This window comes from Ranitomeya imitator, chromosome 5, assembly GCF_032444005.1.
Source record: "Ranitomeya imitator isolate aRanImi1 chromosome 5, aRanImi1.pri, whole genome shotgun sequence".
Classification (NCBI taxonomy): domain Eukaryota; kingdom Metazoa; phylum Chordata; class Amphibia; order Anura; family Dendrobatidae; genus Ranitomeya; species Ranitomeya imitator.
In genome coordinates this window covers 701,899,624-702,421,131 of record NC_091286.1, presented here as the reverse complement: position 1 = coordinate 702,421,131, position 521,508 = coordinate 701,899,624, and the positions used below count along the sequence as shown (strand labels likewise).

Here is a 521,508-nt window from a genome sequence, read left to right as displayed (position 1 = left end):
GGACCCGAGGGCAGGGTGGATACAAGAGGGGGACCCGAGGGCAGAGTGGATACAAGAGAGGGACCCGGGCGAGAGTGGATACAAGAGGGGGACCCGGGGGCAGAGTGGATACAAGAGGGGGACCCGGGGGCAGAGTGGATACAAGAGGGGGACCCGGGCGAGAGTGGATACAAGAGGGGGACCCGGGGGCAGAGTGGATACAAGAGGGGGACCCGAGGGCAGAGTGGATACAAGAGGGGGACCCGGGCGAGAGTGGATACAAGAGGGGGACCCGGGGGCAGAGTGGATACAAGAGGGGGACCCGAGGGCAGAGTGGATACAAGAGAGGGACCCGGGCGAGAGTGGATACAAGAGGGGGACCCGGGGGCAGAGTGGATACAAGAGGGGGACCCGAGGGCAGAGTGGATACAAGAGAGGGACCCGGGCGAGAGTGGATACAAGAGGGGGACCCGGGCGAGAGTGGATACAAGAGGGGGACCCGGGGGCAGAGTGGATACAAGAGGGGGACCCGAGGGCAGAGTGGATACAAGAGGGGGACCCGGGCGAGAGTGGATACAAGAGGGGGACCCGGGGGCAGAGTGGATACAAGAGGGGGACCCGGGGGCAGAGTGGATACAAGAGGGGGACCCGGGGGCAGAGTGGATACAAGAGGGGGACCCGGGGGCAGAGTGGATACAAGAGGGGGACCCGAGGGCAGAGTGGATACAAGAGGGGGACCCGAAGGCAGAGTGGATACAAGAGAGGGACCCGGGCGAGAATGGATACAAGAGGGGGACCCGGGGGCAGAGTGGATACAAGAGGGGGACCCGGGGGCAGAGTGGATACAAGAGGGGGACCCGAGGGCAGAGTGGATACAAGAGGGGGACCCGGGCGAGAGTGGATACAAGAGGGGGACCCGGGGGCAGAGTGGATACAAGAGGGGGACCCGGGGGCAGAGTGGATACAAGAGGGGGACCCGGGGGCAGAGTGGATACAAGAGGGGGACCCGGGGGCAGAGTGGATACAAGAGGGGGACCCGGGGGCAGAGTGGATACAAGAGGGGGACCCGAGGGCAGAGTGGATACAAGAGGGGGACCCGAGGGCAGAGTGGATACAAGAGAGGGACCCGGGCGAGAGTGGATACAAGAGGGGGACCCGGGGGCAGAGTGGATACAAGAGGGGGACCCGAGGGCAGAGTGGATACAAGAGGGGGACCCGAGGGCAGAGTGGATACAAGAGGGGGACCCGGGCGAGAGTGGATACAAGAGGGGGACCCGGGGGCAGAGTGGATACAAGAGGGGGACCCGGGGGCAGAGTGGATACAAGAGGGGGACCCGGGGGCAGAGTGGATACAAGAGGGGGACCCGGGGGCAGAGTGGATACAAGAGGGGGACCCGGGGGCAGAGTGGATACAAGAGGGGGACCCGAGGGCAGAGTGGATACAAGAGAGGGACCCGGGCGAGAGTGGATACAAGAGGGGGACCCGGGGGCAGAGTGGATACAAGAGGGGGACCCGGGGGCAGAGTGGATACAAGAGGGGGACCCGGGCGCAGAGTGGATACAAGAGGGGGACCCGGGGGCAGAGTGGATACAAGAGGGGGACCCGAGGGCAGGGTGGATACAAGAGGGGGACCCGAGGGCAGGGTGGATACAAGAGGGGGACCCGAGGGCAGGGTGGATACAAGAGGGGGACCCGAGGGCAGAGTGGATACAAGAGGGGGACCCGAGGGCAGAGTGGATACAAGAGGGGGACCCGAGGGCAGAGTGGATACAAGAGGGGGACCCGGGGGCAGAGTGGATACAAGAGGGGGACCCGAGGGCAGAGTGGATACAAGAGGGGGACCCGAGGGCAGAGTGGATACAAGAGGGGGACCCGAGGGCAGAGTGGATACAAGAGGGGGACCCGGGGGCAGAGTGGATACAAGAGGGGGACCCGAGGGCAGAGTGGATACAAGAGGGGGACCCGAGGGCATAGTGGATACAAGAGGGGGACCCGAGGGCAGAGTGGATACAAGAGGGGGGCCTGAGGGCAGAGTGGATACAAGAGGGGGACCCGAGGGCAGAGTGGATACAAAGGGGGATCCTGAAGAAAGAAGTGGATACAAGGATGAGACCCGAGCATTGAGTGGATACAAGGGTGGGATCGGAGGGCAGAATGAATACAAGAGGGGGACCCCTAGTGGAGAGTGGATACAAGGGTGGGACCCAAGGATAGAGTGGATACAAGGGTGGGATCCGAGGGCAGAGTGGATACAAGAGAGGGACCTGAGACCAGTGGATACATGAGGGGGGACCCAAGGGCATAGTGTATACAAGAAGGGGACCCGAGGATTGAGTGGATACAAGAGGGGTATCTGAAAGCAGAATGAATACAAGGGGGGGACCTGAGGGTAGAGCAGATACAAGAGGGGGACCCGAGGGAAAAAGTGGATGCAAGGGTGGGACCCGAAGATAGAGTGGGTACAAGAAAGGACCCGAGGGCAGAGTGAATAGAAGAGGCAGACCTGAGGACAGAATGGATACAAGAGGGGGACCTGAGGACAGTAGATACAAGAGGGGGACCTGTGGGCAAAGTGGATAAAAGAAGGGGACCCAAGGGCAGAGTGGATACAAGAGAGAGACCTGAGGACAGAGTGGATACAAGAGGGAGACCTGAGGACAGAGTGGATACAAGAGGGGGACTCGAGGATAGAGTGAATACAAGAAAGGACCTGAGGGCAGAGTGGATACAAGAAAGGACCCTTGAATAGAGTGGATAAAAGAGGAGGACCCGAGAGCAGAGTGGATACAAGAGGCAGACCTGAGGACAGAGTGGATACAAGAGGAGGACCCGAGTGCAAAGTGGATACAAGAGGGGGACCAGAGGATAGAGTGGATACAAGGGTGGAACCCAAAGACAGAGTGAATACAAGACAAGGACCCAAGGACAGAGTGGATACAAGAGTGGGACACGAGGGCAGAATATGTACAAGAGGGGGACCCGAGGGCAGAGTGGATACAAGAGGGGGGCTTGAGGCAGAGTGGATACAAGAGGGGGACCCGAGGACAGAGTGGATACAAGAGGGGGACCTGAGGGCAGAGTGGATACAAGAGGGGGACATGAGGGCAGAGAGGATACAAGAGGGGGACCTGAGGGCAGAGTGGATACAAGAGGGGGACCCGAGAGCAGAGTGGATACAAGAGGGGGACCCAAGAGCAGAGTGGATACAAGAATGGGACACGAGGGCAGAATATGTACAAGAGGGTGACCCGAGGGCAGAGTGGATACAAGAGGGGGGCTTGAGGCAGAGAGGATACAAAACGGGTACCCGATGGCAGAGTGGATACAAAAGGGGGCCTGAGTGCAGAGTGGATACAAGAGGGGGACCTGAGGGCAGAGTGGATACAAGAGGGGGACCCAAGAGCAGAGTGGATACAAGAGTGGGACATGATGGCAGAGTGGATACAAGAGGGGGACCTGAGGGCAGAGTGGATACAAGAGGGGGACATGAGGGCAGAGTGGATACAAGAGTGGGACATGAGGGCAGAGTGGATACAAGAGTGGGACATGATGGCAGAGTGGATACAAGAGTGGGACATGAGGGCGGAGTAGATACAAGAGGGGGGCCTGAGGACAGAGTGGATACAAGAGGGGGACCCGAGAGCAGAGTGGATACAAGAGGGGGACCCGAGAGCATAGTGGATACAAGAGGGGGGCCTGAGGGCAGAGTGGATACAAGAGGGGGACCCGAGAGCAGAGTGGATACAAGAGTGGGACCCGAGAGCAGAGTGGATACAAGAGGGGGACCCGAGAGCAGAGTGGATACAAAAGGGGGACCCGAGAGCAGAGTGGATACAAGAGGGGGACCCGAGAGCAGAGTGGATACAAGAGGGGGACCCGAGAGCAGACTGGATACAAGAGAGGGACCTGAGGGCAGAGTGGTTACAGAAGAAGAAAAAACAAGAAAGCAGAGGTCTGAAAAAAAGAAAAGGGAGACCACAAGACATTGGGGGATTCAAGAAGGGGTATAGTAGGGGGGAGTGTCTACAGGAAAGATGAGAGATATAGGGGACCCAAGAAGGATAGGAATATACGAGGTGGGACATTAGAAAAGTAGAATATAAGGAGAGATAAGAAGTAGCTATTTAAAGGGTCCACAACAATGGATGGGGAGTGCAGGAGGGATATACACATGGTGCATATTATACATAAAGGGCTAAGCCTGCCCTATTGGAGGGGATACATGAGGACAGACATGCCTGAGGAGGAATACAAGAGGGTTAGACAGAAGAAGGATATGGGATGCAGGTAGGAAGAGAGTACAGACAAGAGAGATTCAGAATGGGTGGGATATAGGCAGGGGTGGATTAAGGGTAGCCAGGGCCCCGGGCTGTTCAGACTACGTTGGCCCACCGGTCATGTTACAGGGTCATGCGATGGGGTCATCATATACCTGAACCAGATTATTCCAGAAAAATAGTTGCTGAGTGAAACTCCACTTCTCACCTATCACACATTAACAGTTCCCATCACCAGATCACACATATTATTATTATTTATTTATATAGCACCATTGATTCCATGGTGCTGTACATGAGAAGGGGTTACATACAAGTTACAAATATCACATACAGTAAACTAACAATGACGGACTGATACAGAGGGGCGAGGACCCTGCCCTTGCGGGCTTACATTCTACAGGATTATGGGGAAGGAGACAGTAGGTTGAGGGTTGCAGGAGCTCCGGTGTTTTTTATGAGGCGGTAGCTCCGGTGTTGGTGAGGCGGTAGCTCCGGTGTTGGTGATATAACCGGCAGCTTTTGTTTTGGCCAAAAGATTTTTCAAGCCGCCACCATAACACGGTAGACATTTTTGGCCGGGCCCTATGCTACTGTAACCTATTAAATATTTGTTAAAATATGCAATACAATTTAGGTATATTTTTATTTATTTTTCAATTTTTAAAATGACCAATAATATCACATACAAGGAACAAATACAACACCATGACCAGACCACATATTACCACCAGTGACCGAATAATATCACATACAAAGAACAAATACCACCACACCATGACCAGATCACATATTACCACCACAAAGTGACCAAATAGCAGATACAAGGAACAAATACCTCAACACCATGTCCAGACCACATATTACCACCACATAATGACCTAATACTGCAATACTGATCAGTAATAAAAAAAAAACACAATACTATCACCATAAGTGCCATTATACACAGGAGCTCTGTATATAGTATACAGTGTATAGTGTCAGTGTACAGGTAACACACTGACTCACCAGTGACGTCTCTAGGTGAAGTCCTTTCATCCAGCACAGACCGCCATCACTTCTTCCAGCCAGGACTCGTCTCTGCAGGAAATAACACAGTTATCTCGAGCTCCACTTGCAGAACACATTACTTAATTTTTCCCAACATCTACATTACACCACATGAAGAAAAAGAGGCGACATAGTATCACTCTCCACAGTAACAGGACCGCCCCCCCATTTAAAACAGTGTACTCAAAACATAAAATACATCACTGCAGTATTAATATCCCTAAATTAGTCCCTATGGTAATAATATTCCCCATCCTGGTCCCTGTGTGTCTCATTCCTGGCTTCAGCCATGTGTTCTCCCATCCTGCCCCATATGATCTCACCATCCTGCCCCATCTGTCTCCATCGTATCCATCCTGCCCCATGATCCTGCACGATCTGTCTCCAATCCTGCCCCATATATCCTGTTGTGAATTCTGTGGCTGAATTCACTCCTGTGGTCACAAGTGGTACTGCAGCTTCTGAGCTTCCTCCCTCAGGTGTTCTGGTGAGCTCGTTAACTGCTTCATTACTTAACTCCGCCTGATGCTGCTATCCTTGCTCCTTGTCATGTTTCAGTGTTGGATCTGAGCTTCTCCTGATTGTTCCTGTGACCTGCTGCTCTGTATAGCTAAGTGCTTTTTGCTTTTTTGTTGCTTTTTTTCTGTCCAGCTTGTCTTTTGTTTTGCTGGAAGCTCTGAGACGCAAAGGGTGTACCGCCGTGCCGTTAGTTCGGCACGGTGGGTTTTTTTTTGCCCCCTTTGCGTGGTTTTGCTTTAGGGTTTTTTGTAGACTGCAAAGTTCGCTTTACTGTCCTCGCTCTGTCCTAGAATATCGGGCCCCACTTTGCTGAATCTATTTCATCCCTACGTTTTGTCTTTTCATCTTACTCACAGTCATTATATGTGGGGGGCTGCCTTTTCCTTTGGGGAATTTCTCTGGGGGCAAGTCAGGCCTATTTTTCTATCTTCAGGCTAGCTAGTTTCTTAGGCTGTGCCGAGTTGCCTAGGTAGTTGTTAGGCGCAATCCACAGCCGCTTTTAGTTGTGTTTAGGATAGGATCAGGTGTGCAGTCTACAGAGTTTCCACGTCTCAGAGCTCGTTCTTGTATTTTTGGGTATTTGTCAGATCACTGTGTGCGCTCTGATCGCTAAGCACACTGTGTTTCTGGATTGCCTTCATAACACCTGTCATTAGCAAACATAACAATATCCATTCTGCCCCGTACCTCCAATTCTGCCTCCTATGTCTCCAGCATTCTGCCCCCAGTGTATTCAGCATTTCTGCCCCCCAGTGTGTCCAGCATTTCTGCCCCCAGTGTCTTCAGCATCTCTGCCCCATCTGTGTCCAGCATCTCTGCCCCGTCTGTGTCCAGCATCTCTGCCCCATCTGTGTCCAGCATCTCTGCCCCATCTGTGTCCAGCATCTCTGTCACCAGTGTATCCAGCATTCTGCCCTGGGCCCCCCGGATCGCTGCTCTCAATTGAAAAAAAAAAAAAAGGTTCTTCCCAGCTGGCTGCTCTCCTGCGGGCCCGCACGTCAATAGCGTTAAACTGCCGCAGCGCCGGTAGGGGCCTGGTGAGCAGAAGAGACGGGGCCCGATGCGGGCCTCTGCCCACCGTGCCCATAAGCCAGTCAGGGCAGTAATGCCCCGATGGCGGCCGAGGTCAATCTCAGCGGTAGCCCAGGGCCCCCCCACACCACTGGGCCCTGGGCTACCTGTTATGACCTAGTGGTCAGGACAACAATGGACCTAGTGGTTAAGAGCACACGGAATGACCTGATAGTTTCTGATAATAAGGACGAGCTCTGGGACGTGGGAACTCTGCTGACCGCAATCCCTAATCCTATCAAACACACTAGAAATAGCCGTGGATTGCGCCTAACGCTCCCTATGCAACTCGGCACAGCCTAAGGAACTAGCTAGCCCTGAAGATAGAAAAATAAAGCCTACCTTGCCTCAGAGAAATTCCCCAAAGGAAAAGGCAGCCCCCCACATATAATGACTGTGAGTAAAGATGAAAATACAAACATAGAGATGAAATAGATTTAGAAAAGTGAGGCCTGACTTACTGAACAGACCGAGGATAGGAAAGGTTACTTTGCGGTCAGCACAAAAACCTACAAAAAGACCACGCAGAGGGCGCAAAAAGACCCTCCGCACCGACTCACGGTGCGGAGTCGCTCCCTCTGCGTCCCAGAGCTTCCAGCAAGCAAGACAACAATAAAAATAGCAAGCTGGACAGAAAAATAGCAAACCAAAGAAATACAAGCTGGAACTTAGCTTCTGCTGGGAAGACAGGACACAAGAACGATCCAGGAGAGAACTAGACCAATACTGGAACATTGACAGGTGGCATGGAGCAAAGATCTAAGTGGAGTTAAATAGAGCAGCAGCTAACGAATTAACCTCGTCACCTGTGGAAGGAAACTCAAACACCCACCAGAGGAAGTCCATGGACAGAACCAGCTGAAGTACCATTCATGACCACAGGAGGGAGCCCGACAACAGAATTCACAACAGTACCCCCACCCCCCTTGAGGAGGGGTCACCGAACCCTCACCAGAGCCCCCAGGCCGACCAGGATGAGCCCAATGAAAGGCACGAACCAGATCGGCAGCATGAACATCAGAGGCAAAAACCCAGGAATTATCTTCCTGACCATAACCCTTCCACTTGACCAGGTACTGGAGTTTCCGTCTTGAAACACGAGAATCCAAAATCTTCTCCACCACATACTCCAACTCCCCCTCAACCAACACCGGGGCAGGAGGATCAACGGATGGAACCACAGGCGCCACGTATCTCCGCAATAACGACCTATGGAACACATTATGGATGGCAAAAGAGGCAGGAAGGGCCAAACGAAATGACACAGGATTGATAACCTCAGAAATCTTATACGGACCAATGAAACGAGGCTTAAACTTAGGGGAGGAAAGAGGAAACCTTCATAGGAACATAACGAGACGACAACCAAACCAAATCCCCAACACGAAGTCGGGGACCCACACAGCGCCGGCAGTTAGCGAAACGTTGAGCCTTCTCCTGGGACAATGTCAAATTGTCCACTACATGAGTCCAAATCTGCTGCAACCTATCCACCACAGTATCCACACCAGGACAGTCCGAAGACTCAACCTGCCCTGAAGAGAAACGAGGATGGAAACCAGAATTGCAGAAAAACGGCGAAACAAAAGTAGCCGAGCTGGCCCAATTATTAAGGGCGAACTCAGCCAACGGCAAAAAGGACACCCAATCATCCTGATCAGCAGAAACAAAGCATCTCAGATATGTTTCCAAAGTTTGATTAGTACGTTCGGTTTGGCCATTTGTCTGAGGATGGAAAGCCGAGGAAAAAGACAAATCAATGCCCATCCTAGCACAAAAGGATCGCCAAAACCTCGAAACAAACTGGGAACCTCTGTCAGAAACGATGTTCTCCGGGATACCATGTAAACGAACCACATGCTGGAAAAATAATGGCACCAAATCAGAGGAGGAAGGCAATTTAGACAAAGGTACCAAATGGACCATCTTAGAAAAGCGATCACAAACCACCCAAATGACCGACATCTTTTGAGAGACGGGGAGATCAGAAATAAAATCCATAGAAATATGCGTCCAGGGCCTCTTCGGGACCGGCAAGGGCAAAAGCAACCCACTGGCACAAGAACAGCAGAGCTTAGCCCGAGCACAAGTCCCACAGGACTGCACAAAAGAACGCACATCCCATGACAAAGACGGCCACCAGAAGGATCTAGCCACCAAATCTCTGGTACCAAAGATTCCAGGATGCCCAGCCAACACCGAACAATGAATCTCAGAGATAACTCTACTAGTCCATCTATCAGGGACAAACAGTTTCTCCGCTGGGCAACGGTCAGGTCTATCAGCCTGAAATTTTTGCAGCACCCGCCGCAAATCAGGGGAGATGGCAGACAAAATTACCCCCTCTTTGAGAATACCCGCCGGCTCAGGAACACCCGGAGAGTCAGGCACAAAACTCCTTGACAGGGCATCAGCCTTCACATTCTTAGAGCCCGGAAGATACGAAACCACAAAATCAAAACGGGAGAAAAATAACGACCATCGAGCCTGTCTCGGATTCAACCGTTTGGCAGACTCAAGATAAGTCAAATTCTTGTGATCTGTCAAGACCACCACGCGATGCTTGGCTCCTTCCAGCCAATGACGCCACTCCTCGAATGCCCACTTCATGGCCAACAACTCACGATTACCAACATCATAGTTACGCTCAGCAGGCGAAAACTTTCTAGAAAAGAAAGCACATGGCTTCATCACCGAGCCATCAGAACTTCTTTGCGACAAAACAGCCCCTGCTCCAATCTCAGAAGCATCAACCTCAACCTGAAACGGAAGCGAAACATCTAGCTGGCATAACACAGGGGCAGAAGAAAAACGACGCTTCAATTCCTGAAAAGCCTCTACAGCTGCAGAAGACCAATTGACCACATCAGCACCCTTCTTGGTCAAATCAGTCAACGGTTTAGCAACAGTAGAAAAATTAGCGATGAAGCGCCGATAATAATTAGCAAAGCCCAGGAACTTTTGCAGGCTCTTCACAGATGTCGGCTGAGTCAAATCGTAAATGGCCTGGACTTTAACAGGGTCCATCTCGATAGTAGAAGGGGAAAAAATGAACCCCAAAAATGAAACCTTCTGAACTCCAAAGAGACACTTTGACCCCTTCACAAACAAGGAATTCGCACGAAGGACCTGGAACACCATTCTGACCTGCTTCACATGAGACTCCCAATCATCCGAAAAGACCAAAATATCATCCAAATACACAATCAGGAATTTATCCAGGTACTCTCGGAAGATGTCATGCATAAAGGACTGAAATACTGATGGAGCATTGGAAAGCCCGAATGGCATAACCAGGTACTCAAAATGGCCCTCGGGCGTATTAAATGCTGTTTTCCATTCATCGCCTTGTTTAATACGCACAAGATTATACGCCCCTCGAAGATCTATCTTGGTGAACCAACTAGCCCCCTTAATACGAGCAAACAAATCAGACAGCAACGGCAAAGGATACTGAAATTTGACTGTAATTTTATTAAGAAGGCGGTAATCAATACAAGGTCTCAGCGAACTATCCTTCTTGGCCACAAAAAAAGAACCCTGCTCCTACCGGTGATGACGACGGGCGAATATGGCCTTTCTCCAAGGATTCCTTTATATAACTCCGCATAGCGGCGTGTTCTGGCACAGATAAATTGAACAATCGGCCCTTAGGAAGCTTTCTACCAGGAATCAAATTAATTGCACAATTGCAATCCTTATGAGGAGGTAGGGCACTGGCTTTGGGCTCATCAAATACATCCCGATAATCCGACAAAAACTCTGGAACTTCAGAAGGAGTGGAAGACGAAATAGACAAAAATGGAACATCACCATGTACCCCCTGGCAACCCCAGCTGGACACAGACATAGATTTCCAGTCCAATACTGGATTATGAACCTGTAGCCATGGCAACCCCAAAACGACCACATCATGCAGATTATGCAACACCAGAAAGCGGATATCCTCCTGATGTGCAGGAGCCATGCACATGGTCAATTGGGTCCAGTACTGAGGCTTATTCTTGGCCAAAGGCGTAGCATCAATTCCTCTCAATGGAATAGGATACTGCAAGGGCTCCAAGAAAAAACCACAGCGCCTAGCATACTCCAAGTCCATCAAATTCAGGGCAGCGCCTGAATCCACAAATGCCATAACAGAATAGGATGACAAAGAGCAAATCAGAGTAACAGACAATAGAAATTTAGACTGTACCGTACCAATGGTGGCAGACCTAGCGAACCGCCTAGTGCGCTTAGGACAATCGGAGATAGCATGAGTGGAATCACCACAGTAAAAACATAGCCCATTCCGACGTCTGTGTTCTTGCCGTTCAGCTCTGGTCAAAGTCCTATCACATTGCATAGGCTCAGGCCCATGCTCAGATAGTACCGCCAAATGGTGCACAGCTTTACGCTCACGCAAGCGTCGATCGATCTGAATGGCTAAGGACATAGACTCATTTAGACCAGCAGGCATGGGAAACCCCACCATGACATCCTTAAGGGCTTCAGAGAGACCCTTTCTGAAGATTGCTGCCAGGGCACATTCATTCCACTGAGTGAGCACAGACCACTTTCTAAACTTCTGACAATATATCTCCGCTTCATCCTGACCCTGACACAGAGCCAGCAAGATTTTCTCTGCCTGATCCACTGAATTAGGTTCGTCATAAAGCAATCCAAGCGCCAGGAAAAACGCATCAACATCACGCAATGCCGGATCTCCTGGCGCAAGGGAAAATGCCCAGTCTTGAGGGTGACCACGTAACAAAGAAATAATGATCTTTACTTGTTGAACAGGGTCACCTGAGGAGCGAGGTTTCAAGGCAAGAAATAATTTACAATTATTTTTGAAATTCAAGAACTTAGATCTATCACCAAAAAACAAATCAGGAATTGGAATCCTAGGCTCTGACATCGGATTCTGAACCACAAAATCTTGAATGTTTTGTACCCTTGTAGTGAGATTATCCATCCAAGAGGACAGACCTTGACTGTCCATGTTTACACCAGTGTCCTGAACCACCCAGAGGTAAAGGGGAAATGAGAGACAAAAAACACTGCAAAGAAAAAAAAATGGTCTCAGAACTTCTCTTATCCCTCTATTGAGATGCATTAGTACTTTGGGCCACCTGTACTGTTATGACCTAGTGGTCAGGACAACAATGGACCTAGTGGTTAAGAGCACACGGAATGACCTGATAGTTTCTGATAATAAGGACAAGCTCTGGGACGTGGGAACTCTGCTGACCGCAATCCCTAATTCTATCAAACACACTAGAAATAGCCGTGGATTGCGCCTAACGCTCCCTATGCAACTCGGCACAGCCTAAGGAACTAGCTAGCCCTGAAGATAGAAAAATAAAGCCTACCTTGCCTCAGAGAAATTCCCCAAAGGAAAAGGCAGCCCCCCACATATAATGACTGTGAGTAAAGATGAAAATACAAACATAGAGATGAAATAGATTTAGCAAAGTGAGGCCCGACTTACTGAACAGACCGAGGATAGGAAAGGTTACTTTGCGGTCAGCACAAAAACCTACAAAAAGACCACGCAGAGGGCGCAAAAAGACCCTCCGCACCGACTCACGGTGCGGAGGCGCTCCCTCTGCGTCCCAGAGCTTCCAGCAAGCAAGACAACAATAAAAATAGCAAGCTGGACAGAAAAATAGCAAACCAAAGAAATACAAGCTGGAACTTAGCTTCTGCTGGGAAGACAGGACACAAGAACGATCCAGGAGAGAACTAGACCAATACTGGAACATTGACAGGTGGCCTGGAGCAAAGATCTAAGTGGAGTTAAATAGATCAGCAGCTAACGAATTAACCTCGTCACCTGTGGAAGGAAACTCAGAAACACCCACCAGAGGAAGTCCATGGACAGAACCAGCCGAAGTACCATTCATGACCACAGGAGGGAGCCCGACAACAGAATTCACAACAGCTACCGCCCAGATTGACCACATTATAATCCGCCACTAGATATAGGAAGGGGACATAAGACTGGGAGAGTACAGGAGGAGGACACAAGGAGAGGGGGCATTTCAGAGGTAGAGATACAAGAGCGGAGGGGGACATAGTACGGGAAAACAAAAAGAAAAAAATATACAGGAGAGATTGACACATAAGGTGAGAAGAAATGATTAGAAAGAGACAAAAAGGTATAGTAATATGGAGCGCCCCCACGTTAGGGCAATGGGGTACTCGGATCCGGGCCCTCCTGTAGTCAGTGGGAATGTCACGGTGGCTTCACCCGGTCCGTGGCCCTTTGAGGGGCGTCCAATAAAAGGACAACAGTTTATAGGATACTGTTCGTGACGCCACCTGTGGTATTCGGTCAGGGTGACCGACGCTGCTTAGGGGTCCACTGGGGTGATGTTATGGCAGCTAGATGGTATACCTTCCCACAGGTGAAGTATGTCCCCAGGGCTTCCCAGAGTGTAGATAGTGGATGGTGCAAGGCGCAGTGAATAACGAGGACACAAGAGTGCAGTCTCTTTACCTTTACTGAAGGCTTCAGCATCCACAGTCCAGGGTAGGAACCACAGGGTAGACAGAGTCCGGCCGGTCTGAAGGCAAATCCAGAGTCCCCTTATCCAGGAGGAATTCAATAGCTTTCCCCTAGCGCACAGTAACACAGTAGGTCCCTACTTGCATAAGCTCCAATAAGGTCCTGACTGTTATTACTCTTCTCTGTCCCCCAGCTGGTGTGGATAGGACAAACCCGTATGACTGATGGCTTGAGGCTTTTTATAGGGACCCTAGAGACGCCCCGGCCCCCACAAGTTGCCACCGTGTCTTCTTGGGTATTAAGGTCGGGCAGCCAACGTGGAATTAACTGTCCTGCCAGTCTCTGAAGTAACGACATAGAGCTCTTTACTCCCTCGGTGTTCTGGCTACTGGATCTGCGCTTCAGATGAAGGCAGCCTGCTTCTAGCTGGTTTCCCACTGATGTTTCACTCCCATTGCTATGACTTCTTTTCTCACTCAGTACAGCACACTTCTCCTTGTGTCCTTTCCTGGGATGCTGCTGCATGGGATGCAGGCGCAGCTCCGTGTACCCTCGTCCTCCTCAGGCCGCAGTCTGGATCTGACTGGAGATCACTCCAGCCAGCTCGACCTGGAGACCTTTCCTCGTCGGCCCCAGCCAGGAACTCCCTAACTTCCTCCCCAACCCACCAGTTTTACCCTAAGGTGAAGAGTGGCCTAGTAGATAGAACCTTTGCTCCCGCTGGTGGACTGGAGTGTAAAGTGTGTGTGTGGCTGTGATACCTGGACAGAAGATCTCCTTCATTTCCTTCAGACGTAACATCACTCCCCCCTGGTGGAAGAATAACATTACTGCAACGAACCAGGACTCTGGGGCGCTGCAAATATATAAGAGGGGGAGATATTAATATAGGGGGGATAAAAGTGAGGGAGACAGGATGGAAGAGGGGATACAGAAGAGGAGGATATAGGTTATGGATATACAGGTCAAGGAGTCACAAGGAAGTGGAATAAAGATGAGGGCACAGGTGGGGGGGATACAAGAGGGGAAGACATGTGAGAGATATACAGGAGAAGAGGATATACAGTCATGGCTGAAAGTGTGTCAAGTAAGGCTACTTTCACACTAGCGTTTTTTTTAATCCGTCACAATGCGTCGTTTTGCAGAAAAAACGCATCCTGCAAAAGTGCTTGCAGGATGCGTTTTTTCCCCATAGACTTCTATTGACGACGCATTTGCGACGGATTGCCACACTTCGCATCCGTCTTGCGACGGATGCGTCGTGCTTTGGCGGACCGTCGGGAGAAAAAAACCCTACATGTAAGGTTTTTTTCTCCCGACGGACCGCTTTTTCCGACCGCGCATGCGCGGCCGGAACTCCGCCCCCACCTCCCCGCACCTTACAATGGGGCAGCGGATGCGTCGGAAAAATGCATCCGCTGCACCCATTGTGCAATGCAGCAAACGCTAGCATCGGAATCTCTCCCCGACGCATTGCGACGGGGAGATTCCGACGCTAGTGTGAAAGAAGCCTAACACGTGTGGGCTATAAAAGAAATCACACCTAAAACCAGATAAAAAGGGGAGAAGTTGACTCAATCTTTGCATTGTGCATCTGTGTATGCCACACTAAGCATGGAGAACAGAAAGAGGAGAAGAGAACCCAAACTGTTGAAAAATATCAGCAATCTCAAGGTTATAAAACCATCTCCAGATATTTTGATGTTCCTTTGTTTATGGTGTGCAATATAATCAAGAAGTTTACAACCCAAAGAACTGTAGCCAATCTCCTTGGACATAGATGACAGAGAAAAATTCATGAAAGGTTCAAACGCAGGATAGTCGGCATGGTGGATAAGCCCCAATCAAGGTGCAAAAAAATTCAAGCTGTCCTGCAGGCTCAGGGGGCATCAGTGTCAGCGCAATCTATCCGTCCACATGTTAATGAAATGAAACGCTATGGCCGGAGAACCAGGAGGACCCTACTGCTGACACAGACATAAAAAAGCTAGACTGCAGACTGCTAAAATATATGTGAGTAACCAAAATCCTTCTGGCAAAGTGTCTTGTGCACAGGGCTTTTTGGTGAAGCACATCATTCTACTGTTTCCCAAAAAAACAGACTAAGTTTTACAAAGAAAACACAGGACCTACAGCCGAACATGGTGGAGGTTCAGTGATGTTTTGGGGTTGTTTTGCTGCCTCTGGCAATGGGGCCTTTGACTGTGTGCAAGGCATCATGAAATCTAAGGACTTTGCGTGGCAATGTAGTGTCCAGTGTCAGAAAGCTGGGATTGCGTGCTAGATCATGGGTCTTCCAGTAGGACAATGACCCCAAACATACTTCAAGAAGCCCCCAGAAATTGATGGGAACAAAGCACTGGAGAGTTCTGAAGTGTCAGCACTGAGTCCGGATCTAAATCTCATACATCACCTGTGGAGACATCTAAGGCTACTTTCACACTAGCGTTAACTGCAATCCGTCATAATGCGTCGTTTTGCAGAAAAAATGCATCCTGCAAAAGTGTTTGCAGGATGCGTTTTTTCTCCATTGACTAACATTACGCGACGGATTGCCACACGTCGCAACCGTCGCGCGACGGTTGCGCCGTGTTTCGGCCGACCGTCGGCCGCAAAAAACGTTCCATGTAACATTTTTTGCAGCCGACGGACCGTCTTTTCCGACCGCGCATGCGCGGCCGGAACTCCTCCCCCACCTCCCCGCACCTCACAATGGGGCAGCGGATGCGCTGAAAAGCAGCATCCGCTGCACCCGTTGTGCGGCGGAGGCAACGCTAGCGTCGGTAACCTCGGCCCGACGCACTGCGACGGGCCGGGCCCGACGCTAGTGTGAAAGAAGCCTTACAATCGCTGTTGGGAGAAGACAAAATAGAGCGGGAGCAGATTGTAAGAAGAGACGCCCAAGATCCCGGCTGAGAGGAGGAAGAATCTTGTGGATGGTTATAGGAAGCAATGGATTGCAGTTATTTATTGCAAAGGGGACAACCAAATATTAAGTTGAGGGTGCCAACAATTTTGTCCGGCCAATTTTTTGAGGCTTTATGTGAAATTATGTCCAATTTGTCTTTTTTTTCTATTTTTTGTGTTGTTCAAATACACACAAAGGAAATAAACCCGTGTATAACAAAACATGGGGAATTGTAATATTGTTCTAGATGAAATACTTCATTTACTGGAACAATTTCAAAGGTGCCAACACATTCAGCCTGGACTGTAGGTAAAGTTACAAGAAAATAGTAAGATAAAGGAGAGGAGCACAAGGTGAGAGAGGTACAAAGGAGGGATACGGAAAAGAAGAGTAGGATATGGATGAGTTAGACTTGAGAATGGAGAGATTCAGAAGATGAGAATACATGTGAGGGAGATACCGGAGAAGGGGGCTAAAGGCGAAAGATTCACACATACGTGGAGTTGCGAGAGCGGATGGATGAATACAGGAAGGTAAAATACTACAGAATCATCCCATGCTATGTGCAATCACATGTTCTTTGGTTGGGTCTTAGGCACACATCAGGTTTTTTGCATCAGGCACAATCCGGCAAATTTTCAAAAAAAACTGATCCGTTTTTTTTTATCCATAGAGTTGCATTAGTGCCGGATTGTGCCTGATGTTCCAACGTTTCATCCGTTTTTTGCCGGATCCGTCCAAAATTTCTTTTATGGCTGACGGAGAAAAAGCCCAAAGGAACGTTTTTTCAGTCCGGCGGAAAATCGCACAGCGACGATCCGGCCAAAAATGTATGAAATGCAACAAGAAATTGCCGAATCCGGCCACCGGATCCAGTTTTTCTACAGAAATCTCTCTCTCTGTGCCTGGGTGACGATCTGTCGCATTGTACCGCCTTATCTTTCAGCTTTTGTATTTTACCTCATTTTCTAATCTATGACCTTGTGATTTTCAACACAAGTGGCCCAATGCAGCTTTGAAATATCCATACAAAAATACTTCTATACTGTGAACATGTAACACTGCTATTCCATGTCCAAATAGCACTTCACTTTGTACTAATAACGCAGTTCTTACACACTGCCATATTGTATGTACATTCTCCTCTCTTCTTCTGTACTTGTGTGGCTTGTATTACTCATGTTTATTGTACTTGTCTATATTTGCCCCTTTTTTCACATGTAAAGCGCCGTGGAATAAATGGTGCTATAAAAATTAATAATAATAATGTACAAAATGCTGCCATATAGTGTACATAATGCTGCCAAATAGCATGTACGTAACGCCATCCATATTCCACACAATATTGCTTTCCAGTGTCCAATTGGTATCGTCGTACACTGCCAAAAAAATTAATTCTTACAATATAGAAATAATGCTACCATACTGTGCTCACACAATACTGTTGCTTAATGTCCAATTGATATTACTCCACAATGCCAAAATAATACCTATATACAATGTATCCATACAGTGCCCGGACAATACGGTCATTTACTGCCTAAATACCACCTGTGCCGGCTAAGCAAAGCTCGAGTCCCTTCACTATATGGCTGCTGTCCTTAAAGGGAATCATCAGTTTTATGGCATAGCAGCTAAAAATATCGCCTTATTAAGCTATACATTCCCTACATCCTTATAGAACCCCGTGACTCCCCTTGTATACTCTCAAAAACATTTTTTTAACGTGTCCCGCGCTGTATGTTAATTTCTCAGTCCAGTCCGATAGGCGTGGTTTCGGGTCTCTACATCATAGATAACGCCTCTTGTCCCGTGCGACAACTCACACCTGCTCAGAAATATAGCCTTTTGCGCCTGCACAGTATGCTTTGCTCAACATTGGACTTCCATTGCACGCATGCGCTGCCTGTGTCCCGTGTGCTGGAGGGTACCGGCGTCTTTATGTTGCCGCGGTGACGGATCACATGACTGTGCTCTGTCGTCACAAGCTGCGTGTAGCGGGCGATCATGGCTTACAGGTCCTCCTGGCTGCGCACTCGTTCTTGGTCCATTCTCATTAACCGCATCCCCCTTTTTAACTTCACTGTTTTACATGGACGCCACTCCCCCTGACGAAGGACTTGATCCAAAAAGCGCGTCGGGGCGTATTCCTGCTTACATTACTATGACTGTTACAGAACCCCAAGCACCAAGAATATGTTATGCTATATATATATTCTGTATAATAGTTTCCATGTGAAATGCATCAGTCCACAGGCTGCACCCCTGGACAAGATATTCTCTTTCTGACCTCCCCCCACCTTTGTAATTCCCACAGTAAATACCAGCAGGCTCCGGCCCCCTGCGGCTATTGTAATGTATGTCTGGCCTGCTTTTTCTATTGGCCCGCCCTGTGTATCTGTGTTATATATTCTGTGTGTTGTAAATAAAGTGTGTTCTTTTAGATTGGGAATACCTGGAGTAGCAGTCAGCTTTTATATGCTCCCATGTAGTCAAGAAATGCTAGTCAGCGTCCTTCATTCAGAATTCAGAAAAAGCAGAGTGGACCTCCTGAAACACGGGGGGTGCTGTAAGAGGTACTACAGCACAGTAGACCCCGTTACACTGGCGGCAGACAGCGGGATGTGATATCCCTTCTACAGGAGGAAAGGAATGAATGGAAGACAACTACCAGAAGTTAAAGAGGACTACACTAAAAGATCTGGTGGAAGCCAGCAACAAAACAAAAGCGGATTTGATAGCAGCCATCATGGAACACGACAGTGCAGCGCCCCCAATGTGAACGTGGAGGAGACTGAATTCCAGAGGGAGGTAAAGAACAGACTGGCGTTCTATGGCCCAAACCCTACAGTAGAGATCATACGAGAGGTGATGGCTGATGTGCGTACTGATCTGAAGGAAGAGATGGCCGAGCGGACCAGGATAGAGCTAACCAAGATGGAGATGGCAGAGCGGACCAAAGTGGAGCTGGCCAAGATGGAGATGGCAGAGCGGAGAGAGGAGAGTCAGCGAGCAAGGGGAGCTCTGGCCTCCGCCCAGGTACCTTCAACAGTAAGCCACAAAAAGATCCAGTATAATGCCTTCCGACAGTTGGGGGAGGCAGAGGAAGACATTGATGGCTTTCTGCAGGACTTTGAGCGGCAGTGTGCCCTTCATCAAGTGAAGCCGGAGGAACGGGTTCAAATTCTGGCCAGCAAGCTGACAGGCTGGGCAGCGGACGCCTATCGCATGGTACCTGATGAGGACTGTATGGACTATGAGCGGATCAAAGAAGTGATCTTGGCCAGGTATGCGCTGACACCAGAGGCATACCGCCAAAAGTTCCGCGGACTTATAAAACGAGTAACCAATACCCACGCTGAATGTGCCTGTAAATTACGGAGGTCACTGCTACAGTGGGTACAAGGGAGCCAAGCAACCACTAAGGAGGACGTCCTCCAGCTCTTCTTGTTAGAACGATTCTTTAATGGACTAAACCCCGAGACACAGGAATGGCTTTGGGACAGGCGGCCAATGACTCTTGAGGAAGCCGCTCGTCTGGCCGATGAACATCATGACGCCAGAAGGCCTCAGTTGTCAGGATCAAAGATGGTCACTAGGGGTCCGCCCATGGACCTGGAGGGCCCCAAACCACCAAAGATTGTAGGGGGACCAGCTAGAAACCCGGCCTACCACAGTTCCCCTGGGGCGCGATGCCACACCTGCCGTCAGCTGGGCCACCTGCAAAGACAATGTCCCAACCGGACTCAGCATACCCAGTGGCCAAATGCGGGAACAGCTACCTTCCACCGGGCCGCTGTACACTGCTACCAAGGTGAAGCTGACCCGGCATTGGGGGCTACAACTAACCAAGGGGTGGAAGACATGGAGGAAGTGCTGCATGAAGTAGACCCTGTGCAGGCAGCCCAGGCAGATAATCGACAACAGCATCGACAGGTCGTGTGGGTTAATGGGAAACGCATGCAGGGACTAAGAGATTCCGGAGCAACTTTGACCCTTGTGAAGCCTCATCTCGTCCGGGACCAAGAGAAGACAGTGGCAGTCCGTGTAGCAGGGGGAGCAATACATCGACTGCCCACTGCCAGGATTCACCTGAACTGGGGATTGGGGATGGCCTTGTTGAGGTCGGCTTGATGGAGGATTTGCCTGCAGACGTTTTGCTGGGAAATGACTTGGGGCCCATGTTGTCTGCCTTCTCTGTTGCCCCTCTGGCTGAGACATAACCTGTGACCACCCGGAGACAAGCTCGAGCTGCGGAGGCGGAATCACACTCTGAGGAGGCCCAGGTAAGACATCCTAGCCCTACACGTATTCCCATAGCCAGACACATTTCTTGGGCCACCCCAGATGAATTTAAGAGGGAATTACTTGAGGATCCTTCATTGGAGGGATATCGGGGGAAGGCACAGGAGGGGAGAGGGGTATTGGAAGGGGAACAGTTTATATGGAAGCAGGGACTCCTCTACCGGATCACAGAGCAGCACCACACAGGGACGAGCCCCACTATAAAACGACAGCTGGTAGTTCCCAAGAAATATAGGCAGGAGTTACTGCGAATCTCTCATGACATACCCTTGGCCGGGCACTTCGGCGTCAGTCGCACCAGGCATCGTCTGACACAAAACTTCTTTTGGCCGGGGGTAACCTATGATGTTCGTCAATACTGCCAGACCTGTGACAGTTGCCAGCGCATTGGCAAGAGGGGAGATCGATGCAAGGCCAAATTACACCCCCTCCCCATTGTGGAGGAACCATTTAACCGAGTAGCGGTTGATCTGATAGGGTTGTTAGCCAAACTCAGTCCGTCAGGGAAAAGGTATATATTGACAGTGGCAGATTATGCCACACGGTATCCAGAGGCGGTTGCGTTACCTAACATACTGGCAGAGACTGTGGGGGCTGCCCTGCTCCAGGTTTTCTCACAGGTTGGATTTCCCTTGGAGATTATCTCAGACCAGGGTACCCAGTTTACAGCAGAGGTGACCAACCAACTGTGGAAGCTGTGCGGCGTAAAGTCCATTAGAAGCGCCCCGTACCACCCGCAAACCAATGGGTTGACTGAACGCTTTAACGGGACGTTAAAACAACTCATTGGGACTTTTACCAGGACCTACAGGGACTGGGAGAAATTCTTGCCTCACCTCCTGTTTGCTTATCGAGAGGTGCCCCAAGAATCCACAGGGTTCTCCCCATTTGAACTGGTATACGGGAGACGGGTAAGGGGACCCCTAGACTTAGTGCTAGAACACTGGGAAGGGGAGGGCATCATAGAAGGGTTTCCTATTGTACCCTATGTGCTGGAATTCCGGGACCGCTTACAGGAGCTAACCCAGGCTGTACGTGGGAACATGCAGGTGGCCCAGCGGCCCCAGCGCGTATGGTACGATCGGAGGGCCAGAGAGCGTACCTTGGAAATAGGGCAGAAGGTCCTGGTGTTAGAGCCCACTAGGCAGAACAAGTTCCAAGCTGCTTGGCAGGGGCCCTACCAGGTAGTGGGGAAAATAGCCGACACCACCTATAATGTTGCCGATTGTGACGACCCCAGGGTTATCCGCATGTTCCACGTGAATATGCTGAAGCCCTATTGGGAGCGCCCTGAAGAGGTAGTGGCCATCTGTGCACCTGAAGCAGAGGATTTAGCCGGACTTCCCTTGCCTGATGTCCTAGGGTAGAGGACTCAGTCTAAAACATGGGACCAGGTACACTGGGGTGAAGACTTAGGTCCCCGGGAGAGACAGCAGGCGGAGGAGTTGTTGAGGCAGCGACAGATGATGTTTTCGGGGAAACCTGGGTACACTCACCTGGCACAACACAAGGTGGAGACCCAGGATCAGACCCCCCTGCGACAACCCCCCTTCCGCGTCCCTGAGTCTGTACGAGAAGCGGTGCGACAAGAGATACAAGAGATGTTGCGTTTAGGGGTCATTGAAGAGTCAGATAGTCCCTGGGCATCCCCCGTAGTGTTAGTGCCCAAGAAGGATGGAACTACACAGTTTTGTGTAACTATCGTAAGCTCAATGAGAAAACAGTGACGGATGCATATCCCATGCCGCGTGTGGATGAGTTAGACCGGCTGGCGGGGGCAAAGTATTTGACCACCATCAATCTATGCAAAAACTACTGGCAGATTCCCCTTAGTCCTGATGCTATTCCCAAGTCGGCATTTGTCACCCCGTTTGGCTTATTCCAGTTTCGAGTTATGCCATTCGGGATGAAGACTGCCCCGGCGACCTTCCAGTGGCTGGCTGACCGGCTTCTAGATGGTCTCCAGGACTATGCGTGTGCCGACCTGGATGACATCGCCATCTACAGCGCGACATGGGAAGAGCATCTAAATCACCTAGAGACAGTATTAGACAGGATCCACAATGCCGGAATGACCCTGAACCCAAACAAGTGTCACGTGGGCAAAGCAGAGGTTCAGTATTTAGGGTATTGGGTGGGAAGTGGGAAACAGACCAGAACCAGCCAAGATTGAGGCCATAGCCAAATGGCCCACCCCACGCACTAAAACCCAGGTCATGGCGTTTCTAGGGACAGCGGGGTATTACAGGAAATTCATTCCCAATTACAGCAGCGTGGCGAAGCCCCTCACTGATCTGACCCATTAGAACCAACCCCGCCAGGTAACATGGACCCCAGAGTGTGAGAAAGCCTTCCGCCAGCTAAAGAACGCCCTCACCAATACCCCTGTACTGGCCGCACCCGATCCAACTAAACGTTTCCTGGTTCACACAGACGCTTCTATGTTTGGATTGGGGGCAGTACTAAGCCAAGTCGGGCCGTACGGCCAAGAACACCCGGTAGCTTACCTGAGTCGGAAACTACTGCCCCGTGAAGTGAGCTATGCGGCCATCGAGAAGGAGTGCCTGGCAATAGTATGGGCACTCAAAAAGTTACAACCATATTTGTATGGACGGCAGTTTTCCCTCTTAATGGACCATAATCCCCTAGTCTGGCTTAATTGGGTCTCCGGAGACAACGCCAGATTACTGTGGTGGAGTTTAGACCTACAACCTCTGGACTTCACCATCCACTACAGACCCGGCAAACAAAACGGTAATGCCGATGGACTAAGTCGACAAACGGAACTTGTACCAACCCCATAAACTTCAGTCAGTTAAGGATCAGACTGTGTATGCCGATCGCGTCGCTGAAAAGGGGAGCAGTGTTACAGAACCCCAAGCACCAAGAATATGTTATGCTATATATATTGTGTATAATAGTTTCCATGTGAAATGCATCAGTCCACAGGCTGCGCCCCTGAACAAGATATTCTCTTTCTGACGTCCCCCACCTTTGTAATTCCCACAGTAAATACCAGCAGGCTCCGGCCCCCTGCGGCTATTGTAATGTATGTCTGGCCTGCTTTTTCTATTGGGCCGCCCTGTGTATCTGTGTTATATATTCTGTGTGTTGTAAATAAAGTGTGTTCTTTTAGACTGGAAATACCTGGAGTAGCAGTCAGCCTTTATATGCTCCCATGTAGTCAAGAAATGCTAGTCAGCGTCCTTCATTCAGAATCCAGAAAAAGCAGAGTGGACCTCCTGAAACACGGGGGGTGCTGTACGACGTACTACAGCACAGTAGACCCAGTTACAATGACCACACAGGTATTTGCCTTTCCCAGTTTTATTTAGCTTTACCAAGTACTTGTGGCTTCACCTGTTATCCTGCACTCCCCCTGCAGTGGCTTCTGCACAGCACTCAGGTTTTTTTACCGCCATTATGGACATGTATCTTTCTCACTATGATTAGATTATCCAATGTGGTTTTATAAGTCCATATGTCCACTGCACATGCACTTTATCTTCGCGCTACACCTAGTGCCACTGCATTTTTGGAGTCCCATGGATTGTTCCTGCCTATTTATTCTAACTAGGCATATGTCATGCTGACATCCTACTATGCGTACCCTTAAAGAGACACACGGGTACCTTGTTGCAATTCATATTTTGTGCCCTCCCCTTTATATCTTGTAGGTTATATATTTACAGAGATTTCATGACCATATGATTTATTTATACATGCTATTATAACCTGCAAATATATACGTGTACGTGTGTATATATTATATATACAGTCATGGCCAAAAGTATTAACACCCCTGGAATTCTGTCAGATAATGCTCAGTTTCTTCCTGAAAATGATTGCAATCACAAATTCTTTGGTATTATTATCTTCATTTAATTTGTCTTAAATGAAAAAACACAAAAGAGAATGAAGCAAAAAGCAAAACATTGATCATTTCACACAAAACTCCAAAAATGGGCCAGACAAAAGTATTGGCACCCTCAGCCTAATACTTGGTTGCACAACCTTTAGCCAAAATAACTGCGACCAACCGCTTCCGGTAACCATCAATGAGTTTCTTACAAAGCTCTGCTGGAATTTTAGACCATTCTTCTTTGGCAAACTGTTCCATGTCCCTGATATTTGAAGGGTGCCTTCTCCAAACTGCCATTTTTAGATCTCTCCACAGGTGTTCTATGGGATTCAGGTCTGGACTCATTGCTGGCCACCTTAGAAGTCTCCAGTGCTTTCTCTAAAACCATTTTCTAGTGCTTTTTGAAGTGTATTTTGGGTCATTGTCCTGCTGGAAGACCCATGACCTCTGAGGGAGACCCAGCTTTCTCACACTGGGCCCTGCATTATGCTGCAAAATTTGTTGGTAGTCTTCAGACTTCATAATGCCATGCACACGGTCAAGCAGTCCAGTGCCAGAGGCAGCAAAGCAACCCCAAAACATCAGGGAACCTCCGCCATGTTTGACTGCAGGGACCGTGTTCTTTTCTTTGAATGCCTCTTTTTTTCTCCTGTAAACTCTATGTTGATGCCTTTGCCCAAAAAGCTCTACTTTTGTCTCATCTGACCAGAGAACATTCTTCCAAAACGTTTTAGGCTTTTTCAGGTAAGTTTTGGCAAACTCCAGCCTGGCTTTTTTATGTCTCGGGGTAAGAAAAGGGGTCTTCCTGGGTCTCCTACCATACAGTCCCTTTTCATTCAGACGCCGACGGATAGTACGGGTTGACACTGTTGTACCCTCGGACTGCAGGGCAGCTTGAACTTGTTTGGATGTTAGTTGAGGTTCTTTATCCAACATCCGCACAATCTTGCGTTGAAATCTCTTGTCAATTTTTCTTTTCCATCCACATCTAGGGAGGTTAGCCACAGTGCCATGGGCTTTACACTTCTTGATGACACTGCGCACGGTAGACACAGGAACATTCAGGTCTTTGGAGATGGACTTGTAGCCTTGAGATTGCTCATGCTTCCTCACAATTTGGTTTCTCAAGTCCTCAGACCGTTCTTTGGGCTTCTTTCTTTTCTCCATGCTCAATGTGGTACACACAAGGACACAGGACAGAGGTTGAGTCAACTTTAATCCATGTCAACTGGCTGCAAGTGTGATTTAGTTATTGCCAACACCTGTTAGGTGCCACAGGTAAGTTACAGGTGCTGTTAATTACACTAATTACAGAAGCATCATATGATTTTTCGAATAGTGTGAATACTTTTGTCCACCCCCTTTTTTATGTTTGGTGTGGAATTATATCCAATTTGGCTTTAGGACAATTCTTTTTGTGTTTTTTCATTTAAGACAAATTAAGTGAAGATAATAATACCAAAGAATTTGTGATTGCAATCATTTTCAGGAAGAAACTGAATATTATCTGACAGAATTGCAGGGGTGTTAATACTTTTGGCCATGACTGTACCGTATATATTCGAGTATAAGCCGACCCGAGTATAAGCTGACCCCTAATTTTGCCACAAAAAACTGGGAAAACTTAATGACTCGAGTATAAGCCTAGGGTGGGAAATGCAGCAGCTACCGGTAAATTTCAAAAATAAAAATAGATACCAATAAAAGTAAAATTAATTGAGACATCAGTAGGTTAAGTGTTTTTGAATATCCATATCGAATCAGGAGCCCCATAAGATGCTCCATACAGTTCATGACGGGCCCCATAAGATGCTCCATATTAAAATATGCCCCATATAATGCTGCACAAAGGTTAATAAGGGCCCCATAAGATGCTCCATAGACACATTTGCCCCGTATAATGCTCCACAAATGCAGATTATGGCCCCATAAGATGCTCCATAGAGATATTTGCCCCATATAATGCTGCACATGGCCCCATACAGATATTTGCCCCATATAATGCTGCACATGGCCCCATACAGATATTTGCCCCATATAATGCTGCACATGGCCACATACAGATAGTTGCCCCATATAATGCTGCACATGGCCACATACAGATATTTGCCCCATATAATGCTGCACATGGCCACATACAGATATTTGCCCCATATAATGCTGCACATGGCCACATACAGATATTTGCCCCATATAATGCTGCACATGGCCCCATACAGATATTTGCCCCATATAATGCTGCACATGGCCACATAAGATGCTCCATAGAGATATTTGCCCCCATATAACACTGCACATGGCCCCATAAGATGCTCCATACAGACATTTGCCCCATATGCTGTTGCTGCGATAAAAAAAAAAAATAAATGACATACTCACCTCTCAGGCCCCAGGCACTTGCTATATTCACCGTTTAACATTCCACCGACGGCCGCCGCTGCGTCTTCTGTGTCCTCTGCACTGACGTTCAGGCAGAGGGTGGCACGCACACTAATCGCGTCACTGCGCCCTCTGACCTGAGCGTCAATGCAGAGGATAGGGAAGACGCAGCGGCGGCAGTCGGTGGAACGGGGGAACAGGTGAATATCGCGGACTGCGTTATACTCACCTGCTCCTGGCGCAGTGCAGCCCCTGGTTCTCCACTGATATCTATCAACATATTTGTTTTTTGCATTGCTCAGTGTATAACTTTTATTAATAGCAAATTATGTAGCTGTGGGGACTCGAACATTATATACAAGCACGCACAATATACTCTAATAACAACCGAGCATGCTAGAAGTTATCCGAGCATGTTCGCTTATCACTAGCGAGGAGCACCAGAACTGCTATGGGAAGCAAAATTGCACCCCAGTATGCCAACCTTTTCATGGCTGAACTGGAAAATTACTTTTTAGCATATTGCCCATCAAACCCTTAGTCAATTTCCGTTACATTGAGGACATCTTAATAATCTGGAATGAGTCTGAAAAAGAAATTCAACTTTCTTATACCACCATAAAATGTAAAAATGGCTCAATCCAAACATCAGTGTATCAAAAACCAGTTGACGTCCTACATACCTCAGATGGGGCAGTTTTCACCCGAAACACATTAAAAAATCCATCGTCTACAGCCAGGTCCTTAGATATAATCGCATCTGTTCCAGCCCGACAGACAAGGATGAACACTTAAGTCATCTTAAAAAGACAATTTTAAACCAAGGCTCCCACCCCACCTCCATTGATGATCAGATCACTAGAGTCATAAGGATCCCTAGAAATTAATTACTTTGATACAGAGAACAATAATCGTGTACCTCTGGTGGTGACCTAGAAGCCACATCTTGAGGTACTGGGAAAAACTGCTAAAAAAGTCACATCTTACTCAAGGATGACCGGCAAAAGACAATATTATTATTATTATTATACATTTTTATAGCGCTTTACATGTGAAAAAAGGGGGCAAATATAGACATTAAACATGAGCAAAAAACAAGGCACACAGGTACATAAGGAGGGAGGACCCTGCCCGCGAGGGATCACAGTCTGCAGGGGATGGGTGAGGATACACTATGAGAGGATAGAGCTGGTTGTGCGGCGGTTCAAAGACCCTCCCTTGCTGTGCTACAGGCAACCTCCAAATTTAAGAAACCTCATGATCCGACATTCAATGCCCTCAAATACACCGAAAGGAACTTATCCATGCAATGTGATGAGCTGCAAAATCTGCATTCATGTAGAAACCAAAGACTGGATATAGATTCCCAACACACAACAGGACTATAAGATTCCTGGCACATTCACATGTTCCTCCTCCAATGTGGTGTACCTAATTCTGTGCACTATATGCCCTGTGGGGTCTCTATGTTGGAGAAACAGGACAGAAACTGAGAGCAAAGATAAGGTCTCATTGCCACACGATTACAGATAAAAAAAACCACCCATTTACCGGTGGCCAAACAATTCTGTAGTCCGAGACACAACATAAACAATATTGTAACAACCCTGCCGGCATCAATGCATGGCCTTCCATCCCCCACCTGCCTTACACACCATCTTACTCACTACTCCGGGCCATGCTGAGTTCTGTCTTCTGCCGGTTCCATGCTGTGTGCCTCATGTCTCCTGCTTACTCTGCGCATGCTTCCTGGCTGTGTGCATAGGGGGGGTGGTGCTGGCAACTCCTGATTCTTATTGAGACTGTGTGCACCTTCCTAAGGTGTCCCCGGCCAATTGACAAGAGGCGCATGATACTTAATGCATCCCCACCCTTTGGAGGATTCCTGAGCAACTTACTTCCTCAGTTAGTTTCTCGCTGCTGAGGTGTCAGGTCCTGTCTCTATCTCTTGTGTAGGCCACCCAGTCGGGCTTCGTACCCTGGCCAGTACTTGTGTTCTGTTACTCCCGTATCTGCCACCCACTGGGGCTTTGTACCCTGGTCAGTGCCTGTATCCTGCGTCTCTTGTTTCCGCCATCTGTGTCCTCATTTCTGTGCCTTGTCTCGTACCTGTCCTTGTCTGAACTAAGTTTTATACTTGTCCGTTTGTATCCCTGTCTTGAGCCTTCCCTATCTCTCTGTATTTCCTTGTGCTCAGCTTTTTGCTCCACACCCTGCGGCTCTGCTCTTTGGTCCTGCCCTGCTCTGCCCCTTGCGATTCTGTCCTACTCCTCTCCTTGCAGTTCTGATCCACTCTCGTTCCGCACCTCGCGGTTCTTTGCTCTTCCAGTCTGAAGATTCTTACTTGTTCCCATATACCCCTTATACAGTACAGACCAAAAGTTTGGACACACCTTCTCATTTAAAGATTTTTCTGTATTTTCATGACTATGAAAATTGTACATTCACACTGAAGGCATCAAAACTATGAATTAACACATGTGGAATTATATACTTAACAAAAAAGTGTGAAACAACTGAAATTATGTCTTATATTCTAGGTTCTTCAAAGTAGCCACCTTTTGCTTTGATGACGGCTTTGCACACTCTTGGCATTCTCTTGATGAGCTTCAAGAGGTAGTCACCGGGAATGGTTTTCACTTCACAGGTGTGCCCTGTCAGGTTTAATAAGTGGGGATTCTTGCCTTATGAATGGTATTGGGACCATCAGTTGGGTTGTGCAGAAGTCTGGTGAATACACAGCTGATAGTCCTACTGAATAGACTGTTAGAATCTGTATTATGGCAAGAAAAAAGCAGCTAAGTAAAGAAAAACGAGTGGCCATCATTACTTTAAGAAATGAAGGTCAGTCAGTCCAAACTTTGAAAGTGTCCCCAAGTACAGTGGCAAAAATCATCAAGCGCTACAAAGAAACCGGCTCACGTAAGGACCGCCCCAGGAAAGGAAAACCAAGAGTCACCTCTGCTTCTGAGGATAAGTTTATCCGAGTCACCAGCCCCAGAAATCGCAGGTTATCAGCAGCTCAGATTAGAGACCAGGTCAATGCCACACAGAGTTCTAGCAGCAGACACATCTCTACAACAACTGCTAGAAGGAGACTTTGTGCAGCAGGCCTTCATGGTAAAATAGCTGCTAGGAAACCACTGCTAAGGACAGGCAACAAGCAGGAGAGACTTGTTTGGGCTAAGGAACACAAGGAATGGACATCAGACCAGTGGAAATCTGTGCTATGGTCTGAGGAGTCCAAAATTTGAGATCTTTGGTTCCAACCACCGAGTCTTTGTGTGACGCAGAAAAGGTGAACGGATGGACTCTATATGCCTGGTTCTCACTGTGAAGCATGGAGGAGGACGTGTGATGGTGTGGGGGGGGCTTTGCTGGTGACACTGTTGGGGATTTATTCAAAATTGAAGTTATACTGAACCAGCATGGCTACCACAGCATCTTGCAGCGGCATGCTATTCCATCCGGTTTGCGTTTAGTTGGACCATCATTTATTTTTCAACAGGACAATGACCCCAAACACACCTCCAGGCTGTGTAAGGGCTATTTGACCAAGAAGGAGAGTGATGGGTGCTACGCCAGATGACCTGGCCTCCACAGTCACCAGACCTGAACTAAATCGAGATGGTTTGGGGTGAGCTGGACCGCAGAGTGAAGGCAAAAGGGCCAACAAGTGCTAAGCATCTCTTGGAACTCCTTCAAGATTGATGAAAGATCATTCGCGGTGACTACCTCTTGAAGCTCATCAAGAGAATGCCAAGAGTGTGCAAAGCAGTCATCAAAGCAAAAGGTGGCTACTTTGAAGAACCTAGAATATAAGACAATTTAAGTTGTTTCACACCTTTTTGTTAAGTATATAATTCCACGTGTTAATTCATAGTTTTGATGCCTTCAGTGTGAATGTACAATTTTCATAGTGATGAAAATACAGAAAAATCTTTAAATGAGAAGGTGTGTCCAGACTTTTGGTCTGTACTGTACATGTCCGTGTTCATCAGCCCCTGCTCCCACAGCCTGAACAGGTCTCTAACTGTTCCCATATATCATTCACACCTGCCTGTGTTCCTTTGCCTTCAGTCAGTTCCTGTCCCTTCTGTCTTAGCTGTGCCTGCCTGCCAGTGTCTCAGCCTTTCCCGCCCGCCTGCCTGTGTCTCAGCCGTGCCCGCCCACCTGCCTGTGTCTCAGCCTAGCCTGCCTGCTTGCCAGTGTCTCAGCCATGCCCGCCTGCCAGTGTCTCAGTCATACGCACCTGCCTGCCAGTGTTCCGTCACCCAGTGGGATCAGCAGCCACAGCCAGTCATCACCCTGGAGTGGTACCTGGCAGCTACCTGCCACACAAGACTGACCTCACCATCAGAGGCTTCAGTAAACACCAAGGTAGCTGCTTAGTCACTCCCCAGGGTAGTCTGGTTTGTGGCACAGTGGGGCCACACCCCAACGCTCGCGCCAGTCAGGGTGTAGGGCAAAACAAATATGAAAATTGTCTATTAACTGTAGAACACAAAAACATACACAAGACTGTTAGGGCACGCTGCAGCGGGCTGTCAGGGCACCAGGTTCACAAAACATGATCCGCCCTTTATCTAGGCAGGGTCACGTGGTGCGCAGGCTAATAACAACCTTGCCAAAACTTGACATGGCTGTGATGGCTCCGGAAGTGCCCACAGCCTAAAAAGCTTAGTGATTGGCTGCGCTCCAGGCTTTCAACGAACTTTATTCGGCACCATAACAGTTGTTGTGAGTTCTGTTTTTGGGCTCCCTCTGGTGGTTACTGATGGTACTGGGTGACTTGTCTTTCCTGGGTTTCTGGGTTCCACCTGTTCCATCAGCATATGGGAGTTTCCTATTTAACCTGGCTTTGCTGGCATTTCCTCGCCGGTTATCAATGTATCCAGTGTGTCTTGTTTCCTCTGCTCCCTGCTCCTAGAACCTTCTGGACAAGCTAAGTTTGGATTTTCCTGTTTTGTGTTTTGCTTAATTTGGTTTTTAGTCCAGCCTGCAGATATGTGATTCTCTGCTGCTGGTTGCTCTAGTGGGCTGAAATTGCTTTTCATGTACCATGAGTTGGCACATGAGTTCAAGTAATTTCAGGATGGTTTTTTGAAGGGTTTTTCGCTGACCGCGCAGTTCACTTTTGTATCCTCTGCTATCTAGCTTTAGCGGGCCTCATTTTGCTGAAACTGTTTTCATTCTATGTATGTGCTTTCCTCTCATTTCACCGTCATTATATGTGGGGGGCTGCTATTTGCTGTGGGGTATTTCTCTGGAGGCAAGAGAGGTCTGTGTTTCTTCTAATAGAGGAAGTTAGATCTTCGGCTGGAGCGAGACGTCTAGGATCATCGTAGGCACGTTCCCCGGCTACATTTATTTGTGTGTTAGGTTCAGGGTCGCGGTCAGCTCAGGTTCCATCGCCCTAGAGCTTGTTTGTATCTGTGCTTGTCCTTTTTGTGATCCCCTGCCATTGGGATCATGACTGTATAACCAGCCCACAAAGTGTTAATTGTATTGGCTGAAGTAGGAGGATAAGTAGTCTGAGGAAGTTTTTTTTTTTTTTCCTTTCTCTTTCCCTCAGAGTTTGCTGCCTAGCCTTATTGCAGTCTGGCTATTTCCTCCTCCTCTTAATCTTTGAATGGCTCTGATCCCAGCTGTTTATCATGGACGTCCAGAGTTTGGCTTCCAGCCTGAATAATCTTGCCACTAAGGTTCAAAATATACAGGATTTTGTTGTACATGCTCCTATGTCTGAACCTAAAATTCCTGTCCCAGAGTTTTTTTCTGGAGATAGATCTCGTTTTCTGAATTTTAGGAACAATTGCAAGTTGTTTCTTTCTTTGAAATCTCGCTCCTCTGGAGACCCTGCTCAGCAAGTCAAAATTGTTATATCTTTCCTGCGGGGTGACCCTCAGAATTGGGCATTTGCATTGGCACCAGGGGACCCTGCGTTGCTTAATGCGGATGCGTTTTTTCTGGCATTGGGTTTGCTCTATGAGGAACCTAACCAAGAGATTCAGGCTGAAAAAGCTTTGTTGGCCCTCTCTCAGGGGCAAGATGAAGCAGAAATTTATTGTCAAAAATTTCGGAAGTCGTCGGTGCTTACTCAGTGGAATGAGTGCGCTCTGGCTGCAAAGTTTAGAGATGGCCTTTCTGAGGCCATTAAAGATGTTATGGTGGGGTTCCCTGCGCCTGCTGGTCTGAATGAGTCTATGACTATGGCTGTTCAGATTGATCGGCGTTTACGGGAGCGCAAACCTGTGCATCATTTGGCGGTGTCGTCTGAACCGTCACCTGAGATAATGCAATGTGATAGAATTCAGTCCAGAAGTGAACGGCAAAAGTATAGGCGGAAAAAAGGGTTGTGCTTTTATTGTGGTGATTCAGCTCATGTTATATCAGCATGCTCTAAACGCACAAAAAAGGTTGATAAGTCTGTTGCCATTAGTACTTTACAGTCTAAGTTCATTCTGTCTGTGACTCTGATTTGTTCATTATCATCCATTTCCGTCGATGCCTATGTGGATTCAGGCGCTGCCCTGAGTCTTATGGATTGGTCATTTGCCAATCGCTGTGGGTTTAGTCTGGAGCCTCTGGAAGTCCCTATTCCTTTGAAGGGAATTGACTCTACACCTTTGGCTATGAATAAACCTCAGTACTGGACACAAGTGACCATGCGTATGACTCCCGTTCATCAGGAGGTGATTCGCTTCCTGGTACTGTATAATTTGCATGATGTTCTAGTACTTGGTCTGCCATGGTTACAAACTCATAATCCAGTCCTTGACTGGAAATCAATGTCTGTGTTAAGCTGGGGTTGTCAGGGGGTTCATGATGATGCACCTCCGATTTCTATCGCTTCATCTACTCCTTCTGAGATTCCTGTGTTTTTGTCTGACTATCGGGATGTTTTTGAGGAGCCTAAGCTCAGTTCGCTTCCTCCTCACAGGGATTGCGATTGTGCTATAAATTTAATTCCAGGCAGTAAATTTCCTAAAGGTCGTTTGTTCAATCTGTCAGTGCCAGAGCATACTGCTATGCGGGATTATGTTAAGGAGTCCTTGGAAAAGGGACATATCCGTCCATCTTTGTCCCCTTTGGGAGCAGGTTTTTTTTTCGTGGCCAAAAAAGATGGTTCCTTGAGGCCTTGTATAGATTATCGTCTTTTGAATAAGATTACCGTAAAATATCAGTATCCTTTGCCATTGTTGACTGATTTGTTTGCTCGCATTAAGGGGGCTAAATGGTTCACTAAGATTGATCTTCGGGGTGCGTATAATCTTATACGAATAAAGCAAGGTGATGAGTGGAAAACCGCATTTAATACGCCTGAGGGCCATTTTGAGTATTTGGTAATGCCTTTTGGACTTTCTAATGCTCCTTCAGTCTTCCAGTCCTTTATGCACGATATTTTCCGTGAATATCTGGATAAATTTATGATTGTGTATTTGGATGATATTTTGGTTTTTTCTGATGACTGGGAGTCTCATGTTCAGCAGGTCAGGAAGGTGTTTCAGGTCCTGCGGGCCAATTCCTTGTTTGTAAAGGGCTCAAAGTGTCTCTTTGGAGTCCAGAAGATTTCTTTCTTGGGGTATATTTTTTCCCCTTCTACTATTGAGATGGATCCCGTCAAGGTTCAGGCTATTTGTGACTGGACGCAGCCTACATCTCTTAAGAGTCTACAGAAGTTCTTGGGCTTTGCTAATTTCTATCGTCGTTTTATAACTAATTTTTCTAGTGTTGTTAAGCCTTTGACGGATTTGACTAAGAAGGGTGCTGATGTTGCTAATTGGTCTCCTGCGGCTGTGGAGGCCTTTCAGGAACTTAAGCGCCGGTTTTCTTCTGCTCCTGTGTTGCGTCAGCCAGATGTTTCGCTCCCTTTTCAGGTTGAGGTTGATGCTTCCGAGATTGGAGCGGGGGCGGTTTTGTCACAGAGAAGCTCCGATGGCTCAGTGATGAAGCCATGCGCGTTTTTTTCTAGAAAGTTTTCGCCGGCTGAGCGGAATTATGATGTTGGTAATCGGGAACTTTTGGCCATGAAGTGGGCATTTGAGGAGTGGCGTCATTGGCTAGAGGGTGCTAGACATCGTGTGGTGGTCTTGACTGATCACAAAAATTTGATTTACCTTGAGTCTGCCAGGCGTCTGAATCCTAGACAGGCTCGTTGGTCACTGTTTTTCTCTCGTTTCGATTTTGTGGTTTCGTACCTGCCAGGTTCAAAGAATGTGAAGGCGGATGCTCTTTCTAGGAGTTTTGTGCCTGACTCCCTTGGAAATTCTGAGCCCTCTGGTATCCTTAAGGATGGGGTGATTTTGTCTGCTGTCTCCCCAGACTTGCGACGTGCTTTGCAGGAGTTTCAGGCGGGTAAACCTGATCGTTGTCCGCCTGAGAGACTGTTTGTTCCGGATAATTGTACCAGTAGAGTCATCTCCGAGGTCCATTCTTCTGCGTTGGCAGGTCATCCTGGAATATTTGGTACTAGAGACTTGGTGGCCAGGTCTTTTTGGTGGCCTTCCTTGTCGAGGGATGTGCGTTCTTTTGTGCAGTCTTGTGAGGTTTGTGCTCGGGCTAAGACTTGCTGTTCTCGGGCCAGTGGATTGTTGTCACCTTTGCCTATCCCGAAGAGGCCTTGGACGCACATTTCCATGGACTTTATTTCGGATCTCCCTGTCTCTCAAAAAATGTCCGTCATCTGGGTTGTGTGTGATCGCTTTTCTAAAATGGTTCATCTGGTACCCTTGCCTAAGTTGCCTTCCTCCTCTGAGTTGGTCCCTCTGTTTTTTCAGAATGTGGTTCGTTTGCATGGGATTCCTGAGAACATCGTTTCTGACAGGGGATCCCAGTTTGTGTCTAGATTTTGGCGGACGTTCTGTGCTAAGATGGGCATTGATTTGTCCTGTTCGTCTGCATTCCATCCTCAGACGAATGGCCAGACTGAACGAACTAATCAGACCTTGGAAACTTATTTAAGGTGTTTTGTTTCTGCTGATCAGGATGACTGGGTTACCTTTTTGCCGCTGGCCGAGTTTGCCCTTAATAATCGGGCTAGTTCTGCTACCTTGGTTTCTCCTTTCTTTTGTAATTCGGGGTTTCATCCTCGTTTTTCCTCTGGTCAGGTGGAACCTTCTGATTGTCCTGGAGTGGACATGGTGGTGGATAGGTTGCATCGGATTTGGAGTCATGTGGTGGACAATTTGAAGTTGTCCCAGGAGAAGGCTCAGCAGTTTGCTAATCGCCGTGTGGGTCCTCGACTTCTTGTTGGTGACTTGGTGTGGTTGTCTTCTCGTTTTGTTCCTATGAAGGTCTCTTCTCCTAAGTTCAAGCCTCGGTTCATCGGTCCCTATAGGATCTTGGAAATTCTTAACCCTGTGTCGTTTCGTTTGGATCTCCCGGCATCGTTTGCTATTCATAATGTGTTCCATCGGTCGTTGTTGCGGAAGTATGAGGTACCTGTTGTTCCTTCGCTTGAGCCTCCTGCTCCAGTGCTGGTGGAGGGAGAATTGGAGTATGTTGTGGAGAAGATCTTGGATTCTCGTGTTTCCAGACGGAAACTCCAGTATTTGGTCAAGTGGAAGGGTTATGGTCAGGAGGATAATTCTTGGGTGGTTGCCTCGGATGTTCATGCTGATGATTTGGTTCGCGCTTTTCATAGGGCTCATCCTGGTCGCCCTGGTGGTTCTCGTGAGGGTTTGGTGACCCCTCCTCAAGGGGGGGGTACTGTTGTGAGTTCTGTTTTTGGGCTCCCTCTGGTGGTTACTGATGGTACTGGGTGACTTGTCTTTCCTGGGTTTCTGGGTTCCACCTGTTCCATCAGCATATGGGAGTTTCCTATTTAACCTGGCTTTGCTGGCATTTCCTCGCCGGTTATCAATGTATCCAGTGTGTCTTGTTTCCTCTGCTCCCTGCTCCTAGAACCTTCTGGACAAGCTAAGTTTGGATTTTCCTGTTTTGTGTTTTGCTTAATTTGGTTTTTAGTCCAGCCTGCAGATATGTGATTCTCTGCTGCTGGTTGCTCTAGTGGGCTGAAATTGCTTTTCATGTACCATGAGTTGGCACATGAGTTCAAGTAATTTCAGGATGGTTTTTTGAAGGGTTTTTCGCTGACCGCGCAGTTCACTTTTGTATCCTCTGCTATCTAGCTTTAGCGGGCCTCATTTTGCTGAAACTGTTTTCATTCTATGTATGTGCTTTCCTCTCATTTCACCGTCATTATATGTGGGGGGCTGCTATTTGCTGTGGGGTATTTCTCTGGAGGCAAGAGAGGTCTGTGTTTCTTCTAATAGAGGAAGTTAGATCTTCGGCTGGAGCGAGACGTCTAGGATCATCGTAGGCACGTTCCCCGGCTACATTTATTTGTGTGTTAGGTTCAGGGTCGCGGTCAGCTCAGGTTCCATCGCCCTAGAGCTTGTTTGTATCTGTGCTTGTCCTTTTTGTGATCCCCTGCCATTGGGATCATGACAAACAGTATAACAAACTTCTGCAAAAACGTCTATGTTCGAAGTTCGGCACCGGTCACTTGGCATCCGATGCGAACCCCCAAATTTACAGTTGGGTTACTCCTCCATAGTCATCTCCTGCTGCATCATACATGTACAGCAGATTTTAGGAAGGGGTGCAAAATAAAAAACCTTCTTTCCATATTAAACCATGACCGGCAGCAATCCAGCAGCGCAGGAGATTCCTGAGCTCCAACACACTATGCTCCAGCATGATGTCATTAATGGGCGGTGGACATTCCTCCTTTGGCCTGCTTCCTGCCTCAGGAGCTCCAGTGCCACACAGTCCACAGATGACAGCCCCAGGGGTTGCATTAGGACCTTGGACAGCGTGTCTGAGGCCCCTGCATTAGTTGATTAGCAAATTTTGCAGAATTAGCAAGTTTAACCTACTTTAGGATTCATTCAGGCGATTGTGCTTTCTCCCTGTGTACTGTCCATATGCATAACAGACTGCAGTCAGAGATCACACAGACCACTAGAGTGCGAGTGCACTGCAGCATTTCTACAAGCTTTATTTCAGAAGGTAAAAAGGAGTTCGTGGATAATTTCTGAGCTGCCAACAGAATTAAGACTTATATCCCTGTGTAGTAAACAAGCTTTATTTGGCTGGCAAACCCGAACAGTATCACGGACGTCTGTTTAGAAGTCCAGGTGTCCGGTATGAACCCCAAGCGTTACCGTTCAGGTTCGTCCATCCTCACTTACATTGAATCAGCTAAATAGCCAACTCCTAGACAGGCCAGATGCATCTTATTGTTCTCTAGATTCAAGTTCTCTATCACATTCAGGCCAGATTCTAAGAATGTGAAACCTGACGCATTTGTCACGCAATATTGATTCAGTTTTGCCTCCAGAACCTTCATCCTCCATTCTTCCTAAGGGCATTGTGGTTTCTATGAAATCCTCGGAATTGAAAACTGAGATCCGTAAATCTCAGTCGTTTGCCCCGTCTGCCACTCTAGGGTACAAGTTATTCGTACCTAAGACTGTGCCTTTTACAGTCTTTTCATGATTTCATCTTGAGTGGCCATTCTGGGGTCACAGCTACGCAGAAAGCCATTTCCAGACTCTTTTGGTAGCTGTCTATGAGTAATGATATTAAAGATTTTGTATCTGCCTTTGAATTCTGTGTGCGCGCTTAGGTTTGTCATATTCTGCAGGGGAATTGGTTCAATTGCCAATTCCAGAAAGACCATGGACTCATCAGTCCATTCATTTCATCACGGATTTGCCTCTGTATGGAGGGAAAACTTATTTGGGTGGTGGTTGACAGATTCAGTAAACAAGCTCATTTTGTTCCTTTGTCAAGGTTACTTAATGCAGACACTCTCGCCAGGTTGTTCTTTCATCATTTGCCGAGGTTGCATGGAATTCCGCTTAACATTGTGTCTGTTAGGGAATTAAAATTTGTCTCCAAGTTCTGGAGAGTTATTTATTTATTTATTTTTTTTAAGAAACTGGGGATTGACTTGTCATTTTACTCTGCTTACCACCCTGAAACCAATGGTCAGACAAAGGACAAATCAATCTTTGTAGCAAATTTTGAGCTGTTTTGTTGCTTCCTCTGGCACAATTCACCTTTAGCAGTCAGGTCCATCAATCCACTGGAACTTCACCATGTGTCTGTAATTATGGCTTTCATCCCCTTTTGGGTGAGTTTTCCAGGATAAGTTTTGAGTGTCCTGGGGTGGAGGTTGCCATACAGAAGCTTGGGGATATTTGAAAATAGGTTCAAAAGAACATTAGGGTTGTTCAAGTTCGCCAAAATCGGAAGACGTTCGGTGGTTCCTCTTTTTAAAGTGGGCGATAGGGTTTGGCTATCACTCAGAAACATTAAACTCATGGGATCGGCGGTGAAGTTGGGTCCAAAGTTCATGAGGTTCTGGAAGTGGTCAATACGGTGGGATTTAAGTTGAAGCTTCCTCCATCTCTCTGAATGCCTAATCTTCCATAGAACCCTGTTGAAGGAGTTTGTCCTCTCGATGGCCTCTCCCTCATCCTGCCTCCTGTGGTTGCTGTTGATGATAGTTTAGAGATTTAGGCACACAAAGTTGTGGATTCCCTGAGAGGGTCCCTAATTCCCTCCAGTACCTCATTAATTGGAAGGGATATGGACCTGAGGAGAGAGCCTGGGTTCAAGCCTGATCCACGAGGGCCTATCTACTGGTCAGGGACTTTGATTCTAGGTTTGCTGGGAAGCCTGTGGATCTGGTTGCCCCCCTAGAAAGGGTACCGTCACTGTTTCACCTTTACTGTTGCCTAGGGATGCTGTGACAGCTCTGACAACCTATGTGAGCTGGCTATCTTTGAGCAGTCCAGTGTCAGCTGTTGTTTAGACTATTTTGGTGTGTCCTTAGCTCTGTGTCTGATCTTGTTTGATTCTCTGATCTTGTTGCCAGACCTACTATTTGGCGTGACCAGTCATGTGGACTATCCCATCTGCTCTTGACATTTTCTGACTTCAGGTACCTGACCCTGGACTTGGTCTCTATTTGTTTGACTTTCTCCCTTGTCTTGACGTACCCTTCTGGCATTTGACCCCAGACTGTTCCCTGACCACGCCTTTGTCTTGCCCCTCTGTACCACGAGCCCCGCTGTTATCTGACCTCGGACCTTTTGACTGTCTCACGGCTTGTCCATTAGTGACTCTACGTCACAGATACTTCCATAGTCAGATGTATCCTGGTCTTTTTTACTCCTTTTCGTGTGGTTAGACCATTATTAGTTGGTCCTTTTTAAGGCATACAGTATCTAATAAATGCTATGATTTTCTGATATGATTTTTCTGTGAATTTTTTTTCTTTCATGGATTCTTCTGTCAAACAGTTTCAGGATCGGTGATTTATTTAGAACAATGTTAAAAATATATATAAATGAGGTATCACCGTAATTTAATGAAAGTACAGAATAAATGTTAACAAGTTAATCACATGCCATGATGAATACTGTAAAAAAACTGAAATAAAAAGACTTTTACAGATTTTTTTTTTATTACTTTTGAGACAAAAAGATGGAACAAAGAGTGATCAATAGGATGAAGGTTGAAGGTACCCAAAATATTATACCGGTTTGTCCTGGAAAAAAAAAAACAAGTCTTAATACAGCCCAGTCTAAAGAAGTTATGGGTCCAAGATTATGACTAATAAAAAAAGGCTTTTTTTTCTGTGCAAAAGAAGTAAAAATCAAAGAACAAAATTGGTATAAGAATTGTAATAAAGATTGCATGTCAATGATCCTGAATGATGATGCCCGGATTCATCAAGATCAGTGATTTTTCTCATCGGACCTGAAGAGGGGGAGAGGCAGAGTCAGACAGTGACGCCTCTTCATGAGTTTGGAACGTCTGATGAATGGCGCGAGACCCCGTGTTCTACATCAGAATTATTACTCTAGCGAATGAGATTTCTGGCTTACAACGTGAATTAGACAAGCTGTGGCCTCATGACCTGCCATGCCCCTGTCCCGCCCCAGCTGTGCCCACTTTGGTAGTGTTGGAAATATCTGGAGTGAAAATGTCAAAAAGTTCTACCAAATCTCTGCGTCTTTTCAAACCATTTACACCACTTTCTTTTTGGCATGATTTCGCTGATGAATCAGGGCCCACGTGTACGTGTGAATAGACTCCAGAATTTATGTCTTTTTAGTTAATTCCACCTCCCAAAACATGTAATAAAAAAAGATCAAAAAGTTATACTTACCAGATGATGGTACCAATGAAAACTTCATATTGCGCTGAAAAAAAAAATAAGCCCCTACACAGATCTGACTGATACATGTTAAAAGTTATGAGCGACAGAAATATAAAATTTTTTTCAAACAGTAATGCACAGAAGTAATAAAACAATCAAAATTTGGTAACGCCATACTTGTATGGTCCCAGGAATGAAGACAGCACTTCATTTGTGCAACACGTTGAATGGTGTAAAAAAAAAAAAAATGCGGGATTGAGGTTTTTTCCTATTCCTTGCCATTCACAGTTAATAAAAGTTGGATACTAAGGCATAAGTATCCCGAAATAATGCCACTGATAAGTATACCTCATCCTGCAAAAAACAAGTTGTGATATTATTACAAAGGAAAAACAAAAATGACAGTAAAAAAAAAAAAAATTGTCCCAAACTCGGCAAATCTGACAGGGTTACGCCGTCCTCAGCACAAGGTCATCAATTCTCGGAAGTAGTTTAGAAACACTTTAGTTTGTGCCAAAAAAAAACCTGTCTTATGTTACTTGCATCACAGTTCCAGTATGTGTTTTTTCGATTCTTGACAATGCATCGAGGCCAGAAACAAGTCAACGACTGGACGGTCTACACTTAGTGTAAGGACGCACAGAAATATCACATCTAAAACGGACTAAAAATTGGAAAATTCTTGGAAAATTGGAAATTTTGTCAGAAATTTTTTGGCACCAAGAGATTCCAGAAAAGACATTTAAAAAATGATGGAAATTTTTCCTACAAACACTGTTTGACATGACCATAGTGAGGTTTTCCCTTATTTTCTCTTCCCGGTCTATCAATATATTATTGCAAATCTAAGATGAGCAACTCCTCTGTAGTGAACGTCTGTCATCATCATACGGATGGCCAAAGACCAGAGATAAGTGGCAACCGGTCCTCTGATGTCACAATCACCAGATCCAACCTTTCCTATTATCTTATCTAGTGACTGGAGAAAGTTCAGAGAAGAGCCATCAGGACGGTGAGCGGACTGCAAAGTATGTCCTACGAGGAACGGTTGAAGGATCTGGGAATGTTTAGCTTGTAAAAAAAAAAGGCTAAGAGGAGACTTAATAGCTGTCTACAAATATCTGAAGGGCTGTCACATTGTAGAGGATCATCATTATTCTCATTTGCACAAGGAAAGACTAGAAGCAATGGGATGAAACTGAATGGGAGGAGACAGATTAGATATTAGAAAAAACTTTTTGACAGTGAGGGTGATCAATGAGTGGAACAGGTGGCCACGGGAGGTGGCGAGTTCTCCTTCAATGGAAGTCTTCAAACAGAGGCTGGACAGACATCTATCCGGGATGGTTTAGTGAGTCCTACATTGAGTTGGAAGGGACCCAGGAGGTCCCTTCCAACTCTGACATTTAGGATTCTCTGGCTTCAGGTCTAAGTATAGTGAGGAACATCAGATCGAAGAAATGAAAGACACAATGAAGATACACAGAGTTGCTTGAAGTTGTAACATTTTAATGAAAACTTAGACCAAAATCCACTATTTTTCACCCTGATCTTTGCAAGCCTCAGGGCGGCACATTAATGCATTGGCACTGTGGCGCTCATGAACTGACACAGGATGGGAAAGTACAGACCAAAGTTAGACAGATGCAAGAGGCGGGGGTTGGGGGCTGTTAAGTGAACTTAGTGCAATTTTTTTTTTCTAGCACCATAATATTGGCAGGGAGAAGCGTGAATGTGGATGGGGGAAAGGCTGGGAATCCAAAACATATGTGACATGGTCTGTGCCCCTCTGTTATCATGACATCAGTCAATAAATAAAAGCTCATAATGTAGAATAAATATACAGAACAAAAATAAATAAAATCCTAACACAACACGTACAACACAGCACAGCTCCAATGCACACGCACACACGCACTAAAGTTTGGGGCAAATCACAGCACATTCATCACAGTGAAAGATCACAGCAAAGACAGGCCCACTTCCCCTTGTCTGTAGGGCTCTGCCCGGGCCGGTACGCTGAAATATAATGGACCAGGTCTGCTCAATGCCGTATATTGTGTGAGCTCAGACGTTACTGATCCTCACACTCATCATGTGATCGATCACGCATTGTAATCACTGCTCTAGATACATTTTATAGAGAATCATTCCTAGCGCTGATCTAGCTCTACAGATTACTCCAGAATCCTTACTAGTGAATTTACACTAAATTATCACCCCCACATGCAGTTACCAATCCCATCATGCTCCACCCACTTCAGAGACACCTTACTCTATGACCGGGATTATAGCCGTGCATGCATATTATTAATGCTCACACATTTCCTTACCACATTCTAAACCCTTTCCCTATGTAATGATGAAGCCTAAAGCCCCAATAGCTCTATCGCTGCCCCAATCCCATTATTCAAGTTGACCTGGACATATTAGTCAGATTATGACACTCCGCCATGTCACTGCATATGGTTTCTGCATGCTGCCTGAACATTACGAGATGTGCCACTTTTTGTTTGAGAATCCTTCCTCTGTCAAACTCTTGATCTGTGGAGAATCCTTTTCAGATATAATTGATATAACCAGTCTTTTTAGCCACTGACAATTAAATAATCAACTACAAGATTCATGAAAAAAAGTATTTCTATTCACTGTAAAATATCTCTTGCATTCCTTGATGAGGGGACACCGGAAAATTATAGGTGTTCCTAGGTGGTGTGACAAAAAAAAAAAAAATGTACTGGCTCCTCTCGAGTAGGATACATCCATCTCATCTAGGTACTGACCTAAACAGTTTCTACTTAGAGGGGTATTCTTAAGTTCTTCAATTGATTTAATTAATTTGATAACATGTCAATAACCAAATTGATTTGTTTTTTTATATCATTCTCCTGAAATAAGAGCTTTTATCTTACATAGTGTGCAGCTTGGTTCCATGGAGCCAAGCCTCCACACCCAGGCAAAGAGTACAGGTAGGTACATTCTAGGAAGAGTTAAGTTTTAACATCACAGTCAGCTCTCTCCAACCCACTGATTCCTATACAGCAGTTAGATGCTCATCACCCGTTCAGATCCTGACCAGCTGCTGTTATAAATCTTGCAAAATCCAGCAGCTTTCACAGCATTTATATACTCGGCTCCCCTATATCTATAATATGATGCCTACAGATCTGACTGCATTTTCATGGTGACCAGATTCCTGTAAGAGTAACTAAACTGTGAGTATACTTTTTCATATTTAGCAGGAAATGTAATATCCTGCAGATCAGTGTGGGTCTAGAGACCCCTAAACCAGACCATATTGCTCAATAGATTCCCAAACAGTTCGCAGCTCGACAGGAGCACACAGCTCCAGCTTGTGTGCACATACAAAAAGGTGTAAGGATTCAATACAAAGCACGGGCAAAAAAGTCTATGCTTTCTAGTGGATCCATAGTTCACCAATCTGCAGGCAGTTAAAGTAAAATTCTCCTGAGGTGTATTATTATTAGTGAGCTTCAGCTCGATCTCAAGACATGGCGACTTGATGGATGAATGCTCTGTAGGAAGATTGATCTTGCAAATGACTAGATAGGTCCACCAGGGTCTACTCCACTGTTATCTTGATTGTATCAAGCCAACGGGTTGCTGGTCTTCTCTTCGCTTTGTTCCTTCTATTCTCCCGACCATGATGTCCTTCTCCAGTGAGTGCTCTCTTTGTTTCATAAGTCCAAAGTAGGCAAGTCGTATCATGACGATTCTTGCTTTCGATGACGTGTGTTGGTTGATTTGTTCCAGGATTGATTTATTTGTTCTTCTTGCCATTCATGGTATTGATAACATCATTCTCCAGCACCACATTTCAAAGGTGTTGATCCTTCTTCTGTCTTGTTTCTTTATCGTCCAGGTTTCGCATCGATATGTTACTACAGAAAAGACCAGACTTTGTACAAGTCGTGCAGTGTCTTCGTTGCCAGTGAAATGTTCATCGATTTGAAGACCTTGTCCAGTTACTTCATTGCCGATTTGCCTATAGCTGTTCTCCTATTGACTTCCTGTGTCATTTCTACCACAGGCTGTCACGAGGGGTGGCGAGTTCTCCTTCAATGGAAGTCTTCAGGCGCTGGACAAACATCTGTCAGCGATGATTTAATGACTCCTGCATTGAGCAGGGGGTGGGACCAGATGACCCTGGAGATCCCTTCTAACTCTACCCTTCTAGGATTCTGATGGAGTCCTGATCTGGATCCTATGTCGGCGAGGTTTGACCTATGCAAAAATGAACTTGAAATCCAAAGTAGATGCAAAAGCTGGAAGGTCGCTTTAGAAACAGATTTGGTGAGAGACTAAAAGAAAACTACCCTTCGTCTCTTAGTAGACATCTGCATCCACAGTGAGGACATCCGTAAGGACACAGGATCATCAGAAAAGCAGGTTGAGCATATCCGAGGATTTGCTTTTCATAAGTGCTTGTCTTCATAGGCTATGAACTCAGCAAAGCTTAAATAGCTGCTGAAGTGTCCGTAGAAACACTAGTAACGACTGAAGGAATATTCTCCTCAGGAGAGGTCATCTTCTGCATCCTTGATTTAAAAGCGTAAAGTTCAGAGTAAGTAGGAGAGTAATTAGTGCATATTTCAAAAGTAGGCCACAAAAATCCGAGCCTAAATAACTCAGCTCTGCCTGGAAGACAGGTTCATCCATAGGACCACAGCAAGACTAATGGAACTGTGGCAGCTCGTGAGATGGCGAGGCACGTTCACACAGGAAGAAAAATGAGCAGAGCTACCTGAACTCTGAGCAAGGCCTATCTTCACAAGGAAAAAGTGGTCCAGAGATGGGGAGAAACTAGGCTGAAGTAGTCGTTACTGCAAAAACAGTCATCCTTTAGTAGGTAGCAGAACAGTGAGGCTAGCCTATTCCCATTGTATTCCAGCAATCAGCTGTAACATCCTCAACACTGTTCTCATGTCTAACTAAACAAAAACTGAATTCTTTAGGTAGAGCAGATGTGGAGAAAATGATCTGTGTCTGTCTCGTAAAACTGGTCAGCTCAAGATAAACCAACATTGTTTTATTGTCACCCCACTAAGCGTCAGATGGCCTGTGCCCAAATGAGCCACGGTGGACCTTATAAACCTGCAGGCTGAATCTATGTCACCGCGGGTCATGAGCATTTGATTAACTGCTAAAAAAAAGGAACTAAGGAGCGTAAAAAAACCCTACTGTGAAATGGTCCAGTGGACGTTATTACTGCTGGAATATCTGGGAGATCAGGTGGACGTGTGCTTGAGATGAAGCCCTTTGCTACTGATTGAGTGATTGCATCTGACGAAGCCATTCCAAAAACAGCCACTAAAAAAGTAACATTTGTCAGTAGAATGGATGCCTCTCTGTGGCGGACCTTGTGGGGTCACTATAGGGGCTGAGTCCGAGTCTGTGGGACATACTGCACCTACAGCCTATCGAGAGAAAAGTGCAATATAAATGTTTATTTGCCAACGCACTTTGAGGGATGGGTCTGATATTAGGTTTTTTTGCTGTAAGAGAGCGCTCACTGAGTATGTTGGAAGGTCCTGCGAGTGGACCAGATTCCTGAAGAGCACACGGTGAGGCCATGTACCGGGATGGTCTGTGTTGGAAGGTCCTGCAAGAGGTCAGACTTCCTGAATAGCAAGTGGTGAGACCATGTGCCGGCAGAGCCTGTGACGGCTGTGTTGGAGAAGCTTCCCTCCTTCTAAGGGTCTGGAACTGTTGGGTGGGATGTTGCGGAGCAAGTCATCATAAGGGACAGTGATCCTAGTAAGGCAGTTTCCCTGGAAGCCAGGACTGACAAGGAGTCAGCGTGTGGAGCAGAGCTCCTGGAAGGTAACCTCAGACAAGGCGGTTGTAAGAAACGGCAGAGAGGTTTATCTGCTACGTGAACAGACTGGTGGTCATGATATGTTCGTGGATGTAATGAAATGAACTTTACGTTATGCGGTTTATGTAGTGCAAATAAACCAAATAGACTGTTTTGTGAGAAAAGGTTCCTGTGTCCCCCAACATACTCAGTGAGCGCTTACACTGCTCATAAATCATCCAAAAGCCTAATTTTGGCCCAATTGTAAGACGGGTTACAAATAAAAGCCCCTGGTCACAATCAATCAGAACCACAACTTCCTTTCCAACCACAGCTGTGCCAAAGTCTCGCTAAATTATGAGGCTTGAGATGCTTGCTGGGAGCGAGGGCGTGAGTTCGGCTTTACTCATAGACTGGACAGAGAAACAATGTAAAGTACCGGTAACTGTCGTATGTGAGGTCATTTCCATGCACGATTATTTGTCAGATCTTTAGGACCCCCTTATTAAAAAGGGAGTCAGAAGATTATATGTCGGATGTGTGAGGACCTGGAAGATCCTCTGTAGAAAAACCACTGCATGTCCGAATCCAAGAGAAAGACTACAGTTCCATCCATCCAAACACTCGTAGGACACTCCCACACGCAGAGCACAGACATTGCTGTCACTACATGAAATAAAGGGTTAAGATGTCAGTGGCCAATGCTCCGGGCAGAAGACAAATGTGAGGAGCAGGTGGCAATTGTCCCGGTTGCAGACACCACAGTCTTGTGCCGCTGGCAGGTAGACAATGGAGAGTCACAGTTTATCCCCTCTCTCGAAAAATTACAGGTGAGGTTTTATGTGATGGGTGTGACGGACAAAGGGCAGAAGGGCCAATCTTCTGCAGGAGTGGGGTATCATGGACGAGTGGGTGCAATTCAGTGCCTATTACCAGATCCCACTGGATCTCCCTCCAGGAGGGGCGAGGATTCTAGCTGAGGCTCGCTTCGGGACATGGTCATCAATCTGAGCACCTGTAAAAGATAGTGACACTGTTATAGAGAGACCTCATAGAAGGTGATCAGTGATACACCGACATCCCAACCAAACACACAAGTCTACAAAGACCGCCCCGAGTAGAAGAAGGCTTCATCTGATCACACGGGAAGAACTGTGGTGGGAAGATGTACACAGCGAGTTCACCAGCAGAATAGTGAGTGCAGCTCTGGGGTATATTACAGGATGTAACTCAGGATCAGTAATGTAATGTATGTACACAGTGAATGCACCAGCAGAATAGTGAGTGCAGCTCTGGAGTATAATACAGGATGTAACTCAGGATCAGTAATGTAATGTATGTACACAGTGACTGCACCAGCAGAATAGTGAGTGCAGCTCTGGAGTATAATACAGGAGGTAACTCAGGATCAGTAATGTAATGTATATACACAGTGACTGCACCAGCAGAATAGTGAGTGCAGCTCTGGGGTATAATACAGGAGGTAACTCAGGATCAGTAATGTAATGTATGTACACAGTGACTGCACCAGCAGAATAGTGAGTGCAGCTCTGGGGTATAATACAGGATGTAACTCAGGATCAGTAATGTAATGTATGTACAGAGTGACTGCACCAGCAGAATAGTGAGTGCAGCTCTGAAGTATAATACAGGATGTAACTCAGGATCAGTAATGTAATGTATGTACACAGTGACTGCACCAGCAGAATAGTGAGTGCAGCCCTGGAGTATAATACAGGATGTAACTCCGGATCAGTAATGTAATGTATGTACACAGTGACTGCACCAGCAGAATAGTGAGTGCAGCTCTGGAGTATAACACAGGGTGTAACTCAGGATCAGTAATGTAATGTATGTACACAGTGACTGCACCAGCAGAATAGTGAGTGCAGCTCTGGAGTATAATACAGGAGGTAACTCAGGATCAGTAATGTAATGTATGTACACAGTGACTGCACAAGCAGAATAGTGAGTGCAGCCCTGAGGTATAATACAGGATGTAACTCAGGATCAGTAATGTAATGTATGTACACAGTGACTGCACCAGCAGAATAGTGAGTGCAGCTCTGGGGTATAATACAGTAGGTAACTCAGGATCAGTAATGTAATGTATGTACACAGTGACTGCACCAGCAGAATAGTGAGTGCAGCTCTGGCGTATAATACAGGATGTAACTCAGGATCAGTAATGTATGTACACAGTGACTGCACCAGCAGAATAGTGAGTGCAGCTCTGGAGTATAATACAGGATGTAACTCAGGATCAGTAATGTAATGTATGTACACAGTGACTGCACCAGCAGAATAGTGAGTGCAGCTCTGGGGTATAATACAGGATGTAACTCAGGATCAGTAATGTATGTACACAGTGACTGCACCAGCAGAATAGTGAGTGCAGCTCTGGGGTATAATACAGGGTGTAACTCAGGATCAGTAATGTAATGTATGTACACAGTGACTGCACCAGCAGAATAGTGAGTGCAGCTCTGGGGTATAATACAGGGTGTAACTCAGGATCGGTAATGTAATGTAGGTACAAAGTGACTGCAGCAGCAGAATAGTGAGTGCAGCTCTGGGGTATAATACAGGGTGTACAGTAGGTGAAATAACTATTGAACAGGAATTTTCTAAGTAAATATATTTCTAAAGGTGCTATTGATATAAAATTCTCCCCAGATGTCCATAACAACCCATCCAATCCACATAGGCAAATAAATCAAACCAAATACGTCCATAAATTAAGTTAATAATGAGAAATGACACATGGATAAAGTATTGCACATGCTTACTGAAATGTAACCAAAACTTTGTACAAAAGTCTTTTTTTGTTGGTAACAGCTCCAAGATGCTTCCTGTACGGAGAAACTAGTGGCAGACATTGCTCAGGTGGGATTTTGGCCCATTCCTCCACACAAACACTCTTCACATCCTGAAGGTCCCTTGGGGTTTTTCTATAAACTCTGAGTTTTAGTTCCTTCCATACATTTTCTATAGGATTCAGGTCCGGCAATCGGCTCAGCCAGTCTAGCAGCTTTATTTTCTCTCTCTGATACCAGTTGAGAGTTTCCCTGGCTGTGTGTTTTGGATCACTGAATTGCTGAAATATTCATCCTTGTTTCATCTTCAGCATCCTGGTAGATGACAGCGGAGTTTTATCAAGAATGTCTCGGTACATTTGTCTGTTCATCCTTCCTTCAACAAAAAAGTTTGCCAGTGCTGTATGCTGAAAAACAACCCCACACCATGATGTTCCAACCTCCAAACGTCACTGTTTGGCGTTTTGGGGGTTATATGCAGTGACTTTTGGCCTCTAAACATGGTGTGTATTATGTCATCCAAAGAGTTCAATTTTGGTCTCAGCTGACCAGACTATATTCTCCCAGTATTTCACAGGCTTGTCCAAATGTTGTTGAGCAAAATGTAAATGCGCTTGAACATGCTTTTTGTTCAGCGTGTTGAGCATACATACAGGCCATGGAGGTTGTGTGGTGAGCGTACATTCAAGCCATGGACGTTGTGTGGTGAGCGTTCATACAACCCTTGTAGATTGTGTGGCGAGCGTACATACAGCCCTTGGAGGTTGAGTGCATTACTTTAAGTTTTCTTTTAAACAATTGTACCTGCTGATTCTAGGACTTTCTGTAGCTCTCTATAGGTGCTCCTTGGCTCGTGGACAACTCTTCTGAAAATTATTTGCACTCCTCTGTCTGAAATCTTATTGGGAGCACCTGGTCATAGACGACTTGTGGTGAAATTATGTCCTTTCCACTACCGGATTATGGTCTCAACTGGAAGATTCAGTAGTTTAGAAATTCTTCTGTAACCAATGCCATCAGTATGTTTTGCAACAATAAGGTTGTGAATGTCTTGAGACAGCTCACTGGTTTTACTCATCATGAGATGTTTCTTGTGTGGAACCATGGTAATGAGAAATCTTTTTATAGGTCATCAGCTGAACCAGCTGATATTATTTATCCCCAATAAGTGGCAAGATTGCTTTCTAATTTCCAGACTTTCCAGGGCTTTTTGTGCCTCTCTTTCTCCATGTGTTCAATGTGTTCATGTGTTTCTTCTTGTGTCATTTCTCATTATTACACATAATTTATGGATATCTATGGTTTAAAAATTCAATTTAACCCTCTTTCCAACACAGGAAGTACAAGTACACCCTATTTTGGGTGCCTGTGAATGGAGCATGCTTTATAACTGACACCTTAATATAAGAGCAGCAACTGGAGCCATGGATCCATCGCTCAGAGTCTGTAATAATTATCTAATCAGATCACAGGTACTCCCTTTGCTTTGCCCCCTTAAACCCTAGGGAATCCCAAATTCCTTCAGGGAATTGACGACTCTGTCATCATTCTGTCTGCAGGAACGGCTGTCGGGGCCTTCATACGGTGTTTAGGGACAGCGGTTGGAGCAATCATACTGTGCAAAAGGAGAGCTGTGGGAGCTATCATACTGTGCCTAAGGAGGGCTGTGGGAGCTATCATACTGTATGTGGGGAGAGCCATCATATTGTGCATAGGGAGAGCTGTGGGAGCTATCATACTATGTGTAGGGAGGGCTGTGGGAGCTATCATACTGTGTGTAGGGAGGGCTGTAGGAGCTATCATACTGTGCGTACGGAGGGCTGTGGGTGTTATCATACTGTGCGTAGGGAGAGCGGTGGAGCCTTCATACTGTATGTGGGGAGGGTTGTGTGAGCAATCATACTGTGCGTATGGAGAGCTGTGGGTGCCATCCTAGTGTAAGTGGGGGGCATCATACTGTGTATGGGAACCATAGTACTGTGTGTAGAAAGGACTATGGGGGCATCATATTGTGTTGGTGTGCCATCATACTGTATGTAGGTGGCCATAATAGTGTATGCGAGGGCCATCATTGTGTAGGGACAGCCATGGTGGTCAGCACGCTGTGTGTAGTAGAGGCGTTCTAGAGGCCATCATACAGTATTTAGGAGCAATCATAGTGTGGAAGAGCTATCAAGGCCATCATACTGTGTGTAGTGGCGGTTGTGGGTGCATCATACTCTGCTGGGTTCTGTGGAGGCCATTATACTTTGTGTAGGTGCCATCATATTCTGTGTAAAGAGGTCTGTGGGGCCATCATACTGTGCGTGGAGGGCTGTCAAGGCCATTACACTGTGTGTGGGGGCATTATAATATGTGTTGGGAGGCTGTGGGGCCATCGTATTGTTTGTGGGGGCATGCAGTGAAACTACGGGAGCATCATTTTTGGCTGGAGGCATTGGGTCACCTATGAGGGAATCATACTGTGTGTGAGTGGTTGTGCATTTTCGGGAGCATCATATTCTGTAAGGGCCTTAAAAGTAAGAGGAACAATTATCTACGTTGTTGGGTTTCACTTCTCACTGTAATTATATATAACAGTGCTACAAATTGATAATTGCCCCTTGGTGTGATGGGGAAAGTCTCACCAGATAAGCTGAAGCCGGACTCATGGAGGTCCCGCATGCCGCCGTGACGGGTGCTTGGTCGTGTCGGGGTATCGGCCATCGGACTGCCTGTTTCTTTCTTTCCAGCATTTACCACCACCGCCACATCTCCCTGGTACGGAGTGCGGTCTACGCACTTTAGGCTCAATATCTAAAACACACGGAAGAGATCTGGTCAGACATTGTGCTTCTTCCTCCTTATTAGTATCACACAGTGAGAACGAAGAAGAATCATGGAAAATTGTCAGATTAGTAGGCATTCACCTAATCCATGGGCGCCCACCCACAGATACACTACTGTAACCGTATCGGAGGCACTGCGTGTCCATACAGTTACACTCTGCGGCAGACTAGAGAGAATCGATCTTCCTGCTCTGCCCCCCCGGCCGCTATGGAGCCCTAGACCAGGAGGGGGGCCTGTCGCCCGCACCAGGCCCCCCGCCCGTCTTCGCAAGTTCAACTGTATCAGCTAGATGCCGATACAGTTGACTGCATTGATGAGAGTGGGAGCGTTGCACTCTCTCTCCCATCATTCCCCCTCTCAGCGTCTGACGTATTGTATTTATTTTTATGGGGTGCATTATACAGTATAGAGTCTGCCTATGGGGGGTGCATTATACTACATGGAGGCCTATGGGGAGTCTATTATAATCTATATGGAGGCCTATGGGGAGTGTATTATACTACATGGAGGCCTATGGGGAGTGCATTATACTACATGGAGGCCTATGTGGAGTCCATTATACTATATGGAGGCCTATGGGGAGTGCATTATACTACAGTTGTGGCCAAAAGTGTTGACACCCCTGCAATTCTGTCAGATAATGCTCAGTTTCTTCCTGAAAATGATTGCAATCACACATTCTTTGGTATTATCTTCATTTAATTTGTCTTAAATGAAAAAACACAAAAAGAACTGTCCTAAAGCCAAATTGGATATAATTCCACACCCGGTCCAGTCCCTGCACCTTCGCGGGGTCCTCGTCGGGACTCCCGCTCTGTGCTGGCTCCACGCTGTCCTCATACAGCCTCTGCCACTCCTTCCTCCTCTGCTTCCTGGCACACAGCCAGCAGGTTCCTGGGCAGAGTGCTTAGGTCGCACGCGCACTCGCTCCTGGTCTCTTAAAGAAACAGCACACATTTTACAAAAAGAACCTCTGACCAATAGCGTGTTAATGATCACTATTTCTAGTCCCTCCACCATCGGGAGGGTGCCAGAGACACAAGTATCCACTGTTGCTTACTTCCGGTTCCTCTAGCATGTGCTTCTGTTTCTGAAGTTCTCTGCCAGTGCTCCACTTATACTGTCTCCACAGATCATCAGCTACCTGTTACCTGGCTATCCTGGACGACGTCTGCTCTGTCTACGCCAATTCCGTCTCGTCCCGTCAATCACCTGGCGGCTCCCATCCGCTTCCGTGGTGACCCCGTTCAGTGTTGGGTGTTCATTAACCAGTGCACGCTGCACTTTGAACTCCTAGGGCATATGTTTGTTTCTGATCGGGTCAAGGTGGGCTTCATTATGTCTCACCTTGACAGAGAGGCCCTCACTGTGGGAGAGGATAGATCCTCTGTTTACTAATCTTCAGTCTTTTCTAGAGGCATTCCGCAGGACCTTTGACGAACCTGGTCATGCTAGATCGACAGCTTCGGCTCTTCTTCGACTACGCCAGGAGGCAGATCCGTACCCTTTCGTCTGAATTATCCTGGAACAATGAAGCCTTGGTAGCTACCTTCTGGCAAGGCCCTTCAGGAAGAATTAAGGATGAACTGGTGGGACGAGACATGCCAACAACTCTGGATGACCTGATTTCCCTGGCAGTCCAGATTGATCTACGGTGTCAAGAACGATCCAAGGAGATCAAATGTGAAAAAGGTTCCTACCACCCGGTTGCTAGTACTCCAAAATGAGCGACTTCTCCGACTTAGTTTCCGTCACCTATGGCTATGGAAGTAGATTGGGTAAGTTGATTGGGTAAGCCAGGAGGCGTGTTGCCAGGAGGGGAGTTGTTTCTACTTTGGCAGTTCCGAGTATTTTATCCACACCTGTCCAAAGAAGTCAGGAAACTCCAGTGCCTAGGGTCTGTAGGAGAGGCAGCCCTAGGTAAGGATCATCTCTCTCCACCACTGCAAATAACAGTCTCCGTGGTCCTTGTCAAGGTAAAATTTTCAGAACTCTGTCACCTGGATTCAGGAGCCGCTGGGAATCTCATTCAGCAGGCGATTGTGGATCATTATCAGATACCAGTCCAGCGCCTTCCAGAACGGTTGCAGGTGACATCTGTGAATGGCAAACCCCTGTCCGAGTCCATTCGGTTCCAGACTCTGCCTGTGGAACTCAGGGTAGGCTTAACGCATTCAGAAAGAATCTGCTTTTATGTGTTGCCAGGTTCGTCTCACCCCTTGCTTTTAGGTCTACCCTGGCTCTGGATGCATGACCCAGTCTTAAATTGGAAGACGGGAGAGGTTCTGCGCTGGGGAGACTCCTGCTTGAATCGGTGTATCATCCCTGTTCGACCTGTTCTCCCTCCAGTCCAGCCCACTGCCCTGCCGGGCCTACCCTCCTATTACTGGGCCTTCGCTGATGTCTTTGAGAAAAAGGTGGCAGAGAAATTACCTCCGCTCAGGTCATATGATTGCCCGATTGATCTGCTCCCTGGAACGTCTCCTCCTCGGGGGCGAATCTATCCTCTTTCTCAAGCAGAGACCCCGTCCATGTCTGATTACATTCAGGAGAACCTGGCATGAGGATTTATCCGGAGGCCATCCTCGCCAGCAGGAGGATTCTTCTTTGTGAAGAAAAAGGATGGATCTCTACGGCCCTGTATTGATTACAGAGGTCTGAACCAGATTACGGTAAAGAACAGGCATCTGTTGACTCTTATTTCAGAGTTGTTTGATAGTCTTATGGGGTCTAAAATCTTCACCTAACTGGACCTCAGAGGGGCCCACAACCTGATACGTATTCGTAAAGGAGACGAGTGGAAAACCGCTTTTAACACCTGGGACGGACACTATGAATACCTGGTAATGCAGTTCGGCCTAAGCAATGCACCTGCAATTTTTCAGGAATTCGTAAATTATATTTTCAGAGATCTTCTCTATTCGTGTGTTGTTTACCTGGACGACATCCTGATCTTCACTGCAGATTAAGCCTCCCACCGGAGACAAGTACGTCTGGTCTTACAGAGACTAAAGGTACCTTCACACTGAGCAACTTTACAATGAGAACGACAACAATCCGTGACGCTGAAGCGTCCTGGATAGCGATCTCGTTGTGTTTGACACCCAGCAGCGATCTGGATCCTGCTGTGAAATCGCTGGTCGGAGCTGAAAATCCAGAACTTTATTTGGTCGTCAGGTCGGCGTGATTCGTCATGTTTGACAGCAAAAGCAACGATGCCTGCAATGTTTTTTCACGGAGCGAACAACCAGCGAGAACTATAAGTACGTCACTGGATCGCTCCTGCATCGTTCTGGAGTTGCTGTGTTTGACGTCTCTACAGCGACCTAACAGCGACGCTCCAGCGATCTAGTTTAGGTCGGATCGTTGTCTATATCGCTGGAGCGTCGCTAAATGTGACGGTACCTTTAGGGAGAACAGACTTTATGCTAAATTTGAAAAATGCCTCTGAACTATCTTCTCTGCCTTTCCTTGGTTATATAGTCTCGTCCACAGGGTTAAGGATGGATCCGGAGAAGGTATCCGCCATCCTTAAGTGACCTCGCCCATCCAGTCTGAAAGCCATACAACGGTTTCTGGGGTTCACTAACTATTACCATTTATTTATCCCACACTTTTCCACCCGATTGGCACCCATCTCGGCCTTGACCAGGAAAGGCGCAAACGCCAAGGATTGGACTCCTGATTCAGAGGAGGCTTTTGTTTCTCTAAAACAGGCCTTCTCCTCTGTACCCGTTCATCAACTGGATTCAGATAAACAATTCTTGCTAGAGGTAGACGAAGCGGAAGAAGCTTCCATAGGTGCTGGAGCGGTTCTCACCCAGAAGTCGTCTACTGGTCGGATGGTCATCTGTGGTTTCTTCTCGAAGGTCTTTTCTACCTCTGAAAGGAACTATTCCGTGGGAGATCGAGAATTGTTGGCAATCAAGTTAGCCCTGTAAGAGTGGCGACATCTCCTTGAGGGAGCGGACCATCAGGTTGTCATCTTCACTGATCATAAGAACCTCGCTTATCTTCAATCCGCTCAAAGGCTGAATCCTCATCAGGCCCGTTGGGCCTTGTTTTTGCCCAATTTAATTTTGTTATTTATTTCCGTCCAGCTAATAGGAACGTTAAAGCCGATGCACTCTCTTGAGCGTTCCTGCCTCCTGATTTGGACAAAGAACCGCACCACATCATTAAACCATCCAAGTTTGTGTCTGTAGCCGCAGTTAATCTTGCTCGACTTCCCCTAGGAAAGACTCTAGTATCTATTTCAAATCTGAGCCATGTCCTCCGGTGGGGTCATTCTTCCAAGTTGGCCGGCCATGCCAGTCAGAAAAAGACTCTGCAACTCATCTCCCGTTACTACTGGTGGAGTACCATGGGCAAAGATGTTCAGGAATATGTCGCTGCCTGTCCTTCGTGTGCCCGCAACAAGACAGCTAAGCATCTGCGCCCCGGGCAGCTATTACCTCTTTCTGTTCCTTCAGTTCCCTCGCAGCACATCGCGATGGACTTCATTACTGATCTTCCAATTTCTTCGGGGTGTTCCGTCATCTGGGTAGTGGTGGATCGTTTTTTGAAGATGGCTCATTTCGTTCCGCTACCCGGTGTTCTGTCTGCTCCTAAGCTCGCTGACCATTTCATTCAGCACATCTTCCATCTTCATGGGTTTCCTCTCCACGTTGTGTCCGATAGGGGTGTCCAGTTCACCTCCAAGTTCTGGAGAGCGGTTTGTAAATCGGCGCAAGTAGAACTGGATTTCTCCTCTGCACACAACCCTCAATCCAATTGGCAAGTAGAGAGGACCAATCAAATCCTGACTGGATTCCTGCGTCACTTCGTCAATGTGCATCACGATGATTGGATCAAGTTGCTGCCTTGGGCAGAATTCTTGTACAATAATCAAGTAAGTGAATCCTCTGGAAAATTTCCTCTCCAACCCGGCATTCCTCTTCCCATCTCTGAGTCTTCAGGCGTCCCTGCTACTGACACCTTTACTGGGGAATTCTCGAAAGTATGGAGCAATACCTAGGTCGCCTTGGAAAAAGCCACACAACGTATGAAGAGGCATGCAGACAAAAGACGTCTGGATGCACCTATGTTTTGGCCCGGAGATAAGGTGTGGATCTCCTCCAGGTATATCCTTCTGAATGTGCCCTCATACAAACTGGGTCCCCGCTTCATCGGTCCATTTGAAGTCTTAAAACAGATCAATGCAGTCTATACAAACTAAAATTGCCTGCTTCTTTACGTGTGCCTAACTCTTTCCATGTTTCCCTCCTCAAACCAGTAGTTTTGAGCTCCTTCTTTAAAGACCCGGGTTCCACTCCAAATCCCGTCAGAGAGGAGGATGTTTTTGAGGTAGAGAATATCTTGGCCACTAAAAGAGTAAGGGGTAAGATTTTTTTTGATTGATTACGAGGGGCTTTGGTCCTGAGGAGAGGTCTTGGGAGCCTAAAGAGCATATCCGAGTACCTCTCCTTCTGAAAAGATTTTACGCAGGCTTGAAAAAAAGGGGGCGTAAAGAGGGGGATCCTGTTACACCCGGTCCGATCCCTGTACCTTTGCGGGGTCCCCGTCGGGACTCCCGCTCTGTGCTAGCTCCACGCTTTCCTGATACAGCCTCTGCCTCTCCTTCCTCCTCTACTTCCTGGCACGCAGGTTCCCGGGCAGAGTGCTTAGGTCCAAAGGAAAAAGAAAAAATAGATTGCCGCACCAACCGCTAGTGGATACACCTGTGCATATGTGTGTCAGATATCCAGCATGAATGCCAATTGCAGGAATCGGGTGCTGCCACAGAGAGCTTAGGTCGCACGCTCTCGCTCCTGGTCTCTTAAAGAGACAGCACGCATTTTCCAAAAAGTACCTCTGACCAATAGCGTGTGAATGATCACTATTTCTAGTCCCTCCACCATAGGGAGGGTGCCGGAGCAACAAGTATCCACTGTTGCTTACTTCCAGTTCCGCTAGCATGTGCTTCTGTTTCTGAAGTCCTCTGCCAGTGCTCCGCTTATACTGTCTCCACAGATCATCAGCTACCTGTTACCCGGTTATCCTGGACGACATCTGCTCTGTCTACACCAATTCCATCTCGTCCCGTCAATCTGCCATCCTTCCCTTCAGACTATGCCAGACTCGCTGGTACCTGCTCCTACCCGTACACCCGGTCTCAGCTGGCAAGCTCCACATCTTCCGCTAACTCCGCTTGCCACCTGTCCCGCTGGGACAGCTGCCATGAGTCCGGGGTCAAACTGGAGGTAGCACCCGTGTCCCCCAGGCATTCCATTCTGACCCTGTTCGAGGGGACATACCACGGGTGTCTGGGGCTCACGTAGTCATGCCCCCTCCGGAGCCCCCCGGACCGTGGTCCCGAGGTTCCACATTAAACTTCAATAAAAACGAATGTGAACTTCACCATCTGTGCCTCCATTTCCATTCGTTACACCCAGATAGGGACATGACTGATGTAGGAGAACTAACCCACTGATACATATAACCATCATCAGCACCTTCTAGATTAGGCGGCAGGACAGCCCAGAGAAGATACAGAGCCAGCACAAGGGCCCAGTGTACATTCAAGTCTGATGGTTCACCACATTCAGTAATCCGCCAGTGTCAGACCCAGGAAAGAGCCAGCAGGGGGCAGAAGAAACACACATCCCCATGATACAGGATTATATACATGCAACTACTGCCACATAGTGGTAACTCATAGGAACTGTATTAGTGAATAAGCAATTAACAAAACACAAAGTGAATAAAGAAAAAAGAAATGTAAATCTCATCATCAGTATCTGGTGACTGCACATCACCTCCATCGTCAGTTTCAGTGAGAAGAGACTGGTGGTGAATGTGTTGAGCGGCCGATACAGCTGGAGGTGACCCCCATTCCATGCCGCTGGACACCAGCCGCCCCTACTGACCCCTAACCACTTCTTATTGCCGGACCCCGCCAACCCTGTGCCTCTCGGGACGGTGCCATCACCTTTTCCTTCTGAATCATCTTCTTGTATAAATAATCTGGGTAAGTTCTCATGGGGAAGAAGGATCCGGAGCCCTCGGCACACATGAAGACGCCATTCTCGTAGACCACGCGGCCACGGCTGATGGTGACCAGGGGCACGCCGTGGCATCGCATGTTCTCGTACAGGTTGACATCACCACCCTGGATTTGGGTGCTGGCTGAGATAGTCCTGGAGAGCAGAGAGGACATGTCAATGTAGATATAAAGGCCGGGGCGTGACCGCGAGTGCCGGAAACCCCTACGAATGCTGAACATGGCTACCATGTACACCAGTGTGTACTCAGGGACCACAAAAACATCTCAAACGATTTACCTTGTGGCTTCGGGGTCCCAGACCACCACGTCTGCGTCAGCTCCAGGGATGATGCGTCCTTTACGCGGATACATGTTGTGAATCTTGGCTGCGTTGGAGCTGGTCACCGCCACAAAACAGTTCTCGTCCATCTTCCCTCCCACCTGGCGGACATTATACACAGTACATACTATATACATGACAGTGCACTTGGCGCACACCAATGGGCAGTCACGGTAGCCACAGACTCACCACGCCGCGCTCCCAGATGACGCTCATGCGGTCCTGCACGCCTCCCACGCCGTGAGGGATTTTGGTGAAGTCGTCTTTGCCCATTGCCTTCTGTTTGGTGGTGAACGTCCTGTGGTCCGAGGCCACCACGTTCAGGGTGTCACTGGTGGAGAGCACAATGCATAGACATTTCTGCAAATTCCTGATACAATGTGCGTCAATCCCTGCTTTCACCATCTCTGCTTGCTGTCACTAAGCAATGTAATTTCCAGCCTGAGGCAGGTGCCAGCCTCAGCTACTAGGCGAGCTCTATACACCGGCGTCATGCGTGAAATTCTGCACCCCAACCTAATAATCGCGCCCTTCTAGCCCTCAGTGCCTCGTACAGGTCCAGGCCCCACCTCGCATTCTCGCCTGTAAGTGAAGCCCTGACCCTTCCGAGTTCTGGACATTACAGCAATAGCTGCGGATTCTGCTTATCGTCCGCCCCCCAAATTGTCCAAGTGTGCCGCAGAACGAGGTGGGTGCCGCCACTCACTTACTTGGCCAGCAGACTCATGAGGTAATTGGGGGTGTTGGCATCCAGACGTAACGGGGGGACAGTGACGTACGCGGCAGCGTGTGACCATTCCTGGTGGTAGTAGTGGATACCATTCAGAGTGGCGTGGGCCGTCGTGGTTTCTGCATAAACTGGTTTCCCTGCAGTTACAAAACACAAATTCAGGCGATTTTTCTGGTGTCAGTCTCGTTCGTGAAGCAGAATCGTCTAAAGTACGAGTCAGTACTGCCCTCATCCTCCCCTAGTATCAGGGCAGGGCGTCCAGGCCTTCATAGCAGTCCTGTGGCTAAAAGCCGACTTTCTGGGAGATCTGTAGTTTCTGTTTTAGAGTGAATTATGGATGGAGTCTGAATGTGTCCTGCGAACGGGGAGAGGTATGCCCGGGTGCTACCTCACATTGCGTGGGTGGGTGGTCACAGGGCAGGGGTGGGTGCTCACAAGGCAGGAGTGGGTGCTCACAAGGCATGGTTAGGTGTGACAAGGCGTGGCTGGGTGGTCACAGGGCATGGGTGGCTGGTCAAAAGGCATGGATGGGTGGTCACACGTCATGGCTGGGTGGTCACATAGCCTGGCTGGGTGGTCACAGGGCATGGCTGGGTGGTCACAAGGCATGGATGGGTGGTCACAAGGCATGGATGGGTGGTCACAGGGCATGGGTGGCTGGTCACAGAGCATGGCTGGGTGGTCACAAGGCATGGGTGGGTGGTCATAATGCATGGCTGGCTGGTCACAGGGCATGGGTGGCTGGTCACAAGGCATGGATGGGTGGTCACACGTCATGGTTGGGTGGTCACAGGGCATGGCTGGGTGGTCACAGGGCATGGCTGGGTGATCACAGGCCTTGGGTGGTTGCTCACAAGGCAAAGATGGGTGGTCACACGTCATGGTTGGGTAGTCACACGTCATGGCTGGGTGGTCACAGGGCGTGGGTGGGTGCTCACAAGGCATGGGTGGGTGGTCACATATCGTGGTTGGGTGGTCACAAGGCGTGGCTGGATGGTCACAAGGCATGGGTGGGTGGTCACACATCATGGCTGGGTGGTCACAGGGCATGGGTGGCTGGTCACAGGGCATGGGTGGCTGGTCACACGTTGTGGTTGAGTGGTCACAAGGCATGGATGGCTGGTCACAAGGCACAGCTGGGTGGTCACAGGGCATGGGTGGGTGCTCACAAGGCATGGGTGGGTGGTCACACGTCGTGGCTGGGTGCTCACAAGGCATGGGTGGGTGCTCACACGTCTCTAGTTATCTGGAGTTAGAAGACCAAGAGACTGCACGGACCATCCAAAACCTTAGGACACAGCTCACACTACACCGGCGACCGAACGCTTATCACAGACAGTAATGGAGGTTTAAGCACTGAAAACAGGATATTTGTGCAATTTTTTCATTTTTTTTCCTATTATTTTCTAAAAGATGTAACTTTTTGTATTTTTCTGTAGTGTTCTATTCCTCGCTGCCATCACTTTAGGATCCAAACAACTTATTGTTGGCATTTTATTAATTGTTACTGTGGAAAATTAAAGTTGTAGTTTTTATTGATACCCTTCACGGGTACATGGGACTTTTTGATCACTTTTTTCTTTATTCAGGCAAAACATAGAATTAAAAAAAGCCTCTTTTCTTTACCATGAATTTAATTCATATGATACCATAATTATAGAATTTATATACATTATTTTATGTTTGAGGTTTTACTACTTTTACATTAAAAAACAGCTTTAAATAAAAAATACCCTTTTTTTGTATAATATTGTAAAGAGCCTTAACTTCTTGGTTTTTTACTTTTTATTCCCTCCAGATACAGCGGTATAAGGGATGATGTATATTTCATAAAAATTAAAAAAAATGTTTTGTTTTTTCTTTTCGGTGGAGCAAAATAACCGAAAACAGCAATTTCCTTATTGTTTTACTCCATTTTTTTTTACGCTGTTCAGCACGTTGGATAAATATCGTGACAGTTGTACAGGTCGGGTCATTATGAAATCGATGAGGCCAATCATGTTCAGATGTAAATTAAAGATCCGCTTTTATTTCTCCTTTACTCGTTATCCCAGCACGTTCACTCATCACTAGTGGCGATTGACGGCCCCTCGTCACCCCCGCTGTGGAGCTCACCTTGCATTTTGGCAGAAGCAATGACGTCCCCTGCGGACATACTGGACACGTTCACCAAGTACACAGGGCAAAAGGTCTAAGAGGCAGAGACAGAGAGGAGGCTGCGAGGTTAGTGGAGCGAGGTACACAGAAATCAGGGTTAGTCACCAAAAAGCTGCGGCAGATATCACACAGGAGCAGCGTCACATCACACAGGAGCAGCGTCATTATCACACACCACACAGGAGCAGCGTCATTATCACACACCACACAGGAGCAGCGTCATTATCACACACCACACAGGAGCAGCGTCATTATCACACACCACACAGGAGCAGCGTCATTATCACACAGGAGCAGCGTCATTATCACACACCACACAGGAGCAGCGTCATTATCACACACCACACAGGAGCAGCGTCATTATCACACACCACACAGGAGCAGCGTCATTATCACACACCACACAGGAGCAGCGTCATTATCACACAGGAGCAGCGTCACATCACACAGGAGCAGCGTCATTATCACACACCACACAGGAGCAGCGTCATTATCACACACCACACAGGAGCAGCGTCATTATCACACACCACACAGGAGCAGCGTCATTATCACACACCACACAGGAGCAGCGTCATTATCACACAGGAGCAGCATCACATCACACAGGAGCAGCGTCATTATCACACACCACACAGGAGCAGCGTCATTATCACACACCACACAGGAGCAGCGTCATTATCACACACCACACAGGAGCAGCGTCATTATCACACACCACACAGGAGCAGCGTCATTATCACACACCACACAGGAGCAGCGTCATTATCACACACCACACAGGAGCAGCGTCATTATCACACAGGAGCAGCGTCATTATCACACAGGAGCAGCATCACATCACACAGGAGCAGCGTCATTATCACACACCACACAGGAGCAGCGTCATTATCACACACCACACAGGAGCAGCGTCATTATCACACACCACACAGGAGCAGCGTCATTATCACACACCACACAGGAGCAGCGTCATTATCACACACCACACAGGAGCAGCGTCATTATCACACAGGAGCAGCGTCATTATCACACACCACACAGGAGCAGCGTCATTATCACACACCACACAGGAGCAGCGTCATTATCACAAACCACACAGGAGCAGCGTCATTATCACACACCGCACAGGAGCAGCGTCATTATCACACACCACACAGGAGCAGCGTCATTATCACACAGGAGCAGCGTCATTATCACACACCACACAGGAGCAGCGTCATTATCACACACCACACAGGAGCAGCGTCATTATCACAAACCACACAGGAGCAGCGTCATTATCACACACCACACAGGAGGAGCGTCATTATCACACACCACACAGGAGCAGCGTCATTATCACACACCGCACAGGAGGAGCGTCATTATCACAAACCACACAGGAGCAGTGTCATTATCACACACCGCACAGGAGGAGCGTCATTATCACACACCGCACAGGAGCAGCGTCATTATCACAAACCACACAGGAGGAGCGTCATTATCACAAACCACACAGGAGGAGCGTCATTATCACAAACCACACAGGAGCAGCGTCATTATCACAAACCACACAGGAGCAGTGTCATTATCACACACCGCACAGGAGGAGCGTCATTATCACAAACCACACAGGAGCAGCGTCATTATCACAAACCACACAGGAGCAGCGTCATTATCACAAACCACACAGGAGCAGCGTCATTATCACAAACCACACAGGAGCAGCGTCATTATCACACACCGCACAGGAGGAGCGTCATTATCACACACCGCACAGGAGGAGCGTCATTATCACACACCACACAGGAGCAGCGTCATTATCACAAACCACACAGGAGCAGCGTCATTATCACAAACCACACAGGAGCAGCGTCATTATCACACACCGCACAGGAGGAGCGTCATTATCACACACCACACAGGAGCAGCGTCATTATCACAAACCACACAGGAGCAGCGTCATTATCACAAACCACACAGGAGCAGTGTCATTATCACACACCGCACAGGAGGAGCGTCATTATCACACACCGCACAGGAGGAGCGTCATTATCACACACCGCACAGGAGGAGCGTCATTATCACACACCGCACAGGAGGAGCGTCATTATCACACACCGCACAGGAGCAGCGTCATTATCACACAGGAGCAGCATCATTATCACAAACCACACAGGAGCAGCGTCATTATCACACACCACACAGGAGCAGCGTCATTATCACACAGGAGCAGCGTCATTATCACAAACCACACAGGAGCAGCGTCATTATCACAAACCACACAGGAGCAGTGTCATTATCACACACCGCACAGGAGGAGCGTCATTATCACACACCGCACAGGAGGAGCGTCATTATCACACACCGCACAGGAGGAGCGTCATTATCACACACCACACAGGAGCAGCGTTATTATCACACACCGCACAGGAGGAGCGTCATTATCACACACCGCACAGGAGGAGCGTCATTATCACAAACCACACAGGAGCAGCGTCATTATCACACACCACACAGGAGCAGTGTCATTATCACACACCGCACAGGAGGAGCGTCATTATCACACACCGCACAGGAGGAGCGTCATTATCACAAACCACACAGGAGCAGTGTCATTATCACACACCGCACAGGAGGAGCGTCATTATCACAAACCACACAGGAGCAGCGTCATTATCACAAACCACACAGGAGCAGCGTCATTATCACACACCGCACAGGAGGAGCGTCATTATCACACACCACACAGGAGCAGCGTCATTATCACAAACCACACAGGAGCAGCGTCATTATCACAAACCACACAGGAGCAGCGTCATTATCACAAACCACACAGGAGCAGCGTCATTATCACACACCGCACAGGAGGAGCGTCATTATCACACACCACACAGGAGCAGCGTCATTATCACAAACCACACAGGAGCAGCGTCATTATCACAAACCACACAGGAGCAGCGTCATTATCACACACCGCACAGGAGGAGCGTCATTATCACACACCACACAGGAGCAGCGTCATTATCACAAACCACACAGGAGCAGCGTCATTATCACAAACCACACAGGAGCAGTGTCATTATCACACACCGCACAGGAGGAGCGTCATTATCACACACCGCACAGGAGGAGCGTCATTATCACACACCGCACAGGAGGAGCGTCATTATCACACACCGCACAGGAGGAGCGTCATTATCACACACCGCACAGGAGGAGCGTCATTATCACACACCACACAGGAGCAGCGTCATTATCACACACCACACAGGAGGAGCGTCATAGTAACATAGTAACATAGTTAGTAAGGCCGAAAAAAGACATTTGTCCATCCAGTTCAGCCTATATTCCATCATAATAAATCCCCAGATCTACGTCCTTCTACAGAACCTAATAATTGTATGATACAATATTGTTCTGCTCCAGGAAGACATCCAGGCCTCTCTTGAACCCCTCGACTGAGTTCGCCATCACCACCTCCTCAGGCAAGCAATTCCAGATTCTCACTGCCCTAACAGTAAAGAATCCTCTTCTATGTTGGTGGAAAAACCTTCTCTCCTCCAGACGCAAAGAATGCCCCCTTGTGCCCGTCACCTTCCTTGGTATAAACAGATCCTCAGCGAGATATTTGTATTGTCCCCTTATATACTTATACATGGTTATTAGATCACCCCTCAGTCGTCTTTTTTCTAGACTAAATAATCCTAATTTCCCTAATCTATCTGGGTATTGTAGTTCTCCCATCCCCTTTATTAATTTTGTTGCCCTCCTTTGTACTCTCTCTAGTTCCAATATATCCTTCCTGAGCACCGGTGCCCAAAACTGGACACAGTACTCCATGTGCGGTCTAACTAGGGATTTGTACAGAGGCAGTATAATGCTCTCATCATGTGTATCCAGACCTCTTTTAATGCACCCCATGATCCTGTTTGCCTTGGCAGCTGCTGCCTGGCACTGGCTGCTCCAGGTAAGTTTATCATTAACTAGGATCCCCAAGTCCTTCTCCCTGTCAGATTTACCCAGTGGTTTCCCGTTCAGTGTGTAATGGTGATATTGATTCCCTCTTCCCATGTGTATAACCTTACATTTATCATTGTTAAACCTCATCTGCCACCTTTCAGCCCAAGTTTCCAACTTATCCAGATCCATCTGTAGCAGAATACTATCTTCTCTTGTATTAACTGCTTTACATAGTTTTGTATCATCTGCAAATATCGATATTTTACTGTGTAAACCTTCTACCAGATCATTAATGAATATGTTGAAGAGAACAGGTCCCAATACTGACCCCTGCGGTACCCCACTGGTCACAGCGACCCAGTTAGAGACTATACCATTTATAACCACCCTCTGCTTTCTATCACTAAGCCAGTTACTAACCCATTTACACACATTTTCCCCCAGACCAAGCATTCTCATTTTGTGTACCAACCTCTTGTGCGGCACGGTATCAAACGCTTTGGAAAAATCGAGATATACCACGTCCAATGACTCACCGTGGTCCAGTCTATAGCTTACCTCTTCATAAAAACTGATTAGATTGGTTTGACAGGAGCGATTTCTCATAAACCCATGCTGATATGGAGTTAAACAGTTATTCTCATTGAGATAATCCAGAATAACATCCCTCAGAAACCCTTCAAATATTTTACCAACAATAGAGGTTAGACTTACTGGCCTATAATTTCCAGGTTCACTTTTAGAGCCCTTTTTGAATATTGGCACCACATTTGCTATGCGCCAATCCTGCGGAACAGACCCTGTCGCTATAGAGTCCCTAAAAATAAGAAATAATGGTTTATCTATTACATTACTTAGTTCTCTTAGTACTCGTGGGTGTATGCCATCCGGAATTATCACACACCGCACAGGAGGAGCGTCATTATCACACACCGCACAGGAGGAGCGTCATTATCACACACCACACAGGAGCAGCGTCATTATCACAAACCACACAGGAGCAGCGTCATTATCACACACCACACAGGAGCAGCGTCATTATCACAAACCACACAGGAGCAGCGTCATTATCACAAACCGCACAGGAGCAGCGTCATTATCACACACCGCACAGGAGGAGCGTCATTATCACACACCACACAGGAGCAGCGTCATTATCAAAACCACACAGGAGCAGCGTCATTATCACAAACCACACAGGAGAAGCGTCATTATCACAAACCACACAGGAGCAGCGTCATTATCACACACCGCACAGGAGGAGCGTCATTATCACACACCGCACAGGAGGAGCGTCATTATCACACACCACACAGGAGCAGCGTCATTATCACACACCACACAGGAGGAGCGTCATTATCACACACCACACAGGAGCAGCGTCATTATCACACACCACACAGGAGGAGCGTCATTATCACACACCGCACAGGAGGAGCGTCATTATCACACACCACACAGGAGCAGCGTCATTATCACAAACCACACAGGAGCAGCGTCATTATCACAAACCACACAGGAGCAGCGTCATTATCACACACCGCACAGGAGGAGCGTCATTATCACACACCACACAGGAGCAGCGTCATTATCACAAACCACACAGGAGCAGCGTCATTATCACAAACCACACAGGAGCAGCGTCATTATCACAAACCACACAGGAGCAGTGTCATTATCACACACCGCACAGGAGGAGCGTCATTATCACACACCGCACAGGAGGAGCGTCATTATCACACACCGCACAGGAGGAGCGTCATTATCACACACCACACAGGAGCAGCGTCATTATCACACACCACACAGGAGCAGCGTCATTATCACACACCACACAGGAGCAGCGTCATTATCACACACCACACAGGAGCAGTGTCATTATCACACACCGCACAGGAGGAGCGTCATTATCACACAGGAGCAGCGTCACACCGCACAGGAGGAGCGTCATTATCACACACCACACAGGAGCAGCGTCATTATCACACACCACACAGGAGCAGTGTCATTATCACACACCGCACAGGAGGAGCGTCATTATCACACACCGCACAGGAGCAGCGTCATTATCACACAGGAGCAGCGTCATTATCACAAACCACACAGGAGCAGTGTCATTATCACACACCACACAGGAGCAGCGTCATTATCACACACCACACAGGAGCAGCGTCATTATCACACAGGAGCAGCGTCATTATCACAAACCACACAGGAGAAGCGTCATTATCACAAACCACACAGGAGCAGTGTCATTATCACACACCGCACAGGAGGAGCGTCATTATCACACACCGCACAGGAGGAGCGTCATTATCACACACCGCACAGGAGGAGCGTCATTATCACACACCACACAGGAGCAGCGTCATTATCACACACCACACAGGAGCAGCGTTATTATCACACACCGCACAGGAGGAGCGTCATTATCACACACCGCACAGGAGGAGCGTCATTATCACACACCACACAGGAGCAGCGTCATTATCACAAACCACACAGGAGCAGTGTCATTATCACACACCGCACAGGAGGAGCGTCATTATCACACACCGCACAGGAGGAGCGTCATTATCACACACCACACAGGAGCAGCGTCATTATCACACACCACACAGGAGCAGCGTTATTATCACACACCGCACAGGAGGAGCGTCATTATCACACATCGCACAGGAGGAGCGTCATTATCACACACCGCACAGGAGGAGCGTCATTATCACACACCGCACAGGAGGAGCGTCATTATCACACACCACACAGGAGCAGCGTCATTATCACACACCACACAGGAGCAGCGTTATTATCACACACCGCACAGGAGGAGCGTCATTATCACACACCGCACAGGAGGAGCGTCATTATCACACACCACACAGGAGCAGCGTCATTATCACAAACCACACAGGAGCAGTGTCATTATCACACACCGCACAGGAGGAGCGTCATTATCACACACCACACAGGAGCAGCGTCATTATCACAAACCACACAGGAGCAGTGTCATTATCACACACCACACAGGAGGAGCGTCATTATCACAAACCACACAGGAGCAGCGTCATTATCACACAGGAGCAGCGTCATTATCACAAACCACACAGGAGCAGTGTCATTATCACACACCACACAGGAGCAGTGTCATTATCACACACCACACAGGAGCAGTGTCATTATCACACACCGCACAGGAGGAGCGTCATTATCACAAACCACACAGGAGCAGCGTCATTATCACAAACCACACAGGAGCAGCGTCATTATCACAAACCACACAGGAGCAGTGTCATTATCACAAACCACACAGGAGGAGCGTCATTATCACACACCACACAGGAGCAGCGTCATTATCACAAACCACACAGGAGCAGCGTCATTATCACACACCACACAGGAGCAGCGTCATTATCACACACTGCACAGGAGGAGCGTCATTATCACAAACCACACAGGAGCAGCGTCATTATCACAAACCACACAGGAGCAGTGTCATTATCACAAACCACACAGGAGCAGCGTCATTATCACACACCACACAGGAGCAGCGTCATTATCACAAACCACACAGGAGCAGCGTCATTATCACAAACCACACAGGAGCAGTGTCATTATCACACACCGCACAGGAGGAGCGTCATTATCACACACCACACAGGAGCAGCGTCATTATCACAAACCACACAGGAGGAGCGTCATTATCACACACCACACAGGAGCAGCGTCATTATCACAAACCGCACAGGAGCAGCGTCATTATCACACACCACACAGGAGCAGCGTCATTATCACAAACCACACAGGAGCAGCGTCATTATCACAAACCACACAGGAGGAGCGTCATTATCACACACCACACAGGAGCAGCGTCATTATCACAAACCACACAGGAGGAGCGTCATTATCACACACCGCACAGGAGGAGCGTCATTATCACACACCACACAGGAGCAGCGTCATTATCACAAACCACACAGGAGCAGTGTCATTATCACACACCGCACAGGAGGAGAGTCATTATCACACACCACACAGGAGCAGCGTCATTATCACACACCACACAGGAGCAGCGTCATTATCACACACCACACAGGAGCAGCGTCATTATCACACACCACACAGGAGCAGCGTCATTATCACACACCACACAGGAGCAGCGTCACACCACACACCTCTCAGGCGCAGCGTCACACCACACAGGAGCAGCGTCATTATCACACATCACACAGGAGCAGCGTCATACCACACAGGCGCAGCGTCACACCACAAACCACACAGGAGTAGCGTCACACCACAAACCACACAGGACCAGCGTCATTATCACACACCACACAGGAGCAGCGTCATTATCACACACCACACAGGAGCAGCGTCATACCACACAGGCGCAGCGTCACACCACAAACCACACAGGAGTAGCGTCACACCACAAACCACACAGGACCAGCGTCATTATCACACACCACACAGGAGCAGCGTCACACCACACAGGAGCAGCGTCACACCACACAGGCGCAGCGTCATTATCACAAACCACATAGGAGCAGCGTCACACCACACACCTCTCAGGCGCAGCGTCACACCACACAGGAGCAGCGTCATTATCACACACCGCACAGGAGGAGCGTCATTATCACAAACCACACAGGAGCAGCGTCATTATCACAAACCACACAGGAGGAGCGTCATTATCACACACCGCACAGGAGGAGCGTCATTATCACACACCACACAGGAGCAGCGTCATTATCACAAACCACACAGGAGCAGTGTCATTATCACACACCGCACAGGAGGAGAGTCATTATCACACACCACACAGGAGCAGCGTCATTATCACACACCACACAGGAGCAGCGTCATTATCACACACCACACAGGAGCAGCGTCATTATCACACACCGCACAGGAGCAGCGTCACACCACACACCTCTCAGGCGCAGCGTCACACCACACAGGAGCAGCGTCATTATCACACATCACACAGGAGCAGCGTCATTATCACACATCACACAGGAGCAGCGTCATACCACACAGGCGCAGCGTCACACCCAAACCACACAGGAGTAGCGTCACACCACAAACCACACAGGACCAGCGTCACACCACACAGGAGCAGCGTCATTATCACACACCACACAGGAGCAGCGTCATTATCACACACCACACAGGAGCAGCGTCATTATCACACACCACACAGGAGCAGTGTCACACCACACAGGAGCAGCGTCATTATCACACACCGCACAGGAGCAGCGTCATTATCACAAACCACACAGGAGCAGCGTCATTATCACAAACCACACAGGAGGAGCGTCATTATCACACACCACACAGGAGCAGCGTCATTATCACAAACCACACAGGAGGAGCGTCATTATCACACACCGCACAGGAGCAGCGTCATTATCACACACCACACAGGAGCAGCGTCACACCACACAGGAGCAGCGTCATTATCACACACCGCACAGGAGCAGCGTCATTATCACAAACCACACAGGAGCAGCGTCATTATCACAAACCACACAGGAGGAGCGTCATTATCACACACCACACAGGAGCAGCGTCATTATCACAAACCACACAGGAGGAGCGTCATTATCACACACCGCACAGGAGGAGCGTCATTATCACACACCACACAGGAGCAGCGTCATTATCACAAACCACACAGGAGCAGTGTCATTATCACACACCGCACAGGAGGAGAGTCATTATCACACACCACACAGGAGCAGCGTCATTATCACACACCACACAGGAGCAGCGTCATTATCACACACCACACAGGAGCAGCGTCATTATCACACACCACACAGGAGCAACGTCATTATCACACACCACACAGGAGCAGCGTCACACCACACACCTCTCAGGCGCAGCGTCACACCACACAGGAGCAGCGTCATTATCACACATCACACAGGAGCAGAGTCATTATCACACATCACACAGGAGCAGCGTCATTATCACACACCGCACAGGAGGAGCGTCATTATCACACACCGCACAGGAGGAGCGTCATTATCACACACCACACAGGAGCAGCGTCATTATCACAAACCACACAGGAGCAGTGTCATTATCACACACCGCACAGGAGGAGAGTCATTATCACACACCACACAGGAGCAGCGTCATTATCACACACCACACAGGAGCAGCGTCATTATCACACACCACACAGGAGCAGCGTCATTATCACACACCACACAGGAGCAGCGTCATTATCACACACCACACAGGAGCAGCGTCACACCACACACCTCTCAGGCGCAGCGTCACACCACACAGGAGCAGCGTCATTATCACACATCACACAGGAGCAGCGTCATACCACACAGGCGCAGCGTCACACCACAAACCACACAGGAGTAGCGTCACACCACAAACCACACAGGACCAGCGTCATTATCACACACCACACAGGAGCAGCGTCATTATCACACACCACACAGGAGCAGCGTCATACCACACAGGCGCAGCGTCACACCACAAACCACACAGGAGTAGCGTCACACCACAAACCACACAGGACCAGCGTCATTATCACACACCACACAGGAGCAGCGTCACACCACACAGGAGCAGCGTCACACCACACAGGCGCAGCGTCATTATCACAAACCACATAGGAGCAGCGTCACACCACACACCTCTCAGGCGCAGCGTCACACCACACAGGAGCAGCGTCATTATCACACACCGCACAGGAGGAGCGTCATTATCACAAACCACACAGGAGCAGCGTCATTATCACAAACCACACAGGAGGAGCGTCATTATCACACACCGCACAGGAGGAGCGTCATTATCACACACCACACAGGAGCAGCGTCATTATCACAAACCACACAGGAGCAGTGTCATTATCACACACCGCACAGGAGGAGAGTCATTATCACACACCACACAGGAGCAGCGTCATTATCACACACCACACAGGAGCAGCGTCATTATCACACACCACACAGGAGCAGCGTCATTATCACACACCACACAGGAGCAGCGTCACACCACACACCTCTCAGGCGCAGCGTCACACCACACAGGAGCAGCGTCATTATCACACATCACACAGGAGCAGCGTCATTATCACACATCACACAGGAGCAGCGTCATACCACACAGGCGCAGCGTCACACCCAAACCACACAGGAGTAGCGTCACACCACAAACCACACAGGACCAGCGTCACACCACACAGGAGCAGCGTCATTATCACACACCGCACAGGAGCAGCGTCATTATCACAAACCACACAGGAGCAGCGTCATTATCACAAACCACACAGGAGGAGCGTCATTATCACACACCGCACAGGAGCAGCGTCATTATCACAAACCACACAGGAGCAGCGTCATTATCACAAACCACACAGGAGGAGCGTCATTATCACACACCACACAGGAGCAGCGTCATTATCACAAACCACACAGGAGGAGCGTCATTATCACACACCGCACAGGAGGAGCGTCATTATCACACACCACACAGGAGCAGTGTCATTATCACACACCGCACAGGAGGAGAGTCATTATCACACACCACACAGGAGCAGCGTCATTATCACACACCACACAGGAGCAGCGTCATTATCACACACCACACAGGAGCAGCGTCATTATCACACACCACACAGGAGCAGCGTCATTATCACACACCACACAGGAGCAGCGTCACACCACACACCTCTCAGGCGCAGCGTCACACCACACAGGAGCAGCGTCATTATCACACATCACACAGGAGCAGAGTCATTATCACACATCACACAGGAGCAGCGTCATACCACACAGGCGCAGCGTCACACCACAAACCACACAGGAGTAGCGTCACACCACAAACCACACAGGACCAGCGTCACACCACACAGGAGCAGCGTCATTATCACACACCACACAGGAGCAGCGTCATTATCACACATCACACAGGAGCAGCGTCACACCACACAGGAGCAGCGTCACACCACACAGGCGCAGCGTCATTATCACAAACCACATAGGAGCAGCGTCACACCACACACCTCTCAGGCGCAGAGTCACACCACACAGGAGCAGCGTCATTCTCACACATCACACAGGAGCAGCGTCATTATCACACATCACACAGGAGCAGCGTCACACCACACAGGCGCAGCGTCATTATCACAAACCACACAGGAGCAGCGTCACACCACACACCTCTCAGGCGCAGCGTCACACCACACAGGAGCAGCGTCATTATCACACATCACACAGGAGCAGCGTCATTATCACACATCACACAGGAGCAGCGTCACACCACACAGGCGCAGCGTCACACCACAAACCACACAGGAGTAGCGTCACACCACAAACCACACAGGAGCAGTGTCATTATCACACACCACACAGGAGCAGCGTCATTATCACACACCACACAGGAGCAGCGTCATTATCACACACCACACAGGAGCAGCGTCACACCACACAGGCGCAGCGTCATTATCACAAACCACATAGGAGCAGCGTCACACCACACAGGAGCAGCGTCATTATCACACATCACACAGGAGCAGCGTCATTATCACACACCACACAGGAGCAGCGTCATTATCACACACCACACAGGAGCAGCGTCATTATCACACACCACACAGGAGCAGCGTCATTATCACAAACCACACAGGAGCAGCGTCATTATCACACACCGCACAGGCGCAGCGTCATTATCACACACCACACAGGAGCAGCGTCATTATCACACACCACACAGGCGCAGCGTCATTATCACACACCACACAGGCGCAGTGTCATATTTGTTTTTTTATTTTTTTTAAATGCCATTCTGGGTCAATCTCGAAACATGGCGACTTGATTTATAAACGATGTGCAGAAAGATTTTGTGCAAGCCTAGATAGGTCAACCAGGGTGTTCTCCATTATTTTGATAATATCAAGTCATAAGGTTGCTGGTCTTCCTCTTCGCCTTGTTTCTTCTATTCTTTCAACCATGACGTCCGTCTCCAGTGATTGCTCTCTTTGTATCATATATCCAAAGTAGGCAAGTCGTAGCTTGGTGATCTTTGCTTTGAGTGACATGTCTGGCATGATTGGTTTCAAAATAGATGTTTGTTCTTCTTGCCACCCATGGTCTTTCTCCAGCACCACATTTTGAAGGCGTCGATTCTCCTTCTAACTTGTTTTATCATCGTTCAGGTTTCGCATCCATATGTTACCACAGAACAGACCAGACTATGTACAACCCGTGTCTTAGTTGCCAGTGAAATGTTCTTTGATTTGAGGACCTTATCCGGTGACTTCATTGTTAATTTGCCCGTAGCCATTCTCCTATTGACTTCCAGTGTCATTGCTGCATCTTGAGTAATCATTGATCCAAGTAGGTTAAAATCTTTTACAATTTCCAGTTCGTCACCATCCATCTCAGATGTGTCCCGGTCGTACCTGCCTGTAGTCTTTATCTGTGTCTTCCTTGTATTAAGTAGGAGTCCCACGTTCGAGATTTCCAACTTGACACTCCAGAATAAGTCCGTCATTCCATCTATGCTTGTTGCTATCAATGTTGTATCATCTGCGTATTTCTTAGGTGGTTGATTACTCATCCAGCAATTTTAATTCCTTCTTTTCCGGCAAGTCCAGCCATCCTGAAAATAACTTCTGCATATTAATTGGAGCAGTGGTGACAGGACGCGGCCTTGTCTAAAGGTACCTTCACACTGAGCAACTTTAGAACGATAATGATAGCGATCCGTGACGTTGCAGCGTCCTGGATAGCGATATCGTTGTGTTTGACATGCAGCAGCGATCAGGATCCTGCTGTGACATCGCTGGTCGGAGCTAGAAGGCCAGAACTTTATTTCGTTGCTGGATCACCCGCTGACATCGCTGAATCGGCGTGTGTGACGCCGATCCAGCGATGTCTTCACTTGTAACCAGGGTAAACATCAGGTTACTAAGCGCAGGGCCGCGCTTAGTAACCCGATATTTACCCTGGTTACTATTGTAAATGTAAAAAAAAAAAAACACTACATACTTACATTCCGGTGTCTGTCGCGTCCCTCGCCGTCAGCTTCCCTGCACTGTGTCAGCGCTGGCCCTAAAGCAGAGCACAGCGGTGACGTCACCGCTCTGCTTTACGGCCGGCGCTTACACAGTGCAGGGAAGCTGACGCCGGGGGACGCGACAGACACCGGAACGTAAGTATGTACTGTTTTTGTTTTTTTTTTTTAAATTTACAATGGTAACCAGGGTAAACATCGGGTTACTAAGCGCGGCCCTGCGCTTAGTAACCCGATGTTTACCCTGGTTACCCGGGGACTTCGGCATCGTTGGTCGCTGGAGAGCTGTCTGTGTGACAACTCTCCAGCGACCACACAACGACTCTACAGCGACACTGCAGCGATCGGCATCGTTGTCTATATCGCTGCAGCGTCGCTTAATGTGACGGTACCTTAAGGCTTCGCTCTACTTTGAACTATGCCGTGTCCCATTCGGACTGTTGTTTCCTGGTCATTGGAAGGTTCCTAATGAGGCTGATCAGATTATTCTGCACACCCATATCCTTCATGGTATTCCAGCGTTTCTGTTGATCAACACAGTCGAAGGCTTTGCTGTAGTCAATGAGGCAAAACTCGATCTCCTTGTTGTATTCTTTGGCCTTTTCCATGATCAATCTAATGTTAGCAATTATATCTCTCGTTGCTCGGCCTTTTCTGAATCATGCTAGTTCCCGGCAGTTATTTGTCACAGTAAGGCTGTAGCCGTCTTTGTAGAATTTTCAGTAGAATTTTGGTGGCATGAGGAATGAGCGCAATAGTTCGATAGTTTCCACAGTCGGTAGCATCCCCCTTCTTCGGAATAGGAATCTTGTCCAGTCCTTGGGCCATTTACCAGTTTTCCATATCTGTTGACTCAGGCATGGGAGGACATCAACTGATGCTTCAGAGGACTTTATTAGCTCTGTTTGAATATTGTCACATCCAGGCGCTTTATTGTCTGACAGAAGCTTTATCGCAGCAACGACTGTCTTTCAGGATGTTAGGCTCTATCATTTAGCCCCAGTGTTGACATATCACTGTCGTTCTTGTAGAGGTGCTCCGTGTATCCTTTCCATTTTCCTTGATCTATTCTGGCTCAGTTAGTTGGTTCCATTTGGCGTCTTTCAACATTCCCAGTCTTGGTTGAAACTTTCGTCGTATCTCTTTGATCTTTAAGCATGCCTTTCTGGTCTTGCCCTTCGGATGTTCGCGTTCCGTCTCTGTACAAATGTTTCGGTAAAAAAGTGCTTTGTCTGCATGATTGGCTCTTTTTAGTCATTTACTGATGTGTGTGACCTGTTTGTTACCTTTTGCTTTTCATATTCGTCTTTCTTCAATGATCTTTAGAGTCTCTGGTTAACCATGGTTACCTGAGTCTCGTTTGCCTCTTGTTTATGGTCTTACTGGCTTTTTCAGATATGATAGTCTGTGTGTGTCCATAATTCCTCAGGCTTTCTTTTATCCGTAAAGAAAAAGAACCCAGCACTCAACTGATGCTTTAGTGCAATTTTAATCGTAGTAGTACCCAATAAACGTTTCGGTCCTTGAATGGACCTTCGTCAGTAACGTACTGTAGAATAATAGAATAGACCGTATGGTCATAGGGTACAAAAAAGCAGCGTCTTATGTGTGAGTCAGATAGGAGCGGTACTGAGGAGACCGAGCTGGATGGTGGTGCTGTCAGACGCGGTGTCCACCGCTAGGACCGAAACGTTTATTGGGTACTACTACGATTAAAATTGCACTAAAGCATCAGTTGAGTGCTGGGTTCTTTTTCTTTATAGTCTATGAAGGTGTGGGAACCTAACCTAGCACCATTCTTCTCCAGTAGTGCACACGGTTTTTGTATCTTTCTTTTATCCGTGTCCAGTGCTATAAATTCGCTGTGCAGACCATTCCAAAATACTTCAGAAATGTTGGTCAATTCGAAGTTGGAGAAGTCCTGTTTGTCTTATCCGTTTGCGCAACCTGACTAATGCTTGATGTCAAAAGTTAGTGATCAATTTCAGTCGGCTCCTGGCCTTGTTTTCATGTTAATGATATACTATCTCAGTCTTTGGCGAACAAATATGTAGTCAATCTGATTCTTATAGATCCCATTCGGTGATATCCATGTGTAGAGCCTCCATTTGTAATTTGGGAAGAAGATGTTCATTATGGACGGTTGATTTATCATAAAAAAGTCAATGAATCTCCCTCCAGTTCTTGTTTTATTCACCAAGTCCAAAGTTTCCAAATAAGGTTCCATGTTTGCCGAGGCCCACTTTGGCATTCAAGTCTCTCATGATAATGACTAAATCCTGTTTAGGCATCTTGTCGATTTAGTCTTGGAATTGTAAAATAGTTTATTGTCCTCCTCCTCGGCATCCGTTGTTAGTGAGTAGACTTGTGTAACTGTGACATGGATTGGCGCTCCTTGTAGTCGTATCGAGATGACTATCACTGACTGCATTGTACTTCAGCATAGTGCCGGCAAAATTCGGTTGAAAATAGAAGCGACACAGTTTCATCCTTGGTTGTCATTGCCAGAACAGTAGATCCAATGTTCCTGTGACTGGAAATGTCTGGATTGAGTCCATCTGAGTTCTCTAATTCCGAGTAAGTCGAGTCCTGTTCTGTCGATTTCGGCTTTGACAATGTCGAGTTTGCCTCGGTTTATACACTACAAGTTCCGAATGAGATGATATCTCTACAGCATTTGATCTTCCCTTTCAACCAAGCGACATCAGCACCAAGACGACCTTCCAGTTTTGATCCTGGCGCGTCATTAGCATTGGTCGTACTCTGGTCGACCACCAGCTCTTCTCCAGTAGCTTGTTGAGTGCCATCCCACCTAGGGACTCATCCTCCAGCACTATATCGAATTCCTCTAGTGATGAGCGAGCGTGCTCGGATAAGCTGTTATGAGAGCATGCTCGTGCATTAATAGAGTATCTTCGGCGTGCTCAAAAACTATATTTGAGTCGCCATGGCTGCATGTCTCGCGGCTGTTTGACAGCCGAAACACATGCTGGGTTAGCCTGTTTATTAGTCAATCCCTGCATGTGTTGTGGCTTTTGAACAGATGCGAGACATACAGCCAATGTGTCTCAAAGATAGAATATTAACCAACGAGCATGCTCCGATAGCACCTAATCCAAGCACGCTCACTCATCACAACGCTCCATCAATTGCACATAGGGGCGGTATTACATATAAGGCTGTGTTATACACAGTAGCAGTATCACACATGGGCAGTATCACACACAGGGGCCGAAGCCAGCACATAGGGGCAGTATCACACACAGGGGCAGAATGCCACGGAGGGGCAGTATCACACGCAGGGACCGAAGCCAACACACGGGGCAGTATCCCACACAAGGGCAGTAGCCCACACAAAGGGGTAGTAGCCCACACACAGGAGCCGTAGCCCACACACAGGGGCCGTAGCCCACACACAGGGGCCGTAGCCCACACACAGGGGCCGAAGCCCACACACAGGGGCCGTAGCCCACACACAGGGGCCGTAGCCCACACAAACAGGGGCCTTAGCCCACACACACAGGGGCCTTAGCCCACACACACAGGGGCCTTAGCCCACACACACAGGGGCCTTAGCCCACACACACAGGGGCCGTAGCCCACACACACAGGGGCCGTAGCCCACACACAGGGGCCGTAGCCCACACACAGGGGCCGAAGCCCACACACAGGGGCAGAAGCCCACACACAGGGGCAGAAGCCCACACACAGGGGCAGAAGCCCACACACAGGGGTGGTAGCTCACACAGGGGCGGTACCACACGTTGGGCGGTACCACACGCAGGGGAAGTAACTCTCCATCAATTACACATAGGGGCAGAATTACATATAGGGCTGTATTATACACAGCAGCAGTATCACATGCGGGGGAGGTATTCCACATAAGGGAAGTAGCCTACACAGGGGTAGTAGCACACAGAGGGGCAGTAGCACACGCAGTGGCGGTATCACACACAGGGGGGGTATCACACACAGGGGAAGGGTAGCCTACACAGTATCACACACAGGGGCAGTATCACACACAGGTAGACCAATCTTCTGCTCTCACCCGGTTAGCGATGGTTATGGCTCGGTGCACAGCCTCCGCTTCCATCTGTAATTAAGATAGAGTCATTACTTTGTGGTTACATCCTATATTCTTGCATATACAGTTGTGCTCAAACGTTTACATACCCCGGCGGAATTTTTGCTTTCTTGGCCTTTTTTCAGAGAATAGGAATGATAACACCAAAACTTTTCCTCCACTCACGGTTAGTAGTTGGGTGAAGTCATTTATTGACAAACTGTTTTCTCGTTTTCAATCATGACGACAACCCAAAACATCCAAATGACCCTGTTCAAAAGTTCACGTACCCCATTTCTTAATACCGTGTGTTGCCCCCTCTAACATCAATGACAACTTGTAGTCTTTTGTGGTAGTTGTGGATGAGGTTCTTTATTTTCTCAGAAGGTAAAGCTGCCCACTCTTCTTGGCAAAAGGCCTCCAGTTCCTGTAAATTCCTGGGCTGTGTAGCATAAACTGCGCGCTTGATATCTCCCCAGAGTGGCTCAATGATATTGAGGTCAAGAGACCAAGATGGCCACTCCAGAACCTTCACTTTGTTCTCCTGTAGCCAATGACTGGTTGACTTGGCCTTATGTTTTGGATCATTGTCATGTTGGAACGTCCACGTACGTCCCATGCGCAGCTTTCGGACTGATGAGTGCAAATTTGCCTCCAGTATTTGCTGATAGCGCTCTGCGTTCATCCTTCCTTCAACTTTGAGCAAGTTTCCTGTGCCTTTGTAGCTCACACATCCACAAAACATCAGGGATCCACCTCCGTGCTTTACAGTAGGAATGGTGTTCCTTTCTTCATAGGCCTTGTTGACCACTCTCCAAATGTAACATTTATGGTTGTGGCCCAAAAGTTCAATTTTGGTCTCATCACTCCAAATTACCTTGTTCCAGAAGTTTTGAGGCTTGTCTCTATGATGTTTTGCGTATTGTAGGATACTTTGTGGCATTTGTGCAGTAATCGCTTTCTTCTGGTGACTCGACAATGAAGGCCATTTTTCTTCAAGTGCCTACTTATTGTGCATCTTGAAACAGCCACACCACTAGTTTTCAGAGAGTCCTGTATTTCAGCTGATGTTATTTGTGGGTTTTTCTTTGCATCTCGAACAATTTTCCTGGCAGTTGTGGGCGACATTTGTGTTGCTCTACCGGACTGTGGTTTTGTTTTTACAGAGCCCCTGATTTTCCATTTGTTAATCACAGTGTGAACGCTGCTGACTGGCATTATCAATTCCTTGGATATCTTTTTGGATCCCTTTCCTGTTTTATACAGTTCAACTACCTTTTCCTGTAGATCCATTGACAATTCTTTTGCTTTCCCCATGACTCACAATCCAGAAACGTCAGTGGCTGGATGAAAGATGCAAGAGTCTGTCTGGATCCCAGAAACTCGCTCAGCTTTTATGCACACACCGATTACAAGCAAACAGGTCACAGGTGAGGATGTTACCTTTAGTAGCCATTCACACCCATTTGTGTCAACTTCTGTGCATGTTATCAGGCGAAAATCACCAGGGTATGTGAACTTCTGATCAGGGTCATTTGAATGTTTTGGGTTGTTATTATGATTTGAAAAGAGAAAACACAGTAGTCTGACAATAAATGGCTTCACCCAACCACTAACCATGAGTGGAGAAAAAGTTTTGGTGTTATCATTCATATTCTCTGAAAAAAGGCCAAAAACGCAAAAAGTCTGATGAGGTATGTACATTTTTTAGCACAACTTTAGGCCAGTGACAGCGGCTCCTTTACTGTGCTGAGGGGCCCGCGCTTCTTGAAGTGAGGCCGATCTCGTCTTTTTCAGCACAATTCTATAGATTCAGCAGCATCATCTCCCTTCCCTTTCCGCCGTGAACATTTACACATTAGGTGTGTGATTCACCGGCCACAATACTAATAGCTGTGGCCCCATCAGCAGAAACCATGGAGCATGGCCACCTGGTACTATAGTGCACCGGCACCAGGACAGGCAGCTCACATCCATGGACCCACTAGACCCGCCTGGTTGTGGGAGGGATGTCACATGATTTGGTATTTGGTGCTGGAGAAAATAAGGTTGTACACAGAAAAACAGAAAACCAAAATGAACGCCACAAGTGTCTGATCCTGGCATGAACGCTCGTACCTCTTCAGGGCGACTGATCTCAATGCCTTCAGGGCCCGTGATTCCGAGCTCTAACGTCTCCTTAGCACCCTGCAAGGAAAGCACAAAGCTGCCATTAGACAAGAAAACCATGGGTGATGGCATCAACGGAAAAAAGCTTTCTGACTTAAAGGGGATGTCCACTTTCAGTAAAGTGGTCCCCAAGTGTGTAAAGTAGATAGACTACAGTGGTGACATCGCATTGGCAGCAGTCCACACCGCTCTCGCCACTCACAGAACTCAGGGCTCGTGCAGAGGTTGACGGTACGAGCGGCTGAGCTCAGTGACTGGTCTAGACTGCTCTAGACAGCCAATGTGACGTCACCGCTCTAGACAGCCAATGTGACGTCACCGCTCTAGACAGCCAATGTGACCTCACCGCTCTACACAGCCAATGTGACCTCACCGCTCTACACAGCCAATGTGACCTCACCGCTCTACACAGCCAATGTGACCTCACCGCTCTACACAGCCAATGTGACCTCACCGCTCTAGACAGCCAATGTGACGTCACCGCTCTAGACAGCCAATGTGACGTCACCGCTCTAGACAGCCAATGTGACGTCACCGCTCTAGACAGCCAATGTGACGTCACCGCTCTAGACAGCCAATGTGACGTCACCGCTCTAGACAGGCAACGTGACCTCACCGCTCTACACAGCCAATGTGACCTCACCGCTTTAGACAGCCAACGTGACCACACCGCTCTAGACAGCCAATGTGACCGCACCGCTCTAGACAGCCAATGTGACCGCACCACTCTACACAGCCAATGTGACCTCACCGCTCTAGACAATCAATCAATGTGACCTCACCGCTCTACGCAGCCAATGTGACGTCACCGCTCTAGACAGCCAATGTGACCTCACCGCTCTAGACAGCCAATGTGACCTCACCGCTCTAGGCAGCCAATGTGACCTCACCGCTCTACACAGCCAATGTGACCTCACCGCTCTACACAGCCAATGTGACATCACCGCTCTAGACAGCCAATCTGACCTCACTGCTCTAGACAGCCAATGTGACCTCACTGCTCTAGACAGCCAATGTGACCTCACCGGTCTGCACAGCCAACATGACCTCAGCGTTCTAGACAACCAACGTGACCTCAAAGCTGTAGACAGCCAATGTGATGTCACCGCTCTAAACAGCCAATGTGATGTCACCGCTATAGACAGTCAATGTGACCTCACCGCTCTAGACAGCCAATGTGACCTCACCGCTCTAGACAGCCAATGTGACCTCACCACTCTAGACAGCCAATGTGATGTCACCGCTTTAGATGCCAATAGCAGAAGGCATGTGGGGGAGAATTTGCTCAAAAGTACTGTCATGTCCTCACCCCATGCCACATCCCCCGCCCCATTGTGAATTTTGCTGGCTCACCTCGGTCACCAGGTCTCCGTTTTCAGCGTGGACTCGGGTCACGGCGCCCAGGTCCTTGCAGTGGCGGAATACTTGATAGAGCTCACTGTCCCGCAGCATGTACATGTCCTTGTAGGCCATGAACATCTGGAAGGAGTTCACACCCTTCTCTCGCACCAAGGTTTCCATCTCAGCTTTGACCTGGAAAACAGAAAGCGAAACAATGACCCATTGTTGATTGGGTAAGAGACATAACTATAGGAGAGTGGAAACGGGGCAAGATGAAAATGAGGTCCCTTCCTGGGGTCTTCCGTGCCATCTCATGTGATGGGACGCTGTGCTGAGATCACATGGTCCCTGCCCCAGTGAAATCCAGTGTCACAGTGTGATGCAGTACCTTATATCCCCACCAGGTGACACCCATGTGGAGAGCATAGTCACAGCAGACTTTGGGGTCGGCCATGCTCCGGCACTTCTCATAGGCGTCCAGCAGTGACATGTCTTTGTCTGGGAGGACGTGTCCGATCACCATTGTGGTCCCTCCCATTAGTGCAGCCTGCGGGGGGGGGGGGGATAGAGAGAGAGAATATTAACCATCACCGTACAGAGGAGCGGACCACCACTCATGGAAACGACCGTGATGTACAGAGAAAGGGGCCCCTGAAGACGATACCTCTACATGCCTCCCCCATACTTCCTGTGGGGGGATCACAGCTATCAATCATGTCTTATACCCTAGTCACATCCAAAGCTGCATAAAATATCAGAATTCCCTCTGCAGCCTGGACACACAGTAAACTAAAGTGTCAGAACAGCTGGAGGGCCGCAGGCTGGAACCACCCGCAGAGGCCATCAGTCACAGGACAGGTGCTGTCCCTTGTGCTGAACTAAACAGAATACTCCAGTGTTCTCCAATTTGTACACAGTGACCCTGTATCTCCAGCGAAGAAGATCCGGGGCTCAGCAGCATTAGTCGTCCTACATGCAGAGGTCACTTATTGTAACAAAGGAGACGTCCTTCCAGGGAATGGAACTTTGCCTGGACTTGTTCATCATCCCGCTCTTGGTCCGTCCAGCCTCACCCTCGCCATCCCGATCCTGGTTTGTCCATCTCACACTCTCCATTCACTTCCTATATGGCTCATCCTTATCAACCCATTCCCTAAATGACTACGCTCACCCTCACGTCCTGCTCCCGATCCATTCGGCTCACTCTCGCCATCCCGCTCCCGGTCTATCCGGCTCACACTCTCCGTCCCACTTCCTCTATGGCCGGCTCATCCTTATCACCCCACTCACTATATGACTCTGCTCACTCTCGCCATCCCGCTTCTGGCATGTCCGGTTCACCCTCTCATCCCGCTCCCAGTATGTCCAGCTCACCCTCTCCATCCCGCTCCCCATATGACTCCGCTCACCCTCTCCATCCTGCTCCCTATATGACTCCGCTCACCCTCTCCATCCTGCTCCCTATATGACTCCGCTCACCCTCTCCATCCCGCTCCCTATATGACTCTTCTCACCCTCTCCATCCCGCTCCCTGTATGACTCCGTTCACCCTCTCCATCCCGCACCCTGTATGACTCCGCTCACCCTCTCCATCCCGCTCCCTATATGACTCCGCTCAGCCTCTTCATCCCGCTCCCTATATGACTCCGCTCACCCTCTACATCCCGCTCCCCGTATGACTCCGCTCACCCTCTCCATCTCGCTACCCGTATGACTCCGCTCACCCTCTCCATCCTGCTCCCCGTATGACTCCGCTCACCCTCTCCATCCCGCTCCCCATATGACTCCGCTCAGCCTCTTCATCCCGCTCCCTATATGACTCCGCTCACCCTCTCCATCCCGCTCCCTGTATGACTCCGCTCACCCTCTCCATCCCGCTCCCTGTATGACTCTTCTCACCCTCTCCATCCCGCTCCCTATATGACTCCGCTCACCCTCTCCATCCCGCTCCCCATATGACTCCGCTCACCCTCTCCATCCCGCTCCCCATATGACTCCGCTCACCCTCTCCATCCCGCTCCCTATATGACTCCGCTCACCCTCTCCATCCCGCTCCCTATATGACTCTTCTCACCCTCTCCATCCCGCTCCCTGTATGACTCCGTTCACCCTCTCCATCCCGCACCCTGTATGACTCCGCTCACCCTCTCCATCCCGCTCCCTATATGACTCCGCTCAGCCTCTTCATCCCGCTCCCTATATGACTCCGCTCACCCTCTACATCCCGCTCCCCGTATGACTCCGCTCACCCTCTCCATCTCGCTACCCGTATGACTCCGCTCACCCTCTCCATCCTGCTCCCCGTATGACTCCGCTCACCCTCTCCATCCCGCTCCCCATATGACTCCGCTCAGCCTCTTCATCCCGCTCCCTATATGACTCCACTCACCCTCTCCATCCCGCTCCCTGTATGACTCTGCTCACCCTCTCCATCCCGCTCCCTGTATGACTCTGCTCACCCTCTCCATCCCGCTCCCTGTATGACTCTGCTCACCCTCTCCATCCCGCTCCCTGTATGACTCTGCTCACCCTCTCCATCCCGCTCCCTGTATGACTCTGCTCACCCTCTCCATCCCGCTCCCTATATGACTCTGCTCACCCTCTCCATCCCGCTCCCTATATGACTCCGCTCACCCTCTCCATCCCGCTCCCTATATGACTCCGCTCCCCCTCTCCATCCCGCTCCCTATATGACTCCGCTCACCCTCTACATCCCGCTCCCTATATGACTCCGCTCACCCTCTCCATCCCGCTCCCTATATGACTCCGCTCACCCTCTCCATCCCGCTCCCTGTATGACTCCGCACTCCCTCTCCATGCTCACCCTCTCCATCCCGCTCCCTATATGACTCCGCTCACCCTCTCCATCGCGCTCCCTATATGACCCCGCTCACCCTCTCTATCCTGCTCCCTATATGACTCCGCTCACCCTCTCCATCCCGCTCCCTGTATGACTCCGCTCACTCTCTCCATCCCGCTCCCTGTATGACTCCGCACTCCCTCTCCATGCTCACCCTCTCCATCCCGCTCCCTATATGACTCCGCTCACCCTCTCCATCCCGCTCCCTATATGACCCCGCTCACCCTCTCTATCCTGCTCCCTATATGACTCCGCTCACCCTCTCCATCCCGCTCCCTGTATGACTCCGCTCACTCTCTCCATCCCGCTCCCCGTATGACTCCGCACTCCCTCTCCATCTCGCTCCCTGTATGACTCTGCTCACCCTCTCCATCCCGCTCCCTATATGACTCCGCTCACCCTCTCCATCCCGCTCACTATATGACTCCGCTCACCCTCTTCATCCCGCTCCCTATATAACTCCGCTCACCCTCTCCATCCCGCTCCCTATATGACTCCGCTCACCCTCTTCATCCCGCTCCCCATATGACTCAGCTCACCCTCTCTATCCTGCTCCCTATATGACTCCGCTCACCCTCTTCATCCCGCTCACTATATGACTCCGCTCACCCTTTCCCTATATGACTCCGCTCACCCTCTTCATCCCGCTCCCTATATAACTCCGCTCACCCTCTCCATCCTGCTCCCTATATGACTCCGCTCACCCTCTTCATCCCGCTCCCCATATGACTCAGCTCACCCTCTCTATCCTGCTCCCTATATGACTCCGCTCACCCTCTCCCTATGACTCTGCTCACCCTCTCCATCCCGCTCCCCGTATGACTCCGCTCATCCTCTACATCCCGCTCCCTATGACTCCGCTCACCCTCTCCCTATATGACTCCGCTCACCCTCTCCATCCCGCTCCCCGTATGACTCCGCTCACCCTATCCATCCCGCTCCCTATATGACTCTTCTCACCCTCTCCATCCCGCTCCCTATATGACTCCGCTCACCCTCTCCATCCCGCTCCCTATATGACTCCGCTCACCCTCTCCATCCCGCTCCCCATATGACTCCGCTCACCCTCTCCATCCTGCTCCCTATATGACTCCGCTCACCCTCTCCATCCCGCTCCCTATATGACTCTTCTCACCCTCTCCATCCCGCTCCCTGTATGACTCCGCTCACCCTCTCCATCTCGCTACCCGTATGACTCCGCTCACCCTCTCCATCCTGCTCCCCGTATGACTCCGCTCACCCTCTCCATCCCGCTCCCCATATGACTCCGCTCAGCCTCTTCATCCCGCTCCCTATATGACTCCGCTCACCCTCTCCATCCCGCTCCCTGTATGACTCCGCTCACCCTCTCCATCCCGCTCCCTGTATGACTCTTCTCACCCTCTCCATCCCGCTCCCTATATGACTCCGCTCACCCTCTCCATCCCGCTCCCCATATGACTCCGCTCACCCTCTCCATCCCGCTCCCCATATGACTCCGCTCACCCTCTCCATCCCGCTCCCTATATGACTCCGCTCACCCTCTCCATCCCGCTCCCTATATGACTCTTCTCACCCTCTCCATCCCGCTCCCTGTATGACTCCGTTCACCCTCTCCATCCCGCTCCCTGTATGACTCTGCTTACCCTCTCCATCCCGCTCCCTATATGACTCTGCTCACCCTCTCCATCCCGCTCCCTATATGACTCTGCTCACCCTCTCCATCCCGCTCCCTATATGACTCCGCTCACCCTCTCCATCCCGCTCCCTATATGACTCCGCTCCCCCTCTCCATCCCGCTCCCTATATGACTCCGCTCACCCTCTACATCCCGCTCCCTATATGACTCCGCTCACCCTCTCCATCCCGCTCCCTATATGACTCCGCTCACCCTCTCCATCCCGCTCCCTGTATGACTCCGCACTCCCTCTCCATGCTCACCCTCTCCATCCCGCTCCCTATATGACTCCGCTCACCCTCTCCATCGCGCTCCCTATATGACCCCGCTCACCCTCTCTATCCTGCTCCCTATATGACTCCGCTCACCCTCTCCATCCCGCTCCCTGTATGACTCCGCTCACTCTCTCCATCCCGCTCCCTGTATGACTCCGCACTCCCTCTCCATGCTCACCCTCTCCATCCCGCTCCCTATATGACTCCGCTCACCCTCTCCATCCCGCTCCCTATATGACCCCACTCACCCTCTCTATCCTGCTCCCTATATGACTCCGCTCACCCTCTCCATCCCGCTCCCTGTATGACTCCGCTCACTCTCTCCATCCCGCTCCCCGTATGACTCCGCACTCCCTCTCCATCTCGCTCCCTGTATGACTCTGCTCACCCTCTCCATCCCGCTCCCTATATGACTCCGCTCACCCTCTCCATCCCGCTCACTATATGACTCCGCTCACCCTTTCCCTATATGACTCCGCTCACCTTCTTCATCCCGCTCCCTATATAACTCCGCTCACCCTCTCCATCCCGCTCCCTATGACTCCGCTCACCCTCTTCATCCCGCTCCCCATATGACTCAGCTCACCCTCTCTATCCTGCTCCCTATATGACTCCGCTCACCCTCTTCATCCCGCTCCCTATATGACTCCGCTCACCCTTTCCCTATATGACTCCGCTCACCCTCTTCATCCCGCTCCCTATATAACTCCGCTCACCCTTTCCATCCTGCTCCCTATATGACTCCGCTCACCCTCTTCATCCTGCTCCCTATATGACTCCGCTCACCCTCTTCATCCCGCTCCCTATATAACTCCGCTCACCCTCTCCATCCCGCTCCCTATATGACTCCGCTCACCCTCTCCATCCTGCTCCCTATATGACTCCGCTCACCCTCTTCATCCCGCTCCCTATATAACTCCGCTCACCCTCTCCATCCTGCTCCCTATATGACTCCGCTCACCCTCTTCATCCCGCTCCCTATATAACTCCGCTCACCCTCTCCATCCCGCTCCCTATATGACTCCGCTCACCCTCTCCATCCTGCTCCCTATATGACTCCGCTCACCCTCTACATCCCGCTCCCTATATGACTCCGCTCACCCTCTCCATCCCGCTCCCTGTATGACTCCGCACTCCCTCTCCATGCTCACCCTCTCCATCCTGCTCCCTATATGACTCCGCTCACCCTCTCCATCCCGCTCCCTATATGACCCCGCTCACCCTCTCTATCCTGCTCCCTATATGACTCCGCTCACCCTCTCCATCCCGCTCCCTGTATGACTCCGCTCACTCTCTCCATCCCGCTCCCCATATGACTCCGCACTCCCTCTCCATCTCGCTCCCTGTATGACTCTGCTCACCCTCTCCATCCCGCTCCCTATATGACTCCGCTCACCCTCTCCATCCCGCTCACTATATGACTCCGCTCACCCTTTCCCTATATGACTCCGCTCACCTTCTTCATCCCGCTCCCTATATAACTCCGCTCACCCTCTCCATCCCGCTCCCGATATGACTCCGCTCACCCTCTTCATTACGCTCCCCATATGACTCAGCTCACCCTCTCTATCCTGCTCCCTATATGACTCCGCTCACCCTCTTCATCCCGCTCCCTATATGACTCCGCTCACCCTTTCCCTATATGACTCCGCTCACCCTCTTCATCCCGCTCCCTATATAACTCCGCTCACCCTTTCCATCCTGCTCCCTATATGACTCTGCTCACCCTCTTCATCCTGCTCCCTATATGACTCCGCTCACCCTCTTCATCCCGCTCCCTATATGACTCCGCTCACCCTCTTCATCCCGCTCCCTATATAACTCCGCTCACCCACTCCATCCCGCTCCCTATATGACTCCGCTCACCCTCTCCATCCTGCTCCCTATATGACTCCGCTCACCCTCTTCATCCCGCTCCCTATATAACTCCGCTCACCCTCTCCATCCTGCTCCCTATATGACTCCGCTCACCCTCTTCATCCCGCTCCCTATATAACTCCGCTCACCCTCTCCATCCCGCTCCCTGTATGACTCCGCTCACCCTCTCCATCCTGCTCCCTATATGACTCCGCTCACCCTCTTCATCCCGCTCCCTATATGACTCTGCTCACCCTCTCTATCCCGCTCCCTGTATGACTCCGCTCACCCTCTCCATCCTGCTCCCTATATGACTCCGCTCACCCTCTTCATCCCGCTCCCTATATAACTCCGCTCACCCTCTCCATCCTGCTCCCTATATGACTCCGCTCACCCTCTTCATCCTGCTCCCTATATGACTCCGCTCACCCTCTTCATCCTGCTCCCTATATAACTCCGCTCACCCTCTCCATCCTGCTCCCTATATGACTCCGCTCACCCTCTCCATCCCGCTCACTGTATGACTCAGCTCACCCTCTCTATCCTGCTCCCTATATGACTCCGCTCACCCTCTTCATCCTGCTCCCTATATAACTCCGCTCACCCTCTTCATCCCGCTCCCTATATGACTCCGCTCACCCTCTCCATCCCGCTCACTATATGACTCCGCTCACCCTCTTCATCCCGCTCCCCATATGACTCAGCTCACCCTCTCTATCCTGCTCCCTATATAACTCCGCTCACCCTCTTCATCCCGCTCCCTATATGACTCCGCTCACCCTCTCCATCCCGCTCACTATATGACTCCGCTCACCCTCTTCATCCCGCTCCCCATATGACTCAGCTCACCCTCTCTATCCTGCTCCCTATATGACTCCGCTCACCCTCTTCATCCCGCTCCCTGTATGACTCCGCTCACCCTCTCCATCTCGCTCCCCATATGACTCTGCTCACCCTCTCCATCCCTCTCCCTATATGACTCCACTCACCCTCTCGACCCCGCTCCCTATATGACTCCGCTCACCCTCTCCATCTCGCTCCCCATATGACTCTGCTCACCCTCTTCATCCCGCTCCCCATATGACTCTGCTCACCCTCTCCATCCCTCTCCCTATATGACTCCGCTCACCCTCTCGACCCCGCTCCCTATATGACTCCGCTCACCCTCTCCATCTCGCTCCCCATATGACTCTGCTCACCCTCTTCATCCCACTCCCCATATGACTCCGCTCACCCTCTCCATCCCTCTCCCTATATGACTCCGCTCACCCTCTCGACCCGGCTCCCTATATGACTCCGCTCACCCTCTCCATCTTGCTTTCTGTACCACCAGCTCATTCTCACCATCTCGCTCGCAGTATGGGCAGTAAATCCTGACAACAGAAAGGCAACAGATTCACCATCTTCAGAGGTTAGGACCCCGAGGTCCCACACACTTGGTGCATTGTAGAGGGGATGAGACCGTGCGATCAGCAGACGACAGGGCTCCCGTCATATAATATCCGCTACACTTATTCCTGACATGACAATCCAGCAAGAGGGGATGAGATAGGAATATTCAATCTGGAGCCTCCACAGAAAAGAATTACCATCCCTTTTATTTTAGGACAAAGCCACGATGGGCCAGGTTCCCTGGAGGCCTCCGGTTTCCATAGTCACGGACCAGGCTCCATCCATATGAGACCCCCTGAATGTCTGTACAGGAGGGGGGATGATGAGGGGGAACAACAAATTCATGGCAAGCATCTGCCTAAATCTTCTTCAGGAGGATGAGTGACCCCCATATAAGAGACTGAGCAGCAGGAGTCATACAGAGCTGAGTGAAATCTATGATATCCACAATATAGGAGATATGCACAGATGATGGAAATCCTCTCCGTACAGCACAGAGTATCAAGGGAAGACGTGCGCTGGATATAAAAAAAAAGTCTACACATCCCTGGTAAAAGGCCTTTGTCATGTTAATAAATCCTGCCAAGAAGAACCATTTCAGATCTTTTTCCCTCTTTACTATCACCCATGATCTGTACAAATCCATTGAGAAATAAACAAATAAAAAAGTAAAATAATGTGGTTGCATAAATTTGCACACCCTTACACTAATACATTGGTGAAGTCCCTGTGAATTTCTGGCAGCGTTCGGTCTTGTTGGGTCGAGGTCTATCAGCGCGGCACATCTAGAATTGATAATCTTTGCCGTCTCCTACTTGCAGCAGCTCCACATCTGTCAGATTACAGGGGCATCTCCGGTCGGTTTACAGCGCCCTCTTCAGGTCATCACATATTGCCCCTTTTGTACAGGACTGGGCTCGGCCATTCCAGAACTTTCATTTCCTTCTGGCAATGCTGCTCTTTTGGTGATTTAGATGTCCCTTAGGGTCGTTGTCATGCTGAAAGTGGAAATTTGACTAATATTTGTAGTGTGCATAATTCCCTCCACCATGATTAAAGTCCCAATTCCAGCTGGCACAAAACAACCCCAAAACACAATGCTGCCCCCACCATGCTTCACTGTGGGGATGGTGATCTTCAGGCGATGAGTAGTGTTGGTATTTCAGCTTGCGGAATTACATCCAAAAAGTTCGTCCTTGGTCTCATCAGACAGAATATGTTCTTCACAGGCTTCTGGTAGAATTAATGAAGGTTTTGGCATCAGCGGGCTTGGATGTAAGAAAACGCTCCGTCTTTCTACCTGACCCCACAGGCCGGACATATGAAGAATGCGGGAAATTGTATTCACATGAAGTATACAACTAATACTTGTGAGAAATTCCTGCAGCTCCTTTAATGTTGCTGCCGGCGCTTGGCAGCTCCCAGACCAATTTTCTTCTTATATTTTCATCAATTTTTAAGGGTTGTCCATTTCTCAGTAATGCCAACTGTTGTGCCAAGATAAGTCACTTTTTGATGACATCTTCACGATGCTGCAGGGTATATCTAATGCCTGGGAAATGTTTTTTTTACAGTCTCCTGACTAATAACTTTCCACGGTGAGATCCTTTGCTGTGTTGTTGGCTGTTTACTGACCAGAAAATGTCAGGAAAATCCTCCTGCAACAGCGACACTTTCTCTGGGGTTAATCAGAATCGCTGTAGATGACGGCGGCAAAGCGCTGACTACTATGTAACATGGGGGAAAGGTGATCGGCTGATTCTGAACACATCCTCAGCCCTGATTATAGGAGGGTGTTCACACTTATGCAACCACATTCTTGTAGTTTTGTTATTTTTATTTTCCACCTCAAAATTATTTCAGTTCTTTTCTCAGTGAATTTGTACAGATTATGGCGACATTAAAAGGGGGGAAAAGTTCTGAAATGATTCCTCTTGGTGAGTTTTTTTTTTGCATGACAAAAACCTGGGGTATGTAGACTTTTTTATATCTACTGAACGTACTCAGATAAGGGATATACTCTCAGTACAGCACCGAGCATCATCTAGTGCCTGTATACAGATATACTGAGGACAGAGCAGCTGGGACCACTGACCCCTCCCCCCCCCACACACACACACACACACAGCCACTAATCCTCGGCCACCTCAGGAAGCTTTATTAACTAATGGGAGGATTAACAATTCATGACGGCTGTATGGAGGGGCCAATACCCAGGACCCCGGCTCCAGGGTCACAACTTCTGTGCAACAACAGTCAGCTATCTTTGGGGGTCAGGTCACTGAGGGGTCAGCAAATTCTTCAAGCAGCTGTTTGCCTTAAATCATTAAATGAGACGCTGCCCCCAAATAATTACATAAGGGGGGAAACCGGGGAGTGAAAGAAACGCTGCCGATATGTAAGTGACCACCGGGAAAATGCTCTATAGGGGATGGCAGGGAATATAGGAAATATCAGACATTCCCCAAACACCCCATATACCTGGGATTACACCTCTATATACAATACCTGGGATTACACCTCTATATACAATACCTGGGATTTTACGGCCGTGGCCTCTACATACAATACCTGGGATTACACGGCCGTCACCTCTATATACGATACCTGGGATTACACGGCCGTGGCCTCTATATACAATACCTGGGATTTTACGGCCGTGGCCTCTACATACAATACCTGGGATTACACGGCCGTGGCCTCTACATACAATACCTGGGATTACACGGCCGTCACCTCTATATACGATACCTGGGATTACACCTTTATATACGATACTTGGGATTACATGGCCGTCACCTCTATATACGATACCTGGGATTACACGGCCGTCGCCTCTATATACGATACCTGGGATTACACCTTTATATACGATACTTGGGATTACATGGCCGTCACCTCTATATACGATACCTGGGATTACACCTTTATATACGATACTTGGGATTACATGGCCGTCACCTCTATATACGATACCTGGGATTACACGGCCGTCACCTCTATATACGATACCTGGGATTACACCTTTATATACGATACTTGGGATTACATGGCCGTCACCTCTATATACGATACTTGGGATTACATGGCCGTCACCTCTATATACGATACCTGGGATTACACGGCCGTCACCTCTATATACGATACCTGGGACTACACGGCCGTGGCCTCTATATACAATACCTGGGATTACACCTTTATATACGATACTTGGGATTACATGGCCGTAGCTTCTATATACGATAATTGGGATTACACGGCCGTGGCCTCTATATACAATACCTGGGATTACACCTTTATATACGATACTTGGGATTACATGGCCGTAGCTTCTATATACGATACCTGGGATTACACGGCCGTGGCCTCTATATACAATACCTGGGATTACATGGCCGTAGCTTCTATATACGATACCTGGGATTACACGGCCGTGGCCTCTATATACAATACCTGGGATTACACGGCCGTGGCCTCTATATACAATACCTGGGATTACACGGCCGTGGCCTCTATATATGACACCTGGGATTACACGGCCGTGGCCTCTATATACAATACCTGGGATTACACGGCCGTGGCCTCTACATACAATACCTGGGATTACACGGCCATCACCTCTATATACGATACCTGGGATTACACGGCCGTGGCCTCTACATGCGATACCTGGGATTACACCTCTATATAAGATACCTGGGATTACACGGCCGTCACCACTACATATGATATGTGGTTTTGGCCTCCTATTACATGCTGAATATAATCCCATTTTGCGGCCGCTCTATCGCCAGCACTGATGACGTGCGGCCGCTCTATCGCCAGCACTGATGACGTGCGGCCGCTCTATCGCCAGCACTGATGACGTGCGGCCGCTCTATCGCCAGCACTGATGACGTGCGGCCGCTCTATCGCCAGCACTGATGACGTGCGGCCGCTCTATCGCCAGCACTGATGACGTGCGGCCGCTCTATCGCCAGCACTGATGACGTGCGGCCGCTCTATCGCCAGCACAGATGACGTGCGGCCGCTCTATCGCCAGCACTGATGACGTGCGGCCGCTCTATCGCCAGCACTGATGACGTGCGGCCGCTCTATCGCCAGCACTGATGACGTGCGGCCGCTCTATCGCCAGCACTGATGACTTTTGTCCTCTGTATTGGGCCAGTTGCAACCACTGCAGTACGGAGACGTCTTGGGTCGTCTCTGGCCAGTCTGATTGCTCATCTCGTTACTTAATTAGAGGTTTTGTCAATGCTTGGTAAACACAAGGAGCCGCCTGTCAGCGCCGTCTCCCCCGTATGTGTGAATTATTCATATAGATGTGTCTGGCGCGGTCGTCTGTGATGTCTGAGGCTCGACACTCTCAGAGCTGCCTCTCATCTCTCGTTTTTCGAACATTCTCTCCCGGTTTCATCCACGCAGTGAAGTCTCAAAGTCACGGCTCATACAGAAGACGATTCAGATTTAACCTTTGCATTGCTGCAGAGAAAGGCGAACGCTGCGCCCCTCCCCCCTTATACAGCAGAAATAATTCATCAACCAGAAATGGTGCAGCAGGGGGTCAGCAATGCACCAGGCACCGAGGCCTCACGTCAGTGGTGCTCCGCTCAGGGATTTGTCTGAGAGCCACATGATCTTCGGGTAGTCAGCATTGTACCATCACTCAATCCATGTAAGCAATCAACTGCCAGGAAAAGCTTTAAAGTGCTAGTGAGGACACAGAAAAGAGCAGATGATCCAGAGTTTAAGGGGGATTCTTAGCTACATTGCTTAAAGAGGACCCTTTCATATTTTTTTTTATGTTGAACAGGACACAAAATATAAATCAAAGTATTTGGTAGCTAATGAGTTAACTTTATTATGACCCAGTGGGTGTTATCAGACAGCTTTCAGTGGGGGGCGTGTACTTCTTACCTCTGTATGATGCTGAGCTGACCAATCATAATTAGGCAGCAGCATTCTGGGGGGGAGGGGGGTGGGAGAACACGTAGTAGGTTATTTTTGTGTGAGATGCAATGTCAAAACACACAGGAGTCGCCTGCTCTGAGCTATAGAGGGGTATTTTTGTTGTTCTTTCCCTTGAGTCTTGCTGATTGCTTATTGTTGGGGGATGATGTAGACGCCCCCAGTGAAAACTATCTGTTGATGCCCCCATAGGAATTAACTAAAAGTAAGTCATCAGTGGCCAAATATTTTCTCAATTTGTACACAAGGGAGAGGTGAAATAGATAAAATAACAAAATGTTTCATTCGTCTCTACAGCGACTATTACATTGTGCATCCAGTGCAACATGAATAACTTGATGCCAGGTCCTCTAACCATAGTCAGCCTGGGAGCAGAGAGCAGTCAGGTAGGAGGAGGGAGCAAAGAGCAGGCAGGCAGGTGGAGGGAGCAGAGAGTAGTCAGGTAGGAGGAGGGAGCAAAGAGCAGGCAGGCAGGTGGAGGGAGCAGAGAGTAGTCAGGTAGGAGGAGGGAGCAAAGAGCAGGCAGGTGGAGGGAGAAGAGAGCAGTCAGGCAGGAGGAGGGAGCAAAGAGCAGTCAGGCAGGAGGAGGGAGCAAAGAGCAGTCAGGCAGGTGGAGGGAGCAAAGAGCAGTCAGGCAGGAGGAGGGAGCAAAGAGCAGTCAGGCAGGAGGAGGGAGCAAAGAGCAGTCAGGCAGGAGGAGAGAGCAAAGAGCAGTCAGGCAGGCGGAGGGAGAAGAGAGCAGTCAGGTAGGAGGAGAAAGCAGAGAGCAGGCAGGAGGAGGGAGCAAAGAGCAGTCAGGCACGTGGAGGGAGCAGAGAGTAGTCAGGCAGGAGGAGGGAGGAAAGAGCAGTCAGGTAGGAGGAGGGAGCAAAGAGCAGTCAGGCAGGTGGAGGGAGCAGAGAGCAGTCAGGCAGGAGGAGAGAGCAAAGAGCAGTCAGGCAGGTGCAGGGAGCAGAGAGCAGTCACGCAGGAGGAGGGAGCAGAGAGAAGTCAGGTAGGAGGAGAGAGCAAAGAGCAGTCAAGCAGGAGGAGGGAGCAGAGAGCAGTCAGGCAGGAGGAGGGAGCAGAGAGCAGTCAGGCAGGAGGAGGGAGCAGAGAGCAGTCAGGCAGGAGGAGGGAGCAGAGAGCAGTCAGGCAGGAGGAGGGAGCAGACAGCAGTCAGGCAGGAGGAGGGAGCTAAGAGCAGGCAGGAGGAGGGAGCAGAGAGCAGTCAGGCAGGAGGAGGGAGCAGAGAGCAGTCAGGCAGGAGGAGGGAGCAAAGAGCAGGCAGGCAGGTGGAGGGAGCAGAGAGTAGTCAGGTAGGAGGAGGGAGCAAAGAGCAGGCAGGTGGAGGGAGAAGAGAGCAGTCAGGTAGGAGGAGGGAGAAAAGAGCAGTCAGGCAGGAGGAGGGAGCAAAGAGCAGTCAGGCAGGTGGAGGGAGCAAAGAGCAGTCAGGCAGGTGGAGGGAGCAAAGAGCAGTCAGGCAGGAGGAGGGAGCAAAGAGCAGTCAGGCAGGAGGAGAGAGCAAAGAGCAGTCAGGCAGGTGGAAGGAGAAGAGAGCAGTCAGGTAGGAGGAGGGAGCAAAGAGCAGTCAGGCACATGGAGGGAGCAGAGAGTAGTCAGGCAGGAGGAGGGAGGAAAGAGCAGTCAGGTAGGAGGAGGGAGCAGAGAGCAGTCAGGCAGGAGGAGAGAGCAAAGAGCAGTCAGGCAGGTGGAGGGAGCAGAGAGCAGTCAGGCAGGAGGAGGGAGCAAAGAGCAGTCAGGCAGGAGGAGGGAGCAGAGAGCAGTCACGTAGGAGGAGAGAGCAAAGAGCAGTCAAGCAGGAGGAGGGAGCAGAGAGCAGTCAGGCAGGAGGAGGGAGCAGAGAGCAGTCAGGCAGGAGGAGGGAGCAGAGAGCAGTCAGGCAGGAGGAGGGAGGAGAGAGCAGTCAGGGAGGAGGAGGGAGCAGAGAGCAGTCAGGCAGGAGGAGGGAGCTAAGAGCAGGCAGGAGGAGGGAGAAAAGAGCAGTCAGGCAGGAGGAGGGAGCAAAGAGCAGTCAGGCAGGTGGAGGGAGCAAAGAGCAGTCAGGCAGGTGGAGGGAGCAAAGAGCAGTCAGGCAGGAGGAGGGAGCAAAGAGCAGTCAGGCAGGAGGAGAGAGCAAAGAGCAGTCAGGCAGGTGGAAGGAGAAGAGAGCAGTCAGGTAGGAGGAGGGAGCAAAGAGCAGTCAGGCACATGGAGGGAGCAGAGAGTAGTCAGGCAGGAGGAGGGAGGAAAGAGCAGTCAGGTAGGAGGAGGGAGCAGAGAGCAGTCAGGCAGGAGGAGAGAGCAAAGAGCAGTCAGGCAGGTGGAGGGAGCAGAGAGCAGTCAGGCAGGAGGAGGGAGCAAAGAGCAGTCAGACAGGTGCAGGGAGCAGAGAGCAGTCAGGCAGGAGGAGGGAGCAAAGAGCAGTCAAGCAGGAGGAGGGAGCAGAGAGCAGTCAGGTAGGAGGAGAGAGCAAAGAGCAGTCAAGCAGGAGGAGGGAGCAGAGAGCAGTCAGGCAGGAGGAGGGAGCAGAGAGCAGTCAGGCAGGAGGAGGGAGCAGAGAGCAGTCAGGTAGGAGGAGAGAGCAAAGAGCAGTCAAGCAGGAGGAGGGAGCAGAGAGCAGTCAGGCAGGAGGAGGGAGCCAAGAGCAGTCAGGCAAGAGGAGGGAGCAGAGAGCAGTCAGGCAGGAGGAGGGAGCAGAGAGCAGTCAGACAGGAGGAGGGAGCAGAGAGCAGTCAGGCACACATCCCACTAGGGCATTATTCAGTGGTGCAGCTTCAGGCAGACATCCCACTGGGGCATTATTCAGTGGTGCAGCCTCAGGCAGACATACCACTGGGACATTCAGTAGTGCAGGTTCAGGCAGACATCCCACTGGGGCATTATTCAGTGGTGCAGACTCAGGCAGACATCCCACTGGGGCATTATTCAGTGGTGCAGCCTCAGGCAGACATCCCACTGGGGCATTATTCAGTGGTGCAGCCTCAGGCAGACATCCCACTGGGGCATTATTCAGTGGTGCAGACTCAGGCAGACATCCCACTGGGGCATTATTCAGTGGTGCAGCCTCAGGCAGACATCCCACTGGGGCATTATTCAGTGGTGCAGCCTCAGGCAGACATCCCACTGGGGCATTATTCAGTGGTGCAGCCTCAGGCAGACATACCACTGGGGCATTATTCAGTGGTGCAGCCTCAGGCAGACATACCACCGGGACATTCAGTAGTGCAGCTTCAGGCAGACATCCCACTGGGCCATTATTCAGTAGTGCAGCTTCAGGCAAACATTCCAGTGGGACATTCAGTAGTGCAGCCTCAGGCAGACATCCCACTGGGGCATTATTCAGTGGTGCAGACTCAGGCAGACATCCCACTGGGACATTATTCAGTAGTGCAGCCTCAGGCAGACATCCCACTGGGGCATTATTCAGTGGTGCAGCCTCAGGCAGACATCCCACTGGGGCATTATTCAGTAGTGCAGCCTCAGGCAGACATCCCACTGGGGCATTATTCAGTGGTGCAGCCTCAGGCAGACATACCACTGGGACATTCAGTAGTGCAGGCTCAGGCAGACATCCCACTGGGGCATTATTCAGTGCTGCAGCCTCAGGCAGACATACCACTGGGACATTCAGTAGTGCAGCCTCAGGCAGACATCCCACTGGGACATTATTCAGTGGTGCAGACTCAGGCAGACATACCACTGGGACATTCAGTAGTGCAGCTTCAGGCAGACATCCCACTGGGACATTCAGTAGTGCAGCCTCAGGCAGACATCCCACTGGGCCATTATTCAGTAGTGCAGCTTCAGGCAGACATCACACTGGGGCATTCAGTAGTGCAGACTCAGGCAGACATCACACTGGGGCATTATTCAGTGGTGCAGCCTCAGGCAGACATACCACCGGGACATTCAGTAGTGCAGCTTCAGGCAGACATCTCACTGGGCCATTATTCAGTAGTGCAGCTTCAGGCAGACATCCCACTGGGGCATTATTCAGTGGTGCAGACTCAGGCAGACATCCCACTGGGACATTATTCAGTGGTGCAGCCTCAGGCAGACATCCCACTGGGGCATTATTCAGTGGTGCAGCCTCAGGCAGACATCCCACTGGGGCATTATTCAGTGGTGCAGCCTCAGGCAGACATCCCACTGGGACATTATTCAGTGGTGCAGCCTCAGGCAGACATACCACTGGGACATTCAGTAGTGCAGCCTCAGGCAGACATCCCACTGGGACATTATTCAGTAGTGCAGCCTCAGGCAGACATACCACTGGGACATTCAGTAGTGCAGCCTCAGGCAGACATCCCACTGGGACATTATTCAGTAGTGCAGCCTCAGGCAGACATACCACTGGGACATTCAGTTGTGCAGCCTCAGGCAGACATCCCACTGGGACATTATTCAGTAGTGCAGCCTCAGGCAGACATACCACTGGGACATTCAGTAGTGCAGGCTCAGGCAGACATACCACTGGGACATTCAGTAGTGCAGCCTCAGGCAGACATCCCACTGGGACATTATTCAGTAGTGCAGCCTCAGGCAGACATACCACTGGGACATTCAGTTGTGCAGCCTCAGGCAGACATCCCACTGGGACATTATTCAGTAGTGCAGCCTCAGGCAGACATCCCACTGGGACATTCAGTAGTGCAGCCTCAGGCAGACATAACACTGGGGCATTATTCAGTGGTGCAGGTTCAGGCAGACATCCCACTGGGGCATTATTCAGTAGTGCAGGTTCAGGCAGACATCCCACTGGGGCATTATTCAGTAGTGCAGCCTCAGGCAGACATACCACTGGGACATTCAGTAGTGCAGCCTCAGGCAGACATCCCACTGGGACATTATTCAGTAGTGCAGCCTCAGGCAGACATACCACTGGGACATTCAGTAGTGCAGCCTCAGGCAGACATCCCACTGGGACATTATTCAGTAGTGCAGCCTCAGGCAGACATACCACTGGGACATTCAGTTGTGCAGCCTCAGGCAGACATCCCACTGGGACATTATTCAGTAGTGCAGCCTCAGGCAGACATACCACTGGGACATTCAGTAGTGCAGGCTCAGGCAGACATACCACTGGGACATTATTCAGTAGTGCAGCCTCAGGCAGACATCCCACTGGGGCATTATTCAGTGGTGCAGACTCAGGCAGACATCCCACTGGGGCATTTTTCAGTGGTGCAGGCTCAGGCAGACATACCACTGGGACATTCAGTAGTGCAGCCTCAGGCAGACATCCCACTGGGGCATTATTCAGTGGTGCAGCCTCAGGCAGACATACCACCGGGACATTCAGTAGTGCAGCTTCAGGCAGACATCCCACTGGGACATTATTCAGTAGTGCAGCCTCAGGCAGACATCCCACTGGGACATTCAGTAGTGCAGCCTCAGGCAGACATCCCACTGGGACATTATTCAGTAGTGCAGCCTCAGGCAGACATACCACTGGGACATTCAGTAGTGCAGCCTCAGGCAGACATCCCACTGGGACATTCAGTAGTGCAGCCTCAGGCAGACATCCCACTGGGGCATTATTCAGTGGTGCAGACTCAGGCAGACATCCCACTGGGACATTATTCAGTGGTGCAGCTTCAGGCAGACATCCCACTGGGACATTCAGTAGTGCAGCCTCAGGCAGACATCCCACTGGGACATTCAGTAGTGCAGGTTCAGGCAGACATCCCACTGGGACATTCAGTAGTGCAGCCTCAGGCAGACATCCCACTGGGGCATTCAGTAGTGCAGGCTCAGGCAGACATCCCACTGGGACATTCAGTAGTGCAGGCTCAGGCAGACATCCCACTGGGACATTCAGTAGTGCAGCCTCAGGCAGACATCCCACTGGGGCATTCAGTAGTGCAGGCTCAGGCAGACATCCCACTGGGGCATTCAGTAGTGCAGGCTCAGGCAGACATCCCACTGGGACATTCAGTAGTGCAGGCTCAGGCGGACATCCCACTGGGGCATTCAGTGGTGCAGCCTCAGGCAGACATCCCACTGGGGCATTCAGTGGTGCAGAATCAGGCAGACATCCCACTGGGACATTCAGTAGTGCAGACTCAGGCAGACATCCCACTGGGACATTCAGTAGTGCAGAATCAGGCAGACATCCCACTGGGGCATTCAGTAGTGCAGGCTCAGGCAGACATCCCACTGGGACATTATTCAGTGGTGCAGCCTCAGGCAGACATCCCACTGGGACATTCAGTAGTGCAGAATCAGGCAGACATCCCACTGGGACATTCAGTGGTGCAGAATCAGGCAGACATCCCACTGGGACATTCAGTGGTGCAGACTCAGGCAGACATCCCACTGGGACATTCAGTAGTGCAGACTCAGGCAGACATCCCACTGGGACATTCAGTAGTGCAGGCTCAGGCGGACATCCCACTGGGGCATTCAGTGGTGCAGCCTCAGGCAGACATCCCACTGGGACATTCAGTAGTGCAGACTCAGGCAGACATCCCACTGGGACATTCAGTGGTGCAGAATCAGGCAGACATCCCACTGGGACATTCAGTAGTGCAGCTTCAGGCAGACATCCCACTGGGACATTCAGTAGTGCAGAATCAGGCAGACATCCCACTGGGGCATTCAGTAGTGCAGGCTCAGGCAGACATCCCACTGGGACATTATTCAGTGGTGCAGCCTCAGGCAGACATCCCACTGGGACATTCAGTAGTGCAGAATCAGGCAGACATCCCACTGGGACATTCAGTAGTGCAGCTTCAGGCAGACATCCCACTGGGGCATTCAGTAGTGCAGACTCAGGCAGACATCCCACTGGGACATTCAGTGGTGCAGCCTCAGGCAGACATCCCACTGGGACATTCAGTAGTGCAGACTCAGGCAGACATCCCACTGGGACATTCAGTAGTGCAGACTCAGGCAGACATCCCACTGGGGCATTCAGTAGTGCAGACTCAGGCAGACATCCCACTGGGACATTCAGTGGTGCAGCCTCAGGCAGACATCCCACTGGGACATTCAGTAGTGCAGAATCAGGCAGACATCCCACTGGGACATTCAGTGGTGCAGCCTCAGGCAGACATCCCACTGGGACATTCAGTAGTGCAGACTCAGGCAGACATCCCACTGGGACATTCAGTAGTGCAGACTCAGGCAGACATCCCACTGGGGCATTCAGTAGTGCAGAATCAGGCAGACATCCCACTGGGACATTCAGTAGTGCAGACTCAGGCAGACATCCCACTGGGACATTATTCAGTAGTGCAGGCTCAGGCAGACATCCCACTGGGACATTCAGTGGTGCAGCCTCAGTCAGACATCCCACTGGGGCATTATTCAGTGGTGCAGCCTCAGGCAGACATCCCACTGGGACATTCAGTAGTGCAGGCTCAGGCGGACATCCCACTGGGGCATTCAGTGGTGCAGCCTCAGTCAGACATCCCACTGGGACATTCAGTAGTGCAGACTCAGGCAGACATCCCACTGGGGCATTCAGTAGTGCAGGCTCAGGCGGACATCCCACTGGGGCATTCAGTAGTGCAGGCTCAGGCGGACATCCCACTGGGGCATTCAGTAGTGCAGCCTCAGGCAGACATCCCACTGGGACATTCAGTGGTGCAGCCTCAGGCAGACATCCCACTGGGACATTCAGTGGTGCAGCCTCAGTCAGACATCCCACTGGGGCATTCAGTAGTGCAGGCTCAGGCGGACATCCCACTGGGGCATTCAGTAGTGCAGGCTCAGGCGGACATCCCACTGGGGCATTATTCAGTAGTGCAGGCTCAGGCAGACATCCCACTGGGACATTCAGTAGTGCAGCCTCAGGCAGACATCCCACTGGGACATTCAGTGGTGCAGCCTCAGTCAGACATCCCACTGGGGCATTCAGTAGTGCAGGCTCAGGCGGACATCCCACTGGGGCATTCAGTAGTGCAGGCTCAGGCGGACATCCCACTGGGGCATTCAGTAGTGCAGGCTCAGGCGGACATCCCACTGGGACATTCAGTAGTGCAGACTCAGGCAGACATCCCACTGGGGCATTATTCAGTGGTGCAGCCTCAGGCAGACATCCCACTGGGACATTCAGTAGTGCAGACTCAGGCAGACATCCCACTGGGGCATTCAGGGGTGCAGCCTCAGGCAGACATCCCACTGGGACATTCAGTAGTGCAGGCTCAGGCAGACATCCCACTGGGACATTCAGTAGTGCAGACTCAGGCAGACATCCCACTGGGGCATTCAGTAGTGCAGACTCAGGCAGACATCCCACTGGGACATTCAGTAGTGCAGACTCAGGCAGACATCCCACTGGGACATTCAGTAGTGCAGACTCAGGCAGACATCCCACTGGGACATTCAGTGGTGCAGCCTCAGGCAGACATCCCACTGGGACATTCAGTAGTGCAGACTCAGGCAGACATCCCACTGGGGCATTCAGTAGTGCAGGCTCAGGCGGACATCCTACTGGGACATTCAGTAGTGCAGACTCAGGCAGACATCCCACTGGGACATTCAGTAGTGCAGACTCAGGCAGACATCCCACTGGGACATTCAGTAGTGCAGCTTCAGGCAGACATTCCACTGGGGCATTATTCAGTGGTGCAGCCTCAGGCAGACATCCCACTGGGGCATTCAGTGGTGCAGCCTCAGGCAGACATCCCACTGGGACATTCAGTAGTGCAGGCTCAGGCAGACATCCCACTGGGACATTCAGTGGTGCAGCCTCAGGCAGACATCCCACTGGGACATTCAGTAGTGCAGACTCAGGCAGACATCCCACTGGGGCATTCAGTAGTGCAGGCTCAGGCGGACATCCCACTGGGGCATTCAGTGGTGCAGCCTCAGTCAGACATCCCACTGGGGCATTATTCAGTGGTGCAGCCTCAGGCGGACATCCCACTGGGGCATCCAGTAGTGCAGGCTCAGGCGGACATCCCACTGGGGCATTCAGTGGTGCAGCCTCAGTCAGACATCCCACTGGGACATTCAGTAGTGCAGACTCAGGCAGACATCCCACTGGGACATTCAGTAGTGCAGCTTCAGGCAGACATTCCACTGGGGCATTATTCAGTGGTGCAGCCTCAGGCAGACATCCCACTGGGACATTCAGTGGTGCAGCCTCAGTCAGACATCCCACTGGGGCATTATTCAGTAGTGCAGGCTCAGGCAGACATCCCACTGGGACATTCAGTAGTGCAGACTCAGGCAGACATCCCACTGGGGCATTCAGTAGTGCAGGCTCAGGCGGACATCCCACTGGGGCATTCAGTGGTGCAGCCTCAGTCAGACATCCCACTGGGGCATTATTCAGTGGTGCAGCCTCAGGCGGACATCCCACTGGGGCATCCAGTAGTGCAGGCTCAGGCGGACATCCCACTGGGGCATTCAGTGGTGCAGCCTCAGTCAGACATCCCACTGGGACATTCAGTAGTGCAGCCTCAGGCAGACATCCCACTGGGACATTCAGTAGTGCAGCTTCAGGCAGACATTCCACTGGGGCATTATTCAGTGGTGCAGCCTCAGGCAGACATCCCACTGGGACATTCAGTGGTGCAGCCTCAGTCAGACATCCCACTGGGGCATTATTCAGTAGTGCAGGCTCAGGCAGACATCCCACTGGGACATTCAGTAGTGCAGACTCAGGCAGACATCCCACTGGGACATTCAGTAGTGCAGCCTCAGGCAGACATCCCACTGGTACATTCAGTAGTGCAGACTCAGGCAGACATTCCACTGGGGCATTATTCAGTGGTGCAGCCTCAGGCAGACATCCCACTGGGACATTCAGTAGTGCAGCCTCAGGCAGACATCCCACTGGGACATTCAGTAGTGCAGACTCAGGCAGACATCCCACTGGGACATTCAGTAGTGCAGACTCAGGCAGACATCCCACTGGGACATTCAGTAGTGCAGCTTCAGGCAGACATTCCACTGGGGCATTATTCAGTGGTGCAGCCTCAGGCAGACATCCCACTGGGACATTCAGTAGTGCAGACTCAGGCAGACATCCCACTGGGGCATTCAGTAGTGCAGACTCAGGCAGACATCCCACTGGGACATTCAGTAGTGCAGACTCAGGCAGACATCCCACTGGGGCATTCAGTGGTGCAGCCTCAGGCAGACATCCCACTGGGACATTCAGTAGTGCAGGCTCAGGCAGACATCCCACTGGGACATTCAGTGGTGCAGCCTCAGGCAGACATCCCACTGGGACATTCAGTAGTGCAGACTCAGGCAGACATCCCACTGGGGCATTCAGTGGTGCAGCCTCAGTCAGACATCCCACTGGGGCATTATTCAGTGGTGCAGCCTCAGGCAGACATTCCACTGGGGCATTATTCAGTGGTGCAGCCTCAGGCGGACATCCCACTGGGGCATTCAGTAGTGCAGGCTCAGGCGGACATCCCACTGGGGCATTCAGTGGTGCAGCCTCAGTCAGACATCCCACTGGGACATTCAGTAGTGCAGCTTCAGGCAGACATCCCACTGGGGCATTATTCAGTGGTGCAGCCTCAGGCAGACATCCCACTGGGACATTCAGTAGTGCAGCTTCAGGCAGACATTCCACTGGGGCATTATTCAGTGGTGCAGCCTCAGGCAGACATCCCACTGGGACATTCAGTGGTGCAGCCTCAGTCAGACATCCCACTGGGGCATTATTCAGTAGTGCAGGCTCAGGCAGACATCCCACTGGGACATTCAGTGGTGCAGCCTCAGGCAGACATCCCACTGGGACATTCAGTAGTGCAGACTCAGGCAGACATCCCACTGGGACATTATTCAGTAGTGCAGCCTCAGGCAGACATCCCACTGGGACATTCAGTAGTGCAGCTTCAGGCAGACATTCCACTGGGGCATTATTCAGTGGTGCAGCCTCAGGCAGACATCCCACTGGGACATTCAGTAGTGCAGACTCAGGCAGACATCCCACTGGGGCATTATTCAGTGGTGCAGCCTCAGGCAGACATCCCACTGGGGCATTATTCAGTGGTGCAGCCTCAGGCAGACATCCCACTGGGACATTCAGTAGTGCAGCCTCAGGCAGACATCCCACTGGGGCATTATTCAGTGGTGCAGCCTCAGGCAGACATCCCACTGGGACATTCAGTAGTGCAGCCTCAGGCAGACATCCCACTGGGGCATTATTCAGTGGTGCAGCCTCAGGCAGACATCCCACTGGGACATTCAGTAGTGCAGCCTCAGGCAGACATCCCACTGGGGCATTATTCAGTAGTGCAGCCTCAGGCAGACATCCCACTGGGACATTATTCAGTAGTGCAGCTTCAGGCAGACATCCCACTGGGGCATTATTCAGTAGTGCAGCCTCAGGCAGACATCCCACTGGGGCATTATTCAGTAGTGCAGCCTCAGGCAGACATCCCACTGGGACATTATTCAGTGGTGCAGCCTCAGGCAGACATCCCACTGGGGCATTATTCAGTAGTGCAGCCTCAGGCAGACATCCCACTGGGGCATTATTCAGTAGTGCAGCCTCAGGCAGACATCCCACTGGGACATTATTCAGTGGTGCAGCCTCAGGCAGACATCCCACTGGGGCATTATTCAGTGGTGCAGCCTCAGGCAGACATCCCACTGGGACATTCAGTAGTGCAGCTTCAGGCAGACATCCCACTGGGGCATTATTCAGTGGTGCAGCCTCAGGCAGACATACCACTGGGGTATTCAGTAGTGCAGCCTCAGGCAGACATCCCACTGGGGCATTATTCAGTGGTGCAGCCTCAGGCAGACATACCACTGGGGTATTCAGTAGTGCAGGCTCAGGATTGGGGCTGGCAAGTAATCAGATGTCAGCATAGAGGGAGACACTGACACTGTAGGGGGGCATTTGCTGGTTAGGGGTCGGACCCCCTTTAATACTCTGAGTGCTGGGGGATCAGAGCTGTAAGAGCCGCACATCTCCTCTTGGGTTGTGGTAGATGTGATGTCCCCGGTCACACCTCTGTGCCGTGCCGCTGGACGCTACATCCTCCACAATGCTATACAGCAGCCAGATACAAGGCCTTGTACAGTAAGGCGACTGCAGCTCTGGAGGCGCAGGAGCATTAGACATGATGGAAAATACTGAGCTACCCCATAATAAAGCAGAGGCGGTCATAACGGCAAACACCCGGGACACCGACACGTAGAGTAACTCTTACCTTTGTGCCGTTGTAGAAGTCGTCCATGCAGGTAGCATTCATGAAGGTCTGATGGAAGTGGGTGCTGGTGTCTATTCCACCAGGGATGACCAGTTTTCCTGTGGCATCAATGACTTTCGCCCCTCCAGGTATCATCAGCTCCCGTCCCACCTGCTGGATGATCCCATTCTCAATGTACACGTCGGCTTCTTGGGTGCAGTCATCGTTCACCACCTTACCCCCTTTAATGAGGATCCGAACACTGGTCGCATTGGCATGCATGGCTCTGGAAGAGAAATGTACAAAGCTTTAGAAGGATCTATGATAATCCACTTATGTAACATAGGTAGCTAATGCAGGGTTCTCCGCAGCACAGAGTATTTCAGGAGATTAATGTTCTGCTTGTATGCCAGGCAGTGACCACTCCACTTGTGGAAGACCAAAACCTGATCTTCTAATATTTACTATTGGCAGTGAATTGTTGTTACCTGAATTAATGAACATAAAGGACCGCAGTAAAACAAGACTAACTTCTATTCATGGTACCATACATCAGACAAGAACATGAGGTCTACAGGGCCCACACAAAGGACTAAGGGATCCAGAGAGCTTTCTCCAAAATATCTGTCATGGCCCAGAGTTTCCTCAACCCAAGAAAAAAAGACCACTCTCTCAAAGATACATCAAGTAAAATCCAAAACAAAGGAGTCTAGGAACATGCAAGACACAGGAACTAAGTCAGCAGTAAGAACTGCATGATTCTCCTGAACAAAATTCATGTTCACTTCACCAAGAAAGAACAATTTATAAATAACAACAGAGAAGCCATACCTCGTCCACAAGGCACCAGAGAAGCCACACCTCGTCCACAAAGCAGCAGAGAAGCCACACCTCGTCCACAAGGCACCAGAGAAGCCACACCTCATCCACAAGGCACCAGAGAAGCCACACCTCGTCAACAAGACACCAGAGAAGCCACACCTCGTCCACAAGGCACCAGAGAAGCCACACCTCGTCCACAAGGCACCAGAGAAGCCACACCTCGTCCACAAGGCACCAGAGAAGCCACACCTCGTCAACAAGACACCAGAGAAGCCACACCTCGTCCACAAGGCACCAGAGAAGCCACACCTCGTCCACAAGGCACCAGAGAAGCCACACCTCGTCCACAAGGCACCAGAGAAGCCACACCTCGTCCACAAGGCACCAGAGAAGCCACACCTCATCCACAAGGCACCAGAGAAGCCACACATCGTCCACAAGGCACCAGAGAAGCCACACCTCGTCCACAAGGCACCAGAGAAGCCACACCTCGTCCACAAGGCACCAGAGAAGCCACACCTCATCCACAAGGCACCAGAGAAGCCACACATCGTCCACAAGGCACCGGAGAAGCCACACATCATCCACAAGGCACCAGAGAAGCCACACCTCGTCCACAAGGCACCAGAGAAGCCACACCTCGTCCACAAGGCACCAGAGAAGCCACACCTCGTCCACAAGGCACCAGAGAAGCCACACCTCGTCCACAAGGCACCACGGAAGCCTACACCTCATCCACAAGGTACCAGAGAAGCCACACCTCATCCACAAGGCACCAGAGAAGGCAAACTTCGTCCACAAAGAATCAGAGAAGGCACACCTCGTCCATAGGGTACCAGAGAAGCCACACCTCGTCCACAAGTGGCCAAAGAAGCCACACCTTATCCACAAGATACCAGAGAAGCCACACCTCGTAAACAAGGTACCAGAGAAGCCACACCTCGTAAACAAAGCATCAGAGGAGCCACACCTTGTAAACAAGGCACCAGTGGAGCAGCATCTTATCCACATGGCACCGGAGAAGCCACATGAAGAGCCATAGTTCATCCACAAGACACCAGAGAAGCCACAGCTTGTCCACAAGATGCTAGAAGAGCAGCACCTCATCCACAAGGCACCAGAAAAGCAGCACCTCGTCCACAAGGCGCCAGAGGAGCAGCACCTGGTAAAGAGGGCGCCAGAGGAGCAGCACCTGGTAAAGAGGGCGCCAGAGGAGCAGCACCCGGTAAAAGAGGCGTCAGAGAAGCGACACCTGGTCCAGAAGGCGAAAGGAAGCAACACTTCATCCAGACGGTGTCAGAGAAGCGACAACTTATCCAGGGCACTCCCAGGGCCCCAGAGTACCAAAAATACTTCTAAATCTACAACCCTACCCCACGATCAGGAAGAACAGCGTTTTTAGAAGCCCAGTGGATGTGATTTATAGAAATCCTGTGCCCAATGTGCTTTTATTTAACACTGCATAAACTCACCCCCGGTGCGGTTTACGAGCGTCAACATGTTAATTATGTGCAGCGGAGACGTAGTTTCACCCATAGCCATTCATTAGATGCTGTGCCCATATGATGCCCTGTTATACCATAATGCACCCACATTCTCTATGTATATATACACTTTTGTTTGCTGATCTTTGTATATATACACATATCTTATGCTGATTTTTTCCTTTTATTGTCATTAGGGTGTCCAGTGACATCGACGTGACGTGGGGCCACCATATCGCACATATTGGAGTCTCAACCTCCGCTGTCAGATAGGGTGACTGACAGGGACTTTAGGGAATTGATAGTCCCCACAACCATCTCTCTCTATTGTATTGACTGCTTTACATAGTTTAGTATCATCTGCAAATATCGATATTTTACTGTGTAAACCTTCTACCAGATCATTAATGAATATGTTGAAGAGAACAGGTCCCAACACCGACCCCTGTGGTCCCCACTGGTCACAGCGACCCAGTTAGAGAATCTACCATTTATAAACACCCTCTGCTTTCTATCACTAAGCCAGTTACTAACCCATTTACACACATTTCCCCCAGACCAAGCATTCTCATGTTGTTTACCAACCTCTTGTGCGGCACGGTATCAAGATATACCACGTCCAATGACTCACCGTGGTCCAGCCTATAGTTTACCTCTTTATAAAAGCTGATTAGATTGGTTTGACAGGAGCGATTTCTCATAAACCCATGCGGATATGGAGTTATACAGTCATTCTCTGAGATAATCCAGAAAAACATCCCTCAGAAACCCTTCAGATATTTTACCAACAATAGAGGTTAGACTTACTGGTCTATAATTTCCAGGTTCACTTTTAGAGCCCTTTTTGAATATTGGCACCACATTTGCTATGTGCCAGTCCTGTGGAACAGACCCGACGCTATAGAGTCCCTGGATATAAGAAATAATGGCTTGTCTATTACATTACTTAGTTCTCTTAGTACTTGTGGGTGTATGCCATCCGGAACCGGAGATTTATCTATTTTAATCTTATTTAGCCGGTTTCGCACCTCTTCTTGGGTTAGATTGGTGACCCTTAATATAGGGTTTTCATTGTTTCTTGGGATTTCACCTAGCATTTCATTTTCCACCGTGAATACCGTGGAGAAGAAGGTGTTTAATATGTTAGCTTTTTCCTCGTCATCTACAACCATTCTTTCCTCACTATTTTTTAAGGGGCCTACATTTTCAGTTTTTATTCTTTTACTATTGATATAGTTGAAGAACAGTTTGGGATTAGTTTTACTCTCCTTAGCAATGTGCTTCTCTGTTTCCTTTTTGGCAGCTTTAATTAGTTTTTTAGATAAAGTATTTTTCTCCCTATAGTTTTTTAGAGCTTCAATGGTGCCATCCTGCTTTAGTAGTGCAAATGCTTTCTTTTTACTGTTAATTGCCTGTCTTACTTCTTTGTTTAGCCACATTGGGTTTTTCCTATTTCTAGTCCTTTTATTCCCACAAGGTATAAACCGCTTACACTGCCTATTTAGGATGTTCTTAAACATTTCCCATTTATTATCTGTATTCTTATTTCTGAGGATATTGTCCCAGTCTACCAGATTAAGGGCATCTCTAAGCTGGTCAAACTTTGCCTTCCTAAAGTTCAGTGTTTTTGTGACTCCCTGACAAGTCCCCCTAGTGAAAGACAGGTGAAACTGCACAATATTGTGGTCGCTATTTCCTAGATGCCCGACCACCTGCAGATTTGTTATTCTGTCAGGACTATTAGATAGGATTAAGAAAAAAAATATATACCAGCTCACCTGTCGGCATGTGTTGTGGGGAAGCACGGATAACGTGTAGTCATCACGTAAGCAAGCAATCCAAAAAAAGAGAAAAAAATCCAGCTTCCAAAAACTTACTTTACTTACTTTATTCAGGATAAAAGGCAAAGTCCAGTCCAATCCAATAAATTACATAGTGAAGAGTAGCAAGCTACGCGTTTCGAACAATGGTATGTTCTTTCTCAAAGCTCTGATTGGACTGGACTTTGCCTTTTATCCTGAATAAATTTGTAAGTTTTTGGAAGCTGGATTTTTTTCTCTTTTTTTGGATTAGATAGGATTAGGTGTAAAAGTGCTGCTCCTCTGGTTGGATTCTGCACCAATTGTGAAAGATAATTTTTCTTGGTTATTAGCAGAAAATTTTGTATTACATGAATACAAATGAATGAACCTGGTACAGCAGCAGATGGATCTGTCCTCTAAATGACCCAACAAATAAGTAAATCGCTCGCAGGTCCGCAGCGAGTCCTGACTACACCAGCAGAATCCATAAAGACTTCCAGATAAAGATGCAGCAAACATCCAACTCAGCGGAGGAAGAAACTTCTAATCACGGATTCCCGGCAGAGTCCTGCAGCCACGTGAACGACGGTAGAGAATAGGAAGGAAAACAGCTCAGGATGTGACTGGAGCGTAGAACATGACATGAAGGAACCTGGATCTGGCAGTGACATGTCGTTACCCATCAGGAAGATTCCAGGACTCCACAGAGATTCTCCGTCCCATAAACACAATGTATATGACACAACAGACAGATCATCACCACAGAAGATGATCTGCACGGAAGATGCCTGTGGCCGGCCGATCATCTCCATCACTGCCAGTCTGTGATCAAACCTGACAACACTGACAGTCCGAGAGGAAAGCTACTCCAACCTCGGGTGACTGCTAGAAACTATCGAGACCATCACAAGGCTGACATATATCGCCCTTATGGTTTAATATAGAAATGTGTCTGTCAAATACCATCCTCAAAACCACCGAAAAGCAGAGACACAACAGAGCAGCACATTATACAAAGCCCGCTCTTCCAGAATGTGCACAAGCGCAATCACACACTTCTCACCAACTGGTAACATCCTTCAACACCAGTCATACATCTGCTCCATTATATCTATTATCTGCTCCATTATATCTAAGTACTCGTCATCTCCCCATTATATCCATCACTGCTCTGACTGTAAAGTACTCGTCATCTCTCCATTGTATCCATCACTGCTCTGACTGTAAAGTACTCGTCATCTCCCCATTATATCCATCACTGCTCTGACTGTAAAGTACTCGACATCTCCCCATTATATCCATCACTGCTCTGACTGTAAAGTACTCGTCATCTCTCCATTATATCTATCACTGCTCTGACTGTAAAGTACTCGTCATCTCCCCATTATATCCATCACTGCTCTGACTGTAAAGTACTCGTCATCTCCCCATTATATCCATCACTGCTCTGACTGTAAAGTACTCGTCATCTCCCCATTATATCCATCACTGCTCTGACTGTAAAGTACTCGTCATCTCCCCATTGTATCTATCACTGCTCTGACTGTAAAGTACTCGTCATCTCCCCATTATATCCATCACTGCTCTGACTGTAAAGTACTCGTCATCTCCCCATTGTATCTATCACTGCTCTGACTGTAAAGTACTCGTCATCTCCCCATTATATCCATCACTGCTCTGACTGTAAAGTACTCGTCATCTCCCCATTGTATCTATCACTGCTCTGACTGTAAAGTACTCGTCATCTCCCCATTATATCCATCACTGCTCTGACTGTAAAGTACTCGTCATCTCCCCATTATATCCATCACTGCTCTGACTGTAAAGTACTCGACATCTCCCCATTATATCCATCACTGCTCTGACTGTAAAGTACTCGTCATCTCCCCATTATATCCATCACTGCTCTGACTGTAAAGTTCCCGTCATCTCTCCATTACATCCATCACTGCTCTGACCGTAAAGTACTCATCATCTCCCCATCATATCCATCACTGCTCTGACTGTAAAGTACTCGTCATCTCCCCATTGTATCCATCACTGCTCTGACTGTAAAGTACTCGTCATCTCCCCATTATATCCATCACTGCTCTGACTGTAAAGTACTCGTCATCTCCCCATTATATCCATCACTGCTCTGACTGTAAAGTACTCGTCATCTCCCCATTATATCCATCACTGCTCTGACTGTAAAGTACTCGACATCTCCCCATTATATCCATCACTGCTCTGACTGTAAAGTACTCGTCATCTCCCCATTATATCATAGTAACAAAGTAACATAGTAACATAGTTAGTAAGGCCGAAAAAAGACATTTGTCCATCCAGTTCAGCCTATATTCCATCATAATAAATACCCAGATCTACGTCCTTCTACAGAACCTAATAATTGTATGATACAATATTGTTCTGCTCCAGGAAGACATCCAGGCCTCTCTTGAACCCCTCGATTGAGTTCGCCATCACCACCTCCTCAGGCAAGCAATTCCAGATTCTCACTGCCCTAACAGTAAAGAATCCTCTTCTATGTTGGTGGAAAAACCTTCTCTCCTCCAGACGCAAAGAATGCCCCCTTGTGCCCGTCACCTTCCTTGGTATAAACAGATCCTCAGCGAGATATTTGTATTGTCCCCTTATATACTTATACATGGTTATTAGATCGCCCCTCAGTCGTCTTTTTTCCAGACTAAATAATCCTAATTTCGCTAATCTATCTGGGTATTGTAGTTCTCCCATCCCCTTTATTAATTTTGTTGCCCTCCTTTGTACTCTCTCTAGTTCCATTATATCCTTCCTGAGCACCGGTGCCCAAAACTGGACACAGTACTCCATGTGCGGTCTAACTAGGGATTTGTACAGAGGCAGTATAATGCTCTCATCATGTGTATCCAGACCTCTTTTAATGCACCCTATGATCCTGTTTGCCTTGGCAGCTGCTGCCTGGCACTGGCTGCTCCAGGTAAGTTTATCATTAACTAGGATCCCCAAGTCCTTCTCCCTGTCAGATTTACCCAGCGTTTTCCCATTCAGTGTGTAATGGTGATATTGATTCCCTCTTCCCATGTGTATAACCTTACATTTATCATTGTTAAACCTCATCTGCCACCTTTCAGCCCAAGTTTCCAACTTATCCAGATCCATCTGTAGCAGAATACTATCTTCTCTTGTATTAACTGCTTTACATAGTTTTGTATCATCTGCAAATATCGATATTTTACTGTGTAAACCTTCTACCAGATCATTAATGAATATGTTGAAGAGAACAGGTCCCAATACCGACCCCTGCGGTACCCCACTGGTCACAGCGACCCAGTTAGAGACTATACCATTTATAACCACCCTCTGCTTTCTATCACTAAGCCAGTTACTAACCCATTTACACACATTTTCCCCCAGACCAAGCATTCTCATTTTGTGTACCAACCTCTTGTGCGGCACGGTATCAAACGCTTTGGAAAAATCGAGATATACCACGTCCAATGACTCACCGTGGTCCAGCCTATAGCTTACCTCTTCATAAAAACTGATTAGATTGGTTTGACAGGAGCGATTTCTCATAAACCCATGCTGATATAGAGTTAAACAGTTATTCTCATTGAGATAATCCAGAATAACATCCCTCAGAAACCCTTCAAATATTTTACCAACAATAGAGGTTAGACTTACTGGCCTATAATTTCCAGGTTCACTTTTAGAGCCCTTTTTGAATATTGGCACCACATTTGCTATGCGCCAGTCCTGCGGAACAGACCCTGTCGCTATAGAGTCCCTAAAAATAAGAAATAATGGTTTATCTATTACATTACTTAGTTCTCTTAGTACTCGTGGGTGTATGCCATCCGGACCCGGAGATTTATCTATTTTAATCTTATTTAGCCGGTTTCGCACCTCTTCTTGGGTTAGATTGGTGACCCTTAATATAGGGTTTTCATTGTTTCTTGGGATTTCACCTAGCATTTCATTTTCCACCGTGAATACCGTGGAGAAGAAGGTGTTTAATATGTTAGCTTTTTCCTCGTCATCTACAACCATTCTTTCCTCACTATTTTTTAAGGGGCCTACATTTTCAGTTTTTATTCTTTTACTATTGATATAGTTGAAGAACAGTTTGGGATTAGTTTTACTCTCCTTAGCAATGTGCTTCTCTGTTTCCTTTTTGGCAGCTTTAATTAGTTTTTTAGATAAAGTATTTTTCTCCCTATAGTTTTTTAGAGCTTCAATGGTGCCATCCTGCTTTAGTAGTGCAAATGCTTTCTTTTTACTGTTAATTGCCTGTCTTACTTCTTTGTTTAGCCACATTGGGTTTTTCCTATTTCTAGTCCTTTTATTCCCACAAGGTATAAACCGCTTACACTGCCTATTTAGGATGTTCTTAAACATTTCCCATTTATTATCTGTATTCTCATTTCTGAGGATATTGTCCCAGTCTACCAGATTAAGGGCATCTCTAAGCTGGTCAAACTTTGCCTTCCTAAAGTTCAGTGTTTTTGTGACTCCCTGACAAGTCCCCCTAGTGAAAGACAGGTGAAACTGTACAATATTGTGGTCGCTATTTCCTAGATGCCCAACCACCTGCAGATTTGTTATTCTGTCAGGTCTATTAGATAGTATTAGGTCTAAAAGTGCTGCTCCTCTGGTTGGATTCTGCACCAATTGTGAAAGATAATTTTTCTTGGTTATTAGCAGAAACCTGTTGCCTTTATGGGTTTCACAGGTTTCTGTTTCCCAGTTAATATCCGGGTAGTTAAAGTCCCCCATAACCAGGACCTCATTATGGGTTGCAGCTTCATCTATCTGCTTTAGAAGTAGACTTTCCATGGTTTCTGTTATATTTGGGGGTTTGTAACAGACCCCAATGAGAATTTTGTTACCATTTTTCCCTCCATGAATTTCGACCCATATGGACTCGACATCCTCATTTCCTTCGCTAATATCCTCCCTTAAAGTGGACTTTAGACAAGACTTTACATAGAGACAAACCCCTCCTCCTCTCCGATTTTTACGATCCTTTCTAAACAGACTGTAACCCTGTAAGTTAACTGCCCAGTCATAGCTTTCATCTAACCATGTCTCGGTTATTCCCACTATGTCAAAGTTACCTGTAGATATTTCTGCTTCTAGTTCTTCCATCTTGTTTGTCAGGCTTCTGGCGTTTGCGAGCATGCAGTTTAGAGGATTTTGTTTTGTTCCAATCTCCTCGCTGTGGATTGTTTTAGAAATGTTCTTACCTCCCTTCTGAGTATGTTTTCCTGGATCTTCTTTGTTCAAGTCTAATGTTTTTCGTCCCATCCATCACTGCTCTGACTGTAAAGTACTCGACATCTCCCCATTATATCTATCACTGCTCTGACTGTAAAGTACTCGTCATCTCCCCATTATATCCATCATTGCTCTGATTGTAAAGTACTCGTCATCTCCCCATTATATCTATCACTGCTCTGACTGTAAAGTACTCGTCATCTCCCCATTATATCCATCATTGCTCTGATTGTAAAGTACTCGACATCTCCCCATTATATCCATCACTGCTCTGACTGTAAAGTACTCGACATCTCCCCATTATATCTATCACTGCTCTGACTGTAAAGTACTCGTCATCTCTCCATTATATCCATCACTGCTCTGACTGTAAAGTACTCGTCATCTCTCCATTGTATCCATCACTGCTCTGACTGTAAAGTACTCATCATCTCCCCATCATATCCATCACTGCTCTGACTGTAAAGTACTCGACATCTCCTCATTATATCCATCACTGCTCTGACTGTAAAGTACTCGACATCTCCCCATTATATCCATCACTGCTCTGACTGTAAAGTTCCCGTCATCTCTCCATTATATCCATCACTGCTCTGACCGTAAAGTACTCATCATCTCCCCATCATATCCATCACTGCTCTGACTGTAAAGTACTCATCATCTCCCCATTATATGCATCACTGCTCTGACTGTAAAGTACTCGTCATCTCCTCATTATATCCATCACTGCTCTGACTGTAAAGTACTCGACATCTCCCCATTGTATCCATCACTGCTCTGACTGTAAAGTACTCGTCATCTCCCCATTATATCCATCACTGCTCTGACTGTAAAGCACTCATCATCTTCCCATTATATGCATCACTGCTCTGACTGTAAAGTACTCGTCATCTCCTCATTGTATCCATCACTGCTCTGACTGTAAAGTACTCGTCATCTCCTCATTGTATCCATCACTGCTCTGACTGTAAAGTACTCATCATCTCCCCATTATATCCATCACTGCTCTGACTGTAAAGTACTCGACATCTCCCCATTATATCCATCACTGCTCTGACTGTAAAGTACTCGTCATCTCCTCATTGTATCCATCACTGCTCTGACTGTAAAGTACTCGTCATCTCCTCATTGTATCCATCACTGCTCTGACTGTAAAGTACTCGTCATCTCCCCATTATATCCATCACTGCTCTGACTGTAAACTACTCGTCATCTCCCCATTATATCCATCACTGCTCTGACTGTAAAGTACTCGTCATCTCCTCATTGTATCCATCACTGCTCTGACTGTAAAGTACTCATCATCTCCCCATTATATCCATCACTGCTCTGACTGTAAAGTACTCGTCATCTCCTCATTGTATCCATCACTGCTCTGACTGTAAAGTACTCATTATCTCCCCATTATATCCATCACTGCTCTGACTGTAAAGTACTCGTCATCTCCCCATTATATCCATCACTGCTCTGACTGTAAAGTACTCATCTCCCCATCGTATCCATCACTGCTCTGACTGTAAAGTACTCGTCATCTCCCCATTGTATCCATCACTGCTCTGACTGTAAAGTACTCGTCATCTCTCCATTATATCCATCACTGCTCTGACTGTAAAGTACTCGTCATCTCCCCATTGTATCTATCACTGCTGACTGTAAAGTACTTGACATCTCCCCATTGTATCCATCACTGCTCTGATTGTAAAGTACTCGTCATCTCCCCATTGTATCCATCACTGCTCTGACTGTAAAGTACTCGTCATCTCCCCATTGTATCTATCACTGCTGACTGTAAAGTACTCGACATCTCCCCATTGTATCCATCACTGCTCTGATTGTAAAGTACTCGTCATCTCCCCATTGTATCCATCACTGCTCTGATTGTAAAGTACTCGTCATCTCCCCATTATATGCATCACTGCTCTGACTGTAAAGTACTCGACATCTCCCCATTATATCCATCACTGCTCTGACTGTAAAGTACTCGTCATCTCCCCATTATATCCATCACTGCTCTGACTGTAAAGTACTCGTCATCTCCACATTGTATCTATCACTGCTCTGACTGTAAAGTACTCGTCATCTCCTCATTATATCCATCACTGCTCTGACTGTAAAGTACTCGTCATCTCCCCATTATATCCATCACTGCTCTGACTGTAAAGTACTCGTCATCTCCACATTGTATCTATCACTGCTCTGACTGTAAAGTACTCGTCATCTCCCCATTATATCCATCACTGCTCTGACTGTAAAGTACTCGTCATCTCCCCATTATATCCATCACTGCTCTGACTGTAAAGTACTAATCTCCCCATTATATCCATCACTGCTCTGACTGTAAAGTACTAATCTCCCCATCATATCCATCACTGCTCTGACTGTAAAGTACCCGTCATCTCTCCATTATATGCATCACTGCTCTGACTGTAAAGTACTCGTCATCTCCCCATTATATCCATCACTGCTCTGACTGTAAAGTACTCGTCATCTCCTCATTGTATCCATCACTGCTCTGACTGTAAAGTACTCGTCATCCCCTCATTATATCCATCACTGCTCTGACTGTAAAGTACTCGTCATCTCCCCATCTGTGAGAATACAATACACAGCACCATAATAATTCCAGTGATAGGAATAATACAACACACAAAACTGTAAGGCTATGTGCACACTTTGCAGATTCCACTGCGGATTTTTCCGCAGCGGAATTGCAAAATCCGCAGTGAAAACCCATCGCGGTTTTTACTGCGGATTTATCGCGGTTTTTACTGCGTTTTCTTCTGCGGATTTTCAACTGCAGTTTTCTATTGGAGCAGCTGAAAATCCGCAGAAAAAAAGTGACATGCTGCGGAATGTAATCCGCAGCGTTTCCGCGCAGATTTTTCTGCATCATGTGCACAGCGTTTTTTGTTTCCCATAGGTTTACATTGTAATGTAAACTCATGGGAAACTGCTGCGGATCCGCAGCGGTCAAATCCGCTGCGGATCCGCAGCAAAATCCGCAAAGTGTGAATATAGCCTAACAATCCCAGAGGCAGAAATACATCATACCATACAGTAATAATCTCACCGCATTTCTTTTTGTAGGCGGAGTGAGCGCCCCCTTGTATCCTCTGGAGATTGAACCTTTCTTTCTCCACGCGGAGAGAGAGTTGTATCTGCTGGAGATTGAACCAGGCAGAGGGAGTGCCTTCTTTTATCCTCTGGAGATTGAACCTTTCTTTCTCCAGGTGGATGGAGCACCCCTTTATATCTGTAGGAGATTGAACCTTTCTTTCTCCAGGTGGATGGAGCACCTCACTGTATCCTCTGGAGATTAAACCTTTCTCTTTCTCCAAGCGGAGGGTGCACCCTTTTGAGGGGGTATTACATGAAACATGAAGTTTTTGACTATAATTTTTGTATGGGCCATCTCTGTACTTGTATAACACTTAAACAGATTCCATAATAGTGGGCCCAGCATTTACAACCGGACACCACTCAAAGTACCAGTCATTCACTAAGACTCTTTACCAAGACCTCAATTACTAATCTTATGGACGTTAAAGGGGTTATCCATGTGTATCATGAAGTCTGCGGTCAGTCTGTGTGATTGCAGACTCCTGAATCAGGTGATGTGTCACTTACTTAACTGCTTGCTGTCATTTTGATACAATCACTCGTTTATCTGCTGCAGATCTAGCAGTTCTCTGAATGCGGAGCTTAGTATAAACCCACCCACACCACTGATTGGCCACTTTCTGCCAATATACAGTGCACACAGAAAACTACAAATCAGTGTTGGGAGCGGGGCTATATAGAGCTCATGAATATGCTTGACTACCTGTCAGCAGGTTTACTAGTCCTCTAGTGATGATCTCCTGCTGATAAGAGTGCTTTCAACAAAACTACACCAGCAGTTCAGTAAGTAACATATCGCTGCAATCAGGGTCTCTCCCCTTCTACAATATGAAGCTCTCTGATTACATAGCAAAAAGCTGCTGACAGATTCCCTTTAAATTTGGTACAGCAGTGACATTACCTAGAACTGGAAGTCCCTCAGAAATTGATTAAAAGTAAAAAATATTGTTACAGGAAGATGCCAAGAGTTCTACAGCAACACTAAAGGAGCTGCAGGAATTTCTGGCCAGTTCTAGTTGTGTCCTGCATATGACAACAAACTCCCGTATTTTTCACGTCAAACCTGTGAGCTTGGGGGCAAGATGGAAGTCTTTTCTGAGAAAGAGAAAACACCCAGGCCCAAAAGGTACAAAGCTGACACCACCCATCACCAGAAGATCACCATACTCACAGTGAGGCATGGTGGGGGCAGCATTGTGCTTTTTGGCTGATTTTCAGCAGCTGGAACTGAGGCTTTAGTCAAGGTGGAGGGAATTGTGAGCGCTACAAATATCAGTCAATTTTATAACACTGCTGCAAGGAGGAGGCGGCAAAGTTCGCCAATTCTAGATGTGCCGCGCTAACAGACCCCGACCCAGAAAGACTAAATGCACAGGGGACAGTGACAAATAAATATATACAGTGCAGACCAAAAGTTTGGACACACCTTCGCATTTAAAGATTTTTCTGTATTTTCACGACTATGAAAATTGTAAATTCACACTGAAGGCATCAAAACTATGAATTAACACATGTGGAATTATATACTTAACAAAAAAGAGTGATACAACTGAAAATATGTCTTATATTCTAGGTTCTTCAAAGTAGCCACCTTTTGCTTTGATGACTGCTTTGCACACTCTTCACATTCTCTTGATGAGCTTTAAGAGGTAGTCACCGGGAATGGTTTTCCAACAATCTTGAGTCACGCAGCAAACCCTGACCTAGATACATCTGCACACAGCAGAGAACAAGGGCAGTATGGCTCGGATACCCGGACGTTATACATCATCTTTACAGCACCCACTAACAAGGGAACCTGCAACATACTCATTGTGGTGAAATAGATATATATACTAGGTGTTTCCAGCCAGCTAACGCTCGGCACGCTTATTGCTATCTAATTAACGCTGCTGGTGATTAAACTAAAGTAAATAATGACAACATTCAATAGCGCTTACCCAGGTGGTAAATTAACATGTGGTAATGTGTGGGGTCGGAGCCTCGTGTGGTAATGTGTGGGGACGGAGCCTCGTGTGGTAATGTGTGGGGACGGAGCCTCGTGTGGTAATGTGTGGGGACGGAGCCTCGTATGGTAATGTGTGGGGACGGAGCCTAGTGTGGTAATGTGGTGGGGGCGGGATTGTGTGTGGTAATGTGGTGGGGGGGCGGGATTATGTGTGGTAATGTGGTGGGGGGCGGGATAATGTGTGGTGATGTGGTGGGGGGTGGGATTATGTGTGATGATGGAGTGGGGGCGGGATTGTGTGTGTGGTGATGTGGGGGGCGGAGCTGCAGTGCAGGGGGCGGGATTAGCAAGTAATCACGATGCCTTATCTATATATATAATTGCCTAAGGGTTTTTCCGTCTGTCTGTCTGTCTGTCTGTCCTGGAAATCCCGTGTCTCTGATTGGTCAAGGCCGCCAGGCCTCGACCAATCAGCAACGACCACAGCGACGATGATGTCATAATGATGTCATAAAGGACGTAGAAATCCCACGTTTCTGATTCAGCGACGGGCACAGTATCGACGTAGATGTCATAATGGTTGCCATGGCGACGATGATGTCATAAAGGTTGCCTCGACCAATCAGCGACGGGCACAATCTGCCGCGAATTCTGGAATCATCATTGTCCATATACTACGGGCACATGCCTATTCTAGAATACCCGATGCGGGCCACAATCTAGTATATATTATATATCTCTATCTATATATATATCTCTATCTATCTATATATATATATATATATATCTATCTATATACATACATACACAGTCATGGCCAAAAGTATTGACACCTCTGCAATTCTGTCAGATAATACTCAGTTTCTTCCTGAAAATTATTGCTAACACAAATTATTTGTTATTATCTTCATTTAATTTGTCTTAAATGAAAAAACACAAAAAGAATTGTCCTAAAGCCAAACTGGATATAATTCCACACCAAACATAAAAAAGGGGGTGGACAAAAGTATTGGCACTGTTCGAAAAATCATGTGATGCTTCTGTAATTAGTGTAATTAACAGCACCTGTAACTTACCTGTGGCACCTAACAGGTGTGGGCAATAACTAAATCACACTTGCAGCCAGTTGACATGGATTAAAGTTGACTCAGCCTCTGTCCTGTGTCCTTGTGTGACCACATTGAGCATGGAGAAAAGAAAGAAGACCAAAGAACTGTCTGAGGACTTGAGAAACCAAATTGTGAGGAAGCATGAGCAATCTCAAGGCTACAAGTCCCTCTCCAAAGACCTGAATGTTCCTGTGTCTACCGTGCGCAGTGTCATCAAGAAGTGTAAAGCCCATGGCACTGTGGCTAAACTCCCTAGATGTGGACGGAAAAGAAAAATTGACAAGAGATTTCAACGCAAGATTGTGCGGATGTTGGATAAAGAACCTCGACTAACATCCAAACAAGTTCAAGCTGCCCTGCAGTCCGAGGGTACAACAGTGTCAACCCGTACTATCCGTCGGCGTCTGAATGAAAAGGGACTGTATGGTAGGAGACTCAGGAAGACCCCACTTCTTACCCCGAGACATAAAAATCCAGGCTGGAGTTTGCCAAAACTTACCTGAAAAAGCCTAAAATGTTTTGGAAGAATGTTCTCTGGTCAGATGAGACAAAAGTAGAGCTTTTTGGGCAAAGGCATCAACATAGAGTTTACAGGAGAAAAAAAAGAGGCATTCAAAGAAAAGAACACGGTCCCTACAGTCAAACATGGCGGAGGTTCCCTGATGTTTTGGGGTTGCTTTGCTGCCTCTGGCACTGGACTGCTTGATCGTGTGCATGGCATTATGAAGTCTGAAGACTACCAACAAATTTTGCAGCATAATGTAGGGCCCAGTATGAGAAAGCTGGGTCTCCCTCAGAGGTCATGGGTCTTCCAGCAGGACAATGACCCAAAACACACTTCAAAAAGCACTAGAAAATGGTTTGAGAGAAAGCAATGGAGACTTCTACGGTGGCCAGCAATGAGTCCAGACCTGAATCCCATAGAACACCTGTGGAGAGATCTAAAAATGGCAGTTTGGAGAAGGCAGCCTTCAAATATCAGGGACCTGGAGCAGTTTGCCAAAGAAGAATGGTCTAAAATTCCAGCAGAGCATTGTAAGAAACTCATTGATGGTTACCAGAAGCGGTTGGTCGCAGTTATTTTGGCTAAAGGTTGTGCAACCAAGTATTAGGCTGAGGGTGCCAATACTTTTGTCTGGCCCATTCTTGGAGTTTTGTGTGAAATGATCAATGTTTTGCTTTTTGCTTCATTCTCTTTTGTGTTTTTTCATTTAAGACAAATTAAATGAAGATAATAATAACAAATAATTTGTGATTGCAATCATTGTCAGGAAGAAACTGAGTATAATCTGACAGAATTGCAGGGGTGTCAATACTTTTGGCCATGACTGTATATATATATTGTATAGGTATTGTGTGACTAGGAACATCTGTCCTGAAGGCTGCAGGTTCTCATCCAGGTGTTAACCCCTCTCTGACCTTAGACGTACTATCCCATCGAGGTGCCCTGGGCCTATCTGACCCTCGACGGGATAGTATGTCATAGCGATCGACCGCGCTCATGGGGGGAGCGCGGCCGAGTGTCAGCTGCCTATCGCAGCTGACATCTGGCACAATGTGCCAGGAGCGGTCATGGACCGCCCCCGGCACATTATCCCCGGCAGGGAAGTGTCGCGCAGGGAGGGGGCTCCCTGCGGGCTTCTCTGAGACCCCCGAAGCAACGCGATGTGATCGCGTTGCTGCGAGGGTCTCCTACCTCCTTCCTTGCTGCAGGCCCCGGATCCAAGATGGCCGCAGCATCCGGATCCTGCAGGAAGGGAGGTGGCTTCACAGAGCCTGCTCAGAGCAGGCACTGTGAAGCCTGCAGTGATCTAAGTCAGATCGGTGGTCTGACAGAGTGCTGTGCAAACTGTCAGATCACCGATCTGTGATGTCCCCCCCGGGACAAAGTAAAAAAGTTAAAAAAAAAATTCCAAATGTGTATAAAAAAAAATAAAAAAAAATTCATAAATAATGAAAAAAAAAAATATTATTCCCATAAATACATTTCTTTATCTAAATAATAAAAAAAAAACAATAAAAGTACACATATTTAGTATCGCCGCGTCCGTAACGGCCCAACCTAAAAAACTGGCCCACTAGTTAACCCCTTCAGTAAACACCGTAAGAAAAAAAAAACGAGGCAAAAAACAACGCTTTATTATCATACCGCCGAACAAAAAGTGGAATAACACGCGATCAAAAAGATAGATATAAATAACCATGGTACCGCTGAAAACGTCATCTTGTCCCGCAAAAAACGAGCATCATCACCAAAAAAATAAAAAAGTTATAGTCCTCAGAATAAAGCGATGCCAAAATAATTATTTTTTCTATAAAATAGTTTTTATCGTATAAAAGCGCCAAAACATAAAAAAATAATATAAATGAGGTATCGCTGTAATCGTACTGACCCGAAGAATAAAACTGCTTTATCCATTTTACCAAACGCGGAACAGTATAAACGCCTCCCCCAAAAGAAATTCAATAAAAAGCGATCACAAAATGTCACGTGCCCGAAAATGTTACCAATAAAAACGTCAACTCGTCCCGCAAAAAACAAGACCTCACATGACTCTGTGGACTCAAATATGGAAAAACTATAGCTCTCAAAATGTGGTAACGCAAAAAATATTTTTTGCAATAAAAAGCGTCTTTCAGTGTGTGACGGCTGCCAATCATAAAAATCTGCTAAAAAAGCCGCTATAAAAGTAAATCAAACCCCCCTTCATCACCCCCTTAGTTAGGGAAAAATTAAAAAAATGTATTTATTTCCATTTTCCCATTAGGGCTAGGGTTAGGGCTAGGGTTAGGGCTAGGATTAGGGTTAGGGTTAGGGCTAGGGTTAGGGCTAGGATTAGGGTTAGGGCTAGGGTTAGGGTTAGGGCTAGGATTAGGGTTAGGGCTAGGGTTAGGGCTAGGGTTAGGGCTAGGGTTAAGGCTACAGTTAGGGTTGGGGCTAAAGTTAGGGTTTGGATTACATTTACGGTTGGGAATAGGGTTGGGATTAGGGTTAGGGGTGTGTCAGGGTTAGAGGTGTGGTTAGGGTTACTGTTGGGATTAGGGTTAGGGATGTGTTTGGATTAGGGTTTCAGTTATAATTGGGGGGTTTCCACTGTTTAGGCACATCAGGGGCTCTCCAAACGCGACATGGCGTCCGATCTCAATTCCAGCCAATTCTGCGTTGAAAAAGTAAAACAGTGCTCCTTCCCTTTCCGAGCTCTCCCGTGTGCCCAAACAGGGGTTTACCCCAACATATCGGGTATCAGCGTGCTCAGGACAAATTGGACAACAAATTTTGGGGTCCAATTTCTCCTGTTACCCTTGGGAAAATACAAAACTGTGGGCTAAAATATAATATTTGTGAAAAAATATGATTTTTTTATTTTTACGGTTCTGCATTATAAACTTCTGTGAAGCACTTGGTGGGTCAAAGTGCTCACCACACCTCTAGATAAGTTTCTTAGGGGGTCTACTTTCCAAAATGGTGTCACTTGTGGGGGGTTTCAATGTTTAGGCACATCAGTGGCTCTCCAAACGCAACATGGCGTCCTATCTCTATTCCAGTCAATTTTGCATTGAAAAGTCAAATAGCGCTCCTTCCCTTCCGAGCTCTGTCATGCACCCAAACAGTGGTTTACACCCACATATGGGGTATCAGCGTACTCAGGACAAATTGTACAACAACGTTTGGCATCCATTTTATCCTGGTACCTTTGGTAAAATAAAACAAATTGGAGCTGAAGTAAATTTCTTGTGAAAAAAAGTTAAATGTTCATTTTTATTTAAACATTCCAAAAATTCCTGTGAAACACCTGAAGGGTTAATAAACTTCTTGAATGTGGTTTTGAGAACCTTGAGGGGTGCAGCTTTTAGAATGGTGTCACACTTGGGTATTTTCTATCATATAGACCCCTCAAAATGACTTCAAATGAGATGTGGTCCCTAAAAAAAAATAGTGTTGTAAAAATGAGAAATTGCTGGTCAACTTTTAACCCTTATAACTCCCTAACAAAAAAAAAATTGGGGTTCAAAAATTGTGCTGATGTAAAGTAGACATGTGGGAAATGTTACTTATTAAGTATTTTGTGTGACATATCTCTGTGATTTAATTGCATAAAAATTCAAAGTTGGAAAATTGCAAAATTTTCGCCAAATTTCCATTTTTTTAACAAATAAACGCAGGTAATATTAAATAAATTTTACCACTATCATGAAGTACAATATGTCACGAGAAAACATTGTCAGAATCACCGGGATCCGTTGAAGCGTTCCAGAGTTATAACCTCATAAAGGGACTGTAGTCAGAATTGTAAAAATTGGCCCGGTCATTAATGTGCAAACCACCCTTGGGGGTAAAGGGGTTAATATGTATTTTCCTGGGACAAGTAGACTTTTGTCTCCAATCTCACCAGGGGATCCTGCTGGAAGCCAAAAAGAAAGGGAACATTTTCCAAGAGCTAGGAGGTGTCAGAGAGATGTTAATTACGGCCTGATAGTATCTCCGGGAGAGCTTTTATACAAAGGAACTCAAGAGAAAATAATATATTCATTGGGGGTGCCGCTGTGGTCCAATCAAAAACCAAGCAATTATGATATTAACCTGAGGGGCTGGTCTAGTAACCTGACCGCCAAACCAAAGCTATAAATTACGGCTGTATATAGAGAAACGTGTTCACATGTGAGGGCAGCCGACGCTGATGTGTTCCACCAACTCTATTCACCCCCCCCCCCCCCCTCAGGGAGGGGAAAGCAAACTACCAGTTAGATGACTTCTGTAAGTTTTCTCCTGTTATTTTATACTGTTTTGCATAGGTTGTATGTCTTTTTATTATCATATTTTTATAACTCTTCTTACTGTAAGCACTGAACCTTTTTGTATTAAAGAATAAAACTTTAACAAGTTGAACCTTGAATGTTCAAAAAGAATCCATAGCCTAAGGTGTGTGAGCCTTATGAGTGGTAGACATTATTAGTATTAATATTTCCGGGACTCATCGCCCGTGTATTCGGTGACTGGTGGCAGCGTGTATGAGTGGGTGTGTGGCCTGGGACGGTGTGTGATTTATGCTTCCATTACAGCATAGGACAGAGGTTGAATGCTGGACTGAGAGAGGGGAGAGAGATTAACCCTTGCAGGCGCAACCCCAAGTCACGTGCTAAGAGCGGGCACGTGACGAATTAGTTACACCACGGAGTAGGTATCCGTGACACTCATCAATCATCGCAGCCTGTAATGGCCGCCATACAGGGCAGGCTGGAGAAAAAGAAGAAGTTCGCAAACTGTCCACAATCAGGAGCCGAGCAACCATTAATCCTCCGACTGATCAGTGATCTACCAGCCACCGCTGCGCCCAGCCCAGGGCCGGATCCAGGTTGTCATGGGCCCCGGGCAAAAAGAGTCTCAGTGGGCACATACCACAATTCATGATCCACAGATAAGAAATATAGGTAGAGTACAATGCCAAAGATTTCACTGACTTCTTACATTACATGAGTGATCTCTATTGTCCTCCTATTGTCTATAGTCCTCCATACAGTATTATAGGCACCACATAGTCCTCCATACAGTATTATAGGCACCACATAGTCCTCCATACAGTATTATAGGCACCACATAGTCCTCCATACAGTATTATAGGCACCACATAGTCCTCCATACAGTATTATAGGCACCACATAGTCCTCCATACAGTATTATAGGCACCACATAGTCCTCCATACAGTATTATAGGCACCACATAGTCCTCCATACAGTATTATAGGCACCACATAGTCCTCCATACAGTATTATAGGCACCACATAGTCCTCCATACAGTATTATAGGCACCACATAGTCCTCCATACAGTATAGTGGCCCATATAATGCACCACACAGTATAAAGGCCCCATATATTGATCTATACAGTATAATAGCCACATATATTATTCCATGTATATAATGGCCCTATATAGTGCTCCATACAGTATATAATGGCCAGATATAGTCCTCCATACAGTATAATGGACCCATATAGTGCTTCAAACAGTATAATGAGCCCCTTATAATGCTCCATAGAGTATATAATGGCCCCATATAATGCTCTATACAGAATAATGGTCCCATACATTGCTCTATATAGTATATAATGACCCCATACAGTGCGCCATACAATATAATGGCCCAATACATAACAATAAATAATCCAATAGTCCCCTCTCCTGTTCCCCGCAGCTCCGCTCTCTTTAGCCTTTCCTGACTATGCACAGAGGAGGCTCTGTAGTGACATCATCGCACCCTCTGCCTTGAGACGTCACAGAGTCAGAAGACACTGAAGAGACTGGAGAAGTGGGGAATGGGGAGAGGCGAGTATCTGAGGGGGAGACAGGGCTCCCCGACTCACGGGTCCCATAGCGAACCTGTGTCCCCCGACGGCAACAAGGACTCCCGTTGGTCCATGGCACAGGCACTCGCGCGGGAGGTGACACCGGCCCTGCCCAATGCCAGACTGGAGGCAGTACAGATATTCTCTGCACACCCAATACATGTGGGCTGGGGCAGGATGGCGACCACGCAGACACTCGGATTTTACGCTGAGATGACAGTGACTGTCACCATAAAAGAAGCTTGGGCATAAATCAGTCAGAAACAAAACACAACATAAACACAGCCGGCAGCGGGACGTCTCCTTCACGAGAAGCACAAACTGTTCACGGCGTCAAACAGAATCACAACACGCGGCAGGAAGAGTTGTCATCATCCCTCCCACAAAAAGGTCTGTAGTATCTAATACTGGAGTAAAGGTATTCGGTATAAATTCTCCTTAATGATGACATCACAGTATGACATCAGCACCGGTCAGCTACAACCCAGCTATCTCACACCACGACATCACTAGTGCACCATAACAGAGACACAAATATTACATCACTGGCCTGATCTAACAACCTGACATCACAGTCATAACACCATCGCTGCTCTGCCCGAACATAAAGTGACATGACACCGTGACATCATCGCTAGTCCACGCCAACAGTTCAATGACATCATCACTGGTCCACACCAAGAGATCAATGACATCATCAGTGGTCCACGCCAACAGATCAATGACATCATCAGTGGTCCACGCCAACAGATCAATGACATCATGAGTGGTCCACACCAACAGATCAATGACATCATGAGTGGTCCACGCCAACAGATCAATGACATCATCACTGGTCCACGCCAACGGATCATTGACAGCATCACTGGTCCACGCCAACAGATCAATGACATCATCACTGGTCCACACCAACAGATCAATGACATCACTTGTCCAGGCCAACAGATCAATGACATCATCACTGGTCCACGCCAACGGATCATTGACATCATCACTGGTCCACGCCAACGGATCAATGACATCATCACTGGTCCACACCAACAGATCAATGACATCACTTGTCCACGCCAACAGATCAATGACATCATCACTGGTCCACGCCAACAGATCAATGATTACTTGTCACCGTGGCATCACCACTGTTCTGCTCAAACTGCCTGTCAGTGACATCACACTATGACATCATTGTTAGGCCGCCCTTACATACCAAAGAGATCACACATCAAACCCTGTACACTCTTTTCTCAATGGATTTTTGACATCTCACCATGAGTGACATCACACTGTGAGACCAGCAATGACATCCGGCCACTACATGATCACGTCGCAGTGCAATATAATACGTGGCTCTGTGCTGTATACTACATCACTGGGCAATATAATATGTAACTGGGCTATATAATACGTGGCTGGGCGATATACTACGTGGCTGGGCGATATAATACGTGGCTGGGCGATATACTAAGTGGCTGGGCAATATACTACGTGGCTGGGCAATATACTACGTGGCTGGGCAATATACTACGTGGCTGGGCAATATACTACGTGACTGGGCAATATACTACGTCGCTGGGCAATATACTACGTGACTGGGCAATATACTACGTGACTGGGCAATATACTACGTCGCTGGGCAATATACTACGTGACTGGGCAATATACTACGTGACTGGGCAATATACTACGTGACTGGGCAATATACTACGTGGCTGGGCAATATATTACGTTGCTGGGCAATATACTACGTGACTGGGCAATATACTACGTGGCTGGGCAATATACTACGTGGCTGGGCAATATACTACGTGGCTGGGCAATATAGTATGTGGCTTGGCAATATACTATGTGGCTGAGCAATATACTATGTGGCTGGGCAATATACTACGTGGCTGGGCAATATACTACGTGGCTGGGCAATATACTACATGACTGGGCAATATACTACGTGGCTGGGCAATATACTACGTGGACATGCATATTTTAGAATACCCGATGCGTTAGAATCGGGCCACCATCTAGTACAGGATGTAACTCAGGATCAGTAATGTAATGTATGTACACAGTGACTGCACCAGCAGAATAGTGAGTGCAGCTATGGCGTATAATACAGGATGTAACTCAGGATCAGTAATGTAATGTATGGACACAGTGACTGCACCAGCAGAATAGTGAGTGCAGCTATGGCGTATAATACAGGATGTAACTCAGGATCAGTAATGTAATGTATGGACACAGTGACTGCACCAGCAGAATAGTGAGTGCAGCACTGGGGTATAATACAGAATGTAACTCAGGATCAGTAATGTATGTACACAGTGACTGCACCAGCAGAATAGTGAGTGCAGCTCTGGCGTATAATACAGGATGTAACTCAGGATCAGTAATGTAATGTATGTACACAGTGACTGCACCAGCAGAATAGTGAGTGCAGCTCTGGAATATAATACAGGATGTAACTCAGGATCAGTAATGTAACGTATGCACACAGTGACTGCACCAGCAGAATAGTGAGTGCAGCACTGGGGTATAATACAGAATGTAACTCAGGATCAGTAATGTAATGTATGTACACAGTGACTGCACCAGCAGAATAGTGAGTGCAGCTCTGGCGTATAATACAGGATGTAACTCAGCATCAGTAATGTAATGTATGTACACAGTGACTGCACCAGCAGAATAGTGAGTGCAGCTCTGGAGTATAATACAGGATGTAACTCGGGATCAGTAATGTAATGTATGTACACAGTGACTGCACCAGCAGAATAGTGAGTGCAGCTCTGGCGTATAATACAGAATGTAACTCAGGATCAGTAATGTGATGTATGTACACAGTGACTGCACCAGCAGAATAGTGAGTGCAGCTCTGGAGTATAATACAGGAGGTAACTCAGGATCAGTAATGTGATGTATGTACACAGTGACTGCACCAGCAGAATAGTGAGTGCAGTGCAGCGCCCCAGAGATCTGGTCGTTGCAGTATAGCGCACTGCCACTAAGGGGAGCAGCGGTACGTCTGATGGCACTAAAGAGTTATCCTGACCAGGTATCACCAGAACACATTACACTTCACACTCCGGCCACTATTGGGAGCAAAAGGCTTTATTTATTGGGCCACTCCTCACACTGGTAAAACGAGGGGCTGGGGAGGAAGCTAGTCAGAAGCTGACTGGGTTGGAACCAGGCAACATCCCGTGGCAGGGGGTGTTGCGGGGAGAAGACACAGGGGGGTCCCTGTCAGGCGTGGGAACCTGGCAGGTGCCTAGCGACAGAACAGAACGTAACGGAACCGCACCTGCACACCTTGCGGCGGTATCCTAAGAGAGAGACAAGAGGGGAAGAATATTGTGGAACAGTGTAAACGAGATCAGCACAAAGGAGAGCCAGTAAGAGTCGTGCCGAGAGAGGAAGGCAACATCTTACTGAGGCGCGTAGTCGGTGGCCGGATCACCGTAGGAGTAACTGACTTCAGGCCTTACTTCAAATTCCGCTGGACAGTTGATTATAGTTTGGCTGTCTACCTTCTACACCTACGAAGACATAGGGGGCAACATTGGGAGAGGGGCGTCTCTAGGGTCCCGGAAGACCTCCAAGCCTTCCCGTCAAACGGGTGGCGTCCTATCCATAATATACCAGGGGGACGTTAGAAACTAGTAACATCTGGAACCAAAGAACAAGAGAGAGAGAGCTGTAGAGAACGAACGAACGAGAACAGCAGTTGTGAGGACTATTCCGAATGCTCAGCAGGGTAGGACTACAACACACAGGCGCTATTGGTAGGCAACGATTTCCATCTGCGAGGGAAACTCTGGATGTGCCCATCGGACCGGCCGGTCTCTGATAGCCCTGTTAAACGTACTCTGGATTGAGTATATTGAAGCCTTCAGTAAAGAGGTAAAGAGACTGCAACCTTGTGTCCTCGTTATTGCCTGCACCTCACACCATCACCATCCACCATACTGGGAAGCCCTGGGGACACACTTCACCTGTTGGAAGGTACATCATCCAGCTGCCATTCCATCACCCCAGCGGACCCCATAGCAGCGTCGGTCCCCCTGACCGAACACCACAGGTGGCGTCACGAATCATTGATAGACTGTACAAATCCCTTTATTGGACGCCCCTTTGCAGGGTCACGGACCGTGTCTAGCCACCGTGACAGCCTCAGAATCGAACCAGAGAGGCCCGGTACCGAGAACTCGTGGCCCTGTGTCTGGGGGCGCTCCAGCAGCACTGGGGTATAATACAGAATGTAACTCAGGATCAGTAGTGTAATGTATGTACACAGTGACTGCACAAGCAGAATAGTGAGTGCAGCTCTGGAGTATAATACAGGATGTAACTCAGGATCAGTAATGTAATGTATGTATACAGTGACTGCACCAGCAGAATAGTGAGTGCAGCTCTGGAGTATAATACAGGATGTAACTCAGGATCAGTAATGTAATGTATGTACACAGTGACTGCACCAGCAGAATAGTGAGTGCAGCTCTGGAGTATAATACAGGATGTAACTCAGGGTCATGTGACAAAACACTCTGGGATCGCCTTTGCTGGGGTCAAAGGACACGTGGTTTGTGCATTGAATCTGAGGCGTACAGCAGGTTTCTGAGCAGGCTGACCTCAGGTCAGATTTATTAACGTGAAAGCAACACACAAAACAAAACATAAAAATAAATCCTAGCCTGTCCGGCACTAACTAAACAAATACGTTGCTATCTCAACAACTGGGGGGGCTTCTCCCACCCAACTAACATCATACAGATCTTGAGCAGAGCTCTTCACTCACGTTTGTCTCACACAGGCAGGCAATCTGTGTGCCCCAGGCAGACACTGGAAACACCCAGCTGGTCATCTTTTATTCCTGCAATCATTAACCCATTAGCACCCTGAAGATACTGAGTGGCCTAATTCACATAGGACAAACACCTGGGCGAGATATACCTGCCTCCATCTACCACACCAGCATGAGTCTTACATATCCCCCCCCCTTGCTCAGACCACTCCGGTCGAGCAAGAACACTTTTGAAACAGTGCACTCGGGATAGGGCATCGGCGTTCCCCATCTGCACCCCAGGTCGGTGTTCCACCGTAAAAGAGTAAGCCTGCAGGGCAAGGAACCACCGGGTTACCCGACTATTACGGTCCTTGTGGAGGTGCATCCACTTGAGAGGGGCATGGTCTGTGACCAGCCTAAACTTCCTACCAGCCAGGTAATACTTGAGGGAGTCGAGAGCCCATTTAATAGCTAGGCACTCTTTTTCAACCACGGCATACCTCTGCTCATGTACATTCAGTTTCCGACTGAGATAGAGGACCGGGTGTTCGACTCCGTCCCTCACCTGGGAAAGTACAGCTCCGACACCAGTATCAGAGGCATCAGTTTGTACCACAAACTCGCTGCTGAAATCAGGAGTCACTAGTACGGGCTGAGAGCACAAAGCCCGTTTCAGGCTGTGGAAGGCCTCTTCAGCAGCTGAGGTCCATTTTACCATGACGGAACCCTTCCCCTTGGTAAGATCCGTCAAGGGAGTAGCCATGGCTGTAAAATTGGGTATGAACCGGCGATAATAGCCGGCAATCCCCAGGAAAGCCTGCACTTGTTTCTTGTTCACTGGTTGTGGCCAGCCCTGAATTGCCTGTATTTTGTCGATCTGGGGTTTAACCACTCCTCTGCCAATCACGTAGCCCAAGTATCGGGCTTCTTCAAGCCCGATGTGGCATTTCTTGGGGTTTGCCGTTAAACCTGCATCTCGCAGGTCATCAATCACCGCTTGTACCTTCTGGAGATGAGTTTCCCAGTCCATGCTGTAAATTACGATGTCATCCAGGTAGGCAGAAGCGTACTGTCTGTGAGGCCTCAAGACTCGATCCATCAATCTCTGGAACGTTGCGGGAGCTCCGTGAAGTCCAAACGGCATATAGACATACTGGAACAGACCTTCCGGTGTAGCAAATGCCGTCTTCTCTCTGGCCGCCTCGGCCAGAGGAATCTGCCAGTACCCCTTTGTTAAATCCAGGGTCGTAATGTATCGGGCTTTACCAAGCCGGTCGATCAACTCATCGACCCGGGGCATAGGGTACGCATCAAATTTAGAAACTGCATTCAGTTTCCTAAAGTCACTACAAAACCGGATGGAGCCATCCGGTTTAGGTATCAACACAATTGGACTGGACCAGGCGCTGTGTGACTCCTCAATGACTCCTAAGTCCAACATTGCCATCACTTCCCGGGAGACGGCTTCACGGCGGGCTTCCGGAATCCGGTAGGGCTTCACATGAACAGTGACGCCAGGCTCTGTGACAATCTCATGTTTCACCAACTTAGTCCGGCCAGGTTTTTCGGAGAAAAACTGTCGGTTCTGTAACAAAAATTGCTTAACCTCAGATTTTTGTCGTTCTGAGAGAGTCTCAGCAACCTGCACCTCTGGTATAGTAGGTGAACAAACCGGACGGGGCAGATCCACCGTTAGGGCAGAGCGGTCTTTCCAGGATTTTATCAGATTCACATGATAAATCTGTTCCGGTTTTCTCTTACCCGGCTGGTACACTTTATAGTTCACTTCACCAACTCTTTCTCGGACCTCAAATGGGCCATGCCATTTCGCCAGGAATTTACTATCCACCGTAGGGATTAGGACCAACACCCTATCGCCGGGTGCAAATGTACGGACCTTAGCGCCTCTATCGTAACTTTGCCTCTGGGCTCCCTGGGCCTGTAACATATGGTCCCTAACAATGGGCATGACGGCGGCAATACGATCCTGCATTTATGTTACATGGTCGATCACCGTTTTAAAGGGAGTGACTTGACCTTCCCAGGTTTCTTTTGCGACGTCCAGCAGTCCCCGGGGACGACGGGCGTACAACAGTTCGAAAGGCGAAAATCCTGTGGAAGACTGGGGAACTTCCCTAATGGCAAACAGCAAATAGGGTAACAAGTAATCCCAGTTCTTCCCATCTTTGTCTATCGCCTTCCGGAGCATCTGTTTTAAGGTTTTGTTGAAGCGCTCAACCAGGCCATCTGTTTGAGGGTGATAGACAGACGTACGCAACGGGTCTATTTGTAAGAGCCTGCAGAGCTCCTTCATTACCCTCGACATAAAGGGAGTCCCCTGGTCGGTGAGTATCTGTTTTGGAATTCCCACCCGACTAAACACTTGTACCAATTCCTTGGCGATCGTCTTGGTAGCTGTGTTACGCAAAGGGACGGCTTCCGGGTAACGAGTGGCATAGTCCACGATGACGAGGATATGTTGGTGCCCACGTGCGGATCGGGGAAGGGGCCCAACCAAATCCATCCCAATTCTCTCAAAAGGGACCCCGATGATAGGAAGGGGTACCAAAGGGCTACGGAACTGAGATTTAGGGGCCGCGATTTGGCACTCTGGACAGGACTCACAATAGTTACGCACATCACAATGTATTCCAGGCCACACAAAACAATGCAATATCCTTTCTGTGGTTTTCTGTACCCCCAGATGTCCCCCCATTATATGTCCGTGGGCCAAATCCAGTACCTTCCGCCGATAAGGTTTGGGTACCACTAACCGTTGCACTGTGTCTTCCCCTTTTTTTTCTACCTGGTAGAGAAAAATCATTTTCAAGAACCATATATGGGTACGCTAGCCTAGTGTCAGGTTCTACGGGTACCCCATCTATCATTTTTACATTTTTCCTAGCCGGAGTCAGGGTAGGATCTTTCATTTGCTCGCTGTGGAAGTCATCCACCCGGACTCCCAAATCTGGCAGGCAGGGTGCCGGATGGCTGTCTGCCTCCGCCTCTCGCTGAAGTTCCTCAGTTTCCTCTGTTTCCCCCGCCATGACGGAGAAGGGGTACTGAAGGTTAGATTCACTAACCTCCCCAGCAACATCTTCCTGTGGGGTCTCCTCTAGGGACTCGGGACCTCCAGATGGCATGGGAGAAGATTCACGGGTACAGCTACCGTGAAGGAGCAACTGATTCTCCCACAACTGCCAGAAATAGGGAAAATCCCTGCCCAGGATTACATCATGTAACAATGCGGGAACGAGTCCCACTTTGTGCTGCACTGACCCATAGGGAGTAGAAATCCATATGACCGCTGTTAAGTACGAGCGGCTGTCACCATGCACACACGTCACAGAAAACTTGTCAGATGGACCAGACGGAAGTGCCACTAGACTAGCTTTCACCAGAGTCACCACACTTCCAGAGTCTAGTAATGCCACAACATTTTTCCCATCAACAGATAATTCACACAGGTGTTTCACTGTATCATTTTGACCCGCATTCACACTCACTAGCTGTGTAACCAAAGACATGCGTTTTCTAGAGTCTATAACGTCGCACTGCATGGGTTCAGCGGTAACAGGACAGTTCGCAGAAACATGACCCTTCTCATGGCAGCGGAAACACCTAACAGGTCCCCTACTGAGACCACCGTCCAATACTCTTGGTCTCGGAGTGCGAGCAGTCCCGGACTCCTCCCCCACAGTTTTAAGCGATTTTCCTTCACCCGTGGTCCCTGGAACAGTCTTACCGGTTCCACGAGGAGGAGGCACAGACCGGGGTTTGGCGGTGTCGTCGGGAAGTCCTTCTGCCACGGAATAACGCTCGACCAACTCCACAAGTTGATCCGCTGTCGTGGGATTTCCTTGGCTTACCCACCTTTTCAGCGCTGGGGGTAGTACTCTCAGGTACTTGTCCAGGACAACCCGCTGGATTATTTCGGGTATTGTCAGTACCTCGGGTTGCAGCCATTTCTTTGTCAAGTAGATCAGGTCGAACATCTGAGACCGCGCTGGTTTATCTTGCTGGTATGTCCACTGATGTACCCTCTGTGCACGGACAGCCGTCGTCACACCCAGCCGGGCCAGGATCTCAGCTTTCAGCTTCTCAAAGTCCTGAGCGACCTCCGGGTCCAAATCATGGTAAGCTTTTTGGCCTCGCCGGAGAGAAACGGGGCAATCAAATCGGCCCATCGTGCCTTCGGCCACTTCTCTCTCAATGCCGTCCGCTCAAACGTTGTCAGGTATGCCTCGACGTCATCTTCTGCAGTCAGCTTTTGCCAGTATCGACTCACATGGATCCTTCTGGACTCTGCTTCCGGGTCAGCGTCAGGCATGCTCACCAGGCGCTGCGCCACCTGTTGGAGAAGTTGGCGGTCTGCAACCGTCATGTCCAGTAACTCCTTCAGCTGTGCGGCCATCAAGCGATTAGCTTCGTGCTGTGCGGCAGTGGCCTGCTGCTGTACGGCAGTGGACTGTACTAAGGCTTTCACCACGTCTTCCATGCTGTCGCCTGTGCCACGGTATGCCCGCGTTCTCCACCACAATGTGACAAAACACTCTGGGATCGCCTTTGCTGGGGTCAAAGGACACGTGGCTTGTGCATTGAATCTGAGGCGTACAGCAGGTTTCTGAGCAGGCTGACCTCAGGTCAGATTTATTAACGTGAAAGCAACACAAAAAACAAAACATAAAAATAAATCCTAGCCTGTCCGGCACTAACTAAACAAATACGTTGCTATCTCAACAACTGGGGGGGCTTCTCCCACCCAGCTAACATCATACAGATCTTGAGCAGAGCTCTTCACTCATGTTTGTCTCACACAGGCAGGCAATCTGTGTACCCCAGGCAGACACTGGAAACACCCAGCTGGTCATCTTTTATTCCTGCAATCATTAACCAATTAGCACCCTGAAGATACTGAGTGGCCTAATTCACATAGGACAAACACCTGGGCGAGAACACCTGCCTCCATCTACCACACCAGCATGAGTCTTACAGTCAGTAATGTAATGTATGTACACAGTGACTGCACCAGCAGAATAGTGAGTGCAGCTCTGGAGTATAATACAGGACGTAACTCAGGATCAGTAATGTAATGTATGTACATAGTGACTGCACCAGCAGAATAGGGAGTGCAGCTCTGGAATATAATACAGGACGTAACTTAGGATCAGTAATGTAATGTATGTACACAGTGACTGCACCAGCAGAATAGTGAGTGCAGCTCTGGGGTATAATACAGGACGTAACTCAGGATCAGTAATGTGATGTATGTACACAGTGACTGCACCAGCAGAATAGTGAGTGCAGCTCTGGAGTATAATACAGGAGGTAACTCAGGATCAGTAATGTAATGTATGTACACAGTAACTGCACCAGCAGAATAGTGAGTGCAGCTCTGGGGTATAATACAGTACGTAACTCAGGATCAGTAATGTGATGTATGTACACAGTGACTGCACCAGCAGAATAGTGAGTGCAGCTCTGGGGTATAATACAGGATGTAACTCAGGATCAGTAATGTAATGTATTTACACAGTGACTGCACCAGCAAAATAGTGAGTGCAGCTCTGGAGTATAATACAGGATGTAACTCAGGATCAGTAATGTAATGTATGTACTGTTGTGAATTCTGTGGCAGAGCTCCCTCCTGTGGTCACAAGTGGTACTTCGGCTGATTCTCTCTATGAGCTTCCGTTGGTGGAGGAGAGTGGTACTGCGGCTTCTGAGTTTCCTTCCTCAGGTGATGTGGTGAAGTCGTTAGGTGCTGCTCTATTTAACTCCACCTAGTGCTTTGATCCTGGCCTCCAGTCAATGTTCTAGTATAGGACTTGCTTCCTCCTGGATCGTTCCTGTGGCCTGCTGCTCTGCATAGCTAAGTCCCGCTTTTGTTATTTTTGTTTGCTGTTTTTTCTTTCCAGCTTGCTTGTTTGGTTTTTTCTTGTTTGCTGGTAGCTCTGGGACGCAGAGGGTGTACCTCCGTGCCGTTAGTCGGTACGGAGGGTCTTTTTGCCCCCTTTGCGTGGTTATTTGTAGGGTTTTGTGTTGACCGCAAAGTTACCTTTCCTATCCTCGCTCTGTTCAGAAAGTCGGGCCTCACTTTGCTAAATCTATTTCATCTCTACGCTTCTCTTTTCATCTTATCTCACAGTCATTATATGTGGGGGCTGCCTTTTCCTTTGGGGTATTTCTCTGAGGCAAGGTAGGCTTATTTTCTATCTTCAGGCTAGCTAGTTTCTCAGGCTGTGCCGAGTTGCATAGGGAGCGTTAGGCGCAATCCACGGCTGCTTCTAGTGTGGTTGGAGAGGATTAGGGATTGCGGTCAGCAGAGTTCCCACGTCTCAGAGCTCGTTCTATGTTTTTGGGTTACTGTCAGGTCACTGTATGTGCTCTGACTTCTATGTCCATTGTGGTACTGAATTACCTTATCATAACAGTACTGGAGGCCCAAAGTACTAATGATTCTCAATAGAGGGAAAAAAGAAGTTCTGAGACCATTTTTTTTTCTCTGCACTGTGTTTTGCCTTTTTTTTCCCCTAGACATTTGGGTGGTTCAGGACACAGGTGTAGCGATGGACATTAAAGGTCTGTCTTCATGTGTGGATCAGCTCACGGCAAGAGTACCTAGTAATGCCATTTGGACTTGCCAATGCTCCATCAATGTTTCAGTCCTTTATGCATGACATCTTCCGAGAGTACCTGGATAAATTCCTGATTGTATACTTGGATGATATTTTGGTCTTCTCGGATGATTGGGAGTCGCATGTGAAGCAGGTCAGAACGGTGTTTCAGGTCCTGCGTGCTAATTCTTTGTTTGTGAAGGGATCAAAGTGTCTCTTTGGTGTTCAGAAGGTTTCATTTTTGGGGTTCATTTTTTCCCCTTCTACTATCGAGATGGACCCTGTTAAGCTCCAAGCCATCCATGATTGGACTCAGCCGACATCTCTGAAAAGTCTGCAAAAGTTCTTGGGCTTTGCTAATTTTTATCGTCGCTTCATCTGCAATTTTTCTAGTATTGCTAAACCATTGACCGATTTGACCAAGAAGGGTGCTGATGTGGTCAATTGGTCTTCTGCTGCTGTGGAAGCTTTTCAAGAGTTGAAGCGTCGTTTTTCTTCTGCCCGTGTTGTGTCAACCAGATGTTTCGCTTCCATTCCAGGTCGAGGTTGATGCTTCTGAGATTGGAGCAGGGGCTGTTTTGTCGCAGAGAAGTTCTGGTTGCTCGGTGATGAAACCATGCGCCTTCTTTTCCAGGAAGTTTTCGCCTGCTGAGCGAAATTATGATGTTGGCAATCGAGAGTTGCTGGCCATGAAGTGGGCATTCGAGGAGTGGCGTCATTGGCTTGAAGGAGCTAAGCATCGCATGGTGGTCTTGACTGATCATAAGAACTTGACTTATCTCGAGTCTGCCAAGCGGTTGAATCCTAGACAGGCTCGTTGGTCGCTGTTTTTTGCCCGTTTTGACTTTGTGATTTCATACCTTCCGGGCTCTAAAAATGTGAAGGCGGATGCCCTGTCTAGGAGTTTTGTGCCCGACTCTCCGGGTTTATCTGAGCCGGCGGGTATTCTCAAAGAGGGAGTAATTGTGTCTGCCATCTCCCCTGATTTGTGGCGGGTGCTGCAAAAATTTCAGGCTAATAAACCTGATCGTTGTCCAGCGGAGAAACTGTTTGTCCCTGATAGGTGGACGAATAAAGTTATCTCTGAGGTTCATTGTTCGGTGTTGGCTGGTCATCCTGGAATCTTTGGTACCAGAGAGTTAGTGGCTAGATCCTTTTGGTGGCCATCTCTGTCGCGGGATGTGCATTCTTTTGTGCAGTCCTGTGGGATTTGTGCTCGGGCTAAGCCCTGCTGTTCTCGTGCCAGTGGGTTGCTTTTGCCCTTGCCGGTCCCGAAGAGGCCTTGGACACATATCTCTATGGATTTTATTTATGATCTTCACGTCTCTCAAAAGATGTCAGTCATTTGGGTGGTTTGTGATCGCTTCTCTAAGATGGTCCATTTGGTACCCTTGTCTAAATTACCTTCCTCCTCTGATTTGGTGCCATTGTTCTTCCAGCATGTGGTTCGTTTACATGGCATTCCAGAGAATATTGTTTCTGACAGAGGTTCCCAGTTTGTTTCGAGGTTTTGGCGAGCCTTTTGTGCAAGGATGGGCATTGACTTGTCTTTTTCCTCGGCTTTCCATCCTCAGACTAATGGCCAGACCGAACGAACCAATCAGACCTTGGAAACATATCTGAGATGCTTTGTTTCTGCTGATCAGGATGACTGGGTGTCCTTTTTGCCTTTGGCTGAGTTCGCCCTTAATAATCGGGCCAGCTCGGCTACCTTGGTTTCGCCGTTTTTCTGCAACTCTTAGTTCCATCCTCGTTTCTCTTCAGGGCAGGTTGAGTCTTCGGACTGTCCTGGTGTGGATACTGTGGTGGACAGGTTGCAGCAGATTTGGACTCATGTAGTGGACAATTTGACCTTGTCCCAGGAGAAGGCTCAACGTTTCGCTAATCGCAGACGCTGTGTGGGTCCCCGACTTCGTGTTGGGGATTTGGTTTGGTTGTCTTCTCGTCATATTCCTATGAAGGTTTCCTCTCCTAAGTTTAAACCTCGTTTCATTGGTCCGTATAGGATTTCTGAGGTTCTTAATCCTGTGTCTTTTCGTTTGACCCTTCCAGACTCTTTCTCCATCCATAACGTATTCCATAGGTCATTGTTGCGGAGATACGTGGCACCTATGGTTCCATCTGTTGATCCTCCTGCCCCGGTTTTGGTGGAGGGGGAGTTGGAGTATATTGTGGAGAAGATTTTGGATTCTCGTGTTTCAAGACGGAAACTCCAGTATCTGGTTAAGTGGAAGGGTTATGCTCAGGAAGATAATTCCTGGGTCTTTGCCTCCGATGTCCATGCTCCCGATCTTGTTCGTGCCTTTCATATGGCTCATCCTGGTCGTCCTGGGGGCTCTGGTGAGGGTTCGGTGACCCCTCCTCAAGGGGGGGGGGGTACTGTTGTGAATTCTGTGGCAGAGCTCCCTCCTGTGGTCACAAGTGGTACTTCGGCTGATTCTCTCTGTGAGCTTCCGTTGGTGGAGGAAAGTGGTACTGCGGCTTCTGAGTTTCCTTCCTCAGGTGATGTGGTGAAGTCGTTAGGTGCTGCTCTACTTAACTCCACCTAGTGCTTTGATCCTGGCCTCCAGTCAATGTTCTAGTATAGGACTTGCTTCCTCCTGGATCGTTCCTGTGGCCTGCTGCTCTGCATAGCTAAGTCCCGCTTTTGCTATTTTTGTTTGCTGTTTTTTCTTTCCAGCTTGCTTGTTTGTTTTTTTCTTGCTTGCTGGTAGCTCTGGGACGCAGAGGGTGTACCTCCGTGCCGTTAGTCGGTACGGAGGGTCTTTTGCCCCCTTTGCGTGGTTATTTGTAGGGTTTTGTGTTGACCGCAAAGTTACCTTTCCTATCCTCGCTCTGTTCAGAAAGTCGGGCCTCACTTTGCTAAATCTATTTCATCTCTACGTTTGTCTTTTCATCTTATCTCACAGTCATTATATGTGGGGGCTGCCTTTTCCTTTGGGGTATTTCTCTGAGGCAAGGTAGGCTTATTTTCTATCTTCAGGCTAGTTAGTTTCTCAGGCTGTGCCGAGTTGCATAGGGAGCGTTAGGCGCAATCCACGGCTGCCTTTAGTGTGGTTGGAGAGGATTAGGGATTGCGGTCAACAGAGTTCCCACGTCTCAGAGCTCGTTCTATGTTTTTGGGTTATTGTCAGATCACTGTATGTGCTCTGACCGCTATGTCCATTGTGGTACTGAATTATCTTATCATAACAATGTACATAGTGACTGCACCAGCAGAATAGTGAGTGCAGCTCTGGAGTATAATACAGGATGTAACTCAGGATCAGTAATGTAATGTATGTACATAGTGTCATTCCCCCAGCAGAATAGTGAGTGCAGCTCTGGAGTATAATACAGGATGTAACTCAGGATCAGTAATGTATGTACACAGTGACTGCACCAGCAGAATAGTGAGTGCAGCTCTGGAGTATAATACAGGATGTAACTCAGGATCAGTAATGTAATGTATGTACACAGTGACTGCACCAGCAGAATAGTGAGCGCAGCTCTGGAGTATAATACAGGGTGTAACTCAGGATCAGTAATGTAATGTATGTACACAGTGACTGCACCAGCAGAATAGTGAGTGCAGCTCTGGGGTATAATACAGGATGTAACTCAGGATCAGTAATGTAATGTATGTACACAGTAACTGCACCAGCAGAATAGTGAGTGCAGCTCTGGAGTATAATACAGGGTGTAACTCAGGATCAGTAATGTATGTAATGTATGTACACTGACTGCACCAGAATAGTGAGTGCAGCTCTGGAGTATAATACAGGAGGTAACTCAGGATCAGTAATGTAATGTTTGTACACAGTGACTGCACCAGCAGAATAGTGAGCGCAGCTCTGGAGTATAATACAGGGTGTAACTCAGGATCAGTAATGTAATGTATGTACACAGTGACTGCACCAGCAGAATAGTGAGTGCAGCTCTGGAGTATAATACAGGATGTAACTCAGGATCAGTAATGTATGTACACAGTGACTGCACCAGCAGAATAGTGAGTGCAGCTCTGGGGTATAATACAGGATGTAACTCAGGATCAGTAATGTAATGTATGTACACAGTGACTGCACCAGCAGAATAGTGAGTGCAGCTCTGGGGTATAATACAGGATGTAACTCAGGATCAGTAATGTATGTACACAGTGACTGCACCAGCAGAATAGTGAGTGCAGCTCTGGGGTATAATACAGGATGTAACATAGGATCAGTAATGTAATGTATGTATATAGTGACTGCACCAGCAGAATAGTGATGGCAGCTCTGGGGTATAATACAAAATGTAACTCAGGATCAGTAATGTAATGTATGTACACAGTGACTGCACCAGCAGAATAGTGAGTGCAGCTCTGGAGTATAATACAGGATGTAACTCAGGATCAGTAATGTAATGTATGTACACAGTGACTGCACCAGCAGAATAGTGAGCGCAGCTCTGGAGTATAATACAGGGTGTAACTCAGGATCAGTAATGTAATGTATGTACACAGTGACTGCACCAGCAGAATAGTGAGTGCAGCTCTGGAGTATAATACAGGATGTAACTCAGGATCAGTAATGTAATGTATGTACACAGTGACTGCAGCAGCAGAATAGTGAGTGCAGCTCTGGGGTATAATACAGGATGTAACTCAGGATCAGTAATGTAATGTATGTACACAGTGACTGCACCAGCAGAATAGTGAGTGCAGCTCTGTGGTATAATGTAGGATATAACTCAGGATCAGTAATGTATGTACACAGTGACTGCACCAGCAGAATAGTGAGTGCAGCTCTGGGGTATAATACAGGATGTAACTCAGGATCAGTAATGTAATGTATGTACACAGTGACTGCACCAGCAGAATAGTGAGTGCAGCTCTGGGATATAATACAGGATGTAACTCAGGATCAGTAATGTATGGACACAGTGACTGCACCAGCAGAATAGTGAGTGCAGCTCTGGAGTATAATACAGGATGTAACTCAGGATCAGTAATGTTATGTATGTACACAGTGACTGCACCAGCAGAATAGTGAGTGCAGCTCTGGAGTATAATACAGGATGTAACTCAGGATCAGTAATGTAATGTGTGTACACAGTGACTGCACCAGCAGAATAGTGAGTGCAGCTCTGGGGTATAATACAGGAGGTAACTCAGGATCAGTAAAGTAATGTATGTACACAGTGACTGCACCAGCAGAATAGTGAGTGCAGCTCTGGAGTATAATACAGGATGTAACTCAGGATCAGTAATGTAATGTGTGTACACAGTGACTGCACCAGCAGAATAGTGAGTGCAGCTCTGGGGTATAATACAGGAGGTAACTCAGGATCAGTAATGTAATGTAAGTACACAGTGACTGCACCAGCAGAGTAGTGAGTGCAGCTCTGGAGTATTGTACAGGGTGTAACTCAGGATCAGTAATGTAATGTATGTACACAGTGACTGCACCAGCAGAATAGTGAGTGCAGCTCTGGAGTATAATACAGGATGTAACTCAGGATCAGTAATGTAATGTGTGTACACAGTGACTGCACCAGCAGAATAGTGAGTGCAGCTCTGGAGTATAATACAGGATGTAACTCAGGATCAGTAATGTAATGTATGTACACAGTGACTGCACCAGCAGAATAGTGAGTGCAGCTTTGGGGTATAATACAGGATGTAACTCAGGATCAGTAATGTTATGCATGTACACAGTGACTGCACCAGCAGAATAGTGAGTGCAGCTCTGGAGTATAATACAGGATGTAACTCAGGATCAGTAATGTAATGTATGTACACAGTGACTGCACCAGCAGAATAGTGAGTGCAGCTCTGGGGTATAATGCAGGATGTAACTCAGGATCAGTAATGTAATGTATGTACACAGTGACTGCACTAGCAGAATAGTGAGTGCAGCTCTGGGGTATACCACAGGATGTAACTCAGGATCAGTAATGTAATGTATGTACACAGTGACTGCACCAGCAGAATAGTGAGTGCAGCTCTGGAGTATAATACAGGGTGTAACTCAGGATCAGTAATGTAATGTATGTACACAGTGACTGCACCAGCAGAATAGTGAGTGCAGCTCTGGAGGATAATACAGGATGTAACTCAGGATCAGTAATGTAATGTATGTACACAGGACTGCACCAGCAGAATAGTGAGTGCAGCTCTGGGGTATACCACAGGATGTAACTCGGGATCAGTAATGTAATGTATGTACACAGTGACTGCACCAGCAGAATAGTGAGTGCAGCTCTGGGGTATAATACAGGATGTAACTCAGGATCAGTAATGTAATGTATGTACACAGTGACTGCACCAGCAGAATAGTGAGTGCAGCTCTGGAGTATAATACAGGAGGTAACTCTGGATCAGTAATGTAATGTATGTACACAGTGACTGCACCAGCAGAATAGTGAGTGCAGCTCTGGGGTATAACACAGGATGTAACTCAGGATCAGTAATGTATGTACACAGTGACTGCACCAGCAGAATAGTGAGTGCAGCTCTGGGGTATAATACAGGATGTAACATAGGATCAGTAATGTAATGTATGTATATAGTGACTGCACCAGCAGAATAGTGATGGCAGCTCTGGGGTATAATACAGAATGTAACTCAGGATCAGTAATGTAATGTATGTACACAGTGACTGCACCAGCAGAATAGTGAGTGCAGCTCTGGAGTATAATACAGGATGTAACTCAGGATCAGTAATGTAATGTATGTACACAGTGACTGCACCAGCAGAATAGTGAGCGCAGCTCTGGAGTATAATACAGGGTGTAACTCAGGATCAGTAATGTAATGTATGTACACAGTGACTGCACCAGCAGAATAGTGAGTGCAGCTCTGGAGTATAATACAGGATGTAACTCAGGATCAGTAATGTAATGTATGTACACAGTGACTGCAGCAGCAGAATAGTGAGTGCAGCTCTGGGGTATAATACAGGATGTAACTCAGGATCAGTAATGTAATGTATGTACACAGTGACTGCACCAGCAGAATAGTGAGTGCAGCTCTGTGGTATAATGTAGGATATAACTCAGGATCAGTAATGTATGTACACAGTGACTGCACCAGCAGAATAGTGAGTGCAGCTCTGGGGTATAATACAGGATGTAACTCAGGATCAGTAATGTAATGTATGTACACAGTGACTGCACCAGCAGAATAGTGAGTGCAGCTCTGGGATATAATACAGGATGTAACTCAGGATCAGTAATGTATGGACACAGTGACTGCACCAGCAGAATAGTGAGTGCAGCTCTGGAGTATAATACAGGATGTAACTCAGGATCAGTAATGTTATGTATGTACACAGTGACTGCACCAGCAGAATAGTGAGTGCAGCTCTGGAGTATAATACAGGATGTAACTCAGGATCAGTAATGTAATGTGTGTACACAGTGACTGCACCAGCAGAATAGTGAGTGCAGCTCTGGGGTATAATACAGGAGGTAACTCAGGATCAGTAAAGTAATGTATGTACACAGTGACTGCACCAGCAGAATAGTGAGTGCAGCTCTGGAGTATAATACAGGATGTAACTCAGGATCAGTAATGTAATGTGTGTACACAGTGACTGCACCAGCAGAATAGTGAGTGCAGCTCTGGGGTATAATACAGGAGGTAACTCAGGATCAGTAATGTAATGTAAGTACACAGTGACTGCACCAGCAGAGTAGTGAGTGCAGCTCTGGAGTATAATACAGGGTGTAACTCAGGATCAGTAATGTAATGTATGTACACAGTGACTGCACCAGCAGAATAGTGAGTGCAGCTCTGGAGTATAATACAGGATGTAACTCAGGATCAGTAATGTAATGTGTGTACACAGTGACTGCACCAGCAGAATAGTGAGTGCAGCTCTGGAGTATAATACAGGATGTAACTCAGGATCAGTAATGTAATGTATGTACACAGTGACTGCACCAGCAGAATAGTGAGTGCAGCTTTGGGGTATAATACAGGATGTAACTCAGGATCAGTAATGTTATGCATGTACACAGTGACTGCACCAGCAGAATAGTGAGTGCAGCTCTGGAGTATAATACAGGATGTAACTCAGGATCAGTAATGTAATGTATGTACACAGTGACTGCACCAGCAGAATAGTGAGTGCAGCTCTGGGGTATAATGCAGGATGTAACTCAGGATCAGTAATGTAATGTATGTACACAGTGACTGCACTAGCAGAATAGTGAGTGCAGCTCTGGGGTATAATACAGGGTGTAACTCAGGATCAGTAATGTAATGTATGTACACAGTGACTGCACCAGCAGAATAGTGAGTGCAGCTCTGGGGTATACCACAGGATGTAACTCAGGATCAGTAATGTAATGTATGTACACAGTGACTGCACCAGCAGAATAGTGAGTGCAGCTCTGGAGTATAATACAGGGTGTAACTCAGGATCAGTAATGTAATGTATGTACACAGTGACTGCACCAGCAGAATAGTGAGTGCAGCTCTGGGGTATAATACAGGATGTAACTCAGGATCAGTAATGTAATGTATGTACACAGTGACTGCACCAGCAGAATAGTGAGTGCAGCTCTGGAGTATAATACAGGAGGTAACTCAGGATCAGTAATGTAATGTATGTACACAGTGACTGCACCAGCAGAATAGTGAGTGCAGCTCTGGAGGATAATACAGGATGTAACTCAGGATCAGTAATGTAATGTATGTACACAGTGACTGCACCAGCAGAATAGTGAGTGCAGCTCTGGGGTATAATACAGGATGTAACTCAGGATCAGTAATGTAATGTATGTACACAGTGACTGCACCAGCAGAATAGTGAGTGCAGCTCTGGGGTATAATACAGGATGTAACTCAGGATCAGTAATGTAATGTGTGTACACAGTGACTGCACCAGCAGAATAGTGAGTGCAGCTCTGGGGTATAATACAGGAGGTAACTCAGGATCAGTAATGTAATGTAAGTACACAGTGACTGCACCAGCAGAGTAGTGAGTGCAGCTCTGGAGTATTGTACAGGGTGTAACTCAGGATCAGTAATGTAATGTATGTACACAGTGACTGCACCAGCAGAATAGTGAGTGCAGCTCTGGAGTATAATACAGGATGTAACTCAGGATCAGTAATGTAATGTGTGTACACAGTGACTGCACCAGCAGAATAGTGAGTGCAGCTCTGGAGTATAATACAGGATGTAACTCAGGATCAGTAATGTAATGTATGTACACAGTGACTGCACCAGCAGAATAGTGAGTGCAGCTTTGGGGTATAATACAGGATGTAACTCAGGATCAGTAATGTTATGCATGTACACAGTGACTGCACCAGCAGAATAGTGAGTGCAGCTCTGGAGTATAATACAGGATGTAACTCAGGATCAGTAATGTAATGTATGTACACAGTGACTGCACCAGCAGAATAGTGAGTGCAGCTCTGGGGTATAATGCAGGATGTAACTCAGGATCAGTAATGTAATGTATGTACACAGTGACTGCACTAGCAGAATAGTGAGTGCAGCTCTGGGGTATACCACAGGATGTAACTCAGGATCAGTAATGTAATGTATGTACACAGTGACTGCACCAGCAGAATAGTGAGTGCAGCTCTGGAGTATAATACAGGGTGTAACTCAGGATCAGTAATGTAATGTATGTACACAGTGACTGCACCAGCAGAATAGTGAGTGCAGCTCTGGAGGATAATACAGGATGTAACTCAGGATCAGTAATGTAATGTATGTACACAGTGACTGCACCAGCAGAATAGTGAGTGCAGCTCTGGGGTATACCACAGGATGTAACTCGGGATCAGTAATGTAATGTATGTACACAGTGACTGCACCAGCAGAATAGTGAGTGCAGCTCTGGGGTATAATACAGGATGTAACTCAGGATCAGTAATGTAATGTATGTACACAGTGACTGCACCAGCAGAATAGTGAGTGCAGCTCTGGAGTATAATACAGGAGGTAACTCTGGATCAGTAATGTAATGTATGTACACAGTGACTGCACCAGCAGAATAGTGAGTGCAGCTCTGGGGTATAACACAGGATGTAACTCAGGATCAGTAATGTATGTACACAGTGACTGCACCAGCAGAATAGTGAGTGCAGCTCTGGGGTATAATACAGGATGTAACATAGGATCAGTAATGTAATGTATGTATATAGTGACTGCACCAGCAGAATAGTGATGGCAGCTCTGGGGTATAATACAGAATGTAACTCAGGATCAGTAATGTAATGTATGTACACAGTGACTGCACCAGCAGAATAGTGAGTGCAGCTCTGGAGTATAATACAGGATGTAACTCAGGATCAGTAATGTAATGTATGTACACAGTGACTGCACCAGCAGAATAGTGAGCGCAGCTCTGGAGTATAATACAGGGTGTAACTCAGGATCAGTAATGTAATGTATGTACACAGTGACTGCACCAGCAGAATAGTGAGTGCAGCTCTGGAGTATAATACAGGATGTAACTCAGGATCAGTAATGTAATGTATGTACACAGTGACTGCAGCAGCAGAATAGTGAGTGCAGCTCTGGGGTATAATACAGGATGTAACTCAGGATCAGTAATGTAATGTATGTACACAGTGACTGCACCAGCAGAATAGTGAGTGCAGCTCTGTGGTATAATGTAGGATATAACTCAGGATCAGTAATGTATGTACACAGTGACTGCACCAGCAGAATAGTGAGTGCAGCTCTGGGGTATAATACAGGATGTAACTCAGGATCAGTAATGTAATGTATGTACACAGTGACTGCACCAGCAGAATAGTGAGTGCAGCTCTGGGATATAATACAGGATGTAACTCAGGATCAGTAATGTATGGACACAGTGACTGCACCAGCAGAATAGTGAGTGCAGCTCTGGAGTATAATACAGGATGTAACTCAGGATCAGTAATGTTATGTATGTACACAGTGACTGCACCAGCAGAATAGTGAGTGCAGCTCTGGAGTATAATACAGGATGTAACTCAGGATCAGTAATGTAATGTGTGTACACAGTGACTGCACCAGCAGAATAGTGAGTGCAGCTCTGGGGTATAATACAGGAGGTAACTCAGGATCAGTAAAGTAATGTATGTACACAGTGACTGCACCAGCAGAATAGTGAGTGCAGCTCTGGAGTATAATACAGGATGTAACTCAGGATCAGTAATGTAATGTGTGTACACAGTGACTGCACCAGCAGAATAGTGAGTGCAGCTCTGGGGTATAATACAGGAGGTAACTCAGGATCAGTAATGTAATGTAAGTACACAGTGACTGCACCAGCAGAGTAGTGAGTGCAGCTCTGGAGTATAATACAGGGTGTAACTCAGGATCAGTAATGTAATGTATGTACACAGTGACTGCACCAGCAGAATAGTGAGTGCAGCTCTGGAGTATAATACAGGATGTAACTCAGGATCAGTAATGTAATGTGTGTACACAGTGACTGCACCAGCAGAATAGTGAGTGCAGCTCTGGAGTATAATACAGGATGTAACTCAGGATCAGTAATGTAATGTATGTACACAGTGACTGCACCAGCAGAATAGTGAGTGCAGCTTTGGGGTATAATACAGGATGTAACTCAGGATCAGTAATGTTATGCATGTACACAGTGACTGCACCAGCAGAATAGTGAGTGCAGCTCTGGAGTATAATACAGGATGTAACTCAGGATCAGTAATGTAATGTATGTACACAGTGACTGCACCAGCAGAATAGTGAGTGCAGCTCTGGGGTATAATGCAGGATGTAACTCAGGATCAGTAATGTAATGTATGTACACAGTGACTGCACTAGCAGAATAGTGAGTGCAGCTCTGGGGTATAATACAGGGTGTAACTCAGGATCAGTAATGTAATGTATGTACACAGTGACTGCACCAGCAGAATAGTGAGTGCAGCTCTGGGGTATACCACAGGATGTAACTCAGGATCAGTAATGTAATGTATGTACACAGTGACTGCACCAGCAGAATAGTGAGTGCAGCTCTGGAGTATAATACAGGGTGTAACTCAGGATCAGTAATGTAATGTATGTACACAGTGACTGCACCAGCAGAATAGTGAGTGCAGCTCTGGGGTATAATACAGGATGTAACTCAGGATCAGTAATGTAATGTATGTACACAGTGACTGCACCAGCAGAATAGTGAGTGCAGCTCTGGAGTATAATACAGGAGGTAACTCAGGATCAGTAATGTAATGTATGTACACAGTGACTGCACCAGCAGAATAGTGAGTGCAGCTCTGGAGGATAATACAGGATGTAACTCAGGATCAGTAATGTAATGTATGTACACAGTGACTGCACCAGCAGAATAGTGAGTGCAGCTCTGGGGTATAATACAGGATGTAACTCAGGATCAGTAATGTAATGTATGTACACAGTGACTGCACCAGCAGAATAGTGAGTGCAGCTCTGGGGTATAATACAGGATGTAACTCAGGATCAGTAATGTAATGTATGTACACAGTGACTGCACTAGCAGAATAGTGAGTGCAGCTCTGGGGTATAATACAGGGTGTAACTCAGGATCAGTAATGTAATGTATGTACACAGTGACTGCACCAGCAGAATAGTGAGTGCAGCTCTGGGGTATACCACAGGATGTAACTCAGGATCAGTAATGTAATGTATGTACACAGTGACTGCACCAGCAGAATAGTGAGTGCTGCTCTGGGGTATAATACAGGATGTAACTCAGGATCAGTAATGTAATGTATGTACACAGTGACTGCACCAGCAGAATAGTGAGTGCAGCTCTGGGGTATAATACAGGATGTAACTCAGGATCAGTAATGTAATGTATGTACACAGTGACTGCACCAGCAGAATAGTGAGTGCAGCTCTGGAGTATAATACAGGAGGTAACTCAGGATCAGTAATGTAATGTATGTACACAGTGATTGCACCAGCAGAATAGTGAGTGCAGCTCTGGAGGATAATACAGGATGTAACTCAGGATCAGTAATGTAATGTATGTACACAGTGACTGCACCAGCAGAATAGTGAGTGCAGCTCTGGGGTATAATACAGGATGTAACTCAGGATCAGTAATCTAATGTATGTACACAGTGACTGCACCAGCAGAATAGTGAGTGCGGCTCTAGAGTATAATACAGGGTGTAACTCAGGATCAGTAATGTAATGTATGTACACAGTGACTGCACCAGCAGAATAGTGAGTGCAGCTCTGGAGTATAATACAGGATGTAACTCAGGATCAGTAATGTAATGTGTGTACACAGTGACTGCACCAGCAGAATAGTGAGTGCAGCTCTGGGGTATACCACAGGATGTAACTCAGGATCAGTAATGTAATGTATGTACACAGTGACTGCACCAGCAGAATAGTGAGTGCAGCTCTGGGGTATAATACAGGATGTAACTCAGGATCAGTAATGTAATGTATGTACTCAGTGACCAGCAGAATAGTGAGTGCAGCTCTGGGGTATAATACAGCTATGGGTGATATGGGTGCAGTCATGGGGGTATGTTGGGCTGGTGATGCAGTTATGGGGGGATATGTGGATGGAGGTGGTGTATGACAGTGGGTGCTGCTGCCCTTCCGCACGGCGCCGTTGCGGGGCGCTGCTGCCGTCCTGTGCGCCGTGCAGCGGGTCACTCACCTGCTCGGGCTCCGGCTGCGGCAGGATGGCTGGGTTGGGCCGTTCTCCGTGCGCCTCTCACAGCAGCTTGCAATACTGGAGACACAGGAGGGCGGGATCTCACCGCCGACTGACATGTAATGCGCCAATCAATAAGCGGAATACGTTACAGCAGGGTAGGCTGTCTGCAAGGGACGCATGTGATTGGTCAGGTTTCGTCGTAGTTTTCTTTCTTTCTCTTCAATGTATTTTCTTCTTTTCTAAACTCTATGTCCCAGCGTGCATTGCGGCGGGCGGCTGCCAGGACTGGACTGGGAGGTCCTAGTTGTGATATCTGAAGGATTGCCTGATGGTTACCATGGAGACCTGTGTACCTGACAGTGACTGCGGCCTCCCCTCACCCCAGTCTCAGGGGTCTCCCCAGTCCTTCCCTGAGGAGATGCATTACACAAGGGCCATAGTCTCCACATATGGCCGAAGTAATGGGGCCGCCACGCTCACACAGCCCACGTCCGGACCTTCAGAGGCGGCCCACGTTTGAACCTTCAGAGGCCGCCCACGTCTGGACCTTCAGAGGCGGCCCACGTCCGGACCTTCAGAGGCCGCCCACGTCCGGACCTTCAGAGGCCGCCCACGTCCTCACCTTCAGAGGCCACCAATGTCCTGACCTTCAGAGGCCGCCCACGTCCGAACCTTCAGAGGCGGCCCACGTTTGAACCTTCAGAGGCCGCCCACGGCCGGACCTTCAGAGGCCGCCCGCGTCCGGACCTTCAGAGGCCGCCCACGTCCGGACCTTCAGAGGCCGCCCACGTCCTCACCTTCAGAGGCCACCAATGTCCTGACCTTCAGAGGCCGCCCACGTCCGAACCTTCAGAGGCCGCCCACGTCCGAACCTTCAGAGGCCGCCCACGTCCGAACCTTCAGGGGCCGCCCACGTCCGATCCTTCATAAGCCGTCCACGTCCTCACCTTCAGAGGCCGCCCACGTCCGGACCTTCAGAGGCCGCCCACGTCCGAACTTACAGAGGCCGTCCACGTCCTCACCTTCAGAGGCCACCAATGTCCTGACCTTCAGAGGCCGCCCACGTCCGAACCTTCAGAGGCCGCCCACGTCCGAACCTTCAGAGGCCGCCCACGTCCGAACCTTCAGGGGCCGCCCACGTCCGAACCTTCATAAGCCGTCCACGTCCTCACCTTCAGAGGCCGCCCACGTCCGGACCTTCAGAGGCCGCCCACGTCCGAACTTACAGAGGCCGTCCACGTCCTCACCTTCAGAGGCCACCAATGTCCTGACCTTCAGAGGCCGCCCACGTCCGAACCTTCAGAGGCCGCCCACGTCCGAACCTTCAGGGGCCGCTCACGTCCGAGCCTTCAGGGGCCGCCCACGTCCGAACCTTCATTAGCCGTCCACGTCCTCACCTTCAGAGGCCGCCAACGTCCGGACCTTCAGAGGTCGCCCACGTCCGAACCTTCAGAGGCTGCCCACGACCGAACCTTCAGAGGTCGCCCACGTCCGCACCTTCAGAGGCGGCCCACGTCCGGACCTTCAGAGGCCGCCCACGTCCGGACCTTCAGAGGCCGCCCACGTCCGAATCTTCCCATGAGGAAAAGATTGGTTGGTTGCACCAAATTTGTTGTTGTGAGGTAATAGATTGGCGCTGGGGTTTCTGTTAAGTCTTCGGCTACTGGTAAGCAGTGTCTGGTAGAGTGGCCGGTGACTGGGGCCTTGTAGTCGGCACAATCCGCCACTCCTGTACAAATGGAGATTTCCGCGAACTCCTGGTGACCATTTGTGAGCGCTGGGGGTCACCAGTCCCCCTGACATGAGCTTATCCGGCCCCGGGGGCCAGAGAGCAGCTTCCGTGGATCAGATTATATGAGTTTGATAGTAAGACCAGGACTGCGAAACTCTACAGCGAGAAATGAGAGATGTACAGAGTCCGGTATACATGAAATATTAGCAGTGCTCTGAGGTATACAGAGTTCGGTATACAGTAGAGGGATCAGCCGTATAAAGGAGAGAAATCAGAGCTATAGACAAGTCTGGTATACAACAGAGAAATCAGGTATACAGATTCCAGTATACAGGAGTGATCAGCAATATAAAGTCCAGCATGAAGGATTGAGATCAGCCATGGTCAGAGGTACAGTGGGGCAAAAAAGTATTTAGTCAGTCAGCAATAGTGCAAGTTCCACCACTTAAAAAGATGAGAGGCGTCTGTAATTTACATCATAGGTAGACCTCAACTATGGGAGACAAACTGAGAAAAAAAAAATCCAGAAAATCACATTGTTTGTTTTTTTAACATTTTATTTGCATATTATGGTGGAAAATAAGTATTTGGTCAGAAACAAAATTTCATCTCAATACTTTGTAATATATCCTTTGTTGGCAATGACAGAGGTCAAACGTTTTCTGTAAGTCTTCACAAGGTTGCCACACACTGTTGTTGGTATGTTGGCCCATTCCTCAATGCAGATCTCCTCTAGAGCAGTGATGTTTTTGGCTTTTCGCTTGGCAACACGGACTTTCAACTCCCTCCAAAGGTTTTCTATAGGGTTGAGATCTGGAGACTGGCTAGGCCACTCCAGGACCTTGAAATGCTTCTTACGAAGCCACTCCTTCGTTGCCCTGGCGGTGTGCTTTGGATCATTGTCATGTTGAAAGACCCAGCCACGTTTCATCTTCAATGCCCTTGCTGATGGAAGGAGGTTTGCACTCAAAATCTCACGATACATGGCTCCATTCATTCTTTCATGTACCCGGATCAGTCGTCCTGGCCCCTTTGCAGAGAAACAGCCCCAAAGCATGATGTTTCCACCACCATGCTTTACAGTAGGTATGGTGTTTGATGGATGCAACTCAGTATTCTTTTTCCTCCAAACACGACAAGTTGTGTTTCTACCAAACAGTTCCAGTTTGGTTTCATCAGACCATAGGACATTCTCCCAAAACTCCTCTGGATCATCCAAATGCTCTCTAGCAAACTTCAGACGGGCCCGGACATGTACTGGCTTAAGCAGTGGGACACGTCTGGCACTGCAGGATCTGAGTCCATGGTGGCGTAGTGTGTTACTTATGGTAGGCCTTGTTACATTGGTCCCAGCTCTCTGCAGTTCATTCACTAGGTCCCCCCGCGTGGTTCTGGGATTTTTGCTCACCGTTCTTGTGATCATTCTGACCCCACGGGGTGGGATTTTGCATGGAGCCCCAGATGGAGGGAGATTATCAGTGGTCTTGTATGTCTTCCATTTTCTAATTATTGCTCCCACTGTTGATTTCTTCACTCCAAGCTGGTTGGCTATTGCAGATTCAGTCTTCCCAGCCTGGTGCAGGGCTACAATTTTGTTTCTGGTGTCCTTTGACAGCTCTTTGGTCTTCACCATAGTGGAGTTTGGAGTCAGACTGTTTGAGGGTGTGCACAGGTGTCTTTTTATACTGATAACAAGTTTAAACAGGTGCCATTACTACAGGTAATGAGTGGAGGAAAGAGGAGACTCTTAAAGAAGAAGTTACAGGTCTGTGAGAGCCAGAAATCTTGATTGTTTGTTTCTGACCAAATACTTATTTTCCACCATAAAATGCAAAAAAAATGATAAAAAAACAGACAATGTGATTTTCTGGATTTTTTTTCTCAGTTTGTCTCCCATAGTTGAGGTCTACCTATGATGTAAATTACAGACGCCTCTCATCTTTTTAAGTGGTGGAACTTGCACTATTGCTGACTGACTAAATACTTTTTTGCCCCACTGTATATAGGAGAGAGAGCAACCGTATATACAAATTAAATTAGAGGTACACAGAGTCCTATATACAGGAGAGATTGGCCGTGGTCAGATATGTACAGAGTCCTATACACAGGAGAGATCAGCCGTGGTCAGATGTATATAGAGTCCAGGACACAGGAGAGATCAGCCGTGGTCAGATGTATACAGAGTTGTTATGATAAGATAATTCAGTACCACAATGGACATAGAGGTCAGAGCACATACAGTGACCTGACAATAACCCAAAAACATAGAACAAGCTCTGAGACGTGGGAACTCTGCTGACCGCAATCCCTAATCCTCTCCAACAACACTAGAGGCAGCCGTGGATTGCGCCTAACGCTCCCTATGCAACTCGGCACAGCCTGAGAAACTAGCTAGCCTGAAGATAGAAAATAAGCCTACCTTGCCTCAGAGAAATACCCCAAAGGAAAAGGCAGCCCCCACATATAATGACTGTGAGTTAAGATGAAAAGACAAATGTAGAGATGAAATAGATTTAGCAAAGTGAGGCCCGACTTTCTGAACAGAGCGAGGATAGGAAAGGTAACTTTGCGGTCAACACAAAACCCTACAAAAACCACGCAAAGGGGGCAAAAAGACCCTCCGTACCGAACTAACGGCACGGAGGTACACCCTCTGCGTCCCAGAGCTTCCAGCAAGCAGAAAAAAACAAATAGACAAGCTGGACAGAAAAAACAGCAAACAAAATAGCAAAGCAGAATTTAGCTATGCAGAGCAGCAGGCCACAGGAACGATCCAGGAGGAAACAGGTCCAATACTAGAACATTGACTGGAGGCCAGGATCAAAGCACCAGGTGGAGTTAAATAGAGCAGCACCTAACGACTTCACCACATCACCTGAGGAAGGAAACTCAGAAGCCGCAGTACCACTTTCCTCCACCAACGGAAGCTCACAGAGAGAATCAGCCGAAGTACCACTTGTGACCACAGGAGGGAGCTCTGCCACAGAATTCACAACACAGAGTCCAGTACACAGGAGAGATCAGCCGTGGTCAGATGTATACAGAGTCCAGTACACAGGAGAGATCAGCCGTGGTCAGATGTATACAGAGTCCTGTACACAGGATAGACCAGCCGTAGTCAGATGTATACAGAGTGTTACACAGGAGAGATCAGCCATGATCAGATGTATACAGAGTCCAGTACATAGGAGAGATCAGCCGTGGTCAGATGTATACAGAGTCCAGTACATAAGAGAGATCAGCAGTGCTCAGAGGTAAACAGAGTCCTGTACACAGGAGAGATCAGCCGTGGTCAGATATATACAGAGTCCTGTACACAGGAGAGATCAGCCATGGTCAGATATATACAGAGTCCTGTACACAGGAGAGATCAGCCGTGGTCAGATGTATACAGAGTCCAGTACATAGTAGAGATCAGCCATGGTCAGAAGTATACAGAGTCCTGTACACAGGAGAGATCAGCCGTGGTCAGATGTATACAGAGTCCAGTACATAGGAGAGATCAGCCGTGGTCAGAAGTATACAGAGTCCTGTACACAGGAGAGATCAGCCGTGGTCAGAGGTATACAGAGTCCTGTACACAGGAGAGATCAGCCGTGGTCAGATATATACAGAGTCCTGTACACAGGAGAGATCAGCCGTGGTCAGATATATACAGAGTTCTGTACACAGGAGAGATCAGCCATGGTCAGATATACACAGAGTCCTGTACACAGGAGAGATCAGCCGTGGTCAGATGTATAGAGTCCAGTACATAGGAGAGATCAGCCGTGGTCAGAAGTACACAGAGTCCTGTACACAGGAGAGCCATGGTCAGATGTATAGAGTCCAGTACATAGGAGAGATCAGCCGTGGTCAGATGTATACAGAGTCCTGTACACAGGAGAGATCAGCCGTGGTCAGATATATACAGAGTCCTGTACACAGGAGAGATCAGCCGTGGTCAGATGTATACAGAGTCCTGTACACAGGAGAGATCAGCCGTGGTCAGATATATACAGAGTCCTGTACACAGGAGAGATCAGCCATGGTCAGATATATACAGAGTCCTGTACACAGGAGAGATCAGCCGTGGTCAGATGTATACAGAGTCCTGTACACAGGAGAGATCAGCCGTGGTCAGATATATACAGAATCCTGTACACAGGAGAGATCAGCCGTGGTCAGATATATACAGAGTCCTGTACACAGGAGAGATCAGCCGTGGTCAGATGTATAGAGTCCAGTACATAGGAGAGATCAGCCGTGGTCAGAAGTACACAGAGTCCTGTACACAGGAGAGATCAGCCATGGTCAGATATATACAGAGTCCTGTACACAGGAGAGATCAGCCATGGTCAGATATATACAGAGTCCTGTACACAGGAGAGATCAGCCATGGTCAGAGGTATACAGAGTCCTGTACACAGGAGAGATCAGCCATGGTCAGATATATACAGAGTCCTGTACACAGGAGAGATCAGCCATGGTCAGATATATACAGAGTCCTGTACACAGGAGAGATCAGCCATGGTCAGAGGTATACAGAGTCCTGTACACAAGAGAGATCAGCAGTCCTCAGAGGTAAACAGAGTCTGGTATACAGGAGAAACACCAGCCGTATAAAGGAGAGAAATCAGCCACAGGCCGGGGTCACACTTGCGAGTGTGATGCGAGTCTCTCGCCTCAATACCCGGCACTGCCGGCGGCGGTTCGGAGCGGAGCATTCAGCAGCATAGAAGTACATGCAGCCGCACGCTCCGGTCCCGAGTGACGGCAGCAGTGGCCGGTATTGAGGCAAGAGACTCGTGCAAGTTTCTCACATCACACTTGCAAGTGTGACCCCGGCCATATACCAGAGTTCAGTATACAAAAGAGAAATCGGAGGTATACAGAGTCCGGTACACAGGAGAGAATTAGTTGTAACCACAGGACATAGGCTACTTTCACACTGGCGTTTTTTGCAATACGTCGCAATGCGTCGTTTAAGGGAAAAAACACATCCTGCAAAGTTGTTTGCAGGATGCGTTTTTGCCCCATAGATTAACATTAGCAACGCATTGACAACACGTTGCAACCATCGTGCGACGGTTGCGCCGTGTTGTGGCGGACCGCCGGGAGAAAAAAACGTTACATGTAACGTTTTTTTGCTGCCGACGGACCGCTTTTTCCGACCGTGCATGCGTGGCCGGAACTCCGCCCCCACCTCCCTGCACCTTACAATGGGGCAGCGGATGCGCAGGAAAAATGTATCTGCTGCCTCCGTTGTGCCTCCGTTTCACTGCTAGCATCGGAACCTCGGCCCGACGCACTGCGACGGGCCGAGTCCGACGCTAGTGTGAAAGTAGCCATCGAATCACTGAGAAGCCCCAACAATCCGGCACAGGAATCACAAAGCCTTTTTGATAATAGGCCAACAATTGTTTCTCGGCCACAGAACAGGTGCAGCCATAACTAATCACCAAGAGCAGCAGACACACGGCTGGGACAAAGCTACGACAAGGAAGGCAGCTTACACCATGGAAGCCAAGACACAAGACTGGGAGTGCCAGTCACGGTGATATGAGATACAACAGAAAGTGGACAAATGCTTTCACTGATGACGGACAAACATGGAAAACGCTGCAAGACTTTAATTTTTGAAAATCTTTTGACTAAAAGACATTAGTGTGGAGCAATGAAAATGTAAGCGTATCACCTGTCTAGATGGATCACTTGTAGCTGCCATTCTATAAATTTTTTCCAGGGTCCAGCTGACATCTTTGTAGAGAAAGGTAGCAGCTGCCGAGTGTCCTGGCATTAGAAATCATGGCCCTGAGTCATCACGCAGTATTCACCACAATTCTACGATTATGTTTTTTTTTTTCATTCCTATACTTCAGAAGTGAATAACCTTTACAAGATCAAAACCAGTTTCCTAATGTTAATATTGGCAATGTATTGGTAAAATCGGATGCTGTACGGTTGATCCATGTGTGATTCAAAGTCTTTTGTTCACAAAAGACTTGAATAAGCGAGTCTCATCCGAAACACGGAGAAGACTCGTGCATGCTTTAATTTTTTTTTTCGCGGTCATTTCATCATCGGAACAGCGCTATTGAACAACACTTGTCCGAGCGTTGTCTGTTTTTTCCAGAGACTGCACTCAGACCAAAAATTCTGTCATGTGAATTGAGCCTTGAGGGTAGCGTGTGTAATTACATTTTTTATTAAAAAGGGGGCACAGCTGCAAGTTGCTGCAGTGTTTAGACCAGTCTGTAAGGCCATGTTCCCACGTTCAAACACGCTGCTTTTTTCCTTGCTCTCATTTGCGTTTTGCAGTATTGTTTTCTATGCGTTTTCCCTTCTTTTTCTGTGTTTTTAATGCAGAAATCCTGAGTTTCTGCACTTGCAAATGCAACCTCAAAAAAATTAAACAGTGTCTGTAAAAAAAGAGTGGGCCTAAGCATCCACTTTACCTGTTAAAGCCAGCAAATTTTCTGCACAAAAAAATAAACGCAACAAAAAGAATGCAGTGTTTATTTTGTGTGGGAACACTGTCACAACACTGTCGTCGGGTGTCCCAGGACCAGCTCCTTAACTGTCCCTGACGCTAGGGGCGCCCTAGCTCACCCTGTTCCCTGGATTAATTTTTGTCACAACACAGCTGTCAGGTGACCTGGAATCAGGGGCTACTTCCCTGTCCCTAACACTAGGGGGCGCCCTAGCTCGCCCTGCTCCCCAGGATATTTCAGATGGTGAAGATGCCGGGGCCTCCGCCCTTGCCTTATTTCCTGAGTTAGCCCGCCGTCTGTTAACTTCAATTCATAGAAAAACAGCCGCACACAAATATTTGGAGTTTTTTTCAAATGCAAAGAAGGAGAGTAGTTTATTGAATTCACCACAGAAGTATAGTAGCGTAGAGGTAACGTTTCGGCCCCAAGGCGGGCCTTTGTCAAACCTCACTTGTTGTAGAGAAAGGTATGGTAAAGAAGGACCCCGCAGAGACGGGACAGACAATGGAGATAAGCAGGCTCCAACAGGAGAGAACACTGGACGATGCGTGGAATGCTTGGAGGCTAAAGCAAGAAAAGTGATCCCAACCAAAGTGAACCCGTAGCCCTGACTGGGATCACTTTTCTTGCTTTAGCCTGCAAGCATTCCACGCATCGTCCAGTGTTCTCTCCTGTTGGAGCCTGCTTATCTCCATTGTCTGTCCCGTCTCTGCGGGGTCCTTCTTTACCGTACCTTTCTCTACAACAAGTGAGGTTTGACAAAGGCCCTCCTTGGGGCCGAAACGTTACCTCTACGCTACTATACTTCTGTGGTGAATTCAATAAACTACTCTCCTTCTTTGCATTTGAAAAAAACTCCAAATATTTGTGTGCGGCTGTTTTTCTATGAATCGATTGGTCTACTGGAAGGTATCCAGGTTCAGCCTGCACCTGTCTCTTTTGATTTAAGAGTGCACGCCATCTCTATTTATAGTCTGTTAACTTCACACACCCAGGGAAGAGGGGGAGCAAATGTGCACCGTAGTACACCAACCTGACAAACATGGCAATACAGACATGGGTTAACAGCAAACTCCAGGCATACAAAATATTCACTCACATGTAATGGAGGAATGCAGTGGGGTGTGAAGTTAGGAGAATAAACCAAAATAGAGAAGTTTAAGAAATTACTAAGCGTACAAACCAAGAAACAGTCACTGGTAACTTCTTCAACTCTCCTGTTCATATGTACTACTCTCCCACCATTAGCCATGCAGCAAATGCTAGCTCTGACAAGGATTTGTAAGGCTAGGTTCCCATTGCGTTAGGGCAATCCGTTAAGCGCATAGCGTTAGCGGATTGCGCTAACGAAATGTTTATTTAGGGGCTGCGTTCACCGTCCCTTCTAGCGCAGATCCCCGATCTGCAATAGCCATGAATGGACCTCGCAAGCAGCGTCCGAGGCGCGTCACAAAAGAACGGCACATCGCTATCGATGCACTACAAAAAAAAATAACATTGCTGTCAATGGGTGCGCTAACGGACCCGTTGCACGGCGTTAATTTCGCCGTGCAACGCTGTCCGTTAGCGCTGTCCCATTAACGCAATGGGAAACAGAGTCCAAGTTATATAAAAGGGAAGGGAGTGGCAAACCGAGCACAGCTGTGAACACAGGGATTTACAACATGGCCGATTAACCCCTGTTCTGCCAGAAGAAATATACATTTAAAATGAAGAAGTGCTTCTTCTCAGCGCCGGAATAGGAGCAATTAGACGCTGTGGTCTTCTGGCTCAACACTGTTGCGGTAACCCCGTGACAGTACCCCCTCCTCTACAAGGGCCCCCCGGACCTTAGGACCAGGCCTATCGGGGTGTGCCACGTTAAAAGCCTGGACCAGTCTGGCTGTAAAAATGTCAGAGGCTGGTACCCATCCACTCCTCAGGACCGTACCCAATCCAATGTACCAGATGCTTAGGCAACCAACAAGCAACACAAGAATCCAAGATCTTCGCAATCTGAAACTCCAAGTTTCCATCGACAATGACAGCAGACGGTGGTAGAGGTGATGGTACTGAAGATGCAACATATTTTTTGAGGACAGATCAATTCAATACATTATGGATCCTAAAGGTAGGCAGTAAAGCAAGGCGAAATGCTACAGGATTGATGATGGCTACAATCTTATAAGGACCGATAAACTTGGGACCCAGTTTCCAAGACGGAACATTCAGGTCCAGACCCACCAAACCTCTCCGATCAGCCACACTCTTATATTTCGATCCCATTTTCCTGAAATTATTTGTAACCCCCTTCCAAATGGTAGAAATAGAAGATGAAAACCGTTCTTCTGATAATCCAGGAGGATGATTACTATTAAATGAATTAAATTGAGGATGAAACCCGTATGCCCCAAAAAACGGGGACTTACCGATCGATTCCTGACCGATTATTTACCGCAAATTCGGCTAACGGTAAATAGGTAACCCAGTCCTCCTAATTTTCAGACACAAAACACCTGAGGTACATCTCTAGATTCTGCTTAACCCGTTCAGTCTGCCCAATAGACTGTGGGTGAAAGGCGGAAAAAAAGCACAAATGAATCACCAGACGGGTGCAAAATGCCCAACCAAAGCATGGAAACAAACTGTACTCCCCAATCAGAAACAATATCGGTCCGGATCCCATGCAATCTAAATATTTCCCTGACGAAAACATGCGCCAAGTATTTAACATAGTAACATAACATAGTAACATAGTTAGTAAGGCCGAAAAAAGACATTTGTCCATCCAGTTCAGCCTATATTCCATCATAATAAATCCCCAGATCTACGTCCTTCTACAGAACCTAATAATTGTATGATACAATATTGTTCTGCTCCAGGAAGACATCCAGGCCTCTCTTGAACCCCTCGACTGAGTTCGCCATCACCACCTCCTCAGGCAAGCAATTCCAGATTCTCACTGCCCTAACAGTAAAGAATCCTCTTCTATGTTGGTGGAAAAACCTTCTCTCCTCCAGACGCAAAGAATGCCCCCTTGTGCCCGTCACCTTCCTTGGTATAAACAGATCCTCAGCGAGATATTTGTATTGTCCCCTTATATACTTATACATGGTTATTAGATCGCCCCTCAGTCGTCTTTTTTCTAGACTAAATAATCCTAATTTCGCTAATCTATCTGGGTATTGTAGTTCTCCCATCCCCTTTATTAATTTTGTTGCCCTCCTTTGTACTCTCTCTAGTTCCATTATATCCTTCCTGAGCACCGGTGCCCAAAACTGGACACAGTACTCCATGTGCGGTCTAACTAGGGATTTGTACAGAGGCAGTATAATGCTCTCATCATGTGTATCCAGACCTCTTTTAATGCACCCCATGATCCTGTTTGCCTTGGCAGCTGCTGCCTGGCACTGGCTGCTCCAGGTAAGTTTATCATTAACTAGGATCCCCAAGTCCTTCTCCCTGTCAGATTTACCCAGTGGTTTCCCATTCAGTGTGTAATGGTGATATTGATTCCTTGGTGTTCAGTAAAGCTGGTAAAGCGCTAAAATTAGACATTTTGCTGAATCTATCTACCACCACCAGTATTACAGTATTCCCTTCCAACACGGGAAGATCCGTGATAAAATCGACCGACAAGTGAGTCCAAGGTCTATTGAGAATCTCCAACGGTTGGAGGCCAGTAAGCTTAACCTCTACTGTGGGTAAAATCATGGAGGGTTTTCTAAGAGATGCTATTATGGAGTATCTGAAGAAGAATAACCTCATGACCCAATTTTAACATGGGTTTACGAGGGATCGGTCCTGTCAGACTAATCTGATCAGCTTCTATGAAGAGGTAAGTTCCTGGCTGGACCAAGGAAGCGTGGGCGTGTATATGGACTTTTCAAAAGCTTTTAAAACGGTGCCACACAAAAGGCTGATACATAAAATGAGAACAATGGGGATAGGGGAAAATATGTGTAAGTGGGTTAAGAGCTGGCTCAGGGATAGGAAACAAAGGGTGGTAGAGGGCATACAGGGTAATTAATACAGAGGAGGACAATTTTATATTACAGGAAGATTTATGTAAACTAGAAGCTTGGGCTGATAAATAGCAAATCAACATTAATAGGGATAAGTATAAGGTTATGCACTTGGGCAAAAGAAGTAAGATGTATAATCATGTGCTTAACCCTGCTGTTCTGTTCGTTTCCACTATACACTTGTATTGCATCGGTCATTTTTGACCGGACCTATTAAAATGCTGTTTTAGCTACTTAAAAATTTTTGGGGAATACCTGTGGCATTATTATACTGTATGTGAACATGGTTGGTTATTATAAAAAAAATACGTAAAAAACTCAATTTTTTTATTTATTTTGTGTTTATAAAGGTTACAAGGGCTTATTGAATTCTGCACAGAAATTACAAATTTGAGCTTAATTAACTAAAACAACTACTACTACTATAACAACTATAACTAACTATAACTAAAATTAACTATAGTATAAAATTTAACTGCGTGCAAACATTTTGAAAAAAAATAGTAAAAATAATTTAAAATTTTTTTTTTTTCAGAAAATGTTCACATAATTCTATTGTTTACATTCAGGACAACAATAAAACACATGTCTCTTGCACATCTCTTTCACACCATAAGACAAATGCGTTGTAGGCGGAAACATCATGAATATTATAAAAAATAATCATTGGCCAAGGATTGGTTTTTCGTTTGCAAGTACTATAAGTAGTTATTAGTTGGTCAAGTGTGTCTACGGCCCCTTTTGTTGCATTGTAGTCCATTCTCATGTCCGGCTTTCTATTTTCTCGATTGCTTATTGCATCATCATTGTGCTCATAAGTATCACTTGTTTATTTTTTTAGGAACATAAGAAACCACTGTTGTGTCTTGAGTGAAATAAAACATGGAACTATGTACACCTCTTTTGCTGAGAATACCTTGTGGAAGCTCAGGCTTGTGTTTTCTTATTTGCACAGAACTGTACTGAAAGCCAATGCATATGGTTTGTACTGAAAGCATGTGTAAATCTGCACCTAAAGCAACTGTTTACTTCATAAGCAATAGTAGATGCAATAAGTAGTCTCAAAAGAAATTATAACTCATTTGTTTTACTCAAAAAATGGCTGAAATTAGCATAACATGCTATTCAATCATTTTTGACCGGGAACAGTACAAGTGTAAAAAAAAAAAAAAGTGACGCAAAAACTAAACAAAAAAAAAAAAAAAGTACCCTTAGAAAGAACCCCTCAAATTAGGAAAATAGAAGTAACCAAAAGTTTCAGAACCGCATAATGAATTTTTTTTTAACCCCTTTACCTCCAAGGGTGGTTTGCACTTTATGGACCGGGCCAATTTTTACAATTCTGACCACTGTCCCTTTATGAGGTTATAACTCTGGAACGCTTCAACGGATCCCGGTGATTCTGACACTGTTTTCTCATGACATATTGTACTTCATGATAGTGGTAAAATTTATTTGATATTACCTGCTTTTATTTGTGAAAAAAATGGAAATTTGGCGAAAATTTTGCAATTTTCCAACTTTGAATTTTTATGCAATTAAATCACAGAGATATGTCACACAAAATACTTAATAAGTAACATTTCCCACATGTCTACTTTACATCAGCACAATTTTGGAACCAAAATTTTTTTTTGTTAGGGAGTTATAAGGGTTAAAAGTTGACCAGCAATTTCTCATTTTTACAACACCATTTTATTTTAGGGACCACATCTCATTTGAAGTCATTTTGAGGGGTCTATATGATAGAAAATACCCAAGTGTGACACCATTCTAAAAACTGCACCCCTCAAGGTTCTCAAAACCACATTCAAGAAGTTTATTAACCCTTCTGGTGCTTCACAGGAATTTTTGGAATGTTTAAATAAAAATTAACATTTAACTTTTTTTTCACAAAAAATTTACTTCAGCTCCAATTTGTTTTATTTTACCAAGGGTTACAGGAGAAAATGGACCCCAAACGTTGTTATACAATTTGTCCTGAGTACGCCGATACCCCATATGTGGGGGTTAACCACAGTTTGGGTGCATGGCAGAGCTCGGAAGGGAAGGAGCGCCGTTTGACCTTTCAATGCAAAATTGACAGGAATTGAGATGGGACGCCATGTTGCGTTTGGAGAGCCACTGATGTGGCTAAACATTGAAACCCCCCACAAGTGATACCATTTTGGAAAGTAGACCCCCTAAGGAACTTATCTAGAGGTGTGGTGAGCACTTTGACCCACCAAGTGCTTCACAGAAGTTTATAATGCAGAACCGTAAAAATAAAAAATCATTTTTTTTTCACAAAAATTATCTTTTCGCCCCCAATTTTTTATTTTCCAAATGGTAAGAGAAGAAATTGGAACAAAAAAGTTGTTGTACAATTTGTCCTGAGTACCCTGATACCCCATATATGGGGGTAAACCACTGTTTGGGCGCATGGGAGAGCTCGGAAGTGAAGGAGCGCCGTTTGACTTTTCAATGCAAAATTGACAGGAATTGAGATGGGACTCCATGTTGCGTTTGGAGAGCCACTGATGTGCCTAAACATTGAAACCCCCCACAAGTGACACCATTTTGAAAAGTAGACCCCCTAAGGAACTTATCTAGATGAGTGGTGAGCACTTTGACCCACCAAGAGCTTCACCGAAGTTTATAATGCAGAGCCGTAAAAAAAAAAAAAAAAAAAATTTCCCACAAAAATTATTTTTTAGCCCCCAGTTTTGTATTTTCCTGAGGGTAACAGGAGAAATTGGACCCCAAAAGTTGTTGTGCAATTTGTCCTGAGTGCGCTGATACCCTATATCTGGGGGGGAACCAGCGTTTGGGCGCATGGGAGGGCTCGGAAGGGAAGGAGCGCCATTTGGAATACAGACTTAGATGGAATGGTCTGCAGGCGTCACATTGCGTTTGCAGAGCCCCTAATATACCTAAACAGTAGAAACCACCCCACAAGTGACCCCATATTGGAAACTAGACCCCCCAAGGAACTTATCTAGATGTGTTGTGAGAACTTTGAACCCCCAAGTGTTTCACTACAGTTTATAAAGCAGAGCCGTGAAAATAAAAAATCTCTTTTTTCCCCACAAAAATAATTTTTTAGCCCCCAGTTTTGTATTTTCCCAATGGTAACAGGAGAAATTGGACCCCAAAAGTTGTTGTCCAATTTGTCCTGAGTACGCTGATACCCGATATTTTGGGGTAAACTCCTGTTTGGGCACACGGGAGAGCTTGGAAGGGAAGGAGCACTGTTTTACTTTTTCAACGCAGAATTGGGTGGAATTGAGATCGGACGCCATGTCGCGTTTGGAGAGCCCCTGATGTGTCTAAACAGTGGAAACCCCCCAATTATAACTGAAACCCTAATCCAAACACACCCCTAACCCTAATCCCAACGGTAACCCTAACCACACCTCTAACCCAGACACACCCCTAATCCTAATCCCAACCGCAAATGTAATCCTAACCCTAACTTTAGCCCCAACCCTAACTGTAACCCTAACCCTAGCCCCAACCCTAGCCCTAACCCTAGCCCTAACCCTAGCCCTAATGGGAAAATGGAAATAAATACATTTTTTTTAATTTTTCCCTAACTAAGGGGGTGATGAAGGGGGGTTTGATTTACTTTTATAGCGGGTTTTTTAGCGGATTTTTATGATTGGCAGCCGTCACACACTGAAAGACGCTATTTCTTGCAAAAAATATTTTTTGCGTTACCACATTTTGAGAGCTATAATTTTTCCATATTTGAGTCCACAGAGTCATGTGAGGTCTTGTTTTTTGCAGGACGAGTTGACGTTTTTATTGGCAACATTTTCGGGCACGTGACATTGTTTGATCGCTTTTTATTCCGATTTTTGTGAGGCAGAATGACCAAAAACCAGCTATTCATGAATTTCTTTTGGGGGAGGCGTTTATACCGTTCCGCGTTTGGTAAAATTGATTAAGCAGTTTTATTCTTCGGGTCAGTACGATTACAGCGACACCTCATTTATATCATTTTTTTTATGTTTTGGCGCTTTTATACGATAAAAACTATTTTATAGAAAAAATTATTATTTTTGCATCGCTTTATTCTGAGGACTATAACTTTTTTATTTTTTTGCTGATGTTGCTGTATGGCGGCTCGTTTTTTTGCGAGACAAGATGACGCTTTCAGTGGTACCATGGTTATTTATATCCGTCTTTTTGATTGCGTGTTATTCCACTTTTTGTTCGGCGGTATGATAATAAAGCGTTTTTTGCCTCGTTTTTTTTTTTTCTTACGGTGTTTACTGAAGGGGTTAACTAGTGGGACAGCTTTATAGGTCGGGTCGTTACGGACGCGGCGATACTAAATATGTGTACTTTTATTGTTTTCTTTTATTTAGATAAAGAAATGTATTTATGGGAATAATATTTTTTTTTTTCTTCATTATTTAGGATTTTTTTTTTTTTTTACACTTTTTTACTTTGTCCCAGGGGGTAGACAATACAGATCGGTGATCTGACAGTTTGCACAGCACTCTGTCAGATCACTGATCTGTCAAACAGCGCTGCAGCGTTACCAAGTGCCTCCTCTGAGCAGGCACTTGGTAAGCCACCTCCCTCCCTGCAGGACCCGGATGCCGCGGCCATATTGGATCCGGGCCTTGCTGCAGGGAGGAAGGTAGGAGACCCTCGCAGCAACGCGATCACATCGCGTTGCTGCGGGGGGCTCAGGGAAGCACGCAGGGAGCCCACTCCCTGCGCGATGCTTCCCTGCATCGCCGGCACATCGCGATCATGTTTGATCATGTTTGATCGCGGTGTGCCGGGGGTTAATGTGCCGGGGGCGGTCCGTGACCGCTCCTGGCACATAGTGCCGGATGTCAGCTGCGATAAGCAGCTGACACCCGGTCGCGATCGGCCGCGCTCCCCCCGTGAGCGCGGCCGATCGCGCTGGACGTACTATTCCGTCCTTGGGAATTAAGGCACACCCCACATGGACGGAATAGTACGTCCAATGGCAGAAAGGGGTTAAAATATCAAACTTCAAAAATGGTCATTTTTGACCGAACAGAACAGCAGGGTTGTAAAACACTGGGCAAAACTGTCAATGAAAACGACCTGGGTGGATGACAAACTCACATTTAGTGGCCAGTGTCAGGCAGCTGCTACAAAGGCAAATAAAATAAAAGAGGCATAGATGCTCATGAGGAGAATATAATTTTACCTCTATACAAGTCACTAGTGCGACCACACTTAGAATACTGTGTACAGTTCTGGTCTCCGGTGTATAAGAAAGACATAGCTGAACTGGAGCGGGTGCAGAGAAGAGCGACCAAGGTTATTAGAGGACTGGGGGGTCTGCAATACCAAGATAGGTTATTACACTTGGGGCTATTTAGTTTGGAAAAACGAAGGCTAAGGGGTGATCTTATGTTAATGTATAAATATATGAGGGGACAGTACAAAGACCTTTCTGGTGATCTTTTTAATCATAGACCTGAGACAGGGACAAGGGGGCATCCTCTGCGTTTGGAGGAAAGAAGGTTTAAGCATAATAACAGACGCGGATTCTTTACTGTAAGAGCAGTGAGACTACGGAACCCTCTGCCGTATGATGTGTAATGAGTGATTCATTACTTAAATTTAAGAGGGGACTGGATACATTTCTGGAAAAGTATAATGTTACAGGGTATATACACTAGATCCCTTGATAGGGCGTTGATCCAGGGAACTAGTCTGTTAGCCGTATGTGGAGTCGGGAAGGAATTTTTTCCTCCAATGTGGAGCTTACTGTTTGCCGCAACTAGATGGACTTAAAGTCTTCCTTCAACCTTGAATACTATGTTACTATATGTGACAAAAAAAGTTAAACACGGTAAAGAACAATGCCCATCTTGCCTGTCGAGGTGTTAGATGTTTCACAGATTCCATATATACCAGATCTTATCATCCATGATTACCATAACTGGGCTAATCGCTCCCTCCAAAAAAATTACGCCACTCTTCAAAAGCCCATTTGATTGCTAAAAGTTCCCGGTTACCAATGTCATAATTTTTCTCAGCAGGTGACAGTTTTTTAGAAAAATAAGCACATGGTTTCCATTTACCAGGAGACGCACTCTGCGACAATACAGCCCCCACTCCCACCTCCGACACATCAACCTCAACGATAAAAGGCTGAGAGACGTCAGGTTGTAAAAGGATCGGCCCAGAAGAAAAACACCTCTTTAACGTATCAAATGCCTCCCTGGCAGGACTGGACCACTTGGAGAAGTCTGTCCCCTTCTGTAAGAGGTCATATCTGTAAAAGGTTTGGCTACTACCGAAAAGTTCTTTATAAATTTATGGTAGTCGTTTGCGAAACCTAAAAACCTTTGTAATGCTTTCAAATCCTCAGGATGGTTCCAATCCAGTACCTCCCGGACATTCGCCAGATCCATGTGAAAACCATTGGAAGACAACACATATCCTAGGAAAGGGATCTCATCAACCGAAAATATACACTTTTCAGGTTTGACATATAATTTATTGTCTCAGAGTATATGTAATACCTGCCTGACATGTACCTGGTGTGACTCAAGGTCAGGTGAATAAATTAGTATGTCATCCAGATAAATAACCATAAATCTGCCTATCAGGTGAATAAAGATGTCATTTATAAAGTGTTGAAAGACGGCGGACACGTTTGTCAACCCAAAAGGCATCACCAGATTCTCATAATGTTCCTCATCACCCTCTTTAATGCGGATGAGATTATACAACCCACTGAGGTCCATCTTGGAGAACTATTTTTCCCCTACAATTTGGTTAAAGAGGTCTGGAATGAGAGTCAGCGGATAAGGATCACAGACAGTGATCGTATTGACAGTGTAGCAAGGAAAAATAACACGGCACCGCTGCCTGTACTTCCCCAGAATGCCTATTGCTATGTGCCGCTGCAGAGTCTGTGAGACACCAAAACGGACATTCGGGTGCACCATAAAGATTCAAATACGAACATCCATGAACAGAAAAAATAGAAGTGCACTCACCAGTCCTTGTAAGTTACGAGCCTTTATTGAAAATGCATGCAGGTAAATTTAAGGGAGAACGTGGAATGGACGGACGACGGCCATTTCGTGGTGCTGCACTTCTACGGGACCCCTAGAAGTGCAGCAGCACAAAACGGCCGTCGTCCGTCCATTCCACGTTCTCCCTTAAATTTACCTGCATGCATTTTCAATAAAGGCTCGTAACTTACAAGGACTGGTGAGTGCACTTCTATTTTTTCTGTTCATGGATGTTAGTGATCGTATTGAGTTCACTGAAATACAGGCAAGGGTGTAACACCCCATCTTTTTTTTACTAAAAAGATCCCTACGGCAATGGGGTAAGAGGATGGTCTGAAATTACCCTTAGCCAGGCTTTCTGCGATATAGTCCTTCATGGCCTGTCTCTCTGGACCAGAGACTTTATAGAGTCTGTTCTTGGGCAGCTTGGCACCAGTAACAAAATTAATGGTGCAATCATAAGGATGATGATGAGGAGGGAGTTCTTGACACCTCTGCTCTGAGAACACATTCCCAAAATCGACAAGTACCTAGACACAGACTGGGTATCCACTCTAGCAAACCGGGTACCCAAACAGTGGCCTTGACAATACTCACTTCATTTTACTACTTCCTGAATCTGCCAATCTATTACAAGATTGTGCAGAGTGAGCCAAGGAAGTCCCAGTGCCACAGGCGAGGGCAGACCCTCTAGCACATAACAGTCTAACACCTCAGAGTGCATGGCGCCCACCTGAAGCTGTAAGTGTCGGATGACTTGAGTAAAATGCCCCTGTCTCAAGGGGGCGGAGTTGATGTCGATTATGGGTATAGGTGTCTGTACAAAGTATGTGGGATGAGGCCTTGGACCTGGACAAACCTAGCGTCGATCAAATTAAACCCTGTCTCACTGATCGAAATGCAGACACATCCACCTTAAACCCACCCAGGTGGACTACAGCTGGTAGGAAAAATTGTGTCATACCCATGGAGGTGATGAGGACACCAGAGTTGCTAACCTCCCGCACCTAGTTTTCCTGGCAGTTGTTTATCATGTGATCTGAAGGGACACGTTGCCACAAAATGGCCCTTTGTACCACAATTTAAACACATGCCCCTTATGCCAGACAAAAGGTAGTTTACCCGAATGAAGTGCCGCCCCCACCTGCATGGGTTCCTCAGTAAACTCAATGCTGACCTCCCTTAACCCCGGAACTCCTGCATACAGAGGTGACTCCCTAAGTCTCTGACGAAGATGGAGATCAACCCGGATCACCAGAGATATGGCTTCCTCAAGGGAGTCAGGAGTCTCATACAGACCTAAGGCATCCTTCACCCTCATTGTGAGCCCCTCACAAAACAGACTACGGAGTGCGGGTCATACCACTTGGTGTCCGTGGCCCACCTCCGGAACTCAGAGCAATATTCCTCCGCCGGCCGGTCTCCTTGCTGAAGTTGGCGCAGTGTAGACTCAGCTAAGAAGACACAATCGGGGTCATCATATATAAGTTCAAGTGCCAGAAAAAATCCCTCCACCGTCTGCAGCGACTGAGAGTTGGACGGGAGAGAAAATGCCCACACTTGGGGGTCCACCTGGAATGAAGTTACTATCCCCACCCATTGCTCCTCTTTACCTGAGGAAACCAAACGTAACCTGTAGTACAGTTTACAGGCCTCCCAGAATGCAGCAAACTTGTCACGCCCCCCAGAGAAGCTGTCAGGCATTGCGATCTTGGGCTCCACTATGGTTTGTTGGGAGATGGGAGTCTGATCTGCAAAACCACCATGTGTAAATCCGCAACCTCTAGACTGAGCTACCGCAGTTGCCCCATCAGAGCAGCGATTGGATCCATAATGGATCAGAAAAAATGGTTACAGTCAGAGCAAATGTCACGATATGCTGTTTAGGGACCAGGGGCTCCTTCCCTGTAACAAACAGTAGGGGGCGCCTTAGCTTGTCCTGCTCCCCTTTATACTTAAGATGGCGAAGATGCCAGGGCCTCAACCCTTTCCTTATCTCCTGAGTTAGCCCTCTGTCTCTTCTCATCCCCCACCCAGGGAAGAGGGGACGCTACTGTGCACCATAGTACACCAACCTGACAAACAAGGCACAACACAGACATAGGTTAACAGAAAACGCGTCATACAAAATATTCACTCACATGTCTTCTGGCTCTACCATGGCTCCCCAAACCATCACTGACTGTGGAAACTTCACACTAGACCTCCAGCAGCTTGGATTGTGACCTCTCCACTCTTCCTCCAAACTCTGGGACCTTGATTTCCAAGGTCTATTGTGAAGTTTCCACAATCAGTGATGGTTTGGGGAGCCATTTGATCTGCTCGTGTAGGTCCACTGTGTTTCATCAAGACCAAAGTCAGCGTAGCCGTCTACCAGGAAATTTTAGAGCACTTCATGCTTCCCTCTGCCAACAAGCTTTTTGGAGATGGAAATTTTATTCTCCAGCAGGACTTGGCACACTGCCAAATGTACCAATACCTGTTTTGTTTTTTTCATTCCAATAAATTTTTATTAAGATTTCAAAATTCAATACATTTCAATACCTGATTTAAAAACAATAGTAACACTGTCCTTGATTGGCCAGCAAACTCGCCTGACCTTAACCCCATAGATGGGGTATTGTCAAGAGGAAGATGAGAGACACCAGACCCAACAATGCAGACGAGCTGAAGGCTGCTATCAAAGCAACCTGGGCTTCCATAACCCCTCAGCAGTGCCACAGGCCGATTGCCTCCATGCCACGCAGCATTGATGCAGTGATTGATGCAAAAGGAGCCCGACCAAGTATTGAGTGCATTTACAGGACATACATTTCAGTAGGACATTTCGGATTTTTAAAATCATTTTTAATGCTGGCGTTATAAAGTATTCTAATCTACTGAGATAATGACTTTTGGGTTTTCAATGGCTGTAAGCCATAATCATCGACATTAATAGAAATAAACACGTGAAATAGATCACTCTGTGTGTAAGTGCAGCGCCCCAGAGATCTGGTCGTTGCAGTATAGCGCTCTGCCACTAAGAGGAGCAGCGGTACGTCTGATGGCACTAAGGAGTTCTCCTGACCAGGTATCACCAGAACACATTACACTTCACACTCCAGCCACTAGGGGGAGAAAAAGGCTTTATTTATTGGGCCACTCCTCACACTGGTAAAACTAGGGGCTGGGGAGGAAGTTAGTCAGAAGCTGACTGGGTTGGAACCAGGCAACATCCCGTGGCAGGGGGTGTTGCAGGGAGAAGGCACAGGGGGGTCCCTGTCAGGCGTGGGAACCTGGCAGGTGCCTAGCGAACAGAACGTAACAGAACCGCGCCTGCACACCTTGCGGCGGTATCCTAAGAGAGACACGAAGGGAAGGATATTGTGGGACAGTGTAAACGAGATCAGCACAAAGGAGAGCCAGTAAGAGTCGTGCCGAGAGAGGAAGGCAACATCTTACTGAGGCGCGTAGTTGGTGGCCGGATCACCGTAGGAGTAACTGACTTCAGGCCTTACTTCAAATTCCGCTGGACAGTTAATCATAGGTTGGCTGTCTACCTTCTACACCTACGAAGACATAGGGGGCAACATTGGGAGAGGGGCGTCTCTAGGGTCCCGGAAGACCTCCAAGCCTTCCCGTCAAACGGGTGGCGTCCTAGCCATAACATATCTGGGGGACGTTAGAAACTAGCAACATCTGGAACCAAAGAACGAGAGAGAGAGAGAGAAAGCTGTAGAGAACGAACGAACGAGAGCAGCAGTTGTGAGAACTATTCCTAATGCTCAGCAGGGTAGGACTACAACACACAGGCGCTATTGGTAGGCAACGATTTCCATCTGCGAGGGAAACTCTGGATGTGCCCATCGGACCGGCCGGTCTCTGATAGCCCGGTTGAACGTGCTCTGGACTGAGTATATTGAAGCCTTCAGCAAAAAGGTAAAGAGACTGCAACCTTGTGTCCTCGTTATTGCCTGCCCCTCACACCATCACCATCCACCTTACTGGGAAGCCCTGGGGATATACTTCACCTGTGGGAAGGTACATCATCCAGCTGCCATTCCATCACCCCAGCGGACCCCACAGCAGCGTCGGTCACCCTGACCGAACACCACAGGTGGCGTCACGAACCCCTGACAGACTGTACTACCACCTTCATTGGACGCCCCTTAGCAGGGTCACGACCGGGTCCAGCCACTGTGACAACCGCAGAACCGAAGGAGAAGGGACCGGTACCGAGTGACTTGTGGCCCTGTGTCTGGGGGCGATCCTTAATGACTCTATATAATATATGAGATTCACTTTTTGTATTGAAGAACTGAAATAAATGAACTTTTTGATGATATTTTAATTTAGTGAGAAGCACTTGTGTATATGTATGTACATAATAGTCAATCATATATGTTCCTTCCTGGAGGTATCTGGGTCCCAGCCCTAATATACTGGGGGCCTGGAAGGCAGTCAGGAAGAAATGTTGGAAGACTAATATCTCAGCTGGGTATGTTGGGTAAAGGATAAATTGGAGAGGGAATGAGATTACCTGGGTGGATGGTTGGTTCAGGTGTGGCACACGCCCCGACGCGCTTTTCGGACCTTGTCCATCGCCAGGGACCCCTGTCCCTAAAATATATAATAAAGTGAGTACAGTAGTTCAATGCAGGATGTGCTAAATATTTTTTTGATTAAAATTTGGTAAAGTTATGAAATGTCATATAAATGTCTATTTTGTTACTGATCTAAAGATCTCGGCTTTTAGTTGAGATGAATCAGTTCTACGCTTTATGTACATGCCTAATAGTCAGGCAGTGCTGTGGAGTCAGAGTCGGGGAAATTGAGGAATCTGAGTCAGAGGTTTGGCTTTCCAGCTCCACAACCCTGGAAGTTACTGATTGATTCTCTATGTATGGTATTATTCTTATGATGAAATTGCACTTTACAGTTGGGCGTTTGAAAAAAGTACAATATTTTTAGATATTCCGCATTATCAGGTGTGGATAACTATACAAGTAAGAAGGATATGGTGCAAGACTGAATATCACTAAATGAACATAAGATCAATCCATGAGGTTAAAAAGAATCTATGGCCTTTGGACAACACTTTTTCTCGAAGTGCACATGGTTTGTTTGATGAAACTGGACAAAAAACTTCTGTTTGTCAGCCTGATGAAATGTTTCCTGCAGCAGAAGTCATAAAGCTGCAAAACTGATTTATAATCCAGAAAATACAATGCACGAATCTCACAGGTAACATAGTAACATAGTTAGTAAGGCCGAAAAAAGACATTTGTCCATCCAGTTCAGCCTATATTCCATCATAATAAATCCCCAGATCTACGTCCTTCTACAGAACCTAATTGTATGATACAATATTGTTCTGCTCCAGGAAGACATCCAGGCCTCTCTTGAACCCCTCGACTGAGTTCGCCATCACCACCTCCTCAGGCAAGCAATTCCAGATTCTCACTGCCCTAACAGTAAAGAATCCTCTTCTATGTTGGTGGAAAAACCTTCTCTCCTCCAGACGCAAAGAATGCCCCCTTGTGCCCGTCACCTTCCTTGGTATAAACAGATCCTCAGCGAGATATTTGTATTGTCCCCTTATATACTTATACATGGTTATTAGATCGCCCCTCAGTCGTCTTTTTTCTAGACTAAATAATCCTAATTTCGCTAATCTATCTGGGTATTGTAGTTCTCCCATCCCCTTTATTAATTTTGTTGCCCTCCTTTGTACTCTCTCTAGTTCCATTATATCCTTCCTGAGCACCGGTGCCCAAAACTGGACACAGTACTCCATGTGCGGTCTAACTAGGGATTTGTACAGAGGCAGTATAATGCTCTCATCATGTGTATCCAGACCTCTTTTAATGCACCCCATGATCCTGTTTGCCTTGGCAGCTGCTGCCTGGCACTGGCTGCTCCAGGTAAGTTTATCATTAACTAGGAACAGGTGAACATGAAAAAGGCAACTTCTCATCATGGTGATGTAGTAACCAAAGCTGATTGGGACTCAATTGTGAAACTGTCCCAGCCTATGGACATCCCTGGTCAGAACTCCGAAGATGCCTATTCTCGAGCCTTTTAATGCTCATCTCAAGGCAGAAAGTGACAAAGAAGAAGGCACAGAAATGTGGACTATGATAATCCTTCAATTACCTATATATTCTCCAAGTAAAATCGCCTTATAGCTGTGAGACCAAATGCTAAACATCAGCTAACCATTGCAGCGTTTCACCCACTACGTGTCTTGGGGGACACTCGCTTGGCAGCAGAATAACCATAGACAGGCACGTTTTTTCCAGATAAACAGTCCATTCCGGTTTATTAACGTCATAAACCGTATCTCAAACAGTTCATTATACCGCCATATCAGCATATCACATACGGTTTTACATTGCCTTTAGTGGTCAGACTGGTATCTCTCCAGTCACCGGGTGACTGCACAGTTCAGCAACTGTCCTATTGTGGAGACCAGACTGAACCAAAGGATCCATTTTGTCTCCCAGATGAAATCTGCTTCTGCACAGCAAACTTGACATTTCCTTTTATAGAAGTAATCACGCGCGCATTTCTCCTTGATATTGTAGCCTTTCACCCACATACCAGATATTGTAACTTTTCACTAGTATAGATTTGCTTTGTAAGTGATTATGAAATATGAGCGCTTGTGCGCATGTCTGTAAATGCCTAACTTCTTACTATATAAAGAAGGGGCAGCGCCCAGTGAGGCAGGCGTGCTCCGGGGCTACCCCTGTTTATGAACACACAACCTTTGTGCTGCGTGTCATTTACTTGGATTCCTCAATCCAGGAAGCCAGGGACGGAAGAGGACTCAACATTTCTTGGCGCCCGAAACAGGGACCCGAGGCGAGAGTGTCTACTCGAGATTCACCTACGGATACGGACAACGGAGATCTGGGATAATGGACGGCAAATGAATTGAAAAACCTGGCCAGGTAAGAGACATTATTAGTTCTCTTTTATCTGCCCTGTATTATCCGAAAGATCTCTACGAGCCGTGTCACGCTGGGTTAGTCTAGTAGTGAGTAGATACCTATAAAACTCGGGTTACCATATTGTATAGATTTATGAGTCCTGTCCCTGGCAGTGTGTGAACAAGTGTGAAGGTTGTGGCATGTTATGAAAGAAGGATAAAAGTACGTAGAACAATAAGCCGAAATTGTTAGGACAAGTCTTATTAGTGAAGTCAGCCTAACTGGGTCATGTGGTTGCGTCCTTTCGGGGAGACCTCCGCCCATGCTTGACTCTCTTTGAGAAACTTGTTCCTTCATTTTTGGATAAGAGTTTGATAGAATGAGCCCAGGACACGAGTCCATGAGCCTGGGACAAGTATGATAACAGAGACGGAGAGTTTGGTGATCTGTTTGGTGTTGCTGATCCTGTTTGCGTGCATTGTAGGAATCAAGTTTATTCTGCACATTAGAAAGAACGGAGCAGATCAGCCCTTCAATATCTTAGCTCCCTAGACATCACTCTAGTGAGGTGATTGTCCAAACGTCACCTAGGATAAGTGTAGCTATTATTGAAAAGAAAAATGGGAAATAAACAGACAAAATCCGTCTTAGGACAAGTAGAAGCAAAAGATATCATACAGGAAAGATGTGGAAAGACAGAAGGCAGATCAGAAGGGTAAGAGAAAAATTGGGAATTTCAGAAGCACTTATGTTTAGCACTGAATGGGAAAGACTGAGTAAAGAACGAGGTGGAATTATCAAAGACAATGGGTGGGAAGAAATCATACACTGTATGATAAAGGTCTCAAAAACAGCTAAAGAGGAGAATTGGAAGTATGATCCAGACACTTCCAAATGGAGTATGGGTACGGGAAAATGTTGTGCCACGACTCATTCAGTTCCTCCTCCTTACCTAGATCCGAATGTTCAACCATTTGTACCTTCTAAAGGAGGACAAACCAAACCAAATTTATATCCTGGGTTAAATGGGGTGGAAGGATGGGTGTGCAAAAATTGTGGCCAGCAGAATCCAGACTGGAGAACTGAATGTTCTGCCTGTGGGGCCCCCAGAGGTCATCAATTGTTAGCTCCTGTTAGGATAGTACCGAAACCCTTCAGAGAAACTGGTGTAGATGGAGCAATGGCAACTAGATATCACCAAACCCGACAATACTTCCCTTGGTCCCCCGCTGAAGGAATGTCTCTTCTACATAATGCACCAGATCCTACCCAGTACCCAGTTAGATTCGCACAGTATATACAGCAAATTATGCAGACTCATGCAGGAGTCTGGGCAGATGGAGAGGAATTATGTAGAATGAAAATGACTCCTGGTCTCTTCCAGGAACTGCTAACACATCTACAGGGACACAGGCCACAGGTGGGACAGGAGCTACAAGAGGGACAAGCGGGACAAGGTGCCTTACAAACGATAGAATCAGGAACACAATTTGTAGACCATTTAATAGTTTTCATGAGGCAGAAACAGAGGCAGAGAGGAACAACGGGAGTGGTGGCTCAGAGACCTGGACAATCGGTAGATGAATATTATCTAGGGGTAGAGAATAATTTTAGAGATGAAGGAATAGATCTAACCGCTCCAGGAATGATGAGGTTAATTACAAAAACCTTTATAGATGGATTGTCTCCAAAAGTAAAGGAAAAACTTAAGGCTGCAACTCCTGATTGGAGAACCTTGGAAGACTCACACTTGGCCAGGCAAAAAGCCGTAGGGATAGAGTTGGATTTAAGAGAAAATCATAAGCCTGTCAGAATAGCGCAAGCAAACACAACAGGTGGAAGGGCAAGACATAATTTTCCCTGTCATTACTGCAAGAAACCAGGACATTTCCAGAGAGAATGTAGAAAGAAGCAGGCAGACATAAAATCAGGAAAATTTGTACCAAAGAATAAGCCCTCAGACATCCAACAGACATCCATAGTGGATGGTCCCATACCAGACTCAGATTGACTCAATGTGTTACAAACTTCCCTACCAGCTAGAAGACCTATAATACAGGTGAATGTGGGGGGAAGAGAGATTCCATTTTTAATAGATACAGGTGCAACTTCCTCAATTTTGAATCAAGATTTTCTTCCAAACCCGGAAGATATTTCACAACAAACAACTTTTGCTGAGGGTTATGATGGGGTAATTCAAACACTACCATACACTGTGCCCCTAGAGGTCTCCTTAGGACCTAAATGTTTTGCATCCAGATTTTTGTATGCCAGAGGTGCCCCAACATGTTTGTTGGGAACTGATGTCTTGAAGAAATTAGAAGCTAACATCAATTTTAGGGAAGATGGCACAGTTATGCTGACTATCCCTGATGATGCAGAAACATTAGAACAATATGTCAGAATTCAGGCTTTTGAGGGTTATACTGAAGAAAAAGAGTACACCACAGATCTAGACCTCTCAACAGTCCCAGAAACACTGTGGGCACAGGGTGACACTGATGTGGGATTATTGCATATCTCTCCTGTAAAACTATCTGTGCAACCAGGAACTGTTCTCCCACAGCTCAGACAATACCCTGTGAGTGCCCAGCAGGAACTAGCGATTACAAAACAGATAGAGGGATATAGAGAGAAAGGGGTTTTGGTAGAGATACAATCACCTGCTAACACTCCTCTGTATCCAGTCAAGAAGAGAACTCTTGATAAGGGTTCTATGCCCAAATATCGTATGGTACATGATCTAAGAGAAATAAACAAAGTTCTAGATCCAATCACCCCAGTTGTACCCAATCCTCATACGTTACTATCACAGATACCAGCCAGTTCTCAAGTATTTACTGTAATAGATCTTTCAAATGCATTTTTCTCGGTTCCTTTACACCAAGACAGTTGGCATTTGTTTGCATTTACATTTAAGGGCAAACAGTTGGCGTGGACACGCCTTCCACAGGGAATGATACACTCCCCTACTCTTTATTCAAATGCCCTACAAACAGTCCTTCAGAGGTTTGAACCCGAACCACAGGTAGTAATTTTGCAGTATGTGGATGACCTACTACTTTGCTGCCCAGATCTAGAAACTGCAGAAAGGTCCACTGTGAGTTTACTATGTTTCCTAGAAAAAGAAGGGTGTAAAGTGAATAGACAAAAGCTACAAGTTTGTCAGACCAAAGTGGTCTTTCTAGGTCATTGCATTTCTCAAGGTAAAAAGCATCTTACACCTCAAAGAACTGAAGCAATAAGACAGATGAATGAGCCTAGAAATCATAAACAGCTACGAGCATTTTTAGGAATAGTGTCTCATTGTAGACAATGGATTATACATGCCAGTCAACTAATGCAACCACTGTATGACTGTGTAAAAAGTGAACCTTATTTGTTGACAAAAGAAGGTCAGATTTCGTTCCAACAATTAAAAGATGCCCTTGTTTCAGCTCCAGCGTTAGGGCTACCAGACTACACCAAACCATTTCAGCTTATGGCTGCAGAAGTTGATTCCCATGCTACAGGAGTTCTTACCCAGAAGCATGCAGGGAAACAAAGACCAATTGCATATCTTTCAGCAAGGTTAGATCCCGTAGCTAGAGCAGCGCCAACCTGTGTACGTGTAGTTGTTGCTGTCTCACTATTGTTGGACAAAGCATCAGAAATTGTCCTAGAGCATCCACTCACAGTTCAAACTACACATGATGTTTATGGGATATTAAACCAGGTCCAACCAAAACACATCTCCATGGCCAGACATTTGCGGCTTCAGTGTTCTTTGCTGCTACCCTCCACTATCACATTTGCAAGGCTTCAGACTCTCAATTTAGCTACACTGCTACCTCTCGAGTCTGAAGGGGGGAATAAGGACACTGATACACACACAAATTTTTTCCCTACAGACACACATGATTGTACAGAGCTCATTTTACAAGAAACGGTAGGCTTACCCAATGTATCCGAAACACCACTTCAAAATCCAGATTTAGAGCTGTTTATAGATGGTAGTAGGTTTGCAGATGACACAGGTAACTTCCATACAGGGTATGCAGTTGTGTCAGAATCTGAAACTCTCAAAGCAGAACCGCTTCCACCGAAACAATCTGCACAAGAAGCAGAACTAACAGCATTGATTGAAGCTCTAAAAATAGCTGAGAATCAGACAGCTAATATATACACTGATTCTAGGTATGCACATGGTATTGTGTTTGATTTTGGAGTAATCTGGAGAGCTAGAGGTTACATGACAGCGTCAGGACAACCTGTAAAACATGCTTCTCTGATCAAACAGATCTTAGAGGCTGCACAAGAAACGAAAGAAGTAGCAGTAATCAAGGTAGCTGCACATGTGAGACTCGACACTAGGGAATCTAGGGGAAATGATAGGGCTGATAAAGCAGCCAAAGCAGCAGCAGTCAAACCCTTACAACAGGTCCATACTGTAAACCTCACAGAAAATACTGAAGATAGACTGAGACAAGCACAGGAAGATGCAGGAGAAGAGGAGAGGGACAGGTGGAAAAAGGAAGGGGCAGAAGAACAAGAGGGAATTTGGAAGAAAAATGGACTAATATGTCTACCTAGAGCCTGGTACCCGATAGTAGTTGGTGGATTACATCACCCTACGCATGTGTCTGCAAATGCAATGACACTACTGGCAAAGCAAGTCTGGTTGGCTCCAGGTTTTGGCAACTACGCAAGAGACTATTGTGCTGCATGCGCTATATGCCTGACACATAATCCCGGACAGACAGCAAAGACCCCTATGAAGCACCATGTCCGACCTCTCTACCCGTTTCAACGGTTGCAGATAGACTTTATCCAGCTGCCAAAGAGTAATGGGTATGAGTATGTGTTGGTGTGTGTGGACATGTTCTCGGGGTGGCCAGAGGCCTATCCAGTTCGGAAGGCTTCAGCTAAAAACACTGCTGTAAAGCTAGTTACCGAACTGGTGCCCCGTTATGGTCTCCCTGAAGTGATCGAGTCAGATAGGGGTACTCATTTCACTGGAGAAATATTTCAAAATGTACTAAAAATGTTGGGTGTTGAAAGTCAGTTACACACTCCGTATCATCCTCAAAGTTCTGGTAAGGTAGAACGCATGAATGGAACTTTAAAATTAAGAAAGCCATGGCTGAAACAGGAAAGCCTTGGACAGAATGCCTTCCACTGGCCCTTTACTCAATACGCAATACCCCAAGGGGTAAGACTAAACTGTCTCCATATGAAATTTTGTTTGGCAGGACTGCCAATTTAGGATGTTACTTTCCACAGCAACTTGTGTTAAATATTGAATCACTGACTTCCTATGTGCAAAATCTTCAGAAACAATTAACTAAGGTGCATGCACAAGTTTTTGCTTCCCTTCCAGATCCTGACAACACTGAAGGAAGTCACAAGTTGGAACCAGGTGATCAAGTCTATATAAAAAGACACACCAGAAAGGCTCTTGAACCAAGATTTGACGGACCCTTCCAAGTCCTGTTGACAACACCTACATCAGTCAAGCTTGAAGGAAAGGCATCATGGATACATGCAAGCCATTGCAAAAAAAGCAGTATAAAACTCATGATATTGATGTTAATAATGTTAACCACAACGAAGGCATGGGAAAGACTAAATTCTTTAGCCCCTTTGAACAATAGATTCGTACAACATCATAGAAAATTAGTGCACGACTTGTTAAACAATACACAAACCCTGACAGATTGTTGGATCTGTACCCATTCGCCGGTATCAGCCACAAGTATACCTTTTCTAGCAGTTCCCGTATCAGCAGAAGAAATATTCGCTTGGCCTAATTGTTCAGACAACCTGGCCAACAACCAAACTGGTAATACTAGGCTATGGAATACTACAATCGCCATACCAATTGTGGGATGGGTAGAATTTCCTTGGTGGCAGGGTAATCTCTCAGGGAGTAGTACACATCTACAATATTTGGCCTATAAGGGTGGAGCCTGGGTCCCTAGGAATAAGACTGGATTAACTAATTTAGGACAGGTCCCCACAGAAAATCTACAGCTCAGTTTCAGTACAACCGCCCCTCCCTCTGATGCTTTCAAACCTGTAGTATTGGAAAGATACATACAGTTAGGACCAGAAATATTTGGACAGTGACACAATTTTCACGAGTTGGGCTCTGCATGCCACCACATTGGATTTGAAATGAAACCTCTACAACAGAATTCAAGTGCAGATTGTAACGTTTAATTTGAAGGGTTGAACAAAAATATCTGATAGAAAATGTAGGAATTGTACACATTTCTTTACAAACACTCCACATTTTAGGAGGTCAAAAGTAATTGGACAAATAAACATAACAAACAAAATATTTTTATTTTCAATATTTTGTTGCAAATCCTTTGGAGGCAATCACTGCCTTAAGTCTGGAACCCATGGACATCACCAAACGCTGGGTTTCCTCCTTCTTAATGCTTTGCCAGGCCTTTACAGCCGCAGCCTTCAGGTCTTGCTTGTTTGTGGGTCTTTCCGTCTTAAGTCTGGATTTGAGCAAGTGAAATGCATGCTCAATTGGGTTTAGATCTGGAGATTGACTTGGCCATTGCAGAATGTTCCACTTTTTGGCACTCATGAACTCCTGGGTAGCTTTGGCTGTATGCTTGGGGTCATTGTCCATCTGTACTATGAAGCGCCATCCAATCAACTTTGCAGCATTTGGCTGAATCTGGGCTGAAAGTATATCCCGGTACACTTCAGAATTCATCCGGCTACTCTTGTCTGCTCTTATGTCATCAATAAACACAAGTGACCCAGTGCCATTGAAAGCCATGCATGCCCATGCCATCACGTTGCCTCCACCATGTTTTACAGAGGATGTGGTGTGCCTTGGATCATGTGCCGTTCCCTTTCTTCTCCAAACTTTTTTCTTCCCATCATTCTGGTACAGGTTGATCTTTGTCTCATCTGTCCATAGAATACTTTTCCAGAACTGAGCTGGCTTCTTGAGGTGTTTTTCTGCAAATTTAACTCTGGCCTGTCTATTTTTGGTATTGATGAATGGTTTGCATCTAGATGTGAACCCTTTGTATTTACTGTCATGGAGTCTTCTCTTTACTGTTGACTTAGAGACAGATACACCTACTTCACTGAGAGTGTTCTGGACTTCAGTTGATGTTGTGAACGGGTTCTTCTTCACCAAATTAAGTATGCGGCGATCATCCACCACTGTTGTCATCCGTGGACGCCCAGGCCTTTTTGAGTTCCCAAGCTCACCAGTCAATTCCTTTTTTCTCAGAATGTACCCAACTGTTGATTTTGCTACTCCAAGCATGTCTGTTATCTCTCTGATGGATTTTTTCTTTTTTTCAGCCTCAGGATGTTCTGCTTCACCTCAATTGAGAGTTCCTTTGACCGCATGTTGTCTGCTCACAGCAACAGCTTCCAAATGCAAAACCACACACCTGGAATCCACCCCTGACCTTTTAACTACTTCATTGATTACAGGTTAACGAGGGAGACGCCTTCAGAGTTAATTGCAGCCCTTAGAGTCCATTGTCCAATTACTTTTGGTCCCTTGAAAAAGAGGACGCTACGCATTACAGAGCTATGATTCCTAAACCCTTTCTCCGATTTGGATGTGGAAACTATCATATTGCAGCTGGGAGTGTGCACTTTCAGCCCATATTATATATATAATTGTATTTCTGAACATGTTTTTGTAAACAGCTAAAATAACAAAACTTGTGTCAATGTCCAAATATTTCTGGCCCTAACTGTACATAATAGAAAATGGGAACATTCTGAGTTGTTCCCCCAAGGTGATGATAACAGTTGTACAAGTAAGCCGGGGAACCTGGTTTGTAATGAATCTGATGAGTATGTCAACGGAATGCATGTGTGTGGGAATCCCGCAGCCGGGTACTGTAGCCCCTTGGGACAAAAACCCTCTTGGTGTATGCTTCAAAATGTATCTAGTTTTGTGGATTTGGCTCACAGATTGGTATTGCAGCACTCAGCTTTGTGGGATCTGCCTGAGGGTACATTTTGGATATGCGGAGAAGGAGCATATAAATGGCTTCCCGTAGGTATAAAGGGTACTTGTACATTGGGACGCCTAACCCCAGCTACTTTCATAATTTCAAATAAACAAGTGAATATGCAAGCCGTACCCAAGCACACACTGTATAAAAGAGCTGCAGATAACTCACCACGTCCCTCGGGGAGGCCACATATAGTACAAATGGGAATTCCCAACAAAATTGCTAGTACCATTTTTATTTATCCTATGTTAACACAGATGTGGGATAAATTAGTTAGAGCCACGGATTATCTAGATGATCAGATCTGGGATATATTAGATATACTAAACACTAGTGTAGCTGTACAGAATCAGCTTATAATAGTCGTCAACCAACATACCCTGGTATTGGATTACCTAACTGCCTCACAAGGGGGTATGTGTCAAATCATCGGACCCACCTGCTGTCATTATATAGACCCGAATAGTACTATGAGTATGAGATTCAAATTAAAGGACGTACAACGACTCAGGGATCAGTATGACAAAGACAATGACCAAAATAAGGATAGCTGGTGGTCAGATACCTTTTCTTTTCTTAACCCAGCCAACTGGTTCAGAGGGATCGGTGGGTGGGTTGCCGGGATTATGCAGAGCATAATATATATAGTTATGATTATTGTAATCATATATGTGTTATTCAAGATTGTACTCAAGGGTATCTCAGTATGCACAAATAAATTTTGTGTAATAGATGCAAGAGTATAAAGTTTATTATTGCCGTACTAATTTTCTTTTATATTTTAGTATACTGCCGCATAAAGAAGAAAATGCACAAGCTTCATGCAAAAATTTATGACAAATAATAAAAGAATATGTCAAAGGGGGGAATTGTGGAGACCAGACTGAACCAAAGGATCCATTTTGTCTCCCAGATGAAATCTGCTTCTGCACAGCAAACTTGACATTTCCTTTTATAGAAGTAATCACGCGCGCATTTCTCCTTGATATTGTAGCCTTTCACCCACATACCAGATATTGTAACTTTTCACTAGTATAGATTTGCTTTGTAAGTGATTATGAAATATGAGCGCTTGTGCGCATGTCTGTAAATGCCCAACTTCTTACTATATAAAGAAGGGGCAGCGCCCAGTGAGGCAGGCGTGCTCCGGGGCTACCCCTGTTTATGAACACACAACCTTTGTGCTGCGTGTCATTTACTTGGATTCCTCAATCCAGGAAGCCAGGGACGGAAGAGGACTCAACACTATGTTAGCGCACACAGTTCTTTTCCCCATACCAGGGGTTACCTCTTCGGAGCTCCTGCTCCACAGGTTGACTCCACGTCAGTCCAAGGTCCACAACAGGACCATCCAGGTCGATGGTCTCACAGTGCTTCCAGGACGACTCCACTCCCAGGAGCCTCCAACACTGACCGTCCAGGTCGACGGTCTCACAGTGCTTCCAGGACGACTCCACTCCTAGGAGCCTCCAACACTGACCATCCGGGTCGACGGTCTCACAGTCTACTCAGTGCCAAAGCCCAACCATGTGCTATTCAGGAATTCCCAGGATTTCCAACACAGGCTTCCAGGGCCTTGCAGTTGGACCATACAGATCCAAACACAGGAACCACACTGGAACATGTGTCCCACACCCTGGTCACATTACATACCTGTAACCACTCCCTTGGGTGGGAGTGTGGGTGTGTGTGGCTAGTTTGTCCCGCCCATCTCACAACTAGCCCTGCCAATCTCCCATTAGAATTTACACATTTACATGTGGGACTACAGGTCGCAGACCACAACATAACTTTAGATTGACAGCGCAGAGTGTCCTCCTCTGCGACACACATACCAGCCATCTACAATTCTGCCAGTCACTGTTTCATCACATATATGCCTCCAAGCGCATCTTGAAGCACACACACAGTGCCCCCTGGCTGTAACATTGGTCACTGCACCACACCATGTATAAGTATAAGGGGGCAATACAAATATCTCGCTGAGGATCTGTTTATACCAAGGAAGGTGACGGGCACAAGGGGGCATTCTTTGCGTCTGGAGGAGAGAAGGTTTTTCCACCAACATAGAAGAGGATTCTTTACTGTTAGGGCAGTGAGAATCTGGAATTGCTTGCCTGAGGAGGTGGTGATGGCGAACTCAGTCGAGGGGTTCAAGAGAGGCCTGGATGTCTTCCTGGAGCAGAACAATATTGTATCATACAATTATTAGGTTCTGTAGAAGGACTTAGATCTGGGGATTTATTATGATGGAATATAGGCTGAACTGGATGGACAAATGTCTTTTTTCAGCCTTACTAACTATGTTACTATGTTACTATGTTACTCATGAGCAAGAGTAGTGAAAAAAACATTAATAAGGCCGTGTTCACACAATGCTTTCCTCATGCATAGGTTTTACCCCAAATTTTAAACTTGGTTCTCTAAGAAATGACTTAAAGAATCTTACAAGACATCATGTGATCTGCCAGATCTCATTTATAGAAAACTTTATATAGATAAGATGAACTATCTCGCCTCTACTGTTATGTCACCGACTAGGCAAAATAGATGTCATCAAGGTGTTCCTCACTTGGAACTCCTGTCATCTGTACAGTCGATGGATCTGTTATTAATCCGTGGCTGGTCATGCCTTTCCCACATTGAGATCCACTGATGGTGATCGCTGCATTGCATTGTAATAAAATCATATACAAACCTGGAAATAAATCCGACGAAAATAGTCCATAACAAAGAGGATGAGAGCTGCCAAGTAGGAGGAGAACTGTCGGATGTAATTTCGGATGAGGAATTAACAAAACAAGAGAAACCTTAACCATATGCAATGGATATTAGGATGTGAGGACCTTTCAGGATGTCCCTTCTAATAATTAAAGTGTTATTTCTCAGGTTCCGCAACTCTTTGTTTGCTTTCCTCCACAGGCAAGCAAATCTTGACTGTAAAGGTACCTTCACACTAAACGATATCGCTAGCGATCCGTGACGTTGCAGCGTCCTGGCTAGCGATATCATTCAGTTTGACACGCAGCAGCGATCAGGATCCTGCTGTGATGTCATTGGTCGCTGCAGAAAGTCCAGCACTTTATTTCGTCGCTGGACTCCCTGCTGACATCGCTGAATCGGCGTGTGTGACGCCGATTCAGCGATGTCTTCACTGGTAACCAGGGTAAACATCGGGTTACTAAGCGCAGGGCCGCGCTTAGTAACCCGATGTTTACCCTGGTTACCATCGTAAAAGTAAAAAAAACAAACACTACATACTTACCTTCCGGTGTCTGTCCCCGGCGCTGTGCTTCTCTGCACTGGCTGTGAGCGCCGACCAGCCGGAAAGCAGAGCGGTGACGTCACCGTTCTGCTTTCCGGCCGCTGTGCTCACAGTCAGTGCAGGAAAGCACAGCGCCGGGGACAGAGAGCGGAAGGTAAGTATGTAGTGTTTGTTTTTTTTACTTTTACGATGGTAACCAGGGTAAACATCGGGTTACTAAGCGCGGCCCTGCGCTTAGTAACCCGATGTTTACCCTGGTTACCGGCATCGTTGGTCGCTGGAGAGCTGTCTGTGTGACAGCTCTCCAGCGACCAAACAGCGACGCTGCAGCGATCGACATCGTTGTCGGTATCGCTGCAGCGTCGCTGAGTGTGAAGGTACCTTAAGTCTCAGCCGAATGATGGAGAAGGGTTAGAGTCCTTTCTCCTTTAGGAGAGGGCTTTAGATAGACTACGACCTTCTGCACTTGGGCTGTTGCTTAGCTTTTACCTGAATCGCATTCGCACGTCTTCCCTGGCTGACTCCGTCCCTTCTCCTGCACTCCAATAACAACATACCTCTGAGTCTTTAGACTATGCTCAGGCAGCGGGGCACTGCCTGAGTATTCACATATGCAGCAGCAGGGATGCTAAATCGGTGCAGTCACCTTTATTTTCTGCTGCCCTACTACATCCATAATGCCCATTACTCTGTTTTTCACACTTTGCTTCATCAAGTTGTTCATCACTCCATTATTTAACATGGCTTCATCAACACTTCACCAGTACAGCTTTACTCAACTCAGCAACATCCAAGTCTCCAATAGTCCACTTTCACTGTCCAGCTCTTATACTACCAAGTCTCCGCTGCTCTGATTCCACTACTCAGCTCTGGTATATTGAGGTCTCCTCTTTTCCAGTTCTGCTACTCAACGCAGCTAGATCTTTTCAACTTCACTAGACCGGTTCAGCTTCATCTCCGATACCACTGCATTAATGACGTGGCCGCCGTAACCATCAGCATTACCTTCCTTGGCTACTTTAAGATCTGCTCATTCAGACCGGAGGCTTTGCGGATCCATCTCACCAGGTGAAACATAACAAGGATATAGGATTCACAACCTCATCCGGTCCCAGAAGTAGAACTTGTATCTATCTGTTCTTATTGCTTGTCCTATGGTTGTGTTATAATGGTCTAAGGTTCCTACCCTAAAGAAGCGTCCGCATTCACTCCCGGGAGGAGATGACGACATTGTAAACATAAGGTGCCGCTGAAGAAGGAGTCGTCTTATTATACCAGCATGTATATAAAATCCAGAGGCCGTATATGTACAACGTCATACAGAATCGGACGGAGAAAAACATTATATAATGCTCCATCGGATGCCGTGTTATAGAGGAGCATTTATTCTACGGGGGAAGGCGGAATCTTAGTATATCACTTTCTTCACGAATTCTGGAATTGAAATCCACCCCTGGCTACTATCACTTCTCCTATGACTGCTCCTGCCACTCATCCTCGTGACGTGAGCGGTTTCTTCCCATACATTTCTACATCTTAATGTTCCTGATTATTTTGGTTTTGAATTTGTGATAACTGTGAGGCTGAAGGTTTCATCATCACGAGTCTCCATCGCGCCACCACTTCAGTTTCCATGGTGATCATGCAGGTCTCTGAAAAGAGAAAGCGTGCTCAGTATTAGGCCGATGGCGGAGATTATATGCGTGACAGAAGGTTTATATCACTTAGCTGCTTCCAGATTACTCAGTGTAACGGGGGTGGGGGATTAATCCTGTCAGTGCCTCCTGCAGTAGTTAGACGGTGTCTACTGGCCACAGAGGACACCCGTCATCCATGTCCTGGGCACATGATGAATACTACACATGTACCACGTGGTGCTGCACTCCTTGTGATATCACGCGTCGCTGCATTGGACACTGTGTCACGCATTGATCTGATATATGGACCAGCAATACGTGTGAATATAAACAGCCTCCATGGTGATACTGAGGCACAGCGTCCAGTCTTCATACCACTCTGTGCATACAGATGGGTAATCGTGTCCTAACTGTTGGTGGACTACGCAGCCGGATGTTCTGTCAGTTTGCTGTCCATATATTTATGCAGACGAGCACACGGAGCCAAGATGGAGCCCGAACCACCGGCCGCAGGAATCAGAGCCTTTCTGTGCGATTGTGGTTAGGTATGGTTAAACCGGGAGAGGTAACTGGTCTGCCTTCTCCCCACCCCACTTCAATTGATTGACAGGTCTTTTCCTGCGTACACTTATTGGAGAAACTTGTCAATCAACTGGAGCGGCACATGGAGCTGGACTGGTCACATCTTCCAATATAGTCCTCTGCCGGCTTATCAAATTATGGTGTGATCTGTATGGCCAGTGGGTCGGGATCATCATGAATCTAGTGACAGGTTCCGTTTAACGCTGAACGTCGCCTAACATTGCACTCAAGGTATTCTAGAACAGAGATGTCAAGGACTTCTGTGACTATACCCTGAATGTGGGACAGGGATATGGAAAGCCTGGTATCTTGTTGTAGTCTCTGGTTTTTCTCTTCTAGTTTGTGTCAGATATAAGTTTGTTCCTACAGCGTTAAAGAGGTTGTCCACTACTTTATCATTGATGACCTATCCTTAGGATAGCTTATCAGTGTCTGATTGGTCAGGGTCCAGGGTCTGTGGGTGGAGAATATGTGCGTGTGTCTGTCTGTGTGTCTGTACCCATGCGATGTGTGTACCCAGGCGTCGTCTGATGGGACTACTACTCCCATCCGGCTACGTCTTTTGTAACATATAATGGAGACAGCATGAGCCGATGATGGGAGAATAGTCTCATCATCTGGCGCCTGTGTTCAATTGTAAAAAAAATCAAAACATTTAGATAATTACATATTCACATACATAGCACATACCAACTGAACGACTAATCCCTGATGCCCGTGTCACCTGCAAACAATTAAAAAAATAATAAACCAACATATACTTACCTTTCCGTTGTAGTACATTTAATACCGAGTGTCCCACGGTGATCTCAAGTGTAGAACAGTCACATCGGGAAATGTGACCGCTCTACCCGGCCTCCGGCAATACACTGGCAGGAGGTAATCGCTCCCGCAGTGTATCACTGAGCCGCCGTGAGAGTTCACTGGAGTTCATCAGCTGGTCAGCTCAGCTGTCATGGCACCGCTGATGGGGAAAGATCTCACACATCGGTAGAAGTGACAGCACCGGAGCTGATAAATTCCGGTGAACTCTCTGACGGCAGCTCAGTGATACACTGCCGGAGCGATTACCTCCTGTCAGTGTATTGGCGGAGGCCGGGTAGAGCGGTCACATCTCCCAATGTAACTGTTCTACACATGAGATCACCGTGGGACACTCGGTATTAAATGGACTGCGTCAGACAGGATAGTATTATATGTTGATTTATTATTTTTTGATTGTTTGCAGGAGACGAGGGCGTCGGGGATTAGGCGTTCAGTAAGTATAGTAAATTTAGATTCAGTAAAGGAGTTTGTGTGATTATTTCAAGTAAAGGACTTTATTCTGATTGTATTTTATACAATATCACTATGGGGTTAGTAATGGATAGGTGTCTTTAAGATGCTTCTCCATTACTAACCTGTGGGCTTGATGTCACCTGACAGTACAAAGGTGACATCAACCCCACAAATATGAACCCCACTTGCCACCGCTACAGGGCAAGTGGGAAGAGTAAGGCTATGTGCCAGAATTGGCGCATCTATAAGACGCATAATTTCTGGGGCTGCTGAGAACTGATGTTTTTAGCCTTGTAGGTGCCAATATCCATGGCCCCTTCCAAAGCTATTAATATCAGCCCGTAGCTGTCTGCCTTGTCTTTGCTGGTTGGATTTTATAGGGAGACCCCATGTCATTTTTTTTTCTGGGGTTCCCCTGTACACTAGCCAGTAAAGTCTAAGCAAACAGCTGTGAGCTGATATTAATAGCCTGGGAACCTTTGGCTATTGGCTCCTTCCCAGAATATTAACATCTGCCCTCAGCCGTCAGCTTTCCCTCTGCTGGTTATGAAGATTAGGCGGGAGCCCACGCAATTTTTTAATTTTTTTTGAACAATAGATATTGCATTTCATGCAGATTTCTGACAGTTGCTGTTTTGTTACAGCATATGTAGGTTAATTGTGTTAATGCTCCTTCATAGGCTGCTGACTGTGTTGAGTGTGTGTGTCTTTATTTAATATTAATGTGGGTATCTGGCTGAAGAGGTTGAACAAGGAAATGACATTAAATTTTTTTTTCTTTATATGTGCAATGTGTCCATCCACAGATTGTGCAGATGATGGCAGCACCGTGGAAGTTTTGACGTTGTAAGGCAGGAGTGATAAGATGACTTTTGATGGGCAGGCACGGGCCTTCCTGTTATGGAAGCGCTCTCTCTTGGGGGCTTTTTATTTATTCTATTTGGATGTATCCTATGACAATGGAGATTCTGCTCCACCTGCGGCTTGTCACAAGGATCAGGTTCTCCTGGTGGAAGATTCCGCTGTGTGTAACCTAAGAAGTTTCCACATGTAATCCAGCAGTCACTACAGGGACAGGACAGCACTGCAGGCTATGTAGACCCTTCTACTGACTATTGCGAATGCAAACGGCGACATCTAGTGGCCACATCCCATGTCTTCACTCCAGGAGAACCATTAATGTCATTCTCGAAGATCAGATTGTAGAATAGATAATATAGCATTTTAATGAACCATCAAAATCATTGGTAAGAAGGTTTACCAAACAAGAAAAGATAAAGCCTTAGGGTATGTTCACACTTGCCATTTTTTCACCATCCCTTCAAGTCAATGGGTGAAAAATGCTGCAAAAACGCTGAAAGAAGTGACATGCTCTATGTAAAAAAAAAAAATGCTGATGAGGGTAGAGTTTATACCAGCTGAGGGCAAGGAGCCATACCTACTGGAGACACTATTACTAATGTAACTAGGAGATGAGAGGACACTCAATTACTACGTCCCCACAGTTCTGAGACCACATTTAGGAGGGACAACTGGTCTAATTGTTCTGATTCAGATAATAATGTGTAATATTCAAAATGTTTGAGGGCACAATAACACTCATCTAATTCTATCCAGTTGGTATAAATAGATATATTCAATTCCCCCCCAATCAGTGGCGTACACAGAGCATCAATAGTGGTCATCGGGCAGAGTTGTGGTCAGCGCTCTCGAGAGGATGTTGGTTTACGACGTCGGAGACCATAGTAAGTTCTAGTCTTCTGAGAAACATGGGACGTAGATAATGTTTAGTATTGTACAACCTGATAAGGACAGTTGAGTAAGATCAGGGTCGGTTTTAGACAAAGTGGGGACCTGGTCAAAAGTTTAAAGTGGGACCCCATATGCTCACATATCGCACATCATACAGAAACATTTCTGTTGTATTTACAAGTGCTGATTTCAGGCCGTTAAACGAGCGTGATGAACAGTATTGAAGTTGTTTGACGCTTGTTTCCCGGCCTCCTTAGGGTAGTTGCACACATTCAGTAATTGGCAGCGCTTTGGACTCAGCACATGTCCGCTGCTGACTATTGAACGCAGGGGATTCCGCATGTGTTCATTGAACTGTGCGGAATCACCACACCCAATACATTGTACGGGTGAAATTTATCTTGCGGAGACAAATAAAGATAAATTGACATGCTGCCGTCTGGAAAGACGCGCTGCATGTCCGTCCCCGCGGGTGAGTGCCGGCATCTGTGCACGTATAGTGGGCATGGGATTTCTTGAAATCCCATCCCCTATGCTGTAACATCTGGACGCTGCACAAGTACACAACGTCCAACCCGCATCGTTTACTGACCGCCTGCACCTACATTTACTCCAGCTGAAGAAGAATGATTGGTACAGATAGTCCTCGAAACAGTAGAATGCAGGTCCTATGTAGTACATATAGTAAAATGCACGTTCCATGGTCCTTGGTAGAGCATAATGCAGCCCCCTCAGAGTATACTGCTGCCTCCTCAGAGTATACTGCAGCCGCCTCAAACACACAGTATAGTGCAGCCCCCTTTATACACAGTGAAATGCACCCCCCCACACACAGTATAATGCAGGCCCCACCCCCACACAGTATAATGCAGCCCCCTTTACACACAGTTTAATACAGCCCCCAGAGTGTAAAACAGCCCCCTCAGAGTATAATGCAGCCCCCAGAGTATAAAGCAGCCTGCTCAGAGTATAATGCAGCCCCCACAAACACAGTATAGTGCAGCCCCTCCACACACACAGTATAGTGCAGTACCCTCACACAGTATAATGCAGCTCCCTAAAAGTATAATGCAGCTCTACTCACATACACAGTATGATGCAGCCCCCAGAGTATAAAGCAGCCTCATCAGAGTATAATGCAGCCCCCACAAACACACACAGTATAGTGCAGCCCCCCCACACACACACACAGTATAGTGCAGTCCCCACACACACAGTATAGTGCAGTCCCCCCACTCATACAGTATAGTGCAGTCCCCACACACACAGTATAGTGCAGTACCCCAACTTAAACTATCGTGCAGCAGACACACTGTCACGCTCACGCCCTGACTGGTGGGCGTGAGCTCGGGGGGTTTGTAGCCCCACTGAGCCACAAACCAGACTACCCTAGAAGGGGCGTGACTATGACAGCTGCCTTGGTCTTCACTGGAGCCTCTGATGGTGAGGTCAGGCTTGTGCGGCAGGCAGCTGCCAGGTGCTACTCCAGGGAGGTGTCTAGCTGTGGCTGCTGATCCCACTTGGGAAACAGGAACACCAGGATTGGTGCGGGCATCAGGCAGGACTCGCAGATGAGCACGGATGAAACTCAGACGAGTAGACTGGCACGGCTGAGACACAGAGCTGGCAGAGACACAGGACGGGCAGGAACGACAGAGACACCGGGCTGGCAGGTACGGCAGAGACACAGGGCTGGCAGGTACGGCAGAGAACAGGGCAGGTTGGTGTGTATGAAGGAACAGGTAGGGACCTTTCACACTGGAAGTGCAGGTATGGATATATAGTATGAAGGAACAGGTAGGGACCTGTTCATACAGGAGGTGCAGGTAAGGAAACAAGCAGGGAGGAATGAAGTATGAAGGAACAGGTTGGGACCTGTTCACACAGGAGATGCAGGTACGGAAACAAGCCAGAAGGAAAGGAGAATGAAGAAATAGGTTGGGACCTGTTCACACAGGAAGAGAACCGCAAGGCTGCAGATAGGAGCGGTAGAGCAGCAAGAGATAGTGCAGCAACAAAAAGCTAAGCAGAGCAGAACCACAAGGAATGTGGAGAGGAGCTGCAGCAAGAGATTTCTGCAGCAGCAGGAGCGGAGCAGAGTTGAACGATGCAGAACCGCAGGAGTGCGGAGCAGAGGTAAAGCCGCAGAGATACAAGGGTAGAATCACAAAGTGCAGAGCCAAGAGCAGAGTGAAGGCACAGAGTGCAGAGCCAAGAGCAGAGTGAAGGCACAGAGTGCAGAGCCAAGAGCAAAGGCACAGAGTGCAGAGACAAGAGCAGAGCAAGCCCCAGAGTGCAGAGCAAAGTCACGGGTTGCAGAGTAAGAAGCGAAGCAAGGCCACAGAGTGCAGAGCTGAGAGCAGAGCAGAGAGGCACTGTAGGGAAAGAAACCACATACAGTGGGGCAAAAAAGTATTTAGTCAGTCAGCAATAGTGCAAGTTCCACCACTTAAAAAGATGAGAGGCGTCTGTAATTTACATCATAGGTAGACCTCAACTATGGGAGACAAACTGAGAAAAAAAATCCAGAAAATCACATTGTCTGTTTTTTTAACATTTTATTTGCATATTATGGTGGAAAATAAGTATTTGGTCAGAAACAAACAATCAAGATTTCAGGCTCTCACAGACCTGTAACTTCTTCTTTAAGAGTCTCCTCTTTCCTCCACTCATTACCTGTAGTAATGGCACCTGTTTAAACTTGTTATCAGTATAACAAGACACCTGTGCACACCCTCAAACAGTCTGACTCCAAACTCCACTATGGTGAAGACCAAAGAGCTGTCAAAGGACACCAGAAACAAAATTGTAGCCCTGCACCAGGCTGGGAATACTGAATCTGCAATAGCCAACCAGCTTGGAGTGAAAAAATCAACAGTGGGAGCAATAATTAGAAAATGGAAGACATACAAGACCACTGATAATCTCCCTCGATCTGGGGCTCCACGCAAAATCCCACCCCATGGGGTCAGAATGATCACAAGAACGGTGAGCAAAAATCCCAGAACCACGCGGGGAGACCTAGTGAATGAACTGCAGAGAGCTGGGACCAATGTAACAGGCCTACCATAAGTAACACACTACGCCACCATGGACTCAGATCCTGCAGTGCCAGACGTGTCACACTGCTTAAGCCAGTACATGTCTGGGCCCGTCTGAAGTTTGCTAGAGAGCATTTGGATGATCCAGAGGAGTTTTGGGAGAATGTCCTATGGTCTGATGAAACCAAACTGGAACTGTTTGGTAGAAACACAACTTGTCGTGTTTGGAGGAAAAAGAATACTGAGTTGCATCCATCAAACACCATACCTACTGTAAAGCATGGTGGTGGAAACATCATGCTTTGGGGCTGCTTCTCTGCAAAGGGGCCAGGACGACTGATCCGGGTACATGAAAGAATGAATGGGGTCATGTATCGTGAGATTTTGAGTGCAAACCTCCTTCCATCAGCAAGGGCATTGAAGGTGAAACGTGGCTGGGTCTTTCAACATGACAATGATCCAAAGCACACCACCAGGGCAACGAAGGAGTGGCTTCGTAAGAAGCATTTCAAGGCCCTGGAGTGGCCTAGCCAGTCTCCAGATCTCAACCCTATAGAAAACCTTTGGAGGAAGTTGAAAGTCCGTGTTGCCAAGCGAAAAGCCAAAAACATCACTGCTCTAGAGGAGATCTGCATGGAGGAATGGGCCAACATACCAACAACAGTGTGTGGCAACCTTGTGAAGACTTACAGAAAACGTTTGACCTCTGTCATTGCCAACAAAGGATATATTACAAAGTATTGAGATGAAATTTTGTTTCTGACCAAATACTTATTTTCCACCATAATATGCAAATAAAATGTTAAAAAAACAGACAATGTGATTTTCTGGATTTTTTTTTCTCAGTTTGTCTCCCATAGTTGAGGTCTACCTATGATGTAAATTACAGACGCCTCTCATCTTTTTAAGTGGTGGAACCTGCACTATTGCTGACTGACTAAATACTTTTTTGCCCCACTGTATAAGGAGACAGAGGTAGGACAAAGTTCAGACAAGGTAATGGAACAAGACAAGGTATAAGAACAAAGACAAAGGGACCAGGATATACAGCCTCCTGGAGGGCCGACAAACAAGATTCAAGGCAAAGCAAGCAGAACAGCCTTCAGAGAAGGCAAGACATAGAGCAAGGCCTGGCAGCTCAAAAGCAAAACACAAACTGAGTAAACACATTGCACAGGCGCAGTCCAAAGGGTGGAGCTGTCCTAAATACTGGAGGCCTCTTGGTAATTGGTCAGGAACATATTAGGCAGGTGCGCTCTGATTCTATAAGAACCAGAGAGTTCTGGCGCTGCCCCCCTATGCACACAACCAGGAAGCATGCAGAGAGCAGAGGCACAGACTATGGAGCTGGCAACAAACGGAAACCACAATATGACCTGGAGCAGTGGGTAAGATAGTGTGAGAGATGAGAAGCCATGCTGTGATGCCAGCAGAGTTGTTACACACACACTATAATGCAGACAGACACATACACACAATACTTACCTCTCCTCCTCATTCCCCAGCTGCTCTGACTTCTGCAGAGCATCTCAATGTCTCACCAGCTCCACTGCTGAAACACACTGAGGCAGAGGTGGGGTGATGGGCGAGGGAGAGTCACATGACGCTCTCTCCTCCATCACTGCTTTCAACTTTATCAGCATCTATGATGCCCATAAGTTAAATGCGGGAGGGGGCAGCGCCGTGACTCTCTTACTCAGGGGCCCCATAGCGGCCACTGGCTGGGGGCCCATGGAGCAGATGGGGCCCTAGGTGGCTGCCTGGTCTGCCTGCCCCTAACGCCGGCCCTGAGTAAGATCCCCCCGTGACAGACCTTTAGTAACCTCGTCCTATGGGGTACTATCAACACCTCTCCTATTTGACCATTTTAAGACATTTGATAAGGGCATCATCTCTTACTGATTTCTTTAGAATGCAGTGCAATACAGTGAATATATAAATCTACATATCACTGTTAAAATGCCAGGTTTCTGTAATGATAAAAATTGCTCCGGATTTACACTTAACCCCTCTGTGACCTTAGACGTACTATCCCGTCGAGGTGCCCTGGGCTTATCTGACCCTGGACGGGATAGTACGTCATAGCCGATCGGCCGCGCTCACGGGGGGAGCGCGGCCGATCGCGGCCGGGTGTCAGCTGCTTATCGCAGCTGACATCCGGCACTATGTGCCAGGAGCGGTCACGGACCGCCCCCGGCACATTAACCCCTGGCACACCGCGATCAAAGATGATCGCGATGTGCCGGCGGTGCAGGGAAGCACCGCGCAGGGAGGGGGCTCCCTGCGGGCTTCCCTGAGACCCCCGGAGCAACGCGATGTGATCGCGTTGCTGCGAGGGTCTCACCTCCCTCCCTGCTCCCTCCAGCCCCGGATCCAAGATGGCCGCGGATCCGGGTCCTGCAGGGAGGGAGGTGGCTTCACAGAGCCTGCTCAGAGCAGGCACTGTGAAGGCTGCAGCGCTGCATGTCAGATCAGTGATCTGACAGAGTGCTGTGCAAACTGTCAGATCACTGATCTGTGATGTGCCCCCCTGGGACAAAGTAAAAAAGTAAAAAAAAAAATTTCCAAATGTGTAAAAAAAATAAAAAAAAATATTCCAAAATAATGAAAAAAAAAAAAAAAATATTATTCCCATAAATACATTTCTTCATCTAAATAAAAAAAACAAAACAATAAAAGTACACATATTTAGTATCGCCGCGTCCGTAACGACCCGACCTATAAAACTGTCCCACTAGTTAACCCCTTCAGTAAACACCGTAAGAAAAAAAAAAAAAAACGAGGCAAAAAAAAACGCTTTATTATCATACCGCCGAACAAAAAGTGGAATAACACGCGATCAAAAGGACAGATATAAATAACCATGGTACCGCTGAAAGCGTCATATTGTCCCGCAAAAAAAGAGCCGCCATACAGCATCATCAGCAAAAAAATAAAAAAGTTATAGTCCTGAGAATAAAGCGATGCAAAAATAATTATTTTTTCTGTAAAATAGTTTTTATCGTATAAAAGCGCCAAACCATAAAAAAATGATATAAATGAGGTATCGCTGTAATCGTACTGACCCGAAGAATAAAACTGATTTATCACTTTTACCAAACGCGGAACGGTATAAACGCCTCCCCCAATAGAAATTCATGAATAGCTGGCTTTTGGTCATTCTTCCTCACATAAATCGGAATAAAAAGCGATCAAAAAATGTCACGTGCCCAAAAATGTTTTCAATAAAAACGTCAACTCGTCCCGCAAAAAACAAGACCTCACATGACTCTGTGGACCAAAATATGGAAAAATTATAGCTCTCAAAATGTGGTATTGCAAAAAATATTTTTTGCAATAAAAAGGGTCTTTCAGTGTGTGACGGCTGCCAATCATAAAAATCCGCTAAAAAACTCGCTATAAAAGTAAATCAAACCCCCCTTCATCACCCCCTTAGTTAGGGAAAAATAAAAAAAAATGTATTTATTTCCATTTTCCCATTAGGGCTAGGGTTAGGGCTAGGGTTAGGGTTAGGGCTAGGGTTAGGGCTAGGGCTAGGGTTAGGGTTAGGGCTAGGGCTAGGGTTAGGGTTAGGGCTAGGGCTAGGGTTAGGGTTAGGGCTAGGGCTAGGGTTAGGGTTAGGGCTAGGGTTAGGGTTAGGGTTAGGGCTAGGGTTAGGGCTAGGGTTAGGGCTAGGGTTAGGGCTAGGGTTAGGGCTAGGGTTAGGGTTAGGGCTAGGGTTAGGGTTAGGGTTAGGGTTGGGGCTACAGTTAGGGTTGGGGCTAAAGTTAGGGTTAGGGTTTAGATTACATTTACAGTTGGGAATAGGGTTGGGATTAGGGTTAGGGGTGTGTCAGGGTTAGAGGTGTGGTTAGGGTTACCGTTGGAATTAGGGTTAGGGGTGTGTTTAGATTAGGGTTTCAGTTATAATTGGGGGGTTTCCATTGTTTCGGCACATCAGGGGCTCTCCAAACACGACATGGCGTCCGATCTCAATTCCAGCCAATTCTGCGTTGAAAAAGTAAAACAGTGCTCCTTCCCTTCCGAGCTCTCCTGTGTGCCCAAACAGGGGTTTACCCCAACATATGGGATATCAGCGTACTCAGGACAAATTGGACAACAACTTTTGTGGACCAATTTCTCCTGTTACCCTTGGGAAAATACAAAACTGGGGGCTAAAAAATAATTTTTGTGGGAAAACAAAAAGATTTTTTATTTTCACGGCTCTGCGTTATAAACTGTAGTGAAACACTTGGGGGTTCAAAGTTCTCACAACACATCTAGATAAGTTCATTGAGGGGTCTAGTTTCCAATATGGGGTCACTTGGGGGTTTCTACTGTTTAGGTACATTAGGGGCTCTGCAAACGCAATGTGACGCCTGCAGACCAATCCATCTAAGTCTGCATTCCAAATGATGCTCCTTCCCTTCCGAGCCCTCCCATGCGCCCAAACGGTGGTTCCCCCCCACATATCGGGTATCAGCGTACTCAGGACAAATTGGACAACAACATTTAGGGTCCAATTTCTCCTGCTAACCTTGGAAAAATACAAAACTGGGGGCTAAAATATAATTTTTGTGGAAAAAAAAATTTTTTTATTTGCATGGCTCTGCGTTATAAACTGTAGTGAAATACTTGGGGGTTCAAAGCTCTCACAACACATCAAGATGAGTTCCTTAGGGGGTCTACTTTCCAAAATGGTGTCACTTGTGGGGGGTTTCTACTGTTTAGGTACATTAGGGCCTCTGCAAACGCAATGTGACGCCTGCAGACCATTCCATCTAAGTCTGCATTCCAAATGGCGCTCCTTCCCTTCCGAACCCTCCCATGCGCCCAAACGGTGGTTCCCCCCCACATATGGGGTATCAGCGTACTCAGGACAAATTGGACAACAACTTTTGGGGTCCAATTTCTCCTGTTACCCTAGGGAAAATACAAAACTGGGGGCTAAAAAATAATTTTTGTGGGAAAAAAATTGTTTTATTTTTATGGCTCTGCATTATAAACTTCTGTGAAGCCCTTGGTGGGTCAAAGTGCTCACCACACATCCAGATAAGTTCCTTAGGGGGTCTACTTTCCAAAATGGTGTCACTTGTGGGGGGTTTCAATGTTTAGGCACATCAGTGGCTCTCCAAACGCAACATGGCGTCCCATCTCAATTTCTGTCAATTTTGCATTGAAAAGTCAAACTGCGCTCCTTCCCTTCCGTGCTCTCCCATGCGCCCAAACAGTGGTTTACTGCCACATATGGGGTATCAGCGTACTCAGGACAAATTGGACAACAACTTTTGAGGTCCAATTTCTTCTCTTGCCCTTGGAAAAATAAAAAATTGGGGGCAAAAATATAATTTTTGTGAAAAAATATTATTTTTTATTTTTACGGTTCTGCATTATAAACTTCTGTGAAGCACTTGGTGGGTCAAAGTGCTCACCACACATCCAGATAAGTTCCTTAGGGGGTCTACTTTCCAAAATGGTGTCACTTGTGGGGGGTTTCAATGTTTAGGCACATCAGTGGCTCTCCAAACGCAACATGGCGTCCCATCTCAATTCCTGTCAATTTTGCATTGAAAAGTCAAATAGCGCTCCTTCCCTTCCGAGCTCTCCCATGCGCCCAAACAGTGGTTTACTGCCACATATGGGGTATCAGCGTACTCAGGACAAATTGGACAACAACTTTTTGGGTCCAATTTCTCCTGTTACCCTTGGTAAAATAAAACAAATTGGAGCTGAAGTAAATTTTTTGTGTAAAAAAGTTAAATGTTCATTTTTATTTAAACATTCCAAAAATTCCTATTAAACACCTGAAGGGTTAATAAACTTCTTGAATGTGGTTTTGAGCACCTTGAGGGGTGCAGTTTTTAGAATGGTGTCACACTTGGGCATTTTCTATCATATAGACCCCTCAAAATGACTTCAAATGAGACGTGGTCCCTAAAAAAAAATGGTGTTGTAAAAATGAGAAATTGCTGGTCAACTTTTAACCCTTATAACTCCCTAACAAAAAAAAAAATTGGTTCCAAAATTATGCTGATGTAAAGGAGACATGTGGGAAATGTTACTTATTAAGTATTTTGTGTGACATATCTCTGTGATTTAATTGCATAAAAATTCAAAGTTTGAAAATTGCGAAATTTTCAAAATTTTCGCCAAATTTCCGTTTTTTTCACAAATAAACGCAGGTACTATCAAAGAAATTTTACCACTATCATGAAGTACAATATGTCACGAGAAAACAATGTCAGAATCACCAGGATCCGTTGAAGCGTTTCGGAGTTATAACCTCATAAAGGGACAGTGGTCAGAATTGTAAAAATTGGCCTGGTCATTGACGTGCAAACCACCCTTGGGGGTAAAGGGGTTAACAGAACGTTCCTGATGTGGGGAACATCATGAGTATGGTGTCGTACTTATGCGAGGTTGACACAGCAAGTTATGCATAAAAATAGTTACCATAACTGTAAGTAAAGAGGTGGTTTCAGCTTCTAAGTGATGTCACCACAGTGGGAGTGCCTAGGTTTTGGGCTAAGAATATCTTAGTGAGACAGCATTCCAGCAGAGTCTTGTGTCCAGGGTCCAGCTGCTCTCTACATACAGTATGTGCTATGCATCTAGATGTTTTTATCCTCCTAAGCCACAGGCCAGCCAAGATGATACCATGAAATAATGACCTGTAAGTGTTCTATTCAATTTTAATCCTTTTTTTTATTTGTAATTGCAATGTACATATTAATTGTCTTCTTTATAATATCTTTTATACTTTGTAAACACTGCCTACCTTTTCATGGAGTAAAATATATAATTTACTAGCTTGTCCCTCCCTGCTCTATAAACAAACTGTCGCTTCCTCTGAAGTGAATTAAACTACTGATTTGGGTTCGTGTTTGTGTGAAGAGTGTGAAAAGCAGTCTTCAAAGCAAAAGGTGGCTACTTTGAAGAACCTAGAATATAAGACATATTTTCAGTTGTCACACTTTTTTGTTAAGTATATAATTCCATATAATTCCACATGTGTTAATTCATAGTTTTGATGCCTTCAGTGTGAATGTACAGTTTTCATAAAAATCTTTAAATGAGAAGGTGTGTCCAAACTTTTGGTCTGTACTGTACCTAGTTGCTTTTTTCCCCCCAACATTCACCCCCCCCCCCCCCCCCCCCAAAGACAAAATACAGTGTGTTATGTCAGACTGAGGCCTGTTTAAAAATCATAGTTTGTCAGGCAGGCATACATAGCATTGTAGGACGGTTTTCCACTGTTTTTGCTGTCTGTTACTCTACTTATATACAGTTCTATTTTGCATTTAAAATAAACAGGCCACCTATTTGGCAGTGTGATATTTCCATGACAGGCCTCCTATATCTGCATGCTCAAAGTTTTTGCATTTTAGGCCGTTTTGCCACTGTTTTTGCTGTCTGTTACTCTAATTATATACAGCACTATTTTGCATTTAAAAAAAAAAAACAGGCCACATATTTGGCAGTGTGGTATTTCCGTGACAGGCCACATATATCTGCGTGCTCCAAATTTGACCATTGTAGGCCGGTTTCTCACTTTTTTTCCTGTCTGTTATTCTAATTATATACAGCACTATTTTGCATTTTAAAAAATACAGGCCACATATTTGGCAGTGTGGTATTTCCCTGACAGGCCTCATATATCTGTGTGCTCAAAGTTTGGGCATTGTAGGCCGGTTTACCACTTTTTGGCTGTTTGTTACTCTAATTATATACAGCACTATTATGCATTCAGAAAATACAGGCCACATATTTGGCAATGTGGTATTTCCGTGACAGGCCTCATATATCTGCGTGCTCCAAGTTTGGCCATTGTAGGCCGGTTTCTCACTTTTATTCTTAGCTGTTACTCTAATTATATACAGCACTATTTTGCATTTTAAAAAATACAGGCCACATATTTGGCACTGTGGTATTTCCGTGACAGGCCTCATATATCTGCTTGCTCAAAGTTTGGGCATTGTAGGCTGTTTTGCCACTGTTTTTGCTGTCTGTTACTCTACTTATATATAGCACTATTTTGCATAAATTAAATTCACAAAAAAGCCTGAAAAAATAGAATACAGTCTGTTATGTCAGGCTGACGCCTGCCTGGTGTCTGGGTTTGAAAAATCGTAGATTTGCAGGCATACTGATCAGATATTATTTCGCTCCTAATAAATACATTTGTGTTGAGCTTTTGAAATAGTGCAGTAGTCCATTTAAAATGGGCAAGGCAAGGGGCAAAGGACGGGGAAGTGGACGTGATGCTGATGGTGGATCCAGAGGACGAGGCCGTGGCCAAGGTGAAAGTGGGCCACAACAAAGACCCACATCTTCTCGCTCGACCTTCCTGTCCCAGTTTCTAGGGGACCGCAGCACACCACTATTGAAGCCAGAGCAGTGTGAAAAGGTTGTTGATTGGATAGCGGATAATGCTTCCAGTCACTTAGCCACCACCACCACCACGTCTTCCACACGGTCAAGTGTGAGTAGCCGTGAGTGTGGCCCAGATATTCCTCACCCTGATCCTTCTTCCTCCCATCATGCCAAGTGCCCTGAGACAACTGATCCCACACTTGGACACTCTGAAGAACTGTTCAGTTTTCCATTTCAAGATTCCGGACTCTCGGCCGGTCAACTTGAAGTGGGAACAGTGTTATGATGCGGTGGTCTAGGAGCAACATGGAACGAGCTCTGAAGGAAGTGGTAACTGTACTGACCGCAGTCCCTAAGCTCAACACAACATTAGAAGTAGCCGTGGAATGCTCCTAACTCTCCCTAGGCATCTCGTCACAGCCTAAGAGCTAACTACCCCTAAAGACAGAAGCAGGAAAACTATCTTGCCTCAGAGAAAATCCCCAAAGGATAGATTAGCCCCCCACAAATAATGACTGTGAGTGGAGAGGAAAAAGACATACACAGAATGAAACCAGGATGAGCACAGGAGGCCAGTCTAGCTTGATAGATAGGACAGGATGGAATACTGTGCGGTCAGTAGAAAACACTACAAAAATCCACGCAGAGTTTACAAAAAAATCTCCACACCTGACTAAAGGTGTGGAGGGTAAATCTGCTTCCCAGAGCTTCCAGCAAGACAGAATTAATTCATACTGATAACGCTGGACAAACATAGAAAGCACTGAACGGATAAGTCCACAATCTGTGAACAGAAAAGCGCAAGCAAAAACTTAGCTTTGCTGAACTGGTCAGGAAAACAGGGAAATCCAAAGAGATGTGAATCCAACCAGGAACCATTTACAAGTGGCACTGGCTGAAGGAACAGCCAGGCCTAAATAGCCGGGCAGAAGAGACGATAAGTGGAGGCAGCTGATGACAGCTAACTCCAAGGAGCAGCCATACCACTTGAAACCACAAGAGGGAGCCCAAGAGCAGAACTCACAAAAGGGCCACTTACAACCACCGGAGGGAGCCCAAAAGCGGAATTCACAACAGAACAGATGAGATCGCATGTAGAGATGCGTAAAGCTTTGACCAGGCCCGGTCACATGAAGGCAATGGTGGGAAAGTGTCACAAGAGGTGGACGATGATGAGACACAATTGCCAGAAAGTCAGGAGCAGGGTGCGGATGTGGAAAACGAGGTGGTGGATGACTGTGACTGACCCAACCTGGCAGGAGGACATGCAGAGCGAGGGCAGCAGCACACATGGGGAAGGAGGCATATCACCCCAACAGGCAGGAAGAAGCATTGTGGTGGCCACAGACAGGAGGCGTGCATCCGTTCCCTGTTATACCAACATGAGGGAAGTTGCTATTCCAACTGTTAGATCTTCCCGAGTCTGATTATTTTTTAAAGACTCTGCCGATAACCCCAAACAGGCCATTTGTAGCACCTGCCATGCTCACAACAGCAGGGGTAGCAAAACAACCAGCCTGACCACCACCAGCATGATCAGGCACATGGCAGCAAAGCACCCGACTTTGTGGGCCGAACTCCAGGCTCCAGGACCACTGTCTGCAGGTCACACCACTGCTTCTTCCACTGTTTTGCATAGATGCCAATCCCCAGTACACCGTGCATGTGAAGATGCCTCTAGCCCTGAACCTGTTGTTGCCCACAGTCAAGCAGCACCATCATCAAGCCCATCCACGCCCTTGTCCCAGCACAGCCTTCAGTTGTCTATACCCCAGTCTTTGGACCACAAGCGGAAATACACAGCCAATGCCCCACAGGCCACAGTCCTAAATTCTAACATTTCTCTTCTGCTTGCGCTCAAAATGTTGCCTTTTAGGCTAGTTGAGACGGAAGCTTTCCGTAACCTGATGGCGGTGGCCATACCAAGGTATTCGGTCCCCAGTCGCCACTATTTCTCCCGGTGTGCTGTACTGGCATTACACCAGCATGTGTCCCACAACACAACAGCAATGCTGTTACAGGGAAAGTCCACCTATCCACAGACATGTGGACAAGTGCTTGTGGGCAGGGATGGTACATCTCATTGACGGCACACTGGGTTAACATAGTGGAAGCCGGGACCTAGTCAGACCTTGGGATGGAACACATCCTCCCCACGCTGAGGATTACGGGCCCTATGTCAATCAGGGTTGCCCCCACAGTCTACAGCTCCTGCACCTCCTCCTCTTCATCCTCCATCTCGGAAATCAAGACATCAGTCAGAAGCTGGAAGCACTGCAGCACTGCCTCAGCCAAGCGGCAAAAGGCTGTGCTGAAGCTAATCTGCATAGGTGACAAGCCGCACAATGCAGAAGAGTTGTGAACAGCGCTGAAAGAGCAGTCAGATATTTGGATGACACCGCTGAACCTACAGCCAGGTATGGTCGTGTGTGACAATGGTCATAACCTGGTGGCGGCTCTGAGGCAAGGTGAGCTCACACACGTACCTTGCTTGGCCCATGTGCTTAACCTCGTGGTTCAACATTTTCTGAAAAGCTACCCGGAGCTGCCAGATCTGCTAGTGAAAGTACGCCATCTGTCTGCCCATTTTAGAAAGTCTGCTACAGCTTCAGCCGCTCTTGCCGTACTTCAGCAGCATTTGCAGTTTCCAGCTCACCGACTGGTGTGTGATGTCCCCACGCACTGGAACTCTATGCTGCATATGTTGGAAAGGATTTGTGAGCAGAAGAGGGCAGTTGTTGACTACTAGCATCAACAAGGCTGTCAATATTCAGTTCAAACTCCACATATAAGACCTCAGGAGTGGACATGGATGTCAGACATATGTACCATCCTCCAAAACTTTGAGAACTGCACCATGATGGTGGGCGGTGATGACGCCATAATTAGCGTCACCATCCTTTTCTCAGCATTCTGAAAACCTCTCTGCTCACAATTAAAGAGGCGTACTTTGTCTGCCCTGTTGAGAGCAGAGCAAAGTACTGCAGTGCGCAGGCACCGGGAAAGGTCAGAGAGGCCCGGCGCCTGCACGCTGCAGTACTTTGCTCTGCCCTCAACATGGCAGACAAAGTATGCCTGCAGCGGAGCCGCAGCGTGAAGACAAGAGCATGTCATCGTAAGAAGATGGGAGGCCCCGTACTGGACCGTGACGCCACATCGTATCGGGATTGCCCCTGGGTGAGTATAAGCTAACCTCTTTTTCTCATCTTTCAGGATACATCGGGGGCTTATCTACAGCATTACAGAACGCTGTAGATAAGCCCCTGATGCTGGTGGGCTTAAAGCTCACCTTCAATTTTGGGGTTGACATGTTCCCTTTAAAGTCGTATCTGAACCTTAGTGTTAAAAAAAAAAGGCAAATAAAATTACCAAATTGTCCTGTAAATAATTCTGCAAAGAGGGAACCATCATACCATTAAAAAATACCAGTGGATTTTCATGGGCCCATCCAGTATGTGGGTTCCAAGGCGTAATGGGGTGAATATGACTATGCAGCAGGGCTGGCCTTGCTGCCAATGTGTAAAAGGAGTACGGGAGTACAAAATGCATATTGTGAAGTGGATTTGCATGGGCACATCCAGTATGTGGGTTCAAAGGCTTATTGGGGTGCATATGAATTGGTAGCAGGACTGGCCTTGAATTCAATGCAACATTTTTTCAGGAGTCCCTCCTGGACATCTTATGAAAGGGGTATTGTGGTGCGTCGGAATTCTTGGCAGCCCATCCACTCACAGCATAGGCTACAACAGCTTAGGAGACCCACTGTTTAATAATGGCCCATTAAGAAGATTAATGCCGCCTGATGCACCAGTAAAAATAGGCTCTGTGACTTTAAGAGTCCCTCCTTCATAAATGAAACAAGAAGGGTCTGCTTATGTGTCACACACCACATGGCCAGCTAGGGGGGTTACATGTTACAATGACATTTCCCAGTGAATGCATTTGAAAGCATTGTTAAAGTTGAAAAACGCTTTAAAAACGCTGCGTCTGAACTAAGCCTAAGTGGGGGAAGGAAATTATCGGTCTGGGGTTAATTATTTGACCTGACAGGCAAGTCATTACCCTGCAAAGGATGTACCTTCACATATTTCCCAGAAAATCAGTTTTAGTTTCGTTTTAGTGTGTTTTTTGTTGCATCGGGAAAAATGGCATGAATCTTGGAAAAAAAGGTTTACAGCTGTGAACTAGGAGTCAGGAATGCTTCCAAGGGCGATCCCCATGATGTTCCTGTGTCATTTGAGTAGTGGTTCCATCATTTTCAGACATTTTTAGACCTTTAAAGGATCCTCGGGGGGATCGCGGTAAAAATACTCGGGTCTCCCATAGACTTACATTGGGCTCGTTGCTCTAGCCGATTACCCGAGTATACCAATCTGCTCGACCCGAGCAACGAGCACCTGAGCATTTTAGTGCTCGCTCAACACTAGTGATCTGGTTTGAACAATCATTCCTTTCACTAAAAACTTGCACAGTTCTGGAGAGGACTCTGCGTAAATAAGTTTGGAGAGCAAGCTCAGTGTTTACTAGTTCTGAGACAATACCATGTGTACTTGCGATTACCCCCTAACCTTCTCTTTGTTTTTCTATCTTATCTTTTATTTGGCAATGATGGTTGCAATAGGAGAAGGCTGGTATAAGGAGTATAACAAGGACATTCTTATTGCCCTCTGCGGGTTGATGCAGATTGACGCCACGGGCAAAAACAAAAGCCAACTGGTCGCGGCTCTTGTGCAATGGGAAATCGCTCAGAGCCCAGAGGATGCAGAAGCTGGCGCCAGCGAAAATAGGGCTGCAGCAGAGGTCCACACACTGAATTCCGGCCTATTAGCAACCAGGCCCTACTGGCAACCAGGGCAAATTGGACCCCCACCTGCTGGCGGACTTGGAACAACTCCCCGCTGACGACCGTGAGGGATGTCTGCAGCTGATCCAGCATTACCACGAGAAAGCGAGCGGAAAAGTGGGAGGCGGAGAGAGCCGAGCAGCAAGTGGATCGGGATCACCAGCTGGAGTTAGCCCGACTCCAGGTGCAGAGATCGTCCCAGTCCAGCGGCGAGCTCAAGTGCTCAGACCCCTAAACCCCGGCCAGAGCACTTTCCTGTGATGGAAAAGGATGGGGACTTGGACACTTTCCTGCAGGACTTTGAGAAAGGCTGCAGACAGTATCGACTGCCTGGGAACGAATGGGCCGAATACCTTACCCCAGGGCTAAGAGGCAAAGCTATGGAGGAGTTTGCTGCTGTCCCTCAAGAACAAGATGGTGACTATGGGGCCATCAAGCAGGCCCTGATAACAAAGTACCAGCTTACACCAGAGGTTTACCGTAGAAAGTTCCGGAACCTCCAACGTTGTCCACACAACAGTTATAGTGATGTGGCGCATTGACTCGGGACCCATTTTGACAAGTGGACCCAGAGACTGTTAGTGAACACCTTTGCACAGCTGTGGGACCTGGTGATCAAAGACCAGTTGTTACTTCTTTGCCCAGCTGAGGTGCAACAGTTCATGATGGACAGAATGCCCAAAGACGTGACTAAAGCAGTGCAGATTGCCGATGCCTATGAGGCCAACCATAAATCAGAAGTGTGGAAGCCAGTCACCGCCATCTGGAGAGGGGGTAAGCCTGCAACCAATGCCAGTACCCCTGCCAGCCAACACAACAGAGACCCTATCCTCGTGGCCCTCGCCAGTGATTTTCCTGCAAGGGGACTAGTCACATCAGCGCCCTGTGTCCAGAGAAGCAGAGGAACCCCCTATCCAAGGTCCCAGGGCCTAATGCAGCAGTTCTTTTGGTGGGTGGGGTGGTTGGGAGGGTGTGTGACAACGTGCAGCACGTCACCATGGGGGCCATGTCGCTACAAGCCTCAAGGACACCGTGGCTGAACGAACCCTCATCCGACTCAAACTGGCGGTGCCTGAAGAGATCATTCTCTGGAAAACCCTGTCACCGGAATTGGGGTCATTGTCCCTTACCAATGGCCCGGGTGTATATAGATTGGGGTGCCGGGAGCGGGTGAAGGAAGTGGGGCTGTCCGATAACTTGCCCACTGATGTTTTATTGGGGACTGATTTGGGGAGAATGGTTGCATATTATGTCCCTGACTCCCCTATCGAATGCTGATGATAGCGATGGGAAATTGCATATGTTACCTGACACTGCTTTAGGCCGGTTTCACACGTCAGTGGCTCCGGTACGTGAGGTGATAGTTTCCTCACGTACCGGAGACACTGACTCACGTAGACACATTGAAATCAATGTGTCTCTGCACATGTCAGTGTTTTCACGGACCGTGTGTCCGTGTGCAAAACACGGAGACATGTCAGTGTTCGTGGGAGCGCACGGATTACACGGACCCATTAAAGTCAATGGGTCCGTGTAAAACACTTACCGCACACGGACGCTACTGTAAGCACTGTCCCCCCCACGTGGTGCTGAAGCCGCCATTCATATCTTCTCTCCAGCAGCGTTCGCTGGAAAGAAGATATGAAAAATCCTTTTTTTTTTGTTTGTTTTTTCTTGTTTTAAATAAAGATCCATGTCCCCACCCCCTCCCACCCCCTGTGCGCCCGCCTGCTGTTAATAAAATTCTTACCCGGCTCCCTCGCAGCGTCCTCTCAGCGCCAGCTTCTCCTGTATGAGCGTTCACGTGGTGCCGCCGATTACAGTCATGAATATACGGCTCCACCTCCCATAGGGAACGAGGGAGGTTGTACCGGGTGACAGTACCCGGAAAATCACAAAAGGAGTGGTTGAGGGAAAGACAGCTGGTCACCCGTACCAATTCAGGGGTAAGTTGTTTGCCCATGAGATCCTGCTCGCTGGACACTTGGGGATCAGCAAAACTTAAACCCGGCTGTCTCAACACTTCTATTGGCCCAAGATGGGGACAGATGTGACTAACTACTGCCACTCCTGTATAACCTGCCAAAGAGTGGGGAAGGTGGGGCTGCTCTTAAGGCTCACCTGATCCCTTTGCCAGTGATAGAGGAGCCTTTCCAGAGGATCGTGGTGAACATTGTGGGCCCGCTGGCCGTCCCCAGCAGCTCTGGAAAGCAATACATCCTTACTGTGGTAGACTACGCTACCCGGTACCCAGAGGCAGTAGCTCTGTCGTCAACTAGGGCAGATAAGGTGACGAATGCACTGCTGGCCATCTTTTCATGGGTAGGATTTCCCAGGGAGATGTTTACCGATCAAGGGACCCAATTCATGTCTCGCCTAATGGTGGCTCTCTGTAAGAAAATGCAGGTGAAGCGTCTTTTATCGAGCGCTTCAATGGTACTCTCAAACAGATGCTACGCATGCTGGTTGAGACCCAAGGACGCAACTGAAAGCGGTACCTCCCACACCTGCTATTCGCTTACCGAGAGGTTCCGCAGGCCTTGACGGGGTTCTCCCCCTTCGAGCTCCTGTACAGCAGGTTAGTCCGGGGACCCCGTGGGTTGGTAAGGGAATTCTGGAAAGAGGAGCCGAACGCTTCTGAAGTGTCCATAGTGGAATATGTCATGCGCTTCCGTGACAAAATGCAGACCTTGACACAGTTGGTGCTTGACAACATGACACAGGCTGACCAGAAACACTGGTACGACCAGAACGCCCGGGAGCGGACCTACCATGTGGGTCAAAAGGTGTGGGTGCTGGTCCCCGTACCAAAGTTTAAGCTTCAGGGAGCCTGGGAAGGCACTAACGTCATCCACCAACAGCTCAACCACGTCACCTACATGGTCACGCTTGACCATGCTCGGGGTAGATGAAAGGCCTTTCATGTCAATATGATGAAGTCTCATCACGAACTTCAAGCCTACCTCTTACCTTTCTGCAGCCTGCCCGAAGATAGGGAGGAAGACCCCCTCCTGGACATTCTGGCCCAACCAAGGCCAGTGGGTCCATCGAGGACGTGGAGGTAAGCGCCTTGCTAACCGAACCTCAGCGGTCGCAGTTGTGGACCATGCTGGAACCCTTCCGGGCCGTGTTCTCCAACCGACCTGGAAGGACTGAGATAGCGGTCCACGAGGTGGACACCGGGAATCATGCCCCACTACGGCCAAGACCCTGTCGGATCTCTGACGAGGTGCAGCAGGTTATGCGCCAGGAGATCGATGAGATGTTAGAGCTGGGGGTGATTCAACGGTCAAAGAGTGTGTGGGCCTCACCTGTAGTTCTCGTACCAAAAATGGATCGGACCACCCGGTTCTGCATGGAATACAGGGGGTTCAATGCCATCACACCCTCTGACATGCACCCAATGCCACCCATCGAGGAGCTGCTTGAGAGGTTAGCTAGTGCAAAATATCTAACCATAATGGATCTAAGTCGAGGATACTGGCAGATTCCCGAGCCCCGAGGCGCAGGAGAAGTCCGCCTTTATCACACCCTTCGGACTGTACGAGTCCACGGTCATGCCCTTCGGCATGAAAAATGCCCCTGCCACTTTCCAGTGGATGGTCAATCACCTGCTTCAGGGACTGGAGAAGTACGCGGTGGCATACTTGGATGACATTGCCATCTTCAGTTCATCCTGGGACGAACACCTGCAGCATCTTGAGGAGTTGCTCAGACGAATGCACCAAGCCGGTCTGACCAGCAAGCCAGGAAGGTGCCAGATGGGCATGAGAGAGGTCCACTACCTGAGGTACCGGGTAGATGGGAACTCCATGAAGCCAGAGCATGGCAATGCAGATGAGTTGTCCCGCCAGGGTGAGCCTGAGGTGCACATGGAGGAGTACCGAGAGGTTCTGCCTCCATAGTGCAGTCCAAAAGGGGGAGGTGTCACGATAATGTAAAAATGTCATAATGTGAGATTAGTTCTAGAAGGTGCATGGCACAAACACACACGCTGCAGCTTCTACCCCCCTTTCTCCCCCTCTGCATTCACTGATACAAAAAAGCCCTATGGTGGATGCTCTGTGCAACTTGATACCAATGTGTGAGCAGTTTTATAGCCCAGCTGCAAACTACTCATTCCCTTCTCCCATCTAATATCAGCCAAAACTGGTGTGGAAGCCCTGAGTTTCTCTGTTCTATTAAAGTTATATATAGCGGCACCGATTTGGGCTAGACAGAGAAGAATTATATTTTACGGATGTCCATCGGTAGATCTATCACCCACTGAAAGCGCGAGCAGCTAAACGCAACGAGTGCAAAGTGTGGATTTTGCATGAGCATGGTGCATGACCATGGTGTCGTACTTATGCGAGGTTCCCACAGCAAGTTATGCATAAAAATAGTTACCATAGCTGTAAGCAAAGAGGTTTCAGCTTCTAAGTGATGTCACCACAGGGGGAGTGCCTGGGTTCCGGGCTAAGAATATCTTAGTGAGACAGCATTCCAGCAGCATCTTGTGTCCAGGGTCTAGCTGCTCTCTACATATGTGCTATGCATCTAGATGTTTTTATCCTCCTAAGCCACAGGTCAGCCAAGATGATACCATGACATAACGACCTGTAAGTGTGCTATTCAACTTTAATCTTTTTTTTATTTGTAATTGCAATGTACATATGAATTGTCTTCTTTATAATGTATTTTATACTTTGTAAACACTGCCTACCTTTTTATGGAGTAAAATATATAATTTACTAACTTGTCCCCTCCCATCTCTATAAATAAACTGTCTCTTCCTCTGAAGTGAATTACGCTACTGATTTGGGTTGGCTCTGGAACTGTTAATCCTTAGGAAATCGAAGCTGGTGGCAGCATGGTTTGTTCTGTGCGATTGGGGAGGCTTTGTAGTAATGGCGGCGGTGATAATTATTGTTCCCGCCTGTGTGGGAGTAGTTATATCACCCTCGCTGCACCGTGCCCAATAGCCAGTACATAGCAGGCAGCCTTTCTGGTGACTAATTACCCTGGGTGCAGTACCTAATCTGACCTGAGGGTGAGAGGGGGCGCCAGAGAGCTGCAGGTTCCAAACCGGAAGTGGGATATAGATAAATCCCCTTCAGAATGAACAGAGGCAATCAAACAACTTCAGTTTGTGACAAATTGGTGTGAGTAGTGGGGATGATAAAGATATCCTCCCCAAGATCCCTGACATATTGTTGGCAGCATGGTGTGAACCGTGACACTCTATTTGCCATTCTTTAATTTTGAAGCCTCCCCCACCCAAAAAAATAAAAAAAAAGGTGTTGGCTACTTCCGTCTCATCTTCCCCCTGGACCTCAGCCGCCTGGTTCAATTTTCATTAGTTCCCTTTAAAAATTATATATATATATATATATATATATATATATGTTTATATATATATATATATATATATATATATATATAAATAAAACTACCTAAAAAAAGTGTTGGCCACTACTGATGGCCGAGTGTGCTTAGATAAGGTGTTATCCAAGTACGCTTGTGTGATAATCGAGTATCTTCGGCATGCTCGAGAAAAAATGCTCGAGTCACTACGGCTGCATGTCTCGTGGCTGGTCGAAAGCTACAACGCATGAAGGGATTGCCATTTTGTTAGGCAGTCCATGCATGTGTTGTAGCTGTCAATCAGCCATGAGACATGCAGCCATGGCGACTCTAGAATTTTTTCTTGAGCATGCCGAAGAAAGGTGAAGTGAGTTTATTGGCTGTGAACCCGCAGGACCTGTCTGACAGAACTGCGAGCAGGAGAACTGTCTTCCGCTCGCTGCGCCTTCAGACAGGGAATAGGAGTTCACAGGGAGACAATGAGCACCTGGTGCTCAGTGTCTGCTGGATGACAGGCTGTATGGTCGCATCATGCAGCCTGCCATCTAGATGTAGCAGAGCTAGACCCGTCGTTAGGGTTGAGCGACCTTGACCTTTTTAGAGTCGAGCCGTGTTTCGCGAAACCCGACTATCTTAGAAGTCGAGTCGAGTGGAATCGGCCGATTATCGCGAAAAGTCGGGTATCGCCCGAAACACGAAACCCAATGCAAGTCAATGGGGGAGCATAGTCGGCAGTGAGTGGAGGCCAGGAAAACACCTACACTGCCCATTGTAATGGCAAAAACATATATTCTTGTTAAAGAAGCTTGTCAATCGTAATTTACCTTATAATAATTGGAAGGCATTTGAAATTGGGGGTCATTTGGCTAAAGTTGTGGGGGGTAGGGCTGGTTCAAGTAATTAGTGGGCCCAGTAAATCTGGACCACGTCACGGCAGTGGAGCAGGGAGAGGTAAGTATTTCAACTTTGCAAGTGCTGTGATCCTGAGCAAGCAGGGGGGGCCCACTCGTTGGCACTGGCACAGGGCCCCTCAAAGTACAGCGGTGTGTTTGCATGGCGGGGGCGCCTCCCACCGGCAGCAACACTTTTGCGTACTATGAGAGGCCCTGTGCCAGTGACGTCGCCAACTAGTATTCCTCCCCCCACCTGATGAAGGAACCTACACTTTCATCTGCACCTTCCTCTTTGTCCCCGTGTAAGGTGGTATGGTATGCGGGAAGAGGAACCTGACTTTCAGCAGGGTCACAATCTTGCTGTGTAGCGTGCACGGGGAATTTTGCGTTATGGGTCAATGTACCAGCAGACTCATCTATCACTGGCTGGGCAATGGGCAGGATGAGGAGGAAACACAGATATAGGCCCAAAGAATAAAGTTGGCTAAATGCAGTTCAAAATTGGTAACACAGGACTAACCAGGGGGCATTGCAGTGGAGGACAACTGGAATGAGAGGCTGACACAGAGAGTAGGCCCAAATCAGTAAGTAGTCGAAATGCAGTTCAAAATTGGCAACCGTAGTAAACAGGCGGCACAGCTTTGTTCAGTGGAGGAGAACAGCAAGGAGTGGCAGACACCGATAGTAGGCCCCAACCCAACTAGTAGGCCAAATGCAGTCTAACATTAACAACTACTTAACGAGAGCCTGAAAATGGAATTTCAGGACAGGAAACCAGGAGAACAGCAAGGAGTGGCAGACACCGATAGTAGGCCCCAAACCAACTAGTACGCCAAATGCAGTTGTTCCGTTTAACCACAATTTAATGAGAGCCTGAAGATAGAAGTTCAGGAAAGGCAACCTGGAGAACACCTTGGAGTGTAACACACCATCTCTCTACACCCCATACCCAATTTGTAGGCCTAATGCAGCGTAGTTTCCAACAACTACTAAACGAGAGCCGGAAGATCGAAGCTCAGGAAAGGCAACCTGGAGAACACCTTGGAGTGGAACACACCATCTCTCTACACCCCATACCCAATTTGTAGGCCTAATGCAGTGTAGTTTCCAACAACTACTAAACGAGAGCATGAAGATCGAAGCATTGGCGAGGAAACCTGGGGAACACCTTGGAGTGGAACACACCATCTCTCTACACCCCATACCCAATTTGTAGGCCTAATGCAGCGTAGTTTCCAACAACTACTAAACGAGAGCCGGAAGATCGAAGCTCAGGAAAGGCAACCTGGAGAACACCTTGGAGTGGAACACACCATCTCTCTACACCCCATACCCAATTTGTAGGCCTAATGCAGTGTAGTTTCCAAGAACTACTAAACGAGAGCCGGAAGATCGAAGCTCAGGAAAGGCAACCTGGAGAACACCTTGGAGTGGAACACACCATCTCTCTACACCCCATACCCAATTTGTAGGCCTAATGCAGTGTAGTTTCCAAGAACTACTAAACGAGATCCGGAAGATCGGAGCTCAGGAAAGGTAACCTGGAGAACACCTTGGAGTGGAACACACCATCTCTCTACACCCCATACCCAATTTGTAGGCCTAATGCAGCGTAGTTTCCAACAACTACTAAACGAGAGCCGGAAGATCGAAGCTCAGGAAAGGCAACCTGGAGAACACCTTGGAGTGGAACACACCATCTCTCTACACCCCATACCCAATTTGTAGGCCTAATGCAGTGTAGTTTCCAACAACTACTAAACGAGAGCATTAAGATCGAAGCAATGGCGAGGAAACCTGGGGCACACCTTGGGGAGGCAGACACCGTTAGTAGGCCCTACCAAAGTTGTACCCCCAATGCAGTTTTAAAATTCCTAGAGGCTGAAAACAAGACTATTGACGCTCAGCTTTTTTCAAAGGAACACAGCTGAATTGAGTGGCGCAGACAGACACAGGTAGTAGGACTTAACCCAAAAATGTGGCTCACTGCAGCTTAAAAAAGTTACAGGGGTACACAAGCAGCAGTGCTCTGGGCAGTGGAGGACAATTTCAATAGTGGACCGCAGACAGACTTTGTACGCCTACTATTAAAAAAAGGATGCTCTATGCAATTAAAAATAGGTTCCAGGGGTCCACGGGCAGCAGTGGTGTGGTCAGTGGACGAGTATTGGAAGGAGGGACCGCAGACAGGCGTAGTAGGCCTAACATAACAAAATTAGGCTGTAGACACTGTAAAATTGGTTCCAGGGGTACACGGGCAGCAGTGGTGTGGTCAGCGGAGGAAAATTGGAATTAGGGACTGCAGACAGACTTTGTAGGCTGTCCCCTGTGGACCATGCATCCAACACATTAACCCAGTGCGCCGTAATGGACACGTAACTTTTTGTGGACATGCCTACTGGTCCATGCGTCTCTTGTCAGGTGCACCTTTCTACTGTTTGATTGCCTGAGTGCTATGACAATGCAGACTTTTTCATGCCGGTGGAGGGCTGGGATGGCTTTTCTCGCAAAAGAAATGTCGACTGGGTAGCTTGAACCGTTGCACAGCGTAGTTCATCTGGGCTTTCTAAATATAAAACAAAGAAAAAAAGGAGGCTACATGCACTTTCAGCTGGGTTCCAGGGGTACACGGCCAGCATTGGTCTGGTCAGTGGAGAACTATTGGAAGGAGTGACCGCAAACAGGCATCGAAGGCCTAACATAATAACACATTGCTGTTGGCAATTTTAAATTGGTTCCAGGGGAACACGGGCAGCAGTGGCCTGGTCAGTGTAGTAGTAGTAGAAAGAACGGACCGCAGACAGGCATCGAAGGCCTAAAATAAAAAAAATTGGGCTGGCTGTAGGCAATTTTAAATTGGTTCCAGGGGTATACGGGCAGCAGTGGTGTGGTCAGTGGAGGCCTAGTGGAAGGAGTGACCGCAGACAGGCATCGAAGGCCTAACAATAATAACACATTGCTGTTGGCAATTTTAAATTGGTTCCAGGGGAACACGGGCAGCAGTGGTGTGGTCAGTGGAGGCCTAGTGGAAGGAGTGACCGCAGACCGGCATCGAAGGCCTAACATAATAATACATGGCTGTAGGCAATTTTAAATTGGTTCCAGGGGTATACGGGCAGCAGTGGTGTGGTCAGTGGAGGCCTAGTGGAAGGAGTGACCGCAGACAGGCATCGAAGGCCTAAAATAATAACACATGGCTGTAGGCAATTTTAAATTGGTTCCAGGGGTACACGGGCAGCAGTGGCCTGGTCAGTGTAGTAGTAGTAGAAAGAACGGACCGCAGACAGGCATCGAAGGCCTAAAATAAAAAAATTGGGCTGGCTGTAGGCAATTTTAAATTGGTTCCAGGGGTACACGGGCAGCAGTGGTGTGGTCAGTGGAGGCATATTGTAAGGAGTGACCGCAGACAGGCATCGAAGGCCTAAAATAATAACACATGGCTGTAGGCAATTTTAAATTGGTTCCAGGGGTACACGGGCAGCAGTGGTGTGGTCAGTGGAGGCCTAGTGGAAGGAGTGACCGCAGACAGGCATCGAAGGCCTAAAATAATAACACATGGCTGTAGGCAATTTTAAATTGGTTCCAGGGGTACACGGGCAGCAGTGGTGTGGTCAGTGGAGGCATATTTTAAGGAGTGACCGCAGACAGGCATCGAAGGCCTAAAATAATAACACATGGCTGTAGGCAATTTTAAATTGGTTCCAGGGGTACACGGGCAGCAGTGGTGTGGTCAGTGGAGGCCTAGTGGAAGGAGTGACCGCAGACAGGCATCGAAGGCCTAAAATAATAACACATGGCTGTAGGCAATTTTAAATTGGTTCCAGGGGTACACGGGCAGCAGTGGTGTGGTCAGTGGAGGCCTAGTGGAAGAAGTGACCGCAGACAGGCATCGAAGGCCTAAAATAAAAAAATTGGGCTGGCTGTAGGCAATTTTAAATTGGTTCCAGGGGTACACGGGCAGCAGTGGTGTGGTCAGTGGAGGCCTAGTGGAAGGAGTGACCGCAGACAGGCATCGAAGGCCTAAAATAATAACACATGGCTGTAGGCAATTTTAAATTGGTTCCAGGGGTACACGGGCAGCAGTGGTGTGGTCAGTGGAGGCCTAGTGGAAGGAGTGACCACAGACAGGCATCGAAGGCCTAAAATAATAACACATGGCTGTAGGCAATTTTAAATTGGTTCCAGGGGTACACGGGCAGCAGTGGTGTGGTCAGTGGAGGCATATTGTAAGGAGTGACCGCAGACAGGCATCGAAGGCCTAAAATAATAACACATGGCTGTAGGCAATTTTAAATTGGTTCCAGGGGTACACGGGCAGCAGTGGTGTGGTCAGTGGAGGCCTAGTGGAAGGAGTGACCGCAGACAGGCATCGAAGGCCTAAAATAAAAAAATTGGGCTGGCTGTAGGCAATTTTAAATTGGTTCCAGGGGTACACGGGCAGCAGTGGTGTGGTCAGTGGAGGCCTAGTGGAAGGAGTGACCACAGACAGGCATCGAAGGCCTAAAATAATAACACATGGCTGTAGGCAATTTTAAATTGGTTCCAGGGGTACACGGGCAGCAGTGGTGTGGTCAGTGGAGGCATATTGTAAGGAGTGACCGCAGACAGGCATCGAAGGCCTAAAATAATAACACATGGCTGTAGGCAATTTTAAATTGGTTCCAGGGGTACACGGGCAGCAGTGGTGTGGTCAGTGGAGGCCTAGTGGAAGGAGTGACCGCAGACAGGCATCGAAGGCCTAAAATAAAAAAATTGGGCTGGCTGTAGGCAATTTTAAATTGGTTCCAGGGGTACACGGGCAGCAGTGGTGTGGTCAGTGGAGGCCTAGTGGAAGGAGTGAGCGCAGACAGGCATCGAAGGCCTAAAATAATAACACATGGCTGTAGGCAATTTTAAATTGGTTCCAGGGGTACACGGGCAGCAGTGGCCTGGTCAGTGTAGTAGTAGTAGAAAGAACGGACCGCAGACAGGCATCGAAGGCCTAAAATAAAAAAAATTGGGCTGGCTGTAGGCAATTTTAAATTGGTTCCAGGGGTACACGGGCAGCAGTGGTGTGGTCAGTGGAGGCATATTGTAAGGAGTGACCGCAGACAGGCATCGAAGGCCTAAAATAATAACACATGGCTGTAGGCAATTTTAAATTGGTTCCAGGGGTACACGGGCAGCAGTGGTGTGGTCAGTGGAGGCCTAGTGGAAGGAGTGACCGCAGACAGGCATCGAAGGCCTAAAATAATAACACATGGCTGTAGGCAATTTTAAATTGGTTCCAGGGGTACACGGGCAGCAGTGGTGTGGTCAGTGGAGGCATAGTGGAAGGAGTGACCGCAGACAGGCTTCGAAGGCCTAACATAACAAAAATGTCAATACAATGGTATTGTCAGTGGCAGGCATTGAAGGATGTCAGCGCATAGACTAAACATTGGTGGAGCTGTGAGATAATTTTGCAAGTGGTAGAGCACTGTTTGAGCTGGGGGGGGGGAACTGTCTTGTGGCCGGCGGTACAGGCCCAGGGCCCCTCATATTACAACGGTGTGTCTGACGTTGGGTGCGCACCACCACCGCCAGAGACACTTTATTGTACTAGGAGGGACCCAGAGGCAGTGCCGTCGACCAAAAGCGGGCACACCCACCTCTTCAGACAAACAGCACTCTCACGGGTGCTGTCGCCAAGTGTCGATACCACGGCCCCGTTTGGGGAGTTTGGCCATTTAGTGAGGTGTAAACATGTCGTATGCTGGACAATCAGGTGCAGAAAATTACGAGATTGGAAAAGGCATTCAGAATAGTCCACAGGCAAGACGTTTTCATAGGAAAGCTAGGTGTCAGCCGGGCAAGGTGGGGCAAAAGATTTCGAAATCCAGTTGTGGTTCATTTTAATGAAGGTTAGATCATCTACATTTTGGGTAGCCAGACGAGTCCTTTTTTCTGTTAGTATTGAACCTGCAGCACTGAATACTCTTTCTGATAGGACACTAGCTGCCGGGCAAGCAAGCTCCTGCAATGCATATTCTGCCAATTCTGGCCAGGTGTCTAATTTTGATGCCCAGTAATCAAATGGGAATGACGGTTGAGGGAGAACATTGATAAGGGATGAAAAATAGTTTGTAACCATACTGGACAAATGTTGTCTCCTGTCACTTTGAATTGATGCTGCAGTACCTGTCCTGTCTGCGGTCATAGCAAAATCACTCCACAACCTGGTCAGAAAACCCCTCTGGCCAACGCCACTTCTGATTTCTGCCCCTCTAACTCCTCTGGTCTGCTGGCCCCTGCAGCTCGTGTGAGAACGATCACGGGCGCTGTGTGCAGGGAATGCCAGAAGCAAACGGTCAACAAGAGTTGATTGTTTGGTTGCTAATATTAGTTCCAAGTTCTCATGTGGCATTATATTTTGCAATTTGCCTTTATAGCGAGGATCAAGGAGGCAGGCCAACCAGTAATCGTCATCGTTCATCATTTTAGTTATGCGTGTGTCCCTTTTGAGGATACGTAAGGCATAATCCGCCATGTGGGCCAAAGTTCCAGTTCTCAAATCTGCGGTTGTGCTTGGTTGAGGGGCAGTTTCAGGCAAATCCACGTCACTTGTGTCCCTCCAAAAACCAGAACCAGGCCTTGCCGCGCCTCCAATTTCCAGTGGCCCCGGAAAAGCTTCCTCATTAAAAATATAATCATCCCCATCATCCTCCTCGTCCTCCTCCTCCTCTTCGCCCGCTAACTCGTCCTGTACACTGCCCTGGCCAGACAATGGCTGACTGTCATCAAGGCTTTCCTCTTCCTCAGCTGCAGACGCCTGATCCTTTATGTGCGTCAAACTTTGCATCAGCAGACGCATTAGGGGGATGCTCATGCTTATTATGGCGTTGTCTGCACTAACCAGCCGTGTGCATTCCTCAAAACACTGAAGGACTTGACACATGTCTTGAATCTTCGACCACTGCACACCTGACAACTCCATGTCTGCCATCCTACTGCCTGCCCGTGTATGTGTATCCTCCCACAAAAACATAACAGCCCGCCTCTGTTCACACAGTCTCTGAAGCATGTGCAGTGTTGAGTTCCACCTTGTTGCAACGTCTATGATTAGGCGATGCTGGGGAAGGTTCAAAGAACGCTGATAGGTCTGCATACGGCTGGAGTGTACGGGCGAACGGCGGATATGTGAGCAAAGCCCACGCACTTTGAGGAGCAGGTCGGATAACCCCGGATAACTTTTCAGGAAGCACTGCACCACCAGGTTTAAGGTGTGAGCCAGGCAAGGAATGTGTTTCAGTTGGGAAAGGGAGATGGCAGCCATGAAATTCCTTCCGTTATCACTCACTACTTTGCCTGCCTCAAGATCTACAGTGCCCAGCCACGACTGCGTTTCTTTCTGCAAGAACTCGGACAGAACTTCCGCGGTGTGTCTGTTGTCACCCAAACACTTCATAGCCAATACAGCCTGCTGACGTTTGCCAGTAGCTGCCCCATAATGGGAGACCTGGTGTGCAACAGTGGCAGCTGCGGATGGAGTGGTTGTGCGACTGCGGTCTGTGGACGAGCTCTCGCTTCTGCAGGAGGACGAAGAGGAGGAGGAGGGGGTGCGAACGGCTACAGCCAACTGTTTCCTAGACCGTGGGCTAGGCATAACTGTCCCAAACTTGCTGTCCCCTGTGGACCCTGCATCCACAACATTCACCCAGTGTGCCGTGATGGACACGTAACGTCCCTGGCCATGCCTACTGGTCCATGCATCTGTTGTCAGGTGCACCTTTGTGCTCACAGATTGCCTGAGTGCATGGACGATGCGCTCTTTAACATGCTGGTGGAGGGCTGGGATGGCTTTTCTGGAAAAAAAGTGTCGACTGGGTAGCTCGTAGCGTGGTACAGCGTAGTCCATCAGGGCTTTGAAAGCTTCACTTTCAACTAACCGGTAGGGCATCATCTCCAACGAGATTAGTCTAGCTATGTGGGCGTTCAAACCCTGTGTAAGCGGATGCGAGGCTAAGTACTTCCTTTTTCTAACCATAGTCTCATGTAGGGTGAGCTGGACTGGAGAGCTGGAGATCGTGGAACTAGCGGGGGTGCCGGTGGACATGGCAGACTGAGAGACGGTGGGAGATGGTATTGTTGCCGCCAGTGCCCTAGATGCAGTGTTTCCTACTACGAAACTGGTGATTCCCTGACCCTGACTGCTTTGGCCTGGCAAAGAAACCTGCACAGATACTGCAGGTGGTGCGGAAAATGGTGGCCCTACACTGCCGGAAGGGATGTTGCGTTGCTGACTAGCTTCATTGGCCGAGGGTGCTACAACCTTAAGGGACGTTTGGTAGTTAGTCCAGGCTTGCAAATGCATGGTGGTTAAATGTCTATGCATGCAACTTGTATTGAGACTTTTCAGATTCTGTCCTCTGCTTAAGGTAGTTGAACATTTTTGACAGATGACTTTGCGCTGATCAATTGGATGTTGTTTAAAAAAATGCCAGACTGCACTCTTTCTAGCATCAGATACCTTTTCAGGCATTGCAGACTGAGCTTTAACCGGATGGCCACGCTGTCCTCCAACAGGTTTTGGCTTTGCCACGCGTTTTGGGCAAGATACGGGCCCGGCAGATGGAACCTGTTGCGATGTTGATGCCTGCTGCGGCCCCTCCTCCTCCGCTTCAGAACTGCTGCCGCCTGCACCCTGTTCCCCCAATGGCTGCCAATCGGGGTCAAGAACTGGGTCATCTATTACCTCTTCTTGTAGCTCGTGTGCAACTTCGTCTGTGTCACCGTGTCGGTCGGTGGTATAGCGTTCGTGATGGGGCAACATAGTCTCATCAGGGTCTGATTCTTGATCATTACCCTGCGAGGGCAATGTTGTGGTCTGAGTCAAAGGACCAGCATAGTAGTCTGGCTGTGGCTGTGCATCAGTGCACTCCATGTCAGATTCAACTTGTAATGGGCATGGACTGTTAACTGCTTCACTTTCTAAGCCAGGGACGGTATGTGTAAAGAGCTCCATGGAGTAACCCGTTGTGTCGCCTGCTGCATTCTTCTCTGTTGTTGTTTTTGCTGAAGAGGACAAGGAAGCGACTTGTCCCTGACCGTGAACATCCACTAACGACGCGCTGCTTTGACATTTACCAGTTTCACGAGAGGAGGCAAAAGAGCTAGAGGCTGAGTCAGCAAGATAAGCCAAAACTTGCTCTTGCTGCTCCGGCTTTAAAAGCGGTTTTCCTACTCCCAGAAAAGGGAGCGTTCGAGGCCTTGTGTAGCCAGACGACGAACCTGGCTCCACAGCTCCAGACTTAGGTGCAATATTTTTTTTCCCACGACCAGCTGATGCTCCACCACTACCACTACCCTCATTACCAGCTGACAATGAACAATGAACAATGAACAATGACAATGAACGCCCCCGGCCACGACCTCTTCCACCAGACTTCCTCATTGTTTTAAAAACGTAAACAAACTAACGGTATTTGTTGCTGTCACACAACTTACACGGTGAGCTATAACTTCAGTATGATTTAGCTACCCCTTTACAGGTGAGTGAGACCACAATGAAAATCAGGCACAATGTTACACACTCTGTTGTTGGTGGCAACAAATGAGAGAGATGCCACACACGCAGGACTGTCACTGAAGCACAAATGTAAATATTAATCTCCCACTGATTTGATTTTTTTTTTTTTTCAGGGAGACTTTAGGAAAAAAAAATAATAGAATAAAATGATTTTTTCAGGAAGAATTTAGAAACCAAATAAAATAAAATGATTTTTTCAGGGAGAATTTAGAAAACAAATAAAACAAAAAAAGGCTTTCTATGGCCCACTGAGTGAGAGATGACGCACACAGGAGTCAGGAGTGGCACACAAGCCCAGAGGCCAATATTTATCTCCCACTGATTGATGTAGTGATTTTTTCAGGTAGATTTTGGAACCCAAATCAAGCTAAAAAAATAATAGGCTTTCTATGGCCCACAATTGGAGAGAGAGAGAGAGATGGCACACCCAGGAGTCAAGACTGGCACACAAGCAGAAAGGGCAATATTAATCTCCCACTGATTTGTTTTTTTTTTTTTTTTCAGGGAGACTTTAGGAAAAAAAAATAATAGAATAAAATGATTTTTTCAGGAAGAATTTAGAAACCAAATAAAATAAAATGTTTTTTTCAGGGAGAATTTAGAAAACAAATAAAACAAAAAAAGGCTTTCTATGGCCCACTGAGTGAGAGATGACGCACACAGGAGTCAGGAGTGGCACACAAGCCCAGAGGCCAATATTTATCTCCCACTGATTGATGTAGTGATATTTTCAGGTAGATTTTGGAACCCAAATCAAGCTAAAAAAATAATAGGCTTTCTATGGCCCACAATTGGAGAGAGAGAGAGAGAGATGGCACACCCAGGAGTCAAGACTGGCACACAAGCAGAAAGGGCAATATTAATCTCCCACTGATTTGTTTTTTTTTTGTTTTTTCAGGGAGACTTTAGGAAAAAAAAATAATAGAATAAAATGATTTTTTCAGGAAGAATTTAGAAACCAAATAAAATAAAATGATTTTTTCAGGGAGAATTTAGAAAACAAATAAAACAAAAAAAGGCTTTCTATGGCCCACTGAGTGAGAGATGACGCACACAGGAGTCAGGAGTGGCACACAAGCCCAGAGGCCAATATTTATCTCCCACTGATTGATTTATTGATTTTTTCAGGTAGAATTTAGAACCCAAATCAACCAAAAACATAAATAGGCTTTCTATGGCCCACTATTTGTGAGAGAGATGGCACGCTCAGGACTGGCACACAAGCCCAAAGGCCAATATTAATCTCCCTTTTTTTTTTCAGGGAGAATTTATAAAACCAAAAAAAAATAAATAAATAGGCTTTCTATGGCCCACTATTTGTGAGAGAGATGGCACGCTCAGGACTGGCACACAAGCCCAAAGGCCAATATTAATCTCCCTTTTTTTTTTCAGGGAGAATTTATAAAACCAAAAAAAAATAAATAAATAGGCTTTCTATGGCCCACTATTTGCGAGAGAGATGGCACGCTCAGGACTGGCACACAAGCCCAGAGGCCAATATTAATCTCCCACTTTTTTTTTTTTGTTCCAGGGAAAATTTATAAACCCAATAAAAAAAATAATAAATAGGCTTTCTATGACCCACTATCTGAGAGAGAGAGATGGCACGCTTAGGACTGGCACACAAGCCCAAAGGCCAATATTAATCTCCCACTGATTGATTTATTGATTTTTTCAGGTAGATTTTAGAACCCAAATCAAGCAAAAAAATAAATAGGCTTTCTATGGCCCACTGAGTGAGAGATGGCACACACAGGAGTCAAGAGTGGCACACAAGCCCTGAGGCCAATATTTTTCTCCCACTGATTGATGTAGTGATTTTTTCAGGTAGATTTTATAACCCAAATCAAGCAAAAAAATAAATAGGCTTTCTATGGCCCACTGAGTGAGAGATGGCACACACAGGGATGGCACTCTAGCAGAAATGTCAATCTTAATCTCCCACAAAAAAAATAAAAAAAAATAAAAACAGGGAGTGTCCAACAATTACTATCTCCCTGCAGTAATCTCAGCCAGGTATGGCAGGCAGCAATAAGGAGTGGACTGATGCACAAATTAAATAAAAAGTGTGGACAAACAAAAAAGATAGCTGTGCAGAAAGGAAGGAACAAGAGGATTTGTGCTTTGAAAAAAGCAGTTGGTTTGCACAGCGGCGTACACACAGCAATGCAGCTATCAGGGAGCCTTCTAGGGCAGCCCAATGAGCTACAGCGCTGAGGGGGAAAAAAAAAAAAAAATGTAGCTTCCACTGTCCCTGCACACCGAAGGTGGTGTTGGGCAGTGGAAATCGCTACAGCACAAGCGGTTTGGTGGTTAATGGACCCTGCCTAACGCTATCCCTGCTTCTGACGAAGCGGCAGCAACCTCTCCCTAAGCTCAGATCAGCAGCAGTAACATGGCGGTCGGCGGGAACGCCCCTTTATAGCCCCTGTGACGCCGCAGACAGCAAGCCAATCACTGCAATGCCCTTCTCTAAGATGGTGGGGACCAGGACCTATGTCATCACGCTGCCCACACTCTGCGTTTACCTTCATTGGCTGAGAAATGGCGCTTTTCGCGTCATTGAAACGCGACTTTGGCGCGAAAGTCGCGTACCGCATGGCCGACCCCGCACAGGGGTCGGATCGGGTTTCATGAAACCCGACTTTGCCAAAAGTCGGCGACTTTTGAAAATGAACGACCCGTTTCGCTCAACCCTACCCGTCGTCGGACAAATGGATAAGCAGCATCTCTGTGGAAAGGTGAGGAATCTTGTTGTTTTTTTATTTTAAAACTCTTTTGCAGATAAGGGCGTCCAGGGTATGGACGAGGTTGTAAGTATGGTTTAATTAAGATTAAAGGAGTCTGTCATTCTTTCAATTAAAGAACTTTATTCTGTGTGTTTTCATACAATTTGACTATGGGGTTAGTAATGGGGGCGTCTTATTGACCCCTCTCCATTAGAAACCTTAGGGCTTGATGTCATCTGAGAATACAAAGGTGATATCAACCCCCCTCAACTATCACCCCACTTGCCACCGTTAAAGGGCAAGAGGGAAGAGCGAGGCTAAGTGCCTCCTCCTGCCCGGAGTCTGCACACGGCTCGCTGATCCCCAGGCACTGTGCTCACACCCTCTTAAAGAGACAGAGCGCGCTGTCCTTAAGTGTCCCTAGCTAATAGCTTATTAAAGGCACCTCCACCTGTTGGAAGGTGCCTGAGCAGCATTTATATTCTGCTTGTTGCCTGCTTGCTAATTCTCATGTCCCCTGTTCTAGTTGGTCTTCCAATACATGCTTATATACCAGCCATGCCTACTGCTGCTGTGCCCAGTTGTATACCTGCCGCGTTCACCTGTATATCAGCCATACCTGCCTGCACCCGTCAGTGCTTGCCTGTACTGTACCAGCTCAACATTCCCTTTCTAGGCCATGCCAGCTCCGTGTCCTTGAGGGTCAGATGCCGTGTGTCTGAGGTCTGTCCTGGTGTAGCACCTGGTTTCCATCTGATGCCAAGTCTAACCCCACCATCAGGGGTGCTAGCGAAGAGCCAGGTGTTCATCTAGTTACATGCCGCTCCAATCTCTCCTCAGACCGCGGCGCAGTGGTTCCACCACTAACCATTACAACCACTAAGAAGTCTCCCTTACATCCAGCAGCTGAATGCCTGTCCTAGTACATCTGGGGGATATTTAGAAAATTAGGGAGCACCACAACTGGGCGATCACCATAATTATAATGAGCATATAAAGGGGTGCAGCTCAATGCACAGCAAAAAACGTCATGAAAAAAACAACAAGAAAAGGAGCCATACAGATAGGGCGCACACCCAAAAGAATACAAGCTGAATAGCAAAAAATACAAAGATAATTTATTAAGGAAAGAGACAAATGCACAAAAATAAAAACATATTAAAATACAACAATCACACTACTGGTCCCAAGATACTCATATACAAATGGCCCAAAAATAGATGTTAAACGACAACAGTAAAGACATGCCACAGTTGGATTGTTACAGCATAGAAGTATATGTATAAATATATACACATACCTTTCCCAAAACGGTGTATGGGAAAGACCTATAGTATGAAAAATAAAAACCCCCTAATTCTTATATAGATAAGGTATAGCTCAATATTTTAAATGGCCAAAATATAACAATATCTACGTATATGTGGGCATATTTGAGCATAGAGAGTCTGGGCGTCCCCAGACAACCTTCTAGTAGATAAAGTGCCCTAATATAGAAAGAAAGGCTAATACCACCAATGGGGCCCCGATAAGCACATAAGAGAACAATACCAAAAGAGTAAGATGTTAGCCGAGTAAAAAGATGCGAGAGGCAGAGTAGCCTGGTGGGAAAATAAAGCCACCCAGGCTTAGAGAAAGCGCCCACAAAAATGGAAGTGTGTGGCACAATAATAAATAAGATACAGGGGTTAAGGATAAATACCCAAAATAGATAATCCAGTCTGTGGCATAGGTCGTCGGCAGTCAGGAGTCAAGGGTGAGGGAGGGCAGACCCGGGATACAGAGAGTGTGGGAAGAGCCCCACGCGTATCGCTGCTGAACGCAGCTTCGTCAGGGGAAGTACTGGGGGACAAATAGGAAGGTCTTAAGTAGCGGTAAACAGATTGAAAATGATTGCTGACAGGTGGGCAGGAGATGCCCAAGTACATACCTTGATAACCAAAGGGAATTTTGACCTTCAACATAAGAACACCGACTCTCCACCCTCATGGACGTTGTATTCTTTGTGGACTCACGTTCTGCCCACCCGTTTTGGCCTTTTTCATATTTTATGTAATTATTCTTATGGGTTGTGTACCACGTTTGGCAACTCATATGTATATGGCCTGTGCTACAATAGGACTGGTTACTACACTTTGTCCTGCTCTTTCATCATGTACTTGCTTATGTGGGGTTGAGGCCCCTTGTGCGTGGATACTTAGCTACTCCATTGGGGGCCTCGGTGTTGTCTCCCTATCCTGCTTTGCCATTCTTTCATTATGGTCTATTGTAAATATTAATTCATTTACCTGCGTATATAAGTTTATTATGTCTTTATTAAAATACTGTTTAAGCATTTTTTTTCACATTCTTGTGTATATAGTGCATACATATACTTATATTTTCGTTATATTTTTATATGAATGTATGTGCATATTTATGTGTTTTTTTTGGGTTATGTCCACGGGACTGGATATTCATGGGTAACTGTTATTATAATTATTCCTGCACCACATTGTGGTCCTTGAACCCCCTTCCCCCACCCCCCTATCTGGGGTACCATATCCATCTGTTCATCCCACATGTGGCTTTCAATTCTCTAGCAAACATGTCCCTTCTTTGACATTGCCTGCTTGATCATTCCTGCCTTCCTGCTTTCTGTGCTGGCGCTGGATTATGGCACTATATGCCATACTTCTGGGGTTGTAGGACGGCGCTGTCAGCTTTGCTCTACGCATGCATCTTATGTTTGTTTTGTCACGGGCTTATCTAGCCTTTCCGTCATCACACAAGCTCTACCTTGAGCGGTTTGTTGTGCGCAAGCGCTCTTCTGACGTCCAGTATCTAGTGTTGTGCGCAGGTGCGCACTTTCAGTGACCACTTTGTATGGACGCCGGCGCACCTCCCCCATCCCCTTTGGTTATCAAGGTATGTACTTGGGCATCTCCTGCCCACCTGTCAGCAATCATTTTCAATCTGTTTACCGCTACTTAAGACCTTCCTATTTGTCCCCCAGTACTTCCCCTGACGAAGCTGCGTTCAGCAGCGATACGCGTGGGGCTCTTCCCACACTCTCTGTATCCCGGGTCTGCCCTCCCTCACCCTTGACTTCTGACTGCCGACGACCTATGCCACAGACTGGATTATCTATTTTGGGTATTTATCCTTAACCCCTGTATCTTATTTATTATTGTGCCACACACTTCCATTTTTGTGGGCGCTTTCTCTAAGCCTGGGTGGCTTTATTTTCCCACCAGGCTACTCTGCCTCTCGCATCTTTTTACTCGGCTAACATCTTACTCTTTTGGTATTGTTCTCTTATGTGCTTATCGGGGCCCCATTGGTGGTATTAGCCTTTCTTTCTATATTAGGGCACTTTATCTACTAGAAGGTTGTCTGGGGACGCCCAGACTCTCTATGCTCATATATGCCCACATATACGTAGATATTGTTATATTTTGGCCATTTGAAATATTGAGCTATACCTTATCTATATAAGAATTAGGGGTTTTTTATTTTTCATACTATAGGTCTTTCCCATACACCGTTTTGGGAAAGGTATGTGTATATATTTATACATATACTTCTATGCTGTAACAATCCAACTGTGGCATGTCTTTACTGTTGTCGTTTAACATCTATTTTTGGGCCATTTGTATATGAGTATCTTGGGACCAGTAGTGTGATTGTTGTATTTTAATATGTTTTTATTTTTGTGCATTTGTCTCTTTCCTTAATAAATTATCTTTGTATTTTTTGCTATTCAGCTTGTATTCTTTTGGGTGTGCGCCCTATCTGTATGGCTCCTTTTCTTGTTGTTTTTTCATGTCCTAGTACATCTCACAGCTGTGGGTTTGTCACAGTAAGACAAGGTTCACACAACAGTATAAAAGATCAGTCCCATTGTCATCCAGAAAAGTGGGACGATTTTTTTCTCATGTCATCCGTGTGCTGACATTTTTATTTTTTTTTTACTCGACAGCTATTATTGACAGGAGCACTTACAGTTTCCCATCTTATAGAATTGTAACGTATCTGTAAAAATTGGATTCCATATTGTGGCATTCGATTTCCAAGTAAAATCGTAGCATGATACCATTTTTTTCACAAACTGCCAGTTAAAAGAAAAAAACCCCCGCAGATCTAAGCGAGCGGCACCATTGAATAACATTGGTCTGATTTATACGGTGGAGTGAGCGAGTCCTGCTGACCAGTCCAGACAATCCTCTGGGAGCTACACAGCCGGGACGCCACATTCCGAGATGGTACAGTGTGACAAACCCTCAGCTGTCAGAAGTATGACACAATGTGACCAGTCATAATTGCATGTGAGGGGAGCTTTGGGACAAGCCCACCAGTGAGATATAGTCATATCGGGGTGCAACACAGGAACGAGATTTCTACAGTATACTAACAATTTGTTAATGGGAAGGAGTCTGACTGCAGCGCCCCGACTTACCCAAGGCCCATTGAATAGAGGCACTGCGAGGAAAGGTCCGCGACGTGGTCACTGCTCCTGACCAGCGGCCTCTTTTCGTTCTAGTGATCGATGGAGATTTAGGAGGAGGTTCACTTGTGTAACTAAAGGGGCAGAGCTTGTGGTCACAAATAAAAAGTATGGAAATATCAAACAACAGCAGACAAGGAAAGTGTTTTCAAATGTTTAATTAATCTTTATTTTTCTGGGCACAAAAAAATAATAATGAGGTGAGGATACAGACTGGACCATCTGCGGCAGGCAGAGAGCCCTCATAGTTCATATACAGCCATGACACAAGCTTCAATTACATAGATACAACAGAATGTTGATAGAGGAGGGCTCGTTTTTCTAAAACATACCCAATAAAACAAAAAAACCCATCCCATCTGACTTCCTTCAGGTTCTCCTCTCTCCACCTGCGCTTCTCCTTCCATCAACCATTTGGAGTAATGTACATTATTACTGTCAATAAATAGTAAATCTCGAAAACAAAACAGTGGCGAACACCATTTCTATGACAAAGGTCTCCTCATCAGAGGACTAAAGCAGTGACACAAGGGATAGGACACAGGTTCCTCATCTACCGTTCATATGGGAAAAAGCTGAAAAACAACATCTTGGGTCAGGCCTTATATCTATGGCAAATTATCTAATAATACCAACATGGCCGTAATCAAGGACTCTCTGCAATGTCTTTTAGCAAGTTTACCAACAAAGATGGCAGGAGAACATCATCTCCACTACCTAAGATGTACTGATAGAAATAAAAAAAATCATCCAATATCCCTGGTTTGACCATATGTCTATTGAGTATTACTGAAGAAGAGTGCCAACATGGCAAAAACATGCTTTCCGCTCTACCATGTTTACTGACCAGTTTACCAGCAAATGGCGCCCCAGCATAGATGTCAGGAGACCTACAGCACCACTAAGATTTGTAAAAAAAAAAAAAAAAAACAACTATCCCTGCTAGGGGATTACCCAAGAGTGACAACTTGACATAAAACCAAGATGTTGACTTTTTGTTATGCTTATTGGCCAGTTGACCAGTAAAAGACAAGCCAGGAAACCATTTAAGATTTAGAAAACAAAAAAGTGCCATCTTGGATCTATGGAATGCCACCTTGGCTTAAAGCAATGAGCAGGACGCCTTCCACCACAAATATAACTGGTTGAGAGGAATTCAACTCCACGATCTGTAAAAACATGTAAAAGCTGACCAGAATGACATCCATGAAAGCCACCTTAGATAGCAATTTTTACACCGTGGAGGTAGACCTGTGCCATACCCCTGCCAAATGCTTAGGCAAATGGAGCTGTAGCTTTTATCAACAGTAGACCAGAGATATAGATAGATATATATGGACTCTGACCGCCGGCACGTAAAAACGAACGTCAACATTCTAACTTCACGAACAACCTGCTCAGCAACACACAAGAAGACAAGAATTATCTCCGGCCTCACTACTGCAACTCCGCTACTCTCATCTCTACCTACCTAGAACAGATGGTGGAGGAAGCACAAAGACACGCAGGACTCGAAAAGGGAGAATGTCGGGAGAGAAGGACTCTCACATTGGATGAAGGTAAATGAAGACGTGACTCCATAGCTTCTGGAGGATAAGGAATGTGGGGGTATCAAAGAAAGCAAAGACAGAGGAGGCGTCTATGAAGGAAGATGGAACAGCTGTGGTTATGTAACAGTAAAAGTTATCCTCTACATAGTTTCATCTTCAGAATACATCATTGTCACAAAGAGTTAAAGCACCAACTAGTTCAATGTCTAGACTAAAACACGGAAAATCTCTCGCTTGCGTTTGTTTTTTCTGTATTTATTTCAAGTACAAAGTTAAAATGCCTTTTTTAGGTTTTCTTTTTTATGTTTTCTTTTTGCTTCCGTAATAATAATATAGAAGAGTAAAATAACCGTGCCGTCCTATAGCACGAGAACCCTCCCGCCCCTCCCCCAATAATAAAAGAAAAAACAAGTAAAAGGTAATAAGGAAAAACAAAACAAAAAAAACAGTCATTGACCAATAGATTTAATTTAACAATATATATTTCTCATAAAATGTTTAGCACCTTTTTTTTTTTTAAATCACCATCCACCCTCTGCTTAAGGAATCCAGGCATTTGATTTTTTTTTTTTTTTTAAGGTATTTATTTTCTAGTTTTTCCTTTTTATTATTTATATTTCATCGAGGGCTGTGCACAACAAAAAGAACAATGACTTATGGAAAATAAACAAGATTTTCTCATCACCTGTAGAGTCCATTTTTTGCCGACCTTAAGGCCATGGTTATCCTCAGATGTTGTTTTGTAAATTGAGCAGATAGCATTTGTGGAGTTGGGTTGGAGGTGTTGTACGGAGCAGTAATATGGCACCTAAAGTCTAATCTGACCCAAAAATAACCTAATATTTGATAGGATCTGCATTGTGGAGGTATAAGCATTGCTTCTAAGAGAGGATATTCCCGTAACAGAATATTGTTCCAAGGGTTCCATAAAGTGAAACGTGCTTACTGCTGTCGTTCACAACCATAGAAACTTTTTGCTTAGATATTTTCGCTTTACAGAAACTTTGCTCTACTGTTTTGGTCTTCTAAGCCCACTCGGAAATTCCAAAGAATTCAGAATAGAACTTTGAGCCCAGAGGAAGACAAAGTCTAACTCAGAGTTGGTACATCATATTTAGCTTGTCTACTTATTGGCGATGCCTGCGCTGTATGAATGGGACACATGGAATACATTTAGAGCCCTGGACAGACATGAGCAGTCAATTTTTAAACAACCAATCTCTTTGACTATTATGAATGTATTCACTTCCTACCAGATAACTAAACATAGAGATCGATATGTTGGCCTTGTTTCGAGATCGATGTTTCAGCCATAGGCCTCTCTTCTGCTTCATATAGTTGTAGAGGTGAACAACCACTGAAGCCAACATTTCAATGCTCTCACTGCATCCGTTATTCTCCTTATTAACACAATGACAAGACCATGTGGAGTTGTTGGTCAAAGCCTAGAGGATCCAGCTGGACAAAGGGGAAGATTCTACAATTGGGGCAATGATCATTTCATATAGTAGTTGCAGATACTCATTACACCATTTTAACTGATCTGTCTATCTGTTATGTAGAACAGATGAGACATCAATGGAAAGCTTTAGACATGTGAAAAGACACAAGGGATCAAGAGGACACAAGAACATTGGACGTATCTACCAGCATCTTGAAGCCATAATTATCAAGTTGTGTAAAGATATTGTCCCTTGTACAAACGTTTATTTCCTGTTAATGTTCCATCAACATAAAGTGTAGAAAACAAGGTGTTTTATTTATGTGCTCTTCGATGATGCAGTGAAGGGACTCCTCATGTCGGCAGTGTGACCTAATATCTCGTCTGTCGGGTGTGGACGTCTTCACATCTGTGATCTGCAGCTAGTTTTGGAATGTAAAGTATTAAAGGCCGGAACGTGAAAACATCTTCAGAAGAAAGACATATCAACCTGTTGTATAATTTCTCATAAAAAGTCTCATATCGGTGACCAACTTACACCCAGATTATGTGTGTAGTAGTAGAAGTAGAGCAATTATCCACCAAAATTACTGTTTTGAGGCTGTTATGGATAATTCTTATGGAAACTATTGGAGTCTTGTTATAATTGTGGAGCTGCCGGCTTAGTCTCCCGAAGAGGCCTCCTATGATTCCGGAGATCTTCACAATTAAGAATCTAATATTGTAGTGTGGTCCACATGGGATGGGCAGAACTTGATGGACATATTCTGCTGCATTTTACGGAAGCTGCCTGTACATGTTAACGTCGACAGAGGAAGGTGGAGGAACTACCACCACAACCAAGTCTTAAACTTCTCATACACATACTAAAGATGAAAATGGACGATTTTAAGCAGAACAAACCTTTGTTAGGTGAAACTCATGATAATTTTACGCCATCAATGACACATCATTATCCTGAAATGGCAAGTCAGTCGTGTTGTGAATTTTTTTATCCAATAGTTTGAGGAAAATATCTTTTGCTGAATGTTCCCAAGAAGATTGTTAGTCCTTCACCCAGTGAAATTGAACCTGTAAAGCCACCTGTATAGTGGGTGGTGTTGAAGCAAATGGCCCTAGAAATGATGATTAAGCAGGATTGACCTCCCATCACAGAACGTAGGCCTGAGGTTGGCGATTCTTACATCGCCAGCCGATGCTCTATACATATGACAGGTTTAGTCCACCATTTTGAGCTCAAAACAGACAAATGTCCAAATCTCTATAAAAGATTGCTGAATATCAGTCATCCCATTAACCCCGCAAACTTTGTAATGTGTTATTTTCCTAGCACCATCTAGGATCTCCGTTATCTTGTGCTTTATCTTTTTATATGGCATTTTACAAAAACAGACTGAAACATGACCAAACCTGTTAAGAGCGTAGAGCCTTAGGATTCGCCAAGACCCACCTTGAGCATTGGGTGAGGGCAGAGTTAACCTATTCCATGTTCCCATGGTGTCGCTCAATAATATAGGAAATAATAATGCTTCTCTCAATGACTTCTACACTTGAATATGGCCGAATCTTGGGAATACAAGTTTTGGGTTGTTTTGTTACTACAGTATTCTTCAGAGTAGAACGCAGATTCAATTTTGCTTCGGAGGTGATAAGATAATGCCAATTCTCTGCCGCACCTCCAACTTTTTTCGGTCAGTAAGTGTTCATGTCATTGACAGCGGCCTACATTCAGGATCCTATTATTAGTATAAGTCAAAACTAGAGGAAACTTATGAGGTACTGGTGCTTCCCTCTAACTCCTTATTTTTGGAACTTTCCAGTGCAATTTCAGAAATATTTTCTATGTGATTGCACCAATATGTTCAGTACAGTAGCACAGTATGAAGAAAAATCACTTTAATAAGAAAAATAGAAATAAAGTTGACAAATAATTTTCTTACCCACATAGAAGAACTGCACAATGTCAGCACTTTTGGCTAATGGCAAATAACAGACTGGAATATGATAGTGGATGCAAGATGTTATCATGTAGCCAAGGCATAAGACATAACATTTGTGCCAAGAACTCCACAGGGTTGATTGGTGGCAAGATGCTCAACTGTATGGTCGGCTAGGAGTCTACAGGTCCGAGATGCAGCAAACAGCCCCTGGCTGCTTGATCATTTAAAGCAAAATAACATCACGGTGATAAAATATAGACCAAGTGGAACATAAAATAAGGAACATAAGATAATATGAAAACATGAAACATCACAACACAGCCCTGCCTTCATCAAGTACTTGGACACAAAAAAAAAATAAAAATGTTCACATCATACACAAAGGAGAAGACTGAGGGTCAAAGTCGACCCTTCTTAACACAAAAAGACAAGATGAATGTAAGCAACGGCTATCAGAATGTTCCATCTGGTTACATGATATAAAATAGCAGAGGGGTGGTTGTGGACCCCACAACTGTACCACCAACCCCTGCAGTCTAAAACCCTATTATCCCAGTATGACTGATGTTCATACAACATAGTAACGATCATTTATCAACCCCTATGATTTGAGGGGTATTAGAGCATGTATATCTTGAAGACCTTGTCTACAAACAGGAGTATAAAAAGTGGGTATTTTTATTGTTTGATGTTGTGGGATGACTAAAAACATCTTCCTTCCGCTGGAGGTGCATGAGGCTGGTCTTGCCTGAGATGCTCCATTGGAAGCTCAGTATGATTTAGCACTCATTCGGGAGGAAGCTACCTCCCTGTAATACAGTAAATGTATGTAAAAACCTATACAGCAAGCACCAGTGTTGGTCCACGTTTGGGATTTTGCACAATCTCAATAAATGCAAACAGATTGGAACGTGCCTGAAGGAAGTAGCTGGTTTGGATAGAAAGGTAAAAACGGCCCCGTTTCCAGATAGTAATGCTGTGATCTGCAGCCTTTGACACAACTTATGCTTCTGTTGCATAGCTCTGTTAGTATGAACAGGCCAGAGGATGCAGACCTGCATGGTTGGCATATATAAAGCCATGGCGTTGGTTTGGACAGTTCACCAGAAATATCTGAAATCTCCTGACTTTGAGGAAAACATTAAAGCTGGTGCCGATTTAATGAAAGCATATTGGCAATAAGGCATCATTCACACCTGTCCGATCATGGGAGAAGATAACTAGTGCCTATGGACTGGTTAATGCTGCTCTGCTTTTTTACACAATTAGGTGACTTTTCTAAAAAGTACCGCATCCGAACTGAAAAGATCGGAGCAATTGTTTAACAGCAACAGAAGATTTTATAGTCGCCTCGACCCCTCACTTTACTGTACAGAGAGGTCAAATGTGTCCAAAATGGCTCACACCAACGAGTGATGTGTGTATATTAAATCCAACGATGAAATAAAACACAAGGCCGGCAAAACGCTCGGCTATAGGATGGTATAAGGCACTCCTTGCCAGTGTGAATGGAGTTGTGTAGAATATTAAGATCATGATTAATTTTACCCCCATTTGGACGAGCGGTGCCAGGGAGTCGTGGGAAAACATTGTCCCGGTGATGTCGGTTAGATATTGGTATATTAGGCACATGTCTAGTATAGAAGCACCAGATCACATAGTCAGCACCGTGATTGTATACATGTCCAGGAAGCGCCAAACACCCCCTGCGGTTCGAGGGTGACGAGGTCTCATAAGGCACCGTTGGAAGCCGATGTTTTTAATCATCCCGTTTATGGAAAGCACCAAGTATTGTATACAGTAGTAATAAGTTAGTACCATGAACTCTACATAATCTCTACAAGTGTGTGCACACAATAAAGGGATTAATAAGACAGACTGGCAGCTCACCACTCAGCGGCAGAGGACCTCCCTAGCACAGAAGCCCCGAGACAGGGCAACGGCAAACTGAGAAACAGATGGTCCGACATCCAGAAGGCCCTTCATGAAACAACTTTATTTAGACAATAGTAAGATCCACATGTAGCCAGTGTGTACGTACGGCCTAGCTGACAGGTTACAGGCCATTTCAGTCCCTAGTCATTGCGAAGGACTGCAGTCAGAATTATGTAGGCTAGACCGTACACACGGGGTCAACGTGGATTTTAATAAAATTGGATGTTTTTATGAAGAGCTCCCTGGATGCCGGACTGCCTGATTTTCACAATAAATGTTTTACAAAAGTACACGGATAAACATAGCTGAACAGTTACTGCCCCCGCTTAAAAGCTAAGAGGTAGTACCCACGCTTAAAATCTAAGCGGTACTGCCCCTGCTTAAAATCTAAAAAGGAACTGCCCACGCTTAAAATCTAAGCGGTACTGCCCCTGCTTAAAATCTAAGCGGTACTGCCCCTGCTTAAAATCCAAAAGGAACTGCCCCCGCTTAAAATCTAAGAGGTACTGCCCTCGCTTAATCACCGGGAATTACTGCCTCTGACTAATCGGTTGTTACAGCCCCTGGTTAATCACTGAAAGTAGCAGTCTTCGATTAATCACCGACAGTCACCAACCCTGGTTATCTCACAAACGTGATTAAGGAGTTTCTGTCCTTGTCTAATCAATGGCAGTCACCTCTGTCCTCACCCTTGCTTAAGTACTGACAGCTGCTGCATTTTCCAAATTAATGAAAGGTACAGCCACTTGATTAAACAATAAACGTGAATCTCTGAGCTTAATTTCAGAACATTACTGCCTATGGCTCATTACTGACAATTACCTCCAGCGACCGGAAAGCGGCCATCCTTGGTTAATAACTGACAAGTGCAACTCCTGCATAATTATCCCTTGTTTAATTAATAGCAGTCACCTCTGTTACCACCCCTGCCCAAGTGCAGCCAGTTACTGCCTCAATCAAAAAAGGTATCTCCCCTGCTTAATAATCATGTTCCTGCCTCAGCTTAATCAGTGACATTTACTGCCCCTGCACTCAACAGCAGTCTCCTCCACTAGTTACTGCTCCTGATAAACTGACAGCTACTGCCCCTGCTCAACCACTGCCCCTGCTCAACCACCGCCCCTGCTCAACCACCACCAGCCACTGCCCCTGCTCAATCACCGACAGCCATTGCCCCTGCTCAACCACTGACAGCCATTGCCTCTGCTCAACCACCAACAGTCACTGCCGCTGCTCAACTACCGACAGCCACAGACCCTGCTCAACCACCGACAGCCACGGCCCCTGCACAACCACTGACAGTCATTGCTGCTGCTCAAACACCGACAGCCACTGCCCCTGCTCAACCAAGCACCAGCCACTACCTCTGCTCAACCACAGCCAGCCACTGCCCCTGCTCAACCAAGCACCAGCCACTACCTCTGCTCAACCAGCCAGCCACTGCCCCTGCTAAACCACCGCCAGCCACTGCCCCTGCCTAACCGCCAGCCACTGCCCCTGCTCAACCACTGACAGCCACTGCCCCTACTCAACCACCGACAGCCACTGCCCCTGCTCAACTACTCTCCCCTGCTCAACCACCGCCAGCCACTGCTCCTGCCTAACCGCCAGCCATTGGCCCTACTCAACCACCGCCAGCCACTGCTCCTGCGTAAACACCAACAGTTTCTTGATGATTAAGAGCAATTATCACCATCACAAAAATACTTAAAGCTACAGTGTCTACCATCACCGACTGATCTCACCACCTCTTAATCACTGACAATGACACCATTAGTAGCAACACTTTGTGACCAACACGAATAAAGGTCACCAGATCCAATATGGACCACTGCAGCCAATCACAGGGAAAACTAAGGGCATACAGTAATGCCACTGTATAATATATAGAGCAGCATCAGGTACACAGGATAGAAGTCTTATATCTTTATATAGTCTACATATATGTATATATTTTAGGTCCTTTAATCTACAGGTGTCGCGCTCTGCCTATCTGGGCGTGGAGACGGTGAGGCCAGAAAGACGAGAAGGGAAAGATAGAAGCACCATTGTGAGAGTCTGCGACCGTCTCCGGCCCAGCGGTGCGCAGGCGGCGGCGGGGCAGGCTCTCCAGCTGTGCACACACTTGTAGAGCGTCAGGTATTACACATACAGTATTAGAGCTGTAAACAGTGATCGAGGTCAGCGCTGTCGGTCTGAGCTGATGCGTTTTCCAGGCCTCTTGCTTGAGGCACCTGAAATACTGTAAAAAAAAATATATATTTAAAATTCTGTTATTTTTTCAGCAACATTCTCGTGGTAACATGTAACATTGGGAATGCTGATGCATCTAGATATCCTCAATATTCCCAGTCATTACATTAAAAGGTGATCAGACCCAGACAATATGAGAGAGGTTTGGACAATGTGATGTACGCTGGGCACAGTCGGCCCAGAAGGCGATGACGGAACAGCACCGGTCAGCAGACGTGGGCGTCAGTGTGTGCTAAGAGGCATGGAACGTACGTGGCAGACCACGTGTAGCCCCCTCCTTGTGCTGCTATGTCCGTGATTTCCCCATCCACGACATGTAGATCATGGACCGTTTGCATTGTGTGTACGTATTGACTTATCCTTTTAATCTGCAGCCTAAAAAAACTAAAGTCCAGCACACTGGACCCAGTGGGGAGCGGCTGCCGATCACTTAAAAGACCCTTAAAACTAAAACCGGAAAAACCCGACTCTTAGCACCGGGATAAGAGGGGAGGGAGGAGAAACTATAATCTCTAAAATGGACTAAAAACCAGAAAGTGGCTGCACAAATTCAGGGACGACGTCTTTAAAGATCCGCAGCCGGCTACTGTACTAAAAACTGGAGAGGGATAAAAGGATCCCCCCTCCCCCTACAAAAACCTCAAAGGTAAAAACTTAAAAAAGTAAAATGAGACTTAAAGGAGAGTGTAACATGGAACAAAAAAGTTACATAGAAGTGTCTGCTCAGATCTCAGGCCGCCCGCTCGCTCCTCAGTGCTGCAGGCCCTCTCCCACAAACTTTTGTTTCTTCTATCGAACATTTGTCTAAAATTTTTCTTTCCTGGATGGAGCTGAGAGAGGAGCCGAGAGACTTTTTTTGGGGGGGAGCTGGAAGGTTGGATATCGGCCTCAGGTCCTTTTTGCCTCAATTACTTAAACACAGGCAAAAAATTCCTTAAGAGGAGCAAAGAGGTGACGAATGACCGGAACGCTCCAAGATCTTCCAAGAAGCCTTTGCCGGGCCAAACGGCTCATGTTGGAGACATCTGTATAGTGGACTGGAAAGCCGAAAACCCTGGAGCGAAAGACGACACATGGGATTAAAAAAAAAACCTCTCGGAAAAGTGTTCAGGAGCCCGAAAGGCTACATTACACACAGAAAAATATACAAAGAACAATCCTGATTAAAATAAATGATGGAGACTACATAAAAATATAAACAATAAATGTAAATACTGATCAGGAGCTAAAAGAAATAAAGAAGATGTGAAAAATAATGACATACAATAAACAAAATGGTAAAAACAGCAATATAAAATAATCTAAAACTATATAGACAATAGGAGCAAAGGAACTTGCACTTCCCATTCCATCGGCACAACATCGGCCTGTAGCCACTTCACCGGGCAGGACTACTGAGTCACACGTCACCGCGATATCGATGGCCAGGCCGGCTAATCATCGTCATTGATGGAATGGGATGTGTCAATACAAAAAATAATCATGATATAATAAATACAAATATGCTGAATAATTTTGATATAAAGAAAATGCTAAAAACTTATGAAATAAACAACAATATATAAAAATAGAACATGTAAAAAAATAATTATTTAACAATCTAAACATAATGTACAAAAGTTTTAGACAGGTTTGGAGAAAATACTGCAAAGTAAGAAGCTTCCAAAAATAGGAGTGTTGGAAAAAAAATATCAATTTCCAAAATACAAAAGTGAATGAACGAAAAGAGGATTTTTGGCAGCCAATGTAAAATCATTGGAGGATTTAGGAAACCCGTGGGTATATGCTGCCACCTAGAGGCAGACATCTTAAGAAAAACGTCGCCTCACGTAGACAGGCTACACCCGACACAAAGCTATTCAGTTAGTGCATAAAGCTGTAGGAGAAGCAAAACAAAGACCACCCAAACGAGGAAATGGAGGCTGCAAGAAGTAAATGTTAGGCAAGTACCAAAAATCCTCTTTTCTAGGACAGTTCATCGGGGAACACTTGAAACCATGGGACGTCCAAAAGTGGTCCCTGGTCTGGGAAAACTAATATTGCAGAAATAGAAACATCAAACCTTAAGATTACCACCTGAGAAACTAATACTCGCAGTATCCTTCTGGAAAGCCGTCTGCCGATGCAAAGGTAAGACCTCGGCAAAGATAAGGACGGAAAACTACGGTAAGTAGCGGCCCTACAGAGTAGAAGATCAGATACCAAGAGGCGTACAACTCAGGAAGCTTCCAGTGCTTAGGTGACGTGAGCAGTGCTTAGCTGGTGGTACCCTGGCTTAACCCAATCGTCAGCAATGGTAAATCGAATCCAGCGAGCAATGGCATCCTTAGAGGTAGTCCGACCTCTGCAAGGGCATACCAGGATAACCAGCAAGGCATCTGAACACAGCCGTGAGAGACAAGTAGAGCTGCACAGTCTTGACCCCATCAGATTGTGTAAGAGTCTCTCGGGGAGAGGAAAACAGGGTTAGGCAGAAAAGAGGATGCTGGATGCGAGATAACTTTGTCCTAGTGAAGGAGAGAAAAAGAGGCGAAAGACGCCCTTCAAAGCCTCGCCTGATGGAAGAGCTCAAGAAGAGGAAAGAAATCATCTTGCAAGAAAGCCAGAACGGAGAGATGTCTCTGATCGTCTCAAAAAGAGGGAACTAATGAGCATCCAGGACGAGACTGAGGTCCCACAAATATAGGAGGGTCCATTACAGTGACCCCGATTTTGCCTTGCCCTGGCAGAAAATTCTGACCTGCCACCTAGAAGTCAGGTATCGCTGAAAGATAGCCAAGGGACAAATCTGACCCCTGGGAGTCAAACCTGGCTGAAGACCAGAATTCAAAAATGGAAAAGAGGACAACATAGGAGCACTGCCATTAAATTCGCAACTATGCAGTAGAAGCCATCCATATGTAATGGTAAAGTGTGATGTGTCAGGCCTTTGTGCCAGGATACCAGTCCAATCTAATCAGGAAGGCTTAAAGCCTTCAGAACTGTGGTGTGAACAGTCGTGCCGGTAAATTAAACGACCAAGAATTTGGGTGGAAAAAAAAGACCCTGGGAAAGGTCTATCTGGATGCAATGGGTGCTCCCATGGGCAATCTGCAGCGAAGAATAAGAGTTTAGGACCCAACCAGAAGAATTCTGAGTTTACTAAGGACTCAAGAGTTTTCAGTCTGAAATGAGGCATGGAAGAAATTTGTCCTGATAGTGAAAGACCAAGAGTTCGGCATTGACCGTCATCCTGAACCTGGCACCTGCCGAAGGAAATTCTAGTGGAGGAGCTTGGCTTCCTAGGAGACCTTCGAGGGTCAAAAAAATCTCCAAACACCCTGGTGGTCCAATCAACACAACCAAAGTGCCTTAAGCCTCAAATGAGATGGACATAGCCAGCACTCCCACAGGAGGTGAAAGGATAGAAACATTGCTAGTATACTCTAATCCCGCAATCCAGGACTGTAGGAAAAAAAGGACTAGGATAAAGTGGAGACCGAGAACATGAGGGCTGAAGCACAGTACTGAATTAGCTGCATCAAGGGGAAGCTTCATCAGACACTCATGAGCGTAAAGTGGCGCCCTACCAAGGCACAATGCATCCAACAGGGCAGATGGAAATATGAGGAATCCTCCCAAAATTAAGCCCACTGGCAAAAAGATACGAGGTGGCCAAACCCCAAGGCTTCTGGGGCATCAATCCAAGGATATCTGATTTATGGTCTAAGGTACCATGAACCAAAAACTCCCATAGCTGAAGAAGCGTAAACCAGTGTGACTCCAGCATTCGTCACTGCAAAAAAAACAACTAGAGAGTCAGTCACCCCTGCCTCTAGAATAGAGGAAATGTCCTTGCTGAAGGCTGGAATCATGAGCCCAAAGAGTGCTATCCTCCTCCAGCACAGAAAGTTGGAGCAAAGCTACCTGGACTGTGTGAAGTGATGCACTAAGCTGAGAGATATCTTCCAGAGGAAAACATTTAGGGCTGGACTTGGAGAAACGCACAAACCGAGAGGTCTCTGCTGATAGGCCTACTCACTTAAGAAAGTGATCAAGGACCTGTCTGGTTCACCGGTCAAACACGTCCTACTGAGGGGTCTCAGCTGAACTGACTCACCTAAACCAATGCCAGGGAGTACTCAGGTCCGTGTATGCAAAATGACCTAGAAAGTGGAACCAACAGAAGGTCTCACTCAATGGACAGTAGTCCGAGTGCAGACTGGATTTTGTGTGTGATCAGTCCAACAAAATGCCTCGCTTGTTGCATTGACTTGCTGAGAAACACAGTCGGAGTACTGTCTGCTTTACCTGTTCGATATGTAATACTTTACGGACTCACCTATGAAAAGACACTTGCTCTGGGAGGTGGTCAGACGAGCTACCTCTGGTTGAGGGAGACAAACAGTCTACCTGGTCCTGGAGGGTGACTGCTCAGCTGAGGATGGCCAATGGAGGGGTAACAACATGAGGCGAGGCCACAAGGGGAGGCCGGATGGTGGGCTGGTGAGGTTGGATGGCTGTCTGGTGAGGCGGCGTGTGGATGCCGAACCTTACGGTGAGGCTAATTCCACTAAGATCAGGGAAAAATGGCAGCGCCCAGAAGAATAAAAAAGAGCGAAGCCTACACAACGGGCAGGAAGAAGCCAGCATAAATCAGATTAGCTGGTGGGTGGGGAAGTTGTGTGGCCTGATGGGAAACAACTAGGCGCAAATGAAGCAGAAGAGGAAAGGGGCAGGGAAATGGATCGGAACCACCGTTGGACTACTAAGGAGCGAGGACATTACCAGGAGTGGTCGAGGGAAAGATACAGCACAACTGACCAAAGCTAGAGACATAAAAGTGCTGAAGAGGGTGGATCCTGTGGTCTTGGAAGTTCCAGATCCATTTTCTGCTCCATGCAACGGGTTACGCTCTGGGGGTCGGCAGGTGTCACAAGGCAAAGGACCGTCCACCCCAGGTACCTGATCATCGACTGTGTCACAGTACAATGGTCCGACCGCCCCGATGACAGCAGATACAGACTGACAGCTACTGGCTGGTTCCTCCATCGCTTAAGGGGGTGAAACAGAGTGACCCACGCTGCCCTGTTACCCAACCTAAAGGAGAAGGAGAGGGAGAAGGAGAGGGGGAAGGAGATGGAGGAGAGGAAGGAGAGAAAGAAGGAGAAAGAGAAGGAAAGGGGTTCGTCTCTCCAGCAAAGAATCAGAGACAAATCAGGCCTGAAACTCGGAACTGTGTCTGCCTATGTGACACTAAGCTAAACTGAATAGCTGGGTGTCAGCAGAACAGGTGTCACCTGTGGGGAAGGAGACATTTTTTTTCTTAAGATGTCTTTTTAGTTACAGCCTCCAGATGGCAGCATATACCCATGAATTCTATATGCCCCAACGAAGCGTCCAAAAAAGAGAAATAAATCCCATCACTATCTAGTGACCGCCTGTTGCCTCCATCATCAGTATCTGGTGACTGCCCGTCACCTCCATCATCAGTATCTGGTGACCGCCCGACTCCTCCATCATCAGCATCTTTTGACCGCCAGTCGCCTCCATCATCAGTATCTGGTGACCGCCTGTCCCCTCCATCATCAGTATCTGGTGCCCGCCTGTCCCCTCCATCATCAGTATCTGGTGACCGCCTGTCGCCTCCATTATCAGTATCTGGTGGTTACCAGGTACCGATGAATGAGGTGACGGGTAGTAACCAGATACCGATGATGGAGGTGATGGACAGTCACCAGATAGTGATGATGAAGGGGACAGGTGGTCACCAGATACTGATGATGGAGGCGATGGGAGGTCACCAGATACTGATGATGGAGGTGACGGGCGGTCACCAGATACTGATGGGATTTTCGTTTCTCTTTGCATTTTAATGGATAAAATTAACTTATCACTTCTGGGCAATAAAAATGAAAAAAGCATATACAGAATGGGAGGAATAGGGCTAAGCAACAGCACATGTGAAAAAGACTTGGATATACTAATAGATCACAGACTACACATGAGTCAACAGTGTGATGCAGCAGCAAGAAAGGCAAATACAATTCTGGGACACACAGCTCTGGCAAAAATTAAGAGCCCACTGTAAAATGTCCAGTTTGTCTGATGTTTCTCTTTCTAGGTATATTCTTGAGAAAAATGTAAATTGTTCTTTTATTCTACAAACTACTGACAACATGTCTCTGAAGTTCCAAGCAATAAATTTTGTATTTTTTTCTGAAAAGCAGAAATGGTCAAAATTAAAGTAAAAAAAAAACAATCAGTCCTTTCAGACCTCAAATAATGCAAAGAAAACAAGATCATAATCATTTAGAAACAGCAATACTAATGTTTTAACTCAGGAAGAGTTCAGACATCAATATTTTGTGGAATAACCATGATTTTTAATCACAGCTTTCATATGTCTTGGCAGCTTTCCACCAGTCTGTCACACTGCTCCTGGTACAATAATGTCAGCAGTTCTTCTTTGTGTGATGGCTTGTGACTATCCATCATCCTCCTGATTACATTCCAGAGGTTTTCAATGAGGTTCAGGTCTGGAGATTGGGCGGCCATGACAGGGATTTGATGCGGTGGTCTCTTAATTTTTGCCAGAGCTGTATTAACAGAAGCATACAGTCTAGATCACGCGAAGTCATTATTGCCCTCTACTCCTCTTTGGTCAGACCTCATCTGGAATACTGGGTCCAGTTTTGGGCACCACATTTTAAAAAAGACATCAAACTGGAGCAAGTTCAGAGAAGAGGGACCAGAATGGTGACCGATCTGCAAACCATGTCCTATGAGGAACGGTTATAGGATCTGGGAATGTTTAGGTTGCAAAAAAGAAGACTGAGAGGAGACTTAATAGCTGTCTACAAATGTCTCAAGGGCTGTCACATTTATTCTCATTTGCACAACGAAAGACTAGAAGCAATGGGATGAAACTGAATGGGAGGAGACACAGATTAGATATTAGAAGAAACTTTTTGACAGTGAGGGTGATCAATGAGTGGAACAGGCGGCCACGAGAGGTGGCGAGTTCTCCTTCAATGGAAGTCTTCAAACAGAGGCTGGACAGACATCTGTCTGAGATGGTTTAGTGACTCCTGCACTGAGCACGGGGTTGGACCAGATGACCCTGGAGGTCCCTTCCAACTCTAACATTGCATTATTCTATTTTGGAAACATTTTTGCTTTTCAACATTTTTTCAGCCTAAAACTTTTGCACAGAACGGTACAAAGAAAAAAAAAATCATCATTTTAAAAATTGCTGAAATAAAGTATGAGGTTGTGAGAGTCGTCACCCACCGCTCCATCTCCGTGCACCACAGGATGTCCTCCTTCTCGTTCATGAACACCGGAAAGTGCTGGTCCTTCCCCTGCTTGATGGAGTTGGACCTAGTGGTGATGGTTCGGACTTTGCTAAACTGCAGGAAACAGGATGCAGAGGTGAGCGGGACGGCGGACCCCACAAAGGAACCCGAGCCCGGCCCACCACCCGAGATTCCCGGAGACCCTGCACTCATGTTATTAATACAGAACAGTCCGCAGCCATTACCTCCTAGTAGTACCATGCCTAGGAGCCCCCCTTTAAGAGGCTTCACATCACTTACACCCTTTAACCCCTTCACCCCCCACACCTGTTCCTCACCAGGACAATTTTTAACATTCTGACCACTGTCCCTTTATGAGGTTATAACTCTGGAGCTTCAACAGATCTCGGTGATTCTGAGGCTGTTTATTCCTGACATATTGCACTTCATGATGGTGGTAACATTTCATTGATACGTCTTCTCATTATTTGTAAAAATATCAGAAATTTGGTGAAAATTCAACAATTTTAAAACTTTAGATTTTTATGTCCTTAAATCTATCTACAGATGTAGTGACGATTTGACTCCATGTATGTTTTCTAGAAACAAGCAGCAATGAATGTTAAAATAGCAAATTTGCTGTTGTAGTGACCGGTACGCTGTAGTGACCGGTACGCTGTAGTGACCAGCTCATGCTTCTGGAGATACATAACAGATGATGGACCTGAGTGGGGACTTGCTTTTTTTGTGGATTGAGTTGAAGCTTTTATTGGGAACATTTTACGTAACATTTCGGATCACATTTATCTGGCGCTCTACGCTGAGCACATACATTGGGGTTTCCATCTAAATCTCTGAGTGACATGATAGAGGAACCCTCCCCCCCCCCGCCCCCCACAAGGGATCCATTCACTAAAATGAGGGAGCATAGTTACTCTGGACTCTGTTCAACGTTGTTCTTCTTTTCAGAAGTGCACGAAGCTGTGGACGCTGTCACTTTTATGCAAGCATAGAAAGGCGGACACCACCGGATCACAGGTCAGACGGCGTCCGCAGTGTTGCCAACTGCCTCATTTTAGGGAATCTTCCGCAAGAGGTTCCGTCTGAATCACGTATTTCAGAGATTTACATGGAAACCCCGATGTAAGCGCTCAGCGCAGAGCGCAGGATAAATGTGCACTGAGTCTTACTGCGATCTTTGGGAGGCAGAATGATAACTCAACAGCATGTGAAGAATTAGTTTTATTTTTTATGCTGTTCCTCGTACGGTAGAAGTGACTAGACGACGTTATTCTTTGGGTCGGTGATTACGGCGATACCAGATTTATATTGGGTTTTTATGCTTGGCTGCTGTCACACACTAAAAGACAACATATTTTGAGAGCTACAATTTTTCCATATTTTGGCCCAGAGTCATGTGAGGGCTTGTTTTTTGTGGGACGAGTTGACGTTTTTAACCCCTTAATCCCATATGACGTACTATCCCGTCAAGGTGACCTGGGACTTAATTCCCAGTGATGGGATAGTGGGGGAGTGCGGCCGAGTGTCAGCTGACTATCGCAGCTGACATCCGGCACTATGTGCCAGGAGCGGTCACGGACCAAACACGATCGCAGTGTTCCGGCGGCATAGGGAAGCATCGCGCAGGGAGGGGGCTCCCTGCGTGCTTCCCTGAGACCCTCGGAGCAACGCGATGTGATCGCGTTGCTCAGAGGGTCTCCTACCTCCTTCTCCCTGCAGGCCCCGGATCCAAAATGGCCGCGGGGCTACATCCGTGTCATGCAGGGAGGTGGCTTACCAGCGCCTGCTCAGAGCGAGCGCTGATAAGCCTGGAGCCCTGCATGTCAGATCGCTGATCTGACACAGTGCTCTGCAAAGTGTCAGATCCGCGATCTGTCACTGTAACATGTACCCCCCACATATGGGGTATCAGCGTACTCAGGACAAATGGGACAACAACTTTTGGGGCTCCTCGTTGTGATCCTCCCCCCACAGAAAAATCCTCTGGATTATGTTGTTCCCTCGGCTACGCTGACATCCGAGCGCTGATGCGCGGCCTCCTCACCTTCGCTATCCTGCCGTGCTCCAGACAGTCCTGTAAGTCCAGGCGGTCATTGATTGTAGAGACCAGAGGCCTAAAAACGCAGGAAAACAGGCGGTCAGTACAGAAATGGCGCCGTCACATGGCCTCACACCGTGCGAGAGGAAGACGGCGACACATTGTAATAACCCAAACTGCTCACAAATGCATTGGCAGCAGGGCCCCCAATACACACCGGCAGCAGGGCCCCCAATACACACCGGCAGCAGGGCCCCCAATACACACCGGCAGCAGGGCCCCCAATACACACCGGCAGCAGGGCCCCCAATACACACCGGCGGCAGGGCCCCCCATACACACTGACGGCAGGGCCCCCAGAGACACTGGCAGCAGGGCCCCCCATACATAATGCGGGCAGGGCCCCCCATACACAATGCTGGCAGGGCCCCCCATACACAATGTCGGCAGCAGGGCCCCCAATACACACTGGTAGCAGGGCCCCCCATACACATTGCCGGCAGGGCCCCAAAACACACTGGTAGCAGGGCCCCCCCATACACAATGCTGGCAGGGCCCCCCCATACACAATGCCGGCAGGGCCCCAAATACACACTGGTAGCAGGGCCCCCCCATACACAATGCTGGCAGGGCCCCCCCATACACAATGCAGGCAGGGCCCCCCATACACAATGCAGGCAGGGCCCCAAAACACACTGGTAGCAGGGCCCCCCCATACACAATGCAGGCAGGGCCCCCCATACACAATGCAGGCAGGGCCCCCCATACACAATGCAGGCAGGGCCCCCCATACACAATGCAGGCAGGGCCCCCCATACACAATGCAGGCAGGGCCCCCCATACACAACGCAGGCAGGGCCCCCCATACACAATGCAGGCAGGGCCCCCCATACACAATGCAGGCAGGGCCCCCCATACACAATGCCGGCAGGGCCCCCCATACACAATGCAGGCAGGGCCCCCCATACACAATGCAGGCAGGGCCCCCCATACACAATGCAGGCAGGGCCCCCCATACACAATGCAGGCAGGGCCCCCCATACACAATACCGGCAGGGCCCCCCATACACAATGCAGGCAGGGCCCCCCATACACAATGCAGGCAGGGCCCCCCATACACAATGCAGGCAGGGCCCCCCATACACAATGCCGGCAGGGCCCCCCATACACAATGCAGGCAGGGCCCCCCATACACAATGCAGGCAGGGCCCCCCATACACAATGCAGGCAGGGCCCCCCATACACAATGCCGGCAGAGCTGACGATGTGACAGGACCCCCACCATGACACCCACCTGTTCATGCCCGGCAGGTTGCCCCAGAAGTAGCGGGCCCTGTGCGCTGCAGACACCTCTCTGGCATCGATCATCACCGGGTTTGACTGAAAGGGAAAAAAGGAGAATGAGTAATCACAGACCCCGACACTGGTGCAGGACAGGACCGCCAAACAACGGCCCCCCACATCTTACCTCTAGAAAGCGAGATATGTCCCTTTTATCACTGATGCCCATGGCCACCACGTTCTCAAACAGCCAGAAGAACGGCCGATCATCTCCTTCCTTCGGCCGAGCTTCATGGAGCAGACGGTAAAACTCAAAGAAGAGGCGTCCTGTGCCCTCTGGGGTAAAGCAGGAGAGGTCGTCAGGGGCTGAGACCCCCATTATAGACAGGAACATACGGGCCAGAGGCGGAGACCCCCATTATACCCCATCATGGACAGGAACATACGAGTCAGAGGTGGAGACCCCCATTATAACCCATCATAGACAGGAACATATGGGTCAGAGGCAGCCCGTTGTATAAAGGCACCATATCCGGAGCTAGGGGACAATGACTGGTCCCTGCACCGACACATTGTAACGAACCATCAGCACAGGAGATCTCCGCTACTGATCCCTGCACTGACACACTGTAACAAACCATTAGCACAGGAGACCTCCGCTACTGACTGATCCCTGCACTGTCTCACTGTAACAAACCATCAGGACAGGAGATCTCCATGGCTGCTGATAATTGTCTTCACGATACACTGTAACAAACCCACATCACACAGACTATGAAGCTCGGAAGGAGATCAGAGATGTTCTGCGGTTTGAGAACTCGGCCACTAGGGGTCAGTGTGGTGCAGCGTCGTTATTCCCGCATTACGGCATAGCCGGCTATGGGGGCGCAAATACTTTTTACCAGACCCCTGGCCTACGTCCACACACAGCCACATACCGAACAGACCTTTCCGTGCTGGGTTCACAATGGAAAGGTCGTTACATGGACTTCCCCCGATCACCAGGTCAAAGGGGCCCCATTCCTGAATCTGTGGAGCGATGAGAGAGGAGCATTAGTGGTGGGACCCCAGGACTCAGCAGCAGCTTGGTGATGGTTTCCATGGGGCCCGTGTCTAGCGAGGACTCACATGTTTGCGGGTGATGTTCCTCACGTCACCGACGTACATGATCTTGCCCTGATGTCGAACCATTCCCACCGTGATGGAGTCTTCGCACACCTCGGAGGCAATGTACCGGTCTATCTGGATCCCAAGATCCTTTAGCACCAATAGACCTGGGGATGAGAGATCCGTTGTTAGGTGATCCGGTCATGGTGCTTGGACCTGTTAGATGGCATGAGAACTAGAAGATCACCTGTTGCAATGCCATCAAATAAGGAGAGTACTCGGACCGGCTTCCTCTTCTCGGCTGAGATAGGCGGATAAAGCTTTGGTGGCTCCTGGAAGACAGGAGGAAAGTGGTGAGAGTCATTCAGCGATCTGCCTGCAGAACCGTTCCGGTGGGCTCCGCAGGGATCAGGGCTCCATACTCACAAATTCTTGGTCATGGTTGTTGGCGAAGAAGAGCTGTAAACGAGTCGGCCAGTCATCTCGTCTTCGAAGCAACCCGTAAATGCCCTTGTGTCCACACATGTAGCAGTTCCAGGGGTCTTCTTTTATAGCTGCCTGAGCTGCACCTGGTCCCACCAACAAGTCCACACACTCCACACAGAAGCACCTGGAGAAGAGGAATATCAGTGCAAAATTAGACACCAAGCAAGTACCCTCCAGGAGCAGATGCTAGCCACATTCCCACCAGGACTAGACAGTAAACAAGTTCCCACCAGGACCAGACGTTAGCCACATTCCCACCAGGACCAGAAGGTAAACAAGTTCCCACCAGGACCAGATGCTAGCCACATTCCCTCAGGACCCGAAGCTAGCCACATACCAACCACAACCAGACGGTAAACAAGTTCCCACCAAGACTAGCTGGTAAACAAGTTCCCACCAGGACCAGCTGGTAAACAAGTTCCCACCAGGACCAAACAGTAAACAAGTTCCCACCAGGACCAAACAGTAAACAAGTTCCCACCAGGACCAAACAGTAAACAAGCTCCCACCAGGACCAAACAGTAAACAAGTTCCCACCAGGACCAAACAGTAAACAAGTTCCCACCAGGACCAGACGCTAGCCACATTCCCATTAGGAACAGAATGTAAACAAGTTTCCACCAGGATCAGACGCCAGCCACATTCCCACAGCACAAGACGGTAAGCAAGTTCCCACCAGGAAAAGACGATAATCAAGTTCTCACCAGGACCAGATGCTAACCACATTCCCACTACGACCAGATGGTAAGCAAGTTCCTACCAGGGCATGACGCTAGCCACATTCCTACCAGGACCAGACGATAAACAAGTTCCCACCAGGACAAGACTGTAAACAATATCCCGCCAGGACCAGACAGTAAACAAGGTTCCACAAGGACCAGTTACAAGCCACATTCCCACCAGGACCAGACAGTAAACAAGTTCCCACCAGAACCAGCTGCTAACCACATTCCCACCATGACCAGACGGTAAACAAGCTCCCACCAGGACCAGACGGAAAACAAGTTCCCACCAGGACCAGACGGTAAACAAGATACCACCAGGACCAGACAGTAAACAAGATCCCCCCAGGACCAGACGGTAAACAAGCTCCCACCAGGACAAGTCGGTAAACAAGTTTCTACCAGGACCAGACGGTAAACAAGCTCCCACCAGGACCAGACAGTAAACAAGCTCCCACCAGGACCAGACAGTAAACAATATCCCACCAGGACCAGACAGTAAACAATATCCCACCAGGACCAGACAGTAAACAAGGTTCCACAAGGACCAAATACAAGCCACATTCCCACCAGGACCAGACAGTAAACAAGTTCCCACCAGGAACTGACGCTAGCCACATTCCTAACAGGACCAGATGATAAACAAGTTTCCACCAGAACCAAATGCTAGCCACATTCCCACCACAACCAGACGGTAAACAAGCTCCCACCAGGACAAGACGGTAAAAAAGATACCACCAGGACCAGACAGTAAACAAGATCCCACCAGGACCAGACAGTAAACAAGTTCCCACAAGGACCAGATACAAGCCAAATTCCTACCAGGACCAGATGGTAAACAAGTTTCCACCAGGACCAGACACTAGCCACATACCCACCACAATCAGACGGTAAACAAATTACCACCACGACCAGACAGTAAACAAGATCCCACCAGGACCAGATGCTAGCCACATTCCCACAGGACCAGACGGTAAACAAGTTCCCACCAGGACCAAATGCTAGCCACATTCCCTTAGGACCCGAAGCTAGCCACATACCAACCACAACCAGACAGTAAACAAGTTCCCACCAGGACCAGACAGTAAACAAGTTCCCACAAGGACCACATACTAGCCACATTCCTACCAGGACCAGACGATAAACAAGTTTCCACCAGGACCAAACGCTAGCCACATACCCACCACAATTTACCAGACGGTAAACAAATTACCAAAACGACCAGACAGTAAACAAGATCCCACCCGGACTAGACGGTAAACAAGGTCCCACCAGGACCAAACAGTAAACAAGTTCCCACCAGGACCAGACGCTAGCCACATTCCCACAGCACAAGACGGTAAGCAAGTTCCCACCAGGAAAAGACGATAAGCAAGTTCTCAGGACCAGGACCAAACGCTAGCCACATTCCCACCACGACCAGACGGTAAACAAGTTCCCACCAGGACAAGACAGTAAACAAGATACCACCAGGACCAGACAGTAAACAAGATCCCCCAGGACCAGACGGTAAACAAGCTCCCACCAGGACAAGTCGGTAAACAAGTTCCTACCAGGACCAGACTGTAAACAAGCTCCCACCAGGACCAGCCAGTAAACAATATCCCACCAGGACCAGACAGTAAACAAGGTTCCACAAGGACCAGATACAAGCCACATTCCCACCAGGACCAGACAGTAAACAATATCCCACCAGGACCAGACAGTAAACAAGGTTCCACAAGGACCAGATACAAGCCACATTCCCACCAGGACCAGACAGTAAACAAGTTCCCACCAGGAACTGACGCTAGCCACATTCCTAACAGGACCAGATGATAAACAAGTTTCCACCAGGACCAAATGCTAGCCACATTCCCACCACGACCAGACGGTAAACAAGCTCCCACCAGGACAAGACGGTAAAAAAGATACCACCAGGACCAGACAGTAAACAAGATCCCACCAGGACCAGACAGTAAACAAGTTCCCACAAGGACCAGATACAAGCCAAATTCCTACCAGGACCAGATGGTAAACAAGTTTCCACCAGGACCAGACACTAGCCACATACCCACCACAACCATACGGTAAACAAATTACCACCACGACCAGACAGTAAACAAGATCCCACCAGGACCAGATGCTAGCCACATTCCCACAGGACCAGACGGTAAACAAGTTCCCACCAGGACCAAATGCTAAACACATTCCCACCAGGACCAGAAGTCATCCACATACCAACCACAACCAGACAGTAAACAAGTTCCCACCAGGACCAAATGCTAGCAACATTCCCACCATGACCAGACGATAAACAAGCTCCCATCAGGACAAGATGGCAAACAAGTTCCCACCAGGACTAGACAGTAAACAAGATCCCACTAGGACCAGACACTAGCCACATACCCACCACAACCAGGCGGTAAAAGAATTACCACCACAATCAAAAAAAGTATACAGGTCCTTCTCAAAAAATTAGCATATAGTGTTAAATTTCATTATTTACCATAATGTAATGATTACAATTAACCTTTCATATATTATAGATTCATTATCCACCAACTGAAATTTGTCAGGTCTTTTATTGTTTTAATACTGATGATTTTGGCATACAACTCCTGATAACCCAAAAAACCTGTCTCAATAAATTAGCATATCAAGAAAAGGTTCTCTAAACGACCTATTACCCTAATCTTCTGAATCAACTAATTAACTCTAAACACATGCAAAAGATACCTGAGGCTTTTATAAACTCCCTGCCTGGTTCATTACTCAAAACCCCCATCATGGGTAAGACTAGCGACCTGACAGATGTCAAGAAGGCCATCATTGACACCCTCAAGCAAGAGGGTAAGACCCAGAAAGAAATTTCTCACCAAATAGGCTGTTCCCAGAGTGCTGTATCAAGGCACCTCAATGGTAAGTCTGTTGGAAGGAAACAATGTGGCAGAAAACGCTGTACAACGAGAAGAGGAGACCGGACCCTGAGGAAGATTGTGGAGAAGGACCGATTCCAGACCTTGGGGAACCTGAGGAAGCAGTGGACTGAGTCTGGTGTGGAAACATCCAGAGCCACCGTGCACAGGCGTGTGCAGGAAATGGGCTACAGGTGCCGCATTCCCCAGGTAAAGCCACTTTTGAACCATAAACAGCGGCAGAGGCGCCTGACCTGGGCTACAGAGAAGCAGCACTGGACTGTTGCTAAGTGGTCCCAAGTACTTTTTTCTGATGAAAGCAAATTTTGCATGTCATTCGGAAATCAAGGTGCCAGAGTCTGGAGGAAGACTGGGGAGAAGGAAATGCCAAAATGCCTGAAGTCCAGTGTCAAGTACCCACAGTCAGTGATGGTGTGGGGTGCCATGTCAGCTGCTGGTGTTGGTCCACTGTGTTTCATCAAGGGCAGAGTCAATGCAGCTAGCTATCAGGAGATTTTGGAGCACTTCATGCTTCCATCGGCTGAAATGCTTTATGGAGATGAAGATTTCATTTTTCAGCACGACCTGGCACCTGCTCACAGTGCCAAAACCACTGGTAAATGGTTTACTGACCATGGTATTACTGTGCTCAATTGGCCTGCCAACTCTCCTGACCTGAACCCCATAGAGAATCTGTGGGATATTGTGAAGAGAAAGTTGAGAGACGCAAGACCCAACACTCTGGATGAGCTTAAGGCCGCTATTGAAGCATCCTGGGCCTCCATAACATCTCAGCAGTGTCACAGGCTGATTGCCTCCATGCCACGCCGCATTGAAGCAGTCATTTCTGCCAAAGGATTCCCGACCAAGTATTGAGTGCATAACTGAACATTATTATTTGTTGGTTTTTTTGTTTGTTATTAAAAAACACTTTTATTTGATTGGATGGGTGAAATATGCTAATTTATTGAGACAGGTTTTTTGGGTTATCAGGAGTTGTATGCCAAAATCATCAGTATTAAAACAATAAAAGACCTGACAAATTTCAGTTGGTGGATAATGAATCTATAATATATGAAAGGTTAATTGTAATCATTACATTATGGTAAATAATGAAATTTAACACTATATGCTAATTTTTTGAGAAGGACCTGTACAAGATCCCACCACGACCAGACGGTAAACAAGGTCCCACCAGGATCAGAGGGTAAACAAGTTCTCACCAGGACCAAACGGTAAACAAGTTCCCACCAAGACCAGACGGTAAACACGTTCCCACCAGGACCAGATGCTAGCCACATTCCCACCAGGACCAGACGGTAAGAAAGTTTCCACCAGGACCAGACACTAGTCACATTCCCACCAGAACCAGATGGTAAGCAAGTTTCTATTAGAACTACAGTAGATGCTAGCCACATTCCCACCAGGACCAAACGGTATTCAAGATCCCACCAGGACAAGATGCTAGCTACATTCTCACCACATCCAAACGGTAAACAAGTTTCCACCAGGACCAGAGGCTAGCCACATTAACACCAGGACCAGATGGAAAGCAAGTTCCTACCAGGACCAGACACTAGCCACATTCTCACCAGGACCAGACGGTAAAAAAGTTCCTACCAGGACCAGATGGTAGCCACATTCCCACCACGACCAGACGGTAAGCAAGTTCCTACCAAGAACAGACACTAGTCACATTCTCACCAGGACCAGACGGTAAACAAGTTCCCACCAGGACCAGACGGTAAACAAGTTCCAACCAGGACCAGACCCTAACCACATTTCCACCACGACCAGGCGGTAAACAAGTTCCCACCAGGACCAGGCGGTAAACAAGTTCCAACCAGGACCAGACCCTAGCCACATTCCCACCACGACCAGACGGTAAACAAGTTCTTACCAGGACCAGATGCTAGCCACATTACCACCAGGACCAGATGGTTCGCAAGTTCCTACCAGGGCTAGACGGTAAACAAGTTCCCACCAGGACCAGGCGGTAAACAAGTTCCAACCAGGACCAGACCCTAGCCACATTCCCACCACGACCAGACGGTAAACAAGTTCTTACCAGGACCAGATGCTAGCCACATTACCACCAGGACCAGATGGTTCGCAAGTTCCTACCAGGGCTAGACGGTAAACAAGTTCCCACCAGGACCAGACGGTAAACAAGTTCCCACCAGGACCAGACGCTAGCAACATTCCCACCAGGACCAGATAGTAAGCAAGTTCCCACCAGGACCAGACGCTTGCTACATTCCCACCAGGACCAGATAGTAAGCAAGTTCCCACCAGGAAAAGACGGTAAATAAGTTTCCACCAGCACCTGACGGTAAACAAGTTCCCACCAGGACCAAACGGTAAACAAATGTCACAATACCCGGGTATTAATGCTGCAGGGAAAACTGCACCCAGCAGCAACGGAGCTGGACCAGACACCGGGTAACTAACATGATCACCAACGGGACCTTACATATGAGACAGTGTGATCAGGTAAAGCAACGAGATTTTAGACCATGTGATAGAGAGGGAGGCGGTCAGGGGGCGGAGCCAGATGCCGGGGAAACAGAGAAAGGACAAGCATAAAAGAATTGTGAAACAAGCAGAGGTTGTAGGAAGAAAATTACAAGATACCAACAGGGAGAGTCAGGGAATGTTCAGAAGGAAGCCAAGCCAGAAGTCAGTAATTCAGGAAAATGAATAGAGTAAAGCACAGAAAGCAAGACACTATGCAAGCCAGCACACACTTCAGAGGTCAAGCATACAGATTGCAGAAAACCTATAGCTGACAAGGATACCAGGTTAGGAGCGAGTATAAATAGCCCTCCCATCTTAAAAGAGAGGCTAACAACATTAACCCTGAGAGAACAGGACATTAACCTTGTCCTACTATGACACAAGTTCCCCCAAGGACCAGATACAAGCCACATTCCCTCCAGGACCAGACACTAGCCACATTCCCACGACGAACAGACGGTAAACAAGTTCCCACCAGGACCAGATGCTAGCCACATTACCACAAGGACCAGATGGTAAGCAAGTTCCCACCAGGACCAGATGCTAGCCACATTACCACCAGGACCAGATGGTAAGCAAGTTCCTACCAGGACCAGACAGTAAACAAGTTCAAACCAGGACCAGATGCTAGCCACATTCTCATCAGGACCAAACGGTAAACAAGCTTTCACCAGGACCAGGAGCTAGCAACATTCCCACCACGACCAGATAGTAAGCAAGTTCCCACCCGGACCAGACGATAAACAAGTTCCCACCAGGACCAGACGCTTGCCACATTCCCACTAGGACCAGATAGTAAGCAATTTCCCACCAGGACCAGACAGTAAACAACTTCCCACCAGGACCAGCTGCTTGCCACATTCCCACAAGGACCAGATAGTAAGCAAGTTCCCATCAGGACCAGACGGTAAACAAGTTTCCACCAGCACCTGACGCTAGCCACATTCCCACCAGGACTAGACGGTAAACAAGTTCCCACCAGGACCAGACGCTTGCAACATTCCCACGATGACCAGATAGTAAGAAAGTTCCCATCAGCACCAGAAGGTAAACAAGTTTCAACCACCACCTGACGCTAGCCACATTCCCAACAGGACCAGACAGTAAACAAGTTCCCAGAAGAACCAGAAGCTAGCCACATTCCCACCATGACCAGACGGTAATCAAACTGTAAACAAACTTGTAAACAAGTTCCTAACAGGACCAGAAACTAGCCACATTCCCACCACGACCAGACGTTAATCAAGTTCCTAACAGGACCAGAAACTAGCCACATTCCCACCACGACCAGACGGTAAACAAGTTCCCAACAGGATCAGACACTAACCATGTTCCTACCACCATCAAACGCTAACCACATCTTCACCAGGACCAGACACTAACCATTTTTCCACCAGGACCAGAGACTAGCCACCTTCCCGCCAGGACCAGACACTAACCACGTTTCCATGGTGACCAGAGACTAACCACGTTTCCAAAGGGACCAGAGACTAACCATGTTCCCTCCAGGTCTAGACACCCAGATCAGTTTTGTAGGTCACCAGAGGTCATGTCCCATGAGGATGAGCTCCTGGGTGTGCTGCTCTCACCTGCAGCAGTTATTGTTGCCGCACATGAGCACCTCCCGTCCTCCACAGCAGATGGTGCAGTAGGACTGGTATCCGTCGTCGTCATACTGGTATGCGCACTCTAAAAAGCAGTTCTGAAAAGGCAGGAAAAGATCTCACAATTACACCAGCATAGCTCCTGCCACACACAGTGCCCTCTCCTCCCAAACTACTGACAGTTTCCTCCTCACACCAGAGACATTCCTGCTCCGTTCTTACTGACAGTTTTTTGTACACTTCCTCCATGATCTTACCTTGCAGTTTTGGCACATTCCCCCAATAAATAGTGGGTGCTCCAGACTAACGATCAAACTGCCGCAAGAGATGCAGATATCTGGAAACAAGCAGAAACAGCCCTCTGATCAGAGGCCGGGATCCTTCCATAACAGAGGCTGGGATCCCTACAAGACAGAGACCGGGACATGTGGAGGCCGGGATCCCTACATAACAGAGGCCGGGACATGTGGAGGCCGAGATCCCTACATAACAGAAGTCGGGACATGTGGAGGCCGGGATCCCTACATAACAGAGGCCGGGACATGTGGAGGCTGAGATCCCTACATAACAGAAGCCGGGACATGTGGAGGCCGAGATTCCTACATAACAGAGGCCGGACATGTGGAGGCCGAGATCCCTAAATAACAAAGGCCGAAGATGTGGAGGCCGAGATCCCTACATAACTGAGGCCGGACATGTGGAGGCCGAGATCCCTACATGACAGAGGCAGGGACATGTGGAGGCCGAGATCCCTACATGACAGAGGCAGGGACATGTGGAGGCCGAGATCCCTACATGACAGAGGCAGGGACATGTGGAGGCCGAGATCCCTACATAACTGAGGCCGGACATGTGGAGGCCGAGATCCCTACATAACAAGTGGCTGGACATGTGGAGGCCGAGATCCCTACATGACAGAGGCAGGAACATGTGGAGGCCGAGATCCCTACATAACAGAGGCCGGGAGGTCTGACGAAGGCAGACGCTGAAACGCGCGTCGGGGTAGGGCGCATCCAGGGGACGTGTTTCACACAAGCAACAGGTAATTATCATGCGGCCTTATGTGTGACTTATTATAAGTCAGCAGCACATAATTGTATGTATTTCATTTTTGCCTGCTTATGAATTGGCTGCGCAGGCCTCTAGCATGTCTGCACCAGCACTTTATTTACCTATGTATCCTTACATTTACCGGTCACACCACCTTCTCACTGATTCCTATTCCAGCTGTGGCATTTATATATGGAAATAATTATTGGGCTATATGAGTTTGCCTTTAATTAAATACTTCAACCAATCTATTTTCATGTGTTACCACGGTACATTGTAATCTTTTTTGTCGTCCCCTGGTATAGTGCCTTTTTGGTATTTTGTCCCCCCCACCCTATGTGGTTCTATATCCTCAATAAATACTACTATTTAGCAAAATATTGGGCATCATTTCGGTTCTTTTGTTCTAGTTTTTTTAAGAGGCCAGGAGGTGAAGGGTGATGACATGGTGGGTAAAATACGAGATGATCACATGACCCCAGGAGATATGTTACTGCACTTACCCTCGATGTGCCGACACTTCTGACGCACTTCATACACCAACCTTTCTGCAAAACACAAAACACCGAAGAATCAGGAGAAATGAGTAAAAGAGGTAAGATCTGACACTGAAGCGGCGGGGGGCTGGGAGACACTGAAGGGGCTGGGAGACACTGAAGGGGGGGGGAACTGGGAGACACTGAAGGGGGGGGGAACTGGGAGACACTGAAGGGGCTGGGAGACACTGAAGGGGCTGGGAGACACTGAAGCGGGGGGGGGAGCTGGGAGACACTGAAGGGGCTGGGAGATCCTGAAGCGGCAGGGGGCTGGGAGACACAGAAGGGGCTGGAAGACACTGAAGCGGCGGGGAGCTGGGAGACACTGAAGGGGCTGGGAGACACAGAAGCGGCAGGGGGCTGGGAGACACTGAAGGGGCTAGGAGACACTGAAGCGGCGGGGAGCTGGGAGACACAGAAGCGGCGGGGAGCTGGGAGACACTGAAGGGGCTGGGAGACACAGAAGCGGCAGGGGGCTGGGAGACACTGAAGGGGCTGGGAGATCCTGAAGCGGCGGGGAGCTGGGAGACACTGAATCGGCGGGGAGCTGGGAGACACTGAAGCGGCGGGGAGCTGGGAGACACTGAAGGGGCTGGGAGACACAGAAGCGGCAGGGGGCTGGGAGACACTGAAGGGACTGGGAGATCCTGAAGCGGCAGGGGGCTGGGAGACACTGAAGGGGCTGGAAGACACTGAAGCGGCGGGGAGCTGGGAGACACTGAAGGGGCTGGGAGACACAGAAGCGGCAGGGGGCTGGGAGACACTGAAGGGGCTGGGAGATCCTGAAGCGGCGGGGAGCTGGGAGACACTGAAGGGGCTGGGAGACACAGAAGCGGCAGGGGGCTGGGAGACACTGAAGGGGCTGGGAGATCCTGAAGCGGCGGGGAGCTGGGAGACACTGAAGCGGCGGGGAGCTGGGAGACACTGAAGGGGCTGGGAGACACAGAAGCGGCAGGGGGCTGGGAGACACTGAAGGGGCTGGGAGATCCTGAAGCGGCAGGGGGCTGGGAGACACTGAAGGGGCTGGAAGACACTGAAGCGGCGGGGAGCTGGGAGACACAGAAGCGGCAGGGGGCTGGGAGACACTGAAGGGGCTGGGAGATCCTGAAGCGGCGGGGAGCTGGGAGACACTGAAGCGGCGGGGAGCTGGGAGACACTGAAGCGGCGGGGAGCTGGGAGACACTGAAGGGGCTGGGAGACACAGAAGCGGCAGGGGGCTGGGAGACACTGAAGGGGCTGGGAGATCCTGAAGCGGCAGGGGGCTGGGAGACACTGAAGGGGCTGGAAGACACTGAAGCGGCGGGGAGCTGGGAGACACTGAAGGGGCTGGGAGACACTGAAGGGGCTGGGAGACACTGAAGCAGGGGGGAGCTGGGAGACACTGAAGTGGCGGGGAGCTGGGAGACACAGAAGCGGCGGGGAGCTGGGAGACACTGAAGCGGCGGGGGCTGGGAGACACTGAAGGGGCTGGGAGACACTGAAGGGGCTAGGAGACACTGAAGCGGTGGGGAGCTGGGAGACACAGAAGCGGCAGCGGGCTGGGAGACACTGAAGGGGCTAGGAGACACTGAAGCGGCGGGGAGCTGGGAGACACAGAAGCGGCAGGGGGCTGGGAGACACTGAAGGGGCTGGGAGATCCTGAAGCGGCAGGGGGCTGGGAGACACAGAAGGGGCTGGAAGACACTGAAGCGGCGGGGAGCTGGGAGACACTGAAGGGGCTGGGAGACACTGAAGGGGCTGGAAGACACTGAAGCGGCGGGGAGCTGGGAGACACTGAAGGGGCTGGGAGACACTGAAGGGGCTGGGAGACACTGAAGCAGGGGGGAGCTGGGAGACACTGAAGCGGCGGGGAGCTGGGAGACACTGAAGCGGCGGGGAGCTGGGAGACACTGAAGCGGCGGGGAGCTGGGAGACAGAAGCGGCAGGGGGCTGGGAGACAATGAAGGGGCTGGGAGACACTGAAGGGGCTGGGAGCTGGGAGACACTGGAGCGGTGGGGAGCTGGGAGACAGAAGCGGCGGGGGGCTGGGAGACACAGAAGCGGCGGGGGGCTGGGAGACACAGAAGCGGCAGGGGGCTGGGAGACACTGAAGGGCCTGGGAGACACTGAAGCGGCAGGGGGCTGGGAGACACTGAAGGGGCTGGGAGACACTGAAGCGGCAGGGGGCTGGGAGACACTGAAGCGGCGGGGAGACACTGAACCGGCGGGGAGACACTGAACCGTCAGGGGAAGGAGAGACACTGAACCGGCAGGGGGCGGGGAGACACTGAACCGGCAGGGGTCGGAGAGACACTGAACCGGCAGGGGGCGGAGAGACACTGAACCGGCAGGGGGCGGAGAGACACTGAACCGGCAGGGGGCGGAGAGACACTGAACCGGCAGGGGGCGGAGAGACACTGAACCGACAGGGGGCGGAGAGAAACTGAACCGGCAGGGGGCGGAGAGACACTGAACCGGCAGGGGGCAGAGAGACACTGAACCGACAGGGGGCGGAGAGAAACTGAACCGGCAGGGGGCGGAGAGACACTGAACCGGCAGGGGGCGGAAAGACACTGAACCGGCAGGGGGCGGAAAGACACTGAACCGGCAGGGGGCGGAAAGACACTGAACCGGCAGGGGGCGGAAAGACACTGAACCGGCAGGGGGGCGGAGACACACTGAACCGTCAGGGGCGGAGACACACTGAACCGGCAGGGGGCGGAGACACACCGAACCGGCAGGGGGCGGAGACACACCGAACCGGCAGGGGGCGGGGAGACACTGAATTTGTGGGCGCTGCCCCCCGTCGTACCTCGAGTCCGCTCATCGATGATTTCTTTGACCTTGGGCTTCTCTGTGCTTTTTCGGGGTTTCTTCGCAGGAGGGGGAGGGGCATAAGCCGCGGCTTCGGGTTCCACCCAGATCTCGGTGTAGACCTCTTTGTAGGGGTTGCGTTCCTCTGCAGACATAATGAAAGGGTAAATAGGATGAACAGTAGGGGGCGCACGCCCACCATCCCATGTCGCCCGTCTTCCAGCAGACACCTGCCGTCTCTCACCCTCCGGGGGCTCCAAGCCCTTGGGCCCTGATGGCTGGAAGCCGCCCAGCGCCCACTCGATCATCTGCTTGTTCTGAATGTCTACAGACTTGGAGGTGTCGCTCTCGTCATTCTCGGGGCATGATGGGAAAGCCTTCCTGGCCCTTGTGCTGGCCACCTGCAGGGAAACGGGGCGAGATGGGGCGAAGGTGAGACGCAGGAAGTGGTGGCAGGGAGCGCTGGAAGAGGGTCAGACGGGGTCACAGGCAGACAGGCGATTCCTGGGCGTGACCATGGAAAGCAATATGGCTGACAGCGACTGACAGCTCAGAAAAAGTGAGGGGCACAGGCAGGGTCCTATGTTCAGCTGGAGGTGTGGGGGCACAGGTAGGGTCCTATGTTCAGCTGGAGGTGTGGTGGGCACAGGCAGGGTCATATATTCAGGTGGAGGTGTGGGGGCACAGGCGGGGTCCTATGTTCAGCTGGAGGTGTGGGGGGAACAGGCGGGGTCCTATGTTCAGCTGGAGGTGTGGGGGGCACAGACAGGTCCTATGTTCGGCTGGAGGTGTGGGGGGCACAGGCGGGGTCCTATGTTCAGCTGGAGGTGTGGGGGCACAGGCGGGGTCCTATGTTCGGCTGGAAGTGTGGGGGGCACAGGCGGGTCCTATATTCAGCTGGAGGTGTGGGGGGCACAGGCGGGTCCTATGTTCAGCTGGAGGTGTGGGGGGCACAGGAGGGTCCTATGTTCAGCTGGAGGTGTGGGGGGCACAGGAGGGTCCTATGTTCGGCTGGAGGTGTGGGGGGCACAGGCGGGGTCCTATGTTCAGCTGGAGGTGTGGGGGCACAGGCGGGGTCCTATGTTCGGCTGGAAGTGTGGGGGGCACAGGCGGGTCCTATATTCAGCTGGAGGTGTGGGGGGCACAGGCGGGGTCCTATATTCAGCTGGAGGTGTGGGGGGCACAGGCGGGGTCCTATATTCGGCTGGAGGTGTTGGGGGCACAGGCGGGTCCTATGTTCAGCTGGAGGTGTGGGGGGCACAGGCGGGTCCTATATTCAGCTGGAGGTGTGGGGGGCACAGGAGGGTCCTATGTTCAGCTGGAGGTGTGGGGGCACAGGCGGGGTCCTATGTTCAGCTGGAGGTGTGGTGGGCACAGGCGGGTCCTATATTCGGCTGGAAGTGTGGGGGGCACAGGCGGGTCCTATATTCAGCTGGAGGTGTGGGGGGCACAGGAGGGTCCTATATTCAGCTGGAGGTGTGGGGGCACAGGCGGGGTCCTATGTTCAGCTGGAGGTGTGGTGGGCACAGGCCGGTCCTATATTCGGCTGGAAGTGTGGGGGGCACAGGCGGGTCCTATATTCAGCTGGAGGTGTGGGGGGCACAGGCGGGTCCTATGTTCAGCTGGAGGTGTGGGGGGCACAGGCAGGTCCTATATTCAGCTGGAGGTGTGGGGGGCACAGGCGGGTCCTATGTTCAGCTGGAGGTGTGGTGGGCACAGGCGGGTCCTATGTTCGGCTGGAGGTGTGGGGGGCACAGGCAGGTCCTATATTCAGCTGGAGGTGTTGGGGGCACAGGCGGGTCCTATGTTCAGCTGGAGGTGTGGGGGGCACAGGCGGGTCCTATATTCAGCTGGAGGTGTGGGGGGCACAGGCGGGTCCTATGTTCAGCTGGAGGTGTGGGGGGCATAGGCGGGTCCTATACTCAGCTGGAGGTGTGGGGGGCACAGGCCAGTCCTATGTTCAGCTGGAGGTGTGGGGGGCACAGGCAGGTCCTATATTCAGCTGGAGGTGTGGGGGGCACAGGCGGGTCCTATGTTCAGCTGGAGGTGTGGGGGGTACAGGCAGGTCCTATGTTCAGCTGGAGGTGTGGGGGGTACAGGCAGGTCCTATGTTCAGCTGGAGGTGTTGGGGGCACAGGCAGCTCCTATATTCAGCTGGAGGTGTTGGGGGCACAGGCGGGTCCTATATTCAGCTGGAGGTGTGGGGGGCACAGGTGGGTCCTATGTTCAGCTGGAGGTGTTGGGGGCACAGGCAGGTCCTATATTCAGCTGGAGGTGTTGGGGGCACAGGCGGGTCCTATGTTCAGCTGGAGGTGTTGGGGGCACAGGTGGGTCCTATATTCAGCTGGAGGTGTGGGGGGCACAGGCGGGTCCTATATTCAGCTGGAGGTGTTGGGGGCACAGGCGGGTCCTATATTCGGCTGGAGGTGTGGGGGCACAGGCAGGGTCCTATATTCAGCTGGAGGTGTGGGGGGCACAGGAGGGTCCTATATTCAGCTGGAGGTGTGGGGGGCACAGGTGGGTCCTATGTTGAGCTGGAGGTGTTGGGGGCACAGGCAGGTCCTATATTCAGCTGGAGGTGTTGGGGGCACAGGCGGGTCCTATATTCGGCTGGAGGTGTGGGGGCACAGGCAGGGTCCTATATTCAGCTGGAGGTGTGGGGGGCACAGGAGGGTCCTATATTCAGCTGGAGGTGTGGGGGGCACAGGTGGGTCCTATGTTGAGCTGGAGGTGTTGGGGGCACAGGCAGGTCCTATATTCAGCTGGAGGTGTTGGGGGCACAGGCGGGTCCTATGTTCAGCTGGAGGTGTGGGGGGCACAGGCAGGTCCTATATTCAGCTGGAGGTGTTGGGGGCACAGGCGGGTCCTATATTCGGCTGGAGGTGTGGGGGGCACAGGCAGGTCCTATATTCAGCTGGAGGTGTGGGGGGCACAGGCGGGTCCTATGTTCAGCTGGAGGTGTGGGGGGGCACAGGCAGGTCCTATATTCAGCTGGAGGTGTGGGGGGCACAGGCAGCTCCTATATTCAGCTGGAGGTGTTGGGGGCACAGGCGGGTCCTATATTCGGCTGGAGGTGTGGGGGCACAGGCAGGGTCCTATGTTCAGGTTCAGGCACAGGTGAGGTCCTATGTTCGGCTGGAGGTGTGGGGGGCACAGGCGGGTCCTATGTTCGGCTGGAGGTGTGGGGGACACAGGCAGGGTCCTATGTTCGGCTGGAGGTGTGGGGGGCACAGGCGGGGTCCTATTTTCGGCTGGGGGGGTACTGTCGGCCCTGCTCACCTGTAGCACTTCGTAGATGGCCTTCCTGTACATGGGTTGCTTGCTATATGTTGCTTGGTGGAAGGTGTTGGCGAACGAGCTGAGGGCCATGAGCTTCTCCACGCAGACCTGTCGGAGATTATACCGTTATAAATCACTCTGGGTCACCTGGTCAGGGGCGTGGTCACCTGCTCAGGGGCATGGTCTCCTGTTCAGGGGCGTGGTCACCTGCTCAGGGGCGTGGTTACAACTTACCACGGAAAACTTGCCATCTCCAAACCACATGACCCAGCGAGTCCCCTCCGCCGCCCGGCTGCGTCCAGTCATCCACCATGACACAATGCGTCCCGGCCACCAGGAGAAGCCTCGGAGCTTCCCCCAGACCAGCTCCCCGATGCCGAAGCCTCGCCCGTCCTGCGAGATACAAGAGGGGCGCTAATCTCCAGTCACACCTACTACACTCGCTACTCCTCTCCTCCTCCCCTGACCTCATACTCTGCATCATCGTCCGCTGACTTGGAGGTGTTGTTATCCACGGCATCGGCCACCACGGGCTCAGGAGTGGTGGCCACGGTGGGGGAGGCCGGGTCTGTGGGCTGCTGGGAGGCCGGTGGGGAACTCTCCTCCTCCTTCTGGGGGTTACTGGACACCGTCTCCTCCATGGCGTTGATCACAGCGACCAGCTGCTGCTTCTTCTCAGCCTGCGGACAAATGGAAATGGGATCAGTGAAGGACGACCCTGGAGCGGAGGGCAATGGCGTACACCCACCACAGCAGACCGATCCCCCGAGCGAGGAGCCCACAGTCACCCCAGTAACATCAGCCGTGCAGACCCACCGATCCGCACTGAGAGGGGTAATGAGAATGAATGGCGGTACCAACGTTATAGCAAATTGCGATGTATAATAACCAGCACATTATACAGAGCCTTCAAAAAGTCTTCATACCCCGTGTGAACATTTCCACTTTTTTCACGTTACAGCCACAAATTTACATAAATTTTATTGGGATTTTGTGTGATACAACAAGTAATAAGGATTTGTGACGTGTAAAGGAAATGATACGGGATTTCTGGGAATTGTGAGGTGCATTAGTATTCAGCCCCCTGCGGTCTGATCCCCCTGAATAACATCCTGAGTGACCAATCGCCTGCATAGATCCCATCATTAGCACATTGCGTCCTCCTGGGTGCGATTTCTTCTCGGTATAACTACAGATGTTCTGTGAAGGCCTCAGAGGTTTGTGTGAGAACGTCAGAGATCAAACATGACCATGGAAACCCAAGGAGCTCACCAGACAGGTCAGGGATAAAGTTGTGGAGAAGAGGAAAGCAGGGATAAATTATAAAAAAATAGCCCAAGCTCTGAACATCTCACAAAGCATTAATCCATCATACAAGAATGGAATGAAGGGGAGAATCTGACCACAGGACAACTATTAGTCGTATACTCCACATATCTGGCCTTTGTGAAAGCGTGGAAAGAAAGACATTTTTGAAAGTTATAAGAAATCCCATTTGTAGTTTGCAAAAATCCAGGTAGGGGGCACAGTGAGCGTGTGGAAGAAGGGGCTCTGGTCAGAGGAGACGAAAGGAAACCGCCATGTATGAACTAACACTGCACATCACCCTGAAAACACCATCCCCACTGTTACACATGGTGGCAGCATCCTGCTGTGGGGAGGCTTTTCTTCAGCAGGGGCAGGGAAAATGGTTAGAGGTGATGAGAAGATAGATGGAAGTAAATACAGAGCAATCCTGGAGGAAAACCTGCTGCAGGAGACTTGAAACTGGGGCATAGGTTCACCTTCCAGAAGGAGAACCCCAAATATCCTGCCAGAGTTACAATGAAGGGTTAGATCAGAGCATATTCCTGTGTCTGAGCGGCGCAGTCACCGTCCAGACCCAAATCCCAGAGAATCTGTGACAAGACGCGGAAATTACTGATAACAGACGTCTCCATCCAATGTCACTGAGCGAGAGGGCAAAGAAGAAGGGACGAAATGTCACCTCTAGATGTTCAAAGCCGGAGAGACAGACCACAAGAGACTGCAGAGAAAGATGGGAAAGACAGACCCCAAAAGACTGCAGAGAAAAGAGGGAGAGACAGACCCCAAAAGACTGCAGAGAAAGATGGGAAAGACAGACCCCAAAAGACTGCAGAGAAAAGAGGAGAGACAGACCCCAAAAGACTGCAGAGAAAAGAGGAGAGACAGACCCCAAAAGACTGCAGAGAAAGATGGGAAAGACAGACCCCAAAAGACTGCAGAGAAAGGAGGAGAGACACACCCCAAAAGACTGCAGAGAAAAGAAGAGAGACAGACCCCAAAAGACTGCAGAGAAAAGAGGAGAGACAGACCCCAAAAGACTGCAGAGAAAAGAGGAGAGACAGACCCCAAAAGACTGCAGAGAAAAGAGGAGAGACAGACCCCAAAAGACTGCAGAGAAAGATGGGAAAGACAGACCCCAAAAGACTGCAGAGAAAAGAGGGAGAGACAGACCCCAAAAGACTGCAGAGAAAGATGGGAAAGACAGACCCCAAAAGACTGCAGAGAAAAGAGGAGAGACAGACCCCAAAAGACTGCAGAGAAAGGAGGAGAGACAGACCCCAAAAGACTGCAGAGAAAGATGAAGAGACAGACCCCAAAAGTGTGCAGGGAAAGCTGGAGAGACCGAGAGAGACCTCAGGAACAACAGAGAGACCTCTTGTAGATTGTGTGGCCAGTATATGTGAGTGTACAGGAGAATTTGGTATGGAATAGATAATGTCAATGGTTGAGGGAGAGAACACTGCAAGAGACACAAAAGTGACAACCAACACTCCAGGTGTAACTCCTCACTGCCACTAACCACCAGGGGTGCTGACATTAACTCCTCATCTCCCCAAGTCATCAGGGGTGCTGACATTAACTCCTCATCTCCCCAAGTCATCAGGGGTGCCGACATTAACTCCTCATCTCCCCAAGTCATCAGGGGTGCTGACATTAACTCCTCAATTGCCCAAGTCATCAGGGGTGCTGATATTAACTCCCTTCTTCCCCCGACCACTAGGGGTGCCGACATTAACTCCTCACCTCTCCAGATCACTATGGGTGCTGACATTAATGCCTCATCTCCACAAATCACCAGGGGTGACATTAACTCCCTTCTTCCCTCCTCCGGGGGTGCCGATATTAACTCTTCACTGCCCCAGGTCACCAGGGGTGCTGACAATCATTTCTTTTTGGCAGGGTGGCCTCGTGTAGCTGAATATTGCTGCAGACATCACACTGTTACTGCCCCTCACGTGACAGGTGGCACAGAGCGCAGCCATCTGCCCGCTCCATCACTGGCAGGTTACACATCACTCTGTCCTCACAGCTCCCCCCAGCGGTGCACACAGGGATGGCAGTACATAAGCGCTGTGTGCTCCCCCTGGTGGCCGCCGGCGGGCGGTGCAGGGAGCAGACATGTGGCTGCTCGGACATAACAACCTGTGACCAGTTACTGCGGGGGATCCGGGTCCTTCTATAAGGGGCCCCTGGGCACAAGGCAGCAGGGAGCCAGGGGCCACACGTGTGCACACAGCTGCTGCCCGCTCCCAGGTGCCACCTGAGCCCAGTGCAGCGCCGCAGCACATAGTGAGGGTCATACTGCACCTCTGCTGTGGCAGGCGCCATGCTCCTCCTGCCCATGGTCCTCGGTGTGGAGAGCTGTGCGCACAGAGCTGCGGCTGCTGCTAGAAAGGGCCCGAGCTCCAGAGCTGCACTCCTCCTCCAGAGCTGCGGGAAACTTCCAGCCAATCACAGGCCGGATACACACTGCCCCTCACACGAGGCCTGGGGGACCCCAACCCTGAGAGGAGGAGGATGGGGGCTGTAGTCACCGCAGGGCCGAGGAGGATGGGGGCTGTAGTCACCGCAGGGCCGAGGAGGATGGGGGCTGTAGTCACCGCAGGGCCGAGGAGGGTGGGGGCTGTAGTCACCACGGGGCCGAGGAGGATGGGGGCTGTAGTCACCGCAGGGCCGAGGAGGATGGAGGCTGTAGTCACCGCAGGGCCGAGGAGGATGGGGGCTGTAGTCACCACAGGGCCGAGGAGGATGGGGGCTGTAGTCACCGCAGGGCCGAGGAGGATGGAGGCTGTAGTCACCGCAGGGCCGAGGAGGATGGGGGCTGTAGTCACCGCAGGGCCGAGGAGGATGGGGGCTGTAGTCACCACAGGGCCGAGGAGGATGGAGGCTGTAGTCACCGCAGGGCCGAGGAGGATGGAGGCTGTAGTCACCACAGGGCCGAGGAGGATGGGGGCTGTAGTCACCGCAGGGCCGAGGAGGATGGGGGCTGTAGTCACCGCAGGGCCGAGGAGGATGGGGGCTGTAGTCACCGCAGGGCCGAGGAGGATGGGGGCTGTAGTCACCACAGGGCCGAGGAGGGTGGGGGCTGTAGTCACCGCAGGGCCGAGGAGGATGGGGGCTGTAGTCACCGCAGGGCCGAGGAGGATGGGGGCTGTAGTCACCGCAGGGCCGAGGAGAATGGGGGCTGTAGTCACCGCAGGGCCGAGGAGGATGGGGGCTGTAGTCACCGCAGGGCCGAGGAGGATGGGGGCTGTAGTCACCGCAGGGCCGAGGAGGATGGGGGCTGTAGTCACCGCAGGGCCGAGGAGGATGGGGGCTGTAGTCACCGCAGGGCCGAGGAGAATGGGGGCTGTAGTCACCGCAGGGCCGAGGAGGATGGGGGCTGTAGTCACCGCAGGGCCGAGGAGGGTGGGGGCTGTAGTCACCGCAGGGCCGAGGAGGATGGGGGCTGTAGTCACCGCAGGGCCGAGGAGGATGGGGGCTGTAGTCACCGCAGGGCCGAGGAGGGTGGGGGCTGTAGTCACCGCAGGGCCGAGGAGGGTGGGGGCTGTAGTCACCGCAGGGCCGAGGAGGATGGGGGCTGTAGTCACCGCAGGGCCGAGGAGGATGGGGGCTGTAGTCACCGCAGGGCCGAGGAGGATGGAGGCTGTAGTCACCGCAGGGCCGAGGAGGATGGGGGCTGTAGTCACCACAGGGCCGAGGAGGATGGAGGCTGTAGTCACCGCAGGGCCGAGGAGGATGGAGGCTGTAGTCACCACAGGGCCGAGGAGGATGGGGGCTGTAGTCACCGCAGGGCCGAGGAGGATGGAGGCTGTAGTCACCGCAGGGCCGAGGAGGATGGGGGCTGTAGTCACCGCAGGGCCGAGGAGGATGGGGGCTGTAGTCACCACAGGGCCGAGGAGGGTGGGGGCTGTAGTCACCGCAGGGCCGAGGAGGATGGGGGCTGTAGTCACCGCAGGGCCGAGGAGGATGGGGGCTGTAGTCACCGCAGGGCCGAGGAGAATGGGGGCTGTAGTCACCGCAGGGCCGAGGAGGATGGGGGCTGTAGTCACCGCAGGGCCGAGGAGGATGGGGGCTGTAGTCACCGCAGGGCCGAGGAGGATGGGAGCTGTAGTCACCACAGGGCTGAGGAGGATGAGGGCTGTAGTCACCACAGGGCTGAGGAGGATGGAGGCTGTAGTCACCACAGGGCCGAGGAGGATGGGGGCTGTAGTCACCACAGGGCCGAGGAGGATGGGGGCTGTAGTCACCACAGGGCCGAGGAGGATGGGGGCTGTAGTCACCACAGGGCCGAGGAGGATGGGAGCTGTAGTCACCACAGGGCCGAGGAGGAGGGCCGAGGAGGATGAGGGCTGTAGTCACCACAGGGCCGAGGAGGATGGGGGCTGTAGTCACCGCAGGGCCGAGGAGGATGGGGGCTGTAGTCACCGCAGGGCCGAGGAGGATGGGGGCTGTAGTCACCGCAGGGCCGAGGAGGATGGGGGCTGTAGTCACCGCAGGGCCGAGGAGGATGGGGGCTGTAGTCACCGCAGGGCCGAGGAGGGTGGGGGCTGTAGTCACCGCAGGGCCGAGGAGGATGAGGGCTGTAGTCACCGCAGGGCCGAGGAGGATGGGGGCTGTAGTCACCACAGGGCCGAGGAGGATGGGGGCTGTAGTCACCACAGGGCCGAGGAGGATGGGAGCTGTAGTCACCACAGGGCCGAGGAGGATGAGGGCTGTAGTCACCACAGGGCCGAGGAGGATGGGGGCTGTAGTCACCACAGGGCCGAGGAGGATGAGGGCTGTAGTCACCACAGGGCCGAGGAGGATGGGGGCTGTAGTCACCACAGGGCCGAGGAGGATGGGGGCTGTAGTCACCACAGGGCCGAGGAGGATGGGGGCTGTAGTCACCGCAGGGCCGAGGAGGATGAGGGCTGTAGTCACCGCAGGGCCGAGGAGGATGGGGGCTGTAGTCACCGCAGGGCCGAGGAGGATGGGGGCTGTAGTCACCGCAGGGCCGAGGAGGATGAGGGCTGTAGTCACCGCAGGGCCGAGGAGGATGGGGGCTGTAGTCACCGCAGGGCCGAGGAGGATGGGGGCTGTAGTCACCACAGGGCCGAGGAGGATGGGGGCTGTAGTCACCGCAGGGCCGAGGAGGATGGGGGCTGTAGTCACCGCAGGGCCGAGGAGGATGGGGGCTGTAGTCACCACAGGGCCGAGGAGGATGGGGGCTGTAGTCACCACAGGGCCGAGGAGGATGGGAGCTGTAGTCACCACAGGGCCGAGGAGGATGAGGGCTGTAGTCACCACAGGGCCGAGGAGGATGGGGGCTGTAGTCACCACAGGGCCGAGGAGGATGAGGGCTGTAGTCACCACAGGGCCGAGGAGGATGGGGGCTGTAGTCACCACAGGGCCGAGGAGGATGGGGGCTGTAGTCACCACAGGGCCGAGGAGGATGGGGGCTGTAGTCACCACAGGGCCGAGGAGGATGGGAGCTGTAGTCACCACAGGGCTGAGGAGGATGAGGGCTGTAGTCACCACAGGGCTGAGGAGGATGGGGGCTGTAGTCACCACAGGGCCGAGGAGGGTGGGGGCTGTAGTCACCACAGGGCCGAGGAGGATGGGGGCTGTAGTCACCACAGGGCCGAGGAGGATGGGGGCTGTAGTCACCACAGGGCCGAGGAGGATGGGGGCTGTAGTCACCACAGGGCCGAGGAGGATGGAGGCTGTAGTCACCACAGGGCCGAGGAGGATGGAGGCTGTAGTCACCACAGGGCCGAGGAGGATGGGGGCTGTAGTCACCACAGGAGCGGGGCCGAGGAGGATGGGGGCTGTAGTCACCACGGGGCTGAGGAGGATGGAGGCTGTAGTCACCACGGGGCTGAGGAGGATGGGGGCTGTAGTCACCACAGGAGCGGGGCCGAGGAGGATGGAGGCTGTAGTCACCACGGGGCCGAGGAGGATGGAGGCTGTAGTCACAACAGGGCCGAGGAGGATGGAGGCTGTAGTCACCACAGGGCCGAGGAGGATGGGGGCTGTAGTCACCACAGGAGCGGGGCCGAGGAGGATGGGGGCTGTAGTCACCACAGGGCCGAGGAGGATGGAGGCTGTAGTCACCACGGGGCTGAGGAGGATGGGGGCTGTAGTCACCACAGGGCTGAGGAGGATGGAGGCTGTAGTCACAACAGGGCCGAGGAGGATGGAGGCTGTAGTCACCGCAGGGCCGAGGAGGATGAGGGCTGTAGTCACCGCAGGGCCGAGGAGGATGGGGGCTGTAGTCACCACAGGGCCGAGGAGGATGGAGGCTGTAGTCACCACGGGGCCGAGGAGGATGGAGGATGTAGTCACCACGGGGCCGAGGAGGATGGGGGCTGTAGTCACCACGGGGCCGAGGAGGATGGGGGCTGTAGTCACCACAGGGCTGAGGAGGATGGGGGCTGTAGTCACCACAGGGCTGAGGAGGATGGAGGCTGTAGTGTGGTATTGTGCAGTGTATATATACAGTACAGACCAAAAGTTTGGACACACCTTCTCATTTAACGATTTTTCTGCATTTTCATGACTATGAAAATTGTACATTCACACTGAAGGCCTCAAAACTATGAATTGTCACATGTGGAATTATATACTTAACAAAAAAGTGTGAAACAACTGAAATTATGTCTTATATTCTAGGTTCTTCAAATTGCCACCTTTTGCTGTGATGACTGCTTTGCACACTCTTGGCATTCTCTTGATGAGCTTCAAGAGGTAGTCACCGGGAATGGTTTTCACTTCACAGGTGTGCCCTGTCAGGTTTAATAAGTGGGATTTCTTGCCTTATAAATGGGGTTGAGACCATCAGTTGTGTTGTGCAGAAGTCTGGTGGATACACAGCTGATAGTCCTACTGAATAGACTGTTAGAAATTGTATTATGGCAAGAAAAAAGCAGCTAAGAAAAGAAAAACGAGTGGCCATCATTACTTTAAGAAATGAAGGTCAGTCAGTCCGGAAAAATTGGGAAAAAGTTGAAAGTGTCCCCAAGTGCAGTGGCAAAAACCATCAAGCGCTACAAAGAAACTGGTTCACATGAGGACCGCCCCAGGAAAGGAAGACCAAGAGTCACCTCTGCTTCTGAGGATAAGTTTATCCGAGTCACCAGCCTCAGAAATCGCAGGTTAACAGCAGCTCAGATTAGAGACCAGGTCAATGCCACACAGAGTTCTAGCAGCAGACACATCTCTATAACAACAGTTAAGAGGAGACTTTGTGCAGCAGGCCTTCATGGTAAAATAGCTGCTAGGAAACCACTGCTAAGGACAGGCAACAAGCAGAAGAGACTTGTTTGGGATAAAGAACACAAGGAATGGACATTAGACCAGTGGAAATCTGTGCTTTGGTCTGATGAGTCCAAATTTGAGATCTTTGGTTCCAACCACCGTGTCTTTGTGCGACGCAGAAAAGGTGAACGGATGGACTCTACATGCCTGGTTCCCTCCACAGTCACCAGACCTGAACCCAATCGAGATGGTTTGGGGTGAGCTGGACCGCAGAGTGAAGGCAAAAGGGCCAACAAGTGCTAAGCATCTCTGGGAACTGCTTCAAGATTGTTGGAAGACTATTCCCGGTGACTACCTCTTGAAGCTCATCAAGAGAATGCCAAGAGTGTGCAAAGCAGTCATCAAAGCAAAAGGTGGCTACTTTGAAGAACCGAGAATATAGGACATAATTTCAGTTGTTTCACACTTTTTTGTTAAGTATAAAATTCCACATGTGTTAATTCATAGTTTTGATGCCTTCAGTGTGAATGTACAATTTTCATAGTCACGAAAATACAGAAAAATCTTTAAATGAGAAAGTGTGTCCAAACTTATGGTCTGTACTGTATATATACAGGACAGGAGGAGTGGTACTGTGCAGTGTATATATACAGGACAGGAGGAGTACTGTGCAGTGTATATATACAGGACAGGAGGAGTGGTACTGTGCAGTGTATATATACAGGAGGAGTGGTACTGTGCAGTGTATATATACAGGACAGGAGGAGTGGTACTGTGCAGTGTATATATACAGGACAGGAGGAGCGGTACTGTGCAGTGTATATATACAGGAGGAGGGGTACTGTGCAGTGTATATATATACAGGACAGGAGGAGTGGTACTGTGCAGTGTATATATACAGGAGGAGTGGTACTGTGCAGTGTATATATACAGGACAGGAGGAGTGGTACTGTGCAGTGTATATATACAGGAGGAGTGGTACTGTGCAGTGTATATATACAGGACAGGAGGAGTGGTACTGTGCAGTGTATATATACAGGAGGAGTGGTACTGTGCAGTGTATATATACAGGACAGGAGGAGTGGTACTGTGCAGTGTATATATACAGGAGGAGAGGTACTGTGCAGTGTATATATACAGGAGGAGTGGTACTGTGCAGTGTATATATACAGGAGGAGTGGTACTGTGCAGTGTATATATACAGGAGGAGAGGTACTGTGCAGTGTATATATACAGGAGGAGTGGTACTGTGCAGTGTATATACACAGGACAGGAGGAGTGGTACTGTGCAGTGTATATATACAGGACAGGAGGAGTGGTACTGTGCAGTGTATATATACAGGAGGAGTGGTACTGTGCAGTGTATATATACAGGAGGAGTGGTACTGTGCAGTGTATATATACAGGAGGAGTGGTACTGTGCAGTGTATATATACAGGAGGAGTGGTACTGTGCAGTGTATATATACAGGAGGAGAGGTACTGTGCAGTGTATATATACAGGAGGAGTGGTACTGTGCAGTGTATATATACAGGACAGGAGGAGTGGTACTGTGCAGTGTATATATACAGGAGGAGTGGTACTGTGCAGTGTATATATACAGGAGGAGTGGTACTGTGCATTGTATATATACAGGACAGGAGGAGTGGTACTGTGCAGTGTATATATACAGGACAGGAGGAGCGGTGCTGTGCAGTGTATATATACAGGACAGGAGGAGTGGTACTGTGCAGTGTATATACAGGACAGGAGGAGCGGTGCTGTGCAGTGTATATATACAGGAGAAGTGGTACTGTGCAGTGTATATATACAGGACAGGAGGAGCGGTACTGTGCAGTGTATATATACAGGACAGGAGGAGTGGTACTGTGCAGTGTATATATACAGGAGAAGTGGTACTGTGCAGTGTATATATACAGGACAGGAGGAGCGGTACTGTGCAGTGTATATATACAGGACAGGAGGAGTGGTACTGTGCAGTGTATATATACAGGAGAAGTGGTACTGTGCAGTGTATATATACAGGACAGGAGGAGCGGTACTGTGCAGTGTATATATACAGGACAGGAGGAGTGGTACTGTGCAGTGTATATATACAGGAGAAGTGGTACTGTGCAGTGTATATATACAGGACAGGAGGAGCGGTACTGTGCAGTGTATATATACAGGAGGAGTGGTACTGTGCAGTGTATATATACAGGACAGGTGGAGTGGTACTGTGCAGCGTATATATACAGGACAGGAGGAGTGGTACTGTGCAGTGTATATATACAGGACAGGAGGAGTGGTACTGTGCAGTGTATATATACAGGACAGGAGGAGTGGTACTGTGCAGTGTATATATACAGGAGGAGTGGTACTGTGCAGTGTATATATACAGGAGAAGTGGTACTGTGCAGTGTATATATACAGGACAGGAGGAGCGGTACTGTGCAGTGTATATATACAGGACAGGAGGAGTGGTACTGTGCAGTGTATATATACAGGACAGGAGGAGCGGTACTGTGCAGTGTATATATACAGGAGGAGTGGTACTGTGCAGTGTATATATACAGGACAGGAGGAGTGGTACTGTGCAGTGTATATATACAGGAGGAGTGGTACTGTGCAGTGTATATATACAGGAGGAGTGGTACTGTGCAGTGTATATATACAGGACAGGAGGAGTGGTACTGTGCAGTGTATATATATACAGGACAGGAGGAGTGGTGCTGTGCAGTGTATATATACAGGACAGGAGGAGTGGTACTGTGCAGTGTATATATACAGGACAGGAGGAGTGGTACTGTGCAGTGTATATATACAGGAGGAGTGGTACTGTGCAGTGTATATATACAGGAGGAGTGGTACTGTGCAGTGTATATATACAGGAGTGGTACTGTGCAGTGTATATATACAGGAGGAGTGGTACTGTGCAGTGTATATATACAGGAGGAGTGGTACTGTGCAGTGTATATATACAGGAGGAGTGGTACTGTGCAGTGTATATATACAGGAGTGGTACTGTGCAGTGTATATATACAGGAGGAGTGGTACTGTGCAGTGTATTTATACAGGACAGGAGGAGTGGTACTGTGCAGTGTATATATACAGGACAGGAGGAGTGGTACTGTGCAGTGTATATATACAGGACAGGAGGAGTGGTACTGTGCAGTGTATATATACAGGACAGGAGGAGCGGTACTGTGCAGTGTATATATACAGGAGGAGTGGTACTGTGCAGTGTATATATACAGGACAGGAGGAGTGGTACTGTGCAGTGTATATATACAGGACAGGAGGAGTGGTACTGTGCAGTGTATATATACAGGACAGGAGGAGCGGTACTGTGCAGTGTATATATACAGGAGGAGTGGTACTGTGCAGTGTATATATACAGGACAGGAGGAGAGGTACTGTGCAGTGTATATATACAGGACAGGAGGAGCGGTGCTGTGCAGTGTATATATACAGGAGGAGTGGTACTGTGCAGTGTATATATACAGGAGGAGTGGTACTGTGCAGTGTATATATACAGGACAGGAGGAGTACTGTGCAGTGTATATATACAGGAGGAGTGGTACTGTGCAGTGTATACAGTGGGGCAAAAAAGTATTTAGTCAGTCAGCAATAGTGCAAGTTCCACCACTTAAAAAGATGAGAGGCGTCTGTAATTTACATCATAGGTAGACCTCAACTATGGGAGACAAACTGAGGAAAAAAAAATCCAGAAAATCACATTGTCTGTTTTTTTAACAATTTATTTGCATATTATGGTGGAAAATAAGTATTTGGTTAGAAACAAAATTTCATCTCAATACTTTGTAATATATCCTTTGTTGGCAATGACAGAGGTCAAACGTTTTCTGTAAGTCTTCACAAGGTTGCCACACACTGTTGTTTTTATGTTGGCCCATTCCTCCATGCAGATCTCCTCTAGAGCAGTGATGTTTTTGGCTTTTCGCTTGGCAACACGGACTTTCAACTCCCTCCAAAGGTTTTCTATAGGGTTGAGATCTGGAGACTGGCTAGGCCACTCCAGGACCTTGAAATGCTTCTTACGAAGCCACTCCTTCGTTGCCCTGGCGGTGTGCTTTGGATCATTGTCATGTTGAAAGACCCAGCCACATTTCATCTTCAATGCCCTTGCTGATGGAAGGAGGTTTGCACTCAAAATCTTACGATACATGGCCCCATTCATTCTTTCATGTACCGGATCAGTCGTCCTGGCCCCTTTGCAGAGAAACAGCCCCAAAGCATGATGTTTCCACCACCATGCTTTACAGTAGGTATGGTGTTTGATGGATGCAACTCAGTATTCTTTTTCCTCCAAACACGACAAGTTGTGTTTCTACCAAACAGTTCCAGTTTGGTTTTATCAGACCATAGGACATTCTCCCAAAACTCCTCTGGATCATCCAAATGCTCTCTAGCAAACTTCAGACGGGCCCGGACATGTACTGGCTTAAGCAGTGGGACACGTCTGGCACTGCAGGATCTGAGTCCATGGTGGCGTAGTGTGTTACTTATGGTAGGCCTTGTTACATTGGTCCCAGCTCTCTGCAGTTCATTCAATAGGTCCCCCCGCATGGTTCTGGGATTTTTGCTCACCGTTCTTGTGATCATTCTGACCCCACGGGGTGGGATTTTGCATGGAGCCCCAGATCGAGGGAGATTATCAGTGGTCTTGTATGTCTTCCATTTTCTAATTATTGCTCCCACTGTTGATTTCTTCACTCCAAGCTGGTTGGCTATTGCAGATTCAGTCTTCCCAACCTGGTGCAGGGCTACAATTTTGTTTCTGGTGTCCTTTGACAGCTCTTTGGTCTTCACCATAGTGGTGTTTGGAGTCAGACTGTTTGAGGGTGTGCACAGGTGTCTTTTTATACTGATAACAAGTTTAAACAGGTGCCATTACTACAGGTAATGAGTGGAGGAAAGAGGATACTCTTAAAGAAGAAGTTACAGGTCTGTGAGAGCCAGAAATCTTGATTGTTTGTTTCTGACCAAATACTTATTTTCCACCATAATATGCAAATAAATTGTTAAAAAAACAGACAATGTGATTTTCTGGATTTTTTTTTCTCAGTTTGTCTCCCATAGTTGAGGTCTACCTATGATGTAAATTACAGACGCCTCTCATCTTTTTAAGTGGTGGAACTTGCACTATTGCTGACTGACTAAATACTTTTTTGCCCCACTGTATATACAGGAGGAGTGGTACTGTGCAGTGTATATATACAGGACAGGAGGAGTGGTACTGTGCAGTGTATATATACAGGACAAGAGGAGTACTGTGCAGTGTATATATACAGGAGAGGAGGAGTGGTACTGTGCAGTGTATATATACAGGAGAGGAGGAGTGGTACTGTGCAGTGTATATATACAGGAGGAGTGGGACAGAGCACTGTATATATACAGGAGGAGTGGTACTGTGCAGTGTATATATACAGGAGGAGTGGTACTGTGCAGTGTATATATACAGGACAGGAGGAGCGGTACTGTGCAGTGTATATATACAGGACAGGAGGAGCGGTACTGTGCAGTGTGTATATACAGGACAGGAGGAGTGGTACTGTGCAGTATATATACAGGAGGAGTGGTACTGTGCAGGGTATATATACAGGACAGGAGGAGTACTGTGCAGTGTATATATACAGGACAGGAGGAGTACTGTGCAGTGTATACATACAGGAGGAGTGGTACTGTGCAGTGTATATATACAGGAGGAGTGGTACTGTGCAGTGTATATATACAGGAGGAGTGGTACTGTGCAGTGTATATATATATATACAGGACAGGAGGAGTACTGTGCAGTGTATATATACAGGACAGGAGGAGAGGTACTGTGCAGTGTATATATACAGGACAGGAGGAGTGGTACTGTGCAGTGTATATATACAGGACAGGAAGAGTGGTACTGTGCAGTGTATATACACAGGACAGGAGCAGTACTGTGCAGTGTATATATACAGGACAGGAGGAGTGGTACTGTGCAGTGTATACATACAGGAGGAGTGGTACTGTGCAGTGTATATATACAGGACAGGAGGAGTGGTACTGTGCAGTGTATATATACAGGACAGGAGGAGTGGTACTGTGCAGTGTATATATACAGGATAGGAGAGGTACTGTGCAGTGTATATATACAGGACAGGAGGAGCGGTACTGTGCAGTGTATATACACAGGACAGGAGGAGTACTGTTGTGAATTCTGTGGCAGAGCTCCCTCTTGTGGTCACAAGTGGTACTTCGGCTGATTCTCTCTGTGAGCTTCCGTTGGTGGAGGAAAGTGGTACTGCGGCTTCTGAGTTTCCTTCCTCAGGTAATGTGGTGAAGTCGTTAGGTGCTGCTCTATTTAACTCCACCTAGTGCTTTGATCCTGGCCTCCAGTCAATGTTCTAGTATTGGACCTGTCTCCTCCTGGATCGTTCCTGTGGCCTGCTGCTCTGCATAGCTAAGTTATTCTTTGCTATTTGCTTGCTGTTTTTTTCTGTCTAGCTTGTCTATTTGTTTTTTCCTGCTTGCTGGAAGCTCTGGGACGCAGAGGGTGTACCTCCGTGCCGTTAGTTCGGTACGGAGGGTCTTTTTGCCCCCTTTGCGTGGTTTTTGTAGGGTTTTGTGTTGACCGCAAAGTTACCTTTCCTATCCTCGCTCTGTTCAGAAAGTTGGGCCTCGCTTTGCTAAATCTATTTCATCTCTACAATTGTCTTTTCATCTTAACTCACAGTCATTATATGTGGGGGACTGCCTTTTCCTTTGGGGATATTTCTCTGAGGCAAGGTAGGCTTATTTTCTATCTTCAGGCTAGCTAGTTTCTCAGGCCGTGCCGAGTTGCATAGGGAGCGTTAGGCGCAATCCACGGCTGCCTTTAGTGTGGTTTTAGAGGATTAGGGATTGCGGTCAACAGAGTTCCCACGTCTCAGAGCTCGTTCTTGTTTTTTGGGTTATTGCCAGGTCACTGTATGTGCGCTGACCTCTATGTCCATTGTGGTACTGAATTACCTTTCATAACAGTACTGGAGGCCCAAAGTACTAATGATTCTCAATAGAGGGAAAAAAGAAGTTCTGAGACCATTTTTTTTTCTTTGCACTGTGTTTTGCCTTTTTTTTCCCCTAGACATTTGGGTAGTTCAGGACACAGGTGTGGACATGGAGATTCAGGTTCTGTGCTCTTCATTGGATAATCTCGTTATAAATGTACAAAAGATTCAAGATTTGGTGGTTCAGAAGCCTATGTTAGAACCAAGAATTCCTATTCCTGATTTGTTTTATGGTGATAGAGCCAAGTTTGTGAATTTCAAAAATAATTGCAAACTGTTTCTGGCCTTGAAACTTCGCTCTTCTGGTGATCCAGTTCAACAAGTGAGAATTGTTATTTCTTTTTTGCGTGGCGATCCTCAGGACTGGGCATTTTCCCTTGCGCCAGGGGATCCTGCATTAAGTAATATTGATGCGTTTCTCCTGGCGCTCGGATTGCTGTACGATGAGCCTAATTCAGTGGATCAGGCAGAGAAGAATTTGCTGGCTCTGTGTCAGGGTCAGGATGAGATAGAGGTATATTGTCAGAAATTTAGAAAGTGGTCTGTACTCACTCAGTGGAATGAAGGTGCGCTCGCGGCTATTTTCAGAAGAGGTCTCTCTGAAGCCCTTAAGGATGTCATGGTGGAATTTCCTATGCCTGCTGGTCTGAATGAGTCTATGTCTTTGGCCATTCAGATCGGTCGACGCTTGCGCGAGCGTAAATCTGTGCACCATTTGGCGGTATTACCTGAGCTTAAACCTGAGCCTATGCAGTGCGATAGGACTTTGACCAGAGTTGAACGGCAAGAACACAGACGTCTGAATGGGCTGTGTTTCTACTGTGGTGATTCCACTCATGCTATCTCTGATTGTCCTAAGCACACTAAGCGGTTCGCTAGGTCTGCCACCATTGGTACGGTACAGTCAAAATTTCTTCTGTCCGTTACCTTGATCTGCTCTTTGTCGTCGTATTCTGTCATGGCATTTGTGGACTCAGGCGCTGCTCTGAATTTGATGGACTTGGAGTATGCTAGGCGTTGTGGGTTTTTCTTGGAGCCCTTGCAGTGTCCTATTCCATTGAGAGGAATTGATGCTACGCCTTTGGCCAAGAATAAGCCTCAGTACTGGACCCAGCTGACCATGTGCATGGCTCCTGCACATCAGGAGGTTATTCGCTTTCTGGTGTTGCATAATCTGCATGATGTGGTCGTGTTGGGGTTGCCATGGCTACAAGTCCATAATCCAGTATTAGATTGGAAATCCATGTCTGTGTCCAGCTGGGGTTGTCAGGGGGTACATGGTGATGTCCCATTTCTGACTATTTCGTCATCCACCCCTTCTGAGGTTCCAGAGTTCTTGTCTGATTACCGGGATGTATTTGATGAGCCCAAGTCCGATACCCTACCTCCGCATAGGGATTGTGATTGTGCTATCGATTTGATTCCTGGTAGTAAATTCCCAAGAGGTCGACTGTTTAATTTATCTGTACCTGAGCACGCCGCTATGCGGAGTTATGTGAAGGAGTCTTTGGAGAAGGGGCATATTCGCCCGTCATCGTCGCCATTAGGAGCAGGGTTCTTTTTTGTAGCCAAGAAGGATGGTTCACTGAGACCTTGTATAGATTACCGCCTTCTAAATAAGATCACGGTTAAATTTCAGTACCCTTTGCCATTATTATCTGATTTGTTTGCTCGCATTAAGGGGGCTAGTTGGTTCACCAAGATAGATCTTCGTGGTGCGTATAATCTTGTGCGTATTAAGCGAGGCGATGAGTGGAAAACTGCATTTAATACGCCCGAGGGCCATTTTGAGTATCTAGTAATGCCATTCGGACTAGCCAATGCTCCATCAGTGTTTCAGTCCTTTATGCATGACATCTTCCGAGAGTACCTGGATAAATTCCTGATTGTGTACTTAGATGACATTTTGATCTTCTCGGATGATTGGGAGTCTCATGTGAAGCAGGTCAGAACGGTGTTTCAGGTCCTGCGTGCTAATTCTTTGTTTGTGAAGGGATCAAAGTGTCTCTTTGGTGTCCAGAAGGTTTCATTTTTGGGGTTCATCTTTTCCCCTTCTACTATTGAGATGGACCCTGTAAAGGTCCAAGCCATCCATAATTGGACTCAGCCGACATCTCTGAAAAGTCTGCAAAAGTTCCTGGGCTTTGCTAATTTTTATCGTCGCTTCATCTGCAATTTTTCTAGTATTGCTAAACCATTGACCGATTTGACCAAGAAAGGTGCTGATGTGGTCAATTGGTCTTCTGCTGCTGTGGAAGCTTTTCAAGAGTTGAAGCGTCGTTTTTCTTCTGCCCCTGTGTTGTGTCAACCAGATGTTTCGCTTCCGTTCCAGGTCGAGGTTGATGCTTCTGAGATTGGAGCAGGGGCTGTTTTGTCGCAGAGAAGTTCTGATTGCTCGGTGATGAAACCATGCGCCTTCTTTTCCAGGAAGTTTTCGCCTGCTGAGCGAAATTATGATGTGGGCAATCGAGAGTTGCTGGCCATGAAGTGGGCATTCGAGGAGTGGCGTCATTGGCTTGAAGGAGCTAAGCATCGCGTGGTGGTCTTGACTGATCATAAGAACTTAACTTCTCTCGAGTCCGCCAAGCGGTTGAATCCTAGACAGGCTCGTTGGTCGTTGTTTTTTGCCCGTTTTGACTTTGTGATTTCATATCTTCCGGGCTCTAAAAATGTGAAGGCGGATGCTCTGTCTAGGAGTTTTGTGCCCGACTCTCCGGGTGTATCTGAGCCGGCGGGTATCCTCAAAGAGGGAGTAATTGTGTCTGCCATCTCCCCTGATTTGCGGCCGGTGCTGCAAAAATTTCAGGCTGATAAACCTGATCGTTGCCCAGCGGAGAAACTGTTTGTCCCTGATAGGTGGACGAATAAAGTTATCTCTGAGGTTCATTGTTCGGTGTTGGCTGGTCATCCTGGAATCTTTGGTACCAGAGAGTTAGTGGCTAGATCCTTTTGGTGGCCATCTCTGTCGCGGGATGTGCGTACTTTTGTGCAGTCCTGTGGGATTTGTGCTCGGGCTAAGCCCTGCTGTTCTCGTGCCAGTGGGTTGCTTTTGCCCTTGCCGGTCCCGAAGAGACCTTGGACACATATCTCTATGGATTTTATTTCAGATCTTCCCGTCTCTCAAAAGATGTCAGTCATTTGGGTGGTCTGTGATCGCTTCTCTAAGATGGTCCATTTGGTACCCTTGTCTAAATTGCCTTCCTCCTCTGATTTGGTGCCATTGTTTTTCCAGCATGTGGTTCGTTTACATGGCATTCCAGAGAATATCGTTTCTGACAGAGGTTCCCAGTTTGTTTCGAGGTTTTGGCGAGCCTTTTGTGGTAGGATGGGCATTGACTTGTCTTTTTCCTCGGCTTTCCATCCTCAGACTAATGGCCAGACCGAACGAACCAATCAGACCTTGGAAACATATCTGAGATGCTTTGTTTCTGCTGATCAGGATGACTGGGTGTCCTTTTTGCCTTTGGCTGAGTTTGCCCTTAATAATCGGGCCAGCTCGGCTACCTTGGTTTCACAGTTTTTCTGCAACTCTGGGTTCCATCCTCGTTTCTCTTCAGGGCAGGTTGAGTCTTCGGACTGTCCTGGTGTGGATACTGTGGTGGACAGGTTGCAGCAGATTTGGACTCATGTAGTGGACAATTTGACCTTGTCCCAGGAGAAGGCTCAACGTTTCGCTAATCGCAGACGCTGTGTGGGTCCCCAACTTCGGGTTGGGGACTTGGTTTGGTTATCTTCTCGTCATATTCCTATGAAGGTTTCCTCTCCTAAGTTTAAACCTCGTTTTATTGGTCCGTATAGGATTTCTGAGGTTCTTAATCCTGTGTCTTTTCGTCTGACCCTTCCAGATTCTTTTTCCATACATAACGTATTCCATAGGTCATTGTTGCGGAGATACGTGGCACCCGTGGTTCCATCTGTTGATCCTCCTGCCCCGGTTTTGGTGGAGGGGGAGTTGGAGTATATTGTGGAGAAGATTTTGGATTCTCGTGTTTCTAGACGGAAACTCCAGTATCTGGTTAAGTGGAAGGGTTATGCTCAGGAAGATAATTCCTGGGTCTTTGCCTCTGATGTCCATGCTCCCGATCTTGTTCGTGCCTTTCATATGGCTCATCCTGGTCGTCCTGGGAGCTCTGGTGAGGGTTCGGTGACCCCTCCTCAAGGGGGGGGTACTGTTGTGAATTCTGTGGCAGAGCTCCCTCTTGTGGTCACAAGTGGTACTTCGGCTGATTCTCTCTGTGAGCTTCCGTTGGTGGAGGAAAGTGGTACTGCGGCTTCTGAGTTTCCTTCCTCAGGTGATGTGGTGAAGTCGTTAGGTGCTGCTCTATTTAACTCCACCTAGTGCTTTGATCCTGGCCTCCAGTCAATGTTCTAGTATTGGACCTGTCTCCTCCTGGATCGTTCCTGTGGCCTGCTGCTCTGCATAGCTAAGTTATTCTTTGCTATTTGCTTGCTGTTTTTTTCTGTCCAGCTTGTCTATTTGTTTTTTCCTGCTTGCTGGAAGCTCTGGGACGCAGAGGGTGTACCTCCGTGCCGTTAGTTCGGTACGGAGGGTCTTTTTGCCCCCTTTGCGTGGTTTTTGTAGGGTTTTGTGTTGACCGCAAAGTTACCTTTCCTATCCTCGCTCTGTTCAGAAAGTTGGGCCTCGCTTTGCTAAATCTATTTCATCTCTACGTTTGTCTTTTCATCTTAACTCACAGTCATTATATGTGGGGGCTGCCTTTTCCTTTGGGGATATTTCTCTGAGGCAAGGTAGGCTTATTTTCTATCTTCAGGCTAGCTAGTTTCTCAGGCCGTGCCGAGTTGCATAGGGAGCGTTAGGCGCAATCCACGGCTGCCTTTAGTGTGGTTTTAGAGGATTAGGGATTGCGGTCAACAGAGTTCCCACGTCTCAGAGCTCGTTCTTGTTTTTTGGGTTATTGCCAGGTCACTGTATGTGTGCTGACCTCTATGTCCATTGTGGTACTGAATTACCTTTCATAACAGAGTACTGTGCAGTGCATATATACAGGACAGGAGGAGTGGTACTGTGCGGTGTATATATACAGGACAGGAGGAGTGGTACTGTGCAGTGTATATATACAGGACAGGAGGAGTGGTACTGTGCAGTGTATATATACAGGACAGGAGGAGTGGTACTGTGCAGTGTATATATACAGGACAGGAGGAGTGGTACTGTGCAGTGTATATATACAGGACAGGAGGAGCAGTACTGTGCAGTGTATATACACAGGACAGGAGGAGTACTGTGCAGTGTATATATACAGGACAGGAGGAGTGGTACTGTGCAGTGTATATATACAGGACAGTAGGAGTGGTACTGTGCAGTGTATATATACAAAACAAGACATTTACTGAAACAAACAGCTGACAACACAGCAAACAATCTCATTGCTGAACTTATCAGTTAGGAGAAGATACAAAAATGTTCAATGTAACAGATCTACCATGAAGCACTGTGAAGACGTCATCCAGAAATGGATTAAATATGGCACAAAACTGATGTTATCTAGAACTGGATATCCTCCAAAAACTGACAAAATACAAAAAAAAAATGATCCAGGAGGCTGATAAAGAGGTGAACAGTAACATTAAGGGAGTTGCAGGAATTTCTGGCCGGTCCTGGTTGTGTTCTGCATGTGACAACATTATCCCATATTCTTCATATGTGGGGCAGAGCAGATGGAAGACGGAAGCCTTTTCATATAAAGAAAACCATCCAGGCCCGGCTATGTTCTGCCGAAACCTCCATCCCATCTACCACAAGTCTGTGGAGAACATGTTATGTCTGATGAGACCAAAGAGAAACTCTTTGACCATAAATTCCAAAAGGTGCAAAACCGAAACAGATCACCACCTTAAAATCAACATCCCCACAGAGAGGCATGGTGGGGACAGCACTGTGCTTTGGTGCTTTTAGGCAGCTGGCACTGGGGCTTAGTCATGGTGGAGGGAAATTTGACTACAAAACTTTCTGGCATCTGCTAAGAAAGCTCAAGATGAGAAGGGATTTCACCTTTCACATGACAACGCCCCTAAAAGACCTTCAAATCACCAAAAGAACGGCTTCTCCAGAAGAAGATGGAAGTTCTGTAACAGCCGAGCGCAGACCTAAACTCAAGGGACAATCTGTGGGACCTGAAGAAGGTGCTGTACACAGGAACTGCCCAGCTATCTGACAGATGTGTAGACAGCAAAGATTGCCAATTCTAGATGTGCCGTACTGGTAGACCACGACCCCAAAAGACTGAACGCAGCCAGAAATTCACAGGGCGCTGTGACAAAGTATTAGTGTAAAGGTGTTCAGATTTATGCAACAACATTATTTTATTTTTCATTTTCCACCAGAAAAGATTTCAGTTTATTTTTGAATTAAAAACCTTTTTTATGCTGCAGACTATCAGATAACCGGCTGGTGTTACTGTTGTGCGTGTCAAAGGAAAGCGTCAGAGATTGTGACCTTTGTTGGTGGATAATGTTGGACGCGTTTCTTCCCTTTTCTTCTGTGTGCCCACATAATGCTGGTTAAATTGGATGCAAATAAATCTGATGCGTGTCACGTTTAATAAATGTTCATGGTGTGAGCGGCTCCCTACAGAGTCTCGTATTTTTTTCTACAATGTGGCCAACTTTTCTGAGCTATAGGCTGGCGGCTCTCCGGAAACATTTCTATAACAGAAGGTTTCCTATACATCCACCATTTCTTAGCTATAGGCTGGTGGCTCTCCGGGGACATTTCTATGACAGAAGGTTTCCTATACATCCACCATTTCTGAGCTATAGGCTGGCAGCTCTGTGGGGACATTTCTATAACAGAAGGTTTCCTATACATCCACCATTTCTGAGCTATAGGCTGGCAGCTCTCCGGTAACATTTCTATAACAGAAGGTTTCCTATACATCCACCATTTCTGAGCTATAGGCTGGCAGCTCTCCGGGGACATTTCTATAACAGAAGGTTTCCTATACATCCACCATTTCTGAGCTTTAGGCTGGCAGCTCTCTGGGAACATTTCTATAATAGAAGGTTTCCTATACATCCACCATTTCTGAGCTTTAGGCTGGCAGCTCTCCGGGAACATTTTTATAACAGAAGGTTTCCTATACATCCACCATTTCTGAGCTTTAGGCTGGCAGCTCTCTGGGAACATCTCTATAATAGAAGGTTTCCTATACATCCACCATTTCTGAGCTTTAGGCTGGCAGCTCTCCGGGAACATTTCTATAACAGAAGGTTTCCTATACATCCACCATTTCTGAGCTATAGGCTGGCAGCTCCCCGGGAACATTTCTATAACAGAAGGTTTCCTATACATCCACCATTTCTGAGCTATAGGCTGGCAGCTCTCTGGGGACATTTCTATAACAGAAGGTTTCCTATACATCCACCATTTCTGAGCTTTAGGCTGGCAGCTCTCTGGGGACATTTCTATAACAGAAGGTTTCCTATACATCCACCATTTCTGAGCTATAGGCTGGCAGCTCTCTGGGGACATTTCTATAACAGAAGGTTTCCTATACATCCACCATTTCTGAGCTTTAGGCTGGCAGCTCTCTGGGGACATTTCTATAACAGAAGGTTTCCTATACATCCACCATTTCTGAGCTTTAGGCTGGCAGCTCTCTGGGGACATTTCTATAACAGAAGGTTTCCTATACATCCACCATTTCTGAGCTATAGGCTGGCAGCTCTCTGGGGACATTTCTATAACAGAAGGTTTCCTATACATCCACCATTTCTGAGCTATAGGCTGGCAGCTCCCCAGGAACATTTCTATAACAGAAGGTTTCCTATACATCCACCATTTCTGAGCTATAGGCTGGCAGCTCTCCGGGAACATTTCTATAACAGAAGGTTTCCTATACATCCACCATTTCTGAGCTTTAGGCTGGCAGCTCTCTGGGGACATTTCTATAACAGAAGGTTTCCTATACATCCACCATTTCTGAGCTATAGGCTGGCAGCTCTCCGGGAACATTTCTATAACAGAAGGTTTCCTATACATCCACCATTTCTGAGCTATAGGCTGGCAGCTCTCCGGGAACATTTCTATAACAGAAGGTTTCCTATACATCCACCATTTCTGAGCTTTAGGCTGGCAACTCTCCGGGAACATTTCTATAACAGAAGGTTTCCTATACATCCACCATTTCTGAGCTATAGGCTGGCAGCTCCCCGGGAACATTTCTATAACAGAAGGTTTCCTATACATCCAACATTTCTGAGATATAGGCTGGCAGCTCTCCGGGGTCATTTCTATAACAGAAGGTTTCCTATACATCCACCATTTCTGAGCTATAGGCTGGCAGCTCCCCGGGAACATTTCTATAACAGAAGGTTTCCTATACATCCACCTTTTCTGAGCTATAGGCTGGCAGATCTCCGGGGACATTTCTATAACAGAAGGTTTCCTATACATCCACCATTTCTGAGCTATAGGCTGGCAGCTCTCTGGGGACATTTCTATAACAGAAGGTTTCCTATACATCCACCATTTCTGAGCTATAGGCTGGCAGCTCTCCGGTGACATTTCTATAACAGAAGGTTTCCTATACATACACCATTTCTGAGCTATAGGCTGGCAGCTCTCCAGTCACATTTCTATAACAGAAGGTTTCCTATACATCCACCATTTCTGAGCAATAGGCTGGCAGCTCTCCGGTGACATTTCTATAACAGAAGGTTTCCTATACATACACCATTTCTGAGCTATAGGCTGGCAGCTCTCCGGGGTCATTTCTATAACAGAAGGTTTCCTATACATCCACCATTTCTGAGCTATAGGCTGGCAGCTCTCCGGGGTCATTTCTATAACAGAAGGTTTCCTATACATCCACAATTTCTGAGCTATAGGCTGGTGGCTCCCCGGGAACATTTCTATAACAGAAGGTTTCCTATACATCCACCATTTCTGAGCTATAGGCTGGTGGCTCCCCGGGAACATTTCTATAACAGAAGGTTTCCTATACATCCACCATTTCAGAGCTATAGGCTGGCTGCTCCCCGGGAACATTTCTATAACAGAAGGTTTCCTATACATCCACCATTTCAGAGCTATAGGCTGGCAGCTCTCCAGTCACATTTCTATAACAGAAGGTTTCCTATACATCCACCATTTCTGAGCTATAGGCTGGCAGCTCTCCGGGGACATTTCTATAACAGAAGGTTTCCTATACATCCACCATTTCTGAGCTATAGGCTGGCAGCTCTCCGGGGACATTTCTATAACAAGGTTTCCTATACATCCACCATTTCTGAGCTATAGGCTGGTGGCTCCCCGGGAACATTTCTATAACAGAAGGTTTCCTATACATCCACCATTTCTGAGCTATAGGCTGACGGCTCTCCGGGGACATTTCTATAACAGAAGGTTTCCTATACATCCACCATTTCTGAGCTATAGGCTGGCAGCTCTCCGGTGACATTTGTATAACAGAAGGTTTCCCATACATTCACCATTTCTGAGCTATAGGCTGGCAGATCTCCGGGGACATTTCTATAACAGAAGGTTTCCTATACATCCAACATTTCTGAACTATAGGCTGGTGGCTCCCCGGGAACATTTCTATAACAGAAGGTTTCCTATACATCCACCATTTCTGAGCTATAGGCTGGCTGCTCCCCGGGAACATTTCTATAACAGAAGGTTTCCTATACATCCACCATTTCTGAGCTATAGGCTGGCAGCTCTCCGGGAACATTTCTATAACAGAAGGTTTCCTATACATCTACCATTTCTGAGCTATAGGCTGGCAGCTCTCCGGGGACATTTCTATAACAGAAGGTTTCCTATACATCCACCATTTCAGAGCTATAGGCTGGCAGCTCTCTGGGGACATTTCTATAACAGAAGGTTTCCTATACATCCACCATTTCTGAGCTATAGGCTGGCAGCTCTCTGGGGACATTTCTATAACAGAAGGTTTCCTATACATCCACCATTTCTGAGCTATAGGCTGGCAGCTCTCCGGGAACATTTCTATAACAGAAGGTTTCCTATACATCCACCATTTCTGAGCTGTATGCTGGCAGCTCTCTGGGAACATTTCTATAACAGAAGGTTTCCTATACATCCACCATTTCTGAGCTATAGGCTTGACGCTCTCTGGGGACATTTCTATAACAGAAGGTTTCCTATACATCCACCATTTCTGAGCTACAGGCTGGCAGCTCCCCGGTGACATTTCTATAACAGAAGGTTTCCTATACATCCACCATTTCTGAGCTTTAGGCTGGCAGCTCTCCGGGAACATTTCTATAACAGAAGGTTTCCTATACATCCACCATTTCTGAGCTTTAGGCTGGCAGCTCTCCGGGAACATTTCTATAACAGAAGGTTTCCTATACATCCACCATTTCTGAGCTATAGGCTGGTGGCTCTCCGGGAACATTTCTATAACAGGTTTCCTATACATCCACCATTTCTGAGCTACAGGCTGGCAGCTCTCTGGGGACATTTCTATAACAGAAGGTTTCCTATACATCCACCATTTCTGAGCTATAGGCTGGCAGATCTCCGGGGACATTTCTATAACAGAAGGTTTCCTATACATCCACCATTTCTGAGCTATAGGCTGGCAGATCTCCGGGGACATTTCTATAACAGAAGGTTTCCTATACATCCACCATTTCTGAGCTACAGGCTGGCAGCTCTCCGGTGACATTTCTATAACAGAAGGTTTCCTATACATACACCATTTCTGAGCTATAGGCTGGCAGCTCTCCGGGGTCATTTCTCTAACAGAAGGTTTCCTATACATCCACCATTTCTGAGCTATAGGCTGGCAGCTCTCCGGGAACATTTCTATAACAGAAGGTTTCCTATACATCCACCATTTCTGAGCTATAGGCTGGTGGCTCCCCGGGAACATTTCTATAACAGAAGGTTTCCTATACATCCACCATTTCTGAGCTATAGGCTGGCAGCTCTCCGGGGACATTTCTATAACAGAAGGTTTCCTATACATCCACCATTTCTGAGCTATGGGCTGGTGGCTCCCCGGGAACATTTCTATAACAGAAGGTTTGCTATACATCCACCATTTCTGAGCTATAGGCTGGCAGCTCTCCAGTCACATTTCTATAACAGAAGGTTTCCTATACATCCACCATTTCTGAGCTATAGGCTGGCAGCTCTCCGGGGACATTTCTATAACAGAAGGTTTCCTATACATCCACCATTTCTGAGCTATAGGCTGGTGGCTCCCCGGGAACATTTCTATAACAGAAGGTTTCCTATACATCCACCATTTCTGAGCTATAGGCTGGCAGCTCTCCAGTCACATTTCTATAACAGAAGGTTTCCTATACATCCACCATTTCTGAGCTATAGGCTGGCAGCTCTCTGGGAACATTTCTATAACAGAAGGTTTCCTATACATCCACCTTTTCTGAGCTATAGGCTGGCAGCTCTCCGGGAACATTTCTATAACAGAAGGTTTCCTATACATCCACCATTTCTGAGCTATAGGCTGGCAGCTCTCTGGGAACATTTCTATAACAGAAGGTTTCCTATACATCCACCATTTCTGAGCTATAGGCTGGCAGCTCTCCAGTCACATTTCTATAACAGAAGGTTTCCTATACATCCACCATTTCTGAGCTACAGGCTGGCAGCTCTCCGGTGACATTTCTATAACAGAAGGTTTCCTATACATACACCATTTCTGAACTATAGGCTGGCAGATCTCCGGGGACATTTCTATAACAGAAGGTTTCCTATACATACACCATTTCTGAGCTATAGGCTGGCAGCTCTCCGGGGTCATTTCTATAACAGAAGGTTTCCTATACATCCACCATTTCTGAGCTATAGGCTGGCAGCTCTCCGGGAACATTTCTATAACAGAAGGTTTCCTATACATCCACCATTTCTGAGCTATAGGCTGGCAGCTCTCCAGTCACATTTCTATAACAGAAGGTTTCCTATACATCCACCATTTCTGAGCTATAGGCTGGCAGCTCTCCGGGGACATTTCTATAACAGAAGGTTTCCTATACATCCACCATTTCTGAGCTATGGGCTGGTGGCTCCCCGGGAACATTTCTATAACAGAAGGTTTCCTATACATACACCATTTCTGAGCTATGGGCTGGTTGCTCCCCGGGAACATTTCTATAACAGAAGGTTTCCTATACATCCAACATTTCTGAACTATAGGCTGGCAGCTCTCCAGTCACATTTCTATAACAGAAGGTTTCCTATACATCCACCATTTCTGAGCTATAGGCTGGCAGCTCTCCGGGGACATTTCTATAACAGAAGGTTTCCTATACATCCACCATTTCTGAGCTATAGGCTGGTGGCTCCCCGGGAACATTTCTATAACAGAAGGTTTCCTATACATCCACCATTTCTGAGCTATAGGCTGGCAGCTCTCCAGTCACATTTCTATAACAAAAGGTTTCCTATACATCCACCATTTCTGAGCTATAGGCTGGCAGCTCTCCGGGGACATTTCTATAACAGAAGGTTTCCTATACATCCACCATTTCTGAGCTATGGGCTGGTGGCTCCCCGGGAACATTTCTATAACAGAAGGTTTCCTATACATCCACCATTTCTGAGCTATAGGCTGGCAGCTCCCCGGGAACATTTCTATAACAGGTTTCCTATACATCCACCATTTCTGAGCTACAGGCTGGCAGCTCTCTGGGGACATTTCTATAACAGAAGGTTTCCTATACATCCACCATTTCTGAGCTACAGGCTGGCAGCTCTCCGGTGACATTTCTATAACAGAAGGTTTCCTATACATACACCATTTCTGAGCTATAGGCTGGCAGCTCTCCGGGGTCATTTCTATAACAGAAGGTTTCCTATACATCCACCATTTCTGAGCTATAGGCTGGCAGCTCTCCGGGGACATTTCTATAACACAAGGTTTCCTATACATCCACCATTTCTGAGCTATAGGCTGGTGGCTCCCCGGGAACATTTCTATAACAGAAGGTTTCCTGTTGTGAATTCTGTGGTCACAAGTGGTATTGCAGTCTCTGGGCGTCCTCCCTCAGGTGTTTTGGTGAGCTCGTTGGCTGCCTTGCTATTTAGCTCCACCTGAGTCTGTCTTCCTTGCTCCTTGTCAATGTTCCAGTGTTGGATCTGAGCTACTGCATCTTTCCTTGGACCTGCTGCTCTGCTAGATAAGTGCTTCTAGTTTGTTTTCTGTTTTTTCTGTCCAGCTTGTTATTATCTTTTGCTGGAAGCTCTGAGAAGCAGAGGGGTGCACCGCCGTGCTGTTAGTTCGGCACGGTGGGTCTTTTTTGCCCCTTTGCGTGGTTTTCGTTTTAGGGTTTTTTGTAGACTGCATAGTTCTCTTTGCTATCCTCGCTCTGTCTAGAATATCGGGCCTCACTTTGCTGAATCTATTTCATTCCTACGTTTGTCTTTTCATCTTGCTAACAGTCATTATATGTGGGGGCTGCCTATTCCTTTGGGGTATTTCTCTGAGGTAAGTCAGGCTTGTATTTCTATCTTCAGGCTAGTCAGCTCCTCAGGCAGTGCCGAGTTGCATAGGTAGTGATAGGCGCAATCCACTGCTGCTTCCAGTTGTGTGAGGACAGTTCAGGTACTGCAGTCTACAGAGATTCCACGTCTCAGAGCTCGTCCTATTGTTTTGGGTTTTTGCCAGATCTCTGTATGTGCGCTGATTACTGCACGCTGTGTTGCCTGATTGCCAGCCATAACAGTACAAGGAGCCAATTCAATGATTTCCAATAGAGGGAAAAAAGAAATCCTGACATCATTTTTTTTTCTTAGCTCTGTCTTCAGTCTTTTTTTTCCCCTAGACATTAGAGTGCTTCAGGACACAGCTGTGGACATGGATATTCAGGCTCTGTGCTCCTCAATGGATAATCTCGTTGTAAATGTACAAAAGATTCAAGATACTATTGATCAGAAATCGATGCTAGAACCAAGAATTCCGATTCCTGATTTGTTTTTTGGTGACAGAACTAAGTTCCTGAGCTTCAGAAATAATTGTAAGCTATTTTTGGCCTTGAAACCTCATTCTTCTGGTAATCCTATTCAACAGGTTTTGATTATTATTTCTTTTTTGCGCGGCGACCCACAGGACTGGGCGTTTTCTCTTGCACCAGGAGATTCTGCATTGAGTAATATTGATGCTTTTTTCCAGGCGCTGGGATTGCTTTACGATGAGCCTAATTCAGTGGATCAAGCTGAGAAAAATCTGCTGGCTTTATGCCAGGGTCAGGATGATGTAGAACTATATTGTCAGAAATTTAGAAAATGGTCAGTACTCACTCTGTGGAATGAATCTGCACTAGCGGCTTTGTTCAGAAAGGGTCTCTCTGAAGCTCTTAAGGATATAATGGTGGGATTTCCTATGCCTGCTGGTTTGAATGAGTCTATGTCCTTGGCCATTCAGATCGGTCGTCGCTTGCGCGAGCGTAAATCTGTGCACCATCTGGCGGTATTGTCTGAGAGTAAGCCTGAGCCTATGCAGTGCAACAGGACTATGACTAAAGTAGAACGGCACGAACACAGACGTCTGAACAGACTGTGTTTCTATTGTGGTGATTCTACTCATGCTATTTCTAATTGTCCTAAACGCACTAGGCGGTTCGATAGCTCTGCCGTTATTGGTACTGTACAGTCCAAATTCCTTTTGTCCATTACCTTAATGTGCTCTTTGTCATCATATTCTGTCATGGCGTTTGTGGATTCAGGCGCTGCCCTGAATCTGATGGATTTGGATTATGCTAAACGTTGTGGATTTTTCTTGGAGCCTTTGCGGTGTCCTATTCCGTTGAGAGGAATTGATGCTACACCTCTGGCCAAGAATAAGCCTCAGTACTGGGCCCAGCTGACCATGTGCATGGCTCCTGCACATCAGGAAGTTATTCGCTTTTTGGTACTGCATAATTTGCATGATGTGGTCGTGTTGGGGTTGCCATGGCTACAAACCCATAATCCAGTATTGGATTGGAACTCTATGTCGGTAACCAGCTGGGGTTGTCAGGGAGTACATGGTGATGTTCCATTTTTGTCTATTTCGTCATCCATTCCTTCTGACATCCCAGAGTTCTTGTCGGACTTTCAGGATGTATTTGAAGAGTCCAAGTCTGATGCCCTTCCTCCGCATAGGAATTGTGATTGTGCTATCGATTTGATTCCTGGTAGTAAATTCCCTAAGGGTCGTTTATTTAATTTGTCCGTACCTGAACACACCGCTATGCGCAGTTATGTGAAGGAGTCCCTGGAGAAGGGACATATTCGCCCATCGTCGTCACCATTGGGAGCAGGGTTCTTTTTTGTAGCCAAGAAGGATGGTTCGCTAAGACCGTGTATTGATTACCGCCTTCTTAATAAGATCACTGTTAAGTTTCAGTATCCCTTGCCATTGATTTCTGACTTGTTTGCTCGGATTAAGGGGGCTAGTTGGTTTACTAAGATTGATCTTCGTGGTGCGTATAATCTGGTGAGAATCAGGCAGGGAGATGAATGGAAAACGGCATTTAATACGCCCGAGGGTCATTTTGAGTATCTGGTGATGCCGTTCGGACTTGCCAATGCTCCATCTGTTTTTCAGTCTTTTATGCATGACATTTTTCGTGAGTATCTGGATAAATTCTTGATTGTTTACTTGGATGACATTTTGATCTTCTCAGATGATTGGGAGTCTCATGTAAAGCAAGTCAGAATGGTTTTCCAGGTACTGCGTGCTAATTCCTTGTTTGTGAAGGGATCAAAGTGTCTCTTCGGTGTGCAGAAAGTTTCATTTTTGGGGTTCATCTTTTCCCCTTCTACTATCGAGATGGATCCGGTTAAGGTTCAGGCCATCCAGGATTGGACTCAGCCGACATCTCTAAAAAGTTTGCAGAAATTCCTGGGCTTTGCTAATTTTTATCGTCGCTTCATCTGTAATTTTTCTAGCATTGCCAGACCATTGACCGATTTGACCAAGAAGGGTGCTGATTTGGTTAATTGGTCTTCTGCTGCCGTGGAAGCTTTTCAGGAGTTGAAGCGTCGTTTTTGCTGTGCCCCTGTGTTGTGTCAGCCAGATGTTTCTCTTCCGTTCCAGGTCGAGGTTGATGCTTCTGAGATTGGTGCAGGGGCGGTTTTGTCACAGAGAGGTTCTGGTTGCTCAGTGTTCAAACCATGTGCTTTCTTTTCCAGGAAATTTTCTGCTGCTGAGCGTAATTATGATGTGGGCAACCGAGAGTTGCTGGCCATGAAGTGGGCATTCGAGGAGTGGCGTCATTGGCTTGAGGGTGCTAAGCATCGCGTGGTGGTTTTGACTGATCATAAGAACCTTACTTATCTTGAGTCTGCCAAGCGCTTGAATCCTAGACAGGCCCGTTGGTCGTTATTTTTTGCTCGTTTTGATTTTGTGATTTCATACCTTCCGGGCTCTAAAAATGTGAAGGCGGATGCTCTGTCTAGGAGTTTTGTGCCCGACTCTCCGGGGTTATCTGAGCCGGCGAGTATCCTCAAGGAAGGAGTCATTGTGTCTGCCATCTCCCCTGATTTGCGGAGAGTGTTGCAGAAATTTCAGGCTAATAAACCTGATCGTTGTCCGGCCGAGAAACTGTTCGTCCCTGATAGGTGGACTAGTAAAGTTATCTCTGAACTTCATTGTTCGGTGCTGGCCGGTCATCCAGGAATCTTTGGTACCAGGGAGTTGGTTGCTAGATCCTTTTGGTGGCCGTCTCTGTCGCGGGATGTGCGTGCTTTTGTGCAGTCCTGTGGAATTTGTGCTAGGGCTAAGCCCTGCTGTTCACGTGCCAGTGGGTTGCTTTTGCCCTTGCCGGTCCCGAAGAGGCCTTGGACACATATTTCGATGGATTTCATTTCTGACCTTCCCGTTTCTCAAAAGATGTCTGTCATTTGGGTGGTCTGTGATCGCTTTTCTAAAATGGTCCATCTGGTGCCCTTGGTTAAATTGCCTTCCTCCTCTGATTTGGTGCCTTTGTTCTTCCAGCATGTGGTTCGTTTACATGGCATTCCTGAGAATATTGTTTCTGACAGAGGTTCCCAGTTTGTCTCAAGGTTCTGGCGAGCCTTTTGTGGTAGGATGGGCATTGACCTATCTTTTTCCTCGGCCTTCCATCCTCAGACTAATGGCCAGACCGAACGAACCAATCAGACCTTGGAAACATATCTAAGATGTTTTGTTTCCGCTGACCAGGATGATTGGGTGTCATTTTTGCCGTTGGCTGAGTTCGCCCTTAATAATCGGGCCAGCTCGGCTACCTTGGTCTCTCCATTTTTCTGCAATTCTGGGTTCCATCCTCGTTTCTCTTCAGGACAGGTTGAGTCTTCGGACTGTCCTGGTGTGGATTATGTGGTGGACAGGTTGCAGCAGATCTGGACTCAGGTAGTGGACAATTTGACCTTGTCCCAGGAGAAGGCTCAGCTTTTCGCTAATCGCAGACGCCGTGTGGGACCCCGACTTCGTGTTGGGGATCTGGTTTGGTTATCTTCTCGTCATATACCTATGAAGGTTTCCTCTCCTAAATTTAAACCTCGTTTTATTGGTCCGTATAGGATTTCTGAGATTCTCAATCCGGTGTCTTTTCGTCTGACCCTCCCAGACTCCTTTTCCATACATAATGTATTCCATAGGTCGTTGTTGAGGAGATACGTGGCACCTATGGTTCCATCTGTGGAGCCTCCTGCCCCTGTTTTGGTGGAGGGGGAATTGGAGTATATTGTGGAGAAGATTTTGGATTCTCGTGTCTCTAGACGGAAACTCCAGTATCTGGTCAAATGGAAGGGTTATGCTCAGGAAGATAATTCCTGGGTTTTTGCCTCTGATGTCCATGCCCCAGATCTTGTTCGTGCCTTTCATGTGGCTCATCCTGGTCGGCCTGGGGGTTCTGGTGAGGGTTCGGTGACCCCTCCTCAAGGGGGGGGTACTGTTGTGAATTCTGTGGTCACAAGTGGTATTGCAGTCTCTGGGCGTCCTCCCTCAGGTGTTTTGGTGAGCTCGTTGGCTGCCTTGCTATTTAGCTCCACCTGAGTCTGTCTTCCTTGCTCCTTGTCAATGTTCCAGTGTTGGATCTGAGCTACTGCATCTTTCCTTGGACCTGCTGCTCTGCTAGATAAGTGCTTCTAGTTTGTTTTCTGTTTTTTCTGTCCAGCTTGTTATTATCTTTTGCTGGAAGCTCTGAGAAGCAGAGGGGTGCACCGCCGTGCTGTTAGTTCGGCACGGTGGGTCTTTTTTGCCCCTTTGCGTGGTTTTCGTTTTAGGGTTTTTTGTAGACTGCATAGTTCTCTTTGCTATCCTCGCTCTGTCTAGAATATCGGGCCTCACTTTGCTGAATCTATTTCATTCCTACGTTTGTCTTTTCATCTTGCTAACAGTCATTATATGTGGGGGCTGCCTATTCCTTTGGGGTATTTCTCTGAGGTAAGTCAGGCTTGTATTTCTATCTTCAGGCTAGTCAGCTCCTCAGGCAGTGCCGAGTTGCATAGGTAGTGATAGGCGCAATCCACTGCTGCTTCCAGTTGTGTGAGGACAGTTCAGGTACTGCAGTCTACAGAGATTCCACGTCTCAGAGCTCGTCCTATTGTTTTGGGTTTTTGCCAGATCTCTGTATGTGCGCTGATTACTGCACGCTGTGTTGCCTGATTGCCAGCCATAACAGTTTCCTATACATCCAACATTTCTGAACTATAGGCTGGTGGCTCCCCGGGAACATTTCTATAACAGAAGGTTTGCTATACATCCACCATTTCTGAGCTATAGGCTGGCAGCTCTCCGGGAACATTTCTATAATAGAAGGTTTCCTATACATCCAACATTTCTGAGCTTTAGGCTGGCAGCTCTCCAGTCACATTTCTATAACAGAAGGTTTCCTATACATCCACCTTTTCTGAGCTATAGGCTGGCTGCTCCCCGGGAACATTTCTATAACAGAAGGTTTCCTATACATCCAACATTTCTGAGCTATAGGCTGGCAGCTCCCCGGGGACATTTCTATAACAGAAGGTTTCCTATACATCCACCATTTCTGAGCTATAGGCTGGCAGCTCTCCGGTGACATTTCTATAACAGGAGGTTTCCTATACATCCACCTTTTCTGAGCTATAGACTGGCAGCTCTCCGGGAACATTTCTATAACAGAAGGTTTCCTATACATCCATTATTTCTGAGCTATAGGCTGGCAGCTCTCCGGTGACATTTCTATTACAGGTTTCCTATACATCCACCTTTTCTGAGCTATAGGCTGGCTGCTCCCCGGGGACATTTCTATAACAGAAGGTTTCCTATACATCCAACATTTCTGAGCTATAGGCTGGCAGCTCCCCGGGGACATTTCTATAACAGAAGGTTTCCTATACATCCACCATTTCTGAGCTATAGGCTGGCAGCTCTCCAGTCACATTTCTATAACAGAAGGTTTCCTATACATCCACCATTTCTGAGCTATAGGCTGGCAGCTCTCCGGGGACATTTCTATAACAGAAGGTTTCCTATACATCCACCATTTCTGAGCTATAGGCTGGTGGCTCCCCGGGAACATTTCTATAACAGAAGGTTTCCTATACATCCACCATTTCTGAGCTATAGGCTGGCTGCTCCCCGGGAACATTTCTATAACAGAAGGTTTCCTATACATCCACCATTTCTGAGCTATAGGCTGGCAGCTCTCCGGGAACATTTCTATAACAGAAGGTTTCCTATACATCCACCTTTTCTGAGCTTTAGGCTGGCAGCTCTCCGGTGACATTTCTATAACAGAAGGTTTCCTATACATCCACCATTTCTGAACTATAGGCTGGCGGCTCTCCGGGAACATTTCTATAACAGAAGGTTTCCTATACATACACCATTTCTGAGCTTTAGGCTGGCAGCTCTCCGGTGACATTTCTATAACAGAAGGTTTCCTATACATCCACCATTTCTGAGCTATAGGCTGGCAGCTCTCCGGGAACATTTCTATAACAGAAGGTTTCCTATACATCCACCATTTCTGAGCTATAGGCTGGCAGCTCTCCAGTCACATTTCTATAACAGAAGGTTTCCTATACATCCACCATTTCTGAGCTATAGGCTGGCAGCTCTCCGGGGACATTTCTATAACAGAAGGTTTCCTATACATCCACCATTTCTGAGCTATGGGCTGGTGGCTCCCCGGGAACATTTCTATAACAGAAGGTTTCCTATACATACACCATTTCTGAGCTATGGGCTGGTTGCTCCCCGGGAACATTTCTATAACAGAAGGTTTCCTATACATCCAACATTTCTGAACTATAGGCTGGCAGCTCTCCAGTCACATTTCTATAACAGAAGGTTTCCTATACATCCACCATTTCTGAGCTATAGGCTGGCAGCTCTCCGGGGACATTTCTATAACAGAAGGTTTCCTATACATCCACCATTTCTGAGCTATAGGCTGGTGGCTCCCCGGGAACATTTCTATAACAGAAGGTTTCCTATACATCCACCATTTCTGAGCTATAGGCTGGCAGCTCTCCAGTCACATTTCTATAACAAAAGGTTTCCTATACATCCACCATTTCTGAGCTATAGGCTGGCAGCTCTCCGGGGACATTTCTATAACAGAAGGTTTCCTATACATCCACCATTTCTGAGCTATGGGCTGGTGGCTCCCCGGGAACATTTCTATAACAGAAGGTTTCCTATACATCCACCATTTCTGAGCTATAGGCTGGCAGCTCCCCGGGAACATTTCTATAACAGGTTTCCTATACATCCACCATTTCTGAGCTACAGGCTGGCAGCTCTCTGGGGACATTTCTATAACAGAAGGTTTCCTATACATCCACCATTTCTGAGCTACAGGCTGGCAGCTCTCCGGTGACATTTCTATAACAGAAGGTTTCCTATACATACACCATTTCTGAGCTATAGGCTGGCAGCTCTCCGGGGTCATTTCTATAACAGAAGGTTTCCTATACATCCACCATTTCTGAGCTATAGGCTGGCAGCTCTCCGGGGACATTTCTATAACACAAGGTTTCCTATACATCCACCATTTCTGAGCTATAGGCTGGTGGCTCCCCGGGAACATTTCTATAACAGAAGGTTTCCTATACATCCAACATTTCTGAACTATAGGCTGGTGGCTCCCCGGGAACATTTCTATAACAGAAGGTTTGCTATACATCCACCATTTCTGAGCTATAGGCTGGCAGCTCTCCGGGAACATTTCTATAATAGAAGGTTTCCTATACATCCAACATTTCTGAGCTTTAGGCTGGCAGCTCTCCAGTCACATTTCTATAACAGAAGGTTTCCTATACATCCACCTTTTCTGAGCTATAGGCTGGCTGCTCCCCGGGAACATTTCTATAACAGAAGGTTTCCTATACATCCAACATTTCTGAGCTATAGGCTGGCAGCTCCCCGGGGACATTTCTATAACAGAAGGTTTCCTATACATCCACCATTTCTGAGCTATAGGCTGGCAGCTCTCCGGTGACATTTCTATAACAGGAGGTTTCCTATACATCCACCTTTTCTGAGCTATAGACTGGCAGCTCTCCGGGAACATTTCTATAACAGAAGGTTTCCTATACATCCATTATTTCTGAGCTATAGGCTGGCAGCTCTCCGGTGACATTTCTATTACAGGTTTCCTATACATCCACCTTTTCTGAGCTATAGGCTGGCTGCTCCCCGGGGACATTTCTATAACAGAAGGTTTCCTATACATCCAACATTTCTGAGCTATAGGCTGGCAGCTCCCCGGGGACATTTCTATAACAGAAGGTTTCCTATACATCCACCATTTCTGAGCTATAGGCTGGCAGCTCTCCAGTCACATTTCTATAACAGAAGGTTTCCTATACATCCACCATTTCTGAGCTATAGGCTGGCAGCTCTCCGGGGACATTTCTATAACAGAAGGTTTCCTATACATCCACCATTTCTGAGCTATAGGCTGGTGGCTCCCCGGGAACATTTCTATAACAGAAGGTTTCCTATACATCCACCATTTCTGAGCTATAGGCTGGCTGCTCCCCGGGAACATTTCTATAACAGAAGGTTTCCTATACATCCACCTTTTCTGAGCTTTAGGCTGGCAGCTCTCCGGTGACATTTCTATAACAGAAGGTTTCCTATACATCCACCATTTCTGAGCTATAGGCTGGCAGCTCTCCGGGAACATTTCTATAACAGAAGGTTTCCTATACATCCACCTTTTCTGAGCTTTAGGCTGGCAGCTCTCCGGTGACATTTCTATAACAGAAGGTTTCCTATACATCCACCATTTCTGAACTATAGGCTGGCGGCTCTCCGGGAACATTTCTATAACAGAAGGTTTCCTATACATACACCATTTCTGAGCTTTAGGCTGGCAGCTCTCCGGTGACATTTCTATAACAGAACATAGTAACATAGTAACATAGTTAGTAAGGCCGAAAAAAGACATTTGTCCATCCAGTTCAGCCTATATTCCATCATAATAAATCCCCAGATCTACGTCCTTCTACAGAACCTAATAATTGTATGATACAATATTGTTCTGCTCCAGGAAGACATCCAGGCCTCTCTTGAACCCCTCGACTGAGTTCGCCATCACCACCTCCTCAGGCAAGCAATTCCAGATTCTCACTGCCCTAACAGTAAAGAATCCTCTTCTATGTTGGTGGAAAAACCTTCTCTCCTCCAGACGCAAAGAATGCCCCCTTGTGCCCGTCACCTTCCTTGGTATAAACAGATCCTCAGCGAGATATTTGTATTGTCCCCTTATATACTTATACATGGTTATTAGATCGCCCCTCAGTCGTCTTTTTTCTAGACTAAATAATCCTAATTTCGCTAATCTATCTGGGTATTGTAGTTCTCCCATCCCCTTTATTAATTTTGTTGCCCTCCTTTGTACTCTCTCTAGTTCCATTATATCCTTCATGAGCACCGGTGCCCAAAACTGGACACAGTACTCCATGTGCGGTCTAACTAGGGATTTGTACAGAGGCAGTATAATGCTCTCATCATGTGTATCCAGACCTCTTTTAATGCACCCCATGATCCTGTTTGCCTTGGCAGCTGCTGCCTGGCACTGGCTGCTCCAGGTAAGTTTATCATTAACTAGGATCCCCAAGTCCTTCTCCCTGTCAGATTTACCCAGTGGTTTCCCATTCAGTGTGTAATGGTGATATTGATTCCTTCTTCCCATGTGTATAACCTTACATTTATCATTGTTAAACCTCATCTGCCACCTTTCAGCCCAAGTTTCCAACTTATCCAGATCCATCTGTAGCAGAATACTATCTTCTCTTGTAAACAGAAGGTTTCCTATATATCCAACATTTCTGAACTATAGGCTGGCGGCTCTCCGGGGACATTTCTATAACAGAAGGTTTCCTATACATCTACCATTTCTGAGCTATAGGCTGGCAGCTCTCCGGGGACATTTCTATAACAGAAGGTTTCCTATACATACACCATTTCTGAGCTATAGGCTGGCGGCTCCCCGGGGACATTTCTATAACAGAAGGTTTCCTATACATCCACCATTTCTGAGCTATAGGCTGGCAGCTCTCCGGGGACATTTCTATAACAGAAGGTTTCCTATACATCCACCATTTCTGAGCTATAGGCTGGCTGCTCCCCGGGAACATTTCTATAACAGAAGGTTTCCTATACATCCAACATTTCTGAGCTATAGACTGGCAGCTCTCTGGGAACATTTCTATAACAGAAGGTTTCCTATACATCCACCATTTCTGAGCTATAGGCTTGGCGCTCTCCGGGGACATTTCTATAACAGAAGGTTTCCTATACATCCACCATTTCTGAGCTACAGGCTGGCAGCTCTCCGGTGACATTTCTATAACAGAAGGTTTCCTATACATCCACCATTTCTGAGCTATAGGCTTGGCGCTCTCCGGGGACATTTCTATAACAGAAGGTTTCCTATACATCCACCATTTCTGAGCTACAGGCTGGCAGCTCTCTGGGGACATTTCTATAACAGAAGGTTTCCTATACATCCACCATTTCTGAGCTACAGGCTGGCGGCTCTCCGGGAACATTTCTATAACAGAAGGTTTCCTATGCATCCACCATTTCTGAGCTATAGGCTGGCTGCTCTCCAGGGACATTTCTATAACAGAAACTTTCCTATACATCCACCTTTTTCTGAGCTATAGGCTGGCTGCTCCCCGGGAACATTTCTATAACAGAAGGTTTCTTATACATCCACCTTTTCTGAGCTATAGGCTGGCTGCTCCCCGGGAACATTTCTATAACAGAAGGTTTCTTATACATCCACCTTTTCTGAGCTATAGGTTGGCAGCTCTCCGGGGACATTTCTATTACAGAAGGTTTCCTATACATCCACCATTTCTGAGCTATAGGCTGGCAGCTCTCTGGGGACATTTCTATAACAGAAGGTTTCCTATACATCCACCATTTCTGAGCTATAGGCTGGCAGCTCTCCGGGGACATTTCTATTACAGAAGGTTTCCTATACATCCACCTTATCTGAGCTATAGGCTGGTTGGTGGCTCTCCAGGGACATTTCTATAACAGAAGGTTTCTTATACATCCATCTTTTTTTCCGCCCTCATGTAATACTAGATTACAGACATACAAGGGCGATTGTGATGGTGTGATATGTTATGTGGATATCATTTTGTGTATATTTATATTTTACTGTTTTTCATAGTGTTCTCTTGTTGCCCTGTATCATTCCGTGTATTCCCCATATTATCTAGAGTCTCAATTACCTTCCAAAAGGCTGATAATTGAATTAGCTGACTTAAGGTACCTTCACACATAACGATATTGTTAACGATATCGTTGCTATTTGTGACGTAGCAACGATATCGTTAATGAAATCGTTATGTGTGACAGCGACCAACGATCAGGCCCCTGCTGGGAGATCGTTGGTCGCTGAATAAAGTCCAGAACTTTATTTCGTCGCTGGACTCCCTGGAGACATCGCTGGATCGGCGTGTGTGACACGGATCCAGCAATGTCTTCACTGGTAACCAGGGTAAACATCGGGTTACTAAGCGTTCCGGCTCCCAGACAGTACAGGAGGAGAGCAGAGAAGCAGAGCGCAGCGCTGGAGGACAGACGGCTGTAGGTAAGTATGTACTGTTTGTTTTTTTTTACTTTTAGCATGGTAACCAGGGTAAACATCGGGTTACTAAGCGCGGCCCTGCGCTTAGTTACCCGATATTTACCCTGGTTACCGGCATCGTTGGTCGCTGGAGAGCGGTCTGTGTGACAGCTCTCCAGCGACCAAACAGCGACGCTGCAGCGATTCGGATCGTTGTCGGTATCGCTGCAGCGTCGCTTAATGTGAAGGGGCCTTTACTGTCTGCAGCCTGACTGTTTCTATGCCTTGATGAAATTTGTAGTGGTACAACAAGGCACTTGTACTATCATGATAGTTAGGTGCTCAAGTAGGGCATCCAGCCCAAAGCAATCCAGACAATAGAGAAACTTGGCACTCAAAAATATTTTAGTGTGGATAGTTATTTATTCAATGTGCATCCATAGAGACAAATGTTGAATGCCTTGATGACCCCCTGTAGTGCCTTAATCCCCGAGGCACCTTTGTCAGGTCTGGGAGGCCTGAAAACCACCCCATCCTGTCTGACTACCCCTGGACATAAGGAGGGGGCTGGAGAGGACAGGAGCAGGGAAGTCAGTTCCCGTGTGGTGAGGATGGTGTGAAGACAGCACGTCAGCGAGAAAGGGAAGCGTATGGATTTTTTATCCTCTGTCTGCTGGATTATTGGACTTATCTCTTTGGACATTTTATCCTGTTACTGAACTGCATTCGTGTTCTTGACTATTGTATCCTCAGTGTGGTGAATTGTTTATGGACCTTTTAGTTTTGCCTATAATAAAGGTCTTGGGATTGTTCACACTTCCCTCGCTCTGCTGATTGTGTGGTATCGGAGAAGGAACCTGTGACAAAATATATCTAGAGATGCTTGCATTCATTAGCAGCTGCAGTAACAGGGGGCACATGTGGATTATTTCAGTCTCAAACGCCCTTCTGTCTTGATTTTTGTACAACGTTATTGTCGGCATAGTTTCCGAACGACTCATTATATCCTTTCATTATAAGTCGGTCTTTGATGTGATTACTTTCTTTACAAAAGCTGGAATCATTGGAGCAAATCCGCCTGGTCCTTAAAAACTCCCCACAGTGAACACGTTTCATCGTATGGGCCGGGTGGCAACTAAGAGCTTGTGAAATAACGGTGTCACTCACTGCTTGGTGGTATGTCGAGGTGGAAATAGTACCCAAGTCCAAAATGTATAATAATAATAATCTCCCTCCAACATCATTTCACTTGTAGAGAAGGATCTGGGGGTACTTGTAGATCACAGAGTGGATAACAGCACAATGTCAGTCTGCGGCTTCAAAAGATAGCAGAACATTGTCATGTAATGAAATAGACATTTACCCATGGCACAAGGATGTACAGCCTGCACAGTATAGCCTAGGTACAATGTGAACGTAAAAACAATATACAAAGAACGACCTGAACTGTACGACATAAGCATGATCTTATTATATCCAACAAAGATCAACCCAAGAACCTAATGGACACTAATGTCCAAAATGCATGGTACAATCTTGTTATACCAAGAACAGTACAGCATGTCCGATACACTCCAAGTACAATATGCACAGTAGAATCTGAACATTTCACCCTAAGTACAATAAGACATAAGTGAAACCTGCATGGTACCGACTGCACACTACAACCGAAGTACAACCTGCACAGCACAACCTAAGTACACAGCATGCACACTACAACCTAAGTACAACCTGCACACTGCAACCTGAACAATTCAACCTGAATACAACAAGACCTAAGTACAACCTGCTCACTACAACCCAAGTACAACCTGCACAGCACAACCTGAACAATTGAAACTAAATACAACAAGACCGAAGTAAAACCTGTGCACTACAACCCAAGTACAACCTGCACACTAAAAGGTAAGTACAACCTGTACAGTACAACCTACACTTCACAACCTAAGCACAATCTGCACACTACAACCTGAACAATTCAACCTAAATACAAGACCCAAGTACAACTTGCACAGCACAACCTAATTACAACCTGCACAATTCAACCTAAATGCAACAAGAACCAAGTACAACCTGCACATTGCAAGCCAAGTACAATCTGCACATTACAAGCTAAGTACAACCTGCTCACTACAGACTGCGCACTTCAAGCTAAGGTCAACCTGCACACTACAACCTAAATACTATCTGCACATTACAAGCTAAGTACAACCTGCTCACTACAGACTGCGCACTTCAAGCTAAGGTCAACCTGCACACTACAACCTAAATACAATCTGCACAATACAATCTAAGTACAATCTTCACACTTCAAGCTAACTACAACCTGCACACTACGACCTAAGTACAACCTGCACACTACAACCTGAACAATTCAACCTGAATACAACAAGACCTAAGTACAACCTGCTCACTACAACCCAAGTACAACCTGCACAGCACAACCTGAACAACAAACTAAATACAACAAGACCTAAGTAAAACCTGTGCACTACAACCTAAGTGCAACCTCCACACTACAACCCAAATACAACCTGCACACTACAACCCAAGTACAACCTGCACACTAAAAGGTAAGAACAACCTGTACAGTACAACCTACACAGCACAACCTAAGCACAATCTACACACTACAACCTGAAAAATTCAACCTAAATGCAACAAGAACCAAGTACAACCTGCACATTACAAGCTAAGTACAACCTGTTCACTACAGCCTGCACACTACAAGCTAAGTGCAACCTGCACAATACCATCTAAATACAATCTGCACAATACAATCTAAGTACAATCTTCACACTACTAGCTAACTACAACCTGCACACTACAACCTACTGTAAGTACAAACTGCATACTACAACCTACTGTAAGTACAAACTGCATACTACAACCTAAGTACAACCTGCACACCACAACCTATGTACAACCTGCACAATACAATCTACACAGTACAACCTACACAATACAACTTAAATACAACATACACAGTACAATCTAAGTACAACCTACACAGTACAACCTACATACAAACTGCGCACTACAATCTGCACAGTACAAATGAAGTACAATCTGCATAGCAAAATTTCAGTACAACCTGCATGGTACAATCTAAGCACAATCTTCAAAGTACAATCTAAGTACAAACTGCCCAGTAAGTACTAACTGCACCCTAAGTACAACCTACAAAGTACAACCTGCATGCTCAAACATAACTAAAACCTGCACAGTTCAACATAAGTACAACCTGCATAGCACAATTTAGGTACAACCAGCACAATATAACTCATAAATGTAACCTGAACGGTACAAACCAACTACATCATGGACTGTCCAAGCAAGTCCAACCTGCACAGAAAATGCACACACACTAAATGCAACATGTACAGCAGGACCAAAGCACAACGTACACAGTAAAATCTAAGTACACATGCACGGTACAACATAAGCACAAGCTGCATCGGACAACATGAGCACAACTTGTACAGTGCAACATAAATACCACCTGCATGCTACAACATAAGCACAACCTGTACTGCAAATCTGCACATTACAAACTAAGTACAACCTGCCAAGTACAATATAACTACAATAAAGTGAACACTAAAAATACGGCATATCACTTCTCATTACTCCAGATAGATTAGATGATCAGTCACACAGCAAAATCTCGGTCAGTGTGTTGAGACCTGCATCTCTTAGCACAACAGTATCTCATTTTAAGGGAAGGTCTAAAACCTAAAGACGGTGCAAAACTCAGCTGGATCACATGGCAGCACTACTGCCCCATCCATCATCAAACTTAGCGGCACATAGACCTTTTCCGGGCCAATAGAAAAGATGACAATCCACAAGCCTATAGTAAGCACCCTGGACCCCAACACACTGCACCATAACCCCTATTATCTCAGCTCCATCTGTTTCCTGACACCAGTCGCAAGTAAGCGATAATTTACAAAGCATCTGACCCACAAAGCAGCCCTACATCTGACTACCAGAGACCCCGACACACGAGCACGACAGGGCAACCACAGTCACGTATAGAAATAATACATCACGTCATTAAGAATAGGGAGCAGTATTATAGTCGTTATATTTTGGGCAGTATTATAGTAGTAATACCGTATTCTTGTACATATGGGCAGTATTATAGTAGTAATATTCTTGTACATAGGAGCAGTATTATAGTAGTTATATTCTTGTACATAGGAGCAGTATTATAGTAGTAATATTCTTGTACATAGGGGCAGTATTATAGTAGTAATACCGTATTCTTGTACATAGGGGCAGTATTATAGTAGTAATATTCTTGTACATAGGAGCAGTATTATAGTAGTTATATTCTTGTACATAGGGGCAGTATTATAGTAGTTATATTCTTGTACATAGGGGGCAGTATTATAGTAGTTATATTCTTGTACATAGGGGCAGTATTATAGTAGTTATATTCTTGTACATCGGAGCAGTATTATAGTAGTTATATTCTTGTACATAGGAGCAGTATTATAGTAGTTATATTCTTGTACATAGGGGCAGTATTATAGTAGTTATATTCTTGTACATAGATGCAGTATTATAGTAGTTATATTCTTGTACATAGGAGCAGTATTATAGTAGTTATATTCTTGTACATAGGGGCAGTATTATAGTAGTTATATTCTTGTACATCGGAGCAGTATTATAGTAGTTATATTCTTGTACATAGATGCAGTATTATAATAGTTATACTCTTGTACATAGGGGCAGTATTATAGTAGTTATATTCTTGTACATAGGGGCAGTATTATAGTAGTTATATTCTTGTACATAGATGCAGTATTATAATAGTTATACTCTTGTACATAGGGGCAGTATTATAGTAGTTATATTCTTGTACATCGGAGCAGTATTATAGTAGTTATATTCTTGTACATAGGAGCAGTATTATAGTAGTTATATTCTTGTACATAGGGGCAGTATTATAGTAGTTATATTCTTGTACATCGGAGCAGTATTATAGTAGTTATATTCTTGTACATAGATGCAGTATTATAATAGTTATACTCTTGTACATAGGGGCAGTATTATAGTAGTTATATTCTTGTACATAGGGGCAGTATTATAGTAGTTATATTCTTGTACATAGATGCAGTATTATAATAGTTATACTCTTGTACATAGGGGCAGTATTATAGTAGTTATATTCTTGTATATAGGGGCAGTATTATAGTAGTTATATTCTTGTACATCGGAGCAGTATTATAGTAGTTATATTCTTGTACATAGGGGCAGTATTATAGTAGTTATATTCTTGTACATAGGAGCAGTATTATAGTAGTTATATTCTTGTACATAGGAGCAGTATTATAGTAGTTATATTCTTGTACATAGGAGCAGTATTATAGTAGTTACCGTATTCTTGTACATAGGGGCAGTATTATAGTAGTAATACCGTATTCTTGTACATAGGAGCAGTATTATAGTAGTTATATTCTTGTACATAGGGGCAGTATTATAGTAGTAATACCGTATTCTTGTACATAGGGGCAGTATTATAGTAGTAATACCGTATTCTTGTACATAGGGGCAGTATTATAGTAGTTATATTCTTGTACATAGGAGCAGTATTATAGTAGTTATATTCTTGTACATAGGAGCAGTATTATAGTAGTTATATTCTTGTACATAGTGGCAGTACTATAGTAGTTATATTCTTGTACATAGGAGCAGTATTATAGTAGTTATATTCTTGTATATAGGAGCAGTATTATAGTAAATATATTCTTGTACATAGGAGCAGTATTATATTAGTTAAATTCTTGTACATAGGAGCAGTATTATAGTAGTTATATTCTTGTACATAGAAGCAGAATTATAGTAGTTATATTCTTGTACATAGGGGCAGTATTATAGTAGTTATATTGTTGTACATAGAAGCAGTATTATAGTAGTTATATTCTTGTACATAGGGGCAGTATTATAGTAGTTATATTGTTGTACATAGAAGCAGTATTATAGTAGTTATATTCTTGTACATAGAAGCAGTATTATAGTAGTTATATTCTTGTACATAGGGGCAGTATTATAGTAGTTATATTCTTGTACATAGGAGCAGTATTATAGTAGTTATATTCTTGTACATAGGGGCAGTATTATAGTAGTTATATTCTTGTACATAGGGGCAGTATTATAGTAGTTATATTCTTGTACATAGGGGCAGTATTATAGTAGTAATACCGTATTCTTGTACATAGGAGCAGTATTATAGTAGTTATATTCTTGTACATAGGGTCAGTATTATAGTAGTTATATTCTTGTACATAAGAGCAGTATTATAGTAGTTATATTCTTGTACATAGGGGCAGTATTATAGTAGTTACATTCTGGTACATAGGAGCAGTATTATAGTAGTTATATTCTTGTACATAGGAGCAGTATTATAGTAGTTATATTCTTGTACATAGGAGCAGTATTATAGTAGTTATATTCTTGTACATAGGAGCAGTATTATAGTAGTTATATTCTTGTACATAGGAGCAGTATTATAGTAGTTACTGTATTCTTGTACATAGGAGCAGTATTATAGTAGTTATATTCTTGTACATAGGGGCAGTATTATAGTAGTAATACCGTATTCTTGTACATAGGGGCAGTATTATAGTAGTACTACCGTATTCTTGTACATAGGGGCAGTATTATAGTAGTTATATTCTTGTACATAGGGGCAGTATTATAGTAGTTATACTCTTGTACATAGGAGCAGTATTATAGTAGTTATATTCTTGTACATAGGAGCAGTATTATAGTAGTTATATTCTTGTACATAGGAGCAGTATTATAGTAGTTATATTCTTGTACATAGGAGCAGTATTATAGTAGTTACCGTATTCTTGTACATAGGGGCAGTATTATAGTAGTACTACCGTATTCTTGTACATAGGAGCAGTATTATAGTAGTTATATTCTTGTACATAGGGGCAGTATTATAGTAGTAATACCGTATTCTTGTACATAGGGGCAGTATTATAGTAGTAATACCGTATTCTTGTACATAGGAGCAGTATTATAGTAGTTATATTCTTGTACATAGGGGCAGTATTATAGTAGTAATACCGTATTCTTGTACATAGGAGCAGTATTATAGTGGTTATATTCTTGTACATAGGGGCAGTATTATAGTAGTAATATTCTTGTACATAGGGGCAATATTATAGTAGTAATACCGTATTCTTGTACATAGGGGCAGTATTATAGTAGTTGTATTCTTGTACATAGGGGCAGTATTATAGTAGTTATATTCTTGTACATAGGGGCAGTATTATAGTAGTTATATTCTTGTACATAGGAGCAGTATTATAGTAGTTATATTCTTGTACATAGGAGCAGTATTATAGTAGTTATATTCTTGTACATAGGAGCAGTATTATAGTAGTTATATTCTTGTACATAGGAGCAGTATTATAGTAGTTACCGTATTCTTGTACATAGGGGCAGTATTATAGTAGTACTACCGTATTCTTGTACATAGGAGCAGTATTATAGTAGTTATATTCTTGTACATAGGGGCAGTATTATAGTAGTAATACCGTATTCTTGTACATAGGGGCAGTATTATAGTAGTAATACAGTATTCTTGTACATAGGAGCAGTATTATAGTAGTTATATTCTTGTACATAGGGGCAGTATTATAGTAGTAATACCGTATTCTTGTACATAGGGGCAGTATTATAGTAGTAATACCGTATTCTTGTACATAGGAGCAGTATTATAGTAGTTATATTCTTGTACATGGGGCAGTATTATAGTAGTAATACCGTATTCTTGTACATAGGAGCAGTATTATAGTGGTTATATTCTTGTACATAGGGGCAGTATTATAGTAGTAATATTCTTGTACATAGGGGCAATATTATAGTAGTAATACCGTATTCTTGTACATAGGGGCAGTATTATAGTAGTTATATTCTTGTACATAGGGGCAGTATTATAGTAGTTATATTCTTGTACATAGGAGCAGTATTATAGTAGTTATATTCTTGTACATAGGGGCAGTATTATAGTAGCTATATTCTTGTAGATAGGGGCAGTAGTTATATTCTTGTACATAGGAGCAGTATTATAGTAGTAATACCGTATTCTTGTACATAGGGGCAGTATTATAGTAGTAATACCGTATTCTTGTACATAGGAGCAGTATTATAGTAGTTATATTCTTGTACATGGGGCAGTATTATAGTAGTTATATTCTTGTACATAGGGGCAGTATTATAGTAGATATATTCTTGTACATAGGGGCAGTATTATAGAAGTTATATTCTTGTATATAGGGGCAGTATTATAGTAGTTATATTCTTGTACATAGGGGCAGTATTATAGTAGTTATATTCTTGTACATAGGAGCAGTATTATAGTAGTTATATTCTTGTACATAGGGGCAGTATTATAGTAGTTATATTCTTGTACATAGGAGCAGTATTATAGTAGTTATATTCTTGTACATAGGAGCAGTATTATAGTAGTTATATTCTTGTACATAGGGGCAGTATTATAGTAGTTATATTCTTGTACATAGGGGCAGTATTATAGTAGTAATACCGTATTCTTGTATATAGGGGCAGTATTATAGTAGTAATACCGTATTCTTGTACATAGGAGCAGTATTATAGTAGTTATATTCTTGTACATGGGGCAGTATTATAGTAGTTATATTCTTGTACATAGGGGCAGTATTATAGTAGTTATATTCTTGTACATAGGGGCAGTATTATAGAAGTTATATTCTTGTATATAGGGGCAGTATTATAGTAGTTATATTCTTGTACATAGGGGCAGTATTATAGTAGTTATATTCTTGTACATAGGAGCAGTATTATAGTAGTTATATTCTTGTACATAGTGGCAGTATTATAGTAGTTATATTCTTGTACATAGGAGCAGTATTATAGTAGTTATATTCTTGTATATAGGAGCAGTATTATAGTAAATATATTCTTGTACATAGGAGCAGTATTATATTAGTTAAATTCTTGTACATAGGAGCAGTATTATAGTAGTTATATTCTTGTACATAGAAGCAGAATTATAGTAGTTATATTCTTGTACATAGGGGCAGTATTATAGTAGTTATATTGTTACATAGTTACATAGTTATTAAGGTTGAAGGAAGACTATATGTCCATCTAGTTCAACCCATAGCCTAACCTAACATGCCCTAACATGTTGATCCAGAGGAAGGCAAAAAAACCCCATGTGCAAAGAGTAAGCTCCACATTGGGGAAAAAAATTCCTTCCCGACTCCACATACGGCAATCAGACTAGTTCCCTGGATCAACGCCCTATCAAGGAATCTAGTGTATATACCCTGTAACATTATACTTTTCCAGAAAGGTATCCAGTCCCCTCTTAAATTTAAGTAATGAATCACTCATTACAACATCACACGGCAGAGAGTTCCATAGTCTCACTGCTCTTACAGTAAAGAATCCGTGTCTGTTATTATGCTTAAACCTTTTTTCCTCCAACCGCAGAGGATGCCCCCTTGTCCCTGTTTCAGGTCTATGATTAAAAAGATCATCAGAAAGGTCTTTGTACTGTCCCCTCATATATTTATACATTAAAATGAGATCACCCCTTAGTCTTCGTTTTTCCAAACTAAATAGCCCCAAGTGTAATAACCTATCTTGGTATTGCAGACCCCCCAGTCCTCTAATAACCTTGGTCGCTCTTCTCTGCACCCGCTCTAGTTCAGCTATGTCTTTCTTATACACCGGAGACCAGAACTGTGCACAGTATTCTAAGTGTGGTCGAACTAGTGACTTGTATAGAGGTAAAATTATATTCTCCTCATGAGCATCTATGCCTCTTTTAATGCATCCCATTATTTTATTTGCCTTTGTAGCAGCTGCCTGACACTGGCCACTGAATTTAAGTTTGTCATCCACCCATACACCCAGGTCTTTTTCATTGACGGTTTTGCCCAGAGTTTTAGAATTAAGCACATAATTATACATCTTATTACTTCTACCCAAGTGCATGACCTTACATTTATCCCCATTAAAGCTCATTTGCCATTTATCAGCCCAAGCTTCTAGTTTACATAAATCATCCTGTAATATAAAATTGTCCTCCTCTCTATTGATTACCCTGCAGAGTTTAGTGTCATCTGCAAATATTGAAATTCTACTCTGAATGCCCCCTACAAGGTCATTAATAAATATGTTAAAAAGAAGAGGGCCCAATACTGACCCCTGTGGTACCCCACTGCTAACCGCTACCCAGTCCGAGTGTGCTCCATTAATAACCACCCTTTGTTTCCTATCCCTGAGCCAGCTCTCAACCCACTTGCACATATTTTCCCCTATCCCCATTATTCTCATTTTATGTATCAACTTTTTGTGTGGCACCGTATCAAAAGCTTTTGAAAAGTCCATATACACTACATCCACTGGGTTCCCTTGGTCCAATCCGGAACTTACCTCTTCATAGAAACTGATCAAATTAGTCTGACATGAACGGTCCCTAGTAAACCCGTGCTGATACTGGGTCATGAGGTTATTCCTCTTCAGATACTCCAGTATAGCGTCCCTTAGAATGCCCTCCAGGATTTTACCCACAGTAGAGGTTAAGCTTACTGGCCTATAGTTTCCGAGTTCAGTTTTTGTTCCCTTTTTGAATATTGGCACCACATTTGCTATACGCCAGTCCTGTGGCACAGACCCTGTTATTATGGAGTCTTTAAAGATTAAAAATAATGGTCTATCAATGACTGTACTTAATTCCTGCAGTACTCGAGGGTGTATCCCATCCGGGCCCGGAGATTTGTCAATTTTAGTGATTTTTAGACGCCGCCGCACTTCCTGTTGGGTTAAGCAGGTGACATTTAATTGGGAATTTTTATCACTAGACATTTTGTCTGCCATGGGATTTTCTTGTGTAAATACTGATGAAAAAAAGTCATTTAGCATATTGGCTTTTTCCTCATCCTCATCCACCATCTCACCCAGACTATTTTTAAGGGGGCCAACACTATCATTTTTTAGTTTCTTACTATTTATGTAGTTAAAGAATATTTTGGGATTATTTTTACTCTCTCTGGCAATGAGTCTCTCTGTCTCAATCTTTGCTGCCTTGATTTGCTTTTTACAGAATTTATTTAATTTTCTGTATTTATTTAATGCCTCATCACTACCTACTTCCTTTAATTCTCTAAATGCTTTCTTTTTGTCACTTATTGCGCCCTTTAGAGCTCTATTTAGCCATATTGGTTTCCTCCTATTTCTAGTATGTTTATTCCCATACGGTATATACTGTGCACAGGTCCTATCCAGGATGCTAATAAACGTCTCCCATTTTCTTTGTGTATTTTTGTGTCTCAGGATATCGTCCCAGTTAATTGCACCAAGATCCTCTTTCATCCGTTGGAAATTTGCCCTCCTGAAGTTTAGTGTCCTTGTAACCCCTCTACTACACATCTTTTTAAAGGATACATGAAAACTTATTACTTTGTGATCGCTATTTCCCAAGTGACCCCCAACCCTTATATTTGATATACGGTCTGGCCTGTTGGTTAATATTAGGTCTAGCAGTGCCCCCCTTCTTGTTGGGTCCTGAACCAGTTGTGAAAGGTAATTGTCTCTCATAATTGTCAAAAACCGATTACCTTTGCTGGAACTGCAGGTTTCTGTTCCCCAATCTATTTCAGGGTAGTTGAAGTCCCCCATAATAATGACTTCTCCTTGAGTCGCAGCTTCATCTATTTGCTTTACGAGGATATTCTCCATTGCTTCCATTATTTTTGGAGATTTATAACAAACCCCTATCAGTAATTTATTATTTTTTCCCCCTCCCCTTATCTCCACCCACAGGGATTCTACATTTTCATTAAATTCACCTATATTATCGCGCAGGATGGGTTTTAAGGATGATTTTACATATAGACATACCCCTCCCCCTCGCTTATCTGTATGGTCATTTCTGAACAGGCTATAGCCCTGCAAGTTAACAGCCCAGTCATGGCTCTCATCCAGCCACGTTTCAGATATCCCCACCATGTCATAATTATGCTCCAACAACATTAGTTCTAATTCGTCCATTTTGTTGGCGAGGCTTCTTGCATTAGTATACATGCACTTTATGTTCCTCTCTGTACTTCTATTTCTTAAATTATTAACTGTTCTGACCCCACCCCCCATGCCACCGCCACCCCCAACTTCCTTATTTGTGCCCAGGACTCTGTCTGCACTATCTTCCCCTCCTATAAAATGAATACCCTCCCCCCCAATTCCTAGTTTAAACACTCCTCCAACCTTCTAGCCATTCTCTCCCCCAGCACAGCTGCACCCTCCCCATTGAGGTGCAGCCCGTCCCTAGCGTAGAGCCTGTAGCCAACTGAGAAGTCGGCCCAGTTCTGCAGGAACCCAAACCCCTCTTTCCTACACCAATTCTTGAGCCACTTATTAACCTCCCTAATCTCCCGTTGCCTCTCTGGCGTGGCACGTGGTACCGGCAGTATTTCGGAAAATACCACGTTGGAGGTCCTTGCTTTCAGCTTGCAGCCTAATTCCCTGAAATCATCTTTAAGGACCTTCCACCTACCTCTAACTTTGTCATTAGTGCCAATGTGCACCATGACCGCTGGGTCCTCACCAGCCCCTCCCAATAATCTGTCCACCCGATCAGCGATGTGTCGGACTCGAGCGCCAGGTAGGCAGCACACCGTTCGACGATCCCTGTCTTTGTGACAGATTCCCCTATCTGTTCCCCTAATAATTGAGTCGCCCACTACCAGCACCTGTCTGGCCTGCCCTGCTCTCCTATTTCCCTCCTTACTGGAGCAGTCACTCCTCCGGCTTTCAGAGGACATGCCTGGCTGCAGCAGTGCTACCCCTGTACTGGCACCCCCCTCATCTGCCAACTTAGCAAACTTATTGGGGTGTTCCAGATCAGGAACATAGAAGCAGTATTATAGTAGTTATATTCTTGTACATAGGGGCAGTATTATAGTAGTTATATTCTTGTACATAGGAGCAGTATTATAGTAGTTATATTCTTGTACATAGGGGCAGTATTATAGTAGTTATATTCTTGTACATAGGGGCAGTATTATAGTAGTAATACCGTATTCTTGTACATAGGGGCAGTATTATAGTAGTAATACCGTATTCTTGTACATAGGAGCAGTATTATAGTAGTTATATTCTTGTACATGGGGCAGTATTATAGTAGTTATATTCTTGTACATGGGGCAGTATTATAGAAGTTATATTCTTGTATATAGGGGCAGTATTATAGTAGTTATATTCTTGTACATAGGGGCAGTATTATAGTAGTTATATTCTTGTACATAGGAGCAGTATTATAGTAGTTATATTCTTGTATATAGGAGCAGTATTATAGTAAATATATTCTTGTACATAGGAGCAGTATTATATTAGTTATATTCTTGTACATAGGAGCAGTATTATAGTAGTTATATTCTTGTACATAGAAGCAGAATTATAGTAGTTATATTCTTGTACATAGGGGCAGTATTATAGTAGTTATATTGTTGTACATAGAAGCAGTATTATAGTAGTTATATTCTTGTACATAGGGGCAGTATTATAGTAGTTATATTCTTGTACATAGAAGCAGTATTATAGTAGTTATATTCTTGTACATAGGGGCAGTATTATAGTAGTTATATTCTTGTACATAGGGGCAGTATTATAGTAGTTATATTCTTGTACATAGGGGCAGTATTATAGTAGTTATATTCTTGTACATAGGGGCAGTATTATAGTAGTTATATTCTTGTACATAGAAGCAGTATTATAGTAGTTATATTCTTGTACATAGGGGCAGTATTATAGTAGTTATATTCTTGTACATAGGAGCAGTATTATAGTAGTTATATTCTTGTACATAGGGGCAGTATTATAGTAGTTATATTCTTGTACATAGGAGCAGTATTATAGTAGTTATATTCTTGTACATAGGGGCAGTATTATAGTAGTTATATTCTTGTACATAGAATCTGTAACAACTCTGCTGGCATCACAGCATGGCCTCACATCTCTCACACAATCTTACCCACTGCTCCAGGCCATGATGTGGTTTCTGTTTCATGCCAGCCCCATGTTCTGTGTCTCTGCTCTGTGCATGCCTCATGGCTATGTGTATAGGGGGCCGGCGCCTGAACTCTCTGGTTCTTATAGGAATCAGGTGCATCTGTCTAATCAGTTCCTGACCAATTACCTAGAGGCCTCCTGTATATAGTGCAGCTCCACCCTGTGGTCTGGGCCTGTGCAACTTACTCCCTCAGTCAGTTCTTAGCTGCTGAGGTGCCAGGTCCTGTCTCGGTTACTCTCTCTTGTCTGCCACCCAGGGGGGCATTGTACCCTGGTCTGTGTCCTGTGTAGCCACCCAGCGGGGCTTAGTACCCTGGCCTATGTCTGCCACCCAGAGGGGCATCGTACCCTGGCTTGTGTCTATGTCTCTGTGTCTTGTCTCATTCCTGACTGTCTTAGTCTAGTCCTATTCCAGTGTCTGTTTATATCTCTGTCTTGTTTTGCTTTTTCTGCTGTGCATTATATGTGTCTTGCTTTTCTCCGCTTTCGGCTGCGCTCTCTGCAACCTTGCTTTGCTCCTTGCTCTGCACTCTGTGGCTCTGCTCTCAGCTCTGCACTCTGTGTCTTGCTCTGCACTCTGTGGCTTCGCTCTGCGGCTCCGCTCTTTGCGGTTCTACCTGGCTCCGCTCTTTGCGGTTCTACCTGGCTCCGCTCTTTGTGGTTCTACCTGGCTCCGCTCCTTGCGGTTCTACGTCCTTAGCTCTTGGCGTTACCTCCTGCGGTTCCGCTCTTGGCTCCGCCTCCAGCGTCTCCGCTCTTGGCTCCGCCTCCAGCGTCTCCGCTCTTGGCTCCGCCTCCAGCGTCTCCGCTCTTGGCTCCGCCTCCAGCATCTCCGCTCTTGGCTCCGCCTCCAGCGTCTCCGCTCTTGGCTCCGCCTCCAGCATCTCCGCTCTTGGCTCCGCCTCCATCATCTCCGCTCTTGGCTCCGCCTCCAGCGTCTCCGCTCTTGGCTCCGCCTCCAGCGTCTCCGCTCTTGGATCCGCCTCCAGCATCTCCGCTCTTGGCTCTGCCTCCAGCGTCTCCGCTCTTGGCTCCGCCTCCAGCGTCTCCGCTCTTGGCTCCGCCTCCAGCATCTCCGCCCTTGGCTCCGTCTCCAGCGTCTCTGCTCTTGGCTCCGCCTCCAGCATCTCCGCCCTTGGCTCCGCCTCCAGCGTCTCCACTCTTGGCTCCGCCTCCAGCATCTCCGCCTCCAGCGTCTCCGCCCTTGGCTCTGCCTTCTCTTCTCTTAGTTCCACCTTCTACTCGTACTCAGCCTCCTGCGTTTCTGTTCTTGGTTCTAGCTCTTGTGCTTTCGCTCGGCATCCGCTCTTACGGTCTTTCTCTACTTGTTACTTAGTCCTCCTGTCTGAACAGGTTCCTACCTGTTTCACATATACCTGCCTGCAGACCGGTCCCTACCGCTTCTTCCTATGTTCCAGCCGTACCCGCCTGCCTACCAGAGAGCCAGCCGTGTCTGCCTGCCCGCCAGTGTCTGTTGTACCCGTCTGCCTGCCTGTTTCCCAGCCGTGCCCGCCTGTCAGCCAGAGTGCCAGCCGTGCCCGCTCCGTTCCTTAGTGGGATCAGCAGCCACAGCCAGACATCACCCTGGAGTGGCACCTGGTAGCTTCCTATTGCACAAGTCTGACCTCACCATCAGAGGCTCCAGCGAACACCTAGGAAGCTACTTAGTTACGCCCCTTCCAGGGAAGTTTGGTCTGTGGTCCAGTGGGGCCGCACCCCCGTATGCCCGCGCCAACCAGTCTGGGCGCGTGCGTGACACAAGCAGTATTATAGTAGTTATATTCTTGTACATAGGGGCAGTATTATAGTAGTTATATTCTTGTACATAGGGGCAGTACTATAGTAGTTATATTCTTGTACATAGGAGCAGTATTATAGTAGTTATATTCCTGTACATAGGAGCAGTATTATAGTAGTTATATTCCTGTACATAAGGGCAGTATTATAGTAGTTATATTCTTGTACATAGGGGCAGTATTATAGTAGTTATATTCTTGTACATAGGAGCAGTATTATAGTAGTTATATTCTTGTACATAGGAGCAGTATTATAGTAGTTATATTCTTGTACATAGGGGCAGTATTATAGTAGTTATATTCTTGTACATAGGGGCAGTACTATAGTAGTTATATTCTTGTACATAGGAGCAGTATTATAGTAGTTATATTCCTGTACATAGGGGCAGTATTATAGTAGTTATATTCCTGTACATAAGGGCAGTATTATAGTAGTTATATTCTTGTACATAGGGGCAGTATTATAGTAGTTATATTCTTGTACATAGGAGCAGTATTATAGTAGTTATATTCTTGTACATAGGAGCAGTATTATAGTAGTTATATTCTTGTACATAGGGGCAGTATTATAGTAGTTATATTCTTGTACATAGGAGCAGTATTATAGTAGTTATATTCTTGTACATAGGAGCAGTATTATAGTAGTTATATTCCTGTACATAGAGGGCAGTATTATAGTAGTTATATTCTTGTACATAGGAGCAGTATTATAGTAGTTATATTCTTGTACATAGGGGCAGTATTACAGTAGTTATATTCTTGTACATAGGAGCAGTATTATAGTAGTTATATTCCTGTACATAGGAGCAGTATTATAGTAGTTATATTGTTGTACATAGGGGCTGGTATTATAGTAGTTATATTCTTGTACATAGGGGCAGTATTATAGTAGTTATATTCTTGTACATAGGAGCAGTATTATAGTAGTTATATTCCTGTACATAGAGGGCAGTATTATAGTAGTTATATTCTTGTACATAGGAGCAGTATTATAGTAGTTATATTCTTGTACATAGGGGCAGTATTACAGTAGTTATATTCTTGTACATAGGAGCAGTATTATAGTAGTTATATTCCTGTACATAGGAGCAGTATTATAGTAGTTATATTGTTGTACATAGGGGCTGGTATTATAGTAGTTATATTCTTGTACATAGGGGCAGTATTATAGTAGTTATATTCTTGTACATAGGGGCAGTATTATAGTAGTTATATTCTTGTACATAGGAGTAGTATTATAGTAGTTATATTCCTGTACATAGGAGCAGTATTATAGTAGTTATATTCTTGTACATAGGTACAGTATTATAGTAGTTATATTCTTGTACATAGGGGCAGTATTATAGTAGTTATATTCTTGTACATAGGGGCAGTATTATAGTAGTTATATTCTTGTACATAGGAGCAGTATTATAGTAGTTATATTCTTGTACATAGGAGCAGTATTATAGTAGTTATATTCTTGTACATAGGAGCAGTATTATAGTAGTTATATTCTCGTACATAGGAGCAGCATTATAGTAGTTATATTCTTGTACATAGGGGCAGTATTATAGTAGTTATATTCTTGTACATAGGAGCAGTATTATAGTAGTTATATTCTTGTACATAGGGGCAGTATTATAGTAGTTATATTGTTGTACATAGGAGCAGTATTATAGTAGTTATATTCTTGTACATAGGGGCAGTATTATAGTAGTTATATTCTTGTACATAGGAGCAGTATTATAGTAGTTATATTCTTGTACATAGGAGCAGTATTATAGTAGTTATATTCTTGTACATAGGAGCAGTATTATAGTAGTTATATTCTCGTACATAGGAGCAGCATTATAGTAGTTATATTCTTGTACATAGGGGCAGCATTATAGTAGTTATATTCTTGTACATAGGGGCAGTATTATAGTAGTTATATTCTTGTACATAGGGGTAGTATTATAGTAGTTATATTCTTGTACATAGGAAGCAGTATTATAGTAGTTATATTCTTGCACATAGTGGCAGTATTATAGTAGTTATATTCTTGTACATAGGAAGCAGTATTATAGTAGTTATATTCTTGTACATGGGGCAGTATTATAATAGTTATATACTTGTACATAGGAGCAGTATTATAGTAGTTATATTCTTGTACATAGGAGCAGTATTATAGTAGTTATATTGTTGTACATAGGAGCAGTATTATAGTAGTTATATTCTTGTACATAGGAGCAGTATTATTGTAGTTATATTCTTGTACTGCACCACACTCACATCTGGACTGTCAGTCACATTCACACTTTTAGCTCTTACACACAGTCCTGTACTGTAACACACTCACATCTGGACTGGCTAGGTTCACATTGCGTTAGTGCAGTCCGTTTAGCGCATACGCTAATGGACTGCGTTAACGCAATTGCCAAAAACGGATCGCATTATGCGATCGTGCTAGCGCAGATGCTCGATCTGCGCTAGCGGGAACGGACCCAAAAACGCTGCAGACAGCGTTCGAGGTCTGTCACAAAATAACGGCACATCACTAACGCATGCCAAAAATGGCATGCGTTAGCAATGCGCTACATTAACTGCGGTCAATGGGTGCGCTAACGGATCCGTTACATAGCGTTAGTGCCGCTATGTAACGGATTCCGTTAGCGGACACCCACTAACGCAATGTGAACCTAGCCTTAGTCACATTCACACCTGTAGCTCTTACACCCAGTCCTGTACTGTAACACACTCACATCTGGACTATTAGTCACATTCACACCTGTAGCTCTTACACACAGTCCTGTACTGTAACACACTCACATCTGGACTATTAGTCACATTCACACCTGTAGCTCTTACACACAGTCCTGTACTGTAACACGCTCACAACTGGACTATTAGTCACATTCACACCTGTAGATCTTACACAGTCCTGTACTGTAATACACTTACATCTGGACTATTAGTCACATTCACACCTGTAGATCTTACACACAGTCCTGTACTGTAACACACTCACATCTGGACTATTAGTCACATTCACACCTGTAGCTCTTACACACAGTCCTGTACTGTAACACGCTCACATCTGGACTATTAGTCACATTCACACCTGTAGATCTTACACAGTCCTGTACTGTAACACACTCACATCTGGACTATTAGTCACATTCACACCTGTAGATCTTACACACAGTCCTGTACTGTAACACACTCACATCTGGACTATTAGTCACATTCACACCTGTAGCTCTTACACACAGTCCTGTACTGTAACACGCTCACATCTGGACTATTAGTCACATTCACACCTGTAGCTCTTACACACAGTCCTGTACTGTAACACACTCACATCTGGACTATTAGTCACATTCACACCTGTAGCTCTTACACACAGTCCTGTACTGTAACACGCTCACATCTGTACTATTAGTCACATTCACACCTGTAGATCTTACACACAGTCCTGTACTGTAACACACTCACATCTGGACTATTAGTCACATTGACACCTGTAGCTCTTACACACAGTCCTGTACTGTAATACACTTACATCTGGACTATTAGTCACATTCACACCTGTAGATCTTACACACAGTCCTGTACTGTAACACACTCACATCTGGACTATTAGTCACATTCACACCTGTAGCTCTTACACACAGTCCTGTACTGTAACACGCTCACATCTGGACTATTAGTCACATTCACACCTGTAGCTCTTACACACAGTCCTGTACTGTAACACACTCACATCTGGACTATTAGTCACATTCACACCTGTAGCTCTTACACACAGTCCTGTACTGTAACACACTCACATCTGGACTATTAGTCACATTCACACCTGTAGCTCTTACACACAGTCCTGTACTGTAACACACTCACATCTGGACTATTAGTCACATTCACACCTGTAGCTCTTACACACAGTCCTGTACTGTAACACACTCACATCTGGACTATTAGTCACATTCACACCTGTAGCTCTTACACAGTCCTGTACTGTAACACACTCACATCTGGACTATTAGTCATTCACACCTGTAGCTCTTACACACAGTCCTGTACTGTAACACGCTCACATCTGGACTATTAGTCACATTCACACCTGTAGCTCTTACACAGTCCTGTACTGTAACACACTCACATCTGGACTATTAGTCACATTCACACCTGTAGCTCTTACACACAGTCCTGTACTGTAACACACTCACATCTGGACTATTAGTCACATTCACACCTGTAGCTCTTACACACAGTCCTGTACTGTAACACACTCACATCTGGACTATTAGTCACATTCACACCTGTAGCTCTTACACACAGTCCTGTACTGTAACACACTCACATCTGGACTATTAGTCACATTCACACCTGTAGCTCTTACACACAGTCCTGTACTGTAACACACTCACATCTGGACTATTAGTCACATTCACACCTGTAGCTCTTACACAGAGTCCTGTACTGTAACACGCTCACATCTGGACTATTAGTCACATTCACACCTGTGGCTCTTACACAGTCCTGTACTGTAACACACTCACATCTGGACTATTAGTCACATTCACACCTGTAGCTCTTACACACAGTCCTGTACTGTAACACACTCACATCTGGACTATTAGTCACATTCACACCTGTAGCTCTTACACAGTGGTGTACTGTAACACACTCACATCTGGAGTATTAGTCACATTCACACCTGTAGCTCTTACACCCAGTCCTGTACTGTAACACACTCACATCTGGACTATTAGTCACATTCACACCTGTAGCTCTTACACACAGTCCTGTACTGTAACACACTCACATCTGGACTATTAGTCAAATTCACACCTGTAGCTCTTACACAGAGTCCTGTACTGTAACACACTCACATCTGGACTATTAGTCAAATTCACACCTGTAGCTCTTACACACAGTCCTGTACTGTAATACACTTACATCTGGACTATTAGTCACATTCACACCTGTAGCTCTTACACACAGTCCTGTACTGTAACACACTCACATCTGGACTATTAGTCAAATTCACACCTGTAGCTCTTACACAGAGTCCTGTACTGTAACACACTCACATCTGGACTATCAGTCACATTCACACCTGTAGCTCTTACACACAGTCCTGTACTGTAATACACTTACATCTGGACTATTAGTCACATTCACACCTGTAGATCTTACACACAGTCCTGTACTGTAACACACTCACATCTGCACTATTAGTCACATTCACACCTGTAGCTCTTACACCCAGTCCTGTACTGTAACACACTCACATCTGGAGTATTAGTCACATTCACACCTGTAGCTCTTACACACAGTCCTGTACTGTAACACACTCACATCTGGACTATTAGTCACATTCACACCTGTAGCTCTTACACACAGTCCTGTACTGTAACACACTCACATCTGGACTATTAGTCACATTCACACCTGTAGATCTTACACACAGTCCTGTACTGTAACACGCTCACATCTGGACTATTAGTCACATTCACACCTGTAGCTCTTACACACAGTCCTGTACTGTAACACACTCACATCTGGACTATTAGTCATTCACACCTGTAGCTCTTACACACAGTCCTGTACTGTAACACACTCACATCTGGACTATTAGTCACATTCACACCTGTAGCTCTTACACACAGTCCTGTACTGTAACACACTCACATCTGGACTATTAGTCACATTCACACCTGTAGCTCTTACACACAGTCCTGTACTGTAACACACTCACATCTGGACTATTAGTCACATTCACACCTGTAGATCTTACACACAGTCCTGTACTGTAACACGCTCACATCTGGACTATTAGTCACATTCACACCTGTAGCTCTTACACACAGTCCTGTACTGTAACACACTCACATCTGGACTATTAGTCATTCACACCTGTAGCTCTTACACACAGTCCTGTACTGTAACACACTCACATCTGGACTATTAGTCACATTCACACCTGTAGCTCTTACACACAGTCCTGTACTGTAACACACTCACATCTGGACTATTAGTCACATTCACACCTGTAGCTCTTACACACAGTCCTGTACTGTAACACACTCACATCTGGACTATTAGTCAAATTCACACCTGTAGCTCTTACACAGAGTCCTGTACTGTAATACACTTACATCTGGACTATTAGTCACATTCACACCTGTAGATCTTACACACAGTCCTGTACTGTAACACACTCACATCTGGACTATTAGTCACATTCACACCTGTAGCTCTTACACACAGTCCTGTACTGTAACACACTCACATCTGGACTATTAGTCACATTCACACCTGTAGCTCTTACACACAGTCCTGTACTGTAACACACTCACATCTGGACTGTTAGTCACATTCACACCTGTAGCTCTTACACACAGTCCTGTACTGTAACACACTCACATCTGGACTATTAGTCACATTCACACCTGTAGCTCTTACACACAGTCCTGTACTGTAACACACTCACATCTGGAGTATTAGTCACATTCACACCTGTAGCTCTTACACACAGTCCTGTACTGTAACACACTCACATCTGGACTATTAGTCACATTCACACCTGTAGCTCTTACACACAGTCCTGTACTGTAACACACTCACATCTGGACTATTAGTCACATTCACACCTGTAGCTCTTACACACAGTCCTGTACTGTAACACACTCACATCTGGACTATTAGTCACATTCACACCTGTAGCTCTTACACACAGTCCTGTACTGTAACACACTCACATCTGGAGTATTAGTCACATTCACACCTGTAGATCTTACACACAGTCCTGTACTGTAACACACTCACATCTGGACTATTAGTCACATTCACACCTGTAGCTCTTACACACAGTCCTGTACTGTAACACACTCACATCTGGACTATTAGTCACATTCACACCTGTAGCTCTTACACACAGTCCTGTACTGTAACACACTCACATCTGGACTATTAGTCACATTCACACCTGTAGATCTAACACACAGTCCTGTACTGTAACACACTCACATCTGGACTATTAGTCACATTCACACTTGTAGCTCTTACACACAGTCCTGTACTGTAACACACTCACATCTGGAGTATTAGTCACATTCACACCTGTAGCTCTTACACACAGTCCTGTACTGTAACACGCTCACATCTGGACTATTAGTCACATTCACACCTGTAGATCTTACACACAGTCCTGTACTGTAATACACTTACATCTGGACTATTAGTCACATTCACACCTGTAGCTCTTACACACAGTCCTGTACTGTAACACACTCACATCTGGAGTATTAGTCACATTCACACCTGTAGCTCTTACACACAGTCCTGTACTGTAACACACTCACATCTGGACTATTAGTCACATTCACACCTGTAGCTCTTACACACAGTCCTGTACTGTATCACACTCACATCTGGACTATTAGTCACATTCACACCTGTAGCTCTTACACACAGTCCTGTACTGTAATACACTCACATCTGGACTATTAGTCACATTCACACCTGTAGCTCTTACACACAGTCCTGTACTGTATCACACTCACATCTGGACTATTAGTCACATTCACACCTGTAGCTCTTACACACAGTCCTGTACTGTAACACACTCACATCTGGACTATTAGTCACATTCACACCTGTAGCTCTTACTCACAGTCCTGTACTGTAACACGCTCACATCTGGACTATTAGTCACATTCACACCTGTAGATCTAACACACAGTCCTGTACTGTAACACACTCAAATCTGGACTATTAGTCACAGTCACACCTGTAGCTCTTACACACAGTCCTGTACTGTAACACACTCATATCTGGACTATTAGTCACAGTCACACCTGTAGCTCTTACACACAGTCCTGTACTGTAACACGCTCACATCTGGAGTATTAGTCACATTCACACCTGTAGCTCTTACACACAGTCCTGTACTGTAACACGCTCACATCTGGAGTATTAGTCACATTCACACCTGTAGCTCCTATGCATAGTCCTTGTGAAGATAATGTAGAATACAACAAACCAGCCCTATGGCAGACACAGGGTAATTTGAAGCTAGTGTGTGAGCAGGGTGTGGCTTTAAACTGCAGGTGACCAATCCTGCAAAGCCACCTGTGATCCCTCCCTCAGTCGGGAATTTCTTTGTTTCCAGGGTCTGAGAACATAAATATCTCTGACCTCAGTGAATATCATTAACCAGCCCTTTAGTGATGTCACGAGGCTGGAGTTTATAAGTCTTTACACTTCACCCAGCCTGTAGTCTGAGTTTTTTTTTGCCTGAGGAGCTGTACTATACACTGGGATATTTGGGAGCTCTGCCAACCAGCATTGTTTTGCCTGAAATGACCTGAGAACATGTGAGTTTTACCTTTTCTCATTTAATCCCTTTATTTTATAATTACCCTTGTACCTATTTTCAATTGTCTCTTTTGTAACATCTTTATATGCCTTTTTATAAACACTGCCTTAAACTTTCGGAGTAACATAGTAACATAGTTAGTAAGGCCGAAAAAATACATTTGTCCATCCAGTTCAGCCTATATTCCATCATAATAAATCCCCCGATCTACGTCCTTCTACAGAACCAAATAATTGTATGATACAATATTGTTCTGCTCCAGGAAGACATCCAGGCCTCTCTTGAACCCCTCGACTGAGTTCGCCATCACCACCTCCTCAGGCAAGCAATTCCAGATTCTCACTGCCCTAACAGTAAAGAATCCTCTTCTATGTTGGTGGAAAAACCTTCTCTCCTCCAGAAGCAAAGAATGCCCCCTTGTGCCCGTCACCTTCCTTGGTATAAACAGATCCTCAGCGAGATATTTGTATTGTCCCCTTATATACTTATACATGGTTATTAGATCGCCCCTCAGTCGTCTTTTTTTCTAGACTAAATAATCCTAATTTCGCTAATCTATCTGGGTATTGTAGTTCTCCCATCCCCTTTATTAATTTTGTTGCCCTCCTTTGTACTCTCTCTAGTTCCATTATATCCTTCCTGAGCACCGGTGCCCAAAACTGGACACAGTACTCCATGTGCGGTCTAACTAGGGATTTGTACAGAGGCAGTATAATGCTCTCATCATGTGTATCCAGACCTCTCTTAATGCACCCCATGATCCTGTTTGCCTTGGCAGCTGCTGCCTGGCACTGGCTGCTCCAGGTAAGTTTATCATTAACTAGGATCCCCAAGTCCTTGTCCCTGTCAGATTTACCCAGTGGTTTCCCGTTCAGTGTGTAATGGTGATATTGATTCCTTCTTCCCATGTGTATAACCTTACATTTATCATTGTTAAACCTCATCTGCCACCTTTCAGCCCAAGTTTCCAACTTATCCAGATCCATCTGTAGCAGAATACTATCTTCTCTTGTATTAACTGCTTTACATAGTTTTGTATCATCTGCAAATATCGATATTTTACTGTGTAAACCTTCTACCAGATCATTAATGAATATGTTGAAGAGAACAGGTCCCAATACTGACCCCTGCGGTACCCCACTGGTCACAGCGACCCAGTTAGAGACTATGCCATTTATAACCACCCTCTGCTTTCTATCACTAAGCCAGTTACTAACCCATTTACACACATTTTCCCCCAGACCAAGCATTCTAATTTTGTGTACCAACCTCTTGTGCGGCACGGTATCAAACGCTTTGGAAAAATCGAGATATACCACGTCCAATGACTCACCGTGGTCCAGCCTATAGCTTACCTCTTCATAAAAACTGATTAGATTGGTTTGACAGGAGCGATTTCTCATAAACCCATGCTGATATGGAGTTACACAGTTATTCTCATTGAGATAATCCAGAATAACATCCCTCAGAAACCCTTCAAATATTTTACCAACAATAGAGGTTAGACTTACTGGCCTATAATTTCCAGGTTCACTTATATTTTAGTAAAATATATAAATTACTAGTTTGTTCTTCCTGCTCTAAAACGTACCCTAAGTCTACTGAAGGGAATTATGTTACTGTTTTGGGTTAGCTTCGGACCCGTTTAATCGAAGCTGGTGGCAGCATACCGTGTACGGTGCCTTTTGGGAGTCGTTGTAGCGACTGCGTCGTTGATAATTATTGTTCCTGCCTGAGTGGGAGTAGTTTATCGCGTTGCTGCAGCGTGCCCAATAGCCAGTACATAGCAGGCAGCCTTTCTGGTGACTAATTACCCACGGTGCAGTACCTAGTCTGACCTAAGGGTGGGGGGGCGCCAGAGAGCAGCAAGTTTTCAAGTGGAACTGTAAAGCGGGATATACATCCCTGCAGTTCGTGGTATATTGAAGAGCAGTGGGATACCTAAAATAAGCCCCTGCTGTAAGCTAAGAGGTCAATAGCCTTGTGTGTGTGTTTTCATCACATTGTAGCAGTCGAGGGATAACTAAGATAAGCCCCCCTGCACATGTGATAGCAGTCTGTTGGCCTAAGGTCATCCCGATCCGTGACGTAGGGGTGACGGTCACGGTGTGAATCGTGACAATTGGTGGCAAGGTGGTGGGATCTTAGATCATTAGTGATTTGGTTTGAGCAATCATTCCTCTCACTAAAAACTTGCAAAGTTCTTGCGAGGACTCTGCGCAAATAAGTTTGGAGAACAACCTCAGTGTTTATTAGTCCTGAGACAATTGTGTGTACTGGTAATTATACCTTTCCTTTCTCTTCGTTTTTCTATCCTATTTTTTATTTGGCAACCATGCCTGCGAAAGGAGAAGTCTGGTACGCCCAGCAGAAGAAGGACACTTGTTGGGATATGCACGTACCATGGCCTGAACTCCCATGGCAAGTCCAAGGCTCAAATGGTCGCTGAACTGGTGCAATTTGAAGCAGACCAAGCCAGGCCACAGAGCCCAGTGGCCGCAGAAGCCAGCACAAGCGAACATGGTGCTGCAGCAGAGGTCCAACCACGGAATGCCGGCCCTATTAGCAATCAGGGCGAATTGGACCCCCACCTGCTGGCGGCCTTGGAAGAACTCCCCACTGACGACAATGATGGACGTCTGCAGCTGATTCAGCAATACCGGCAGGAGGCCCAAGCCGAGCGAGAGGCCCAGCGAGCAAAGCGGGAGGCTGAGAGAGCCGAGCGGGAGGCTGAGAGAGCCGAGCGAGAACATGAACAGGAGATGCTCCGGCAGGGGGGCATGCCCTCCACCGCCCGGAGCCATGAGCCCAACAGCGCTCAGGTACCGAAGCCCCGGCCCGATCACTTTCCTGTTACGGAAAAGGACGGGGACTTGGACACGTTTCTGCGGGCCTTTGAGAAAGGTGCCAGCTGCCTACAGACGAATCGGCACGATACCTGACACCAGGACTGAGAGGTAAAGCTCTGGAGGCATTTGCTGCCCTCCCTCAAGAACAAGATGGTGACTATGAGGCAATCAAGCAGGCCCTCATAGCCAAGTACCAGCTTACACCCGAGGTGTACCGTAGAAAGTTCCGGAACCTCCAACGTGGCCCACACGACAGTTACAGCGATGTGGCACATGGACTGGGGACCCACTTTGACCAGTGGACCCAAGGACTGTCAGTGACCACCTTCGCACAGCTGCGAGACCTGATGATCAAAGACCAGTTCTTACATCTTTGCCCAGCTGAGGTGCGACAGTTCACATTTGATAGCCGTCTGTTGGCTTAAAGTCACCCCGATTCGTGACGCAGGGGTGACGGTCACAGTGTGAATTGTGACAGTACTGTACTGTAACACACTCACATCTGGACTATTAGTCACATTCACACCTGTAGCTCTTACACACAGTCCTGTACTGTAACACGCTCACATCTGGACAGTTAATCACATTCACACCTGTAGCTCTTACACAGTTGTGTACTGTAACACACTCACATCTGGACTATTAGTCACATTCACACCTGTAGCTCTTACACACAGTGCTGTACTGTAACACACTCCATCTGGACTATTTGTCACATTCACACCTGTAGCTCTTACACACAGTGCTGTACTGTAACACACTCCATCTGGACTATTTGTCACATTCACACCTGTAGATCTTACACACAGTCCTGTACTGTAACACACGCACATCTGGACTATTAGTCACATTCACACCTGTAGCTTTTACACACAGTCCTGTACTGTAACACACTCACATCTGGACTATTTGTCACATTCACACCTGTAGATCTTACACACAGTCCTGTACTGTAACACACTCACATCTGGACTATTAGTCACATTCACACCTGTAGCTTTTACACACAGTCCTGTACTGTAACACACTCACATCTGGACTATTAGTCATTCACACCTGTAGCTCTTATACAGTCCTGTACTGTAACACACTCACATCTGGACTATTAGTCACATTCACACCTGTAGCTCTTACACCCAGTCCTGTACTGTAACACACTCACATCTGTACTATTAGTCACATTCACACCTGTAGATCTTACACACAGTCCTGTACTGTAACACACTCACATCTGGACTATTAGTCACATTCACACCTGTAGCTCTTACTCACAGTCCTGTACTGTAACACACTCACATCTGGACTATTAGTCACATTCACACCTGTAGCTCTTACTCACAGTCCTGTACTGTAACACACTCACATCTGGACTATTAGTCACATTCACACCTGTAGCTCTTACACACAGTCCTGTACTGTAACACACTCACATCTGGACTATTAGTCACATTCACACCTGTAGATCTTACACACAGTCCTGTACTGTAACACACTCACATCTGGACTATTAGTCACATTCACACCTGTAGCTCTTACTCACAGTCCTGTACTGTAACACACTCACATCTGGACTATTAGTCACATTCACACCTGTAGATCTTACACACAGTCCTGTACTGTAACGCACTCACATCTGGACTATTAGTCACATTCACACCTGTAGCTCTTACACACAGTCCTGTACTGTAACACGCTCACATCTGGACTATTAGTCACATTCACACCTGTAGCTCTTACTCACAGTCCTGTACTGTAACACACTCACATCTGGACTATTAGTCACATTCACACCTGTAGATCTTACACAGTCCTGTACTGTAACACACTCACATCTGGACTATTAGTCACATTCACACCTGTAGCTCTTACACACAGTCCTGTACTGTAACACACTCACATCTGGACTATTAGTCACATTCACACCTGTAGCTCTTACACACAGTCCTGTACTGTAACACACTCACATCTGGACTATTAGTCACATTCACACCTGTAGCTCTTACACACAGTCCTGTACTGTAACACACTCACATCTGGACTGTTAGTCACATTCACACCTGTAGCTCTTACACAGTCCTGTACTGTAACACACTCACATCTGGACTATTAGTCACATTCACACCTGTAGCTCTTATACAGTCCTGTACTGTAACACACTCACATCTGGACTATTAGTAACATTCACACCTGTAGCTCTTACACAGTCCTGTACTGTAACACACTCACATCTGGACAGTTAGTCACATTCACACCTGTAGCTCTTACACACAGTCCTGTACTGTAACACACTCACATCTGGAGTATGGAGTATTAGTCACATTCACACCTGTAGCTCTTACACCCAGTCCTGTACTGTAACACACTCACATCTGGACTATTAGTCATTCACACCTGTAGCTCTTACACACAGTCCTGTACTGTAACACACTCACATCTGGACTATTAGTCATTCACACCTGTAGCTCTTACACACAGTCCTGTACTGTAACACACTCACATCTGGACTATTAGTCACATTCACACCTGTAGCTCTTACACACAGTCCTGTACTGTAACACACTCACATCTGGACTATTAGTCATTCACACCTGTAGCTCTTACTCACAGTCCTGTAGTGTAACACACTCACATCTGGACTATTAGTCACATTCACACCTGTAGCTCTTACACACAGTCCTGTACTGTAACACGCTCACATCTGGAGTATTAGTCACATTCACACCTGTAGCTCTTACACACAGTCCTGTACTGTAACACACTCACATCTGGACTATTAGTCATTCACACCTGTAGCTCTTACACACAGTCCTGTACTGTAACACGCTCACATCTGGAGTATTAGTCACATTCACACCTGTAGCTCTTACACACAGTCCTGTACTGTAACACACTCACATCTGGACTATTAGTCACATTCACACCTGTAGCTCTTACACACAGTCCTGTACTGTAACACGCTCACATCTGGAGTATTAGTCACATTCACACCTGTAGCTCTTACTCACAGTCCTGTACTGTAACACACTCACATCTGGACTATTAGTCACATTCACACCTGTAGCTCTTACACACAGTCCTGTACTGTAACACACTCACATCTGGACTATTAGTCACATTCACACCTGTAGCTCTTACACAGTCCTGTACTGTAACACACTCACATCTGGACTATTAGTCACATTCACACCTGTAGCTCTTACACACAGTCCTGTACTGTAACACACTCACATCTGGACTATTAGTCACATTCACACCTGTAGCTCTTACACACAGTCCTGTACTGTAACACACTCACATCTGGACTATTAGTCATTCACACCTGTAGCTCTTACACACAGTCCTGTACTGTAACACACTCACATCTGGACTATTAGTCACATTCACACCTGTAGCTCTTACACACAGTCCTGTACTGTAACACACTCACATCTGGACTATTAGTCACATTCACACCTGTAGCTCTTACACACAGTCCTGTACTGTAACACACTCACATCTGGACTATTAGTCACATTCACACCTGTAGCTCTTACACACAGTCCTGTACTGTAACACACTCACATCTGGACTATTAGTCATTCACACCTGTAGCTCTTACACACAGTCCTGTACTGTAACACACTCATATCTGGACTATTAGTCACATTCACACCTGTAGCTCTTACACACAGTCCTGTGCTGTAACACACTCACATCTGGACTATTAGTCACATTCACACCTGTAGCTCTTACACACAGTCCTGTACTGTAACACACTCACATCTGGACTATTAGTCATTCACACCTGTAGCTCTTACACACAGTCCTGTACTGTAACACACTCATATCTGGACTAATAGTCACATTCACACCTGTAGCTCTTACACACAGTCCTGTGCTGTATCACACTCACATCTGGACTATTAGTCACATTCACACCTGTAGATCTTACACACTGTCCTGTGCTGTAACACACTCACATCTGGACTATTAGTCACATTCACACCTGTAGCTCTTACTCACAGTCCTGTGCTGTAACACACTCACATCTGGACTATTAGTCATTCACACCTGTAGATCTTACACACTGTCCTGTACTGTAACACACTCACATCTGGACTATTAGTCACATTCACACCTGTAGATCTTACACACTGTCCTGTACTGTAACACACTCACATCTGGACTATTAGTCACATTCACACCTGTAGATCTTACACACTGTCCTGTACTGTAACACACTCACATCTGGACTATTAGTCACATTCACACCTGTAGCTCTTACACACAGTCCTGTACTGTAACACACTCACATCTGGACTATTAGTCACATTCACACCTGTAGCTCTTACTCACAGTCCTGTACTGTAACACACTCACATCTGGACTATTAGTCACATTCACACCTGTAGCTCTTACACACAGTCCTGTACTGTAACACACTCACATCTGGACTATTAGTCACATTCACACCTGTAGATCTTACACACAGTCCTGTACTGTAACACACTCACATCTGGACTATTAGTCACATTCACACCTGTAGCTCTTACACACAGTCCTGTACTGTAACACATTCACATCTGGACTATTAGTCACATTCACACCTGTAGCTCTTACTCACAGTCCTGTACTGTAACACACTCACATCTGGACTATTAGTCACATTCACACCTGTAGCTCTTACACACAGTCCTGTACTGTATCACACTCACATCTGGACTATTAGTCACATTCACACCTGTAGCTCTTACACACAGTCCTGTACTGTAACACACTCACATCTGGACTATTAGTCACATTCACACCTGTAGCTCTTACTCACAGTCCTGTACTGTAACACACTCACATCTGGACTATTAGTCATTCACACCTGTAGCTCTTACACACAGTCCTGTAGTGTAACACACTCACATCTGGACTATTAGTCACATTCACACCTGTAGATCTTACACACTGTCCTGTACTGTAACACACTCACATCTGGACTATTAGTCACATTCACACCTGTAGCTCTTACACACAGTCCTGTACTGTAACACACTCACATCTGGACTATTAGTCACATTCACACCTGTAGCTCTTACTCACAGTCCTGTACTGTAACACACTCACATCTGGACTATTAGTCACATTCACACCTGTAGCTCTTACACACAGTCCTGTACTGTAACACACTCACATCTGGACTATTAGTCACATTCACACCTGTAGATCTTACACACAGTCCTGTACTGTAACACACTCACATCTGGACTATTAGTCACATTCACACCTGTAGATCTTACACACAGTCCTGTACTGTAACACACTCACATCTGGACTATTAGTCACATTCACACCTGTAGCTCTTACACACAGTCCTGTACTGTAACACACTCACATCTGGACTATTAGTCACATTCACACCTGTAGCTCTTACTCACAGTCCTGTACTGTAACACACTCACATCTGGACTATTAGTCACATTCACACCTGTAGCTCTTACACACAGTCCTGTACTGTAACACACTCAAATCTGGACTATTAGTCATTCACATCTGTAGCTCTTACACACAGTCCTGTACTGTAACACACTCACATCTGGACTATTAGTCACATTCACACCTGTAGATCTTACACACAGTCACGTACTGTAACACACTCACATCTGGACTATTAGTCACATTCACACCTGTAGATCTTACACACAGTCCTGTACTGTAACACACTCACATCTGGACTATTAGTCATTCACACCTGTAGCTCTTACACACAGTCCTGTACTGTAACACACTCACATCTGGACTATTAGTCACATTCACACCTGTAGATCTTACACACTGTCCTGTACTGTAACACACTCACATCTGGACTATTAGTCACATTCACACCTGTAGATCTTACACACTGTCCTGTACTGTAACACACTCCATCTGGACTATTAGTCACATTCACACCTGTAGCTCTTACACACTGTCCTGTACTGTAACACACTCACATCTGGACTATTAGTCACATTCACACCTGTAGATCTTACACCCAGTCCTGTACTGTAACACACTCACATCTGGACTATTAGTCACATTCACACCTGTAGCTCTTACACACAGTCCTGTACTGTAATACACTCACATCTGGACTATTAGTCACATTCACACCTGTAGCTCTTACACACAGTCCTGTACTGTAACACACTCACATCTGGACTATTAGTCACATTCACACCTGTAGCTCTTACTCACAGTCCTGTACTGTAACACACTCACATCTGGACTATTAGTCACATTCACACCTGTAGATCTTACACACAGTCCTGTACTGTAACACACTCACATCTGGACTATTAGTCACATTCACACCTGTAGATCTTACACACAGTCCTGTACTGTAACACACTCACATCTGGACTATTAGTCACATTCACACCTGTAGCTCTTACACACAGTCCTGTACTGTAACACACTCACATCTGGACTATTAGTCACATTCACACCTGTAGCTCTTACACACAGTCCTGTACTGTAACACACTCACATCTGGACTATTAGTCACATTCACACCTGTAGCTCTTACACACAGTCCTGTACTGTAACACACTCACATCTGGACTATTAGTCATTCACACCTGTAGCTCTTACACACAGTCCTGTACTGTAACACACTCACATCTGCACTATTAGTCACATTGACACCTGTAGCTCTTACACACAGTCCTGTACTGTAACACGCTCACATCTGGAGTATTAGTCACATTCACACCTGTAGCTCTTACACACAGTCCTGTACTGTAACACACTCACATCTGGACTATTAGTCACATTCACACCTGTAGCTCTTACAGTCCTGTACTGTAACACACTCACATCTGGACTATTAGTCATTCACACCTGTAGCTCTTACACACAGTCCTGTACTGTAACACACTCACATCTGGACTATTAGTCACATTCACACCTGTAGATCTTACACAGTCCTGTACTGTAACACACTCACATCTGGACTATTAGTCACATTGACACCTGTAGCTCTTACACAGTCCTGTACTGTAACACACTCACATCTGGACTATTAGTCACATTCACACCTGTAGCTCTTACACACAGTCCTGTACTGTAACACGCTCACATCTGGACTATTAGTCACATTCACACCTGTAGCTCTTACACACAGTCCTGTACTGTAACACGCTCACATCTGGACTATTAGTCACATTCACACCTGTAGCTCTTACACACAGTCCTGTACTGTAACACACTCACATCTGGACTATTAGTCACATTCACACCTGTAGCTCTTACTCACAGTCCTGTACTGTAACACACTCACATCTGGACAGTTAGTCACATTCACACCTGTAGCTCTTACACACAGTCCTGTACTGTAACACACTCACATCTGGACTATTAGTCACATTCACACCTGTAGCTCTTACTCACAGTCCTGTACTGTAACACACTCACATCTGGACTATTAGTCACATTCACACCTGTAGATCTTACACACAGTCCTGTACTGTATCACACTCACATCTGGACTATTAGTCACATTCACACCTGTAGCTCTTACACACAGTCCTGTACTGTAACACACTCACATCTGGACTATTAGTCATTCACACCTGTAGCTCTTACACACAGTCCTGTACTGTAACACACTCACATCTGGACTATTAGTCACATTCACACCTGTAGCTCTTACACACAGTCCTGTACTGTAACACACTCACATCTGGACTATTAGTCACATTCACACCTGTAGCTCTTACACACAGTCCTGTACTGTAACACACTCACATCTGGACAGTTAGTCACATTCACACCTGTAGCTCTTACACACAGTCCTGTACTGTAACACACTCACATCTGGACTATTAGTCACATTCACACCTGTAGCTCTTACACACAGTCCTGTACTGTAACACACTCACATCTGGACTATTAGTCATTCACACCTGCAGATCTTACACAGTCACGCACTGTAACACACTCACATCTTGACTTTTGGTCACATTCACACCTGTAGATCTTACATACAGTCCTGTACTGTAACACACTCACATCTGGACTATTAGTCACATTCACACCTGTAGCTCTTACACACAGTCCTGTACTGTAACACACTCACATCTGGACTATTAGTCACATTCACACCTGTAGATCTTACACACAGTCCTGTACTGTAACACACTCACATCTGGACTATTAGTCACATTCACACCTGCAGATCTTACACAGTCACGCACTGTAACACACTCACATCTTGACTTTTGGTCACATTCACACCTGTAGATCTTACATACAGTGCCAGACTGTAACACACTCACATCTGCCTGTTCCAGGCCCATCAATATGTAGTTCTTACATACAGACCCAGACTGAAACTCACCTCTGGACTGTTAGTCACACCTATAGCTCTTACATACAGTCACAAACTGTAACTTGCATTTGGACTGTTAGTCATACAACTTGAAGGTTAGTCATAATCTGGCCAATATAGCCTTACATACTGTCCTAGACTATATCCCACATCTGCAGCTGTTATATACTGTCCTAGATATTAAAACATTCACATCTGGATCATCACACCTCTAGATCCTATATACAGTTCCATTTTGGTGTCCATTTTTGTGGAGTCGGAATAAAATGGACCGACTGACTCCTATCATATATAATATATTGGGTACAGTAGTACAATGCTGGATGTGATGTAAATCTTTTCAGAAGAATTTGGGAAAATTATGAAATGTCCTACAAATGTCTGTTCTGTTCATCTAAGGATTGTTGCTTTTAGTGGAGATTAATCTGTGGTGCACTTTATTTCCATGTTACGTAGTGGCCAGTGCTGTGGAGTCGGGAGTCGGGGATTCAGGGAAATTGAGGAGTGGGAGTCGGAGGTTTGGCTTACCGACTCCACAGCCCTGTGAAACACATTCACGTCTGGACTGTTACAGGCACAATCACACCTTTATCTCCTACATACAGTCCCAGACTGTAACACAACGGGATTGTTACAGTCATACAACGTGATGGTCATAGTCATTATTTTGCTGATATATCCTTACATATTGTGCTAGACTGTAACACACCTGTAGCTGTTATATATTGTTCTAGATACTAAAACACTCACATGTGGACTGTTACAGTCACATTCACACCTGTAGCTCTTACATACAGTCCTAGACTGTAACACACATCTGAATTGTTACAGTCACATTCACACCTGTAGCTTACATACAGTCCTAGACTGTAACACACATCTGGATTGTTACAGTCACATTCACACCTGTAGCTTACATACAGTCCTAGACTGTAACACACATCTGAATTGTTACAGTCATATTCACACCTGCAGCTCTTACATACAGTCTCAGAATGTAACACACACACATCTGGATTGTTACAATCACATTCACACCTGTAACTCTTACATACAGTCCTAGACTGTAACACACACACATCTGGATTGTTACAATCACATTCACACCTGTAACTCTTACATACAGTCCTAGACTGTAACACACATCTGGTTTGTTACAGTCATATTCACACCTGCAGCTCTTACATACAGTCCTGTACTGTAACAATCCAAATGTGTGTGCTATAGTCACATTCACACCTGCAGCTCTTACATACAGTCCTGTACTGTAACAATCCAAATGTGTGTGCTATAGTCACATTCACACCTGTAGCTCTTACATACAGTCCTAGACTGTAACACACTCACATCTGGACTATCAGTCATACTCACTCACACCTGTAGCTCTTACACATAGTCCTGTACTGTAACACACATCTGGAGTATTAGTCACATTCACACCTACAGCTCTTACATACAGTCTCAGAGTGTATAACACAAAAATGTGACTGTTACAGTCACATTCACATGTGTAGCCCTAACATACAGTCCTAGACAGTAACACACTCACATCTGGATTGTTACAGTCACTTACACACCTGTAGCTCTTACATACAGTCCTAGACTGTAACACACATCTGGATTGTTACAGTCATATTCACACCTACAGCTCTTACACACAGTCCTAGACTGTAACACACTCACATCTGGATTATTTTAGTCACATTCACACCTATAGCTCTTACTCACAGTCCTGTACTGTAACAATCCAAATGTGTGTGCTATAGTCACATTCACACCTACAGCTCTTACATACAGTCCTAGACTGTAACATACTCACATCTGGACTATTAGTCACACACACACCTGTAGCTCTTACATGCAGTCCTAGACTGTAACACACATCTGGATTGTTACAGTCACATTCACACCTACAGCTCTTACATACAGTCTCAGAATGTATAACACAAAAATGTGACTGTTACAGTCACATTCACACGTGTAGCCCTAACATACAGTCCTAGACAGTAACACACTCACATCTGGATTGTTACAGTCACTTACACACCTGTAGCTCTTACAAACAGTCACAGAATAACACACATCTAGACTGTTACAGTCACATTCACACCCGTAGCTCTTTTATATACGGTCACTGAGTTACCAGTCACAGCCACAACTTGATGGTCGCAGCCATATTGCAGCTGGTATGGTCTTAGTTATGGGGGTTATATGAGGAGCCACATCTGGACTGCTACAGTAACATCCACACGTGAGTTCATCCGGCTGAATTTTGGAGAAATTTTCCCTACCACAGCTAGAGTCAGTGTTATGGTGTAGATATAAGTACAGTCCGTCGTCTCCCCTTCCACATGAAGCCCACAAGTCGGCTCCAACAAACCAGAAGAACAACACCCGGCAACTCCTGGATTCCGGCCCAATATTTGCTGCTGTTTACAAACAGACCACAATCGTAAAATGTGACGCCTCGGAGGGGTATCCCTGCGGCGTATATATATATATATGCAGCTATATACAGCGGGATCCCGACACCCTGCTGACAACACAGGGGCCCCATCCACAACACACTGCCATACATAAACAAGAGAAGCCGGTAGAACGCCTGCCAGCGCCGCGGGGCCGGTGCAGCACCACCGTCACACGGAATCCCCTTTCCTGGCACAGACCCGAGAGACGGCGCTCATCCTGGAGGAGGATACAAGCTCCATCCTTCTGCCTCAATCCCAGAACTCGGAATGTGTGTCCTCATTCACTCCAGTCTCCCTGTCTCCTCACTTCCCCTATACATCCCAGCCAGAACCTCAGGAAAAAGGTTAAGGGACATACCCATGAGCCCCGCTGCTGCACGGCAATGGATGCAGTCAGGTGTTCTGTCCTCACGCCCCCCCAGCGGACCCCACTCCACCCCCACCCTCTTCCTGATATTGCAGTTTGAGTGGAGGGAGGGGGCTGGATGGTTGGGGGCCAAAGGGGGAAAGAACGGAGAATTCTCTTTGTCTAAAACAGAACCTCACGTGTTCACGGCGGCGTTTTGTGGTTGGCTGAGGAGGAGGGGGGAGCAGGGGAGAGCGAGCGAGGGAGAGGGGGGAGCAGAGGAGAGCGAGGGAGGAGGGGGGAGCAGAGGAGAGCGAGCAAGGGAGGAGGGGGGAGCAGAGGAGAGCGAGGGAGGAGGGGGGAGCAGGGGAGAGCGAGCAAGGGAGGAGGGGGGAGCAGAGGAGAGCGAGCGAGGGAGGAGGGGGGAGCAGAGGAGAGCGAGGGAGGAGGGGGGAGCAGGGGAGAGCGAGGGAGGAGGGGGGAGCAGGGGAGAGCGAGCAAGGGAGGAGGGGGGAGCAGAGGAGAGCGAGGGAGGAGGGGGGAGCAGAGGAGAGCGAGGGAGGAGGGGGGAGCAGAGGAGAGCGAGCGAGGGAGGAGGGGGGAGCAGAGGAGAGCGAGGGAGGAGGGGGGAGCAGGGGAGAGCGAGGGAGGAGGGGGGAGCAGAGGAGAGCGAGGGAGGGGGGGGAGCAGAGGAGAGCGAGGGAGGAGGGGGGAGCAGAGGAGAGCGAGCAAGGGAGGAGGGGGGAGCAGAGGAGAGCGAGGGAGGAGGGGGGAGCAGAGGAGAGCGAGGGAGGAGGGGGGAGCAGAGGAGAGCGAGGGAGGAGGGGGGAGCAGAGGAGAGCGAGCAAGGGAGGAGGGGGGAGCAGAGGAGAGCGAGGGAGGAGGGGGGAGCAGAGGAGAGCGAGCAAGGGAGGAGGGGGGAGCAGAGGAGAGCGAGGGAGGAGGGGGGAGCAGAGGAGAGCGAGGGAGGAGGGGGGAGCAGAGGAGAGCGAGGGAGGAGGGGGGAGCAGAGGAGAGCGAGCAAGGGAGGAGGGGGGAGCAGAGGAGAGCGAGGGAGGAGGGGGGAGCAGAGGAGAGCGAGGGAGGAGGGGGGAGCAGAGGAGAGCGAGGGAGGAGGGGGGAGCAGGGGAGAGCGAGCGAGGGAGGAGGGGGGAGCAGAGGAGAGCGAGCGAGGGAGAGGGGGGAGCAGAGGAGAGCGAGGGAGGAGGGGGGAGCAGAGGAGAGCGAGCAAGGGAGGAGGGGGGAGCAGAGGAGAGCGAGGGAGAGGGGGGAGCAGAGGAGAGCGAGGGAGGAGGGGGGAGCAGAGGAGAGCGAGCAAGGGAGGAGGGGGGAGCAGAGGAGAGCGAGGGAGGAGGGGGGAGCAGAGGAGAGCGAGGGAGGAGGGGGGAGCAGAGGAGAGCGAGGGAGGAGGGGGGAGCAGGGGAGAGCGAGCGAGGGAGGAGGGGGGAGCAGAGGAGAGCGAGCGAGGGAGAGGGGGGAGCAGAGGAGAGCGAGGGAGGAGGGGGGAGCAGAGGAGAGCGAGCAAGGGAGGAGGGGGGAGCAGAGGAGAGCGAGGGAGAGGGGGGAGCAGAGGAGAGCGAGGGAGGAGGGGGGAGCAGAGGAGAGCGAGCAAGGGAGGAGGGGGGAGCAGAGGAGAGCGAGGGAGAGGGGGGAGCAGAGGAGAGCGAGGGAGGAGGGGGGAGCAGAGGAGAGCGAGGGAGGAGGGGGGAGCAGAGGAGAGCGAGCGAGGGAGAGGGGGGAGCAGAGGAGAGCGAGGGAGGAGGGGGGAGCAGAGGAGAGCGAGGGAGGAGGGGGGAGCAGAGGAGAGCGAGCGAGGGAGAGGGGGGAGCAGAGGAGAGCGAGGGAGGAGGGGGGAGCAGAGGAGAGCGAGCAAGGGAGGAGGGGGGAGCAGAGGAGAGCGAGGGAGAGGGGGGAGCAGAGGAGAGCGAGGGAGGAGGGGGGAGCAGAGGAGAGCGAGGGAGGAGGGGGGAGCAGAGGAGAGCGAGCGAGGGAGAGGGGGGAGCAGAGGAGAGCGAGGGAGAGGGGGGAGCAGAGGAGAGCGAGGGAGGAGGGGGGAGCAGAGGAGAGCGAGCGAGGGAGAGGGGGGAGCAGAGGAGAGCGAGGGAGGAGGGGGGAGCAGAGCAGAGCGAGGGAGAGGGGGGAGCAGAGGAGAGCGAGGGAGAGGGGGGAGCAGAGGAGAGCGAGGGAGGAGGGGGGAGCAGAGGAGAGCGAGGGAGGAGGGGGGAGCAGAGGAGAGCGAGCAAGGGAGGAGGGGGGAGCAGAGGAGAGCGAGGGAGAGGGGGGAGCAGAGGAGAGCGAGAGAGAGGGGGGAGCAGAGGAGAGCGAGGGAGAGGGGGGAGCAGAGGAGAGCGAGGGAGGAGGGGGGAGCAGAGGAGAGCGAGCAAGGGAGGAGGGGGGAGCAGAGGAGAGCGAGGGAGGAGGGGGGAGCAGAGGAGAGCGAGGGAGGAGGGGGGAGCAGGGGAGAGCGAGCGAGGGAGGAGGGGGGAGCAGAGGAGAGCGAGCGAGGGAGAGGGGGGAGCAGAGGAGAGCGAGGGAGGAGGGGGGAGCAGAGGAGAGCGAGCAAGGGAGGAGGGGGGAGCAGAGGAGAGCGAGGGAGAGGGGGGAGCAGAGGAGAGCGAGGGAGGAGGGGGGAGCAGAGGAGAGCGAGCAAGGGAGGAGGGGGGAGCAGAGGAGAGCGAGGGAGAGGGGGGAGCAGAGGAGAGCGAGGGAGGAGGGGGGAGCAGAGGAGAGCGAGGGAGGAGGGGGGAGCAGAGGAGAGCGAGCGAGGGAGAGGGGGGAGCAGAGGAGAGCGAGGGAGGAGGGGGGAGCAGAGGAGAGCGAGGGAGAGGGGGGAGCAGAGGAGAGCGAGGGAGAGGGGGGAGCAGAGGAGAGCGAGGGAGGAGGGGGGAGCAGAGGAGAGCGAGGGAGGAGGGGGGAGCAGAGGAGAGCGAGCAAGGGAGGAGGGGGGAGCAGAGGAGAGCGAGGGAGAGGGGGGAGCAGAGGAGAGCGAGAGAGGGGGGAGCAGAGGAGAGCGAGGGAGAGGGGGGAGCAGAGGAGAGCGAGGGAGGAGGGGGGAGCAGAGGAGAGCGAGCAAGGGAGGAGGGGGGAGCAGAGGAGAGCGAGGGAGAGGGGGGAGCAGAGGAGAGCGAGGGAGGAGGGGGGAGCAGAGGAGAGCGAGGGAGGAGGGGGGAGCAGAGGAGAGCGAGCGAGGGAGAGGGGGGAGCAGAGGAGAGCGAGGGAGGAGGGGGGAGCAGAGGAGAGCGAGGGAGAGGGGGGAGCAGAGGAGAGCGAGGGAGAGGGGGGAGCAGAGGAGAGCGAGGGAGGGGGGGGAGCAGAGGAGAGCGAGGGAGGGGGGGGAGCAGAGGAGAGCGAGGGAGGAGGGGGGAGCAGAGGAGAGCGAGCAAGGGAGGAGGGGGGAGCAGAGGAGAGCGAGCGAGGGAGAGGGGGGAGCAGAGGAGAGCGAGCGAGGGAGAGGGGGGAGCAGAGGAGAGCGAGCGAGGGAGAGGGGGGAGCAGAGGAGAGCGAGGGAGGAGGGGGGAGCAGAGGAGAGCGAGCAAGGGAGGAGGGGGGAGCAGAGGAGAGCGAGGGAGAGGGGGGAGCAGAGGAGAGCGAGGGAGGAGGGGGGAGCAGAGGAGAGCGAGGGAGGAGGGGGGAGCAGAGGAGAGCGAGCGAGGGAGAGGGGGGAGCAGAGGAGAGCGAGCAAGGGAGGACGGGGGAGCAGAGGAGAGCGAGCAAGGGAGGAGGGGGGAGCAGAGGAGAGCGAGGGAGAGGGGGGAGCAGAGGAGAGCGAGGGAGGAGGGGGGAGCAGAGGAGAGCGAGCAAGGGAGGAGGGGGGAGCAGAGGAGAGCGAGGGAGGAGGGGGGAGCAGAGGAGAGCGAGGGAGGAGGGGGGAGCAGAGGAGAGCGAGGGAGGAGGGGGGAGCAGAGGAGAGCGAGGGAGGAGGGGGGAGCAGAGGAGAGCGAGGGAGGAGGGGGGAGCAGAGGAGAGCGAGGGAGGAGGGGGAGCAGAGGAGAGCGAGGGAGAGGGGGGAGCAGAGGAGAGCGAGCAAGGGAGGAGGGGGGAGCAGAGGAGAGCGAGGGAGAGGGGGGAGCAGAGGAGAGCGAGGGAGGAGGGGGGAGCAGGGGAGAGCGAGGGAGGAGGGGGGAGCAGAGGAGAGCGAGGGAGGGGGGGGAGCAGAGGAGAGCGAGGGAGAGGGGGGAGCAGAGGAGAGCGAGCAAGGGAGGAGGGGGGAGCAGAGGAGAGCGAGGGAGGAGGGGGGAGCAGAGGAGAGCGAGGGAGGAGGGGGGAGCAGAGGAGAGCGAGGGAGAGGGGGGAGCAGAGGAGAGCGAGGGAGGAGGGGGGAGCAGAGGAGAGCGAGGGAGGAGGGGGGAGCAGAGGAGAGCGAGGGAGGAGGGGGGAGCAGGGGAGAGCGAGGGAGGAGGGGGGAGCAGAGGAGAGCGAGGGAGGAGGGGGGAGCAGAGGAGAGCGAGGGAGGAGGGGGAGCAGAGGAGAGCGAGCAAGGGAGGAGGGGGGAGCAGAGGAGAGCGAGGGAGGAGGGGGGAGCAGAGGAGAGCGAGGGAGAGGGGGGAGCAGAGGAGAGCGAGGGAGAGGGGGGAGCAGAGGAGAGCGAGGGAGGAGGGGGGAGCAGAGGAGAGCGAGCAAGGGAGGAGGGGGGAGCAGAGGAGAGCGAGCAAGGGAGGAGGGGGGAGCAGAGGAGAGCGAGGGAGGAGGGGGGAGCAGAGGAGAGCGAGGGAGGAGGGGGGAGCAGAGGAGAGCGAGCAAGGGAGGAGGGGGGAGCAGGCTGGAAGCTGCACCGTCTGCAGAGCTAATGTGCCGGGGACACACAGAAGAGCCACCCCCTGACCTATACAGAGGCCCCCAACTTTACAGAGGACAAGGGGCCCCTCACCTATACAGGAGCCACCAACTGTACAGAGGCTCCCCTCACCTATACAGGGGCCACCAACTGTACAGAGGCTCCCCTCACCTATACAGGGGCCACCAACTGTACAGGGGCTCCCCTCACCTATACAGGGGCCACCAACTGTACAGAGGCTCCCCTCACCTATACAGGGGCCACCAACTGTACAGAGGCTCCCCTCACCTATACAGGGGCCACCAACTGTACAGAGGCTCCCCTCACCTATACAGGGGCCACCAACTGTACAGAGGCTCCCCTCACCTATACAGGGGCCACCAACTGTACAGGGGCTCCCCTCACCTATACAGGGGCCACCAACTGTACAGAGGCTCCCCTCACCTATACAGGGGCCACCAACTGTACAGAGGCTCCCCTCACCTATACAGGAGCCACCAACTGTACAGGGGCTCCCCTCACCTATACAGGGGCCACCAACTGTACAGAGGCTCCCCTCACCTATACAGGAGCCACCAACTGTACAGAGGCTCCCCTCACCTATACAGGGGCCACCAACTGTACAGAGGCTCCCCTCACCTATACAGGGGCCACCAACTGTACAGAGGCTCCCCTCACCTATACAGGAGCCACCAACTGTACAGGGGCTCCCCTCACCTATACAGGGGCCACCAACTGTACAGAGGCTCCCCTCACCTATACAGGGGCCACCAACTGTACAGAGGCTCCCCTCACCTATACAGGAGCCACCAACTGTACAGAGGCTCCCCTCACCTATACAGGGGCCACCAACTGTACAGAGGCTCCCCTCACCTATACAGGAGCCACCAACTGTACAGGGGCTCCCCTCACCTATACAGGGGCCACCAACTGTACAGAGGCTCCCCTCACCTATACAGGGGCCACCAACTGTACAGGGGCTCCCCTCACCTATACAGGGGCCACCAACTGTACAGAGGCTCCCCTCACCTATACAGGGGCCACCAACTGTACAGGGGCTCCCCTCACCTATACAGGGGCCACCAACTGTACAGAGGCTCCCCTCACCTATACAGGGGCCACCAACTGTACAGGGGCTCCCCTCATCTATATGGACCCCCCAAATTATACAGACACTTCACCTACACATGGGACCCCCCATTATACAGAGGCACTCCTCACCTACATATGGGCCACCCCACTATTCAGAGGCATTCCTCACCTACATATGGGACCCCCCATCATACAGAGACACGCCTCACCTACATATGGAATCCCCCATTATTCAGAGGCACTCCTCACCTACATATGGAATCCCCCATTATACAGAGGCACTCCTCGCCTACATATGGGAACCCCTGTGCAGAAACCAGATTATATCTTAATTACCCAGACAACTATGTTTTGCAAACCAAGAAGAATTAACTTTTTATCTGTATATTGGCTTGTGGATTTAAGTGTTTATGTCTGGTGGGTCAAGAAGACAGACTTGCAAACTGTTATACTATTTAACATACTGTGTAAGTTTGTAATAGCGACTTGTACATAGTGTGTGGTTATCTTTGCTTATTGATGTGTGCTGATAGGCTAATTGTGCATTGTATTTTGAAACCAGCTTGTTGACTTCCAAAGCAGATAGGGAAAGGCTGTGAGGGTGGACTGAAGGACACTGGGTAATTCTAAAAAGAGCTTACATTCCTCGGGTATAAGAAGACTCATCACTAGAACTGAAGCAACATAGAGCTACCAGCCGGACATTCTGCAACCCACCCAACAGACGAGAGACAGGACTGCAGCCAATTCATCATCACGAGGGACACGGATCTATGATTCTATAGGAAATAACCTAGAGGTTTTTGGCTTCGGTTGGAAGGATACAGATCTGATCCAGTGACCATCTCTGAACCATGGATATGTTTGGAGAAAGCCAGGTTTTGGGACCCGCTGGTTGCCTGGTTCCATGGAGATGGTCAGATAAGCCAGGTGGTGACTCTCGTATCAACTGGCTTTGGACCTTGTACGGACTTTATGGACAGTTCTTGGTCATCTCCCCATGCTTGTCGTTACCTCTTCTCTGTGTATCACAGGTGGAATAGCGACCCTGGGAGCTCTGACGTTGTGTCCACTGTCTTTGGACCTTGTATGAACTCTATGGACAGCTCCCGGATATCTCCCTATGCTTGGTGTTACCTCCTCTCTGCGTGCATCTACTATTATCCCGGCGAGTCAGCGGAAGGGTGAGACCCTGTAATGTGCACCATCTTGGGGTAATTCCTTGGATTGTTCTGTTTGCTACTGGGTGTTGTGGTTCAATAAAGAAATATATCTTGGTACCGTGTTAGCCAGTAGATAGAAAAATATTTAGAATTGAGAGTCCTCAGTGGTTGATACTTCTTAATGGCTAACTGAAAAGATGGTAACAAATTGCAGCTTTCAAGACTACACAGGTCTCTTCATCAGGCAAAGACTAAAAGAAATTCTGAAGAATCACATATTTATGCACAACATAGTATAGAAAAAAAAAATAAAAAAGGAAAAACCATGGACCATGTTTTTTTCCTTTTTTTTCCCCTGTGCTATGTTGTGCATAAATATGTGATTCTTCAGAATTTCTTTTAGTCTTTGCCTGATGAAGAGACCTGTGTAGTCTTGAAAGCTGCAATTTGTTACCATCTTTTCAGTTAGCCATTAAAAGGCATCAACCACTGAGGACTCTCAATCCTAAATGTGGTTCAATAAAGCATTGCCACACTGTTTTACCCTCACCCTGTGTTGTCTGTGCAGTGTATTACCCACGGGGAGATAGAGCGGGCGTTCAGTGGTATGAGCCGTGGACCTTGCAGTCTTGCTAAAGGCAGCCGGGCCAGCGGACGAGAGCACCCACTGACCCCGTTTCTCCACACCCCCCACTATACAGAGGCACGCCTCACCTACACATGGGACACCCCACTATACAGAGGCACGCCTCACCTACATATGGGATCCCCCATTATACAGAGGCACTCCTCACCTACATATGGGACCCCCCACTATACAGAGGCACGCCTCACCTACATATGGGACCCCCCACTATACAGAGGCACGCCTCACCTACATATGGGACCCCCCACTATACAGAGGCACGCCTCACCTACATATGGGACCCCCCACTATACAGAGGCACGCCTCACCTACATATGGGACACCTCATTATACAGAGGCACTCCTCAACTACACATGGACCCCCCATTATGTGGAGGCACTCCTCACCTACATATGGGACCCCCAATTATACAGAGGCACTCCTCACCAACATATGGGACCCCCCACTATACAGAGGCACTCCTCACCTACATATGGGATCCCCCATTATACAGAGGCACTCCTCACCTACATATGGGACCCCCCACTATACAGAGGCACTCCTCACCTACATATGGGACCCCCCACTATACAGAGGCACTCCTCACCTACATATGGGATCCCCCACTATACAGAGGCACTCCTCACCTACATATGGGATCCCCCATTATACAGAGGCACTCCTCACCTACACATGGACCCCCCATTATACAGAGGCAATCCTCGCCAACATATGGGATCTCCCATTATACAGAGGCACTCCTCACCTACATATGGGATCCCCCACTATACAGAGGCACTCCTCACCTACATATGGGACCCCCCACTATACAGAGGCACTCCTCACCTACATATGGGATCCCCCACTATACAGAGGCACTCCTCACCTACATATGGGACCCCCCACTATACAGAGGCACTCCTCACCTATATATGGGACCCCCCACTATACAGAGGCACTCCTCACCTACACATGGACCCCCCACTATACAGAAGCACTCCTCACCTACATATGGGACACCTCATTATACAGAGGCACTCCTCAACTACACATGGACCCCCCATTATGTAGAGGCACTCCTCACCTACATATGGGACCCCCCGCTATACAGATGCACTCCTCACCAACATATGGGACCCCCCACTATACAGAGGCACTCCTCGCCTACATATGGGACACCCCACTATACAGAGGCACGCCTCAACTACACATGGACCCCCCACTATACAGAGACACTCCTCACCAACATATGGGACACCTCATTATACAGAGGCACTCCTCACCTACATATGGGATCCCCCACTATACAGAGGCACTCCTCACCAACATATGGGACCCCCCACTATACAGAGACACTCCTCACCTACACATGGACCCCCCATTATGTAGAGGCACTCCTCCCCTACATATGGACCACCCCACTATACAGAGGCACTCCTCACCTACACATGGGACACCTCATTATACAGAGGCACTCCTCAACTACATATGGGACACCCCACTATACAGAGGCACTCCTCACCTACACATGGACCCCCCCACTATACAGAGGCACTCCTCACCTACATATGGGACACCCCACTATACAGAGGCACTCCTCACCTACACATGGACCCCCCATTATACAGAGGCACTCCTCACCAACATATGGGACCCCCCACTATACAGAGGCACTCCTCACCTACATATGGGACCCCCCACTATACAGAGGCACTCCTCACCTACATATGGGCCACCCCACTATACAGAGGCACTCCTCGCCTACATATGGGATCCCCCATTATACAGAGGCACTCCTCGCCAACATATGGGACCCCCCACTATACAGAGGCACTCCTCACCTACATATGGGATCCCCCATTATACAGAGGCACTCCTCACCTACATATGGGACCCCCCACTATACAGAGGCATTCCTCACCTACATATGGGACACCCCACTATACAGAGGTACTCCTCACCTACACATGGGACCCCCCACTATACAGAGGCACTCCTCGCCAACATATGGAATCCCCCATTATACAGAGGCACTCCTCACCTACATATGGGACCCCCCATTATACAGAGGCACTCCTCACCTACATATGGGATCCCCCACTATACAGAGGCACTCCTCGCCAACATATGGGATCCCCCATTATACAGAGGCACTCCTCACCTACATATGGGATCCCCCATTATACAGAGGCACTCCTCGCCAACATATGGGATCCCCCACTATACAGAGGCACTCCTCACCTACATATGGGATCCCCCATTATACAGAGGCACTCCTCGCCAACATATGGGACACCTCATTATACAGAGGCACTCCTCAACTACACATGGACCCCCCACTATACAGAGGCACTCCTCACCTACATATGGGACACCTCATTATACAGAGGCACTCCTCAACTACACATGGACCCCCCACTATACAGAGGCACTCCTCGCCAACATATGGAATCCCCCATTATACAGAGGCACTCCTCACCTACATATGGGATCCCCCACTATACAGAGGCACTCCTCGCCAACATATGGGATCCCCCATTATACAGAGGCACTCCTCACCTACATATGGGATCCCCCATTATACAGAGGCACTCCTCGCCAACATATGGGATCCCCCACTATACAGAGGCACTCCTCACCTACATATGGGATCCCCCACTATACAGAGGCACTCCTCACCTACGTATGGGATCCCCCATTATGTAGAGGCACTCCTCACCTACATATGGGATCCCCCATTATACAGAGGCACTCCTCACCTACATATGGGATCCCCCACTATACAGAGGCACTCCTTGCCAACATATGGGATCCCCCACTATACAGAGGCACTCCTCACCTACATATGGGATCCCCCACTATACAGAGGCACTCCTCGCCTACATATGGGATCCCCCACTATACAGAGGCACTCCTCACCTACATATGGGATCCCCCACTATACAGAGGCACTCCTCGCCTACATATGGGATCCCCCACTATACAGAGGCACTCCTCACCTACATATGGGATCCCCCACTATACAGAGGTACTCCTCACCTACACATGGACCCCCCATTATACAGAGGCAATCCTCGCCAACATATGGGATCCCCCACTATACAGAGGCACTCCTCACCTACATATGGGCCACCCCACTATACAGAGGCACTCCTCGCCAACATATGGGACCCCCCACTATACAGAGGCACTCCTCACCTACATATGGGATCCCCCATTATACAGAGGCACTCCTCACCTACACATGGACCCCCCATTATACAGAGGCAATCCTCGCCAACATATGGGATCCCCCACTATACAGAGGCACTCCTCACCTACATATGGGACCCCCCCCACTATACAGAGGCACTCCTCACCTACATATGGGATCCCCCACTATACAGAGGCACTCCTCACCTACATATGGGATCCCCCTCTATACAGAGGCACTCCTCACCTACATATGGGATCCCCCACTATACAGAGGCACTCCTCGCCTACATATGGGACCCCCCACTATACAGAGGCACTCCTCACCTACATATGGGATCCCCCACTATACAGAGGCACTCCTCACCTACATATGGGATCCCCCACTATACAGAGGCACTCCTCACCTACATATGGGATCCCCCATTATACAGAGGCACTCCTCACCTACATATGGGCCACCCCACTATACAGAGGCACTCCTCGCCTACATATGGGATCCCCCACTATACAGAGGCACTCCTCACCTACATATGGGATCCCCTACTATACAGAGGCACTCCTCACCTACACATGGGATCCCCCATTATACAGAGGCACTCCTCACCTACATATGGGCCACCCCACTATACAGAGGCACTCCTCACCTACACATGGATCCCCCACTATACAGAGGCACTCCTCACCTACACATGGACCCCCCACTATACAGAGGCACTCCTCACCTACACATGGATCCCCTACTATACAGAGGCACTCCTCACCTACACATGGACCCCCCACTATACAGAGGCACTCCTCGCCTACATATGGGATCCCCCACTATACAGAAGCACTCCTCGCCTACATATGGGATCCCCCACTATACAGAGGCACTCCTCACCTACATATGGGATCCCCCACTATACAGAGGCACTCCTCACCTACATATGGGATCCCCCATTATACAGAGGCACTCCTCACCTACATATGGGCCACCCCACTATACAGAGGCACTCCTCGCCTACATATGGGATCCCCCACTATACAGAGGCACTCCTCGCCTACATATGGGACCCCCCACTATACAGAGGCACTCCTCACCTACATATGGGATCCCCCACTATACAGAGGCACTCCTCACCTACATATGGGATCCCCCATTATACAGAGGCACTCCTCACCTACATATGGGCCACCCCACTATACAGAGGCACTCCTCGCCTACATATGGGATCCCCCACTATACAGAGGCACTCCTCACCTACATATGGGATCCCCTACTATACAGAGGCACTCCTCACCTACACATGGGATCCCCCATTATACAGAGGCACTCCTCACCTACATATGGATCCCCCACTATACAGAGGCACTCCTCACCTACACATGGATCCCCTACTATACAGAGGCACTCCTCACCTACACATGGACCCCCCATTATACAGAGGCAATCCTCACCTACACATGGATCCCCTACTATACAGAGGCACTCCTCACCTACACATGGACCCCCCATTATACAGAGGCAATCCTCGCCAACATATGGGATCCCCCACTATACAGAGCTGCGCTACTCACTAATTTCCCCCTATAAGGTGCAGAACTCACCCAATTAGTCTGGGACACCCCAGATTTTGCTTATTTGAGGACCCGTGCAATCACCTGTACTGTAGCACCCCAATAATTGTGCCGCGGCACGGACACTTTTATCTCCCCTGTGAATATTTATCGGTACTGAGCATGTGCGACCATCACATCACAGTGATCAACACTCCATTCATACCGGAGACCCCATGTGCCCATTATCGCTGTTTCCTGTCCTGCAGGGGGCACAGTGACCTCATATCTGTATGTTCTGTCTACTGCATTATGTGCTAGAAATGGAACTACAACTCCCAGCATGCCAATCCACACACTAACAGATCTAATAACCATGCACACACAGAGTAAGCGCAGCGGCCATTGTGGCCCCTCCATGAGGACGCAGCGCCTCCCCACCTGGGTGATGTGTCATGTTTGCAGTCAGTGCAGGGTTAATGCATGTACTGGGGAGAGATGAGGAGGATGAGGTCCAGACTCTTCCCATCCACCAATCACAGACTGTTACCAGGCAGAACATGCAATAATCCAGCACAACTGCAGAAGGAGGACATTACGAGCAGCGAGAAGAGCGACAACAGCCTGCATCAGCAGAGCGACATCAGCACGCATCACAAGAGTGACATCAGCAGAGCGACAACAGCTTGCATCACAAGAGCGACATCAGCAGAGCGACAACAGCGCGCATCAGCAGAGCGACAACAGCGCGCATCAGCAGAGCGACAACAGCGCGCATCACAAGAGCAACATCAGCAGAGCGACAACAGCGCTCATCAGCAGAGCGACAACAGCGCGCATCAGCAGAGCGACAACAGCGCGCATCAGCAGAGCGACAACAGCGCGCATCACAAGAGCAACATCAGCAGAGCGACAACAGCGCTCATCAGCAGAGCGACAACAGCGCGCATCAGCAGAGCGACAACAGCGCGCATCACAAGAGCGACATCAGCAGAGTGACAACAGCGCTCATCAGCAGAGCGACAACAGCGCGCATCAGCAGAGCGACAACAGCGCGCATCACAAGAGCGACATCAGCAGTGCGACAACAGCGCGCATCACAAGAGCGACATCAGCAGAGCGACAACAGCGCGCATCAGCAGAGCGACAACAGCGCGCATCAGCAGAGCGACAACAGCGCGCATCACAAGAGCAACATCAGCAGAGCGACAACAGCGCTCATCACAAGAGCGACATCAGCAGAGCGACAACAGCGCGCATCAGCAGAGCGACAACAGCGCGCATCAGCAGAGCGACAACAGCGCGCATCACAAGAGCAACATCAGCAGAGCGACAACAGCGCTCATCAGCAGAGCGACAACAGCGCGCATCAGCAGAGCGACAACAGCGCGCATCAGCAGAGCGACAACAGCGCGCATCACAAGAGCAACATCAGCAGAGCGACAACAGCGCTCATCAGCAGAGCGACAACAGCGCGCATCAGCAGAGCGACAACAGCGCGCATCACAAGAGCGACATCAGCAGAGTGACAACAGCGCTCATCAGCAGAGCGACAACAGCGCGCATCAGCAGAGCGACAACAGCGCGCATCACAAGAGCGACATCAGCAGTGCGACAACAGCGCGCATCACAAGAGCGACATCAGCAGAGCGACAACAGCGCGCATCAGCAGAGCGACAACAGCGCGCATCAGCAGAGCGACAACAGCGCGCATCACAAGAGCAACATCAGCAGAGTGACAACAGCGCTCATCAGCAGAGCGACAACAGCGCGCATCAGCAGAGCGACAACAGCGCGCATCACAAGAGCGACATCAGCAGTGCGACAACAGCGCGCATCACAAGAGCGACATCAGCAGAGCGACAACAGCGCGCATCAGCAGAGCGACAACAGCGCGCATCAGCAGAGCGACAACAGCGCGCATCACAAGAGCAACATCAGCAGAGCGACAACAGCGCTCATCAGCAGAGCGACAACAGCGCGCATCAGCAGAGCGACAACAGCGCGCATCAGCAGAGCGACAACAGCGCGCATCACAAGAGCAACATCAGCAGAGCGACAACAGCGCTCATCAGCAGAGCGACAACAGCGCGCATCAGCAGAGCGACAACAGCGCGCATCACAAGAGCGACATCAGCAGAGCGACAACAGCGCGCATCACAAGAGCAACATCAGCAGAGCGACAACAGCGCGCATCAGCAGAGCGACAACAGTGCGCATCACAAGAGCGACATCAGTAGAGCGACAACAGCGCGCATCAGCAGAGCGACAACAGTGCGCATCACAAGAGCAACATCAGCAGAGCGACAACAGCGCTCATCAGCAGAGCGACAACAGCGCACATCAGCAGAGCGACAACAGCACACATCAGCAGAGCGACAACAGCGCGCATCACAAGAGCAACATCAGCAGAGCGACAACAGCGCTCATCAGCAGAGCGACAACAGCGCGCATCACAAGAGCGACATCAGCAGAGCGACAACAGCGCGCATCACAAGAGCGACATCAGCAGAGCGACAACAGCGCGCATCAGCAGAGCGACAGTGCGCATCAGCAGAGCGACAATGGCGCGCATCACAAGAGCGACATCAGCAGAGCGACAACAGCGCGCATCAGTAGAGTGACATCAGCGCGCATCACAAGAGCGACATCAGCAGAGCGACAACAGCGCGCATCACAAGAGCGACATCAGCAGAGTGACAACAGCGAGCATCAGAAGTACAACATCAGCAGAGTGATAGCAGAGTGACAACAGCGCGCATCACAAGAGCGACATCAACAGAGCGACAACAGCGAGCATCAGAAGTGCGACATCAGCAGAGTGACATCAGCGCGCATCACAAGAGCGACATCAGCGGAGTGACAACAGCGCACATCAGCAGAGCGACATCAGCGCGCATCAGCAGAGCGACATCAGCGCGCATCACAAGAGCGACATCAGCGGAGTGACAACAGCGCACATCAGCAGAGCGACATCAGCGCGCATCAGCAGAGCGACATCAGCGCGCATCAGCAGAGAGACATCAGCGCGCATCAGCAGAGCGACATCAGCGCGCATCAGCAGAGCGACAACAGCGCACATCAGAAGTGCGACATCAGCAGAGCGACAACAGCGCGCATCAGCAGAGCGAAAACAGCGCGCATCAGCAGAGCGACATCAGCAGAGCGACATCAGCAGAGCGACAACAGCGCACATCAGAAGTGCGACATCAGCAGAGCGACATCAGCGCCATCAGCAGAGCGACATCAGCGCGCATCAGCAGAGCGACATCAGCCGAGCGACAACAGCGCACATCAGAAGTGCGACATCAGCAGAGCGACATCAGCGCGCATCAGAGTGACAACAGCGCGCATCAGCAGAGCGACATCAACAGAGCGACAACAGCGCACATCAGAAGTGCGACATCAGCGCGCATCAGCAGAGCGACATCAGCGCGCATCAGCAGAGCGACATCAGCAGAGTGACAACAGCACACATCAGAAGTGCGACATCAGCAGAGCGAAAACAGCGCGCATCAGCATAGCGACAACAGCGCGCATCAGCAGAGCGACATCAGCGCGCATCAGCAGAGCGACATCAGCAGAGCGACAACAGCGCACATCAGAAGTGCGACATCAGCAGAGCGACATCAGCGCGCATCAGCAAAGTGACAACAGGGCGCATCAGAAGAGCGACATCAGCAGAGCAACAACAGCGTGCATCACAAGAGCGACATCAGCGCGCATAAGAAGAGCGACATCAGCAGAGCGACAACAGCGAGCATCAGCAGAGCGACATCAGCAGAGAGCATCAGAAGAGCGACATCAGCGAGCATCAGCAGAGCGACAGTAACGATTCCCACGACGGTCACCAAAATGTCACGAATCGGGGTGACCTTTGGCCAGCACCTGGCTATCACATGTGCAGGGGGGCTTATCTTAGTTATCCCTCCACTGCTACAATGTGATGAAAACACAAACAAAGGCTATTGACTTATCAATTCAACGCAGGGGCTTATTTTAGTTATCCCACTGCTGCTACAATATCACGAACTGCAGGGATTTATGTATATCCCGCTTTTCCAATTCCGCTTTGGAACTTGCAGCTCTCCAGCACCCCCCTTATCCTCAGGTCAGTCAGGGAACTGCACCTGGGATAATTAGTCCCAGACGGGCAGCTTCACTGTGGACTGGCTAGCAGGCACGCTGCAACGAGGTAATTATAAATGCTCAGGCCGCAGCCAGACAATAGCTTATAAAACCCCGTTCCATCACTGCCAGATCTCCTGTCTAGCCCAGAATACACTTCGCTGCCACCAGCACAGATTTCTCACAGGGAGGGGTTCGAGCCAACCCAAATTAGTAGCGTAATTAACTTAAGAAGACTTAGGGTACATTTTAGAGCAGGAGAACAAAGCTAGTATTTTATATATTTTACTCCATAAAAAATTAGGCAGTGTTTATAAAAGGCATATAAAGATGTTACAATATGAGACAAAGGATGTACAAAGCAATTATAAAATAAACATGGATTAAAGAAAGATAAACTCACATTTGCTTAGATCATTTCAGGCAAACCATGCTGGTAGGCGGAGCCCCAAATGTCCCAATGCATCAGGGAGGCTGTCTGTATTGAAGTCCCAAGCAAGAATGAAGGCTGGGTCGAGTGCAGCCTAACTGCAGGCTTGTGACATCACTAAAGGGGTTTGAGTTACCATTGCCCTCCCCTCTCCTCAGATGTACAGTTTGTACCAACAATACTTGTAATTCTCATATCTTAGCTTGAGAACATGTCAGGATCACAGCACACCCATAATTCATCTTATTTTAAAATTGGCTTTCTAATGATACCACATTCGTCCTAAATTGTTTCACACGGTTCCGAAGAAATCCACACTTTGTGCTCCTTGTGTTTAACTGCTCGCGCTTTCAGTGTTTGACAGATCTACCGATGGAAGTTAGCAATATATACTCCTTATTTTTTCAGCCCAAATCGGTGGCCCAATATCTAATTATACAACCCCTGGCAAAAATTATGGAATCACTGGCCTTGGAGGATGTTCATTCAGTAGTTTAATTATGTAGAAAAAAAAGCAGATCACAGACATGGCACAAAACTAAAGTAATTTCAAATGGCAACTTTCTGGCTTTAAGAAACACTAAAAGAAATCAAGAACAAAAAATGTGGTAGTCAGTAATGGTTACTTTTTTTAATCAAGCATAGGGGGAAAATTATGGAATCACTCAATCCTGAGAAAAATATTATGGAATCACCCTGTAAATTTTCATTCGCAAAATTAACACCTGCATCAAATTAGATCTGCTCGTTAGTCTGCATCTAAAAAGGAGCGATGACACCTTGGAGAGCTGTTGGACCAAGTGGACTGACATGAATCATGGTTCCAACAAAGTCAAATGACAATTGAAACAAAGGAGAGGATTATCAAACTATTAAAAGAGGGTAAATCATCACACAATGTTGCAAAAGCTGTTGGTTGTTCACAGTCAGCTGTGTCTAAAATCTCGACCAAATACAAACAACATGGGAAGGTTGTTAAAGGCAAACATACTGGTAGACCAAGGAAGACATCAAAGTGTCAAGACTGGGAACTTAAAGGGAACCTGTCACCCCGTTTTTTCAAGATGAGCTAAAAATACCGTTAAATAGGGGCAGAGCTGTGCTTTATATTAGTGTCTTTTGTGAGCCTTTATTCCCCACCTATGCTGCCGAAATACCTTTGTAAAGTCGCTGTTTTGGGCTGTCACTCACGCTGGTCAGGTCATATGGGCATGGTGACAGCGCTGTTTCTCCCCCAGATCTCCGTTGGTGGCGTAGTGGTGTGCGCATGTCCAACTGGCGAATCCACTGCGCAGCTTGAAGGAAAATAGCGCGATCTGCGCTATTCATCCGTTTATCAGTGGGCGCGGCCATCCTTGTGAGGCCGCGCGTGCGCAGATGGTTCTTCTCAGCTTCCCGGGGCTTCAGGAAAATGGCCGCGGGATGCCGCGCGTGCGCAGATGGCGATCGCAGCAGCCATTTTCCTGCAGCCGAGATGCGAACTCGGCTTCAGGAAAATGGCCGCCGAGATCTCCATCTGCGCACGCGCGGCATCCTGCGGCCATTTTCCTGAAGCCTCGGGAAGCCGAGAAGAACCATCTGCGGACGCGCGACCTCACAAAGATGGCCGCGCCCACCGATAAACGGATGAATAGCGCAGATCGCGCTATTTTCCTTCAAGCTGCGCAGTGGATTCGCCAGTTGGACATGCGCACACCACTACGCCACCAACGGAGATCTGGGGGAGAAACAGCGCTGTCACCATGCCCATATGACCTGACCAGCGTGAGTGACAGCCCAAAACAGCGACTTTACAAAGGTATTTCGGCAGCATAGGTTGGGAATAAAGGTGCCCCTATTTAACGGTATTTGTAGCTCATCTTGGAAAAACGGTGTGACAGGTTCCCTTTAAATCAATGTTTCCAAAACAGGAAATGCACAACAAAACAAATGAAGAATGAATGGGTGGAAACTGGAGTCAACGTCTGTGACCGAACTGTAAGAAACCACCTAAAGGAAATGGGATTTAGATACAGAAAAGCTAAACGAAAGCATCATTAACACCTAAAGAGAAAAAAACAAGGTTACAGTGGGCTAAGGAAAAGCAATCGTGGACTGTAGAAGACTGGATGAAAGTCATAGTCAGTGATGGATCGCGGATCTGCATTGGGCAAGGTGATGATGCTGGAACTTTTGTTTGGTGCCGTTCCAATTAGATTTATAAAGATGACTGCCTGAAGAGAACATGCAAATTTCCACAGTCATTGATGATATGGGGCTGCATGTCAGGTAAAGGCACTGGGGAGACGGCTGTCATTACATCTTCAATAAATGCACACGTTTATGTTGATATTTTGGACACTTTTCTTATCCCATCAATTGAAAGGATGTTTGGGGATGATGAAATCATTTTTCAAGATGACAATGCATCCTGCCATAGAGCAAAAACTATGCAAACATTCCTGGAAAAAAGACACATAAGGTCAATGTCATGGCTGCAAATAGACCAGAGCTCAATCCAATTGAGAATCTTTGGTGGAAGTTGAAGTAAATGGTCCATGACAAGAATCCAACCTGCAAAGCTGATCTGGGGACAGCAATCAGAGAAAGATGGAGGCAGATTGATGCAGAGTCCTGTGTGACCCTCATTAAGTCCAGGCCTCAGAGACTGCAAGCTGTTATAAAAGCCAGAGGTGGTGCAACAAAATACTAGTGATGTGTTGGAGGTTTTTTTTGTTTGTTTGTTTTTCATGATTCCATAATTGTTTCCCCAGAATTGAGTGAGTCCATAATTTTTACCCTATGCTTGGTTAAAAAAAGTAACCATCACTGACTACCACATTTTTTGTTCTTGATTTCTTTTAGTGTTTCTTAAAGCCAGAAAGTTGCCATTTGAAATGACATTAGTTTTGTACCATGTCTGTGATCTGCTTTTTTTCTACAAAATTAAACAACTGAATGAACATCCTCCAAGGCCGGTGATTCCATAATTTTTGCCAGGGGTTGTAATAGAACAAAGGACCTTATGTATTTCGAGAGAGACTAGACCAGTTTCAGCTGGTACTGGAGGGAGATTTGGCTGGTGTTGGAGGTGTTCCCGGGTATATGGCTGGTGTTGGGGGGGTTCCCGGTATACAGTGGGTCGTGTGTGGTGTTCCCGATATATAACTGGTGTTGTGGGTGTTCCCGGTATATGACTGATGTTGGGGGTGCTCCCGGTATAGGCAGGTTTTGGGGGTGTTCCTGGTATTTGGCAAGTATTGGGGATGTTCCCCATAGACGGCTGGTGTTGGGGGTGTTCCCGGTGTACGGCTGGTGTTGGGGGTATACCGTACACCGGGAGCACCCCAACACTTGCTGAATACCGGGAAAACCCCAAACACCAGCCATATACCAGGAACACTTCCCAACACCCACTGTATACCGGGATCACCCCCAAAACCAGCCATATACTGGGAACACCACCAACACCTGCCGAATACCGGGAACACCCCTGTCACGGGGTTCCCGCCTGAGTGGGAGTAGTTATATCGCCATCACTGCAGTGTGCCCATTAGCCAGTACAAAATAAGGCAGCCTTTCTGGCGACTAATTATCCTAGGTGCAGTACCCTGTCTGACCTGAGGGTAAAGGGGCGCCAAAGAGCTGCAAGTTCCAAACCGGAACTGGGAAGTGGGATATAAATAAATCCCTTTCAGAAAGGAACAAGGGGCAACCAAACAACCCCGATTCGTGACAAATTGGAATGAGTAGTGGGGACGATAAAGGTATCCTCCCCAGGATCCCTGACATATACGCTGGGATCTGTGCCATAGTGTTGGCAGCACGGTGTTAACCGTGACAGGGGTGTTCCCGGTATATGGCAGGTGTTGGGGGTGATCCCGGTATACAGCGGGTGTTGGGGGTGTTCCTGGTATACGGCTGATGTTGGGGGTGTTCCTGGTATACGGCTGATGTTGGGGGAGATTAAAACAGAAATGAACACTCACATGTTGCTTAGATCATTCCAGGCTAACCATGCTGGTGGGAGGAGCCAGACGTCACAGTGCATTGAGGGTCTTTGTTGCAGCAGAGTCCCAGGCAAGACTGAAGGCTGGGCTGAGTGCAGTAACTTATACTTCTGAGCTTGTGACATCACTAAAGGGGCTGATTTGCCTGCATCCTCCCCTAGCTGCCAGGGTGCACATTTTGGTAAGAAAACTTATAATACTCTTAACTGAGCTTGAGAACTTAGCAGAATAACAGCACGCACATCACATCTTATACTGAAATTAGCTTTCTAATGATTCCAAACTCGGACTAGCTATTCCACTCTCTTCATTTCTGGGGTTCTTTTGGTGCTAGAATTTAGCGAAAGGCGCTGTAGTGAAGCTCTGTCAAAGCACGTTCCAAATATGTAACTATCATATTTCTATCACACACTGGCGTCGCATTATGGCTTCTTTAATATCTCCCCCACATACAACAAGCACATGGGTTTCAGACAAAAGAATTTGCACACCTTCCTGCCTTTGCGAAGGAGAGGGGGGTCAGAGCCCCACACTGGAGTTTCAAGTTACACAGTGCTTCTGCCATAGGGCTTTGAGTCTATACCAGAGAATGCAATGGGGGTGGAAGGGAAGGGAGGTTGAAGCTGCAGTGTATCTAGGACCATGGTCACATGTGCAAAAGTCCATCAGATCATGGTATTTTTCATTATCGTGACAACCCTCAACACCAGCCATATACCGAGAACACCCCCAACACCTACCGTATACGAGGAACACCTCCTACACCTGCCGTATACCGGAAACACACCCAACACCAGCCGTATACCGAGAACACCCACAACACTCGCCGTATACCGGGAACACCCCCAACACCCGCCGTATACCAGGAACATCCCCAACACCCACCGTATGCCAAGAACACCCCCAACACCAGCCATATACCGGGATAACCCCCAACACCAGCCGTATACCAAGAACACCCCCCAACACCCGCTGTATACGAGGAACACCCCCCATATACCAGGAATATCCCCAACACCAGCCATATACTGGGAACACCCCCAACACCAGCCGTATACCGGGAACACCCCCAACACCTGCCGTATACTGGGAACACCCCCAACACCCGCTATATACCAGGAACATCCCCAACACCAGCCATGTACCGGGAACACCCCCAACACCTACCGTATACGAGGAACACCTCCTACACCTGCCGTATACCGGAAACACACCCAACACCAGCCGTATACCGAGAACACCCACAACACTCGCCGTATACCGGGAACACCCCCAACACCCGCCGTATACCAGGAACATCCCCAACACCCACCGTATGCCAAGAACACCCCCAACACCAGCCATATACCGGGATAACCCCCAACACCAGCCGTATACCAAGAACACCCCCAACACCAGCCATCTACGGGGAACATCCCCAATATTTGCCAAATACCGGGAACACTCCCAAAACCTGCCAAATAACGGGAACACCCCTAACACCAGCCATATTCTGAGAACACCGGCAAAACACCCGCTGTATACCGGGAACACCCCCCAACACCCGCCGTATACGAGGAACACCCCCCATATACCAGGAATATCCCCAACACCAGCCATATACTGGGAACACCCCCAACACCAGCCGTATACCGGGAACACCCCCAACACCTGCCGTATACTGGGAACACCCCCAACACCCGCTATATACCAGGAACATCCCCAACACCAGCCATATACCGGGAAACCCTCAACACCAGCAATATACCAGGAACACCCTCAACATCCGCTGTATACAGAGAACACCCCCAACACCAGCCATATACCGGGAAACCCTTAACACCAGCCATATACCAGGAACACCCTCAACATCTGCTGTATACAGACAACACCCCCAACACCAGCCATATAACGGGAACACCCCTAACACCTGCCTATACCGGGAACACCCCCAACACCATCCATATACCAGGAACATCCCCCACACCAGCTATATACCGGGAACACCCCCAACACCAGCCGTATACTGGGAACACCCCCAATACCTGCCTATATCGGGCACACCCCCAACACCAGCTATATACCGGGAACACCAACAACATCTGCCGTACACTGAGAAACTCCAACACCTACCATATTCCGGGAACACCAACACCAGCCGTATAACAGGAACACCCCACAAGACCTGCCGTATACCGGGAATACCCCCAACACCCGCCGTATACCAGGAACACCCCAAACACCCGCCGTATACCGGGAACACCCCCAACACCCGCCGTATACCGGGAACACCAACACCAGCCATATACTGGGAACACCCCCAACACCAGCCGTATACCGGGAACACCCCCAACACCTGCCGTATACTGGGAACACCCCCAACACCCGCTATATACCAGGAACATCCCCAACACCAGCCATGTACCGGGAACACCCCCAACACCTACCGTATACGAGGAACACCTCCTACACCTGCCGTATACCGGAAACACACCCAACACCAGCCGTATACCGAGAACACCCACAACACTCGCCGTATACCGGGAACACCCCCAACACCCGCCGTATACCAGGAACATCCCCAACACCCACCGTATGCCAAGAACACCCCCAACACCAGCCATATACCGGGATAACCCCCAACACCAGCCGTATACCAAGAACACCCCCAACACCAGCCATCTACGGGGAACATCCCCAATATTTGCCAAATACCGGGAACACCCCCAAAACCTGCCAAATAACGGGAACACCCCTAACACCAGCCATATTCTGAGAACACCGGCAAAACACCCGCTGTATACCGGGAACACCCCCCAACACCCGCCGTATACGAGGAACACCCCCCATATACCAGGAATATCCCCAACACCAGCCATATACTGGGAACACCCCCAACACCAGCCGTATACCGGGAACACCCCCAACACCTGCTGTATACTGGGAACACCCCCAACACCCGCTATATACCAGGAACATCCCCAACACCAGCCATATACCGGGAAACCCTCAACACCAGCAATATACCAGGAACACCCTCAACATCCGCTGTATACAGAGAACACCCCCAACACCAGCCATATACCGGGAAACCCTTAACACCAGCCATATACCAGGAACACCCTCAACATCTGCTGTATACAGACAACACCCCCAACACCAGCCATATAACGGGAACACCCCTAACACCTGCCTATACCGGGAACACCCCCAACACCATCCATATACCAGGAACATCCCCCACACCAGCTATATACCGGGAACACCCCCAACACCAGCCGTATACTGGGAACACCCCCAATACCTGCCTATATCGGGCACACCCCCAACACCAGCTATATACCGGGAACACCAACAACATCTGCCGTACACTGAGAAACTCCAACACCTACCATATTCCGGGAACACCAACACCAGCCGTATAACAGGAACACCCCACAAGACCTGCCGTATACCGGGAATACCCCCAACACCCGCCGTATACCAGGAACACCCCAAACACCCGCCGTATACCGGGAACACCCCCAACACCCGCCGTATACCGGGAACACCAACACCCGCCGTATACCGGGAACACCCCCAACACCAGCCGTATACCAGGAACACCCCAAACACCCGCCGTATACCAGGAACACCCCAAACACCCGCCGTATACCGGGAACACCCCCAACACCAGCCGTATACCAGGAACACCCCAAACACCAGCCGCATACTGGGAAAAGCCCCAACACCCACCGTATTCCGGGAACACCCCCAACATCCATAGTATACCGGGAACACCCCCAACATCCATAGTATACCGGGAACACCCCACAAGACCCGCCGTATACCGGTAATACCCCAGATGCAGTTTGGAGGTCACATGGTCATCTAGACCCGGGTTCAGCTCTCGTCTTCGTCGCTCACTCCTTTACATGTCTGGTTTTTCCTCTTTCAAACAGATCAACTTTAAGAACTGAGTGTTCACTAAACTCCCCCCAGATACTCATGGAACATTCCAGAGAGCGACCCCCAGTCCGTGCACATCTGATCAGGGTCTCCTGGAGTCGCAGGCAGGCGAGGGTTAAGTGCCATGAATCCCCTCGCTCACCCCTGATTTATAAGCACGGGGCCCCCAGTGCAGGAAACGACCACAGCAAAATGTTCTATAAAAAGACACCTTGATTTCGGCAGTGTCGCTGCGCAGCGCTGGTTGCCACAGAGACGCCAGTGATGTGTCTGCAGCACAATGAATGTGCACTGGAGACTCCCAACTGGGCAAAGAGCGAGAGAGCGCCGCCATGTGCAGAGAGACCGCCGCCACCTGCAGAAGAGACCGCCGAGATGTGCAGAGAGACCGCCGCCACCTGCAGAAGAGACCGCCGAGATGTGCAGAGAGACCGCCGCCACCTGCAGAAGAGACCGCCGCCATGTGCAGAGAGACCGCCGCCACCTGCAGAAGAGAGCGCCGCCATGTGCAGAGAGACCGCCGCCACCTGCAGAAGAGACCGCCGCCATGTGCAGAGAGACCGCCGCCACCTGCAGAAGAGACCGCCGCCATGTGCAGAGAGACCGCCGCCACCTGCAGAAGAGACCGCCGAGATGTGCAGAGAGACCGCCGCCACCTGCAGAAGAGACCGCCGCCATGTGCAGAGAGACCGCCGCCACCTGCAGAAGAGACCGCCGAGATGTGCAGAGAGACCGCCGCCACCTGCAGAAGAGACCGCCGCCATGTGCAGAGAGACCGCCGCCACCTGCAGAAGAGACCGCCGAGATGTGCAGAGAGACCGCCGCCACCTGCAGAAGAGACCGCCGCCATGTGCAGAGAGACCGCCGCCACCTGCAGAAGAGACCGCCGCCATGTGCAGAGAGACCGCCGCCACCTGCAGAAGAGACCGCCGCCATGTGCAGAGAGACCGCCGCCACCTGCAGAAGAGACCGCCGAGATGTGCAGAGAGACCGCCGCCACCTGCAGAAGAGACCGCCGAGATGTGCAGAGAGACCGCCGCCACCTGCAGAAGAGACCGCCGAGATGTGCAGAGAGACCGCCGCCACCTGCAGAAGAGACCGCCAAGATGTGCAGAGAGACCGCCGCCACCTGCAGAAGAGACCGCCGCCATGTGCAGAGAGACCGCCGCCACCTGCAGAAGAGACCGCCGCCATGTGCAGAGAGACCGCCGCCACCTGCAGAAGAGACCGCCGAGATGTGCAGAGAGACCGCCGCCACCTGCAGAAGAGACCGCCGAGATGTGCAGAGAGACCGCCGCCACCTGCAGAAGAGACCGCCGAGATGTGCAGAGAGACCGCCGCCACCTGCAGAAGAGACCGCCGCGATGTGCAGAGAGACCGCCGCCACCTGCAGAAGAGACCGCCGCGATGTGCAGAGAGACCGCCGCCACCTGCAAAAGAGACCGCCGCGATGTGCAGAGACCGCCGCCACCTGCAGAAGAGACCGCCGAGATGTGCAGGGAGACCGCCGCCACCTGCAGAAGAGACCGCCGAGATGTGCAGGGAGACCGCCGCCACCTGCAGAAGAGACCGCAGGAATGTGCAGAGAGACCGCCGCCACCTGCAGAAGAGACCGCCGCAATGTGCAGAGAGACCGCCGCCACCTGCAGAAGAGACCGCCGAGATGTGCAGAGAGACCGCCGCCACCTGCAGAAGAGACCGCCGCCATGTGCAGAGAGACCGCCGCCACCTGCAGAAGAGACCGCCGAGATGTGCAGAGAGACCGCCGCCACCTGCAGAAGAGACCGCCGAGATGTGCAGAGAGACCGCCGCCACCTGCAGAAGAGACCGCCGAGATGTGCAGAGAGACCGCCGCCACCTGCAGAAGAGACCGCCGCGATGTGCAGAGAGACCGCCGCCACCTGCAGAAGAGACCGCCGCCATGTGCAGAGAGACCGCCGCCACCTGCAGAAGAGACCGCCGCCATGTGCAGAGAGACCGCCGCCACCTGCAGAAGAGACCGCCGAGATGTGCAGAGAGACCGCCGCCACCTGCAGAAGAGACCGCCGCGATGTGCAGAGAGACCGCCGCCACCTGCAGAAGAGACCGCCGAGATGTGCAGAGAGACCGCCGCCACCTGCAGAAGAGACCGCCGCCATGTGCAGAGAGACCGCCGCCACCTGCAGAAGAGACCGCCGAGATGTGCAGAGAGACCGCCGCCACCTGCAGAAGAGACCGCCGAGATGTGCAGAGAGACCGCCGCCACCTGCAGAAGAGACCGCCGAGATGTGCAGAGAGACCGCCGCCACCTGCAGAAGAGACCGCCGCCATGTGCAGAGAGACCGCTGCCACCTGCAGAAGAGACCGCCGAGATGTGCAGAGAGACCGCCGCCACCTGCAGAAGAGACCGCCGAGATGTGCAGAGAGACCGCCGCCACCTGCAGAAGAGACCGCCGCCATGTGCAGAGAGACCGCCGCCACCTGCAGAAGAGACCGCCGAGATGTGCAGAGAGACCGCCGCCACCTGCAGAAGAGACCGCCGCCATGTGCAGAGAGACCGCCGCCACCTGCAGAAGAGACCGCCGCGATGTGCAGAGAGACCGCCGCCACCTGCAGAAGAGACCGCCGAGATGTGCAGAGAGACCGCCGCCACCTGCAGAAGAGACCGCCGCGATGTGCAGAGAGACCGCCGCCACCTGCAGAAGAGACCGCCGCCATGTGCAGAGAGACCGCCGTCACCTGCAGAAGAGACTGCCGCCATGTGCAGAGAGACCGCCGCCACCTGCAGAAGAGACCGCCAAGATGTGCAGAGAGACCGCCGCCACCTGCAGAAGAGACCGCCGCGATGTGCAGAGAGACCGCCGCCACCTGCAGAAGAGACCGCAGGAATGTGCAGAGAGACCGCCGCCACCTGCAGAAGAGACCGCCGAGATGTGCAGAGAGACCGCCGCCACCTGCAGAAGAGACCGCAGGAATGTGCAGAGAGACCGCCGCCACCTGCAGAAGAGACCACAGGAATGTGCAGAGAGACCGCCGCCACCTGCAGAAGAGACCGCCGAGATGTGCAGAGAGACCGCCGCCACCTGCAGAAGAGACCGCAGGAATGTGCAGAGAGACCGCCGCCACCTGCAGAAGAGACCACAGGAATGTGCAGAGACCGCCACCACCTGCAGAAGAGACCGCCGCGATGTGCAGAGAGACCGCCACCACCTGCAGAAGAGACCGCCGCGATGTGCAGAGAGACCGCCACCACCTGCAGAAGAGACCACAGGAATGTGCAGAGAGACCGCCGCCACCTGCAGAAGAGACCGCCGAGATGTGCAGAGAGACCGCCGCCACCTGCAGAAGAGACCGCAGGAATGTGCAGAGAGACCGCCGACACCTGCAGAAGAGACCACAGGAATGTGCAGAGACCGCCACCACCTGCAGAAGAGACCGCCGCGATGTGCAGAGAGACCGCCACCACCTGCAGAAGAGACCGCCGCGATGTGCAGAGAGACCGCCACCACCTGCAGAAGAGACCGCCGCGATGTGCAGAGAGACCGCCGCCACCTGCAGAAGAGACCGCCGCGATGTGCAGAGAGACCGCCGCCACCTGCAGAAGAGACCGCAGGAATGTGCAGAGAGACCGCCGCTACCTGCAGAAGAGACCGCCGAGATGTGCAGAGAGACCGCCGCCACCTGCAGAAGAGACCGCCGAGATGTGCAGAGAGACCGCCGCCACCTGCAGAAGAGACCGCAGGAATGTGCAGAGAGACCGCCGCCACCTGCAGAAGAGACCGCCGAGATGTGCAGAGAGACCGCCGCTACCTGCAGAAGAGACCGCAGGAATGTGCAGAGAGACCGCCACCACCTGCAGAAGAGACCACAGGAATGTGCAGAGACCGCCGCCACCTGCAAAAGAGACCGCCGCGATGTGCAGAGAGACCGCCGACACCTGCAGAAGAGACCACAGGAATGTGCAGAGACCGCCACCACCTGCAGAAGAGACCGCCGCGATGTGCAGAGAGACCGCCACCACCTGCAGAAGAGACCGCCGCGATGTGCAGAGACCGCCGCCACCTGCAGAAGAGACCGCCGCGATGTGCAGAGACCGCTCCCACCTGCAGAAGAGACCGCCGCAATGTGCAGAGAGACCGCCGCCACCTGCAGAAGAGACCGCCGCGATGTGCAGAGAGACCGCCGCCACCTGCAGAAGAGACCACAGGAATGTGCAGAGACCGCCGCCACCTGCAAAAGAGACCGCCGCGATGTGCAGAGAGACCGCCGCCACCTGCAGAAGAGACCGCCGCGATGTGCAGAGAGACCGCCGACACCTGCAGAAGAGACCACAGGAATGTGCAGAGACCGCCACCACCTGCAGAAGAGACCGCCGCGATGTGCAGAGACCGCCGCCACCTGCAGAAGAGACCGCCGCGATGTGCAGAGACCGCTCCCACCTGCAGAAGAGACCGCCGCAATGTGCAGAGAGACCGCCGCCACCTGCAGAAGAGACCGCCGCGATGTGCAGAGAGACCGCCGCCACCTGCAGAAGAGACCGCCGAGATGTGCAGAGAGACCAACGCCACCTGCAGAAGAGACTGCCGAGATGTGCAGAGAGACCGCCGCCACCTGCAGAAGAGACCGCCGAGATGTGCAGAGACCAACGCCACCTGCAGAAGAGACCGCCGAGATGTGCAGAGACCGCCACCACCTGCAGAAGAGACCGCTGAGATGTGCAGAGAGAACGCCGCCACCTGCAGAAGAGACCGACGAGATGTGCAGAGAGACCGCCGCCACCTGCAGATGAGACCGCCGCCACCTGCAGAAGAGACCGCCGAGATGTGCAGAGAGACCACCGCCACCTACAGAGGAGACCGCCGCGATGTGCAGAGAGACCACCGCGATATGCAGAGACCACTGAGATGTGCAGAGAGACCGCCGCCACCTGCAGAAGAGACCGCCAAGATGTGCAAAGACCGCCAGCACCTGCAGATGAGACCGCCGAGATGTGCAGAGAGACCGCCACCACCTGCAGAAGAGACAGCCGAGATGTGCAGAGACCGCTGCCATCTGCAGAAGAGACCGCTGCGATATGCAGAGAGACCGCCGCCACCTGCAGAAGAGACCGCCGCAATGTGCAGAGACAGCTGCCACCTGCAGAAGAGACCGCCGCAATGGGCAGAGGGACTGCTGCCACCTGCAGAAGAGCCCGCGAGATGTGCAGAGACAGCTGCCACCTGCAGAAGAGACCGCTGCGATGTGCAGACAGACCGCCGTCACCTGCAGAAGAGACCGCCGCGATGTGCAGAGAGACCGCCGCCACCTGCAGAAGAGACAGTCACGATGTGCAGACAGACAGCCACCACCTGCAGAAGAGACCGCCGCCATCTGCAGACAGAAAGACGCGATCTGCAGAGAGACTGCTGCGATGTGCAGAAGAGACCGCCAACATCATCTGCAGAGAGACCGCCGCCATCTGTAGAAGAGACCACCACCTGCAGTAGAGGCAGCACACAGCAGAAGACACCGTGATCTGTAGAAGAGATCGGGACCTGAAGATGAGACCGAAAAGATCAAACAGATATCTACAAGGACAGCACTCAGCAGAAAAGACTGTGCCGACCGCTACAGTGACAGCACGCACCGCAAAAGAGACGGCGCTGGCTATTAAAGGCATCAAAAAGCAAAAAAGACTGCAATGACCTCTACAGAGACAGCACAGACTGCAGGATAGTGCAGAGGCCGGGCTTAGCGCCACTGGGGTGGAGAGACGCGGATGTGCCGTCAGGTATTCGCCCGATGACATTACACAAGTCCGAGTGACCCGACAGCTCATATACAGTCATGCACCATTGGTCACAGAATAGGGCCCCCTGCTACCACACCAGTGCATTCTGGGAGAGAAGTGCCTCCTCCGGGAGGAGCCGCCTGGGTGGGGGCCGCCCTCACTATGAGCGCTGCTGTGAATCTGTGCCTCCGTGGGGGAGGGACCGCCATCACTATGAGCGCTGCTGTGAATCTGTCTCCGCGGGGGAGGGGCCGCCCTCACTATGAGCGCTGCTGTGAATCTGTGCCTCCGCGGGGGAGGGACCGCCATCACTATGAGCGCTACTGTGAATCTGTCTCTGCAGGGGAGGGGCCGCCCTCACTATGAGCGCTGCTGTGAATCTGTGCCTCCGCGGGGGAGGGGCCGCCCTCACTATGAGCGCTGCTGTGAATCTGTGTCTCCGCGGTGGAGGGGTCGCCCTCACTATGAGCGCTGCTGTGAATCTGTGCCTCCGCGGGGGAGGGACCGCCATCACTATGAGCGCTGCTGTGAATCTGTCTCTGCGGGGGAGGGGCCGCCCTCACTATGAGCGCTGCTGTGAATCTGTGCTTCCGTGGGGGAGGGACCGCCATCACTATGAGTGCTGCTGTGAATCTGTCTCCGCGGGGGAGGAGCCGCCCTCACTATGAGCGCTGCTGTGAATCTGTGCCTCCGCGGGGGAGGGACCGCCCTCACTATGAGCGCTGCTGTGAATCTGTGCCTCCGTGGGGGAGGAGCCGCCATCACTTTGAGCGCTGCTGTGAATCTGTGCCTCTGCGGGGGAGGGGCCGCCCTCACTATGAGCGCTGCTGTGAATCTGTGTCTCCGCGGTGGAGGGGTCGCCCTCACTATGCGTGCTGCTGTGAATCTGTGTCTCCGCGGGGGAGGAGCCGCCATCACTATGAGCGCTGCTGTGAATCTGTGCCTCCGCGGGGGAGGGACCGCCCTCACTATGAGCGCTGCTGTGAATCTGTGCTTCCGTGGGGGAGGGACCGCCATCACTATGAGCGCTGCTGTGAATCTGTGCTTCCGTGGGGGAGGGACCGCCATCACTATGAGCGCTGCTGTGAATCTGTGCTTCCGTGGGGGAGGGACCGCCATCACCATGAGCGCTGCTGTGAATCTGTGCTTCCGTGGGGGAGGGACCGCCATCACTATGAGCGCTGCTGTGAATCTGTCTCCGCGGGGGAGGAGCCGCCCTCACTATGAGCGCTGCTGTGAATCTGTGCCTCCGCGGTGGAGGGGCCGCCCTCACTATGAGCGCTGCTGTGAATCTGTGTCTCCGCGGTGGAGGAGCCGCCATCACTATGAGCACTGCTGTGAATCTGTGCCTCCGCGGGGGAGGGGCCGCCCTCAATATGAGCGCTGCTGTGAATCTGTGCCTCCGCGGTGGAGGGGCCGTCATCACTATGAGCGCTGCTGTGAATCTGTGCCTCCGCGGTGGAGGGGCCGTCATCACTATGAGCGCTGCTGTGAATCTGTGCCTCCGCGGTGGAGGGGCCGTCATCACTATGAGCGCTGCTGTGAATCTGTGCCTCCGCGGTGGAGGGGCCGTCATCACTATGAGCGCTGCTGTGAATCTGTGCCTCCGCGGGGGAGGAGCCGCCATCACTATGAGCGCTGCTGTGAATCTGTGCCTCCGCGGGGGAGGAGCCGCCATCACTATGAGCGCTGCTGTGAATCTGTGTCTCTGCGGGGAAGGGGCCGCCCTCATTATGAGCGCTGCTGTGAATCTGTGTCTCTGCGGGGGAGGGGCTGCCCTCACTATGAGCGCTGCTGTGAATCTGTGCCTCCGCGGTGGAGGGGCTGCCCTCACTATGAGCGCTGCTGTGAATCTGTGCCTCCGCGGTGGAGGGGCTGCCCTCACTATGAGCTCTGCTGTGAATCTGTGCCTCCACAGGGGAGGAGCCGCCATCACTATGAGCGCTGCTGTGAATTTGTGCCTCCGCAGGGGAGGGTCCGCCCTCACTATGAGCGCTGCTGTGAATCTGTGCCTCCGCAGGGGAGGAACCACCCTCACTATGAGCTCTGCTGTGAATCTGTGCCTCCGCGGGGGAGGAGCCGCCCTCACTATGAGCGCTGCTGTGAATCTGTGCCTCCGCGGTGGAGGGGCCGCCCTCACTATGAGCGCTGCTGTGAATCTGTGCCTCCGCGGTGGAGGGGCCGCCCTCACTATGAGCGCTGCTGTGAATCTGTGCCTCCGCGGTGGAGGGGCCGCCCTCACTATGAGCTCTGCTGTGAATCTGTGCCTCCGCGGGGGAGGGGCCGCCATCACTATGAGCGCTGCTGTGAATCTGTGCCTCCGCGGGGGAGGAGCCACCCTCACTATGAGCGCTGCTGTGAATCTGTGCCTCCGGGGCGGTGTCCCTACCTCTTTCTTCCAGCGGGCCAGCCACTCATCTCTCTTCCTCTTGCTGATGTAATATGGGTCCCCAGCCTGGAACGGCAGCCGCGGCATCGGCCTCTGACGCAGACTGGACTCCCGGCCCACCTTTCCACGGAGCCGGCGGCGGTAACCCTGCTCAAGAGAAAACAGCACCTGAATTACAGGGTCCATGACAGTCCACCCCGCCTCCCTGCACAACAGCGCCCCCCGCTGTCACTGCTACACTGAGGAGGATACAAGGTAGCAACATTGTTACTACTGTCTCCATGGCAACTACTGCCAGCCCCCTTATGTCATCATGTGGGCAGTCACGTGACCATTATGCTCCACCTACTAGAACTATACAGCAGGTAATGACGCCCCTCACCTCTGACGTGGTGGAGTCGGGGTCCTCGTCTTCTTTCTCTTCTTTATCTGAAAGGACAAGAACAAAAGGAAAATCAAAAGATGGCACACTGTGACGACACCCTCAGCTCCGCATAGCAGCAATGCCTAATACTCCAGGAGCTCCACCATGCTTTGCACAGCAGCTCTGCTCCAATAGGTCACAGTTGTGGAAGTAAGACACTCCCCCTGCGATTGGCTGCTCTGTCCCCCATGCTTTACACCAGGGCTGCACAACACGCGGGCTGGATGCGGAGTATATCGTGCTGCCCGCGAGAGGCCGCTCCATCCTCCATATTCCAGTTTGAAAAAAGAAAATACATTGGAAAATTGTGGGGCGGGGGCAGGGCCAGAGCAGGGCGGGGGCAGGGCCAGAGCAGCGCGGGGGCAGGGCCAGAGCAGTGCGGGGGCAGGGCCAGAGCAGCACAGGGGCAGGGCCAGAGCAGCGCGGGGGCAGGGCCAGAGCAGCGCGGGGCAATGGGGCACATTATGGGCAACATTATGGGACAATAGGGGACATTATGGGGAACATGAAGGGACAATAGGGGACATTATGGGACAGTTTGGAGAATTGTGAATGAGGTCTTCGCATAGTGTACGGTGGGGGACCTTATGGAGAGGGGTAGTATGGGGGGATACTATGGAGAAGGGCAGTGTGAGGGGGATATTTTGTGCAGGAAGCACAATGAGAGGAAAATATTTATTCATTGGCGCAGCATGGGAGACATTTAAATTTATAGGGCTGTGTATTGATACTCTTATTTCTAAGGCCACCATGTATGAATGTGCTGCAAAGGGGGGAGTCTGCAGAGACGAGCTCTGGGTGTAAAATCCCAATGATAGCGTCTCTACTACACCAAGACAAAAGAGATGGAAACGACTTGAATCAGAGAAGACGTCACTCATAAGATACCAGGATGCAAGAATTTATTTGTGATAGTAACTGCGTCTCTTCAGTACTGTGGTTCCTGCATTCATGTACTGACAGTGGTTATAGTGCTGCATTCATGTACTTACATTGGTTATGGCGTTGCATTCATGTACTGACAGTGATTATGGTGCTGCATTCATGTACTGACAGTGGTTCTGGTGTTGCATTTTTGTACCGACGGTGGTTCTGGTGCTACATTCATGTACTGACTGTGGTTCTGGAACTACATTTACATACTGACAGTGGTTCTGGCGCTGCATACATGCACTGACAGTGGTTCTGGCACTGCATTCATGTACAGACCGTGGTTCTGGCGCTACATTCACATACTGACAGTGGTTCTGGCCCTGCACTAATGTACTGACAGTGGTTCTGGCGCTACATTCACATACTGACAGTGGTTCTGGCGCTACATTCATATACTGACAGTGGTTCTGGCCCTGCACTCATGTACTGACAGTGGTTCTGGTGCTACATTCATGAACTGACAGTGGTTCTGGCGCTACATTCATGTACTGACAGTGGTTCTGGCGCTACATTCATGTACTGACAGTGGTTCTGGAGCTACATTCATGTACTGACAGTGGTTCTGGAGCTACATTCATGTACTGACAGTGGTTCTGGCGCTACATTCATGTACTGACAGTGGTTCTGGAGCTACATTCATGTACGGACAGTGGTTCTGGCGCTACATTCATGAACTGACAGTGGTTCTGGCGCTGCACTCATGTACTGACTGGTTCTGGCACCCCATACATATGCTGACTGTGGTTCTGATCTTGTACACGTAGCTATCCATATTGTGCTTCATGGCAATGATGAAATTTAAAAAATCCTCAAAACTTAGAGATTTAAGATTATCAGGAGGATTTGGCGAGTTTCTGATGCAGAAACTCAGTTTGTTATTGTGTATTCCTACTGATTTTTTTGGCAGCAGAAACTCTCCAAATCCTCCTCAATTACTGAAAACTTGGTTCTGGTGATGTATTAATGTACTGATGGTGGTTTTAGTTATGTATTCATGTAAGTACCACTTTATACTTTTTTCGACCCTTGGGATTTACACAGTAAGGCAATATGGCCAAAATGTTGTTCATCCCTGCTTTACAATGACAGAAAATTTCTCTTAAAGCCAGGACAAATGCTCATCAGACTACTGAGGGGAGGAGCCTCAGTAAGAGGGAGTGGCTTTGTCACTGAAAGGAGCACAAAGGAGGGTCAGGTACAATTGTGTCCAGTTCTCAGAGGTCACAGACCTCCAGGCAGGTCATGTACAGGGGGGCACTGACCTCTTTCAGAGCTCTCGTCTTGGCTCCTCCTCCCTCGCTTCCTATTGGCTGTGCACTCCTCCATGTCCTGAGGGTCGTTGTCATCGCTCAGCGAGCAGCGGCCATTCTCCAGCATGGACTCCACGTACATCTCCTCCTCCTCCTCGTCTTCCTCTTCTTGGTGGACCTTCCTGTCCTTAAGGCTGGGCGCAGGGCCAGCTCTCTCCGATGTGGGCGTCTCTGGCGACTCCACTTCTCCGTTGGGCACAGGATCAGGGTGGCTGGCTTTTGGGGACGTGTGGCACTTAGGGACTGAGGCAATGTCTTTGGATGCACTGACTGTTTCCACCTGTAAAGAGAAAGCGAGAGGATGAAGGAGGCGAAGGCAGAGGCAGAATCACACATGTCCCTGGACCCCATGGGAGCCATCCAAAATACAGGCTAACACCACTAGAGGGCAGTCACAGGAGAAAGGAGATTCCTGCAGTTACATTATGTCCTATGCTCCAGTCACCTCCAGAGCTGCAGTCACTATCCTGCTTTACATCGTGTCTTATCCTCCAGTCACCTCCAGAGCTGCAGTCACTATTCTGCAGTTACATGGTGTTTAATCCTCCTACCACCTCCAGAGCTGCAGTCACTATCCTGCTTTACATCGAGTCTTATCCTCCAGTCACCTCCAGAGCTGCAGTCACTATTCGGTTTCCATCTGGTCTCATCTGTCAGGTTGCGGCTTCATATCTCACTGCTGTCCTCTGCTGGTTCAGTGTCTGCTGTGTACACTGTGGGGGTTGTAGTTTGGATGACGGGCAGTATAATCTGTCACCAAAGTGCAGAGATGTGATGTGATCTTTGTTCTGCTTCAGGAAAAACTACAAGTAGGTAAACAGCAGAATTATGACTGCAGCTCTTGATGTGATTGGAGAATTACGCATGCGCAACAAATGACAAGCGTTAACTTGCAAAACCAAAATATTTTACTCTACCAAAACAGATCTTGAGTTATCTGAGTGCAAAACCTCACCCTCACCAACGCGGCCACAACACTGAGACAATGCGGACACAACACTGACAACAACAGGACTATGCGGACACAACACTGACAACACTGAGACAACACGAGACAACAATGGGACAACGCGGAGACAATACGGAGACAACGCAGAGACAATAATGAGACAACACGGAGACAACAGTGGGACAATGTGGAGACAACATGGAGACAATAGTGGGACAATGTGGAGACAATACAGCGACAACGCGGAGACAATACAGAGACAATACTGAGACAACGCGGAGACAACAGTGGGACAATGTGGAGACAATACAGCAACAACGCAGAGACAATACGGAGATAACGCAGAGACAATACTGAGACAACGCAGAGACAATACGGAGACAACAGTGGGACAATGTGGAGACAATACTGAGACAACTCGGAGACAATACAGAGACAATACGGAGATAACGCGGAGAAAATACCGAGACAACGCGGAGACCATACTGAGACAACACGGAGACAACAGTGGGACAATGTGGAGACAATACTGAGACAACACGGAGACAACAGTGGGACAATGTGGAGACAATACAGCGACAACGCGGAGACAGTACAGAGACAATACTGAGACAACGCGGAGACAATACAGAGACAATACTGAGACAATGCGGAGACAATACTGAGACAACACGGAGACAACAGTGGGACAATGTGGAGACAATACAGCAACAACGCGGAGACAATACGGAGATAACGCGGAGATAATACTGATACAACGCGGAGACCATACTGAGACAACACGGAGACAACAGTGGGACAATGTGGAGACAATACTGAGACAACGCGGAAACAATACAGAGACAATACAGAGATAACGCGGAGATAATACTGAGACAACGCGGAGACCATACTGAGACAACGCAGAGACCATACTGAGACAACGCAGAGACAATACTGAGACAATGCGGAGACAATACTGAGACAACACGGGGACAACAGTGGGACAATGTGGAGACAATACAGCAACAACGCGGAGACAATACAGAGACAACGCAGAGACAATACTGAGACAACACGGAGACAACAGTGGGACAATGTGGAGACTATACTGAGACAACGCGGAGACAATACAGAGACAATACGGAGATAACGCGGAGATAATACTGAGACAACGCAGAGACAATACTGAGACAACGCAGAGACAATACTGAGACAACACGGAGACAACAGTGGGACAATGTGGAGACAATACTGAGACAACGCGGAGACAATACAGAGACAATACGGAGATAACGCGGAGATAATACTGAGACAACGCAGAGACAATACTGAGAAAACGCAGAGACAATACTGAGACAACACGGAGACAACAGTGGGACAATGTGGAGACAATACTGAGACAATGCGGAGACAATACAGAGAATACCGAGACAACGCGGAGACAATACAGAGACAATACGGACATAACGCGGAGATAATACTGAGACAACGCAGAGACAATACTGAGACAACGCAGAGACAATACTGAGACAACACGGAGACAACAGTGGGACAATGTGGAGACAATACTGAGACAATGCGGAGACAATACAGAGAATACGGAGATAACGCGGAGATAATACTGAGACAACGCGGAGACCATACTGAGACAACGCAGAGACAATACTGAGACAATGCGGAGACAATACTGAGACAACGCGGAGACAATACTGAGAACACGGAGACAATACTGAGACAACGAGGAGACAATACTGAGACAACGCGGAGACAACACGGAGACAACGCGGAGACAACGCGGAGACAACGCGGAGACAACGTGGAGACAACGTGGAGACAACGCGGAGACAACAGTAGGACAATGTGGAGACAATACAGAGACAACGCGGAGACAGTACAGAGACAATACTGAGACAACGCGGAGACAATTCTGAGACAATACAGAAACAATACTGAGACAACATAGAGACAATGCGGAGACAATACTGAGAACGCGGAGACAATACTGAGACAGTACAGAGACAATACTGAGACAACGCAGAGACAATACTGAGACAACGTGGAGACAATACTGAGACAACGTGGAGACAATACTGAGACAACGTGGAGACAATACAGCGACAACGCAGAGACAATACTGAGACAGTACAGAGACAATACTGAGACAAAGCGGAGACAATACTAAGACAACGCGGAGACAATACTGAGACAACGCGCAGACAATGCTGAGACAACGCGGAACAAAAATTCTGAGACAACGCGGAGACAATACTGAGACAACGCGGACACAACACTGAAACAACACCGAGACAACACGGAGACAACAGTGGGACAATGTGGAGACAATACTGAGACAACGCGAAGACAATGCTGAGACAACGCGGAGACAATGCTGAGACAACGCGGAGACAATACTGAGACAACGCGGACACAACACTGAAACAACACTGAGACAACACGGAGACAACAGTGGGACAATGTGGAGACAATACTGAGACAACGCAGAGACAATGCTGAGACAACGCGGAGACAATGCTGAGACAACGCGGAGACAATACTGAGACAACGCGGAGACAATACTGAGACAACGCGGAGACAATACTGAGACAACGCGGAGACAATACTGAAACTACCCTTTTTTTTATTCATCACTTATCTTTGGAAAAAAAACGCATGTAAACGCGTGCAAACGCTGCGTTTTTTTGACGCATGCGTTTTTGCATGTGTAAAAAAACGCAGCGTTTTGACGCGTTTACATGCGTTTTTGCCTGTGTTTGCGTTTTTAAAACGCATGCTGAGAAGTGTGTGACAGCTGCCAATCATCAAAATCAAGTAAAAAACCCACTATAAACAGAAATAGATACGGTTAGGGTTAAAGGTTGGATCCCTATGGATCCTAACCCTAACCCAAAAGGGATCCTAACCCTAACCCTAAACCTAGGGATCCTAACCCTACCCCTAACCCTAGGGATCCTAACCCTAACCCTACCCCTAACCCTAGGGATCCTAACCCTAACCCTAGGGATCCCAACCCTACCCCTAGGGATCCTAACCCTAAAGGGATCCTAACCCTAACCCTTAGGGTTAGGATCCCTTTAGGTTTAGGGTTAGGATCCCTTTAGGGTTAGCGTTAGGATCCCTTTAGGCTTAGGATCCCTAGGGTTAGGGTTAGGGGTAGGGTTAGGATCCCTAGGATTAGGGTTAGGATCCCTTTAGGGTTAGGGTTAGGATCCCTTTAGGGTTAGGGTTAGGATCCCTTTATCACCTTTATGGTGGTGGGTGGCATATCAGTGTGTTTTCTGTTTTTTTTCTATAAAAACGCATGCGTATACATAGACAGCAATACATTTTTTGGCCGCAAAAAAACGCATGCGTTTTTTGCGGCAAAAAAACGCCGCTAAAAATTACTACATGTTGCATTTCTGCAACACACCGCATGCATAGAAAAGACGCATGCGGCGGCAAAACGCATGCAAAAAAACGCATGCGTTTTTAATGTTAAGTATAGGAAAAAAAAACGCATGCTTTTTTTGCACTAAAACGCAGCGGTAAAAAACACAAATGTGAAACCAGCCTTTAGTTTCTTCCGTCATTTTGAGCGGTCACCACTCTTTTGATATAACACTGGGGACATTTTATTTAATATTATAAAGAATTTAATTTCTTAAGCTAATTGCTATATGAACATTGATCCCTGATGTTTTATTATGCTGTTCTATGATCTGTATCTGGTGGCTGCTCATCGCCTCCACCATCAGTATCTGGTAACTGCCCGTCGCCTCCATTATCAGTATCTGGTGGCTGCCCATCACCTCCATCATCAGTATCTGGTGGCTGCTCGTCGCCTCCATCATCAGTATCTGGTGGCTGCTCATCGCCTCCATCATCAGTATCTGGTGGCTGCTCGTCGCCTCCATCATCAGTATCTGGTGGCTGCTCGTCGCCTCCATCATCAGTATCTGGTGGCTGCTCATCGCCTCCATCATCAGTATCTGGTGGCTGCTCGTCGCCTCCATCATCAGTATCTGGTGGCTGCTCATCGCTTTCTTGATCTGTATGTTGTGGCTGCTCATCGCCTCCATCACTTCTCGTCACTTGTACACAGGTTAATCAGGATCTTGGCAGAAGGTTGTTCCAAACATCTAGGAGACCTGACCCCAGATCTTCTGTGTATGAATCTTGTGTGGATCCTTCTGTTTCTTCATGTGATCCCAGACAGAAAGGATGATGTGAGTTCGGGGATCTGTGGGGCTGGATCATCACCCCCAGGACTCCTCATTATTAAGGATATTGGCTGGATGTTGAGGGTTTTTGTCCGGCTGCCAAGTAAATTTGGAGCCATCAGATGCCTCCCTGATGGTATTATATGATGGGTCAGTGTCTGCCGGGATTTCTCAGCATTGAGGACACTATTAAAGGGATTGTCCATTACTAGTATAACCCCTCCTCAATCACCATAGTTCCACCGTGTAAAAGATAACAACAGCTATCGTCACCGCCGGTGTGTCGCCATTCCAGCTATGTCGGTGCCTCATGTCCCAGGGCTCACGTCACATTGTTATGCGAGCCCTGCAGCTATTTAGCGGCTGCTTCCTTCAGACAAATTTCACACCCAGAACAGCTGAGAGCAGGTGAGAGCATGTCGTCCCGCTGCTGTCTGCCCTTCTCCAGATGTCAGATATGTCCGACAGGATGGGCTTCATAGCTTGTGCGACATCGCTGGAGCGGCGACCATATAAAGTTTGGCACTTTTACAGCAATTTCTCCATGAATACGACTTTTGGCCAGACTTCAACGAGAAGCAGATGGAAGTAGCTTGGTCCACTGGTCGCTACCACTTCTGAGCTGATGGCACTGCTGAACAGCTTCCAATTCCGAATCTGAGCTGATGGCACTGCTGCACACCTTCCAATTCTGAATCTGAGCTGATGGCACTGCTGCACAGCTTCCAATTCCGAATCTGAGCTGATGGCACTGCTGAACAGCTTCCAATTCCGAATCTGAGCTGATGGCACTGCTGCACAGCTTCCAATTCCGAATTTGAGCTGCTGGCACTGCTGCACAGCTTCCAATTCCGAATCTGAGCTGCTGGCACTGCTGCACAGCTTCCAATTCCGAATCTGAGCTGATGGCACTGCTGCACACCTTCCAATTCTGAATCTGAGCTGATGGCACTGCTGCACAGCTTCCAATTCCGAATCTGAGCTGATGGCACTGCTGAACAGCTTCCAATTCTGAATCTGAGCTGATGGCACTGCTGCACAGCTTCCAATTCCGAATCTGAGCTGATGGCACTGCTGCACACCTTCCAATTCCGAATCTGAGCTGCTGGCACTGCTGCACACCTTCCAATTCCGAATCTGAGCTGATGGCACTGCTGAACAGCTTCCAATTCCGAAGTTAAGTAACTCACTGTGTCTCATCTCCTGCACTAACTTTGCACCAATCTGCTGCATCCCCCCAGCTCTTCAGCGTTACCTATATCTTGGTGTTTATTCAAAAGAGCTTAAATATCACAGTGAAACCCCTCTGCTGTGAAATCTTTGCCTCTGAGAGACATTGCTGATGCTGTGTAACTACCTTGTGTCTGGTTGTTGTGCTCAGTCTTACCAAGGGGAAATCAACTGTGAAATGAACCTGTCTTCCACAACCTCACCATTGTTGCAGAGATTGTCTGTTCCTCACCCAGTCTTAAACCTTCTAATCAATTTTTGCAGTTAATAACGGTGTTTCAAATGACCTATAAAAATGACAAGTATCATCAGTTTGGTAGAATTGGTTTCTTATACACCGGATTACAGTCCTACACCAACCTTCACTGTATGACAGTAACAAGTCGGCATAGAAGAGGCGATGAAGGCGACGGGCGGTCTCCAAGTATTAACTGGATTTACATTTCTCTTTTGTTCATTGACAAAGCAATAAATAATAAAAAAAAATTTTTTAAAACATTTTCAGCATTTCTTCTGGACCGGCCTAAAACTATTGCACAGCATGTGTGTAATATATATATATATATATATATATATATATATATATATATATATATATATATATATATATATATATATATATATACTGTATGTATACATTCACACACACAATATACATTGCAGACAGATCAGCGCCGGCGGCTGCTGCTGAGCGAGATTAATAGATGGAGGCGAATCCTTAGAAATGACACCTGTAATAATAATCCGCATGAATGATTTATAGGGTGCGCTATAGGGGATTAGTCTGTAATGACAAGCTGGCCTCCTAAAATCTGATGTTACCTTACAGAGGAGCCATTCTGCTGGAATTTGACGCCTCCTCTTGTATATGTAGACCTCCTAAAATTAACTCCATCCTCACAGGAGCAAAGCGAGACCCAATCCATTGTAGATATGAACTGATACTATGGGCGACACACAGTCCTATGTGATTTAGACAAGCTGCGCCCGCATCCTCCACCAAATGTAAAACTTAAAGAGAAACGCATGAGAAGATTTCCAGCGGATCACATGTCCCCATAGCCGTGACGGCTTCTGGGCTCCAGTCCGGCAAGAAGCAATGGAACAATTCGGAACTTTCAATTCTCCGACGTACGAAGTCACCTCAGAGATGTCTTATTTACCCTCATCTCAGTTACAAACGTGATCAATGTCTGCAGATGTTAGGCTCCTCTATGTAAGGATCCTGAGCTGTCATCAGTCATCCCCCACTCCCCTCGCTGTAGGCTAGGCTTTGATGTGAAGTCTGGAAGGTGGGATTATTATATACGGCCTGTCATCCCTACAATCAGTGCAGAAGCCTAGGGGGGTAAAGTCAGGACAAGCATTACCAAATCTGCACTGGAGACATAGGAGTGAATCCCGCGGATTGGGTGGAGAGGACACACAGGAGGGGACAATGCAGCCCAGTAATATCCCGCCATTCACATCAGAACAGTCTGGTGAGGACAAGACGGGCTGAGAACCTAGAACTTGGCTGCTGGCCGAGACTCCGAACGGGACTCAATTTTGACCCAACCACTTCATACAATTGTTTCACTGGGTTAAAGACATTAATTTCTTTGGGCGCAAGCTCAAATGGAGAACACCAAAATAGGGAGGAATGCCATAGATTGGGGATCACTAACGACGAGATGGAAAATGAGAGGGACAGGGGGAAGGGACCGTATACAGATCTTAAAAAGAAGAGTAAAAGAATGCCCCCCACAAAATGATCCGACCAGCGTGGACATAGTTATCAACCTAGTGGAGGATGATCTGAAAAAAACTCCACACGATAATCACACACAAGGATCCAATTTGATGAGGAACAGCGTGCTTTAGATAAATTGGAAAAAATAAAACAATTATAAGACCTTCAGATAATGCGGGAAATCTTGTTCTTTCGGACCAATCCAGGTTTCTGTCCATGTGTTTTTCTATACTTACAGATGAGGATACATACGAGGCAATCACATGAGATTCCAAGGATGACTACACCAGAGAAAACCATCTCAGATGAAGCAAAAACAAATCTACTTATATCGACTAGGGAGTAAAGCCATCTTCTCCCCATCTTCCCTACGCTACCAACATTTTACTCTCTCTACCTAAGATAAACAAGGGCCTTGATCCAATGAAAGGCCACCCCATTGTGTTAGGCACTTGGTCACTAAGCCAAAACAGTGGGATCTATATTGACCCCATACCACAGCCTTTTGTCACATCCCTACCATCATACCTAAGAGATGCATCCGACCTGCTTAAAAAAAAAACTAGAGGGTGTAACTGCTGGTGAGAACATCATATTGGCCTCCATTAATGATGAGGCCCTATGCCATAGCATACCGCATGGTCCAGGTATAGGGGCAGTGAGGCATTTCTTAAAAACAAGGGCGGTGGAATGTTGGAGACATGATGCTTTAATTGAGGAACCTCTGCACTTTGAACTTCATCATAATTACTTCATATTTGACGGGAAGTACTTCCACCAGATCAGGGGCACTGGTGGGAGTTAACAATGTCTTCAGGGAGGAAGATGCTTCACCGGCGCTTAGGCCAGATACATTGATGACCTCTTCATCTTGTGGTATGGCTCAGAGGCTGAATTTTGGGCGTTTGATGGTAATCTCATTGAAAATTAACTAGGTCTTTGGTTCAAGTCTGAACACAACATCAACAATAATACGTACTTGGATTTAAACATCAGTAAAGACACGATTGGTTATGTTCACACTAACACCTACCGTAAGCCCACATCCACGAACAACCTGCTGAAATGGGGCAGCCACCATCACCTACCCCTGAAAACGGGGAATACCAAAAGGGACAGTTTCTTCGTATTGGGAGAAACTGTTCCAATATGGAGGACTTTAAGGCAAAGGCCTAGGACCTGAGGATGAGGATCTAGGAGAGAAGATACCCATCCCAGGTTCTTATAGCATCCAATTCACGTTCCTTAGGACAGGATAAAGGTTATTGCAGGACACGAGATTTAAAAAGGGTGAAGACTAGGGTTGAGCGAAACGGGTCGTTCATTTTCAAAAGTCGCCGACTTTTGGCAAAGTCGGGTTTCATGAAACCCGATCCGACCCCTGTGCATGGTCGGCCATGCGGTACGCGACTTTCGCGCCAAAGTCGCGTTTCAATGACGCGAAAAGCGCCATTTCTCAGCCAATGAAGGTAAACGCAGAGTGTGGGCAGCGTGATGACATAGGTCCTGGTCCCCACCATCTTAGAGAAGGGCATTGCAGTGATTGGCTTGCTGTCTGCGGCGTCACAGGGGCTATAAAGAGGCGTTCCCGCCGACCGCCATGTTACTGCTGCTGATCTGAGCTTAGGGAGAGGTTGCTGCCGCTTCGTCAGAAGCAGGGATAGCGTTAGGCAGGGTCCATTAACCACCAAACCGCTTGTGCTGTAGCGATTTCCACTGCCCAACACCACCTTCGGTGTGCAGGGACAGTGGAAGCTACATTTTTTTTTTTCCTCAGCGCTGTAGCTCATTGGGCTGCCCTAGAAGGCTCCCTGATAGCTGCATTGCTGTGTGTACGCCGCTGTGCAAACCAACTGCTTTTTTCAAAGCACAAATCCTCTTGTTCCTTCCTTTCTGCACAGCTATCTTTTTTGTTTGTCCACACTTTTTATTTAATTTGTGCATCAGTCCACTCCTTATTGCTGCCTGCCATACCTGGCTGAGATTACTGCAGGGAGATAGTAATTGTAGGACAGTCCCTGTTTTTGTTTTTTTTTTTTTGTGGGAGATTAAGATTGACATTTCTGCTAGAGTGCCATCCCTGTCTGTGTCATCTCTCACTCAGTGGGCCATAGAAAGCCTATTTATTTTTTTTTTTATTGGGTTTATAAATTTTCCCAACCAAAAAAAAAAAGTGGGAGATTAATATTGGCCTCTGGGCTTGTGTGCCAGTCCTGAGCGTGCCATCTCTCTCACAAATAGTGGGCCATAGAAAGCCTATTTATTTTTTTGCTTGATTTGGGTTCTAAAATGTACCTGAAAAAATCACTACATCAGTGGGAGAAAAATATTGGCCTCAGGGCTTGTGTGCCACTCCTGACTCCTGTGTGCATCATCACTCACTCAGTGGGCCATAGAAAGCCCTTTTTTTTTTTTTTTTTGCTTTATTTGGGTTTTAAATTCTACCTGAAAAAATCAATAAATCAATCAGTGGGAGATTAATATTGGCCTTTGGGCTTGTGTGCCAGTCCTAAGCGTGCCATCTCTCTCTCTCAGATAGTGGGCCATAGAAAGCCTATTTATTTTTTATTTTTTTATTGGGTTTATAAATTTTCCCTGGAAAAAAAAAAAAAAAGTGGGAGATTAATATTGGCCTCTGGGCTTGTGTGCCAGTCCTGAGCGTGCCATCTCTCTCACAAATAGTGGGCCATAGAAAGCCTATTTATTTATTTTTTTTTGGTTTTATAAATTCTCCCTTAAAAAAAAAAGGGAGATTAATATTGGCCTTTGGGCTTGTGTGCCAGTCCTAAGCGTGCCATCTCTCTCTGTCTCTCAGATAGTGGGCCATAGAAAGCCTATTTATTATTTTTTTTATTGGGTTTATAAATTTTCCCTGGAACAAAAAAAAAAAAGTGGGAGATAAATATTGGCCTCTGGGCTTGTGTGCCACTCCTGACTCCTGTGTGCGTCATCTCTCACTCAGTGGGCCATAGAAAGCCTTTTTTTGTTTTGTTTTCTAAATTCTCCCTGAAAAAATCATTTTATTTTATTTGGTTTCTAAATTCTTCCTGAAAAAATCATTTTATTCTATTATTTTTTTTTCCTAAAGTCTCCCTGAAAAAAAAAAAAATCAAATCAGTGGGAGATTAATATTTACATTTGTGCTTCAGTGACAGTCCTGCGTGTGTGGCATCTCTCTCATTTGTTGCCACCAACAACAGAGTGTGTAACATTGTGCCTGATTTTCGTTGTGGTCTCACTCACCTGTAAAGGGGTAGCTAAATCATACTAAAGTTATAGCTCACCGTGTAATTTGTGTGACAGCAACAAATAACGTTAGTTTGGTAACGTTTTTAAAACAATGAGGAAGTATGGTGGAAGAGGTCGTGTTCGGGGGCGTTCATTGTCAGCTGGTAATGAGGGTAGTGGTAGTGGTGGAGCATCAGCTGGTCGTGGGAAAAAAAATATTACACCTAAGTCTGGAGCTGTGGAGCCAGGTTCGTCGTCTGGCTACACAAGGCCTCGAACGCTCTCTTTTCTGGGAGTAGGAAAACCGCTTTTAAAGCCGGAGGAGCAAGAGCAAGTTTTGGCTTACCTTGCTGACTCAGCCTCTAGCTCTTTTGCCTCCTCTCGTGAAACTGGTAAATGTCAAAGCAGCGCGTCGTTAGTGGATGTTCACGGTCAGGGACAAGTCGCTTCCTTGTCCTCTTCAGCAAAAACAACAACAGAGAAGAATGCAGCAGGCGACACAACGGGTTACTCCATGGAGCTCTTTACACATACCGTCCCTGGCTTAGAAAGTGAAGCAGTTAACAGTCCATGCCCATTACAAGTTGAATCTGACATGGAGTGCACTGATGCACAGCCACAGCCAGACTACTATGCTGGTCCTTTGACTCAGACCACAACATTGCCCTCGCAGGGTAATGATCAAGAATCAGACCCTGATGAGACTATGTTGCCCCATCACGAACGCTATACCACCGACCGACACGGTGACACAGACGAAGTTGCACACGAGCTACAAGAAGAGGTAATAGATGACCCAGTTCTTGACCCCGATTGGCAGCTATTGGGGGAACAGGGTGCAGGCGGCAGCAGTTCTGAAGCGGAGGAGGAGGGGCCGCAGCAGGCATCAACATCGCAACAGGTTCCATCTGCCGGGCCCGTATCTTGCCCAAAACGCGTGGCAAAGTCAAAACCTGTTGGAGGACAGCGTGGCCATCCGGTTAAAGCTCAGTCTGCAATCCCTGAAAAGGGATCCGATGCTAGAAAGAGTGCAGTCTGGCATTTTTTTAAACAACATCCAATTGATCAGCGCAAAGTCATCTGTCAAAAATGTTCAACTACCTTAAGCAGAGGACAGAATCTGAAAAGTCTCAATACAAGTTGCATGCATAGACATTTAACCACCATGCATTTGCAAGCCTGGACTAACTACCAAACGTCCCTTAAGGTTGTAGCACCCTCGGCCAATGAAGCTAGTCAGCAACGCAACATCCCTTCCGGCAGTGTAGGGCCACCATTTTCCGCACCACCTGCAGTATCTGTGCAGGTTTCTTTGCCAGGCCAAAGCAGTCAGGGTCAGGGAATCACCAGTTTCGTAGTAGGAAACACTGCATCTAGGGCACCGGCGGCAACAATACCATCTCCCACCGTCTCTCAGTCTGCCATGTCCACCGGCACCCCCGCTAGTTCCACGATCTCCAGCTCTCCAGTCCAGCTCACCCTACGTGAGACTATGGTTAGAAAAAGGAAGTACTTAGCCTCGCATCCGCGTACACAGGGTTTGAACGCACACATAGCTAGACTAATCTCGTTAGAGATGATGCCCTACCGGTTAGTTGAAAGCGAAGCTTTCAAAGCCCTGATGGACTACGCTGTACCACGCTACGAGCTACCCAGTCGACACTTTTTTTTCCAGAAAAGCCATCCCAGCCCTCCACCAGCATGTTAAAGAGCGCATCGTCCATGCACTCAGGCAATCTGTGAGCACAAAGGTGCATCTGACAACAGATGCATGGACCAGTAGGCATGGCCAGGGACGTTACGTGTCCATCACGGCACACTGGGTAAATGTGGTGGATGCAGGGTCCACAGGGGACAGCAAGTTTGGGACAGTTCTGCCTAGCCCACGGTCTAGGAAACAGTTGGCTGTAGCTGTTCGCACCCCCTCCTCCTCCTCCTCGTCCTCCTGCAGAAGCGAGACCTCGTCCACAGACCGCAGTCGCACAACCACTCCATCCGCAGCTGCCACTGTTGCACACCAGGTCTCCCATTATGGGGCAGCTACTGGCAAACGTCAGCAGGCTGTATTGGCTATGAAGTGTTTGGGCGACAACAGACACACCGCGGAAGTTCTGTCCGAGTTCTTGCAGAAAGAAACGCAGTCGTGGCTGGGCACTGTAGATCTTGAGGCAGGCAAAGTAGTGAGTGATAACGGAAGGAATTTCATGGCTGCCATCTCCCTTTCCCAACTGAAACACATTCCTTGCCTGGCTCACACCTTAAACCTGGTGGTGCAGTGCTTCCTGAAAAGTTATCCGGGGTTATCCGACCTGCTCCTCAAAGTGCGTGGACTTTGCTCACATATCCGCCGTTCGCCCGTACACTCCAGCCGTATGCAGACCTATCAGCGTTCTTTGAACCTTCCCCAGCATCGCCTAATCATAGACGTTGCAACAAGGTGGAACTCAACACTGCACATGCTTCAGAGACTGTGTGAACAGAGGCGGGCTGTTATGTTTTTGTGGGAGGATACACATACACGGGCAGGCAGTAGGATGGCAGACATGGAGTTGTCAGGTGTGCAGTGGTCGAAGATTCAAGACATGTGTCAAGTCCTTCAGTGTTTTGAGGAATGCACACGGCTGGTTAGTGCAGACAACGCCATAATAAGCATGAGCATCCCCCTAATGCGTCTGCTGATGCAAAGTTTGACGCACATAAAGGATCAGGCGTCTGCACCAGAGGAAGAGGAAAGCCTTGATGACAGTCAGCGATTGTCTGGTCAGGGCAGTGTACATGACGAGGAAGCGGGCGAAGAGGAGGAGGAGGACGAGGAGGATGATGGGGATGATTATATTTTTAATGAGGAAGCTTTTCCGGGGCCACTGGAAATTGGTGGCGCGGCAAGGCCGGGTTCTGGCGGGACACAAGTGACGTGGATTTGCCTGAAACTGCCCCTCAACCAAGCACAACCGCAGATTTGAGAACTGGAACTTTGGCCCACATGGCGGATTATGCCTTACGTATCCTCAAAAGGGACACACGCATAACTAAAATGATGAATGATGACGATTACTGGTTGGCCTGCCTCCTTGATCCTCGCTATAAAGGCAAATTGCAAAATATAATGCCACATGAGAACTTGGAACTAATATTAGCAACCAAACAATCAACTCTTGTTGACCGTTTGCTTCTGGCATTCCCTGCACACAGCGCCCGTGATCGTTTTCACACGAGCTGCAGGGGCCAGCAGACCAGAGGTGTTAGAGGGGCAGAAATCAGAAGTGGCGTTGGCCAGAGGGGTTTTCTGACCAGGTTGTGGAGTGATTTTGCTATGACCGCAGACAGGACAGGTACTGCAGCATCAATTCAAAGTGACAGGAGACAACATTTGTCCAGTATGGTTACAAACTATTTTTCATCCCTTATCGATGTTCTCCCTCAACCGTCATTCCCATTTGATTACTGGTCATCAAAATTAGACACCTGGCCAGAATTGGCAGAATATGCATTGCAGGAGCTTGCTTGCCCGGCAGCTAGTGTCCTATCAGAAAGAGTATTCAGTGCTGCAGGTTCAATACTAACAGAAAAACACTTGGCGACAGCACCCGTGAGAGTGCAGTTTGTCTGAAGAGGTGGGTGTGCCCGCTTTTGGTCGACGGCACTGCCACTGGGTCCCTCCTAGTACAATAAAGTGTCACTGGCGGTGGTGGTGTGCACCCAACGTCAGACACGCCGTTGTAATATGAGGGGCCCTGGGCCTGTACCGCCGGCCACAAGACAGTTCCCCCCCCCCCCCCAGCTCAAACAGTGCTCTACCACTTGCAAAATTATCTCACAGCTCCACCAATGTTTAGTCTATGCGCTGACATCCTTCAATGCCTGCCACTGACAATACCATTGTATTGACATTTTTGTTATGTTAGGCCTTCGATGCCTGTCTGTGGTCACTCCTTCCACTAGGCCTCCACTGACCACACCACTGCTGCCCGTGTACCCCTGGAACCAATTTAAATTGCCTACAGCCATGTGTTATTATTTTAGGCCTTCGATGCCTGTCTGCGGTCACTCCTTCCACTAGGCCTCCACTGACCACACCACTGCTGCCCGTGTACCCCTGGAACCAATTTAAAATTGCCTACAGCCATGTGTTATTATTTTAGGCCTTCGATGCCTGTCTGCGGTCACTCCTTCCACTAGGCCTCCACTGACCACACCACTGCTGCCCGTGTACCCCTGGAACCAATTTAAAATTGCCTACAGCCATGTGTTATTATTTTAGGACTTCGATGCCTGTCTGCGGTCACTCCTTCCACTAGGCCTCCACTGACCACACCACTGCTGCCCGTGTACCCCTGGAACCAATTTAAAATTGCCTACAGCCATGTGTTATTATTTTAGGCCTTCGATGCCTGTCTGCGGTCACTCCTTCCACTAGGCCTCCACTGACCACACCACTGCTGCCCGTGTACCCCTGGAACCAATTTAAAATTGCCTACAGCCATGTGTTATTATTTTAGGTCTTCGATGCCTGTCTGCGGTCACTCCTTCCACTAGGCCTCCACTGACCACACCACTGCTGCCCGTGTACCCCTGGAACCAACATCAGAAAATATAAAAATAAGTATTTTGCTTATAAAAAAGAAAATACTGGAGAGATATCAAATGCAGACATTTTAACATTAAAAACAAACACATACAACAAAAATCTGGTACAGTACTAAAAATGGCCACCAGCTACAATTACTTTCTCCTGCAAGTAGTTAACTGAAAGGTTTTTTCAATTTTAAACACAGATATGGCATCCACCGAGTGTTGTCCTGTCGCGTCTTCTTTATATTATTGCCAAGAAGATGCAAAACAATGAAAATAATAAAATCATTATTTACCAAAAAAATAGAGTAAGTCAAAACCACATTGCAAATAAACATTCATTACAAATAAAGAAGCAGGGCGCGTCCGAGGGTGAGTATATACCTAATAAGAATATAATCACTCTCGGACGCGCCCTGCTTCTTTCCGACAGCCTTCCTTCCTAAGAATCAGCCCTTCCGTGGTGTAGAGAGATGGTGTGTTCCACTCCAAGGTGTTCCCCAGGTTGCCTTTCCTGAGCTTCGATCTTCCGGCTCTCGTTTAGTAGTTGTTGGAAACTACGCTGCATTAGGCCTACAAATTGGGTATGGGGTGTAGAGAGATGGTGTGATCCACTCCAAGGTGTTCTCCAGGTTGCCTTTCCTGAGCTTCGATCTTCCGGCTCTCGTTTAGTAGTTGTTGGAAACTACGCTGCATTAGGCCTACAAATTGGGTATGGGGTGTAGAGAGATGGTGTGTTCCACTGTAGAGAGATGGTGTGTTCCACTCCAAGGTGTTCCCCAGGTTTCCTCGCCAATGCTTCGATCATCATGCTCTCGTTTAGTAGTTGTTGGAAACTACGCTGCATTGGGCCTACAAATTGGGTATGGGGTGTAGAGAGATGGTGTGTTCCACTCCAAGGTGTTCCACAGGTTTCCTCGCCAATGCTTCGATCATCATGTTCTCGTTTAGTAGTTGTTGGAAACTACGCTGCATTGGGCCTACAAATTGGGTATGGGGTGTAGAGAGATGGTGTGTTCCACTCCAAGGTGTTCCCCAGGTTTCCTCGCCAATGCTTCGATCATCATGCTCTCGTTTAGTAGTTGTTGGAAACTACGCTGCATTAGGCCTACAAATTGGGTATGGGGTGTAGAGAGATGGTGTGTTCCACTCCAAGGTGTTCCCCAGGTTGCCTTTCCTGAGCTTCGATCTTCCGGCTCTCGTTTAGTAGTTGTTGGAAACTACGCTGCATTAGGCCTACAAATTGGGTATGGGGTGTAGAGAGATGGTGTGTTCCACTGTAGAGAGATGGTGTGTTCCACTCCAAGGTGTTCCCCAGGTTTCCTCGCCAATGCTTCGATCATCATGCTCTCGTTTAGTAGTTGTTGGAAACTACGCTGCATTAGGCCTACAAATTGGGTATGGAGTGTAGAGAGATGGTGTGTTCCAGTCCAAGGTGTTCCCCAGGTTTCCTCGCCAATGCTTCGATCATCATGCTCTCGTTTAGTAGTTGTTGGAAACTACGCTGCATTAGACCTACAAATTGGGTATGGGGTGTAGAGAGATGGTGCGTTCCACTCCAAGGTGTTCTCCAGGTTGCCTTTCCTGAACTTCTATCTTCAGGCTCTCATTAAATTGTGGTTAAACGGAACAACTGCATTTGGCGTACTAGTTGGTTTGGGGCCTACTATCGGTGTCTGCCACTCCTTGCTGTTCTGCTGGTTTCCTGTCCTGAAATTCCGTTTTCAGGCGCTCGTTAAGTAGTTGTTAATGTTAGACTGCATTTGGCCTACTAGTTGGGTTGGGGCCTACTATCGGTGTCTGCCACTCCTTGCTGTTCTCCTCCACTGAACAAAGCTGTGCCGCCTGTTTACTACTGTTGCCAATTTTGAACTGCATTTCGACTACTTACTGATTTGGGCCTACTCTCTGTGTCAGCCTCTCATTCCAGTTGTCCTCCACTGCAATGCCCCCTGATTAGTCCTGTGTTACCAATTTTGATCTGCATTTAGCCCACTTTATTCTTTGGGCCCATATCTGTGTTTCCTCCTCATCCTGCCCATTGCCCAGCCAGTGATAGATGAGTCTGCTGGTACATTGACCCATAACGCAACATTTCCCGTGCACGCTACACTGCAAGATTGTGACCCTGCTGAAAGTCAGGTCCCCCTTCCCGCATACCATACCACCTTACACGGGGACAAAGAGGAAGGTGCAGATGAAAGTGCAGGTTCCTTCATCAGGTGGGGGGAGGAATACTAGTTGACGACGTCACTGGCACAGGGCCTCTCATAGTACGCAAAAGTGTTGCTGCCGGTGGGAGGCGCCCCCGCCGTGCAAACACACCGCTGTACTTTGAGGGGCCCTGTGCCAGTGCCAATGCCAACGAGTGGGCCCCCCCTGCTTGCTCAGGTTCACAGCACTTGCAAAGTTGAAATACTTACCTCTCCCTGCTCCACTGCCGTGACGTGGTCCAGATTTCCTGGGCCCACTAATTACTTGAACCAGCCCTACCCACCACAACTTTAGCCAAATGAACCCCAATTTCAAATGCCTTCCAATTATTATAAGGTAAATTACGCTTGACAAGCTTCATTAAGAAGAATGGATGGTTTTGACATTAAAATGGGCACTCTAGGTGTTTTCCTGGCCCCCACTCACTGCCGACTATGCTGCCCTATTGACTTACATTGGGTTTTGTGTTTCGGTCGATCCCGACTTTACGTCATAATCGGCCGATTTCACTCGACCCGACTTTTGAGATAGTCGGGTTTCGCGAAACCCGGCTCGACTCTAAAAAGGTCAAGGTCGCTCAACTCTAGTGAAGACTACATGAGGATTATTGGTACATGAGACAATCGGGCTGATAGTATCTACACTACCCTTGCGAGACACTGGGGAATCTTGTTGGCTGATCTTTATCTACAAGGGGTCATAGCCAAGTCTCCCAGTATTACTTACAGAAAAGGGAAATCTATTGAAGACAAGTTGGTAAGCAGCCTGTGTGGAACAACACCTGCTAAGGGTGCCTGGTTGGATAGGAGGACTTGTGGTTCTTACAGATGAGGAGACTTGTATTTGGAAATGGACCATTCCTTGCAAGTCCTTCACCAGCTCCTCATCTAGAAAAACCTTTTACATCAGACACATCTACAATTGCAAAACGTCAGCAGTGATGTGCAAGGCAACTTGTACCTGCCCAACGGCACAGGGTGCACCATTTCGATTTAGTCAGTGCACATCATTAAGAGAAACGCTAAAAAAGAGATTCCTAGTATTAAGACATGCATAATATGGAAGGGATCCAGCTTTGAAAGCAAATAGACAGATGCTGGGTGCTTACGCAATGGACGGACGCTGGGCGCTCACGCTATAGACGGACGCTGGGCGCTCACGCTATAGACGGACGCTGGGTGCTCACGCAATGGACGGACGCTGGGCACTCACGCAATGGACAGACGCTGGGTGCTCACGCAATGGCCGGACGTTGGGCGCTCACGCAATAGACGGACGCTGGGTGCTCACACAATGGACAGACGCTGGGTGCTCACGCTATAGGCGGACGCTGGGCGCTCACGCAATGGATGGACGCTGGGCGCTCACGCAATGGCCGGACGTTGGGCGCTCACGCAATGGACGGACGCTGGTTGCTCACACAATAGATGGACGCTGGGCGCTCACGCAATGGACGGACGCTGGGCGCTCACACAATAGACCGACGCTGGGCGCTCACACAATGGACAGACGCTGGGTGCTCACGCTATAGGCGGACGCTGGGCGCTCACGCAATGGATGGACGCTGGGTGCTCACGCAATGGCCGGACGTTGGGCGCTCACGCAATGGACGGACGCTGGTTGCTCACACAATAGATGGACGCTGGGCGCTCACGCAATGGACGGACGCTGGGCGCTCACACAATAGACCGACGCTGGGCGCTCACACAAAAGAAGGACGCTGGGTGCTCACGTTATAGACGGATGCTGGGCGCTCACGCAATAGACGGACGCTGGACAATCACGCAATAGACAGTAGCTGGGCGCTCACACAATGGACAGACGCTGGGCACTCATGCAAAAGAAGGACGCTGGGCGCTCACGCTATAGACGGACGCTGGGCGCTCACGCTATAGACGGACGCTGGGCGCTCATGCAATAGACAGTAGCTGGGCGCTCACACAATGGACAGACGCTGGGCACTCATGCAAAAGAAGGACGCTGGGCGCTCACGCTATAGACGGACGCTGGGCGCTCACGCTATAGACGGACGCTGGGCGCTCACGCAATAGACGGACGCTGTGCGCTCACGCAATGGACGGATGCTGGGTGCTCACGCAATAGACCGATACTGGGTGCTCACACAATAGACGGACGCTGGGTGCTCACACAATGGACGGAAGCTGGGTGCTCACACAATAGATGGACGCTGGGTGCTCAAGCAATGGACGGACGCTGGGCGCTCACGCTATAGACGGACGCTGGGCGCTCACGCTATAGACGGACGCTGGGTGCTCACGCAATGGACGGACGCTGGGCACTCACGCAATGGACAGACGCTGGGTGCTCACGCAATGGCCGGACGTTGGGCGCTCACGCAATAGACGGACGCTGGGTGCTCACACAATGGACAGACGCTGGGTGCTCACGCTATAGGCGGACGCTGGGCGCTCACGCAATGGATGGACGCTGGGCGCTCACGCAATGGCCGGACGTTGGGCGCTCACGCAATGGACGGACGCTGGTTGCTCACACAATAGATGGACGCTGGGCGCTCACGCAATGGACGGACGCTGGGCGCTCACACAATAGACCGACGCTGGGCGCTCACACAATGGACAGACGCTGGGTGCTCACGCTATAGGCGGACGCTGGGCGCTCACGCAATGGATGGACGCTGGGTGCTCATGCAATGGCCGGACGTTGGGCGCTCACGCAATGGACGGACGCTGGTTGCTCACACAATAGATGGACGCTGGGCGCTCACGCAATGGACGGACGCTGGGCGCTCACACAATAGACCGACGCTGGGCGCTCACACAAAAGAAGGACGCTGGGTGCTCACGTTATAGACGGATGCTGGGCGCTCACGCAATAGACGGACGCTGGACAATCACGCAATAGACAGTAGCTGGGCGCTCACACAATGGACAGACGCTGGGCACTCATGCAAAAGAAGGACGCTGGGCGCTCACGCTATAGACGGACGCTGGGCGCTCACGCTATAGACGGACGCTGGGCGCTCACGCAATAGACGGACGCTGTGCGCTCACGCAATGGACGGATGCTGGGTGCTCACGCAATAGACCGATACTGGGTGCTCACACAATAGACGGACGCTGGGTGCTCACGCAATGGACGGAAGCTGGGTTCTCACACAATAGATGGACGCTGGGTGCTCAAGCAATGGACGGACGCTGGGCGCTCACGCAATGGATGGATGAAAATCCCAATAAAATACATTTAAATTTGAGGATGTTTTAACGGGAAAAATGTGGAAAAGTTCACAGGCTATGTATAGTTTTTCAAGGCACAGTATATACTGTATACACACACAAGTTATATATATATATATATATATATATATATATATATATATATATATATATATATACTGTATAAATGCTCACTATGCACTGTATACACACACTAGAGATGATGAGGAGAACAACTCTTACCAGGCTTCTTAATGGCATCTTGCTTGGAGCCGGCATGAAAGGAGCACGTGGTTCAGCGTCCTCTGCTCAACTCATCCACCGCTCACTTTCTATAGGTCTTCGTCACCGTACACAACTTTTACTACTTCACTCAATCTCCACCCTCTAACTTTCCCTTACTCTAAAGACGTCAACTTTCCTTTCAAGTGTATAAACTACAACTTCCGCTACTACAAACCAAAACCTGCGTCTGTAAACTATGAACGAGACAAAAATCACAACTATACAAAGGGGTGTTATATTCAGAATAACTACTAAAATACTGCCCCGATGTACAAGAATATAACTACTATAATACTGCCCTCTATATACAAGAATATAACTACTATAATACTGCCCCGATGTACAAGAATATAACTACTATAATACTGCCCCGATGTACAAGAATATAAATACTATAATACTGCTCCTATATACAAGAATATAACTACTATAATACTGCCCCTATGTACAAGAATATAACTACTATAATACTGCTCCCTATGTACAAGAATATAACTACTATAATACTGCTCCTATATACAAGAATATAACTACTATAATACTGCCCCTATATACAAGAATATAACTACTATAATACTGCCCCTATGTACAAGAATATAACTACTATAATACTGCTCCTATGTACAAGAATATAACTACTATAATACTGCTCCTATATACAAGAATATAACTACTATAATACTGCCCTATGTACAAGAATATAACTACTATAATACTGCACCTATGTACAAGAATATAGCTGCTATAATACTGCCCCTATGTACAAGAATATAACTACTATAATACTGCCCCTATATACAAGAATATAACTACTATAATACTGCTCCTATATACAAGAATATAACTACTATAATACTGCCCTATGTACAAGAATATAACTACTATAATACTGCCCCTATGTACAAGAATATAACTACTATAATACTGCACCTATGTACAAGAATATAGCTGCTATAATACTGCCCCGATGTACAAGAATATAACTACTATAATACTGCCCCTATATACAAGAATATAACTACTATAATACTGCTCCTATATACAAGAATATAACTACTATAATACTGCTCCTATATACAAGAATATAACTACTATAATACTGCCCTATGTACAAGAATATAACTACTATAATACTGCACCTATGTACAAGAATATAGCTGCTATAATACTGCCCCGATGTACAAGAATATAACTACTATAATACTGCTCCTATATACAAGAATATAACTACTATAATACTGCTCCTATATACAAGAATATAACTACTATAATACTGCCCCTATGTACAAGAATATAACTACTATAATACTGCTCCTATATACAAGAATATAACTACTATAATACTGCCCCTATATACAAGAATATAACTACTATAATACTGCCCCTATGTACAAGAATATAACTACTATAATACTGCTCCTATGTACAAGAATATAACTACTATAATACTGCTCCTATATACAAGAATATAACTACTATAATACTGCCCTATGTACAAGAATATAACTACTATAATACTGCACCTATGTACAAGAATATAGCTGCTATAATACTGCCCCTATGTACAAGAATATAACTACTATAATACTGCCCCTATATACAAGAATATAACTACTATAATACTGCTCCTATATACAAGAATATAACTACTATAATACTGCCCTATGTACAAGAATATAACTACTATAATACTGCCCCTATGTACAAGAATATAACTACTATAATACTGCTCCTATGTACAAGAATATAACTACTATAATACTGCTCCTATGTACAAGAATATAACTACTATAATACTGCTCCTATGTACAAGAATATAACTACTATAATACTGCCCCTATGTACAAGAATATAACTACTATAATACTGCACCTATGTACAAGAATATAGCTGCTATAATACTGCCCCTATGTACAAGAATATAACTACTATAATACTGCCCCTATGTACAAGAATATAACTACTATAATACTGCTCCTATGTACAAGAATATAACTACTATAATACTGCTCCTATGTACAAGAATATAACTACTATAATACTGCACCTATGTACAAGAATATAGCTGCTATAATACTGCCCCTATGTACAAGAATATAATTACTATAATACTGCTCCTATGTACAAGAATATAACTACTATAATACTGCTCCTATGTACAAGAATATAACTACTAAAATACTGCCCCTATGTACAAGAATATAACTACTATAATACTGCTCCTATGTACAAGAATATAACTACTATAATACTGCTCCTATGTACAAGAATATAACTACTATAATACTGCTCCTATGTACAAGAATATAACTACTATAATACTGCTCCTATGTACAAGAATATAACTACTATAATACTGCTCCTATGTACAAGAATATAACTACTATAATACTGCCTTCTCTGTGGGAATATGGAGCACAGTGATAGAATCACAGTAGTGTAGACATGTATCGGTGTAGTATATGTTATGGTTTGTCTGTAGTGCTGACGCCATGTCTTGTACATAGGGCCAACGCACTCATGTGGCGGTATACACACGATGTGACCACACAGTGCAGATATGGGAGGCCGAGCAGGGAAATGCGTGGATTAGAGATAAGCAGTCCATGTAGCTGTGGTCGGGGCACTGATAGTGGGCAGCAACCTGCATCCTGCTCTGGGGGTAAAGGAAACAGCACATGTATATCATCACCCAGAGCCAACACGGCTCAGCAGACAGTATCACACAGGATAGGATTAGATACACGGCTCAGCAGTTAGTATCACACAGGATAGGATTAGATACACAGCTCAGCAGACAGTATCACACAGGATAGGATTAGATACACGGCTCAGCAGTCAGTATCACACAGGAGAGGATTAGATACACGGCTCAGCAGACAGTATCACACAGGATAGGATTAGATACACGGCTCAGCAGTCAGTATCACACAGGAGAGGATTAGATACACGGCTCAGCAGACAGTATCACACAGGAGAGGATTAGATACACAGCTCAGCAGACAGTATCACACAGGAGAGGATTAGATACACAGCTCAGCAGTCAGTATCACACAGGAGAGGATTAGATACACGGCTCAGCAGACAGTATCACACAGGAGAGGATTAGATACACAGCTCAGCAGTCAGTATCACACAGGAGAGGATTAGATACACGGCTCAGCAGACAGTATCACACAGGATAGGATTAGATACATGGCTCAGCTGTCAGTATCACACAGGAGAGGATTAGATACACGGCTCAGCAGACAGTATCACACAGGATAGGATTAGATACACGGCTCATCAGACAGTATCACACAGGATAGGATTAGATACACAGCTCAGCAGTCAGTATCACACAGGAGAGGATTAGATACACGGCTCAGCAGACAGTATCACACAGGATAGGATTAGATACACGGCTCAGCAGTCAGTATCACACAGGAGAGGATTAGATACACGGCTCAGCAGACAGTATCACACAGGAGAGGATTAGATACACAGCTCAGCAGACAGTATCACACAGGATAGGATTAGATACACGGCTCAGCAGTCAGTATCACACAGGAGAGGATTAGATACACGGCTCAGCAGACAGTATCACACAGGAGAGGATTAGATACACAGCTCAGCAGTCAGTATCACACAGGAGAGGATTAGATACACGGCTCAGCAGACAGTATCACACAGGATAGGATTAGATACATGGCTCAGCTGTCAGTATCACACAGGAGAGGATTAGATACACGGCTCAGCAGACAGTATCACACAGGATAGGATTAGATACACGGCTCATCAGACAGTATCACACAGGATAGGATTAGATACACAGCTCAGCAGTCAGTATCACACAGGATAGGATTACATACACGGCTCAGCAGACAGTATCACACAGGATAGGATTACATACACGGCTCAGCAGACAGTATCACACAGGATAGGATTACATACACGGCTCAGCAGACAGTATCACACAGGATAGGATTAGATACACGGCTCAGCAGACAGTATCACACAGGATAGGATTAGATACACGGCTCAGCAGACAGTATCACACAGGATAGGATTAGATACACGGCTCAGCTGTCAGTATCACACAGGAGAGGATTAGATACACGGCTCAGCAGACAGTATCACACAGGATAGGATTAGATACACGGCTCAGCAGTCAGTATCACACAGGATAGGATTAGATACACGGCTCAGCAGTCAGTATCACACAGGATAGGATTAGATACACAGCTCAGCAGACAGTATCACACAGGATAGGATTAGATACACAGCTCAGCAGTCAGTATCACACAGGATAGGATTAGATACACGGCTCAGCAGACAGTATCACACAGGATAGGATTAGATACATGGCTCAGCTGTCAGTATCACACAGGAGAGGATTAGATACACGGCTCAGCAGACAGTATCACACAGGATAGGATTAGATACACGGCTCAGCAGTCAGTATCACACAGGAGAGGATTAGATACACGGCTCAGCAGACAGTATCACACAGGAGAGGATTAGATACAAGGCTCAGCAGTCAGTATCACACAGGATAGGATTAGATACACGGCTCAGCAGTCAGTATCACACAGGAGAGGATTAGATACACGGCTCAGCAGTCAGTATCACACAGGAGAGGATTAGATACACGGCTCAGCAGACAGTATCACACAGGAGAGGATTAGATACACAGCTCAGCAGACAGTATCACACAGGATAGGATTAGATACACGGCTCAGCAGACAGTATCACACAGGATAGGATTAGATACACGGCTCAGCAGTCAGTATCACACAGGATAGGATTAGATACACAGCTCAGCAGACAGTATCACACAGGATATGATTAGATACACAGCTCAGCAGACAGTATCACACAGGAGAGGATTAGATACACAGCTCAGCAGTCAGTATCACACAGGAGAGGATTAGATACACAGCTCAGCAGACAGTATCACACAGGATAGGATTAGATACACGGCTCAGCAGACAGTATCACACAGGATAGGATTAGATACACGGCTCAGCAGACAGTATCACACAGGATAGGATTAGATACACGGCTCAGCTGTCAGTATCACACAGGATAGGATTAGATACACAGCTCAGCAGACAGTACCACACAGGATAGGATTAGATACACAGCTCAGCAGACAGTACCACACAGGATAGGATTAGATACACAGCTCAGCAGACAGTACCACACAGGATAGGATTAGATACACAGCTCAGCAGACAGTATCACACAGGATAGGATTAGATACACGGCTCAGCAGTCAGTACAAAACAGGATAGGATTAGATACAAAGCTCAGCAGACAGAATCACACAGGAGAGGATTAGATACACGGCTCAGCAGTCAGTATCACACAGGATAGGATTAGATACACGGCTCAGCAGACAGTATCACACAGGATAGGATTAGATACATGGCTCAGCAGACAGTATCACACAGGATAGGATTAGATACACGGCTCAGCAGTCAGTATCACACAGGAGAGGATTAGATACACGGCTCAGCAGACAGTATCACACAGGATAGGATTAGATACACGGCTCAGCAGTCAGTATCACACAGGAGAGGATTAGATACACGGCTCAGCAGACAGTATCACACAGGATAGGATTAGATACACGGCTCAGCAGTCAGTATCACACAGGAGAGGATTAGATACACAGCTCAGCAGACAGTACCACACAGGATAGGATTAGATACACAGCTCAGCAGACAGTATCACACAGGATAGGATTAGATACACGGCTCAGCAGTCAGTACCACACAGGATAGGATTAGATACAAAGCTCAGCAGACAATCACACAGGAGAGGATTAGATACACGGCTCAGCAGACAGTATCACACAGGATAGGATTAGATACAAAGCTCAGCAGTCAGTATCACACAGGAGAGGATTAGATACACAGCTCAGCAGTCAGTATCACACAGGATAGGATTAGATACATGGCTCAGCAGACAGTATCACACAGGATAGGATTAGATACACGGCTCAGCAGTCAGTATCACACAGGATAGGATTAGATACACGGCTCAGCAGTCAGTATCACACAGGAGAGGATTAGATACACGGCTCAGCAGACAGTATCACACAGGAGAGGATTAGATACACGGCTCAGCAGACAGTATCACACAGGAGAGGATTAGATACACGGCTCAGCAGTCAGTATCACACAGGATAGGATTAGATACACGGCTCAGCAGTCAGTATCACACAGGAGAGGATTAGATACACGGCTCAGCAGACAGTATCACACAGGACAGGATTAGATACACAGCTCAGCAGTCAGTATCACACAGGAGAGGATTAGATACACGGCTCAGCAGACAGTATCACACAGGACAGGATTAGATACATGGCTCAGCAGACAGTATCACACAGGATAGGATTAGATACACGGCTCAGCAGTCAGTATCACACAGGAGAGGATTAGATACACGGCTCAGCAGACAGTATCACACAGGAGAGGATTAGATACACGGCTCAGCAAACAGTATCACACAGGAGAGGATTAGATACACGGCTCAGCAGTCAGTATCACACAGGATAGGATTAGATACACGGCTCAGCAGACAGTATCACACAGGACAGGATTAGATACACAGCTCAGCAGTCAGTATCACACAGGATAGGATTAGATACACGGCTCAGCAGTCAGTATCACACAGGAGAGGATTAGATACACGGCTCAGCAGACAGTATCACACAGGAGAGGATTAGATACACGGCTCAGCAGACAGTATCACACAGGAGAGGATTAGATACACGGCTCAGCAGTCAGTATCACACAGGATAGGATTAGATACACGGCTCAGCAGACAGTATCACACAGGATAGGATTAGATACACGGCTCAGCAGTCAGTATCACACAGGAGAGGATTAGATACACGGCTCAGCAGACAGTATCACACAGGACAGGATTAGATACACAGCTCAGCAGTCAGTATCACACAGGAGAGGATTAGATACACGGCTCAGCAGACAGTATCACACAGGACAGGATTAGATACACGGCTCAGCAGACAGTATCCCACAGGAGAGGATTAGATACACGGCTCAGCAGTCAGTATCACACAGGATAGGATTAGATACATGGCTCAGCAGTCAGTATCCCACAGGAGAGGATTAGATACACGGCTCAGCAGACAGTATCACACAGGATAGGATTAGATACACAGTCAGTATCACACAGGAGAGGATTAGATACACGGCTCAGCAGTCAGTATCCCACAGGACAGGATTAGATACACGGCTCAGCAGACAGTATCACACAGGAGAGGATTAGATACACGGCTCAGCAGACAGTATCACACAGGAGAGGATTAGATACACGGCTCAGCAGTCAGTATCACACAGGACAGGATTAGATACACAGCTCAGCAGTCAGTATCCCACAGGAGAGGATTAGATACACGGCTCAGCAGACAGTATCACACAGGATAGGATTAGATACACAGTCAGTATCACACAGGACAGGATTAGATACACAGCTCAGCAGTCAGTATCACACAGAAGATGATTAGATACACGGCTCAGCAGTCAGTATCACACAGGAGAGGATTAGATACACAGCTCAGCAGACAGTATCACACAGGAGAGGATTAGATACACAGCTCAGCAGTCAGTATCACACAGGAGAGGATTAGATACACGGCTCAGCAGACAGTATCACACAGGAGAGGATTAGATACACGGCTCAGCAGACAGTATCACACAGGATAGGATTAGATACACAGCTCAGCAGTCAGTATCACACAGGAGAGGATTAGATACACGGCTCAGCAGACAGTATCACACAGGATAGGATTAGATACACAGCTCAGCAGACAGTATCACACAGGATAGGATTAGATACACAGCTCAGCAGACAGTATCACATAGGATAGGATTAGATACACGGCTCAGCAGTCAGTATCCCACAGGATAGGATTAGATACATGGCTCAGCAGTCAGTATCCCACAGGATAGGATTAGATACACAGCTCAGCAGACAGTATCACACAGGAGAGGATTAGATACACGGCTCAGCAGTCAGTATCCCACAGGATAGGATTAGATACATGGCTCAGCAGTCAGTATCCCACAGGATAGGATTAGATACACGGCTCAGCAGTCAGTATCACACAGGATAGGATTAGATACACGGCTCAGCAGTCAGTATCCCACAGGACAGGATTAGATACACAGCTCAGCAGTCAGTATCACACAGGAGAGGATTAGATACACGGCTCAGCAGACAGTATCACACAGGACAGGATTAGATACACAGCTCAGCAGACAGTATCACACAGGAGAGGATTAGATACACAGCTCAGCAGACAGTATCACACAGGAGAGGATTAGATACACAGCTCAGCAGACAGTATCACACAGGAGAGGATTAGATACACAGCTCAGCAGTCAGTATCACACAGGACAGGATTAGATACACAGCTCAGCAGACAGTATCACACAGGAGAGGATTAGATACACGGCTCAGCAGACAGTATCACACAGGAGAGGATTAGATACACAGCTCAGCAGACAGTATCACACAGGAGAGGATTAGATACACAGCTCAGCAGTCAGTATCACACAGGGCAGGATTAGATACACGGCTCAGCAGACAGTATCACACAGGAGAGGATTAGATACACGGCTCAGCAGTCAGTATCACACAGGATAGGATTAGATACACAGCTCAGCAGTCAGTATCACACAGGATAGGATTAGATACACGGCTCAGCAGACAGTATCACACAGGAGAGGATTAGATACACGGCTCAGCAGTCAGTATCACACAGGACAGGATTAGATACACAGCTCAGCAGACAGTATCACACAGGAGAGGATTAGATACACGGCTCAGCAGACAGTATCACACAGGAGAGGATTAGATACACAGCTCAGCAGACAGTATCACACAGGAGAGGATTAGATACACAGCTCAGCAGTCAGTATCACACAGGGCAGGATTAGATACACGGCTCAGCAGACAGTATCACACAGGATAGGATTAGATACACGGCTCAGCAGACAGTATCACACAGGAGAGGATTAGATACACGGCTCAGCAGTCAGTATCACACAGGATAGGATTAGATACACAGCTCAGCAGACAGTATCACACAGGAGAGGATTAGATACACAGCTCAGCAGTCAGTATCACACAGGGCAGGATTAGATACACGGCTCAGCAGACAGTATCACACAGGATAGGATTAGATACACGGCTCAGCAGACAGTATCACACAGGAGAGGATTAGATACAATGCTCAGCAGTCAGTATCACACAGGAGAGGATTAGATACACGGCTCAGCAGTCAGTATCACACAGGAGAGGATTAGATACACGGCTCAGCAGTCAGTATCCCACAGGACAGGATTAGATACACAGCTCAGCAGACAGTATCACACAGGAGAGGATTAGATACACAGCTCAGCAGACAGTATCACACAGGATAGGATTAGATACACAGCTCAGCAGACAGTATCACACAGGAGAGGATTAGATACACAGCTCAGCAGACAGTATCACACAGGAGACGATTAGATACACAGATCAGCAGACAGTATCACACAGGAGAGGATTAGATACACAGCTCAGCAGTCAGTATCACACAGGACAGGATTAGATACACGGCTCAGCAGACAGTATCACACAGGATAGGATTAGATACACAGCTCAGCAGTCAGTATCACACAGGACAGGATTAGATACACGGCTCAGCAGTCAGTATCCCACAGGACAGGATTAGATACACGGCTCAGCAGACAGTATCACACAGGATAGGATTAGATACACGGCTCAGCAGACAGTATCACACAGGAGAGGATTAGATACACAGCTCAGCAGTCAGTATCACACAGGATAGGATTAGATACACGGCTCAGCAGTCAGTATCACACAGGAGAATATTACATACACGGCTCAGTAGACAGTAGTATATACGGTGCAACGTCTTAGCGTCTTTGTACACACCTTCTCATATAAAGATTTTTCTGTATTTTCGTGACTATGAAAATTGTACATTCACACTGAAGGCATCAAAACTATGAATTAACACATGTGGAATTATATACTTAACAAAAAAGTGTGAAACAACTGAAATTATGTCCTATATTCTCGGTTCTTCAAAGTAGCCACCTTTTGCTTTGATGACTGCTTTGCACACTCTTGGCATTCTCTTGATGAGCTTCAAGAGGTAGTCACCGGGAATGGTCTTCCAACAATCTTGAAGGAGTTCCCAGAGATGCTTAGCACTTGTTGGCCCTTTTGCCTTCACTTTGCGGTCCAGCTCACCCCAAACCATCTCGATTGGGTTCAGGTCTGGTGACTGTGGAGGCCAGGTCATCTGGCGTAGCACCCCATCACTCTCCTTCTCGGTCAAATAGCCCTTACACAGCCTGGAGGTGTGTTTGGGGTCATTGTCCTGTTGAAAAATAAATGTTGGTCCAACTAAACGCAAACCGGATGGAATAGCATGCCGCTGCAAGATGCTGTGGTAGCCATGCTGGTTCAGTATGACTTCAATTTTGAATAAATCCCCAACAGTGTCACCAGCAAAGCACCCCCACACCATCACACCTCCTCCTCCTCCATGCTTCATGGTGGGAACCAGGCATGTAGAGTCCATCCGTTCACCTTTTCTGCGTCGCACAAAGTCACGGTGGTTGGAACCGAAGATCTCAAATTTGGACTCATCAGACCAAAGCACAGATTTCCACTGGTCTAATGTCCATTCCTTGTGTTCTTTAGCCCAAACAAGTCTCTTCTGCTTGTTGCCTGTCCTTAGCAGTGGTTTCCTAGCAGCTATTTTACCATGAAGGCCTGCTGCACAAAGTCTCCTCTTAACAGTTGTTGTAGAGATGTGTCTGCTGCTAGAACTCTGTGTGGCATTGACCTGGTCTCTAATCTGAGCTGCTGTTAACCTGCGATTTCTGAGGCTGGTGAGTCGGATAAACTTATCCTCAGAAGCAGAGGTGACTCTTGGTCTTCCTTTCCTGGGGGCGATCCTCATGTGAGCCAGTTTCTTTGTAGCGCTTGATGGTTTTTGCCACTGCAGTTGGGGACACTTTCAACGTTTTCCCAATTTTTCAGACTGACTGACCTTCATTTCTTAAAGTAATGATGGCCACTCGTTTTTCTTTACTTAGAATTTGTATTATGGCAAGAAAAAAGCAGCTAAAAGTCTATTCCAGGGGTGTCAAACTACATTCCTCGAGGGCCTCAAACCATGCGCGTTTTCAAGATTTCCTTAGCATTGCACAAGGTGCTGGAAACATTCTCTGCAGGTTATTAAATTATCACCTATGCAATGCAAGGAAATCCTGAAAACATGACCTGTTTGCAGCCCTCGAGGAATGCAGTTTGACACCCCTGGTCTATTCAGTAGGACTATCAGCTGTGTATCCACCAGACTTCTGAGCAACACAACTGATGGTCCCAACCCCATTTATAAGGCAAGAAATCCCACTTATTAAACCTGAAAGGGCACATCTGTGAAGTGAAAACCATACCCAGTGACTACCTCTTGAAGCTCATCAAGAGAATGCCAAGAGTGTGCAAAGCAGTCATCATAGCAAAAGGTGGTGTGAGGCAGTGACACCTGTTACAGCTAGGGGGCGCTGTATGTGCTCTCCAGAATGTGCATGGAAGCGTGTGAGGCCATGAGGGTGTACTGCAGACTCAGGTGTGGCTGTAATTAGAATAGTGAAGCAGTGACTGATTAAAAGCCCTGTAGTAGTGCGAGAGGTGTGTCAGTGTTGGTTTGGAGGAACTGACACCCTGCTGTCTTGTGTTTACCCGGCTGCAATCCGGAGGATAAAGAGTGCAGTGCACTGAGTGAGTACAGAGACTTGGTACCAGTGTGTGGTTACCCAGGGAAACTGGACAGATGGAAGCTCGGCCTGTTTATTGACTGCATCATATAGTCATGTACTACTAATGGACTGTATGAAAAAGCCGCATAATGTATAGACTGTGTGAAGTAACACAATAAAGGAACATTTTGTTTGAACTTGTTTGGGTCACTGCCGTTTCACTGTGTATGGTCCTACCGCTGCATTACATATGGTGGAGAATGCGGGCAGTGTGAACTGAGGCATACCCAAAGCGTGCTGACTGTCAGTGATTAAGCCTGCAAAGCTACAGTTTAAGCCAGCTGATAAAATGGAGGAGCTTTTGAAGCAGTTTGCCCGCTCACAGCAGCAAAAGGCGCTGCAGTTGCAGCTACAAAAGCAGCAACAGCAGCAGACTACTGAATTGTTGATGCAGCAGATCGCGGCCATGCGAGAGGCAGGTCCCCCAGGGACAGCATTCCGGTCTGAGGCTCGGTACAAGGTCCGGTCAGCGCTGAGGTAGATGGAGCCTGAGGACGACAAGGAGGCTTTTCTCACCATCTTCGAACGCACTGCGGTGCGGGAGAGCTTGCCGGTGACACAGTGGGCTGAGGTGGTGTCCAATTTCCTGACGGGAAATGCCCAGAAAGCCTTCATAGACCTCAGTCGGGACGATGCCCTAGACTATGGGAAGCTGAAAGGTGAGATCCTTGCTAGACTTGGGGTTAATACATATGTGCTGGCCCAACAGGTGTTCCAGTGGTCCTTTTCCGAGACTCGCCCTGCCCGATCTCAGGCGCATGACTTGCTGCAACTGTTTATAAAATGGCTTCAGCCTGAGACATTAACCCCGTTCCAGATGGTAGAGAGGGTGGTGGTTGACCGCCTGTGAGGGCTCTGCCAGCAGCCATACAGCGTTGGGTGGGACAAAGGTACCCAGGCACTCTGGATGAAGTGGTGTGACTGGTAGAGCGATATACAGCCATTCAGGACTTTATATGGGACACTGCTCCATTTTGGCTGTCACGTAAGGTTTCCCCAGCCCAGGAGCCAGGGAAAACTAAAGCAGCTCCTGGGCACAGTCGTGCCGCAGCGATCAGGTGTTGGCGCTGCCAAGGGCCCGGCCATGTGGCTGCTAACTGCCCGTTGGTGTCTGAACCCATGGACTGCAGGTATGGTCGCCGTATTTCTATATATGCTCAGCCAGTCGGTACCACCACTACATGCACCGCCGACAGCGAACCTCAGCTGTGCCAGGTAAAAGTGAAAGAGTACCAAACAGCGGTCCTCCTGGACTCGGGGAGCATAGTGACCTTGGTTCATGGGTCCCTTGTTGCCGGTGACAACCCCAAAGGACCGAAAGTGGAGATGATGGGTATCCACGGGGAAATCCGGGAGTACCCGACCGTGGAGGTTAATTTTTCCACACCATGTGGGGACATTAAACATGTGGTGGGAGTGGTGAAGGCGCTTCCATATGGGGATATGTTGGGGAGAGATTTGCCCCTGTTGGAGACCAGGGTCAACCCTCTCAAGGAAAGTGTTGTACCTGGTGCAGAACCCAAAGATATTGAGATACCTACCATAGGGGTCGCCAACCTAGGGACAAAGTGTAATCCTGATAGGCTCCCCCTAGAGGTAATGGCAGGAGAAACTAAAGATGTTGTTTCGGGCGTAGAACCCGAAGATCCCAAGATGTATGCCACAGGGGTCCCCAATTTAGGGTTAGAGTGTAATCCTGATAGGCTCCCTCTAGAGATTGTGGCAGTAGAGGTCGTGGGGACCCCATTTAACCCCAAGCTGGAGGTGTTCCCTGGTAAGGACGGGACAACTCAGATCCAGAGTCCCACACGGAGACCCAGATATAAAAGACACAGGTGTGAGAAGAGCCAGGAGTGTATGGTCACAGAGGTGACTGGGGACGTGCGCACGAGGAACCTTCTGGCACTGGTCAAGGATGGGGCAGGGGGTCAGGGTAAATTAGAAAGAGCGCTCGTAAGACAGCAGTGTCGGGAGGTTCAGGTTCGGGTGTGGCGTAGTACAGATATATGCTCGGAAGTCACTGAGGCACGGGTAAGGGTACAAAGGAAACGGTACCAAGGGCCCAAAAGCAGATACTTAGATGACAGGATGACCCGTGGGGTTAGTGTACCCAAAATAAAATAAAAAAGTCGAGATCACGCAAAACTGGCCAAATCTACGGTTAAACAGAAAAGAGGGCTTGGCTTCTGTAATGGAGAACGGGGTGCGTGGTCCCGTAATGAAGTGTGGAGGAGAAACACAAAGGGGGGGGATGCATGCGCCGATCGATGGTTCCAGTCCCTACTTTGGTTTCTTGGTGTAGTGTCGAGTGGGGATGTCACAGGGGCATACCGATGCCCTGTCTCACGCCCTTACGGGGTAACAAAAGTTCAATCCCACAGGTATGAACAGGGAGGAGGATATGTGAAGTAGTGACCCCTGTTACAGCTAGGGGGCGCTGTATGTGCTTTCCAGAATGTGCATGAAAGCGTGTGAGGCCATGAGGGTGTACTGCAGACACAGGTGTAGCTGTAATTAGAATAGTGAAGCAGTGACTGATTAAACGCCCTGTTGTAGAGGGGGAGGTCTGTCAGTGTTGGTTTGGAGGGAGACAGAGCAGTTTTCTGCAGAGCTCTTTCTGTGTGGAGCAACACAGGGGCAAAAAGAACGGACACCCTGCGTCCCGGGCTGTCTTGTGTTTACCTGGCTGCAATCCAGAGGATAAAGAATGCAGTGCACTGAGTGAGTACAGAGACTTGATACCAGCGTGTGGTCACCCAGGGAAACTGGACAGATGGAAGTTCGGCCTGTTTATTGACTGCATCATATAGCCATGTATTACTAATGGACTGTATGAAGAAGCCGTATAATGTATAGACTGTGTGAAGTAACACAATAAAGGAACATTTTGTTTGAACTTGCTTGGGTCACTGCCGTTTCACTTGTATGGTCCTACCGCTGCATCACACTGGCTACTGTGAAGAACCTAGAATATAAGACATAATTTCAGTGGTTTCATACTTTTTTGTTAAGTATATAATTCCACATGTGTTAATTCATAGTTTTGTTGCCTTCAGTGTGAATGTACAATCTTCATAGTCATGAAAATACAGAAAAATCTTTAAATGAGAATGTGTGTCCAAACTTTTGGTGTGTACTGTATAAGGTCTTCGTGATGGTGGGGGTTGTAATATATACGGTGCAGGGTCTTAGTGATGGTGGGGGTTGTAGTATATACGGTGCAGGGTCTTAGTGATGGTGGGGGTTGTAGTATATACGGTGCAGGGTCTTAGTGATGGTGGGGGTTGTAGTATATACGGTGCAGAGTCTTCGTGATGGTGGGGGTTGTAGTATATACAGTGCAGCGTCTTAGTGATGGTGGGGGTTGTAGTATATATGGTGCAGAGTCTTAGTGATCATGGGGGTTGTAGTATATACGGTGCAGCGTCGTAGTGATGGTGGGGGCTGTAGTATATACGGTGCAGTGGCGTAGTGATGGTGGGGTTGTAGTATATACGGTGTGACGTGGTCATGATGCTGGGGGTTGTTGTACTTTGTATTAGTGGCGGTGGAGTACAGACAGGATGGAGGCCGCGGAGACGAGGAATCCGTACCAGAGACATTTCCGATCTGATATTTTTAGCTGCGTCCACACGTGACGGAGTTGTGGATCCACAGTGCAGATCGGTGACCGCCACACAGTGACAGCGCACACCGCCTGTCACCGCCGCACAGTGACAGCGCACACCGCCTGTCACCGCCATCACCGGATTCCCGGCTTCACTTCTGTCTTTGTGGTGTAAGGTTTATAATTAGAGACGAGGCAGCGAGGTTGGGGCGGAGGCCACGGATCTGCACCGCGAGGATTTCTGAGCACTGGACCGTATTTTTCTGCTGCAAAAACCAAACTGTTCACAGGAAAAAATCTGCAGGAAATTCACGTTCACCCAGATCTTTGCACGTTTTTCCCTTTGATGTTAATGGGTGGAAAACGCTGATGGAGATAACGCTGCAGATTGTATAAAATGCTGACGGATCACAAGGAAACAACAATCATCGCGTCCCGCAGCGATCTTCAATCCCCAACACTTTGCTGCTGCTATACTGTAATCACTTTCCAATTATCCACACAACTACAACAAAAAAAAGCATAATAAATGCAGCATGTGAACAAACCCTAATACTAACAGATCCAGCTATAAACTGCAAGTAACAGAGGAAATGAGTCAGGTGTGAGCACAGCACACGGATAATACCAGGTAACACTGCACCCGCACAGGTAACACCAGGTAACAGCACAGGACACAGGTAATACCAGGTAACACTGCACCCGCACAGGTAATACCAGGTAACACTGCACCCGCACAGGTAACACCAGGTAACAGCACAGGACACAGGTAATACCAGGTAACACTGCACCCGCACAGGTTATACCAGGTAACACTGCACCCGCACAGGTAATACCAGGTAACACTGCACCTGCACAGGTAACATGGCACAGGTTATACCAGGTAACACGGCACCCGCACAGGTAATACCAGGTAACAGCACAGGGCACAGGTAATACCAGGTAACAGCACAGGACACAGGTAATACCAGGTAACACTGCACCCGCACAGGAAATACCAGGTAACAGCACAGGGCACAGGTAATACCAGGTAACACTGCACCCGCAGAGGTAATACCAGGTAACACTGCACCCGCACAGGAAATACCAGGTTACACTGCACCCGCACAGGTAATACCAGGTAACACTGCACCCGCACAGGTAATACCAGGTAACAGCATAGGTAATACCAGGTAACAGGGCAAAGATAACACCAGGTAACACTGCACCCGCACAGGTAACATGGCACAGGTTATACCAGGTAACACGGCACCCGCACAGGTAATACCAGGTAACAGCACAGGTAATACCAGGTAACAGGGCAAAGATAACACCAGGTAACACCAGGTAACAGCACAGGATACAGGTTATACCAGGTAACACGGCACCTGCACAGGTAAAACCAGGTAATATAGCACAGGGCACAGGTAATACCAGGTAACACTGCAACCGCACAGGTAACACCAGGTAACACTGCACTCGCACATGTAATACCAGGTAACATGGCACAGGTAATACCAGGTAACAGCACAGGGCACAGGTAATACCAGGTAACATGGCACAGCACACGGATAATACCAGGTAACAGCACAGGGCACAGGTAATACCAGGTAACAGCACAGGGCACAGGTAATACCAGGTAACACTGCACCTGCCCAGATGGACTTTAAGAAAGGCTGTGTAAATCTCCTACCCCTACTGCACCCGCACAGGTAATACCAGGTAACACTGCACCAGCACAGGTAATACCAGGTAACAGCACAGGACACAGGTAATACCAGGTAACATAGCACAGGGCACAGGTAATACCAGGTAACAGCACAGGGCACAGGAAATACCAGGTAACATAGCACAGGGCACAGGTAATACCAGGTAACAGCACAGGTAATACCTGGTATCACTGCACCCGCACAGGTAATACCAGGTAACACTGCACCCGCACAGGTAACACCAGGTAACAGCACAGGACACAGGCAATACCAGGTAACACTGCACCCGCACAGGAAATACCAGGTAACAGCACAGGGCACAGGTAATACCAGGTAACACTGCACCCGCACAGGAAATACCAGGTAACACTGCACCCGCAGAGGTAATACCAGGTAACACTGCACCCGCACAGGAAATACCAGGTAACACTGCACCCGCAGAGGTAATACCAGGTAACACTGCACCCGCACAGGAAATACCAGGTAACACTGCACCCGCACAGGTAATACCAGGTAACACTGCACCCGCACAGGTAATACCAGGTAACAGCATAGGTAATACCAGGTAACAGCATAGGTAATACCAGGTAACAGGGCAAAGATAACACCAGGTAACACTGCACCCGCACAGGTAACATGGCACAGGTTATACCAGGTAACACGGCACCCGCACAGGTAATACCAGGTAACAGCACAGGTAGTACCAGGTAACAGGGCAAAGATAACACCAGGTAACACTGCACCTGCACAGGTAATACCAGGTAACACTGCACCTGCACAGGTAACATGGCACAGGTTATACCAGGTAACACGGCACCCGCACAGGTAATACCAGGTAACAGCACAGGTAATACCAGGTAACAGGGCAAAGATAACACCAGGTAACAGCACAGGATACAGGTTATACCAGGTAACACGGCACCTGCACAGGTAAAACCAGGTAATATAGCACAGGGTACAGGTAATACCAGGTAACACTGCAACCGCACAGGTAACACCAGGTAACACTGCACCCGCACAGGTAATACCAAGTAACACTGCACTCGCACATGTAATACCAGGTAACATGGCACAGGTAATACCAGGTAACAGCACAGGGCACAGGTAATACCAGGTAACATGGCACAGCACACGGATAATACCAGGTAACACTGCACTCGCACAGGTAATACCAGGTAACAGCACAGGGCACAGGTAATACCAGGTAACAGCACAGGGCACAGGTAATACCAGGTAACACTGCACCTGCCCAGATGGACTTTAAGAAAGGCTGTGTAAATCTCCTACCCCTACTGCACCCGCACAGGTAATACCAGGTAACACTGCACCAGCACAGGTAATACCAGGTAACAGCACAGGGCACAGGAAATACCAGGTAACATAGCACAGGGCACAGGTAATACCAGGTAACAGCACAGGGCACAGGTAATACCAGGTAACATAGCACAGGACACAGGTAATAGTCAGGTAACATAGCACAGGGCACACGTAATACCAGGTAACATAGCACAGGACACAGGTAATACCAGGTAACATGGCACAGCACACGGATAATACCAGGTAACACTGCACCCGCACAGGTAATACCAGGTAACAGCATAGGTAATACCAGGTAACAGCATAGGTAATACCAGGTAACAGGGCAAAGATAACACCAGGTAACACTGCACCCGCACAGGTAATACCAGGTAACACTGCACCTGCACAGGTAACATGGCACAGGTTATACCAGGTAACACGGCACCCGCACAGGTAATACCAGGTAACAGGGCAAAGATAACACCAGGTAACACCAGGTAACAGCACAGGATACAGGTTATACCAGGTAACACGGCACCTGCACAGGTAAAACCAGGTAATGTAGCACAGGGCACAGGTAATACCAGGTAACACTGCAACCGCACAGGTAACACCAGGTAACACTGCACCCGCACAGGTAATACCAAGTAATACTGCACTCGCACATGTAATACCAGGTAACAGCACAGGGCACAGGTAATACCAGGTAACATGGCACAGCACACGGATAATACCAGGTAACACTGCACTCGCACAGGTAATACCAGGTAACAGCACAGGGCACAGGTAATACCAGGTAATAGCACAGGGCACAGGTAATACCAGGTAACACTGCACCTGCCCAGATGGACTTTAAGAAAGGCTGTGTAAATCTCCTACCCCTACTGCACCCGCACAGGTAATACCAGGTAACACTGCACCAGCACAGGTAATACCAGGTAACAGCACAGGGCACAGGAAATACCAGGTAACATAGCACAGGGCACAGGTAATACCAGGTAACAGCACAGGGCACAGGTAATACCAGGTAACATAGCACAGGACACAGGTAATAGTCAGATAACATAGCACAGGGCACAGGTAATACCAAGTAACAGCACAGGGCACAGGTAATACCAGGTAACATAGCACAGGACACAGGTAATACCAGGTAACATGGCACAGCACACGGATAATACCAGGTAACACTGCACCCGCACAGGTAATACCAGGTAACAGCACAGGGCACAGGTAATACCAGGTAACACGGCACCTGCACAGGTAATACCAGGTAACACTGCAACTGCACAGGTAATACCAGGTAACAGCACAGGGCACAGGTAATACCAGGTAACACTGCACCCGCACAGGTAATACCAGGTAACAGCACAGGGCACAGGTAATACCAGGTAACACTGCACCCACACAGGTAATACCAGGTAATACTGCAACCGCACAGGTAACACCAGGTAACATGGCACAGGTAATACCAGGTAACAGCCCAAGGCACAGGTAATACCAGGTAACACGGCACCTGCACAGGTAATACCAGATAACACTGCACCTGCACAGGTAATATCAGGTAACAGCACAGGGCACAGGTAATACCAGGTAACACGGCACATGGCACAGGTAATACCAGGTAACATGGCACAGGGCACAGGTAATACCAGGTAGCACTGCACCCACACAGGTAATACCAGGTAACACAGCACAGGTCACAGGTAACAAAATAGCACAGGTCACAGATAATACCAGGTAACACAGCACAGGGCACAGGTTATACCAGGTAACATAGTACAATGGCACAGGTAATACCAGATAACACAGCACAGGGCACAGGTAATACCAGGTAACATGGCACAGGGAACAGGTAATATCAGGTAACATAGCACAGGACACAGGTAATACCAGGTAACATAGCACAGGGCACAAGTAATACCAAGTAACATAGCACAGGGCACAGGTAATATCAGGTAACAGCACAAGGCACAGGTAATACCAGATAACACAGCACAGGGCACAGGTAATACCAGGTAACATGGCACAGGGCACAAGTAATACCAGGTAACATAGCACAGGACACAGGTAATACCAGGTAACATAGCACAGGGCACAAGTAATACCAGGTAACATAGCACAGGGCACAGGTAATATCAGGTAACAGCACAAGGCACAGGTAATACCAGGTAACACGGCACATGGCACAGGTAATACCAGGTAACATGGCACAGGGCACAGGTAATACCAGGTAACACGGCACATGGCACAGGTAATACCAGGTAACATGGCACAGGGCACAGGTAATACCAGGTAGCACTGCACCCACACAGGTAATACCAGGTAACACAGCACAGGTCACAGGTAACAAAATAGCACAGGTCACAGATAATACCAGGTAACACAGCACAGGGCACAGGTTATACCAGGTAACATAGTACAATGGCACAGGTAATACCAGATAACACAGCACAGGGCACAGGTAATACCAGGTAACATGGCACAGGGAACAGGTAATATCAGGTAACATAGCACAGGACACAGGTAATACCAGGTAACATAGCACAGGGCACAAGTAACATAGTAACATAGTAACATAGTCAGTAAGGCCGAAAAAAGACATTTGTCCATCCAGTTCAGCCTATATTCCGTCATAATAAATCCCCAGATCTACGTCCTTTTACAGAACCTAATAATTGTATGATACAATATTGTTCTGCTCCAGGAAGACATCCAGGCCTCTCTTGAACCCCTCGACTGAGTTCGCCATCACCACCTCCTCAGGCAAGCAATTCCAGATTCTCACTGCCCTAACAGTAAAGAATCCTCTTCTATGTTGGTGGAAAAACCTTCTCTCCTCCAGACGCAAAGAATGCCCCCTTGTGCCCGTCACCTTCCTTGGTATAAACAGATCCTCAGCGAGATATTTGTATTGTCCCCTTATATACTTATACATGGTTATTAGATCGCCCCTCAGTCGTCTTTTTTCTAGACTAAATAATCCTAATTTCGCTAATCTATCTGGGTATTGTAGTTCTCCCATCCCCTTTATTAATTTTGTTGCCCTCCTTTGTACTCTCTCTAGTTCCATTATATCCTTCCTGAGCACCGGTGCCCAAAACTGGACACAGTACTCCATGTGCGGTCTAACTAGGGATTTGTACAGAGGCAGTATAATGCTCTCATCATGTGTATCCAGACCTCTTTTAATGCAGTAATAATAAAGTAATACCAGGTAACATAGCACAGGGCACAGGTAATATCAGGTAACAGCACAAGGCACAGGTAATACCAGATAACACAGCACAGGGCACAGGTAATACCAGGTAACATGGCACAGGGCACAAGTAATACCAGGTAACATAGCACAGGACACAGGTAATACCAGGTAACACAGCAACCGCACAGGTAACACCAGGTAACATGGCACAGGTAATACAAGGTAACAGCACAGGACACAGGTAATACCAGGTAACACGGCACCTGCACAGGTAATACCAGGTAACAGCACAGGGCACAGGTAATACCAGGTAACACTGCAACCACACAGTTAACACCAGGTAACAGCACAGGGCACAAGTAATACCAGGTAACACGGCACCTGCACAGGTAATACCAGGTAACAGCACAGGGCACAGGTAATACCAGGTAACACTGCACGCACACAGGTAACACGGCACAGGTAATACCAGGTAACATGGCACAGGGCACAGGTAATACCAGGTAGCACTGCACCCGCACAGGTAATATCAGGTAACACAGCACAGGGCACAGGTAATACAAGGTAACATGGCACAGGACACAGGTAACACCAGGTAACAGCACAAGGCACAAGTAATACCAGGTAACACGGCATCTGCACAGGTAATACCAGGTAACACTGCACCTGCACAGGGAATACCAGGTAACAGCACAGGGCACAGGTAATACCAGGTAACACTGCACCCGCACAGGTAATACCAGGTAACACTGCACCCGCACAGGTAACACCAGGTAACACAGCACAGGTAATACCAGGTAGCACTGCAACCGCACAGGTAATACCAGGTAACAGCACAGGACACAGGTAATACCAGGTAACAGCACAGGACACAGGTAACACCAGGTAACACTGCACCCGCACAGGTAATACAAGGTAACACAGCACAGGTCAAAGGTAATACCAGGTAACATGGCACAGGGCACAGGTAATACCAGGTAGCACTGCACCCGCACAGGTAATACCAGGCAACAGCACCGGACACAGGTAATACCAGGTAACACTGCACCTGCACAGTTAATACCAGGTAACACAGCACAGGTCAAAGGTAATACCAGGTAACATGGCACAGGTAATACCAGGTAGCACTGCACCTGCACAGGTAATACCAGGTAACACAGCACAGGACACAGGTAATACCAGGTAACACTGCACAGGACACAGGTAATACCAGGTAACACTGCACCCGCACAGGTAATACCAGGTAACAGCACAGGACACAGGTAATACCAGGTAACAGCACAGGACACAGGTAATACCAGGTAACATAACACAGGGCACAGGTAATACCAGGTAACAGCACAGGACACAGGTAATACCAGGTAACATAACACAGGGCACAGGTAATACCAGGTAACATAGCACAGGACACAGGTAATACCAGGTAACAGCACAGGGCACAGGTAATACCAGGTAACAGCACAGGGCACAGGTAACACCAGGTAACATGGCACAGGGCACAGGTAATAACAGGTAACAGCACAGGGCACAGGTAATACCAGGTAACATGGCACAGGTAATACCAGGTAACACTGCACCCGCACAGGTAATACCAGGTAACATGGCACAGGTAATACCAGGTAACACTGCACCCGCACAGGTAATACCAGGTAAAAGCACAGGGCACAGGTAATACCAGGTAACAGCACAGGGCACAGGTAATACCAGGTAACATGGCACGGGGAACAGGTAATACCAGGTAATGTAGCACAGGACACAGGTAATACCAGGTAACATAGCACAGGGCACAGGTAATACCAGGTAAGACTGCACACGCACAGGTAACACGGCACAGGTAATACCAGGTAGCACTGCACTCGCACAGATAATACCATGTAACACAGCACAGGGCACAGGTAATACCAGGTAACATGGCACAGGTAATACCAGGTAACACTGCACCCGCACAGGTAATACCAGGTAACATGGCACAGGTAATACCAGGTAACACTGCACCCGCACAGGTAATACCAGGTAAAAGCACAGGGCACAGGTAATACCAGGTAACAGCACAGGGCACAGGTAATACCAGGTAACATGGCACGGGGAACAGGTAATACCAGGTAATGTAGCACAGGACACAGGTAATACCAGGTAACATAGCACAGGGCACAGGTAATACCAGGTAACATAGCACAGGGCACAGGTAATACCAGGTAACAGCACAGGGCACAGGTAATACCAGGTAACATAGCACAGGGCACAGGTAATACCAGGTAACGGCACAGGGCACAGGTAATACCAGGTAACATGGCACAGCACACGGATAATACCAGGTAACACTGCAACCGCACAGGTAACACCAGGTAACAGCACAGGGCACAGGTAATACCAGGTAACACGGCACCTGCACAGGTAATACCAGGTAACACAGCACAGGTCACAGGTAATACCAGGTAACATGGCACAGGGCAGAGGTAATACCAGGTAGCACTGCACCCGCACAGGTAATACCAGGTAACATGGCACAGGGAACAGGTAATACCAGGTAATGTAGCACAGGACACAGGTAATACCAGGTAACATAGCACAGGGCACAGGTAATAGCAGGTAACATAGCACAGGGCACAGGTAATACCAAGTAACATAGCACGGGGCACAGGTAATACCAGGTAACAGCAGAGGGCACAGGTAATACCAGGTAACACGGCACCTGCACAGGTAATACCAGGTAACATGGCACAGGGCACAGGTAATACCAGGTAGCACTGCACCCGCACAGGTAATATCAGGTAACACAGCACAGGGCACAGGTAATACAAGGTAACATGGCACAGGACACAGGTAACACCAGGTAACAGTACAAGGCACAAGTAATACCAGGTAACACGGCATCTGCACAGGTAATACCAGGTAACACTGCACCTGCACAGGGAATACCAGGTAACAGCACAGGGCACAGGTAATACCAGGTAACACTGCACCCGCACAGGTAATACCAGGTAACACTGCACCCGCACAGGTAACACCAGGTAACACAGCACAGGTAATACCAGGTAGCACTGCAACCGCACAGGTAATACCAGGTAACAGCACAGGACACAGGTAATACCAGGTAACAGCACAGGACACAGGTAACACCAGGTAACACTGCACCCGCACAGGTAATACAAGGTAACACAGCACAGGTCAAAGGTAATACCAGGTAACATGGCACAGGGCACAGGTAATACCAGGTAGCACTGCACCCGCACAGGTAATACCAGGCAACAGCACCGGACACAGGTAATACCAGGTAACACTGCACCTGCACAGTTAATACCAGGTAACACAGCACAGGTCAAAGGTAATACCAGGTAACATGGCACAGGTAATACCAGGTAGCACTGCACCTGCACAGGTAATACCAGGTAACACAGCACAGGACACAGGTAATACCAGGTAACACTGCACAGGACACAGGTAATACCAGGTAACACTGCACCCGCACAGGTAATACCAGGTAACAGCACAGGACACAGGTAATACCAGGTAACAGCACAGGACACAGGTAATACCAGGTAACATAACACAGGGCACAGGTAATACCAGGTAACAGCACAGGACACAGGTAATACCAGGTAACATAACACAGGGCACAGGTAATACCAGGTAACATAGCACAGGACACAGGTAATACCAGGTAACAGCACAGGGCACAGGTAATACCAGGTAACAGCACAGGGCACAGGTAATACCAGGTAACATGGCACAGGGCACAGGTAATAACAGGTAACAGCACAGGGCACAGGTAATACCAGGTAACATGGCACAGGTAATACCAGGTAACACTGCACCCGCACAGGTAATACCAGGTAACATGGCACAGGTAATACCAGGTAACACTGCACCCGCACAGGTAATACCAGGTAAAAGCACAGGGCACAGGTAATACCAGGTAACAGCACAGGGCACAGGTAATACCAGGTAACATGGCACGGGGAACAGGTAATACCAGGTAATGTAGCACAGGACACAGGTAATACCAGGTAACATAGCACAGGGCACAGGTAATACCAGGTAACATAGCACAGGGCACAGGTAATACCAGGTAACAGCACAGGGCACAGGTAATACCAGGTAACATAGCACAGGGCACAGGTAATACCAGGTAACGGCACAGGGCACAGGTAATACCAGGTAACATGGCACAGCACACGGATAATACCAGGTAACACTGCAACCGCACAGGTAACACCAGGTAACAGCACAGGGCACAGGTAATACCAGGTAACACGGCACCTGCACAGGTAATACCAGGTAACACAGCACAGGTCACAGGTAATACCAGGTAACATGGCACAGGGCAGAGGTAATACCAGGTAGCACTGCACCCGCACAGGTAATACCAGGTAACATGGCACAGGGAACAGGTAATACCAGGTAATGTAGCACAGGACACAGGTAATACCAGGTAACATAGCACAGGGCACAGGTAATAGCAGGTAACATAGCACAGGGCACAGGTAATACCAAGTAACATAGCACGGGGCACAGGTAATACCAGGTAACAGCAGAGGGCACAGGTAATACCAGGTAACATGGCACAGCACACGGATAATACCAGGTAACACTGCAACCGCACAGGTAACACCAGGTAACAGCACAGGTCACAGGTAATACCAGGTAACACTGCACCCACACAGATAATACCAGGTAACATAGCACAGGACACAGGTAACACCAGGTAACATAGTACAATGGCACAGGTAATACCAGATAACACAGCACAGGGCACAGGTAATACCAGGTAACATGGCACGGGGAACAGATAATACCAGGTAACAGCACAGGACACAGGTAATACCAGGTAACATAGCACAGGACACAGGTAATACCAGGTAACAGCACAGGGCACAGGTAATACCAGGTAACAGCACAAGGCACAGGTAATACCAGGTAACACTGCACCCGCACAGGTAATACCAGGTAACACTGCACCCGCACAGGTAATACCAGGTAACACTGCACCAGCACAGGTAATACCAGGTAACACAGCACAGGGCACAGGTAATACCAGGTAACAGCACAGGGCACAGGTAATACCAGGTAACATAGCACAGGGCACAGGTAATACCAGGTAACATAGCACAGAACACAGGTAATACCAGGTAACATAGCACAGAACACAGGTAATACCAGGTAACATAGCACAGGGCACGGGTTATACCAGGTAACCTAGCACAGGACACAGGTAATACCAGGTAACACAGCACAGGGCACAGGTAATACCAGGTAACAGCACAGGGCACAGGTAATACCAGATAACACTGCACACGAACAGGTAACCCCAGGTAACACGGCACAGGTAATACCAGGTAACATGGCACAGGGCACAGGTAATACTAGGTAGCACTGAACCCGCACAGGTAATACCAGGTAACATAGCACAGGACACAGGTAATACCAGGCAACAGCACAGGGCACAGGTAATACCAGGTAACACAGCACAGGGCACAGGTAATACCAGGTAACAGCACAGGGCACAGGTAATACCAGGTAACACAGCACAGGGCACAGGTAATACCAGGTAACAGCACAGGGCACAGGTAATACCAGGTAACACAGCACAGGGCACAGGTAATACCAGGTAACAGCACAGGGCACAGGTTATACCAGGTAACACAGCAAAGGGCACAGGTAATACCAGGTAACATAGCACAGGGCACTGGTAATACCAGGTAACCTAGCACAGGACACAGGTAGTACCAGGTAACAGCAGAGGGCACAGGTAAAACCAGGTAACAGCACAGGACACAGGTAATACCAGGTAACATAGCACAGGGCACAGGTAATACCAGGTAACACAGCACAGGGCACAGGTAATACCAGGTAATGGCACAGGGCACAGGTAATACCAGGTAACATAGCACAGGGCACAGGTAATACCAGATAACACAGCACAGGGCACAGGTAATACCAGGTAACATGGCACGGGGAACAGGTAATACCAGGTAACAGCACAGGGCACAGGTAATACCAGGTAACATAGCACAGGTAATACCAGGTAACATGGCACAGGGCACAGGTAATACCAGGTAACACAGCACAGGGCACAGGTAATACCAGGTAATGGCACAGGGCACAGGTAATACCAGGTAACATAGCACAGGGCACAGGTAATACCAGATAACACAGCACAGGGCACAGGTAATACCAGGTAACATGGCACGGGGAACAGGTAATACCAGGTAACAGCACAGGGCACAGGTAATACCAGGTAACATAGCACAGGTAATACCAGGTAACATGGCACAGGGCACAGGTAATACCAGGTAACACAGCACAGGGCACAGGTAATACCAGGTAACATGGCACGGGGAACAGGTAATACCAGGTAACAGCACAGGGCACAGGTAATACAAGGTAACATAGCACAGGTAATACCAGGTAACATGGCACAGGGCACAGGTAATACCAGGTAACACAGCACAGGGCACAGGTAATACCAGGTAACATAGCACAGGTAATACCAGGTAACACAGCACAGGGCACAGGTAATACCAGGTAACATGGCACGGGGAACAGGTAATCCTGTAGAATGTAAGCCCGCAAGGGCAGGGTCCTCGCCCCTCTGTATCAGTCCGTCATTGTTAGTTTGTTTACTGTATGTGATATCTGTAACTTGTAAGTAACCCCTTCTCATGTACAGCACCATGGAATCAATGGTGCTATATAAATAAATAATAATAATAATAATAATACCAGGTAACAGCACAGGGCACAGGTAATACCAGGTAACACAGCACAGGGCACAGGTAACACCAGGTAACATAGCACAGGGCACAGGTAATACAAGGTAACATAGCACAGGGCACAGGTAATACTAGGTAGCACTGAACCCGCACAGGTAATACCAGGTAACATAGCACAGGACACAGGTAATACCAGGTAACAGCACAGGGCACAGGTAATACCAGGTAACAGCACAGGGCACAGGTAATACCAGGTAACACAGCACAGGGCACAGGTAATACCAGGTAACAGCACAGGGCACAGGTAATACCAGGTAACACAGCACAGGGCACAGGTAATACCAGGTAACAGCACAGGGCACAGGTAATACCAGGTAACACAGCACAGGGCACAGGTAATACCAGGTAACAGCACAGGGCACAGGTAATACCAGGTAACACAGCACAGGGCACAGGTAATACCAGGTAACACAGCAAAGGGCACAGGTAATACCAGGTAACATAGCACAGGGCACAGGTAATACCAGGTAACCTAGCACAGGGCACAGGTAATACCAGGTAACAGCACAGGGCACAGGTAATACCAGGTAACACAGCACAGGGCACAGGTAATACCAGGTAACAGCACAGGGCACAGGTTATACCAGGTAACACAGCAAAGGGCACAGGTAATACCAGGTAACACAGCAAAGGGCACAGGTAATACCAGGTAACCTAGCACAGGACACAGGTAATACCAGGTAACAGCAGAGGGCACAGGTAAAACCAGGTAACCTAGCACAGGGCACTGGTAATACCAGGTAACACAGCACAGGGCACAGGTAATACCAGGTAACAGCACAGGGCACAGGTAATACCAGGTAACAGCACAGGACACAGGTAATACCAGGTAACATAGCACAGGGCACAGGTAATACCAGGTAACACAGCACAGGGCACAGGTAATACCAGGTAACAGCACAGGGCACAGGAAATACCAGGTAACAGCACAGGACACAGGTAATACCAGGTAACACAGCACAGGAAATACCAGGTAACACAGCACAGGGCACAGGTAATACCAGGTAACATAGCACCGGGCACAGGTAATACCAGGTAACACGGCACAGGTAATACCAGGTAACATAGCACAGGGCACAGGTAATACCAGGTAACACAGCACAGGGCACAGGTAATACCAGGTAATGGCACAGGGCACAGGTAATACCAGGTAATGGCACAGGGCACAGGTAATACCAGGTAACATAGCACAGGGCACAGGTAATACCAGGTAACACAGCACAGGGCACAGGTAATACCAGGTAACATGGCACGGGGAACAGGTAATACCAGGTAACAGCACAGGGCACAGGTAATACCAGGTAACATAGCACAGGTAATACCAGGTAACATGGCACAGGGCACAGGTAATACCAGGTAACACAGCACAGGGCACAGGTAATACCAGGTAATGGCACAGGGCACAGGTAATACCAGGTAACAGCACAGGGCACAGGTAATACCAGGTAACATAGCACAGGTAATACCAGGTAACATGGCACAGGGCACAGGTAATACCAGGTAACATGGCACGGGGAACAGGTAATCCTGTAGAATGTAAGCCCGCAAGGGCAGGGTCCTCGCCCCTCTGTATCAGTCCGTCATTGTTAGTTTGTTTACTGTATGTGATATCTGTAACTTGTATGTAACCCCTTCTCATGTACAGCACCATGGAATCAATGGTGCTATATAAATAAATAATAATAATAATAATACCAGGTAACAGCACAGGGCACAGGTAATACCAGGTAACACAGCACAGGGCACAGGTAACACCAGGTAACATAGCACAGGGCACAGGTAATACCAGGTAACATAGCACAGGGCACAGGTAATACAAGGTAACATAGCACAGGGCACAGGTAATACCAGGTAACATAGCACAGGGCACAGGTAATACAAGGTAACATAGCACAGGGCACAGGTAATACCAGGTAACATAGCACAGGGCACAGGTAATACCAGGTAACATAGCACAGGGCACAGGTAATACCAGGTAACAGCACAGGGCACAGGTAATACCAGGTAACATAGCACAGGGCACAGGTAATACAAGGTAACATAGCACAGGGCACAGGTAATACCAGGTAACATAGCACATGGCACAGGTAATACCAGGTAACACATCACAGGGCACAGGTAATACCAGGTAACAGCACAGGGCACAGGTAATACCAGGTAACATAGCACAGGGCACAGGTAATACAAGGTAACATAGCACAGGGCACAGGTAATACCAGGTAACATAGCACAGGGCACAGGTAATACCAGGTAACACAGCACAGGGCACAGGTAATACCAGGTAACATAGCACAGGGCAATACCAGGTAACATAGCACAGGGCACAGGTAATACAAGGTAACATAGCACAGGGCACAGGTAATACCAGGTAACATGGCACAGGGCACAGGTAATACCAGGTAACATAGCACAGGGCACAGGTAATACCAGGTAACACAGCACAGGGCACAGGTAATACCAGGTAACATAGCACAGGGCAATACCAGGTAACATAGCACAGGGCACAGGTAATACAAGGTAACATAGCACAGGGCACAGGTAATACCAGGTAACATGGCACAGGGCACAGGTAATACCAGGTAACATGGCACAGGGCACAGGTAATACCAGGTAACATAGCACAGGGCACAGGTAATACCAGGTAACATAGCACAGGGCACAGGTAATACCAGGTAACATATCACAGGGCACAGGTAATACAAGGTAACATAGCACAGGGCACAGGTAATACCAGGTAACATATCACAGGGCACAGGTAATACCAGGTAACATGGCACAGGGCACAGGTAATACCAGGTACCATGGCACAGGGCACAGGTAATACCAGGTAACATAGCACAGGGCACAGGTAATACCAGGTAACATGGCACAGGGCACAGGTAATACCAGGTAACATAGCACAGGGCACAGGTAATACCAGGTAACAGCACAGGGCACAGGTAATACCAGGTAACATAGCACAGGGCACAGGTAATACCAGGTAACATGGCACAGGGCACAGGTAATACCAGGTAACACAGCACAGGGCACAGGAAATACCAGGTAACATAGCACAGGGCACAGGTAATACCAGGTAACAGCACAGGGCACAGGTAATACCAGGTAACATAGCACAGGGCACAGGTAATACCAGGTAACAGCACAGGGCACAGGTAATACCAGGTAACAGCACAGGGCACAGGTAATACCGGGTAACAGCACAGGGCACAGGTAATACCAGGTAACAGCACAGGGCACAGGTAATACCAGGTAACAGCACAGGGCACAGGTTATACCAGGTAATCCCAAAAAATTATTATCCTGAATAAATTTGTAAGTTTTTGGAAGCTGGATTTTTTTCTCTTTTTTTGGATTGCTTGCTTACGTGATGACTACACGTTATCCGTGCTTCCCCACAACACATGCCGACAGGTGAGCTGGTATATATTTTTTTCTTTTTTCTGCTATACCAGGTAACGGCACAGGTAGCACAAAATTATCAAGCTGAGATGTTCAGGTAACAACACGGAGCGCAGGTAGCACCAGGTCACAACTCACATGAGTACAAGGCTGGACAGACATGTGTCGGAGATGGTTTAGTGACTCCTGCATTGATTAGGGGGCTGGACACGAGGACCCCGGAGGTCCCTTCCAACTCGCACATTCTAGGATTCTATGATTCTTAAGTACAGATGTCCACACAACACAGTGCGGCTGCTCAGGTTACGCCACCTCTCACAGGTGACACCTTAACCCCTTTACCCCCAAGGGTGGTTTGCACGTTAATGACCGGGCCAATTTTTACAATTCTGACCACTGTCCCTTTATGAGGTTATAACTCTGGAACGCTTCAATGGATCCTGGTGATTCTGACATTGTTTTCTCGTGACATATTGTACTTCATGACAATGGTAAAAATTATTTGATAGTACCTGCGTTTATTTGTGAAAAAAACGGAAATTTGGCAAAAATTATGAAAATTTCGCAATTTTCCAACTTTGAATTTTTATGCAATTAAATCACAGAGATATGTCACACAAAATACTTAATAAGTAACATTTCCCACATGTCTACTTTACATCAGCACAATTTTGGAACCAAAATTTTTTTTTGTTAGGGAGTTATAAGGGTTAAAAGTTGACCAGCAATTTCTCATTTCTACAACACCATTTTATTTTAGGGACCACATCTCATTTGAAGTCATTTTGAGGGGTCTATATGATAGAAAATACCCAAGTGTGACACCATTCTAAAAACTACACCCCTCAAGGTGCTCAAAACCATATTCAAGAAGTTTATTAACCCTTCTGGTGCTTCACAGGAATTTTTTGAATGTTTAAATAAAAATGAACATTTAACTTTTTTTCACAAAAAATTTAATTCAGCTCCAATTTGTTTTATTTTACCAAGGGTAACAGGAGAAAATGGACCCCAAACATTGTTGTACAATTTGTCCTGAGTATGCCAATACCCCACATGTGGGGGTAAACCACTGTTTGGGCGCATGGCAGAGCTCGGAAGCGAAGGAGTGCCATTTGACTTTTCAATGCAAAATTGACTGGAATTGAGATGGGACGCCATGTTTCGTTTGGAGAGCCCCTGATGTGGCTAAACATTGATACCCCCCACAAGTGACACCATTTTGGAAAGTAGACCCCCTAAGGAACTTATCTAGAGGTGTGGTGAGCACTTTGACCCAACAAGTGCTTCACAGAAGTTTATAATGTAGAACCGTAAAAATAAAAAATCATATTTTTTCACAAAAATTATCTTTTCGCCCCCAATTTTTTATTTTCCCAAGGGTAAGAGAAGAAATTGGACCCCAAAAGTTGTTGTATAATTTGTCCTGAGTACGCTGATAGCCCATATGTGGGGGTAAACCACTGTTTGGGCGGATGGGAGAGCTCGGAAGGGAAGGAGCGCCGTTTGACTTTTCAAAGCAAAATTGACAGGAATTGAGATGGGACGCCATGTTGCGTTTGAAGAGCCACTGATGTGCCTAAACATTGAAACCCCCCACAAGTGACACCATTTTGGAAAGTAGACCCCCTAAGGAACTTATCTAGAGGTGTGGTGAGCACTTTGACCCACCAAGTGCTTCACAGAAGTTTATAATGCAGAGCCGTAAAAATAAAACAAAATTTTTTTCCCACAAAAATTATTTTTTTAGCCCCCAGTTTTGTATTTTCCTGAGGGTAACAGAAGAAATTGGACCCCAAAATTTGTTGCCCAATTTTTCCTGAGTGCGATGATACACCATATGTGGGGGGAACCACTGTTTGGGCACATGGGAGGGCTCAGAAGGGAAGGAGTGCCATTTGAATGCAGACTTAGATGGAATGGTCTGCAGGTGTCACATTGCGTTTGCAGAGCCCCTAATGTACCTAAACAGTAGAAACCCCCCACAAGTGACACCATTTTGGAAAGTAGACCCCCTTAGGAACTTATCTAGAGGTGTGGTGAGCACTTTGACCCACCAAGGGCTTCACAGAAGTTTATAATGGAGAGCCGTAAAAATAAAACAAAAATTTTTTCCCACAAAAATTATTTTTTAGCCCCCAGTTTTGTATTTTCCCGAGGGTAACAGGAGAAATTCGACCCCACAATTTGTTGTCCAATTTGTCCTGAGTGCGCTGATACCCCATATGTGGGGGGTAACCACTGTTTGGGCGCATGGGAGGGCTCGGAAGGGAAGGAGCTCCATTTGGAATGCAGACTTAGATGGAATGGTCTGCAGGTGTCACATTGCATTTGCAGAGCCCCTAATGTACCTAAACAGCAGAAACCTCCCACAAGTGACACCATTTTGGAAACTAGACCCCCTAAGGAACTCATCTAGATGTGTTGTGATAGCTTTGAACCCCCAAGTGTTTCACTACAGTTTGTAACGCAGAGCCGTGAAAATTAAAAAAAAAAATCTTTCCCCCCAAAATTATTTTTTAGCCCCCAGTTTTGTATTTTCCCGAGGGTAAGAGGAGAAATTCGACCACAAAAGTTGTTGTCCAATTTGTCCTGAGTACGCTGATACCCCGTATGTTGGGGGAAACCACCGTTTGAGCGCATGGCAGAGCTCGGAAGGGAAGGAGCGCCATTTGGAATGCAGACTTAGATGGAATGGTCTGCAGACGTCACATTGCGTTTGCAGAACCCCTAATGTACCTAAACAGTAGAAACCCCCCACAAGTGACCCCATATTGGAAACTAGACCCCCCAGGGAACTAATCTAGATGTGTTGTGAGAACTTTGAACCCCCAAGTGTTTCACTACAGTTTATAACGCAGAGCCGTGAAAATAAAAAATCTTTTTTTTTCCCACAAAAAATATGTTTTAGCCCCGAGTTTTGTATTTTCCCAAGGGTAGCAGGAGAAATTGGACCCCAAAAGTTGTTGTCCTATTTGTCCTGAGTATGCTGATACCCCATATGTTGGGGTAAACCCCTGTTTGGGCACACGGGAGAGCTCGGAAGGGAAGAAGCACTGTTTTACTTTTTCAACGCAGAATTGGCTGGAATTGAGATCGGACGCCATGTCGCGTTTGGAGAGCCCCTGATGTGTCTAAACAGTGGAAACCCCCCAATTATAACTGAAACCTTAATCCAAACACACCCCTAACCCTAATTCCAACGGTAACCCTAACCACACCTCTAACCCTGACACAGCCCTAACCCCAATCCCAACCCTATTCCCAACCGTAAATGTAATCTAAACCCTAACTGTAACTTTAGCCCCAACCCAAACTGTAGCCCTAGCCCTAACCCTAGCCCTAACCCTAATCCTAACCCTAGTCCTAACCCTAGCCCTAACCCTAGCCCTAGCCCTAACCCTAATCCTAACCCTAGTCCTAACCCTAGCCCTAACCCTAGCCCTAACCCTAGCCCTAACCCTAGCCCTAACCCTAGCCCTAACCCTAACCCTAGCCCTAACCCTAGCCCTAACCCTAGCCCTAACCCTAGCCCTAACCCTAACCCTAGCCCTAACCCTAGCTCTAACCCTAACCCTAACCCTAGCCCTAGCCCTAACCCTAACCCTAGCCCTAGCCCTAACCCTAGCCCTAACCCTAGCCCTAACTCTAACCCTAGCCCTAATGGGAAAATGGAAATAAATACATTTTTTTAATTTTTCCCTAACTAAAGGGGTAATGAAGGGGGGTTTGATTTACTTTTATAGCGGGTTTTTTAGCGGATTTTTATGATTGGCAGCCGTCACACACTGAAAGACGCTTTTTATTGCAAAAAATATTTTTTGCGTTACCACATTTTGAGAGCTATAATTTTTCTATATTTTGGTCCACAGAGTCATGTGAGGTCTTGTTTTTTGCGGGACGAGTTGATGTTTTTATTGGTAACATTTTCGGGCACGTGACATTTTTTGATCGCTTTTTATTCCGATTTTTGTGAGGCAGAATGACCAAAAACCAGCTATTCATGAATTTCTTTTGGGGGAGGCGTTTATACCGTTCCGCGTTTGGTAAAATTGATGAAGCAGTTTTATTCTTCGGGTCAGTACGATTACAGCGACACCTCATTTATATCATTTTTTTATGTTTTGGCGCTTTTATACGATAAAAACTATTTTATAGAAAAAATAATTATTTTGGCATCGCTTTATTCTCAGGACTATAACTTTTTTATTTTTTTGCTGATGATGCTGTATGGCGGCTCGTTTTTTGTGGGACAAGATGACGTTTTCAGCGGTACCATGGTTAGTTATATCTGTCTTTTTGATCGCGTGTTATTCCACTTTTTGTTCGGCGGTATGATAATAAAGCGTTGTTTTTTGCCTCGTTTTTTTTTTTTTTTTCTTACGGTGTTTACTGAAGGGGTTAACTAGTGGGCCAGTTTTATAGGTCGGGCCGTTACGGACGCGGCGATACTAAATATGTGTACTTTTATTGTTTTTTTTTTTTTATTTAGATAAAGAAATGTATTTATGGGAATAATATTTTTATTTTTTTTTTCATTATTTTGGAATATTTTTTTTTATTTTTTTTTACACATTTGAAATTTTTTTTTTTTACTTTTTTACTTTGTCCCAGGGGGGGACATCACAGATCAGTGATCTGACAGTTTGCACAGCACTCTGTCATATCACTGATCTGACATGCAGCGCTGCAGCCTTCACAGTGCCTGCTCTGAGCAGGCTCTGTGAAGCCACCTCCCTCCCTGCAGGACCCGGATCCGCGGCCATCTTGGATCCGGGGCTGGAGGGAGCAGGGAGGGAGGTGAGACCCTCGCAGCAACGCGATCACATCGCGTTGCTCCGGGGGGCTCAGGGAAGCCCGCAGGGAGCCCCCTCCCTGCGCGGTGCTTCCCTGTACCGCCGGCACATCGCGATCATCTTTGATCGCGGTGTGCCGGGGGTTAATGTGCCGGGGGCGGTCCGTGAGCAGGTGATGGACAGTATGGCACAGGGGAGCAGGTGATGGACAGCATGGCAAAAGAGGGCAGGTGATGGACAGCATGGCACAGGGGAGCAGGTGATGGACAGCATGGCACAGGGGAGCAGGTCATGGACAGCATGGCACAGGGGAGCAGGTGATGGACAGCATGGCACAGGAGGGCAGGTGATGGACAGCATGGCACAGGAGGGCAGGTGATGGACAGCATGGCACAGGAGGGCAGGTGATGGACAGCATGGCAAAAGAGTGCAGGTGATGGACAGCATGGCACAGGAGGGCAAGTGATGGACAGCATGGCACAGGTGTGCAGGTGATGGACAGCATGGCACAGGAGGGCAGGTGATGGACAGAATGGCAAAAGAGTGCAGGTGATGGACAGCATGGCACAGGAGGGCTGGTGATGGACAGCATGGCAAAAGAGGGCAGGTGATGGACAGCATGGCAAAAGAGGGCAGGTGATGGACAGCATGGCACAGGAGGGCAGGTGATGGACAGCATGGCACAGGAGGGCAGGTGATGGACAGCATGGCACAGGAGGGCAGGTGATGGACAGCATGGCAAAAGAGGGCAGGTGATGGACAGCATGGCAAAAGAGGGCTGGTGATGGACAGCATGGCAAAAGAGGGCTGGTGATGGACAGCATGGCACAGGAGGGCAGGTGATGGACAGCATGGCACAGGAGAGCAGGTGATGGACAGGATGGCAAAAGATGGTAGGTGATGGACAGCATGGAACAGGAGGGCAGGTGATGGACAGCATGGCACAGGTGTGCAGGTGATGGACAGCATGGCACAGGAGGGCAGGTGATGGACAGCATGGCACAGGAGGTCAGGTGATGGACAGCATAGCACAGGTGGGCAGGTTATGGACAGCATGGCACAGGTGTGCAGGTGATGGACAGCATGGAAAAAGAGGGCAGGTTGATGGACAGCATGGCACGGGAGGGCAGGTGATGGACAGCATGGCACAGGTGTGCAGGTGATGAACAGCATGGCACAGGAGGGCAGGTGATGGACAGCATGGCACAGGAGGGCAGGTGATGGACAGCATGGCACAGGAGGGCAGGTGATGGACAGCATGGCACAGGTGTGCAGATCACACATGACACAGGAGGGCAGGTGACGCAGCACGGCACAAGAGGGCAGGTGATGGACAGCATGGCACAGGTGTGCAGGTGATGGACAGCATGGCACAGGTGTGCAGGTGATGGACAGCATGGCACAGGTGTGCAGGTGAAGGACAGCATGGCACAGGTGTGCAGGTGATGGACAGCATGGCACAGGGGAGCAGGTGATGGACAGTATGGCACAGGGGAGCAGGTGATGGACAGCATGGCACAGGGGAGCAGGTGATGGACAGCATGGCAAAAGAGGGCAGGTGATGGACAGCATGGCACAGGGGAGCAGGTGATGGACAGCATGGCACAGGGGAGCAGGTGATGGACAGCATGGCAAAAGAGGGCAGGTGATGGACAGCATGGCACAGGGGAGCAGGTGATGGACAGCATGGCACAGGGGAGCAGGTCATGGACAGCATGGCACAGGGGAGCAGGTGATGGACAGCATGGCACAGGAGGGCAGGTGATGGACAGCATGGCACAGGAGGGCAGGTGATGGACAGAATGGCAAAAGAGTGCAGGTGATGGACAGCATGGCACAGGAGGGCAAGTAATGGACAGCATGGCACAGGAGGGCAGGTGATGGACAGCATGGCACAGGAGGGCAGGTGATGGACAGCATGGCACAGGAGGGCAGGTGATGGACAGCATGGCACAGGAGGGCAGGTGATGGACAGCATGGCAAAAGAGGGCAGGTGATGGACAGCATGGCACAGGAGGGCAGGTGATGGACAGCATGGCACAGGAGGGCAGGTGATGGACAGCATGGCACAGGAGGGCAGGTGATGGACAGCATGGCACAGGAGAGCAGGTGATGGACAGGATGGCAAAAGATGGTAGGTGATGGACAGCATGGAACAGGAGGGCAGGTGATGGACAGCATGGCACAGGAGGTCAGGTGATGGACAGCATGGCAAAAGAGGGCAGGTGATAAACAGCATGTCACAGGAGGGCAGGTGATGGACAGCATGGCACAGGTGTGCAGGTGATGGACAGCATGGCACAGGTGTGCAGGTGATGGACAGCATGGCACAGGAGGGCAGGTGATGGACAGCATGGCACAGGAGGGCAGGTGATGGACAGCATGGCACAGGAGGGCAGGTGATGGACAGCATAGCACAGGTGGGCAGGTTATGGACAGCATGGCACAGGTGTGCAGGTGATGGACAGCATGGAAAAAGAGGGCAGGTTGATGGACAGCATGGCACGGGAGGGCAGGTGATGGACAGCATGGCACAGGTGTGCAGGTGATGAACAGCATGGCACAGGAGGGCAGGTGATGAACAGCATGGCACAGGAGGGCAGGTGATGGACAGCATGGCACAGGAGGGCAGGTGATGGACAGCATGGCACAGGTGTGCAGATCACACATGACACAGGAGGGCAGGTGACGCAGCACGGCACAAGAGGGCAGGTGATGGACAGCATGGCACAGGTGTGCAGGTGATGGACAGCATGGCACAGGTGTGCAGGTGATGGACAGCATGGCACAGGTGTGCAGGTGAAGGACAGCATGGCACAGGTGTGCAGGTGAAGGACAGCATGGCACAGGTGTGCAGGTGATGGACAGCATGGCACAAGTGTGCAGGTGAAGGACAGCATGGCACAGATGTGCAGGTGATGGACAGCATGGCACAGGAGGGCAGGTGATGGACAGCATGGCACAGGTGTGCAGGTGATGGACAGCATGGCACAGGTGTGCAGGTGATGGACAGCATGGCACAGGTGTGCAGGTGAAGGACAGCATGGCACAGGTGTGCAGGTGATGGACAGCATGGCACAGGTGTGCAGGTGATGGACAGCATGGCACAGGTGTGCAGGTGATGGACAGCATGGCACAGGAGGGCAGGTGATGGACAGCATGGCACAGGTGTGCAGGTGATGGACAGCATGGCACAGGTGTGCAGATCCCACATGACACAGGAGGGCAGGTGACGCAGCACGGCACAGGAGGGCAGGTGATGGACAGCATGGCACAGGAGGGCAGGTGACGCAGCACGGCACGGGGGTGCAGGCGACGCACGGCAGTGGAGTTAAGGTAACACCTGGTAGTAGCACAGGTAACTGTGTGCAGGTAATACCGTATAGCACAGAGCTGGTGTGCAGGCAACCAAGGTAACACCAGGTAAGCAGCCAGGAGTGGATGGAATAGCGGCTGCACTGCATAAATCATGAGGACAGCGCTGCTGGAAAGTTCATAAACTTCTTCTTGGAACAGAAACTATGTCAGTGCAGCCGCTGCGCGGACATGACCCCACTACGATTAATAATGCATCCAGCGTCATCTCCTGCACAGAAGGACGGCACTATAATACAGCACCATGGTGCACACAGGACATGGCCAGACACAGGTGGTGACAAATACATCCAGATGTAACGACTGTGCTGAAAAAAAACCGCAGCTCAACGGCCAGGTCTGACTCTGAACACACCGACACTGAAAAACCATCAAAAGACTAAAAATAAACAAGGTTTATAGTTCTTATACCACTGAGGAATCACCCAGGTCCAGGTAACGAGGGAACTCGGACTTCTTACTAACCGCTTCATGTTTACGCCTTCTGCCTGGACGCCCGATCTTCTTCATGGACCCCCCAAGATCTTGCCTGTCCTCCTTGCTCTTCTGTTCCTTAACATCATCTTCTGCCTAGAGGAAAAAAATAAAAGCATCAACTAAAATCCAGAGGAGGACACTCACTGGGGAGCAGTATTATAGCAGTTATATTCTTGTATATAGAGGCAGTATTATAGTAGTTATATTCTTGTATATAGAGGCAGTATTATAGTAGTTATATTCTTCTATATAGAGGCAGTATTATAGTAGTTATATTCTTGTATATAGAGGCAGTATTATAGTAGTTATATTCTTGTATATAGAGGCAGTATTATAGTAGTTATATTCTTGTATATAGAGGCAGTATTATAGTAGTTATATTCTTGTATATAGAGGCAGTATTATAGTAGTTATATTCTTGTATATAGAGGCAGTATTATAGTAGTTATATTCTTGTACATAGGAGCAGTATTATAGTAGTTATATTCTTGTATATAGAGGCAGTATTATAGTAGTTATATTCTTGTACATAGGAGCAGTATTATACTACTTATATTCTTGTACATAGGGGCAGTATTATAGTAGTTATATTCTTGTACATAGGAGCAGTATTATAGTAGTTATATTCTTGTACATAGGGGCAGTATTATAGTAGTTATATTCCTGTACATAGGAGCAGTATTATAGTAGTTATATTCTTGTACATAGGAGCAGTATTATAATAGTTATATTCTGGTACATAGGAGCAGTATTATAGTAGTTATATTCCTATACATAGGAGCAGTATTATAGTAGTTATATTCTTGTACATAGGGGCAGTATTATAGTAGTTATATTCTTGTACATAGGAGCAGTATTATAGCAGTTATATTCCTATACATAGGAGCAGTATTATAGTAGCTATATTTTTGTACATAGGGGCAGTATTATAGTAGTTATATTCTTGTATATAGGAGCAGTATTATAGTAGTTATATTCTTGTACATAGGAGCAGTATTATAGTAGTTATATTCTTGTACATAGGAGCAGTATTATAGTAGTTATATTCTTGTACATAGGAGCAGTATTATAGTAGTTATATTCTTGTATATAGGAGCAGTATTATAGTAGTTATATTCTTGTACATAGGGGCAGTATTATAGCAGTTATATTCCTATACATAGGAGCAGTATTATAGTAGTTATATTCTTGTACATAGGAGCAGTATTATAATAGTTATATTCTTGTATATAGGAGCAGTATTATAGTAGTTATATTCTTGTACATAGGGGCAGTATTATAATACTTATATTCTTGTACATAGGGGCAGTATTATAGTAGTTATATTCTTGTACATAGGAGCAGTATTATAGCAGTTATATTCCTATACATAGGAGCAGTATTATAGTAGTTATATTCTTGTACATAGGAGCAGTATTATAGCAGTTATATTCTTGTATATAGGAGCAGTATTATAGTAGTTATATTCTTGTACATAGGGGCAGTATTATAGTACTTATATTCTTGTACATAGGGGCAGTATTATAGCAGTTATATTCCTATACATAGGAGCAGTATTATAGTAGTTATATTCTTGTACATAGGGAGCAGTATTATAGTAGTTATATTCTTGTACATAGGGAGCAGTATTATAGTAGTTATATTCTTGTACATAGGGGCAGTATTATAGTAGTTATATTCTTGTACATAGGAGCAGTATTATAGTAGTTATATTCTTGTACATAGGAGCAGTATTATAGTAGTTATATTCTTGTACATAGGAGCAGTATTATAGTAGTTATATTCTTGTGCATAGGAGCAGTATTATAGCAGCTATATTCTTGTGCATAGGAGCAGTATTATAGTAGTTATATTCTTGTACATAGGAGCAGTATTATAGTAGTTATATTCTTGTACATAGGGGGCAGTATTATAGTAGTTATATTCTTGTACATAGGAGCAGTATTATAGTAGTTATATTCTAGTACATAGGAGCAGTATTATAGTAGTTATATTCTTGTTCATAGGAGCAGTATTATAGTAGTTATATTTTTGCACGTAGGGGCAGTATTATAGTAGTTATATTGTTGTACATAGGGGCAGTATTATAGTAGTTATATTCTTGTACATAGGAGCAGTATTATAGTAGTTATATTCTTGTACATAGGGGCAGTATTATAGTAGTTATATTTTTGCACGTAGGGGCAGTATTATAGTAGTTATATTTTTGCACGTAGGGGCAGTATTATAGTAGTTATATTTTTGTACATAGGAGCAGTATTATAGCAGTTATATTCCTATACATAGGAGCAGTATTATAGTAGTTATATTCTTGTACATAGGAGCAGTATTATAGTAGTTATATTCTTGTATATGGGGCAGTATTATAGTAGTTATATTCTTGTACATAGGAGCAGTATTATAGTAGCTATATTTTTGTACATAGGGGCAGTATTATAGTAGTTATATTCTTGTACATAGGAGCAGTATTATAGTAGTTATATTCCTGTACATAGGAGCAGTATTATAGTAGTTATATTCTTGTACATAGGAGCAGTATTATAGTAGTTATATTCTTGTGCATAGGAGCAGTATTATAGCAGCTATATTCTTGTACATAGGAGCAGTATTATAGTAGTTATATTCTTGTACATAGGAGCAGTATTATAGTAGTTATATTCTTGTATATAGGGGCAGTACTATAGTAGTTATATTCTTGTACAAAGGGGCAGTATTATAGTAGTTATATTCTTGTACATAGAGGCAGTATTATAGTAGTTATATCCTTGCACATAGGAGCAGTATTACAGTAGTTATATTCTTGTACATAGGGGCAGTATTATAGTAGTTATATCCTTGCACATAGGAGCAGTATTACAGTAGTTATATTCTTGTACATAGGGGCAGTATTATAGTAGTTATATCCTTGCACATAGGAGCAGTATTACAGTAGTTATATTCTTGTACATTGGGGCAGTATTATAGTAGTTATATTCTTCTACATAGGGGCAGTATTATAGTAGTTATATTCTTGTACATAGGAGCAGTATTATAGTAGTTATATTCTTGTACATAGGAGCAGTATTATAGTAGTTATATTCCTGTACATAGGGAGCAGTATTATAGTAGTTATATTCTTGGACATAGGAGCAGTATTATAGTAGTTATATTCTTGTACATAGGGAGCAGTATTATAGTAGTTATATTCTTGTACATAGGGGCAGTATTATAGTAGTTATATTCTTGTACATAGGAGCAGTATTATAGTAGCTATATTCCTGTACATAGGGAGCAGTATTATAGTAGTTATATTCTTGGACATAGGAGCAGTATTATAGTAGTTATATTCTTGTACATAGGGAGCAGTATTATAGTAGTTATATTCTTGTACATAGGAGCAGTATTATAGTAGTTATATTCTTGTACATAGGAGCAGTATTATAGTAGTTATATTCTTGTACATAGGAGCAGTATTATAGTAGTTATATTCTTGTACATAGGAGCAGTATTATAGTAGTTATATTTTTGCATGTAGGGGCAGTATTATAGTAGTTATATTTTTGCACGTAGGGGCAGTATTATAGTAGTTATATTCTAGTACATAGGAGCAGTATTATAGTAGTTATATTCTTGTACATAGGGGCAGTATTATAGTAGTTATATCCTTGCACATAGGAGCAGTATTACAGTAGTTATATTCTTGTACATTGGGGCAGTATTATAGTAGTTATATTCTTCTACATAGGGGCAGTATTATAGTAGTTATATTCTTGTACATAGGAGCAGTATTATAGTAGTTATATTCTTGTACATAGGGGGCAGTATTATAGTAGTTATATTCTTGTACATAGGAGCAGTATTATAGTAGTTATATTCTTGTACATAGGAGCAGTATTATAGTAGTTATATTCTTGTACATAGGAGCAGTATTATAGTAGTTATATTCCTGTACATAGGGAGCAGTATTATAGTAGTTATATTCTTGGACATAGGAGCAGTATTATAGTAGTTATATTCTTGTACATAGGGAGCAGTATTATAGTAGTTATATTCTTGTACATAGGAGCAGTATTATAGTAGTTATATTCTTGTACATAGGAGCAGTATTATAGTAGTTATATTGTTGTACATAGGAGCAGTATTATAGTAGTTATATTCTTGTACATAGGAGCAGTATTATAGTAGTTATATTTTTGCATGTAGGGGCAGTATTATAGTAGTTATATTTTTGCACGTAGGGGCAGTATTATAGTAGTTATATTCTAGTACATAGGAGCAGTATTATAGTAGTTATATTCTTGTTCATAGGAGCAGTATTATAGTAGTTATATTTTTGCACGTAGGGGCAGTATTATAGTAGTTATATTCTTGTTCATAGGAGCAGTATTATAGTAGTTATATTCTTGTACATAGGAGCAGTATTATAGTAGTTATATTGTTGTACATAGGGGCAGTATTATAGTAGTTATATTCTTGTACATAGGAGCAGTATTATAGTAGTTATATTCTTGTACATAGGGGCAGTATTATAGTAGTTATATTTTTGCACGTAGGGGCAGTATTATAGTAGTTATATTTTTGCACGTAGGGGCAGTATTATAGTAGTTATATTTTTGCACGTAGGGGCAGTATTATAGTAGTTATATTTTTGCACGTAGGGGCAGTATTATAGTAGTTATATTTTTGCACGTAGGGGCTTCCAGTCACATTTCTATCGGGCCTGAAGTCACATTCAGAGCTGCTTTCACAATTCTCCACTCTGCCCTCAGTTTTGCAGGGACGGTGGACTGTGCAGCTCCCGTTTTTCCTCTGTAGCACTCAGCGGCTCCTCTCCTGCCCCGATACTTCGGGCTCAGATTCCTGGCCCTCCTCTCTTCCTCCTCTCTCACACACCATCTGCTCTCTGACCACCGTATCTTCTCAACTACTTCTTAGAATTGATCTGCCCTGTTGTCAATCTTTGTATAAATCAGCAGTACAATATGTCTGCATTGTGTCTTATCGGACACGTTGGCCTCTTCCCCAATTATAAGACACTTCTTCCTACTGATTTCTCTAACCACTCTGTTATTGCTGGCACCGGGCACGGAGATGGAGAACACCATCTAACCAGGGCAATATGATGATGCCGGCCCTCAAAGGTCGCATAATAGTCAGGGCGCTGATGGTGTCCATCGTGCGCACCAATCCACACTTCCCTCTGATCCCACTAACCACCATTAAATCCTCCCCGCACACCTCTACGTTCCCCCCATTACTCGCTGCTCCTCTTCGGTTTCGTTCTGTACTTAGCGGGATGTGAGCAGATTGTGATGCTCTCTACACTTCACCAGTGACCACCAGTGACCTGGCCCCACCAGCGCCCTACATGCCCACACCATAACCGAGACTCTGCCGTAGTGCAGGTCATCAGCCCATACTTTTCTTCATACATCTCCCCTGCCATCACAAGGGTGCATGAGAAACAAATCAGAAAACAAAAACCCAGTGAGCGGACAAATGAACCATCTTGTCCGATGTGATGAAGAAGAAAACTATTGGTGAGCACTACAAGAGGAAAAGGCTCGGGGGCGCGGATGATGACATCTGAACCATCCACCCCATGGAACCGGTTACACACAGTCTGGGGGAGCTTGGTGTATGAAAGTTGGCCAAGCACGTTGACTTTGGCAGCACCTGAAGACCATCTGGAGGACTCTGGAGCACGTTCAGCGCGTGCACCACAAACTCCACTCATTGGCTATTAGTTGGAGAGAGAGGCTCTCGTAAACAACATGGCTATTGGTGTGCGTCTCTGGAGTCAAAGTCCTAGCAGTCGGACCACCACATGGAACCGGTCACAAACAGTCTGGGGGAGCCGGGTGTATGAAAGCTGGCCAAGCTGACTTTGGCGAGACCTGACAACCATCTGGAGACCTCTGGAGCAATGGTTCAACGCATGCACCACCACTCCACTCATTGGCTATTAGTTGGAGAGAGAGGCTCTCGTAAACAACATGGCTATTGGTGTGCGTCTCTGGAGTCAAAGTCCTAGCAGTGGGACCACCACATGGAACCGGTCACAAACAGTCTGGGGAGCCGGGTGTATGAAAGCTGGCCAAGCTGACTTTGGCGAGACCTGACAACCATCTGGAGGCCTCTGGAGCAATGGTTCAACGCATGCACCACCACTCCACTCATTGGCTATTAGTTGGAGAGAGAGGCTCTCGTAAACAACATGGCTATTGGTGTGCGTCTCTGGAGTCAAAGTCCTAGCAGTCGGACCACCACATGGAACCGGTCACAAACAGTCTGGGGGAGCCGGGTGTATGAAAGCTGGCCAAGCTGACTTTGGCGAGACCTGACAACCATCTGGAGGCCTCTGGAGCAATGGTTCAACGCATGCACCACCACTCCACTCATTGGATGGACAGAGAAGCTCTTGTACACATGGCTATTGGTGGGCGTCTTATCACTGATCCTATGGTGGGCCATCTCCCTTAATGCAATATTTTGTAAAACACCCCTGAATTAAAGCTGCAGTCACATCTCCGATACTTTGAGTTATACAGTAAGATGTCCATCCTGCAGCCTATCTTGCTCAGTCTGCTTCGCCATGTGGGAGGCAAGCAGGGTGTTTCGCACTCGTACACACTCACTTCCAGCTATCGTCCATGCCTGCCTGGCCTCCACCCTCACACATTTCCCATTTCCACGGAGGCCTCTCTGTTCTCTCACACTCCACTTCTACTTTTGGCTCTTCACCAGATAAATCTCTGCGGCACTGTGGAGTCAAATCAGGTAACAAAAGCCCCTGAGAGGCCAAAGGAAACCATCGTGCAGCTCGTATAACAGCCAACTCCAAGAGCAGCGCTCATGTATCAGGAAGAAAAGCGCCAGCTGCAATCCCTACCGTGTACAGAAGAGCATGCAGAGACTGACAGAAGAGTGCAGAGAATGCAGAGAATACAGAGGACAGAAGCGGCAACTCCAGAGAAAAGCAGATTTACCACCCAATAGTGCACGCATGCATGGAGACTTCTGAGCCGCTGGAATAAGGTGGAACCAATAACTGTCTTTGTTATTATTCTGACGTCTCACGTTCCAGAACTATAGTGGAGAACAGAAGGAACCGAGACAGAACCGTAGAGAAACCGGGAGAGAACAGAAGGAAGAGAGACAGAACCATAGAGAAACCAGGAGAGAACAGAAGGAACAGAGACAGAACCATAGAGAAATCAGGAGAACAGAAGGAACCGAGACAGAACCGTAGAGAAACCGGGAGAACAGAAGGAACCGAGACAGAACCATAGAGAAACCAGGAGAACAGAAGGAAGAGAGACAGAACCATAGAGAAACCAGGAGAGAACAGAAGGAACAGAGACAGAACCATAGAGAAACCAGGAGAACAGAAGGAACAGAGACTGAACCATAGAGAAACCAGGAGAACAGAAGGTAGACAGAACCATAGAGAAACCAGGAGAGAACAGAAGGTAGACAGAACCATAGAGAAACCTGGAGAGAACAGAAGGAACAAAAATAGAACCATAGAGAAATGAGGTCAGAGCAGAAGGAAGAGAGACAGAACCATAGAGAAACCAGGAGAGAACAGAAGAATTGGAAACAGCACCATAGAGAAACCAGGACAGAACAGAAGGAACAGAGACAGAACATAGAGAAACCAGGAGAGGAAAGAAGGAACAGAGACAGAACAATAGAGAAACCAGGAGACGGAAGAGAGACAGAACCATAGAGAAACCAAGAGAGAACAGAAGGAACAGAGACAGAACCATAGGGAAACCAGAATAAAAAAGAAGGACCAGAGACAGAACCATAGAGCGTAGACAGATGAGAGTACACAGAGAATGGTGTAGTCTAAGGACAGTAATAAGAGGAGCTCCCACTAGATTACTTTTCCCCAGTTAGAAGACCCCTTACACTGAGGAGTGATTCTTGCTGCGAGTCTGTAAGACGGGCCGGCGGTATAAAATAACTGTGGACCGAGGTGACCCGCTCGGTGCACAAGCCGCCTTTATTCTCCAGCTTATAGCAGCATTGGCTGGTGACGAGTAGATATCTGGATATCGGAAAACACATGTGATGGTTAAAGGAACGGGTGTACGGGACTGGTGAGCCCCGTGGTGAGTCTGGCAGCGGTGTCACACATCTGGCGTCTCCTCCACCCACCGCCGCCTCCTATACTTGTATTTACATTTTTCCCTTTACTGTAACTGCTCGAGGGCCAGGAGAAAGCCTGATGGCACAAATTAAGACGCCATCAATAGGAGAGAACAAGTGAGCGGTGTCTGTGCCACCCTCATATTGAGCACACGAGCATGGCTTCCATATAGTTTCTAAATTAGGGCTATGGAAGAGGAGCTAATACTCTACTGCACACCTTTGCACCTTTGCTGTAGACCCCCCGCTGTGAAGTGGTCAGCACGAATAGTAAATAGCAGCGTCATACGGTGACACTTCTCTGTCCCTCTGTAAACAGGTCCATCCACGTCAAAGAACCACACAGAGCGATGGCTTAGGCTGGACGGTGCCGGATACCAGACATGAATATTGGGCTTTTAGTGAGCGGAGTAGGCTCTATAGTTATGGGAGACAGATTTTCGGTATAATGGTGCAGTGCTGATCACGACACATTCGCTTGCATTGCTGTGTGGGTTGTCCATTAGCCAAGAATTAATGTCGGCCTTGTGGATGAGGTTGTATATGCCATGTCTCATATGTACCGAAAGCTAAACTAGTGATAGCAAACATCTCCCATCTGCAACCTCCAGGAGGCAGATGTCCTCAAGATCGGGGATCTCACAGTTTTTGGTACCAGAGCCACATCTCAACTACCAGCCCCCATCTGAAGTCACCATGGGGGTAATTGGGAGCAACTGGTACCTGGTAAAAGCAGGTTCTGACCGAGACCCCATGTCCAGTGCTGGAGATACGGCGTGCTGTAGGGACTGAGCGATTTTCTAAACATAGTTTTCCCCTTCCCAAGATCTGCGCCATTCCTATGACATCAGGTCTAGAAACTTTCTTTTGTTTATCCCTTTTATTTTTATGAGACTGTATATACAGTATTGTATAATCCCCTTTGTAACATATTTTGTACATTTTCACAAGCACTGCCTAATTGTTGGATTAAATGTGTAAAATGTAATAGCTTTGTTCTTCTTGCTTTATAAACCGCTCCCCTGAAGGTTTGTGAAGCTCAACATTACCAGTACCAAGTGCTCAGTCGTGCCCAACTCTAGAGATGGCCCAGCGCTAGAGAGCCACCCGAGGACATGCCCAGCTCTAGAGAGGTGGCTCAAGAAATGCCCAGCTCTAGAGAGGTGGCCCAACACATGCCCAGCTCTAGAGAGGTGGTCCAACGCTAGAGAGGCCCCCGGCACGTGCCCAGCTCTAGAGAGGTGTCCCAATGCTAGAGAGTTGGTCCGCCACACGCTCAGGTCTAGAGAGGTGGCCCAATGCTAGAGAGGTGGTCAAGCACAGAGAAGTGGCCCGGCACGTGCCCAGCTCTAGAAAGGATGCCCGGCGCGTGCCCAGCTCTAGAGAGGTGGCCCAACGCTGGAGAGGCAGCCCAACACGTGGCCAGCTCTGGAGAGGTGGTCCAACGCTAGAGATGTGGTCAAGCACACGCCCAGCTCTAAAGAGGTGGCCCAATGCTAGAGTGGAGGCCCGGCACGTGCCCAGCTCTAGAGAGGTGGTCCAACGCTAGAGAGGTGGCCAAGCACACGTCCAGCTGTAGAGAAGTGGCTTAATGCTAGAGAGGCAGTTTTCCTATATTTTCCTGCATGCTAGTTATACTGGGTACCATTACTTATTCCCATTATCTGGTAAGCAGTATTTCATTGAATTTCATTTACCGGTAATTCATTTTTCCCCGTTTCTTTTTTTATTTTTTATTTTATTTAAAAAAAAATCCCCTCTTTTTTTCTACAAGAATTTCCTTTTTAAATAACAATTTTTTTCCATTTTAAAGGTTTTTTTTTCTACTTTTCATTTTTTCTAAAAAAAAATTTTACCTTCTCAAATTGTACTATACATCAAGACATCTGTGATCGAGATGTATGTATGTGTGTATACAGCAGTGGAAATGAAGTTATTGTATAGCATTGTAAGTTGTCCAGTGTCATCATGTCTTCATTCATTAAAATATTTAGCCCGATATTTAATTTCGGTATTAATTGTTATCAGATTATCAGTGATATGTTATAACTGATTGTATATTTCTTTAGTTTTGTTTCATTTCTTGTATCCCAGTCTGGAGAAGGTCTTATTTTTGGGACAATTTTATTTGCAATAAAAATTATTTTTTTGATGCATTAAAGGAGTGCCAGATTTTTCTTCAAATTCAGCTCTAGAGAGGAGGCCCGGCGCGAGCCCAGCTCTAGAGAGGAGGCCCGGCGCATGCCCAGCTCTAGAGAGGAGGCCCGGCGCGAGCCCAGCTCTAGAGAGGAGGCCCGGCGCGTGCCCAGCTCTAGAGAGGAGGCCCGGCGCGTGCACAGCTCTAGAGAGGTGGCCCGGCGCGTGCCCAGCTCTAGAGAGGTGGCCCGGCGCGTGCCCAGCTCTAGAGAGGTGCCCGGCGCTTGCCCAGCTCTAGAGAGGTGGCCCGGCACGTGCCCAGCTCTAGAGAGGTGGCCCGGCGCGTGCTCAGCTCTAGAGAGGTGGCCCAGCGCTTGCCCAGCTCTAGAGATGCAACCCGGCACGTGCCCAGCTCTAGAGATGCAACCCGACGCGTGCCCACCTCTAGAGATGCAACCCGATGCGTGCCCAGCTCTAGAGAAGTGGCCTGATGCGTGCCCAGTTCTACTGGTGGCATGGCCTGTGTCCAGCTCTAGAGATGCAACCCGACGCGTGCCCACCTCTAGAGATGCAACCCGATGCGTGCCCAGCTCTAGAGAAGTGGCCTGATGCGTGCCCAGTTCTACTGGTGGCATGGCCTGTGTCCAGCTCTAGAGACGCAACCCAACGCATTCCCAGCTTTAGCAAGGTGGCCCAGCGCGTGTCTACATCTAGGGATATCACAAAAATGTTGGTGATGCAACTACATGCAACGCCTGATGTCAGGTTAGGTTCTCTGCTTGGAGACGCCATTATAATTTAGTGTCATTTGTACTAGATGAATAAGTACATAGATTTTTCCCACTAACATGACAGACAATCAAGGAACCCCATTATCCTTATTAGGGTCCGTCAAAGAACTGATCCGTTTCTTGAAGGAATTCTATAAAAATAATAATACTAGCTAACTGCTAATGTGAGGCCGGCCATATATAGGACTGCAGGTAATCTGAACGAACTAAACTAATATTTCTTATTAAACAATATAGCCCAAAAAATAAATCATCCAGATTTCAACACAGACACAGTATGATCTTTTAGTGAATCCTGCATTGAGCACTGGGTTGGACACGAAGACCACGGAGGTCCCTTCCAACTCTGACATTCTAGGATTATGTGACTTGCCTGTATACTTTACTAACACGAACATGGAGAAAAGAATAGTTTGTAACCATCACCAGACATCATCAAGACCTCCTAACCATTACCAGACATCACTGAGACATCCTAACCATCACCAGACATCACTGAGGCCTGCAAACAGTCACGTCACCAGACAACACCAAGATCTCCTAATAATCACCTTGACCTCCTAACCATCACCAGACAACACCATGACCCCATAACCATCACCCAACATCATCATGACCCCATAACTATTACCAGTCATTACTGTAACCTCATAAACATGACCAGTCATCAGCGTGACCTCATAACCATCTGTCGATATGACCATGACCACATAACCATCAGCTGACATCACCATGCCCCCATAACCATACTCAACATCACCGAGATATCTCGTAATCATCACCCAACATCAGTGAGACTTCCTAACCATCACCCGACATCACCAAGACCGCATAACCATAACTCAACGTCACATTGACCTCATAACCATCAAGCAACATCTGTGACCTCATAACCGTCACTCTACATCACCATGAGATTCCATAACCGTCCCCCACCATGATCCCATAACCAGTCATAAATACCGTGACTTCAAACATCACCCAACATTAAAGACTCCATAACCATCACCCAACTCACCATGACCTCACAACTATCACCCATCACCATGATCTCACAACCGTCAAGCTTCACTAAGACCCCATAACAGTCAGCCGACATCATGTGACCCTATAATCGTCACTCTACATCAACATGAGATCACCATGAGATCCCATAACCGTCACCCAACATCACCATTATAACATAACCAGTCATTACTGTGACCTCATAAACATCACCCAACTTCACAATGATCTCATAACCGTCAGACCTCATCAGACCCCATATCATCAGCCAATATCACAGTGACCCCATAACCATCACTCAACATCACTGAGACCTCCTAACCATCAACCGGCATCACCGAGATCTCATAACCATAACCCGACATCACCAAGATCTCGTAACCATCACTCGACATCACCGAGATCTCATAACCATAACCAGACATCACCGAGATCTCATAACCATCATCCGACATCACTGAGACCTCCTAACCATCAACCGACATCACTGAGACCTCCTAACCATCAACCGACATCACTGAGACCTCCTAACCATCAACCAACATCACTGAGACCTCCTAACCATCACCCGACATTACCGAGATCTCACAACCATTACCCGACATCATCGAGACCCCATAAGCATCACCCGACATCACCTTGACCTCATAACCATCACCCAACATCACCATGACCACACAACTTTCACCCAAAATCACTGTGAAATCATAACCATCACTGTGACCTCACAACCATCACAAAACATCAGTGACCCAATAACCATCACCAAATATCACCGTGATAGCATTGCTAGACATACCGTGAGCGGAGTCACTAGAATTAGCGACCATCTATATGAGGTTACCTATTCGTTTTTGGATCAAAAAACGTTCCCTAAGTAGCTCATTAATTTTACGTGTTGGCAACAGCAGGGTTCATGTACTCACAAATTTCAGCTGACACAGTCTATTCATGTGTTTGTATATTGGCCACAGCATATTGGTGCACCTACATATTATAATACAAGAGGTGTGCGCCCCTTCTGAGCTCCTACCATCACCAAACAGGACCGTGATCTTATATCCTTTACTAGATGTGATCTATCTGGCCCTTCAGTGATATAGTTATGTCATGTCCGCCGTGTTGGTTATGGGGTCATAGTGTTGTCTGGCGATGGTTATGGGGTCACAGTGTTGTCTGGTGATGGTTATGGGGCCACAATGTTGTCTGCTGATGGTTAACGGGTCATGGTGTTGTCTGGTGATGGTTATGGGGTCACAGTGTTGTCTGGTGATGGTTATGGGGCCCACAGTGTTGTCTGCTGATGGTTATCGGGTCATAGTGTTGTCTAGTGTTGGTTATGAGGTCACAGTATTGTCTGCTGATGATTATGAGGTTATGTTGACATCTGCTGATGGTTATGGGGCTACAGTATTGTCTGCTGATGGTTATGGGGCCTCAGCGTTGTCTGCTGATGGATATGAGGTTATGTTGACATCTGCTGATGGTTATGAGGCCACAGTGTTGTCTAATGATGGTTAAGGTGCCACAGTGTTGTCTGCTGATGGCAAAGGGGCCACAGTGTTGTCTGCTGATGGCTAAGGGGCCACAGTGTTGTCTGCTGATGGTTATGGGATCATAGTGTTGTCTAGTGTTGGTTATGGGGTCACTGTTGTCTGGTGATGATTATGAGGTTATATTGACATCTGCTAATGATTATGGGGCCACAGTTTTGTCTGCTGATGATTATGAGGCCACAGTGTTGTCTGCTGATGGTTATGAGGCCACAGTGTTGTATGCTGGTTATGGGGCCACAGTGTTGTCTGCTGATGGTTATGGAGCCACAGTGTTGTCTGCTGATGGTTATGAGGCCACAGTGTTGTCTGCTGATGGTTATGAGGCCACAGTGTTGTCTGCTGATGGTTATGGAGCCACAGTGTTGTCTGCTGATGTTTATGGGGCCACAGTGTTGTCTGCTGATGGTTATGAGGTTATCTTGACATCTGGTGATGGTTATGTGGTCGTAGTAATGTTTGGTGATGGATATTTAGCCACAGTGATGCCTTTAGATGGTTATGGGGTCACAATGATGTCTGGTGATCGTTATGAGGCCATAGTGAAGACTAAATGTTTGATTAGTTGTCTGTTCGGCCTCTGTGTTCCTCTGTTTCTCTGTTCCTGCACCAATTGGTCTTCCGTTACTCTGAAAAGACAGGTAAGTCATTGATTCTTTTTAAAGGGAACCAGTCAGGTAATTTTGCCATACTAAACTTCCCCTAATGCTGCAGAGGTCAGGTATTCAGAGGCTTAGTGCTTTCTGCGACTGCGCAGAGTTGTCTGAGTGATGGGGACGAAGCGAGACTACTGGCCAGTGGGGGAAGCGAGACTACCGGCCGGTGGGGGAAGCAAGACTACCGGCCGGTGGGGGAGGCGAGACTATCGGCCGGTGGGGGAAGCGAGACTACCGGCCGGTGGGGGAAGCGAGACTACCGGCCGGTGGGGGAGGCGAGACTTCCGGCCGGTGGGGGAAGCGAGACTAACGGCCGGTGGCAGAATCAAGACTACTGGCCAGTGGGGGAAGCTAGACTACTGGCCGGTGGGGGAAGCGAAACTACTGGCCGGTGGGGGAAGCGAGACTACTGGCCGGTGGGGGAAGTGAGACTACTGGCCGGTGGGGGAAACGAGACTACCGGCTAGTGGCAAAAGCCAGACTACCAGCCGGTGGCAGAAGCGAGACTACCGGCCGGTGGCAGAATCAAGACTACTGGCCAGTGGGGGAAGTGAGACTACCAGCCGGTGGCAGAAGCGAGACTACCGGCCGGTGGCAGAACAAGACTACTGGCCAGTGGGGACAGTGAGACTACTGGCCGGTGGGGGAAGCAAGACCAATGTTCAGTGGGGGAAGTGAGACTACTGTCCTGGGGGGTGGAGAGCGGGACTAAAGCGATATCTTGAACCAACCACGTGACTGGCAGCCAGGAACTTACAAAGAAGATAACTAAAGAGTGTTTTTTACTCCTATACTGGGGTGTTCAGCTTCACCGCCATTATTATTATTATTTATTGTTATAGCGCCATTTATTCCATGGCGCTTTACATGTGAGGAGGGGTATACATAATAAAAACAAGTACAATAATCTTAAACAATACAAGTCATAACTGGTACAGGAGGAATGAGGGCCCTGCCCGCGAAGGCTCACAATCTACATGGTAGTGATGCACCTTACACGACCTGTATGCCACTGGATGCAAAGTAGTATCCAGGTAGGCACATAGGTGGGTTATAGATCTACATTGTCGTTTTCTGTGCATTGCGCGGCCCCTCGTCCTCACCCGTCATGTACAGGCCTCATTATCTGCAGCTGCTTTATGTTACAGGGAAAATCCGAAGTTCGTTTTTTTGAAGCCCCGAAGGAATAAAGGAGATAGCGATTCCAGCCAAGAGTCAGACAGAAAGGTGTCTGCACCGCGGATGGGAGGCAGACTCCAGTGTGATGCAGTACCAGAGGTGGAGGATGGGCGTAGGTATTTATATACAGCCATGGTCGCAAGCGTTGACACCCTTGAAATTGTTCCAGTAAATGAAGTATTTCATCCAGAACATTATTACAATTCCCCATGTTTTGTTATAGACGGGTTTATTTCCTTTGTGTGTTTTGGAACAACACAAAAAACTGAGAAAAAAAAAAGGCAAATTGGACATAATTTCATACAAAACCCCAAAAATGGGCCGGTCAAAAGTGTCCACCCTCAACTTTTAATATTTGGTCGCCCCCTTTGCAATAAATATCTGCAATCCATCGCTTCCTATAACCATCCACAAGATTCTTCCTCCTCTCAGCCGGGATCTTGGATGTCTCTTCTTACAATCTGCTCCCGGTCTCATATTTCACCTTCTCCCAACAGCGATTGTAAGATCTCTCCACAGGTGATCTATGGGATTTAGATCCGGACTCATTGCTGTCACTTCAGAACTCTTCAGCGCTTTATTTTCATCCATTTCTTGAAGGATTTTTGGGGTCATTGTCCTGCTGGAAGACCCATGATCTAGGACACAAACCCGGCATTCTCACACTGTGCACTACATTGCCACCCAAAATCATTTGGTAGTCTTCAGATTTCATAATGCCTTGCACACAGTCAATGCCAGAGGCAGCAACACAACCTCGAAACATCTTTGAACCTCCACCATATCTGACTGTAGGTACTGTGTTCTTTTCTTTGTAGATCTCAGTCCGTTTTTGGGAAACCGTAGAACGATGTGCTTCACCAAAAAGCTCTATCTTGGTCTCATCTGTCCACAAGACACTTTCCAAGAAGGATTTTTGTTATGTTCATTTTGGCAAACTGCAGTATAGCTTTTTACGTATGTGTCAGCAGTGGGGTGCTCCTAGGTCTCCTGCCATATGGTTTAATTTTATTCCCATGTTGACAAATAGTTCGCACTGACACTGATGCCCCCTGAGTCTGCAGGACAGTTTGAATTTCTTTGGACCTTGATTGGGGCTTATCCACCATCTGGACCATCCTTGTTGTGAATTCTGTTATCGAACTCCCTCCTGTGGTCATGAATGGTACTTCGGCGAGTTCTGTCCATGGACTCCCTCTGGTGGCTGTGAGTGGAGCTGCTGCTTCTGAGGTTCCTTCCACAGGTGACGTAGTTTATTCTTTGGCTGGCTGCTCTATTTAACTCCACTCAGATCGTTACTCCATGCCAGCTGTCAATGTTCTTGTACTGGTTCAGTTCGCTCTTGGATCTTTCGGGTGACCTGTCTACTCCAGCAGAAGCTAAGTCCCTGCTAGTTTATTATTTGTTCATTGTTTTCTTGTCCAGCTTGCTATCATGATTTTGCTTTGCTAGCTGGAAGCTCTGGGATGTAGAGTGGCACCTCCGCACCGTGAGTCGGTGCGGAGGTCTTTTTGCACACTCTGCGTGGTCTTTTTGTAGTTTTTTGTGCTGACCGCAAAGATACTTTTCCTATCCTCAGTCTGTTTAGTAAGTCTGGCCTCCCTTTGCTAAAACTTGTTTCATTCCTGTGTTTGTGACTTTCATCTTAACTCACAGTCAATATATGTGGGGGGCTGCTTTTTCCTTTGGGGAATTTCTCTGAGGCAAGGTAGGCTTTATTTTCTATCTCTAGGGCTAGTTAGCTCTTAGGCTGTGAAGAGGCGTCTAGGCCGAGTTAGGTACGCTCCACGGCTATTTCTAGTGTGTGTGATAGGATTAGGGGTTGCGGTCAGCAGAGCTCCCACTTCCCAGAGCTTGTTCTGTGTTAGTTTAACCATCAGGTCGTTCCAGGTGCTCCTAACCACCAGGTCCATAACACATCCTGCATTACAACCTTTCATCAATTCTTCTCTGTCGTCCACGTCCAGGGAGATTAGCTACAGCGCCATGGGTTTTAATCTTCTTGATTATGTTGTGCACCCAGAACAGAGGAACATCAAGGTCTCTAGAGATGAACTTGTAACCTTGAGATTGTTTATATTTTTTCCCAATTTTGGTTCTGCAGTCCTCAGACAGTCCTCTTCTCCTCTTTCTGTTCTCCATGCTTAGTGTGGCACACACTACAAAGATTGTCAACTTCTCCCCTTTTTATCTGGTTTCAGGTGTGATTTTCATATTGCCCACACCCGTTACTTGCCACAGGCTAGCGTGAACGAGCATCACGTGCTTGAAACAAAGTTGTTAACTCACAAATTTGGAATGATGCCAACAATTTTGTCCATCACATTTTGGGGGTTTTGTGTGAAATTATGTCCAATTTGTCTTTTTTTCTGATTTTTTTTTTGCGTTGCTAGAACACACAGAAAGGAAACATACGTGTAACAAAACATGTGGAATTGTGATAATTTACTGGGAGAAATACTTCACTTTCTAGAACAATTTCAAGGGTGCCATCATAATTGACACTGCGTTGTTCAGATCTATGGCTGAACACCTTAATGTGACAGGGATGTATGAGAGCTTTGTGATTCCACCGCTGGGACCCCTATCGTCCCATGATGAAGGAAGTGAAGGGCTCACACGTGCAGCTTCACTATAGTCCCTGTCATCAACAATTAAAGAAAAACTGTCCGTAAGATCAACCTCCCAAACCGCACACATAGGGGCATACAGGTCTTTGAGGTGTAAATCCTTCTACACCTTTATCGTTTCTCGATGTTGGTGCATTTCTGAGTAATTAGTGGTTTCATTCCTATGAGCCGTTAAGTGCTCTAGGAGTGAGAGAGCACTTCCAGAGTTTCTGCCTCCACAGCTTGTTTCTTGCACCTAGCACCAGCCTCTTCAGATTGATTGATGGCTAGCTTTCATTGTGATGTTAGGCAAGAAAATCAAACACTGGGGGAGAAACAATCTCAGAAGATGAAGGCTCGGGAAGTGCTCTGTCACTCCCAGAGCACTTAACGCCTCATTTGCACATTAAAGATGAAGCCAATTACTCAGTAATGCAGCAACAGATCAAAGTGTAAATCCATTGACACCTTTATATCTTCTAAGATCTGCATGCCCTTCTGTGAGGTTCAGGTGGTTGAGCTGATTGACAGTTTCACATTCAGGCCACTTTTCAGAATAAGCTCCTGTGTGTACATGAAGAACAACACTATTTCTGTCCATTTTGCGACTTGTATTCTGCATTTTCACTGGTTTTCCACTTTGAAGGCTCTCTCCAATTTCCAGTTAGCTCTGAGCTAGTGGGAGGAGACGAGCTGCTACAATGTCTTCTGTAAAAACAGCACACACAGACATGAAGGATTCCTGCCTCTATAGCACAAATGTTCAAAAGTAGAAGCATGAAGAACGTTATACAGCAGCACTGAGCAATGTAGTTGTGAATCCATCTCCGCGATTAGATAAAAGCTCACTAGAAAGTATCAGGATGGAGAATATTATTCAGCGGTACTGAGCAGTGTAGTTGTGAATCCAGCTGTGATGAGATAAAAGCTTACTAGAAAGCATCAGTATGGAGAATATTATTCAGTGGTACTGAGAAGTGTACTTGTGAATCCAGTTCTATAAGATATAAGCTCACTATAAAGCATCAATATGGAGAAAATTATTCAGTGGCACTGAGCAGTGTAGTTGTGTATCCAGAACTGTGGTGAGATAATACTTAAAAGAAAGCATCAGCATGGAGAATACTGTACAGTAGTACTAAAAAGCATAGCTGTGTGTCTCGCTGTGGGGTGAGATAACATTTAAGAGAAATAAGAAGCATGGTGGACATTATCCAGGAGTACGAAGTGTCGTTGTGAAGTTGGCATTGGAGTGAGATAAAACACATACTAGAAACTTCAGAATCATGGAGGACATTACATTACACAGCAGTATGTAGTTGAGCAAGTGTGAACCCAGTTCAAAGAATTACTATAAAGTAGCAGCACAGACAACTTTGTACAGCAGCACTGAGCAGCAGATCTGTGAATCCAGCTCACCATTATAAAGCATAAGTAAGCTGTAAATCCTTGAATCGTGCTCCGTGGCGAGATAAACACTTACTAGAAAGTATTAAAATGGAGAAAATGTATACAGTACTGAGCAGAGCAGTTGTTATTTCAGCTCTGGAATGAAATAAACACTTACTAAAAAAACATCAGCATAGAAAATATTATGCAACAGTTGTTATTCCTCCTTTGGGGGTGAAATAAAATACGAGTAAGTGTCAGCACCGAGAACTTTATACAGTAGTACTAAGTCCAGCACTAGAGTGAGATTAAACACTCACTAGAAAGCACTGTCTGTGTGTCTCTGCATCTCTCACTCAGCTTCTCCCTTCACCTCCTCTTCCCCACTTCTCCTTCCGTTAACTTAAATAAGCAGCTGTGATCTGATCAGTGACCTGGCCATCTGTAATTTCAAGTAGGATTTTAGCCTTTTTTTTCCTGCTTGACCAATGAATTCAGGAGGTGGAGGCGGAAAAGAAATGGCTCATAAATGGAGATAGAGGCAAACTGGATAAGGATGTCGCCCAAGCCCTTGAGCTCTAGGGATATGCCATGCTTGATGTGACTAAAAGAGCAGCAGTGTTACGGGACTATTTTGCAGAGTATGGCGGCTTTGTCGGAACGGTGGATGAATTTTCCATGCAGCAGGTGTCACCTTTATTCCATAACTCAAATACAAAAGCCAATACTCAAGAGGCGACAGACCGCCCCTCCCAGGAGGATGAGATGGACCACCACCGAACAGGAGACCGACGGCCCCCTACAAGGAGGAGACAGATGGCCCCAGACCAGGAGGAGACCGACCGCCTTCTACCAGGAGGAGACCGACCGCCCCCTACCAGGAGGAGACCGACCGCCCCCTACCAGGGAGGAGACCGACCGCCCCCTACCAGGAGGAGACCGACCGCCCCCTACCAGGAGACCGACCGCCCCCTACCAGGAGGAGACCGACCGCCCCCTACCAGGGAGGAGACCGACTGCCCCCTACCAGGAGGAGACCGACCGCCCCCTACCAGGAGGAGACCGACCGCCCCCTACCAGGAGGAGACCGACCGCCCCCTACCAGGAGACCGACCGCCCCCTACCAGGAGGAGACCGACCGCCCCCTACCAGGAGACCGACCGCCCCCTACCAGGAGGAGACCGACCGCCCCCTACCAGGAGGAGACCGACCGCCCCCTACCAGGAGGAGACCGACCGCCCCCTACCAGGAGGAGACCGACCGCCCCCTACCAGGAGGAGACCGACCGCCCCCTACCAGGAGGAGACTGACCGCCCCCTACCAGGAGGAGACCGACCGCCCCCTACCAGGAGGAGACTGACCGCCCCCTACCAGGAGGAGACTGACCGCCCCCTACTAGGAGGAGACGGACGGCCCCCGACAGGAGGAGACGGACCTCCCCTATCAGGAAGAGATGGACCGCCCCCGACCAGGAGGGGACGGACCGCCCCCAACCAGGAGGAGATGGACAGCCCCCGACAAGGAGGAGACGGACTGCTCCCACCAGGAGGAGCAGAACATGAAATCTGCACAATACATGATGCCGGAGGTAAGACGTCACTCACCTTGTGTGACTGGACAGTGTCGGTGTCTGGCTCGGAGTTGCTGGTGTTGAGAATAGTACCATTGGACAGCATTATTGGGACTTGTTTCGTGTAAATCCTGGGAGGGTGACACGGAGGAGTCCACAGGACGACACGGTAAAAATCCACAAGTAAAAAACAAAGTCAAGGATTCAATTCATAAAAAAGAAAAATAAAAGCACCAAGTGGAGATTTGTCAGTGAGTTACGTCCGCGTGCCTGCGAGTTACATCCGGCGGTCTGTGCCTTACGTCCCTGCAGATCTTCCTCCTTTGTCCTGCAAGGAAGCAGAATAAACAAAGTATCAGAAAGTCGCCATCACCTGAACCAACACCAGATCATTCACCTCCTATAATAACAGTGTATGGATCAGGTTACAACGTCAATGAATATCAGCTCCGGGGAAAACCACCAAAGTGTTTGGACGAACGCCACAAAGTCACCGCAGTCGCTGCACTAAGAGGAGAGATCATTCAGATATACTGTGTCCTCACATAACACTGTGAACCCTGGGTAGTCTCCGAGCCATACTCCGCAGGAGCACAGCCGGCTGGTGACCGCCATACACCACAGGAACATCACCGCCCGGTGACCAGTAGACACCACAGGAGTACAACCGCCTGGTGACCGATATACACCATAAAAGTACTGTCTGCTAACGGTATATATCACAGGAGTACTGTCCAGTAACTGGTATACACCACAAGAGTACTGTCTGGTAACCAACACACACCACAGGAGTACTGCTGCCCGGTAACCAGTACACACCACAGGAGTACTGCCGCCCGGTAACCGGTACACAGCACAGGAGTACTACCGCCCAGTAAATGGTATACACCTCAGGAACTCCACTGCCCGGTAGCCGGTATACACCACAGGAGCACTGCTGCCTGGTAACCGGTATACACCGCAAGAGCATTGCCACCTGGTGACCGGTATACACCACAAGAGTGCTGTCCGGTAACCGCTGCACACCACAGGAGTACTGCTGCCCGGTTACCGGTACACACAGGAGTACTGCTGCCACCCGGTAAACGGTATACACCGCAGAAACACCACCGCCCGGTAACCGGTATACACCACAGGAGTACTGCCACCCGGTAACCGGTACACACCGCAGAAGTACTGCTGCCCTGTAACTGGTACACACCTGTTATGACCTGGTGGTCAGGACAATAATGGACCTGGTGGTTAAGAGCACACGGAATGACCTGATAGTTACTGATAATAAAGGACGTGCTCTGGGACGTGGGAACTCTGCTGACCGCAATCCCTAATCCTATCAAACACACTAGACATAGCCGTGGATTGCGCCTAACGCTCCCTATGCAACTCGGCACAGCCTAAGGAACTAGCTAGCCCTGAAGATAGAAAAATAAAGCCTACCTTGCCTCAGAGAAATACCCCAAAAGAAAAGGCAGCCCCCCATATATAATGACTGTGAGTAAAGATGAAAATACAAACACAGAGATGAAATAGATTTAGCAAAGTGAGGCCCGACTTACTGAACAGACCGAGGATAGGAAAGGTTACTTTGCGGTCAGCACAAAAACCTACAAAAAGACCACGCAGAGGGCGCAAAAAAGACCCTCCGCACCGACTCACGGTGCGGAGGCGCTCCCTCTGCGTCCCAGAGCTTCCAGCAAGCAAGACAACAATAAAAATAGCAAGCTGGACAGAAAAATAGCAAACCAAAGAAATACAAGCTGGAACTTAGCTTCTGCTGGGAAGACAGGTCACAAGAACGATCCAGGAGTGAACTAGACCAATACTGGAACATTGACAGGTGGTATGGAGCAAAGATCTAAGTGGAGTTAAATAGAGCAGCCAGCTAACGAATTAACCTCGTCACCTGTGGAAGGAAACTCAGAAACACCCACCAGAGGAAGTCCATGAACAGAACCAGCCGAAGTACCATTCATGACCACAGGAGGAAGCCCGACAACAGAATTCACAACACACACCACAGGAGTACTACCGCCCGGTAACCGGTATACACCACACGAGCAGCACCGCCCGGTAACTGGTACACACCACACAAGCACTGCCCATTACAGTTGTGAACTACATAAAGAGACATTTGCTTCTGGTCTGTGTGACTCTACAAATCAGCTTAGGGGACTATGGCACAGGACTGCTTCATTCACCAGCACTGAATACCCAAAGACGTCTTAAAGAATCCAGATTGGGACAATCAGGTCACCTGGCCACATACCTCACTGCTCTCGGTTAGTTTCTCCTTGTTGTGGGGGCCCGCCAAAATTGGGGAGCCACTGGTGGGGGTATGCGGCACAGAAAGTACCTCTAATCCCAGCGAAACAGCAGTAGGGTGAGACTCTGTAATTTGCACCATCTTGGGTATTTGCTGGGACTGTTATGTATGCTATTGTGTGTTGGTGGATCAGTAAACTATTGCCACACTATTTTACCCTTACCCTGTGTTGTCTGAGTAGTGTTCTGCCCACGGGGAGAGAGCACAGGCATTCAGTGGTATGAGACCTGGTCCATGCAGTCTTTCTAAAGATATCTGGGCCAGCAGACGAGAGCCCCTACTGACCGCCGTGTCTCCACACTTTGTGGCAGCAAGTGGGATACTACTCGGCCCGGCGGAACTGGGGGAGCTGCAGGGGACTGCTGTTCGTAGACACTGTCCAGGGCTCCACAACCAGAGGCATACAGACAGACCCTTAGACCATTGATGAGATATGCACAGTAGGATTAGGACACCACCATGTCCAACCCCATGAACTCGGCCATGGCAAGAGGACAAGACTGGATGTATAGCCGCAACAAGAAACAACAACTACAGGAGCTGTGCCAGCTTCGACGGATAGAATACAGGACCACCGACACTCGGTCGGTTGTGATCAAGGAATTGGTTCCCTGGGATGCCCAGGATGTTGTGGAGGGTGATGAAAACTCTGCTGAGATGGACCCAGAGGAATTGCCAGAGCAAGGACCCAGTGCCGGTCTGGAACCAACCCAGTCACCCGCAGCTCGAATCTAAGAGTTGTTGGTTCCATTGGGACCTGGAGCCTCAAGTGTGTGTAATGGAATCAGTTTTGGGAGTTCCAGTTCCCCTACAGCCAGCACTGGACCCTACCCCCATGAAAATCCCCCATCAAGGAACCCAGCTCCACTACAGAGATGTGCCAGTATTTAATGAGTCCAACACCGAAGTCAATGAACAACTGCAAGATTTTGAGACTCTAATGCTGATGCACCAGGTGCCCAGGGCTGATTGGGCTAAATACCTGTGGACTAGTTTGACTGGTTGGGCACAGGATGCTGCCCGGTCACTTGGGCCTCAATACCGCCTGGACTATGGAACTACTAAAGAAACCTTGCTGGCACTTTTTACCATCAGCCCCGAGAGATATCACACCAAGTTCCGGACATTGTCTAGCCATGGGGTCTCCTATGTCAAATTTGGCAGTCAACTCCGGTGACACTGCAACCACTGGCTCGACGGTAGGGCTGCCCACTCTGCTGCTGCCCTTCAGGGAGTGAACATGCTTGAGCAACTTATGTAGAAAATGGCCCCAGAAATTCGAGAATAGGTAGCCGACCGGAATCCTGACACTCCAGAGCAAGCAGCCCGATTGGCTGACGAGTTTACAGCCAACCGACCCCGCTGGAGACCAGATATGCCCACCGATCCAATAAGACCCTTCAACAAATGACTTGACCGACCACCAGTTACTCAAGCAGGATTTTCCCGCTACCCAGCAGAAAACACACAAGGAAAAAAGGGATACCAACAGTACCAGTGATTTGCCCAACCCACGGCCCTGTTATAAATGCGGGCACCTTGGACACGTTGCCAAAGATTGTTCCCAGGGCTGGGGCCCCATGCCTGGAGCACGTCTGCCAGCTCAGCCGGTCAACATCTGGCATAACGAGCCAACAGGGTCTGAGGGATGCTATTCTCAGGATACACCAGCAGCAGTGATATATGTTGTCCATACTCTACGACGGGATGGCCACCACACACAAGCCAACCTCCTAAGCCACATCCAGCCGGTCAAGATGGGTGATATCCAGGCCCAGTGACTTCGAGACACTGGGTATTCCATCACCCTGGTTAGCCCAGATATTGTCCCACCTTAACACTATTTACCAGACCACTAAGTGACCATCTTCCTGGCTGACATCCCTCTAGCCCGTGTGCAACTGGCCTGGGGTACTGACCAGGGAGAGGCCGAAGCGGGTGAGTACACCTGACCAGACGTTTGCAATTGACTGGGGGGAGACAGATCTAAAGGAGTTTAGGGAAGCTCAATTCATGGACACCACCCTAGAGTTTGCCCACAGTACGGCCGCTCGACCTGGGGAAAGAAATCAGGGGGAGGTGTATAGATGGGAGAATGGTCTGCTATATTGGGAAAAGCCCGCATCCTGCCCAGAGAAACCCTGGACTCGTGTCCATCAGCTTGTGGTGCCCCTGCAATATCGACCCCAACTCCTTTGCTTGGCATATGACGTCCCTGCAGCTGGGCACATGGTGGTCAGAAAGATCCGGGCTCTACTGCTGCCTAGTTCCTTTTGGCCAAAGAGGTGCGGAAATACCGAGATTCTTGCCCAGTTTGTCAACGCACAGGGGAGCACACTGTTGTGCCCCGCTCCAATCCCCGCTTTGAAAAGTGAACCATTTCAGAGGGTTGCCATCGATTTAGTGGGCCCTTTAGCTATTCCCAGCCGCAGCGGAACGGAAAGAGGTTCATCCTCACCTTGGTCAACTTTGTTACCAGCTATCCGGAGGCCGTTGCCCTGTCATCCATAGATGCAGAGCACGTAGTTCAATTGATATTTTTAGTCGAGTACAGTTTCCACAGAGGTATTGACCGACCATGTGACTCAAAGTTCCAAAGCGAGCAGATTCAGACCCTCTGGGAGAAACATGGTGCCCGCCCCATGCGTACCACCCCCTACCACCTTGAAACTAACGGGTTGTGTGAACATTTCAATGCAACGCTCAAGCAGCTCATTAGTCGGTATGTGAAGTCTGAGGGGTTGAGACTGGAAGAAAACCTGCAACAGCTCCTGTTCTCCTACCGGGAGGTGCCGCAGGATTCTACCAGGTTCTCTCCTTTTGAATTGCTGTACGGTTGAAAAGTACGAGGGCTGTTGGACCTAGTAAGAGAGAGTTGGGAAAGCACTTTTCCCACAGAAGAAGTTCTCATTCTAGAGTATGTCCAATATTTTAAGGAGAAGATGAGGTACCTCATGGCCTTAGCCCACGGGAATTTAGAAGTAGCTCAGGAAAAGCAACAACGGTGTTACAATCGTATTGCCAGATTGTGAGAATTTACCTGTGGACAGAAGGCTCTAGTGGGGAGCCTGACTACACCGTGGCTTTGGATCGAGCAGATGTTCGTGAACGGACATATCATGTTAACAGGCTAAAAGCTAATGAGGAAAGGGAAGTTACCAACTTAGCAGTTTGTTGTCCCCCTTTAGATGACCCAGATCAGGACCAGATCCCGGACGTATAGGTGGAATCCAATGGGGGTAATGGATGTCCCACTGGGGGGAGCAGCTTGGTCCATCACTGAAGCAGAAAATAACAAAACTGCTTGGAACATGTGGCTCCCTGTTCACGGGTCGGCCTGGTCAAACCCCATTGGTGCAGCTGGTCCAGCACAGGGGTAGCCACTTCACTCAGACAACCTTCCTACCGGGTGACACCTCCAGTGTTGGCAGTGATGAAGGACGAAGTGGATGACATGTCGAATATGGGGGTCATAGTTCCTTCCCATAGCCAATGGGCAACCAGTGCAGTGTTGGTGCCCAAGACAGACAAGAGTACTTGCTTCTGTGTGGACTATAGGCAACTCAATGAGGTCCCCATTACAGACGTGTACCCCATGCCTTGGGTGGGTGAACTACTAGACAGATTTGGCGGATCTCGGTTCATATCTACCATCGATTTGAGCAAGGGATAGTGGCAGATCCCACTCACAAAAGAAGCTCAAGAGAAATCAGCATTCCTCACGCTTTTTGGCCTGTATAAATTTACCAGCATGCCATTTGGGATGAAGAACGCCCCGGCTACCTTCCAAAGGATGGTGGACCAGTTATTAGAGTGATGTCAGGGGTATGCCCAGGCCTACCTGGATGAAATCGCTATCTTCAACTATTCCCGGGAAGAGCATCTCCATCATGTGTGCCAGGTGCTGCAGAGGGTAGAAAAAGCCCAGCTGACCTGACAAGTGCCAAATGGGGATGGCCGAGGTACTATACCTTGGACATCAGGTAGGAAGTGGGTGCATTCGTCCCAAACTTGCAAAAGTAGAAGCCATAACCCAATAGCCTCGCCCAGCCAACTAAAAACAGGTACGCGCCTTCCTAGGGACTGCAAACTATATGACAAGTTAATCCCCAAATACAGTACAGTAGCAAAGCCCCTCACTGACCTTACCACCAAACAATATGCCCACAATCTCATCTGAACCCTAGAGTGCGAGTCCGCATTCCTTCAGTTGAAAACCCAGCTAGCCAAAGCCCAGTCCTGACTGCTCCTGACTTCCGCCGTCGGTTCATTGTCCAAACAGACGCATAGGACACCAGATTGGGAGTTGTTGTCAGCCAAGTGGGGGACGATGGTCTGGAACATACGGTAGCTTACGTTTCCTGAAGCTGTTGGAACCGGGAGAGGGCATATGCCACAACAGAAAAAGAATGCTTGGCCATAGTCTGGGCCCTAAAGAAATTGCAACCTTACCTCTACGGCAAGGAATTCACAGTCATAACCGACCATAATCCTTTAAAGTTGGCTAAATCGGACTACTGGGGACAACGGACGTTTACTCAGATGGAGCTTGGCCTTACAGTCCTATAATTTTTTTTTTATCTCCCATAAAAAAGGCAAAGATCATGAAAATTCCAATGAACTGTCCCGACAAGTAGGGAAGGATGACGGGAAGTTATCAGATCTGGAAGCCCCGTCAACAGCGATCCACTACAGCATCCAGCAGTCTTCAGGGCTAATGAAGAAGGGGGAGGAATGTGACGAAACAGCATTTCTATTCAATTATGCCAGACATAAATTGTGTAGGTCCAGAATCATAAACTATTGTCTAAAGTATTCACTCTTCTTGTAGGAGGAATATTTACTTCTAATATTATCTCCTACAGTTTATTTTCTGTTGTCTTTGCAAAAAAATGCATGGCCACTGAACAATGATGTTTGCTGATATGTTGATTACAAACATTGTCCATGCCAGACAGTTTGTTGATGTTCCCAAACAGAGGAGGAAAAACTATGCAAATAGATTACATAAACAAGGCAGGTTAGCCTCATTCACATATCTCTCTGACCTCTAGATGCTGCTTCAAGGCCAGTTGTGAACTATATGAAGATACTTTATCTTCTGGTCAGTGTGACACTACAGGACATGAGTTTAGGGAACTACGGCCCTGGCTGGAAGAACACAGGACTGCTACATTGACCATCCCTGAATCCTCAGAGACGTCTTAAAGAAACCAGATTGGGACAATCAGGTCACCTGGCCACATACCTCACTGCTCTCGGTTAGCTTCCTAAGCGTGTCGTTATCTCCTAGCTGGGGGGACCCGCCAAAAGCTGGGAGCCACTGATGGGGGTATTAGGCACTGGAAGTAGCTCTAATCCCAGCGAGTCAGTGAAGGGTGAGCCTCTGTAAACTGCACCATCTTGGGTATTTGCTGGGAGTGTTCTGTGTTATTGTTTGTTGGTGGTTCAATAAATTATTGCCACACTGTTTTACCCTCACCTTGTGTTGTCCGAGTAGTGTCTTGCCCACAGGGACAGAGAGGGTGTTCAGAGTATGACCCTGGTCCATGCGGTCTTTCTAAAGACAGCAGGGCCACCGGACGAAAGCCCCTACTGACCCCTGTATCTCCACAGGAGTACTGCCCAGTATACGCCACAGGAGTACTGCCTGGTAACCGGGGAACAGGAGATAGTAATACAGAGGAGTATACGGGGGAACATGAGATAGTAATACAGAGGAGTATACGGGGGAACAGGAGATAGTAATACAGAAGAGTATACGGGGAATAGGAGATACTAATACAGAGCAGTATATGGGGGACAGGAGATAGTAATACAGAGCAGTATATGGGGAACAGGAGATAGTAATACAGAGGAGTATATGGGGAACAGGAGATAGTAATACAGAGGAGTATATGGGGAACAGGAGATAGTAATACAGAGCAGTATATGGGGAACAGAAGATAGTAATACAGAGCAGTATATGGGGAACAGGAGATAGTAATACAGAGCAGTATATGGGGAACAGGAGATAGTAATACAGAGCAGTATATGGGGAACACGAGAGAGTAATACAGAGCAGTATATGGGGAACAGGAGATAGTAATACAGAGCAGTTAATGGGGAACAGGAGATAGTAATACAGAGCAGTATATGGGGAACAGGAGATAGTAATACAGAGAAGTATATGGGGAACAGGAGATAGTAATACAGAGCAGTATATGGGGAACAGGAGATAGTAATACAGAGGAGTATACGGGGAACAGGAGATCGTAATACAGAGGAGTATACGGGGAACAGGAGATAGTAATACAGAGGAGTATACGGGGAACAGGAGATAGTAATACAGAGGAGTATACGGGGACCAGGAGATAGTAATACAGAGTAGTATATGGGGAAACAGGAGATAGTAATACAGAGGACTATACGGGGCAACAGGAGATAGTAATACAGAGGACTATACGGGGCAACAGGAGATAGTAATACAGAGGACTATATGGGGAAACAGGAGATAGTAATACAGAGGACTATACGGGGCAACAGGAGATAGTAATACAGAGGACTATACGGGGCAACAGGAGATAGTAATACAGAGAAGTATACGGGGACCAGGAGATAGTAATACAGAGCAGTATATATGGGAACAGAAGATAGTAATACAGAGGAGTATACGGGGAACAGGAGATAGTAATACAGAGGAGTATACGGGGAGAAGGAGATAGTAATACAGAGGAGTATACGGGGAACAGGAGATCGTAATACAGAGGAGTATACAGGGAACAGGATATAGTAATACAGAGGAGTATACGGGGAACAGGAGATAGTAATACAGAGGAGTATACGGGGACCAGGAGATAGTAATACAGAGGAGTATACGGGGAACAGGAGATAGTAATACAGAGCAGTATATATGGGAACAGGAGATAGTAACACAGAGGAGTATACGGGGGAGCAGGAGATGGCAGTATACAGGGGTACAGTATATACTCAGCTCAGAGATCCTGTCCACACCTCGTCCTCGGTCTGCTCCCTGGTTGTTCTCCCTTATATAAGCCCCCATATCCAGGAGGGACGGTGGGCGCCATCCTACTCTACCTCACAGCCCTGGAGCGCCCTCTAGTGGGGGGGGGGGATCACATGCCTGTTGTGGTCCCTGTCACTGTCCTGTGCACAGAAGCTGATGTCAGGGAGAATCCGGCTCTGCGATTAACCCCTCACTCTCCAGCTAAGAGCCTCCGGCTGTGCAACCTGTCTGCTGAGCTGGGTATCTAATCTTTTCACTTGTGATGCAACTTGCTGGTGTATCTCATCTCAGCTTGTGCTGCACCACCTAGTGTACCTCAGTCTGCCATGTGCGATGCCATCTGGTGCATCTCAGCCGGTTTCATGTGATACCGCCTTGCGTATCTCAGCCTGTGATACTGTTCATTACTGTAACATAGTAACATAGTAACATAGTTAGTAAGGCCGAAAAAAGACATTTGTCCATCCAGTTCAGCCTATATTCCATCATAATAAATCCCCAGATCTACGTCCTTCTACAGAACCTAATAATTGTATGATACAATATTGTTCTGCTCCAGGAAGACATCCAGGCCTCTCTTGAACCCCTCGACTGAGTTCGCCATCACCACCTCCTCAGGCAAGCAATTCCAGATTCTCACTGCCCTAACAGTAAAGAATCCTCTTCTATGTTGGTGGAAAAACCTTCTCTCCTCCAGACGCAAAGAATGCCCCCTTGTGCCCGTCACCTTCCTTGGTATAAACAGATCCTCAGCGAGATATTTGTATTGTCCCCTTATATACTGTACCCACAGGTGATGCGGTTGCTCAGGAATGTGTGGCCTCGGACACCTCATTCGCCTTAGGTTGGGCCCCGGCGTCCCCTCCTGAGGTGAGGAATGCAGGTGTGAGACGCAGCCACAAAGGGTTAATAGCTGCATCCAGGCCCAGGAGCCGACACACTGCGCCGAACCCTGCACCGAGATAACGAAGGAATGTCGCCACAGCGCCATAGCATATAATGCAGCGGGTGTCAGGAACGCAGGCCGGATTGCCAGGATGCATGATGGGTGGTAGAAATGCGACAAGTGTCGGCGGACGCAGGACAGGTGGCGGGGACGCAGGACAGGTGGCGGGGACGCAGGACAGGTGGCGGGGACGCAGGACAGGTGGCGGGGACGCAGGACAGGTGGCGGGGACGCAGGACAGGTGGCGGGGACGCAGGACATGTGACGGGGACGCAGGACAAGTGGAGGGGACGCAGGACAAGTGGCGGGGACGCAGGACAAGTGGCGGGGACGCAGGACAGGTGGCGGGGACGCAGGACAAGTGGCGGGGACGCAGGACAGGTGGAGGGGACGCAGGACAAGTGGAGGGGACACAGGACAAGTGGCGGGGACGCAGGACAAGTGGCGGGGACGCAGGACAAGTGGCGGGGACGCAGGACAAGTGGCGGGGACGCAGGACAAGTGGCGGGGACGCAGGACAAGTGGCGGGGATGCAGGATGAAGCTCCACAACACAGAGGCCGGAGGGAGCGCCAGCTCCACAACACAGAGGCCGGAGGGAGCGCCAGCTCCACAACACAGAGGCCGGAGGGAGCGCCAGCTCCACAACACAGAGGCCGGAGAGAGCGCCAGCTCCACAACACAGATGCCGGAGGGAGCGCCAGCTCCACAACACAGAGGACGGAGGGAGCGCCAGCTCCACAACACAGAGGCCAGAGGGAGCGCCAGCTCCACAACACAGAGGACGGAGGGAGCGCCAGCTCCACAACACAGAGGACGGAGGGAGCGCCAGCTCCACAACACAGAGGCCGGAGGGAGCACCAGCTCCACAACACAGAGGCCGGAGGGAGCGCCAGCTCCACAACACAGAGGCCGGAGGGAGCGCCAGCTCCACAACACAGAGGCCGGAGGGAGCGCCAGCTCCACAACACAGAGGCCGGAGGGAGCGCCAGCTCCACAACACAGAGGACGGAGGGAGCGCCAGCTCCACAACACAGAGGCCGGAGGGAGCGCCAGCTCCACAACACAGAGGCCAGAGGGAGCGTCAGCTCCACAACACAGAGGCCGGAGGGAGCAGCGGCTCCAAAACACAGGATGGAGAGGCAGCTCCACAGAGGACGGAGGGAGAGCCAGCTCCACAACACAGAGGACAGAGGAAGTGATAGCTCCACAGAGGACGCAGGGAGCGCCAGCTCCACAAAACGGAGGACAGAGGAAGCAGCAGCTCCAAAACACAAAGGAGGGAGGGAGAGGCAGCTCCACAACACAGAGGACGGAGGGAGCGCCAGCTCCACAACACAGAGGACGGAGGGAGCGCCAGCTCCACAACACAGAGGACAGAGGAAGTGATAGCTCCACAGAGGACGCAGGGAGCGCCAGCTCCACAAAACGGAGGACAGAGGAAGCAGCGGCTCCAAAACACAAAGGAGGGAGGGACAGGCAGCTCCACAGAGGACGGAGGGAGCGGCGGTTCTAAAACACACAGGATGGGGAGAATGGCAGCTCCACAGAGGAAAGAGGGAGCACCAGCTCCACAACACAAAAAACGGAGGGAGCGATGGCTCCACAACACAGAGGACGGAGGGAGCAGCGTTTCCAAAACACACAGGACGGACGGAATGGCAGCTCCACAGAGGACAGTGGGAATGCCAGCTCCACAACACAGAGGACAGTGGGAACGCCAGCTCCACAACCCAGAGGACAGTGGGAACGCCAGCTCCACAACACAGAGGACAGTGGGAACGCCAGCTCCACAACACAGAGGATAGTGGGAACGCCAGCTCCACAACACAGAGGACAGTGGGAACGCCAGCTCCACAACACAGAGGACAGTGGGAACGCCAGCTCCACAACACAGAGGACAGTGGGAACGCCAGCTCCACAACACAGAGGACAGTGGGAACGCCAGCTCCACAACACAGAGGACAGTGGGAACGCCAGCTCCACAACACAGAGGATAGTGGGAACGCCGGCTCCACAACACAGAGGACAGTGGGAACGCCGGCTCCACAACACAGAGGACAGTGGGAACGCCGGCTCCACAACACAGAGGACAGTGGGAACGCCAGCTCCACAACACAGAGGATAGTGGGAACGCCAGCTCCACAACACAGAGGATAGTGGGAACGCCGCCTCAACAACACAGAGGATAGTGGGAACGCCAGCTCCACAACACAGAGGATAGTGGGAACGCCAGCTCCACAACACAGAGGATAGTGGGAACGCCGCCTCAACAACACAGAGGATAGTGGGAACGCCAGCTCCACAACACAGAGGACGGAGGGAGCGCCAGCTCCACAACACAGAGGACAAAGGGAGCAGCGGTTCCACAACACAGAGCACAAAGGGAGCAGCGGTTCCACAACACAGAGGAAAGGGCCACTATCCACTTCCAGGGCCAGTAAATCCCAGGAGAATCATCCTACATGCTGTGCATCCTCCATCCTGTCACCATGCAGTTATACACCACGAACCATAGAGGTGATGGATAGAAAACTCCTTTTCACTTATTACACTAGGACCCCACCGGCTGTCAAGAATCCTGATACAAAACTGCACCATTGTGCCACCAGGCAGTGTGGAAGTTCTGCATCCTGTCCAATAATCCAGAAATGCAGAATGTCTGTTATCTAGAATCTCACACGCCGTCCCCTCCCCTTTAAGGGACAATAACATTGACTGTTATGATCAAAGGTTCCCTGCCCTTAGGTTCACGTTCACAAACCCACGTGTCACGCTCTGTGTTTCTTGGAGCCACCGCAAGTCTCCTCCTGACCTGAACTCAATAGCCATGATAGAGGAGGCTGCAAAATGTAGGTCAGGTCATCTGCGGGCCGTCGGTGCACTGCGGTCCATACATGGACCACGACATTGGATGTGGACCCTCACATAATCCATAATATCAGGCTGTCCCTCAGGGTCCACCTGCGCAGTCCTGTCACGTGCATTGGTGCCGCCATCGTAGCCCACTACAGCTGCTCTGACTGTGCCAGTGTGGAGCAGCACTCTGCAGCTGCTGTGGGAGTATAACTCTCACCCTCAGGCTGACAAGACATGCTGGGGGTTGTGGTTGCACACAGATCCTGCAGTTTGGATCCACACACATATACAGTGCAGGCCTCCTGTATCAGGCAGATGACCACACCGAGGAGGAAGGGACCGGGAGTCGGGGTCCGGGAGTCGGGGTCCGGCCAGGCCCCACTCATACACTACAGTGTTTAGGCCTGAACACAGGCCTCAGACCACGCATTAACCCACTCTGAGCTGCCATGCAAGGGTTAAACCTCGCCTTTCCCACAGCCCGAATACAAAGCCGTTTCTGATTATGGCGGTGAACTGAGGGGTAAATGAGGACGAAGAGAAGACGGATGAGATTATCTGCAGATTACATCCCTGTCCCCCATATAGAAGCAGCAGCGCGCACCCTGCCCCCTCATGCACCGCCACCAATGTGCTTCCTTCTCGCGCTATAACCCCTTGGGCAAGGTAAATAGCAGACATCAGCAGCTCCGCCGGCACCACGAGACGATTCATATTAATGTCAAACATGTACGAAACACGAATCTGCAGCCACCAACGTGTCCACAAAATGTATGATCCCTGACAGACGTGCGCGAGGGACATGTATGATCCCTGACAGACGTACGCGAAAAACGAGTATGAGCCCTGACAGACGTGTATGAGCCCTGACAGACGTACGCGAAAAATGTGTATGAGCCCTGACAGACGTGTATGAGCCCCCGACAGACGTGTATGAGCCCGGACAGACGTGCGCGAGAGACGTGTATGAGACCTGACAGACGTACGCGAAAAACGAGTATGAGCCCCCGACAGATGTGTATGAGCCCCCGACAGACGTGCACGAGAGACGTGTATGAGACCTGACAGACGTATGCAAGAGACATGTATGATCCCTGACAGACGTGCGCGAGAGACATGTATGAGCCCCCGACAGACATGTATGAGCCCCCGACAGACGTGCACGAGACGTGTATGAGCCCTGACAGACGTTCACGAGAGATGTGTATGAGCCCTGACAGACGTTCATGAGAGATGTGTATGAGCCCTGACAGACGTACGTGAAAAACGTGTATGAGCCCTGACAGATGTGCGCGAGAGACGTGTATGATCCCTGACTAGCGTGCGCGAGAGACGTGTATGAGCCCTGACAGACGTGCGCGAGAGACGTGTATGAGCCCCCAACAGACGTGTATGAGCCCCCGACAGACGTGCGCGAGAGACATGTATGATCCCTGACAGACATGCGCGAGAGACATGTATGAGCCCCGACAGACGTGTATGAGCCCCGACAGACGTGCGTGAGCCCGGACAGACGTGCGTGAAAGACGTGTTTGAGCCCTGACAGACGTACGCGAGAGACGTGTATGAGCCCAGACAGACGTGTATGAGCCCGGACAGACGTGTATGAGCCCGGACAGACGTGTATGAGCCCGGACAGACGTACGCGAGAGATGTGTATGAGCCCCGACAGACGTGCGCAAGAGACGTGGATGAGCCCTGACAGACGTACGCGAGACGTGTATGAGCCCTGATAGACGTGCGCGAGAGACGTGTATGAGCCCGGACAGACGTGCGCGAGAGACGTGTATGAGCCCCGACAGACGTGCACAAGAGACGTGCATGAGCCCTGACAGACGTACGCGAGACGTGTATGAGCCCTGACAGATGTGCGCGAGAGACGTGTATGAGCCCGGACAGACGTGCGCGAGAGACGTGTATGAGCCCCGACAGACGTGCGCGAGAGACGTGTTTGAGCCCTGACAGACGTGCGCGAGAGACGTGTTTGAGCCCTGACAGACGTACGCGAGAGACGTGTATGAGCCCCCGACAGTCGTACGCGAGAGACGTGTATGAGCCCCGACAGTCGTACGCGAGAGACGTGTACGAGCCCTGACAGACGTGCGCGAGAGACGTGTATGAGCCCTGACAGATGTGCGCGAGAGACGTGTATGAGCCCTGACAGACGTGCGCGAGAGACGTGTATGAGCCCTGACAGACGTGCGCGAGAGACGTGTATGAGCCCTGACAGATGTGCGCGAGAGACGTGTATGAGCCCTGACAGACGTGCGCCAGAGACGTGTATGAGCCCTGACAGACGTGCGCCAGAGACGTGTATGAGCCCTGACAGACGTGCGCGAGAGACGTGTATGAGCCCTGACAGACGTGCGCCAGAGACGTGTATGAGCCCTGACAGACGTGCGCCAGAGATGTGTATGAGCGACGTGTATGAGCCCCATTGAGCTGTTGTGGGAGCAGCTTGACCGTACGGTGCATAAAGTGCCCATCAAGCCAAACCAACTTGTGGAGGGGCTTCTGGAAGCATGGGGGAAAATTCCATATTACCTCAGCAAATTAACTGCTAGAATGCCAAAAGTCTGCAATGCTGGAATTGCGGCAAAGGAGCATTCTGTGACAAAAGCAAAGTTTGAATTAGAAAATTATTATTTCAAGTAAAAATCTTTTTTTCAAACCTTGTTAATGTCTGGACTAGATTTTACATTAATTTGGCAACTCATTGGATTATTAAAAGTATGAGTTATGGAAAACACAAAATTGTCTGGGTGACCCTAAGCTTTGGAACAGTAGTGTATGTGTGTATTACTAGATGTGTATAATCAGACATGAACCATTAGGTCCTTAAATATTTGGATGGTGAAGAATCTTCGTGATTTCAGCTCTGCGGGTCGCTATTTTGCCACTTTGAATGTAAAATAAAACAACAGATACAGTGGAAGTGGAGCCTTACATGTTTAATGTTGCGAAAAGTTTAGGAATTGCAGCCATTTTTCCTACAAATCCTCCTCATTTCATTGGCTCAGAAGTAATTGGACAAATTTACTTCACCATAAATAAAATATACGGTACATGTTTTACCCTTTGAAGAGAATCCTTTGCAGCAATGTCGGCATGAAGTCTGGAGGTCATGGCTATCTCCATCGCCGGTGTCCTCCTGTGTGAGGCTTTACAGTAATCACGGCCTGAAGTCTGGAGGCCTTGGCCGTCACCATCGCTGGTGTTCTCCTGTGCGAGGCTTTACAATAATCATGGCTAGAAGTCTGGAGACCATCACTATCGCTGGTGTCCTCCTGTATGAGGCTTTACAGTAATCACGGCCTGAATTCTGGAGGTCATGCTGTCATCATCGCTGGTTTCCTCCTACGTTAGGCTTTACAGTGATCACAGCCTGAATTCTGGAGGTCATGGACGTCACCATCACTGGTTTCCTCCTGTGTAAGGCTTTACAATATTCATGGCCTAAATTCTGGAGGTCATGAACATCACCATTGCTGGTGTCCTCCTTGTGTGAGGCTTTACAGTAATCACTGCCTGAATTTGGAGGTCATGGCCATCACCTTTGCTGGTTTCCTCCTGTGTGAGATTTTACAGTAATCACAGCCTGAATTTTGGAGGTCATGGCTGTCACCATCGCTGGTTTCCTCCTGCGTGAGGCTTTACAGTAATCACGACCTGAATTCTGGAGGTCATGGACGTCACCATCGCTGGTTTCCTCCTGTGTGAGGCTTTAAAGTAATCACGGCCTGAATTCTGGAGGTTATGGCCATCACCATCGCTGGTTTTCTCCTATGCGAGGCTTTACAATAATCATGGCCAGAAGTCTGGAGACCATCACTATCGCTGGTGTCCTCCTGTATGAGGCTTTACATTAATCACGGCCTGAATTCTGTAGGTCATGGCCATCACCATCACTGGTTTCCTCCTGTATAAGGCTTTACAATATTCATGGCCTAAATTCTGGAGGTCATGAACGTCACCATTGCTGGTGTCCTCCTTGTGTGAGGCTTTACAGTAATCACTGCCTGAATTTGGAGGTCATGGCCATCACCTTTGCTGGTTTCCTCCTGTGTGAGATTTTACAGTAATCACAGCCTGAATTTTGGAGGTCATGGCTGTCACCATCGCTGGTTTCCTCCTGCGTGAGGCTTTACAGTAATCACGACCTGAATTCTGGAGGTCATGGACGTCACCATCGCTGGTTTCCTCCTGTGTGAGGCTTTAAAGTAATCACGGCCTGAATTCTGGAGGTTATGGCCATCACCATCGCTGGTTTTCTGCTATGCGAGGCTTTACAATAATCATGGCCAGAAGTCTGGAGACCATCACTATCGCTGGTGTCCTCCTGTATGAGGCTTTACAGTAATCACGGCCTGAATTCTGGAGGTCATGGCCATCACCATCACTGGTTTCCTCCTGTGTAAGGCTTTACAATATTCATGGCCTGAATTCTGGAGGTCATGGACGTCACCATCGCTGGTTTCCTCCTGTGTGAGGCTTTACAGAAATCACGGCCTGAATTCTGGAGGTCATGGCTGTCACCATCGCTGGTTTCCTTCTGTGTGAGGTTTTACAGTAATCACGACATGAATTCTGGAGGTCTTGGACGTCACCATCTCTGGTTTCTTCCTGTGTAAGGCTTTACAATATTAATGGCCTGAATTCTGGAGGTCATGACCGTCACCATCGCTGGTTTCCTCCTGAGTGAGGCTTTACAGTAATCAATGCCTGAATTCTGGAGGTTCATGGCCATCACCATCGCTGGTCTCCTTCTGTGTGAGGCTTTACAGTAATCATGGCATGAAGTCTGGAGGTCATGGCCGTCACCATCGCATGTTTCCTCTAGTGCGAGGCTTCGCCGTCTTTATTGCAGCGACTTCAGTTCTCACTTGTTTTTGGCTCTTTCTGCCATCAATTTTGTCTTCAGCCTGTGAAATGCAGCTTCCTGGGCTGAGATCTATTGATGAATCAGCCATTGCATATTTCACTTCTTTGCTTTCGCAGGATGTTTTGGGCCATTGTCTGTCTATACTGTGAAGAGTTGTCCATCAACCTCGCTGCATTTGGTTGGATCCAAGCAGAATGTCTTGCCCTGTACACACAGGATTCATCTGGCTGCTTCTGCCTTCAGTCACATCATCAATAACCACTAGTGACCAGGTGCCATTGGAAGCCATGCATCACAGCCCTGCCACCATGTGTTACACAGAATGTGTTGAGGATCAGAAGCCACTCCAAGCATTCTCTAGACTTTCCTCTTCCCATCATTCTGGTACAGGCTGATCTGTTTTTGCTTTTCCAGACCTGGGTGGCTTCTCAAGATGTTTTTTGGCAAAATCCAATCTGGCCTTTCTGTTTTCAGGCTAATTAATAGTCTGCACCTTGTAGTGACCCCTCTGGATTTACTCTCATCAAGTCTTCTCTTCATGGTGGACTTAGATACTGAAATACCAACACTTCCCGGAGAAAGATCTTCATTTGTGTGGAAGATGTGAAGGAGTTTTGTCAATGGGACAGATTCGGAGATCATCCACCAATGTTGCCTTCTGTGGACGTCCAGGCTTAAGTACTCAGCTCACCAGTGCGCTCTACTATTTTTTGCAGAATTCATAAAACTATTTCTTTGGTCTCTCCTAACATTTGTGATCTCTCTCATGGATTTCTTCTTTCTTTCAGCCTAATGATGGTCTGTTTTCGTCCTTTGAGAGCTTCCTTGACTGCATGTTCTGGGTTCACAGCAACAGCTTCCGAATACAAATGTCACACCTGGAATCAGCTCCAGACCTTTTACCTGCTTATTTGATGATGGATTAGTGAGGCATAAGCCTATGCAGCCATTAAAGAGCTTCTTAGATAATTGTCCAAATACCTTTGGTCCCTTGAAAAAGAGGCAGTGACATACTACTCATCTGTAATTCCTAAAACCTGCCTCAAATTGGGATGTGCCCAGATTGATTAAAGAACTAGATCTGGAATATGTTTTGGTAAATGGCTGAAATGCTGAAACTTGTGTCACCGTCCAAATGTTTCTGGACCTAACTGTATGTGTATTACTAGAGGTGTATCACCAGACGTGTGTGTATTACTAGATGTGTATCACCAGACGTGTGTGTGTGTATTACTAGATGTGTATCCCCAGACGTGTGTGTATTACTAGATGTGTATCCCCAGACGTGTGTGTGTGTATTACTAGATGTGTATCCCCAGACGTGTGTGTGTATTACTAGATGTGTATCACCAGGCGTGTGTGTATTACTAGATGTGTATCACCAGACGTGTGTGTTATTAGATGTGTATCACCAGACGTGTGTGTATTACTAGATGTGTATCACCAGACGTGTGTGTGTGTATTACTAGATGTGTATCACCAGACGTGTGTGTGTATTACTAGATGTGTATCACCAGACGTGTGTGTGTATTACTACATGTGTATCACCAGACGTGTGTGTGTGTATTACTAGATGTGTATCACCAGGCGTGTGTGTATTACTAGATGTGTATCACCAGACGTGTGTGTGTATTACTAGATGTGTATCACCAGACGTGTGTGTATTACTAGGTGTGTATCACCAGACGTGTGTGTATTACTAGATGTGTATCACCAGACGTGTGTGTGTGTATTACTAGATGTGTATCACCAGACGTGTGTGTGTATTACTAGATGTGTATCACCAGACGTGTGTGTGTGTATTACTAGATGTGTATCCCCAGACGTGTGTGTATTACTAGAGGTGTATCACCAGACGTGTGTGTGTTATTAGATGTGTATCACCAGACGTGTGTGTGTATTACTAGAGGTGTATCACCAGACGTGTGTGTATTACTAGATGTGTATCACCAGACGTGTGTGTGTATTACTAGATGTGTATCACCAGACGTGTGTGTGTGTATTACTAGATGTGTATCCCCAGACGTGTGTGTATTACTAGAGGTGTATCACCAGACGTGTGTGTGTTATTAGATGTGTATCACCAGACGTGTGTGTGTATTACTAGAGGTGTATCACCAGACGTGTGTGTATTACTAGATGTGTATCACCAGGCGTGTGTGTGTGTATTACTAGATGTGTATCCCCAGATGTGTGTGTGTGTATTACTAGATGTGTATCCCCAGACGTGTGTGTATTACTAGATGTGTATCACCAGACGTGTGTGTATTACTAGATGTGTATCACCAGACGTGTGTGTGTGTATTACTAGATGTGTATCCCCAGACGTGTGTGTGTGTATTACTAGATGTGTATCCCCAGACGTGTGTGTATTACTAGATGTGTATCACCAGACGTGTGTGTATTACTAGATGTGTATCACCAGACGTGTGTGTATTACTAGATGTGTATCACCAGACGTGTGTGTGTGTATTACTAGATGTGTATCCCCAGACGTGTGTGTGTGTATTACTAGATGTGTATCCCCAGACGTGTGTGTATTACTAGATGTGTATCACCAGACGTGTGTGTATTACTAGATGTGTATCACCAGGCGTGTGTGTGTTATTAGATGTGTATCACCAGGCGTGTGTGTGTATTACTAGATGTGTATCACCAGGCGTGTGTGTGTGTATTACTAGATGTGTATCACCAGACGTGTGTGTATTACTAGATGTGTATCACCAGGCGTGTGTGTATTACTAGATGTGTATCACCAGGCGTGTGTGTGTGTGTATTACTAGATGTGTATCACCAGACGTGTGTGTGTGTATTACTAGATGTGTATCACCAGGCGTGTGTGTATTACTAGATGTGTATCACCAGACGTGTGTGTATTACTAGATGTGTATCACCAGACGTGTGTGTATTACTAGATGTGTATCACCAGACGTGTGTGTGTGTATTACTAGATGTGTATCACCAGGCGTGTGTGTGTGTATTACTAGATGTGTATCACCAGACGTGTGTGTATTACTAGATGTGTATCCCCAGACGTGTGTGTATTACTAGATGTGTATCACCAGGCGTGTGTGTGTATTACTAGATGTGTATCACCAGATGTGTGTGTGTGTATTATTAGATGTGTATCACCAGGCGTGTGTGTGTATTACTAGATGTGTATCACCAGACGTGTGTGTATTATTAGATGTGTATCACCAGATGTGTGTGTGTGTATTATTAGATGTGTATCACCAGACGTGTGTGTGTGTATTACTAGATGTGTATCACCAGATGTGTGTGTGTGTGTGCAATACTACATGTGTATCACCAGACGTGTGAGTATTACTAGATGTGTATCACCAGGCGTGTGTGTGTGTATTACTAGATGTGTATCACCAGACGTGTGTGTATTACTAGATGTGTATCACCAGACGTGTGTGTATTATTAGATGTGTATCACCAGATGTGTGTGTGTGTATTATTAGATGTGTATCACCAGACGTGTGTGTGTGTATTACTAGATGTGTATCACCAGATGTGTGTGTGTGTGTGCAATACTACATGTGTATCACCAGACGTGTGTGTGTGTATTACTAGAGGTGTATCACCAGGCGTGTGTGTGTGTATTACTACATGTGTATCACCAGACGTGTGTGTATTACTAGATGTGTATCACCAGACGTGTGTGTGTGTATTACTAGATGTGTATCACCAGGCGTGTGTGTGTGTGCAATACTACATGTGTATCACCAGACGTGTGAGTATTACTAGATGTGTATCACCAGACGCGTGTGTGTGTGTATTACTAGATGTGTATCACCAGACGCGTGTGTGTGTGTATTACTAGATGTGTATCACCAGACGTGTGTGTGTGTGTATTACTAGATGTGTATCACCAGGACAGGACGGCCGGGTGATGGGAGGACAGGCCGGCCGGGTGATGGGAGGACAGGACGGCCGGGTGATGGGAGGACAGGACGGCCGGGTGATGGGAGGACAGGACGGCCGGGTGATGGGAGGACAGGACGGCCGGGTGATGGGAGGACAGGACGGCCGGGTGATGGGAGGACAGGACGGCCGGGTGATGGGAGGACAGGCCGGCCGGGTGATGGGAGGACAGGCCGGCCGGGTGATGGGAGGACAGGCCGGCCGGGTGATGGGAGGACAGGCCGGCCGGGTGATGGGAGGACAGGCCGGCCGGGTGATGGGAGGACAGGCCGGCCGGGTGATGGGAGGACAGGCCGGCCGGGTGATGGGAGGACAGGCCGGCCGGGTGATGGGAGGACAGGCCGGCCGGGTGATGGGAGGACAGGACGGCCGGGTGATGGGAGGACAGGCCGGCCGGGTGATGGGAGGACATGCCGGCCGGGTGATGGGAGGACATGCCGGCCGGGTGATGGGAGGACAGGCCGGCCGGGTGATGGGAGGACAGGCCGGCCGGGTGATGGGAGGACAGGCCGGCCGGGTGATGGGAGGACATGCCGGCCGGGTGATGGGAGGACAGGCCGGCCGGGTGATGGGAGGACAGGCCGGCCGGGTGATGGGAGGACAGGCCGGCCGGGTGATGGGAGGACAGGCCGGCCGGGTGATGGGAGGACAGGCCGGCCGGGTGATGGGAGGACAGGCCGGCCGGGTGATGGGAGGACAGGCCGGCCGGGTGATGGGAGGACAGGCCGGCCGGGTGATGGGAGGACAGGCCGGCCGGGTGATGGGAGGACAGGCCGGCCGGGTGATGGGAGGACAGGCCGGCCGGGTGATGGGAGGACAGGCCGGCCGGGTGATGGGAGGACAGGCCGGCCGGGTGATGGGAGGACAGGCCGGCCGGGTGATGGGAGGACAGGCCGGCCGGGTGATGGGAGGACAGGCCGGCCGGGTGATGGGAGGACAGGACGGCCGGGTGATGGGAGGACAGGACGGCCGGGTGATGGGAGGACAGGCCGGCCGGGTGATGGGAGGACAGGCCGGCCGGGTGATGGGAGGACAGGCCGGCCGGGTGATGGGAGGACAGGCCGGCCGGGTGATGGGAGGACAGGCCGGCCGGGTGATGGGAGGACAGGCCGGCCGGGTGATGGGAGGACAGGCCGGCCGGGTGATGGGAGGACAGGCCGGCCGGGTGATGGGAGGACAGGCCGGCCGGGTGATGGGAGGACAGGCCGGCCGGGTGATGGGAGGACAGGCCGGCCGGGTGATGGGAGGACAGGCCGGCCGGGTGATGGGAGGACAGGCCGGCCGGGTGATGGGAGGACAGGCCGGCCGGGTGATGGGAGGACAGGCCGGCCGGGTGATGGGAGGACAGGCCGGCCGGGTGATGGGAGGACAGGCCGGCCGGGTGATGGGAGGACAGGCCGGCCGGGTGATGGGAGGACAGGCCGGCCGGGTGATGGGAGGACAGGACGGCCGGGTGATGGGAGGACAGGACGGCCGGGTGATGGGAGGACAGGACGGCCGGGTGATGGGAGGACAGGACGGCCGGGTGATGGGAGGACAGGACGGCCGGGTGATGGGAGGACAGGACGGCCGGGTGATGGGAGGACAGGACGGCCGGGTGATGGGAGGACAGGCCGGCCGGGTGATGGGAGGACATGCCGGCCGGGTGATGGGAGGACATGCCGGCCGGGTGATGGGAGGACAGGCCGGCCGGGTGATGGGAGGACATGCCGGCCGGGTGATGGGAGGACAGGCCGGCCGGGTGATGGGAGGACAGGCCGGCCGGGTGATGGGAGGACAGGCCGGCCGGGTGATGGGAGGACAGGCCGGCCGGGTGATGGGAGGACAGGCCGGCCGGGTGATGGGAGGACAGGCCGGCCGGGTGATGGGAGGACAGGCCGGCCGGGTGATGGGAGGACAGGCCGGCCGGGTGATGGGAGGACAGGCCGGCCGGGTGATGGGAGGACAGGCCGGCCGGGTGATGGGAGGACAGGCCGGCCGGGTGATGGGAGGACAGGCCGGCCGGGTGATGGGAGGACAGGCCGGCCGGGTGATGGGAGGACAGGCCGGCCGGGTGATGGGAGGACAGGCCGGCCGGGTGATGGGAGGACAGGCCGGCCGGGTGATGGGAGGACAGGCCGGCCGGGTGATGGGAGGACAGGCGGGCCGGGTGATGGGAGGACAGACCGGCCGGGTGATGGGAGGACAGGACGGCCGGGTGATGGGAGGACAGGCCGGCCGGGTGATGGGAGGACATGCCGGCCGGGTGATGGGAGGACAGGCCGGCCGGGTGATGGGAGGACAGGACGGCCGGGTGATGGGAGGACAGGACGGCCGGGTGATGGGAGGACAGGACGGCCGGGTGATGGGAGGACAGGCCGGCCGGGTGATGGGAGGATATGCCGGCCGGGTGATGGGAGGATATGCCGGCCGGGTGATGGGGGGATATGCCGGCCGGGTGATGGGAGGACAGGCCGGCCGGGTGATGGGAGGACATGCCGGCCGGGTGATGGGAGGACAGGCCGGCCGGGTGATGGGAGGACAGGACGGCCGGGTGATGGGAGGACAGGACGGCCGGGTGATGGGAGGACAGGCCGGCCGGGTGATGGGAGGACAGGACGGCCGGGTGATGGGAGGACAGGCCGGCCGGGTGATGGGAGGACATGCCGGCCGGGTGATGGGAGGACAGGCCGGCCGGGTGATGGGAGGATATGCCGGCCGGGTGATGGGAGGATATGCCGGCCGGGTGATGGGAGGACAGGCCGGCCGGGTGATGGGAGGATATGCCGGCCGGGTGATGGGAGGATATGCCGGCCGGGTGATGGGAGGATATGCCGGCCGGGTGATGGGAGGACAGGCCGGCCGGGTGATGGGAGGACATGCCGGCCGGGTGATGGGAGGACAGGCCGGCCGGGTGATGGGAGGACATGCCGGCCTGTCACCCCGTGTGACCTCCCGCAGCTACCTGTGTGATCGGCGCCCCCGCACGGCCGGCAGCCCGGGCGCAGTGCAGGGTGGCAGTGCCAGTGTGCACCTACATCCTGTGTCTGCTGCCAGGCCTGGGCTCAAGGGCAGCGCTGGCAGAGGACGGGCGGCTGCAGACACCGGGCCGGGCGGGCATGGCTGGCACCGTGCAGGGGACGGCGCACAGCGGCGGAGATGCCCCGGTGTCATGTCGGGGTACAGACTCACCAGGACAGGTCGGTGTCCGCGGATGGGGGGTCCTGTCCTCCTTCTCCTGCCTGTGTCCCCCTCACTCCTCGTCTGCGTCCCCCCCGGGCTCTGCCGCCGCCGCCGCCTCCTCCCCGATCAGTGCGGCAGCCGGGAGCAGCCGCCGGGTCCTAGAGCCCGCCGCCCGGCCTGTGCTGTGCACTGCTGCCCTCAGTCCCATCATCACACTGGAACCACTGCAGAAGATTCATCACCGCTGCCAACAATCCTCACCACAATCACTAGACGCGCTGTCACTAGACGCGGTGTCACTAGACGCGGTGTCACTAGACGAGGTGTCACTAGACGCGGTGTCACTAGACGCGGTGTCACTAGACGAGGTGTCACTAGACGCGGTGTCACTAGACGAGGTGTCACTAGACGCGGTGTCACTAGACGAGGTGTCACTAGACGAGGTGTCACTAGACGCGGTGTCACTAGACGAGGTGTCACTAGACGAGGTGTCACTAGACGAGGTGTCACTAGACGAGGTGTCACTAGACGAGGTGTCACTAGACGCGGTGTCACTAGACGCGGTGTCACTAGACGAGGTGTCACTAGACGAGGTGTCACTAGACGAGGTGTCACTAGACGCGGTGTCACTAGACGCGGTGTCACTAGACGAGGTGTCACTAGACGCGGTGTCACTAGACGAGGTGTCACTAGACGAGGTGTCACTAGACGAGGTATCACTAGACGCGGTGTCACTAGACGAGGTGTCACTAGACGCGGTGTCACTAGACGCGGTGTCACTAGACGAGGTGTCACTAGACGAGGTGTCACTAGACGAGGTATCACTAGACGCGGTGTCACTAGACGAGGTGTCACTAGACGCGGTGTCACTAGACGCGGTGTCACTAGACGAGGTATCACTAGACGCGCTGTCACTAGACGCGCTGTCACTAGACGCGATGTCACTAGACGCGGTATCACTAGACGCGATGTCACTAGACGCGGTGTCACTAGACGCGGTGTCACTAGACGAGGTGTCACTAGACGCGGTGTCACTAGACGCGGTGTCACTAGACGAGGTGTCACTAGACGCGGTATCACTAGACGCGATGTCACTAGACGCGGTGTCACTAGACGAGGTGTCACTAGACGCGGTGTCACTAGACGAGGTGTCACTAGACGAGGTATCACTAGACGTGGTGTCACTAGACGAGGTGTCACTAGACGCGGTATCACTAGACGCGCTGTCACTAGACGCGGTGTCACTAGACGAGGTGTCACTAGACGCGGTGTCACTAGATGCGGTGTCACTAGACGAGGTATCACTAGACGTGGTGTCACTAGACGAGGTGTCACTAGACGCGGTATCACTAGACGCGCTGTCACTAGACGCGGTGTCACTAGACGCGGTGTCACTAGACGCGGTGTCACTAGACGCGATGTCACTAGACGCGGTGTCACTAGACGCGATGTCACTAGACGCGGTGTCACTAGACGCGGTATCACTAGACGAGGTATCACTAGACGTGGTGTCACTAGACGTGGTGTCACTAGACGCGCTGTCACTAGACGCGGTGTCACTAGACGAGGTGTCACTAGACGAGGTGTCACTAGACGCGGTGTCACTAGACGAGGTGTCACTAGACGAGGTATCACTAGACGAGGTATCACTAGACGTGGTGTCACTAGACGAGGTGTCACTAGACGCGGTGTCACTAGACGCGATGTCACTAGACGCGGTGTCACTAGACGCGGTGTCACTAGACGCGGTGTCACTAGACGCGATGTCACTAGACGCGGTGTCACTAGACGCGGTATCACTAGACGAGGTATCACTAGACGTGTCACTAGACGTGGTGTCACTAGACGCGCTGTCACTAGACGCGGTGTCACTAGACGAGGTGTCACTAGATGCGGTGTCACTAGACGAGGTATCACTACACGTGGTGTCACTAGACGAGGTGTCACTAGACGAGGTGTCACTAGATGCGGTGTCACTAGACGTGGTGTCACTAGATGCGGTGTCACTAGACGCGGTGTCACTAGACGAGGTGTCACTAGATGCGGTGTCACTAGACGAGGTATCACTAGACGTGGTGTCACTAGACGAGGTGTCACTAGACGAGGTGTCACTAGACGAGGTGTCACTAGACGTGGTGTCACTAGATGCGGTGTCACTAGACGCGATGTCACTAGACGCGGTGTCACTAGACGCGGTATCACTAGACGAGGTATCACTAGACGTGGTGTCACTAGACGTGGTGTCACTAGACGTGCTGTCACTAGACGAGGTGTCACTAGATGCGGTGTCACTAGACGAGGTATCACTAGACGCGGTGTCACTAGACGAGGTGTCACTAGATGCGGTGTCACTAGACGAGGTATCACTAGACGTGGTGTCACTAGACGCGCTGTCACTAGACGCGGTGTCACTAGACGAGGTGTCACTAGACGCGCTGTCACTAGACGTGCTGTCACTAGACGTGCTGTCACTAGACACGGTGTCACTAGACGAGGTGTCACTAGACGTGCTGTCACTAGACGCGATGTCACTAGACGTGCTGTCACTAGACGTGCTGTCACTAGACGAGGTGTCACTAGATGTGGTATCACTAGACGAGGTGTCACTAGACGTGCTGTCACTAGACGAGGTGCCACTAGACGTGGTGTCACTAGACGCGCTGTCACTAGACGCGATGTCACTAGACGTGCTGTCACTAGACGCGCTGTCACTAGACGCGCTGTCACTAGACGCGATGCCACTAGACGCGATGTCACTAGACGTGCTGTCACTAGACGTGTAACTAGACGAAGTGTCACTAGACGCGCTGTCACTAGATGCGCTGTCACTAGATGTGCTGTCACTAGACGTGGTGTCACTAGACGAGGTGTCACTAGACGCGGTGTCACTAGACGCGGAGTCACTAGACGCGGTGTCACTAGACGTGGTGTCACTAGACGTGCTGTCACTAGACGCGCTGTCACTAGATGTGCTGTCACTAGACGTGGTGTCACTAGACGTGGTGTCACTAGACGAGGTGTCACTAGACAAGGTGTCACTAGACGAGGTGTCACTAGACGCGGTGTCACTAGACGTGCTGTCACTAGACGTGGTGTCACTAGACGAGGTGTCACTAGACGCGGTGTCACTAGACGAGGTGTCACTAGACGTGGTGTCACTAGACGAGGTGTCACTAGACGCGGTGTCACTAGACGAGGTGTCACTAGACGCGGTGTCACTAGACGAGGTGTCACTAGACGCGGTGTCACTAGACGAGGTGTCACTAGACGCGGTGTCACTAGACGAGGTGTCACTAGACGAGGTGTCACTAGACGTGCTGTCACTAGACGTGCTGTCACTAGACGTGGTGTCACTAGACGCGGTGTCACTAGACGCGCTGTCACTAGACGAGGTGTCACTAGACGAGGTGCCACTAGATGTGGTGTCACTAGACGCGGTGTCACTAGACGTGCTGTCACTAGACGAGGTATCACTAGACGAGGTAACATAGTAACATACATAGTAACATAGTTAGTAAGGCCGAAAAAAGACATTTGTCCATCCAGTTCAGCCTATATTCCATCATAATAAATACCCAGATCTACGTCCTTCTACAGAACCTAATAATTGTATGATACAATATTGTTCTGCTCCAGGAAGACATCCAGGCCTCTCTTGAACCCCTCGACTGAGTTCGCCATCACCACCTCCTCAGGCAAGCAATTCCAGATTCTCACTGCCCTAACAGTAAAGAATCCTCTTCTATGTTGGTGGAAAAACCTTCTCTCCTCCAGACGCAAAGAATGCCCCCTTGTGCCCGTCACCTTCCTTGGTATAAACAGATCCTCAGCGAGATATTTGTATTGTCCCCTTATATACTTATACATGGTTATTAGATCGCCCCTCAGTAAAGGTGTCACTAGACGCGCTGTCACTAGACGTGCTGTCACTAGACGCGGTGTCACTAGACAAGGTGTCACTAGACGTGCTGTCACTAGACGCGATGTCACTAGATGTGCTGTCACTAGACGTGTAACTAGACGTAGTGTCACTAGACGAAGTGTCACTAAATGTGGTGTCACTAGACGTGCTGTCACTAGATGCGCTGTCACTAGATGTGCTGTCACTAGACGCGATATCACTAGACGCGGTGTCACTAGACGCGATGTCACTAGACGTGGTATCACTAGACGTGCTGTCACTAGACATGCTGTCACTAGACGCGGTATCACTAGACGCTGTGTCACTAGACGCGGTGTCACTAGCGCGCTGTCACTAGACGTGTCACTAGACGTGTTGTCACTAGATGCGCTGTCACTAGACGTGCTGTCACTAGATGTGCTGTCACTAGACGCGATGTCACTAGATGTGCTGTCACTAGACGCGGTGTCACTAGACGCGGTGTCACTAGACGCGATGTCACTAGACGAGGTGTCACTAGACGCGGTATCACTAGACGTGCTGTCACTAGACGCGGTGTCACTAGACGCGATGTCACTAGACGCGGTGTCACTAGACGCGGTATCACTAGACGCGGTGTCACTAGACGAGGTGTCACTAGACGCGATGTCACTAGACGTACTGTCACTAGACGAGGTGTCACTAGACGAGGTGCCACTAGACGTGGTGTCACTAGACGCGCTGTCACTAGACGCGATGTCACTAGACGTGCTGTCACTAGACGAGGTGTCACTAGACGCGCTGTCACTAGACGCGATGTCACTAGATGTGCTGTCACTAGACGCGGTGTCACTAGACGCGGTGTCACTAGACGCGATGTCACTAGACGAGGTGTCACTAGACGCGGTATCACTAGACGCGGTGTCACTAGACGTGTTGTCACTAGATGCGCTGTCACTAGACGTGCTGTCACTAGATGTGCTGTCACTAGACGCGATGTCACTAGACGCGATGTCACTAGACGAGGTGTCACTAGACGAGGTGTCACTAGACGCGATGTCACTAGACGCGGTATCACTAGACGCGATGTCACTAGACGCGGTGTCACTAGACACGGTGTCACTAGACGAGGTGTCACTAGACGAGGTGTCACTAGACGTGCTGTCACTAGACGCGGTGTCACTAGACGCGGTGTCACTAGACGCGGTGTCACTAGACGCGCTGTCACTAGACGTGCTGTCACTAGACGCGGTGTCACTAGACGCGATGTCACTAGACGCGATGTCACTAGACGTGCTGTCACTAGACGCGGTATCACTAGACGCGGTGTCACTAGACGAGGTGCCACTAGACGTGGTGTCACTAGACGTGCTGTTACTAGACGCGCTGTCACTAGACGTACTGTCACTAGACGAGGTGTCACTAGACGAGGTGCCACTAGACGTGGTGTCACTAGATGCGCTGTTACTAGACGCGCTGTCACTAGACGTACTGTCACTAGACGAGGTGTCACTAGACGAGGTGCCACTAGACGTGGTGTCACTAGACGCGCTGTCACTAGACGCGATGTCACTAGACGTGCTGTCACTAGACGAGGTGTCACTAGACGCGCTGTCACTAGACGCGCTGTCACTAGATGTGCTGTCACTAGACGCGGTGTCACTAGACGAGGTGTCACTAGACGTGCTGTCACTAGACGCGATGTCACTAGACGTGCTGTCACTAGACGTGGTGTAACTAGACGTAGTGTCACTAGACGAAGTGTCACTAGACGTGGTGTCACTAGACGTGCTGTCACTAGATGCGCTGTCACTAGACGTGCTGTCACTAGACGCGATGTCACTAGACGCGGTGTCACTAGACGCGATGTCACTAGACGAGGTATCACTAGACATGCTGTCACTAGACGCGGTATCACTAGACGCGGTGTCACTAGACGCGATGTCACTAGACGAGGTATCACTAGACGCGCTGTCACTAGACACGATGTCACTAGACATGCTGTCACTAGACGCGGTATCACTAGACGTGGTGTCACTAGACGTGCTGTCACTAGACGCGCTGTCACTAGACGCGCTGTCACTAGACGCGGTGTCACTAGACGCGCTGTCACTAGACGTGCTGTCACTAGACGCGATGTCACTAGACGTGCTGTCACTAGACGCGCTGTCACTAGACGCGCTGTCACTAGACGCGGTGTCACTAGACGCGCTGTCACTAGACGCGATGTCACTAGACGTGCTGTCACTAGACGCGATGTCATTAGACGAGGTGTCACTAGACGCGGTGTCACTAGACGCGGTGTCACTAGACGCGGTGTCACTAGACGTGCTGTCACTAGACGTGTCACTAGACGAGGTGTCACTAGACGTGGTATCACTAGACGTGCTGTCACTAGACGTGCTGTCACTAGACGCGGTGTCACTAGACGCGGTGTCACTAGACGCGATGTCACTAGACGTGCTGTCACTAGACGTGTCACTAGACGAGGTGTCACTAGACGTGGTATCACTAGACGTGCTGTCACTAGACGTGCTGTCACTAGACGAGGTGTCACTAGATGAGGTGTCACTAGACGCGGTGTCACTAGACGAAGTGTCACTAGACGTGGTGTCACTAGACGCGATGTGACTATATGTGGTGTCACTAGACGTGCTGTCACTAGACGTGCTGTCACTAGACGTGCTGTCACTAGACGCGGTGTCACTAGACGAGGTGTCACTAGACGCGCTGTCACTAGACGCGGGGTCACTAGACGCAATGTCACTAGACGAGGTGTCACTAGACGCGGTGTCACTAGACGCAATGTCACTAGACGTGCTGTCACTAGACGCGGTGTCACTAGACGAGGTGTCACTAGACGCGCTGTCACTAGACGAGGTGTCACTAGACGCGGTTTCTCTAGACGCGGTGTCACTAGACGCGGTGTCACTAGACATGCAGTCACTAGACGTGGTGTCACTAGACGCGGTGTCACTAGACGTGCAGTCACTAGACGCGGGGTCACTAGACGCAATGTCACTAGACGAGGTGTCACTAGACGCGGTGTCACTAGACGCAATGTCACTAGACGTGCTGTCACTAGACGCGGTGTCACTAGACGAGGTGTCACTAGACGCGCTGTCACTAGACGAGGTGTCACTAGACGCGGTTTCTCTAGACGCGGTGTCACTAGACGCGGTGTCACTAGACATGCAGTCACTAGACGTGGTGTCACTAGACGCGGTGTCACTAGACGTGCAGTCACTAGACGCGATGTGACTAGATGTGGTGTCACTAGACGCGCTGTCACTAGACGCGGTATCACTAGACGCGGCATCACTAGACGTGGTGTCACTAGACGCGGCATCACTAGACGTGGTGTCACTAGACGCGCTGTCACTAGATGCGGTGTCACTAGACGCGGTGTCACTAGACGTGCTGTCACTAGACGTGGTGTCACTAGACGCGGTGTCACTAGACGCGGTGTTACTAGACGTGCAGTCACTAGACGCGATGTGACTAGATGTGGTGTCACTAGACGCGCTGTCACTAGACGCGGTATCACTAGACGCGGCATCACTAGACGTGGTGTCACTAGACGCGCTGTCACTAGACGCGCTGTCACTAGACGCGCTGTCACTAGACGCGGTGTCACTAGACGCGATGTGACTATATGTGGTGTCACTAGACGTGCTGTCACTGGACGCGGTGTCACTAGACGAGGTGTCACTAGACGCGCTGTCACTAGACGTGTCACTAGACGAGGTGTCACTAGATGTGCTGTCACTAGACGCGATGTCACTAGACATGCTGTCACTAGACGTGCTGTCACTAGACGCGGTGTCACTAGACGCGCTGTCACTAGACGCGATGTCACTAGACGCGGTGTCACTAGACGCGATGTGACTATATGTGGTGTCACTAGACGTGCTGTCACTAGACGCGGTGTCACTAGATGAGGTGTCACTAGACGCGCTGTCACTAGATGCGGTGTCACTAGACGTGCTGTCACTAGACGTGCTGTCACTAGACGCGGTGTCACTAGACGCGCTGTCACTAGACGAGGTGTCACTAGACGCGGTTTCTCTAGACGCGGTGTCACTAGACGCGGTGTCACTAGACGTGCAGTCACTAGACGCGGTGTCACTAGACGCGGTGTCACTAGACGTGCAGTCACTAGACGCGATGTGACTAGATGTGGTGTCACTAGGCGCGCTGTCACTAGACGCGGTATCACTAGACGCGGCATCACTAGACGTGGTGTCACGACGCGGTGTCACTAGACGCGCTGTCACTAGACGCGGTGTCACTAGACGCGGTGTCATAGACGCGATGTGACTATATGTGGTGTCACTAGACGTGCTGTCACTGGACGCGGTGTCACTAGACGAGGTGTCACTAGACGTGCTGTCACTAGACGTGGTGTCACTAGACGAGGTGTCACTAGATGTGCTGTCACTAGACGTGCTGTCACTAGACGCGGTGTCACTAGACGCGGCATCACTAGACGTGGTGTCACTAGACGCACTGTCACTAGATGCGGTGTCACTAGATGCGGTGTCACTAGACGCGGTGTCATAGACGCGATGTGACTATACGTGGTGTCACTAGACGTGCTGTCACTGGACGCGGTGTCACTAGACGAGGTGTCACTAGACGTGCTGTCACTAGACGTGGTGTCACTAGACGAGGTGTCACTAGATGTGCGGTCACTAGACATGCTGTCACTAGACGAGGTGTCACTAGACGCGGTGTCACTAGACGCGCTGTCACTAGACGCGATGTCACTTGACGCGGTGTCACTAGACATGGTGTCACTAGACGTGGTATCACTAGACGTGCTGTCACTAGACGCGATGTCACTAGACGCGCTGTCACGACGCAATGTCACTAGACGCGGTGTCACTAGACGAGGTGTTACTAGACGCGGTATCACTAGACGCGCTGTCACTAGACGCGATGTGACTAGACGCGGTGTCACTAGACGAGGTGTTACTAGACGCGGTATCACTAGACGCGCTGTCACTAGACGTGCTGTCACTAGACGCGGTATCACTAGACGCGGTGTCACTAGACGTGGTATCACTAGACGTGGTATCACTAGACGCGGTATCACTAGACGTGGTATCACTAGACGTGGTATCACTAGATGCGGTATCACTAGACGCGGTGTCACTAGACGCGGTGTTACTAGACGCGGTATCACTAGACGCGCTGTCACTAGACGTGCTGTCACTAGACGCGGTAACACTAGACGTGGTGTCACTAGACGTGGTATCACTAGACGTGGTATCACTAGACGCGGTATCACTAGACGTATCACTAGACGCGGTATCACTAGACGTGGTATCACTAGACGCGGTATCACTAGACGCGGTATCACTAGACGTATCACTAGATGCGGTATCACTAGACGTGGTATCACTAGACGTATCACTAGACGCGGTATCACTAGACGTGGTATCACTAGACGCGGTATCACTAGACGTGGTATCACTAGATGCGGTATCACTAGACGTGGTATCACTAGATGCGGTATCACTAGACGTGGTATCACTAGATGCGGTATCACTAGACGTGGTATCACTAGATGCGGTATCACTAGATGCGGTATCACTAGACGCGATGTCACTAGACGTGCTGTCACTAGACGCGCTGTCACTAGACGCGATGTCACTAGACGTGCTGTCACTAGACGCGCTGTCACTAGACGCGATGTCACTAGACGTGCTGTCACTAGACGCGGTATCACTAGACATGGTGTCACTAGACGTGCTGTCACTAGACGCGGTATCACTAGACGCGGTATCACTAGACATGGTGTCACTAGACGTGCTGTCACTAGACGCGGTATCACTAGATGCGGTATCACTAGACGTGGTATCACTAGATGCGGTATCACTAGACGTGGTATCACTAGATGCGGTATCACTAGATGCGGTATCACTAGACGCGCTGTCACTAGACGCGATGTCACTAGACGTGCTGTCACTAGACGTGCTGTCACTAGACGCGATGTCACTAGACGTGCTGTCACTAGACGCGGTGTCACTAGACGCGGTGTCACTAGACGTGGTGTCACGACGCGGTGTCACTAGACGCGCTGTCACTAGACGCGGTGTCACTAGACGCGGTGTCATAGACGCGATGTGACTATATGTGGTGTCACTAGACGTGCTGTCACTGGACGCGGTGTCACTAGACGAGGTGTCACTAGACGTGCTGTCACTAGACGTGGTGTCACTAGACGAGGTGTCACTAGATGTGCTGTCACTAGACGTGCTGTCACTAGACGCGGTGTCACTAGACGCGGCATCACTAGACGTGGTGTCACTAGACGCACTGTCACTAGATGCGGTGTCACTAGATGCGGTGTCACTAGACGCGGTGTCATAGACGCGATGTGACTATACGTGGTGTCACTAGACGTGCTGTCACTGGACGCGGTGTCACTAGACGAGGTGTCACTAGACGTGCTGTCACTAGACGTGGTGTCACTAGACGAGGTGTCACTAGATGTGCGGTCACTAGACATGCTGTCACTAGACGAGGTGTCACTAGACGCGGTGTCACTAGACGCGCTGTCACTAGACGCGATGTCACTTGACGCGGTGTCACTAGACATGGTGTCACTAGACGTGGTATCACTAGACGTGCTGTCACTAGACGCGATGTCACTAGACGCGCTGTCACGACGCAATGTCACTAGACGCGGTGTCACTAGACGAGGTGTTACTAGACGCGGTATCACTAGACGCGCTGTCACTAGACGCGATGTGACTAGACGCGGTGTCACTAGACGAGGTGTTACTAGACGCGGTATCACTAGACGCGCTGTCACTAGACGTGCTGTCACTAGACGCGGTATCACTAGACGCGGTGTCACTAGACGTGGTATCACTAGACGTGGTATCACTAGACGCGGTATCACTAGACGTGGTATCACTAGACGTGGTATCACTAGATGCGGTATCACTAGACGCGGTGTCACTAGACGCGGTGTTACTAGACGCGGTATCACTAGACGCGCTGTCACTAGACGTGCTGTCACTAGACGCGGTAACACTAGACGTGGTGTCACTAGACGTGGTATCACTAGACGTGGTATCACTAGACGCGGTATCACTAGACGTATCACTAGACGCGGTATCACTAGACGTGGTATCACTAGACGCGGTATCACTAGACGCGGTATCACTAGACGTATCACTAGATGCGGTATCACTAGACGTGGTATCACTAGACGTATCACTAGACGCGGTATCACTAGACGTGGTATCACTAGACGCGGTATCACTAGACGTGGTATCACTAGATGCGGTATCACTAGACGTGGTATCACTAGATGCGGTATCACTAGACGTGGTATCACTAGATGCGGTATCACTAGACGTGGTATCACTAGATGCGGTATCACTAGATGCGGTATCACTAGACGCGATGTCACTAGACGTGCTGTCACTAGACGCGCTGTCACTAGACGCGATGTCACTAGACGTGCTGTCACTAGACGCGCTGTCACTAGACGCGATGTCACTAGACGTGCTGTCACTAGACGCGGTATCACTAGACATGGTGTCACTAGACGTGCTGTCACTAGACGCGGTATCACTAGACGCGGTATCACTAGACATGGTGTCACTAGACGTGCTGTCACTAGACGCGGTATCACTAGATGCGGTATCACTAGACGTGGTATCACTAGATGCGGTATCACTAGACGTGGTATCACTAGATGCGGTATCACTAGATGCGGTATCACTAGACGCGCTGTCACTAGACGCGATGTCACTAGACGTGCTGTCACTAGACGTGCTGTCACTAGACGCGATGTCACTAGACGTGCTGTCACTAGACGCGGTGTCACTAGACGCGGTGTCACTAGATGTGCTGTCACTAGACGCGCTGTCACTAGACGTGGTGTCACTAGACGCGGTGTCATTAGACGTGGTGTCACTAGACGTGCGGTCACTAGACGCGGTGTGACTAGACGTGCAGTCACTAGATGTGGTGTCACTAGATGTGCTGTCACTAGACGCGCTGTCACTAGACGTGCTGTCACTAGACGCGGTGTCATTAGACATACTGTCACTAGACGTATTGTCACTAGACGTGCTGTTACTAGACGTGCTGTCATTAGACGTGGTGTCACTAGACGCGGTGTCATTAGACGTGCTGTCACTAGACGCGCTGTCACTAGACGTGGTGTCACTAGACGCGGTGTCACTAGACGCGGTGTCACTAGACACGGTGTGACTAGACGTGCAGTCACTAGACGTGGTGTCACTAGATGTGCTGTCACTAGACGCGCTGTCACTAGACGTGCTGTCACTAGACGCGGTGTCATTAGACATACTGTCACTAGACGTATTGTCACTAGACGTGCTGTTACTAGACGTGCTGTCATTAGACGCGGTGTCACTAGACGCGGTGTCACTAGACATGCGGTCACTAGACATGCGGTCATAGGGCTGGCACCGTCCTTAGAGCACGCCGTACATCCAGCACTGATCATGGGGTCGGTCTAGGTCAGAACCTGCTTATACCAGGTAACAGCCGCTCCCACCTACCTCCCCTGGTGACTTCAGATGGGTCGGCAAATGAGATGTGGGCTTACAGTATGTACCAAAAGTAATGAGATCCCCAATCTTAAGGATATCTGCCCCCCTGAAGGTCCCATGCAGGAGATATTAAGTTCTTATTTCCTATCACTATTTTAGCTTTCATGTCTGCTAGTGTGGCCCCGCAGTCTGCACATTGGCCATGGGACTCCGTGGCCTTGAAGTCAGGAAGAGCCTAATTACAAAGAGACCGAAAAGTGTCACCACACAACCCTGTTTTATATTCGGACTGAGCACAAATGTTACCCACCTGTCCCTGGTGTGGTCTCTGGTGCCCACCGATGTCTGGAAATTAAAGCAAATTTAGATTGTCTGTGAACAGATCCCAGTCCCGCAATTACCTGTTCCCTGTCCTCCAGGACCTCTGCTACGTGTTCCCGATCCTCCAGGACCTCTGCTACGTGTTCCCTTTCCTCCAGGACCTCTGCTACGTGTTCCCGGTCCTCCAGGACCTCTGCTACCTGTTCGCGGTCCTCAAGGACCTCTGCTACCTGTTCCCGGTCCTCCAGGAACTCTGCTACCTGTTCCCGGTCCTCCAGGAACTCTGCTACCTGTTCCCGGTCCTCCAGGACCTCTGCTACATCTTCCCAGTCCTCCAGGACCTCTGCTACCTGTTCCCAGTTTTCCAGGACCTCTGCTACCTGTTTCCGGTCTGCCAGGACCTCTGCTACCTGTTTCTGGTCTGCCAGAACCACTGCTACCTGTTCCCGGTCCTCCAGGACCTATGCTACGTGTTCCCGGTCCTACAGGACCTCTGCTACCTGTTCCTGGTCCTCCAGGAACTCTGATACGTGTTCCTGGTCTTCGAGGACCTCTGCTACCTGTTCCCGGTCCTCCTGGACCTCTGCTACCTGTTCCCTATTCTCCAGGGCCTCTGCTACCTTTTCCTGGTCTTCCAGGACCTATGCTACCTGTTTCCGGTCTGCCAGAACCACTGCTACCTGTTCCCGGTCTTCCAGGACCGCTGCTATGTGCTCCCAGTCTTCCAGGACCTCTGCTACGTGTTCCTGGTTTTCCAGGACATCTGCTGCCTGTTCCCGGTCCTCCAGGAGCTCTGCTACCTTTTCCCAGTCCTCCAGGATGACTGCTACCTGTTCCCAGTCCTCCAGGACTTCTGCTACCTTTCTCCCGCATGCCTCACCTGCCTGCTGCACCGACGCCCGTGTTCCCACCCGAACTTTGGGCTTCGAGGATCCACCTCACCCAGGGAGCATAACAAGATCACAGGAGGTGACTGCTTCATATCCCTCTGCTTCCCATTGCCCTGATGCAAAATTCTGTGACGCCATGCGCTGATACTCAACATGAGGGTAAAATATCTAATCTCAAGAGATGGTCTAAGAGACTGGTGCGCTGACGATCTTCTAAGGCCATCTCCCCAGCAGAACTGCCCATCAGCGTTGCGATGTTCACTAACTTTCTTGTGCTGAGTGGTAAAATCACATTGTTGTAGAGCCACGCTCCACCGCAGTTGTTTAACATTGTCACCAGCCACCCGGTACAGCCAGCTGAGAGGGTTGTGGTCGATCACTATGGTGAAGTTGCGTCTGTATAGATAAGGCTGCAGCTTCCAAAGGGCCCATACTATGGCGAGACACTCCTTCTCCACAGTGGCATATGTCACTTCCTGGAGCAAAAGCTTGCAGCTGAGGAACATCACCGGATGCTCTTCACCCCCGTTTACCTGACTTAACAGGACAACCAGCCCAAATTCCCCCGGTGTTGGTCTGAACAACAAACCGCCAGGTGAAGTTAATCATCCGAAGAGGTTGACTTCACCTCCCCTATAGTTGGAGACAATCTTCTATAGTACACTGCCATACCCAAAAAGGACATCACCTGCTTCTTGGTCTTTGGGTTAGTTCAAAATACAACACCAACTTCCTTCCAGGGCTCTGGCTTCAGGGTTCCTCCACCCACTTGGTGGCAGAGGTATTGCTCCTCCGTCATACCTGTCTGGAACTTTCCCAGCTTATAAGTCAAACTAGTGCTCTGGACTCGCCTGAGCACCTGCGACAGGTGCTCCAGGTAGGACTGTGTTGTGAATTCAGCTTTTGGGCTCCCTCCGGTGGTTGTAGAGGGTAATGCAGTTGTGCCTGGACTGCAGGAGTGGACAGGTGTATCTACTAATTGCAAAACTGACTGGGGTATATAGCTTTGCTGGATCCTTTAGTCAGTGCCAGTTGTCCATTGTTCTTGAAGGATTCACTTCCCTGCTGGTCTTTCCAGTTTGCTGTGTTTTTCTACAAAGATAAGTCCTGGCTTTGTTTTTGCTGTCCACCTGCCATGGACCTTATAGTTCTGTGCATTTTCATGCTTTTGTTTTGTCCAGCTTGGTCTGTGAAGGATTTTTTGCAGCCTAGCTATTTCTCTGGAGATGCAGATATATCCCCCATGTCTTTAGTCAGATGTGGTGATCCGTATTTTCTGCGGTGGATATTTTCTAGTGTTTTTGATACTGACCGCATAGTACTCTGTTCTATCCTTTCTTTTTAGCTAGTATGGCCTCCTATGCTAAAATCTGATTTCATATCTGCGTATGTTCTTTCCCTCTCCTCTCACAGTCAATATTTGTGGGGGGCTATCTATCCTTTGGGGATTTTCTCTGAGGCAAGATAGGTTTCCTGTTTCTGTCTTTAGGGGTAGTTAGATCTTAGGCTGTGTCAAGGGGTCTAGGGAGTGTTAGGTACCCCCCACGGCTGCTTTTAGTTGCGCTGCTAGGTTCAGGGTTTGCGGTCAGTACAGGTGCCACCTTCTCCAGAGAACGTCTCATGCTGCTCCAAGGCCACCAGATCATAACAGACTGAAGATGGCAATGTCTTCCAAGTAAATGAACAAAAACCCATCTAGTCCCTGGAGCAGTTGCTTGACCAATCTCTGGAAGTTATGTTAGGTATGCATCGGAGCTGTGATGGCATTTAGCCTCCTGTAGTCCATACAGAACCAGGCCATCCGGTGCTTTTTCGGGACCAGGACTACAGGCGAGGCTCACACACTTTTGGATTACCCCAGGCATATAATTTAGTCTGTCTCCCTCTTGATATCCTTTTGTACCTCTAAAGAGACACGGTATGCAGGTTGGCGGACTGTGGGGGGTGACTCCCTGTGTCTACCTGGTGCATGGCTAGTTGCGTCTTCCTTGCTACACTAGTGAAGATGGTCAGGTTGGGTTGAATTCCGTGTCCTCAATAGATCATTCATCCCGAGCTGCGGCCAGTAAATCCACCATAATTTGATTCTCGCCTTCATCAAGGAGGCCACACACAGTAGGGGCACAGGCTTCCCTGTCATGATGAAATTCCATCATGTTGATATGGAAGACCTTCTGCCTCTTCCTCTTGCATGGTCAATGGTGACCACATAATTTACATCATTGAGGCTCTGACACACAAAGTAAGAGCCTTCACAGGCAGCCTGAAGCTATTTCTGGGTCATTGGGACAAGTACCCACACCTTCTGACAAACTTTGTACACCCATTTTCGAACATTCAGCTCATATCACAACTTCTGGCTCTGGTTTGGGCCTACACCATATTCTCACGCACCAGCTGCGTCACTGACTGCATTTGTCATGGAGCTGTATAACATCGTCAATGACTGAGACATCAGGGTTGACCAGCTCTTCACAGGCTTCCCGTACCAGACCAAAAGGGTCACATACAGGAGCTTGTAGGGGGAGAATACTGTTGAGGCCTGTGGTACCTGCTACAAATGGATCTGATAAGTTGGAAACTTGGGCCGAAATTTGGCAGATGCGGTTTAACAATGACATCACTTCTAGGTCAAAACCTGCTTTTACCAGGTACCTGCAACTTCTATCTACCTCCCCTAGTGAAGTCAGAAAAATGAAGAAATCCCTGTTCTCAAGGATGTCTGTTCCCCCTCTAAAGGTCCCAGGCAGAAGATATTAACGCCATATTTTTTTTCTCAATTTTAGTTTTTTATATATACAGTATGAGACATGGCATATACAACTTTATCCAGGTGGCCGATAGAAACTGTGGTTAATATGCCGGCCGCATAGCAATGCAAGTTAATGCGTTGTGTTTGGCGCTGAGCCACGATGGTATCAAAATATGTCTCCCATATCTGTACAACCTACATCTGTCACTAAAAACTCAATATTCATATTTTTTAACGTGGCCCCGCAGAATCTGGTACATTGGCCATATTGCTTTGAAGTCAGGAAGAGCCTAATTACAAAGGGGCAGAAAAGTGTTGTAACGGGGTCTACCAAGCTGGGGTACCTCTTTCAGTACCACCCCGTGTTTCAGGAGGTCCACTCTGCTTTTGCTGGATTCAGAATGAAGGACGCTGGCTGGAATTCCTTGATTACGTGAGAGCATATAAAAGCTGACTGCTACTCCAGGTATTTCCAGTCTAAAAGAACACACTTTATTTACAACACACAGAATATGTAACACAGATACACAGGGCAGGCCTATAGAAAAAACAGGCCAGACATACATTACAATAGCCGCAGGGGGCCGGAGCCTGCTGGTATTTACTGTGGGAATTACAAAGGTGGGGGAGGTCAGAAGGAGAATATCTTGTCCCCTCTGCCCAGGGATGCAGCCTGTGGACTGATGCATTTCACATGGAACCTATTATACATAATATATATATAGCATAACATATTCTGGGTGCTGGGGGTTCTGTAACAGGTGTCACCACACAAACCTGTTATTTGATGTACCCCATATCAAAGGAGGAGGCTGCATCATAGGCCCTCTGCTCAGCGATTCACAATTCATACATAGTGAAGCCATGCTCCTATGCTCAGTATGAGGGTGATGCTAAGAAAATGTCCTGTCCATTGAGGGATTCACGTCTCGACTAAGGCTACGTTCACATTTGCATTGTGCGGTGCTGCGTCGGCGACGCAACGCACAACGCAAACAAGAACGCATGCAAAACGCATCATTTTGTGACGCATGCGTCCTTTTTTGGCATGATTTTGGACGCAAAAAAAATGCAACTTGCTGCGTCCTCTGCGCCCTGACGTTTGCGCCAAAAAAGACGCATGCGTCACAAAACGCAAGACAACGCATGTCCATGCGCCCTCATGTTAAATATAGGGGCGCATGACGCATGCGTCGCCGCAGCCCCGCAAAACGCTAATGTGAACGTAGCCTTACACTGCAAAGGGAGACAGAGATATCACAAAAGGGTGTGTAGGAAAGTGAAAACGAGTCTGGAGTTGATAGCAAGGTCTAGAGGTGACAAAGGGGTCTGGAGTTTCAAAGAGAAGTCTGGATGGGATAGAGGATCCAGAGGGCTCAAGAGTGAACAGAGGAATCTGGAGGGGCACAGAGAAGTCTGGAAGGAAATCAGCTATGTCTGTAGGAGCTTACAAGATCTGGAGAGTGATTGAGAAGTCTGGAGGAAACGGTGAAATTTGGAGGAAAAAGAGGGTTCTGACGGGAACAAGAGGGGTCTGAAGAGAACAGTATATTCTGTAGACGACAGGAGAGCTTGAAGGGGACTCAGGAGAGTCTTGAGGAAACAAAGGGTGCTAGATGGCTCAGAGCGGACTGGAGAGGGGCAGAAGAATTGGAGGGGACAGTGGAGTCTAGAGTGGAGAGAGGTCTGTAATATTTGGGTCCGGAAGGAACAGAGGTTTTTCGGAAACAAAGGTGTCTGTAAGGGGACAGTGGAATCTGAAGGAGGACAGTGGAATCTGGAGAGGGAAAGTGGAGTCAGAAAGTTTAAGAGTCTGAAAGGGACAACAGAGTCCGGAGGGGACAGAGGTGTCAGCAGGTGATAGAAGGATCTGTAACGATGGGGAAGCTAGAGGGATCATGGGAGCCTAGTTGGGACAGAAGAGACTTCAGGAAAAAGTTTGGAGGGAACAGAGTGGAATGAAAAGGAAAGGTGAGTCTGGAATGCACAGAGGAGTCGGGCAGAGGTGACAGGTCTGGAAAGCACAGATGATCTGGAGGGGGCGGTTGGATCTGCAAATAACAGAGGAGTTTTGAGGAAACGGAAATCTGAAGGAGGACTGATGTATCTGGGAGAAACTGAGGAATCTTTTTTAGACAGTTGTCTGGAGGACTCAACGGTGTCTTGAGAAGTCAGGGGAGTGTGTAGAAAAGATAGGGGTCTTGAGAGGACACAAGGGTCTTGAGAGGACATGGAGGTCTGGAAGAGACAAAGGGGTCTGACTGTACCTTATTGATATCTGCCTACTAAAATGAACATGCACATTCTACTGAGGAGAGCATACATGAGTCTGATGATGTAAGGAGGAGTAATTGCTGACTCAAAGGAGTTAGACCCTTTTTGGTTGAATTTTAGAAATGCCCTAAACAGCCATGTTAGGACACCAGCAACTTTACTAACTACCCCCCTACTACACTGTATACGGGGAGACAGTCACATGGGTAAATCACTAGAAATAATATGGTGGGCGCTCAAACGTTAAAAAAATTGTCCACTACTTGGATAACCTGTTCTCATACCCCACGCTTTGCACCCATAAAATAAAAAAAGGCCTACACTTATCCCCTGTGCCGAGAATGTTCCAACACTGTCAACACTCGCGGTCCCAGGGCTCTCGTGCGGTTGTTGTGACACGTGACCCCGGCAGCCAATAAGCGCTGGCGTCACTGTCTCCGCCTTCGTATGACTTGAAAATGAAGAAGTCAGGGCTGCGGCTGCTCTCTCCCAAGTAGTGGACCACCCCTTTACGGATAATTGATTATCCATGCTACGTGGTAGAAACCAGAATATACCGGTATATCCTATATCATGGAACTGAAATATTTGCAGAGGAAACACACGTGATTTATTGATGTTGGTGCAGCAAAAATATCTGAAACATGGAAACAGGCCAATGTTTAGGTCAGGATGACCTTTATCAGGGCCTACAAAGACCTACAAATAACAATATATCAAAAGTAAATATACTTGTATGCAAAACATAAGAAATTATATATAAAATGCTGCTACTAAAAAATTAAACTGTAAAAGGGAAACAAAATAAATAAGGGAAGAAATTTAGAATCTAGTATCGTGATAGAAGAAGCCAGAAAAAATGCCCGAAAAAAAGAGAATTAATTTAGAGTATAATAATAATAATAATAATATTAATCATTTTTATTTATATAGCGCCAACATATTCCGCAGTGCTTTACAAATTATAGAGGGGACTTGTACAGACAATAGACATTACAGCATAACAGAAATCACAGTTCAAAACAGATACCAGGAGGAATGAGGGCCCTGCTCGCAAGCTACAAACTATGAGGAAAAGGGGAGACACGAGAGGTGGATGGTAACAATTGCTTTAGTTATTCGGACCAGCCATAGTGTAAGGCTCGGGTGTTCATGTAAGGGTGGTTTCACATTTGCGTTTTTTTTTTTTTTTGCGTTTTTGCGGTAAAAAACGCATGCGTTTTTTTCCCCTATACTTAACATTAAAAACGTATGCATTTTTTTGCATGCGTTTTGACGCGTTTTTGCAATGCATGCGTTTTTTTCTCTGCATGCGTTTTGTTGCAGAAATGCAACATGTAGTAATTTTAGCGGCGTTTAGCAGCGTTTTTTTGCCGTGAAAAAAACGCATGTGTTTTTCGCGGTAAAAAAACCTATTGATGTCTATGTAAATGCATGCGTTTTTAAGCACATGCGTTTGCATGCGTTTTTATAGAAAAACACAAGAATACACACTTATAAGCCATCCCCCAACCCTAACCCTAACCCTAAAACACAAACTCTAACCCAAACTGTAACACAAACTGTAACACAAACTGTAACACAAACTCTAACACAAACTGTAACACAAACTGTAACACAAACTCTAACCCTAACCCTAACCCTAGGGATCCTAACCCTAACACAAACCCTAACCCTAAAACACAAACTCTAACACAAACTCTAACACAAACTCTAACACAAACTCTAACACAAACTCTAACACAAACTCTAACACAAACTCTAACACAAACTCTAACCCTAACCCCAGGGATCCTAACCCTAGCCCTAATCCTAACCCTAGCCCTAACCCTAACCCTAGGGATCCTAACCCTAACACTAACCCTAACCCTAACCCTAAAACACAAACTCTAACACAAACTGTAACACAAACTGTAACACAAACTCTAACACAAACTCTAACACAAACTCTAACACAAACTCTAACACAAACTCTAACACAAACTCTAACACAAACTCTAACCTTAACCCTAGGGATCCTAACCCTAACACAAACCCTAACCCTAACACAAACCCTAACCCTAACCCTAGGGATCCTAACCCTAACACAAACCCTAACCCTAACACAAACCCTAACCCTAGGGATCCTAACCCTAACACAAACCCTAACCCTAGCCCTAACCCTAACCCTAGGGATCCTAACCCTAACACAAACCCTAACCATAACCCTAAAACACAAACTGTAACACAAACTGTAACACAAACTCTAACACAAACTCTAACACAAACTCTAACACAAACTCTAACACAACCTGTAACACAAACTCTAACCCTAACCCTAGGGATCCTAACCCTAGCCCTAACCCTAACCCTAGGGATCCTAACCCTAACCCTAACACAAACCCTAACCATAACCCTAAAACACAAACTGTAACACAAACTGTAACACAAACTGTAACACAAACTGTAACACAAACTCTAACACAAACTCTAACACAAACTCTAACCCAAACTGTAACCCAAACTGTAACCCAAACTGTAACCCAAACTGTAACCCAAACTGTAACACAAACTCTAACACAAACTCTAACACAAACTCTAACACAAACTCTAACACAAACTCTAACACAAACTCTAACACAAACTCTAACACAAACCCTAACCCTAACCCTAGGGTTCCTAACCCTAACCCTAACACAAACCCTAACCCTAACCCTAGCCCTAGCCCTAACCCTAACCCTAGGGATCCTAACCCTAACACAAATCCTAACCCTAACCCTAAAACACAAACTGTAACACAAACTGTAACACAAACTGTAACACAAACTGTAACACAAACTGTAACACAAACTGTAACACAAACTGTAAAACAAACTCTCACACAAACTCTAACACAAACCCTAACCCAAACTGTAACCCTAACCCTAGCCCTAACCCTAGCCCTAACCCTAACCCTAGGGATCCTAACCCTAACCCTTAGGGTTACGATCCCTTAGGGTTAGGGTTACGGTTAGAGTTAGGGTTTGTGTTAGGGTTAGGATCCCTAGGGTTAGAGTTTGTGTTTTAGGGTTAGGGTTAGAGTTTATGTTAGGGTTTGTGTTAGGGTTAGGGTTAGAATCCCTAGGGTTAGGGTTTGTGTTAGGGTTAGGGTTAGGGTTAGGATCCCTAGGGTTAGGGTTTGTGTTAGGGTTAGGGTTTGTGTTAGGGTTAGGGTTAGAGTTTGTGTTAGGGTTAGGGTTAGGATCCCTAGGGTTAGGGTTTGTGTTAGGGTTAGGGTTTAAGTTAGGGTTAGGATCCCTAGGGTTAGGGTTTGTGTTAGGGTTTGTGTTAGGGTTAGGGTTTGTGTTAGGGTTAGGATCCCTAGGGTTAGGGTTAGGGTTTGTGTTAGGGTTAGAGTTTGTGTTAGGGTTAGGGTTAGGATCCCTAGGGTTAGGGTTTGTGTTAGGGTTAGGATCCCTAGGGTTAGGGTTTGCGTTAGGGTTTGTGCTAGAGTTTGGGTTAGAGTTTGGGTTAGAGTTTGTTTTACAGTTTGGGTTAGAGTTTGGGTTAGGGTTAGAGTTTGTGTTAGGGTTAGGGTTTGTGTTAGGGTTAGGATCCCTAGGGTTAGGGTTTGTGTTAGGGTTAGGATCCCTAGGGTTAGGGTTAGGGTTTGTGTTAGGGTTAGGATCCCTAGGGTTAGGGTTTGTGTTAGGGTTAGGGTTAGGGTTAGAGTTTGTGTTAGGGTTAGGGTTAGTATCCCTAGGGTTACTAGGGATCCTAACCCTAACCCTAAGTAATTATGTTTATAGTGGGTTTTCTAGTTGATTTTGATGATTGGCAGCTGTCACACACTTCTCATTATGCGTTTCAAAAACGCAAACGCAGGAAAAAACGCATGCGTTTAAACGCGTTTTTGCATCAAATGCGTTTGCGTTAAAAACGCTGCGTTTTAAAACGCAAGTGTGAAACCAGCCTAAAGCTGCAAGAACCAGTTAACAGCCTAAGTATGTAGCAGTACAGACACAGAGGGCTATTAACTGCATAAAGTGTATGAGAACATGATGCGAGGAACCTTATTATGTTTTTTTTTTTTTAATAGGCCACACAGGGATAGTTAGGTTAATGCGTTGAGGCGGTAGGCCAGTCTGAACAAATGAGTTTTTAGGGCACGCTTAAAACTGTGGGGATTGGGGATTAATCATATTAACCTGGGTAGTGCATTCCAAAGAATCGGCGCAGCACGTGTAAAGTCTTGGAGACGGGAGTGGGAGGTTCTGATTATTGAGGATGCTAACCTGAGGTCATTAGCGGAGCGGAGGGCACGGGTAGGGTGGTAGACTGAGACCAGAGAGGAGATGAAGGGTGGTGCTGAGCCATGGAGTGCTTTGTGGATGAGGGTAGTAGTTTTGTACTGGATTCTGGAGTGGATGGGTAACCAGTGTAATGACTGGCACAAGGTAGAGGCATCAGTGTAACGGTTGGTGAGGAATATGATCCCGGCTGCAGCATTCAGGACAGATTGGAGCGGGGACAGTTTGGTAAGAGGGAGGCCGATTAGTAGAGAGTTACAATAGTCCAGATGAGAATGAATAAGTGAAACAGTAAGAGTTTTTGCAGAGTCGAAAGTAAGAAAAGTGCGAATTCTAGAAATGTTTTTGAGATGCAGATAAGAAGAGCGAGCCAGTGATCGGATGTGGGGGGTGAATGAAAGCTCAGAATCAAGTATGACCCCAAGGCAGCGGGCATGTTGCTTTGGAGTAATGGTGGAACCGCACACGGAGATGGCAATGTTTAGGCAAAGATAGGTTAGTAGAGGGAGAAAACACGAGGAGTTCAGTTTTTGACAGGTTCAGTTTCAGATAGAGGGAGGACATGATGTTAGAGACAGCGGTAAGACAATCACTGGTGTTTTCTAAAAAGATCGGCGTGATAACAGGAGAAGAGGTGTATAATTGGGTGTCGTCAGCATAGAGATGGTACTGGAAACCAAATCTACTGATTGTTTGTCCAATAGGGGCAGTATACAACGAGAAGAGGAGAGGGCCTAGGACTGATCCTTGAGGAACCCCAACAGTAAGGGGAAGGTGAGAGGAGGAGGAACCAGCAAAACATACAGTGAAGGATCAGTCAGAGAGATAGGAGGAGAACCAGGAGAGAACGGTGTCCTTGAGGCTGATGGAGCGGAGCATAGTGAGGAGGAGCTGATGATCCACAGTTTCGAATGCTGCAGAGAGATCCAAGATAATTAGCATGGAGTAGTGACCATTAGATTTAGCTGTTAGTAGGTCATTAGAGACTTTAGTGAGGGCAGGTTGAGTAGAGTGTAAAGAGCGGAAACCAGAT

At 48.1% G+C, this 521,508-nt stretch overlaps 3 protein-coding genes across 6 annotated transcripts; all 3 read right to left on the bottom strand.

The window, feature by feature from the left end:
* Positions 1-42,521: 42,521 nt before the first annotated feature.
* On the bottom strand, positions 42,522-156,365 carry DPYSL5 (dihydropyrimidinase like 5). Its single transcript, XM_069728540.1, has 13 exons — positions 156,279-156,365; positions 109,428-109,692; positions 84,691-84,849; positions 84,315-84,494; positions 82,911-82,979; positions 80,778-80,822; positions 62,702-62,777; positions 60,567-60,723; positions 60,046-60,187; positions 59,815-59,957; positions 59,463-59,670; positions 52,291-52,459; positions 42,522-47,862 (listed from the first exon to the last, which is right to left on the bottom strand). Exons 2-13 carry the CDS (start codon positions 109,686-109,688, stop codon positions 47,777-47,779), a joined length of 1,695 nt encoding a protein of 564 aa, XP_069584641.1. The 5' UTR covers positions 109,689-109,692; positions 156,279-156,365; the 3' UTR covers positions 42,522-47,776.
* Positions 156,366-243,016: 86,651 nt separating this feature from the next.
* LOC138638852 (DNA (cytosine-5)-methyltransferase 3A) lies at positions 243,017-497,680 on the bottom strand. Of its 4 annotated transcripts, none has more exons than XM_069728517.1 (23): positions 497,557-497,680; positions 472,475-472,768; positions 451,405-451,509; positions 389,292-389,619; positions 387,055-387,101; positions 386,673-386,819; positions 275,339-275,551; positions 275,106-275,264; positions 274,872-274,979; positions 271,837-271,993; positions 271,591-271,737; positions 268,767-268,811; positions 267,471-267,550; positions 267,199-267,311; positions 259,414-259,597; positions 259,235-259,319; positions 259,009-259,154; positions 258,819-258,909; positions 258,068-258,216; positions 257,894-257,979; positions 256,606-256,675; positions 254,536-254,654; positions 243,017-248,317 (listed from the first exon to the last, which is right to left on the bottom strand). In XM_069728517.1, the coding sequence occupies exons 2-23, from the start codon at positions 472,544-472,546 to the stop codon at positions 248,176-248,178; spliced, it is 2,793 nt and encodes a 930-aa protein (XP_069584618.1). In that variant the 5' UTR covers positions 472,547-472,768; positions 497,557-497,680; the 3' UTR covers positions 243,017-248,175. The 4 variants fall into 4 exon arrangements, with proteins under 4 accessions (XP_069584618.1, XP_069584620.1, XP_069584622.1 ...); XM_069728519.1 differs by having other exon boundaries at positions 248,038-248,317; positions 258,828-258,909; positions 497,557-497,679; XM_069728521.1 differs by lacking the exons at positions 386,673-386,819; positions 387,055-387,101; positions 389,292-389,619; ... (1 more) ...; positions 472,475-472,768; positions 497,557-497,680 and adding an exon at positions 353,687-353,745 and having other exon boundaries at positions 248,038-248,317.
* LOC138637963 (serine-rich adhesin for platelets-like) lies at positions 490,813-509,868 on the bottom strand. The gene is made up of 11 exons (XM_069726885.1): positions 508,236-509,868; positions 507,823-508,129; positions 506,421-507,772; positions 506,008-506,314; positions 505,517-505,957; positions 504,560-505,390; positions 503,046-503,554; positions 501,429-501,765; positions 500,055-500,585; positions 498,958-499,538; positions 490,813-491,009 (listed from the first exon to the last, which is right to left on the bottom strand). Exons 1-11 carry the CDS (start codon positions 509,866-509,868, stop codon positions 490,813-490,815), a joined length of 7,026 nt encoding a protein of 2,341 aa, XP_069582986.1.
* Positions 509,869-521,508: the final 11,640 nt, after the last annotated feature.

Excerpts from the sequence above, each read along its gene's own strand:
- LOC138637963 (XM_069726885.1), bottom strand. The coding sequence starts at position 509,868 with ATGTCTAGTGACCGCATGTCTAGTGACACCGCGTCTAGTGACACCGCG. Across the intron at positions 507,773-507,822 it reads AGCACGTCTAGTGACACCAC|TGACACCGCATCTAGTGACA; the intron begins GTATAGTCACAT and ends CACCGCATCTAG. Across the intron at positions 491,010-498,957 it reads GTCTAGTGACATCGCGTCTA|TATCTAAGTCCACCATGAAG; the intron begins GTGACACCGCGT and ends TTGGTATTTCAG.
- DPYSL5 (XM_069728540.1), bottom strand. The coding sequence starts at position 109,688 with ATGCATGCCAATGCGACCAGTGTTCGGATCCTCATTAAAGGGGGTAAG. Across the intron at positions 82,980-84,314 it reads ACGGAGACCTGGTGACCGAG|GGTGCTAAGGAGACGTTAGA; the intron begins GTGAGCCAGCAA and ends CTTTCCTTGCAG. Across the intron at positions 62,778-80,777 it reads CCATAACCATCGCTAACCGG|ACCTTTTGCCCTGTGTACTT; the intron begins GTGAGAGCAGAA and ends TCTGCCTCTTAG.
- LOC138638852 (XM_069728517.1), bottom strand. The coding sequence starts at position 472,546 with ATGCTGTCCAATGGTACTATTCTCAACACCAGCAACTCCGAGCCAGAC. Across the intron at positions 268,812-271,590 it reads CATCGATGAGCGGACTCGAG|AAAGGTTGGTGTATGAAGTG; the intron begins GTACGACGGGGG and ends TGTGTTTTGCAG. Across the intron at positions 258,217-258,818 it reads AGCACGGAAAGGTCTGTTCG|AGGGCACAGGACGCCTCTTC; the intron begins GTATGTGGCTGT and ends GCTTTACCCCAG.